The sequence below is a fragment of the Salmo salar genome, chromosome ssa13 (assembly GCF_905237065.1).
Source record: "Salmo salar chromosome ssa13, Ssal_v3.1, whole genome shotgun sequence".
NCBI lineage: Eukaryota > Metazoa > Chordata > Actinopteri > Salmoniformes > Salmonidae > Salmo > Salmo salar.
Genome location: NC_059454.1, coordinates 48143026 through 48688025, shown reverse-complemented (window position 1 = coordinate 48688025; position 545000 = coordinate 48143026). Strand labels below are relative to the sequence as shown.

Here is a 545000-nt window from a genome sequence, read left to right as displayed (position 1 = left end):
GACTAAGGTGCTGTCATCCTCCACTGACTAATGTATTGGAGCAGGATAGCAAGACTAGAGCATCGCTTACTTCATTGTATCGCTTCATCTACTGTTGGCACAAAGATGTAGGCCACAGATTGGAGAAAAAGTTAATCATTCATCTTGTTTAGGTCATAAAATGGACAGGCAGTGATGGAATGGTATGACTATGGTCGTCTATAATTATGTTTATTAATATTCTAACAGTGACTTAAAGGCGCAATATGCAAATTTGTATGAAATCTGACAAAATTCACATAGACATGTGAGTTATAGATCTGGCATTCTCATTGAAAGCAAGCCTGAAGTGTTCTCTGTGCGCTTTTTTGATGCTTCCCTACCTTAGTTCTTGCTTCTTTTAACTTTCGGTAAGTCATTTTTCAAAGAAATAAAATGTTATTTGTCACATGCACCTAATACAACAGGTGTAGACCTTACAGTGAAATGCTTACTTACAAGCCCTTAACCAGCAATGCAGTTAAGAAAAATAAGTGTTAAGAAAGTATTTACTAAAATAAAGTTTAAAAAAAACTAAAAAAACCTAACAGTATATATACAGGGGGTACCGGTACAGAGTCAATGTGCAGGGGCACAGGTTAGTCGAGGTAATATGTACATGTAGGTAAAGTGACTATGCATGGATAATAAATCAATCAATCAAATGTATATATAAAGCCCTTCTTACATCAGCTGATGTCACAAAGTGCTGTACAGAAACCCAGTCTAAAACCCCAAACAGCAAGCAATGCAGGTGTAGAAGCACGGTGGCTAGGAAAAATCCCCTAGAAAGGCCGGAACCTAGGAAGAAACCTAGGATGGAACCAGGCTAGGAGGGGTGGCCAGTCCTCTTCTGGCTGTGCCAGGTGGAGATTATAACAGAACATGGCCAAGATGTTCAAATGTTCATAGATGACCAGCAGGGTCAAATAATAATAATCACAGTGGTTGTAGAGGGTGCAACAGGTCAGCACCTCGGGAGTAAATGTCAGTTGGCTTTTCAAAGCCGATCAGAGTATCTCTACCGCTCTTGCTGTCTCTTGAGAGTTGAAAACAGCAGGTTTGGAACAAGGTAGCATGTCCGGTTAACAGGTCAGGGTTCCATAGCCTCAGGCAGAACAGTTGAAACTGGAGCAGCAGCACGACCAGGTGGACTGGGGACAGCAAGGAGTCATCAGGCCAGGTAGTCCTGAGGCATGGTCCTAAGGCTCAGAGAGAGAGAGAGAGAGAGAGAGAGAGAGAGAGAGAGAGAGAGAGAGAGAGAGAGAGAGAGAGAGAGAGAGAGAGAGAGAGAGAGAGAGAGAGAGAGAGAGAGAGAGAGAGAGAGAGAGAGAGAGAGAGAGAGAGAGAGAGAGAGAGAGAGAGAGAGAGAGAGAGAGAGAGAGAGAGAGAGAGAGAGAGAGAGAGAGAGAGAGAGAGAGAGAGAGAGAGAGAGAGAGAGAGAGAGAGAGAGAGAGAGAGAGAGAGAGAGAGAGAGAGAGAGAGAGAGAGAGAGAGAGAGAGAGAGAGAGAGAGAGAGAGAGAGAGAGAGGAATTTAAATTCACACAGGACACCGGATAAGGCAGAAATACTCCAAATATAACAGATTGACCCTAGTCCCCCCACACAAACTATTGCAGCTGAGACAAGAGGGGTCAGGAGACACTGTGGCCACGTCCGACGATACCCCCGGACCGGGCCAAACAGGAAGGATATAACCCCACCCACTTTGCCAAAGTACAGCCCCCACACCACTAGAGGGATATCTTCAACCACCAACTCATCACTGTCAAACGCTCCCTGAAACACTTCAACGAGCAGGCCTTTCTAATCGACCTGGCCCTGGTATCCTGGAAGGATATTGATCTCATCCCTTCAGTAGAGGATGCCTGGTTATTTTTTTTAAATGCCTTCCTCACCATCTTAAATAAGCATGCCCCATTCATTCAAGAAATTTAGAACCAGGAACAGATATAGCCCTTGGTTCTCTCCAGACCTGACTGCCCTTAACCAACACAAAAACATCCTGTGGTGTTCTGCATTAGCATTGAACAGCCCCCGTGATATGCAACCTTTCAGGGAAGTTAGAAACCAATATACACAGGCAGTTAGAAAAGCCAAGACTAGCTTTTTCAAGCAGAAATTTGCTTCCTGCAACAAACTCAAAAAAGTTCTGCGACACTGTAAAGTCCTTGGAGAATAAGAGCACCTCCTCCCAGCTGCCCACTGCACGGAGGATAGGAAACTCTGTCACCACCGATAAATCCACTATAATTGAGAATTTCAATAGGCATTTGTCTACGGCTGGCCATACTTTCCACCTGGCTACCCCTACTCCGGCCACAGCACTGCACCCCCCACAGCAACTCGCCCAAGCCTTCCCCATTTCTCCTTCTCCCAAATTCAGTCAGCTGATGTTCTGAAAGAGCTGCAAAATCTGGACCCCTACAAATCAGCCGGGTTAGACAATCTGGACCCTTTCTTTCAAAAATGATCTGCCGAAATTGTTGCAACCCCTATTACTAGCCTGTTCAACCTCTTGTTCGTGCCGTCTGAGATTCCCAAAGATTGGAAAGCAGCTGCGGTCATCCCCCTCTTCAAAGGGGGGGACACTCTTGACCCAAACAGCTACAGACCTATATCTATCCTACCCTGCCTTTCTAAAGTCTTTGAAAGCCAAGTCAACAAACAGATTACCGACCATTTCGAATCCCACCGCACCTTCTCCGCTATGCAATCTGGTTTCAGAGCTGGTCATGGGTGCACCTCTGCCATGCTCAAGGTCCTAAACGATATCTTAACCGCCATCGATAAGAAACAATACTGTGCTGCCGTATTCATTGACCTGGCCAAGGCTTTTGACACTGTCAATCACCACATCCTCATCAGCAGACTCAATAGCCTTGGTTTCTCAAATGATTGCCTCGCCTGGTTCACCAACTACTTCTCCGATAGAGTTCAGTGTGTCAAATCGGAGGGCCTGTTGTCCGGACCTCTGGCAGTCTCTATGGGGGTGCCACAGGGTTCAATTCTTGGGCCGACTCTTTTCTCTGTATACATCAATTATGTCGCTCTTGCTGCTGGTGAGTCTGTGATCCACCTCTATGCAGACGACACCATTCTGTATACTTCTGGCCCTTCTTTAGACACTGTGTTAACTACCCTCCAGATGAGCTTCAATGCCATACAACTCTCCTTCCGTGGCCTCCAACTGCTCTTAAATACAAGTAAAACTAAATGCATGCTCTTCAACCGATCGCTGCCTGCACCTGCCCGCCTGTCCACCATCACTACTCTGGACGGTTCTGACTTAGAATATGTGGACAACTACAAATACCTAGGTGTCTGGTTAGACTGTAAACTCTCCTTCCAGACTCACATCAAACATCTCCAATCCAAAGTCAAATCTAGAATTGGCTTCGAATTTTGCAACAAAGCATCTTTCACTCATGCTGCCAAACATACCCTCGTAAAACTGACCACCCTACCAATCCTCGACATCGGCGATGTCATTTACAAAATAGCCTCCAATACCCCACTCAATAAATTGGATGCAGTCTATCACAGTGCCATCCGTTTTGTCACCAAAAGCTCCATATACTACCCACCACTGCGACCTGTACGCTCTCATTGGCTGGCCCTCGCTTCATACTCGTCGCCAAACCCACTGGCTCCAGGTCATCTACAAGTGTAACGGTTGTTGTCGGGAATGGAGGACCAAAACGCAGCAGGAATGTGGATGCTCATCTTGTATTTTATTTTAAACCAAGAAAACACCAAAATAACAAAATGAAGAACGAACAACAAAACAGTCTTGTCAGGCTCACACACGCAAAACAAGAAACAATCTCCCACAAACACTACACCAAACAATTACCCATATATAGGACTCTCAATCAGAGGCAACAAGAAACACCTGCCTCCAATTGAGAGTCCAGCACCCAAACCTAAACATAGAAAACCTAAACTAGACAGAATGCAGAAATACAACCTAGAACATACTAACATAGAACATACACCCAAAACCCAGGAACACATACATCAAACACCCCTCTAGAACACACACAAAACCCCCACCATACAAAACAAACATCCCTCTACCACGTCCTGACCAAAATACTAAACAACTACTCCCTCTGTTGGTCAGGACGTGACAACAAGACCCTGCTAGGTAAAGTTCCCTCTTATCTCAGCTCGCTGGTCACCATAGCAGCACCCAACTGTAGCACGCGCTCCAGCAGGTATATCTCTCTGGTCACCTCCAAAGCCAATTCCTCCTTCGGTCGCCTCTCCTTCCAGTTCTCTGCTGCCAATGATTGGAACGAACTACAAAAATCTCTAAAACTGGAAACACTTATCTCCCTCACTAGCTTTAAGCACCAGCTGTCAGAGCAGCTCAGATTTTTGCAATGTTACGTAGATGGAAAAATGCTGTCCTTGAAACATTCTTGATATGTTCGTCAAAAAAGAGATAAGAGTAACGCCGAGGTCCTTCACAGTTTTATTTGAGACGACTGTACAACCATCAAGATTAATTGTAAGATTCAACAGAAGATCTCTTTGTTTCTTGGGACCTAGAACTAGCATCTCTGTTTTGTCCGAGTTTAATAGTAGAACATTTGCCGCTATCCACTTCCTTATGTCTGAAACACAGACTTCCAGGGAGGGCAATTTTGGGGCTTCACCATGTTTCATTGAAATGTACAGTTGTGTGTCATCCACATAGCAGTGAAAGTTAACATTATGTTTCCAAATGACATCAGCAAGAGGTAATATATATATATATATATATAGTGAAAACAATAGTGGTCCTAAAATGGAGCGTTGAGGAACACTGAAATTTACAGTTGATTTGTCAGAGGACAAACCATCTACAGAGACAAACTGATATCTTTCCCGACAGATAAGATCTAAACCAGGCCAGAACTTGTCCATGTAGACCCATTTAGGTTTCCAATCTCTCCAAAAGGATGTGGTGATCGATGTAATCAAAAGCAGCGCTAAGGTCTAGGAGCACGAGGACAGATGCAGAGCCTTGGTCTGACACCATTACCACCTTCACAAGTGCAGTCTCATTGCTATGATGGGGTCTAAAACTAGACAGAAGCGTTTCATATACATTGTTTGTCGTCAGGAAGGCTTTTTTTGAGAGGAATTTTTGGAGATTCGATATAGGAATGGGAGATTTGATATAGGTCGATTTAGTTTAAAAAAAATATTTTCTGGGTCAAGGTTTGGCTTTTTCAGGAGAGACTTTATTACTGCCACTTTTAGTGACTTTGGTACACATCCGGTGGATAGAAAGACGTTTATTATGTTCAACATAGGAGGGCCAAGCACAGGAAGCAGCTCTTTCAGTAGTTCAGTTGGAATAGGGCCCAGTATGCAGCTTGAAGGTTTAGAGGCCATGATTATTTTCATCAATGTGTCAAGAGATATAGTATTAAAAAACTTCAGTAATAAACAGAGAGTAGCAGTAGCGTAAAAATGGGAGTGGGTGGGGGGCGGCAATGTAAATAGTCCGGGTAGCCATTTGAATAGCTGTTCAGGAGTGTTATGGCTTGAGGGTAGAAGCTGTTAAGAAGCCTTTTTGACCTAGACTTGGCACTCCGGTACCTCTTGCCGTGTAGTAGCAGAGAGAACAGTCTGTGACTAGGGTGGCTGGAGTCTTTGGCAATTCTAGGGCCTTCCTTTGACACCGCCTGGTTTAGAGGTCCTGGATGGCAGGATGCTTGGCCCCAGTGATGTACTGGTCTGTACGCACTACCCTCTGTAGTGCCTTACGGTTGGAGGCAGAGCAGTTGCCATACCAGGTGTTGATGCAACCAGTCAGGATGCTCTCGATGGTGCAGCTGTATAACTTTTCGAGGATCTGAGGACCCATGCCAAATCTTTTCAGTCTCCTGAGGTGGAATAGGCGTTGACGTGCCCTCTTCATGACTGTCTTGGTGTGTTTCGACCATGATAGTTTGTTGGTGATGTGGACACCAAGGAACTTGAAGCTCTCAACCTGCTCCACTACAGCCCCGTCGATGAGAATGGGGGTGTGCTCGGTCCTCCTTTTCCTGTAGTCCACAATCATCTCCTTTGTCTTGATCACGTTGAGTGAGAGGTTGTTATCCTGGCACCACACTGTCAGGTCTCTGACCTCCTTCCTATAGGCTGTTTCAGCATTGCCAACGACACATCCTACAACTGTTGTGTCGTTGGCAAACTTAATGATGGTGTTGGAGTCGTGCTTGGCCATGCAGTCTGGGGTGAACAGGGAGTACATTTACATTTACATTTTAGTCATTTAGCAGACGCTCTTATCCAGAGCGACTTACATTTCATGCATTTTTTGTTGTTGTACTGACTGAGTACAGAAGGGGACTGACTGAGCACGCCCCCATGTTGGGGATCAGCGTGGAAGATGTGTTGTTACCTACCCTTACCACCTGGGGGTGGCCCATCAGGAAGTACAGGATCCAGTTGCAGAGGGAGTTGTTTAGTCCCAGGGTCCTTAGCTTGCGATGAGCTTTGACAGCACTATGGTGTTGAACGCTGAGCTGTAGTCAATGATTAGCATTCTCACGTAGGTGTTCCTTTTGTCCAGGTGGGAAAGGGCAGTGTAGAGTGCAATAGAGATTGCATCATCTGTGGATTTGTTGGGTCGGTATGCAAATTGGAGTGGGTCTAGGGTTTCTGAGACAATGGTGTTGATGTGAGCCATGACCAGCCTTTCAAAGCACTTCATGGCTACAGACGTAAGTGCTACGGGTCGGTAGTCATTTAGGCAGGTTACCTTAGTGTTCTTGGGCACAGGGACTATGGTGGTCTTCATGAAACATGTTGGTATTACAGACTCGGTCAGGGACAGGTTGAAAATGTCAGTGAAGACACTTGCTAGTTGGTCAGCGCACGCTTGGAGTACATGTCCTGATAATCCGTCTGGCCCTGCGACCTTGTGAATGTTGACCTGTTTAAAGGTCTTAATCATTGGTAGGATAGTCTTGATTGGAGCTTGTCCATTTTATTATCCAATGATTGCACATTGGCTAATAGGACTGATGGTAAAGGCAGTTTACACACTCGCCGTCGGAACCTTACAAGGCAACCCGACCTATGTCCCTGTCTCTTCTTCATGCGAAGGATGGTGATTTGGGTCTTGTTGGGTGTCTGAAGTAAATCCTTTGTGTCCGACTCGTTAAAGAAAAAATCTTTCTCCGGTACGAGGTGAGTAATCGCTGTCCTGATATCTAGAAGTTATTTTTGGTCATAAGAGATTGTGGCAGAAACATTATGTACAAACTAAATTACAAATAACGCGAAGAAACGCACACAATGACACAATTGGTTAGGAACCCGTAAAACGGCAGCCATCACCTCCGGTGCCATCATCATCAACGGCCCATTGGACACAGTCTCCGACTGCATTAATCTTAGTCAACGACATTCAGGAAGGATACATTGGACAAACTCTAAAGCCATCCATTTTGAAAGCAATACGCTATGGGCCGTATTGCTCCACACCACCACAGAGCATGGTGCTCTGAAGAGGAATGGTCGGTGTCGGTGCCAAATGATCCCCTCTGCAGCACAGGTTTGACTAATCGCCAGATGTCTGAGACGCCTTTGAGCTCTCTCCAACACTGGACACCGACCCCTCCTCCTCTCCCCGCTCCTCTGTCTTAATTGACTACCAGGAAAGCCCTTGTGGAGGCTTTGTGAATAATGCAGATGGAACAAAAAAAACAGTGTGATTGATCACTACCATTTTCATAACGGGATTAATAGGGGGCCTCCCTGTGTATTCAAGGGCAGTGGTTGAGGCGGTAGAACGGTTGGACTGGCTTGGGAGGGGATGGTGGACTGGCATCTGCACAAGGACACACCTGCTCCACCGGCCATCACCGTCACCACCCACCGCTGATCAACGGTTTGATATAGCGTGGCGGCCGTGGCCCCTGGGAGACACACAGCTAAGAGGGCCCCACTGTGCAGTACGGCAGTCAGATGCAATTATATGGCTAATTTATTAGCTATGGCCGCCGCACAGGTTGGTGTCCTCTGGGGCTGGTTAAGACGGGTTGCACTGCTGTGTTTCTGCGTTAGATTCTGCATTGCGATACAGTGGTGGATCGGCTGATCACAACGTCTGTTGCTAACTATAAGGACAGCCTTGAGATGCTTCACTATGGGCAAATCCATTTGAATTCAGTCACTTTTTGACAGCACCCCTTTTTGATTTAAACAAAACCTTCCATACATATTTGCCGATTGTAGAAGTGCTTAGAAAGTGAGTGACTTTCGACCTGAATGCCAAAACATTCAAGAGATAAAGGTGCTCAAAGTTGACCTATTTTGCATACCCCACTTCATCACTGGAAAAGACAAACGGTTGACATTGATATCATTTAAAAGCTTTCAAACAGGGTTGTAAAACTATGTTATAATGTTTTGAAAAAAAGCATTATGTAGCCTTTCACGCTCGTACCTGTACAGTGCGGGAAAAAAGTATTTGATCCCCTGCTGATTTTGTACGGCTTCCCACTTACAAAGAAATTATCAGTCTATAATTTTAATAGTAGGTTTATTTGAACAGTGAGAGACAGAATAACAAGAAAAAAATCCAGAAAAACGCATGTCAGAAATGTTATAAACTGATTTGCATTTTAATGAGGGAAATAAGTGTTTGACCCCTCTGCAAAACATGACTTAGTACTTGGTGGCAAAACCCTTGTTGGCAATCACAGAGGTCAGACGTTTCTTGTAGTTGGCCACCAGGTTTGCACACGTCTCAGGAGGGATTTTGTCCCACTCCTCTTTGCAGATCTTCTCCAAGTCATTAAGGTTTCGAGGCTGACGTTTGGCAACTCAAACCTTCAGCTCCCTCCACAGATTTTCTATGGGATTAAGGTCTGGAGACTGGCTAGGTCACTCCAGGACCCTAATGTGCTTCTTGTTGAGCCACTCCTTTGTTGCCTTGGCCGTGTATTTTGGGTCATTGTCATGCTGGAATACCCATCCACGACCCATTTTCAATGCCCTGGCTAAGGGAAGGAGGTTCTCACCCAAGATTTGACGGTACATGGCCCCGTCCATCGTCCCTTTGATGCGGTGAAGTTGTCCTGTCCCCTTAGCAGAAAAACACCCCCAAAGCATAAAATGTTTCCACCTCCATGTTTGACGGTGGAGATGGTGTTCTTGGGGTCATAGGCAGCATTCCTCCTCCTCCAAACACGGCGAGTTGAGTTGATGTCAAAGAGCTCCATTTTGGTCTCATCTGACCACAACACTCACCAGTTGTCCTCTGAGTCATTCAGATGTTCATTGGCAAACTTCAGACGGGCATGTATATGTATTCTTGTGCAGGGGGACCTTGCGGGCTCTGCAGGATTTCAGTCCTTCACTGCGTAGTGTGTTACCAATTGTTTTCTTGGTGACTATGGTCCCAGCTGCCTTGAGATCATTTACAAGATCCTCCCGTGTAGTTCTGGGCTGATTCCTCACCGTTCTCATGATCATTGCAACTCCACGAGGTGAGATCTTGCATGGAGCCCCAGGCCGAGGGATACTGACAGTTCTTTTGTGTTTCTTCCATTTGCGAATAATCGCACCAAATGTTGTCACCTTCTCACCAAGCTGCTTGGCGATGGTCTTGTAGCCCATTCCAGCCTTGTGTAGGTCTGCAATCTTGTCCCTGACATCCTTGGATAGCTCTTTGGTCTTGGCCATGGTGGAGAGTTTGGAATCTGATTGATTGATTGCTTCTGTGGACAAGTGTCTTTTTTACAGGTAGCAAGCTGCGGTTAGGAGCACTCCCTTTAAGAGTGTGCTCCTAATCTCAGCTCGTTACCTGTATAAAAGACACCTGGGAGCCAGAAATCTTTCTGATTGAGAGGGGGTCAAATACTTATTTCCCTCATTAAAATGCAAATCAATTTATAACATTTCTGACATGCTTTTTTTCTGGATATTTTTGTTGTTATTCTGTCTCTCACTGTTCAAATAAACCTACCATTAAAATTATTGACTGATCATTTCTTTGTCAGTGGACAAACGTACAAAATCAGCAGGGGATCAAATACGTTTTCCCCCCACTGTATATGGGTTGAAAATGGCAGATTTGGACACTGATAATTTGGCAACTTTTGTAAATGTTCTGAGTGAGAGAAGTGTGGTAAATTAAGAGGGCTCTATGTATTTTGAAAGATGAGATGTTGAGGATTATAATAAATACTGCCTCGATGTCATACAAGCAAGCCAAACAGTCCAAATTTGCACTTCACATATCCATATCATAAAACTCATGTCATATCAATGTTTATGATCACTGTTTGATGTACAGTTACAAGATGACATGGCGAAGTACCCTGGGTTGTTCTGACCAGAATTAGCCTGTTTGTCTCCTTTCTAGGAGCACTAAAATTACGATCCGTTTCTCTGAATTGCCCTGTGAAAGGCTAACACTGTAAGATTGTATTTTATAACTTAACTAGTGTTGGCAATAGAACACACTTTCAAATGATTCCCACCTAACCCAGATTGTGATTTATAATGGGCCGTTTTTGGATTGCGCAAACAACAGTAATTGACTGATGGCGGGAATGCAGGGTTGTTCCCAACAAAGGCACAATGGATTTATTTTCCCTGGTTGACACAGACATGCTCAGGAAAGTGATATCACAACTTAAGCCTTCTACCTGTCTTCTCGATCCTATCCCCACCAACTTCTTCAAAACTGTTTTAATTGCATATCTGAAGAAGTGCAACTATTGTTAATCACTCCCTGTTCCCGGGCACTTTCCCCACTGCAATACAAACTGCTATGGTGAAACCCTTTCTGAAGAAAAGTAATCTAGATTCTTCCAACCTTCCATTTAAAAATAAAACACATTTTGGCAGAATTGGCAGCTAAATTATTTTTTAAGTGCCAACTGTATTTGTGAAAAATTCCAATCTGGTTTTCGTGCACACACTTAGTTAAAGTGGTAAATTATCTTAGCACCAAAACAGATGCCAAACAGCTTTCTGTCCGTGTATTAGATTTAAGTGCTGCATTCGACACTGTTGACCATGATGTCCTTCTTGACAGACTGAAGAGGTGGGTTGGCTTCTCCGGTCCAGTTCTAAATCGGTTTAGGACCTATTTAACCGGTTGAGAGTTTTGTCACCCTTGGTGAACATACCTCAGAGAAACTACATATCGCATGAGATGTTCCACAAGGTTAGATTTGGATCCAGTACCGTTCAGTTTATATATGTTACCTCTTGGTAGAGTTATAAGAAAGTACAGCAATGATTTTCACTGCTACGTAGACAATACAAAACTTAGCTCCTTAGATAAATTATTAGAATGTATTAGTGATTTAAATACTTGGATGGCTCACAACTTCCTCGACCGATGTACTTATTGTTGTAGCCAAAGCGCAGAGAGAGAATCTAGCCGCACATTTTAATTCACAGGTAATAAAGATAAAACACCAGGTAAAAAATCTAGGTGTTATTATAGATTCTGAACAAAATTTCAAATCACCAAAATGTGACAAATTATTTTTTACCACTTGAGGAACATTGCCAAGTTGCGGACGTTTCTCTCTCAGGCTGATAGAGAGACTTGGGCTTGACTACTGGAATGCTCTCCTGTCTGGTCTACCCCAGAAAGCCATGGGTCAACTGCAAAACATACAGAATGCTGCAGCACGGGTACTGACCAAGACCAGACGGAGAGCACACATTACACTGGTTTTGAGGTCTCTGCACTGGGTGCCTGTGAGCTTTAGAATACATTTTAAGATTCTTCTATTGGTTTTCAAATCAATCCACGATTGTGCACCACAATACATGTCAGACATGCTTTTAAGTTATGTACCCAGTAGGTCCCTCAGGTCCTCTGGCACTGGCCTTTTAACTATTCCTAAGACCAAGAGGCATGGAGAGACAGCCTTTAGTTATTATGCCCCCAGCCTCTGGAATAGCCTGCCAGAGAACTTGAGGGGGGCCAAAACTCTGCACATATTTAAAAGAGATCTTAAAACGTATATTTTTAGCTTTGCTTTTCCTTAGGGTGCTTTTTAGTTGTTCAGTTTGTGTCATTCTTTTGTATTTTATCTTATGTTTGTTGTGTAGTAAATATTTCAGTTTTTATTTTCATAGTTTTTTTATTAGATTTTCCAGTAAAGCACATTGCGTTGCATTCGATGTCTGAAATGTGCTGTATAAATAAAGTTTGATTTGATTTGAAAAACAAGTGTGCTTGCTCTAGTTCCTCAACAGCACAGCTAGGAGAGCTCAAATAAGCACCTTATAGTTGAAGACTCTTCTTTGAGTCATAAAAGTGCATTGAAATTACTTAGGAACTGTGCACACTGGAGACAACAGTTAATCATCTTACTCAAACCCTTGTAATTTTTTGGTCTTAGGGGAGAATGGAGTAAGTTAATATTTTTTTTTACATTTAGCATCACTACGTCAAGGAAAATATAGTATTCTTTCTAACAAAGATAACAACATATATTTAACATGGTGTATCCCTGGAAATAAACATAACAAAGTTTTCAAAAAAAGTGGTCTCTTGGCACATCTTACTTCGGGTATGGGGTATGTTGAGCTTAGGGACAGGGTTAGTTGAGCCGCCTTGGGTGATGAGGAAGGCGACGACCATCCTCCTCAGTGAATTTCATAAAAATACAAATAGTGAAACATAATTTTTTTACATTATTTTTAGATAAAGCTATACTAAATATATTCACATCACCAAAAAATTTATTAAAACACACTGTTTTGCAATGAAGGTCTACAGTAGCCTCAGCAGCATGCTGTAGGGTAGCACCATGGTGTAGCCAGAGGACAGCTAGCTTATGTCCTCTTCTGGGTACATTGACTTCAAAACAAAATCTAGGAGGCTCATTGTTCTCACCCCCTTCCATAGACTTATACAGTAATTATGACAACTTCCGGAGGACGTCCTCCAACCTTTCAATGCTCTTGCAGCATGGACTGACATGTTATCCACCCTAAGGATCAGAAAAAGTATCTAGTACTGAAAGCATAAGCTACACCTAGCTAGCACTGCAGTGCATAAAATGTGGTGAGTAGTTGACTCAAAGAGAGAAGTTTTGAACAAATTCATTTATTTGAAAATTAAGGAGAAGGAAGAGGGAGAGAGAGAGAGCTACTTATATTTGGTTGTATTTTTATTTTTTTACTTTCACTTAGCTAGTGAATGCAGCTAGCTAGTTTAGTCTACTACAACACCCGGCTCAAGAGAGGGATGCTATGATATCCAACATTGGAACTCTTCCAAGTCAAGGAAAGCTTTTGGTTTTATTAATTTATTGCCACCGGGGCCGGCCAGTGTAACTGCTAAACTGCTTTCTGACTGTACACTGTACTGCATGATTGTAGTGGGTTTACTAACACCTTAGTTCTAGTAGTTATGTTGACTATGATGTGACAATGATGTAGGCTAAGTGTAGCGGTTAGCGGTCATGATATGAAGCTTCGGCTTGGAAAAGTTTTTTCGCCTGGTCACAGATAGCTGATGTGTTGTGCCCTGAAGTCTTCAAGCGAAGAGAAAAGGTGAGAGGAGAAGAGGGTGTAGTTAGTTGCGTGAAGGAATTATATATTCAATGAGCAAAGTGAGCATGCTGTTTTTATGTGGCTAACTAGCTAGCCATTTCCCATCGGTTACACTCACCCTCCTTTTGACCTCCTCCTTTTCCGCAGCAACCAGTGATCCGGGTCAACAGCATCAATCTAACAGTTTAGCTTCCATCCCTCTCTTCGCCCCTACCTGGGCTCGAACCAGGGACCCTCTGCACACATCGACAACAGCCACCCTCGAAGCATCGTTACCCATTGCGCCACAAAAGCCACGGCCCTTGCAGTGCAAGGGGAACAACTACTTCAAGGTCTCAGAGCGAGTGACGTCACCGATTGAAATGGTATTAGCGGGCACCCCGCTAACTAGCTAGCCATTTCACATCTGTTACACTCATAAAAAAAAAAATAATCCTCCCTCATCTTAAACGGCACTGACCGCCACTGGGATGATGGTGCTGGTAGGTCAAAGTTTAATTCATGGAATGGGGGTATTATATTTTGTATATCTTAAATGTATGCCTACTTTCAGATATAGATCTCTCTGTTCAATATCACTTCCAGTTGTCTGGGACAGGGATGTTGTTTTGGTGTGCCAATTTGGAAGCTGGGCTACTAAACCCAAGAAACTAGTCCGCAAAATTATTGATATGTTTAGCAAGCTCAGTCTCTATGCCAACAGATAAGACCTTGTGTGTCTCTGATACTCTATCATATCCTTCACTTTCACATAGGTACATGTTCGTTTTCTTTTTTTGTACCTCTTCAGTGTCATTCACTTTATTTTTTCATCCCTTTCTGCTGCTTGAATGGACTTATTCCCTTCTCTCACTTCCTTGGCTGCTTTCTCAAAAACCTCAAGGGGGGGGCTGATGTCTGTTCTCAAACAATAAAAATACTATCTTGAGTTCATATGCATGACATTGCAAAAATACTATAAATGAAACTGAACAAACGTAATAATCATTTGTATGGGGTATGGTGGCCATTGGCTCAACTTACCCCATGGCCATTCGCTCAACTGACCCCACGGCAAACATTTTGACTATATTAGACCACACAGCTATAAGGATGCACTTTCATGCTAGGTTTAGGACTTCATATTGTAGCTTATAGAGACCCCAACTAAAGTATAAACAATCTAATTTGAATTAGAGCAAAGAATCAAATAAGCAAAGAAGAAAATGCTCACCCAGAAGTGGCGCTCCTAGTGGCCGGGGACTTTAAAGCAGGCAAACTTCAGTTTTACCAGGTTTTTACCAGCATGTCACATGTGCAACCAGGGGAAAGAAAATCCTTGACCACCTTTACTCCACACACAGAGATGCATACAAAGCTCTCCCCCGCCCTCCATTTGGCAAATCTGACCATAATTCTATCCTCCTGATTCCTGCTTACAAGCAAAAACTAAAGCAGGAAGTACCAGTGACTCTCTCAATATGGAACTGGTCAGATGACGCAGATGCTACACTATAGGACTGTTTTGCTAGCACAGACTGGAATATGTTCCGGGATTCATCCAATGGCATTGAGTAATACACCACCTCAGTCATTGGCTTCATCAATAAGTGCATTGGCAATGTCGTTCCCACAGTGACTGTACGTACATATCCCAACCAGAAGCCATGGATTACAGGCACCATCCGCATCGAGCTAAAGGTTAGAGCTGCCGCTTTCAAGGAGCAGGAGACTAATCCGGACACTTATAAGAAATCCCGCTATGCCCTCAGACGACCCATTAAACAAGCAAAGCGTCAATGCAGGATTAAGATTGAATCCTACTACACTGGCTCTGACTCTCGTCGGATGTGGCAGGGCTTGAAAACTAATAAGGACTGCAAAGGGAACTCAGACGCGAGCTGCCCATCGACGCAAGCCTACCAGATGAGCTAAATGCCTTTTATGCTTGCTTCGAGAAAAGAAACACTGAAGCATGTATGAGAACACCAGCTGTTCTGGATGACTGTGTGATAACGCTCTCAGTAGCCGATGTGAACAAAACCTTGAAACAGGTCAACATTCACAAATCCACTGGGCCAGACGTATTACCAGGACGTGTACTCAAAGCATGTTCGGACCAACTGTCAAGAGTCTTGACTGACATTTTCAACCTGTTCCTGACCGAGTCTGTACTACCTACATGTTTCAAGCGGACCACCATTGTCCCTGTGCCCAAGGGAGCGATGGTAACCTGTCTAAGTGATTAGCCGTCCCATGGCACTCACGTCGGTAGCCATGAAGTGTTTTGAAAGGCTGATCATGGCTCACATCAACAGCATCCTCCCGGACACCCTAGACCCATTTCAATTCGCATACCGCCCCAACAGATCCACAGATGACTCAATCTCAATCGCACTCCACACCCCCATTACCCTCCAGTCCCTAGACTTCCTGGCGCTGACGGAAACATGGATTACCACAGATAACACTGCTACTCCTACTGCTCTCTCTTCGTCTACCCACGTGTTCTCGCATACCCCTAGAGCATCGAGCCAGCGGGGTGGTGGCACTGGAATCCTCATCTCTCCCAAGTGGACATTCTCTCTTTCTCCCCTGACCCATCTGTCTATCTCCTCATTTGAATTCCATGCTGTCACAGTTACCAGCCCTTTCAAGCTTAACATCCTTATCATTTATCGCCCTCCAGGTTCCCTTGGAGAGTTCATCAATGAGCTTGACACCTTGATAAGTTCCTTTCCTGAGGATGGCTCACCTCTCACAGTTCTGGGTGACTTTAACCTCCCCACGTCTACCTTTGACTCATTCCTCTCTGCCTCCTTCTTTCCACTCCTCTCCTCTTTTGACCTCACCCTCTCACCTTCCCCCCCTACTCACAAGGCAGGCAATACGCTTGACCTCATCTTTACTAGATGCTGTTCTTCCACTAATCTCATTGCAACTCCCCTCCAAATCTCCGACCACTACCTTGTATCCTTTTCCCTCTTGCTCTCATCCAACACTTCTCACTCTGCCCCTACTCGGATGGTATTGCGCCGTCCCAACCTTCGCTCTCTCTCTCTCCCGCTACTCTCTCCTCTTCCATCCTATCATCTCTTCCCTCTGCTCAAACCTTCTCCAACCTATCTCCTGATTCTGCCTCCTCAACCCTCCTCTCCTCCCTTTCTGCATCCTTTGATTTTCTCTGTCCCCTATCCTCCAGGCCGGCTCGGTCCTCCCCTCCTGCTCCGTGGCTCGACGACTCACTACGAGCTCACAGAACAGGGCTCCGGGCAGCCGAGCGGAAATGGAGGAAAACTCGCCTCCCCTGCGGACCTGGCATCTTTTCACTCCCTCCTCTCTACATTCTCCTCTTCTGTCTCTGCTGCTAAAGCCACTTTCTACCACTCTAAATTCCAAGCATCTGCCTCTAACCCTAGGAAGCTCTTTGCTACCTTCTCCTCCCTCCTGAATCCTCCTCCCCCTCCCCCCTCCTCCCTCTCTGCGGATGACTTCGTCAACCATTTTGAAAAGAAGGTTGACGATATCCGATCCTCGTTTGCTAAGTCAAACGACACCGCTGGTCCTGCTCACACTGCCCTACCCTGTGCTTTGACCTATTTCTCCCCTCTCTCTCCAGATGAAATCTCGCGTCTTGTGACGGCCGGCCGCCCAACAACCTGCCCACTTGACCCTATCCCCTCCTCTCTTCTCCAGACCATTTCCGGAGACCTTCTCCCCTACCTCACCTCGCTCATCAACTCATCCTTGACCGCTGGCTACGTCCCTTCCGTCTTCAAGAGAGCGAGAGTTGCACCCCTTCTGAAAAAACCTACACTCGATCCCTCCGATGTCAACAACTACAGACCAGTATCCCTTCTTTCTTTTCTCTCAAAAACTCTTGAACGTGCCGTCCTTGGCCAGCTCTCCTGCTATCTCTCTCAGAATTACCTTCTTGATCCTAATCAGTCAGGTTTCAAGACTGGGCATTCAACTGAGACTGCTCTTCTCTGTGTCACGGAGGCTCTCCGCACTGCTAAAGCTAACTCTCTCTCCTCTGCTCTCATCCTTCTAGACCTATCTGCTGCCTTTGATACTGTGAACCATCAGATCCTCCTCTCCACCCTCTCCGAGTTGGGCATCTCCGGCGCGGCCCACGCTTGGATTGCGTCCTACCTGACAGGTCGCTCCTACCAGGTGGCGTGGCGAGAATCTGTCTCCGCACCATGCGCTCTCACCACTGGTGTCCCCCAGGGCTCTGTTCTAGGCCCTCTCCTATTCTCGCTATACACCAAGTCACTTGGCTCTGTCATATCCTCACATGGTCTCTCCTATCATTGCTATGCAGATGACACACAATTAATCTTCTCCTTTCCCCCTTCTGATAACCAGGCGGCGAATCGCATCTCTGCATGTCTGTCAGACATATCAGTGTGGATGACGGATCACCACCTCAAGCTGAACCTCGGCAAGACGGAGCTGCTCTTCCTCCCGGGGAAGGACTGCCCGTTCCATGATCTCGCCATCACGGTTGACAACTCCCTTGTGTCCTCCTCCCAGAGTGCTAAGAACCTTGGCGTGATCCTGGACAACACCCTGTCGTTCTCCACTAACATCAAGGCGGTGACCCGATCCTGTAGGTTCATGCTCTACAACATTCGCAGAGTACGACCCTGCCTCACACAGGAAGCGGCGCAGGTCCTAATCCAGGCACTTGTCATCTCCCGTCTGGATTACTGCAACTCGCTGTTGGCTGGGCTCCCTGCCTGTGCCATTAAACCCCTACAACTCATCCAGAACGCCGCAGCCTGTCTGGTGTTCAACCTTCCCAAGTTCTCTCACGTCACCCCGCTCCTCCGCTCTCTCCACTGGCTTCGAGTTGAAGCTCGCATCCGCTACAAGACCATGGTGATTGCCTACGGAGCTGTGAAGGGAACGGCACCTCCATACCTTCAGGCTCTGATCAGGCCCTACACCCAAACAAGGGCACTGCGCTCATCCACCTCTGGCCTGCTGGCCCCCCTACCTCTGAGGAAGCACAGTTCCCGCTCAGCCCAGTCAAAACTGTTCGCTGCTCTGGCACCCCAATGGTGGAACAAGCTCCCTCACGACGCCAGGACAGCGGAGTCAATCACCACCTTCCGGAGACAACTGAAACCCCACCTCTTTAAGGAATACCTAGGATAGGATAAAGTAATCCTTCTAACCCCCCCCTTAAAAGATTTAGATGCACTATTGTAAAGTGGTTGTTCCACTGGATATCATAAGGTGAATGCACCAATTTGTAAGTCGCTCTGGATAAGAGCGTCTGCTAAATGACTTAAATGTAATGTAAATGTAACATCAACGGGGCTGTAGTGGAGCGGGTTGAGAGTTTCAAGTTCCTTGGTGTCCACATCACCAACGAACTATCATAGTCCAAACATACCAAGACAGTCGTGAAGAGGGCACGACAAAACCTTTTCCCCCTCAGGAGACTGAAAAGATTTGGCATGGGCCCACAGATCCTCAAAAGGTTCTACAGCTGCTGCACCATCGAGAGCATCCTGACCGGTTGCATCACCGCCTGGTATGGCAACTGCTCGGCATCTGACCGTAAGGCTCTACAGAGGGTAGTGCAAACAGCCCAGTACAGTACCGGAGCGCCAAGTCTAGGACCAAAAGGCTCCTCAACAGCTTCTACCCCGAAACCATTAGACTGCTGAACAATCCATAAAAATCGCCACCGGACAATTTACATTGACACCCCCCCCTCCTCTTGTACACTGCTGCTACTCACTGTTTGTTTGTTACCTATGCATAGTCACTTTGCCCCCACCTACATGTACAGATTACCTCAACTAGCCTGTACCCCTGCACACTGACTCGGTACCGGTACCCCCTGTATATAGCCTCGTTATTGTTATTCATATTGTATTACTTTTTATTATTTAGGCCTACCTTGTAAATATTTTCTTCTTCTTGACCTGCACTGTTGGTTAAGGGCTTGTAAGTAAGCATTTTACAGTAAAGTCTACACTTGTTGTATTCGGCGCATGTGGCAAATAAAGTTTGCATTTAGATACAAGCATCATGAAACCTGTAACACAATAAATTCATTTGACTTTGTGAAAATCAGTCTTTAGAACCTAACTTATTTACTAACCACTTTTTCCATGTGGTTTCTTCAATCACAGATTCCATGAAATTATGACCTCTTCCTAAATATTTGGTCACATGATTACTTTTTCCTAGAAACAAGGGGTAGCTCAACTAACCCCTTGGCTCAACTTACCCCACCCTCCCCTATGTTGCACCTACCCCACATTTTACAGGAATATTCTTATCATGTTATTGAATGTATCCAGAGTTCAGATTTCGTTATCAACAGATGCCGTGAAAAGTACAGTAAATGTAAAATGCACATAAAATAAACTGTAACTATGTTTCCATTGAGCTGAGTAAAGTCATACCATATTAACAGAAAACACGACAGCTGTGATGGAAACAGGACGTTTTGGTACTATTTTATAAATGCTAAGGGATCATTTGTTCATTCGACATGGTGGGATTTTTTTTTTTTGTCAGTAAAATGAATGATGGCGGTGGAAACGCCCTTAATGCAAATATTGATATAATAACCATCATATCAAAGTAAACTTGGAGTCACACGATAATATGGTGTGATATCAGACCATTTCTTACATGAATATGTCACTTTGAATTGTCTTGCCTTCCAGGTCACCTACTTTGTCATTTTTTAAATATATATTATTTTCTGTAACTACTACATTTGCCCATCTCATTGATATCAAATTATTAGAGATACACAAATTGTGTTAGCACCCACCGTGTGTCATGTCCGCATTGGTCATGTGAGGTGAAATGTGTATATTTTGGGATGTGAGCACTCTGTTTGTTTGACCTGACGAATATCCCTTTCGGATCAAAACGTTGTCAATAAAGTGGTGAATTGGGCTCTTTAACAGTGTGCAGGCCTTCTTGTTCTTTAATAGTGTGTGGTCCTCCCACTATGACTTGGGAAACCATGCAGTTTATTAGGCTACAGATTAAATAAGTTATTATGAACTTCACATTGTGGTGGAAGTGCACAGTGATAAGCTTGATGCTCCTTTCCAATAAATATTGAGGGTCATCTATAGTTTGGAAGCACATCAACTCTACAAGAGTAGCAAGTATATTTTCTGATTCAATAAGTAGCTGTTGGTATTGTCTTGTAATTGTTGGGAGTGACCTTACCTGTCTGCCCTGACTATTTAAGGAGCCTGACTTGGCACCAGTCTTAGTGTGTCATCTATAGTTTGGAAGGACATCAGCTCCTACAAGAGTAGCACATTTATTTTTTGATTCAATAAGTAGCTGTTGGTATTGTCTTGCTAGTGTAATTGAATTTAAGTGCTGTCTTTTAAATAGTAGCCTACTTAATCATTGCTGTTTGAAATATCTGATTGCTCAGTACGTGTGACTGTCGTTGTAGACTTAGATTTCAGGCCTTTTTGTGTGGGAGGTGTCTTTCACATCTGCTAGGCAATTAGAGCTAGTTCTTCAGTCTCGTCTGTTTTTTCAGCGGCATCTGTGTCAAGCGGTGGTATTGTCAAGTGGCGATGTTGTCGTAAAAAACGAAGACGTTCTGCCGAGTTATTTGAGGAAGGAAAGAGAGGAAGGCTCCACAACACTCTCACTTGAGTATCTTACCTAGTAATTTTCTAATGATTTAATGTTGATATTTGGTATCTTTGGCAAGTACAGTTGAAGTCGGAAGTTTACATACACCTTAGCCAAATACATTTAAACTCAGGTTTTCAAAATTCCTGACATTTAATCCTAGTAAAACTTCCCTATCTTAGGTCAGTTAGGATCCCCACTTTATTTTAAGAATGTGAAATGTCAGAATAATAGTAGAGAGAATTATTTATTTCAGCTTTTATTTCTTTCATCACATTCCCAGTGGGTCAGAAGTTTACATACACTCAATTAGTATTTGGTAGCATTGCCTTTAAATAGTTTAACTTGGGTCAAATGTCCACAAGCTTCCCATAATAAGTTGGGTGAATTCTGGCCCATTCCTCCTGACAGAGCTGGTGTAACTGAGTCACGTTTGTCGGCCTCCTTGCTCACACACACTTTTTCAGTTCTGCCCACAAATGTTCTATAGGATTGAGGTCAGGGCTTTGTGATGGCCACTCCAATACCTTGACTTTGTTGTCTTTAAGCCATTTTGCCACAACTTTGGAAGTGTGCTTGGGGTCATTGTCCATTTGGAAGACCCATTTGCAACAAAGCTTTAACTTCCTGACTGATGTCTTGAGATGTTGCTTCAATATATCCACATCATTTTCCTGCTTCATGATGCCATCTATTTTGTGAAGTGCACCAGTCCCTCTTGCAGCAAAGCACCCCCACAACATGATGCTGCCACCCCCGTGCTTCACGGTTGGGATGGTGTCCTTTGGCTTGCAAGCCTCCCCCTTTTTTCCTCCAAACATAACGATGGTCATTATGGCCAAACAGTTCCATTTTTGTTTCATCAGCCCAAAGGACAATTTCTCCAAAAAGTATGATCTTTGTCCGCATGTGCAGTTGCAAACCGTAGTCTGGCTTTTTTATGGCTGTATTGGAGCAGTGGCTTCTTCCTTTCTGAGCGGCCTTCCAGGTTATGTCGATATAGGACTCGTTTTACTGTGGATATAGATACTTTTGTATCTGTTTCCTCCAGCATCTTCACAAGGTCCTTTGCTGTTGTTCTGGGATTGATTTGCACTTTTCGCACCAAAGTACGTTCATCTCCAGGAGACAGAACGCATCTTCTTCCTGAGTGGTATGACGGCTGCATGGTCCCAGGGTGTTTATACTTGGGTACTATTGTTTGTACAGATGAACGTGGTACCTTCAGGCGTTTGTAAATTTCTCACAAGGATGAACCAGACTTGTGGAGGTCTACAATTCTTTTTCTGAGGTCTTGGCTGACTTCTTTTGATTTCCCCATGATGTCAAGCAAAGAGGCACTGAGTTTGAAGGTAGGCCTTGAAATACATCCACAGGTACACCTCCATTTGACTCAAATGATGTCAATTAGCATATCAAGAAGCTCCTAAAGCCATGACATCATTTTCTGGAATTTTCCAAGCTGTTTTAAGGCACAGTCAACTTAGGACATCTAAACTTCTGACCCACTGGAATTGTGATACAGTGAATTATAAGTGAAATAATCTGTCTGTAAACAATTGTTGGAAAAATTACTTGTCATGCACATAGTAGATGTCCTAACCGACTTGCCAAAACTATAGTTTGTTAACAAGAAATTTGTTGAGTGGTTGAAAAACGAGTTTTAATAACTTCAACCTAAGTGTATGTAAACCTCCGACTTCAACTGTACGTGTATGTTTTTTGTCTTTGTTTGCTCCTCTCTCTGTATTTTTTACAGACGCTCCTCACCCTGTGGCTGTGACCTTTCTAATTAAGAGTACCCTGCGCACATGACCCATGTGGAATTCCTAGTCTCTGGCACCGCTTGGAACTGCCTATCTGCACTCAATAAGGCAGAGTACAACTCAGACTATATTGCCCTTCTGTAGCTACACAGTTTTAGCCCTGACGGAGACATGGATTACCCTAGAGAATAGTGGTACTCCAGCTGCTCTCTCGTCATCTGACTATGTGTTCTCTCACGGTCTGAGAGCATCTGGTCGTGGTGGTGGTGGCACAGGATTACTAATTTCTCCTAAACAGAGATTTTCTCTTTTCTCCCTCTCTCACCTGACTATCTCCTAATTTGAATTCCATGTGGTCACTGTCACTTGTCCACTCAAGCTTAACATTGTTGTCATCTATCACCCACCAGGTGCCCTTGGAGAGTCCCTCAAAGAGCTTGACACCCGACGATGGCTCACCACTCATTGTACTGGGCGACTTTAATCTCCCGACGCCTGACATCAATTTCTTTCTTTCCACTCCTTTCATCTTTTGACCTCACCCTTTCTCAGTCACCTCCCAGTCACAAGGCAGGCAATACCCTTGACCTCATCTTCACTAGAGGCTGTTCGCCTACTAATCTCACTGTAGGGTTTGGCCGGGGTAGGCCATCATTGTATTTAAGAATTTGTTCTTAACTGACTTGCCTAGTTAAATCAAGGTTAACCTGTTGGGGATAGGGGGCAGTATTTGCACGGCCGGATAAAAAAACGTACCCGATTTAATCTGGTTACTACTCCTGCCCAGTAACTAGAATATGCATATAATTGTTTGATTTGGATAGAAAACAGCCTAAAGTTTCTAAAACTGTTTGAATGGTGTCTGTGAGTATAACAGAACTCATATGGCAGGCAAAAACCTGAGAGGATTCTATATGGAAAGTGGCCTGTCTGACAAGTTGTTGTTCATCTTGGCAATTTTTATTGAAGACTGAGGATCTTTGCTCTAACGTGACACTTCCTACGGCTCCCATAGGCTCTCAGAGCCCGGGAAAAAGCTGAATGATATCGAGGCAGCCTCTGGCTGAAACACATTATCGCTTTTGGCAAGTGGCCGATCAGAGGACAATGGGCTTAGGCGCGTGCCCGAGTCGACCCCATGCTTTATTTTCTTTCGTCTGTTTACCTAAATGCAGATTCCCGGTCGGAATATTATCGCTTTTTTACGAGAAAAATGGCATAAAAAATTGATTTTAAACAGCGGTTGACATGCTTCGAAGTACGGTAATGGAATATTTAGAATTTTTTTGTCACGAAATGCGCCATGCTCGTCACCCTTCTTTACCCTTTCGGATAGTGTCTTGAACGCACGAACAAAACGCCGCTATTTGGATATAACAATGGATTATTTGGGACCAAACCAACATTTGTTATTGAAGTAGAAGTCCTGGGAGTGCATTCTGACAAAGAACACCAAAGGTAATAACATTTTTCTTATAGTAAATCTGACTTTGGTGAGTGCTAAACTTGCTGGATGTCTAAATAGCTAGCCCTGTGATGCCGGGCTATCTACTTAGAATATTGCAAAATGTGCTTTCACCGAAAAGCTATTTTAAAATCGGACATATCGAGTGCATAGAGGAGTTCTGTATCTATAATTCTTAAAATAATTGTTATGCTTTTTGTGAACGTTTATCGTGAGTAATTTAGTAAATTCACCGGAAGTTTGCGGGGGGTATGCTAGTTTTGAACGTCACATGCTAATGTAAAAAGCTGGTTTTTGATATAAATATGAACTTGATTGAACAAAACATGCATGTATTGTATAACATAATGTCCTAGGTGTGTCATCTGATGAAGATCATCAAAGGTTAGTGCTGCATTTAGCTGTCTTCTGGGTTTTTGTGACATTATATGCTAGCTTGAAAAATGGGTGTCTGATTATTTCTGGCTGGGTACTCTGCTGACATAATCTAATGTTTTGCTTTCGTTGTAAAGCCTTTTTGAAATCGGACAGTGTGGTTAGATTAACGAGAGTCTTGTCTTTAAAATGCTGTAAAATAGTCATATGTTTGAGAAATGTAAGTAATAGCATTTCTAAGGTATTTGAATAACGCGCCACAGGATTCCACTGGCTGTTACGTAGGTGGGACGATTTCGTCCCGCCGGCCCTAGAGAAGTTAAATAAAATACCCCCTCCATGTCTCTGATCACTACTTTGTTCCCTTTTCTCTCCATCTCTCCTCCAAAACTATCCACTCAGCTACTACCCAGATGGTCATGCGCTGCCTCAATCTTCGCTCTCTCTGTCCAACTACTCTCTCCTCTTCTATCCTGTTCTCTCTCCCTTCTGCTAAATCCTTCTCCCTCCTGTCTCCTGACTCTGCATCGTTGACCCTACTCTTTTCCCATTCCGAATCCTTTGACAGTCACTCTCCCCTTTCCTCCGGATGACTCGACCTTCCCATTCCGTGGCTGAGTGACTTACTGTGTGCCTACAGCACAGGGCTGCGGGCAGCTGAGCGGAAATGGAGGAAAACTAAACTTCCAGAGGACCTATCCTTCCACTGCCTCCTTAACCTTCTCTTCCTCTGTATATGTTGCTAAAGCCACTTTCTATGACTGTAAATGTCAAGCTTCCCAGTGTTTACTTTCCCATTGTTTCCTCAAATGCAGTGTATGATATACCATTTTATAGCTCCGAGTCTCTACTTTTATCCAATGTAAAACACAGAAATTCAAATGTTGCTACATAAGACAGAATCACATTTTGTTACATTACTGTCACGGTTGTTGTAGGAATGAGCGGACCAAAGTACAGCATGTGTCGTTCCACAATTTATTTATACTGTGAAACTATGCAATACATAAATAAACTGAATGACAAAAAAACAACAAACCGTGACGCAGAGGTGAGACATACACTACTCAAAATTAATCCCCCACAAACCCAGGTGGGACAAACACCAACTTAAACATGACCTCCAATTAGAGACAACGATGACCAGCTGCCTCTAATTGGAGATGATCTCAAACGAAGCCCAACATAGAAATACAAAAACTACAACAACCCAACATAGAAATACAAAACTAGAACATAACAACATAGAAAAAAACGAAACTAGAAAACCCCCGTCACTCCCTGACCTACTCTACCATAGAAAATAACAGCTTACCATGGTCAGGACGTGACAATTACAGCCTTATTCTAAAATTGCTTACATTTTTTTCTCATCAATCTACACACAATACCCCATTCAGTCACAATACCCCCCATCAAGTCTTTGGTATGACGCTACAAGCTTGGCACGCCTGTATTTGGGGAGTTTCTACCATTCAAGCTCTGTCAGGTTGGATGGGGAGCATCGCTGCACAGCTATTTTCAGGTCTCTCCAGAGATGTTCGATCGGGTTCAAGTCCGGGCTCTGGCTGGGCCACTCAAGGACATTCATAGACTTGTCCCAAAGCCACTCCTGCACTGGTTTGTCTATGTGCTTAGGGTCATTGTCCTGTTGGAAGGTAAACCTTCGCCCCAGTCTGAGATCCTGAGCGCCCTGGAGCAGGTTTTCATCACTTTGCTCCGTTCATCTTTCCCTCGATCCTGTCTAGTCTGCCAGTCCCTGCCACTGAAAAACATCCCCACAGCATGATTCTGCCACCACCATGCTTCAGCGTAGGGATGGTGCAAGGTTTCCTCCAGGCGTTACGCTTGGCATTCAGGCCAAAGAGTTCAATCTTGGTTTCATCACACCAGAGAATCTTGTTTCTTATGGTTTGAGGTGTCTTTTAACCTCTTGACGTTACCCTAGGATAGGGGGCGCCACAGCGCATTTTGGAAAAAATTCGTGCCCATTTTCAACGGCCTACTAATCAAACTCAGAAGCTAGGATATGCATATAATATAAATACCTGTGGATAGAAAACACTCTAAAGTTTCTAAAACTGTTTGAATGGTGTCTGTGAGTATAACAGAACTCATATGGCAGTCAAAACCCCGATACCGATTGAACCAGGAAGTGGAATTCTGAATTGTGGACTCAACTTCACGTCGTTGCCTATTATTCACACCGTGAGATATCGTTCATTGAGCACTTCCTATTGCTTCCACAAGATGTCCCCAGTCTTTACAAAGTGTTTTGAGCCTTCTACTGTCGAAACTCAGTGAATGAGACGCGTTGGAAATTGGTCACAGGGGGAGGGCCATCACCATTATGACGCCGGCGGCCCTGTCTACCCCCACCTTTGGAAACGTTTTGAAACACAATACAATCGTCCCCCTCGAATCTTATTGGCTCTCTTGTTGAAACAGGCCCTGAAGATTTATGTTCTACAACGTTTGACATGTTTGAACGAACCTAAATGGGAAAAAAAAAATGTATTTCGAAACGGCTGTCCTGCGCCCGGCAGAGCGTTTGGATACAGCATTCAGACGCGCTAACAACAGCAAGCTAATGGAACATAAAGGATGGACTTTTTCGACCGAAAATACATCTGTTGTGGACCTGGGATTCCTGGAAGTGCTTTCTGATGAAGACAACTAAAGGTAAGCGATTATTGACAATATTATACAAGATTAGATGTGATATGCGATTGTTCCAAGATGGCGCCGAGCTCGGTTTACTAGCTAATTTTCTGAGTATCGCATCCCCTTTTATCGCTAAGTGTGATTACCCAGTAAAGTTATTTTTAAATCTGGTATGACAGGTGCTTTCAAGAGATATTCATCTATAAATCTTAGAATGACAATATTACATTTTAAAAATGTTTTCGAATAGTAATTCAGTAAGTTGTAGCACTGTTTCCCTGGATGCATTTGACTGGAAAATAGTTAGTCAACGTCAGACGCCGATGTAAAATGCTGTTTTCATATATAAATATGAACTTTATTGAACAAAAGAATGCATGCATTGTGTAACATGATGTCCTAGGTGTCTCATCTGATGAAGTTTGTAAAAGGTTAGTGCTGCATTTAGCTGTTTTTGGTTATTTGTGATGCATGTGGTTGGTCGGAAAATGGCTATGTTGCTGCTTTTACGATGGACTCCTCTAACTTAATCTAATGATTTGCTTTTCCTGTAAAACCTTTTTGAAATCGGACGACGTGGGTCGATTCAGGAGAGGTGTATCTATAAAACGATATGAGACAGTCCTATATTTGAAAAAAAAATAACAAAAAATAATCGTTATGCTAATGTCGCTAGGAGTTTTCCCTGGATTTTGATCCCGCAGACGGGACAGGACGCTGGAGAGGTTTTAAGTGCCTTTTGGTAAACTCCAAGCAGGCTGTCATGTGCCTTTTACTGAGGAGTGGCTTCCATCTGGCCACTCTACCATAATGGCCTGATTGGTGGAGTCATGCGGAGATGGTTGTGCTTCTGGAAAGTTCTTCCATCTCCACAGAGGAACTCTAGAGCTCTGTCAGAGTGACCATCAGGTTCTTTTCCAAATCATGTTCAATCAATTGAATTTAACACAGGTGGACTATAATCAAGTTGTAGAAACATCTCAAGGATGATCAATGGAAAGGATGCACCTCAGCTCAATTTCAAGTATCATAGCAAAGGGTCTGAATACTTATGTAAATAAGGTATTTCTGTTTTTATTTTTAATACATTTGTAAAAAAATGTTTTTATCCATTTTAGAATAAGGCTGTAACGTAACAAAATTTGGAAAAAGTTAAGTGGTCGGAACACTTTCCAAATGCACTGTAGCTATTAAAATGCTTGATGAACAGTTGATTAGTTGAAATGGAAAAATGTGTTCAGAAAAATGTTCACCTCTGTGAGTCTCCTGACAAGAATTACCCTGGTTTAGTCACTCCACATCACTGGTGGTCGACAACCCAACAAATTAGCATTACCTTATGCTTGTCAACCCAGCAATTGTGTGCCAAAGTGCAAGCAGCACACACTGATTGTAAGCAGTTGGACTGCGAATATGAATCCCAAAGTAATTATGATGATTTGCTTTTCAATTGTGGCACATTTACTGTATTGTGTATGTATGCCACAGAGCCCCTGCGTAGCCGTCTTCCTCTATGTTTCTCAGATAAGGGAAACACTGAATGCCTCAGATCGCCCGCAATCCCTGGAGCCTCGTTTAAGCTCTGGGTTCCCGGTGTGCCACCCCTAATTTAATTACCTTCCTGCTTTCTCCCCCTTGTCGTTGTCGGGTCTGCCTGCTGTACGCTCTGGCTTCCAGCCCCACATACCATTTAAAACACACACACAGACACACTCGCAGAGACAGACACACACACACACACACACACACACACACACACACACACACACACACAGACACAGACACAGACACGCACACGCAGAGACAGATGCACACACACACTGTTATTCTTGCAGTAGGCGAGCCGGCACACACATGCTCATCCACATCCCCCTGAGCAGGTGAGAGGAGTGCAGATGCACTCGAGTCAGCAGGATAATAAGCCCATAATTACTACCCCAGTCTGCCTTTCCTCACCTCTATGTTCCTCTCCTCTTCCCCCTATGCACTTCACTGTGGTTGCGGCGTTCGCCTCAAGGCTGGCGTTTGCGGTGTAGGGCTTCTCAAAGTCTTCCCTTGTTATTATCCTTAAACAAGCCGTTACAGCCATGTCTCCAAGTGGAGAAAATAGAGGGGGCACACCCAGAGCAAAGTGCTGTGTTTTTTCTAGACATACAAATGGAAAGCTCTCTGGCAAGTTGATTGGACAAAGTTCTCGACGGTTAAAAAATAAGTAGTAGCGCTATGTTTCTGATTCTGGTTACAAAACATCTTTCTATTTTTGAAAAAGGCATCACAGTCATTTTTCTGCCATCTGGTTTTGGGGAGACACTACATTAGAAAGGAGGGATGCCTTACAGGGAGCTGCGAGTTAGGAGCATCTTTGTATTCACACAGGCAGCCCAATTCTGATCTTTGTTCAACTAATTGGTCTTTTGACCAATCACATCAGATCTTTTCAGGTTAGATCTTTTTCAGAACTGATCTGATTGGTCAAAAGACCAATTATTGAAAATAATTGGTCTACCTGTCAACACAACCACCGTTATGTAACTAAGGAAAGACATGTAGCTGCCTTTCAGTGTAGATGCTTAAACTTGACTGAAGTCGTATAATGGCCTTGTTTGAGAGGAAAGGGGGTTGGGCGTTAGCGTCGACCTCAAGGTTATCACTCGGCGGCCTTGCCCGTGTGATTTAGGGAAACCGTTTCTAGGTCGATATGCCTTTCTCCTGTTTCCTGCCTGCCTGGTGCACATTAGCGAAATCCCACCACAGCCTCAGCCTTTCGTCCCCCGCTGCCCTGACCCCTTATGCAGGCCTGTCCTCAGGCACAAGCAACAAAAGTGGTTTACTATAAAGGGCTTGCAGTTGCGTCACAAATCCCTTAGCAACCGCACCATGCGCCATGTTGGAAGACCAAAGTCGGTCTGTTGGAAGTCCTCCAAATGTCTACATGGCTGGCTGCATTTTCCTACCACCGGAAACTTTGGGAAGATTGCCCATTATTTAGTTTCTCCAAGGACCCAGGAAATGGAGGCAGTGGGAGAACCTATTCAAGTAAGTAAATATATTTTGAAAATTATCAATGTATTATTAGCAAGCTAGCTTGCTACATAAACTTCGTGTGAAGGCTAACTCAAGTGAGCTGCTAACAGGATGTTCGCTAGTTATACTGTAGCAAGCTAAGGGAATTAAATATTTGAATACTTTTGTAAATGTCATATTTCAGTTTATTTTTTTTATACATTTGCAAACAATTCTAAAAAACAGTTTTTGCTTTGTCATTATGGGTGTTGTGTGTAGATTGATGAGGGGATTTAAAAATATATATATAAAGTAACAAAATGTGGAAAAAGTCAAGGGGTCTGAATACTTCTGAATGTAGTGATGAGTACCCCAACTACTGCCTATGGTATATATATCTAAGCTCTGAAACTCCCAGATCATCTATAAACAATTTACAAACATGTATAACTGCTTAAAGTATACCTTATTTTAAAGTGACAGACCTTTGAACATTTATAAATGATTTGCCAGCATTTATAACTGCTGAAAATATACCTAAGGATCGGTATCCCGCTAGCCGGACAACTTCCGGTGAAACTGGAGGGCGCGCAATTCAAATAAATAATCATAAATATTATGGATTTTAAACATTTAGATACATAGAAGTGTCTTATATTGGCTGAAAGCTTAAATTCTTGTTAATCTAACTGCACTGTCTGATTTACAGTAACTACCACAGCGAAAACATGCCATGCGATTGTTTGAGGACGGCGCCCCACATCAAAATATTTTTCCACCAGCACAGGTTTCATACATTGACATATAACAATTAAATATTCACTTACTTTTTGAAAATCTTCCTCTGATTTGCCATCCAAAGGGTCCCAGCTATAACATGTAGTGTCGTTTTGTTAGATGAAATTATTTTTTGTATCCCAAAAAGTCAGTTTAGTTGGCGCCATCGATTTGAGTAATCCACTCGTTCAACTTGCAAAGAAAGGAATCCGAAAATCTACCCCTAAACTTTGTTTCAACAAGTCAAAATACGTTTCTATTTACTCCTCAGGCACCCTAAAATGTAATCAAATTATAATATTTTTTTCTGAAAGAAGTTCAATAGGAAACCGATTTTAGCAGGTGCGCAACTTTGTCATTACACGCGATGACACGGATTTTGAGGTCTGTGACCACATAGAAAAACACATATTTCTTATTCGCTACCGGAGTACACTACCGGGGTACACGACTGGCGAGGAAGCCGGAGAGGCACCCCCAAGATTTTTTTTGGGGGGGGGCACACGGGTAGTTTGGCTAGGCCTAGGAAGAGCCATAAGCCAGCTACCCGTGAGTACATGGAGGAGCGTATGGAGTGGAGGGCACCGTGTTTCGCTGAGGTGCGCACTATCTCGCCCATACGCACGCACAGTCCGGTGCGCGCCATTCCAGCCCCTCGCAGATGCCGTGCTAGAGTGGGCATCCAGCCTGGTAGGAGGATGCCTGCGCAGCGCGTCTGGTCGCCGGTACGCCTCCTAGGACCAGGCTACCCTACTCCCACTCTACGCACGGCAACCATCAGGCCCCTGCACAGCCCAGTTCTCCCTGTACCAGCACCCCGCTCGTACAGGGCTGTTAGTTCCATCCAGCCAGGAGGGGTTGTGCAGGCGGTGCGGTCACGGCCACCTGTGCGCCTCCATGGCCCAGTCTTTCCGGTTCCCGCCTCTCGTGCTATCCCGGAAGTGAGTTCCTCCAGTCTGGCACGACCAGTACCAGTAACCCGGACCAAGCTTCCCATGAGTCGGCCTAGTCCTATTCAGCCTGTTCCCGCTCCTCGGACTAGCCCTAGGGTGCGTGTCTTCAGCCTGGTACCACCTCTACCAGCCCCACGCACCAGGCTTCCAGTGCGTCGGCCCAGCCTCAAGAGCCCGGCACCAGTGTGCAGTCCAGAGTATCCAGCACCAGTGTGCAGTCCAGAGTATCCGGCACCAGTGTGCAGTCCAGAGTATCCGGCACCAGTGTGCAGTCCAGAGTATCCGGCAACAGTGTCTAGTCCGGAACCGAGGGAGACTGCCTGCGACCCGGAACCAAAGGGGTCTGCCTGTGACCCGGAACCAAAGGGGTCTGCCTGTGACCCGGAACCGAGGGAGCCTGCCTGTAACCCGGAACCGAAGGAGTCTGCTTGCGACCCGGAACCGAAGGAGTCTGCCTGCGACCCGGAACCCGAAGGAGTCTGCCTGCGACCCGGAACCGAGGGAGTCTGCCTGCGACCCGGAACCGAGGGAGTCTGCCTGCGACCCGGAACCAAAGGGGTCTGCCTGCGACCCGGAACCAAAGGGGTCTGCCGGTGACCCGGAACCGAGGGAGCCTGCCTGTAACCCGGAACCGAGGGGGTCTGCCTGCGACCCGGAACCGAGGGGGTCTGCCTGCGACCCGGAACCGAGGGGGTCTGCCTGCGACCCGGAACCGGGTGAGTCTGTCTGCGACCCGGAACCGAAGGGGTCTACCTGCGACTCAGAACTGAATGTGACTAACTGTGTATTGAATGAGTCTGCCTACAGCGTGGAAATGAAGGAACCTGCCCACGATCCACAACTGATTGAGTCTGTCTACGACCCGGACCCCAATGAGTTTGCCTACAACCTGGAGTGCAGGAGGCCGGAACCAGAGCCACCTCCAGGATAGGTGGGTTGGGGAGGGAGGGTGTAGCACAGTGCCGTCGTTGACGTGGACGTGGCAGAGTATGTCTGTGTATGTGTGTTCTGGGTGTTGTGTTTCTATGTGGGTCTGTGTGGCTCCCGATCAGGGACAGCTGGTTATCGTTGTTCCTGATTGGGAGTCATATAATTAGGAGTATGTTTGTCACTTGGGTTTGTGGTTGAGTTAACACTGCTATTTGTTTTGTTCGTAAGTAGCCTGTTAGCCTGTCGTGAGTGTTTATTGTTTTCTGTGTATACTTTACTTAATTATATTAAAAGATGAGTATCCACATTCCGCATGCAGTTTGGTCTCTTCAACACGGCTTCAACATTTGTGACACCCGTGGGAATCAAACCCACAACCCTGGCGTTGCACACACCATGCTGGCGTTGCAAACACCATGCTCTACCAACTGAGCCACAGGGAAGATATGACCTTTCTCTTGCATTTGAAAGAGGATGGTCTCTCAACAAAAAAATATTCTGGTTGGTTTTTAATTGGATTTTCTTCTACCATATCTATTGTGTTATATTCTCCTACATTATTTTAACATTTCTTCAAACTTAAAAGTGTTCTCTTTCCAATGGTACAGGTCGTTTTCCAAATTCTACAGGCAGTTTACTTTGGGAACGTCATTCAAACAGGAAATGGAGAAAAAAGGGGCCTATTCCTAAGAAGTTTTAAAAGAAAGTGCAAACCTACTGCCCATTTATTAATGAGTTACAAACATTTATAACATAATATATAACTTCCTCAAACGTGCAACACATAGTAAAACTAAAATTGTATTTAATAGGATACATTGGGGAAACAATTTTATTTGCAGTGACTCAAATCTGTAGCCTGTCATTGGTATGGTGAGTAGCCATAACTAACATTTCCTAGCTTGAAAGCTTTAGGACAGAGATGCTAGCATACATTCGCTAGCTAGCTACAGTACTTAGCTAGTTGTGCTAAATCCTCCAGCAGAACTTCTGTATCCAAAAGTGAAACAAATTGCATAGAACTTACCCTCTCTCCTCTGTCAACATTTTATCTTGTGAACGTATCTTTTGCACAATCTCTTTTGTCTGGTCTTTGCTCACTTCTCCCAAAGATATTTTGAAAACTGTGCTCCTAGCCCCCTCCATCCTGATTCTTCGCAATGCACTGTCATATCACATCAGTGTCAACACAGAATGCAGGACATGTTTCAGATCATCTTTATTTCAAGCGCATTTCACAGATCAGGAGATCTCACAAAGTCTGTGGAATTGCTCAGAAAACAGCTAACCACAGCAATAGTATGGCTTGAGATCTTGAGATGATGCCTTAATTCCTGGAATAAATAAGTGTACCAATGCCTCATCAGGATTTAAAACGTGGGGCAAGACACATCATGGGACTTGACCATTGGTCTGAAAACCAAACAGTTCTGTTCCTGGGACAGAGCAACAATGTATCACAAAAGTGAGAAAATAACCATTGTTCAACTGTGCAACCATTGAAAATAAAGTTGCATGATGACACAAAAGGGTTCAATATTATAAGCATCTGTAAGTACATTTATAAATGGTTATGTGGAGGTAAAAAAAAATAGGAACTCATGCAGGGTTTCAATTTACTGTTGCAAGTTAGAATAGTAGAATACACTATAGAGTGCAAGTCTGAAATGTGGTTGTGCATTAGCAGTTTTTATTATCTCAGTCACTCAATTAACCATGTCAGCTAACAATTTGTAGATTGGTAAATTAATCTAGCTAGCTATCTAAACTTATAGTAATCATGGTCGAATAACAACCGGGCATGAAGGGTACGTGCCCAGAGACCCTGACCATCATATTTTGAAGAGTAACTCTCACTTAGTTATAATTAACATGGCATAAGGGATAGTAAAATGTGTAGAATTGCAGGAAATTAGCTTCAAATCTGCAAAAATGTATATCCAACCCATGGCAAAATGGGTAGAATAGCAGGAAATTTGCTGTAAAACTGCAATTTTTTCTCTCTGCCGTCATCGCAAAATGTGTAGAACTGCCAAAAACTTGCTTTAAAACATTTTTTCTATGCCCCATTTGTAAAATGTGTTGAATTGCAGGAAATTTACTTTAAACTGTAAATGTCTATCAGCCATGAAGAGGAGGGTCACAAATGTTTATCCCACGAGGTGGTGGGGCCCCCCCAACCAATTCTTGCTTAGGGCCCCCAACAGGCTAGGGCCAGCCCTGCCCTACTTTACATCACCAGCATTACCTCACTGCACAGCCCGGTCTAGTCTAAACACACCCAAACTGCTGTTGCCATAACAATGTGTTCCACTGGCTTGGCCGCTGGGATCCTACTCGACTCTAACTCCGGGCCCTGTCCTGCATGAGGCATTCCATCAGTCATACATCTGTAACTCCAGTCACCCGAGAGGCTGCAGGGTCTCCGTACCGCTCCTCTCCGCAGCCCCTATGACGACAAGATTATTTTTCACGAGGAGAAGGAGAATGTATTAAATAGACACAAGGACAATGGGAAAGCTCTCTATAAAAATAATGGTGCTTTTTAAAAAATTACTCCATGCTTCAGTATCCCAAGCATTAACTAACATTGTAAATCTTGTTCAATTTGACGATTTGTATTGCTAGAAGTTCCCTTTTATTAGGTCAAATACCGTCAAATACTCTCATTTTCATGGCAAGCCAAAACAAGGGCTGGTCTTTCTATACTGCAAGACATCTGTATAGTGGTCATATTACATGGGCTTGTGAGTCCTTCGTCTTATCACTGATGAAGGAGGATAAATCAGCTTTTTTCAGAGCTGTTGATGTGACTGATGGGAAGACGAGTGAATAAATTGTATTAACCCCTCCAGAAGTCGTGGTCATCTAGTCTGATGGTGGACCAACCAATTAATGGATGGAGTCATGCTCACTATACAAATCTGTACTGGGAACATAGGTGCACCAGGGGAGAATGACTGCCTTCTCTCATTGAAGCCACAAAGTTCAAGGCTGACCGGAGTATTGCAGGCATTGTTTGCAGAAAACAGGATCCCCCATTATAGTGAAGGGGAAAATAGCAATCTTCGTGGTCAATCTTTGTGTAAATGAATAAGAATTTAGAAGACAATCATGGTACTCAAATGTACTTCAACGTGACCTCTATCCACATCGACGGGACCCCAGTGGAGCAGGTGGAAAGCATCAAGTTCCTCGGCGTACACATCACTGACGATCTGAAATGGTCCACCCACACAGACAGTGTGGTGAAGAAGGTGCAATAGCGCCTTTTCAACCTCAGGAGGCTAAAGAAATTTGGCTTGGCACCTAAAACCCTCACAAGCTTTTACAGATGCACAATTGAAAGCATCCTGTCAGGCTGTATCACCGCCTGGTATTGCAACTGCACTGCCCGCAACCGCAGGGCTCTCCAGAGGGTGGTGCTGTCATGACTTCCACCGAAGTCAGCTCCTCTCCTTGTTCGGGCGGTGTTCGGCGATCAACGTCACCGGCTTTCTAGCCATCGCCGCTCCATTTTTCATATTTTTATTTGTTTTGTCTTGTTTCCATACACACCTGGTTTTCATTATCTAATCACACTGCATGTATTTAGTCCTCTGTTCCCCTCCATGTCTTTGTGTGTAATTGTTTATAGTTATGTGAGATGTTCACGCGCTATACCTTTGTACATGTTCCGTGTTTTCTTTTGGGCACTTTGATGTCATTTTGTGCCTATTTCTTGACCGGAATAAAAGTGCGCCTGTTAAATCTACTCTGCGCTCCTGCACCTGACTTCGCCTCCCGTACACAGCCGTAACAGGTGCGGTCTGCCCAACGCATCATCGGGGGCAAACTACCTGCCCTCCGGGACACCTACAGCACCCGATGTCACAGGAAGGCCAAAAAGATCATCAAGGACAACAACCACCCCAGCCATTGCCTGTTCACCCCGCTATCATCCAGAAGGTGAGGTCAGTACAGGTGCATCAAAGCTGGGTCCGAGAAGCTGAAAAACAGCTATCTCAAGGCAATCAGACTGTTAAATAATCATCACTAGGTGGCTTCCACCCGGTTACACAACCCTGAAACTTAGAGGCTGCTGCCCCATATACATAAACTTGAAATCACTGGCCACTTTAATAATGGAACACTAGTCATTAAAAATGTTTACATATTTTTCCTTTACTCATCTCATATGTATATACTGTATTCCATTCTACTTTATTTTAGTCTATGCCACTCCGACATTGCTCTTTTACTTTTAGGTTGTGTGTAGGGATGCACCGATATGACATTTTTGGCCAATACTTATATCCAATATTTTCCTTGCCAAAAAAACAATACTGATAACCAATATTAAAAATGTTAGCGGCCTTTTAACCATTCTAGTACAGTTAAATAGTTAACACACACACGGACACAGCGGTCTAAGGCACTTAATCTCAGTGCAAGAGGCATCACTACAGTCCCTGGTTCAAATCCAGGCTGAATCACAACTGTCCGTGATTGGGAGTCCCATAGGGTGGTGCACAATTGGCCCAGCGTCATCCGGGCCATCATTGTAAATAAGAATTTGTTCTTAACTGACTTGCCTACATTTACATTTTCGTCATTTAGCAGACGCTCTTATCCAGAGTGACATACAGTAGTGAATGCATGGATACATTTCATTTCATGCATTTCTTTTTTTTTTTTTTTTGTACTGGCCCCCCGTGGGAATCAAACCCACAACCCTGGCATTGCACACACCACGCTGGTGTTGCAAACATCATGCTCTACCAACTGAGCCACACACACACACACACCACACTGACCAAAAAGTTATTCTGTTGGCATTAACGTATGTCCCCATTACCAGCAAAACATAATCAAAACCTATTTCTTCCATTTACTTGCTGTGCTGTTTTGTTGTTCATTTGTTCAGTCGTTTCATCCTCAACCAGGATTTCTATGGAACGGCGTTTGGGTCTTTGCCTGTCAAAAAAGATACATGTCAAATAACACAACATAATCTGTTTCAGTAGCTTTAGTTAGCTAGCTAACTATATAGCTAGGTGTCATCTAAAATAACCCTAATTTATAAAACAGTTCTTATTTGATTAATGGTGTTTGGACCCCATCTGTGAAGCTAGCCACAATAAGGATTAGCCACAATAGTGGACTTTGCGGTTAGCCTTCAAAATATAAATATGGCATAATTCTACTATTTGTATTCATTTGCAACACTGTCAATGACATACTTTTATTTTGAAGGCAAACCGCAAATTCCACTATTGTGCCTAGTTTCACGACACATAACCCGGTCCGGTCAAGCCTTGCTAGCCAGAAGAAGCTAAATGGCTGCTTATAACGTTAGCTTTGGGCAACAGGGTTAAGTAGCTGGCTAGCTATTTATTTTCATGAACAGAAGTTCAATTTCAATTGGCGAACAACAAGTGGCAGCCTAGCTAATACTTCCAAGGATTCCTAAATCATTGCTAAGAATAATGAAAATGACTGTAGTTTCTACTGGTCATTGTTTTCAGGCTGGTTGTATTGGTGCTAGCTAGGTACCAAGCTAAAGCTAGCTAACCCAGAAGTTGCGGTCAAACAAATGATGCTTTATTACCAACGCGGTATTGTAAACACATCGTTTGTGGCCGGTGTTTGCTTGTTTGCAGACTTTTTTGTACAGCTTTGACAGTGTTACTGTATCTTTTGTGACACGCAAAGACCCAAACGCCGTTCCATAGTATGTATGTCGTAAAACTAATAGCACTGACACTATTATTGTGTAACTCCGGTAGGGCAACATCTGAAAAATAGCGCACTTGGTAGTGTCTACCGGTGCTCGACCAGTTGTTGAAAGCCAACATCACCCACAACAGAGAACAGTTGATTGTCAAGTGCAATGAATTCCATTATCTTGGCTTTAATGGTTTTCGTCTTTGAGTTGTCTCGCTGAAATGTTCTTACTCTTTCAAATGACTGCTCGACTTGTTGACTGCTCAATCCACAGACACAGATATTGTGTGGGCTAGGTTACGAATGCTGTGTTGTACGTGTAGCGCAAAATGTTACGTGGCGTTATTACGTCAGGTACCTTCATTATATAGGTATACACGGTAGCTTTGACATCGGTTTTTAACATTAGCATTAAACTAGACATCGGGCCGATACCGATGTTGGCATTTTTAGCTAATATCGGCCGATTCCGATATGTTCACCGATATATTGTGCATCCCTAGTTGTGTGTATTGTTGTGAATTGTTAGATATTATTGCACTGTTGGAGCTAGAAACACAAGCATTTCGCTACACCCACAATAACATCTGCTAAACATGTGCACAATATGTGACAAATCAAATTAGATTTGATTTTGAAACAGGAAACTGCATCATCATGCAGCCGGCATCAACAAAGCTAGCTTTTATGCTGTTTACATTGTAGCGGTGTGAGAAACTAGTGCTAGCAATTCAATTAAACTATTCCAGAATGGAAATATTTAACACTAATAATAAGTAAACAAATAACAGAACCGATCTTCTCAGTACCACCGACCAGAATAATTTTATCTGGGGTCCTCTGGAAAATTGCCTGGTCTGCTGCTACATTGTTGTGGACATATGACAGGTAAGCTTGCATGCATGCATGGTACAGGGGCTGAAGTTTCAATTGTTCTGAAATAGCGAAATCAATTATTTTGCTTAACTTTTTACGAATGATATTGCCGGGTTTCACTGTGAAGCTAATAATTATATTGCATTAGGACTGCTGGTGTTTTATTTCCAATGAGCAGGCTTGCATTGTGATACGTTTATAGAACTATAATACCCATGCATACGATTAAATTACACTGATGTTCAAGATAGCTTGGTTTTATATTCACCTTATATGCATGGGTATTTATATGCATTTATATCTAATATTGATAGGTGATATGTAATCTAACTACATTAGAAGGCATAGGCTACTTCATCCTAATGTATTGGATACAAAACAAACATTGGCATATTATAAAGGAGAACATGTCTAATTTAATTATATGCATGCATATCAAACAGGAATATATATTACATTAAATTAATACATCAATGTAATATTAATAATGCCTTTCAGTACAATATAATAAACATTTTAGCATCCCCAAGTGAGGTACATCAAGGAGATGAACCTCCAACATTCAAACGTTTTTGTCATGACAGGTTTTTTATACACAAGACAGGAGTTTACAGGTTTTTGTTCCAGCCCTTCACTAACACCTCGTTCAGCTAATTGTGGTCTAAACTGTAGACCATGAATAGTTGAACATGGTGTTTGTGCTGGGCAAGGAATATAAACTTGCACACCGTGCAGTACCCCGGGACAGAAATCACCCACGTCTGTATTTTAGAATGAGCTTCATACGTTACAATGAACCGACAATTCTGCATGATAGAAGTAAATCCACACATGTAATTCTCTAACATAGTATTGTTGCACGCTGCTGAATAAACTCCTGACTAAACTCCTGGGATAGGGTGATATTCTCGGTTGACGGGAGGTTCCAACTTCTTTACATCTGTCTGGGTGATGGGGTGGGATATGCTTCAACCTAAGGAGAACAGAGCAGAAACATTTCTCCCCAAAACTGTAAACGGTTTTGCATATTCAGAAGCCCCCTGTTGGGGCTCGGGGGCAGTATTGAGACATTTTGAAAAAAATATGTGCCCATTTTTAACTGCCTCCTACACCAACTCAGAAGCTAGGATATGCATATTATTAACACATTCGGATAGAAAACACTCTGAATTTTCTAAAACAGTTTGAATGGTGTCTGTAAGTATAACAAAACTCATATTGCAGGCAAAAACCTGTGAAAAATAGATTTAAAAAAATGTGAATTTTGTGACTGTACTATTTAGTGTCATTGTTTTATAGATACCATAGTGAGAAAGGATTCATTTCGCAACACCTACGGCTTCCACTAGATGTCAACGATCTTTATAAAGTTGTTTGAAGCGTCTATGATAAACAGAGAGCAAATTAGAATCCAAGGAAGTTGACATGTCATCACTTCATTTTTTTGCGCCTGCGCATAAATCTGAGAAACGTGAGTTTTGTCTTCATTGTTTATCTCGACATAGGATAGGTTGTGTGAAAATATTACTGATGTTTAACGTTAAAAATGGACCAAAAGATTAATGCTAAACAACATTTGACATGTTTGAACGAACATAAATAGATTATTTACTAGGTTTTTTTAGCTTTTCGGGCGTGATTTTACAGTCCCCCACCACGTTTTGTGGGAGCATAATGAACGCTAAGTACTTGGTGTTATTTGGACATAAATTATGAACTTTGTCAAAAGAAACCACATTTGTTACGGACCTGTGATGCCTTCCGGACCTGGGATGCCAGTCTTCTGATGGAGATAATCAAAGGTAAGGGGATATTTACAATGTTATTATCGATTTTAGATGATGCTAACTGTATAGCATAGCCTGTTGTTCTTAGCATAGCACCCCGTTTATTGCAAAATGTGATTTCCCAGTAAAGTTATTTTGAGATCTGGCCATTCGGTAGCAATTACGAGATGATAATATATTATTCTTTGAATGACAATATTATAATTTACCAATGTTTTCGAATAGTAATTTTGTTATGTTCACCGGAAGCATTTCAGAGAAGAAAAAATCTGAATTTCACGCTACTGTAAAATGCTGTTTTTGGATATAAATATGAACTTGATGGAACAAAAAATGCATGTATTGTATAACATAATGTCCTAGGAGTGTCATCTGATGGAGATTGACAAAAGTTAGTGCATAATTCAAGCTGGTTTCTGCTTTTGGTGACGCCTGACCTTGAATTGAAAATGGATGTTTGTACTTTTGTGGCTATGTACTGTCCTAACATAATCTAACTTTATGCTTTTGCCGTAAAGCCTCTTTGAAAATCGAACAATGTGGTTAGATTAAGGAGATGTTTATCTTTTAAATTGTGTAAAATAGTTGATTGTTTGAGAAATTGAAATTATTAGATTTTTGATGTTTTGAATTTCCAGCCTTGTTAGCAATCCCGGCTCGGGGTTCATTGCTAACCTGTAGCCCCAACAGGTAATCAAGTTGTCACTGATTTACTTTTAATTGGTCATTTCATTATTCAAAACATTTTCTTCATATGCAATGGTGCACACACAAGGGGAGTGGAAAGTGACAAGAAGAAGGTTAGCTGACGTTAGGTAAACATTCACTACATGTATGTATTGACTGATCATGTAAGAATACACAAATAACTTGGCTGGCTAGCAAGCCTAGATTGAAGAGAACACCACTAGCTGCATTTTCTATGTTTTTAATCAGATGTTGTTAAAATGTCTTACCTCCAAACCAGTCGGCCAAGACTGTTTTGTGCTGCCAAGCCAATGCCGTGGAGTGAAATGAACACATCAGTTGCCATCCATCTCTGGAAAAAAAAAGAAAAACACCTATTTGCTACATGTGTCATTAGCTGGCTAGCAAGTTCACCAATTCAGGATGAAAAAAACTGTTCGGCTCTTCACAAATGACACTGCTGATTTTTAGATTAGTTTGTTTAGTTGTTCAACCCTAAACAGCTGATAGGCAGGACGAGATCGCCTGCTAGCTAGCCATTAAGTTCGACGTGCTAATTTAGCTTGGCTAAAAGTTATTTGTTGAACATGAAAGTAATTAGTTGAATATTTTAACATAATTTGGTGAATAAATAAACATAATACTTACATTTTACAAAGTTATTCCTTATTCCTCTGGTACATTTTCTCCCAGCAGGTACTTCAGACGTTTTTGGAATTTTTGCTGCGTCGCAAGGTCTTATGGGATGGCCTCCCCGGCGAACAGAAAGAAAAAGAATGCTCCCATGCGTGCTTTGTTTTCCAGACCTCCCAAATACGCTCATAGAACTTACGGTGAACTTAGTACGTACACATTCTTATGTTTGGAATCGCACTTGAAAATGACAATTGACTTCCGTACTTGATATACACTCTGGATAGAACACAAGTAGGCATTTTGAAGCCCAGATGTACAGTACCAGTCAAAAGTGAGGACACACCTACTCATTCAATGCTTTTTCATTATTTTTACTATTTTCTACATTGTAAAATAACACATATGGAATCATGTAGTAACCAAAAAAGTGTTAAACAAATCAAATTTTATTTATATTTGAGATTCTTCAAAGTAGCCACACTTTGCCTTGATGACAGCTTTCCACACTCTTGGCATTCTCTCAACCAGCTTCACCTGGAATGCTTTTCCAACAGTCTTGAAGGAGTTCCCACATATGCTGAGCACTTGTTGGCTGCTTTTCTTTCACTCTGCGGTCCAACTCATCCCAAACCATCTCAATTGGGTTGGGGTGATTGTGGAGGCCAGGTCATCTGATGCAGCACTTCATGACTCTCTTTCTTGGTCAAATAGCCCTTACACAGCCTGGAGGTGTGTTTGGTTATTGTCCTGCTGAAAAACAAATGATAGTAACACTAAGCACAAACCAGATGGGATGGCATATCGCTGCAGAATGATGTGGTAGCCATGCTGGTTAAATATGTCTTGAAATCTAAATAAATCGCAGAGTGTCACCAGCAAAGCACCCCCACACCATCACACCTCCTCCTCCATGCTTCACAGTGGAAACCACATGCGGAGATCATCCGTTCACCTACTCTGCGTCTCACAAAGACATGTCGGATGGAACCAAAAATCTCAAATTTGGACTCGTCAGACCAAAGGACAGATTTCCACCGGTCTAATGTCTATTGCTCATGTTTCTTGGCCGAAGTCTCTTCTTCCTATTGGTGTCCTTTAGTCGTGGTTTTTTTGCAGAAATTCGACCATGAATGCCTGATTCATGCAGTCTCTCCTGAACAGTTGATGATGAGATGTGTCTGTTACTTGAATTTATTTGGGCTGCAATCTGAGGTGCAGTTAACTCTAATGAGGTAACTCTGGGTCTTCCTTTCCTTTGGCGGTCTTCATGAGAGACAGTTCATCATAGCACTTGATGGTTTTTGCGACTGCACTTGAAGAAACATTCAAAGTTCTTGACATTTTCCAGATTGACTGACCTTCATGTCTTAAAGTAATGATGGACTGTTGTTTCTCTTTGTTTATTTGAGCTGTTCTTGCCATAGTATGGACTTGGTCTTTTACCAAATAGGGCTATCTTCTGTATGCCACCCCTACCTTGTCACAACACAACTGATTGGCTCAAACGCATTAACCTGTTATGGCTAGGGGGCAGTATTTTCACGGCTGGATAAAAAACGTACCCGATTTAATTTGGTTACTACTCCTGCCCAGTAACTAGAATATGCATATAATTATTGGCTTTGGATAGAAACACTCCAAAGTTTCTAAAACTGTTTGAATGGTGTCTGTGAGTATAACAGAACTCAAATGGCAGGTCAAAACCTGAGAGATTCCTTTACAGGAAGTGGCCTGTCTGACCATTTCTTGAACTTCTTTGCCATCTCTATCTTTTACAAAGGATCTCTGCTCTAACGTGACACTTCCTACGTCTTCCATGGGCGCTCAGAGCCCGGGAAAAACCTGAATGTCGTCATCCCAGCCCCAGGCTGAAACACATTATCGCCTTTCTCAAGTGGCCGATCAAGGGACTGTGGGCTTAGGCGCGTGACCTGGCCGCCCCCGTCTTTGTGATTTTTCCTCTGTTTGCCGAAAAGGAGATTCCCGGTCGGAATATTATCGCTTTTTTACGAGATAAATTGCATAAAAATTGATTTTAAACAGCGGTTGACATGCTTCGAAGTACGGTAATGGAATATTTAGAAATGTTTTGTCACGAATTGCGCCATGCGCGCGACCCTGATTTACCATTTCGGATAGTGTCTGGGACGCACGAACAAAACGCCGCTATTCGGATATAACGATGGATTATTTTGGACCAAACCAACATTTGTTATTGAAGTAGCAGTCCTGTGCATTCTGTGCATTCTGACGAAGACAACAAAAGGTAATCAAACTTTTATAATAGTAAATCTGATTTTGGTGAAGGCTAAACTTGACGGGTGTCTAAATAGCTAGCCCGTGATGGCTGGGCTATGTACTTAGAATATTGCAAAATGTGCTTTCACCAAAAAGCTATTTTAAAATCGGACATATCGAGTGCATAGAGGAGTTCTGTATCTATAATTCTTAAAATAATTGTTATGCTTTTTGTGAACGTTTATCGTGAGTAATTTAGTAAATTGTTAGCAAATTCCCATGAAGTTTGCGGGGGGTATGCTAGTTCTGAACGTCACATGCTAATGTAAAAAGCTGGTTTTTGATATAAATATGAACAAAGGGTGGCTACTTTGAAGAAACTAAAAACTAAAATATAATTTGATTTGTTTAACAATTTTTTGGTTACTACATGATTCCATATGTGTTGTTTAATAGTTTTGATGTCTTCACTACTATTCTACAATGTAGAAAATAGTAAAAATAAAGAAAAATCCTGTAATGAGTAGGTGTGCCCAAACTTTTGACTGGTGTTGTATGTCCTTGAACCGATAACTTTTTCATCCTTTTAGTTTAGTAGCTAATGGCAGCCTACAGTACCCTGGTCAGCCTTCAACTTGAGGGGGGGGCGGCAGTACTGAGCTAGCCTGCAGTGACACTTGGCTTCAATGCGTTATTGAGTCTTCACATAGGAATGAATGGTGTCATGTGATCAATGGTTTTGTTCATTCTTATATACAATAATTAAAGTACACAAAGGTGCACACACACGCCACAGGACACCATACACCACATCACACAGACACACAAAGAGACACACACTAAACATCCACGGGCGTACTAAACATATAGTGCATTCGGAAAGTATTCAGAGCCCTGATTTTTTCCACATTTTGTTACATTACAATCTTATCCTAAAATTGATCAAATCGTTTTTTCAATCTTCACACAATACCCCATAATGACAAAGGAGTAACAGGTTTTAGGAATTCGACAAATTTATTAAAATAAAAAACTGAAATCACATTTACTTAAGTATTCAGATCCTTTACTCAGTACTTTGTTGACGCACCTTTTGCAGCGATTACAGACTCAAGTCTTCTTAGGTATGACGCTACAAGCTCGTCACACCTGTATTTGGGGATTTTTTTTCCTATTCTTCTCTGCATGTCCTCTCAAGCTATGTCAGGTTAGATGGGGAGCGTCGCTGCACAAATATTTTCCGGTCTCTCCAGAGATGTTCGATCGGGTTCAAGTCCGGGCTCTGGATGGGTCACTTACAGACATTGAGACTTGTCCAGAAGCCACTCTTGCGCTGTCTTGGCTGTGTGTTTAGGGTCGTTGTCCTGTTGGAAGGTGAACCTTTGCCCCAGTCTGAGGTCCTGAGCGCTCTGGAGCAGGTTTTCATCAATGATCTCTCTGTACTTTGCTCCGTTCATCTTTCCCTTGATCCTGACTAGTCTCCCAGTCCCTGCCGCTGAAAAACATCCCCGCAGCATGATGCTGCCACCACCATGCTTCACCGTAGGGATGGTGCAAGGTTTCCTCCAGACATGACGCTTGGCATTCAGGCCAAAGATTTCAATTTTGGTTTCATCAGACCAGAGAATTTTGTTTCTCATGGTCTGAGAGTCCTTTAGCCTTTAGGTGCCTTTTTGCAATCTCCAAGTGGGCTGTCATGTGCCTTTTACTGAGGAGTGGCCTCCGTCTGGCCACCTTACCATAAAGGCATGATTGGTGGAGTGCTGTAGAGATGGTTGTCCTTCTGGAAGGTTCTCCCATCTCCACAGAGGAACTCTGGAGCTCTGTCAGAGTGACCATCGGGTTCTTGGTCACCTCCCTGACCAAGGCCCATCTCCCCGAATTCCTCAATTTGGCCAGTTCTTGGTGGTTCCAAACTTCTTCCATTTAAGAATTATGGAGGCCACTGTGTTCTTGGGGACCTTCAATGCTGCAGACACTTTTTTGGTACCCTTCCCCTGATCTGTGCCTCAACACAGTCCTGTCTCTGAGCTCTACTGACAATTCCTCATGGCTTGGTTTTTGCTCTGACAAGCACTGTCAACCGTGGGACCTTATATAGTGTGTGTGCCTTTCCAAATCTTGTCCAATCAATTTGTATTTGTTTTTATTTTGGCAGCAGCTACTCTTCCTGGTGTCAGGCAAAATTAAGGCAGTAATAAAAAATGTAAATGTAAAATTTGACATTACAATACATTCATAACAGATTTCAAAACACACTAAGTGTGTGCACTAAGGCCACTACTCCACTACCACATATCTACATCACAAAATCCATGTGTACGTGTGTGTATAGTGCATATGTTATGCTGTGTGTATGCATCAAATCAAATTATTTGTCACATGCGCTGAATACAGCAGGTGTAGACCTTACAGTGAAATTTTTACTTTCAAGCCCTTAACCAACTATGCAGTTTTAAGAAAAATACAAAATAAATAAATAAAAGGAACAAATAATTGAAGAGCAGCAGTAAAATAACAGGGGGTACCAGTACAGAGTCAATGTGCGGGGGCAACGGTTAGTTGAGGTAATATGTACATGTAGGTAGAGTTATTAAAGTGACTATGCATAGATAATAACAGAGAGTAGGAGCAGTGTAAAAGAGTGTGGGGGGGGGGGGGCAAAGCATTTGATTAGATGTTCAGGCGTCTTATGACTTGGGGGTAGAAGCTGTTTAGAAGCCTCTTTGACCTAGACTTGGTGCTCCGGTACCACTTGCCGTGTGGTAGCAGAGAGAACAGTCTATGACTAGGGTGGCTTGCGTCTTTGACAATTTTTAGGCCTTCCTCTGACACCGCCTGGTATAGAGGTCCTGGATGGCAGGAAGCTTGGCCCCAGTGATGTACTGGGCTGTACGCACTACCCTCTGTAGTGCCTTACGGTCAGATGCCGAGCAGTTGCCATACCAGAAAGTGATGCAACTGGTCAGGATACTCTCGATGGTGCAGCTGTAGAACCTTTTGAGAATCTGGGGACCAATGCAAAATCTTTTCAGTCTCCTGAGGGGGAAAAGGTTTTGTCGTGCCCTCTTCACGACTGTCTTGGTATGTTTGGACCATGATAGTTCGTTGGTGATGTGGATGCCAAGGACCTTGAAAATCTCGGCCCGCTCCACTACAGCCCCGTCGATGTTAATGGGGGCCTGTTCGGCCTGACTTTTCCTGTAGTCTACGATCAGCTCTTTTGTCTTGCTCACTTTGAGGGAGATGTTGTTGTCCTGGCACCACACTGCCAGTTCTCTGACCTCCTCCCTATAGGCCGTCTCATTGTTGTCGGTGATTAGGCTTACCACTGTTGTGTCGTCAGCAAACTTAATGATGGTGTTGGAGTAGTGTTTGGCCACGCAGTCGTGGGTGAACAGGAAATACAAGAGGGGACTAAGTACACACCCCTGAGGGGCCCCAGTTTTAAGTATCAGCATGGCAGACTTGTTGTTGCCTACTCTTACCACCTGGGGGTGGCCCGTCAGGAAGTCCAGGATCCAGTTGCAGAGGGAGGTGTTTAGTCCCAGAGTCCTTAGCTTTGTGATGAGATTTGTGGGCACTATGGTGTTGAACGCTGAGCTGTAGTCAATGAACAGCATTCTCATATAGGTGTTCCTTTTGTCCAGGTCAGAAAGGGCGGTGTGGAGTGCGATTGAGATTGCGTCGTCTGTGGATCTGTTTGGGCGGTATACAAATTGGAGTGGGTCTAGGGTGTCCGGGAGGATGCTGTTGATGGGAGCCATGACCAGCCTTTCAATGCACTTCATGGCTACCGACGTGAGTGCCACGGCAAGTTACCTTCGCTTCCCCGGGCACAGGGAGAGGTTGAAAATGTCAGTGAAGACATTTGACAGTTGGTCCGCGCATGCTTTTAGAACACGTCCTAGTAATCCGTCTGGCCTAACGGTTTTGTGAATGTTGACCTGTTTAAAGGTTTTGTTCACATCGGCTACCAAGAGCGTTATCACACACAGTCATCCACAACAGCTGGTGCTCTCGTGCATACTTCAGTCTTGCTTGCCTCGAAGCGATCATAAAAGGCATTTAGCTCGTCTGGTAGGCTCGCGTCACTGGGCAGCTCGCGTCTGGGTTTCCCTTTGTAGTCTGTAATAGTTTTCAAGCCCTGCCACATCCGCCAAGCATCAGAGCCGGTGTTGTAGGCTTCAATCCTACAACACCTGTAATCCTGTATTGACGCTTTGCTTGTTTGATGGTTCGTCTAAGGGCATAGTGGGATTTCTTATGATGAAGCTGATGACTGAGGTGGTGCATTCCTCAATGCCATTGGATGAATCCCAGAACATATTCCAGTCTGTGCTAGCAAAACAGTCCTGTAGTGTAGCATCCGCGTCATCTGACCTCTTCCGTATTGAGCGAGTCACTGCTACTTCCTGCTTTAGTTTTTGCTTGTAAGCAGGAATCAGGATGATAAAATTATGCTCAGATGTGCCAAATGGAGGTTGAGGGAGAGCTTTGTATGCATCTCTGTGTGTGGAGTTTTCACTATATAGTAGGGTGATGTAAAGCCATAACACATGCGTTTTTCCAGCAACCTATGATCAATAATATCAAAAGCCGCAATGATGTCTAACAAAACAGTTGGACTCTTTACCACAGGTGGAGTCCAGTAAAGTTGTAGAAACATCTCAAGGATGATAAATGGAAACAGGATGCACATGAGCTCAACTTCGAGTCTCATAGCAAAGGGTCTGAATACTTATGTAAATAAGGTATTTGTGTTTTTATTTAGCAAAAAAATAAAAAAAACTGTTTTCGCGTCATCATTATGGCGTATTGTAGATTGATGAGGAAAACATTTAGTTTAATCAATTTTAGAATAAGGCTGTAATGTAACAAAAAGTGGAAAAAGTCAAGGGGTCTGAATACTTTCCGAATACACTATATGCACACCAGTGTGAAGACACCCCCCCCCCTTTTAGAGACGACCACCTTAGGACAGCCCCAGGCATAAATGTCTCAAAAGCTGACCAAAAAGCATTGTCCCCCTATGCCTGGAAGCCACAGACTGATCAGTCTAATTTAAGTGGGGACAGACGTGGGGACAAAGGGGGTAATGTCCCCCTCAACCACGCTACTGGCGTCTCCCTTCTTGAAAGAAAACGCACCCCTTCCCGACATGCTTCATATGTGTCTCACCTCAACCGCAGCCAGCCTCCAACAGAAGAGCCACACAGCGTGGTTATTTGACCAACAAGTAGCCGCCGATCTTAATGTTGAAACAAGAATCTTACAAAGACATATGGAAGTCACTGTTTATTTGTTGACATGAATGTACATTTTCCGAGTACGCTGCACACACAAACATTGACAGTGTTGTAAAAACAAAGCGTCTACAGATCTAGCCTGCTCTTTGAAGGGGAGGGGGGGGGGGGGCATTTTATGATTGTGTTTTTATAACTAAGACAAACAGGCTTTGATGGCAAGGAGGGGGAGGTGGAGTGTGGGAAGGCGTTCATGCTAGCCGCCTTTTTTCTGGTGTTTGCATGTTCTCAGGGCCCCTTCAGAACAGGGGGCACGGTTGTCAGGAAGCGCGTAGGTTTGGGATCAGGGGGATTGGGGCAGGGGGCATCATAGGTATCTGAGGCCCGAAATGTCTTTCAGTGGTGGTGCAGCAGTGACGCTGGGGAGAGCTCTAGAGGCAGAATGCAGCCTGGCCCTTCTTCCTGTGTGAACGGTTCCAGGAGCAGGCCCCTGTCCCTGGGTTGGAACAGCTCACCACATCCAGAGCCCCTGATACCACACAGGCAAAGGTTAATCCACCAACCCTTCCCTTCTCTGCTCTCCTCTGGCTCATAATTGCATGTATTCCTTTTATTCTCACAATTGTGTGAAGTTTGACAATGTACATAAACGAAATTCCAGAATAGCAACGGGGTATGGAAAAGGACATGTGGAAGCAGTTTGGCCACACAGAAGACTAGGAATCTAGAGTTTTATAGATTTGTTCTGAGCAGAGGAGGATGCAGCTATTAGAGCCCAGCAGACAGTTGGAAGAGAGGACAGGAAGGGAAGACTTAGTGGCAGTTTTTTATTTCTTCAGAGACTACCTTGTGCTACTCACTCTATAACTTGTAAGGAGTCCAGAGAGCGAACCAGAGGATTTCGGGAGATGCCTTCAATACGTCTACTAGGGGCAATGGTGAGCGTTATTACCATAAAGTAAGCTAGCGGCTTGCTAGGGCATTGTGGACGGGGATGCCATATGGGTGTAAGCTCCGGGGAGCGTTGGTTCAATCCCAGTGCTAGGCACTCATTTCTTTTTTGGTTTGTTTTAACCCTATCCCAAACCTTAACCCTTAACCATTTGTAGTTAATGCCTACGGTTAACTGTCAAAATTGGTCATTTATGGACAACGTTGAACACTGCAGTCAAACCGTGAGATCTTGTTGCGTATTTATTAGGACACACCATAGCGATTCATAGCGATTTGTAATGATTCATATGTTGATGATGTAAAGAATATTTGCTGGTCTGTGGTGTGTAATGAGGATCAACCAGACGCTGCACTTGACGCATTTATGAAACTACTTATTCCACTTACTAATAAGCACGCACCTATTAAGAAAATGACTGTAAAAACTGTTAAATCCCCTTGGATTGATGAGGAATTGAAAAATGGTATGGTTGAGGGATTTTTTTTATTTTACCAGGCAAGTCAGTTAAGAACAAATTCTTATTTTCAATGACGGCCTAGGAACAGTGGGTTAACTGCCTTGTTCAGGGGCAGAACGACAGATTTTTACCTTGTCAGCTTGGGGATTCGATCTTGCAACCTTACGGTTACTAGTCCAATGCTCTAAAAGGTAAAAGGTATGGCGATTAAGTCTGGCAGCCCAACTGATTGGCAAACATACTGCAAATTAAGAAATCATGTGACTAAACTAAACAAAAATAAAAATAAACTACACTATGAAACTAAGATAAATTATATAAAGAATGATAGTAAAACGTTTTGGGCCACCTTAAATGAAATTTTGGGTAAAAAAACAACAACTTGGCTCCTTCATTTATTGAATCAGATGGCTCATTCATCACAAAGCCAACTGATATTGCAAACTACTTTAATTACTTTTTCATTGGCAAGATAAGCAAACTTAGGGATGTCATGCCAGCAACAAACACTGACACTACACATCCAAGTATATCGGACCAAATTATGAAAGACAAGAATTGTACTTTTGAATTCCGTAAAGTCAGTGTGGAAGAGGTGAAACAATTATTGTTGTCTATCAACAATGACAAGCCACCAGGGTCTGACAATCTAGATGGAAAATTACTGAGGATAATAGCAGACGATATTGCCACTCCTATTTGCCACATCTTCAATTTAAGCCTACTAGAGAGCGTGTGCCCTCAGGCCTGGAGGGAAGCTAAAGTCTTTCCGCTACCCAAGAATAGTAAAGCCCCCTTTACTGGCTCAAATAGCCGACCAATCAGCCTGTTACCAACCCTTAGTAAACTTCTGGAAAAAATTGTGTTTGACCAGATTCAATGCTATTTTACAGTAAACAAATTGACAACAGAATTTCAGCATGCTTATAGGGATGGACACTCAACAAGCACAGCACTTACACAAATGACTGAGGATTGGCTGAGAGAAATTGATGATAAAATGATTGCTAGACTTCAGTGCAGCTTTTGACATTATTGATCATAGTCTGCTGCTGGAAAAACGTATGTCTTATGGCTTTACACCCTCTGCTATAATGTGGATATGGAGTTACTTGTCTAACAGAACACAGAGGTTGTTCTTTAATGGAAGGCTATCCAACACAATCCAGGTAGAATCACAAATTCCCCAGGGTAGCTGTTTAGGCCCTTTGCTTTTTTCAATTTTTACTAACGACATACCACTGACTTTGAGTAAAGCCAGAGTTTCTATGTATGCTGATGACTCAACACTATACACGTCAGTTACTACAGTGACTGAAATGACTGCAACACTCAATAAAGAGCTGCAGTTAGTTTCTGAGTGGGTGGCAAGGAATAAGTTAGCCCTAAATATTTCTAAAACTAAAAGCATTGTATTTGGAACAAAACACTCATTAAACTCTAAACCTCAACTAAAATTGTAATAAATAATGTGGAAATTGAGCAAGTTGAGATGACTAAACTGCTTGGAGTAACCCTAGATTGTAAACTGTCATGGTCAAAATATATTGATGCAGTAGAAGCTAAAATGGGGAGAAGTCTGTCTATAATAAAGCAATGTTCTGCCTTCTTAACAACGCTATCAACAAGGCAGGTCCTACAGGCCCTAGTTTTGTCGCACCTTGACTACTGTTCAGTCGTGTGGTCAGGTGACACAAAAAAAGACAGGGCAGCACGGCTGGCCCTTGGATGTACACAGAGAGCTAATATGAATAATTCATGAATATGCATGTCAGTCTCTCCTGGCTGAAAGTGGAGGAGAGATTGACTTCATCACTGCTTTTATTAATGAGAGGTATTGACATGTTGAATGCACCGAGCTGTCTGTCTAAACTACTGGCACACAGCTCGGACACCCATGTATACCCCACAAGACATGCCACGAGGTCTCTTCACAATCCCCAAGTCCAGAACAGACTATGGGAGACACACAGTACTACATAGAGCCATGACTACATGGAACTCTATTCCACATCAAGTAACTGACGCAAGCAGTAAAATTTGATTTAAAAAAAACACCTTATGGAACAACGGGGACTGTGAAGCAACACAAATATTGGCGCACACACACACACGATACGCACTACACGATACGCACAACATACGCACTATACATACACATGGATTTAGTACTGTAGATATGTGGTAGTGGTGGAGTAGGGGCCTGAGGGCACACAGTGTGTTGTGAAATCTGTGAATGTATTGTAATGTTTTAAAATTGTATAAACAGCCGTAATTTTGCTGGACCCCAGGAAGAGTAGCTGCTGCTTTGGCATGGGGATCCATAATAAATACAATACAATACAAATACAATAGCAAGGCATTTTTCAACTGACAAACTAAAACAAGCGTTTATTGAACAAGTTCATGTAGTCCCTCCCTGGTTCAGTCTGTTTTCTTTCATTTCTTCCTAGTGAATACAACCCTGGATAGTGATGGGGACGCTGCGCTTTAAAGGGTTATGTTCTTTGGATGTGGCGTTACAGTGATAGTTCATTGATTTTGTTTAGATCGAGGTATTGACTCCTTGTTCACGATCCCATGGCACTTATTGTAAGAGTAGAATAGATGGACATTGATAACCATTTTCACAAAATGATTGCCATGCATCTCCCAGTAATACACATTAGTGGGGAATAGGACTACCTACCCCTAGACAATGTAAAGCACTTTGAGAAAGCTAAAGTACATCCATGAAATACAGTGGCTTGTATTTCCACCCATTACTAAGAGTGAGCTAAAAGTATCCTGTTTACTATTCGGCAGCTCTGACAGTGATTAAATAATTGGACAGGGTGTACCAATGAGGGAGGTTTTGCCAACCCTGCTGAAAAAAAGCATAGACTAGCATACATTTCAAGCTGGTCAGTGCCGGTCAGATGCTATTTATCTTTGTGTAGCGTGAAAGCCCTAGATAGTCTACAGATGTCACACCCTGATCTGTTCACCTGTCCTTGTGCTTGTCTCCACCCCCTCCAGGTGTCACTCATCTTCCCATTTTCCCCTGGTTATTAACCTGTGTTTTCTGTCTGTGCCAGTTTGTCTTGTATGTTCCAAGTCAACCAGCGTGTTTTTCCCGTGCTCCTGCCTTTTCTATTCTCTTTTGCTAGTCCTCCCGGGTTTGACCCTTGCCTGTTTTCTGGACTCTGTACCCGCCTGCCTGACCTTTCTGCCTGCCCTAACCTCGAGCCTGCCTATCACACTCTACCTCTCAAACCATCTGCCTCCCGTGTCTGCATCTGGGTCTCGCCTTGTGCCCTTATAGTACGAACTGGCCATGACAGACCCAGCAGACTTGGACCAGCTCCACCCACACTGTCTCCCTGCAGGGAGCCACCATTGGAGGTATGAGGAGCTACTGCTGGACCTTTTGGAAGGGCTTCGTTCCCTGACAGAACGCCACGACCAAGGGTTCAAGGCTATCATGGAGCGAGTCAGTGAGTTAGCTCATAGGCAGCCTGCCACCTCTGAGACCTCCCAACCATTCAGTAACCTGTCTACTATCAGTGGTGGGTTTGTACAGCCTACCCCAGCTCCCCGAGAACCCAGCTTACCACCTCCGGAGCGATATTCTGGGGATCCTGGAACCTGCCAGGGTTTTCTTTCTCAATGCTCCCTTATTTTTGAGCTACAGCCATCTTCGTTCCCTTCGGACCAGTTTGAAGATAGCGTATATTATTATGCTTGGGAGCAACAATCCGCCATTTGTAGTCTTCTGGAAGATTTCATGGCAGTGGTGAGGAAGGTGTTCGATTCTCCGTTATCCGGGAGAGAGGTGGCCCGAAAACTGCTTAAGTTACGTCAAGACTCCCGTAGTGTGGCAGACACACGTTGGCTGCCGAGAGTGCCTGGAATCTGGAGTCCCTATTCGATACCTTCCTTCATGGACTCTCAGAGGAAATAAAAGATGACCTAGCAGCTCGGGAGTTACCGCTGGGCCTCGATTCCCTTATTTCCCTTACTCTAGAATTGATGGGCGTCTACGGCAACGCAGAGTGAGAGGAGGTCTGGTCTTGGGCACACTCGTTCATTCACTGCTGCTCATTCCTCTCCAAAGGAATCCGGAAGTCCCCAAAGGCTGTATTTCCGAGAAGACCCGAAGCCACCCGAGTTCCCTCGAGAATCATCGGCGATGGGTGAGTCAGATACACCGGAACCTATGCAACTGGGCAGAACTAGATTATCGCCTAGGGAACGTTCACATAGACTAAGTTCCAACAGTTGTCTGTACTGTGGGGCTGCGGGACATTATATAGCCACCTCCCGGTTAAGAGACCTATTTCGTTAATCTGCTGGTTTTAGGAAATCACAGTGAGGCTATACAGCTTCCTCTCATTTATTTCCCCCCCCCATTGTCCTGTTGTGTTGGGATTTTCTTGACTCAAAAAACACCCCCGTTATTGAGTTCCATCCTGAGTTGGGGTCCGTTCTGCCATTCCCAATGCCTCAAAGCAGCGCAGCAGCCTTCCCTGAGACGGCGTCCTAAGGGCTTAAGTCAAGCCTCGGATTTCTCTGCCGTCCCATGTCCTCCTGGAGGTCTTCAGAGTACCATGACCTCCTGGAGGTCTTCAGCAAGGCACGGGCTACTTCTCTTCCCCCGCATCGTCCCTACGATTGTGCCATTGGCCTTCTCCCAGGCACCACACCGCCTCCTGGTCAACTATATTCCCTATCCAGCCAGGAGACCAAGGCCATGGAGGAGTATATTAATGACTCTCTGACTGCTGGAGGCATCTGTCCTTCTGCATCCCCTGCCGGTGAAAGGTTTTTCTTTGTGGAAAAGGACAAGACCCTGCGTCTGTGCATTGACTACCGGGGCCTTAACCTGTTGGGGGTATGGGGCAGTATTGACACGGCCGGATAAAAAACGTACCCGATTTAATCTGGTTACTACTCCTGCCCAGTAACTAGAATATGCATATAATTATTGGCTTTGGATAGAAAACACCCTAAAGTTTCTAAAACTGTTTGAATGGTGTCTGTGAGTATAACAGAATTCATATGGCAGGCAAAAACCTGAGAAGATTCTGAACAGGAAGTGGCCTGTCTGACAAGTTGTTGTTCATCTTGGCTCTTTTTATTGAAGACTGAGGATCTTTGCTGTAACGTGACACTTCCTACGGCTCCCATAGGCTCTCAGAGCCCGGGAAAAAGCTGAATGATATCGAGGCAGCCCCAGGCTGAAGCACATTTACGCTTTTGGCAAGTGGCCGATCAGAGGACAATGGGCTTAGGCGCGTGCACGAGTCGACCCCGTGCTTTATTTTCTTTCCTCTTTTTACCTAAACGCAGATTCCCGGTCGGAATATTATCGCTTTTTTACGAGAAAAATGGAATAAAAATTGATTTTAAACAGCGGTTGACATGCTTCGAAGTACGGTAATGGAATATTTACAATTTTTTTGTCACAAAATGCGCCGTGCTCGTCACCCTTCTTTACCCTTTCGGATAGTGTCTTGAACGCACAAACAAAACGCCGCTATTTGGATATAACAATGGATTATTTGGGACCAAACCAACATTTGTTATCCTGTTGGGGCTACAGGTTAGCAATGAACCCCGAGTCGGGATTGCTAACAAGGCTGGAAATTCAAAACATCAAAAATCTAATAATTTCAATTTCTCAAACAATCAACTATTTTACACAATTTAAAAGATAAACATCTCCTTAATCTAACCACATTGTTCGATTTTCAAAGAGGCTTTACGGCAAAAGCATAAAGTTAGATTATGTTAGGACAGTACATAGCCACAAAAGTACAAACATCCATTTTCAATTCAAGGTCAGGCGTCACCAAAAGCAGAAACCAGCTAGAATTATGCACTCACCTTTGTCAATCTCCATCAGATGACACTCCTAGGACATTATGTTATACAATACATGCATTTTTTGTTCCATCAAGTTCATATTTATATCCAAAAACAGCATTTTACAGTAGTGTGAAATTCAGATTTTTTTCTTCTCTGAAATGCTTCCGGTGAACATAACAAAATTACTATTCGAAAACATTGGTAAATTATAATATTGTCATTCAAAGAATAATATATTATCATCTCGTAATTGCTACCGAATGGCCAGATCTCAAAATAACTTTACTGGGAAATCACATTTTGCAATAAACGGGGTGCTATGCTAAGAACAATAAGCTATGCTATACAGTTAGCATCATCTAATATCGATAATAACATTGTAAATGCCCGCCACACTGTACCTCCTGGACTCTGAACTGGTTTTGACTTTTTGCCTGTCCACGACCATTCTCTTGCCTACCCCTTTAGGATTATTAATAAATATCAAAGACTCAAACCATCTGCATCTGGGTCTCGCCTTGTGCCCTTATAACAGATGCTATAAACAGAGTCCTATGTGGAACCACAATTGCTTTGTAGCATAATATACAGTACCAGTCAAAGGTTTGGACACACCTACTCATTGCAGGGTTTTTCTTTATTTTTACTATTTTATACATTGTAGAATAATAGTGAAGACATCCAAACACATATGGAATCATGTAGTAACCAAAAAAGTGTTATAAACAAATCAAAATATATTTGAGATTTTTCAAAATAGCCACCCTTTGCCTTGTTGACAGCTTTGCACACTCTTGGCATTCTCTCAGCCCCCCCCCAAAAAGTAAGTAGCCTAAAATCCAATTTAAAAAAATGGCTATAAAGTTTTGTATATTTGACACATCGGAACACAAGTAGTGTTTTTGTAATTTGTTATAGGCTGTTTTTAAGGACACGAAATGTGGCTCATTTGGCCAACATCCCTCATTTATTGATGGCGCTGTCTGCACCAGGTTGAATCTGAATGCATATGGATGTCCATAACATTTCTCAAATGTCCAGTAAATAAGTTTTCCCTCTCATGTTGTCTGGAGCCAAGATTTCCTAAAGGAAAACTCTGAAATGGCATATTTTTAATGAAGATTTTGTAATATTCACATGCATCTGTCGTCAGTTGGATGGAAACCCAGTTATAGACACCCTAAAGACTCTGGCAAGTACCCTAGTCCGGTGTCACTTTGATTATGCCTACACATCATGGTTCACCAGCAGCCCCAAACATCTAAAGAATATGCTACCAGCTAAACAAGCTTGTAAGAATTGCACTAAACTCCCCCCCCCCCTTATACTCATCTAGAGGTTGATCACTTTTCATCTCTATCTCTGTAATTTGTCTATCTATGTAAGTGTATATGTATTTATGTAACAAATAGGGACCACAATGGAAATAAGTCCCTGACTTTATTGTGCAATCCAGGTCACTTTAAAAATCTTTCTGTACAGTATATACAGTATGTATTTTTCTAACAGACAAATAAAATCAACCAATCAATCCAAACTTTGCAGCGGCCAATTGATGAATGGAAAGAAACATCTGTTAAAAAAACTAAAGTTTAATGACATTTGGAGATTGACAATCCAAGTCTTCGATACTGGGTAAGCCTACAAGGTAGGGAAGGATATATTTTCTGTTTGTCGAGATTGACATAGACTATTTATTTTGGTGTTAAATACAAACCATGATATTGAAGTGCACAAAGTCGGTATGATTGTTTTATTGGTTGTGTGGTGCATTGGCACAGAAACCTGTGAAAACCAACTAAAATTCGTTGCATATTTTTTATATAATTATAAATATGTCATCAACATTTTGAAATCTGATTTCCCCCTTAGCTGTTCATTGTCTACAGCTGGCTCTGATCGTAGTGTAATGAAACAGGCAAGGAGAGTGAACTCGTCTGTTGTGGTCGAGGAACCCTCAACCTTCTGGCCTGTAGCCCTGCCTGTCGTCAGCTGTGCCAAAAGAACATGCTGAAGTGGCAATGTCGATATCCATGTTTATAAACAAAGGGTCGCTACAGTTATTTGTGGTCGCAAACATAATTTTTTGTTAATTCTATGAAGGGGATGTTCAATTTATTTTACAGCACAAGGGGAGGGTCATGTTAAAATCTTTTTCACTTTGGGGAGGAGGTGGCTTTTTTTTATGACACCTTGAGTTGGACCAGCCCCTCCCCCCAGTAAATTTAAGTATACTTAGCTATACAAATGCAAATATTTCTCTCTGCCCCAAGGCAATACATGTGTAGAATTGCATGAGCTATAAAACTGCTGTAATATGTTGTGATAATGGCCTGGCTAACGCTACCACACATTCATGGACGTTACCCTGCACATATTGTGTAGAACTGTGCTGGATTTATGGCATTTTCAGAGCTTTTTGAATAATTCATTTTTTTGTTGTTGATGATTTTGAACCCCTGCTCAAATGAAACCTCTCTTCTGGATGAAACAGTCAATGAGTTATTCTCCCCCATCCATAGCTACAGGTACTCCTGGCTGGCTATTTTTGGATATCCCCAGTCAGGCTGGATTCCAATAGGAATTAGATATAATTTTGCAAGTCAACATAATGTGACCTGATGCTCGTTTTGCGGTTGACCAGCATATGCTGGGATGCTGGTGACTAATTTATGTGTCTAAAATGCAACGAAGGCTGGTCACCAGCAAAAACACAACAAAGGCTAGTCACCAGTGAAAACACAACGAAGGCTGGTCACCAGCGAAAACACAAATCAAATCAAAGTTTATTTGTCACGTGCGCCGAATACAACAGGTGTAAACCTTACAGTGAAGTGCTTACTTACAGGCTCTAACCAACAGTGCAAAAAAAGTATTATGTGAACAATAGGTAAGTAAAGAAAAAAAACTGCAATGAAGGCTGGTCACCAACGAAAACACAACGAAGGCTAGTCACCAGTGAAAACACAACGAAGGCTGGTCACCAACGAAAACACAACGAAGGCTAGTCACCAGTGAAAACACAACGAAGGCTGGTCACCAGTGAAAACACAACGAAGGCTGGTCACCAACGAAAACACAACGAAGGCTGGTCACCAGCGAAAACACAACGAAGGCTGGTCACCAACGAAAACACAACGAAGGCTGGTCACCAACGAAAACACAACGAAGGCTGGTCACCAGCGAAAACACAACGAAGGCTGGTCACCAGCGAAAACACAACGAAGGTTGGTCACCAGCGAAAACACAACGAAGGCTGGTCACCAGTGAAAACACAACGAAGGCTGGTCACCAACGAATACACAACGAAGGCTGGTCACCAACGAAAACACAACGAAGGCTGGTCACCAGTGAAAACACAACGAAGGCTGGTCACCAGTGAAAACACAACGAAGGCTGGTCACCAGTGAAAACACAACGAAGGCTGGTCACCAGTGAAAACACAACGAAGGCTGGTCACCAGCGAAAACACAACGAAGGCTGGTCAATGCTGTTTTTTTCATCAGGCATTGGTTAAGCCAGATGGACTCTGCAAATCCTTCCCTTTTACTTTGAAGAGAAATTGGCTAGTTACACAACCTGGCAAATGTTCAGTGGCAGCCAGGGCAGAGCGAGGTCAGCCATCTGCGAGCTACACAACATGACCAAAAGTATGTGGACACCTCCTCGTCGAACATCTCATTCCAAAATCATGGGCATTAATATTAAGATTTTATACACCTGTCAGCAACGGGTGTGTCTGAAATAGCCGAATCCACTAATTCGAATGGGTGTCCACATACTTATGTATATATAGTGTACTTAAGTAAAGTGTATCATTGGGTTCTCAATTAAATGTTTGTGCCTAACACTCTAAACATGAACTGTGCGGTTCCAGTGCATTGCCAAAAATGCCGTCCTGGCCAGCTAATTGTTTCCATGCAAACACCAGTGAGCGGAAGGTTTTCTCAACCCAGTAAGAGTTTATTACACTGAGGGAAATGTTAGTTTTACAGGTGGTGCTAAAATATCTCTGCATATGGTGTAGGTCACATGAACGCTCCACTATATAAAACATTGATATCTGTATTATAGTTAACAATGACATCAATATCTGGCCACGTCGATGCTACACATTCGTGTTTTGAGAACCTTGGAGAGCGCTATGAAAATGCTAACTATTAAAATGTTTCATTCATTATGATAACCCTCATATTTTGAATGGGGGCATCATTAGCATTGCTAACTGCCAGACACATACCTTCCCCCGGCGTAAACAAATAGTCTACCTGCTACACACTGTAAGCCACTAGTAGATCCAGCCAGACCATCTCTCCCCCTCTCCTTTCTCCCTCCCTTTCTTTTTCCTGTTTACTGGTGTTTTACAACTGCGGACCCAAGCCCTCAATGCACAGTGTGTGGGGGGCTGAAGGACGACGGATGGTGAAAGTACAACCAGCTCCAGATGTTGTAGTAATGTTGAAGTAAATCCAGAAGAACTGTAAGGTATAAATCTGAGTGGATGATGGACAGACCGTTCTAAAGTACTGTAGAAGGCTCTGACTGCATCCTCCACCTACATCATATGAGGTACACCTTAGGGGTCGACCAGTGTTATTGCTATAAATAGTTAGCGTGACAACAGCCTTCGAATCTGGGTCTGTAGCATGTTTTAGGCTGTGCCCCAAATGGCACCGTATTGTCTATGTAGTGCACTACTTTTGAAGTCTTAGTGATGCTTTCATTTTTTACATTTACATTTTAGTCATTTAGCAGACGCTCTTATCCAGAGCGACTTACATTTCATTTCATACATTTTTTTTTTTCTTCCATACTGGCCCCCCGTGGGAATCGAACCCACAACCCTGGCGTTGCAAACACCATGCGTTGCAAACACCATGCTCTACCAACTGAGCTACAGGGAAGGCCGATGGGTCGTTTTCCTGAAGAAATATCAGATCAATAAAGAAGTAAACCTCACCTGGTTTTAATTCGTCAGACTGTATATTGTAACGGTTTCCGGATAGTTTTGATACAGTGTGTCAAGTAGCTTAGAGGTGCCATCAGAGGGATCTACACCGGAGGTAGTCAAACTTCACAATAGATCATTGACATATTGTTTTTGAGCATGGAGTATGTTTTTTGGTGTGCTTACATAGCTGTACAGTGAATATTGTATTACGGTACCTATAGTGTCACTACATTTGGGCACGGGGTACAAAGAGAGAATGGAGAAAAGCCACTGCAACGTCCAATTTTGATGATTTGATGAAGCTGTCCATGAACACGAATCAAATTTGACTACAGACTACAGAGTTTAGGGACCCGGAGCTATTGCTGTTGCTGATCCCCACTCCTATGTACTGTCTCTCTGTGCGTTCTGTACGCTCTGTCAGTGTGCTCAGTCAGCGAGAAAAGACAGGGTGCCAGAAATGTGTTTCCAATCTGGGCTGTGCTCATATGGGAAATTAGAGCGGAGCGGGGAGAACATTTCTGCCCAGACCCTGTGAGGCAGCATGGGGAGGAACACAGCCAAGCGCCTGCCCAGAAGAACCATGAGCCATGGCAAACAAACGCTGCTGTGACATCTCCCCCAACATGGAAATATAGCCCTGCAAAAAAGAGACCAGAGACATGGATTTTGCAAATATTTAGCATTGTTCATCCAAAGACAGGATCCCAGAAGCTTCTGATTGTTATTGGCAGCATTTTTTTCTATCCAGATTTTGAGGGATATTTTAGAGGCACCAATAAAATGGGTTTAACTGAGGTGCACTAGATTATTATTGATATTAAGTGTTATACTTTTAATAATGTCATACTGACTTCACTGTGGATCAGTGTCACGACTTCCGCCGAAGTCGGTTCCTCTCCTTGTTTGGGCGACGTTCAGTGGTTGACGTCACCGGTCTTCTAGCCATCGCCAATCCACCTTTCATTTTCCATTTGTTTTGTCTTGTTTTCCCACACACCTGGTTTACATTGCTTTTTAGCTTGCTTTTTATGCCATGTCAATTTGAGATCCTCAGTGTTCCAAAGCTTCTAGGCTTGTAATTTCAGCACCTGTCCACCAGGTGTAGCTGTTTGTTATGTTCTGTTTCAGCTTCTACAGTCTCATTCAACTACTATAGGATGTCTTTTAAGCATGTTTTTTTCCCTATTCATTCACTCAACTATCGATGGGACTTGTTATTATTGTTTTCAAGATTTTACTGTAGTTTGGTTTGCTCTCAGACCTATAAAACTTGATCGAAAAAACCCATCAGATGAGATAACCAACAGTGGGTGATATACTTACTCTCTTAAAACACTGTGGCACCCTAATCCCCATATAGTGCACTACCTTTGACAAGGGCATATAGGGCTCTAGTCAAAAGTAGTTTACAATAGGGTATACTATAGAGGGAATATGGTGCCATTTCAGATGCAGACTATGTAAGGCATTACTTCCTCCGTAATAATTGTATAGTTTATACAACAGAGTTGCACTTGAGTATAGTAGTATGTGGTACGGCTGTATTAAATAGAGTCTGCTAAAGGACTAGAATGTGAATAAAAATGGAGGGTTGTGTTGGATTCTACTGAGTCACCATTAAGTGGAATGCCTCCCTTACTGCATCCTAAATAACACCCTATTCACTATGTAGTGCACTCCTTTTGACCTGGGCCCATAGGTCTCTCGTTAAAAGTAGTACACAATATAGGGAATAGGATGCAATTTGGGGCGTAGCCCCCTCTCTCACCTCCCCACATCTGGACCCTGTAACATTCCACAGGGCGAGCAGAGACGGGGCGCCCACACACACACACACAGTTACACATGTATGTGCCTGTTTGTGTTCATGTGTTACAACTCAGCCTCTCCCCTTTCTACTTGTGGGACACTCCCACACCCAACACTCCCGCACACACATACACATTGTTCCCATGCATACTGTATGTACAACCCCCCGCACTCTCATCCTGAGACCAAAATCAATGTCTGCTTCTCTTGGTGTGTGTAGCCTTACGTCCAGGGAATCCGCCACACACACATACTCACTCAGTAATAGAATCCACAGGGAGGAGTGTGAGAGACTGACACAGTCCTAGACGGCCCTGATAATGGAAATATAATAACAGCAGCACCATTTCTCCCCGTTGTCAACGGGCTGTGTTCCAGATTAGTACAGAGGTAATAAAACTCAAGTATAATACATGTATCTTCTCAATGAAGCTATAGGAGATTAGTACTGAGCATAGTGAGTAAACATTAGTGTAGGTCTTACAACTGAAGTATGATACTCTTCTCAATGAAGCTATAGGAGATTAGTACTGAGCATAGTGAGTAAACATTAGTGTAGGCCTTACAACTGAAGTATGATACTCTTCTCAATGAAGCTATAGGAGATTAGTACTGAGCATAGTGAGTAAACATTAGTGTAGGCCTTACAACTGAAGTATGATACTCTTCTCAATGAAGCTATAGGAGATGCAGCACAGTGTATTCTTGATTAGTTTGTTTCAGATAGCCCATTACTGTAAGTTCAAAGTCTGTTTAAGTACAATACATTCCATTTCTAATACTTAAAAAAAGACATCTACTGACAACTGCAAACTATAGTGAGTGCTGTCGAAACATTCTATTCAAACCGTTACGTTCCTTCTCTCAGCTTCTACTTCTTTCCATCTCTCTCTCTCTCTCTCTGTGTTGCGTTGCATTTCTCAGAGTCAACTGTACATTAAATAATGAAAGATGTTTGATGTTTGTTCAGATTGTTTAACGTCAGAGATACATTTATTTCTAACTGTGAAGGAGGGGTGAATACTTTGGCGCCATAGGTTTTATTAACAAGTTATGTTTAGAACAGGCCCATACCACCCTCAGGATATGACTGTGGCCTGTCTCTGTCTGTCTATGTGTTTGTTTCTGTCTGTGGAGAGAAAGGGGCTAGTCTAGGCTAGGACCCTGAACTATAGTGCTGGGGGTCATTGCTTTGTGCACTTACCTTTCCACCCTCCCCCTCCCTTTTTCCCTTTCATCTGCAGCTGTGAACTTGCACTTCTATTCACAACCTGTGTGTATGTGCTCATCAAATCAAACGTTATTTTTCACATGCGCCGAATACAACAGGTGTAGACCTTACAGTGAAATGCTTACTTACAAGCCCTTAACCAACAATGCAGTTTTAAGAAAAGAAAATACCTAAAAAAAGCAAGAGATAAAAATAACAAATAATTAGAGCAGCAGTAATATAACAATTACGGGGCTGTATAGAGGGGGTACCGGTACAGAGTCAATGTGGGTGGGCACTGGTGTCGAGGTAATTGAGGTAATATGTACATGTAGGTAGAGTTATTAACCTGTTAGGGCTAGGGGGCAGTATTGACACGGCCGGATAAAAAACGTACCCGATTTAATCTGGTTACTACTCCTGCCCAGTAACTAGAATATGCATATAATTATTGGCTTTGGATAGAAAACACCCTAAAGTTTCTAAAACTGTTTGAATGGTGTCTGTGAGTATAACAGAACTCAAATGGCAGGCCAAAACCTGAGAAGATTCCATGCAGGAAGTGGCCTGTCTGAGAAGTTGTGTTTCATCTTGGCTCTTTTTATTGTAGACTCAGGATCTTTGCTCTAACGTGACACTTCCTACGGCTCCCATAGGCTCTCAGAGCCCGGGAAAAAGCTGAACGATATCGAGGCAGCCTCTGGCTGAAACACATTATCGCTTTTGGCAAGTGGCCGATCAGAGTACTATGGGCTTAGGCGCGTGCCCGAGTCGACCGAATGCTTTATTTTCTTTCGTCTGTTTACCTAAACGCAGATTCCCGGTCGGAATATTATCGCTTTTTTATGAGAAAAATTGCATAAAAATTTATTTTAAACAGTGGGTGACATGCTTCGAAGTACGGTAATGGAATATTTACAATTTTTTTGTCACGAATTGCGCCATGCTCGTCACCCTTATTTACCCTTTCGGATAGTGTCTTGAACGCACGAACAAAACGCCGCTGTTTGGATATAACTATGGATTATTTTGAACCAAACCAACATTTGTTATTGAAGTAGAAGTCCTGGGAGTGCATTCTGACGAAGACAGCAAAGGTAATAACATTTTTGTTATAGTAAATCTGACTTTGGTGAGTGCTAAACTTGCTGGGTGTCTAAATAGCTAGCCCTGTGATGCCGGGCTATCTACTGAGAATATTGCAAAATGTGCTTTCACCGAAAAGCTATTTTAAAATCGGATATATCGAGTGCATAGAGGAGTTCTGTATCTATAATTCTTAAAATAATTGTTATGCTTTTTGTGAACGTTTATCGTGAGTAATTTAGTAAATTCACCGGCAGTGTTCGGTGGGAATGCTAGTCACATGCTAATGTAAAAAGCTGGTTTTTGATATAAATATGAACTTGATTGAACAAAACATGCATGTATTGTATAACATAATGTCCTAGGGTTGTCATCTGATGAAGATCATCAAAGGTTAGTGCTGCATTTAGCTGTGGTTTGGGTTTATGTGACATTATATGCTAGCTTGAAAAATGGGTGTCTGATTATTTCTGTCTGGGTACTCTGCTGACATAATCTAATGTTTTGCTTTCGTTGTAAAGCCTTTTTGAAATCGGACAGTGTGGTTAGATTAACGAGAGTCTTGTCTATAAAATTGTGTAAAATAGTCATATGTTTGAAAAATTGAAGTTTTTGCATTTTTGAGGTTTTTGAATAACGCGCCACGGGATTACACTGGCTGTTACGTAGGTGGGACGATTTGGTGCCACCTACCCTAGAGAGGTTAAAGTGACTATGCATAGATAATAACAGAGAGTAGCAGCAGCGTAGAGGAGGGGGGGGGGTGGGCAATGCAAATAGTCTGGGTAGCCATTTGATTAGACGTTCAGGTGTCTTGTGGCTTGGGGTAGAAGCTGTTTAGAAGCCTCCTGGACCTAGACTTGGTGCTCCGGTACTATTCTCCGTGCGGCAGCAGAGAGAACAGTCTATAACTAGGGTGTCTGGAGTCTTTGAAAATTATTAGGGCATTCCTCTGACACCGCCTGGTGTAGAGGTCCTGGATGGCAGGAAGCTTAGCCCCGGTGATGTACTGGGCCGTACGCACTACCCTCTGTAGTGCCTTGTATTTGAAAGGCCGAGCAGTTGCCATACCAGGCAGTGATGCAACCTGTCAGCATGCTCTCGATGGTGCAGCAATCAAACCTTTTGAGGGTCTGAGGACCCACGCCAAATCTTTTCAGTCTGCTGAGGGGGAATAGGTTTTGTCGTGCCCTCTTCACGACTGTCTTGGTGTGCTTGGACCATGTTAGTTTGTTGGTGATGTGGACGCCAGAGAACTTGAAATGCTCAACCTGCTCCACTACAGCCCCATCGATGAGAATGGGTTGTGCTCCTTTTCCTGTAGTCCATAATCATCTCCTTTGTCTTGATCATGTTGAGGGAGAGGTTGTTGTCCTTGCACCACACGGTCAGGTCTCTGAACACCTACCTATAGGCTGTCTCATTGTTGTCGGTGATCTGGCCTACCGCTGTTGTGTCATCGACAAACTTAATGATGGTGTTGGAGTCGTGCCTGGCCGTGCAGTCATGAGTGAATACGAAGTACAGGAGAGGACTGAGCACGCACCCCTGAGGGGCCCCCATGTTGACGATCAGCATGGCAGATGTGTTGTTACCTACCCTTACCACCTGGGGGCGGCCCGTCAGGAAGTCCAGGATCCAGTTGCAGAGGGAGGTGTTTAGTCCCAGGGTTCTTAGCTTAGTGATGAGCTTTGAGTGCACTATGATGTTGAACGCTGAGCTGTAGTCAATGAATAGCAATCTCACATAGGTGTTCCTTTTGTCCAGGTGTGAAAGGCCTGGACAAAAGGAGTACAATAGAGATTGCAAAAAGAGTGCAATAGAGATTGCATCATCTGTGGATCTGTTGGAGCGGTATTTAAATTGGAGTGGGTCTAGGTTTTCTGGGATAATGGTGTTGATGTGAGCCATGACCAGCCTTTCAAAGCATTTTATGGCTACAGATGTGAGTGCTACGGGTCGGTAGTCATTTAGGCAGGTTACCTTAGTGTTCTTGGGCACAGGGACTATGGTGGTCTGCTTGAAACATGTTGGTATTACAGACTCAGACAGGGAGAGGTTGAAAATGCCAGTTGGTCAGTGCATGCTCGGAGTACACTTCCTGGTAATTCGTCTGGCCCTCCGGCCTTGTGAATGTTGACTTGTTTAGAGGTCTATCCCACATCGGCTGCGGAGAGCGTGATCACAGTCACCTGGAACAGCTGATACTCTCATGCATGTTTCAGTGTTACTTGCCTCGAAGCAAACATAGAAGTTATTTAGCTCGTCTTGTAAGCTCGTGTCACTGGGCAGCTCTCGGCTGTGCTTCCCTTAGTAGTCTGTAATAGTTTGCAAGCCCTGCCACATCCGACGAGCATCGAAGCCGGTGTAGTACGATTCGATCTTAGTCCTGTATTGATGCTTTGCCTGTTTGATGGTTCGTCGGAGGGCATAGCGGGATTTCTGATAAGCTTCCGGGTTAGAGTCCCACTCCTTGAAAGCGGCAGCTCTACCCTTTAAATGTTGCCTGTAATCTATGGCTTCTGGTTGGGGTCTGTACGTACAGTCACTTTGTGGACGATGTCATCAATGCACTTATTGATGAAGCCAGTTATGTGGTGTGCTCCTCAATGCCATTGGAAGAATCCCGGAACATATTCCAGTCTGTGCTAGCAAAACAGTCTTATAGTTTAGCATCTGCTTCATCTGCCCACTTTTTTATAGACTGAGTCACCGGTGCTTCCTGCTTTAATTTTTGCTTTGTAAGCAGGAATCAGGGGGATAGAATTATGGTCAGATTTGCCAAATGGAAAGCGAGGGAGAGCTTTGTACGTCTCTATTTGAGGAGTAAAGGTGGTCTAGAGTTTATTCCCTCTGGTTGCACATTTAACATGCTGATAGAAATGAGGTAAAACTGATTTAAGCTTCCCTACATTAAAGTCCCCGGCCACTAGGTGCACTGCCTCAGGATGAGCGTTTTCCTGTTTGTTTATGGCGGTATACAGCTCATTGAGTACGGTTTTAGTGCCAGCAGAGGTCTGTGGTGGTATGTAGACAGCTATGAAAAATATAGATGAAAACTCTCTAGGTAGAGCTTAACATGAGATACTCTACCTCAGCCAAGCAAAACCTTGAGACTTTCTTAGATATCGTGCACCAGCTGTTGTTTACAAATATACATAGGCCGCCACCCCGTGTATTACCAGAGGCTGCTGTTCTATCCTGCCGATAGAGTGTATAACCCCCCAGCTGTATGTTATTAATGTCGTCGTTCAGCCACGACTCGGTGAAACATAAGATATTACAGTTTTTAATATCCCGTTGGTAGGATATAAGTGCTTTCAGTTCGTCCCATTTATTTTCCAGCAATTGAACGTTGGCTTACAGTACGGATGGCAAAGGCAGGTTAGCCACTCGTCGCCTGACCCTCACAAGGCACCCCGATCTCTTTCCGCGAAATCTCAGTTTCTTTCTCCAGTGAATGACGGGGATGAGGGCCTGTTCGGGTGTTTGGAGTATATCCTTCCCATCCGACTCAATAAAGAAAAATTATTAGTCCAATTCGAGGTGAGTAATCGCTGTTCTGATGTCCAGAAGCTCTTTTCGGTCATGAGAGATGGTAGCAGCAACATTATGCACAACATAAGTTACAAACAATGTGAAAAAACGAACAAAATAGCATGGTTGTGTCACGCTCTGACATTGGAGAGCTGTGTTTTCTCTGTTTAGCTAGGCCAGGGTGTGATAGGTGGGTGGGCATTCTATGTTCGGTTTTCTATGTTTTGGCCGGGTATGGTTTCCAATCAGAGGCAGGTGTTTATCGTTGTCTCTGATTGGAAGCCATACTTAGGCAGCCTGTTTTTCCTTTATGTTTTGTGGGTAGTTGCTTTCTGTTTAGTGTGTGAGTATACCTGACAGAACTGTTTGGCTGTCGTTTGTTTTGCTTTGTGAAGTGCTTTTATTCAAAATAAAAGATGAGCACTCAACATGCTGCGCCTTGGTCTGTTCACTACAACGCCTGTGACAGGTTGGTTAAGTGCTAATAAAACGGCAGCCATCCTCTCCGCCGCCATCTTCCGTGTGTGTGTGTGCGTGTGCGTTGTTCTGCTCTAGTTATATCACAGCTCTAAGGTGTCAGCTGCATAGCTTCAAAAGAGCTTCACCATCTGCCAATTTCGATTATAGGTGCAACTGTCCCAGAGTCCCGGTAAGAGGACTGATAATGACCAGCAGGAGACAACAACTCACACTTTATTGCCACACTGAACAGACAGGCACACACAGCAAACAAGAAGCAGTACTAGTGAAAGTGTAAGTGATAGTGTTGTGTTGCAATGAATAGTGGTTTTCTGTAGGACAGAAGGAACAGGAAATATATATTACAGTAGTAATAGCAGTGATGCAATATATACAAAGCAGCAATGGCATAACAATGGGCTAGCACACGATAGTAATGGCTATACTAGCATTAGTGGTGCTAGCATGGTAATATTATTGGCTAGTAATAAATATACAGTAATACACAGGGGCTAGTAGGCTAATACGCTACAGAGCAGTAATGCAGGCGAACAGGCTACATATGGTAGCATCCTGTAGTAAGGGGCTATAAAAAAATAGTATAAATGCTAGCACCTTCAGTACAATATATACAGGGGGTGCTAGCATGCTAGGCTAGCAGGCCAAGGGCAAGTAGGCCTAAGGCTATAGGTAATAGCACACTGTAGTATGTACAGTAAGGGCAAGTTAGCATCACTGTTAGCAGCTACAAAGGCTAGGATGCTAACAAACGGCCATGTTGGATGTGGCTATGACCATATCATGAAGTGACTGGGGCATGATAACATCACTGGTCGGCCATTTTAGGTGAGGATATACAACGGCATGACTAGCAGCCATCTTGGCCCAGAGAAAGCAATGGGAGAGATTTTACCCCATGGCCTGAACATAAAGGTACACAGAACTATGCCAAAGTGGCAGACTGTGAAATGTATGTAACATGGGATTACAGAAGGAGGAAATCCTGAAATATACACATCTTAAGGAAGCATATACAAGCATATACTAACAAAGCAATAGCAGCCTATAACACGTATACAGATCAAATACACACATGAACCCTAACAAAGTCCACTTACCTTTTCCGTGACGAACTAACACATGGTTGGGGAAGTCCAGGGAAGGCTTGTACGGTTCAGCAATCCTCATCAGTAAAAGGCTACAAAGTTTGTGTCTCTCCCAGGTCCAGAGAGAGAGTTAAGGAGAGAGGGTTTTTAACAATAGCGGTTGAACAGGCAGTTATATAAACAAGTGTCTTCTCATTGGCCATGTTGGTTTTGTCTTAACAATCCTCTACGGCAGTGGTTCCCAAACTTTTTATAGTCCCCTACCCCTTCAAACATTCAACCTCCAGCTGCGTACCCCCTCCAGCACCAGGGTCAGCTCACTCTCAAATGTTGTTTTTTGCCATCATTGTAAGCCTGCTATACAATACATTAATTAAACATAAGAATGAGTGTGAGTTTTTGTTACAACCCGGCTCGTGGGAAGTGACAAAGAGCTCTTATAGGACCAGGGCACAAATAATAATATAATAATAATCAATAATTTTGCTCTTTATTTAGCCATCTTACTTAAAAAAAACGTATTTGTTCATCATAAATTGTGAATAACTCACCACAGGTTAATGAGAAGAGTGTGCTTGAAAGGATGCACAAAACTCTGCAATGATGGGTTGTATTGGAGAGAGTCTCAGTCTTTAAATTATTTTCCACACACAGTCTGTGCCTGTATTTAGTTTTCATGCTAGTGAGGGCCGAGAATCCACTCTCACATAGGTACGTGGTTGCAAAGGGCATCAGTGTCTTAACAGCGTGATTTTCCAAGGCAAGAAACTCTGAGCTCAGCCCTATCCAGGTATCTGGCAGTGGCTTCTGATTAAATTAAATTTTCACAGAAGCGTTTGTTGCAATTTCAATGAGGCTCTCTTATTCAGATATTGGTAAGTGGACAGTAGGCAGGGCATGAAATGGATAAGGAATTCAGTTGTTTGTGTCATCCGTTTCGGGAAAGTACCGGCGTAATTGTCCATCCAGCTCACTCAGGTGCTTCACTATATCACATTTGACATTGTCCGTAAGCTTGAGTTCATTTACACACAAAAAAATCATACATTCTTAACACAGACAGAAAAGAGCTCCAACTTCGTAATCATAGCCTCAATTTTGTCCCACACATTGAATATACTTGCGGAGAGTCTTTGTAATCCTACATTTAAAAAAGTGTCAATACTTTGCCCCTTGATAACCAGCGCACTTCGTATGTTGTAAAAGCGTTACATGGTCGCTGCCCATATTATATATGAAGGGAACATTTTGGCATTTACTGTATGATCGATGAGAAACTCCATATTGCAAATGTACGGTCCCTTACTAGACATCCACGAATGTTTGTAAAATTCGTGGATGGCTACGGGCCATGCACCGGGGCCAGATCTTCCGGGAAGTCATCGAACGAAGCCTCTCGGACATTCGATTTCCGTTTTATAAAATTATCTAATTTTTGTCATTTTTCCGCTGTCCCGGAAAATACCACCAGATGGCGAATGTAATCTTATTGCAAATGTACAAACATCACCAATCACGACGTGGCCATTTTTCCTAAACGGAAAAGACTTCGAAGACGAAACTTGGTGAGCATAGGTTTGGCATAATGGGCAGTTGGCCCCGAACAAGACGACGTCGAGGCCTCAACGCTTTTTGAGTTAAGGCTATTTTTCTGGGATTAAAGGTCAAAAATTAAAATAGAGCGCTAATTTGACCACTTCACGTCAAAGTACATGAACCTACGGTGTCAGGAAAAAAAGAACCAGCCATTTATCTATCGTAATTTAAGAGAAATCGTACAATGTACAATTGGTGATGTTCAAAAAATGTTTTGTTTTTTTCTCAGAAAAGTTACAGATCCAATTGCAGCTTGTTCAGATGAATCCGTTAAGGCGGGTTTCGGAGCTCTGCAAGATTTCTGTAATTTTCTGTGATTTTCTGAAATAACACACACTCATTCAACCCTCTGTAAATAAGTCAGTTCTTAACGTAAAGACTTAAAACTCAATATTCTATAAGAGCCTACCCCAAGGAGGGTATGTGTTCACTTTCAGCTTCCTGTGTCAACCAGCAGTACCTTAAAAAATATATTTGTTTTATTTCATCTTTATTTAACCAGGTAGGCAAGTTGAGAACAAGTTCTCATTTACAATTGCGACCTGGTCAAGATAAAACAAGCAGTTTGACACCTACAACAACACAGAGTTACACATGGAGTAAAACAAACATACAGTCAATAATATAGTAGAAAAATAAGTCTATATACAAAGTGAGCAAATGAGGTGAGATAAGGGAGGTAAAGGCAAAAAAGGCCATGGTGGCGAAGTAAATACAATATAGCAAGTAAAACACTGGAATGGTAGATTTGCAGTGGAAGAAAGTGCAAAGTAGAAATATAAATAATGGGGTGCAAAGGAGCAAAATAAATAAATACAGTTGTTGCACCAGGCTTCCAGTGCGTCAGCCCAGTCCAACTCGTCCTGTTCCTGCTCCTCGCACTAGCCTTGGGGTGCGTGTCTCCAGTCTGGTACCTCCACTACCAGCCCCACGCATCAGGCTTTCAGTGCGCAGTCCCCGTCCAGAGCTTCCGATGACAGTACCCCGTCCAGAGTGTCTGGCAACAGTGCCCCGTCTAGAGATGGCCTACAGTCCGGAACCGAGTGAGACGGCCTACAGTCCGGAACCGAGTGAGACGGCCTACAGTCCGGAACCGAGTGAGACGACCTACAGTCCGGAACCGAGTGAGACGGCCTACAGTCCGGAACCGAGTGAGACGGCCTACAGTCCGGAACCGAGTGAGACGGCCTACAGTCCGGAACCGAGTGAGACGGCCTACAGTCCGGAACCAAGTGAGATGGCCTACAGTCCGGAACCGAGTGAGTCGCCCTACATTCCAGAGCTCCCAGAGTCGCCCTACAGTCCAGAGCTCCCAGAGTCGCCCTACAGTCCGGAGCTCCCAGAATCGTCCTTCTGCCTGAGGTCTACAGCGATGCGCTTCAGCCAGAGGCATTCAGCGGGGGTGGACAGGTTAGGTGTGGGAATAAGGCCAGAGCCTGAGCCACCTCCACAGTAGGTGGGATGGGGAGGGGGGGTGTAGCACAAGAACTGTCGGTGACGGTGGCCACCCTCCCTTCCCTCCCTTTAGTTGGGGTTATTATTTTTATTAATATTTTTTTTTTGGGGGGGGGTATTTTTGTGTTTTGTGTGAGGTGCATCCGGGGTCTGCACCTCTGGGGGGGGTACTGTCACGTTCTGACCAGTAAAGGGGTCATTTGTTATTGTAGTTTGGTCAGGAGGTGGCAGGGGGGTATTTGTTTTATGTGGTTCGGGGTGTGTGTTTATGTAGAGGGGTGTTTGTTTAGAGTTTCCGGGGTTTTGGTCTATGTTGGGTTGTGCCATGGCGGAGATCTTTGTGGGCTATACTCGGCCTTGTCTTAGGACAGTAAGTTGGTGGTTGTAGACATCCCTCTAGTGGTGTGGGGGCTGTGCTTTGGCAAAGTGGGTGGGGTTATATCCTGCCTGTTTGGCCCTGTCCGGGGGTATCATTGGATGGGGCCACAGTGTCTTCTGATCCCTCCTGTCTCAGCCTCCAGTATTTATGCTGCAGTAGTTTATGTGTCGGGGGGCTAGGGTCAGTCTGTTACATCTGGAGTATTTCTCTTGTCTTATCCGGTGTCCTGGGTGAATTTAAATATGCTCTCTCTAATTCTCTCTTTCTGTCTTTCTCTCGGAGGACCTGAGCCCTAGGACCATGCCTCAGGACTACCTGGCATGATGACTCCTTGCTGTCCCCAGTCCACCTGGCCGTGCTGCTGCTCCAGTTTCAACTGTTCTGCCTGCGGCTATGGAACCCTGACCTGTTCACCGGACGTGCTTGTTGCACCCTCGACAACTACTATGATTATTATTATTTGACCATGCTGGTCATTTATGAACATTTTAACATCTTGACCATGTTCTGTTATAATATCCACCCGGCACAGCCAGAAGAGGACTGGCCACCCCTCATAGCCTGGTTCCTCTCTAGGTTTCTTCCTAGGTTTTTGCCTTTCTAGGGAGTTTTTCCTAGGGAGTTTTTCCTAGCCACCGTGCTTCTTTCACATGCATTGCTTGCTGTTTGGGGTTTTAGGCTGGGTTTCTGTACAGCACTTTGAGATATCAGCTGATGTACGAAGGGCTATATAAATACATTTGATTTGATTTGATATGTTCTATGTTAGTGTATTTCTATGTCTGATCTAGGGTGTTTTGTTCTATGTTTAGTTCATTGGGATTGGGCCTTCAATTGGAGGCAGCTGTTTCTCATTGCTATATATAGGGGTGTGTTTGTTATTGGTATGGTGGGAGGTTGTTTGTGCACTGCTATGTTTAGTCTGCATTACTGTTTAGCTGTCGTTTGTTTTTTTTCGTTTTGTTGTTTTTGTATAGTGTGTGTCATAAAATAAAGATGAGCATTCACTTACCCGCTGCATTTTGGTCCACTTCCTACGACGGCCGTTACAGTATGGTGCCAATAAGATCCCATTCATTTTTGTCCATTTCAGGGGGGTGTTCCCTTACTTTGCATAAGGCGGAAAATACACAAGTTCAGGGTCCTTGCTTTAACAAAGTTAACCATTTTCACTGAAGTGTCCAAAACGTCTTTCAAGCTATCAGGTATTCCCTTGGCAGCAAGAGCGTCTCGGTGGATGCTGCAGTGTACCCAAGTGGCGTCGGGAGCAACTGCTTGTACGCTCGTTACCACTATGTCTCCCTGTCATGGCTTTTGCTCCATCAGTACAGATACCGACACATCTTGACCACCAAAGTCCATTTGATGCCACAAAGCTGTCCAATACCTAAAAAATATCCTCTCATGTTGTCCTGGTTTCCAGTGGTTGGCAGAAGAGGATGTCTTCCTTAATTGACCCCCCATAAACGTACGGACATATACCAGGAGCTGTGCCAGGTCCGCCACGTCTGTTGACTCATCCAGCTTGTATGAGAAGCAATAATTGTTTCAAAACATCTCCTGCCATGTCACTGATGCGTCGTGAAACAGAGTTGTTTGATGAAGAAATTGTCTGTATAGTTTATTTTGCCTTTTCCCCCAGCATTGTCCCAGCCATATCCGCGGCAGCAGGAATAATTAAGTCCTCCACAATAGTATGGGGCTTGCCTGTCCTAGCCACTCGGTAGCTGACCATTCATTTAGAAAGTTTTTTGAGTGAGAATAAAAATGACTTTCGAGTAGTAAGACATGTATAAAAGCAACAGAGACCATTAGTAAGAAGGGTCTAGATGCATCTTATATGGTGAGCTACTGAGTTATAACACTTCTAGCCCCTTCTTATTAATAGTCTCTGTTGCTTTTATACATGTGTTACTACACGAAAGTTGTCAAACTCCCGTGGCTTATTTTCGTTTCTAAATGTCTGCGCAAGAGTGAAGGTTTCCCACTAGAGAGTAACGGTTAATGTGATTGGATGTTAATTATTTGATTAGGCAACCTGTATTTGACATTGTGTTGTTATTTCACTGAACACTAGATGGTTTAATTTTATTTATGGTGTTGAAACATGGCTAATCAAGCGAGAAAAAAACCTCACCCAAATGTATAGCCCCGTTTGAAAATATAAATGTACTGTTTGAAAATGTGAAGAAAAAAAAATATATACATATATATTTCAATTCAAAAAAATGTGAATCACATTTTTATTTGGTGTACACCTGATGGCATTGCGCGTACCCCAGTTTGGGAATCCCTGTTCTACGGAATCGGTGTCCCTATACCCGGACGGTTGAGCTAACGTGCGGTAATGTGATTAGCATGACGTTGTAAGTAACAGCAAACTTTCCAGGACATAGACATGTCTTATATGGGCAGAAAATGTACATTCGTGTTAATCTAACTGCAGTGTCCAATTTACAGTAGCTATTACAGTGAAAAAATACCATACTATTGTTTGAGGAGAGTGCACAACATCAAAAACTTTTGTCATGGCAACTGGTTTGATGCATTCACCTCTGAAGGTAAATAATGTACTTACATTCAGTAATCTTGCTCTGATTTGTCATCCTTAGGGTCCCAGAGATAAAATGTAGCATAGTTTTGTTTGATAAAATCCATTTTTATATTCAAATGTAGGAACTGGGATCTACAGTTTGAACCCCAGCTGTCTCTGGCTCCACACCCACCCCGCCCAGCCATCTAGATTTCTGAAAGTTAGTGTATAAGATAATGATTCATCATGTATGACATTCCTGGGAGAGTGTAAACTTATCAATTTGGCACATTTGGGCAGACTTGATACAAAATATTGTCAAGTATTGCAATGCTTCACTGGATCAATCTGAAACTTTTCACACACTGCTGCCATCTAGTGGCCAAAATCTAAGCGGCAATATTATGGCCTTTCCCTTCCATATCAAAGATTATTAAAAAAAAAGTTATAATTGAAACTCATGTTTTTTTGTTTGTATTATCTTTACCAGATCTAATGTGTTATATTCTCCTACATTCATTTCCACAAACTTCAAAGTGTTTCCTTTCAAATGGTATCAAGCATATGCATATCCTTGCTTCAGGTCCTGAGCTACAGGCAGATACATTTGGGTATGTAATTTTAGGCGAAAATGTAAAAACAGGATCCGATCTTTAACAGGTTTTTGACAATGTTTGCCCATTCGCCCCAAAGTCATGTTTCCTGAAATTGGCTTTTAGCAGAAGTTCATTGAGCTTAAGGAGCACAAAGTCATTCCAACAATTACGCTTGCACAGGCAAAATGTATTATGATTCCGTTGTAAAATGTTGCAAACATGTTTCATGAATACAAGAGGAAGAATGGGATTCAGACCAAATTAATTCTGAGGGAACTACTGTGGCGAACGCTAACATGCTACTCAAGCACCTGTTTTAAATGGGAAAGGCTAATCCTGCTAGGCTAGCTGTGCTGTTTTACACTTTTACATTTCTGCTCTTGCAGAAGTGTACAGGAATTTGATTGGAATTATTAGGTCCTCTATACATTTATTTTTATATCTCCATAAACATTTGTACTGGACCACCAAACACACATTTGCTGCTTATGATGCACCCACCCACCCACCCACACAAATCCCCCCACCCACACACACACACACAGAAATCCCCCCTCACACACACACACAGTGGTGGCCTGGTATGCATTTCTCAATTTTCCTATGGCAGAGACTCCAGTGTTGTGTATATGCATGTACATGTACGCGTCTTAGTGTGTGTGAGTGTGTGCTGGCATGGTGGATTGTGGCCTGTCTGACCGTGCCAGGAGGCGAGGGGTTAACACGGCGGTGGCTGGTGCACTCTCAGCAGGAAGCGCCTGGGCCGGCCTCCAAACAGATGTTCGATTGTTTCAGAGCTGCGGTTAAATTGTTGGACGGCGTTCCAGCACACAGGGGAGGTGGCGGGGAATAGGGCTTGGAGGATCGCAGCTGCAGAGATGGAGAGGAGGAAAAGCCGAGAGAATGAGAGAGAGATGGAGGGGGGCTGAAGGAGAGGGGGGTAGAGATAGAAAGATATAGGGTGAGAGGGACGGAGAGTAAGGAAGAATACTGAGAGTGGGGGAGAGAGAGTAGAGAAAAATAGAAAGAAAGTAGAAGGTAGAGAATGAGGGGGAGGAACAGACAGACAGACAGACAGACAGACAGACAGGGATGAAATAGCTTGAAGTTTTCCTCCGTAACACAAATAAAGGCGTGTTCCAAAAAAACATTGCCCCCCTGGGGAGGAGAGGAGAGAGGAGGACAGGAAAACCGGTTTCTGCATAAATAGCACTTTGAAGTGGGATGGGGGGGTGAAAAAAAGGAAGAAAAAAGCTTGGCTGTGCATATGAAAGAAGCTCTGTCAAAACTTCTAGTGCGGCTATAGTTAAAAACACTAAATTCCCTTAGGGCCCAACTGTACTGCGTACAGTGTTCTTCCCCTCACCTGCCTATCTCTACCAGTTCACCACCTTCTCACTGCAGATTCACTTTCACACTTAGGCCGAGCTTTAGAGCTGCTGGTAAACACAGACCTATTGCATGGGTCGCAGTTTGAAGTATTGAAGTATGCACTGCATCTAGCTAAACAGAATTTAAGAAATGTACTGTTCAACCTTTCCTTTTAGACCAGGCCTGGGCAATTATTTTCCATGGAGGGCCACATTAGAATATATTTTTGCCATCGCGGGCCAGAATCATATTACAGGATTATACATCATGTGTATGACTGTGTTGACAGATATGGCTACTGTAAATCACATCCAGATATGCTACTTATTTTACTGTTTCAACATGCACAGAAATAAACCACATCCATGTTCTCCTTTTGGTGGGTATTTTCATTATTAAACATGCAATGAACTACACGGAGGGAAAAGTACCCCCCACGGGCACCACGGACAAAAACACAAGAAAGAGAGAGAGCTCAACATTACATTTAAACTACTCAATCAGTGTGAGGAGTGAAGTCTCTGATGGGCATTGACTAGAGCAGTGAAGTCAGGTATAGTTTCTGACGTCGCTATAAGCAGGATTGCTGAGAAGTGAGAGTCAGTAAAAGATGATCTGTGCCTTGACTTGTTATATTTCATCAGTGAAAATGTCTGTTCACATATATAGGTTGACCCAAACAGTACAAGCATCTTCTGAGCATGACTCCTAATCTTTGGAAAGTTTAGTTCATCGAGAGATGCATAGAACCTCATCAGTGACATTGTTTTGAATAGTTCTCCAATCACTGCATCAGACTGAAGATCAATAAGCTCAAGTTGCAGGTCTGTGGGAGCGTTATCCACATTGAAGGTGAAAGGAGAGGAAACCAACAGCATGTCATTCTCCAACACTTTGAAATCCACAAAAGGACGAGAAAACTCACCGTTCAATGCAGCAGCGATGTATACTTCTCCTGCTGGTCATCTTCACATGTACATTTTAGTTATTTAGCAGACGCTCTTATCCAGAGCGACTTACAGTAGTTAATGCATACATTTCATGCATTTAAAAAAAAAAACATTGTACTGGCCCCCCGTGGGAATTGAACCCACAACCCTAGCGTTGCACACACCATGCTCTACCAACTGAGCCACAGGGATAGGGAACAGACTAGTATTGTCGGAAGGTGGGTGACATTGTTGGCTTCTACTTGGTGGGTCAGGAGGAGTAATTTTCCCTTGAAGGCTTTGACAAGGTTGTGCATCTGATATGCAAAAAGGCCCTTCCCTTGTGGTTTGGAATTCAGTTCATTCATGAGGGCCATGATGTCCACGGTGAAGGCAAAATCAGCCAACCATTCTTTATCTTGCAGTTAAGGGAAATCCACATGTATTCCTTTCATTTGCGAAAACTCAGCAATCTCCGGCTTCAGGTCCCACACCCTTTTAAACACCTTCCCCAAACTCGTTTGTGTGGTAGGAGAGATCTGCATTACCCGACTCTGTCTCTTCCAACAGTGAGACAAACTGCCTGTGGTTTAAAGATTATGCTCTTATGACGTTTACCACTTTAGTGACTGTATCCACAACATGGCTCATTTTCAGAACACATTTACAGAGCACCTCCTGATGAATAATGCAATGCAGGAAAATAATTTTCTGATCTGGGTTCAGCTCAGCTACTTGATCTTGTATCCTTTTCAAAAGGCCAACGTTTTTTACTGTCAAGTTTGGGCACCCCCATCAGTGGTCACACTGGATAACTTTTCAAAACTCAGTCCCAGCTTTGCCGCACACTTATTAACCTCCTACAATAAATCTTTCCCTGTGGTGGTGCTCTTCATTGACTGCACTGATGCAAGCTTCTCTGTAATTTCAAAGTCTGGTGTTATTTCTCGTAAGAATATCAACTGTGCCGTGTCATGTGCATCACTGCTCTCATCCAGGGCCAAGGAGAAATAGGTGAAATCCTTTACCTTGTCTTTCAACTGTTGTTCCATAATCTCTGCAATGTCCTCAACACGCTGTGTTACTGTTCATCTTGACAGGGAAACATTTTCAAACAGCTCTTTCTTGTCGGGGCAAAGTATTGCTGCAGAGTCAATTTAACATTCTTTAATGAATTCACCCTCAGCGAATGGCTTGCTATGTTTAGCAATTTTGTGGGACAGTACATAGATAGTTCTCGCAATTCCATTGTTTGCTGAATGCAGTTTTGTGAAAAATCCTTGCTGCTTTTGCAACTGAGAAAGCAACTCTTCCGATGCACCTGCCCTCTGCTCAGAAGACATATTCCTATATTTCTCTGCATGCTTCGTCTGGAAGTGTCGGGACAAGTTGTAGTCTTTGCACACTAAGCACACAGCTTTCCCTGATACCTCAATAAATAATTTTTTTGATGTCCACTCTTGCTGGAACACCCTACATTCATTGTCTACTTTCCATTTCTTTGAAATCTTTGAAAAACACATTTTTTTGTGCAATTTCGAGCTAGCTACTATTTGTAACTGTAACGTATGTGTCAGCCTGTGAGTCACTGTCTGTCCTCGTGCAGTTGTTATTTATACGTGCCTTCAAAATAAATGTTCCACAAGCAGTGGGAGTTAAATCATTACACAAAGGCGAGTATTCATTGGACTTTTAATTTGAATAACAAATACGTTTTTCAAAACTTTACTATCGCAAATTCTTTATGTGATCTGTGCATGATTCCACGGGCCGTATTGAATCAGGTCGTGGGCCGGCCTTTGCCCAGGCCTGTTTTAGACAGTGTTGTTTAGGTCAGTGTTTCCCAACTCCGGTCCTCAAGTACCCCAACTGCACACATTTTTGCTGTTGCCCCGGACAAAAACCCCTTATTGAACTGTCAAGGGCTTTAATTAATAGTTGACATTTATATAAAGTAGATTAATGGCTATGCCCACCCCCCTTCGAAAAAAAAAATCTATACTATGTGACATTTAGAAAATGTTGTATGCTTTCAATGGAGGATGTCATACTCATTTTGGCTTTTCATCTATTTGAATTTGCGGCACACTATTGATGAAGGGAATTCAGCTGAGGGGACGCGCTGTAGCAAAATGAACGAATGGCGGGAATATACTCAATTGTGCAGATGACGCATTCTCAGTAGGATGCGCCTAGTATGCTGATATTTGTTGCTTACTGCTTTCATTTTTACTAAACAGTACATTATAAATAGTATGAAGTACGATTAGTACACAGTATGCAGTTTCAATAAGTAGTAGGCAAGCCAGATTTCAGACACAGCCTGTGTGTGTGTGAGTAACGTGGCTTTCCCATGGCATGAGGGTGGTGCAAGACAGACATGGCTATCCTGTCTGGCTGGTAGTGTGTGTGTGGTGGTTGGGTAAAGGCATCAGCATGCTTCAGCATGCTTCAGTTCGGCTGGCACCGAACTCGGCTAGGCGAACCAAACGAGTGTGCTCGTGTATTCCCTTATTTAAAAGACCTTCCCTTGAAAAACTTGAAAGAAGAGCCAATAGCACTCTTTGTCCATTGTGAGGTGCTGTAGCCAAGATAACTCAAGAAATCTGTCATTCATTTTTACGTTTTTGCTGAGGAGATCTTAGTCACGCAATTTTACATCTAACTAAAAATGTAGTCTCTCGTTGAATGACAACAAACACGTCATTGAAGAATCTCTACTGTTGACCAATCATCGACGAAGGGGCGTAGACTTCGGCTACTGACTTAAGCTTGACTTGAGAAAAAATTGTCTGCCCGAAAAGCCCAACAAACGAACAAAAACGTCACAAAATGTCATCATACCATATGCACTAACTGTTCCAAACTGTTTAGGCTGGGAAGCGAGCGGACACCTTAAAGCCCTATCCAGCTGCACAGAGTCTGCCATACACCTGGGCCTTATGGGTAAACAGCTCTGTACTGTCTCGCCTGGCTGCCTCTGCAGACTGTGTGTATGTGTGTGCCTGCCTGTCTGCCTGACTGTGTCTAGTTTCGCCTTCTCCCTTTGTCTTCTCCCCAGTGCTGTCGAGGGCATACCGTGTGCAGAAAACGTTACTAATCATATTCAAAACAGGTTTGTTCGTCAGGTCTATACGCTACGCTCCCTATCAGCAAATCCAGAGTGGGAAATCAGGTTTACATATCAGCTTACTACACCACATACTAACAAGCGTTATTGTAGAATTAAAGCACTAACTTAACACCACCCACCAGTAATACATTCCACAGATGGGATCAATCCAGACAGACCAAATCTGTGCCCCAAATGGCACCCTATTCCCTACATAGTGCAATACTTTTGATCAGCGCCCTATGGGCCTCGGCCAAAAGTAGTGAACTATATGGAGTATAGGGTGCCATTTGGGACGCAATCCATGTGTATTCGGTCCACCCCAGGAAATCAGCGTGGCATGTAGCCTACATGATGTCCTAGTTGAACTGCTGTATGTGTCATATAGGGATGTGGTCTGGGAGATGAAACGAGAGGATACCACTCCTACAGACAGGACACTGAATCACCCCTTGAACAGTGGTGAATAATTACAGTAGGGTTTCATCATAGTCTATAGTCTACACTGTTTCTCAATCCATTCCTGGGGGCACCTCCGAAGGAGTACACATTTTTTTTGTAAACCAACACTAACAAACCTGATTCCAGTAAGCAATACCGTAGGTGTCGAATAAGTGTGTTGAATGAATGAATGAAAATTAATGAATGAAAAAAATGTTGGTGTCAAATCGCCAATTGGCAACCCATCCCTTATGGGATTAATTGGCACAAACAAACATTACAATAATTCACTGTGGTAATTAAATGATAATTCTTCTTCCGATGTTCTCTGCATTGAGCATCGCATAAAGAGTGAAAAAATGTACGGTAAAAATTCATACATAATAGTAAATAAAGTTATCCAAACAATAATTATATCCCTAGTGCGGTAAAATAATATACAGTGGCAAGAAAAAGTATGTGACCCCTCTGGAATTACCTGGATTTCTGCATAAATTGGTCATAACATTTGATCTGATCATCATCTAAGTCACCACAATAGACAAACACAGTGTGTTTAAACTAATAACACACAAATTATTGTATTTTAAACATTCACAGTGTAGATTGGAAAAAGTATGTGAACCCCTAGGCTAATGACTTCTCCAAAAACGAATTGGAGTCAGCTAACCTGGAGTACAATCAATGAGACGAGATTGGAGATGTTGGTTAGAGCTGCCCTGCCCTATAAAAAACACTCACAAAATTTGAGTTTGCTATTCACAAGAATCATTGCCTGATGTGAACCATGCCTCGAACAAATTAGATCTAAGAAGACCTAAGATTCAGAATTGTTGACTTGCATAAAGCTGGAAAGGGTTACAAAAGTATCTCTAAAGCCTTGATGTTCATCAGTGCACGGTAAGACAAATTGTCTACAAATGGAGAAAGTTCAGCACTGCTGCTACTCTCCCTAGGAGTGGCCATCCTGCAAAGATGACTGCAAGAGCACAGTGCAGAATGCTCAATGAGGTTAAGAAGAATCCTAGACTGTCAGTTAATTAAAGACTTACAGACATCTCTGGAACACTCTAACATCTCTTTTGATGAGTCTACGATACGTAAAACACTAAACAAGAATGGTGTTCATGGGAGGACACCACGGAAGAAGCCCCAGCTGTCCAAAAAAAACATTGCTGCACGTCTGAAGTATTCAAAAAGAGCACGTGGATATTCCACAGCGCTACTGGCTAAATATTCTGTGAACAGATTAAAGAGGAATGGTCCAAAATTCCTCCTGACCGTTGTGCAGGTCTGATCCACAACTACATAAAATGTTTGGTTGAGGTTATTGCTGCCAAAGGAGGGTCAATCAGTTATTAAAACCAAGGGTTCACATACTTTTTCCACCCTAAACTGTGAATGTTTACACGGTGTGTTCAACAAAGACGTGAAAACAAATAAGTGTTTGTGTGCTATTAGTTTAAGCAGACTGTTTTTGTCTATTGTTGTGACTCAGATGAAGATCAGATCAAATTTGATGACCAATTTATGCAGAAATCCAGGTAATTCCAAAGGGTTCACATACTTTTTCTTGCAACTGTACATACATACATACATACATACATACATACATACATACATACATACATACATACATACATACATACATACATACATACATACATACATACATACATACATACAGTACCATTCAAAAGTTTGGACACACCAACTCATTCACGGGTTTTTCTTTATTTTTACTATTATCTACATTGCAGAATAATAGTGAATACATCAAAACTATGAAATAACACATATGGAATCATGTACTGTAGCAACCAAAAAAGTGTTCTTTTATTTTTTCACATTCCACTTTGTGGTCACATTCCCCATAACAGTGATATTTAACAATAACATTTAGAAATACAATAAATATTTGTGTATACAGTAGCAGTAAAAAGTTTGGAAACTTGTATTTGAGATGTGAGATTCTTCAAAGTACACACCCTTTGCCTTGATGACAGCTTTGTACACTATTGGCATTCTCTCAACCAGCTTCATGAGGTAGTCACCTGGAATACATTTCAATTAACAGGTGTGCCTTGTTAATAGTTAATTTCCGTAACTTATTTTCTTCTTAATGCGTTTGAGCCAATCAATTGTGTTGTGACAAGGTAGGGGTGGTATACAGAAGATAGCCCTATTTGGTAAAAGACCAAGTCCATATTATGGCAAGAACAGCTCAAATAAGCAAAGAGAAATGACAGTTCATCATTATTTTAAGACATGAAGATCAGTCAATCTGGAAAATGTCAAGGACTTTGAACGTTTCTTCAAGTGCAGTCACAAAACCATCTGGCACTATGATGAAACTGCCTCTCATGAGGACCACCACAGGAAAGGAAGATCCAGAGTTACCTCTGCTGCAGAGGATAAGTTCATTAGAGTTACCAGCCTCAGATTGCAGCTCAAATAAATGCTTCACAGAGATCAAGTAACAGACACATCTCAACATCAACTGTTCAGAGGAGACTGCGTGAATCAGGCCTTCATGGTCGAATTGCTGCAAAGAAACCATACTAAAGGACACCAATAAGAAGAAGAGACTAGCTTGGGCCAAGAAACACGAGCAATGGACATTAGACTGGTGGAAATCTGTCCTTTGGTCTGATGAGTCCAAATTTGAGATTTAGTGGTTAAGACATCAATACAATGAAATAACACATATGAAATCATGTAGTAACCAAATAAGTGTTAAACAAATAAAAATATATTTTAGATTTTAGATTCTTCAAAGTAGTCACCCTTTGCCTTGATGACAGCTTTGCATACTCTCGTCATTCTCTCAACCAGCTTCATGAGGAATGCTTTCCCACATATGTTGAGCACTTGTTGGCTGCTTTTCCTTCACTCTGCAATACACAAAGGGCCTGTTTTTGAAGAGCATACAGTCAGAGCCTGGCCCAGCCCCGGCTACTGAGACGATACTTGTCTCCATACACACAGTATATTCAACCACTCTCTGTGCACACACACACATAAAGTAAAAGTAAAGTAGAAATGCACATACTCACTACACACAGGTTTTACATATTCACATCCAGATGCAAAAACTGTACACTCACAAATGCACATATATATATATATATACACACACACACACACACACACACAAATATAGAGTGGGGTTTCAAATTACTAACACCACTGATAAAGATTATCAAAAATTACTGTATAAAACAAATCATTAAAATACTGAGATATAGTGTGCTCAAGCAGAGAGGAAATTATTTGATTTTTATACTAATACAATTGCTCAGAGAAAAAGATTTTGTTTAACAAGTAATGTTTTATATTCTCAAAAAGTTAGGGGAAGGGGCCCAACAAAATTTAACTTGGGGCCCCCAAAAGCTATGGCCAGCTTTGACTGCATGTATGGGTATGGATATGGATATGTAGATGAGTTTGGATTTTTTGTGGCCCCTACCCAATCAAAGTTTCCCATCCCTTATATACACACACCCACACTACAATCACACACACACTATACATGATCATGTTATTGAAGTGCCGCCAGCAGGTATTTGGTATTTTATTATGATCCCCATAATACGGAACATTAATAGACATGAACAGCTCAGGTGAGGGTGCCCACATGGCAGGTGTTGTTGCATACTACGCCGGTGTCTTGTTGCGCTGCTTCACACAGCTCACCATGAATCATTGTCTGGAACTCTGTGGTTCAGGAAATAGTGCAACCAATTACACAAATGGAAACTAGCAGTTAGTAAACTGCCGTCATTGAACTCTGAGTAAGTCACAATATCAAGACCAAAGTATTTTTGTGTGTGTGTGTGTTCGTGTGTGTGTGCACATGCAGTGGTGGAAAAAGTACCCAATTGTTATACTTGAGTAAAAGTAAAGATACCTTAATAAAAAATGTATCAAGTAAAAGTGAAAGTCAACCAGTAAAATTCAAAGTATTTTTTTAAAATATACTTATTAAGTATCAAAGGTATAAATAATATCAAATTCCTTATATTATGCAGCTTTTATTTACGGATAGCCAGGGGCACACTCCAACACTCAGACATAATTTACAAACGAAGCATGTGTGTTTAGTGAGTCCACTTGATCAGAGGCAGTAGGGATGACCAGGGATGTTCTCTTGATAAGTGTGTGAATTTGACCATTTTCATGTCCTGCTAAGCATTCAAAAGATAACAAGTACTTTTGTGTGTCAGGGAAAATGTATAGAGTAAAAAGTACATAATTTTCTTTAGGAATGTAGTGAAGTAAAAGTAAAAGTTGTCAAAAATATAAGTGAAGTACAGACACCCCAAAAACCTACTTAGGTAGCCTACGTAGTACTCTAAAGTAATTTTACTTAAATACTTTACACCATGCACACCTGTGTGTGTGTAGAAGGGCTTGTAAACATCAGTGTTACAATGCTCCCCACCTGGGAAACTGGTGAGTGTTTTATAGATGCATTCATCGCATAGCTGGGATCAAGTCTATAAAGTGAACACATTTTGGTTTCCTTCATTGTAAACACTGTCCGTATCCGATTACCCGCAATTGCATCGTCAATAGTATAATGTGAAAATAGAACATTTTATAGTATGTATCAAATTTAGAAAAGTTAGCATGCTTAAAATGCCAGGATTTCATACTCATGTTCTGCTTTTTAGTACATGTTCGCTGCACACTATTGAGGAAAAGTATGCGTTTTCAGACCAACATGTGTTTGACAACAGCTGATAATCAGACAAGGGGATGAGCTGTTCCAAAATAAGCAAATGGCGGAAAACAACCCTATTGCGCATTAGATGAGATCTTCTCAATTTGGATGAGCGTAGTATGTTGATATTTGTTCAGATTTTACTAAACCGTGTGTTCTAAATAGTATTCTGTATAGTTTTAGTAGAGATGGCGCCGGAGGAGATGGCTGCCGTTTTACGGGCTCCTAACCAATTGTGCTATTGCATGTGTTTTTTCATGTTATTTGCAACTTATTTTGTACATAGTCTTTCTGCCACCGTCTCTTATGACCGAAAAGAGCTCCTAAATATCAGGACAGCGATTACTCACCTCGTACTTGACAAAGATTTTTACTTAACGAGTCGAACGCGAAGGATTTACTTGAGACACTCAACAGGCCCAGATCCCTGTGATTCGCATGAAGAAGAGACGGACATATCGGGGACGAAGTTCAGGGTGCCTTGTAAGGATCCAACGGCGGGTGAGTTTTCCGCCATTCCCATCAGTCTTATTAGCCAACGTGCAATCATTGGATAGCAAAATGGACGTTTCGCCGAGTCGTGGCTGAACGACGACATGGATAACATACAGCTGACTGGGTTTTCGGTCCATCGACAAGATGGAACAGCTGTCTGTGTCTATTTGTAAATATCAGCTGGTGCACGAAATGTAATATTAACCTGTTATGGCTAGGGGGCAGTATTTTCACAGCCGGATAAAAAACGTACCCGATTTAATCTGATTATTACTCCTGCCCAGAAACTAGAATATGCATATAATTATTAGCTTTGGATAGAAAACACTCCAAAGTTTCTAAAACTGTTTGAATGGTGTTTGTGAGTATAACAGAACTCATTTGGCAGGCCAAAACCTGTCAAGATTCCATGCAGGAAGAGGCCTGTCTGACAATTTCTTGCCCTTCTTGATTATCTCTATCCATTACATAGGATCTCTGCTGTTACGTGACACTTCCTACGGCTCCCATGGGCTCTCAGAAGGCGGCAAAAAGCTGAATCGTGGCTTTGCAGGCTCTGGTTGAAAAAAAGTAGCGCATTTGGGTAGTGGCTGGTTACAGTACTGTGAGACTCAGGCGCGTGCCCGCGTCGACCCCATGCTATGTTTTCTTTCGTCTGTTTACCTAAACGCAGATTCCCGGTCAGAATATTATCGGTTTTTTACGAGAAAAATTGCATAAAAATTGATTTTAAACAGCGGTTGACATGCTTCGAAGTACGGTAATGGAATATTTAGAAATCTTTTGTCACGAATTGCGCCATGCTCGTGACCCTTATTTACACTTCGGATAGTGTCTTGAACGCACGAACAAAACGCCGCTATTTGGATATAACTATGGATTATTTTGGACCAAACCAACATTTGTTATTGAAGTAGCAGTCCTGGGAGTGCATTCTGACGAAGACAACAAAGGTAATCAAACTTTTGTAATAGTAAATCGGAGTTTGGTCAGGGCTAAACTTGGTCGGTGTCTAAATGGCTAGCCGTGATGGCTGGGCTATCTACTGAGAATATTGCAAAATGTGCTTTCACCGAAAAGCTATTTTAAAATCGGACACCTCGATTGCACAAAGGAGTGCTGTATCTATAATTCTTAAAATAATTGTTATGTTTTTTGTGAACGTTTATCGTGAGTAATTTAGTAAATTCACCGGAGGTTTGCGGGAGGTATGCTAGTTCTGAACGTCACATGCTAATGTAAAAAGCTGTTTTTTGATATAAATATGAACTTGATTGAACAAAACATGCATGTATTGTATAACATAATGTCCTAGGGTTGTCATCTGATGAAGATCATCAAAGGTTAGTGCTGCATTTAGCTGTGGTTTTGTTTTTTGTGACATTATATGCTAGCTTGAAAAATGGGTGTCTGATTATTTCTGGCTGGGTACTCTGCTGACATAATCTAATGTTTTGCTTTCGCTGTAAAGCCTTTTTGAAATCGGACAGTGTGGTTAGATTAACGAGAGTCTTGTCTTTAAAATGCTGTAAAATAGTCATATGTTTGAAAAATGGAAGTTTTCGGATTTTAGAGGAGTTTGTATTTCGCGCCACGCCCATCATTGGATATTGGAGCAGGTGTTCCGCTAGCGGAACGTCTAGATGTAAGAGGTTTAAGGAAGTCTCGAGGTTTTGCTCGCCTGAGGTAGAGTATCTGATAAGCTGATAAGCTGTAGACCACACTATTTACCAAGAGAGTTTTCATCTATATTTTTCGTAGCTGTCTATTTACCACCACAAACCAATGCTGGCACTAAGACAGCACTCAAAGAGATATATAACAACATAAGCTAACAAGAGAATGCTCATCCAGAAGCGGCGCGCCTAGTGGCTGGGGACTTTAATGCAGGGACACTTAAATCCGTCTGACCTCATTTCTACCAGCATGTTGTATGTGCAACCAGAGGGGGAAAAAACTCTAGACCACTTTTACTACAAAGCTCTCCGTTGGCCTCCATTTGGCAAATCTGACCATAATGATCCTCCTGATTCCTGCGTACAAGCAAAAACTAAAGCAGGAAGTACCAGTGACTCGCTCAATAAGGAAGTGGTTAGATGACGCAGATGCTAACCTACAGGACTGTTTTGCTAGCGCATTCTTCCGATGGTATTGAGGAGTACACCATATAAGGGTAGGTAACAACACATCTGCTATGCTGATCCTCAACATGGGGGCCCCTCAGGGATGCGTGCTCAGTCTCCTCCTGTTTTCCCTGTTCACCCATGACTGCATGGCCAAGCACGACTCCAAAACCATCATTAAGTTTGCCAATGAGGGAGGAGGTCAGAGGGAGGAGGTCAGAGACCTGGCAGTGTGGTGCCAGGATAACAACATCTCCCTCAACGTGATCAAGACAAAGGAGATGATTGTGGACTACAGGAAAAGGAGGACCGAACATGCCCCCATTCTCATCGATGGGGCCGTAGTGGAGCAGGTTGAGAGCTTCAAGTTCCTTGGTGTCCACATCACCATCAAACTATCATGGTCAAAACACACCAATACAGTCGTGAAGAGGGCACGACAATGCTTATTCCCCATCAGGAGACTGAAAAGATTTGGCATGGGTCCTCAGATCATCAAAAAGTTATACAGCTGCACCATCAAGAGCATTCTGACCGGTTGCATCACCGCCTGGTTTGGCAACTGCTCGGTATCTGACCGTAAGGCACTACAGAGGGTAGTGCGTACGGCCCAGTACATCACTGGGGTTAAGCTTCCTGCCATCCAGGAACTCTATACCAGGCGGTGTCAGAGGAAAGCCCTAAAAATTGCCAAAGACTCCAGCCACCCTAGTCATAGACTGTTCTCTCTGCAACTGCATGGCAAGCGGCACCGGAGCGCCAGGTCTAGGTCCAAGAGGCTTCTTAAGAGCTTCTACCCCCAAGCCATAAGTCTCCTGAACAGCTAATCAAATGGCTACTCGTACTATTTGCATTGTCCCCCAATCCCGGAGCCTGCAGAGACAGCCTACAGTCCGGAGCCTGCAGAGACGGCCTACAGTCCGGAGCCTGCAGAGACGCTCCTCAGCCCTGAGCCTCCAGCGACGCTCCTCAGCCCTGAGCCTCCAGCGACGCTCCTCAGGCCTGAGCCTCCAGCGACGCTCCCCAGCCCTAGCCTCCAGCGACACTCCCCAGCCCGGAGCCTCCAGCGACGCTCCCCAGCCAGGAGTCTCCAGCGAAGCTCCCCAGCCTAGAGTCTACGGAACGGGAGCTACGCCCAGAGCCAGAGCCACCTCCGTAGTGGGAGGATTGGGAGGGGTGGGTGTAGCACAGGGACCGTTGTTGATGGTGGCCACCCTCCCTTCCCTCCCTTTAAGTTTGGGGTTATTTTTGTGGGGTTTTTGTTTTTGAGGTGTATTCGGGGTCTGCACCTTTGGGGGGGGGTACTATCACGTCCTGACCAGTAAAAGGGGTTATTTGTTATTGTAGTTTGGTCAGGGCGTGGCAGAGGGTGTTTGTTTTGTGTGTTTTTGGTTTATGTTCTATGTTATCTATTTCTATGTGTTTATCTAGCTTTTCTATTTCTATGTGAGTTTTGGCAATGACCTACAATTAGAGGCAGCTGGTGGTTGTTGTCTCTAATTGGAGGCCATATTTAGTTGTGTTTGTTTTTACTTATGTTTGTGGGTGGTTGTTTCTAGTATAGTCTGTGCACCTTACTGGACTGTTTTCGTCGTTTGTTTATTTTGATTAAGTGTTTTCTTTAATAAAATAAGAAGATTAACACTTTACCCGCTGCGTTTTGGTCCCCCTTCAACGACGCTTATGACAGTAAGGTCTACACCTGCTGTATTTGGCGCATGTGACAAATAACATTGTATTTGATTTAGTAGGCAAGAACCATTTCGGACACAGACGCTATGGTGTACAGTGTCCAACTCCTTTAGAGACTGACAAGTCCTGCTAAGACTGTGGCTGTCCCAATATGGACAATGTAGTAGTGAGGTAGGATGGGCAGCACGGTGGATGAAAACTCTAAACCGTTAACACTGTAGTGTAGTAGAGATACAGCTCATGCAGTTGGTTTGGTGAACAACGTTAATAGACTGAGTAAAGGTGCCTGAGACTCGAAGACTTGCGTTAGCTCCCTAGACTAATGCCTAAGTTTTAGCTCAAAGGGCTATATATATCACAGTATTGTGGTGTGTGCACAAACTAGATTTAAACCCAAAGTTTAGATCATAAGGAAAATGTTCACCAAGACAAGGCGACGGAAGACTACGTCCCAAAGACTACTGGGACTTGGACCTTGTCTGCTCCTCCTCCTTAGATTATGTTTTCCTCTGCCAGGGCCCCGAGAGGAGGAAATAGAGAGACACAGGGAGAGAGAGCGCTGCTAGCTTTAATTAAGGCAGAGGAGCGGTGCAGCACCTAACTGTAGCAGAAAGCTACAGGTTGAAAGCTTCATTAGCAAATCACAATGCCGTGACAACACTGATAATTACCTCCACGGGCTAGGAGATGAAAGATGCAGTAAAAAGTGTACTTAACTGGATAAGTACCCATATCAACTCCTTAAAGAGCCATTGCAGTTAGAAACCACCTAATCCCTTTGAAAACGGCCTATGTGGCATCGATATCAGTCAGAAACCTTTATTCTCGTGTCAAAATTGACTACAAAGTGTAAATAGGATAATTTGGTCATAAAGTCAGTCTCTCCTAAAATGGAGTTTGGAACCTCAGTGCATCACAATGAGGCTATGGTTGGGTTTGGATTACAATTATGTCAACAAATCATGTCCCCTTTTGCCAAGCTCCGCTTGGAAATTGCCCGTCTGCCCACTTCACTTCCCTTCATTGAATGAGGTTCTGTTGTTTCATCGGCCCCAAAGCATTCTAAGGATCACAGCAGTTTGAGACTGAAAAACCCTATACGGCTGTATCATGTAATGCATGCTTCCAGCAGGTTGCACACCCAACAACTATGGTTTGCATGCCCTGCCGAAGGATGCTATCATGTGGATAGGTGGTTGGAGTTTGTTGAACCCCAGTACCGGTAGCTAGACCATAGACTGATGGTTATGTATAATTTGATAATCATAATTATTATCATTGCTAGCATAGCAGACGTTAGCTAGCTATCTACCAACTAGCTAGCTAGCTACATAACGGGCTAACCTTAGCCTACCTCAATACAACTCGGATTTGGCTTGGAAACATGATAACATTTCGAAAGAAGGCAAATAATTCTTAGGAAAACCTTTTGTCATGATGGTGATGTCACCAGATTGAATTTAGATGCAGTATAACTTTAGCCAGTTAATGAACTAAGATTGAGGGGACAACTGTATTTTAGCTAGCTAACATTGCTAGCTATTTTTGACAAACTTTGCTTGTAACAGTAATGGCAACATTGTCATTTCTTTTAAGTACATTTTACGACATCAAAATATGGCAAAGTTGTATCCTACAAATTATTTGCCTACTTTAGCAATGTCATCGTATTTCCATATTTTGTATATAGAAATTTAGCAAATTTATTAAAAATGAAATACAGAGTCTATACATCTTAGAATCACCTTCAGCATTGAATACAGCTGTAAGTCATTCTGGGTAAATCTCTAAGAGATTTTTACACTTGGATTATACAGTATTTGCCTATTATTATTTTAAAATTCTTCAGACTTGCCATTGATTTTCAAGCAGATTTAAGTCAAAACTGTCTTTTTGGTATGCAACTCAAGTGTAGATTTGGCCTTCTGTTTTAGGTGATTGTCCTGCTGAAAGGTGCATTCATACCCCAGTGTCCGGTGGAAAGTGGACTGAACCAGGTTTTCCTCTAGGATTTTGCCTATGCTTTGCTCCATTCCGTTTAGTTTTTTTATGCTGAAAACCTCCCCAGTCCTTAACGATTTCAAGCATGCCCATAACATGATGCAGCCACCACTATGCTTGAATATATGAAGAGTGGTACCCAGTAAAATGTTGTATTGGATTTGCCCAAAAACATACAGTGAGGGAAAAAAGTATTTGATCCCCTGCTGATTTTGTACGTTTGCCCACTGACAAAGAAATAGTCAGTCTATAATTTTAATGGTAGGTTTATTTGAACAGTGAGAGACAGAAAAACAACAAAAAATCCAGAAAAACGCATGTCAAACATGTTATAAATTGATTTGCATTTTAATGAGGGAAATAAGTATTTGACCCGTCTGCAAAACATGACTTAGTACTTGGTGGCAAAACCCTTGTTGGCAATCACAGAGGTCAGACGTTTCTTGTAGTTGGCCACCAGGTTTGCACACATCTCAGGATGGATTTTGTCCCACTCCTCTTTGCAGATCTTCTCCAAGTCATTAAGGTTTCGAGGCTGACGTTTGGCAACTCGAACCTTCAGCTCCCTCCACAGATTGGCTAGGCCACTTGAGCCATTCCTTTGTTGCCTTGGCAGTGTGTTTTGGGTCATTGTCATGCTGAAATACCCATCCACGACCCATTTTCAATGCCCTGGCTGAGGGAAGGAGGTTCTCACCCAAGATTTGACGGTCCATGGCCTCATCCATCATCCCTTTGATGCGGTGAAGTTGTCCTGTCCCCTTAGCAGAAAAACACCCCCAAAGCATAATGTTTCCACCTCCATGTTTGACGGTTGGGATGGTGTTCTTGGGGTCATAGGCAGCATTCCTCCTCCTCCAAACACGGCGAGTTGAGTTGATGCCAAAGAGCTCCATTTTGGTCTCATCTGACCACAACACTTTCACCCAGTTGTCCTCTGAATCATTCAGATGTTCATTGGCAATATGTGTGCTTTCTTGAGCAGGGGGACCTTGTGGGCGCTGCAGGATTTCAGTCCTTCATGGCGTAGTGTGTTACCAATTGTTTTCTTGGTGACTATGGTCCCAGCTGCCTTGAGATCATTGACAAGATCCTCCCGTGTAGTTCTGGGCTGATTCCTTACCGTTCTCATGATCATTGCAACTCCACGAGGTGAGTACTTGCATGGAGCCCCAGGCCGAAGGAGATTGACAGTTCTTTTGTGTTTCTTCCATTTGCGAATAATCGCACCAACTGTTGTCACCTTCTCACCAAGCTGCTTGGCGATGGTCTTGTAGCCCATTCCAGCCTTGTGTAGGTCTACAATCTTGTCCCTGACATCCTTGGAGAGCTCTTTGGTCTTGGCCATGGTGGAGAGTTTGGAATCTGATTGATTGCTTCTGTGGACAGGTGTCTTTTATACAGGTAACAAGCTGAGATTAGGAGCACTCCCTTTAAGAGTGTGCTCCTAATCTCAGCTCGTTACCTGTATAAAAGACACCTGGGAGCCAGAAATCTTTCTGATTGAGAGGGGGTCAAATACTTATTTCCCTCATTAAAATGCAAATCAATTTATAACATTTTTGACATACGTTTTTCTAATTTTTTTTGTTGTTATTCTGTCTCTCACTGTTCAGTTAAATCTACCATTAAAATTATAGACTGATCATTTCTTTGTCAGTGGGCAAGATGTACAAAATCAGCAGGGGATCAAATACTTTTTTCCCTCACTGTAACACTTTGTATTCAGGACAAAAGTGAATTGCTTTTCCTCATTTTTTGCAGTATTTCTTTAGTGACTTGTTGCAAACAGGATACATGTTTTGGAATATTTGTATTCTGTAAAGGCTTCCTTCTTTTCACTCTTTCAATTAGGTTGGTATTGTGGAGTAACTACAATGATGTTGATCCATCTTCAGTTTTCTCCTTTCACAGCCGTTAAACTCTGTAACTGTTTTAAAGTCACCATTGGCCTAATGGTGAACTCCCTGAGCGGTTTCCTTCTTCTCCGGCAACTGAGTTAGGAAGGAAGCCTGGATTTGTGTAGTGACTGGGTGTATTGATACATCATCCAAGGTGATATTAATAACTTTACCATGCTCAAAGGGATATTAAATGTCTGCTTTTTTAAATTTGTACTCATCTACCAATAGGTGGCATTTTTTGCAAGCATTGGGAAACCTCCCTGGTCTTTGTGGTTGAATCTGTGTTTGAAATTCACTGCTCGACTGAGGGACCTTACAGATAATTGTACGTGTGACGTACAGAGATCAGGTAGTAATTCAAAAATCATGTTAACCAGTATTATTGCACACGGAGCCCATGCAACTTATGTGACTTGTTAAGCTAATTTTTACTCCTGAACTTATTTAGGTTTGCCGTAACAAAGAGGTTGAACACTTACTGACTCAAGACATTTCAACTTTTCATTTTAAGTTACTTTGTAGAAATTTAAAAAAATAATAATTTCACTTTGACATTATGGGGTATTGTATGTAGGCTAATGAATATACATTTCTCTTTAATACATTTTTAATTCAGGCTATAACACAAAATGTAGAAAATGTCAAGGGGTGTGGTCTATAACACAATAAAATGTGGAAAAAGTCAAGGGGTGTGGATACTTTCTGGTGTCTCATTCGTTACGCCGGTGAAGACCGCTGTGCTTAGATCCACGGATCGCATATCCCTAGCGAATTGATGTTGATTATCTGTTGTTGTCTGCTTAATTTACAGCAGGGTCTCGTTATATTTAACAGAGAAAGCATCAAGGTAATGAGTACATTTTTTCATATGTTTTTGTGCCTCGGATTGGACACCGAGTCTACTGGAATTGTTTTAAGATGGTCATTTAGCTATTTGAGTTTGAATTTTAGGACCCATTTAGGTATATATATATATATATATATATATATATACAGTACCAGTCACAAGTTTGGACACACCTACTCATTCCAGGGTTTTTCTTTATTTTCTACATTATAGAATAATAGTGAAGACATCACAACTATGAAATAACACATATGGAATCATGTAGTAATGAAAAAAGTGTTAAACAAATCAAAATATATTTTACATTTGAGATTCTTCAAAGTAGCCACCCTTTGCCTTGATGACAGATTTTCACATTGGCATTTTCTGAACCAGCTTCATGAGGAATGCTTTTCCAACAGTCTTGAAGGAGTTCCCACATATTTAACCCCTTATTTTTGTTGGCCCAAAACTACCTCCATACTTCCATTAATTTTATGGGTTACCTTTAGACGAGTCCCGTGAATCTTGTGTTCATGAGAGTCTCATCTTTCCATAGAGCGGTAATAAAGCGGTAATGGCCTACTTTTTTGAACATTTTTGCACTCTTTTTTGGGGGGGGAGGGTTCTATATTAGGCCCTATATGCACAACTAAGTGCTTGAAAAAGGCCCTATAAGACTTTGAATTTGACTTGCCAATGTATGTATGAACCCTGCTTAAAGGGAAAGGGGCATAACTAGTCAGTTGTACAACTGAATGCATTCAACTGAAACGTGTCTCCGTATTTAACCCAACCCCTTTGAATCAGAGAGATGCAAGGGGCTTCCTTAATCGACATCCACATCATCGGCGCCCGAGGAACAGTGGGTTAACTGCCTTGCTCGGGCAGAACGACAGATTTTTACCTTGTCAGCTCGGGGATTCGATCCAGCAACCTTTCAGTTACTGGCCCAACGCTCCAGATGATTAGTCCTATGCCTACGTTGTATTGGTGGAGTTATGGGATTATTTGCATATATTCACTTTTACACATGTGGAACTGCATAAAAATTATTTACATTTTTGTTACAAACCATTTAGAAATATTTATCCCAATGTCACACATTGGCCCCATTATTTATATAAAGACCCAAATGCAGTTGCATTGTTTTTAGTAAAACCTTTAATGGCATCCCATACAATCCAAGGATCATCGACACAGAAAGTAGGATGATGCATTTCTAATACATTTTAAGACATTCTGGTAGATGTTTTCTAAGAAACATTTTCCGTATGTTTGCCAACAAATCGAAGCCTTTGCTTAGTCCTAACTTTTAGGATGGAAAATAGTTGGAAAATGTATATATGCCTTCATTTCTCAAAAATATAGACTCTTAGCTTTCATTTGACACCTAATTTGACATGCTCCTATGAACTTCACATGTTGGTGATCATGGGTCCATTTACATGGAAATGACCATACATAACCTCAACGAGCCCTATTCATGTCCAGTTTATGCTTTTTTCAAAATCCACACCAATTGGACATGTTGTAACAGTTTGCCATCATTGTCACCCACATTCATTTAGCAATAAAGGTACAGTGATCTAGGAATATGCTCAATGGCGATTTCAATTCTTGATATGTACCCATTGAATCTTGAAGAGGTTTACATTTCTCTGGCCCAATCCGTCAGCTGTATACCAAAACAAATGAAGGGGACCTATTTTGTTGTTTTTAGAATCTCAGAATGTAGCGTTAAGGTGACATCGCCAGACGACGGCTAGCTTTCACCAGCTAGATACCACAACTGCTAAACCTGCATTTCCTGCCCACAGTTTTTCTTTTGTAGAGGAGAGGATTGTTTTCCCACCATATTGAGTACAGTATGACATTGGAGCGGGTAGATAGCTTTGAAATCAGGCCTGGCCAAGTAGACATAACACAGAGGGCTGTTTACATTCTTTGCTGTGCAGGCAGGATGCTCGTGTCTCAGGGGCCTATCTCCCGATCTATTCAGGGAGGAGAGGAGCTGACAGAAAGACAAGCCAATAGGTAACAGCACAGGATATGCCAAATACGGCCTGCCTGCCTGTCTGTGTGCTGTGAGCCTTGGTTGCTTCTAACAATAGGATGTTCATTTTGGGATATGATTCATATACGAGGAGGATATTTTGGTTGTTTTCGTCAGAGGTAGGACATTGCGGATTAGGGTCAATATTTTTCTCTCAGTTGTTTTGATAAGGTCTGATAGCCAACTTTGGCATTGTGAATACCATGGTCTTACCAACTAGCTACACCATGCAGGTATTGGCAACATTTTACTATCTGAATCCTATGACATTACAATTACTGCATTGGAGGCCATTCTGAGGGGAGTTTGGCTAGGTCTGAAGCCAACTCAAACCTCTGACACAAAAATGACCAGAGAATGAAAATGACTCACAGCCAAGCCCTGTGTGTGCCTGTGTGCGCGGTACCTTTAAGTCCACATTTAAAGAGAGATGTGGACTAAGCTACAGTGCATATGAATTCTTAACCACAATGAGCACAGTCCAGTACACAACCAACCCAGTGGTGGGTATACTGTTGTTGATCACCTCAACCTCTGGATCGGGTGACAAAAGAGATGTGTGCTAGAAAACATAATGTAGAACAAGGGTAGACCCTGCAGTATGCACAAAATGCTTCCCACACAACGACGATCAAACGAAACATGTCAACGTAAAAAACACAAACGAACATGTCCTCTTTGTTCAGAAATCAATTGGAGTGGTTGTGCTTGTAGGTTTGTAACAAAAACAAGTATTCCTTTGTAGTCCTAATGTGCCTTTTTATGTAGAGCACTCTGTGAGAGGAGGCAGTCACGGAGAAGAGAAAACGAGGCCATTTAATGTGGGCAGAGAGTTTTGATGACTAACCTCACTCTCTCCATCCTTTCTTATACTCTCTCTTGATCTGCTCTTCTTCATCCACTCTGAAGCATCTCTCTCTGTCCCTCTCTACCATGTATGCATTCATGTGGTAGCGGGCACATGTGCTTTATCATATGTATTTTAATCATGCTATTTAGGCCTATTTCCTGTTCTGTGTGCTCCCTCTCCGCCCTCTAGGTCACCAGGCTGCTCGATAGGCTCCCATGCCTAAGCGGGCTCGATAGGCTCCGATGCCTCGACCGAGGAAACCGGGGAGGTCTCAGCCGGCTCATTAGGCTCTCGCGCCTCAGCTGGTTCGTCAGGTTTCTGCACGACCGGTCCGCTCCTGATCCCCGGGATCGTCCCTGTGGTTAGCGTCCTGCGGCTGGAGCCGAATGCGCCGGGGAGGCGGTACTGTCACGTATGCTCTCTCTCCGGCGCTCTAGGTTGCCATGCTGCCCCATTATGGCGCACACCTGTCACCATCGTTACGCGCATCAGCGCATTATGACTCTCACCTGGACTCCATCACCTCTTTGATTATATGCTCTATATATGTGACTCCCTTTGGCTCCTTCCCCAGGCATCATTGTTTCTGTGTCATGTCTGTGTGTTGTTCGTGGTTTCTTGTTTTGTATTATGTTACGTTTATTTATTAAAACACTCACTACCTGAACTTGCTTCCCGACTCTCTGCGCACATAGTTACAAAGTTGGTGCTAGTAGTTACCACAGAAATGTATTGGCTTGAGGTGCAATAAGTTGGTACTTGCATTCCCAGAAGAAGCTCTGGGAAAGAAACAACCACCTTAAGAACGGTTTGGTGAAACTTCCCAACTTCATCTATCAGCATGCAATGTACAATCTATAAATTCTAATTATTTGGCTGTGGCCCTGTGGAGTGTTATGTTCTTCTTGCAGAGCGACGACATTGCCCTAGGCTAGCAGGGCCCCAGATGCATGCAACACCATGCTGGTTTGCAGTCGGCCCCGGCCTGTCCTCCTGATCCTCCCACACAAATTGATTCCCTCTGTGCGCATGTATCCGGCCACAGGACACAAATAACTAGATGCAGCTCCCTGTAATGACATATAGTGGACAAAATAGGCTAGAATTATGGAGGGAGGAAAAAAATCACTACTTTCATCTCGCCTGCTGGGGCTGTCGCACTCTGAAGAGGCCTCTGGCGGGAATGAGAAATCCAAACTCCTCTAGACTCCAGAGGAGAAAGGGAAGAGGAGAGCACACAGGCAGCACTAACCCCTCCAATGCTCCCGAGGAGCATGCAGGGGACTGCCTTCAAAGGCTACAATTTGGCATGTTTTCGACCTCAAGGCGCTGTACTATTGCACGTCAATAATATTGGGTAACTCAAGGTCAACCAATTGCAGGGGAATGTTAAAAAGATACTTCAGGATTTTGGTAATGAGGTCTACTTCCCTAGAGTCAGATGAACTCATGGATACCATTTTTATGTCTCTGCATGCAGTTTGAAGGAAGTTGCTAACTAGATACCATAGACTTCCATAGACTAACTAAATACCGCAGACTTCCAGTCATTGCCGATAACACTTGCGAAACTAACTCTAACTTACTTCACACTGGATGCAGAGACATACAACTGGTATCCACGAGTTTATCTGATTCTGGGGAAGTAGAATGCCAAAATCCCTTTAAGTGAGGTCTCAAGGTGTGACTCTCATTCTTCAACTGTTTTGTCTGTTCTTATACAGTAGGCTACAATAGGTTGTGTCCTGCTGACTTACTGTAGTATTTCAAATCTGAGAATTTGCAGAGTGAATTGTTTCAATCTGTTTTCAATAATGATTTTCGCCACACAAGACACAACAAGACCGATTTCCACCACTCACTTCTCTTTCTAGTCCTGCTTTCCCCTATATTACAATCATGTGTCTGTAACTTAAGCCACACTGTGTACGCTCTCTAGAGTGGGGATGATTGAAGTGGACTGATTGTGGTTTTTAAAGGGGTCTGGGTGAAATCGGGGAGTTTTACACTCCTTGTTTCACAAAAAGTGTGAGTTTGCATGTGTGTGTGCACTGGTGAGTGTATGTGTGTGTACGTGTGCCTGTGTGTGCATGTGTGATTGTTTATGTGCTTCCGTGCATGTGTGTGTTATTCCAGGGGGGCTTCTTGCTTAGAACAGAGGCCCACTCTGTCTCTAGCAGCGTCTGGGCGGAACGTGAACTGGGCTGGAGCTGCTGGGGCGACAATAGGCTCCAGCCCTGGGCCTCCAGCCAGGCCAGGTAATGCAGAGTTCAACAGGAAATGGCCTTAAAGGATATGGAAGGGCTTTGCGATGTCTGGAGGTCCCCACTGTTTTGTCTGGGAGAATAGTTGACGTGGAATGGGAGGACTACTGTTTACAAATAAAGTGCAGGTGCTGAGTTAGGGGCCGGGGGACAATGGTTTCCTTCTACTCAGTAAGAGAGTGCATTATGGTCCAAATGCAGTGCAGTACAGTGCAGGGCATCACACCCTTCCCTTGCGCTACAGTGAACAGAAATGATGAATATGAACAAAGACCTGCATCTACTTATCATTAATCATCAGATTACTGCCATCAATCATCAGTAGCCTATTTCAATAGATAATAAAGGATTCGGGTTATTGTTAAAATAATGTGACAGTCCACAAAACAAAATCACTACAGCATGCATGGGGGCAGCAAGTAGCCTAGTGGTTAAGAGCATTGGGCCAGTAACTGAAAGGTTGCTTATTCAAATCCCCAAACCAACTAGGTGAAAAATCTGCCGATGTGCCCTTGCAAGGCACTTAATGCTAATTGCTCCTGTAAGCAATTAGCATACACATAGGATACGGGTGTCTACTAAAACATACATGTAATTTCTGCAGGTTGCCATTTATTGGGATTACTCATGCACTGGAGGCAGCTCTGCAGGAGTGTCACTAGCTGGCCTAAACTTAAATTAAGAACAAAAAGCTCATTTTTGTTTTCATAAATTTTGACAATATATGGCCAATTTTGACTTTGAAGCTGGCCCATCTAGTGGAAATCGCTCAGCTCTGCCTCCAGGACAAGATTCATCCCAATAAATGTCAACCTGCATCACTTCTGCATTACAAGGGTTGCTTTGTTTCAATGAAAATAAATCAAAATCACGGCCGAAAGATGACACGGTAAAAAACATAAAACACTGTTAATCAAATGGCATATGGATGTTATATCCTGCTGGTTGGAAGCCGATAATCTGCCAACTCTCTGTTTAGAGCTAAATCAACAGAGCTGTTTACAGCTCTGTTGATTTCCTTTCCTGTACCACCCCTCCGACAGACATTACCGCAGCCTGACAAATTATGAAAAAAAATACATCAGATGTTGTCTTTAATAATATATCTGTGCAGAGAGACGAGCTCGAAAAATAGACAACAGGTTCTAACCTCCCCAGGAAACGAGGCCGAACTCCACTCCCACTTCCTTGCTTGTCTAGTTGTCATGGAGACGGGTACAGTGCCTCACCACAAATAAAACAATGAGACAGATATTTCACCGGATGTATAAATGTGAAGCATCCGCTTGGCATTTCCACTCACTACCAAGCCCAGTAGCCGGCAGTGGGAGAAGATGGAATGAGATGGATTTTGGCCAACATTCTGCTAATTTTCTCATCAATGAAACATTTGATCTCAATACAGTATTCTGTTCCCAAAACTAGAATCTGTTACAAACAGAGTGGACTACGTTTTGTAGACTTCACCCTTTGCCAAAGTTTTAAAAAATGATGTTGTTTAGAAGAATTGCAAAGGTCAATTCAGTTATTGCACACATGCACATCACAGAGTAGGCGTTCCCTAAGGGAAATATGCAAATGAACGCTAGAGCGCGCCAATAGGATCTCGCTAGCATGTGTTTGTCTCTGCCCACCTCCTTGCTTGTTCTGCCCACTGTGATTCATTTATTCCCATTTGGTCTATCTTGGTTTAGTTATACAAATCTTTGGCCTCGCTAGTCGGTAGGAAGTGGTTAATTCATGAGACAGACACTTCCCTACTTCTGTTCTGTCAAGTCTCAGAAAGGTGCCTTGGAAAGGGAGTACTTATCAGTATTTAGCGTGTTTATCAAAGCTTAAAGGGTACGTAGCATAAACGTAACCACATATAACATGGATTTGCATTAGAATACGCATCAAAAGTCCCAATGCAAAGTTACACTTATTTTTTCTATTTTCTTCGAGTTATTACATAAAACTAATTCCAAAGAATGCTGAAGTCATGCCATAAAAACATTTGCGGGCTGCCCTAATATGGAGGACCTGGCAAGCCAGCCTATTCCCTATAATGTGAACTCCAACAGATGTACAACTTCAAATTAAACAGTTTGGACTCATGAATATTGGTTTCAATAAAATGTTCAGCCAACTTACAAGAAAATACTATGAATATGTACTTACAAATCAGGTTGCTAGCCAACTAGCCTGCTAACATTAGCCCTACCTGCCTGCTAACATTTACTTTAGCACTCATGAGTCAGCCAGTTGCTATCAACACCTAGCTTACAGCTATATTAAAGTAAACCAACATTTTGGAAATAACTTACGTAACCACATCTAACCAGTTTTCAATTAATGTTATATGCAGTTCACGTTATCTCAGCCAACAAACTAGCCAGCCAGTTAATGTTAGCTGTTTCAGCGTTACAACAATGAAGACCAGCAAGCACAGGCAGTAATCCAGGCACAGAACATAACAAAAAAATGTACTCCAGCAGATCAAAAAAGCTAAGAGAGAGTGGAGAATTACATATTGACGCTGGGGCCCATCATGGTAAGGACTGTAGGCTGAGATAGCTACCAATTAAAGCGGGAGAGGCACTTCCAATGTGAGACTCCTAACAAGCTTTTATAGCCGACTAACAAGCATTGCCAGCTAGCATATCACTGCAGGAGAAACTTCCGCCGTATATGAAATGTTAGAATGTGCAAAAAGGCAGCGACTCAAAGCATAGCAGGAACTTTGTTTCTCCTGGGCCTGACCTTTTTGGAGAATGTGATGAAGACAAGGTCGTGGCAGAGAAGGCAGCTGAGGCAGGGATCACTATCTCGCTTTGATTTGAGCCCGAAGCAAGGCTCCGAGAGCGCACTGTTGCTGAACTTGTAATGCAGGATGCGGCATCATGTGTGCGGAATGTTGATTGGTAATATGGCTAGCTAGTTTGCTACTGAGAATACACCCTATAATAATACACCCTATAATGCCACTTCCTTCGTCACTATGGCTGAAGGAGTGAGTTGTATAACGCAACATTCTGGCTTCCCCACGGTCTCCCTGGATGTCAATGTGCTGCACATAGCCTACAATACCTACCGGCGGGACTACGCCTAGGATGCAGACAGAGTCCATATGCAATGAGTTAGTTAATCTATAAATTGAATCCTCACTAATTCAATGCAACAAATTAATTAAATATTGTTACACCACTCCCCCTACCAATTGTAGTAAACTTTTCCCCTTTATTTTTAGTTCAGACATGTTGCCTACAGGCAATTCATCAGCTGGAATTGAGGCTATCTGGGGCGGTACAAGTTCAAGTGTTTGTGAACAATTTTTCAGTAAGATCCTGTATTGGCTCCTTGATTTGTCACTAGAAGTTGCGAATTACATTGCGCCGTACGACGATGATGTCACAGCAGCTATTTGCCATGCTGCACACAGCTGCGGTCCACGACGCAGCGTTTTCGACCCCTCTCCCTCCGCACACCCCCTCCGCTTGTGCCTCTATCTGCCATTGCTGTGACTTCAATAGCACAGACAGCTTGTCCCACTCTCGTTTGCGGCAGAATTAAGTGTGAAAAGTTGCTAAATGCTATTAAAACCATAGAAACCCTTGGTGTCAAAACTCCCCAAAGGTAGCCTGAAAGGTAGCTGAAAATGTCTTTAGAATCTTTTACTTGTACTTTCACTGAAAACCAGCTAAATATAGCAACAAAGTCGCTAATTTGGCAACACTTGGTACAACCATGTGCCAATTCCAGCATGTGCAGTCAATGGGAAAAGAAATAGATTCCCAAATGAGGAGAACATGCCTTACACAGGCTTTCAGTCACCATAAAGATAATTCAAACCCATTTTTACCTTTTTATTAACAGTTATAAAAATATGTTATACCAATACTGGTACATCACTTTTGTCATGGGTCTTATTTTATCACATTCCACTTTGTGGTCACAGTCCCCATAACAGTGATATTTAACAATAACATTTAGAAATACAATAAATACTTTTATATTCAGTACGAGTAAAAAGTTTGGAAATGCCTACTTAAATAAATCAAAAACTATTTGAGATGTGAGATTCTTCAAAGTAGCCACCATTTGCCTTGATGACAGCTTTGCACTGTAAAGGGTGCGTACTGGCGGCAGAGAAGTCAGGCGCAGGAGAGCAAAAACTGTGTTCCAACGGAGCAGTTTAATAATAAAAACCACCAGAAAATAGAACAAACAATCAATGGGTAACAAAACACACCAGATAACGTGCACATGCACTTACAATAAACAATTCTGGACAAGGACATGGGGGGAACAGAGGGTTAACTACACAACATGTAATGGAATTGAAACCAGGTGTGTGGGAAGACAAGACAAAACAAATGGAAAATGAAAAGTAGATAGACGATGGCAAGAAGACCGGCGACGCCGACCGCCGAACACCGCCCGAACAAGGAGAGGCATCGACTTCGGCGGAAGTCGTGACAGTCCCCCCCCCCTTGATGCGCAGCTCCAGCAGCACGCTGACACCGGCCTCGGGGACGACCTAGAGGGCGAGGCGCAGGGAGATCCGGATGGAGACGGTGGAACTCCCGCAGCATTGAAGGGTCCAACACGTCCTCCACCGGACCATACACCTCCCAGTCCATGAGGTACTGAAGGCCCCTCACCCGACGCCTCGAATCCAGTATGGAATGAACAGAGTACGCCGGGGCCCCCTCGATGTCCAGAGGGGGCGGAGGAACCTCCCGCACCTCAGACTCCTGGAGCGGGCCAGCCACCACTGGCCTGAGGAGAGACACATGGAACGAGGGGTAAATACGGTAATCAGGGGGATGCTGTAACCTGTAAACTCACCTCGTTCAGTCTCCTCAGGACTTTAAATGGCCCCACAAAGCGCGGACCCAGCTTCCGGCAGGGCAGGCGGAGGGGCAGGTTTCGGGTCGAGAGCCAGACCCGGTCCCCCGGTGTGAACACCAGGGCCTCACTGCGGTGACGGTCTGCACCAACTTTCTGGCGCAGCACAGCGCGCTGGAGGTGAACATGGGCGGCATCCCATGTCTCCTCCGTGCGCCGGAACCAGTCGTCCACCGCAGGAGCCTCGGTCTGACTCTGGTGCCAAGGAGCCAGAACCGGCTGATACCCCAATACACACTGGAAGGGGGAGAGATTAGTGGAGGAGTGGCGGAGCGAGCTCTGAGCCATCTCTGCCCAGGGCACGAACACTGCCCACTCCCCCGGCTGGTCCTGGCAATAGGACCTCAGAAACCTACCCACATCCTGGTTAACTCTCTCCACCTGCCCGTTACTCTCGGGGTGTTTCCTTGTGATGGGGGAAGATCGGTCAGGAAATCGATCGACAGGTGCGACCATGGCCGTTGTGGAATGGGTAAGGGGTATAGCTTACCTCTGGGCAGGTGCCTAGGAGCCTTACGCTGGGCGCACACTGAGCAGGAGGAAACATAAACCCTCACCCTCACGCCAAAGTGGGCCACCAGTACTTCCCAGTCAGACAGCGCACCGTCCGACCGATGCCTGGATGACCAGAGGAGGGTGACGTGTGGGCCCAATAGAGCAACTGGTCACGGACAGCAGACGGAACATACAGACGCCCAGCAGGACACTGGAGTGGAGCGGGCTCTGCACGCAACGCCTGCTCAATGTCCCTGTCTAGATTCCACACTACCGGCGCCACCAGGCAGGAGGCCGGGAGTATGGGGGTGGGATCCATGGGCCACTCCTCTGTGTCATACAGCTGGGACAATGCATCTGCCTTCACGTTCTGGGAACCTGGTCTGTAAGAAAGGGTGAACACAAAATGGGTGAAAAACATGGGCCACCTTGCCTGGCGAGGGTTCAGTCTCCTCGCCGCCCGGATGTACTCCAGATTGCGGTGGACAGTCCAGATGAGAAAAGGGTGTTTAGCCCCCTCAAGCCATCTCCACGCCTTCACGACAGCCAACAGCTCCCGGTCCCCCACATCATAGTTTCGCTCCGCCGGGCTGAGCTTCCTCGAGAAGAAGTACAGGGGCGGAGCTTCGGTGGTGTACCCAAGCGCTGAGAGAGCATGGCTCCTATCCCAGCCTCGGACACGTCCACCTCCACTGTGAATGCCAAAGAGGGATCCAGATGGGCCAGCACGGGACCCAAGGTAAACAGAGCCCTCAGGTGACCAAAAGCCCTGTCCGCCTCAGCCGACCACGGCAAACGTACCGCCCCCCCCCTTCAGCAGTGAGGTAATGGGAGCCGCTACCTGACCAAAACCCTGGATAAACCTCCGGTAGTAATTGGCAAACCCTCGAAACCGCTGCACCTCCTTTACCGTGGTGGGAGTCGGCCAATTACGCACGGCTGAAATGCGGTCACTCTCCACCTCCACACCTGAGGTGGAAATGTGGTACCCTAGGAAGGAGACGGACTGTTGGAAGAACAGGCATTTCTCAGCCTTGGTGAACAGGTCATGCTCCAACAGTCGACCAAGCACCGTGCACACCAGGGACACATGCTCGGCGCATGTAGCGGAGTATATCAGTATGTCATCAGGATACACCACTACTCCCTACCCGTGCAGGTCCCTGAAAATCTTGTCTACAAAGGCTTGGAAGACTGATGGAGCATTCATCAGCGCGCCCCTGTGCATTGACTCAATTGCCGAGGCGATTAGAGGTAGCGGGTAACTGTACCTCACAGTTATCTGATTAAGGCCTCGATAGTCAATACACGGGCGCAAACCTCCTTCTTCTTCACAAAAAAGATACTCGAGGAGGCGGGTGAAGTGGAGGATAGAATGTACCCCTGATGCAGGGATTCGGAGACATATGTCTCCATGGCCACCGTCTCCGCCTGTATCAGGGGATACACGTGACTCCTGGGAGGTGCGGCGTCTACCAGGAGATTTATCACACAATCACCCCGTCGATGGGGTGGTAATTGAGTCGCCTTCTTTTTGGAGAAGGCGAGAGCCAAATCGGCATATTCGGGGGGAATGCACATTGTGGAGACCTGGTCTGGACTTTCCACCGTAGTAGCATCTACGGAAACCCCTAAGCACCTCCCCGAGCACTCTTGCGACCACCCCGTGAGAGCCCTCCATTGCCAAGAAACAGTAGGGTCATGACAAGCTAACCAGGGTAGGCCTAGCACCACGGGAAACGCAGGAGAGTCAATGAGGAAGAGACTAATTCTCTCCTTGTGACCCCCCTGTGTCACCATACCCAAAGGAGCGGTGGCCTCCCTAATCAACCCAGACCACGGTTGTGCTGGTGGAGGCACTGCTAGAACTCCCTGTCTCTCCCAGCGGTCCATTGTCTGGACAACATGGTCCATGGCGGTGCCAAGATGGTGGAGCATTGCTGCGTGCTCTCAGACGCACTCCTCCACCCCTATACCCGGGGTACCTGCTCCTGCTGACTCCATATACTTGGTCCGGAATTCTGTAAAGGGTGCGTACTGGCGGCAGAGACGTCAGGCACAGGAGAGCAAAAACTGTGTTCCAACAGAGCAGTTTCATAATAAAAACCATCGGAAAATAGAACAACCAATCAATGGGTAACAAAATCTGTAACACACCAGATAATGTGCACATGCACTTACAATAAACAATTCCGGACAAGGACATGGGGGGAACAGAGGGTTAAATACACAACATGTAATGATGGAGTGGAAACCAGGTGTGTGGGAAGACAAGACAAAACAAATGGAAAATGAAAAGTGGATCGATGATGGCTAAAAGACAGGCGACGCCAATCGCCGAAGACCGCCCGAACAAGGAGAGGCATCGACTTCGGCGGAAGTCGTGGCATGCACACTCTTGGCATTCTCTCAACCAGCTTCATGAGGTAGTCACCTGGAATGCATTTCAATTAACTTCTATGGGCTACAGTGGGACTAGCGTCCCACCTGTGGGACACAGACAGTGAAATATCAGGGCGGCAAATTCAAAAACAACAAAATGTCATAATTCAACTTTCTCAAACATACAACTATTTTACACCATTTTAAAGATACACTTCTCCTTGATGTAACCACATTGTCCGATTGCAAAAAAGGCTTTACAGCGAAAGCAAAACATTATATTATGTCAGGAGAGTACCCAGCCCAAAATAATCACACAGCCATTTTTAAAGCAAGCATATATGTCACAAAAACCCAAACCACAGCTAAATGCAGCACTAAGCTTTGATGATCTTCATCAGATGACACTCCTAGGACATTATGTTATACAATACATGCATGTTTTGTTCAATCAAGTTCATATTTATATCAAAAACCAGTTTTTTACATTAGCATGTAAATTCACCAGAAGTCAAAAACTTCTGGTGAATTTACTAAATTACTCATGATAAATGTTGACAAAATACATAACAATTAATTTAAGAATTATAGATACAGAACTCCTTTATGCAAACGCTACGTCAGATTTTAAAATAGCTTTTCAGCGAAAGCACATTTTGCAATATTCTGAGTACATAGCTCAGCCATCACGGCTAGCTATTTTGACACCCACCAAGTTTGGGGCAACCTTAACTCAGAATTACTATTAGAAAAATTTGATTACCTTTGCTGTTCTTCGTCAGAATGCACTCCCAGGACTTCTACTTCAACAACAAATGTTGTTTTGGTTCCAAATAATCCATAGTTATATCCAAATACCTCCGTTTTGTTCGTGCGTTCAGATCACTATCCGAAGGGTAACGCGCGAGCGCATTTCATGACGAAAAAAATGCAAAATATTCCATTACCGTACTTAGAAGCATGTCAAACACTGTTTAAAATCAATTTTTATGCAATTTTCATGGAAAAAAGCGATAATATTCCAACCGGGCAGCGTTGTATTCATTCAAAGAGTGAAAGAAAAAAAATTGTGAGGTCTTGTGAACGCGCACTGTCTCCAGGCAGTCCACTTACAAACTCTGCTGCTGTACTTTGCCCAGAGACAGGAGACGCGTCAATCCGCTTTCTGAACGCTTTAGAGAGCCAATGGAAGCCTTAGAAAGTGTCACGTAACAGCACAGATGCTGTAATTTCGATAGAGATGCAACAGAAGGACTACAAATTGTCAGACAGGCCACTTCCTGCCTGGAATCTTCTCAGGTTTTTGCCTGCCATATGAGTTCTGTTATACTCACAGACACCATTCAAACAGTTTTAGAAACTTTAGAGTGTTTCTATCCAAATCTAATTATATGCATATTCTAGTTTCTGGGCAAGAGTAGTAACCAGTTTAAATCGGGTACGTTTTTTATCCGGCCGTGAAAATACTGCCCCCTAGCCCAAACAGGTTTAACAGGTGTGCCTTATTAATAGTTAATTTGTGGAATGCATTTCTTTCTTAATACATTTGAGCCAATCTGTTGTGTTGTGACAAGGTAAGGGTGGTACTGTATACAGAAGATAGTCCTATTTGGTCATCAAGCCAAAGGGTGGCTACTTTAAAGAATCTCACATCTGAAATATATTTTGATTTGTTTTGCATGTGTTATTTCATAGTTTGTCTTCACTATTATTCTACAATATAGAAAACAGTAAAAATAAAGAAAAACCCTGGAATGAGTAGGTGTGTCCAAACTTTTGACTTGTACTGTACAGTCCTTTATGGATGACTGAGTTCACGCTGAAAGAGGTGCAGCGCTTGGTGTGAGGAGTGTGAAGGAGCCCAATGTACGATGAACAGACCGCGGGCGGGTGTGTAGGTAAGGAGTTAGGCTCATTACAGGCTCAAAGTGCTGCTTACACTTATCCAATCTCAGCACAGTAATGGGAAGTCAACAAGGGCAGAGGGTACAAGGGAACAACTAACAAACCCTAATTAGAGTTACAGCTCTACCCTAGCAGACAGACAGGAATCAGCTTAGGGCTGGATGCTGGTGTGTTGATGGCAGCGTGACATTAGACTGAGGTGGTATTCAAGTTCCTAGAGGAAGAGAGACAGAAAAATAAATTAGGAAGTTTCTCAAGTATTGTAAAACAATTAGAATTTTAATCATATTATGACACAGTATATTACCAATGAGAACAACAATAGTTACTGCATGAGTAATGTCTCAAGTCTTCCAGAGCAGGCCGGAGAATCTGAGGCATGAGGAGAACCACCCGCAGTACAAAGGACAAGGTCAGGATGCTATGGCTGGTATGGTTCACTGTCAATTACAGAATTTCAGGACAATTCACAGAACAGTCAACATTGCGAGCAAGGTCTGCAGTGTCAAGTGCCAAAGCATCTCCTCACTCCACAAATCCAGAACCCTCCACAAAGCCAGACAAATCAATGAAGACATCGCACACCCGCTGTACAGCTAGTATCAACTGCTATATTCCGGCCGAATTCTGAAAATCCCAGTATGAAAAAGTGTGAAATCTATGCACTCAATACTGTAAGTTTGTATGGATAAGAGTGTTAAATGACTAAAATGTCATTTAAAATGTGGGAAGATGGGTGCTCATGGTGTGCCAGCAGCCTTGAAATGGCTTATATACTCTCTCACTGCCTGGTCCTTCGTGGGACGCTGAAACTGACTACAGAATGGTTGAGGTTATTACAGGATCCTGCGATCTGATTCTTCCTCCAGGCGGTGACAAAGCACAACTTTCACTATTTTATCAGCATAGTCTGTAAAGACAAATAATAAAACAGGCATTTCAACAATATTGGCAGACAGTAATAAAATATGTATAATTTCAATAATAATTTAAAGACATCTTACCATAGGTGGGTTTGGTCTTCACTGGCTAAATTGTGTATCTACCCTTCTTGGCCTTTGCGAAGGAGAGGGAGTACCTAATGAAAGGATGCAAGGTTTTATCTGACGGGATACAGGATACGTTTGAAGGGTTGGTGACAATTGAAAGATGCAAACAATGGAATGTGCTTTGATAAACTTGACGGTAATAATGTCAATTTCAGTAGTTAGAAAAATTATTATTTTTAATCAATCTTACATGCATTCCCTTGTAGGAGAAGGTGGTGTGCTTTGGCAGGAAGTGCAGCATCAGAGTGGAACTATCCACTGACTACCTGTTGTCTATTAGTCAGTGGATAGTTGTGATATGTCCTTAAGGACCAAGGCCCCATGTAGAGTCTTCAACCCCACTGAGGTACCAGAGTCTGGAATTACATTTTAAATCAGAATGAACCCTTCCATTCTAAAATGGTCTGTTCTGTAAAAACGAAATATCCTACATGTGGGATATGGGCACTTACTGTACTTGGTTCCAGCCACTCCTTAATTCGTTCCTCTGCTTGTAGTGGTGTATGAGGACCCGAAGGCATGAGTGGCATTGATAGGTTAGTGTGTTGGTTCTGTATGTGGTACAGTGCAATATTCCATTTTGGCAGAATCATTTCCCTGCTTTCTTCAGGAGTCACATGACCAGTAGATGTGCTTGATAATGGCTTTCAGCTACAGCAATTTTCTTGCGTAGAGCCAATCACAGTAGAAAATTAACAGGTAATACAAATGTACACAGAGTAGAATAATCATACCCAGTTATATATAGAATTAAGTATTTCTTACGTTTAGACAAATATCCAAGCGATGCTTTGTAGGCTATCTGGCATGTTCTTCCGGATCCATTTAGAGATCGGCCTGTTTTGGTCAGTATTGAGGGTTCCAACTACCAGCTCAGCACTGTCAACAAACTGTTTAGTCCTCTTCAATTCCCGCAGCTCACACCACGTGGCACGAAGCGCTCTAACATAGAAATTGTTAATTGAAGTGTTTTTCTTTTATGTTCAGGATCAGTGAATATCCCAAACTTCGCAGAGTGGCCAGGACTATCACTCCTTCCATCTGCTGCCAATACCAGATCTCCACCCATTTCCTCAAGGGTTTCATCAGTGCCACTCTGCTCAACATCCAATGTCATGAGGACTGCTGGCTCAAGGTGTTTATGCTGGTGACGGAAGAATGTGTTGCGGTGAATGGTGGCCTCTCATCATTCCGAGCATTCTGAGGACCTTGATCAGCATACAACCAGACACCAAAATGGCAGCAGAAAGGAGCAGATTGGCTGGCTGGACCATTCCCTCACATGGTTGCACAACCTGCAGATCTGTGTGATGTTGAGCCCTGTTCCTCTGGATGTTGACGTAGTCCCTGGACTAAACCGCACCACACCCAACACAGACTTGGAAAAGCTTCATCAGTTTGGACTGGAACAAACTTATTTTCCTTGTCCGGACTGGCTGAAGTCTCAGGGTCCCAGAATGAATAAAACATATGTCAGACATTATTATAACATCAGACATTTTTACAGATGCTGTAGGGCAAACAAAGTTGTGTTCACAATTCAAAATATGCACTCCACTACTCTCATCATCTTCCTTATCCTCATCTGGGATGCGGTCCTCATCCTCCATGTCCATTCCTTCGCCATAGACCTGCTTCCTGAATTCCTGCGACTTTGTCATTCAGCCTTCTTTCTGTTTTCTCTTTTTGGACTTTCCGCATTTGGCAATCATCTCTCTGCTTCCACCGGGCATTCCACTGATTTCAAAACTCGGTCAACTTCTTCCGTGACAACGACACCATTTATTCCCCACCATTGTCATCAGAAGACTCTACAATGTCTGGTTCAATTAAAATGTTTTTACCTAAATCAGGGATTTTCTCATTGTCTGATTCATTTTCAGACTCAGAGAGAGTCAGCATGGCACAATCATTCTTCAGAAAGTAGTCCATCACAACGTTTTCCCACTGAGTTTGTCAATAGCGCTATTAACTTCAGGGGAGCAGTGTTGGGAGCAGTAGCAAAACTTGTTCAGTTCTTCATGATATAAAAAAAGCTGCAGTAGACAGGACTATCCACACATACTTAGCAGTTCATGTTATAGACAGAAGCATGCTACATGGCAGACCAATCCAAACTCATCTTTCGGCATGTCCAGCCCACCCATTATCTCAGCCAATCATGGCTAGCGGGAAGGTTCCTATATTTTTCCGTGGCTAAACCAACTAGGCTCAATATTTAACTATTTTATTCATTTTTACAGATGACATACACGTTTGTTATTAAGTCACATGAAAGTTCACATGTTCCAGAAGGCATTTCTGCCTTCTGAAAAAAACATTTTTTAATTGCTTCTCCTGTGAAGTAGTGAGGTGTGTCATATGGCTAGTTTCTTGAAATGGGTCACAAATGTGCAGTTTTGTCACACAACACAATGTCATACACAATGTCACAATTTTGAGGGAGCGTGCAATTGGCATGCTGACTGCAGAAATGTCCACCAAAGCTGTTGCCAGAGAATTTAATGATCATTTCTCTACCATATGAACTGTAACTAAAATCTTTGAAATTGTTGCATGTTGCATTTACATTTTTGTTCAGTATAATTGAACACTGACATGTTCCTTAATCATTTTGTTAGTAAACAACATGTGGCAAGATTTAGATAAAGATAACTTGTAACACCATGATAAGGACAATTATTTTACTGCTATAACAGCACCATGCATTTTCTCTATTACATAAGGAATATTCGTTCCTCTTTTCCAAATGGCACCATCATCTGCATATAAGGCCGCCCCTATACCCTGTCCGATATCCACAAAGATACAGTATCATCAATCATCAACGTGAATAAGATAGATGCACTACCCTGTGGAGTTCCATTTTCCACTTCATATTCTCTTATTAAATCTGATCCAACCCTGACCTGGAAGGTTCGGTCAAACAAGAAATCCATAATCTAGTTATACATTCTCCCATTAATACCCTTTCGATTTAATCACTAGACCTTCCCACCACATAGTATCAGATGCTTTTTCAATGTCCAAATATACTATTAACATCACTTCCTTCATTGCCAAAGCTTTGTTCACCTCAGTACTAACTTTAACCAATGCATCAAGAGTAGTCCTTCCTTTTCTGAATCCACTCTGGTATGGACTTAATAGACCACTATGTTCCAGATAATACATCAATCTGCCTACAATCAAATGTTCCATTAATTTACAGAGATTTGATGTTAGAGCAATAGGTCTATAACTGGCAGGACTGGATGGATCTTTACCAGGCTTCATAAAAGGCAACACCACAACACGTTTCAATCCTGATAGTAGCACTTCTGTCGTCCATATTTTGTTAAATAAATTCAAAATCTTTCCCAAAACCTCTGAAGGAAGATGTTTAAACATAATATAGCATAATCAAACTTCACCTCAAGCAGTCCAACCACACCTCCAAAGCCCTCATTATTTCAAACATGGTGAATTCAGCACCCAGTGATTCTCCAGAATCACACTTCTTACAGTATACATCTTCATGCATTCTTAGCTTTTCTTCTTTACGTCTTTTACATTCATCACTTAGATTATCAACTTTATGCACTGCTGCAAAAACTCTTCCTAGAGTGTCTGCTTGTTCTTTTTTTTAAACAGCTAACATGTAAATGCTAGCTCTCTCTAATATATTCTTAGATGGGGTTTAAACGGAGGTTGGCATCCAATGTTAACAGTGCATTACCGCCACCAGCTGGACCGGGTATTGAATAAGAAACTAAAAAAAACATTGCGGGAAAGAGAGAAAACGACATCATACAAAATAAAACACGTCAACTAAGAAAACCCATCCCACTTCTTCAATCACAGTCCACTCCAACATACATCCCTACACAGGCTCAGGGGCCTGTGATGGCAGTACATTCACCGACAGGATGTTTTGCACGGCCTCGGCTCTGAAATCATAACGACTTCACAAAACGTTCAGCGGAATTCAAAATGATTCCAATTTTCTTAGACTTCTTCTCTGCTTGTGCTGTACAGTTTATGACCATTGCAATAAATAATACAAAGTCCACCTTTTTAACATGTAACATTTCACTATCCCTTGGTTGATGAGGAACCTTCACTGGTCATGGTGGCTCTACTACCATTGCTTCTTCCCAGCCACTCATTCCTTCCAATCTTCTCACCGCCTGCAGATAGGAGAAACACTGGACACTTCTTACCCTTGCCACCATCATTCTCCTTCAACCTAACAGGGCACTCCTAGAATTCAGGTGAATGTTCACCTCCACAGTTGCAGCATTTCCCTTCATCTGGCATACGATACTCTTCCCTTCTACACACACTTGACACATGATCTTTTACATTTATGAGACTGAAAGGGCTTGTGCACATAAGCTCTTACAGGTTATCTCATGAATCCCAACTTTATATGAGAAGAGATTGACTCATCAAAGAACAGTAATATGGATGAAGTGAATTTATTTCCTCCATCCACCATACAGGTCAGTCAACATGCACCAACCATTCCATCGATGTCTTCAGTTATATAATTTGCCTTTATTTCTTGCTCCACCCCAGAAAATAACCCCCTTGATCGGCGCCCTGCTTTAAAAATCCCCACAGGAAACATTCCACTCCGATATCTTTTTGAGTTTTAAAACACGCTTCTTCTGCTCCGCAGACACACACCAAATCTAAATAAGATCACTTCTTGTGACTCTCACCAACACACTTTCCTCCAACACATTCCACATTTTCCTGGAGACGTTAAGTTTTTAGCGACAGGGGGCAGTATTCGGAAATTCGGATGAATGACGTGCCCAAATTAAACTGCCTACTACTCGGGCTCAGAACATAGGATATGCATATTATTAGCAGATTTGGATAGAAAACACTCTGAAGTTTCAAAAACTGTTTGAATGATGTCTGTGAGTTTAACCTCTTACATCTAGACGTTCCGCTAGCAGAACACCTGCTCCAATATCCAATGATAGGCGTGGCGTGAATTACAAATTCCTCAAAAATACAAAAACTTAAATTTTTCAAACATATGACTATTTTACAGCATTTTAAAGACAAGACTCTCGTTAATCTAACCACACTGTCCGATTTCAAAAAGGCTTTACAACGAAAGCAAAACATTAGATTATGTCAGCAGAGTACCCAGCCAGAAATAATCAGACACCCATTTTTCAAGCTAGCATATAATGTCACAAAAAACAAAACCACAGCTAAATGCAGCACTAACCTTTGATGATCTTCATCAGATGACAACCCTAGGACATTATGTTATACAATACATGCATGTTTTGTTCAATCAAGTTCATATTTATATCAAAAACCAGCTTTTTACATTAGCATGTGACGTTCAGAACTAGCATTCCCACCGAACACTGCCGGTGAATTTACTAAATTACTCACGATAAATGTTCACAAAAAACATAACAATTATTTTAAGAATTATAGATACAGAACTCCTTTGTGCAATCGAGGTGTCCGATTTTAAAATAGCTTTTCGGTGAAAGCACATTTTGCAATATTCTGAGTACATAGCCCGGCATCACAGGGCAAGCTATTTAGACACCCAGCAAGTTTAGCACTCACCAAAGTCAGATTTACTATAAGAAAAATGTTATTACCTTTGCTGTTCTTCGTCAGAATGCACTCCCAGGACTTCTACTTCAATAACAAATGTTGGTTTGGTCCCAAATAATCCATTGTTATATCCAAATAGCGGCGTTTTGTTCGTGCGTTCAAGACACTATCCGAAGTGTAAATAAGGGTCACGCGCATGACGCATTTCGTGACAAAAAAATTCTAAATATTCCATTACCGTACTTCGAAGCATGTCAACCGCTGTTTAAAATCAATTTTTATGCCATTTTTCTCGTAAAAAAACGATAATATTCCGACCGGGAGTGGTGGTTTTCGTTCAAAGATAAAACATGGAGTCCACTCGTGCACGAGCCTGAGTCTCACAGTACTGTGACCAGCCACTATCCAAACGCGCTACTTTTTTTCAGCCAGAGCCTGCAAAGCACGATTCAGCTTTTTGCCGCCTTCTGAGAGCCCATGGGAGCCGTAGGAAGTGTCACGTAACAGCAGAGATCCCCTGTAATGGATAGAGATAATCAAGAAGGCCAAGAAATTGTCAGACAGGGCACTTCCTGCATGGAATCTTCTCAGGTTTTGGCCTGCCAAATGAGTTCTATTATACTCACAGACACCATTCAAACAGTTTTAGAAACTTTGGAGTGTTTTCTATCCAAAGCTAATAATTATATGCATATTCTAGTTTCTGGGCAGGAGTAATAATCAGATTAAATCGGGTACGTTTTTTATCCGGCCGTGAAAATACTGCCCCCTAGCCATAACAGGATAACAGAACTCATATGGCAGGCAAAAACCTGAGAAATAATCCAACCAGGAAGTGGTTTGTAGTTTTTCAAGACGGCCTATTCAGTATACAGTGACTTAGGGTTCATTTTGCACTTCCTAAGGCTTCCACTAGATGTCAACAGTATTTAGAAAGTTCTTTGAGGCTTCTATGGTGAACAGAGAGCGAACAAAGGAAGTTGGAAGTTGTTGACTCAGGAAAGGACATGAATTCATTGGCGCGCACTCACGTGAGAGGAAGCTGTGTTCCATTACATTTTTCAAGACATTGGAATCGTCCGGTTGGAATATTATTGAAGTTTTATGTTAAAAAGGCCCTAAAGATTGATGCTATACATCGTTTGACATGTTTCTACGAACGTAAATATGACTTTTCTTTACTTTTCATCGTGAAATTTTCAGCGCGCTTCCTACATTTGGAGTAGCTTACTGAACACGCTCACAAAGAGGACATAAATGATGGACTTTATCGAACAAAACAACATTTATTGTGGACCTGGGATTCCTAGGAGTGCATTCTGATGAAGATCATCAAAGGTAAGTGAATATTTATAATGCTATTTATGATTTTAGATGACTCCAAAATGGCGGGTATCTGTATTGCCTGCTGTTGTTTTCTGAGCGCCGTACTCAGATTATTGCAAAGTGTGCTTTCCCCGTGAAGCTTTTTTTAAATCTGTCACAGCGGTTGCATTACGGAGATGTTTATCTATAATTCTTTGAATAACAGTTTAATATTTTATCAACGTTTATGATGAGTATTTCTATAAATTGATGTGCTCATTCACCGGAAGTTTTCGGAGGAAAAGCATTTCTGAACATTACGGGCCAATGTAAAATGGGGTTTTTGGATATAAATATGAACTTTATGGAGAAAAACATACATGTATTGTGTAACATGAAGTCCTATGACTGCCATCTGATGAAGATCATCAAAGGTTAGTGCTTAATTCTAGCTGTATTTCTGTTTTTTGTGACGCCTGTCCTTGCTTGGAAAATGGCTGTGTGGCTTTTATTTTTTAGGCACTGTCCTAACATAATCTAATGTTTTGCTTTCGCCATAAAGCCTTTTTGAAATCGGACAACGTGGTAAGGTTAAGGAGACGTGTATCTTTAAAATGGTGTAAAATAGTTGTATGTTTGAGAAATTTGAATTATGAGATTTTTGCTGTTTTGAATTTGCCGCCCTGCTATTTCACTGGCTGTGTCCCGCAGGTGGGACGCTAGCGTCCCACATAGCCCATACTAGTTAAACGGATTTCCCAAATAGCACTGATCCAAAACCCTCACTCCGACTAAATTCGAGTCTAGTGGTTTCCTATTTTCCAACACAGCTTTACTTCTCGTTTCCCTTTTTCTTCGCCACTATATCCCACACATTTTTACTTTCTGTACTAGTAGCTTCACCTGACTCACTAGCAGTCTCAAACAAAACCTCAGTTTCCGCCATCTTCTCAATCGTTGCCTATAGTAGTACGGTTAGTTTGTTTTAAGTGTTCACAAGGGGTTTGCCCAGCTCTCTCTAACAATGTTGCAGTCAACTCAAGATGGCATCTGTGGGTTGGACACACCTCCAACCACACCCATTCCTGTAGCCTTAAAGACCTACTGCATAATAGGCAATTATCATCAAAACACAATGTGCTAACATAGTCTTGAACAAGTACATACATCAACACATTTCTTTAGGGTCAACGTTTCATTCCATTTTCACGTTATGCTTTCTTGGTAACGCATGTTACAGTGTCACTCAACTAAATTCATTCTAAACCGACAGCCTAGCTCGCCTAGTACGCACAACTGTTCGTATTGCAGGCACATCAATGTCAGGTTGTGGATTCTTCTCCTCAAATTACTGCTTGTGTAAGAGGCTTTGCCCTTTATCTTTCCCCTTGTCGCTTGGCTCATTCTCTTTAATCTGGCCTTGCAGAACAAACCCGGTTCAGACCCTTCATGTGAGACTCCCCCCTCATGCACCCTGGGATTTGTATTCAGCAATTCTCTGACATCACCTTGAAAAAAGCTCAAACTCCCATGCCTCCCTTTGCTGCGTAACATGATAAGGTTAATGAGGGAGAGATGGTTAGCCGGTCCCTCCGTGAGTTACCTTATCCAGAGGCAGTATCAAGACATTCCCCCCTCCTAACCACTTAACTCTTCGCCATAATGATTGGGCAACCATTTTAGCAAGGGCCAGGGCTTTCTTTTTTAATCTGCAGTATGCCTCATCCATATGTGATCTTATAACGCAAGGAATAGGCAAATAAACTGAGTGCTTCTCTATTGCGGTGGCGGGCCCTGGCGCCCTTGTCGCATTGGCAGCTGTGGTTAGTGACTTAAAGGAAGAGGAGAGAAGGAGAGGTTGGGGGTGAAGGCAAGTGATTGAAGGTGTCCCAGTGGATCTGATTATCCCCGTCTTAACTTGAGAGACTGTGGGTGGGCAGGAAATGAGGGAGGGGGGTGGCGGAGGGGGGTGGGTGGTAGCAGTGGCTGTGGCTGCGAACAGCAGGCTAATTAATTACACTTTAGCTTGTGGGAATATTCTGCCTAAATGCTAGTCAGGTCCCTGTGAGGCGACACACTTAACAGCTTGAGAATGACACACAGACACACACACGATAAGTAAAGCCTTCAATTGTAATTACTGGGGGAGGAGTATAGTGTTGTGAACAGTAGTGAAATGTTAGAGGCTAGGCCTATACTTATCACACAGTCTGGCATTCTAAAATCACCACCTGTGGTTTCATGGTTTTCTACCAAGTCGACTCATGTCCTGATGCTGCCTACCTTTATATTACATGATTCGTAAGAAAAACATCTCATAAGTGGTTGTAAAATTACTCACGTTCCCAAAATGTTTGCCATTATCACTGTGCTTTCTTAAAGGGGACTGAACTTACTGATTTGGCCTCGTTTTTTGGCTTGCTAGCGGCCATAACTGAAACCAAACGAGAGTTGTCTTGGGGGTGTGGTTTGATGTGGGTGTGTCTTGGGTGTGTCTTAGCCATTCAATCACAACAAACACATACAGTAGTGAGTAGTGACAGCAAGGTCATCTGAGATTGTCACGTCCTGACCATAGAAAGCTTTTATTTTCTATGGTAGAGTAGGTCAGGGTGTGACTGGGGGTTTTGTCTAGTTGATGTATTTCTATGTTGGTTCTAGTTTCTTTTTTCTATGTTGGGGGTTTTGTCTAGTTTATGTATTTCTATGTTGGTTCCAGTTTCTTTTTTCTATGTTGGGGTTTTGTCTAGTTTATGTATTTCTATGTTGGTTCTAGTTTCTTTTTTCTATGTTGGGTTTTTTGTATGATTCCCAATTAGAGGCAGCTGGTTATCGTTGTCTCTAATTGGGGATCATATTTAAGTTGTTGTTTTTCCCATTAGGTTTTGTGGGAGATTATTTTTAGTTAGTGTATGTTGCACCTCTTCGTCACGGTTTGTTGTTTTTGTTTATTAGTTTATTGTATGTCTTGCATAGTTTCACAGTAATAAAGATGTGGAACGATACACACGCTGCGCTTTGGTCTCATTCATACGACAACCGTGACAGAATCTCACACCACCAGAGGATCAAGCAGCGTAGTCAACAGGAATGGACCTGGGAGGAAATATTGGACGGGAAAGGACCCTGGAGGCAGGAAGGGGAGTATCGCCGTCCGAAGGAGGAGATAGAGGCAGCGAGAGCAGAACGGCGACGATACGAGGAACTATACCAACAACGGAAGCCCGAGAGGCAGCTCCCAAAAACATTGGGGGGGGCACACGGGGAGTTTGGTGGAGTCAGGTTTGGGACCTGAGCCAATTCCTCATGCTTACCGTGGAGAGCCGAGGGGTGAACCAGAGCCCCTCGGCTCTGGAACACGACGCAAGATTCCGGAGAGAGGTGTTGGCATTGAGAGCGCTGCAGAGCGGGCGTGCTGAGGAGCGTGACACCAGTCTGGTGTCATATGCACCAGTTTCACACATCTGGCCTTCAGTGCGCCTTCCCAGTCTGGTACGTCCTGTGTATCCTCCACGCACTCGCTTTAGGGAGCGCGTGACCAGATAGGCACCGTGTTATGCAGTGATGCGCACTGTATCTCCAGTGCGTCTCCACAGCCCAGTGCATCCTGTGCCAGCGCCCCGCACGTGCTGGGCTAAAGTGAGCATTCAGCCAGGACGGATTGTGCAAGCTCTACGCTCCAGATCTCCAGTGCGCCTCCACAGCCCAGCACGTCCTGTGCCTCCTCCTCGCACTCTCCCTGAAGTGCGTGTCCTCAGTCCAGTGCGTCCTGTGTCTGCTCCTCGCACTCGCCCTGAAGTGGGTGTCACCAGTCTGGTGCCACCTGTCCCGGCTCCACGCACTAGGCCTCCAGTGCACCTCCACAGCCCAGTACGTCCTGTGCCTCCTCCTCGCAATCTCCCTGAAGTGCATGTCCTCAGTCCAGTGCGTCCTGTGTCTGCTCCTCGCACTCGCCCTGAGGTGCGGGTTACCAGTCTGGCGCCAGCTGTGCCAGCCCCACGCATCAGACCTCCAGTGCTCCTTCCCGTTCCAGAGCTTCCGGCGACAGTTCCCAGTCCAGAGCTTCCGGCGACAGTTCCCAGTCCGGAACCTCCTGAGACGGCCCACAGTCTGGAACAGTTCTGGGAGAACTTCTCATAATAATGGCCGTAACGGAGCAAATGGAATGGCATACCACAAGCCCGTTTTCCCCAATTAAGGTGCCACCAATCTCCTGTGAAGTATACCCACTACTCCAGGCACCACTACACCACTGGGCATACCGTGTTTATAAGCACATCAATATGATATTTACAGCAGAAAATATTTTGTCTTTGTAACAGGAACAAAGACAAAACAAAAAGATCTATCTACACTCAAGCGTGCCGATGTTTGTGCAATGTCCACATGTAGCCTACACCTGTAGGGATATTAGTTGTTCTGGCACATCAATATGATATGTACAGCAGAAAACGTTTTGTCTTTGTAACAGGAACAAAGACAAAACAAAAAGATCTATCTACACTCAAGCGTGCCGATGTTTGTGCAATGTCCACATGTAGCCTACACCTGTAGGGATATGTAGGGGACTGGACAGTTCCCAGTCCAGTCCCAGAACAACTAATATCCCAACAGGTGTAGGCTACATTATCAAAATTCCAGTGGGTCAGAAGTTTACATACACTAAGTTGACTGTGCCTTTAAACAGCTTGGAAAATTCCAGGAAATTATGTCACGGCTTTAGAAGCTTCTGGTTGGCTAATTGACATCATTTGAGTCAATTGGCGGTGTACCTGTGGATGTATTTTAAGGCCTACCTTCAAACTCAGTGCCTCATGGGAAAATCAAAAGAAATCAGCCAACACCTCAGAAAAAAATTGTAGACCGCCACAGGTCTGGTTCATCCTTGGGAGCAATTTCCAAATGCCTGAAGGTACCACGTTCATCTGTACAAACAATAGTACACAAGTATAAACACCATGGGACCACACAGCCTCCATACCACTCAGGAAGGAGACGTGTTCTGTCTCCTAGAGATGAACGTACTTTGGTGCGAAAAGTGCAAATCAAAATTATCTATATCCACAGTAAAATGAGTCCTATATCGACATAACCTGAAAGGCCGCTCAGCAAGGAACCGCCATAAAAAAGCCAGACTACGGTTTGCAACTGCACATGGGGACCAAGATCATACTTTTTTGGACAAATTTCCTCTGGTCTGATGAAACAAAAATAGAACTGTTTGGCCATAATGACCATCGTTATGTTTGGAGGAAAAAGGGGGAGGCTTGCAAGCCGAAGAACATCATCCCAACTGTGAAGCACGGGGGTGGCAGCGTCATGTTGTGGGGGTGCTTTGCTGCAGGAGGGACTGGTACACTTCACAAAATAGATGGCATCATGAGGTAGGAATATTATGTGGATATATTGAAGCAACATCTCAAGACATCAGTCAGGAAGTTAAAGCTTGGTCACAAATGGGTCTACCAAATGGAGAATGACCCCAAGCATACTTGTACTTGACCCCAAGCATAAATTGTGGCAAAATGGCTTAACCTCTCTGGGATTAGTGGGACGCAAGTGAAATTGCAGGGCGCCAAATTCAAATAACAGAAATCTCATAATTAAAATTCCTCAAACATACAAGTAATATACACCATTTTAAAGATAAACTTCTTGTTAATCCAACCACAGTGTCCGATTTCAAAAAGGCTTTATGGCGAAAGCACACCATGCGATTATGTTAGGACAGCGCCTAGCCACAAAAAACCATACAGACATTTTCCAGCCAAGGAGAGGAATCACAAAAGTCAGAAATAGCGATTAAATTAATCACTAACCTTTGATCTTCATCTGGTGGAACTCCCAGGACTCCATGTTACACAATAAATGTTTGTTTTGTTCAATAAAGTCACTCTTTATGTCCAAATACCTCCATTTGTTCGCGCGTTTAGTTCCGTAATCCAAAGGCACAAAGCAAGCACATCCAGACGAAAAGTAAAAAAAAGTTCCATTAAAGTTCGTAGAAACATATCAAACAATGTTTATAATCTATCCTTAGGATCTTTTTATCACAATTATTCAATAATATTTCAACCGGACAATACCGTTTTCATTAGAAAGGAAAGAGAACAAATGGCGTGCTCACGGTCACGCGCGATAAACAACTCGTGGCTTTCAGCTAAGCCACTTGCTCTGAGTGGTCTTATTCTCTCCCCTTTCACAATAGAAGCCTGAAACAACTTCTAAAGACGGTTGACATCTACTGGAAGCCTTAGGAAGTGCAATCTGACCCCACAGACACTGGATACTGGATAGGCATTCACTTAAAAAACTACAAACTTTAGAATTCCCACTTCCTGGTTGGATTTTTCTCAGGTTTTCGCCTGCCATATGAGTTCTGTTATACTCACAGACATTATTTTAACAGTTTTGCAAACTTAGAGTGTTTTCTATCCATATCTACCAATTATATGCATATCCTAGCTTCTGGGCCTGAGTAACAGGCAGTTTACTCTGGGCACGCTTTTCATCCAAACTTCCCAATGCTGCCCACTATCCCAATGAAGTTTTAAGGACAACAAAGTCAAGGTATTGGAGTGGCTATCACAAAGCCCTGACCTCAAACCTATAGAACATTTGTGGGCAGAACTGAAAAGCATGTGCGAGCAAGGAGGCCTACAAACCTGATTCAGTTACACCACCTCTGTCAGGAGGAATGGGCCAAAATTCACCCAACTTATTGTGGGAAGCTTGTGGAAGGCTACCCAAAACTTTTGACCCAAGTTAAACAATTTAAAGGCAATGCTACCAAATACTAATTTGAGTGTATGTAAACTTCTGACCCACTGGGAATGTGTTGAAAGAAATAAAAGCTTAAATAAATTATTACTATTATTCTGACATTTCACATTCTTAAAATAAAGTGGTGATCCTCACTGACCTAAGACATGGAATTTTTACTAGGATTAAATGTCAGGAATTGTGAAAAACTGAGTTTTAATGTATTTGGCTAAGGTGTATGTCAACTTCCGACTTCAGCTGTATAACTATTAGAAATTATGTTCTGACAGTCTGCCGGTAGTGAGGAATTCTTCTTTAGTTTGAATTCTTCTTCCGTTCTACTGGTTGATAAGGACTTCTCTAATGAACACTTCACCGGTGATCTTGTATCATTTCAAGTACAGTCCTTGGATAAAGGGATATTGCTTCAGCTTCAGACTGTAGATTCTCATATCCTGTAACGAAGGAAACAAAAAAGTGAAAGTAAAATGTCCTGGTTTCAAGATAAATTTATATTTCACATAGATTTCCCTAATTAAGCATGTCCCGATTTTCAGGAAAAAGTTGGACATTTCACTTAGATATCCCGAATATAATGACTGTGGTGTACAACATAGAAGCTTATCAGGTTCACCCGAGATTGTCCCCCGATTGCAAATCAATCAGTTCTTTGTCATCAAAATGGACAACCTTGCAATGAGTGACATGTATCCATTGTGATTTTCCCTGGACTTTACAGTTGACCTCGTTATGAGCAAAACTTGATAAGGACCTTCCCATTTTGGTCCTAATGTCTCTATTACATATTTTTTTTACCATCACCCACTGTTCTGGTACTATGTCATGTTCCCCCTCGGGACTTATTCTCACACCTCTTTTACTTGTCTGTCTGCTTCCCCTACTGCATTAGAGAGTTGTATGCAATAGTTAACCTCTTACATCTAGACGTTCCGCTAGCGGAACACCTGCTCCAATATCCAATGATGGGCGTGGCGCGAAATACAAATTCCTCTAAAATCCGAAAACTTCCATTTTTCAAACATATGACTATTTTACAGCATTTTAAAGACAAGACTCTCGTTAATCTAACCACACTGTCCGATTTCAAAAAGGCTTTACAGCGAAAGCAAAACATTAGATTATGTCAGCAGAGTACCCAGCCAGAAATAATCAGACACCCATTTTTCAAGCTAGCATATAATGTCACAAAAACCCAGAAGACAGCTAAATGCAGCACTAACCTTTGATGATCTTCATCAGATGACACACCTAGGACATTATGTTATACAATACATGCATGTTTTGTTCAATCAAGTTCATATTTATATCAAAAAACAGCTTTTTACATTAGCATGTGATGTTCAGAACTAGCATACCCCCCGCAAACTTCCGGGGAATTTACTAACAATTTACTAAATTACTCACGATAAACGTTCACAAAAAGCATAACAATTATTTTAAGAATTATAGATACAGAACTCCTCTATGCACTCGATATGTCCGATTTTAAAATAGCTTTTTGGTGAAAGCACATTTTGCAATATTCTAAGTACATAGCCCAGCCATCACGGGCTAGCTATTTAGACACACGGCAAGTTTAGCCTTCACCAAAATCAGATTTACTATTACAAAAGTTTGATTACCTTTTGTTGTCTTCGTCAGAATGCACTCCCAGGACTGCTACTTCAATAACAAATGTTGGTTTGGTCCAAAATAATCCATCGTTATATCCGAATAGCGGCGTTTTGTTCGTGCGTTCCAGAAACTATCCGAAATGGTAAATCAGGGTCGCGCGCATGGCGCATTTCGTGACAAAAAAATTCTAAATATTCCATTACCGTACTTCGAAGCATGTCAACCGCTGTTTAAAATCAATTTTTATGCAATTTATCTCGTAAAAAAGCGATAATATTCCGACCGGGTATCTCCTTTTCGGTAAACAGAGGAAAAAACACAAAGACGGGGGCGGCCAGTGCACACGCCTAAGCCCACTGTCCCTTGATCGGCCACTTGACAAAGGCGATAATGTGTTTCAGCCTGGGGCTGGAATGACGACATTCAGGTTTTTCCCGGGCTCTGAGAGCCTATTGGAGCCGTGGGAAGTGTCACGTTACCGCAGAGATCCTAAGTTTTGGAATGAGATGTCAAAGAAAGACAATAAATGGTCAGACAGGCCACTTCCTGTAAAGGAATCTCTCAGGTTTTGACCTGCCATTTGAGTTCTGTTATACTCACAGACACCATTCAAACAGTTTTAGAAACTTTGGAGTGTTTTCTATCCAAAGCTAATAATTATATGCATATTCTAGTTTCTGGGCAGGAGTAATAATCAGATTATATCGGGTACGTTTTTTATCCAGCCGTGAAAATACTGCCCCCTATCCATAACAGGTTAAGCATTGTGTCACTCATAAAGTGAACGTCTGCTTTCCTCAAATCTAACGTGCCTGTCACTACCACATTCTCCATTGTAGCAACTGCCCAGCCTGCCTTCCTTACACCTCCCTCCACAATACTTGAACCATCCGTGTATAAGATAAACTCAAGGTTCCAATGGATGACTCTTAGTAACGCCTCCACTACTTTAGTAGTAGCCATAGTTTATTTGCTAGCCTGATATGGATAGGGGGCAGTATTTTCACGGCCGGATAAAGAACGTACCCGATTTAAACTGGTTACTACTCCTGCCCAGAAATGAGAATATGCATATTATTAGTAGATTTCGATAGAAAACACTCTGAAGTTTCTAAAACTGTTTGAATGGTGTCTGTGAGTATAACAGAGCTCATATGGCAGGCCAAAACCTGAGAAGATTCTATACAGGAAGGGGCCTGTCTGACAATTTGTTGTCCTTCTGTTGCATCTCTATCGACATTACAGCATCTGTGCTGTAACGTGACACTTTCTAAGGCTTCCATTGGCTCTCTAAAGCCGCCAGAAAGTGGAATGGGGTGTCTGCTGTCTCTGGGCAAAGTACAGTAGCAGAGCTGTACGTGGTCAGCCTGGGGACAGTGAGACGGGAGATGCGCGGTCACGAGTAGTCGCCATGTTTTTCTTTCAGTCTTTGAATGAATACAACGTTGCCCGGTTGGAATATTATCGCTATTTTACGAGAAAAATAGCATAAACATTTTTTTTAAACAATGTTTGGAATATTTAAAAAAAAAATTGTCACGAAATGCGCTCGCGCGTTACCCTTCGGATAGTGACCTGAACACACGAACAAAACGGAGGTATTTGGATATTACTATGGATTATTTGGAACCAAAACAACATTTGTTGTTGAAGTAGAAGTCCTGGGAGTGCATTCTGACGAAGAACAGCAAAGGTAATCCAATTTTTCTAATAGTAATTCAAAGTTTAGGTGGCCCCGAAGTTGGCGGATGTCAAAATAGCTAGCCGTGATGGCCGAGCTATGTACTCAGAATATTGCAAAATGTGCTTTCGCCGAAAAGCTATTTTAAAATCGGACATAGCGATTGCATAAAGGAGTTCTGTATCTATAATTCTTAAAATAATTGTTATGTATTTTGTCAATGTTTATCATGAGTAATTTAGTAAATTCACCCGAAGTTTTCGGTGGGTATGCTAGTTCTGAACATCACATGCTAATGTAAAAAGCTGGTTTTTGATATAAATATGAACTTGATTGAACAAAACATGCATGTATTGTATAACATAATGTCCTAGGGTTGTCATCTGATGAAGATCATCAAAGGTTAGTGCTGCATTTTGCTGTGGTTTGGGTTTATGTGACATATATGCTTGCTTGGAAAATGGCTGTGTGATTATTTGTGTCTATGTACTCTCCTAACATAATCTAAGGTTTTGCTTTCGCTGTAAAGCCTTTTTGAAATCGCACAATGTGGTTAGATTAACGAGAGTCTTATCTTTAAAATGGTGTAAAATAGTTGATTGTTTGAGAAAATTGAATTGTGGTATTTTAGTTGGTTTTGTATTTCGCGCCGTGCGATGCCATTGGCTGTTGGCTAGGGGTTCCGCAGGCGGAACGGGGTTCTGCTAGCGGAACGTCTGTCCTCAACAGGTTAACACCCTGTGTTCTGGTTGGCCTAAGACTTCGTTCGTCACCGCTGTCAGTATCTGTTGACAATGCTTGAAACCCGATCATCCTTGCGCAACTCAGTCTGAGGGTAGATTGAGGGAACAAATTGTCCACAGGTGGGGGTCAAGTCTGTTTTTATACCTGCAAGTTCGATACCCATGCCGACCGCCACCGGGAGACCCATGAGGCGGCTTTTGGTTTTAATTTAGAATCCTCCAATCCTCTATATGTAATTATTGGCGGAGAGTCACGTCATATTTTTCGATATACTGAAGGGCTACCATAAGAGACATGAGTCTCACCAGTGTTGAGTAATGTGATGTTAAAAGTGGTGTAGGTCTTACTTATTTAAATAGCATATTGAAGTTAGAAGCAATAGGTTTTGAAGCACAAAGTATCAAAATACAGAGAGGTGTTGGTAAGGGTACATTGTCCTGCTAATAGCCCATAATGGGCTATTATAATACTGTACATAGTGTCCAGGTCAGGATAACCAAAACACTTCTTTATTAAAGACTATCAGAAAGAATGATGGTAGTTATTTATTTTGAGCCAAAGCCGTGAATGAGTGAGTCACTCAGCTTTATGTAGGTGCCGGACTATATGACTGTGCCATCAACTTGATACTATATATCGATATTTTGGAGGTTATTTCATTTTTTGAGTGATTGTAATCTGAATAAAGGCCAAAATGTTTTTAGAGGGAGAGAAACGCTGGGGCAATTGTGCACTCCTAATTGTGGGACTCCTAATCACAGTTGGATGTGATACATAATAATAATAATACTTTTTGTTGTATTATTTTTTTGTCTTTTCTGGTGGATTAAACTGAAATTGCAACCAATCACGGCCAACCTGACTAAGAAATACATTTGACGATAGAATTCTCCCCCTACCCTCCTTCTAGGCAAGTCTATTGTCCAGCTACCTGTTAATAGCCATAATGGCACTGTACAATGTGACCATGTGTGTTTGAAAGAGTATTTTCCAGTAAGCAACAATTTGTTTACCTTCATTAGACAACTTTGTTCCAATATTTCTGTAATTCAGTGATATTTATTCCCATAGTAAATTATTATCGGCCCATAACTAAATAAACATCTGCATTTTGAAAGAGTATTTTTATCATTATTTTATGAACGAAAGCATAAAGATGCTGATGAAGAAATACAGTACTGTATAGTATATGCTTTTACATTTGGATAATAAAGCATTTAAAGCATTTTGAAAATATAAGACACATGCGTTTGTTTATTAGGCTATAGCAGAACAGTATAACGATCCGGACTGCCCTTGCTATGCCTGGTGAGCAGTTGGTCAAGTTTTGTTGTCAGACAAGGAATGGAAATGTCAACAACACAGAGTTACACATGGAATAAACAATAAACAAGCCAATAACACAATAAACAAGTCAATGACACAGTAAAAAAAATAAAGTCTATATACAGTGTGTGCAAAAGGCATGAGGAGGTAGGCAATAAATAGGCCATAATAGCAAAGAATTACAATTTAGCAGATTAACACTGGAGTGATAAATGAGCAGATGATGATGTGCAAGTAGAGATACGGGTGTGCAAAAGAGCAGAAAAGTAAATAAAAACAGTGTGGGGATGAGGTAGGCAGATTGGGTGGGCTATTTACAGATGGACTATGTACAGCTGCAGCGATCAGTTAGCTGCTCAGATAACTGATGTTTAAAGTTGGTGAGGGAAATAAAAGTCTCCAGCTTCAGCAATTTTTGCAATTCATTCCAGTCACTGGCAACAGAGAACTGGAAGGAAAGGCGGCCAAATGAGGTGTTGGCTTTGGGGATGATCAGTGAGATATACCTGCTGGAACATGTGCTACGGGTGGTTGTTGTTATCGTGACCAGTGAACTGAGATAAGGCGGAGCTTTACCCAGCATAGACTTCTAGATGACCTGGAGCCAGTGGGTCTGGCGATGAATATGTAGCGAGGGCCAGCCGACTAGAGCATACAGGTTGCAGTGGTGGGTGGTATAAGGTGATTTGGTAACAAAACAGATGGCACTGTGATAGACTGCATCCAGTTTGCTGAGTTTTAGAAGCTATTTTGTAGATGACGTCGCCGAAGTCAAGGATCGGCAGGATAGTCAGTTTTACTAGGGTAAGTTTGGCGACGTGAGTGAAGGAGGCTTTGTTGCGAAATAGAAAGCCGATTCTAGATTTGATTTTGGATTAGAGATGTTTAATATGACTCTGGAAGGAGAGTTTACAGTCTAGCCAGACACCTAGGTATTTATAGTTGTCCACATATTCTATGTCAGAACCATCCAGGGTGGTGATGCTAGTCGGGCGGGCGGGTGCGGGCAGCTAACGGTTGAAAAGCATGCATTTGGTTTTACTAACGTTTAAGAGCACTTGGAGGCCATGGAAGGAGTGTTGTATGGCATTGAAGCTCAGTTAGCACAGCGTCCAAGGAAGGGGCAGAAGTATACAGAATGGTGTTGTCTGCGTAGAGGTGGATCAGGGGATCACCCGCAGCAAGAGCGACATCATTGATATATACAGAGAAAAGAGTCAGCCCGAGAATTGAACCCTGTGGTACCCCCACAGAGACCGCCAGAGGTCCGGACAACATGCCCTCCGATTTGACACATTGAACTATGTCTGCAAAATAGTTGGTGAACCAGGCGAGGCAGTCATTAGAGAAACCAAGGCTATTGAGTCTGCCGATAAGAATTCGGTGATTGACAGAGTCGAAAGCCTTGGCCAGGTCGATGAAGACGGCTGCACAGTACTGTTTTTTATCGATGGCGATTATGATATTGTTTATTACCTTGAGCGTGGATGAGGTGCACCCGTGACCGGCTCAGAAACCGGATTGCACAGCGGAGAAGGTACAGTGGGATTCGAAATGGTCAGTGATCTGTTTATTAACTTGGCTTTCGAAGACTTTAGAGAGGCTGATAGATATAGGTCTATATAAGTTTGGGTCTAGAGTGTCACCCCCTTTGAAGAGGGGGATGACCGCGGCAGCTTTCCAATCTTTAGGGATCTCGAACGATACGAAAGAGAGGTTGAACAGGCTGGTAATAAGGGTTGCAACAATGGCGGCGGATTGTTTTAGAAAAAGAGGGTCCAGATTGTCTAGCCCAGCTGATTTGTATGGGTCCAGGTTTTGCAGCTCTTTCAGAACATCTGCTATGTGGATTTGGGTGAAGGAGAAGCTGGGGAGGCTCGGGCGAGTAGCTGCAGGGGGGGCGGAGCTGTTGGCCGGGGTTGGAGTAGCCAGGAAGAAGGCATGGCCAGCCGTAGAGAAATGCTTATTGAAATGTTTGATTATCATGGATTTATCGGTGGTGACCGTGTTACCTAGCCTCAGTGCAGTGGGCAGCTGGGAGGAGGTGCTCTTGTTCTCTATGGACTTTACAGTGTCCCAAAACATTTTGGAGTTAGAGCTACAGGATGCACATTTCTGCTTAAAAAAGCTAGCCTTTGATTTCCTGACTGACTGTGTGTATTTGTTCCTGACTTCCCTGAACAGTTGCATATCGCAGGGACTATTCGATGCTATTGCAGTCCGCCACAGGATGTTTTTGTGCTGGTCAAGGGCAGTCAGGTCTGGAGTGAAGCAAGAGCTATATCTGTTCTTAGTTCTGCATTTTCTGAAAGGGGCATGCTTATCTAAGATGGTGAGGAAATTACTTTTAAGGAATGACCAGGCATCCTCGACTGATGGGATGAGGTCAATATCTTTCCTGGATACCCAGGAGGCCAGGTCGATTAGAAAGGCCTGCTCGCAGAAGTGTTTTAGGGAGCGTTTGACAGTGATGAGGGGTGGTCGTTTGACCGCGGACCCATATCGAACCCAATACTGAAGTCATGCACAATTATCAGTTTCTATTTAGGTTTATATCGCCCATTCATTGTCATTTAGAGACACAGTAGGACCCAAAAGCATAATCAGTGCTCTAACTCCCCCTTGCGCTGGTCTGGAGCAATGAAGTGGTGTTTCAGGGTACCGTACTAAACCACAAATTACCTCTTAAGGATCAGCCTCTTTTTCTCAATTTTCGCCTAAAATGACATACCCAAATCTAACTGCCTGTAGCTCAGGCCCTGAAGCAAGGATATGCATGTTCTTGGTACCATTTGAAAGGAATCACTTTGAAGTTTATGGAAATGTTCTTTTGTATTTTTTTGTTCCATCTTTGAAATGCAAGAGAAAGGCAATAATGTATTACTCCAGCCCAGGTGCAGTTTAGATTTTGGCCACTAGATGACAGCTGTGTATGTGCAAAGTCTTAGACGGATCCAATGAACCATTGCATTTCTGTCCAAATGTTGAATCAAGACTGCCCAAATGTGCCTCATTTGTTTATTAATAACTTTTCATGTTCAAAATTGTGCACTCTCCTCAAACAATAGCATGGTATTCTTTCACTGTAATAGCTACTGTAAATTGGACTGTGCAGTTAGATTAACAAGAATTTAAGATAAGTCTCTGAATGCCCTTGAGTCGCCCAGCCAGAGCCAGGACTTGAACCCGATCAAACATCTCTGGAGAGACCTAAAAATAGCTGTGCAGCAACGCTCCCCATCCAACCTGACAGAACTTGAGAGGATCTGCAGAGAAGAATGGGAGAAACTCCTCAAATACATGTGTGCCAAGCTTGTAGGGTCAAACCCAAGAAGACTTGAGGCTGTAATCGCTGCTAAAGGTGCTTCAACAAAATACTGAGTAAAGGGTCGGAATACTTATGTAAATGTGAATTTGCATTTTTTTAAATAAATTAGCAAACATTTCTAAAAACCTGTTTTTGCTTTGTCATTTTACATTTACATTTTAGTCATTTAGCAGACGCTCTTATCCAGAGCGACTTTCAGTAGTGAATGCATACATTCATACATTGTTTTCTCCGTGCTGGTCCCCCGTGGGAATCGAACCCACAACCCTGCGTTGCAAACACCATGCTCTACCAATTGAGCCACACGGGACCTATGGGGTATTGTGTGTAGATTGATGAGGAAAAATAACAATTTAATACATTTTAGAATAAAGCTGTAACGTAACAAAATGTGGAAAAGGTCAAGGGGTCTGAATACTTTCCGAAGGCACTGTATATTACAGGTTATGGACAGGAGAAGTCAGGTGGAAGGAAGGGTGGTGTGCATGACACTCCATCCTTCCAGGAGGAAGCTTTGACACAGTCAGTAGCCTACAGAGTAATATGAGAAGCATTCAATTGCTGAACTTATTTAGATATTCTAAACAAACTATTTTTATAACTTTCAAGTGTAACAGTTCCGTAATACTATAGAAGCCTGGTACTATAGAAGGCCAGCATCCCGGAGTCGCCTCTTCACTGTTGATGTTGAAACTGGTGTTTTGCTGGTAATATGTAATGAAGCTGGCAGTTGAGGACTTATGAGGCGTCTGTTTCTCAAACTAGATACTCTATTGTACTTGTCCTCTTGCTCAGTTGTGCACTTGGGCCTCCCAGTCCTCTTTCTATTCTGGTTAGAGCCAGTTTGCGCTGTTTTGTGAAGGAAGTAGATCTTCAGTTTCTTGGCAATTTCTCGCATGGAATAGCCTTCCTTTCTCAGAACAAGAATAGACTGATGAGTTTCAGAAGAAAGTCTTTGTTTCTGGCCATTTTGAGCCAGAAGGGTTTTCTAATGATCAATTAGCCTTAAAGATTTTTTACTTGGATTAGCTAACACAACGTGCCATTGGAACACAGGAGCGATGGTCGCTGATAATGGACCTCTGTACGCCTATGTAGATATTGCATAAAAAATCTGCCATTTCCAGCTACAATAGGCATTTACAACATTAACAATGTCTACACTGTATTTCTGATTATTTTGATGTTATTGTAATGGGCAAAAAAAAAAGGTTTTATTTCAAAAACATGGACGTTTCTAATAGCCTGTCTGGGCTAGGGGGCAGTATTTTTAGGGCCGGATGAAAAACGTACCCAATTTGAACAGGTTACTACTCTGGCCCAGAAACTAGAATATGCATATTATTAGTAGATTTGGATAGAAAACACTGATGTTTCTAAAACTGTTTGAATGGTGTCTGTAAGTATAACAGAACTCATATGGCAGGCAAAAACCTGAGGAAAAATACAAGCAGGAAATGAAAATTTTGTGGCTGTATTATTTTCAAGTCATTGCCAATGGAACACACAGTGACTAAGGATTCATTTTGCACTTCCTAAGGCTTCCACTAGATGTCAACAGTCTTTAGAAAGTTGTTTGAGGCGTCTACGATGAACAGAGACCGAATGAGAAGGCAGGGAAGTTGGTGACCCCGGGAAGGATATCACTTCATTGGTGCGCATTCATGAGGGAGTATCCTCTGTTCCAAAACGTTTTTCAAGACACAGGAACCGTCTGGTTGAAATATTACTGAATCTTCACGTTCTAAAGGCCCTACAGATTGATTCTATACAACGTTTGACATGTTTGAACGAACGTAAATAGATTTTTTTAAACTTTTCGTCGTGACATTGTCCGCGCGCTTCCTACATTCGGAGTAGCTGAACTGAATGTGCGAACAACAAGGAGTTATTTGGACATAAATTATGAACTTTATCGAACAAAACAACATTTGTTGTGGACCTGGGATTCCTGGAAGTGCCTTCTGATGAAGATTATTAAAGGTAAGTAAATATTTCTAATGCTATTTATGCATTTAGATGACTCCAAAATGGCGGGTATCTGTATTGCGTAGTGTATTTTTCTGAGCACAGTACTCAGATTATTGCAAAGTGTGCTTTCCCAGTAAAGTTATTTTGAAATCTGTCAATGCGGTTGCATTCAGGAGATGTTAATCTATAATTCTTTGAATAACAGTTTAATATTTTATCAACGTTTATGACGAGTATTTTTGTAAATTGTAGTGATGATTCACCGGCGGTTTTGGGGGAAATACATTTTCTGAACGTCACACGCCGATGTAAAATGCTGTTTTTAGATATAAATATGAACTTGATAGAACAAAAAATGCATGTATTGTCTAACATAATGTCCTTGGAGTGTCATCTGATGAAGATTGTCAAAGGTTAGTGCATAATTTTAGCTGGTTTTCTGCTTTTGGTGACGCCTGTCCTTGCATTGAAAATGGCTGTGTGTAATTGTTTGTCTATGTACTCTCCTAACATAATATAACTTTATGCTTTCGCCGTAAAGCCTTTTTGAAATCGGACAACGTGGTTGGATTAAGGAGATGTTTATCTTTCAAATGGTGTAAAATAGTTGATTGTTTGAGAAATTGAAATTATTCGATTTTTGCTATCTTGTCAAGCAATCCCGTTAACGGGATGAGAATGGGAAGGGGGTCCCCTAGAGGTTCTAAGTCACCCCAAACTTTTGAATGGCAGTGTATGAACATATATGCAGGGTATATATTTTTGAAATACATAACCTGAGCACATAATAGAACATGTATAAAATATATTTAAAAAATTTTTTTTATTCAATATATTTTTGCACCACGTCTCTTCAAATATAACATTAAATAAATAACAGCTGATAAAAATTGTGTTTTTCAGCTGTTAGCTAATTATACAGTGAGTTTAGCTAATAAGAGACAGTGAGTTTAGCTCATTCTCATTGGCATAAACAGCTAGCAATTTGGGAGTCAGCTCTGTTTATGATGCAGTGTAAAGAAATAAACAGAAACACTGCCACCAACATAAGCAACAGAGTGAATGTGAGTTTATTGAGTACTTTACTTTGTGCAAGACTTTTCCATGTTCACAGTAAAGTTTAATTCATGGGTTAGACCTTTACAAACAGGGGTCATTGTGTGTGATTTTCATATCATATTTACTATAATAAGATAGACATCTGACAGAAATATTAGATTGAATCTTACATATCATTCTTACTATAATACATCTATGTAGATATTGAATTTAAACTCCCAAGTCAAGCAAATAAACAACCTAGCAGAGTCAGTCATATGGATCAACAGCACCTTTATTCACAGTATCTTTGGTTTCACACCATATCATAAAAGTGTAATATCACAATATTGTCTTTCTTTGTTGTTAATTATATTTGTAAAATACACATTCACCACCACAACCTTCTCTACCCTGATGATAAATTTGAGTGTATTGACCTCTGCATTATGTACCAAAGTGGGGTTTGCATGCAAAAGTTAGATCATTGAGCTGTAGTTGCAAATAAATTATGCAGCTATTGAGGTATAGCCTACCTGCCACTTATGAAACAGTAAGATTAGCTATGTCTATTTTGAAATGAGACACACTGTCAATCACAATTTGAAATGTCCCTGAGCCCAGCCTTCAACTAACAGAGCAGCCTATGACATTTTACATTTTCTTCAGATGAAGGAGAAGAGCAGCTGTCACCACCAAAAATCATTCTCATGGATAATGGCATTTCATTTATTTTTTTACTCAGTTTATTCAGTTTTACACACAAGACAACACAAATCAATATAAATAATATACTCAACTAGAAAAAATACTAATAAAAAAGAATAGCTTTAACAATACCGTACTTTAGACAAGTTAAACACACCAGGCAGAAGGCTACCAAGGTTAAAGGGCAATCTGTAATACAGGGACAGAGCGGACACCTCACCATTGTTCCTGGAAACAGACAAGGGATAGGGGTGGAGAAATGTAACCACTCTCAGACTGTCATGGCCACAGACCGACCATCCACTGGACCAAAAATAAAGCTTACAATGCTTTAAAAAAAATATATATATAATAATTTTACGTAAGCGAGAACAAAATAAAAAACAGGGCATAACAAGCTCACATTTTAGTCTCTGACAGGGCAAGATGAACAAGGCATCCGCAAGTCACATTCAATATAAATCAATAGGTACATCATCAACCTTAATGTCCCCCCCCCCCAAACACACAAAGAAAATGCTCATCCAACCCTTAAGTCACAGGGGAGTCAAATACAGACTTATTTTTGTTTTAATATGAATGCCATCAGAGATGGACTGTTTAAAGTAAGACCGGAATGGAGCCCAAGCCTCATAAAACAGTTTGGGGTTCCCACGTGTATTGAATAAAAATAATTCCAGATTCAGAGAGCACAACACATCTCCCACCCAATATTTATAAGGTGGGGGAACTGACATCTTCCAGATCTGTAGTATTAGCCGTCTAGCTAAAAGAGTTGTATAAGCAACAGTGTCCAACTGAATTCTTGACAGGGGGGTACCTATGGGCAATACTCCAAAAAGGAGTATAAGGGGAGACGGATCGATTACAGTGTCATATACAGCTGAAGTCGGAAGATTACATACACCTTAGAAAAATGCATTTAAAAGTAGTTTTTCACAATTCCTGACATTTAATCCTAGTAAAAATCCCCATTTCTTAGGTCAGTTAGGATCACCACTTTATTTTAAGAATGTGCAATGTCAGAATAATAGTAATAATTTATTTCAGCTTTTATTTCTTTCACTACATTCCCAGTGCGTCAGAAGTTTACATACACTCAATTAGTATTTAGAAGCATTGCCTTTTAATTGTTTAACTTGGGTCAAACGTTTTGGGTGGCCTTCCACAAGCTTCCCACAATAAGTTGGGTGAATTTTGGCCCATTCCTCCTGACAGAGCTGGTGTAACTGAGTCAGGTTTGTAGGCCTCCTTGCTCGCACACGCTTTTTCAGTTCTGCCCACACATTTTCTATAGGATTGAGGTCAGAACTTTGTGATGGCCATTCCAATACCTGGACTTTGTTGTCCTTAAGCCATTTTGCCACAACTTTGGAAGTATGCTTGGGGTCATTGTCCATTTGGAAGACCCATTTGCGACCAAGCTTTAACTTCCTGACTCATGTCTTGAGATGTTGCTTCAATATATCCACATAATTTTCCGTCCTCATGATGCCATCTATTTTGTGAAGTGCACCAGTCTCTCTTGCAGCAAAGCACCCCCACAACATGATGCTGCCACCCCCGTTCTTCACGGTTGGGATGATGTTATTCAGCTTGCAAGCCTCCCCCTTTTTCCTCCAAACATAAAGATGGTCATTATGGCCAAACAGTTCTATTTTTGTTTCATCAGACAAGAGGACATTTCTCAAAAAAGTATGATCTTTGTCCCCATGTGCAGTTGCTAACCGTAGTCTGGCTTTTTATGGCGGTATTGGAGCAGTGGCTTCTTCCTTGCTGAGCGGCCTTTCAGGTTATGTCGATATAGGACTCGTTTTACCTTGGATATAGATACTTTTGTAAATGTTTCCTCCAGCATCTTCACAAGGTTCTTTGCTGTTGTTCTGGTATTGATTTGCACTTTTTGCACTAAAGTACGTTCATCTCTAGGAGACAGAATGCGTCTCCTTCCTGAGCGGTATGACAGCTGCATGGTCCCATGGTGTTTATACTTGCGTACTATTGTTTGTACAGATGAACGTGGTACCTTCAGGTGTTTGTAAATTGCTCGCAAGGATGAAGCAGACTTGTGGAGGTCTACAATTATTTCTCTGAGGTCTTGGCTGATTTCTTTTGATTTTCCCATGATGTCAAGCAAAGAGGCACTGAGTTTGAAGGTAGGCATTGAAATACATTCACAGCTACACTTCCAATTGACTCAAATTATGTCAATTAGCCTATCAGAAGCTTCTAAAGATATGACACCGTTTTCTGGAATTTTCCAAGCTGTTTAAAGACACAGTCAACTTAGTGTATGTAAACTTCTGACCCCCTGGAATTGTGATACAGTGAATTCTAAGTGAAATATTCTGTTTGTATACAATTGTTGAAAAAATTACTTGTAGTTTTGTTAACAAGAAATGTGTAGAGTGGTTGAAAACGGAGTTTTAATGATTCCAACTTAAGTGTATGTAAACTTCCGACTTCAACTATATATCAGAGAAACATTTAAATATTAATTCCCAGAAATCTGACAGTTTGTGACAGCCCCAAAACATATGATACAGTGTGGCTGGTTCCGTTTTACATTGGACACAGATAGGATCAAAATCAGAGAATATTCTTCCAAGTTTGGCCCCGGACCAGTGGATACGGTGAACCACCTTGAATTGAATGAGGCTGTGTCTAGTGCTAAAAGAGGATGAATGCACCCTGTGCAGCACAGATTCCCAGGTGTCTTCCCCAAGTTCCTCCCCCAAATCCTTTTCCCATCGAGTCTTTAAAGGCACCAAAGAAGGGTTCTGTAAGTCATTAACGATTGCGTATACATCTGAAATTGCGCCCCTAGGAAGCTTGTTTAGCTCAAAGATGCTCTCTATAGCTGTACTCGCAGGCTTATGGGGAAATGCAGGTGTGTTAGCTCTGACAAAGTTCCTAGTCTGGAGAGTGGGAAAAGTGGGATTGGGGGAGGTTGAACTTTTCCTGTAGGTGAGCAAAAGAGGCAAATGTATCATCAAAGAACAATTGGGCTAGTGAGGAGAGGCCTTGTGAGTGCCAGATGCCAAAAGCCCCATCATTTAAAGATGGAGGAAATAAAATGTTCTGATTGATTGGGACTGATAGAGAAAAGCCTCAGAGGCTAAAGGCTAAATGGAACTGATTCCAAATTTTAAGAGACTGCTTTACAATTGGATTGACATACATTTTGCCTAGGGACACTGAGAGAGACGAGCACAACACAGAAGAAAGTGCAGCAGGTTTACACGATTCAGACTCCATCTGGACCCAGAGTGGTCTAGGACCAGTCTGCAGCCAGTACAAAAGGGCTATGACATTTGAAGCCCAATAGTATGTCTGAAAATTTGGTAGCGCTAAACCACCCCATGCCTTAGGCTTCTCTAAATGTTTTCTACCAATCCATGGTACCTTGCCATCTCAAATAAAATACATTCATGTTTTATCCAGTGAGTTAAAACCTGTTGAGGACAGACGTTCCACTAGCGGAACGCCTAGCCAATATCCAATGGAACAGCATGGCGTGAAATACAAAACCTCAAAAATCCAATAATTTCAATTTCTCAAACATACTATTTTACACCATTTTAAATACACACTTCTCCTTAATCCAACCACATTGTCCGATTTCAAAAAGGCTTTACAGCGAAAGCAAAACATTAGATTATGTTAGGAGAGTACATAGACCAAAATAACCACACAGCCATTTTCCAAGCAAGGATATATGTCACAAAAACCCAAAACACAGTTAAATGAAGCACTAACCTTTGACGATCTTCATCAGATGACACTCCTAGGACATCATGTTACACAATACATGTATGTTTTGTTCGATCAAGTTCATATTTATATGCAACATCATTTTACATTGGCGTGTGATGTTCAGAAAATGTATTCCCACCAAAAACTTCCGGTCAATTTACAAAAATACTCATCATAAACGTTGACAAAATACATAACAATTATTTAAAGAATTATAGATACAGTGCTCCTTTATGCAACCACTGTGTCAGGTTTAAAAATAGCTTTATGAAGAAAGCACATTTTTCAATATTCTGAGTACATAGCTCGCCATCACAGAAAGCTATACTGTGACACCCGCCAAAGACACCCGCCAAGTTCGGGGCAACCTAAACTCAGAATTAGTATTATAAATATGCTCTTACCTTCGCTGATCTTCATCAGAATGCTCTCCCAGTACTGCTACTTCCACAATAAATATTGTTTTTGTTTGAAATAATCCATATTTATGTCAAATACCTCCGTTTTGTTCGTGCGTTCAGGTCGCTATCCAAAGGCTAACGCACGAGCGCAATTCAAGACACAAAAAGTCAAAATGTTCCATTACCGTACTTAGAAGCATGTCAAATGCTGTTTAAAATCAATCTTTATTGTATTTTTTACGTAAAATTGCGATAATATTCCAACCGGACAATAGCGTATTAATTCAAGGAGAAAAAGAAGGAACAGCACGCTCGCGAGACCGCGCATATCCAATATCTTTGTCCCCAGGCAGTCCACTCAGTGAATGAGCTCCTATACTCTGCCCAGTGACAGGAGAATGCTCAAACCACTTTCTGAAGGCTTTTGACAGCCAATGGAAGCCTTAGGAAGTGCAACGTAACCCCACAAATACTGTAGTTTCGAAACGGACTAGAAAAAAGAACTACAATTCTCAGATCCTCCACTTCCTAATTTTTCTCAGGTTTTTGCCTGCCATATGAGTTATGTTATACTCACAGACACCATTCAAACAGTTTTAGAAACTTCAGAGTGTTTTCTATCCAAATCTACTAATAATATGCATATTCTAGTTTCTGGGAAAGAGTAGTAACTAGTTTAATTTGCGTACGTTTTTCATCCGGCCGTGAAAATACCGCCCCCTATCCTTAACAGGTTTAAAAAAAAGATCTTGGAATAAAAATGGGTAAACATTTAAATAAATATACAAATTTGGGTAACACATTCATTTTAATGACATTAATCCTTCCAATAAGAGAAAAAGGTAGCGAATTCCTAAAGTAAAATATTGTTTCAAACTGTCTGCTACAGCAACAATGTTTTCCTTAAACAAATTTGAATTTTTCCTTGTCACTTTAACTCCCATGTAGGTGAATTGATCCTGGACAATCCTCAACTGAAAACTTGTAAGAGCACTTTAAAGCAGCATTATTTACAGGAAAAAGCTCACTCTTGCCTAGATTCGGATGGTACCCTGAGATTGATCCAAACTTTTTAAGAACAGATAAGGCACATGGCAATGAGGTATCAGGGTTGGAGATAAACAAAAGGAGATCGTCAGCATATAGCGAGACTTTCTGCTCTAAGCCCTTCCTTATTATACCTTGAATGACATCATTAGAGCGTAGTGCGATGGCGAGGGGCTCAATTTTCAAAGAAAACAACAAGGGGGAGAGTGGACAACCCTGTCTGGATCCGCAGTGCAAGGGGAAATAGTCAGAGGACAAGTTGTTAGTCCGTACCAAAGCCATGGGAGAAAAATAATGAATCTTTATCCACGAGATGAATTTGGGGCCAAAGCCAAATCTATAAAGGGCAGCTGTTAGGTAGTCCCACTCAATGCGGTCAAAAGCTTTTTCTGCATCGAGCGTGACCACAACCTTCGGGTCCCCCGACGCTGGGGAGTATAGTATATTCATAAGGTGTCTAATATTGAAAAACAAATGCCTATTTCTCACAATGCCAGTCTGGTCAGAGTGTATTACTTGGTGCAGCGAGCCTTTCATACGTATGGCTAAGAGCTTGGCTAGGATTTTGTAATCACAGTTTAAAAGCGAGATTGGGTGATAGGATCCACACTCCAGGGGTTCTTTGTTTTTCTTTCATAGTAATGAAATTGAAGCCTGATAAAGACTGGGCGGTAGCTTTGAGGTATTAAGGCACTCTGCAAATAATCGAGACAAGAATGGGAAAAGCAGACCAGAAAACGTCCTGTAAAATTTGGTTGGAAAACCGTCCAGACCCGGTGATTTACCACTTTTCATTGCGGACACTGCTGTTGCAATCTCCTCATTCTTCTTCTAAACAGTCATGGGAGTCTGTATCAATTGAAGACATATTCAAACCATTAAAAAATCAATCAATCAGCAAAGGGTCTTGAGGAGATTCAGAGGTGTATAGCGCAGAGTTAAATTACCTGAATTGATCATTGATCTCTTTATGTATAACTGTGGTGGCACCAGACAGGGTCCTTATTTGTGTGATTAAATGTGAGGCCTCAGATTTACGGACCTGATGTGCAAGGAATTTACTGGCCTTGTCACCTTGTTCATACACTCTGTACTGAGCTCGCAAGACTAACTGTTCAGCTTGCCTGGTAGAAAGCTCATCAAATTCAGATTGGAGTAGTTGGCGCTCTTTATGTAGATCAGAGGAAGGATCTGTAGCATACTTCTCATCCAATGTAGCTATATCTTTGCTCAGGTCTTGAAGCTGCTGAGAGCGAGCTTTGTTTTTGTTGGCTGTATAAGAAATCATTTGGATAATTAGGTATGATTTGAGAGACTCCCATATGGTAGAGCAGGAAATACCTGGCGTTGAATTAATTTCTAGGAATAAGGTGGTTTCAGAAGAAATGAAATTGACAAACTCCTTATCTGAGAGTAAAATGGGGTTAAGACGCCATTTATAACACATAGGAGGTTGCTGGGGAAACTATTGTTCAAGCAATAATGGTGAATGGTCAGAAATAACAATACTCTCATAAGTACACCACCGAAGGTTAGGCATACGTTTTTTGTCCCAAAAAATGTATCAATGTGGCAGTATGTTTGATGAACATGAGAAAAAAAGGAATACTGTCTATCTGTAGGGTGTAGGAAACGCCAGGCCTCACACATAGCATATTTCTGAAGAATAGATAGAAAAAGTACGGCACATTTAGATGGGCCTGTAGTTCTTCGTGAGGACTTGTCAAGACCTGGGGACATTGTACAGTTGAAACCCCCCCCCCCCCCCCAAAACAAATCATCAACAAATGGGAATCTAAATTGGGTATACCAGATAAAAAGGACAAAATGAAACTTGTGTCATCCCAATTGGGAGCATAAACACTAGCCAAAACAAGAGGTTGTAGAAAACAGTTTACCGGTTCCTATGCCATATAGTACCTTAGGATCAGCATTAACCTCGGAAGCTACAAAGGGAGTAGATTTATCAACCAAAATGGCAGCACCTCTTGATTTACTATGAAAGTTAGAGTGGAACACTTGACCAACCCAGTCCCTACACATCCTAAAGTGCTCACCAGTCCTCAAGTGAGTCTCTTGTAGAAATGTAAGATTTGCATTCAAACGCCTTTAAGTGTGTCAGCACCCTCTTACGCATCACAGGGTTGTTAGCCCCTTTGATGTTCCACGAAATGTACTTGATCGTATTATTTCGGACACCCTGAGCACTCCCGTTATACAACCCTGTCATTAGAGCATAGAGTGGAAAAGCAATGAATACCCCAAAACCCCAGAATAACTTGTCTCAGAGTAATAATGTAAGGTGTAAGATACTTGGAAAAAGTACAGAAAAAATAACTAAAAAGAAAGAATGACAACATTAGAACTGAACAATTCAACCTCCTTCTTCCCCCCAACCACCTCCCCCCATCCCAGCCAATACCTCCCCAAACGAGGTTCAAGCCTATATAGAACCTAAATGCCTAAATGTTCACACAGTATGTCTGTGAGAGTGCGGTGTTAAACCCAAACCCACGGTCCCACTCTTTAAAGTCGTGTTTTGTGTTAGTGGCTCAAGCAGCAAACAGAGAGAGAGTGAAGAAGAAAAAAAGAATCCCTTGTGCAATCGAAATTACAAAAGCACCACTTGTAGATGGATATAATTATATTCCCAGTCTTATAACAGGCATTGAGAGAGAAAATAAATCAAATGTATCAAGGCTCTCAACCAAAAACCTAATTTGAAGTAAGCAAAACGTAGTAAGATCATCAAAAAATGTAAAATAATAATTGTCTAGTTGGACGATAAGACAACTTACAGCCAAGACCAAAAACCTATGTGTGTGCAACGTTGAAAGTTTGCTGGCCATAAATGGCGTTCAAAACCTTTAAAATTGAAGTGAAGTCCCCCAAAAGCGTGTAGCCTCGGAACATTTACTGTTTACTGGGTCGGTACAAACAGATGCAGTAAACAAATAACCAAAAATATTTTGACTCACTGAGACACTATGTAAACAAACTGAATAGGTGAATGAGACAGCCTGGAAACAAAGGAGTAAAACCTTAATACAATGAAAGTAAAATAACTGAATGCTTGTAAGGCAAGCACACTAGATGACCAAAACATTAGATCACATCAAATAAGCCTGAATGGGTTTGCCACTTCCCCAACTATACAAGAATACTATGTTATAACTAAACATAGTTGTATCACAGGTGGGCTACTTACTTACTATCCACGGTTCGCAAGCAACAGTTGCTGATCTATGGGCAAGTTGAAGACTTCTTGATGTGACGTTGAATGTGAGCCATAGCCTCATCCGGAAATTCAAATGTGTAGTCTTTACCATCATGAGAAAGCCATAAACGGGCCGGGAATTGCAGTCCATACTTCACACCTGGATGGTCCCATAGTAGTTGTTTGGCCTGCCCAAAAGCTGCGCGCTGCCTAGAAACAGTGGGGGAGTCATCCTGGTGGATAGAGAAGCTCTGTTCTTGAAAGCTCAGAGTGGTATTGCGGGCTCGTCGGAGAATCTCCATCTTCTCATGGAAAAAGTGCACTCGAAGAATGATGTCACGAGGCCTCTCACCATCACGGGGCTTTGGGTGCAGCGACCGGTGGGCAAGATCAATCAGGGGCTTCTCATCCATGGCAAGAACATCCTTCAGCAGCCCAGAAACAAAGTCTGTGGCACGAGGCATTTCCGCTGACTCTGGGACCGATACCAGTCTCAGGTTATTGCGGCGAGGGAATCCCTCTAAACTCACACAACTCTCCTGCACCTTTTTCAGATCCGCATGCAGGCGTTTCACGTCAGCCTCCAGGGAGGTAGTAAGGTCAGAGACGTTGGTAGCGGAGGTCTGAGTTTTGAGTGATGTGATTGCTGGCACCGTCTCGTCCTCAGGATGGTTAGATCTGCTTTTACAGTATCAGAAAGCTCCTGTATTCGGGCCTCAATCATAACTACTACCTCCATTTTCATTTCAACTATCTCAGAGCATAGTAGTTTGATGGCCTCGAGAATGTTCATTTCAGCGCTGCCAGGCCAAGCCGTACCCCCGGGTAAAGTGTGAGTCTCCGGGGCCTCAGACTCAGGAGAGGGCAGTGATAAGAGTGGGTCTCGTAGGCCTTATGTTTCGTCGATATGTTGACATTCGAAAGCAAAGTAGTCTTGGTTTTTACAGAAAGGGATCGTCAAACTAATATTTGAAAATAAATACGGTTCTGCTGCAAAATTCACATAAACTTTAAGAATACTGCGGGAGCAAATGGAAAACACGTCAGTCGCACATTGCACCCCTCCAAAACCCCCATGGCATTTCATTTTTATATTCATAACATTGATTTAAAATACATTTTTCATCTGATGAGTGACAGAGGAAGAAGATGTTTTCATCAACAGTCTGCAAGCAAGAGTTTTCACCAAGCTAGCTCCTTCTTTAGCTTGCTACCAAAATGTGCACTGACCAAGATATTAAAGATATTAAAGTTCTGACTTAATATGTCATGTATGTGTTAGACATCATTTCATTGCCAAAGCTAGTCAATGTTAAATGACGCTTGCCAAGTAATGCATCGCTTGTTACTAGCTAGCTTACTAGCTAGCTTTATAGTGAGGGCTTGGTTTCTCCAAAGATTTTTATAACTAACCCTTGCTCCTTGTTCTATCTGTGGTTTCACTGACAGCAATACAGCTATTTTTCTATGCAGTGGATCCTTCTGGTTTAGGAGCCTTAACTGCCTTTGGATAGACCCCAGTAAAGTTGATATTTTGTATCATTTAGCTAGCTTGTTCCGAATGAAATTAAATGTGTTCATGAACATGAATGAATCCCTTACTCTTCATATTGTGTGGAATTGTTTCACTGACTCTCTGTCCCTGCATTATCCAGAGGGTAACTGTCAACGTGTGAGTCTGAAAATGGACACTGGAGGTTAAGGAATCTACATGGTAAGTATCAATTTGATGTTCATGAACTGACTCCCTGTCTCTGAATTATCCACAGGGTAACTGTCAACTTAGTCTTTAAATGTACAAGATGATAAGTGTTCAGAGGTAATTTGGACATTATATTTTGTTTTTCAGATGCAACCTTTCAGTGACTCCTATGCCACAATTAAACAAAGGACCTAGTATTTAAGCGGAAAATAAAAATTATTAAAAGGACTCCTTTTTTGTCAGACATGAGTCATGTATTCAAACTGTTTAAAGTATACTAAAGCCACTGCATCGCAGTGCTTGAGGCATCACTACAGCCCTGGGTTCAATCCACAGTGTCTGCAGCATTGAAGGTCCCCAAGAATACAGTGGCCTCCATCATTCTTAAATGGAAGAAGTTAGGAACAACCAAGAATCTTCCTAGAGCTGGCCGTCTGGCCAAACTGAGACCAAGAACTCGATGGTCACTCTGACAGAGCTCCAGAGTTCCTCTGTGGAGATGGGAGAACCTTCCAGGAGGACAACCATCTCTGCATCACTCCACCAATCAGGCCTTTATGGTAGAGTGGACAGATGAAAGCCACTCCTCAGTAAAAAGCACATGACAGTTTGCTTGGACCAGAGAAACAAGATTATTTGGTCTAATGAAACCAAAATTGAACACTTTGGCCTGAATGCCAAGCGTCACGTCTGGAAGAAACCTTGCACCATCCCTACTGAGAAGCATGGTGATGGCAGCATCATGCTGTGGGGATGTTTTTCAGTGGCAGGGACTGGGAGACAGATGAACAGAGCAAGGTACAGAGAGATCCTTGATGAAAACCTGCTCCAGAGCGCTCAGGACCTCAGACTGGCGCGACGGTTCACCTTCCAGCAGGACAACGACCTTAAGCACAGAGCTAAGATAAGCAGGAGAGGCTTCGGGAAAAGTCTCTGAATGGGCTTGAGTGGCCCAGCCAGAGCCCGGACTTGAACCTGATTGAACATCTGGAGAGACCTGAAAATAGCTGTGCAGTGACGCTCCCCATCCAATCTGACAGAGCTTGTGAGGATCTGGAGAGAAGAATCGGAGAAACTCCCCAAATACAGGTGTGCCAAGCTTCTAGCGTCATATCCTAGAAGACTCCAGGCTGTAATCACTGCGAAAGTTGCTTCAACAAAGTACTGAGTAAAGGGTCGGAATACTTATGTAAATGTGATATTTCAGTTTTCCTTTGTTATAAATTTGCCAAAAATTCTAAAAAACTATTTTTGCTTTGTTGTTATGGGGTATTGTGTGTAGATTAATGAGGGGGGAAAACTATTTAATCCATATTATCATAAGGCTGTAAAGTTACAAAATGTGGAAAAAGTCAAGGGTCTGAATAGTTTCCGAAAGCACTGTATGTAATAAAAAAAATAACAAAACTGAATATGTAAATGTATTTATGAAATATGTGTGACATATATGGACATACCGTATATGAGTAATAATTGTACTTGGATATACTTATTTCAAAATTAATACATACAGTTGAGTCGGTAGTTTACAAACACCTAGGTTGGAGTCATTATAACTGGTTTTTCAACCACTCCACAAATTTCTTGTTAACAAACTATAGTTTTGGCATGTCTGTTAGGACATCTACTTTGTGCATGACACAAGTAATTTTTCCAACAATTGTTTACAGACAGATTATTTCACTTATAATTCATTGTATCACAATTCCAGTGGGTCAGAAGTTTACATACACTAAGTTGACTGTGCCTTTAAACAGCTTGGAAAATTCCAGAAAATGATGTACGAGATCTTCAGTTTTTTGGCAATTTCTCGCATGGAATAGCCTTCGTTTTTTCAGAACAAGAATAGACTGACGAGTTTCAGAAGAAAGTTAATTGTTTCTGGCCATTTTGAGCCTGTAATCGAACTCAGAAATGCTGATGCTCCAGATACTCAACTAGTCTAAAGAAGGGCAGTTTTATTGATTCTTTAATCAGAACAACAGTTTTCAGCTGTGCTTACATAATTGCAAAAGGGTTTTCTAATGATCAATTAGCCTTTTAAAATGATAAACTTAGATTAGTTAACACAACATGCCATTGGAACACAGGAGTGAATGTTGCTGATAATGTGCCTCTGTACGCCTATGTATATATTCCATAAAAAATCAGTTTCCAGCTACAATAGTCATTTACAACATTAACAATGTCTTCACTGTATTTCTGATCAATTTCATATTATTGTAATGGAAATATGTGCTTTTCTTTCAAAACAAGGACATTTCTAAGTGACCCCAAACTTTTGAATGGCAGTATATACACTGCTCAAAAAATTTCACATGCTGTTGTGCAAATGGAATAGACAACAGGTGGAAATTATAGGCAATTAGCAAGACATCCTCCAATAAAGGAGTGGTTCTGCAGGCAGGGACCACAGACCACTTCTCAGTTCCTATGCTTCCTGGCTGATGTTTTGGTCACTTTTGAATGCTGGCGGTACTTTCACTCTAGTGGTAGCATGAGACGGAGTCTACAACCCACACAAGTGGCTCAGGTAATGCAGCTCATCCAGGATGGCACATCAATGCGAGCTATGGCAAGAAGCTTTGCTGTGTCTGTCAGCGTAGTGTCCAGAGCATGGAGGCGCTACCAGGAGACAGGCCAGTACATCAGGAGACGTGGAGGAGGCCGTAGGAGGGCAACAACCCAGCAGCAGGACCGCTACCTCCGCCTTTGTGCAAGGAGGAGCAGGAGAAACACTGCCAGAGCCCTGCAAAATGACCTCCAGCAGGCCACAAATGTGCATGTGTCTGCTCAAACGGTCAGAAACAGACTCCATGAGGGTGGTATGAGGGCCCGACGTCCACAGGTGGGGGTTGTGCTTACAGCCCAACACCGTGCAGGACGTTTGGCATTTGCCAGAGAACACCAAGATTGGCAAATTCGCCACTGGCGCCCTGTGCTCTTCACAGATGAAAGCAGGTTCACACTGAGCATGTGACAGACGTGACAGAGACTGGAGACGCCGTGGAGAACGTTCTGCTGCCTGCAACATCCTCCAGCATGACCGGTTTGGCGGTGGGTCAGTCATGTTGTGGGGTGGCATTTCTTTGGGGGGCCGCACAGCCCTCCATGTGCTCGCCAGAGGTAGCCTGACTGCCATTAGGTACCGAGATGAGATCCTCAGACCCCTTGTGAGACCATATGCTGGTGCGGTTGGCCCTGGGTTCCTCCTAATGCAAGACAATGCTAGACCTCATGTGGCTGGAGTGTGTCAGCAGTTCTTGCAAGAGCAAGGCATTGATGCTATGGACTGGCCCGCCCGTTCCCCAGACCTGAATCCAATTGAGCACATCTGGGACATCATGCCTCACTCCATCCACCAACGTCACGTTGCACCATAAGACTGTCCAGGAGTTGGCGGATGCTTTAGTCCAGGTCTGGGAGGAGATCCCTCAGGAGACCATCCGCCACCTCATCAGGAGCATGCCCAGGCGTTGTAGGGAGGTCATACAGGCACGTGGAGGCCACACACACTACTGAGCCTCATTTTGACTTGTTTTAAGGACATTACATCAAAGTTGGATCAGCCTGTAGTGTGGTTTTCCACTTTAATTTTGAGTGTGACTCCAAATCCAGACCTCCATGGGTTGATAAATTGGATTTCCATTGATTATTTTTGTGTGATTTTGTTGTCAGCACATTCAACTATGTAAAGAAAAAAGTATTTAATAAGATTATTTATTTCATTCAGATCTAGGATGTGTTGTTTAAGTGTTCCCTTTATTTTTTTGAGCAGTATATATATATGTGTGTGTGTGTGTGTGTGTGTGTGTGCGTATGTGCGTGTGTGCGTGTGTGTGTGTGTGTGTGTGTGTGTGTGTGAGAGAGAGAGAATGTGTGATTGTGTGTTCAGTACAGATTGATGACATTTGTATCCCCCTTCACTCCTCAGACTGGCAGCTCAATGTGGCTCCCAATGGCATGCTAACAGTAATAGCCAACCCTTTGAGTGCTTGTGCATACACGCATGTGTGTGTCAATACATTTTGGAGTGTGAGTGTGTGGGGGCGCATGTACATGTTCATCGGTGCATAATCGTATGCAATTTTTTACGCATATATTAAGTGTTTATGTTTATTTATTTATGCATATGGATCATTTGGAGAGAATGAAGGGATGGAGGGAAGGAGAGGGGGATAGGAAGATGGATAGTGATGGCACTGCTCAATTGAGCGAGGTCCGTCATGGCTCGATACAGATTCCCAACCTTATGCCGCTCTGGCCCCAGTCTGGGCAGGCTCTGGCATCCGCACACGCCCCCGCGTGTGCATGCCACAGGGGTAACACGTCTCCGCTCTCTTTCCCAACATTGCCCTTTCATTGTGTGTGTGTGTGTGTGTGTGTGTGTGTGTGTGTGTGTGTGTGTGTGTGTGTGTGTGTGTGTGTGTGTGTGTGTGTGTGTGTGTGTGTGTGTGTGTGTGTGTGTGGCTTTGTATGTAAGAGTGCACGGGGTACTGGGGATGTGTGTGTGTGTGTGGTAGAGAGGAGACACTGTCTAGTGTCCAAGGGCCTTTGGTTTACAATGATTCACTTTTAATAGAACTACTGCCATTAGTTAACCCAGTTTACCGTTTCATGGAAACATCAACGTAAGAGTAGCAACTGCATCCATGATGTCAACTGCATCCAAATGATGTAATCTGGAGAGAGTTGTCATATACTGGGGGGACTAAGGAAGGTTTCATTCCTTTTGATCCTCTCTCTCAAAGTTGGATTACCACCACATATTGCATTTGATATAGTCTTATAGGATGTTACAGAGAAAACCTTTTAGGATTAGCCAAGCAATGTTGACCCTGAGTGATGCATGTCCTCTCTGTGTGTGTGTGCATGCTACGGTTGAATAGTGGGAACCGGGTTATCGAGATTTCCCTCCCAACCCACTCACTTTTCCCGGGATAAATATCTGTGAGAAACAGCATGACATGAAATGGAACTGTTAAATTATATGCAATGTCTAAATATGGCTTCTCTATGGCCTTCTCTCTGCTATCTGCATGATCAATCATCAACGCTAAGGGTGGGGACAGACAGCGCATCTCAGTATGGAGTGGAGTTCACAACGCATGTACTGTGCATTCGGAAAGTATTCAGACCATTGACTTTTTCCACATTTTGTTACGTTACAGCCTTATCCTGAAATGTATTTTTTTTTTATCTCATCAATCTATGCACAATACCCCATAGTGACAAAGCGAAAACAGAAATTTCAGCACATGTATTACAAATAAAGCACAGAAATACCTTATTTACATAAGTATTCAGACCCTTTGCTATTAGACTTGAAATTGAGCTCAGATGCATCCTGTTTCCATTGCTCATCCTTGAGATGTTGTTACATCTTTGTTAGAGTCCACCTCTGGAAAATTCAAATGATTGGACATGATTTGGAAAGGCACACACCTGTATATATATTTATTATATAGATAAGGTGCCACAGTTGGCAGTGCATGTCAGAGCAAAAACCATGAGGTCGAATGAATTGTCCGTAGAGTTCCGAGACAGGATTGTGTCAAGGCACAGATCTGGGAAAGGGTACCAAAACATTTGTGCAGCATTGAAGGTCCCCAAGAACAAACTGACCTCCATCATTCTTAAATGAAAGAAGTTTGGAACCACCAAGAGCAATCGGGGGAGAAGGGCCTTGGTCAGTGAAGTGACCAAGAACCCGATGGTCACTCTGACAGAGCTCCAGAGTTCCTCTGTGGAGATGAGAGAACCTTCCAGAAGGACAACCATCTCTGCAGCACTCCACCAATCAGGCCTTTATGGTAGAGTGGCGAGACAGAAGCCACTCCTCAGTAAAAGGTACATGACAGCAAGCTTGGAGTTTGCCAAAAGGCACCTAAAGGACTCTCAGACCATGAGAAACAAGATTCTTTGGTCTGAAGAAACCAAAGATTGAACTCTTTGGCCTGCATGCCAAGTGTCACGTCTGGAAGAAACCTGGCACTATCCCTACGGTGGAGCATGGTGGTGGCAGCATCATGCTGTGGGGATGTTTTTCAGCGGCAGGGACTGGACGACTAGTTATGATCGAGGGAAAGATGAACAGAGCAAAGTACAGAGAGATCCTTGATGAAAACATGTTCCAGAGCTCTCAGGACCTCAGACTGGGGTGAAGGTTCACCTTCCGACAGGGCAACGACCCTAAGCATAAAACCAAGACAATGCAGGCGTGACTTTGGGACAAGTCTCTGAATGTCCTTGAGTGGCCCAGCCAGAGCCCGGACTTGAACCCGATCAAACATCTCTGGAGAGATGTGAAAAAAGCTGTGCAGCGACGCTCCCCATCCAACCTGACAGAGCTTGAGTGGATCTGCAGAGAAGAATGGGAGAAACTCCCCAAATACAGTTGTGCCGAGCTTGTAGCGTCCTACCCAAGAAGATTCAAGGCTATAATCGCTACCAACGGTGCTTCAACAAAGTACTGAGTGAACGGTCTGAATATTTATGTAAATGTTATATTTCAGTTTTTATTTTATTTTATAAATTTGCAAAAATGTATTAAAACCAGTTTTTGTTTTGTCATTAAAGGGTATTGTGTGTAGATTGATGAGAAAAATACAATTTCTTCCATTTTAGAATAAGGCTGTAACGTAATTGTTTTTTTGAAAAAGTCAAGTGGTCTGAATACTTTACAAATGCACTGTATCATGTCATAATGGTCACTAATTTACACATGGTCAGATTATTTTTTATTGTAAAGATTATTTTTTTTAATTACAGCTGCAGAGTTTTAAAACAGCCTATCACTCGAATATTGTTGCTTTAAATCAGTGCGCACCCGAGCACTCTTGCAGTCTTTCGCTCTCTCTTCATCAGTTCCATTCAAATTGCATTTAAAATAGATTATCCTGTTCAAGATTGATATATATATATATATATATATATATATATATATATATATATATATATATATATATATATATATATACACAGTATACAAAACTCTTTCCATGACAGACTGACCAGGTGAATCCAGGTGAAAGCTACAGTATGATCCCTTATTGATGTCACTTGTTAAATCCACTTCAAATCAGTGTAGATGAAGGGGAGGAGACAGGTTAAAGAAGGATGTTTAAGCTTGGAGACAACTGAGATATGGATTGTGTACAATGCATTCAAAAAATATTCATACCCCTTGACTTTTTCCGGTGTGCAAAGCTTTCATCAAGGCAAATGGTGGTCACTTTGAAGAATCTCAAATATAACATATGTTTTGATTTGTTTAACACTTTTTGTTTACTACATGATTCGATGTGGGATATTTCATAGTTTTGATGTCTTCACTATTATTCTACAATGTAGAAAATAGTAAAAATAAGGAAAACCTGGAATGGTTAGGTATGTCCAAACTTTTGACTGGTACTGTGTGTGTGTATATATATATATATATATATATATATATATAAATAATACATTCAATGCAGTATTAGCCTTATATTTAGCTAATGTATGATGTGTAAGCTTCTAACGTATAGCCTCTGTCTCTTGTGCAATAACAGGCCCTATTACATTTCAAAACTGAAATCAAATTCACTTGCCTATAATTGTAACTTTGTACGCTGCATGCTCTTCACCAGCATTGTACAGTAATACACTCCTGAGGCCACACTCAAAAAGATTAGCCTACTGGATCATGTTTCATTTATTTACCCAAGAGAGCATTGCTACAGTGGCAAGAAAAGGTATGTAAACCCTTTGGAATAACTTGGATTTCTGCATAAATTGGACATCAAAATTGATCTGATCTTCATCTAAGTCACAACAATAGACAAAAATACTGTGCTTAAACTAATAACACACAAATTATTGTATTTTCTTGTCTATATTGAATACATCATTTAAACATTCACAGTGTAGGTTGGAAAAAGTATGTTAACCCCTAGACTAATGACTTCTCCAAAAACAAATTGGAGTCAGGAGTCAGCTAATCTGGAGGCCAATCAATGAGGTGAGATTGGAAATGTTGGTTAGAGCAAAACACTCAGAAAATGTGAGTTTGTTATTCACAAGAAGCATTGCCTGAAGTTAACCATGCCTCAAACAACAGAGATCTCAGAAGACCTAAAATTCAGAATTGTTGACTTGCATAAAGCTGAAAAGGGTTACAAAAGTATCTCTCAGAGCCTTGATGTTCATCAGTCCACAGTAAGACAAATTGTCTATAAATGGAGAAAGTTCAGCATAGTTGCTACTCTCCCTAGGAGTGGCAGTCCTGCAAAGATGACTGCAAGAGCACAGCGCAGAATGCTCAATGAGGGTAACCCTTGTGTAGTCTTAACATTCTGTATACTGCCCTTGTCCTAAGGGTAAAAAATGACCCGCCTTCACTAAACCCCTAAAATAAAACAGCTTAACCTGTTATGGCTAGGGGGCAGTATTTTCACGGACGGATAAAAAACGTACCCGATTTAATCTGATTAGTACTCCTGCCCAGAAACTAGAATATGCATATAATTATTAGCTTTGGATAGAAAACACTCCAAAGTTTCTAAAACTGTTTGAATGGTGTCTGTGAGTATAACAGAACTCATTTGGCAGGCCAAAACCTGAGAAGATTCTGTACAGGAAGTACCCTGTCTGACCATTTCTTGGCCTTGTTGATTATCTCTATCAATTACAGGGGATCTCTGCTCTTACGTGACACTTCCTACTGCTCACATGGACTCTCAGAAGGCGGCAAAATGCTGAATCGTGGCTTTGCAGGCTCTGGCTGAAACAAAGTAGCGCGTTTGGGTAGTGGCTGGTTACAGTACTGTGAGACTCAGGCTCGTGCCCGCATCGACCGAAAGCTTTGTTTTCTTTCCTCTGTTTAGCTAAATGGACATTCCCGGTCGGAATATTATCGCTTTTTTACGAGAAAAATTGCATAAAAATGGATTTTAAACAGCGGTTGACATGCTTCGAAGTACGGTAATGGAATATTTAGAAATCTTTTGTCACGAATTGCGCCATGCTCGCGACCGTGATTTACCATTCGGATAGTGTCTGGAACGCACGAACAAAACGCTGCTGTTTGGATATAACAATGGATTATTTTGGACCAAACCAACATTTGTTATTGAAGTAGCAGTCCTGGGAGTGCATTCTGACGAAGACAACAAAGGTAATCAAACTTTTGTAATAGTAAATCGGAGTTTGATCAGGGCTAAACTTGGTCGGTGTCTAAATGGCTAGCCATGATGGCTGGGCTATCTACTGAGAATATTGCAAAATGTGCTTTCACCGAAAAGCTATTTTAAAATCAGACATATCGAGTGCATAGAGGAGTTCTGTATCTATAATTCTTAAAATAATTGTTATGTTTTTTGTGAACGTTTATCGTGAGTAATTTAGTAAATTCACCAGATGTTTGCGGGGGGTATGCTAGTTCTGAACGTCACATGCTAATGTAAAAAAGCTGGTTTTTGATATAAATATGAACTTGATTGAACAAAACATGCATGCATTGTATAACATAATGTCCTAGGGTTGTCATCTGATGAAGATCATCAAAGGTTAGTGCTGCATTTAGCTGTGGTTTTGTTTTTTGTGACATTATATGCTAGCTTGAAAAATGGGTGTCTGATTATTTCTGGCTGGGTACTCTGCTGACATAATCTAATGTTTTGCTTTCGCTGTAAAGCCTTTTTGAAATCGGACAGTGTGGTTAGATTAACGAGAGTCTTGTCTTTAAAATGCTGTAAAATAGTCATATGTTTGAAAAATGGAAGTTTTCGGATTTTAGAGGAATTTGTATTTCGCGCCACGCCCATCATTGGATATGTTCATCTAGCGGAACGTCTAGATGTAAGAGGTTAATTGAATTTTAAACCCCAAATCTAATTTGCATGAAGAAACAACCTGTCATTCATCACAACCTTTGTGAATATCTGAGTTTTCCCTCTTCACTATGCAGAAAGACTGCATTTAATCAGTGGACACCCCTCGTTTTTATTACAACACACCTGTCATAATTGTTTTCTTTACTAAAGTAGAGGATTATTATTATTATTATTATTGCTAAAGGTACTGCATAGGTGTAAACATACATTTTTTAGCAAGAGATAGCACTTGTATAGCCTAAGAAAGTAGCAGAAATGTGCAGAAAGTAGTTTTGAATGCATTGTATTGAAGGGAAACAATAACAGTCTTGAACTTTTTTGGCAACATTGTGATATATTCTTATATACTGAACAATGAGGAATATAACTACAAACTACTAGTCTTCTCCCATTTGTGTAACCATTGCCCCCACCCACAAGGTGTATAAACAACAACAATAAATAGGAATAAAATAAGATAATAGATACAAAACAAACGTGAAGAACATAAATCAATCAACTCTAATTAGCACATGTAGGACAGTATGCAAGTGTGTGTGCATGGACTTTGCAGATGTATTTCTCACATGTGCAGCACATAGTATTTGTTTTACAGTCCTTCTTTGGGGGGCAGAATTGGCATCTCCTCCTCTTGCCTGCCCCATCTGCAGCCTCAGGTGGATCAGGACAATATTCAGCCCCCTGAAGAGCTTTCACAAGTGCTGCAGAGGCTGCTGTGCGGGGGAGGTGCTCCCTTCTTTGAATGTATGGGGTTACAAATGCCTTTCCGAGCTGCTCCAGGAACACCCTCCTCTTGTTCCGCTTATCAAGCATCCAGGTAGGGTTGATCTTGTTCCATATCACAAAGGCATTGTATGAGGACACATAAATTATGTTATGGAAGATGACCAGGGGCCAGCAGGCAGTCATCGTCCTGCCGCTGCAATTTCCAATCACCTTGTCGAGGTTGTCCACACCTCCTTTGTTGTGGTTGTAGTCCAGGATGATGACTGGCTTCCTGTCCTCACGATCACTGATCTCAGCCGTTTTGTGCAGTGTGTTCAGGAGGACCACATTCTTGTTCCTCTTTGGGAGGTAAGAAACTAGAGTGGTGGTGGGGGTGAAAGCAAACTTTGATGAGAAGGCCGCTCTCTGCCTTGTTGTCCCTTGTTGTGCTGGGGGGAGCTCAGGATTGTTCTTTCTAACTTCTATGGGCTACGTGGGATGCTAGCGTCCCACCTGCGGGACACAGCCAGTGAAATATCAGGGCGGCAAATTAAAAACAACAAAATGTCATAATTCAACTTTCTCAAACATACAACTATTTTACACCATTTTAAATATACACTTCTCCTTGATGTAACCACATTGTCCGATTTCAAGTAGGCTTTACAGCAAAAGCAAAACATTACATTATGTTAGGAGAGTACATAGACAAAAATAATCACACAGCCATTTTCCAAGCAAGGACATGTGTCAATAAAACCCAAAACACAGCTAAATGAAGCACTAACCTTTGACGATCTTCATCAGATGACACTCCTAGGACATTATGTTACACAATACATGTATGTTTTGTTCAATCAAGTTCATATGTATATTCAAAAACAGCATTTTACATTGGCGCGTGATGTTCAGAAATATATTCCCACCAAAACCTCCAGTGAATGTGCACATCAATTTACAAAAATGCTCATCATAAACATTGACAAAATATATAACAATTATTTAAAGAATTAGAGATAGACTACTCCTGGATGCAACCGCTTTGTCAGATTTTAAAATAGCTTTACGGAGAAAGCACATTTTTCAATATTCTGAGTAAATAGCTCAGCCATCACAGCGAGCTATACAGACACCGGCCAAGTTCGGGGCAACCTAAACTCAGAATTAGTATTAGAAATATTCTCTTACCTTTGCTGATCTTCGTCAGAATGCACTCCCAGGACTGCTACTTCCACAAGAAATGTTGTTTTTGTTCGAAATAATACATATTTATGTCCAAATACCTCCGTTTTGTTTGTGCGTTCAGAGCACTATCCAAAGGCATAACGCGCGAGCACGGTACCAGAGACGAAAAGTCAAAATGTTCCATTACCGTACTTAGAAGCATGTCAAACGCTGTTTCAAATCAATCTTTATGGTATTTTTAACGTAAAATTGCGATAATATTCCAACCGGACAATAGCGTATTCATTCAAGGAGAGAAAGAAGGAACGGTGCGCTCGCGTGACTGCGCATATCCAATCCCTTTGTCCACAGGCAGTCCACTCAGTAACTGAGCTCCTATTATCTGCCCAGTAACAGAAGAAGGCTGAAACAACTTTCTGAAGGCTTTTGACAGCCAATGGAAGCCTTAGGAAGTACTACGTAACCCCACAGATACTGTAGTTTCGAAAGGGACTAGAAAGAAGAACTACAATTCTCAGATCCTCCACTTCCTGGTTGACTTTTTCTCAGGTGTTTGCCTGCCATATGGGTTCTGCTATACTCACAGACACCATTCAAACAGTTTTAGAAACTTCAGAGTGTTTTCTATCCAAATCTACTAATAATATGCATATTCTAGTTTCTGGGCCAGAGTAGTAACCTGTTTAAATTGGGTAGGTTTTTCATCCGGCCGTGAAAATACTGCCCCCTAGCCCAGACAGGCTAACTGTGCCAACCATGAGGATCTTCCTCTTCAGGAGCTGCTGGCTGACTTCATAAGAGGTGAAGAAATTGTCACACGTGACATTGTGCCCCTTCAGAGCATCTGTCAAATCAAGCACAACTCGCATCCCCTGGTTCTTCTAAGGGCCTCCACCGGTCGGCTTCCCTGTGTATACTTGCATCTTCCAAGCATAGCTGGATTGTGCGTCACAGGCCACCCATATCCTGATGCCGAACTTTGCTGGCTTGCTGGGCATATACTGCCAGAAAGGACAGAGACCTTTTGACAAAAGAGATTACTAACAGTAATTAGTATCATTATCACAGAAAACAATCACATAAATCAATGATATTACAGCAATACATAACAAAATTAACAGTGAAAGTCACTTACATTACAGATATGAAAATAAAAATGTACCTCTGAATGGAACCAGTTGCTCATCCACTGTTACTTCAGGCCAAGAGTTGTAGAGGTATGGCAGATGCTCCACCCACTTCTCCCAGACGTCTCTTATGGCCACCAGTTTGTCTCTCACACATCTTGCAGGTCTTGACTCACGGTTATCAAATCATAGCATTCTTGAGAAAGTGTGAAAGACTTTCAGAGCCATCATGGAACGGAAGATCACGCTTCCACTCTCTGCATCCCAGACACTACATGTAGCCTTGCCTCGGGACCTATACACACCCGCTAAGATTAGCAGCTCTATGTAGGCACGCAGGTCAATCTCATCCATCCTTTTCCACTCATGGCTTCAGCAATGAGAGAACTGGGGGGGACTGTCATCTGCAGCACCTTTATAGCCTCTGACTGCATTCTCCATTAGTAAACAATGCATTCAAAAAATGTTTCTTTTGTCTGATTCTTTTTTATTTTGTCAGAATTTTTTAACATTTTGTCTGTGAACTTGAGTCATGTGTGGGGTCGTGGAGTGGAGATGCTGCACATGCACATGAACGTTTTAGTTTTGTCTTAGTTCAATCAGTAGCACACATAATCTCAATTTCTCATTGTGTATGTAAATGTGTGTGAAATGTGTGTGTCTTTGTGGTTTTTGTGCTGTGTAAATGATTTTATAACTGCTGGGTCAAAAATGACCCTAAGACAATCGTTGTACCCTGGTAGTGTACAGCTTTCATGGACATATGAACAAAGGCGATGTTTCACTTTTTGTAATGTTGGGGTCACTCTACGAAAAGTCATAAAATTTCAAGTTGAAAAAATATAATTTATGGGGTTTTCACTGTTGTCAAACATAGTGGCGGGTCATTTTTGACAATTAAGACAACACAAGGGTTAAGAAGAATCCTAGAGTGTCAGCTAAAGACTTACAGAAATCTCTGGAACATGCTAACATCCCTGTTGAGTCTACGATAGGTAAAAACACTAAACAAGAATGGTGTTCATGGGAGGACACCACAGAAGAAGCCACTGCTGTCCAAAAAAACATTGCTGCACTTCTGAAGTTTGCAAAAGCGCACCTGGATGTTCCACAGCGCTACTGGCAAAATATTCTGTGGACATATGAAACTACAGTTGAGTTGTTTGGAAGGAACACACAACACTATGTGTGGAGAAAAAAAGGCACAGCACACCAACATCAAAACCTCATCCCAACTGTAAAGTATGGTGGAGGGAGCATCATGGTTTGGGGCTGCTTTGCTGTCTCAGGGTCTGGACAGCTTGCTATCATTGATGGAAAAATTGAATTCAAAGTTTATCAAGACATTTTGCAGGAGAATGTAAGGCTATCTGTCTGCCAATTGAAGCTCAACAGAAGTTGGGGGATGCAACAGGACAACGACCCAAAACACAGAAGTAAATCAACAACAGAATGGCTTCAACAGAAGAAAATACGCCTTCTGGAGTGGCCCAGTCAGACCTGACCCCAACCCGATTGAGATGCTGTGGCATGACCTCAAGAGAGCAGTTCACACCAGGCATCCCAAGAATATTGCTGAACTGAAACAGTTTGGTAAAGAGGAATGGTCCAAAATTCCTTCTGACCTTTTGTGCAGGTCTGTTTCGCAACTACACAAATCGTTTGGTTGAGGTTATTGCTGCCAAAGGAGGGTCAACCAGTTATTAAATCCAAGGGTTCACATACTTTTTCCACTCTGCACTGTGAATGTTTACACGGTGTGTTCAATAAAGACATGAAAACGTATAATTGTTTGTGTGTTATTAGTTTAAGCAGACTGTGTTTTGTCTATTGTTGTGACCTGGATGAAGTTCAAATCAAATTTTATGACCAATAAATGCAGAAATCCAGGTATTTCCAAAGGGTTCACATACTTTTTCTTGCCACTGTACATCTGTACATGTTTTTCTGTCGCGCTTAATGCGTTGTAGCCTATATATCCTCTATGGGCTAGGCGGGACGTAATCGTCCCACCTACGTAACAGCCAGTGTAATCCAGTGGCGTGATTTTCAAATACCTTAAAAATCCTATTACTTCAATTTCTCAAACATATGACTATTTTACAGCATTTAAAGACAAGACTCTCGTTAATCTAACCACACTGTCCGATTTCAAAAAGGCTTTACAATGAAAGGAAAACATTAGATTATGTCAGCAGAGTACCCAGCCAGAAATAATCAGACACCCATTTTTCAAGCTAGAATATAATGTCACAAAAACCCAGAAGACAGCTAAATGCAGCACTAACCTTTGATGATCTTCATCAGATGACAACCCTAGGACATTATGTTATACAATACATGCATGTTTTGTTCAATCAGGTTCATATTTATATCAAAAAACAGCTTTTTACATTAGCATGTGACGTTCAGAACTAGCATACACCCCGCAAACTTCCGGGGAATTTACTAACAATTTACTAAATTACTCACGATAAACGTTCACAAAAAGCATAACAATTATTTTAAGAATTATAGATACAGAACTCCTCTATGCACTCGATATGTCCGATTTTAAAATAGCTTTTTGGTGAAAGCACATTTTGCAATATTCTAAGTACATAGCCCAGCCATCACGGGCTAGCTATTTAGACACCCGGCAAGTTTAGCCTTCACCAAAATCAGATTTACTATTATAAAAGTTTGATTACCTTTTGTTGTCTTCGTCAGAATGCACTCCCAGGACTGCTACTTCAATAACAAATGTTGGTTTGGTCCAAAATAATCCATCGTTATATCCGAATAGCGGCGTTTTGTTCGTGCGTCCCAGACACTATCCGAAATGGTAAATCAGGGTCGTGCCCATGGCGCAATTCGTGACAAAAATTTTCTAAATATTCCAATACCGTACCTCGAAGCATGTCAACCGCTGTTTAAAATCAATTTTTATGCAATTTATCTCGTAAAAAAGCGATAATATTCCGACCAGGAATCTCCTTTTCGGCAAACAGAGGAAAAAACACAAAGACGGGGGCGACCAGTGCACGCGCCTAAGCCCACAGTCCCTTGATCGGCCACTTGAGAAAGGCGATAATGTGTTTCAGCCTGGGGCTGAAATGACGACATTCAGGTTTTTCCCGGGCTCTGAGAGCCTATTGGAGCCGTGGGAAGTGTCACGTTACCGCAGAGATCCTTTGTAATTGAATGAGATGTCAAAGAAAGACAATAAATGGTCAGACAGGCCACTTCCTGTAAAGGAATCTCTCAGGTTTTGACCTGCCATTTGAGTTCTGTTATACTCACAGACACCATTCAAACAGTTTTAGAAACTTTGGAGTATTTTCTATCCAAAGCCAATAATTATATGCATATTCTAGTTACTGGGCAGGAGTAGTAACCAGATTAAATCGGGTACGTTTTTTATCCAGCCGTGTCAATACTGCCCCCTAGCCCTAACAGGATATCATAGGCTGTGTATTGGATAACAGCACAATACATTTTTATTTTTGTTGTTGCTTGGGCTCATAAAATGTGGTTAATGTAGGGCTCATAAAATGTCTTTAATATATGGCTCATGAGGCTCAGGTAGCATCAGGCTTGAAATTTCATGCCGATCCAGACATATGCAGAGTATATGCTTTAGAATGACACTTCCAGTTTGGGCAGGAAATACCGGGTTACCCGGGAGAAAAGTGATTTGTTCTCGGGATTTTTAAAATACCAGGAAAATATTGAACCCAAGTGTGTGCTACAGCTGGCAGTCAGCATGTTCATTCTCTCTCCTTTTTTTCCCAGCTGGGACGTGGTGTCCTCTTGTCTTGTGTTGTTAAGGTCCACTGGAGATAGAGCAGTGGTAGGCCTAGACTCTGTTCTTTGCTAACATTTATGTAAGATGTGACCGCAGCCTTGTGTTCTGTAATACTGTAGCCCATATTCTTCCATGGCAGGACACCTGATTTTGATACCACATTTGCCCTCACAAAGTCCGTCTTCAGAGGACATCTTGAATTATGTACCGCTGCTCACAATTGTCCCATGCTATAATGCATGTAATCCCATAAATGTTTTCCAGAGATGTATGTGCAATCATTTGCTTCTTTGCTTAAATGCATGTGATGCCTGACAATATTCTGACAATATTCCAGAAATGCATGTGATGCCTGACAATATTCTGACAATATTCCAGAAATGCATGTCTATGACATCTATTCTACACGGTGACCAAAGTGGTTCCTAATTTGTCTTCTTAAATTACTCTTTAAGTACTGCTCAATCAATAATTTTTGGGGGGGCCATCAAGCCAAAACCTCTCTTCAGCTTAATACAATATTGCCCGAGATTGGGAACAAGCCTGTTTAATTATTTTAGTTTTTATCGATTTTAGACCAAAACTATACATCCTACATCACTGTATGTCAACCACAATATGTCAAAGTGTAGGTCTAGGTTTTGGACTTCCAATGACAATGGTATTATACGGCTCTACATTGATGGTAAACAGTGTTATGGTGCGTCGTAACCAAGTGGGAAGTGGGAATTTACCACATCTGGGAGAAATCCACTTGAACGGACCTCAAACTGGTAATTAGCCTATTAGTTAAATCAACCATGAATCCCCTTGTGACAGGGGGAATGGAAGCTTGTTTTGTGTAAGAGGGAGGAGCAACTGAATGTTAAATTGTTTAAAAGAAAATGTCTAGCCTATGGTTATGTTGACCCGCTCAGTTTTTCACCACAAAGCACCAGAAAATGGCCAAAAAGAGTAGAACCAGCTCAGCTGCATTTACACTATTAGATGACTAGACTATTAGATGTTCAATGTTTCATTTAAGATAATTATTTAAAAAGGAATAGTTTCACCATATTAAAATGAGAGTTCAGTTCACGTAACAGGGTTGACCTTAAAATGAGGGACAGACGTAAATGAATCACTAATCATATTAAATAAATAATAATCTTCAGAAATAACTTTGTCGAAGCAACAAAATAAGTCAGAGCTTTACAATGATAGTGAAAACTTGGAGTATTTTGGGGGGTTAATGAGTTAAAATCTTAGTCACAGAATGTGCATAGAGGGACATGTCAACATCTTGGCACTTTAGCAAGTCTTTATTCATACTGAAAATCAGATTGATTGAATTCTCCATGTGGTGTATATTAAAGGGCATTTCATTTCATATGACAGGCTAAAATTCAGTATTGGTGCATAATTTCTACTTAACATACCAAAAGTGACCCCATACTGTAAACGTAAAGTTTTGGACGTTGGATCAAATGCTCTTGTTAATTTAGTTATTTGTCATATGCACATGAAAGGCTAGGTGTCACTACAGAACCGATAAAGTATCATGTTTGACACAGAAGAGCCTAAAGTGTTGTTGTTAAGGTTGTCAACACATTAGTTAAAATGTGGCTTTTGGTTAGTGTTTTGGATTTGCCATAGATTTAAATGCATGTTGGAAATTGTTTAACAAATATTTCCAAATGCATTTGTAAATATATTGATAAATACATGTGAAAATATATTCTAAAATACATTCTTTAATGTTTTAATTTTGAAATACATTAAATTAATTTTCCCCATGCAGTGCCTTCAGAAAGTATTCACACTGCTTGAATTCTATGACATTTTGTTGTCTTAAAATGAATGGAATTGTAATTTTTGGTCAACGATCTACACAAAATACTCTAATGTCAAAGTGGAAGAAATATTCTAACATTTGTAAAAAATAAAATAAAATAAAAAATAATATGAAAAATAAAACACTAATATATCTCGGTTAGATAAGTATTCAACCCCCTGACTCAATACATGTTAGAATCCCCTCTAGCAGCGATTACAGCTGGGAGTCTTTCTGGGTAAGTTTCTAAGAGCGTTCCACACCTGGATAGTGCAACATTTGCCCATTACTCTTCAAGCTCTGTCAAATTGGTTGTTGATCATTGCTAGACAACCATTTTCAAGTCTTGCCATAGATTTTTCTAAATAGATTTAAGTCAAAACTGTAATTTGTCTACTCAGGAACATTCACTGTCAACTCCAGTGTAGATTTGGCCTTGTGTTTTAGGTACATTTCCTGCTGAACAGTGAATTCATCTCCCAGTGTCTGGTGGAAAACAGATGAACCAGGTTTTCCTCTAGGATTTTGCCTGTGCTTAGCTCCATTCCATTTATTTTTCATCCTGAAAAACTCCCCGGGCCTGATTGATTCCAGGCAAACCCATAACATGATGCAGCCCCAACTATTCTTGAAAGAGTGGTACTCAGTAAGGTGTTGTATCGGATTTCCCCCAAACATAACACTTTGTATTCAGGACAAAAAGTTAAATGATTTCCAGTTTTACTTTAGTGCCTTGTTGCAAACAGGATGCACGTTTTGGAATATTTTTATTGTGTACAGGCTTCCTTCTTTTCAATCGGTCAATCAGGTTGGTATTGTGGAGTAACCACAATGTTCATCCTTCCTCAGTTTTCTCCTTTCACAGCCATTCAACTCTGTAACTGTTTTAAAGTCACCGTTGGCCTCATGGTGAAATTCCTGAGCGGTTTCCTTCCTCTCCCGAAACAGAGTTAGAAAGGAGGTCTGTATCTTGGTAGTGACTGGGTGTATTGATACATAAGCCAAAGTGTAATTAATAACTTTACCATGCTCAAAGGGATATTCAATGTCAGATTTGTTTTTACATCTACCAAAGTTGTGAGGCGCTGGAAAGCCTCTCTAGTCTTTGTGGTTGAATCTGTGTTTAAAATGCACTGCTCGACTGAGGGACCTTACAGATAATTGTATGTGTGGGGTACAGAGATGAGGTAGTCATTCAAAAATCATGTTAAACACTATTATTGAATGCTGAGTGAGTCCATGCAACTTATTATGTGACTTGTTAAGCACATTTTTACTCCTGAATGTATTTTGGCCTACCAAGTGGCACAGCGATCTAAGGCACTTCATTTCAGTGCTAGAGGCATCACTACAGACCCTGGTTCGATCCCGGGCTGCATCACTACCTGCCGTGATCGGGAGTCCCGTATGGACGGTGCACAATTGGCCCAGCATCGTCCAGGTTAGGGGTGGGTTTGGCCGGGGTAGGCTGTCATTGTAAAATAAGAATTTGTTCTTAACTGACCTACCTAGTTAAATAAAGGTTAAATAAAACATAAATACCAAAAATTTGGCTTGCCATAGAAAAGTGGTTGAAATGTTGACTCAAGACATTTCAGCTTTACATGTTATTTAATTTAAAAAAATAACTCAAATTTGACATTATGGGGTATTGTGTTTAGGCAAGTGACAAAAAAAATCAAAATGTAATCAATTTTAAATTCAGCCTGTAACACAACAAAAAACAAAATGATATGGCTGAAAAAATGTAGGATACATGTGAGATATTTAAAATTCGCCAAATAATGTATTAAAAAAAAATCTAAAATCATGAATACATTTCAAATACATTCCAACATATATTACGGAATGTAATTAAAATGTATATCACAATACAGTGCCTTCAGAAAGAATACAAGGGCTGTGAATTCTTTCTGAAGGCACTGTACAATTACAATTTGAATACATTTTTTTCTGTTAGGGGTTGGTCTCCAGAACATTTCTGGACTGTTTTGTCCTGTTCTGTTCAAGGGTTTTGAGGGGGAAGTTCCTTGAACATTGAATTATGGTATGAATAGATCATGGCATTGACAGTGGCAATGTTTTTGGAACATTATGCTCAATCAGAAAGTTCCATGGATGTTCTGGCAATGTTTCTTGTCCATTGAGTGTTTGTTTTAGTTTGAAGTTGTGTGTCAGTCAACATATTTTGTTGGGAGAGTTCTCAGAGTCAATGGGAATGGTCTGTCTTAAAAGCTGCCAATTTGCTGGGCTGAGAAATAACACCTACGCTCAAGGAGCCTCTTAACAATCACCAGATCGGGAAGATTTGTACTGACTTTGATCAAAGGTAAGCCTCCCTAGACTTACTGATGAGCACTTTTCAAAAGTGTCTGCTGGTTACCTCTTTTTTTTAAGCAGGCACCTACTTTGGCTACCTACCGCTCTTGCACCTGTTAAGGACCCAGTCCAGACTGCCTCACCATCGGTGGCATCCCTCAGCAGCCCTTCTCTGAAAGCCCTGTTCTCTTTGAAGACAAGTGGACTCCTCCATGTTGCCAAGAGGAAGGCTGGCTCTTATTAGCAGCAGAGGCAGTAAATATCTAATGAGCGTCTTCACAATTTAACCCAAAGGAGCTGAAAGAACCCCAATCCAACATTACTACGGCAGTGGTAAAGATTTCCTTTCCTTAAGGTTTCTAACGGCTGAAACTCACTCTCACTGATTACATTATTCACCAGTCTCTCTCACCACTCACAATGAGATAAGATTGAGTTTGGAGGTTTGAAATTAGTTTTTTTTTCTAAATTGTTGGACCGTGTAATGCACTGTAGAGTAGCACTGAGATTTGTCTGATGTACGCTATGGTTCCTGGTGGGAAAGGAAGAGAAAGGAAAATAATAGAAAGGAAGGCATAGGGACTAGAAGCACAAATGACTTTCAAGTGGGCTGAGACAGCGCCACAGGAAAGGGACCAGTGCCAGCCACAGTATCTACCCTTGATCAATGCTACCATATGGCACAGTGATCCGCAAATGTTACTCTCAACATTACACAAGAGTAGAGCAGAATGGAATCCACTGCTTCCGGGTAAATTGTGTTTAAGACATTTCTGAACAAATGGAAATGGATGAGAAGATGTGCATTATTGTATTGGTTGTCGCTGTAAATGTGACTTTGAGTCATGTCTCATGAGGATGTACATTTTTTCAGCCATATCATTTTGTTTTTTCACAGAACTGAAAAACTATCTGAATGCAATCTGATATATGCTTAATTCATATGAATACTCATCAAAGCGATAATGCAGGTTGGGTTCAGCTTGAATTAACATTCATTACATCTTCTTGCACCAGTTCCCTCCAATCCAAGATGGCGTAGCAGTGCAGACGTGCTTTGTTCATCCTCTCGTGTACTTTAGTATTTTTTGTCCTTTTTTGGATATATTTTTATTTTATTTTCAATCTCTTTTCCATTTTAATTCAATTATACCTTCCGGTAACCTGCCTCACCCAATGTGATACGGAACCGCTATTATTTTTAATTTTTAGACCTTATAGCCAGAACCACCTAGCCATCAGCAGCTAACCAGCTAATTAGCTACAAGCTATTTAGTCATTGTTAGCCACTGCTAGCGGCCTTTACCTTCTGCACAGATACCAGCCCTTTTTTTAGCCTGGATAATACTCGCCAGCCTACCAGTATCGGACTGTTTCTCCACTACAATGCCGGATTCCTGCCGTAAACCCTGGACCATTACTCCTGATCTTCACAGCTAGCTAGCTGCCACCGAGTGACCCAGTACCATAGCTATCCCTGAGGCCCACCTCCCGGCCTAGTCAGTTGTTCACCCGGACTCCACCCAAACACGGCTAGAATCCACTACTCCACCGGATCCTTGCTGTAAGCTCAGGACCTTGGCACCGGATCACTGCTGCTACCGAGTGGCTATAGTGGCTAACCCCCCTGCCCTGAAGCTAGCACCAGTTAGCCGTGAGCCAGGCGCATCTCCCGGCTAGCAAACTAAATTACTACAACTACAATACCTCTTAAGTCATCTGGCTTGGATCATTTGTCGACACGGCACCCCGCCGCACCACCACGACTGGTATGCCGATGAATACTCCATCCGCTGTGCCTTCAACCGGCCTCCGTCGGACGTCAGCGCAGACGCTTCTACTAGCCCTGGGCTGCTAACTTTAAACGCTGTATCTCCCGTGTGCTAGCATAGTAGCGACTACTCCACGGCTTCCCTGTTCCATCTAATACTGTCCCCTGGACCCTATTAGCACTTGGCAACATAGCTGATGCCTGCTGGACAGTCCATTAATCACTGTACTCCATTCTGTTTATTTTGTTTATCTGTCGGCCCCAGCCGCGAACTCAGGCTCTGTGTGCAGTTAACCGATCCTCTCTGCCCATTCTTTGCTATTTTACCTGTTGTTGTTGTTTTAGCTGATTAGCTGTTGTTACCCGTTGTTGTCTTAGCTAGGTCCCCCAATCAACACCTGTGATTGCTTTATGTCTCTCTCAAATGTCAATATGACTTGTATACTGTTGTTTAGGTTAGTTATCATTGTTTTAGTTTACAATGGAGCCCCTAGTTCCACTCATCATACCTCTGATACCTCCTTTGTCCCACCTCCCACACATGCGGTGACCTCAGCCATTATAACCAGCATGTCCAGAGATGCAACCTCTCTTATCATCACTCAGTGCCTGGGCTTACCGCCGCTGTACCCGCACCCCACCATACCCCTGTCTGCACATTATGCCCTGAATCTATTCTACTACGCCCAGAAATCTGCTCCTTTTTCTTTTTCCCCAACGCTCTAGACGACCAGTTTTGATAGCTTTTAGCCTCATCCTACTCCTCCTCTGTTCCTTGGGTGATGTGGAGGTAAACCCAGGCCCTGCATGTCCTCATGCACCCTCATTTGTTGACTTCTGTGATCGAAAAAGCCTTGGTTTCATGCATGTTAACATCAGAAGCCTCCTCCCTAAGTTTGTTTTACTCACTGCTTTAGCACACTCCGCCAACCCTGATGTCCTAGCCGTGTCTGAATCCTGGCTTAGGAAGGCCACCAAAAATTCTGAGATTTCCATACCCAACTACAACATTTTCTGTCAAGATAGAACTGCCAAAGGGGGAGGAGTTGCAATCTACTGCAGAGATAGCCTGCAAAGTTCTGTCTTACTTTCCAGGTCTATACCCAAACAGTTCGAACTTCTAATTTAAAAAATTAATCTCTCCAGAAATAAGCCTCTCACTATTGCCGCCTGTTACCGACCCCCCTCCGCTCCCAGCTGTGCCCTGGACACCATATGTGAATTGATCACTCCCCATCTATCTTCAGAGGTCGTTCTGTTAGGTGACCTAAACTGGGATATGCTTAACACCCCGGCAGTCCTACAATCTAAGCTAGATGCCCTCAATCTCACACAAATCATGAAGGAACCCACCAGGTACAACCCTAAATCTGTAAACATGGGCACCCTCATAGATATTAATCCCGACCAACTTGCCCTCCAAATACACCTCTGCTGTTTTCAATCAGGATCTCAGCGATCACTGCCTCATTGCCTGTATCCGCTATGGGTCCGTGGTCAAACGACCACCCCTCATCACTTTCAAACGCTCCCTAAAACACTTCTGCGGGCAGGCCTTTCTAATCGACCTGGCCCGGGTATCCAGGAAAGATATTGACCTCATCCCGTCAGTCGAGGATGCTTGGTCATTCTTTAAAAGTAATTTCTTCACCATCTTAGATAAGCATGCCCCTTTCAAAGAATGCAGAACTAAGAACAGATATAGCCCTTGGTTCACTCGAGACCTGACTGCCCTTGACTAGAACAAAAACATCCTGTGGCGGACTGCAATAGCATCGAATAGTCCCCGCGATATGCAACTGTTCAGGGAAGTCAGGAAACAATACACGCAGTCAGTCAGGAAAGCAAAGGCTAGCTTTTTTAAGCAGAAATTTGCATCCTGTAGCTCTAACTCCAAAAAGTTTTGGGACACTGTAAAGTCCATGGAGAACAAGAGCACCTCCTCCCAGCTGCCCACTGCACTGAGGCTAGGTAACACGGTCACTACCGATAAATCCATGATAATCGAAAATTTCAATAAGCATTTCTCTATGGCTGGCCATGCCTTCCTCCTGGCTACTCCAACCCTGGCCAACAGCTCCGTCCCCCCGCAGCTACTCGCCCAAGCCTCCCCAGCTTCTCCTTCACCCAAATCCAGATATTAGATGTTCTGAAAGAGCTGCAAAACCTGGACCCGTTCAAATCAGCTGGGCTAGACAATCTGGACCCTGTCTTTCTAAATCAATCCACCGCCATTGTTGCAACCCCTATTACCAGCCTGTTCAACCTTTCTTTCGTATCGTCCGAGATCCCTAAAGATTGGAAAGCTGCCGCGGTCATCCCCCTCTTCAAAGGGGGTGGCACTCTAGACCCAAACTGCTATAGACCTATATCTATCCTGCCCTGCCTCTCTAAAGTCTTCGAAAACCAAGTTAATAAACAGATCACTGACCATTTCAAATCCCACCGTACCTTCTCCGCTGTGCAATCCGGTTTCCGAGCCGGTCACGGGTGCACCTCAGCCACGCTCAAGGTACTAAACAATATCATAATCGCCATCGATAAAAAAACAGTACTGTGCAGCCGTCTTCATTGAACTGGCCAAGGCTTTCGACTCTGTCAATCACCGTATTCTTATCGGCAGACTCAATAGCCTTGGTTTCTCTAATGACTGCCTCGCCTGGTTCACCAACTACTTTGCAGACATAGTTCAGTGTGTCAAATCGGAGGGCATGTTGTCCGGACCTCTGGCAGTCTCTATGGGGGTACCACAGGGTTCAATTCTCAGGCCGACTCTTTTCTCTGTATATATCAATGATGTCGCTCTTGCTGCGGGTGATCCCCTGATCCACATCTATGCAGAATGCACCATTCTGCCTTTCCTTGGACACTGTGCTAACTAACCTCCAAACGAGCTTCAATGCCATACAACACTCCTTCCATGGCCTCCAAGTGCTCTTAAACGCTAGTAAAACTAAATGCATGCTTTTCAACCGTTCGCTGCCCGCACCCGCCCGCCCGACTAGCATCACCACCTTGGATGGTTCTGACCTAGAATAAGTGGACAACTATAAATACCTAGGTGTCTGGCTAGACTGTAAACTCTCCTCCCAGACTCATATTAAACATCTCCAATCCAAAATCAAATCTTGAATCGGCTTTGTATTTCGCAACAAAGCCTCCTTCACTCATGCCGCCAAACTTACCCTAGTAAAACTGACTATCCTGCCGATCCTTGACTTCGGCGACGTCATCTACAAAATAACTTCCAATACTCTACTTAGCAAACTGGATGCAGTCTATCACAGTGCCATCCGTTTTGTTACCAAATCACCTTATACCACCCACCACTGCAACCTGTATGCTCTAGTCGGCTGGCCCTCGCTACATATTCGTCGCCAGACCCACTGGCTCCAGGTCATCTAGAAGTCTATGCTGGGTAAAGCTCCGCCTTATCTCAGTTCACTGGTCACGATAACAACACCCACCCGTAGCACACGTTCCAGCAGGTATATCTCACTGATCATCCCCAAAGCCAACACCTCATTTGGCCGCCTTTCCTTCCAGTTCTCTGCTGGCAGTGACTGGAACGAATTACAAAAATTGCTGAAGCTGGAGACTTTTATTTCCCTCACCAACTTTAAACATCAGCTATCTGAGCAGCTAACCGATCGCTGCAGCTGTACATAGTCCATCTGTAAATAGCCCACCCAATCTACCTACCTCATCCCCATACTGTTTTTATTGACTTTTCTGCTCTTTTGCAAACCAGTATCTCTACTTGCACATCATCATCTGCTCATTTATCACTCCAGTGTTAATCTGCTAAATTGTAATTCTTCGCTACTATGGCCTATTTATTGCCTACCTCCTCATGCCTTTTGCACACACTGTATATAGACTTTTTTTTTTACTGTGTCATTGACTTGTTTATTGTGTTATTGGCTTGTTTATTGTTTATTCCATGTGTACTCTGTGTTGTTGTCTGTGTCACACTGCTTTGCTTTATCTGGGCCAGGTTGCAGTTGTAAATGAGAACTTGTTCTCAACTAGCCTACCTGGTTAAATAAAGATGAAATAAAAATGAAATAAAATTGCATGGTGTGCAATCAACATTTTTTGATTTGTTATGATGAACTATTTTTATCACAACATATTCTCAGACACCAGAGATACATTGAAGCTACAACAATCATTGAAAAATGCAGTTATTTACTGTAAAGAAAAAAATTGATGTTTCTGACATTAGTATTTATTAACGGCAGCTATCTGAGTGTGGGGAAGATTCTTTAGGAGCAATCATCTAGACACAATGGGCTCCAACAGATACCTCTCTCTCTCTTTATCACTCTTCCTTTCATTCCTCCCTGCAGTACGTAGGTGGACCTCAGTTCACCATCAGAGACAGACGTGGATGACTAAAAAAAGAAAATAAGAGTGATGTTGCTCGGCCATCTTGCTTTAATTTTCTTTAAAAGGTATGTGTGTTTTTTATTAGAGAGAAAATAGAGCCACAACAACAATAACATGTTGGATGTATCTCTACTACTTTTCTCTTGCTCTCTCTCTCATCTCAATGGCTCCTAAAAGATCTGGTTTGCTTGCTGAAAGCTTTCATTGCTTTCTTATGATAATGACGTCCTCAGTGCTGTCAGGTAGCTAGGTCAGTGTGACTTGACAAATAAGGAGATTACGCCAAGCTTGAAGTCGCTCTGTCATGAAAACAAAAGATAAACACACTGGAGATACCAGACGTCAGCGTCAGTATTTCTCACACCAGGATCCTTTAACCTGAAATACACAGTCTTTTGAGGGGTTTACAAAACTGTGATTTTTCTATGATGAGAAAAAAAATCTGGGGAAAAAACAGTTCCACTCATTTAATATAGAGGCAGACAGCTGAGCCTGTATAAGGTGGGTGTAGCCAGTGTCAAAAAGTGGCAGCAGGCAGTGGATGTGGTGGCGACCATCACATCCATCTGTCCTTAGGAGGCCAGCGAGCGAAAGTGGATGCTGCTTTGGCCTCCGATGGCCATTTGCCCCCACACACTTTCAACGAAGGTAATTTGACAGCCTGTGCTGACAAATCTACAAACTTGCTTGGGGAAAAATATATTGATTCAGTTCAAGAACTAGCAGAGTTAGATTCAGTCAGTCCACCTTCTTTGGAGGGTTTCAGCTTTATGGCATTGTCAACCACCATTTTGGATTTTGTCAAGCAGAATCATAGTCAGATACTTACTGCATAATCCTTCTCGTCAATCTCCTTGGGTATGCTTATGTTCTGTTCAGTAAATCTTTGTTGTCCCTGAAGAGAAATATGAGTGCAGCATAGGGACAGGTAGAGCTCTGCCCGATGGTATGTCCACCATGTTTGTTATGTAACAACATTATGCAGCCCAAGGTCCAGAACATTCTTCACATGAGAACATTCTTACACCACCGTATTATGAAAACCACCAGAATGTTCTTACCTTCACCTCAATGTCTTCAAAGGAAAGCATTGTAAACTAGTCAGTGCTAAGGAAGCATTCCCATCAAAGATGTGTAAAGCAAAATAAAACAAGGTTGGTATTGCATTGGTTGTTGCATCCTGTCGCTTGGTGATTTCTATGGGTTGTATGGCATGAGTGAGTGCAGCAGTCTTTCAATGTACTCATAGCAGACAGGCGGGTTTAGAGAGGATCTCACCCCTGGATGTTGGCTGGAAGTATCAGAGAATCACATCTCTCTCACCCTCACTCTTGTTCTCTCTCCTCTGCTTGTCTCTACTTCCTTCCTCTCTCTATGTAAATGTATCCGTTTCTCTTTCTGTATCTCAAATTCAATCAATCACATTTATTTTATAAAGCCCATTTTACAACAGCAGTTGTCACAAAGTGCTATACAGATACCTAGCCTAAAACACCAAAGCGCAAGCAATGCAGATGTAGAAGCACAGTGACTAGGAAAAACTTCCTAGAAAGGCAGGAACCTAGGAAGAAACCTGGAGAGGAACCAGGCTCTGAGGGGTGGCCAGTTCTCTTCTGGCTGTGCAGGGTGGAGATCATAAGAGTAATGCCATTAAGGCCAGATCGTCCTTCAAGATGTTTAAATGTTCATAGATGACCAGCAGGGTTAGATAATAACCACAGTAGTTATAGAGGGTGCAACAGTTTAGCACCTCAGGCTCTATCTGCCCCTCTGTCACTCTCCCTTGTCTCTAATCTACTGCCGCCTCTGATGGGAAATCCAATAGCAGATCAGCGACAGGTGTAGAAATGCTCCCTTAACAAAACAAGCCTGTGCGTCTAAGCACTCCTTTTCTGAAGCATGTGTAAGGGAGGAATGCCATGACAGCACCTGTCTCTGAATGGTTAACAGTTATGTAAAACGCTTGTATGTGTCACGACTTCCGCCGAAGTCGGCTCCTCTCCATGTTCGGGCTGCGTTCGGCGATCGACGTCACCGGCTTTCTAGCCATCGCCGCTCCATTTCTCATATGTCCATTTGATTTGTCTTGTTCCATACACACCTGGTTTTCATTCAAATTGTTCATTGTTACGTGATTATTTTGTCAGGCGCTGCACTTTTGTTATAGACTGTGTTTGTGGCACTAGTATGTTTTATGTGCTATCGTTGTTGACTGGTATTAAAGTGCGCCTGTTTAATATACTCCGCTCTCCTGCACTTGACTTCGCCTCCCATATACACGCCTAACAGAATTACACACCCAACTATGGAGTCAGCAGGAGCAGGTACCCAGGATAGAGGAGTCGAGGAGCGTGTCCAGGAACATTAGGCTATGTTACATTATCTTGGTGCCATGATGGATCACGTTGTCCAGACTATGGACCGCTGGGAGAGACAGGAAGTCTCTCCAGTGCCTCGACCAGCGCAACCGGTGTTGCCTCTACCCGTCCCATCTGGAGCCAGTCCCAGTGGGATACGTCTCTCCCTTCCCAGGGAGTATGATGGGACGGCCACACAGTGCCAGGGATTCCTGTTACAACTGGACCTTTACCTGGCCACTGTGCACCCAGCTCCCTCGGAAAGGGAGAGAGTGTCTGCCCTCGTCTCATGCCTCTCAGGGAGAGCTCTGGAGTGGGCAAATGCCGTGTGGGGAGAAGATGACGCGGCATTGGACCACTTCGAGGAGTTCACCCGTCGCTTCCGGGCCGTCTTCGACCATCCGCCCGAAGGGAGAGCGGCGGGAGAACGGCTCTTCCATTTGAGGCAGGGGACAAGGAGCGCCCAGGAATTTGCCCTGGAATTCTGGACCTTGGCCGCTGGAGCAGGCTGGAGTGACAGGGCCCTCATTGACCAATATCGGTGCAGCCTGCGCGAGGACATCCGACGTGAGCTGGCCTCCTTCGACCAACTGATGGATTTGTCCATCCAGTTGGATAACCTGCTGGTCACCTGTGAGAGGGGGCTCTGTCCAGAGGGGGCTCTGTCGGTGCCATCTTCCAGCACCCCCGCTCCGGTGCCCATGGAGTTGTGAGGGGCTGCGCGTAAGGAGAATGGAGGAGGAGCCATCACGTGCACCATCTGCAGCCGCAGAGGGCACACTGCCGGTCGGTGCCGTGTCGGTTCCTCTGGGAGTCGAGGTAACAGGCGTCACCCCAGGTTAGTCTGCACCACACTCATCCAGAATCCTCTGTTGACCACCTGTTTATACCGGTTTGTTTCCCTGATTTTCCCCCGCATTCCCAGCATAAGGCGCTCGTCGATTCAGGCGCAGCTGGGAATTTTATCGACAGAGCGTTAGCCCTTAGTTTAGGGATCCCCATTATTCCTGTAGTTAGACCTTTCCCGGTTCACGCTCTGGATAGTTGACCATTAGGGTCCGGGCTAATCAGGGAAGCCACCATCTCCCAGGCAATGCAGACGCAGTGGGGTCACGAGGAGAAAATCAGTCTCTTCCTTGTTGACTGTCCTGCGTTTCCCATGGTACTAGGTCTTCCCTGGTAAGCTCATCATAACCCCACTATTTCCTGGCAACAGAGGGCTCTCACGGGGTGGTCGCGAGAGTGCTCGGGGAGGTGTGTAGGGGTTTCCGTTGGTGCTACCACGGTGGAAAGTCCAGACCAGGTCTCCACCATGCGCATCCCCCTAGAATATGCCGATTTGGCTCTCGCCTTCTGTAAAAAGAAGAATTACCACCTCACCGACGGGGGGATTGTGCGATAAATCTCCTGGCAGACGCAGCGCTTCCCAGGAGTCACGTGTATCCCCTGTCGCAAGCGGAGACGGTGGCTATGGAGACATATGTCTCTGAATCCCTGCGTCAGGGGTACATTCGGTCCTCCACTTCTCCCGCCTCCTCGAGTTTCTTTTTTGTGAAGAAGAAGGATGGAGGTCTACGCCCGTGCATTGACTATAGAGGTCTCAATCAAATCATGGTGAGGTACAGTTACCCGCTACCTCTTATCGCCACGGCGATTGAGTGAAAGCATGGGGCACGCTTCTTCACAAAACTGGATCTCCGGAGTGCGTATAACCTGGTGCGTATCCAGGAGGGAGACAAGTGGAAGACAGCGTTTAGTACCACCTCAGGGCATTTTGAGTACTTAGTCATGCCGTACGGGTTGATGAATGCTCCATCAGTTTTCCAATCTTTTGTAGACGAGATTTTCAGGGACCTGCACGGGCAGGGTGTAGTGGTATATATCGATGACATTCTGATATACTCCACTACACACGCCGAGCATGTGTCCTTGGTTGTAACACTTGGGCGTAGTGGGTAAAGAGTCAGGAGCAGGAAGCAGAGAATGCAGGGTAGTGTTATTTATTAAACACACAATGGCAAAACACAAGCCGCCCCAACAGCGAACTAGAGCGCACACAAAAACCAAAGTCCCCAAACACATGGGACAGAACAGGTCGGCGCAAAATACGCACTCGCACCTCAAAATACAATGAGCGTGCATTCACAAGCTATACAACGATCAAATAATCCCGCACACAGAGCAGGCGGGCCTCCTGGCTAAAATAGCCCGGCTAATCAGCCCAAACCAAAACAGGTGCACACAATAAACGAAAAGGGGGGAAAAGGGAATCAGTGGCAGCTAGTAGGCCGGCGACGACGACCGCCGAGCGCCACCCGAAAAGGAGGGGGAGCTACCTACGGTAGGAGTCGTGACATTGGTACGCAGGGTACTTGGACGACTGTTGGAGCATGACCTATATGTCAAGGCTGAGAAATGTCTGTTCTTTCAGCAGGCCATCTCCTTCCTAGGGTATCGCATTTCCACATCAGGGGTGGAGATGGAGTGTGACCGCATTGCAGCCGTGCGTAATTGGCCGACTCCCACCACGGTAAAGGAGGTGCAGCGATTTTTAGGGTTTGCCAATTACTATCGGAGATTTATCCGGGGTTTTGGCCAGGTGGCTGCCCCCATTACCTCACTGCTGAAGGGGGGTCCCGTACGGTTGCAGTGGTCGGCTGAGGCGGACAGGGCTTTTGGGCAGCTAAGAGCTCTGTTTACTTTCGGCTCCCATGCTGGCCCATCCGGATCCCTCTTTGGCGTTCATAGTGGAGGTGGACGCGCCCAAGGCTGGGATCGGAGCCGTGCTCTCACAGCGCTCGGGTACACCACCAAAACTCCGCCCTTGTGCTTTCTTCTCGAGGAAGCTCAGCCCAGCGGAGCGTAACTATGATGTGGAGGACCGGGAGCTGTTGGCTGTAGTTAAAGCGTTGAAGGCATGGAGACATTGGCTTGAGGGGGCTAAACACCCTTTTCTCATCTGGACTGACCACCGCAACCTGGAGTACATCCGGGCAGCAAGGAGACTGAATCCTCGTCAGGCAAGGTGGGCCATGTTCTTTACCCATTTTGTGTTTACCCTGTCCTACAGACCAGGTTGCCAGAATACGAAGGCAGGCGCACTGTCCCGGCTGTATGACACAGAGGAGCGTCACATGGATCAGACTCCCATACTCCCGGCCTCTTGCCTGGTAGCGCCGGTCATGTGGGAGCTGGACGCAGACATTGAGCAGGCGTTGCGTACAGAGCCCGCTCCCCTCCAGTGTCCGGTCGGGCGTATGTACGTTCCGTCTGCTGTCCGTGACCAGTTGATCTATTGGGCCCACACGTCACCCTCCTCTGGTCATCCGGGGATCGGTCGGACGGTGCACTGTCTGACTGGAAAGTACTGGTGGCCCTTGGCTAAGGACGTGAGGATCTATGTTTCCTCCTGCTCGGTGTGTGCCCAGTGTAATGCTCCGAGACACCTGCCCAGAGGTAAGCTACACTCCTTACCCGTTCCACAACGACCTTGGTCACACCTGTCTGTGGATTTTTTAACCTCTATGGGCTAGGTGGCACGTCACCGTCCCACTCTATTCAACAGCCAGTGGAAGAGCGTGGCGCGAAATACAAAACCTCAAAAATGAAATAATTTCAATTTTTCAAACATACGACTATTTTACACCATTTTAAAGACAAGACTCTCGTTAATCTAACCACATTGTCCGATTTCAAAAAGGCTTTACAGCGAAAGCAAAACATTAGATTATGTTAGGAGAGTACACAGCCACAAATAATCACACAGCCATTTTCCAAGCAAGCATATATGTCACATAAATCGAAAACACAGCTAAATGAAGCACTAACCTTTGATGATCTTCATCAGATGACACTCCTAGGACATTGTTATACAATACATGCATGTTTTGTTCAATCAAGTTCATATTTATATCCAATAACAGCTTTTTACATTGGCATGTGATGTTCAGAACATGCATTCCCACCCAAAACTTCCGGTGAATTTACTAAATTACTCACCATAAACGTTGACAAAATACATAACAATTATTTTAAGAATTATAGATACAGAACACCTTTATGCAATCGCTATGTCAGATTTTAAAATAGCTTTTCAGCGAAAGCACATTTTGCAATATTCTGAGTACATAGCTCAGCCATCACAGCTAGCTATTTTGACACCTGCCAACTTCGGGGCTCACTAAACTCATAATTACTATTAGAAAAATTGTATTACCTTTGCTGATCTTCATCAGAATGCACTCCCAGGACTGCTACTTCCACAAGAAATGTTGTTTTTGTTCCAAATAATCCATAGTTGTGTCCAAATACCTCCGTTTTGTTTGTGCGTTCAGGTCACTATCCAAAGGGTAACGCGCGAGCGCATTTCGAGACAAATTCTAAATGTTCCTTTACCGTACTTAGAAGCATGTCAAACGCTGTTTAAAATACATTTTTATGGTATTTTTCTCGCAAAATAGCGATAATATTCCAACCGGACAATAGTGTATTCATTCAAAGAGAAAAAAAAAAACAGCATGGTCGTGGGACTGCGCAGCATCTCCAATCTCTTTGTCACTAGGCAGATCACTGACAAACTGTGCTAGTATACTCTGCCCAAAGACAGGAGATGCCTCAATCCACGTTCTGAAGGCTTTAGAGAGCCAATGGAAGCCTTAGAAAGTGCTACGTAACCCCAGAGATACTGTAGTTTCGAAAGGGACTAGAAAGAAGAACTACAATTTCTCAGACAGGCCACTTCCTGCTTGGAATTTTCTCAGGTTTTTGCCTGCCATATGAGTTCTGTTATACTCACAGACACCATTCAAACAGTTTTACAAACTTCTGAGTGTTTTCTATCCAAATCTATGCATATAATAATAATAATATGCATATTCTCGTTTCTGGGAAAGAGTAGTAACCAGTTTAAATTGGGTACGTTTTATATCCGGCCGTGAAAATACTGCCCCCTAGCCCAGACAGGTTAACTGATCTACCTCTTTCACAGGGAAACACTATGATCCTGGTCGTTGTGGATCGTTTCTCTAAGTCCTGTCATCTCCTCCCTCTGCCCGGTCTTCCTACGGCCCTACAGACTGCAGAAGCCCTGTTTACTCATGTCTTCCGGCACTACGGGGTGCCTGAGGATATAGTGTCTGATCGGGGTCCCCAGTTCACGTCGAGAGTCTGGAAGGCGTTCATGGAACGTCTGGGGGTCTCGATCAGCCTTGCCTCAGGTAGAGAGAGTCAACCAGGATGTGGGCAGGTTTCTGCGGTCCTATTGCCAGGACCGGCCAGGGGAGTGGGCGGCATTCGTGCCCTGGGCCGAGATGGCACAGAACTCGCTTCGCCACTCCTCCACTAACCTCTCCCCCTTTCAGTGTGTATTTGGGTACCAGCTGGTTCTGGCGCCGTGGCATCAGGGTCAGACCGAGGCTCCTGCGGTGGACAACTGGTTCAGGCACGCGGAGGAGACATGGGAGGCCGTGTACACCTCCAGTGAGCCACGCTTCACCAGAAAACCAGCGCGGACCGCCACCGCAGTGAGACCCCGGTGTTCGCACCGGGGGACCGGGTCAGGCACTCGACCCGAAACCTGCCCCTCCGCCTGCCCTGCCGGAAGCTTGGTCCGCAGTTTGTGGGGCCCTTCAAAGTCCTGAGGAGGGTGAACAAGACGTGTTACAGATTACAGCTTCCCTCTGATTATCGTATTAACCCCTAATTCCATGTGTCTCTCCTCAGGCCTGTGGTGGCATGTCCGCTCCAGGAATCTGAGGTGCGGGAGGTCCCTCCGCCCCCTTTGGACATCGAGGGGGCCCCGGTGTACATCGTTCATTCCATCCTGGATTCGAGGCGTCGGGCAGGGGGCCTTCAGTACCTCGTGGAGTGGGAGGGGTACGGTCCGGAGGAGAGGTGCTGAGTTCCAGTTGCAGATATTTTGGACCCCGAACTGCTGCGGGAGTTTCACCGTCGCCGGCCGATCGCCCTGCCAGGTCGTCCCCGAGGCCGGTGTCAAGGGGGGGATACTGTCACGACTTCCGCCGAAGTCGGCTCCTCTCCTTGTTCGGGCGGCGTTCGGCGATCGACGTCACCGGCTTTCTAGCCATCGCTGCTCCATTTCTCATATGTCCATTTGTTTTGTCTTGTTCCATACATACCTGGTTTTCATTCCCCAATCAATCTACATGTATTTAGTCCTCTGTTCCCCATCATGTCTTTGTGTGTAATTGTTTATTGTTACGTGATTATTTTGTCAGGCGCTGCACTTTTGTTATAGACCGTGTTTGTGGCACTAGTATGTTTTATGTGCTGTCGTTGTTGACCAGTATTAAAGTGCGCCTGTTTAATTGATATACTCCGCTCTCCTGCACTTGACTTCGCCTCCCATATACACGCCTAACAGTATTGTGTCTCTGTCTCCCGTTGGTGTGCAGTCCTGTCAAGTGTGAGATATTGGGATTTAGGTGGTCGCTGTTGGTTCCGTCTCTTTTTTGGCCTATCAAATTAACAGTTAATGGATGGTGTTTCTGAGGCAGGATTTAGGTTTAACTCCCGAGCACACTTTTGTATGTTGGAGGGATTTTATGTATTCAGATGCTGTTCCACTATCTCCGCTGCTGGGTTTAATAGGCGGTCGCAACACTCACTTTTCATTTGCAGGTTCAACGAAGGTTCCATTATTAATAGGGATGAGGATGCAGTTGACACTTGATAAATACAATAATTTGTTTGTGGAAAGCTTGTTGCGGTACTAGGCTTTTGTGTGATGCTTCTCTATGGAGTCCCATTCTAAAGAGATAAAACACCAAATTCTGATATCCATGCTGTTCTGACAAGCACTTCCATGGTCACGACTGACCTATAGTTTCAATGTGGGAGTGGTGGAGATGCCTGTTGCAGTGTGGGGGTGTCAAGTGAATGTGGGTGTCAAGTGAATGTGGGTGTCAAGGTTGAGGTCACTTTCATTTCACATCTTCTCAATTCTTTATCACTTCAATTTACATTTTTACATTTTGAATTCAGAAAGAGTCGTTTAGACACCAATAGCCTTTTTACAAGTCAAATCTAAATTAATTTGCTTAAATGAGCGGCATTGAAATGGAGGTTACTCCAAGCTCAGCAAATTGAATGTCACAAAGTCCCCTTGGTGAGTTGGCCTCATCACTATTAATAATGGAACCTTCGTTGAACCTGCAAATGAGAAGTGAGTGTTACGGCCGCCTATTAAACCGAGGAGTGGAGATAGTGGAACTGCATCTGAGTACACAAAATCGCTCCAACATACAAAAGCAACCTACGTCACGTGTGCCCAAGAGTTGAACCTCAAACCCGCCATAGAAACATCAGCCATTTACTGTCCATTTGACACGCCAATAAAGACACGGAACCAACAGCGCCCATCTAAATCCCAATTTTCTCACACTTAACAGGAGACAGAGACACCATACAAGAAAGCGGAGGGGAGGGACACGGACGCGCCTGAGACCTGTTCACTCCAGGGACAGAAAGTCCCACCGCGTGTGACATTGGTGTGTGTGGGCGAATGGGACAGACAGAAACCATACCAAAGGGACACATCACCCAAATGTGCAGATCAAGCCACATACACCAGCGCCTGTTGTGCATATGTCATCGCCTGTATGTCCCCAACATACCTGGATCTCTCCACCATCCCCAAGTTCTAAGCCATAAGAGTTTATGTTAAGAACATGATGTTGCCAAGATGGATGCCGAACGCAGTGTTCACACTAGAGACAAAAAACTGTCTGACAGGACGTATGACCATGATATCTTTGTGCAGGACATCATGGAGGGTAAAATAAACTTCTCTTCAAATATTCAAAATAATATATTGTATGTGGTATCCACAGAATGAGAAGTTAGACATGTTAAAATGTCCAAATGAGTTAAAGTTTTATTATTTTTGGCAAGATTTGCTGTCTCTTTGAAAACAGTGACATCCTGTTTCACTCTGCCATTATATGTTGCTGGTGTAATAAAGTGATAATGGCTGGGAAGCCAGTGTTTGGAGGATGTACTGGCACGAGTGTTGTTAGGCCCAAGACAAACACTGACTTCGAGGGCATTCTCACTTTTATACAAAGGGTTACCAACATATTCATAATAATGATTGACATATTTTCATAAAAAAAACGTTATTTTGATGCATTTATTCATACTATTTCATCCTTCCACAAGATATAGTCCCGACACAAATCTAAGGTTGCTACCCAAGCCGGCTGGTTGTTCGTTCTATTGGTTCGGTTGCCAGAGACGCGACCCAGTCGTTCAGTCTTTTTATTCTGTATCTAAATGTTCCATTGCCGTACTGGCTGGCAACGTTCTTATCCCTTGCTTGCTAGCTAGCCAACTACGGCTAACTTACAGTCATATCAAACAGTGCAGACAGAATCACAACAGTAGCTTCATTTGCATTTGTTTAAGCTGTTTTCTAGTGACATTTATTACTGACATCCATAACAATGAGCTAATGAGGCATGATTTCACCTGGCATAGAAAATGTGCTCTCTCATCAGGATAATGTTGTTCAGAGGGGCTAGCCAACAACACAGCTAACACAATAACTTCAAACTGAAGTTGGAAAGACTGCAAACTAGCTGCTTTTTTCAATTTACATTTCTTTGTATATATCCATAAAAATGATGCCAGCTGATTCATGATTTCGACTGGCTGAGAAACGCTGCCTGCCTGTCTGTCTCGTCCTGACTCCCGACCCCGACACGTTCATCACTATGTGACAGCTGGAGATCAAATTTGACTTTTGAAACAATGTTGCAAATGTCAGAAAGACAGTAAGGTTTATACAAATCTCCGCTGTTGAAAACTAAATGTTAGTCTAAAATAAATGTGAGATAATGTCTAGATGCTTTTTATAGTGGAGATCAAGTTTATAAATTGCCTGGCTGGGCTGATGAGACAGTGGATTGCGCAGTCAGATGGAACAGAGTAAATAGGCATTTTAACATCATAGATGTTGGGCTCCCGAGTGCCGCAGCGGTCTAAGGCACTGCATCTCAGTGCAGGAGGCGTAACTACAGTCCCTGGTTCAAATACAGTCTGTATCACACAGGAAGCGGCGCAGGTCCTAATCCAGGCACTTGTCATCTCCCGTCTGGATTACTGCAACTCGCTGTTGGCTGGGCTCCCTGCCTGTGCCATTAAACCCCTACAACTCATCCAGAACGCCGCAGCCCGTCTGGTGTTCAACCTTCCCAAGTTCTCTCACGTCACCCCGCTCCTCCGCTCTCTCCACTGGCTTCCAGTCGAAGCTCGCATCCGCTACAAGACCATGGTGCTTGCCTACGGAGCTGTGAGGGGAACGGCACCTCCGTACCTTCAGGCTCTGATCAGGCCCTACACCCAAACAAGGGCACTCCGTTCATCCACCTCTGGCCTGCTCGCCTCCCTACCTCTGAGGAAGCACAGTTCCCGCTCAGCCCAGTCAAAACTGTTCGCTGCTCTGGCACCCCAATGGTGGAACAAGCTCCCTCACGACGCCAGGACAGTGGAGTCAATCACCACCTTCCGGAGACACCTGAAACCCCACCTCTTCAAGGAATACCTGGGATAGGATAAAGTAATCCTTCTAACCCCCCCCTTAAAAGATTTAGATGCACTATTGTAAAGTGGTTGTTCCACTGGATATTATAGGTGAATGCACCAATTTGTAAGTCGCTCTGGATAAGAGCGTCTGCTAAATGACTAAAATGTAAAAAAAAAAAAAAAAAGTAAAATGTATCACATCCTGCCGTGATTGGGAGTCCCATAGGGCGGTGCACAATTGGCCCAGTGTCGTCCAGGTTTGGCCAGGGTAGGCCGTCATTGTAAATACGAATTTGTTCTTAACTGACTTGCCTGGTTAAATAAAATAAATACAATTTAGCCAGTGGTAACTTCTGGAATAGACATCAGCTGGAATGTGCTTTTAACCAATCGGCATTCAGACCCACCCACTGTATAAACACAGCATAACCCATTGCTACAAGAACAGAAAGGATATATAGGACAAATATGAAGAAATCTTGGACATACAAGTTGTATTGGGGTTCAAGTTTTCCATTCCATTCATAATAGTTCCAAATGCAGTAACGTCGACTCTATCCTTTCTCATCTTATATTCCATGACGCCAACGGATTGTTGCCCAGCCCTCCTATTTTGTTGAAATTGCTGTATGCAATGCTTTGATGACAACCCCGGATGGGTTGTTGTTGCAGGGCCGAGCAGTGGGGTGGCCTGCTGGCCGCATAGCAGAGGAGCAGTGGGTCAGAGTGTCTCTTATTGGACAACAGTGGGGCTGAGAGCCTCTCATTGGACAACACCACAAACATGCGCAGAGTGGGGGCTTCTGGACGTCACCACCGGACGAGCGGAGGTGTGCTACAGTGTCAGGACCGAAATGTTCCATCATCCAGACTGTTGTCTTTTTGCCTGCTATTGTCATGTGCGTGCAGATCGATAATGGCCATGAAAGTGCTCTTTTAAAGGGGAATGGAAACACTTCAGGAAGAAAATCCACTAATACTAGTGTTTCCATTCCCCTTTAGTTGTCTTCCTATCTCGTTTTCTTTTTCCCTCTCTTTCTGTTCCATTTCAGAAATGTTCACTCTCTCTGTCCTCCAACCTGCTCTGCGTGTTTCTCTCTCCACCCCTTGTTCCCTTCCCTTCATCCCTTGTTATTCTTAATTTTCTATGTACATACCTACCTTCTGTCTCCCTCCACCCTTCTGCTTCCTCTTTCTGTCCATCTCTCCCACAATCTCTCCTCTACAACTAGTCTCCTTTTTCTGTCTTGTCATTCTCGCTCATCCTCTGCCTGACCCACAGTATACACTGCCCACACCATGAATATGGCATTGAGTTCCTTTGTCCAAAGGTAATTGTGTGTTTTATTCCAGTTGAAAACCTTTTTTGTTATTCTGTCCTCCGGCATATTGATAAAGCCTAATCATTTCATTTCAATCTGTCTTATTTCACAGGGCTCCCAACCCATGTCTTTGATCTATACAAGCCCAGTTTTTATGAAACCTGTTCTGCTCATCTACAAGTAAACCTGACATTTCCAAATACTGAGTTAGCCTGTTGTTTAAGATCCCTGAGTGTAACTTGTATACTGTGGTAATAAGGCTGATGCCTCTGTAATTTAACGGAACCTGTGGATTATTCTTTGATGACTTTGGGATTGGTTTGATGATATATCTGTACCAAATCTAATGGATGATACCTTTTTCAAAACACATTTCAAAAGTACAAAATAGAGTCTGTAGTAACCCAGGAGACTTTAGGACTTAATTTGGAAGCTCCTCTATTCCTGTAGCTTTTCTTGTTTTTGCTTTCTCAACAGCCTTCCTAACTTCCTTCATATTCAATTTTGCATTCAAGAATGAGTTTGAGGTGTATCCCACCCTATTCATCTCAATTTACAACCCATTCTTTAACCTCTACAGGATTGGTGGGTCCCCCTCAGGACAGTTTAGCTAACGTAGGCTAACATGAATAGCATGAGGTTGTAAGTAACAAGAACATTTCCCAGGACCTAGATATCAAATCAAATGTATTTTTAAATCCCTTCTTACATCAGCTGATATCTCAAAGTGCTGTACAGAAACCCAGCCTAAAACCCCAAACAGCAAGCAATGCAGGTGTAGAAGCACGGTGGCTAGGAATAACTCCCTAGAAAGGCCAGAACCTAGGAAGAAACCTAGAGAGAAACCAGGCTATGAGGGGTGGCCAGTCCTCTTCTGGCTGTGCCAGGTGGAGATTATAACAGAACATGGCCAAGATGTTCAAATGTTCATAGATGACCAGAAGGGTCAAATAATAATAATCATAGTGGTTGTCGAGGGTGCAACAGGTCAGCACCTCAGGAGTAAATGTCAGTTGGCTTTTCATAGCCGATCATTCAGAGTATCTCTACCGCTCCTGCTGTCTCTAGAGAGTTGAAAACAGCAGGTCTGGGCCAGGTAGCACGTCCGGTGAACAGGTCAGGGTTCCATAGCCGCAGGCAGAACAGTTGAAACTGGAGCAGAAGCACGGCCAGGTGGAATGGTGACATCAAGGAGTCATCAGGCCAGGGAGTCCTGAGGCATGGTCCTAGGGCTCAGGTCCTCCGAGAGAAAGAAAGAATGAATTAGAGAGGGCATAATTAAATTCACACAGGACACCGGATAAGACAGGAGAAATAATCCAGATATAACAGACTGACCCTAGCCCCCCGACACATAAACTACTGCAGCATAAATACTGGAGGCAGAGACAGGAGGGGTCGGGAGACACTGTGGCCCCATCTGACGATACCCTCGGACAGGGCCAAACAGGCAGGATATAACCCCACCCACTTTGCCAAAGCACAGCCCCCACACCACTAGAGGGATATCTTCAACCACCAACTTACCATCCTGAGACAAGGCCGAGTATAGTCCACAAATATCTCCGCCACGGCACAACCCAAGGGGGGCCGTCAACCCAGACAGGAAGATCACATCAGTGACTCAACCCACTCAAGTGACGCACCCCTCCTAGGGACGGTATGGAAGAGCACCTGTAAGCCCCTGTAATAGAGTTAGAGGCAGAGAATCCCAGTGGAGAGAGGGGAACGGGCCAGGCAGAGACAGCAAGGACGGTTCGTTGCTCCAGTGCCTTTCCGTTCACCTTCACACTCCTGGGCCAGACTACACTCAATCATAGGACCTACTGAAGAGATGAATTTTCAATAAAGACTTAAAGGTTGAGACCGAGTCTGTGTCTCTCACATGGGTAGGCAGACCATTCCATAAAAATGGAGCTCTATAGGAGAAAGCCCTGCCTCCAGGTGTTTACTTAGAAATTATAGGGACAGTTAGGAGGCCTGCGTCTTGTGACCGTAGCGTATGTGTAGGTGTGTACGGCAGGACCAAATCGGAAAGCTAGGTAGGTGCAAGCCCATGTAATGCTTTGTAGGTTAGCAGTAAAACCTTGAAATCAGCCCTTGCCTTAACAGAAAGCCAGTGTAGAGAGGCTAGCACTGGAGTAATATGATCAAATTTTTGGGTTCTAGTCAAGATTCTAGCAGCCGTGTTTAGCACTAACTGAAGTTTATTTAGTGCTTTATCCGGGTAGCCGGAAAGTAGAGCATTGCAGTAGTCTAACCTAGAAGTGACAAAAGCATGGATTAATTTTTCTGCGTCCTTTTTGGACAGAAAGTTTTAGACTCTTGCAATGTTACGTAGATGGAAAAAAGCAGTCCTTGAAACAGTCTTGATACGTTCGTCAAAAGAGAGATCAGGGTCCAGAGTAACTCCGAGGTCCTTCACAGTTTTATTTGAGACGACTGTACAACCATCAAGATTAATTGTCAGATTCACCACAAGATCTCTTTGTTTCTTGGGACCTAGAACAAGCATCTCTGTTTTGTCTGAGTTTAAAAGTAGAACATTTGCAGCCATCCACTTCCTTCTGTCTGAAACACATGTTCCAGCGAGGGCAATTTTGGGGCTTCTCCATGTTTCATCGAAATGTACAGCTGAGTGTCATCCACATAGCAGTGAAAGTTAACATTATGTTTCCGAATGACATCACCAAGAGGTAAAATATATAGTGAAAAAAATAGTGCTCCTAAAACGGAACCTTGAGGAACACCGAAATGTACAGTTGATTTGTCAGAGGACAAACCATCGACAGAGACAAACTGATATCTTTCCGACAGATAAGATCTAAACCAGGCCAGAACTTGTCCATGTAGACCAATTTGGGTTTCCAATCTCTCCAAAAGAATGTGGTGATCGATGGTATCAGAAGCAGCACTGTCTAGGAGCACGAGGACAGATGCAGAGCCTCGGTCTGATGCCATTAAAAGGTCATTTACCACCTTCACAAGTGCAGTCTCAGTGCTATGATGGGGTCTAAAACCAGACAGAAGTGTTTCGTATACATTGTTTGTCTTCAGGAAGGCAGTGAGTTGCTGCGCAACAGCTTTTTCTAAAATTTTTGAGAGTAATGGAAGATTCGATATAGGCCGATAGTTTTTTATATTTTCTGGGTCAAGGTTTGGCTTTTTCAAGAGAGGCTTTATTACTGCCACTTTTAGTGAGTTTGGTACACATCCGGTGGCTAGAGAGCCGTTTATTATGTTCAACATAGGAAGGCCAAGCGTAGGAAGCAGCTCTTTCAGTAGTTTAGTTGGAATAGGGTCCAGTATGCAGCTTGAAGGTTTAGAGGCCATGACTATTTTCATCATTGTGTCAAGAGATATAGTACTAAAACACTTGAGTGTCTCCCTTGATCCAAGGTCCTGGCAGAGTTGTGAAGACTCAGGACAACTGAGCTTTGGAGGAATACACAGATTTAAAGAGGAGTCCGTAATTTGCTTTTTAATGATCATATCCGATATTGGCAGAAAGCTTCAATTCTTGTTAATCTAACTGCACTGTCCAATTACCGTGAAAGAATACCATGCTATTGTTTGAGGAGAGTGCACAGTTATGAACTTGAAAAGTTATTAATAAACCAATTAGGCACATTTGGGCAGTCCAATTCTGAACAGAAATGCAATGGTTCACTGGATCCGTCGAAAACTTTGCACATACACTGCTGCCATCTTGTGGTCAAAATCTAAATTGCGCCTTGGCTGTAATAATACATTATGGCCGTTCTCTTGTATTTCAAAGATGTTTTTTGTTTTTCTAACACATGGTTTTTTCTTTGTATTATCTTTTACCTGATCTAATGTGTTATATTCTCCTACATTCATTTCACATTTCCACAAACGTCAAAGTGTTTCCGTTCAAATGGTATCAAGAATATGCATATCCTTGCTTCAGGTCCTGAGCTACAGGCAGTTAGATTTGTCATTTTTGGCGAAAATTGAAAAAAAGGGTCCGATCCTTAATTAAGTTACAAGTATAATTTATGAAATCATCATTAAACACAGATGGTATATTATTGCCTGAAAATAAGTTAGCAAAGTCATTTTCCCAGTTATCTAATACACTATTCGTCTTATGTTCAAGATCAACATTTTCCAGTATGATTTCCATGTGAATTTTCATAACTCTTTTTGGACCAAGTTTATTCATTCCAAAATTGCTGAGGGTTATTACTTTGTTTTTGTTCAAGATGCATTGCTTGGCCCTTTCTGAATCTCGTCTTATCAGTGGTGGAAAAAGTATCCAATTGTCATACTTGAGTAAATGTGAAGATACCTTAATAGAAAAAGTGAGTCACCCAGTAAAATACTACTTGAGTAAAAATCTAAAAGTATTTGGTTTTAAATATACTTAAGTATCAAAAGTAAATGTTATTGATAAAATATACTTAAGTATCAAAAGTAAAAGCATAAATCATTCCTCATTCCTTAAATTAAGCAAACCAGACGGCACAATTTTTAAAATATTTTTCTTACGGATAGCCAGCGTCACACTCCAATACTCAGAAATAATTTACAAACGAAGCATTTGTGTTTAGTGAGTCTGCCAGATCAGAGGCAGCAGGGATGACCAGGGATGTTCTCTTGATAAGTGTGTGAATTGGACCATTTTCCTGTCCTGCTAAGCATTCAAAATGGAATGAATACATTTAGATGTCAGGGTGTATGGCGTAAAGTATCAAAAGAAGGCATCCCGGAGTCGCCTATTCACTGCTGACGTTGAGAAAGGTGTTTTGCGTGTACTATTTAATAAAGCTGGCAGTTGAGGACTTGTGAGGCGTCTGTTTCTCAAACTAGACACTCTAATGTACTTGCAATTTGCCCTGTCCTGTGAAGGGAGTAGTACACAGCATTGTACAAGATCTTTAGTTTCTTGGCAATTTCTCGCATGGAATAGCCTTAATTTCTCAGAACAAGAATAGACTGACGAATTTCAGAAGAAAGTTATTTGTTTCTGGCCATTTTGAGCCTGTAATCGAACCCACAAATGCTGATGCACCAGATACTCAATTAGTCTAAAGAAGGCCAGTTTTATTGCTTCTTTAATCAGAACAACAGTTTTCAGCTGTGCTAACATAATTGCCAAAGGGTTTTCAAACGATCAATTAGCCTTTTAAAATGATACATTTGGATTAGCTAACACAACGTGCCATTGGAACACAGGAGTGATGGTTGCTGATAATGGGCCTCTGTACGCTTATGTAGATATTCCATTAAAAATCATCCGTTTCCAGCTACAATAGTCATTTACAACATTAACAATGTCTACACTGTATTTCTGATCAATTTGATGTTATTTTAATGGACAAAAAAATAATTTTCTTTCAAAAACAAAGACATTTCTAAGTGACCCCAAACTTTTGAATGGTAGTGTGTGTAAAAAATATATAGCATACAGAGACTACACATGCGCCAGCAAGTGGCCAAAAAAAGCAACTCAGTCCTGTCCCCTTGTAAAACAGGACAATTTGAATATTGAATGGTAAACAACAAGAGAATATAACAAATAATATTGTGACACACAGTTACACCAATTATTCCATCCATTGACTTGTCGACAATGTTCAATCTATATTGTTCAAATAATTTGTTCCTAACAAAAAGTCAAACGCCACCTGAAGCTTAAGGTGTCACGTCCTGACCCTAGTAAGATGTAATTTTCTATAGTAGAGTAGGTCAGGGCGTGACAGTGGGTGTTTTGGGTTGTTCTATGTTTTCTATTTCTATGTTTAAGTTCTAGTTTTCCTATTTCTATGTTGGGATTGTTTGGGTTGATCTCTAATTGGAGGCAGCTGATCCTCATTGCCTCTGATTAGAGATCATATTTAAGTAGGGGTTTTTCTTCCTGGGTTTTGTGGGTAGTTGTTTTCTGTTTAGTGTATGTCACCTGAGGGAACTGTTGTCGGTCGTTTTGTTGTTTGTGTTAAAGTGTATTAATTAAAAGTAAATATGAGCACTATACACGCTGCGCCTTGGTCCCCTTTATACGACCCGCGTTACATTAGGGGCTTTAATTTGAACGTTTCGATTGTGTCCAAGCCTAGAATAACCATCCAAGTCAATAGTGGAGTCGCCAGGCAAACGAGTTTCATTCAAATAAATAAAGTCAGGGTTTAAGGACTGTAGTAGTGATGTTCTAAGTGTACTGTTTGTAGTTGTCCATCCATTAACGCTCCAGTGAATAGAATAAAACATTTTCAGCACTTATGGACTACGCAGCCTTCCTGGGCATGATCTGCAGGTCCAGCTCCCCCGCCCCGGCCTCGGTGGTCGCCCTTGGCATCAGAAGATCAGTTCATCATACATCCATTCCCTGATATTTAGAAATCTCTCCCAGCCAGGATCTCTCATTTTGAAGTTGAGTTCGATGATTCGATCTGATGAACATCATCGGGACCTAAAATATATTTCCATTCAAAATCCTATTTACCCTAACCCGAACCCTAACGCCTAACCCCTAACCTCAATCAGCAGCATACAGTTGAAGTCAGAGGTTTACATACACTTAGGTTGGAGTGATTAAAACTAGTTTTTCAACCACTCCACAAGTTTGTTGTTAACAAACTATAGTTTGCTAAGTCGGTTAGGACATCTACTTTGTGCATGACACAATACATTTTTCCAACAATTGTTTACAGACAGATTATTTCACTTATAATTCACTGTATCACAATTCCAGTGGGTCAGAAGTTTACATACACTAAGTTCACTGTGCCTTTAAACAGCTTGGAAAATTCCAGAAAATTATGTCATGGCTTTAGAAACTTCTGATAGGCTAATTGACGTCATTTGGAGGTGTACCTGTCTGGTTCATCATTGGGAGCAATTTACAAATGCCTGAAGGTACCACGTTCATCTGTACAAACAATAGTACGCAAGTATAAATACCATGGGACCACTCAGCCGTCATACCGCTCAGGAAGGAGACGCGTTCTTGTCACATGGAATGATGCTGGAGAGATGAAGCAGATACGGGGATTAAAACATTTAATAAATAACGGACATGGAACTAGACAGGAACAGCATCAGCAAACAGGTAACAAAAACAGAAGACAGTTAATGCATCAGCAGGGAACAGAGCAGGGAACTGACAAATATAGGGGAGGAAATAAACAGATGAGTGGGTGAGTCCAGGTGAGTCCAATATCGCTGATGTGCGTGATGAGGGAAGGCAGGTGTGCATAATTAATGACAGGAGTGCGTGATGCAGGGCAGCCTGGCGCCCTCAAGCACCAGGGGAGGGAAGAGCGGGAGCAGACGTGAGAGTACCCCCCCCCCCTTGGGGCATCACCCGGAGTCCCACCTGGGTGAACCAGCCGAGACATGGGCGCTGGGCAAGCCGGTTGGGGCATAGGAACCCAACAAACCGGCAGGAGCGTGAGAGCCTGGCGAGCCGGCTGATGGATGGGAGCCTAACATCTGGCTGAGGCAAGACGCCTGTCGATCCCGCATTAGAGAGGGAGCCCAATGATCCGGTGGAGAGTGACGTGGGATGGGAAGCCTCCGAGCCAACCGAGACAAGGAAACCTCTCGAGCCAGCCAGGGTGTGAAAGCCCGACTGGCTTGCTTAGGCACCCCCGGTTCCATTGGCGGCGGAATCCACCCCGACGTCACGAACAAATCAAACAAAAAAACTCCTGGACCGGCTGGACGAACAAGAACTGATGATCCGGCTGAGGCCTGACGTGGGATGGGCACCATCCGAGCCAACCGGGGCAAGGATACCTCTCGAGCCAGCTAGGGCATGGAAGCCCGACGAGCTGGCTAGGCGCCCACGGTTTCATCGGTGGTGACCCAGAGCTGATGCCACCATACCAACCGGAAACGCCAGTACTCCCCGATGATGCATTCTGTCACATGGAATGACGCTGGAGAGACGAAGCAGGTACGGGGCGTAAAACATTTAATAAATAACAGACATGGAACGAGACAGGAAGAGCATCAGCAAACAGGTAATAAAAACAAAAGACAATGAATGCATCAGCAGGGAATAGAGCAGGGAACTGACAAATATAAGGGAGGAAATAAACAGATGAGTGAGTGAGTCCAGGTGAGTCCAATATCGCTGATGCGCGTGATGAGGGAAGGCAGGTGTGCGTAATTGATGGCAGGAGTGCATGATGCAGGGCAGCCTGGCGCCCTCAAGCACCAGGGGAGGGAAGAGCGGGAGCAGACGCGACAGTTATGTCTCCTAGAGATGAACGTACTTTGGTGCGAAAAGTTCAAATCAATCCCAGAACAACAGCAAAGGACCTTGTGAAGATGCTGGAGGAAACAGGTACAAAAGTATCTATATCGACAGTAAAACGAGTCCTATATCGACATAACCTGAAAAGCCACTCAGCAAGGAAGAAGCCACTCCTCCAAAACAGCCATAAAAAAAGCCAGACTACGGTTTGCAACTGCACATGGGGTCAAAGATCGTACTTTTTGGAGAAATGTCCTCTGGTCTGATGAAACAAAAATATAACTGTTTGGCAATAATGTCCATCGTTATGTTTGGAGGAATAAGGGGGAGGCTTGCAAGCCGAAGAACACCATCCCAACCGTGAAGCATGGGGGTGGCAGCATCATGTTGTGTGGGTGCTTTGCTGCAGGAGGGACTGGTAATTATTTTTTTTTAATATGTGGATATATTGAAGCAACATCTCAAGACATCAGTCAGGAAGTTAAAGCTTGGTCGCAAATGGGTCTTCCAAATGGACAATGACCCCAAGCATACTTCCAAAGATGTGGAAAAAATGGCTTAAGGACAACAAAGTCAAGGCACAAAGCCCTGACCTCAATCCCATAGAAAATATGTGGGCAGAACTGAAAAAGTGTGTGCGAACAAGGAGGCCTACAAACCTGACTCAGTTACACCAGCTCTGTCAGGACTTATTGTGGGAACTTATTGTGGGAAGCTTGTGGAAGACTACCCGAAACGTTTGACCCAAGTTAAACAATTTAAAGGCAATGCTACCAAATACTAATTGAGTGTATGTAAACTTCTGACCCACTGGGAATGTAGTGAAATAAATAAAAGCTGAAATAAATCATTCTCTCTAATATTACTCTGACCTTTCTTAAAATAAAGTGGTGATCCTTACTGACCTAAGACAGGGAATTTTTACTAGGATTAAATGTCAGGAATTGTGAAAAACTGAGTTTAAATGTATTTGGCTAAGGTGTATGTAAACTTCCGACTTCAACTGTAGCTTAAGCAGTAGGAAGCGCTGTCATCCATTTATATGCAGATGATACAGTCCTATAGTCAGCTGGCCCCTCCCCAGATTTTGTGTTTAACGCTCAACAACAAAGCTTTCTTAGAGTCCAACAAGCTTTCTCTGCCCGTAACCTTGTTCTGAACACCTCCAAAACAAAGGTCATGTGGTTAAGTAAGAAGAATGCCCCTCTCCCCACAGGTGTTATTACTACCTCTGAGGGTTTAGAGCTTGAGGTAGTCACCTCATACAAGTACTTGGGAGTATGGCTAGATGGTACACTGTCCTTCTCTCAGCACATATCAAAGTTGCAGGCAAAGGTTGAATATACTCTTAATTCCTCTATCGTTATCGCTCCTCTTCCCCACAGCTGCCAAACTAACCATGATTCAGATGTCCATCCTACCCGTGCTAGATTACGGAAACATAATATATAGATCGGCAGGTAAGGGTGCTCTCGAGCGGCTAGATGTTCTTTACTATTCGGCCATCAGACTTGCAACCAATGCTCCTTATAGGACACGTCACTTCACTCTATACACCTCTGTAAACTGGTCATCTCTGTATACCCGCCGCAAGATCCACTGGTTGATGCTTATTTATAAAAACCCTCTTAGGCCTCATTCCCCCCTATCTGAGATATCTACTGCAGCCCTCATCCTCCACATACAACACCCGTTCTGCCAGTCACATTCTGTTAAAGGTCCCCAAAGCACACACATCCCTGGGTCGCTCGTCTTTTCAGTTCGCTGCAGCCATCGACTGGAACGAGATGCAAAAAACACTCGAAATGGACAGTTTTATCTCCATCTATTCATTCAAAGACTCAATCATGGACACTTGCTGACAGTTTTGGTTGCTTTGCATGATGTATTGTTGTCTCTACGTTCTTGCACTTTGTGCTGTTGTCTGTGCCCAATAATGTTTGTACCATGTTTTGTGCTGCTACCATGTTGTGCTGCTGCCATGTTGAGTTGCTACCATGTTGTTGTCATGTTGTGTTGCTACCATGCTATGTTTTCATGTGTTTCTGCCATGCTATGTTGCTGTCTTAGGTCTCTCTTTATATATTCTTGTGGTGTCTCTCTCTATTATTTGTTATTCATAATCCCAGCCCCCGTCCCCGCGTTGTTGTAAATAAGAATTTGATCTTAACTGACATTCCTAATAAAATAAAGGTTAAAAATAAATAACCCTAATTGTAACCCTAAACCTAACCCCTAAGCTTAAAATAGCCTTTGTCCCCACGAGGGAGAATTTTCCTTATTTTACTATTCTTGTGGGGATATTTGGGGATTTCATGTCCCCACAAGGGTAGAAGAACAAGTACACACATACACACACACACACACACACACACACACACACACACACACACACACACACACACACACACACACACACACACACACACACACACACACACACACACACACACACACACACACACATTTACATTACATTTACGTCATTTAGCAGGCGCTCTTATCCAGAGCGACTTACAAATTGGTGCATTCACCTTATGATATCCAGTGGAACAACCACTTTACAATAGTACATCTATATCTTTTTTGGGGGGGGGAGGGTGGGGGGGTTAGAAGGATTACTTAATCCTATCCCAGGTATTCCTTAAAGAGGTGGGGTTTCAGGTGTCTCCGGAAGGTGGTGATTGACTCCGCTGTCCTGGCGTCGTGAGGGAGCTTGTTCCACCATTGGGGTGCCAGAGCAGCGAACAATTTTGACTGGGCTGAGCGGGAACTGTGCTTCCGCAGAGGTAGGGAGGCGAGCAGGCCAGAGGTGGATGAAAGCAGTGCCCTTCTTTGGGTGTAGGGACTGATCAGAGCCTGATGGTACGGAGGTGTCGTTCCCCTCACAGCTCCGTAGGCAAGCACCATGGTCTTGTAGCAGATGTGAGCTTCAACTGGAAGCCAGTGGAGTGTGCGGAGGAGCGGGGTGACGTGAGAGAACTTGGGAAGGTTGAACACCAGACGGGCCGCGGCGTTCTGGATGAGTTGTAGGGGTTTGATGGCACAGGCAGGGAGCCCCGCCAACAGCGAGTTGCAGTAATCCAGATGGGAGATGACAAGTGCCTGGATTAGGACCTGCGCCGCTTCCTGTGTGAGGCAGGGTCGTACTCTGCGAATGTTGTAGAGCATGAACCTACAGGATCGGGTCACCGCCTTGATGTTAGCGGAGAACAACAGGGTGTTGTCGAGGGTCATGCCAAGGCTCTTAGCACTCTGGGAGGAGGACACAATGGAGTTGTCAACCGTGATGGCGAGATCATGGAACGGGCAGTCCTTCCCCGGGAGGAAGAGCAGCTCCGTCTTGCCGAGGTTCAGCTTGAGGTGGTGATCCGTCATCCACACTTATATGTCTGCCAGACATGCAGAGATGCGATTCGCCACCTGGTTATCAGAAGGGGGAAAGGAGAAGATTAATTGTGTGTCGTCTGCGAAGCAATGATAGGAGAGACCATGTGAGGATATGACAGAGCCAAGTGACTTGGTGTATAGCGACAATAGGAGAGGGCCTAGAACTGAGCCCTGGGGGACACCAGTGGTGAGAGCACATGGTGCGGAGACGGATTCTCGCCATGCCACCTGGTAGGAGCGACCTGTCAGGTAGGACGCAATCCAAGAGTGAGCCGCGCCGGAGATGCCCAACTCGGAGAGGGTGGAGAGGAGGATCTGATGGTTCACAGTATCAAAGGCAGCAGATAGGTCTAGAAGGATGAGAGCAGAGGAGAGAGAGTTAGCTTTAGCAGTGCGGAGAGCCTCCGTGACACAGAGAAGAGCAGTCTCAGTTGAATGACCAGTCTTGAAACCTGACTGATTTGGATCAAGAAGGTCATTCTGAGAGAGATAGCAAGAGAGCTGGCCAAGGACGGCACGCTCAAGAGTTTTGGAGAGGAAAGAAAGAAGGGATACTGGTCTGTAGTTGTTGACATCGGAGGGATCGAGTGTAGGTTTTTTGAGAAGGGGTGCAACTCTCGGTCTCTTGAAGACGGAAGGGACATAGCCAGCGGTCAAGGATGAGTTGATGAGCGAGGTGAGGTAAGGGAGAAGGTCTCCGGAAATGGTCTGGAGAAGAGAGGAGGGGATAGGGTCAAGCGAGCAGGTTGTTGGTCGGCCGGCCGTCACAAGTCGCAAGATTTCATCTGGAGAGAGAGGGGAGAAAGAGGTCAAAGCATAGGGTAGGGCAATGTGAGCAGGACCAGCGGTGTCGTTTGACTTAACAAACGAGGATCGGATGTCGTCAACCTTCTTTTCAAAATGGTTGACAAAGTCGTCCGCAGAGAGGGAGGAGGCGGGGGGGGGGGATTCAGGAGGGAGGAGAAGGGTTAGAGGCAGATGCTTGGAATTTAGAGTGGTAGAAAGTGGCTTTAGCAGCAGAAACAGAGGAAGAAAATGTGGAGAGGAGGGATTGAAAAGATGCCAGGTCCGCAGGGAGGCTAGTTTTCCTCCATTTCCGCTCGGCTGCCCGGAGCCCTGTTCAATGCCATTGTTAGATGGCATTGTTGTTAAATGAGGACCCTTTAGAGGACAAAAAGCCTATCTTTTTAAAAAGCAGACTGCTCTTATGCAAATTCAAGATCTTCTGTCAAAAACAATTTCACAGCTATATTTTGTTGTTGTATCCAGTGTTACTCATTTGCCTCCATCAAATCCAGGAGGGGTATTATATAAAAAAAATACATACAACAAAAATATGTTGTATTGTCACATACACCGGATAGGTGCAGTAATATGTGTTGTTTTACAGGGTCAACAATAGTAGTACGGCACCCCCGGAGACAATTTGGTTTAAGTGCCTTGCTCAAGGGCACATTTTTCACCTTATCGGCTCAGCTATTCGAACCAGCGACTTTTCGCTCTAACCACTAGGCTACCAACATGTCTCTGTCATCCTGTGAGTGACGGAATTCACTGAGAGCTGAGGAAAATGTGAAAGATGTTATGTCTACTTTCTCTATAAAAATATTCACTCTTGCTATTCTGCTATACAAGCATGTACTCTTGTCCCACATTTGCAGCCCAAGTCAGGAGATTCTCTCTCTCTCTCTCTCTCTCTCTCTCTCTCTCTCTCTCTCTCTCTCTCTCTCTCTCTCTCTCTCTCTCTCTCTCTCCCTCCCTCTGTCTAATTTTCTCTCCTTCGCCCCCAGTTAACCGTTTGCTCAGTTTCGCAGTCTGCAGCTGCGTGAACTTTGTACACAGAGCGCCTTGCTCATAAATCTTTCAGAAACAAGACCCTTACTTATCATGGGAGGGATAGGGAGGGTTGTCATTGGCTCGTTGCTTTGAACGACATATTTTTACCTGCACGGTGGCATTCCCTATTAGTCACAAATGTTAAAGATTGAATTGGTTGTGATGACAGAGCTGTTGACAAAGTAGTGCCCCGGGGTGTAACAAGGTTATAAGTGTTTTTGAAAGAAAGAAAACTGCTTAGAACATATCCAAACCACTCAGCCCTCAGATCATTACGCTGAACTGAGCACACACTTCACACTCGGATCAGCAAATGAGAAACGTGATTGGTGCGTACTCTCGAGAGCTGGGCTTTTGAAGCACACATGCCTTTAGCTCCTCATGCCACCCCCACCCCCACCTTAATGTTTGCGAAGGACAAAAAAAAAGGGCCATAGAAGAAAGCCTCAAGACGCCTTTAGGATACAATGAGCTCTCAAGGTGTATATAGGTGTGCCGCCAGTAATTCCAGAGGTTTTCCAGAAATTACGTGCTTATCTGGGTATGGTCATTAGCTCCCAATGTGTATTTGCAAGCTCCAAATGACTAATAGTCACCTTTACATGAGCACCTCTTGAACATTTCTCAACCCTTGCGTAAGTCATGCTAGTACACTTTCCAATACTTTTCTATATGCAGTACTATGCAGTACAGTCAAATCCTTTCACATTGGTCCGTCCTTGTGCATGCCAACCAAAAGTACGGATGTCATCACATTTATAAGAAATTTAAGGACACATTTACAATATAAGACAGGATTACAAAGGAGATGCGTTGACACAAGAAGTGCACCATGCGCAGGACGGGATGGAGGCACACACAACTTCATTCTCAATAGCTTCACTGCCTGACAGAAGACAACAGTTCTGCCGGGCCCCAGCCCAGAGGCCCAGCCCCAGCCATTCCTTGGCCTTGTGTGGGGACAGATAATGCCTGGGCCTGTTAAATTGTTATCTGTACAGCCTTTGGCTATCTCTCTGTGCGGCAGGTCCAACCCACACCCAGCCTTCAGAGGAAGCAGAAGGATTCTTATCTTCTCCGAGAGGCCCTGAGGTTGTGGGTCAAAGCTACGGTGATGGGCTAGTCCAAAAACAGCAACAGCAGGACGGCTGTAGTAAAGAAGATGGACCTTTGTTCGTAGTCTTACTGTGTACAGCACCATTTAAACATGAGTCTTACCATCCCATACACTCAGTGATATGTGAAATGTTGATTTAGGAGATTGCTTTGTTGGGCTGTACACAAACAATATATTTGCCAGGGTTCATTTTCCCGAGAAGAAATTAAAATGAATGATGAAGGTAGAAGTGAGCATGTAGAATGTAGGGCTGAGGAAAAATGTCGGCCAGGGTTTTCAAGTTCACTGAACTCTACCACGACGTTCCCCAAAACCATTCATCCATAATGTCTAATAAATACGAACCTCTGAATCGCTGAAGGAAATTCCAAATAGATACATGTATGTATCTTTCTTCTTCTAGTTTGTTTTAATTTATTATGAGCAATTTAAATAAACTAAACTAACATCAATGTATCTCATAGAAAAGGAGGTGTGCACTATTAATGAATGCAGATGAATAAGAAAAAAAGACTCTTATACATCGGGTGGCAGGTATGTAGCGAATGGAGCATTGGGCCAGTATCCAGAAGGTTGTTAGCTTGAATCCCTGAGCCGACAAGGTGAAAAATCTGTCGATGTGCCCTTGAGCAAGTCACAACCCTATTTGCTCCGGGGTCACTGTTGATAACGGCAGACCCTGTCCGTGACCCCACTCTGAGTGTGTTTCAGGGGGACCTGGATATGCAAAAAACACATTTCCAATTCACCCATGCTTATTCATACACACTTGTACATGCATGAAAAAGGACAAGTATAAGCACCCACCTATTTATTGTAACTGTTTCATATTGATATCTGATACCTCCACAAGTGTGTTTACAGATACATAGCTAGCACAATGCTCTGAGGTGAGCTAAGACTGTGGATGTGGTTGATTGTGGTTCACCTATCTGACAACCTTGGTGTGCTCCACTTCCTCAGTGTAGTGTAGTGCAGTGTAGTGCATTGAGGCCTCGAGAGCTCTCTTTAACCTTTCGGCCATCCTTCATTTGCCTGTTTACTGCCTGCTTGACCTTTTTTACAGGTGAGTTCATATCTCTCCCATCAGAGGTGCTCACCCATGTATGCACCGGCCATCTTCTTAAAGTGCTGCTCGCATGGTAAGAAATCAATCCCATCTCCATGCAGTGCTGCATACCTAGCCTCTGAAACAGGGCTAGCCCCTATAAATCAGCATAGCTGAGATATTTGTGGCTAACTTGGAGGAAAGATTTATGCCGGTGGGATATTGGAGAGCATCTCTCAGGAGTAGGGGGTGGGGTTGGTGGAGGAGGGGTTGGTGGGTGGGGGTTGGGGCTAGGCTAAGGGGGATAAATGATAGGGATTGAAGGATTGAGAGGTGGTGAGTGGGTGGGGGGTGGTGGATGAGGAAGGGGTGTTAGTGTGATGTGGGATGTTTGAGGTAGGCATAGTTTCTGAAATGTATGTATTTTATTAAGGGCGAAAAAAGACTAGCATGAATGGTGGGGGTCTTGCATTGAGGAGTGGGGTTGGTGTGTGGGGGAAGTGTGATGTCTGAGGGTAGTAGTTGTGAGAGGGGAGGGGTGAGGTAGGGAGAAGGGGAGGCTTTGGGTCGTTACTCTGGCCCGTTAATCAGACTGCGTGTGGGGTTGGCATGCCACTTGAGACGGGTTCATATGGTCACGTTACCTGACCTTACACTTCCAAACGCTGTGGTTATGATGCATGTGCATGTACAGTATATTAGCGTGGCTGGCAACATCTGGTCTTTTATGCCGTGTTTTTGGTTCATCATCGTAAGCAAGATTCTAGATGGGAAGCATCTTTGTGGGTTTTGGATTCATCCTTTCCTATCTGCTTGTGTGTTGATTCCTCATTGTGTTGTGTGTTTACTGCATGTCACTAGACTTTGCTGTATATTCGCTGTCAGAAAGGCAATGTTTTTCAGTGTGAATGCTAAAGCGAACCATACACACATAATAGAAACCAAAGCCTTGATGTGCTATCATTCCAGTTAGACATAAGTGCTTGGATCGACCCCTGCTTTCATTCCAGAAATCTCAGTGGGCCTGGAAAGACAAGTCTGGGAATCGGCTCCTTGGAATTGTGGGTATTGTTCAGGGGAAAAGACATGGCAGACAAAGGGCGAAAGCCTCTAAAATCCAATTTATGCTTGCTCTGTAAATGTAATCCGGAGGCTCCTTAATGAGGGTGTGACTCAATTGCAGAGCCTCTGGAGGCTTGGCGAGGCCAAATTGAGCACTGTTCTGCATTGCCGTGCGCCTCCCAAATTTTGTAACAATATGGGGAGCTCCATATAGCGCCGCATTGACATACTCTCTTCCTTGACAACTTCCTTCACAACAGCTCTGCCCTGCTCCACAAAGCGCAAAACGTATGTTTGCTCTGACATTTGCGGAGGCCACATCGCTGTAAATACTGTACGGCCACTGCAGATGTCGGATTGACCATGCAGAGCCTTTAAGTGTGTATTGGTTCATTCTTAACCAAGTGGGAAGTGGGAATTTACCACATACGACTGGAAAAAGTCCACTTGAACGGCTCTCCAACTGGTAATTATTAACGGGAAAGTCGTCTATCATTCCTGAGTTCCGACTTCTCCACATGCTGACCTCTGATGTCACCTACTAAGAAATTCAGCATTTTCAGCAGTTTAATGTAACAACAAAACATTATTTACAAGAATGATAGCTGTAGGCTTTGGTTTCTATTATGTGACAAGATGGTGCCGACAGACATGGCAGCTCTGCTTCTAGCTCCTAAGCAACTTTAAAGTATTTTTTTTTTTTTGTGTGTTATTGCTTACATTATTAGACCAGAACGTTTTTTGTGTTGTTACATATAGCCGGAAATAACTTTTGGATATTTTACATTACATTTACATTTAAGTCAGAGCGGAATTATATACAACAGTCCCTGGACAATAAAGTAGATGAGCTCAGGGTGAGGATCTCCTTCCAGACAGACGTCAGAGACTGTAAGATACTCTGTTTCATGGAATCATAGCAATCTCCGGATATACTGTCCCCATCCATACAGCCAGCTGGGTTCTCAGTACATCGTGTAGATAGGAATAAAGAACTCTCCAGGAAGAAGAAAGGCGGTGGTGTACGTTTCATGATTAACTACTCATGGTGTGATTGTGATAACACACAGGAACTCAAGTCCTTTTGTTCACCCGACCTAGAATACCTCACAATCAAATGCCGACCGTATTACCTCCCAAGAGAATTCTCTTCTGTTATAGTCACAGCCGTGTATATTCCCCCCTCAAGCCAATACCACGACGGCCCTCAAGGAACTACACTGGACTTTGTGCAAACTGGAAGCCACATATCCTGAGGCCGCATTTATTGTAGCTGGGGATTTTAACAAAGCAAATTTGAGGAAAACTCTACCAATATTTTATCAATACACTGCCTGTAGTACTCGCACTTCAAAAACTCTCAACCATTGTTACTCTCCCTTCCAGGATGGCAACAAGACCGCCAGCAAATCAGATCATGACTCCATTCTGGCCCTCCCTTCCTATAGGCAGAAAATCAAACAGGGAGTACCCGTGCTAAGGTCTATTCAACGCTGGTCTGACCAATTGGAATCCATGCTTCAAGGTTGTTTTGATCACGCGGGCTGGGATGTGTTCTGGGTTGCCTCTGAGAATAACATTGACGTATACACGGACACAGTGATTGAGTTCATCAGGAAGTGTATAGGGGACGTTGTTCTCACTGCGACTATTAAAACCTACCCAAACCAAAAATGTAGATAGATGGCAGCATACGCACAAAACTGAAAGTGCGAACCACCGCATTTAACTTCTTTGGGATTGGTGTCCCTTCCACGAAATGGTTGAGCTAACGTAGGCTAATGCAATTAGCCTAAGGTTGTAAGTAACAAAAACATTTACCAGGACATAGACATACATGTCTGATATTGTCAGAAAGCTTAAATTCTTGTTAATCTAACTGCACTGTCCAGTTTACAGTAGCTATTACAGTGAAATAATACCATGCTATTGTTTGAGGAGAGTGCACAATTTTGAACATACAGTTATTAATAAACAAATTAGGCACATTTGGGCAGTCTTGATAGAAAATGTTGAACAGAAATGCAATGGTTCATTGGATCAATCATAAAACGTTGCACATACACTGCTGCCATCTAGTGGCCAAAATCGAAATTGCAGCTGGGCTGGAATAATACATTATGGCCTTTCTCTTGCATTTCAAAGATGATGGTACAAAATAAATACAAAACAATGGTTGGTTTGTCTTTGTATTATCTTTTACCAGATCTATTGTGTTATTCTCCTACATTCCTTTCACATTTCCACGAACTTCAAAGTGTTTCCTTTCAAATGGTACCAAGAATATGCATATCCTTGATTCAGGACCTGAGCTACAGGCAGTTAGATTTGGGTATGTCATTTTAGGGGAAAATTGAAAAAAGGGGCGGCTCCTTAAGCGTTAACCACCGAAAAGTGACTGGGAATATGGCTGAATACAAACAGTGTAGTTATTCCCTTCGTAAGGCAATCAAACAGGCAAAACATCAGTACAGAGAAAAAGTGGAGTCACTATTCAGCGGCTCACACACGAGACGCTTACTTACAAGCCCTTAACCAACAATGCAGTTCAAGAAAGAAAATATTTAAGAAAATATTTACCAAATAAACTAAAGTTAAAAAAATAATAAAAAGTAACACAATAAAATAACAGTAACAAGGCTATTACAGGGGGTACCGGTACCGAGTCAATGTGCGGGGTACAGGTTAGTCGAGGTAATTTGTAAACGTAGGTAGGGGTGAAGTTACTATGCATAGATAATAAACAGTGAGTAGCAGCAGTGTACAAAACAAAGTGAGGGGGGTCAATGTAAATAGTCCTGTACCTTAGAGGCTGTTGCCCTATGCACATAGACATGGAATCACTGGTCACTTTAATAATGGAACACTAGTCACTTTAATAATGTGTACATACTCTTTTACTCTTTTCATATGTATATACTGTATTCCACTGTATTTTAATCAATGCCACTCCTAGTTCAAAGCACGTTTGATGGCACCTTAATTGGGGAGAACAGGCTCGTGGTAATGGCTGTATCGGAATGAGTGGAATGGTATCAAATACAATACATTTCCTGTGTTTGCAAAATCCACTTGTCACTTAAATTTCGCTGGAATTATTTTATTTTCATTTTACTCTCGTGATGCTTTCTCCCTCTTGCTTGTGCCATTAGTTTTTTTCCAAATAACGTAACAACCGCAGAAACGTTTGTAATAACCTGTCAAACACTCCGGTAATGACTGAAATGGGCTCTGTTGACTACATAGGCTTTCCTTTGCATCTATAAGAACGCTAAAGCTTTTTCTGTGATTTAACGCACCGTCTCGACAGTTACATCACAAGAAAGAAAAGAAAGATACCTTTATTTTGATGGGTGTTGATTTTTTGTGCAAAGTAATTATTTAAGTTGAAATATGTCTGTTCTCGCAAACAATGTAAAGTAAGTATAGATAGATTGCATCTAGAGCCAAACCTTTTGATTTTTAATCGCCTAGTATCCTTCTCTTGACACGCTTGCTGAATAATCCAAGAGAACTTGACAACAACAGTAATGAATTATTAATGAGGCAGTCTAGACAGGCACCAAGTTGTTGGTGGTTACAGCCCTGTTCCACCCCTGTATATCAATGTATTACTGTCTGCAAATACACCCAGTGTATACTGTATATGAGGCATGTATAATTGTCTTTATTTTATCTCACAAAGTATTAAAAAAATACCTGATATACTAAGAAAATGTATATATATTTATATACCACAACAAATTTATAAGCCACAACTGAGCGAGCCAAATAAAACCTTTTGGTTGTACTCAGCCTCTGACACTAGCACCTCTATTTCAGGCTCTGAAAAGTACATTTTTCTTATCTTTGTTTGGTTGCGTTGTTGTAATTCATGGTAAAGCGTTGTATATTACCCACGGCTTTAAAGGGGTGATTTTGACCATATATGGTTAATTACGGGCGTTTCTCAATGCAAATAGCCAAGGTCGTGCAGAAGCACTGAGGCTGGCTGAGAACAATTTGTATTTATCAATGGAGATCTCCTACCGACGTGCGTCTGGTGCTCGTAGGATTGTTTGATAAATCACCCTTTTTCCATGCGTACGAACATTCTCAATTCTGTTCGCAAGTAGTATTTAGAATAGTTTCAATCTAGCAAAGCATAGGGCTCTGGGATACGAATAATAACGTCATACACGTAACGTTCAAATGGCTCTCCTGTGAAATCATGACTTGCGACATACGCCTAGTTTCCTGAAACGGGTCACATATAGAAATCGATGATGGTAGTCAAAATGACTCAAAACGACTTCATTTTTAACTCTAATGCATTTGATTGATAGCGATGACATGAACATGTGTTGGGGTTGACATCCATCCAAGCATTATACTCCGATTTTTACCTCAACATAGTGTGTAATACACATATAAACAATAGCCTAAATGTAGGCTAATTTTGCTGGGGGGCAAGGAAGAGACTCCAGATCTTTCCCCCACGGCCCTTTCCCCCACGCATTTCCATGGTAATTCCATTGTTTTGATTGACCTCTATACCGCTTCTATTGTGTAAAACTATGTCTGTTTACAGATATTTTTTTAGTGCTGCGACAATTCCAGTATCGCGATACTTGATAGTAGGGAAAGGGAAAGGGGGATACCTAGTCAGTTGTAAAACTGAAAACATTCAACTAAAATGTGTCTTCCGCATTTAACCGAGTATCGTGGCAAGGAAAAAATAACATGAAGCGGATTTAACTTCTTTAGGAAAACGGCCCTAATGTTGGAAACAAACATCATTAGGTTGTCATCCAGTCACATTCATTTATTTTCCTGTATAAAGCAGACAAATAGACTCAAATGAGATGTCAAAAACATAGAGTATGCAATTCATTTGTGAGAAAATGAGCATAGGGAATTAGAGTTTACATGAGGCAATAAGTCATGTTTTCGTCTCTTTCAACTCGCCGTGTTTCCAAAACCTACCAGCCAGACCTGACATCATAACCACTTAGCTGCTACCATGGGTCCTCTGATGTCATGAGTTTTTGTATTTGCATGAAAAACTCCCCACATACTTGTAATAAATATGTTGCAGGAAAGGGCCTGTTCATTCTTGCCCCTGTGCCATTGCCACCGAGCATTTGACTTGGATCTGAACTATTGTGTGTGTGTGTGTGTGTGTGTGTGCGTGTGTGTGTGTGTGTGTGTGTGTGTGTGTGTGTGTGTGTGTGTGTGTGTGTGTGTGTGTGTGTGTGTGTGTGTGTGTGTGTGTGTGTGTGTGTGTGTGTGTGTGTGTGTGTGTGTGTGTGTGTGTGTGTGTGTGTGTGTGTGTGTGTGTGGTAAAGGGAGAGAGGGAGAGAGAGACAGAAAAGAGGAGATAGATGATGGAGCTGAGAGAGAGAGAGAGAGTAAGAGAGAGAGAGCCGCTAGTGAGAGAGTAAGAGAGTCCATTTGGAGAACGTGTGTGTGAGAATCTAGGAAAGAAATAAAAGGTTGAGGGAAAATAAAATGTTCAAAAGTGTGTAAACTTTCAAGGTCACCTGTTCTCTGCGTGTTTTTGGGTGAGTGTTGTTTGCATCAGGTCCTTACTCCTAGCCAGGCATGCGAAGAGAGATGGGGGTAAGTTAGAGTCCCAGTTTGGGAAGCAGGTCTCTATATGCCCTGAAGGCTGGAGTCTCCTTCAGTGGCCTTCTCACAGACAACGGCCATGCATTAATCATGGGCAATGTGATACCCCCGACCGACAGCCATAAACAGACGTGGACCAAGCTGTTCCCACCACTGGGGCAGAATAGGACGAGGGGGGGTGCTTGTGCATGTTCGTGTGTGCATGCAAGTGTATGCGCTTGTTTCTATGACTACATATGGGTCTGTTGTATATGCAGTGGTGTAAAATACTTAAGTAAAAAAAAGTACTTTAAAGTACTACTTAATTCGTTTTTTGCAGTATCTGTTCTTTACTATGTATGTACTTCACTATATTACTAAAGAAAATAATGTACTTTTTACTCCCTACATTTCCCCTGACACACAAAAGTACTCGTTACATTTTGAATGTTAAGCAGGACAGGAAAATGGTCCAATTCACATACTTATGAAGAGAACATCCCTGGTCATCCCTACTGCCTTTGATCTGGTGTACTCACTAAACACACATGCTTCGTTTGTAAATTATGAGTGTTGGTGTGTGCCCCTGGCTATCCGTAAATAAAAAAAACAAGAAATTGGTGCTGTCTGGTTGCTTAATACAGGTATTCCCAAACTGGGGAATACCTGTATTAAGGGGTACGCAAAATAAAAATGTGATTCATATTTAAAAATAAAAATGACAAATGATTATTATTATTATTTATTTATTTTTAATTTCTAACAGTCCATTATATTTTCTAACGGGGCTATACATTTGCGTGAGGTTTTTTTCTCACCTGAGTAGGCTTGTTTCACTGCCCCCCAAAAAATTTAACCATCTAGTGTTCAGCAGAATAACAACACAATAACACAACTCAAATAATGAACATCCAATCACATTAACCGTTATTCTCTCACGGGAATTCCACTAATGGTCCGTATGTTGCCAAACGTCATTCTGTTTGCTCGAATATGGATAAATGGTTAAAAAAAGTATACCACATAGCAGCTCTACTGGTAGTACTGCTACACCAGCAGTACTACACCAGCAGTACTACACCTGCACCTTTCGATGACACAAGTTGTTCTGCTTCCACGAGCAACTCCAATGCTAGCATCAGTAATTCTACATTTGTTGTTAGCCCAGCTAGCATGGAAACTGACAGTTGTGAGTCTGATGCAGTCGAAGAGCTACTGCCCCCTTAGCCGGGAAAGCACTGAACAACAGACAGGGACGTTGGACCATCGAAGAGGCACAAGTATGATGAGAACTACATTGATTTGGGGTTCACTTATATTGGGAGTAGGGCCTTTCCTCAGCCACAGTAGTATATATGTGCAAAAGTACTATCTCACAACTCAATGAAACCTTCACTCTTGCGCAGACATTTAGTAACAAAACATGCCAATTTGAAAAATAAGCCACAGGAGTTTTTGGAGAGAGAATTAAGACGACTTTCGAGTAGCAAGACATGTATAAAAGCAACAGATACAGTTAATAAGAAGGGGCTAGAAGCAGCTTATATGGTGAGCTACCCAGTGGCTAGCACAGGCAAGCCCCATACTATTGTGGAGGACTTAATTCTTCCTGCTGCCGCGGATATTGCTGGGACAATGCTGGGGGAAAAGGCCCAAAAAACTATACAGACAATGACTTCACCAAACAACACTGTTTCACGACGCATCAGTGACATGGCAGGAGATGTTTTTAAATAATTACTGCTTCGCAATACAAGCCAGTGAATTCTATGCGTTACAGCTGGATGAGTGAACAGACGTGGCGGGCCTGGCACAGCTCCTGGTATATGTCCGTTATGTTTATTGGGGGTCAATTAAGGAAGACATCCTCTTCTGCAAACCACTAGAAACCAGGACAACAGGAGAGGATATTTTTTAAGTACTGGACAGCTTTATGACATCAAATGGACGTTGGTGGTCAAGATGTGTTGGTATCTGTACTGATGGCGCAAAAGACATGACAGGGAGACATAGTGGAGTGGTAACGCGCATGCAAGCAGTTGCTCCCGACATCACTTGGGTACACTGCAGCATCCACCGAGAGGCTCTTGCTGCCAAGGGAATGCCTGACAACTTGAAAGATGTTTTGGACACTTCAGTGAAAATGGTTAACTTTGTTAATGCAAGGCCACTGACTCTCGTGTATTTTCTGCACTATGCAATGATATGGGCAGCGACCACGTAACGATTTATCAAGGGGCAAAGTATTGGCAAATTTTTTTGAATTGAGAGACGAGCTTCAAGTTTTCTTTACTTACCATAATTTTCACTTGTCTGACCTCTTGCATGATGACAAGTTTCTCACACGACTGGCCTATCTGGGTGATGTTTTTTTCTCACCTGAATGATCTGAATCTAGGACTACAGGGAATCTCTGCAACTATATTCAATGTGCAGACAAAATCGAGGCTATGATTAAGAAGTTGGAGCTCTGCTCTGTCTGCATTAACAAGGACAACACACAGGTCTTTCCATCATTGTATGATTTTTTCTGTGTGCAATTGAACTCAAGCTTACGGACAATGTCAAATGTGATATAGTGAAGCACCTGAGTGAGTTGGGTGCGCAATTACGCAGGTACTTTCCCAAAATGGATGACACAAACAACTGGATTTGTTGTCCCTTTCATGCCCTGCCTCCAATCCACTTACCAATATCTGAACAAGAGAGCCTCATTCAAATTGCAACAAGCGGTTCTGTGAAAACTGAATTTAATCAGAAGCCACTGCTCTCACTAGCATGAAAACTAAATACAGGTACAGACTGTGTGTGGAAAAAGACTGAGACTATCCAATACCACCCAACATTACAGAGTTATGTTCATCCTTACAAGCACACCCTTCTCATTAACCTGTGGTGAGTTATTCACAATTTTCGATGAACAAATAAGGTTTTATATGAAAGATGGCTAAATAAAGAGCAAAATGATTGATTATTTTTATTTGTGCCCTGGTCCTATAAGAGCCCCTTGTCACTTCCCACGAGCCGGGTTGTGACAAAAACTCACACTCATTCTTATGTTTAATAAATGTATCGTATAGTGTGTTTGCAGCCTTACAATGATGGCAAAAAAACAACATTTGAGAGTGCCCTGACCCTGGTGGTAGAGGGGGTACGCAGCTGGAGGTTGAATGTTTGAAGGGGTACGGGACTATAAAAAGTTTGGGAACCACTGGCTTAATATAAGGAAATGATTTAGACTTTTACTTTTACTTTTGATACTTAAGTATAGTTTAGCAATTACATTTACTTTTGATACTTAAGTATATTTAAAACCAAATACTTTTAGACATTTATTCAAGTATGACAATTGGGTACTTTTTCCACCACTGTGTATATGTCTGTGTATTTTCCAACATTCTAGCTCAACTGAAAATGATTGATGTTCTAGACACTCACACAAACACACACACGCACAAACACACAGAAACACTTATATCAAACACACATACACACACACACACTTAAAGAGTTACTGCCCCTAAAAAGCAACATCTCGTTTTGAAAATGGCCTATCTGGCATTGATATTAAGTGTAAATAGGATCATTTTTGTCATAAATTCAGTCTCATCCAAAACGGACATTTGCGAGATGATAGGAAAAAAATGGTATGTCATGGAATGAAGTGTACCAAAACTGTATTTTTTTCTCCCGTGGATTGGGTTTATTTAAATTCTACCCCCATGCCCAAAGCTGGCAGCACCTAAGTCATCATCAATTCGGAGTGCAGGCACACGACCCGATTGTAATGTCAATGGTCAATTTGGTTTGACATTGGATATCCCAATGGTGCTAGTTAAGGAAAATCTGTAAATTATACAATGTACATGGGACAATATTTTAAAAGGTAGCTTTAAAATCAAACTCACGTTTGAATTCAGTCATGGCTGCTAGCATTTCTTAATATAAAACGAGGCCAAATCAGGAAGTCACCCTTTAACACACACAAACACACACAGGTTGATAGCACCACACACTTCTGTTTACCAAGACACATGAGCTGCTTATCAACGCTGAGACATGACCGTAGTCAGTTGGTCAGTCACATAATCACTAATTCTGAAAAAACCTGAGCATGTATACTGTAGGACTTACCTAAGAATACTGATATGAAACAAAGCATAAGGAATTTGTTGTAATAAACATTTCTACGCTGGCTAACACAGGAACATACAGGCTAGTTCTGTTGTAGTATTTTACTGAAATTTGTAAGCAAACCCTGAAAATCTATGTCTCCATTACCATAGACAGCAGGTCCAATGGTTATCGGCTGGCCATATGTGGCACTCATTTGCAGCAAAATCAATACATTGGATCACTAACATAGTCCGGTTTTGCACATGGGCGATTTCCCCACTTCTATCAGGCAGCCGACTTTCCTAAACAGAGTAGAAAAATCAATCCGATCTTTTAAATTAGCTGCGTCTTGTTTGCTTTCAATACCACATTACAGAGGAGTAAGAAAGTCCCAAGTATGGAGCTAATATGACCCAAACAATGCTGTCCTACAGATTTAATTTGTTTAATATAAGTTATCTCTGTGAATAAGCATGAAATAAGAGTATGACTCGTTTCAACTTTAATCCATATTAACGTCAATAGAGCTTCGTTGGATTCTGTTGTTTGTACTTTTATACTATTAGTGTGAATTTATTCTGTATAAAGATGGTGTGACTGAATGTGTATTTTTCTCAATGACCAAATCAACCCATTTGTCAATGAAGCATTTAACTTGTTACCTCAGCTTTGTAACGTAAACAGATGTATTTATAGCGAACATGTGTGCGACCTAGCATAGCCAAATCATCCGTTCCATTCCTTCCTCTTGTTGGACACATTATAATTCATTTATATCACTTACCCAATGTCGAGGATAACGAGTACCAGAGAGATGTAGCTTAAACCCGTTTCTATGGTGTCCGCAGCTGCTGCACACTAGCTGTCTGACCCTGGCAATTAACACTGGGAGAGTTGTATTGAGCAATATTCAGGCATTGTTTATTTGGAGAAACAAAGAGATTGTGTGTGGGGGTGGGGAGGGTTGAAGGGGGAAAAAGGAAGGGAATAAAGCTTGAGATAGCTCCTAGCTGTGAAGCTAATGGCTAACTAGGCTAACTAGCCGAAGAGATATTAGGCTACTAAAGCTAGCGACTGGGCTAATAATAAGCTAGCGTCTGGGACTAATGGCTAGCTGTGGCCTAGCTGGCCCAGTGGAGGTTGTGTCTGTCTGTCATAGGGGGGTTAGCTGGTTAAGCTATGGTGGTGTTGGGCTAATGACTGGGCCTGTCAGGAAGCCATCCATTTCCCCCATCGTGCCCTGGAGGTTCAGGGCCTCCTGTCCTTCAAGCATCTCTTCCAGGACAGGGACAACGCTCTGTATATTTATTATTCCGTCATTATCTCTTTCTTGCTCTCTCCCTGTCTCCCTCTCATTTTCTCTATTTCGCTCAAGGAACCCGTTTCTGCTCAGTTTTTTTTCAGTCTATTTGAATGACATCGAAGACCATGGGAGGTCCTATTTAGGATTTGTATGAAACCAGAGTAAAGCGACATTTGCAGTATTCGACTTTAATGCCTCTATTTAATTTAGACTGCCTATAACGTCTTTAAGTCATTCAATATTTCAATGACCACCCTTAGCAGAGGAAATGTTTTGCAGAGCCTATAATTTCTCTCATTGATCGTTATCCTAAAACATAATTGGAATACCACACATCGATAAACGTCTTGAATAGACCATTTAAAACCATTAGCTGTTGGATAGCCTCCACATCCCAGTTAAGATAGCTCCTAGTTAGTAATGTATTGGAATGTCAATGCCGATTGTTATTGAGGTACATTTTTTGCAATATTCATACTGTAGAATGAAAAAAAAAAAGTTATGATTGATTGACGGATCTTAGTGTCTCTCTGACATGTGAGGATAAATTCATCTTATTTTATTTATAATCTTATTTATAAAGTGCAAATGTGACTGATAGCTCACAAAATAATGCCAAACAACCACACTCTTATATGAAATATACAACCACTTCAACCTAGTAAACTGACATATAGACAAAGGGGAAAATAAAACATTCCTTCTTCATTCCTGGGATAGATTTTGAAGCAAGCACAATGACATGTATGGCAGTAACTTCAAAGTCTGCCATTGGACTGAATAGGGTGAGGAGCTGTAGAGTAGGATTAAGACGCTCTAGAGTGACTCTAGCTCAGAGGGGTTATGGTGGTATACAGTCTGAACCATTAGTAGAAAAACATACACATTGTGACATGTTAGATAAAGGAGCCCTTTGTGAGTGCCGAGTTGAGATCTGATGTGTTTTAATGAATATTGAGACGATTCATCGTGAAGGTTTTGACTGTCGACAGATTTAACTGTTGATTTGGTGTGGCAGAGCACTTGGAAGGGTTTTTGAGAACTGCATCTCTTGTCAAATTAATATTAATATTTCCAAACCCACAGTAAGATAACTGATCTAATTCATTGCCCACAGAAAATAAGTTACAACCTAAGGACAAATGTTGATGTGCTTACATGTGTGTGTATGTAGTACTGTGTGTGTGCACGTATGAGTGTGTGCCTATGTGTGTGTGCGTGCTTATGCACGTGTCCGTGTGTGCGTATGAGTGTGTGTGTGTGTGTGTGTGTGTGTGTGTGTGTGCTCCTGCGTGTGTGTGTGGGCAGGGGGCATGTGGTAGTGAGGGGAGCCTGTTGTTGCTGTTGTATGTTGGCAGGGCTCCAGGTTGGTAGGCCTTATCAAATATTGATCTGTAGAACCGTGTATCCTGTGGCAAGCTGGTACATTTGGATAATACATGCAAAATTTGGTTTGAAAGTTCATTCTCTCATAGCAACTAATATGTATACTATGTATACTAACGCATACAACAGTAACATCTGACTGACAGAGGAGGCTTTGTTTGGTGTATATTCCTAGACACCACCTCATGACCAGTGCCCACTCACTGTTATTTTGCCATCTTAATGTTTCAATTTGGGCCTTCACACAAGCATCAACTGCAGTTTCTTTCAATTCTGTCATTAGCTACTGTCTTGTACAAAAGATAGTTTGCACTACTGCACCACACTACAATACTATGTTACTTCTCCGAGTACTTATTGAAAGTAGAGAAAGCTTCACTTTTAAATCCCAATGAGAACATCTATCATATATGACTTGAAGCCTCCTCCTTGTATTCCTTCTCCTAAATAAACAGAATAATTTCAACTCTGAGATGATAAAAAAAAGAGACAGAGAGGAATCGTCTGATGTTCTGTGAGACGTGGAGAGGGGGCTGCTACGCTGAACGAGGGTGCCACTGGCATGGGTTAATTAGACTGGGTGTGTGCATGTGTATAGTGCATCCATGTCATGTACGCGCATGCACATTTGTGTGTGTTTTATGTGTGTGTGTTACTGCGGTGACCATGTTTCTGACATGTTCTTGTAGGGGCCTTAGAAGCCTTTCTACACCTCACTAGGAGCTCTGTGAGGCAGGGGTCTGTCTTTCAATGGCAAACCCAGTGCCTTTGATTCATTTTTTAATAGGCCCCTACTGCTCAGGCAATGATACTCACTGTGTGTCGGTGTCCCAAAAGGCATCCTATTCCCTATATAGTGCAGCGCACTACTTTTGGCTAGAGAGACACAGGCTCTCACACGATGCCATTTGGGACACAACCACTGTTTCTCTCCTCACTTTGCTCTTTCTCTTTTCCCTCCCCGTCATAGATCTTTCTCATGCTCAATAATTCTATCCCACCCCGTCCTCTCTCTGTCCACTCGCTGCCTCTGTATCTCAATCTGAGTGGATGTACGTGTAGCTAGCTAGCCATCCTACGCACACATGCTACCCACCACTATGACACATTTATTTCAAAATGAATCGTAGCGTACCGGATCTATTCTGTTTGTGCTTTAGCCTTTAGCTCTACAGGGGGTGCATAGCTAACAACAGACTACTAGAGTTTCCTCGGGAAGATTTGAATATGAATGAATATGAATTCTACGGCTACATCCAAGGATATATGCATGCGTAAGAGTAACTGGTTTACACTTTTCTTGCCGCTATCTCTCCTTAGAGAGGGAGAACGAGAGAGAGAGGAAGGCGGTCAGCCTGTGGTGTCCCACTTTTCCTACTTCTATCCCTCCACCCCTCCCCCCTCATCCTATCCTCCCTTTTCTCTTTTCCTCTGTCTAACACCTACAGAAGCACACACCCGTGGGGGAGCCTTGCTGTGTGTGTGAGTGTGCCTGCGGGCATGTCATGCCAGCTCGGTCTCATCAGAGTGGCACTGACATCCTGCCCTCCCCCTAAGACTATCTGTTATCCCCTGAACCGCTCACCTACCCGTGTGTGTGCCCACCTGGGGGTATCCGGAGTCCTGCACGGGCCGTCACCCCCCCCGATGGTCCCTGTCTCGTCACATCGAGTAAGGCAGCCCTCAACAGAAATCCCACGGGAGACTCATATACTATGAGACATTAACCTTTGTTCATGAATTATGCGTGGAAACCGAGCCAAACAGGCTCTCTCCGTATCTTGCTTTCTCTCTTTCTTTCTTTAAAGCTTAATCCCTTTTTGTGTTTTTTTTCGTTCTGTGTTTTCCCACATCTCCCTCAGGTGATTCCTGGGTTTTGTTCCTTTTGAAACACTCCGTTTACAGGTTTACCAGATCACTGCGGCAACAGTGTCCTCAGGGAAATCTTACACACACACACACACACACACACACACACACACACACACACACACACACACACACACACACACACACACACACACACACACACACACACACACACACACACGGTTGAACGGAAGAAGGGTCGTTCCATCTCAAATAGCATAAGAAAGAGGATTTCGCACACCCACCGTGTCAGATTTTTCTGAAATTGTTTCTGTGATTAGAAACAGATAAGGTGAGCATTTCTCTGAAAAATTAAGCTTATCGATTGCATCCAAATGGCTCATTTTCAATTATAGGATTCATATCATTTTCAATAAATATAGTACCTAGAATCGGATTTGGACCAAACTTTTTTCTAACAATGAGTTAGACATGAGGGATCCAAAGGAATGATCAAAAGCTACTCAGACCCCCCTCAGCCCATGCCAATGCCAACCCAACAACGAGTATATGGTATCAGTTATCTGAAATATGAAATATGAAGCTGCGGCTCTGTGCATTGTTTTTTCATCCTTTGTAATCTATTCCCAGTGAATTTGGTGATTATTTTATCCCCCCTGTTCAGACAAATCTGTCATTGAAGGTTTATGTTAGGTTGTTAGCTTTATGTTCTATCTTGATATTATGAGGTTCTGACCATTAGATGGTCCTGTTCCTGCTATTAGGTGAAAAAAATGTGAAGAATCGCACCCCAATGGTAGTTTACCTAAATTACAAAATTACATTGGTTTCCCTGTAAGCAGTCAATTGACAAGGTATGACGGCAACCAATGCTTTGGTTTTGTTAATAACATTTTCACTCTTCATGTTCAAATAATCCTAATGTTTTCAAAAAAGGATTGTGTAACTCAATAATGTTACTTATAGAGGATATGGATATGAAGCCGAAAAGTGCTAATATTGGTTCCACTGACTTGCATTGGATTTGTGCCACAAACGCTAAAATGTTTACATTTGAAACAGTGGCCAGGTAAACAAAACCAAAGCACGGGTTGTTGCCATACCTTGTCCATAGACTGCTTACAGGGTAAGGAAACCAATATGTAATTTTGTAATTTGGGAGAACTATCCCTTTAACATTGAGGGGAACCTTTTTTTAAATGACCTAATAGCAGGAACATCACCATCCAGTGGTCAGAACCTGGTAATATTAGGATGTAGATGTTGATCAGACAGCGAGAGCTGATATGGTATACTCGTTGTTGGGTTGGGATTTGCGTGGAGTGTGAGTGGTCCGTGGGTGGCATTTGACCACTAAATAGAATGTGATGCGTGTTGAGATTTCTCAGTGGATTTTGTGATCGTGACTGTGTTGTGTTGAGTATGAAAGAGGACCAAAGAGGTCAGCTGATAGAAACAGAGAGATGGCAGAGAAGACAAGATCTCGCACAGTAGCGCAGATACAGCCCCCTCGAATGGCTTCTTTCCACGGCATTGAGGAGTACACCACATCAGTCACTGGCTTTATCAATAAGTGCATCGAGGACGTCATCCCCACACGTACATACCCCAAACAGAAGTCATGGAATACAAGCAACATTCGCACTGAGCTAAAGGGTAGAGCTGCCGCTTTCAAGGAGCGGGACTCTAACTTGGAAGCTTATAAGAAATCCCGCTATGCCCTCCGACGAACCATCAAACAGGCAAAGGGTCAATACAGGGCTAAGATCGAATCGTACTACACCGGCTCCGACGCTTGTCGGTTGTCGCAGGGCTTGCAAACTATTACAGACTAAAAAGGGAAGCAGAGCCGAGAGCTGCCCAGTGACACAAACCTACCAGACAAGCTAAATAACTTCTATGCTCGCTTCGAGGCAAGTAACACTGAAACATGCATGAGAGCATCAGCTGTTCTGAACGACTGTGTGATCACGCTCTCTGCAGCCGATGTGAGTAAGACCTTTAAACAGGTCAACATTCACAAGGCCGCAGGACCAGACAGATTCCCAGGACGTGTACTCTGAGCATGCGCTGACCAACTGGCAAGGGTCTTTACTGACATTTTCAACCTCTCCCTGTCTGAGTCTGTAATACCAACATGTTTCAAGCAGACCACCATAGTCCCTGTGCCCAAGAACACTAAGGTAACCTGCCTAAATGACTACTGACCCGTAGCACATACGTCTGTAGCCATGAAATGCTATGAAAGGCTGGTAATGGCTCACATCAACACCATTATCCCAGAAACCCTAGACCCACTCCAATTTGCATACCACCCAAACAGATCCACAGATGATGAAATCTCTATTGTACTCCACACTGCCCTTTCCCACCTCTGACAAAAGGAACCCCTATGTGAGAATTCTATTAATTGACTATAGCTCAGCGTTCAACACCATAGTGTCCTCAAAGCTCATCACTAAGCTAAGGACCCTGGGACTAAACACCTCCTTCTGCAACTGAATCCTGGACTTCCTGACGGGCCACCCCCAGTTGGTAAGGGTAGGTAACAACACATCCGCCATGCTGATCCTCAACACAGGGGCCCCTCAGGGGTGCGTGCTCAGTCCCCTCCTGTACTCCCTGTTCAATCATGACTGCACGGCCAGACACGATTCCAACACCATCATTAAGTTTGCCGATGACACAACAGTGGTAGGCCTGATCACCTACAACAATGAGGCAGCCTATAGGGAGGAGGTCAGAGACCTGACCGTGTGATGCAAGGACAACAACCTCTCCCTCAACATGATCAAGACATAGTAGATGATTGTGGACTACAGGAAAAGGAGAACCGCGCACGCCCCCATTCTCATCGACGGGGCTGTAGTGGAGCAGGTTGAGAGCTTCAAGTTCCTTGGCGTCCACATCACCAACAAACTATCATGGTCCAAGCACACCAAGACAGTTGTGAAGAGGGCACGACAAAACCTATTCCCCCTCAGGAGACTGAAAAGATTTGGCATAGGTCCTCAGATCTTCAAAAGGTTTTACAGCTGCACCATCGAGATCATCCTGGCGGGTTGCATCACTGCCTGGTATGGCAACTGCTCGGCCTCCGACCACAAGGTACTACAGAGGGTAGTGGGTACAGCCCAGTACATCACCGGGGCCAAGCTTCCTGCCATCCAGGGTCTCTATACCAGGCAGTGTCAGAGGAAGGCCCTAAAAATTGTCAAAGACTCCAGCCACCCAAGTCATAGACTGTTCTCTCTGCTACCGCACGGCAAGCTGTACCGGAGCACCAAGTCTAGATCCAAGAGGCTTCTAAACAGCTTATACCCCCAAACCATAAGACTTTTGAACATCTAATCAAATGGCTACCCAGACTATTTGCATTGACTCTGTGCCGGTACCCCCTGTAAATAGCCCTGCTATTTTTTTACTGCTGCTCTTTAGTTGTGTTATTCTTATCTCTTACTTGTTTTAAGGTATTTTCTTAAAATTGCATTGTTGGTTAAGGGCTTGTAAGCATTTCACTGTAAGGTCTACACCTATTGTATTCGGTGCATGTGACAAATACAATTTGATTTGGAAGTTGTGGAAACCTACGTTTTTTTGTTTCTCATGGGTTCTGGGAACAAAGCCATAAGTTTGCTGACTGGTAAAATGTAATGTGTTTTTAAACATTCTGAGAACAGAAGTGCACATTATTTGCATATAGGAGGTTCAGAGAACATTTTACTCTGGTTCCTTATAAGTTTTTTTCCTGGGAGGTTTTATTAATGCTCTGAGAACAGAAATTATAAGTTATTTGGAGTTGTTTTTATAACTTAACTGTTTCGATAAGACTTTTAATAACACTGCTAGCATGGAAATTAATTTCCTTAGGTATTACTCATGCAGACACATATTTTTTTACTGTGACACAGCATCAGTGAGATTCAGACCTACAGTGCCATTGGAAAGTATTCCGACCCCTTGACTTTTTCCACATTTTGTTAGATTACAGTCTTATTCTAAAATTGATTAACTTGTCCCGTCCCCGTCCCCCCCCATCAATCTACACACAATACCCCATAATGAATAAGAAAAACTGTTTTTTAGAAATATTTTTTAACTTATTAAAAATATAAAACAGAAATATCACATTTACATAAGTATTCAGACCCTTTACTCAGTACTTTGTTGAAACACCTTTGGCACCGATTACAGCCTCAAGTCTTCTTGGGTATGATGCTACAAGCTTGGCACACCTGTATTTGGGGAGTTTCTCCCATTCTTCTCTCCAGATCCTCTCAAGCTCTGTCAGGTTCAATGGGGAGCATTGCTGCACAGCTATTTTCAGGTCTCTCCAGAGATGTCCAATCGGGTTCAAGTCCCGATCTATTCGTTTAAAAAGAACCATGAGTAAACCTGTAGGAAACGTTATGCTGAAATTCCTGTTTCTTAACTTTCTCTGAACTGTTTGAGAATATTCCCAATGTCAACCCAGTTGGAGAACGTTCCTGGAACATTACCAAAATTGAAATTAAATGTAACCATTTTTTACCATTTAGGAAACGTTGTTAAAGTAATGAAATACCAAGAAAATAATGTTTTTTTGTCAAGTTCCATAAATGTGCTGAACATCATAGTATGAGTACCATAGTATGAGTCATAATACCCATAAAACCTAGTGGTCAAACAGGAAAATGGTTCCAATAATTTTTCCACCATTCATTTTTCCCATAAGGGATTTTAGAAACACTTAAAATAAGGGCTGTGTTTTGTGTAGGCTTACTCTGACGTGACATTTTGATAACAGTGTAAGTATATCCAGGACAAGGTGACTTATCAATATATTATCCTGTATTTACCCCACAAAAATGAAATGCTAATTAGCTGCTAATGTGGCTATCATAAAGAACTACAAATGCCATGATGATCTAGACGAGACTGACAAATCGAGGCAAAGTATCTAATGACTATCTAATGTTAGCTAAATGTAGTACATTTCTTTATATTGACAATTCTGTGAACTGTCTTGTGCAAGTTTTACATTGACACAGTAAAGGTGTCAGCTAGTGATGACATGCAGGAGCTTGCAGGGATTTGTAGTTTTGCTTGATGTCTACTTTGATGCTAATTAGCATTTTCAAATCTGAAAGTAAATGGAGCTGAATATATTGATAAAAGTCACCTTGTCCGAGAGAGATTTACATGATCATCAAAATGTCACGCCAGGGTAAGCCTACACGAAACACAGCCCTTATTTTAAGTGTTTCTAAAATCTCCTGTGAGAAAAATGAATGGTGGAAAAACGTTTTCAACCATTTCCCTGTTTGAACCATTTCCCAACTCCACTGTGGGGCTCTATGTTCCAAAGCCAAGCAACTATCCTGCACCATTTCCAGAAAGTTGTGGGAAAGTTTTCTGCAAAAATAATCATAGGACAACCACGCTCTCACCAAGCTCAAAGACACATGTGGTTCTCAGAACATTATGTGCTAGCTTGGTAATAATACAATTAATTAAACATTAATAAATAACAAACTGTATGCAGGAGAGAGGGAGAGAGGGAGAGCAAGCGAGAGAAAGATGCTGAGATACAAAGAGAAGCTCCAGAGTCTAATGAGCTGTCCGCAGGCCCCTCTTCTCTTGTCGTCCATGTGATTGCATGGTAATTGGGTCAGTCAATAGCCCCATACGGGTGGGAGGGTGGCTGTCTGGGCTGTGCTGTGCTGTGCTGGGGAGAGCAGAGCAGAGGAGTTAAGTGCACTGTCTGATGAGAGTCCTCACCATGGTGGGAAATGTGGGCCAGAGGAGCAACGCCAAGCCCCATGGCTCACCCTACACTGGGAAAATACCAGTCACCTGATCAGTGGTGGGTGGGCGAGCCAGAGGGATACACCGAACTGTGCTAAGGGGAAAGCTGGAGTTCCAAAGTTGTGTGTTTTTTGGGGGGTTTCTTCTTTTTTAGTGGCTTTGTTCGACACACATCAGTTCTCATATGAACATATCGGAAGCAATTGTCTCATTTCATGGAACCTCATAGCGCATAATAAGCCTGATATGTCAATGATTCAAAGTTGGCCTTAGTGAGAGTGAATTCTATGAGAGTGACCTTAATGACTAAAGTATTTGTCATCATTTAATTTGAATGAATCACACGACTACGAGGCGTGGCTCTGTGCTTGTGGTGTACTAGTGTACGGGGGGGGGGGGGGTTAAGGGGAAAGTTGTTGTGGTAGATTGGCTGCTAGATTAAGGACTAGATTCAATCAGATCAAATGTTAACGGACACAAGCTGACACCCGCATAGCTGATGTTTTGGCTGTGCCTAAGAAATCGGTGAGCAGCTGCTCTTGTGATCATTGTCACAAAGCCACACCCATCCCACTCGTGTTAGAAGGTCAGAATGAGAAAGTCTGTAGGTTATATACAAATAATGACTCTCAAACTGAAAGTTATTTAACAAAATAATAGGGGTTTCTATCAGCCTAATAGAGTTGTAGATTAAATCTCATATTCCAGGGTTCGAACTTGTAAACATGGTTGCATGGGCTTTCTCTTAATTCAACTCTGTGCAGCCAATGGCAATGTCCGCCACTTGTGGATTTGACAACTCTAACACAGTTCCACCTCTGACGCCGCCAAAATAAACGCTATGCGGGTGTCTGCTAGCGTGGATCTGATCAATCAAATAACATTTTATTTGTCACATGCTTCGTAAATAACAGCTGTAGGTAGACTAACAGCGAAAAGCTTACTTACAGGCCCTTCTCAACAATGCAGAGAGAAAAATATAAAAATAAGTTTAAAAATAATAACACAAGGAATAAATACACAATGAGTAATGATAACTTGGCTATATACACAGGGTACCAGTACCTAGTCCATGTTCAGAGGTACGAGGTAATTGAGGTAGATATGTACATATAGGTAGGGGTTAAGTGACTAGGCAAAAGGTTAGATAATAAACAGTAGCAGCACCGTATGTGAGGAGTCAAAAGAGTTCATGCAAAAAGGGTCAATGCAGATTGTCCAGGAAGCTATTTGGTTAACTACTAAGCAGTCTTATGGCTTGGGGGTAGAAGTTGTTCAGGGTCCTGTTTGTTCCAGACTTGGTGCTTCAGTACCATTTAACATGTGGCAGCAGAGTAAACAGTCTTTGACTTTAGGGCTTTCCTCTGACACCACCTAGTATAGAGGTCCTGGATGGCAGGGAAATCAGCCCCAGTGATTTACTGAAGCTTTCGACCCACTCCACTACAGCCTCGTCAATGTGGATGGGCATACTTGACCCTCTGTTTTCTGTAGTCCATGATCAGATCCTTTGTCTTGCTGACATTAAGGAAGAGGTTGTTGCCCTGGCACCACACTTCCATGTCACTGACCTCTTCCTTATAGGCTGTCTCATCGTCGTCGGTGATCAAGTCTACCACCGTCGTGTCGTCAGCTAACTTAATGATGGTGCGTCACCACCTGGGGGTGCCCCATCAGGAAGTCCAGCATCCAGTTGCAGAGGGAGGTGTTCAGTCCCAGGGTCCTGAGCTTAGTGATGAGCTTGGAGGACACTATGGTGTTGAATGCTGAGAAATGGTCAATGAACAGCATTCTCACATAGTTTTTCCTCATGTCCAGGAGGGTAGTGTGGAGTGCAATAGAGATTGCGTCATCTGCGGATCTGTTGGGGCGGAATGCAAATTGGAGTGGGTCCAGGGTGTCTCGGATGATGGTGTTGATGTGAGCCATGACCAGCCTTTGAAAGCATTTCATGGCTACAGATGTGAGTGCTACAGTTGTGCTACAGCACGATAGTAATTTAGACAGGTTACTTTGGTGTTCAGGGGTACAGGGACTAGTGGACTGCTTGAAGCATGTAGGTATTACAGACTGGGTCAGGGAGAGGTTGAAAATGTAAATAAAGACACTTGCCAGTTGGTCAGCGCATGCTCTGAGTATGCGTCCTGGTAATCTGTCTGGCCCCACGGCATTGTGAATGTTAACCTGTTTAAAGGTCTTAAATAGGCTACATAGAGCGAGATCACACAGTCGTCACACAGCTGGTGGTCTCATGCATGGTTCAGTGTTGATTGCCTCGAAGTGAACATAGAAGGTATTTAGCTCGTCTGGTAGGCTTGAGACACTGGGCAGCTCACGCCTGTGTTTCCCTTTGTAATCTGTGATAGTTTACAAGCCCTGACGTATCCAACAAGTGTCATAGCCAGTGTAGTAGGATTCGATCTTAGTTCTGTATTGACGTTTTGCCTGTTTGATGGCTCGTCGGAGGTCGTAGCAGGATTTTTTATAAGCATCCAGATTAGTATCCCACTCCTTGAAAGTGGCAGCTCTAGCCTTTAGCTCAGTGCGGATGTTGCCTGTAATCCATGGCTTCTGGTTGGGATATGTACGCTTGCTCAGTGTGGGGACAACATTGTCGATGCACTTATTAATGAAGCTGGTGACTGATGTTGTAAACATATCCATATTATTGGGTGAATCCTGGAACATATTCTAGTCTGTGCTGGGGAAACAGTCCTGTAGTTTAGCATCTGCTTCATCTGTCCCCTTCTGTATTGAGCGTGTCACTGGTACTTCCTGTTTGAGTTTTTGCTAGTAAGCAGGAATCAGGAGGGTAGTTACAGTCAGATTTGCCAAAGGGAGGGCGAGGCAGAGCCATGTATGCGTTTCTGTGTGTGGAGTAAAGGGGGATCTAGAGTTTTCTCGCCTGTAGTTGCACAGGTGACATGCTGGTAAACATTAGGTAAAACCGATTTCAGTTTCCCTGCACTAAAATCACCGACAACGAGAAGCACCACTTCTGGATGTGTATTTTCTTGTTTACTTATGGCCCTATACAGCTCGTTTGTCACGATTGCTAGGAGTGGTGGTAGTAGTCAGGCGCAGAGAGCAGAGGTAAGAAAAATGAGTTTTATTTTTCTCTGGTTTGACAACGGTCGACGCCAACACAACAGGCGTGAGAACTACGTGCCCAACCCATACACAACGGGTCCACAGTTCGGAAAGAAAAATGACTCAAGCAGATCGCCAGCACATCCAAAAAAAGCACACTGACGAAAATAATCCCGCACAAATCTGGGCGGGCTAAACAGGCTTAAATAACCACAAATCAAGATACACAAATAAGGAACAGGTGCAAACAATAAGACATACCAACCGAAAAGGAAAAAGGGATCAGTGGCGGCTAGTAGGCCGGCGACGACGACTGCCGAGCGCCGCCCGAGCAGGCAGGGGAGCCACCTTTGGTGGGATTCGTGACAGTACCCCCCTCCTGACACGCGGCTCCCGCAGCGTGCCGCCACCGGCCTCGAGGGCGACCCGGAGGACGAGGCGCAGGGCGATCCCCATGAAGGCGGTGGAAATCCCTCAGTAGTGAGGGGTCCAAAATGTCCTTCCTTGGTACCCAGCACCTCTCCTCCGCGCCGTACCCCTCCCAGTCGACGAGGTACTGTAGGCCCCCCAACCGACGTCTGGAGTCCAGAATGGCGCGTATCGTATACGCCGGGGACCCCCCAATGTCCAGAGGGGGTGGAGGGACCTCCGGCACCTCACCTTCCTCCATGGGACCAGCCACCACCGGCCTGAGGAGAGACACATGAAACGAGGGGTTAATAGGGTAGTAAGATGGAAGTTGTAACCGGTAACACACCTCGTTTATCCTCCTCAGGACTTTAAACGGCCCTACACACTGCAGGCCTAGCTTCCGGCAGGGCAAGCGGAGGGGTAGGTTTCGAGCCGAGAGCCAGACTCGATCCCCTGGTGCAAACACAGGGTCTCACTGCGGTGCTGGTCAGCGCTCTTCTTCTGCCGTCCACTCGCCTTAGTGAGTGCGTCTTGGACGGCTCTCCAAGTGTCCTTCGAGCGCTGCACCCACTCCTCCACCGCAGGAGCCTCGGTCTGGCTCTGGTGCCATGGAGCCAGGACCGGCTGGTAGCCCAACACGCACTGAAATGGTGACATATTGGTTGATGAGTGACGGAGGGAGTTTTGGGGTACCTCTGCCCATGGGGCGTATCTCGCCCACTCCCTGGGCCGGTCCCGGCAATACGTCCTTAGAAACCTACCCACTTCTTGGTTCACTCTCTCCACCTGCCCATTACTTTCGGGGTGGAAACCCGAGGTCAGGCTGACCGAGACCCCCAACCGTTCCATGAACGCCCTCCAAACTCTGGACGTGAACTGGGGACCCCGATCAGAAACGATGTCCTCGGCACCCCGTAGTGCCGGAAGACATGGGTAAACAGTGCCTCCGCAGTCTGCAGGGCCGTAGGGAGACCGGGCAACGGGATGAGACGGCAGGACTTCGAGAACCGATCCACAACGACCAGGATTGTGGTGTTCCCCTGAGATAAGGGAAAGTCGGTGAGGAAGTCCACTGACAAGTGCGTCCACGGCCACTGTGGAACGGGGAGGGGCTGTAATTTCCCTCTAGGCAGGTGTCGAGGAGCCTTGCTCTGAGCGCACACCGAGCAGGAGGAGACATAAAACCGCACGTCCTTTTCCAAGGTGGGCCAGCAGTACTTTCCCCTCAGGTTCCGCACTGTCCTCTCGATCCCAGGGTGACCCGAAGAGGGGAGATTATGGGCCCATTGAATCAATCGATCACGGACACCAAGCGGCACGTACTGAACACCTGCTGGACACTGAGATGGTGCAGGTTCCAACCGTAACGCCCGCTCGATCTCCACGTCCACCTCCCATACCACCGGTGCTACCAAGCACGACGCTGGGAGGATGGGAGTTGGATCGATGGCCCTCTCCTCGGTGTCATATAGGCGGGACAGTGCGTCGCCCTTCGTGTTAAGTGAACCTGGCCGATAGGAGATTGTGAACCGGAAACGGGTAAAGAACATGGCCCACCTAGACTGAAGTGGATTCAGTCTCCTAGCTGCCCAGATGTACTCGAGATTACGGTGGTCAGTCCAGATGAGGAAAGGGTGCTTAGCCCCCTCAAGCCAATGTCTCCACACTTTCAGAGCCTTGACTACAGCTAACAACTCCCGGTCCCCCACGTCATAGTTCTGGTCCGCCGGACCCAGCTTCCTCGAAAAGAAAGCGCACGGGCGGAGTTTGAGTGGCGTGCCCGAGCGCTGTGATAGCACGGCCCCCACCCCAGTCTCGGACGTGTCCACCTCCACGATGAATGCCAAAGAGGGGTCCGGATGAGCCAGCACGGGAGCGTCGGTAAACAGCTCCTTCAGACGACTGAACGCTCTGTTCGCCTCTGCTGACCAGCACAAGCGCGCCGGACCCCCCTTCAGCAGTGAGGTAATGGGAGCAGCCACCTGACCAAAGCCCCGGATAAACCTCCGGTAGTAATTGGCAAACCCTAAGAACCGCTGCACCTCCTTTACCGTGGTCGGAGTCGGCCAATTACGCACGGCTTTAACGCGGTCACACTCCATCACCACCCCCGAGGTGTAAATGCGATACCCCAGGAAGGAAACGGCTCGTTTGGAAAACACACATTTCTCAGCCTTAACGTACAGGTCATGCTCCAGCAGTCGACCAAGCACCTTGCGCATCAGGGAGACATGCGCGGCGTGTGTGGCGGAATAGATCAGGATGTCATCAATATACACCACCGCACCCTGCCCGTGCAGGTTCCTGAGAATCTCGTCGACAAAGGATTGAAACACGGCTGGAGCATTCTTTAACCCATACGGCATGACGAGGTACTCATAGTGGCCCGATGTGGTACTAAACACGGTTTTCCACTCGTCTCCTCCCCGGATACGCACCAGATTGTACGCGCTCCTGAGATCCAGTTTCATGAAAAAACGCGCTCCATGAAATGATTCCACCGCCGTAGCAATGAGAGGTAGCGGGTAACTAAACCCTACTGTGATGCAATTTAGACCTCGATAATCAAAGGGAATGCGCACAGTGGAAACCTGGTCTGGACTCTCCACCGTCGTCGCACCGATGGAAACTCCTTTACACCTGCCTGAACACTCCTCTGACCACCCTCTGAGAGCCCCCTGTTTCCACGAAATATCAGGATTGTGATTGGCCAGCCAGGGAATCCCCAGCACCACCGGAAACGCAGGCGAATCAATGAGGAAGAGACTAATCCCTTCCCCATGATCCCCGTGCGTTACCATGTCCAGTGGCACCGTGGCCTCCCTGACCAGCCCTGACCCTAATGGTCGGCTATCTAAGGATTGCACAGGGAAAGGTTGGTCCAACGACACTAGGGGAATCCCTAGCCTTAACGCGAGCCCACGATCCATAAAGTTTCCAGCTGTGCCTGAATCGACTAGCGCCTTATGCTGGAAAGAGGGAGAAAACTTAGGGAAAGTTACAAGTACAAACATATGACCAACAGGGAGCTCTGGGTGAGGTTGGTGCTTACTCACCTGGGGTGAACGAGGAGTGCTCTGCCTGCCATCCCGATTCCCAGAGGAGCTCCTCCAGCACCGGTCGGCAGTGTGTCCTCTCCGACCACACCGGGTACAGGAGGAGCCTCCTCCTCCGGTTCCCCTCGATGCAGCCCCCCCTAGCTCCATAGGGATGGGAGCTGGAGGGCCTGGAGGTGGAACCAACAGGGCCCGGTCTGGACACCCGCGGGCAGCCAGCAGGTTGTCGAGACGAATGGACATGTCGATAAGTTCATCCAGGGAGAGGGTAGTGTCCCGACAGGCTAGCTCCCGGCGGACGTCCTCCCGGAGGCTACACCGATAGTGGTTCATCAAGGCCCTGTCGTTCCACCCCGCTCCAGCCGCCAAGGTCCAGAACTCCAGAGCAAAGTCCTGTGCGCTCCTCGTCTCCTGCCGCAGGTGGAAAAGCCGTTCACCCGCCGCCCGGCCTTCTGGTGGGTGGTCGAACACGGCCCGGAAACGACAGGTGAACTCGGGGTAGTGATCCCTTGCCGAGTCTGGGCCATACCACACTGCGTTGGCCCACTCCAGGGCACGACCCGTTAAGCAGGAGACGAGGACGCTCACGCTCTCCTCTCCCGAGGGAGTTGGACGAACGGTAGCCAGGTACAACTCCAGCTGCAGCAGGAACCCCTGGCACCCAGCCGCCGCTCCATCGTACTCCCTGGGGAGAGCCAGGCGTAGGGCCCCGGGTCCGGACGCCGGAGGAGGGGTAGCAGGTGGAGGGGGAAGAGGTGCTGGGGATGTGGTAGGGAGGCCACTCCTCTCCCATCGGTCCATCCTCTCCATCATCTGATCCATCGCTCAACCGATCCGGTGGAGAATGCTGGTATGATGGAGGACCCTTTCCTCCATCGATGGGAGAGGAGGTGCGGCTGCTCCTGCTGACTCCATAATCGGGTGCGGGATTCTGTCACGATTGCTAGGAGTGGTGGTAGGAGTCAGGCGCAGAGAGCAGAGGTAAGAAAAATGAGTTTTATTTTTCTCTGGTTTGACGACTGTCGACGCCAACACAACAGGCGTGAGAACTAAGTGCCCAACCCATACACAACGGGTCCACAGTTCGGAAAGAAAAATAACTCAAGCAGATCGCCAGCACATCCAAAAAAAGCACACTGACGAAATAATCCCGCACAAACCTGGGTGGGCTAAACAGGCTTAAATAACCACAAATCAAGATACACAAATAAGGAACAGGTGCAAACAATAAGACATACCAACCGAAAAGGAAAAAGGGATCAGCGGCAGCTAGTAGGACGGCGACGACGACCGCCGAGCGCCGCCCGAGCAGGCAGGGGAGCCACCTTCGGTGGGATTCGTGACATCATTGAAGGGTGTCTTAGTGCCAGCATGGGTTTGTGGTGGTAAACAGACAGCTACGAAGAATATAGATGAAAACTCTCTCTCAGTAAATAGTTTGGTCTGCAGCTTATCATGCGGTCCTCTAACTCAGGCAAGCAACAACTTGAGACTTCCTTAACATTAGAGATTGCGCACCAGCTGTTGTTAACAAAGAGACACATCCCTCCCCTCTTCGTCTTACCCCATGCTGCCATCTGGTCTAGACGATGCATGGAAAAACCAGCTAGATGTATATTATTCATGTCCCTGTTCAGCCACGACTACAAGAACATAGAATATTACAGGTCCCGTTGATAGGACAGTCTCGAACGGAGCTCGTCCAGTTTGTTCTCTAGTGACCGTACGTCAGGGTAGAGGCGGTTAGGACCAGGCCCTAAGGTCAGAATACAGTGTTTCTGTAGAAACACATCTGCCACACCTTAATTTCTTTGATCTCCACCCCAAACGAATAGGGGGTGAATAGCATGCTATTCTCATGCTTAAATTCAAGGTCAGAATACGTGTAGAGAGAATAGTGCATTGATTAAAGGGAATTCAGTTCTATTTACGCACACTTTAGAGTTGCACTTGGTAAACCTTTCTTGACCAGGTTTAACTTTAACTGTCAAATGTTTCCTTAGAAATCTTGGTTTGGTGAGGTAACTGCCAAAATAATGGAAACACTTGAGTAAATGAGGGATAAAATGTGTATTGAAAGCAGGTACTTCCACACAGGTGTGGTTCTTGAGTTAATTAAGCAATTAACATCCCATCATGCTTAGGGTCATTTACAAAAATTCTGGATAGCCCATTATTTTGTCTACCATGGCTATGCCCCCCCCCAGTCTTTTCTACCATAAATAACAAAACACCAAATTATGGAATTTATTGTAGAAGAATGGTGTTGCGTCCATCCAAAAGAGTACAAAGACACTTGTAGAATCTATGCCAAGTTGATTGGAGGTTGTTCTAGCTCGTTGTGGTCCAACGCCCTATTAAGACACTTTATGTTGGTGTTTTCTGTATTTTGGCAGGTTACATCTACATTATAATACGACCGATAGTGATTTTACCAAATCAAATCAAATGGTATCGGTTGCGCACATAATTTAGCAGGTGTTGTGGTGGGTGCCGCGAAATCCTTATGTTCCCAGTACCTATCAATCATTGCAGTAAATGTCAACAAGCACACAATAATCCAAAATCAAAAAATTAGCCAAAATGTAGTACAGCGGTAGATATTGAAATAGTATGTAAACATTATAAAAGTGACCAGTGTTCAATGACTATGCACATAGTGCAGTGGTACCTAGAGCATACTACAAGCTCTATGCAGACACAATATTTGACTATTCATCTATTCAGCCCATTTCATATTGATAAACAAATATAATATTAGCGACTGTTCAAACAGTAAACCAAACAACAAGAATCCACCCAAAAATGTATTTTTTTTTTATAATAATGTGCACGCCGAGGAACTTCATGCTTTTGATCCTCTCCACTGCAGACCCATCGATGTGGATGGGGGCGTGCTCTCTCTCTGCCACAACCATGTTTCATGAGTGTAACTGAATGGTTTTACCTCTCTGTCTGAAACATCGACTTAAAAGCAAATGTCTTCCTAAGTTTGAATTTGATGTATTCAATCTTAAATTCATGACCTAAGATACAGTACAATGACTCAATAGCTCAATGACTAAGCAACATTTACATGTCTTCGTACCTCTACCACAATATCAAATGGGGTATGCATGCTCATAAGAGCGTGAACAATATATACTGTAAACAGCATAGCTATTACAACATATTCTAAGTCATTGTCATGTATAAAAACTGTGACGGCCAAGGTAGGGGGATGAATTCATGTCAGTCAAACTGATGGTCGCAAGCAAGAAACAACCAGCAGTTATAAGAAAGAAAAGTGGGTCATATAATCTGGACAAACAACTTTATTTCTGGTAATGCATCTATACACTGTACATTCAGTCACTGTGGTATATAAGCATAGCTATTTTCAAACATAATCTCATAAAGTCCTTTACTTTACAATATAGTCCGTGTCATGAGAGAGGGAGAGGGTGTCGATGGGGGGAGGTGGAAAAGGCGCATTAAAACAAGGGAAAGGAAGGAATAGATAAATAAGCCAAGCTTTTTTTGTCATACTGTATGCGTCATTAATAAACGAGAAAGCACACATTTACCTCTTACATAAAAATATTTCTAGAATTGTAAAGTTGATATAGTATTAGCAGCAGCGTAGGGCTAAAAAGATACAAGGATGGGAAACAAATCGACGAGGTGGCGGTAGTTCTTGTGTGACTCATTTTTACCATGGGTACACTATTTGATATTGAATATATTGTTAAAAATATATATGAACTGGTGAAAAAAGTCATTCAATATAAAGACTCTACAGTAAAAAAAAAAAAAATATCCAAACAATGGGATAAAAACATATTTATGTAGGGTATATTCTCTAACGCACTGCAATAATGATTTTTTAAAAAACATGTTCTCGGTTAAAACACAAACTCAAAAAAACAAGACAGCTATTGGTCAGAAAAGATTTCTTTTTGAATAAGGATAAACCTTGTACATATATAATACAATATTGTAAATTAAAAATTATTTACATTTGTAAATTCTTCTTTTTTAATCTTCACACTGGCTAGTTTTGTCTATGAATATGTACTGTTATTGCTGCTTTATTGTCATCCATTTAGGAAAATGGTTCCTGTTTAGAAAATGATAAATAATTTAATCGTTTTTTTCTTTTATTTGGGAGCGAAGAGCCAATGTCGTCATTTTCTCCCTTTTTGTAGAAAACCATGAAAAGGAAACTACAAATATCAATTTGTTTGAGTGTAAAAACAACTATAAAATGTGCCAATTTAAGGTCTGTCAAAGTCACAATCTCAGTGTCAGTCTCTCAATAACATTGCCCTTTCTAATGTTGGTTAAGACATGGGGCTTCAACATAATGCCCTCTTCACTAGTCAGAGATGTCCACCTTTGGATAGACAGACCAGATCATGTAAAAATGGTATGACATCTTTATCTACAACCAAGATTAACCTTATAATACCGCATAGCTATGGTACATACGTTTTCTGTTGATACCTATAATTGTTTTTGACATGCATATCTCTGAAAGAGCATTTCTGAATGAATTACAGACATTATTGTTTTTTTTAGCAGTTAAAAGTCATTAAATTGTTTTTGTTGATAGTTTAGAGTAAATGTAATTACTACCGTAAACTGCAATAGCTTCATCTTGTAACTTGAGCAAGGTAGTCAAGTCAGGCCTGTCGAGAGGGATAGTGCTGAGAGGAGGGAGAATGTTCTAGATACTCCCCTCGAGAGTGCAAAAGAAAGTATCCCCTCCATTGACAGTGTCTGCACTGTGTGATGGGCTTGACATCTGCACTGTGATGGGAATGACATCCCATGGTGGAGTTGACTCTGAGCATGTCCCTATGGGCCAGCTACAATTACTTCATCGTCAGTGTTCCTGATCTGGAAACCATCTGCCCACTTTCAGGCACTTGAGGTTGTCCAGCATTGTGTTTGAACTTCGGGTTGTGTTTTGGGGTGTACTTGTGAAGTAGTTTTTCTTCTGATCTATGTAATAAACAAAGTTTAGTTTCCTTTAAAATGAGTTTTTTTTTTCTTTAAAAAAGACATGTTTGCTGTATATTGCATAACACAATAAAACATGTACAGTATCAATGCCCAATAATGACTATATGTATGGCAAACCTTCTCAAATGTCATGCATATGAAAGAAAATATGAGTTTTCGATTGGAAAAACAGACAAGCAATAAAAATATCCCACATTAAAAACAACAACATCAACAACCAAAGGAAAATGGCATAAACACAACGTACATTCGGATTGTATTGTACCCACTGTGTATTTGTAGCATTATTAAATGTATTTTTTAATTAATCATGAATTTCTCCCAGGTAAATATGTGAACAATGTGTCTTCGGACTCTAACAATCACTGCTTTTCCATGACTGGTCAAACAGCACTGTTTAACACCTTGGAACTTCGATGAATCATTGGCGTATTAATAAATACCAAAATTGTAGGAGAGTTGGGCACTCGAAGACATTCTGTGTTTTGCAATCCTACGTCCCACTATCTTTCTATTTTGAGGAGTGTCAATTGATTAAACAACCAAAAGGGTATAATTAGTGCCAAAAAATTATTGAAATGACATTTTTCAACAGCCCAAACTGTATCAGCAAGCAAGCGTGTACACCCCTTTTTTCTTTCTCATTTTATTTACAATATTTTGTCTTAAACACATGAATACATTGCATTTAAATGAGTTGCATATAATTAACAAAATGCTCACTTGGTTTTATATTGTTCTTGTCATGGATATGTCCTCTCCAATGTAAGATTGAAGACAATAGTGGGAGTATAACGCATTATAACAGTATTTTGTTATGACAAAGTGCGATTTATAATTGTAACGTAAAAAAAAAACATATCTATATTTACATACCATAATTTAATTAAAAATAACATTTTGTGGTTCTGGCTAAAGGCGCCACTTCCAGCCCTAAAATCATAATATTCAAAAAATGTATTTTTTATCTTAATTTGAGCAAGTCATGTCAACTCTCGGTAATCAAATGAAAAGGAGGAAACACAGGCAAGCTAGTTTTAACCAACAGTCCCGGGGGAAACTGGCAGAGGTCTGGGCTTCAGATTGCACCCAGATACAAATTGATCACAAAGTTTATCTTTATAAGTTCTTTACAAGTTCCAAAGAGATAAAATATCTAGTCCAATGCAATCCTCCTCACCTCTTCCATAGTAAACGTTATTTATTTCTGGAATAGTACAAAAAAAAAAAAAAAACACTTTTCCTCAGTGGATCACAATGGCCTGCTCTACACACCGACGAACCATGGTGGCACTGGTGGTAGTTTGTCTTGCTTGTTGTCTGTTAATATATTTTGTAAATCTTTTTTTTTAAAGCTCCGATAGAACAAAGAATCAAAGATTTTTTTAAAATATTTTTTTATATCACTATGCAGTCTCTTAAATAGCTTATAACGTCCATAAAATTATTTAACTTCTTCACGGAAAACGGAGTAGAAGTTCTGCTGGGGCACGTGGGCAGAGTCCAGTCCTCCTGCTCGGCTCGTCTGCCGTTTTGAAAGCCCTCCATTTTGTTTCTAAACAGGCCAGTCTAATATCTTGTATTATTATCATATTTCTTTTCATCATAGAAAAGTCTGTATCCAAAATGTTCACCAGTTTTGTCTCAGAGAAAATACAGGCACAACCATATTTTGTGCTATATTTCTTTTCTTCTTCTTCAGATTCAATTTTCAGTTTTTGGAGGAGAGGTGCGTTTCAGTGCTTGTCCTAGTAACACATACAGAGTTTGACTTGCTTTGTTTCTCGCTCCAAGGATGCACCCAAGCACTCATAAAAAAATTGTGAGGATGGATACGTGCACATATAGAGGTTCGATATATCTGCTTTTCTCTAGTTTGTCTCTGTTATCTCAGTCTCTCTGGTCGGGTTGGGTGGGGAGGGCATAGTTTTGTTTTGGGGGGCTGATGGTGGGGGATTGGAAGGTGGTTGATGGTGGAAGGGGCTAGTTGTTGGCGGGGGAATCCTTGGTTGGTTTGTCCTGCTCCTTGGGCCACAGCTGCTGCTGCAGCTCCTTAACCACTCTCTCCAGGTGCTCCCTGGCCTCCCGTTCCAGCAATAGGTCTGCCCGGAGCTGCTCGCGGTCTGCCTCGGCATGCTGGAGCTTCATTTGCAAGTCCTCGATCTGGAACAAAAAAAAACTCCATGAAGGGTTGAGCTTAGGAACCAGACAATACAGACAATAGTGTGTCTACTTTCAGCACTTTCTGTCTTTTTTTTGTTTACTACCTAATATCATCTCTTTAACTCTTAAAACTTAAATCACACACACACACACACACACAGCCAGTGTGACGGCAAGACGCCATAGCCACATCCTTCCCCCGCCATTGCAAACCTCTAAGCCTCTCCACTTCCCGACCCAGACACACAACATTGAACTAGCGACACAGACCTAACTTAGCTGTCTCTCCAAATACCACAAACACTATAAACATTCACTCAAGTAAAGGCTTTTAAGACAGGGTTAGAAAGCAAATTGCTCTTTTTAGAGAAACTAGGACTCAAGGCCAGTGTACTTCTCTTTTGTTTTGTCTAATCTACATTTCCCATGATGCTTAAAAGGAACTACACGTCTCTTCCTGTTTCCTCTTTAGGCTAGCACTTATCTCGTGTCTGTGCTCTTTGGGTTACACCCATTTGTTTTCGACCACGCAGAAGGAACGTTTTTTTTCTTACCTCATTGACAATGAGCGCTTAAACTTGGTGTTAGACAGAAATGCTGCAATTACTTTGAGGGCTAGCCTCCGTTCGGAGTGTTTATGTAATCAGACTACAGACACTTTGACTATGGCCTCTTCTCTGTCTGGGTTTGATTAGCCTATTGTGTGTGTGTGTGTGTGTCCTCACCTGTGCCGAGTACTTGGCGCGCAGGCGGCCCGCCTCGCAACCCTTGTCACACACTCGGAGCTGCCGGGCCTGCTCCAGCTCCCTCTTCAGACGCATGCGCGACTCATTAGCCTCCTTCATCTTCTTCTCGCTCTCGGCGCGCAGGCGCTCAATCTCCTTCCTCAGGTTCCGCTTGGCCTCCGTGGCCTCCCTGAGCTTCTCTTTCTTAGCCACCCGCAGGAACTCCAACTCCTATATGACAAAGTTGACGTAAACATTAGGATGAGCTAACTAGCAGTAGCATTACTGAGTTACCATTAGCGTGTACAGGTTAGCAAAAGCTAATTAGCATTAGCCTACAGAGGAAGAGTTAAACCAAACAACAAGCTAGCTGTTGACATTGCGCCTGAGGAAACCCTGTTGAACTTTGAATCCTCTGAAACTCATAGCGAACTCCTGGAAAACAGATAAAGAGATAGCGTTAAACTCTTTTATAAAAGTTATGAAAGCTCATCCAAACTAACAATGCAAGTTTCATGTAACATTAATCTGTTGAAAAAGTTCTACTGCACAATGTACTGTGTTATAATACATACAGTTGAAGTCGGAAGTTTACATACACTTAGGTTGGTGTCATTAAAACTCGTTTTTCAACCATTCCACAAATTTCTTGTTAACATACTATAGTTTTGGCATGTCTGTTAGGACATCTACTTTGTGCATTTTCCAACAATTGTTTACAGACAGACTATTTCACTTGTAATTCACTGTATCACAATTCCAGTTGACTGCAGTTGACTGCACCTTTAAACAGCTTGGAAAATTCCAGAAAATGTTGTCATGGCTTTAGAAGCTTCTGATAGGCTAATTGACATCATTTGAGTCAATTGGAGGTGTACCTGTGGATGTATTTCAAGGCCTACCTTTAAACCTTTGCTTGACAACATGGGAAAATCAAAAGAAATCAGCCAAGACCTCAGAATCTTTTTTTAGACCTCCACAAGTCTGGTTCATACTTGGGAGCAATTTCCAAACGCTTGAAGGTACCACGTTCATCTGTACAAACAATAGCACGCAAGTATAAACACCATGGGACCATGCAGCTGTCATACCGCTCAGGAAGGAAACACGTTCTGTCTCCTAGAGATGAACGTACTTTGGTGCGAAAAGTGCAAATCAATCCCAGAACAACAGCAAAGGACATTGTGAAGATGCTGGAGGAAACGGGTACAAAAGTATCTATATCCACAGTAAAACGAGTCATATAATCGACATAACCTGAAAGGCCGCTCAGCAAGGAAGAAGCCACTGCTTCAAAACCACCATAAAAAAAGCCAGACTACAGTTTTCAACTGCACATGGGGACAAAGATCGTACTTTTTGGAGAAATGTCCTCTGGTCTGATGAAACAAAAATAGAACTGTTTGGCCATAATGACCATCATTATGTTTGGAGGAAAAAGGGGGAGGCTTGCAAGCCGAAGAACACCATCCCAACCGTGAAGCACGGGGTTGGCAGTATCATGTTGTGGGGGTGCTTTGCTGCAGGAGGGACCGGTGCACTTCACAAAATAGATGGCAACATGAGGATGGAAAATGATGTGCATATTGAAGCAAGATCTCAAGACATCAGTCAGGAAGTTAAAGCTTGGTCACAAATGGGTCTTCCAAATGGACAATGACCGCAAGCATACTTCCAAAGTTGTGGCAAAATGGCTTAAGGACAACAAAGTCAAGGTATTGGAGTGGCCATCCCAAAGCCCTGACCTCAATCCTATAGAAAATCAAATCAAATCAATTCTTTATTTGTCACGTGCGCCGAATACAACAGTGAAATGCTGTAACCAATAGTGCAACAAAAGTATTAGGTGAACAATAGGTCAGTAAAGAAATAAAACAACAGTAAAAAGACAGGCTATATACAGCAGCGAGGCTATAAAAGTAGCGAGGCTACATACAGACACCGGTTAGTCATGCTGATTGAGGTAGTATGTACATGTAGATATAGTTAAAGTGACTATGCATATCTGATGAACAGAGAGTAGCAGTAGCGTAAAGAGGGGTTGGCGGGTGGTGGGACACAATACAGATAGCCCGTTAGACAATGTGTGGGAGCACTGGTTGGTCGGCCCAATTGAGGTAGTATGTACATGAATGTATAGTTAAAGTGACTATGCATATATGATAAACAGAGAGTAGCAGCAGCGTAAAAAGAGGGGTGGGGGGGGGGGCACACAATGCAAATAGTCCGGGTAGCCATTTGATTACCTGTTCTGGAGTCTTATGGCTTGGGGGTAAAAACTGTTCAGAAGCCTTTTTGTCCTGCCGGTACCGCTTGCCATGCCGTAGTAGAGAGAACAGTCTATGACTGGGGTGGCTGGGGTCTTTGACAATTTTTAGGGCCTTCCTCTGACACCGCCTGGTGTAGAGATCTTGGATGGCAGGCAGCTTAGCCCCAGTGATGTACTGGGCCGTACGCATTACCCTCTGTAGTGCCTTGCGGTCAGAGGCCGAGCAATTGCGTACCAGGCAGTGATGCAACCATTCAGGATGCCCTCGATGTTGCAGCTGTAGAACCTTTTGAGGATCTCAGGACCCATGCCAAATCTTTTTAGTTTCCTGAGGGGGAATAGGCTTTGTCGTGCCCTCTTCACGACTGTCTTGGTGGACCATTCTAGTTTGTTGTTGATGTGGACACCAAGGAACTTAAAGCTCTCAACCTGCTCCACTACAGCCCCGTCGATGAGAGTGGGGGCGTGCTCGGTCCTCCTTTTCCTGTAGTCCACAATCATCTCCTTAGTCTTGGTTACGTTGAGGGATAGGTTGTTATTCTGGCCAGGTCTCTGACCTCCTCCCTATAGGCTGTCTCGTCATTGTCGGTGATCAGGCCTACCACTGTTGTGTCATCTGCAAACTTAATGATGGTGTTGGAGTCGTGCCTGGCCATGCAGTCGTGGGTGAACAGGGAGTACAGGAGGGGACTGAGTACGCACCCCTAGGGAGCTCCAGTGTTGCGGATCAGCATGGCAGATGTGTTGCTACCTACCCTCACCACCTGGGGGTGACAAATCAGGAAGTCCAGGATCCAGTTACAGAGCTAGGTGTTTAGTCCCAGGATCCTTAGCTTAGTGATGAGCTTTGAAGGTACTATGGTGTTGAACGCTGAGCTGTAGTCAATGAATAGCATTCTCACATAAGTGTTCCTTTTGTCCAGGTGGGAAAGGGCAGTGTTGAGTGCAATAGAGATTGCAGAATCTGTGGATCTGTTTGGGCGGTATGCAAATTGGAGTGGGTCTAGGGTTTCTGGGATAATGGTGTTGATGTGAGCCATTACCAGCCTTTCAAAGCACTTCATGGCTTCATGACGTGAGTGCTACGGGTCAGTAGTCATTTAGGCTGGTTACCTTAATGCTCTTGGGCACAGGGACTATGGTGGTCTGCTTGAAACATGTTGGTATTACAGACTCAATCGGGGACATGTTGAAAATGTCAGTGAAGACACCTGCCAGTTGGTCAGCACATGCCCGGAGCACACGTCCTGGTAATCCGTCTGGCCCCGCAGCCTTGTGTATGTTGACCTGTTTAAAGGTCTTACTCACGTCGGCTACGGAGAGCGTGATCACACAGTCGCCCGGAACAGCTGATGCTCTCATGCATGCCTCAGTGTTGCTTGCCTCGAAGCGAGCATAGAAGTGATTTAGCTCATCTGGTAGGCTCGTGTCACTGGGCAGCTCGCGGCTGTGCTTCCCTTTGTAGTCTGTAATAGTTTGCAAGCCCTGCCACATAAGACGAGCGTCGGAGCCGGTGTAGTATGACTCAATCTTAGCCCTGTATTGACACTTTGCCTGTTTGATGGTTCGTCGCAGGGCATAGCAGGATTTCTTGGAAGCTTCCAGGTTAGAGTCCCGCACCTTGAAAGCGGCAGATCTACCCTTTAGCTCAGTGCGAATGTTGCCTGTAATCCATGGCTTCTGGTTGGGGTATGTACGTACAGTCACTGTGGGGACGACGTCCTCGATGCACCTATTGATAAAGCCAGTGACTGATGTGGTGTACTCCTCAATGCAATCGGAAGAATCCCAGAACATGTTTCAGTCTGTGATAGCAAAACTGCTTCATCTGACCACTTTTTTATAGACCGAGTCACTGGTGCTTCCTGCTTTAATTTTTGCTTGTAAGCAGGAATCAGGAGGATAGATTCGTGGTCGGATTTCCCAAATGGAGGGCGAGGGAGAGCTTTGTACGTGTCTCTGTGTGTGGAGTACAGGTGATCCCCCCCTTGTCATACCGGAGTGTGCTGTTCGTTTGTAGGAAGAACTGAAAAGGCGTGTGCGAGCAAGGAGGCCTACAAACCTGAGTCAGTTACACCAGCTCTGTCAGGAAGAATGGGCCAAAATTCACCCAACTTATTGTGGGAAGTTTGTGGAAGGCTACCCGAACCGTTTGACCCAAGTTAAACAATTTGAAGGCAATGCTACCAAATACTAATTGAGTGTATGTAAAGTTCTGATGAAAGAAATAAAAGCTGAAATAAATCATTCTCTCTACTATTATTCTGACATTTCACATTCTTAAAATAAAGTGGTGACCCTAACTGACCTAAGACAAGGAATTTTTACTTGGATTAAACGTCAGAAATTGTGAAAAACTGAGTTTAAATGTATTTGGCTAAGGTGTATGTAAACTTCTGACATCAACTGTAGTTGAACAAGTCAAGTTGTTTCAGTCAAGGGATGCAAAGTTAAGAACGTGTAGGCTAGCTACTGATACATTCATAGGAAGGTCACCAAATAGAGCTTTCCTCCATATACTGTACATGTACCTAGAATTCCTATTTCAATACACAACAGCCCAGTGTTTACTATAGGGATGGGTGAGGTCCTCTGTGTGAAGGGTTAAGGAGATGAGAGGGCGAACAGATGTGAGGTTTCCTTCCTCTTTGAAACTGAGAGACTAAGAGATTTCTCTCTCTTTGTGTGTATATATGTGTGTGTGTATATAGAAACACCCTTCTCATGGGAACCTAACTGCCAGGACAAGCATGTCTGTCGTCAAGCTTTGTTAGCTATTTCGGAAAAGTACGATAAAAAGGACAGAAAAGAAATCCCCCGTTCTACTTGCTCAATTTACAAAATGTCCTATTTGGTAAATTAAGTGGAACTTTTGAATAATGTTCCATCTCGGAGGATGCACGTTGTGTACCTTCACACACACACACACACACACAGTTGTCGCTTGTTTAAAAAAGTTTCTTTCCAAAACCAAAATAAAAATGGAAGTCTGCCCTGACTGCTTTTGCAGCAACATCGTTTAAAAAATGTTGCCAAGTCATGGTGTAAGCCGCCAGTCATCTTAGTTCTTAACATTTTGCCCTCTGTCTGGCACTTAGAGTTTGAGGAAACTAAGACAAACTGGCATAAGAATAGGGCTAAAACCTAGACATTAGCCCTGGGAGTTGTCAGATCTTAGCCAAGGTTCCCCATCACACAGGGATAGTTCATCAACCTGTCTCTGCAATTCTATATATTTTATATTTTATAAATATTTATAGATATTTGATTAAATATACACTGAGTGTACAAAACATCAGGAACACCTGCTCTTTCCATGACATAGACTGGCCAGGTGAATCCAGTTGAAAGCTATGATCTCACTTGTTAAATCCACTTCAAACAGTGTAGATGAAGGGGAGGAGACAGGTTAAAGGAGGAATTTTAAGTAATTTAACAATTGAGACATGGATTGTATATGTGTGACATTCAGAGGGTGAATGGGCAAGACAAAAGATTTAAGTGCCTTTGAACAGGGTATGGTAGTAGGTGACAGGTGCACAGGTTTGAGTGTGTTAAGAACTGCAATGCTGCTGGGTTTTCCACGCTCAACAGTTTCCGGTGTGTATCAAGAATGGTCCACCACCCAAAGGACATCCAGCTGACTTGACACAACTGTGGGAAGCATTGGAGTCAACACGGGCCAGCATCCCTGTGGAATGCTTTTGACACCTTGTAGTCATGCCCCGACGAATTGAGGCTGCTCTAAGGGCAAAAGGGGGGGTGCAACTGAATATTAGGAAGACTTTCCTAATGTTTAGTATACTCAGGGTACATGAATTGGGATATAGGATAGTTGATTGATGGGTCTCTGTACCTGTTGGAGGCTGCGTTTGGCCTGCAGAGCTGAGCCAAGCTTTTCCTCCTGCTTCAACCTCATCTTGACGATCTCATGCAGGAACTTCTCCTTAGACTCCTTGGAGTCCAGCCCGCTGTCCAGCGCCTGCCTCAGGGTCTCCAGCTCTGACTCAAGACCCCCAGCCCCGGGGACATTAGGGGCCAACACCACTGCCACTGCTGCTGCTACCCTAGTGAGAGGGCCACCCTCTGGGGTCAATACAGCCGACGTCAATGTACACACTGGGCCCTGTGCGCCAGGCGAGCTCAGGTCCTTAGCCGAGCTGGAGGAGGTGAAGGATGGGGAGGAGAGGGAGGAAAGGGACGAAGTGACTGGGGAAGGAGAGGATAGAGAGAGAGTAATGTTAAGTTTTGAGTCAGAGAAAGAGGTTTTCGGCTGTTGACAACCTTAATCTTTCACTTCAAACATGACATGTTTCTGGGATACTCACATTCCTCTCGGCTCTCCACCTCAATCTCAACTTCTGAGTCCTCCTGGGGTGGGGGCTTGCTGGCTGCTGCTGATGGGGGGGCAGAGGGGCTCTGGGTGCGGGAGCTCCACGGTGGCCATCCTCTTCCGGGGCCTGGAGATGGCCCCTTCTCCTGGGGCCTCCCTGGCGCTGGGGTGGAAGGTGCTGGGCACGGACGGGGACAGTGGCCCCGCCTTTTCCAGGGGGGGGGGTGTGAGGGCAACGTTTGGGGCCACGGCACTTTCCATCGTCTTGAAGTTGTAGAAGCTAAGAGGGAGAGAAAAAAAAGAGAAAGGAGGATGTGAGAAGTGGTTGGTTTTTAGGTGTCTTTGGTTGGACTACAGGGAAAGAATCTAGAATGTTGCGGATGCTTTGACAATGAGCTAACAATGAGCATGCGTGATACTTTATTTCACAATCCAAAATGGGTTCAACAGCCACACGTAATAGTCTGTTAGATATTCACTCCTACTAAGTGAAAAATTTAACAGATTAAGTGTGTGTGCCTGTGCACATGTGTGAATGTAATGTGTGTATTATGTGTGTGTGGTGATTCACTCCGAGTGGGTGCACACAGTTGAGTGTGTGTGAGTGGTGCCGTGTGGGAGGCGGCGGTACAGTCAGCACTACCCCCTGACCTCAGCCCACCCAGACAAGCCGGTGGGCCCTCCTGATCGTGAGGCATGCCGGGAGGGAGCACCTCCATGACATAGGAATGAGCACAAAATTCCCATCCAAAATGGCTGCCGTGGTTGTGCTCTCAAAACAACCAAACTGTTTCTGCTTTTAAACAGTGGGGGTTTTTCATTGTTTTAGAGCAGGGGTGTCGAACTCATTTTGTCCGGAGGGACGCTCTGAAAATTGGTTATATTTCCTTGCCGTCGAAACTTGCAAAAAAATTGTCCCTCTATCCATGTGTTTTATTTATTTTTTGCTCCCTGACTGTCAATAAACTGTATGAATGTAGGTACATTGACTGGGCACAGTGATTATTAGTGAGCTGGACAGTCAAGAAACTTGGTCCATAATCATTTCTACACCGTTTCGATTTGGTTGTAGTGATTTTAAAGTATATTGAGTCATTTTAAAGTATTTTTACTCTAACCACCCACGGGCTGGATTAGACCCCCCTCGCGATGGTTGATACCCCTGTTTTAGAGGCTTGGATGATTGACGTGTGTTTAAACCATGGACTTGGTGTACTATGTTGACATGTGTGTTTCTTCAGGGTAGTTTGCTGTTGTTTGTTGTTGTTGTGCGTATGTTGAGCTCACCTGTCTCTCAGTGTAGCCAGAGGGCGGTTGGACGTCTCTTTGTCCCCAGCCGAGAGGTTAGGGGACCAGGGCCTGAAAGCTGAGGGTCTCTGTCTGGGCTGGATGCAGTTGAGCCCCGTATTGTCTGAAGCCGTGAGGGATCTTAGCCAATCGGGTTGCTTCTCTTTCTCAGCGGACAGGGGCAGCGATGGGAAGTCTTCATGTTTAGACTTCTTGGCTGGGATGGGATCTGATGCCTTGGTGAGAGAAAAGAAGGGAGAGAAGAGAAAATGCCATGTAAGACAAATTGTAGGGCAATTTTAGAAGTACAAGGTCAAATCTATGTTCTATTCAGAGACCGGAAGTTTCCTTTGTCCAGCGGATGGCAATTTGAGCTGCACTGCCCGCTTGGCATCCTCAATGGCCTACCAGTCTCTAATGCCAGTGAACTGAAAATGCACCCAGAGGTGTAAGATGGCTCTAGCTGTGTGTGTGTGTGTGTGTGTGTGTGTGTGTGTGTGTGTGTGTGTGTGTGTGTGTGTGTGTGTGTGTGTGTGTGTGTGTGTGTGTGTGTGTGTGTGTGTGTGTGTGTGTGTGTGTGTGTGTGTGTGCGTGTGCGTGTGCGTGTGTGTGTGAGAGATCCCAGTATAAATAGAGCCCAAATCAACGATTAACTCCTCGAGACAGGTGTCACAGAAAAGGCGTCTGACAACTCGGATTGTAAGTGTGTGTAAATTTAGGAGCGGTGTTGACTGCGTGTTTGTGTGTATTTGCTAGAGTTGGGAGTGCTTGAGGGTTATTATAGTGTTAGACAACACAAGACGGAAGCCTCAACTCTCACACTCGAGCTTGCAGGCCCTTCTTAACCAGCTGGTATATTGACATATGACACACTTATAAGTTATATAGAGACTGTTTGACTGAAGTTGAGCTTGTTTTGGTCAAACAACTATCAACAGTGACAGCTTTTGAGCAGTGTTGCAATACTGTTGACACTAGGATAGGCTACATTGCTTCAAAAACGTACAGTACACACACACGCGCTCACACTCACACACAGTCTGCACACGCCAGTACTCCAGACAATTGCACTACAGTGTATTTCAGCAGAGGTGAGACCTCTCTCTCTATCCCTTTCTCTCTCTTTCTCCCTCTCTCTCTCTCTCTTTCTGTCTCTGAGCTGAGGGAGTCTTTAAAAAGCAGACAAGGGCGGTCTGTGTTCCGGACTGCCATGACCTCAGCCTCTCCAAGCTGTGGCTGTCACTAGCCTCCCCCACCCCCCTTCCCTCGCAGCCCTCCTCACTGCAAGTCTGTCTCTCCTCTTCTTCCTTTTCTCATCCAACCAATAAACGTAATGCCATGTATCCTTTACTACTATCTTACTTTAAAAATAGATACACGTTTTTTGCAAATGCTAATAGTTGTACCGAGAGTGAATGACAACAGAGCATCTGGAAATTATATATAAATGTATAATAGCTATATAATTCCAATCCCTCATCATTAGCATCATAACACAAACCGTATGTTACAATTGCTGATTGTAATATATTGTTGTACACAAGAACAACATTAGAGAGCCCAAATCTAGCTTTCGTTATATCACACACGTGATGTTTGGCCACAGACAGACAATAGCATATCATTACAAAATCGACTCAAATGATTGAGAACGTGGAAATAGGAACTAGGACATAGGAAGAAAATACACTTTGGAATATTGGGATGTGGCCAATGTCTCTGAGAGGAGCAGATGTCTTGCTTCCGTCTACCTGACCACCTAACTAGGGCTCTGCGTGCGTGCGTGCGGTGTGTGTGTGTGTGTGTGTGTGTGTGTGTGTGTGTGTGTGTGTGTGTGTGTGTGTGTGTGTGTGTGGTGTGTGTGTGTGTGTACACACTGGACGCTTGCCAAGGTCTTCCAGCCCAAACAGGAAATGCTGGGAGCAGTGCTTTGTGGGAGGAAGTGAAATCTGAAGGACAGGCCGAGGTGAATCGTAACATTGCTGTCTCCCAACGTATTGTCTCACACACACCCCAACACTAACTGTGTGTGTCTGTGCATGTGGTGTGTCCTACACAAGGTGGGACACATCTACTTTTATTAGAAAGCCAACAGCCCTATGCTGATAAGCCACTGCATTGCAACAGGATTGCCAATACCACCGATTATTAGAATATCTTCAGAGAGAGAGAGAGAATCTCCTGGCTTGGGCTGCAAATGTGGGGCAAGAGTACATGCTTGTAAAGCAAGTGAGGTGGAAGAAAGGGAGGGGCAAGGCTTATTTTTATGATCCTGTCTGGATTACACAGCATAGACAGGATGTCACACTCGAATATAAGGGCTTTGATTAGCCAAGTTGTGTGAGAGACATGCCCAGACGAGTGTCGACTCACTGAAAATACCCGCTTTTGAAATCTCACACCTCGGTGGAGTCATAGTATCTGCACCCCCACTGCCTAGGAATAACCCTGGGTTGAGAGAGTGACAAAGCCTTTTCTCATGAGGGCTGGCTGGAGGTAAGGAGGGAGAAAATAGAGAGAGAGAAGATAGAGAGAGTAGCGGGTAATGCTCAGCTGCCAGGAAGCCCTCCGGATGAGTGTGTGGCATGCATGTCTGCCAGTGTGTGTGTCTGTGCTCGTGTGTGTGTCTGCTCATGTGGGTGGGGCACGTCACACTCTGTCAGTCACGCTCAGTCAAGGTCCATGTGCCCTGTGTGAAACTCTTCAAGTTCTTCTGTCTGCTAGCTATCACAGCGTGGTACACCAATGTGGTGTCCAGCTCAGCACAGTCAAACACTCATGCTATGGCTAGATAGCGCTGAGGCTAACACTAGAGCAGATGAGGAAGCAAAGGTCACCTCTGGCCACACAGGCAGGGGGCTCTTAGTTGCTGAGGACAACTCCATGTCTGAGCCCTCAATGTTACACATCCAATGAGGGGGAAGTTCACTGAGTGGTTTTGGATGTTACAGAGCCAATCAAATTCCTAGTAAGTTAGAGAATTGCTTTATTCTGAGGGGGGGGGGGGGGCGCTTGGAAATTTTGATGGGAGGATAATTGTCGGATCTAAAAAGGCTTGAAAGAAAATCCTCCTCGCCGAAAAAGCCCAGGCTTTGTGGTACAGTGGATAGACGGTCTGTTTTCTCAAGAGGTAGAACTGACACTCCCATGACACAATCTGTCATTTTCATTGCTCTCTCCCTCAGTCTCTGTCTCTCACTGTACCTGCCTCCCTCTGTCTGTTTGTCTGTCTCAATTCAACACTGCATTTCTTGTGACACAGATTACAGGATGTCCTCTCCAAACAAGCAGAATTCCATTCAACAAAAGCAAGCAAGCAAAACGAAGCTAGAATGAAGAAAAAAAGTCCCGACAACACAGGGAGGTAAACAAACAAACTGTCGGGGGTAAACAGCCAACCGTATCTCAACCCAATTTAAAATGTCAATCTCAAGATCAAAATGAAACAGAATTGCTGCAACTCTCGGACAATGCGGTTCAATGTCATACTCTGGTCTTATTCTGGTCAGGTTTCAACTATACTACATCTGGTTGTCTAGGCAAACCCTGACCGTGACATTGACCACGTGAATGAGGTCACTTCCAGTTTGGCCTGACGACCTCACTTGCACGTTGAGTTTGCGGCCTGAGTGTGAAACCTTGTCAACAGTGTCAGTGACGTGGTTGTGTCAGAGAGAAGAATGGCCCGTGGCGCTGGATTGTGTGTATGTGGCACCAAACATGTTGTGTTAGCTAGTGCAAAGCTAACATCCTCTCAGACTAAGGGGAAATGAAAGTCTCTAACTATCGTGTCCCACCCTGCCTGTGACCTGTCTTTGACCTCCTTGCTGGAGGGCCACACTGTGACTGCAGGAAGGGAGGGCCTTCCTGGAAATTAGCCTAGCACCTTGTCTAGTGTTTACTGCTAGCTCGCAGAAGGACATGAAGCGAGAGATGTCTCACTGCGCCTTAACCGCAGAAACCTAAAGTTTACATCTGCTGGCAAACAAACAGGTGTCAGACAACACGTTTCTGTGAAAATGTGATTAAAACACACACACCTGTGTCTCTGTACTCGGTGAGGTAAATAACTATAAACAGGTTTTTGAGTTACAGCAACACAATCTCAACACTGCAGACTAGGGTCAATTTCATCTTAAGTGTCTACTCTATACTATCACTATTTAAATATCTAAGTACGGTGCAACTGGATATGTGCATTTTGGAGATTCTACTTTTCTTCTACTTTTCTTTGCTGACTAAACTTGAAAGTACCTCATTTAGTATTCACTTTGATATACAGAGGGAACACTTTCTCTGTGCTCAGCAGTTAAGTGAGTATGTTTAGCCCTTCTGGTTGGGCTGCTGTATAGAGAGGGTGTATTTACTTGTTGATTGAATATCCTTGTTCTAAGGCAGTCGTGTTCAAAATATACAGCCGGGGATTACTGACACCTGTTTCTGTGTGCGCGCGTGTGTGTGTACTAGTAGCAGCAAGGGGTGAGACGAGAGGCAGATGTTCAGGTAGCTGACTTCTGTAGCAAGACTATCTTTACTTACACACAAACACCCTCATCTGGCAACCCTATCTCTTTTCACGTCTCCCTACTACGAGAACAAAAACAGCCCAATTCCACAACTTAACCTTCAAAACCTGCAACTTCAACGGTCCTAGCCATCCCTTATCAAATCAAATCAAATTTGTCTTATGAACATGCCATGCTATGATATTTAGCAGATGTTATTGCGGGTGTAGCGAAATGCTTGTGTTCCTAGTGTAACAGTGTAGGTTCCGTCCCTCTCTTCGCCCCAACCTGGGCTCGAACCAGGGACCCTTGCACACATCAACAACTGACACCCCACGAAGCATCGTTACCCATCGCGCCACAAAAGCCGCGGCCCTTGCAACGCAAGGGGCAACCCTACTTCAAGTCTCAGAGCGGGTGACGTCACCGATTGAAACGCTATTAGCGCGCACCACCGCTAACTAACTAGCCATTTCACATCGGTTACACTCACCCCCCCTTTGACCTCCTCCTTTTCCGCAGCAACCAACGATCCGGGTCAACAGCATCAATGTAACAGTGTAGGTTCGGTCCCTCTCTTGCCCCAACCCGGGCTTGAACCAGGGACCCTTGCACACATCAACAACTGACACCCATCGAAGCATCGTTACCCATCGCGCCACAAGAGCCACGGCCCTTGCAACGCAAGGGGCAACCCTACTTCAAGTCTCAGAGCGGGTGACGTCACCGATTGAAACGCTATTAGCGCGCACCACCGCTAACTAACTAGCCATTTCACATCGGTTACACTAGCTCCAACAGGGCAGTAGTATCTAACAATTCACAACAATACACACACATTTTAAAGTAAAATAATGGAATTAAGAAATATAGAAATATATGTTAGTCCAAAGTTAAGACTTTGCTCCTGACAGCATTCTCTCAGTCTCCACATGTCCTTATGGAAGGACAATGTTGATAAGTTTGAGAAAATACAGACTACAGAACATAGTTGTCTTTTTTTTATATGCCTGATGCACTTTGGGCTTTCCCAGAACAGAATGTGGTCTGGTGTTGTTCCTCCTCGACTGAGGTTTCCACTTCCAGGAAGAGTCCATAGGGACAGACATAACAGACCCTCCTACATGGTTGTGCTCGGCTACATTAGGCTAGGCTAGAGGCTAGGCTAGGGCCACCACAAAAAGGGAGAACAGGCTAGCCAGCCGCAGCTAAATTAGGCCCAGGTCCCAAGGGGACAGGAGTCTCACACACCCTAGCCACATCAGAGAGAGAGAAGGGGAGGAGGTGAGAGAAGGTGTCTGGGCAGATAGAAAGAGGGAGCGAAAGGTGAGAAGGGAAAGACTGAAGTAAAAGCAAAAGAGGCAAGATAACCACTGGAGGGATCATATTTAAGCAGACTGCAGAAACTCTCCCTTAAATACAAATATATGAGAGAAGCGAGAGAGAGTGGGAGAATGCGAGATAGAGGGAGAGAGAGCAGTTAATGACTTTCCTTGTTCCACAGGCCTCCCATCCTGCCTGAAAGTAACTGTCCAGTGAAAATCTCACTTTTAAAAGTTAACATGCTGTTAACTCATACCTAAATAATGCATATTTTTTTGCGCTCCGATTACACGCAAGCGCCTAGTTCAGCAGTTTAAACATGATGACTTCAGCCTAATGTGAAAACCTTACTAGCTAGCTAGCAAGCTTCCCTCTCTTGTTGGTTAGCGACCTAGTCAATGTTAGCTCTCATTTGACTGGTATAACGTTACGTTAGCTAGCTAGCTAACTACCTAGCTAATCAAAACAAAACCACATTCATTGGCTAGCTACCTTTATTTGCCTGTTCGTTAGCTAGCTAGCTACAGCGGCTGGCTAACTGCTGGGCTTTGTACAAGCAAACTAACGTTAGCTAAGTAGCGTTAGCTAGTTAGCCACCTAGCTAATCAAAATATCTGTTTGCATTTATTGATTAACCTCAGTTTATATAGCTAGCTATATAGAGTAGCCTAGGTTTGTTAGCATACACTTCAAATGACTGGCAGCAATAGTCTTGCGTTTTGGCTAAAAAAGATGTTAGCATTGTCAGAATTTCTACAAAAAAAGTATCACATCAATGTTTCTAACGGATTATTAAATTATCCATTTAATAAAAACTGTTGCACCTACAAACTTAATCAATACGTTTTTAAGTCCAATGGTAACTTTATGGATGCTATAGTCTCGTTTTAATTCGACGTCAAGAATTTGAGCTAGGTACTATAGGCGCAAGAAATACTCTTAAAACTCAACCGCTAACCACCCTGTTAATCTGGTATGTGGATTTTTGGTAATGGACTGTTAATCTGGTATGTGGATTTTTTGGTAATGTGGCCAAAGCATACATTAACCTGTTAGGGCTAGGGGGCAGCATTTGCACGTCTGGATAAAAAAAATGTACCCGATTTAATCTGGTTACTAATCCTACCCAGTAACTAGAATATGCATATACTTATTATATATGGATAGAAAACACTCTAAAGTTTCTAAAACTGTTTGAATGGTGTCTGTGAGTATAACAGAACTCATTTGGCAGGCAAAACCCTGAGACATTTTCTGACAGGAAGTGGATACCTGATGTGTTGTATTACCTTTAAACCTATCCCATTGAAAAACACAGGGGCTGAGGAATATTTTGGCACTTCCTATTGCTTCCACTAGATGTCACCAGCCTTTACAAAGTGTTTTGAGTCTTCTGGAGGGAGATCTGACCGAACAAGAGCCATGGAACGATGATGTCCCATTAGACACCTGGCGCGCGAGTTCATGTTGGGTACCCTCGTTCCAATACGTTATAAAAGAGTATGCATTCGTCCACCTTGAATATTATTCATGTTCTGGTTAAAAAAGGCCCTAATGATTTATGCTATACAACGTTTGACATGTTTGAACGAACGTAAATATATTTTTTCCCCTCGTTCATGACGAGAAGTCCGGCTGGCTTAGATCATGTGCTAACAAGACGGAGATTTTTGGACATAAATGATGAGCTTTTTTGAACAAAACTACATTCGTTATGGACCTGTGATACCTGGAAGTGACATCTGATGAAGAGAATCAAAGGTAATGGATTATTTACATAGTATTTTCGATTTTAGATCTCCCCAACATGACGTCTAGTCTGTATCGCAACGCGTATTTTTCTGGGCGCAGTGCTCAGATTATTGCAAAGTGTGATTTCCCAGTAAGGTTATTTTTAAATCTGGCAAGTTGATTGCGTTCAAGAGATGTAAATCTATAATTCTTTAAATGACAATATAATATTTTACCAATGTTTTCTAATTTTAAATATTTAATTTGTGACGCTGACTTGACTGCCGGTTATTGGAGGGAAACGATTTCCTCAACATCAATGCCATAGTAAAACGCTGTTTTTGGATATAAATATGAACTTGATAGAACTAAAAATGCATGCATTGTCTAACATAATGTCCTAGGAGTGTCATCTGATGGAGATTGTAAAAGGTTAGTGCATCATTTTAGCTGGTTTTATGGTTTTGGTGACCCTGTCTTTGACTTGACAAAACATTACACACAACTCTTGTAAATGTACTGTCCTAACATACTCTAAATTTATGCTTTCGCCGTAAAACCTTTTTGAAATCGTAAAACGTGGTTAGATTAAGGAGATGTTTATCTTTCAAAGGGTGTAAAATAGTTGTATGTTTGAAAAATTTGAATTTTGACATTTATTTGGATTCAAATTTGCCGCTCTTGAAATGCACCTGCTGTTGATGGAGTGCACCACGGGTGGCACGCTAGCGTCCCACCTAGCCCATAGAGGTTAAGAAAAAAACTAAACAAAAATAAACACTTTATCTGAAAAACTTTTATCTGAAACAGGCCGTTTAAAAAAATGCTTGCTATTTCCTCAGAGGATTGACATCATCCACCTGAGGATGAGCTGTCCACTCAGCAGTCTACTTGCACTAATATTTTTTATGACCAGTATACGCCCTCACCATTCTGTTGTTGGTGTATACGCCCACACCATTCCAACACAGAAAAGCTGCTTTTTAAGGCATATTGTAATTAATTGTACGTCATATTTCATAGAAATCTGGAAAGTTACTTGAAGGCCTAGCCGAGAGCAGTGAACACACACTCTCTGACACACACACAGAGACCTGGCGCAGCGCCAGTGCTTCAGAATAGTCTAAACCAGGTCGGAGAGTGAAAGAAAGAGGGAGAGCGAGAGAGGGAAAGGGAGAGCGAGAGAGGGAAAGGGAGAGTGAGAGAAAGAGTGAGAGCGAGAGAGGGAAAGGGAGAGCGAGAGAGGGAAATTGAGGGGGGGGGCTCCATTTCCTATGGCCAAATTTGCTTTGGCAACTGTTTCCGTGGGAATAGTGCGAGACTGGTTCCTCTAAGCCAGAGAGGGATCGGCTCCACTGGAGGAAGGGTTGAAGCATGGGGGGTGGCCATGGTAAGCAAATACAGCTGGACTTTTCCATCCTCCATCCATATCTATATCCCCCCGTGCCAAAGCAAAACATGAGCCGGTCTGTCTGCTAGATGAAGCTAGTTAGCTGATTGTGGAGCGATCAAATGCTAGCCAAATGCTAACACGACACGTTGGATGGCAGTGCATAGCTATACAAAGACATGTCCGCATTGTGGCATGACGTGTTATATAACCCTACACCAACTGGCCATAAAATGTCTTATGAACATGCCATGCTATGACGCATGGAATGATGTCTGACTTATGTAGCATTAGGTAGCCTTTTTGTGAAGGCTTCAAAGCCAGCTTTGTCACCTTATGTGTCTCAACACCAGTGGGTAGTGGGCAATTAAGAAGAGCATTGGAAGACTCAAATATCACAACTAAATATTTGTTGCTTTTGACTTCTTTGGTCCCTGGCCAAGTAAGATGGGCCAAAGAGCAAAGTGTCCATTTTCAGATAGGCACATAATGCTAGAAAATAATCCAATGTCTGCCTTACTATCCAAACAAGTCATGTTTTATAGCCTTCTAAAAGCAAGATAATTCAATTGACTATATTTTAAAAGTTGTTCTAATCCCTGCCACATACTAATGGACAGTTTTATCGATCTGCCTCTGTGTGTGTGTGTGTGTGTGTGTGTGTGTGTGTGTGTGTGTGTGTGTGTGTGTGTGTGTGTGTGTGTGTGTGTGTGTGTGTGCGTGCGTGCGCATGTGCATATCTCCTCCTTCCTGGAGAATAATTGTACTCCCCATCTTAATGATAACATGACTGACCATCAAGTAACAGAACACAACTCATGGATAATCAAACACGGTCATGTGGCCATGCCTTCTCACCATATCACAGTGCCGTACTGCTCACAGCTATTGGGTGCTGTTGAGGCAATAGCTAGCCTAGAGGGAAGAAACAACATTTCTCAAAGGAATGCCGGCCAATATAGGTGGGGCTTCATTGCCGTGGGTTATGACAGGGCTTTACAGTCCACTCCAGATAGTTTATTTGGCGTCAGAAGGCCTCCCCTTCATATGGAATATTCTGAGTGGGAATGGCAGAAGAGAACAAAAATGCTAGCCTTTTCAGCCTCGTAAAGGCTTGCTCTGGTTAGGGAAAGGCTGAGAGGATGAGAGACAGAAAGACAGAGGGACGGAGGAGAGGAATCCACTGAGGAAAACTAGGGCCCGTTTTCACAAGAGCAAGGCGAGGGGAACGGTGTGTGTGTTGGGGGCGGAGTGGGTGTACAGTTGAGCCTAGTGTGTGGGTGACAGCGCACCCCCATTTTTTTATATTTTTTTTGTTTAACCTTTATTTATCTAGGCAAGTTAGTTAAGAACTCATTCTTATTTCACAATGACGGCCTACCCCGGTCAAAACCTCTCCTAACCCGGACGACGCTGGGCCAATTGTGCTCCGCCCTATGGGACTCCCGATCACGGCCGATTGTGATACAGCCCAGGATCGAACCAGGGCCTGTAGTGACGCCTCTAGCACTGAGATGCAGTGCCCAGGGGAGCCGGTTGAGGTTGTATGTGAAAGGGTTAAGCCGCATGGCTGAGTGAATACATCAGTTGCAGCGAGGGGTGTGTGGGCATTGCATGCTCCAGCTGGCACGGAGGCACACACACACACACACCGCCAGTTTGATTTCCAAGTATTACTTACGGGGCAGTGGAACACCAGCAGGTACAGTATTTTTGTTGCGCAGGCTACTGCTGCACATGCCTCGACATGTGACGCCCTAAACCTACCACACACAGACAATCCCCAGAAAGCAGTGTGCAAGCTCTCACTGCTACAGACACACACACAGGCATGTTTACACACGCGCACACACACACACACACACACACACATGCTGTGCCACACAAAAAAAGCAAAAATGCCCACGCCCACACACACAGACACACACACACACACACACACACACACACACACACACACACACACACACACACACACACACACACACACACACACACACACGCTGTGCCACACAAAAAAAGCAAACATGCCCACGCCCACACTTCAAAGAGCTGCAGTGTAGGGTTAAGTTGTGGAGACAAGCCTTACCCCACAACAATAAATCACAGATCTGAGCACCTACAACAAACTCCCAACTGCACTTCTATAGACACCCCAAACACACCATGGGGTGCCCTGCACTCACATAGATAACGTTAGGCCCCCTCTCAATACTTGAAGACAGGCATTTCTCCGTAATCCTCCTTCTTTGAGGGATTTCGCTGATTTGACAGAATACGGATAGGTTTAAAGACAACTTCAAGACAACTTCAAGGTAGAAACCCTATCACGTTAAATCAGTGATCGCAACGGGATAGGAGGAAGGAGGGATGCATGTCTCAAGTAGTTGAGACCAGCCACAGGACTTTCCCCATGCAGTGTGCCTATCTGTTGCTAACCTTGTTGTAACTGCTTTAAATTATTGAACACAGCTGCATTGATAACAGCTGAGCAACAAGCTGCCTTTCTCTATGTGTGTGTGTGTGTGTGTGTGTGTGTGTGTGTGTGTGTGTGTGTGTGTGTGTGTGTGTGTGTGTGTGTGTGTGTGTGTGTGTGTGTGTGTGTGTGTGTGTGTGTGTGTGTGTGTATGTGAGTGTGTGTGTGTGTCTGTCTGTGTGTTTGTTTGTGTGGTCCACTAAGGCCCAGGCATGGGGTGGGGAATTTAGTCAGGCTAGTTGTGAGGCAGCACAGGCTAGACGTCACAATCCCCCCTCCCCTGTCTATAAGGCTAAAGCCCTTCCCTGGAGCCTGCCAATACCAGGGATAAGGACAGACGACCAATTACAATCTTAACCTCGATCGCCCGCACCCAAAGCCGCTTTGCTGCTTTCTCCTTTTTCCCTCTCTCTCTCTCTACCAATCTACCAAAGGGGGGAGCCGCCACACACAGAACCAGGAAGAGGAGACGTCGACTCACTCTAGAGGGTGGTGGCCATTATAGAAATAGACGCAATAGAACAGAAGTAGTTCTGAAATGTAGGATCTGGATTGTTCTCTCTTTCTACAGCCACTATGGCTGCCTGTCCATATAGCCCATCGCCTGAGCTACGTTTCAATATTCACACTGGCATACCACTTCGAATGTAATCCTTTGCTTCAATGCAAGTGTTATGCTGGTATGAATTTGGGATTTTGTGCCCATAGGGGCTGATTAAACTTGGTAGCTTGATTGTTTCTATTAGCTCCTATATGGAATTCGGCGTAAGGAAAGAGGCCCTTGAAGCAATCTCTTAGAGATGGAGGGGTTTGTTGATGAAAGAGGTGGATATTGTGCCACATGAATAGGAGTCAATGGAACTCAAGATACTGAGGATAATGAAAGGTATGAAAATGGTAAAAGGTGTGAATAGAATGAAGGGTGAGTATTATAGGGTTCTCAAGTAATCGTACTCCACAACGAAGTAGCTCTCGAGATCGATCCACAGCATGTATAAGGGTACTATTCATGTCAATATCAAGGTCCACAAGGAAGCTGGAGAAATTAGTGTATTTGTTTAAAATGTATGGGGGTCTGTGTGTGTATAAGTAGTTTGTTTATGTGAACGTGAGTGCGTGTATGTAGAGGCCAATGTGCTAGAGTATACCATGTAAAGGGTAGTTGTTTACCAACTGTTAAACTGCTGTCACTGTGATGCCATTCCAGAGTGTGTGACACTAGACAGACTGGGAGGCTAGCCCGTATTGAGTAGAGTGCAGGTCAAAGAGCAGGAACCCTTTCTCCCCTCTGCCTGCAGCAGCTGTAGTCTGAGCTGGAGAAATCTGATTATTGCCACCTGGCATTGTCTGCTGTGTGTGTGTGTGTGTGTGTGTGTGTGTGTGTGTGTGTGTGTGTGTGTGTGTGTGTGTGTGTGTGTGTGTGTGTGTGTGTGTGTGCGTGCGTGCGTGCGTGCGTGCGTGCGTGCGTGCGTGCGTGCGTGCGTCGGTGCGTTGGACTGACTCAGATTTCCGGAGCTATGTCAGCGCCGGCCCTCATTTTCATAAGAAAATCCTATAAATCCTCTCTCTACCTCCTTCTCCATAGCAACCCGGGGAGACACTCCGATTAAGCGGCTCCATCTCAGCCGGGCGCCCCCGTCCTTTTCATCTTTTTAAATTCTAATTGAGGACTCTTTTCAGAATGGAGCTTTTATGGCTTTTATGGGTCACCAGAGACCAGGCTCCCGTTTTTCCTACAGTTTTTCCGGTTCTTTCCGACGGATGTTGAGATAAAACCGGGGGCTGGATGTGGGATGTGGCAGGATTAGGCTCTTCAGGGATTGACCCCAGCCGAGCTGTCTGCTCAATCCTCTAGATTAAAAACCGGGGAACGTGTGATACGACAAACGGGTCTCGTTCGCGGTTTCCCGCCGGGCGCAACTAAGGTTAGGGCCTTAGGCAATCCTGAAAGAAAACATCCAAAACACGTGTGTGTGTGTGTGTATGTGTGTGGGTCGGGGTGGGGGGAAGCAATGCTTCACAGTCCTCACACACACAACTGCATAAGCCCTGAACCATCTGAGACAGCAAGTTTTTCAGATCTCTAACACGCCAGAGAACACATTTATCCTAGAAGAGAGAAGGGTGGGTCACTCTCCTTTCCTTTCCTCTTCTTCCTTCCTACGGGGCAAGGTAGGTTAGCCATTTTACAAACCGAGGTGAGTGACCAAGTCAAGTCAGCCGTGGTGGTTGACGTATGGCAGCAAGCGAGCGCGACTCCCAATGCCGATTTTGGACAGCCAGACTTCTTGAGACACAGCCACTCCTGTGGAGCGTACAAAAGGCGGACTGTGTTCACTGATGGACGTGTTTGTTGTAGTTGGGCATTCAGTGGGCCGCTCGGGGCTACGGTAATGAGCTCGGAGACATGCAGGTCAGTAGATGGACCACGCTGAGTACATCATCATCGGCGCAGGAGAAACAAGTTCTAATACATAGTAGGACTGACGTGGAGGACTCCATTATATAGAGAGGGACAAAACAAGGAAGGCGGAGGGGAAGGCTGAGTCTGGGTAAAATGAACAGGCATGCTGTGTTGAATTCCATAGTGACTGCAATGTATGACTGTGCAGGAGAACAAGTGGGAGATGCAAAGAATATGCTGTCAGAAAAGGTTTCAGAAAAATGACAGGACCGTTGTGGGGAAAATGTTGACAATGTGACGCATGTTTTCAGAGATCATTCGGATATCATGTCCATCCACATCAATGAGAATTAGAGATTTGGATTGTAGAAAACGGCACATTGTACTTGGTTCCTGTATGTAAAGTAGCCAATGTGTTGCTGCTGTTCAGTTTAGCAGTGCACTGGTTATACACTCGCTTCCATAGAGCCAGCTTTTCCGCTTCCCTTCCCATTTAGACTGCAAGACAGTCAATAGTGGAACAGCTGCAGCCGCCCCTAGTCCTCCCCTCTCCTACCCAGAACAAACCCGCCTAGGACAAGCAATCATATGCCAGTACTATAGCATTAGCACAAATTCCAACACTTTAAATGCAATGACAACAAGAGTGCTAGTCCACAACTGTCATGACAAAACACTCTATGTGATGGCCAGCCAACTGTTTTCCATACCCTCCGACAGTCAAACACTATGGAAATGATGCGATGGGCAACTTTTGCATATAGTGGCCAGCTCCTGCAGCACGAGGTTGGGGGGGGGGAGACATTTACGGTCGCGCCACTGGCATTTTGACAGTGGCTGACATCTCATTTGCAAACCACTAGAAAGCAGGAGTGGCTGAAGTCGCCCAAACAAACACTATTAAATGGTAGACTATCAGACAGGAAGCTGACAATCACAATGGGGAAATAGGCCCAGCCGAGAGACGTCAGGTGACATCGTCGGGGGGATACTGCATGGTGGCCTGAGGAGCATGCAATGCATGGCAAACGAAGTTTCTCCATTGACTCCAATGGCTCAGCTTAACAACTCCCCCAAGGAGACAGCCTAGCCCAGCGGTGTCTTCCAACCCGCACTAACTGTGACAACGATGAGGTTATTTTTGGAAAACCACAAAAATGTCCAAGCCAACCGTCACAACTGTCAAGTACTGCACAGCACCGAGTTGACGCCACACCAAAACACTGACATTCCAGCCTTGGCTGAGCAGGAAGAAAATGTCAGCTTCTGTGCTTTTATCTGCCACAAAGTCGCATTTCAATGTCTGCAGCAGCTTGTCTTGCTAGTCAGTGGCTTGACTTGAAGTCAAGGCTGTTCTGTGAGTGAGGCATGGTGGTCCGGGGGTTGTTACAGCTCCAACGTTGGTGTGATGGAATGTTTCTGACAGCTTTCAGACACAAGCTCACTAATGACGCTCTGCATGCCCGATGGGCAATTTGGATTTTTTTCCCCTTCTCTCGCTCCCTTCCCAATCAATGTACCATACAATTTAACCAGCCATGCAAACAAGCAGCAGAATGCCAGCCCATGAGCTCATCCAAGGTAAATACTATTGGGGATATGTGTGTCCAAGTTAGAACTGTGTCTACGCTAATACTCTTTAAATAAGGCTTTGGTCGTAACCAAGTCTATTGGAAAATATTGACACTTAATTCATGTCTATAAAAAGTCTGTCTGGGATATTTCCTAGGTCTAAACTATAAAAGCAACCTTTTAACTATAGTATATGTGTCAAATCTTTGTTACCAAACAGTGTTATCGGTTCGTTCTTTTCTGTGTCTGGCTAACAATGTTAGATATTAGACATTTACATTTAGAAACTAAAATGACATCTATACTAATCTACCAGTCTACTGTCTACACTGTAGCCTATTGTAGGTCGAAGCCTAGTTCCACCAGCCAGTAGTGGGAGGGAGAGCAGCGGACGTGAGGGACAAACCGATGAGCAGCACCATCAGGGGGGAGGTAGGGTTATTGTTAATCAATGAGCAGCCAATTCATTTCCATTGATACCATCAGCCTAATGACACTGTGTAATAAAATTATAATCAGGGCTTTAGCTTGTACAGATGCAAAGTTTGGTAACGGAATGACGGCACAAACATCACAAACCATCATTCTGTTACCAAACGTTGCATCTGCACTGTTCTTTAAATAAATGTTTTTTGTAAAATTTTCGGTGGAAATTGTTAAAAGTAGTCATTGTGCATAGAGTTGTATGGTTTGTTTAAATTTGCAATGGTTTTTTGTTTGGCGTACATTTTAAAGTGAAAAATCAGTCTCGGCGTTATTCTGCTACCGTGGAATTGGCATAAGGCTACAAAGTTGTTTGTTTTATTGTTTAAACAGTCCCTGAGATTATATTTGGTTATCTTTTTAAACTAGGCAAGTCAGTTAAGAATAAATTCTTATTTTACATTGACGGCCTACCCCGGCGAAACCCTCCTCTAACCTGGACAATGCTGGACCAATTGTGCACCGCCCTATGGGATTCCCAATCACAGCCAGTTGTGATACAGCCCGGGATCGAACCAGGGTCTGTAGTGACGCCTCTTGCACTGAGATGCAGTGCCTTAGACCGCTGCGCCACTCAGGAGCCCTTATCGATGCAATAGACTGCTTATTTGATTGAAGCATGGTCTATAGATCAGATGAAGATCTTCACAACACTGCCCCCACCCCAACGTATGGAATGATACGTTGCACCAAAGGATTGGAGCGGAGAAAATCTGCGTAGCAAGCGCCTTAGCCAGGCCTACATGCTACAAAGAGCCACCCATTTTGTGACAAAAAAACGACATGCACATACTGCGTTATGCTCAGAATCGCTACATTGCGTGAAGTCTGCCGAGGCTCTAAGCCAACCGTGGGGAGGAACGACAGTCAGTCAGTGGCCCACATTCCCACTGTACTGGGGGAATGGGATCCATGTTTCGATGATTTGTTCAGCCCTTTGAGCACCACAGACATCTGACACGACAACCAATCAACTGAGACAAACTATCAAAAACCAGAGGTGACGCACTTAGGTCAAACCACAAATAAACATAATTGGATAGCGGATCACGGCTGGGCTATGTGCGAGTGACAAAAGACGAAGTCATTAGCGGAAATATTGTTAGGGTTTTAGATTGTGGCGGGGGCCAAACATTCCTGGAGTCGAGGGTTCCCGTTTGGCTGTTGTTGACGTTGAGAATTAAATGTGGGTCAGCCCATTGTGAGGCCAGCTGTCGGGGCCTAGTTACCCATGGTCCATTGGTCCGGCTCATTAAAATGCCCCCGCACCCCTTCCTTCAGCCCAGCCAGAAAACACATCAACTCAGCCCTGTCTGGGTCCAGGTGTCACACAAAACAATTGCAGATGCCTGAAATGCCTCACGTGAACAGTTAAGCCCCCCCCCCCGTCACTTCCCTGATCCTAGTAAGAGCTTCCTCTCTGCTTGCCACGCACCCTTGGTCCATACGCCATCAGACAGACAGACAGACAGACAGACAGACAGACAGACAGACAGACAGACAGACAGACAGACAGACAGACAGACAGACAGACAGACAGACAGAGGAGTAGAAATAAACACTGACTACTGCCAAGCCCTATGCCCTACTTCCCCCCCACACACACATACACACCCATGTGCGGTGCCAAGCTCCCTCTATGTTGCCAGCCATTATAGAGGACAGGGCGATGCCACAGGAGCCAATGTCACTCATGTGAAATCTATATCTGTAAATCAATTCTGTCTGGCGGCGAGCGTGTGCACTGACGACAGATCTGAAAGCTGACGTCTTTGAAGATAGGTTTAGTCTCGGGCACTTGGGAGACACGAGCCAGAGTGCTATCAATCGAGATGGCGTCGTCATGGGGTTCCACATAGTTCACATACATAGTAGATCAACGGGCTCCAGCTCCCTTGTGACTTGCCGCGTCTGTATGACAGAGGGAGAGAATATCTTCCAATATCTTTTCATAGATACCACAGCTACCTGTAAAAATCCTAATTTGGAACCTTTGCCACACACTTAAAAAACAGGATCCACTCAGCTTAGCAGGGATACTGTCAGTCTGTCAGAACTGAGGAAACAGGTGGCGGATTGATGAGAAGAAATTAAAATAAGTAGTAAAGAAGTGAATGTTGGAATGAAAGGGGTGGGGGCAGTTTTAAGAGATAGTGAGTGGGGGGGGGGCCATATACTGAGCCATCCCATCAAAGTCCTGCTACAGGGGCAGGAGCAGGGGCAGGGGGTGAAGTTGGGGTCGCATTGTTTCGCCTGGCAGGAGAATAGTTGTGTCTATTGCAGGAGTTCACCCAGAGGTGAGCGAGAATACTGGTGCTGTAAACAAGTCTGAAGTTTATAGCCACTTTTGGGTTTGTTGTTCCTTCAGCCCATTCTACCCCGCTGCTCTCTGGTGGGCCACAAAGCAACGATGGCGGCAAGAAAAGCAAGGGCAGGCCGTAAAAGAAGAGTAAAAACAGCCATGTGGTAGCTCAGGGGACCAACTGGCCCGTTAAGACTGGGGTCAACGAAAGAGCAGCTTCAGGTCAAGCCCCCATATCCTTCATTCCCTTCCTCGGTCAGGTCAGCCCAGGAGCCATCTCGTTTTACCTTAGCCCTGTTTTGGATTCCCTTCTGTTCTACTAGGAAGTTCAGTCAATGTAATCTCAGGGAACTACAGTTTAGACACACGCAGGACAGAGAAGAGAGAGAGAGAGAGAGAGGGAGAGAAAAAAGACAAAAGGATGTTGTGGTTGAGGAAAGAACAGAGAGAGAGAGAGAGAGAGAGAGAGCGAGAGAGAGAGAGAGATAGAGAAATAAAAGAGAGAAAAGGCCGGCACTCTCTTTTCCTCACCGGAATCCGTTTTAATTAAAAAGGATTGGTTTTATGTGACTGCCCGAGGGGAGATGTGTTTACTGCAAACATGTTCAGAAACGTGGGAGAGACTGGAGGAAGGAGGGAGGCAAGAAAGGGGAGGAGGCTATGGGAGGGTGAAGTATATGGGTATTCTTTCCTAGTAGCTCACAGCTACGGGGCAAAGCCCTACTTTATTGCAGGCGATGAAAGCTAAATGAATAGGTGGTTTGGAGGTCGGGTGAGAAGAAGATTAATGGACCTGGCTGGGACTACTTTTCATCAGTTTTGTGCCACTGCAAATCACAGTGAAAAACCCTGTGTGACTGTTTCGTTCAGGCCCTTGTCTCCAGACTGGAACAGTTGGATCCTTCACTGTCTCGTCAATCAGGATTTGTTTGGTAGGATGTGTTAAACACCGCTTCCTTCGCCAGCAACACACATCTCCATGGGAATCTTATCCTCCATAAACACCAATGCTGAGACAGTTTTTTTTTTTACATTTACGTCATTTAGCGGACGCTCTTATCCAGAGCGACTTACAGTATTTTCATACTTTTATGTACTAGTCCCTAGTGGGAATCGAACCCACAACCCTGGTGTTGCATGCCCTAACAACTGAGCCACACGAAACTACAACTGACAGATGCTGGTGTTAATGGATATTTTATGGCGTCAACCTCAGGGACCACTGTCACACACAGAGATGGAGATTGATGTCACCAATAAGCTATTCTGTTCAATTAAATATGTTAATTATGTCAATGTAAATGTATAACGTTCCTTCAACAGCGACGTAATGTATTATTTTTATGTATCTATTTATGTTTAAAAACTGGATCACAAATTCTGGATCATCCTCCATCAATTCCAGTATTTGTTCAAGCCCAGATATGTCTAGGCGATGAGGTAGGTTGCTTGGCCTGTGTGACGTAAGAATAGCAGACACATTCCTTGGTCATGGAAGATGTTGCGAGCCAAAAGGCCAACAGGACAGGACTCTGCACCATAGCAACGAGTAAACCCAACAGTTGTGGAGAAAGGCTAGACTAAACTGTTGACGCTCTCTGACTCAAACCAGAACAAGCCATTTGATCCCTTGACCAGACATAACACATACACACAAGCATGCAGTCACAAACACACACACGTGCATGAGCGCATACACACGCACGCACGCACACAGGCACGCGCACACACACACCGACACCGACACACACACACACACACACACACACACACACACACACACACACACACACACACAGCCTTTCTGCCCACAGCCTGTACAGGGGGCATTGCGACCTGCCAAAAGCCAGGGTACATGATGTTGTTGTTTAGTTGGTCAAGGTGACATCTGTTGGGCAAGGGATTTGACCAGACGGGGTGCGTGTGTGTGTGTGTGTGTGTGTGTGTGTGTGTGTGTGTGTGTGTGTGTGTGTGTGTGTGTGTGTGTGTGTGTGTGTGTGTGTGTGTGTGTGTGTGTGTGTGTTAGCAGGGCAGGGGTGTGTGGGAGTGGGTGGCTGAGAGAAAACCCACCCGGCGTGACTGGAAGGACACAGATAGTGAGTCACCTCGCCAGTCTACCGTCACAATTGGCGAGGGGGCTTTGTGTGTGTGTGTGTGTGTGTGTGTGTGTGTGTGTGTGTGTGTGTGTGTGTGTGTGTGTGTGTGTGTGTGTGTGTGTGTGTGTGTGTGTGTGTGTGTGTGTGTGTGTGTGTGTGTGTGTGTGTGTGTGTGTGTGTGTGTGTGTGTGTGGGTTGGCACAGCGTGTGGGAGCAGCGGCTCAGTTCCCTTACTGCAGGTGAGCTGCATACCAGAGCCTAGGCACAGCTAGACAGATAACAGGCAAGCAGGTACGGGCACGATCCACACACACACGCGCACACACACCAACACTTTTTGGGGGAAACGTAACGCAGCTGTGTATGTGAGAAAGAGATCTTACCAAAATACACAAATGAGAAAACAAAAGATCTCTAATTTATCCCCAAAATTCTTAAAATAAACACACACCAATCAAGAAAATGGAAGAGTGGTAACAGTTCAATTTGTTAAATAAAACACACCCCATCAATCTACTGTCTGACAACATTAATATACCTCATGTCTTATTCATTCTCTCACGGACGCACGCACGTGCACGCACACACACACACACACGTGGCCCCACATACTAATGCATCTCATCTTTCATTCATGGAGGGGGAAAAGCATGAAAAAGCCACAATTCTGTTCATACTAAAATGTCTGATAAGCACTCCTATGCAACATCATAGGTTAAGGGCCAGGACAGATTTAGAATGAAAAGGGTCATGAGAAAATGTAACAATAACGATCATATTCAAATGCACTGAGAGGTCTTCTGGTGGTGCATTCCGGCTTGACTTTGCTTGAGTTGTTTTCTTCACACCAAATATTTGAGGTGATCTTTTCCAGCATAAACATGACTCCTCCTTACGCCTGCCAGATCTGGATAGGTATTTTACATATCAGCTAACCACTTCATATGTTACAGCAATCTGTCGGTCGCTGACACAATCAATGAAATGGCACGCAACCATTGGTAGATGCATGCAACGTCTGAGTAGGGGAACGCGACCGGAGTCTGCTGAGCGAGACAGCAGCCATTTTGTTTCCATCAGACTCCATTTTTCATCCACTGTCTGAGGGAGGCTGTTACTCCTCATTCACTCACTCCAGTCTCTCTCTCTCTCCACGCCCTGCAAATTCTTGGATCGAGTTTCCTAGCTTTTTTTCTTTCCAACATGTGTTTTTTTATTCCTTGTACTCTTCGGAGTCTGGCATGGCCTGTGTTATTCACCATAGAAACCGACATAACAGGCCAATACACAGCCAAGCTCAAGCTCTACAAACAGAACCAAATAAAATCTATCATTCAGTTGCTCTGTGCATATGAGAATCCCCCCCCACACACACACAGCAACTCGTGCCATAGTTTAGAGCTGGGAGGTTTGGTAGGCGATTTAACAAAGACGTAATTCGCCAAGCTCATCACCGGGGGGTGGTGGGGGGGGGGTTAAAGTGTTGGAATCTGAAGAAAAAAACTCAAAAGCGAGTGAAGAAAAATGGGGTAAATGAAAGATGAAATCATCTCTTTCACTTCCCAAGTCTGAATTTGGTTTAAACGTGGTGTTGGGTGCACCTTCCTGACTGCTAACACAATTAAGCTAGCCATTCAGGCAGAAAATAGCCCTCCCATCTGATCCGTTTATGATGTAATTCCCCTAAAACTTGGATATTTGTTTTAGTTATGTAAGTTCTCTTGCTACAGATGGAATGAGTGACAAATCTCAGATGTTTGGTGTTTCCTGTCCAAGAGGTGGTAGGGGTAATTTTCAACAATTTCCCAATGCATAAGAACAAAAACATTGAAATGTGTGGAAGCATAAAGCTACGTGAAAATCCTTAAGCCTGACTGTCATACGAAGTCGTGTACAGTACATATAAGGAATTATACACAGTATATCCAGAATATACAGCAAAAGTGTTATATGTGTTTGCCAGTATAAGTAGGCTAGTGTGTGTGTGTGTGTGTGTGTGTGTGTGTGTGTGTGTGTGTGTGTGTGTGTGTGTGTGTGTGTGTGTGTGTGTGTGTGTGTGTGTGTGTGTGTGTGTGTGTGTGTGTGTGTGTGTGTGTGTGGCCTGTGACAGTCGCACACACAGTGGATGACACCAGCTGACATTGGCCAGCGCAGGCCCCAGCCAACCAGACGTCTGTGCCTCCAACCAATCACCTCTCTGCCCTCAGCCAAACTCTCGCCCTCTGGGATATGTGTCCTTCAAGAGCAGATCATGATTGGTGGGCTGGGGAAGTGGTCATGACACACAGACAAGAGCCAGAGAGACAAGCCATAGGAAGACGTCATAGTGCCGCTATCACCGGCCTGCTCTGGACTTTGTCAGCTCTCCGTCTGTCTCTTCCAATATCTATCGTTCTCTCACCCTTTTTCTCCTCCTTTCCCTAATGCTCTCTTTTCCTCTTTCCTTCTTTCTCTTCCTTCCTTCTTCCCCTGGGTTTGCATCACACCCCAAAAATCCCCCAAAACTCACTAGAGCTCTTACTCAAAACACCTCTCTCTGAGTTCCACTTGGGTCTCATCCATGAAACCATTACATAACGGCATTTAGTAAACAATGAGGGACCCCCCCCCTCGGTTATGCCAGGGCCAGCGTGTTGTGTCTGGGGCGCAGGAGATGGATTCCAGACAGACTTATCACAATCTGTTTGTTACAGCGCTAGGCACACAGAGTTACTTTTATCTTTCTCTTTCTAAAGGCCAATGAACGAGAGATGACAGAGTTCCTGACCCAATCTTCCCGTGATGCCGAGCATTGTAAAAAGGGCTGATAGTAAACTCTAAGAAATAGTTTATCAGTTGTTATAGGTTAAGACAAAAAAAATGCTTATAGGTTATTATAGGGTTACAATGGAAAAGTCTCTGAGCTCTTACACTAAATATTCAACTTTCTTTCTGACACAAGCCCATCAACACAACTGTAGGTCGTGTCAGGAACTCCAGTCCTGTGCCAGGAACTGATGTTTGGTCTAATTTGTCCCTGGTGACGGCTATATAAGCCACGCACAGAGGGAAACGGACTAAGTGGGAGAGCAGAAAATGAAAACAGCTGTCTCGCTATGAGAAGGGAGGAAATACAAGTGTTCTCTCCAGAGCTAGGCCCCAAGATTTTTCCACTGACATGTTTCCCGAAGGTTTCTCTTTTCTTCCTTCTCTCTCTCTCTCTCTTTCTTTATCCAACTAACCCTGCTTATAGAGTGCACACACACACTGACCTAGCCAGAGAGATAGAGAGAGAAAGTGGGGATGTGAGAGAAAGGGAGGGGCATTTCCTATACTTTTCCATACTCTGTATCTTGGCTAGCTGAGGGGGAGGAGACAAGGTTCCATAGCCTACCGGCGAAGATGAAAAGACAGGAGAGGGAAAGCAAAGAAAAAAAGAGGGAATATGAGGGGGAAAAGAGAGAGAGAAAAAACACTGAAGAAGAACAATAAAAAATGCATCGGAAAGGAAGCAGGAAGCAGCCTGTGGGCTTAAGTGCTGTGGAAATTATCATCAAACCGTCCCTGATCTGCAGCTATCCGCAAACAAGGCCTGCCCCTCCCCCAGCGTCTATAGAATCATAAAATATACATTTAAAGAGTGGAAATTCACACATCCCCTACTGCAGCTGAGGTTAGACAGAACACAGAATGGTCTAGGATGAGTTGTGCACCAAAATATACTGGAGTGTACTACACTTAAAGACTTGAAGTTAGGAGGATGTGCGTGCAAGCCTGCGTAGTTAGACACAGAGTATAGACTTAACCTGTCTTAGCTAAATAGCTACACGAGGGAAGCCTAGTGGAGAGTTCATCTCAACCACTGTGACACACAATGTCGTTTGTCGCTTCACTCTCGAAGATGTTGTGGCCACATACATGAACTTCCATTGTGTAGACGCCAAAGAGATGTGTTGTATCTAGCTATGTTGGACTAAGACCGAGCATGATTCAACACCGAGCCCTTCCGGCTTAAGGGCTTAGGCAGGCAACCCAACACTAGCAGATCTCCACTGGTGTGTGTAGGCAGCTAGCTACACATATCCATTTCATTGAGCAGATTAGATTTGGGGGAGTACACAGGCTCGCATCGATGCTACTTTGTGAGGGGGGGCATGAGGCGCCTGCCTAGTCTTTTGGAGTCTGGCTGAGGCATGTAGACACACACACACACACACACAAGCCCAGGGAGTAGCTAGCAGTCAGGCAGCTGTTAGCGTTTCAGAAAAGATTAGCACCAGGTTTGACTGTCAACAATGAGCTCATTCTCCTGCGCGGCCAAGTTGCAAAACTCTCTCCACATCTGCTTTGGAACAAGCTGCCTTATTCAAGCCCCGCAGCGAGCGAGCGAACAACCCACGTACACCCCCTTGTAAAATAAAGAAGACGGAAAGCACATGTGGGGGAAAGGGGCTACTTTCGAGTCATGCTGTGTAATGGCATGTCGTTAGCCATGTAGCTCGTAACCATGTTCCCGGTTCCTTCACCAACGCATGGCTATGGCTAAATGCGTAATGCTAATGCTAGTCAGCGGGGCCAAGCGGCCTCCCATAACGTGGCTTCCTGGCTACGTTCTGTGCTGGAGTGCCGTGTATCTGAAGTCCACAGCCACACACTCCAAGCAAGGCTTTATAACTGTTCAAGAGCAAGGCGTCCATTTTGAAGGCATACTCTGATTCCTACTCTGTCTTTAATAAGCTCTTGGGTGAAGCATGAGCTTGGCGTAGGACCACCTATAGTATACACACTAGGAGGGAGGGGGTAGTGAAGTCAAAAGCACATCCCATGAGTCAGGCTTGGTGTGTGTGTATGCGTGTGCGTGCATGCGTGTGTGTGTGTTCGTATGCAGGCATGTCATGTGATCATGGAAGTGTGTGTGTGTGTGTGTGTGTGTGTGTGTGTGTGTGTGTGTGTGTGTGTGTGTGTGTGTGTGTGTGTGTGTGTGTGTGTGTGTGTGTGTGTGTGTGTGTGTGTGTGTGTGTGTGTGTGCCTGAGCATTTGCCAAGCTGGAGGACGGGTCTGCTGGCCTGCGAACCACAGACGAGGGGAACAGGTGGCACCCAGGTGGGGGTTGGCATGGAGGGGGTTGGGGCTCAGAGCGGACCGGGCGCCGTTGCCCTTTCACGCTCCACGTGCCATCTGCCTCTGTTGGCACGGCAACACTGCAGTGACTCACCTCCGAGCGAGAGAGAGAGAGAGAGAGAGCGAGAGAGAGAGAGAGAGAGAGAGAGAAACAGTAACATCTCGTTGTGTGTGTTATTGACAACGGCTAATACCCACTATCATCACTAAGAGTGGTATCATTATTTGTGGTTGTGGTAGCAGTGGTAGTCACAGTGGAAGTGGTGGTAGTTGTGGAAGAGCAGTAGTAAGAGAAGCATAATGGTAGTGATTAGGGCTGGAAATTACCAGGGACCTCATAGTACAATATCACGATACTTGAGTGCTGATATGATATGTATTGCGATTCTCGCGATGCTATATGTATTTCGATTTTATACAGCAATTTTATTGCAATTTGATTTCCAAAACATATTGCTCAATATACAGTATGTCTGCTGCAGAGAGACGAGAGAGCATTAGAAAAGCAGTTTTGATCAGTCATGGAACTAAAAGTGCTGAAACCATGTTGGCTCACTATTTAAATAGAAGATGGAGAACAAGCTATAGGATAACAAATACCAGAGTTTTGCCGCAGGTACAGCCGACAAGCATTAGCAAATGCTACCTAGCAAATAAATAAATAATAATATATATTTTTACGACATGTAACTGTATCGATGTTTCCCCCATCACTAGTAGTGATAATGGTAGTGCAAAAGTAGAAGTGGTAGCAGTCATAGTAACTGTAGTACTGGTGGTACCAGTCATAATAACTGTAGTAGTGGTGGTACCAGTCATAGTAACTGTAGTACTGGTGGTACCAGTCCTAATAACTGTAGTAGTGGTGGTACCAGTCATAGTAACTGTAGTAGTGGTGGTACCAGTCATAGTAACTGTAGTAGTGGTGGTAGCAGTCATAGTAACTGTAGTAGTGGTGGTACCAGTCATAGTAACTGTAGTAGTGGTGGTAACAGTCATAGTAACTGTAGTAGTGGTGGTAGCAGTCATAGTAACTGTAGTAGTGGTGGTAGCAGTCATAGTAACTGTAGTAGTGGTGGTACCAGTCATAGTAACTGTAGTAGTGGTGGTACCAGTCATAGTAACTGTAGTAGTGGTGGTACCAGTCATAGTAACTGTAGTAGTGGTGGTACCAAGTCATATTAACTGTAGTAGTGGTGGTAACAGTCATAGTAACTGTAGTAGTGGTGGTACCAGTAATAGTAACTGTAGTAGTGGTGGTACCAGTCATAGTAACTGTAGTAGTGGTGGTACCAGTCATAGTAACTGTAGTAGTGGTGGTAGCAGTCATAGTAACTGTAGTAGTGGTGTTAGCATTCATAGTAACTGTAGTAGTGGTGGTAGCATTCATAGTAACTGTAGTAGTGGTGTTAGCATTCATAGTAACTGTAGTAGTGGTGGTACCAGTCATAGTAACTGTAGTAGTGGTGGTACCAGTCATAGTAACTGTAGTAGTGGTGGTACCAGTCATAGTAACTGTAGTAGTGGTGGTAGCAGTCATAGTAACTGTAGTAGTGGTGTTAGCATTCATAGTAACTGTAGTAGTGGTGGTAGCATTCATAGTAACTGTAGTAGTGGTAGCATTAAATGTTGCATGCAAGCAATGTACACCACACCAATAACAGCACACTGTCTCTGTTTTTAGGAATACAGACCACAGTGCATCACATTTCACCAAGCAGAAGAACAAAAAACTGTGGTAAAACTTAGTTGACCGTGTCTCCAAAGACTTGACGATGGTTGCACTCTGCCAATTTCATTTGGCAATCCAATTCATGGAATTGTTAATTGCAAACACTGCTCTATTTAATTGTCCAAATGAGTTAGAGGGGGTGTTCTGTTCCGTGAGAAGTCAGAAGTGAGAAGTATGTGGTCCCGTGTGGCTCAGGTGGTAGAGCATGGTTTGTGGGTTTGATTCCCACGGGGGACCAGTATGGAGAAAAAATGTATGCATTCACTACTGTAAGTTGCTCTGGATAAGAGCGTCTGCTAAATGACTAAAATGTGCTTGTGTCTTCTTGGAACTATGAGAGAGAAAGTGAAATTGCTGTGGCATAATGCTCAACGGCTGTTTGAGTATTTGACGTGAAGTAAGATGGCATTCACTTCAGGTAATTCTTTACAAAATACTTGAAATATCTAAGTCTGTGTTAATGGAGAATTGACATTGTGAACAGGTTTTTCCAAATTTGAGAATGGATGTTGTTGTGTATACATGTATATGTATATTTAAACATGTATGTTGTGGCCAGTGTCCATTCAGACCGAAATACGATTCAACATACTTCTCAGCTCAAATCTGTTAGGATTTTCTCTCTCCTTACTTCTCTCGTTTTTTCCCTTTTCAAAAGAGAGAAGAAGGAAAAAATTATATGTGCTATTTGCAAGCAAGGTCAATAAGAAAGGGCATGACAAGAAGCCAACATTCTCTTTCTCTCTACCTCCCTCCCACTCCCTCCCTCTACCTCCCCCTCACTCCTTCCCTCTCTCTGTCTGTTAGGCAGGCAGGGAGGGGAGCCACTGCTCAGGAACTCAATAATAACTTTCAGCAGTCTAGCCAGGAGGCCCAGACTGCAGCTGTTCTGTCATCTCGAGCTCCCTCCCCCCTCCGCAGCCTGGCTCCCCTCTGTTCCCTCCCCCTGTCGGCCTGCTCCACAGCACTAATGCATTCTGCAGGTCTCTCTCTCTCTCTCTCTCTCTCTCTCTCTCTCTCTCTCTCTCTCTCTCTCTCTCTCTCTCTCTCTCTCTCTCTCTCTCTCTCTCTCTCTCTCTCTCTCTCTCTCTCTCTCACTCTCTCTCTCTTAAAGGGCCGGGCGCCAAATTTTTCTTCAACAAAATCGCTTCCTTCCCTCAGCTTTTCGATCTCCGTCTCTCTCTCTCGCATGGCCTTTTTCTTTTTTGTCGGTCCCCATCTCTTGAAAACTCAACAGACCCACTACAGAGGAGTGGGCGAGAGGAGAGCGGAGAAGGGGAGATTGGGTGTGAAATGTGTTAGCGACTTTCAAAGAAATGGAGCGCAGCAGCGGTACTGCCAGTGTAGGGCAAACGCACCTTGTCGAGGGCTTCCTTTTGATCTTTCATTTAGAGAGCGAGTGAAAAAAGGAGAGGAGTAGAAGTGTTGAGTGTGCTGAAACCCCTCTGTTTTCATCAAAGGCTTTATGATTCTTTCTTTTTTTTGCACTGGTGAAGTACTACAAACTGAAGTAGCAGAGTGCGGGAGAAGAAGAAGGGAGTGTGAAAAGGAAGTTAGCAGGGTTGCGTTTGCTTGGGCAGTTTGGGTTGTGATCTTGTGTGGGTCTAGTTGTTGTTTTTTGACTACATTTGTCAATCACCCACCTTTGTGTGTTTGACTAGGAGTGCTAGCTGTAGTGAACGAAAACAAGGCGCGACATAAATGAACCCTGAAGGTATAGAACACTATAGGTATACAGTATAGACTGACCCGTCATCTTCTTCCCTCCTCCCCTCTATTCCCTCCCTTCCCATCCTTTAACTCCACTCTACTCTTATCTGGTTTCCACTCCTCTCCTCTTCTCCCCATTCTACCAAACTCCTTTCCCATCCTCTCTTCTTTCTCATCCCCTCCCCTCTTCTCCTGCTCCCATCCCTCTCTTCTTCTTTTCTTCTCCTCCGCTGGGGAGTTTTCCGTTTGTGGTCATTGGGTGAAAAAGTGGAGCTGTGTGCCAGGCAGAGGGAGGAAGCAATTAAAAATGAATGGAAGCTGAGTGATAAGAGAAACCTGCAAGGGCGTGCCGCCCGCCAAACACACACACACTCTGCTTCTCCCAGCCTCAGCGCTTTTCCATCCATCCATCCATCCCTCCCTCTTTCACTCACTCACTCTGTCCCTCTCTCCATTGCTCATACACGGGACGTCCAAAACAGATTATGTTATTCTGTCTAACCAGTTTCTTCAGAGGAAATGACACAAAAATAGAATGCAAGCGTAGCGTATATGTATATCGTGATTAATTACCAACATACAATATATGGGAAAGGTAGCGTGCGCATCTCCACACTCTCTCGCTCTGTCTCTGTCTGTCTCTCATCATGTGACACAGGCCTGCACTTTGCTCCTGCTTCACTCTGTGCTGCTGTACTCTGTGGAGAGTTGAACCACACTCCCCCTTCCAACATTACCTCCCCTCCCCCAGAGAACCCCTCCCCCCATTCTTACTCTCTTCTCTCTTTCTCAGCTGGTCCTGACTGATCTCTCCGCGCCAGGAGACCCCCTCGCCAATATCCCCCACAAGTCCCCTGAGGCACGCCATATTAACAACCCCGGGGCTCATTTGCATGTTGGAGACCTTGTCGCCTGTCCCTCCGGAGAGGCCGACCCCCCTCCAGGGGCCAATTCTAACCCTTGACCTTTCTTTGTCCCCTCCCCTAGTCTCCCACAGATGTGGCTCTCTCCCTAGGCTGGTGCATTATTTTAGCCCTACAGAGATAGATGGTTGTTGCAGGCAGTAACCCCATTGTCCTGGGTGAGACACGTCAAAGTGGGCATGGAGGAGTGGGTTGAGGAGCAGGGTGGATGGAATTCACTCCATTTTTTGACCAATGTGTGTCTGGCTGAGTACAGTCTGGCTGGTTACCAGAATGGACATTGAGGGACAATACAGCTCTCGTCATGTCAAGTCGAAAGGAAGCAAAATTAAGCACACTATTGATAGGTGCAACCATCTATAGTCAAGACAGCATGTCACGGGACAGACGCTACGCAGACAGTCCAACACTCTCCAAAATGCTGCCTCATATTAACTACAATCTACTGTGACAACAGAGACAGTGGAGAGAGGAGTGGTGGAGGTACACAAAACAACAACTTCACTTAGACAGACTATCAAGCAAACGTGCGTTTGTCATTCAGTGTAGTAGCTTTGTGTGATTTGGGTTTGTTGCATCAAAGCAGAAAATAACCCACGTGGTGAGGCCTACTGGCGTCCTCTATCAGAGAGACTGTTGTGGGCGGCCATTTTGGTTTTGGTAAGCCAAGGTCGGTCTGCACCGGGGTTTCAGTACTGTGGTACGCAGGCGCTCTGAACCCCCCTCACCACAACAGCTCCCTCTACTTAGTTCCTCCCTTCGAACACAACAGCAGCACTGAGAGTTATCAGATGAATCTCTGCTTACACAGGAATCCATTTTAAGAAGAGGGGAATGTAATTCATGTAATGTAGGCTGCATAGGGGTTTAGACTGTTTAGGTGGTGCACTGGGGTGTAGTTGTGTATTCAACGTGATGTATTCACCACACTCTCCTATCTAACAACCTTTAGAAAGTATCTTAGAGGCAGGCCATTTTTTTGGGACATTATTTTGGCCACCATGGCTATGGCCCATAGGATGAAAATCACCCATCCACATGGCATGAGTGGTCACTGAATGGTTTGATGAGCATGAAAACAATGTAAACCGTACGCCGTCTCAGTCACCAGATCTCAACCCAATTTGAATAGGTATGGGGGATTCTGGAGCGGCGCCTGAGATAGCGGTTTCAACCACCATCAACAAAACACCAAATTATGGAATTTCTAAGTGGAAAAATGGTGTCGCATCCCTCCAATAGAATTCCAGACACTTGTGGAATCTATGTCAAGGTGCATTGAAGCTGTTCTAGCTGGTGGTGACCCAGCGCCCTATTAAGACACTTTATGTTGGTGTTTCCTTTATTTTGAGTTACCTGTATGTGTTATGTGGTGTGTCATCTGCATGTAAGGCTATATGTGCTGTAGGTGTAGAGGGCAGGCAGCACGGTCTTTGCTGGGAGGAAAGGGCCCACTAACTGTACAGTTGATTTGGTATAAAATATACGAATTGGAATGAAAGACACTCACCTATTGATGACCAAGGACAGCACCAAGGAGACATGGAATAAAAATAGGAAGATTAGTTACATGACAACGTATCACAATGATCAAAGATTATTTTGCTTTGTGGTTTGAAAAACAGCTGAAGTTCAAGGAGAGGAATGTCTAAAGTCCCATAGGGGTAAACTCCCCGTCCCCCCCACACATCTCATGAAAGGTGGGCTATTTTTTTGCATCTGCTACTCGATGGGGGACAGCTTTTTTCAGTAGTTGTTTTATTTTTCCTCCGTCTGCTTAAGTGACACGGCGAAGAGGGCCTGTGAAATTCCCGACAGGCTCATTAAAGGCAGTAATTGCTTTGAGAACAGTGGCTTGTAAAGGACTCTGCTGCCTCCATCTCTTTCTAGAAAGTAGGGGAGAGGGAGGGACCCTAACTGTGGTGGTGGGGGGGGGGGGCTCAACAGCCCTCTGCTCCCCCCTAAATTACCTTTCCTCCCAGCACACACATCACACTGTCAAGCATACAACTAACATGCACAAATACAAATTCACAACAACAAAAAACACGAGACAGAAACAGATATCTTACTATCTGACTCTATCCATTTACTTATTTTATCTTTGGAGGGTAAGCTAGGAAAGAGGTTATGACCGCAGTACCCTTTATGGCTTCTTAACCGCCCCTTCACCACCCCCTTCCACCCTTTTATCCACATAGCCAGAGGGCCATAGGCACTGAGTGAGTGAGGCTGCAGTGCGTTCCCTTGCACAAGGCTGGTTAATGAGGGTAAAACCTCCACACTCGGCTCTGCTAATTAGTTCCTAGCTATACTATAACCCCACAGTTTGCATAATCATACAAGTTGATGCTTCAGTCCTCCATGCTAACGATGGTTAAAAAGGATTGGCTGTAAAGTATGAGTTAAACCTCTAATAAATATAGCCTGTGTAGTTTGCTTAGCCAGATGTGGGGTAGCTCGGATCGGATATACAAAGGGTTAAGACCGAAAAGTGTCTTTCTCGCAAATATCTGGCAAATATAATGTTAGTGTTGTATGGAATCTCAATGTTCTCTGATGGAATGTGTGTTGGTATCCGGTGAAGTACCGTATTTTTCAAAGTGTCTCAATCCCACCCTGTTTTAATAGTTAAGCATATAACATCCATTGTAGAAACCCAATGTCCTTTGCAGGGAAAACTATAGAAAATATCCCAAAACCTCACCCACCCACGCTACTGTTAGGTGAACTCTGTGCTATTTAGGCCCGGGGGAAAAACACATCAGCGATAAATAAGTTAACATTTCAAGGTGGATAATTCTTGATTGTCGATTAACCACTTAAGAAGATTGCCCCCTCCTTCTCTTCTTTTACATTGATGCCGCTAACAGGATTGGTCTGGTTAATGTTTTCAGGCCGGCTGAAAAGTGGCACGTTTTCATGTGAAAGGGTGGATCATTACGAAAGACAAAAGGAAGATGGTAGTCCTTGACTTTCTCTTTCCTTCACTTGGTCTCAACAGGCTTGGCTTACCCTCCACATAGGCTCACCACATCCTCCCAGCTAGCAGGGGGGCTAAACTTTCTCTGTGCTAAAGGGATTAGCTGTAATTGGGACAAAAGGTTTGTCCCCTAGGTTTTCTAGCCCTGGGACTCCCATTACAGACTGTTAGCTGTTGTATATCCTCTCAATTCAACCCCCCCCCCTTAAGTTAGCTTCTTTGCTAATGCCTCACTCTGATGTAGCATTCCATTTCAGGCTGATATATTTCAGCTTCTCTACTGCTAAAGACTGCTAAAGCTAGATTCTCTTGTAGAGCTCCTAATTCCTGGCCTCCCAATTCAGCTACAAACGCTAACTGACCCATTCATTAAGTCTCGCTGGTGAGGTGACGCATGCATTTGGTGGCTGTATGTCTCAGGATGAGAGTACATTTTCCTTTATCTCTGTGTGACCTTTCAACTGGGACTGCTGTTATCTCTGTCTAGTCTAGCTCTGGTGGTGCTGAGAATGTTCACATGTTTCCTTTCTCACTCTCTTATCCGTCTGTCTACATGGTCTAGCCAAGTCAAGTATGAAAGTGGTGGTGTTAAGGCAGAGAGAAAAAAAAAGGGTTAGAGAAGAAAAAAAGTGTAAGAGAAAGAGGAAGAAAGAGAGGAGAAAAGCCTGTTCCTGTGACTTATCTATCGAAAGTGTCAGCAAACAGAGTTCTCTCTGTTTCTCTTTCAGACTTACAAGTCTGAGCGGAAAGGAGGCTGCTGTGTAAAATGTTACCGCTGCACCCTCCTCGCAACCTTCAGCACACATTCCACGGCCAAACAATCTATAAATAATGACGAGAGCTCAACATCTGGGGCTCGCTACTGAATTTGTCAGTCGCGTGTTTCTCTCTTTAACGTGACAACCTGGTGACACACTTCCCCCCTCCCTTAACCCCGGCGAACAACCCCACCCGGACAGAAACACTTACTTTCCGACCGAAATCAAAAAGACAACAGGTTTGAACTTTTGACCCCCTTAGCTCCCCGGGTTTGGCGGAGTGAAGCTGTGTGGAACTCTGACGGAAGGTGAGAAGCCAGGGGCAACCCAGGAGTCCACTACTTCTCCCCTTCCTTTCCCTCTCTCTCACCCCCTAAAAGCCACATTAAAGAGCACAAAAGTCGGACTTACTGGGCTGACTTTATGGCTACCAGATGGCATGAGATGGGCCTGGGCTGCATGTGAACTAGCCTCCACCCCTGTAAAAGACTGACCAGTTGACCCTGGGGGCATATAAACCTGCCGTCTAAGACAACAAGACTCCAACCGCCGAGACACATCACGCCAGACAGTCAGCCAGTCAGTCACACAAGGAGACCAACCGGCTCTGTCTTTAAACAGTTCTTCCTGCCGCCATTTTAACTCATGGTTTGGTGCGCACTACAGAGCTGTTCTCTGAAGCTAAAATGGCTGTACAGTGGAACCTTGGAGCGGAGTGTTTTCTCCGTGCACAATGAGGGGGGGGGTATAGAGACTCAGTTGAAGGCCAGGTGAATGTTGGAATCATAATATTTCCTGAGATGAGCAATTTGACCCAAGGACAACTGGACTATGGGATTTTTTTAACAGCACGTATACAGTACAGTTGAAGTGGCATATCCAGTTTGTGATCAACAGTTACACTCTTAATAGCTATGTAAAGGTTAATGTCGATAGCACTGAAATATGTTGTCGGGCTGCTGCTTAAGCCGGCACCTTATCAGTGACCCTCATGATGGTGCTTGATAAGAGAAGCGTGTTCAACACCCGACTTGCAATACATGAACCCTGGGTGTCTTGGAGGGTTCACGATCCTCGCTGACCTCCCTCTGGAATGGCCAAAGCCCCCCCCCCGGACTAGGTTTACGGTCTGAACCACTGTAAAAAAAAAAAAAAAAAAAAAACTTTTAAAAAGGTGGGGAGGGAAAAGGAGGGGGCGTCTGGCTGTTCCTTTGGAAATGCAGCCTCGCTCTTTAACGCTATCATGAGAAGTAATGAAGGGAGGGACACTTAAAGCTTCATTACGCCAAATGTCTTTTAATGACTCCAGTCACAGCCTCCTTAATTAATGGCCAGGCTGGGGAGCCAGGAGCCTGGCCTGCAGGATTCAGGAGGGGGTCACGTTGAATAACAGGGACGTAAACCTTGTGTCGCCTCCAGAGGATCAGCCCACACGGTGGGGATAGAGAGGAGAAACTGGAATTGGGAGCTTCGCAGAGGCTGCAGAGGCGTCAGGAAAGGCGTTTGTTCAGGAAGGGATGTAGGCCTAGCAGGCAAGCCAACTTTTAGAAGCCAAGTATAAAATACAATCTACGGTTGGAGGGGGGGTAAACTAAGGTGAGGGGTAATGATGTCATATCTGTGTGGCTGTCGTATTTGTGTGACGCCCCGCAACATTATAATGAGCAACTGAGTGGAGTGTCACTGGAGCCAATCAATAAAAAATAGTAATACTTAGAGAATGGGAGAGAAATCTTTGCTAATTTCCATTTTTTTGTTCCTTCCTGTCCTCCTTTCCCTCCTTTTTTGCACACATCTGGAAAGCAGGACTGTGCCAGCCACACGCCTCACTCCAACACACACACACACCCCTCTCGCTCTCAGGCACTGACATCATGTGTATCTTACTGCCTGATAGGAAACACATTGGGGGGGGGGCATCAGGAAACTGCCAGAACTTTCTACTCTTTTCTAGCCTTTCCCCCCCTTATCACACAGCTCTGATGCTAGAAGATTCCCTTCCCCATTGACCACAGCATATTCTCATCCACGTGATCTTCCAAACACAATTTTGTCTTCATAAACATTTCAAACAGCCGACTGTGCTTAAAACGAATGGCCGATAACTGTGATGCGACCCCCCCCCCCACACACACATCCCACCCACTCCTATTGCCATAGTTAGCAAATAACAACATTCAGGATATATATTTTTCTTAAGAACAACTCACTGGCTTTGAATATGAAACTTATGTCCACAGTCATTTGTACTCCTCCCTTTAGCAAAACAAGCCGAGCGCAGAAGGGGTAACAAATCATCTGGGCTGGAGGGAGAGTTTTGTGCCTTGGGTGGCTAACTCTTTCCATGGCTTTACTGAGCACACCCCCACGGCGCCTCTGCCCTATCCTGTGTTTCAGTTTCTCCTTTCTTCTGCCTGTTGGTGAGCCACTGGAACTCACCAGAGGACAAAATGGTAGAAGAGGTGAAGCAGAAGAGGGGTTGATCCATTCTTGTGCTCTAACCTTTTTAAATTATACATAACATTATGCTGTAATCATAATCATCACAAACACTGTCCTAATACTGCACAGAGACACACACACACACACACTCCCACACACAGGCTACTCTGCATTCATGAAGCTAATCCTGTAGGTGCAAGTAAACAACTGGCTAATGCAATTAATTGGAGCTGCTGTTGGAAGAGGACTCAATGGAAGCTTCATTTCACACAGTTCAGATAAGCTTGTGTAATGAAACAAACCCCATTTCCCCTGTTTCATGTGACAGAGTGAGAAAGCCACACTGCCACATTTCCTGTCCCTGCCTCCCTCTCCCTCTCCCTCTCTCTCTCTCTCTCTCTCAACAACGTCTCAGTGCAAGTCACGCCTGCCAACATCGGTTGGGTAAAGGCCGCAAGAGAGGTGCGAGCTCCAGCCGATACACACGCAGACACACAAACGTCTACAAGCACCAATGCACTCTCACAAACAAACTGAGACTAGTCCAAATAAAGAAACACAACAATGAACACAGACACACCCACACACACTGCAGACAGTGCAACACATACAACTAAACAAAAGAAGATTAGCGTCTCGAGTGGAGGAGGCGGTGGTGTAAATGAATTGTGCGCACTCTGCAGATGCTAAGCCCCTTCGTGCCGAGGGGCCGGCCGATTACCGAGTTTGCACGATGCTAATCTGAAAAGCTGCTTGGGAGTTGTTTTAAGATATACGACTGTGTGGTTGAAGGCTGTCCTCTCTCCTGTCTCTCTCCTCTCCCTCCCTCGGCCTTGCCGGGGCTAGATTCCGAGGGATGCTAATAGCGCTAATTCAAGAACAATGAGGCATGCACGCTGCAGTGAAGAGCGGAGGAGCTGGCTCTATTTTAAGGCTAGCTAGCCCTCCTCTACCCATCCCTGAGAGAGTGTAGGCACGGCTGGAAATAAGGCCAGACTCCCTCAGACACCACCCCCTCCATGGAGAGAGAGAGCGAGAGAGAGAGAATTGATAAGGGGCCAAAGGTTTCCCTCAGGAAGGGAAGCTAAGTGTGAGTGTGTTGGTGTCCTCCCCTCTGATGTCAAAGGCAACTCGCTTCGTCTAAACTGGACAACAACACCAGTAGACCTTCCCTCCTGTAGCCCACCTCCACCTCTCACCCAGTCCCTCCTCTTCCCCACACACTCAGTTTTTCTCTCTTCCACTCAAGTGTCTAAGACCAGATCATAGCCTCATTACGCCCGGTTATTAAAGTGTGTGCGTGTGTGTGCATGTCTGTCTGTCCTTGTAGGTGTGTGGCGATAAGTAAACTATCACAGTACAAATAAATACTTTGCCTGAAGCTTCTTACACAGCTCCTGTAATTGCTTACAGAAACCAGTGAGCTTTAAGATTAGAAGCTGTACCCAATACAGTGCGTAACATGTGGGCTGGAGTTGGCCAGTGAGGCCCTTACATAAACGCCTCAACAGTGGCTTCGCTGGCCACCCCCTTTATGTCACAGTGAGAGGGACAGAGGGAGAGATGGAGAAAGAGAGGAAGGCGAGAAAGAAAGGATTAGAGGGATAGAGGCCGAGTCCCACGTCTGGGTAATTGGGGGTGACAGGCCCGGGATGCTGCATCAGCCGCCCAAACAACAGGCCATCTGAGAGAGAGGGAGAAAAGGGATGGATGGAGGGAGAGAGAGAGAGAGATAGGGGAGTGAAAGGAGCAGTACAGCCCCCCCCCAGACCCTTCCAAAAAAAACTTCTGAGTCAGCCATGAAAAAAATAGGGAGAGAGAGGGACGAGTGCTAATGAGCGGGGGGGGGTGGATATGGGATAGGAGAGGGAGAAATAATGTGAGACGTCAGCCACGCCATGGCGTCGGGTTACATGGCTAGCGAGGCGGTAATCTAGAACGTGTCTAAGAGCACCCTGGCTTCGTTTACCTCTCAGGGTTTCTGTAGACATGCCGGGCCCCGTGTGCGTATGTGCGCGCGTGTGTGTGTGTGTGTGTGCAGTGCAATGCACATGTGCCAAAGTAGATATTCCCTAACCCTGCAGAATGCGTCACACACCGACCGAGCTTTCCACCTGCCTCGCAGAATTCTGCAACGTAAAGCGTCACTGTTTACACATGTATATGTTACACTGACCTAGTACACCAACGCCATGAAGTAGTCTATCTAATACGTAGCTGCTTTGTAAGAAAACAATTATGGCATTGTCATTTTGTATCACTATATATTGCTATAAAACAGACGTTTATCCGTATTGTCATGTTATAGGGTAGATATACTCCATAGGCTATGTCGCCACCAACACCCAGTTTGTCTGAACTGTAAGTAGCTGAGGTGAGTGAACATGCCAGGCCGGGCTGTGGGAGAGGGGGGGAGTCTTGTGTTTGCTCATGCGTGTGTGTGTGTGTGTGTGTGTGTGTGTGTGTGTGTGTGTGTGTGTGTGTGTGTGTGTGTGTGTGTGTGTGTGTGTGTAACTCTGACTGTGAGACCGAGCTGTGCTGCAGAGTCGCTGAGGTGCACAGTAATGCGGCTCCGGAGTGGGGGAGAGAGAAAGAGAGGGAGAGAGAGAAAGAGGAGAGACGTGCTCGACTCACGCACACGATGCCGACTAGAATCAGGTCAGAGCAGGCACAGGAGGCCCTCTCGCAAGTAGAACTGGGCTACAGCAAAGCTCTGTATTCAGAGGCCTGCCGTTCACACGTACCCACCGCCTCTTTCTCAGGCCCTTTTGTTTGTAAAGAATTTAGTGGTCGAAACAGCACTTAATAAAAATTGTAATGGTGACGATAGTAGTTTTCTATTTGTTTTATAGCGTGCCATAGCTGTCCCACAGCGCCAATGTTATTTGTGTGCTGTTTATTTGAGCTTATGTGTAACTAGCAGTGGAAATATATTTATAACTGTCGGATGAATACGGTGACTAAGTTCATCAGGAAGTGGATAGGAGATGTTGTACCCACTGTGACTATTAAAACCTACCCAAACCTGAAACCGTGGATAGATGGCCACATTCCTGCAAAACTGAAAGCGCTAACCACTGCATTTAACCATGGCAAGGTGTCTGGGAATATGACCGAATACAAACAGTGTAGTTATTCCCTCCGTAAGGCATTCAAACACGCAACACGCCAGTACAGAGACAAAGTGGAGTCGCAATTCAATGGCTCAGACACGAGACATATGCGTCAGAGTCTACACACAATCACGGACTACAAAGGGAAAACCAGCCACGTCGCAAACACCGAAGTCTTCCTTCCGGACAAGCTAAACCTTCTTCGCCCACTTTGAGGATAACACAGTGCCACCGACGCAGCCCGCTACCAAGGACTGTGGGCACTCCTTCTCCGTGGCCGACGTGAGTAAAACATTTAAGTGTGCTAACCCTCGCAAGGCTGCCGGCCCAGACGGCATCCCTAGCTGCTTCCTCAGAGCATGCGCATAATAGCTGGCTGGAGTGTTCAATCTCTCCCTATCCCAGTCTGCTGTCCTCACTTGCCCACCATTGTTCCTGTTCCCAAGAAAGCAAAGGTAACTGAACTAAATGACTATCGCCCCGTTGAACTCACTTCTGTCATCATGAAGTGCTTTGAGAGGCTAGTTAAGGATCAAATCATCTGTACCTTACCTAACATCCTAGACCCAGTTCAATTTGCTTACCGACCCAATAGATCCACAGACGATGCAATCGCCATCGCACTGCACACTGCCCTATCCCATCTGGACAAGAGGAATAAGAATGCTGTTCATTGACTATAGCTCAGCATTCAATACCATAGTATCCTCCAAGCTCATCATTAAGCTCAGGGCCCTGGGTCTGAACCCCGCCCTGTGCAACTGGGTCCTAGATTACCTGACGGCCGCCCCCAGGTGGTGAAGGTAGGAAACAACACCTCCATTTAGCTGATCCTCAACACAGGGGCCCCACAAGGGTGCGTGCTCAACCCCCTCCTGAACTTCCTGTTCACTCAGGACTGCGTGGCCACGAACGCCTCCAACTCAATCATCAGGTTCGCAGACGACACAACAGTAGTAGGCCTGATTACCAACAATGACGAGACTACAGGGAGGAGGTGAGGGCCCTGGCAGAGTGGTGGCAAGAAAATAACCTCTCACTCAACGTCAGCAAAACAAAGGAGATGATCGGGGACTTCAGGAAACAGCAGAGGGAGCACCCCCTATCCACATCGATGGGACCGGAGTGGAGAAGGTGGAAAGCTTCAAGTTCCTCAGCGTACACATCACTGACGATCTGAAATTATCCACTCACACAGACAGTGTGGTGAAGAAGGTGCTTCAGCGCCTCTTCAATCTCAGGAGGCTGAAGAAATGTGGCTTGGCCCCTAAAACCCTCACAAACTTTTACAGATGCACAATTGAGAGCATCCTGTCGGGCTGTATCACCGCCTGGTACGGCAACTGCACCGCCCGCAACCGCAGGGCTCTCCAGAGGGTGGTGCGGTCTGCCCAACGCATCACCGGCGGCAAACTACCTGCCCTCCAGGACACCTACAGCACCCAATGTCACAGGAAGGCCAAAAAGATCAAAGGACATCAACCACCCGAGCCAAGGCCTGTTCACCCCGCTATCATGCAGAAGGCGAGGTCAGTCCAGGTGCATCAAAGCTGGGACCGAGAGACTGAAAAACAGCTTCTATCTCAAGGCCATCAGACTGTTAAATAGCCATCACTAGCCAGCATCCACCCGGTTACGCAACCCTGCACCTTAGAGGCTGCTGCCCTATATAGACTTGGAATTACTGGCCACTTTAATGATGGAACATTATTCACTTTAATCATGTTTACATACTGCTTTACTCATCTCATATGTACAGTATATACTGTATTCTATTCTACTGTATTTTAATCAATGCCACTCTGACATTGCTCAATCTAATATTTATATATTTCTTAATTCCATTCTTTTACTTTTAGATTTGTGTGTATTGTTGTGAATTGTTAGATACTACTGAACTGTTGGAGCTAGGAACACAAGTATTTCGCTGCACCCGCAATAACATCTGCTAAATATGTGTATGTGACCAATTAAATTTGATTTGATTCAGCATTACATGGAGGTCTGAGCATTGCACTATGGGAAAAGGGAAGCTCTGGGATAGGCTACATATCAACTATGAAACTTCTGAGTAGAAGCTTACTGGACACAGAAAACGCATGTGTTCCAAGTGGAAGCTTACTGTACACAGAAAATGCATGTGTTCCAAGTAGAAGCTTACTGTACACAGAAAATGCATGTGTTCCAAGTAGAAGCTTACTGTACACAGAAAATGCATGTGTTCCAAGTAGAAGCTTACTGTACACAGAAAATGCATGTGTTCCAAGTAGAAGCTTACTGTACACAGAAAATGCATGTGTTCCAAGTAGAAGTCGACTGCACATATATTGTGTTAAGTTAAGTAGCCTCCAATACTGAGAAGGTCAAAGTAAACGACACACACACACACACAACCCCAAACAAATTTGTTTGAAAGTGGATCCCGTTCTCTATCTCTCACGTCATACAGTCACATCTTGGCATCTGGCTACGCTAATTGCTGCGCCACCTGTCTCGGTCTCCTGTCAGAATTCTAGCCAGGCGCTAAACGCAAGGCTGCCCTCTCCATCCGGCAGTTTATTTAAATTGCCTTGAGGAACTGACCCTTTCCCCCTTCACCTTCCCCTGTCTCTCTTCCTGACGGACAGTTGACCCACACCTGCAGGCTCGGATTACAGAAAACCTAGTCGACAACTAACGGGAGAGCACTATAGCTACGCTAGGCTACGCTAAGCTAAAGTTAACGCTCCTGGGCTATTCTAAGGTAAAGCTTCTTCTCCAGTAGAGGAGGACGTTTCACCGGCTGGGCCACCCAGAAATAGACTCAGTTGTGGCCCAAAGCCAGAATACGGTTACACCTAGGCTAGCTTAGCAATGAGTTGTGTTAGCAAGATAGGCCAATGATCTCTTCACAGCAGGCACTTCCCTCGCCCATTCAGGATGGGCAAAACGGATTAGCGCATCAGCCTGTGATATGATTATTATATAATGATTACTGGGGTGATTTCATTGAGAAACTCCACGTTTCCTGTTGTGCTCCCTGGAGGGCCTGGCTGCTTCAGCACAGACAGACAGACTGACTGACAGACTGCTTCCTGGGACAAACAGACAGCCAGACATGCAGACAGAGCCAAGGCCCACCCGCCAGCTCAGCTTGCATGCAGCTGTGTGTGTGTGTGTGTGTGTGTGTGTGTGTGTGTGTGTGTGTGTGTGTGTGTGTGTGTGTGTGTGTGTGTGTGTGTGTGTGTGTGTGTGTGTGTGTGTGTGTGTGTGTCTGCATGTGTGCGAGCGTGTGTGCAAGCATGTGCCTTCGTGTGTTAGCACACTGGCACGCTCCCCTCCAGTCCAACCCACCAGCCAGGAAGTAGCCTACCCATTATTTTTTAGCACAGGAAGGGCAGATTTGCTTAGCAACCACATTAGTGCTCCAATCAGAGTGGCATTTGGGATAATGTGGGGCCAAGCGTGCGCGGGGGGGGCGGTGCGTTAGACACATAAACACAGAGAGACTACTGCTTCTCCCTTAATGCTCCAGCTCTCTCCAAGCACGAGAGAGAGCGTGGTAGAGTACAGTTTGTCACACTAGCCTTTCCCTTAATGCTTGAGATGTCTCTACGCACAGTCGAGAGAGAGAGAGAGAGAGAGAGAGAGAGAGAGAGAGAGAGGGGGGGACTCCCCTCACTGTCTGGCACCTTGGCACACACACTTAAGTAAATACATTATCACTCCCACCCTCCCTCCATTATCCCTCCCCCGTCCGCCATAGAGGTGTCTGACTGTCTGCATCACCACATCAAACTAATAGACTGAAATAGAAAATTCTCTGCCATCCTGGCTGGTGTGAGCCGCTGCCTTGGAGCCCTGTACTGAAACCCTTTCATAGCGGAGGACACTGTCTGCTTCCCAAATGTCACCTCATTCCCTATAGTGCACCACATTTCACCAGAAACCTATGGGCCCTGGTCAGAGGTAGTGCGCTACACAGGGAATAGGATGCCATCTGGGACGCACTCACTCTACTGCAGCGCTATAGTTCTATAGTGAACTCTGGGTCATTGAACTTGAGGTCAAAGCTAAACACACCCTTCCAATGGGAGTTCCTTCAGTAGTATCTCCTACCATATATAGCCTAGCTTTCACCAATGCCATTGTATTTATACAGACAGGTGTTGTAGTTATAGTTAAGCCTAAACATTTTTATTTGTGTGATTTGAATATGTTACATGTTGTGAAAGTGTTATATGTAGGATATTTCAGACATAGACATGCACCAGAGGCTCCTGCACCAGAGGCTGTGTGGTTATCGACGGCTAAATAAACATTTATCTACCTCCGGGCTGTGTTTACTACGGTATACATGGCCAAGGCCCTGAGCCAGGGTTCAAAGTTCACCAGGCACCGCCACTCTCACACCTACAGTTGAAGTCGGAAGTATACAGTTAGGTTGGAGTCATTAAAACTTGTTTTTCAACCACTCCACAAATGTCTTATTAACAAACTATAGTTTTGGCAAGTCGGTTAGGACATCTAATTTGTGCATGCCACAAGTAATTTTTCCAACAATTGATTACAGACAGATTATTTCACTTAATATTCACTGTATCACAATTCCAGTGGGTCAGAAGTTTACATACACTAAGTTGACTGTGCCTTTAAACACCTTGGAAAATTCCAGAAAATTATGTCATGGCTTTAGAAGCTTCTGATAGGCTAATTGACATCATTTGAGTCAATTGGAGGTGTACCCGTGGATGTATTTCAAGGCCTACCTTCAAACTCAGTGGCTCTTTGCTTGACATTGTGGGAAAATCAAAAGAAATCAGCCAAGACCTCAGGAAACAATTGTAGACCTCCACAAGTCTGGTTCATCCTTGGGAGCAATTTCCAAACATCTGAAGGTACCACATTCATCTGTACAAACAATAGTACACAAGTATAAACACCATGGGACCACGCAGCCATCATACCGCTCAGGAAGGAGACGCGTTCTGTATCCTAGAGATGAACATACTTTGGTTGTGAAAAGTGCAAATCAATCCCAGAACAACAGCAAAGGACTGTGTGAAGATGCTGGAGGAAACGGGTACAAAAGTATCTATATCCACAGTAAAACAAGTCCTATATTGACATAACCTAGAAGGCCACTCAGCAAGGAAGAAGCCACTTCTCCAAAATCTCCATAAAAAAGCCAGACCACGGTTTGCAACTGCACATGGGGACAAAGATCGTACTTTTTGGAGAAATGTCCTCTTGTCTGATGAAACAAAAATAGAACTGTTTGGCCATAATGACCATCATTATGTTTGGAGGAAAAAGGGGGAGGCTTGCAAGCCGAAGAACACCATCCCAACCGTGAAGCTCGGGGGTGGCAGCATCATGTTGTGGGGGTGCTTTGCTGCAGGAGGAACCGGTGCACTTCACAAAATAGATGGCATCATGAGGAAAGAAAATTATGTGGATATATTGAAGCATCATCTCAAGACATCAGTCAGGAAGTTAAAGCTTGGTCGCAAATGGGTCTTCCAAATGGACAATGACCCGAAGCATACTTCCAAAGTTGTGTCAAAATGGCTTAAGGACAACAAAGTCAAGGTATTGGAGTCGCCATCACAAAGCTAGGATTAAATGTCAGGAATTGTGAAAAACTGAGTTTAAATATACTTGGCTAAGGTGTATGTAATCTTACGACTTCAACTATACATATACACACTGAGTAAAAAAGACCTGGTTAGAAAATAGACATGGTAAAGGGTGTGTTTGGCTTGAACAGTGTTCTTTGCCTTTCCTAGGGGAAACCTCCTTTGCCCTGTTGCGTGGTCATTGTGACTTAGGATATGAGGGGAAAACTGAAAAAAGTCCTTTCTACAGCAGCTTCTTCCTCTTAATATTCACGTTTTATTGGTAACCTCCATAACTTTGATAGTGCTACTGTACAAACAGGCTGGTATGTGTATTTATTAAAATATATATTTCTTTTTTACGAGGCGAGGCACAAAGGCGGTTTAGTTCAGGGAGCCTCAAACAAGCCAGGGTGGCCAGCACATGCTGGAGCTTTCCAACCCAGCCCCGGACATTTTGTTCCAAATGAGTGAACTCTGAGAGATAGAAAGAGGAAGTGAGAGAGAGGGACAGAGACTTCGCTCGGAGGCCAGATCACAAGAGCTCAGAGTGGCCAAGTCTCAACAGAGAGGGGGGGGAATGGGGTAGAGAGAGAGAAAGAGAGAGGGGAGGGGGAAAGGTGGGAGACTGGTGGGAAAGAATGAGAGAAACAAGAGGAGAGGCAAATTGAGGTACACTAATATTCGGGTAACATTCAATGAACGATTGAGCCCTCTCGTACTATTTCCTGTACACTAGAGATGTGCCATAGGCCTATGCTGTGCTCACAATCCAGCTTGCCTGGTAATACACCAAGCTTGGAGTAGCTAATAATAGGCCGAAGATAGTTGATAAAGTGCAGGAGAGGTGAAACTCTCAGAGTGACAGTCAAATGCAGAGTCACAACAACCTAACCCTGGCTGGGTGTGTCACAGTCGCATAGGAAATCACTGTGGTGTTACATCAAAACCATAGTCTCCGTTCCACCGCAGCCAGGGAGGGGGGGAAGAGTCATAGCGAGACACCGCAGACTAGTAGCAGCGCCCACTTATTGAGGCATCCGCATGCTTAGAATTTTGTGATGTTTTGTTCGTTTTGGACTTCGGTCAGGGTTTTTTCGGCTGTCCGAGCACATTACATTTTTTCTGAAGGCAAGCCGAAGTCTACGCCCCTTCGTCGGTTATTGGTCAACAGTAGGGATTCTTCAATAAAGTCTTTGTTGTCGTTCAATGAGAGACGACTCGTTTTCACGCACATTTTTTTATTGAAAAATACTGCACCAAACATATTAGTTAGATGTAAAATTGTGCGACTAAGATCTCTTCGATAAAAACGTCAAAATTAATGACAGATTTAGTTTTTCATGCGAAGGTCTTTTAAGGGAGTATGCGAGCTCACTCTTTTGGTTCGGTTAGCCGAGTTCGGCCAAACTGAAGCATGCTAACGCCTTTAGTCATCCAGGAGGAGGAAGTGGAGGTCTATGGATTGTGTGTGGGGGGGGGCTCTGTGGAGGGGGAGATGTGTGTGTGTGTGTGTTAGGACCGTCCGTTCCTGCGTGACCCCAGCTGCTGTTTGTCCACTGGGCGATCACCCCACTCAGGACACGTGACACGCCCACACAGGCGGCCCACTGTTTGGGGACAGGGGTGGGACAGGGGGCAAAGGGGGGTGGGGGCTAGCTGGGACACTCCAGAGAAAACTCTGGCATCAGCAACCTCGATGACCTTTGAACTGTGGCCGGCCTGGCGCACGCAGAAGGAAACAACAATGGCCTTTGACATCCCCGCTGGTGGAAAATACCAAAATACACACAGCCAGCTAGCATAGCATGGAAGCTAGGAACTGTGGGAAGCCTACTCCATTCAATAACATGCCAAAAAGCATAGCATTGAAGCTACCAAGCTCACTCCATTCACCCAGAGCTTGATACAAAAAACCTGTCTCCACTAAACAATATCACAAGAGTGGAGTGTTCGATTCAGCAGTTTGTCGGCAGCCATTTTGTCAAATTGGGCTATGAATGAGCTCAGTACATTGAAGAAGGAGATGTCTTCTGTTCTTTCCTTTCCTCCTCGTCAGTCTTTTCTCTCTAGTTTTGTTAGTTTCTCCGGCGGAGGACGACGCTAATGGACATATTAGTTGCTGGGTTTTCCCAACATGACGATTAGGTGCCTGTGAGGTCATCCCTTCACTTCTGGCCCGCTCAAATCGGGGATCTATCATTTAATTACCGCTGCACTGAGGAGGGAGGGATCATCCATCCATCCCATCCAAATGCTGAGTGCAGTGGGTTTAGCTTGTAGCCTAGCACTGGTAGCATTTAGCATAGGATAAGCAGTAAAATGAAGCCTGAAATGTTTTGATAGTGCTGTTTGCAGTGGCGCTGGGTGAATTGTTGAAAGCTTGCAGACAAGGCATAGCAGTATCCCTCCATACCACATCCGTTTTCAGCCAGGGAGGGTGGGGTGCTCGGATTCCCTGCCATTTCCAGCAGTTAGTCTGAATACCACAGACATTTTGAGGCCGCCATTACATAAATGGTGCAATAAACCTTTTTTATTTTTGCCCAAGTCTAATTCAAACACAAGGGCAATTAGTTTATCCTCTTTTCCTATGTGTGTCCCGAGGATGTGTGTGTGTGCGTGTGTGTGTGTGTGAAAGCATGCCATTGCAGATTTGCGTGTGTGCACGCATTCCCAGCCGTATGCCAATGTGTGGGTCTGCACAGGACCTGAGATGTATTGATTTCTGCAGGAAGTGGATTCTGATGTTTCATGGCACGTCCTGAGTCGGATGGCTTCTACACGAGAGCCAGGGAAGAAAGGAACCCCAGCCAAGGAGAGAGGGAGGGAGGGATGGGGAGGGGGGGCAGAGAGACAGAGAGAGGGAGAGAGAGCTAGAGAGAGGGAGAGAGAGAATACCACAGTCAGAGAGAAAAAAGAAAGAGTAAAAGAGAACGAAAAAGAGAACATGTTAGAGAGAGAGAAGAAGAAATTGATAATGAGAAAGAGACACATAACATCTCTCCCTCTGTCCATTCGCGAAGACTAAACACTCGCCCTGCATCTAATTTTCTCTTACAATAATACCGACCAGCTCGGCAGGCGCATGGAAAATCAAACATGTACAAAACCCAAGCCTCTCTCTCGCTCACTCCTATGAAACTAACCTTGCTAAGGTATCATTCCTACCACAAAATACACAGTCTCGGACGCGAAGCGGGGCCAAGAATTCTCCTTCTTTTGTGACCATCCAACAAACTCAGACGGCAGCATGTAGGCCTATCTGTCGGACCGTTGGGCGTTGTGACACATACTGTCTCTGGCTAGTGTTTGTGAAAAGGTGCATGCTGTACAGACCACACACACACACACACACACACACACACACACACAAAGGAGTCAGTTTAATCCAGAGCCTTGCAGACCACCAGTTGTCAGGCCTGGAGATGGGGAGTGGAAGGAGGGAGGGAGGTTTTCCATCATTCTCTGCCTTCTCCAGCCTCTGGATGAGTCTGTGTGGCCCAGAGGGCAAGGTTCACCGGGAGCCTTGACCTGTGTGTGTGTGTGTGTGTGTGTGTGTGTGTGTGTGTGTTTGCAAAGATAATTAAACAGGGCAAACAGATGAGCCGAGTGAAGGGGGTAGAGGTCACAGGAGATGGAATAAGGATAAGATGACCGCCCGCCTGCCACCGCCCCACACACACAGACACACCCCCACAACACACGTGTGTGAAGGGAGATTAACAGGGACGGATATAAATGGTGGTATGCTTTATATAAACAGATGTCCTACTGCTGAAGATAGCTTTGACAGGCTCCCCCTTGAAGAACAGCTAGGGATAGGGTCTTACGCAGGGAAATAATGCCTTTGTACTCCTGGGGAGGCTTTACACTGAGGAGGCTGTTACACACTCCACACATTTGCCTGTCTGCACATCTACAGTTACATGAATTATAAGCTAGGGGCTTCAAGAGATATATTGTCTGCCCTGGCGGAGTGTTGGGGGTGCAAGTGTGTGTAAATAGCATGTGCGGATGTTTGACTGTGTGAATATTTATGCATTTGGCTTGGACTATGGGAGTGTTTGTTTCAGTGGTGGTGAGTGTGTTTGACTGGAGTGTGTGTGCATGCCATCATTTATTGTGTGTGTGTGTGTGTGTGTGTGTGTGTGTGTGTGTGTGTGTGTGTGTGTGTATGCGTGTTTCTATGAGAGATTGTGTGAGGTGGGGGAAGGGCACAGGGGACATTAAATCAATAGGTCACACTCAAGCCTAGAGAGGTCGGGAGAGAGAGAACCATGGGAAATGGTAAAGGAAAAATTCAAGAAAGAAAGAAAGAACAAAAACATAAAGAGTTGTGTGCCGTGGTCGGCGGCAGCTTCCTTAATTTGAGACCCAAGTGCCCTATAGCCAGGACTCCAGGAGGAGGGATCCCCTTTCAACACCTTGTTTTATTTAGTATCTATGCTGCCAGTTCATTTTCCAGAGTGGGCTAGAATGGGATTAATTGGGGAGATCAGTGACTTGGAGGTGGAGGTGGGGGAGGCTGGAGGGAGAGAGTGCAGGAAAGATGTTAATGACATTATAAGCCATTGTTTCAGAAACTTAATTCCCGAGGCATAAACTGAGCCGGGGGGCAAGGCCAGGAGAGGAGGGGGGTACACATACACATCCCACCTCTGCTTCCTGAAAAGCTGCCACGGTGTGACCGGCAGCCGAGTTTGTTTCTTTTGCTGCCCTGCTGGCTGGCGACAGTTAACGAAAAGCTCTAAACTGATCCAACATTGCTCTCTAAACAGTGAACTACCTTGCTCCCTTGCACCAGTCTAAATTCCACCTCTTTGCTCACTAGTTTCAGTCTAAACTTCATCCTCAAAGCCCTCCTTTACTGACTGACTAACAGACAGACGTAGAAGGTAGATCATTTGGGACAGACATTCTTGGGGAACCAGTCCGGTGACTTCCGGCAGCCTGAGGGGAAGAGTGGCATGTGACTAGAAGTTGATCTCTGATCCCCTGGGTGAGCAACCCTTATCTCTCTCTCATCAAACCCCCTTCTCTCTGTAACTTCTCCAGTCCTAGCCTACATCTAATATTTGTATTGGAAAATAATTACTTGAATCGGTAAAATTACCAAAAACTAACCAAGTAACTGTTGTTGGATCAATGTATAGCAGTTTACATAATATGGATAGCTAGTCCAACTGAGTACTGACATCTATAGTGGATAGTTAAGATTGGAGTACAGACAAGAGAAATGTGTTGTTCTATTTGTTACTAAATGTAGCCTAGCTGTGGTGATCAACAGTTGGAGCTTCTAGTCACCGGTCAAAGTTCAGAACAAGTGCTTTGTTGGATCGATAGGGCAATTACTTCCGTCTCCCGTCGGATTCATCTTCTGTAAGATTACCCAGGCAGAGAGCAGGCAGACATCGCAATGAGTCGGTAGACTAAACAAAGCAAAGATCACAGACATTTACGGATTCATATCACTGCTCTACCCTCTCTCTCCGCACAAGAGAGATGCCTCACAATTCCTGCCCTGCCCAAAAGTAAACAGCCGCGCGTACATTCAGTCGTTTCCATCTCAGAAAGAAGAGGGTAAGCTACATTGTGGCTAGCTACATCATGACTCTATAAAATCTTCTATAATCTTCTCCAGTATACTATAGGATATATGTCAAGGTTGTCGAAAGGAGAAGCGGACCAAAGTGCAGCTTGTGTGTTGTTCCAAATTTTATTTATACTGTGAAACTATGCAATACATAAATAAACTGAATGACAAAAAAACAACAAACCGTGACGCAGCGGTGAAACCGTGACACAGAGGTGAAACATACACTAGTCAAAATTAATCTCCCACACACCCAGGTGGGACAAACACAAACTTAAATATGACCTCCATTTAGAGACAACGATGACCAGCTGCCTCTAATTGGAGATCATCTCAAACAAAGCCCAACATAGAAATACAAAAACTAGAACAATCCAACATAGAAATTCAAAACTAGAACAATACAACATAGAAAAACTAAACTAGAAAACCCCCGTCACGCCCTGACCTACTCTACCATAGAAAATAACAACTTACTATGGTCAGGACTTGACAATATAAGATAGTATGAATGTTTATGATGCTACAGTGTCAATGTCCTGGGTTCAAATACTATTTGAAATATCTCAATTACTTCACATAAAATCGAAGTAGGTATTCAGATATACAGTACCAGTCAAACGTTTGGAAACACCTACTCATTCGAGTTTTTCTTCATTTTTACTATTTTCTACATTGTAGAATAATAGTGAAGACATCAAAACTATGAAATAATACATATGGAATCATGTAGTAACCAAAAAAGTGTTAAACAAACATATATTTTATATTTGTGAATCTTCAAAGAAGCCACCCTTTGCCTTGATGAGAGCTTTGCTGACTCTTGCCATTCTCTCAACCAGCTTCATGAGGTAGTCCCCTGGAAAGCATTTCAATTAACAGGTGTGCCTTGTTAAAAGTTCATTTGTGGAATTTCTTACCTTCTTAATGAGTTTGAGACAATCAGTTGTGTTGTGACAAAGTAGGAGTGGCATACAGAATATAGCCCTATTTGGTAAAAGACCAAGTCCATATTATGGCAAGAACAGCTCAAATAAGCAAAGAGAAACAACAGTCCATTATTATTTTAAGACATAAAGGTCACTCAATCTGGAAAATTTCAAGAGCTTTGAAAGTTTCTTCAAGTGCAGTTGCAAAAACCATCTAGAGTTATGATGAAACTGGCTCTCATGAGGACCACCACAAAAGGAAGGAAGACCCAGAGTTTATTTATTTATTCTTCATTTAACTAGGCAAGTCAGTTAAGAACAAATTCTTATTTACAATGACAGCCTGGGAACAGTGGGTTAACTGCCTTGTTCAGGGACAGAACAACAGATTTTTACCTTGTCAGCTCAGGGATTCAATCTAGCAACTTTTCGGTTACTGGCCCAACCCCCTAACCACTAGGCTACCTACTGGCCCAATGTAGAAGTTACCTCTGCTGCAAAGGATAACTTCATTAGAGTTAACTGCACATCAGATTGCAGCCCAAATAAATGCTTCACAGGGTTCAAGTAACAGACACATATCAACATCAACTGTTCAGAGGAGACTGCATGAATCAGGCCTTCATGGTCGAATTGCTGCAAAGAAACCACTACTAAAGGACACCAATAAGAAGAAGAGACTTGCTTGGGCAAAGAAACACGAGCAATGGACATTAGACCGGTGGAAATCTGTTCTTGTGTCTGATGAGTCCAAATTTGAGATTTTTGGTTCCAACCGCCATGTCTTTGTGAGATGCAGAGTAGGTGACCGGATGATCTCCACATGTGTTGTTCCCACCGTGAAGCATGGAGGAGGAGGTGTGATGGTTTGGGGGTGCTTTGCCTGTGACACTGTCAGTTATTTATTTAGAATTCAAGGCACACTTAACCAGCATGGCTAGCACAGCATTATCCAGCGATACGCCATCCCATCTGGTTTGTGCTTAGTGGGACTATCATTTGTTTTTCAACAGGACAATGACCCAACACACCTCCAGGCTGTGTATGGGCTTTTTGACCAAGAAGTCGAGTGATGGAGTGCTGCATCAGATGAATTGGCCTCCACAATCACCCGACCTTATTGAGAATTTTCCAGGACAAGTGTGGCCATTATACATTTCAGGATAGTCCGCAAGACTAGGTCATTAGACACCATTAGACATGCACCTGTCTGGGGAGTGGACATGACTGGTTATTTCTGTCAAATGTATCTATGGACTGTTGCTATGGTCCTACATGCATGCACCTGTCTTAGTCGAGAACATGTCTGTATTTTTGAACTATTGGTGTGGTTCTACAGTTTCCATGCCCTAATATGAAACATAACTAAAATTAGTGCAAGGCAAATGAGATAACGGTGGCTAAATGCCGGAGGGGATGAGTCATTAAGAGGACTTACTGTGTGTGACGTCAGGTGGAAAAATGTATAAGAAGTATGTGCCAAGACTGGAAAGTTAGTTGTTTTCATGAACCAGCATGGCTTGTATTATGTTGTAATAAAAGTCTATTTGAACTCACAGGCTCCGGTATTTGAGAAATATGATTGCCTGAATATTTCCACGACAACCTCAACCCAATTGAGATGGTTTGGGATGAGTTGGACCGCAGAGTGAAGGAAAAGCAGCCAACAAGTGCTCAGCATATGTGGGAACTCCTTCAAAACTGTTGGAAAAGCATTCCTCATGAAGCTGGTTGAGAGAATGCGAAGAGTGTGTAAAGCTGTCTTCAAGGCAAAGAGTGGCTACTTTGAAGAATATAAAATATATTTTGCTTTGTTTAACACTTTTTTGGTTACTACATTATTCCATGTGTGCTATTTCATAGTTATGTTGTCTTCACTATTATTCTACAATGTAGAAAATAGCAAAAATAAAGAAAAACACTTGAAGGAGTATGTTTGTCCAAACTTTTGACTGGTACTGTATTTTACTTGAAAAGACAAGTAGTTTAACATTTTAATGTATTTATAAATACACTTGGAAAGTATTAGAAAAACTAAAATACACAGAGTTAAATGCACTCCCGTGCATTTAACACAGCTATCGAAAATAGTATTTAAAATAAGTATTTGAACATACTGTCAAATACAATTTGCAGACTATTTGGTTTATACAAATAACCTTTGAAATACTCAGATAAAGGTATTTGTTTTGGGCTGTGTATTTGAAAATACTGAAATACACAGAAAAACTTTTTTTTTTTTAAACCAGATACTCAAACACACATGTATATAAACCCAGGTCTGCTATTTATATGTAGGCCTATCCCTTCTTGGCACCTTAGCTAGCATTCATTCATTTCTAAGTAAAACTCTAGGAAGGGAAGAACAAACAGGAGATAGAGGAGGGGGAAGGTAGGGGTCCGATAATGAGCAGTTGTCTGTGACTCAGTAGCTTGGGACAAGTAATGGGGCGATAAAGGGGGTGGGGAGAGCGCAATGTCCCAGCTGATGCCCTCCATAGAAAGAGATGACAAAGGCCAGCCACAAAACCCCGTTAGAGGAGGGGGTCACAATACCCCCCAGAGCCCATGGGACCTGCCCTTCGACATGGCTGCGGCTAAGCATGCACAACCACTCTTGAATAACTTACCCACCCCCCAAAAGAGGGAGTTGCAGCCTCCCTCCACAACAGAATACCCCCAAGCCTTTTCATAATTCAATAGCCACACAGGGCCTGGCATCCGATGTTTGCAGTGATAGATCATGACGCCGCTATTTACATTTTTTTTGGGGGGGGACTGTGGGAATTGTGACATTTGAGTCCCCCCATCCTCTGAATGAGAGATGCAGTGTAGGGGACAGCAGGCGCTCTCTGTCTGCTATAAACATGTCTGTGGTAGCATATAGCGTTAGCATCTTTCTAATACAGAAGCTTTGTTTTACTCATTGCATCGTCAATGAGCGCTAATGAAGCTCTCATCAAAAGTGCATTACAGTGGCATGGAAATACAACAACATTCAAAGGGAGGCAAATAACTAGTAGGAAAACCTTTTGTCATCATTTTGATGTCGCCAGATTGACTTTAGATGCTGTATAAAATTGACCGCATTGCTAGCTATTTTTGACGACCTTTGCTAGCTAATGACAATATTGCCTACAGTCTAAAGTACATTTGACGACATGATAATAATGCTGGCAAAGTATTAATATTTGACTACTTTAGCAATGTCATCGTATTTCCAGGCACTATAGTTGAATTTAGACGAAACAGTGGTTAGCCTCCGTCCAGAATGACTGGGTTTATCACCACTTTAGGGCACCACTATGGCGCCGCTGTTAGAGGACGACTTGAGAGCGGTCATAACATTGGCATGATGCGACCGAGTAACGGAGGTGCCACCTATGAGAAGTACACTTAGCAGCTGCCCTCCAGTCTAATCGTGCTGTTTCAATCTGAAACAAGATTAGCCAGGCTTTGGAATTGGCTTTTCCCATTACACAGTGGGAGTAGGATCCTGCCAACCTCATGACTCTCTCCTGTGAGCCGCCTAACAGCCTCATAACAGTGCCTGCCTACACACCTGACGACGGGAGGTGTGTGCGTGAGTGTGTGTATGTGTGGAGAGGGGGCAGGGAGAGGCAAGCCTCCATCACCGTGGGAGACAGACAGATGGAGATGGAAATGAGTAGGCAGTGAGCAATTGCAAACCTCCTCCTACAGCTGATCCAGGCATAAAACAACGCAGACACACACACACGCTTGCCCATGCACAATCACAAACCAAACGAGGCAGAATAGGCCATTCCTATTCAAATGTTCCCTTGTCTCTCACATGGGTATTTTGGCTAGTTAAGCATTAGATGACTAGATGAGTGTTAATTTAAAAAACACCTCACTGCGAAGCATTATATCTAAAAAAACACTTTCACCAAAGCAGAATGTAGAGTTCTTTCCTTTTAAATGACTGTACTGTTGACAAGAATTTGTGATAATGCTGTATAATACTTTTTATGTGATTGCGAGTATGTATGCTGCAGTGTGTGTTTTTGTGTGTGTCTGGCTTCCTTCGTCAGACAGCCATCTGCCCCCGTGGGAGCTGTTCTGAGGCACACTATTGGCTTACGCGAGCTGAAAGAGCTGAGAGGGTGAGAGGGATCATCATTTTGGGGGGAGGTCATGTGACAGAGCGCTCTTTCAAAAGGCCGACACCACTGTCACACAAAGAGAGTCCGGGCTGACGCAGCACAAATCGCCCCCCCAGCCAGCCATGCCAATGAAGCCCGCCCCCTAATCTCCCCTCCCTCTCTCTCTCTCTTTCTCTCAGCAATCGGCTACCTTCTACACACAGCCGCTTTCCCATTACAAACCCACACAGGATTGGACCAATAGGACTTCAATGAGCGTCATCCATTCATACTGTTTACTGACACGCCCTAATAAAAATGTTCATGCAATTTCATGAAAATTATAATAAGCTGAAAAATAAATCAGCTGAATTTCAATAGGCGGAGGAGAGCATATAGTCTCCCGGTTGTTCATGACAAGTTATATTATTAAAGTATATGGAGGTAGTTTCTCTAGTCCTCTGTCACCCCCCAGAATGATTGAGTTTATGGCAGGCTGAAGCGTCTGAGTGCCAGTGTGTGCCAATGACAGAGTCCTTGTAACTGGGCCACTCCTTCCAAAAAAAAAAGAAGGAAAGAGAGAGAGAGAAAGACAAAGAGAGAGAAAGAGAGAGAGATATAAATACCGGACATACTACTACTGTAACATAACGGCTCGCCAAACACTGCATCTATCTTTATCCACACACAGATACATGAGAAAACGGCGGCATCTCATTTTTAGCCTCTTGATATAGTGTGATATGTGGCCGTGAGTCAAAACAAAAAGTATCCACTCCAAGGGGGGTGATGATTGTCAGCGGTGCGAACACGGAAATAGACTGGGATGTTTATCGTGCGCACACAAATACTTGTAGGGAATTCCCTGTCTGGCGGTGGGCTAATATCTTCACAGTGTGAGATTTCTTCTAGAACCAAGTACTGTTGGTTACCAAAGTGTTTGGTTTTTCATGTCGGACATATATGCTTCAATGAAAACTTTTCCAGTCTTGAAGCCCAATAAATGCCCTACATCATCATTTCATTGATTGGCTGACGGCTGTAGTAGCTCTGAGGCAATAGGACGAGGCGGCGGTCGTGGTTGATTGGATGGAGGTTGAATGTGTAGCCAATTGCAATAGTTTGTATGGAAGTTCCATGTGTGTCGATTAATATGTCATTAAATAAACAACGAGGCCCTTGCCACTTACGGTAATCCACCATCAATAATAAAAATAAAAAAAAATAGACACATTGTAATTCGCAACTCTGCAATCTGTATGAGTCATCAAATTGCAACCGGACAGCTGATAAAAAAAACGCACGACACCGAAAAGAAGTCATCGGGCTCTTCTGTGAGACGTCACAACAGTACTAACTGGCAAACGTCTTCTGGTTGCTACGAGATACCAAAATCAGTAGCCCGGGTAACCTGCTGGCACTACTTGTTCACTTTGGGGAGTGGAAGGATACCCGTAGTCATTTACATGTACGAGGACCTTTCCCTGTATCCCCCGCCTCCTCTCTCACCGTCCCTCTTTCCTTCAGAGCGTCATAGCACACCAGGTCCTGTTCACTGCTCCCCAGTCACTCAGGCAGTCAGGTATATTAATGCACTCTCCAGCCCTCTTGACCTTTGCCGCTCATAAACACGTCCCCCAGATCGCCATTTGTCATATGCAGACACTCCTGACTGACCGGGAGGCAGGCAGACCAGCAGGGGGGAGACAGGAGGCAGGGGAGGGGACACATTGGAAGAGGAGAGGGAGGAGGCAGCGCAGACAATGGCTTGTGATGAGGGATTGAACTTCTCTCTCTTTTTGTCTTTTTGCTCCCTTTTCCAGCACATAGGATTTGTGCTATTCCCCAAGGACGACAGTAGTGGCAAAGTTGGTGGAAGGGGAGGGGGTCCCATGGGAAGTGTGTGTGTGTGTGTGTGCGGACGCAAGTGTGTGTGGAGGAGGATGGCAGGCAGTGAGCTTCTCGAAAAGATCGCTAAGGAGAGAGGGAGAATACTCTAAGGACTCATGGAATCTATCGACATACAGAGCAGCCACAGTAATAACACCAAATCCCTGGGAGCTTAACATGATAGTATACAAATTACTGTATGGTAACTTCCATTGAAAATGCTGCATGTGTCAGAGCTAAACCTCTGTGTACTAGCCATATGAATTCATCATTGAGAAATTAAACAGAAAATGCAACAACAAAAAATGCCCTTGGAAAAAAGAAACAAACGGAACATAGATCACTATTAGATCTGTTGTTTTATCAAGTCTTTCCAGTGAACATTCAGCCTTTCGTAGAGATAAGCTCCGTTTGTTAGACTAACTTTAAAAGGCTGTGAATTAAAATAGCTGCCGGCAGGGTGGAAATTAAAGGAATCGGCGCATTTAATTTATTCTCCCTCGCTGTTATTGTGCTCTTTTGAAGAATTTCCCAGACACCACAGTCAAGTATGTCACCTGTGATTCCCTGGTTGCCTCTCGTAATAATGCGTGTTGTGATGCCGTGTTGTGATGCTGTGTAAGCCTATTGTCTTTGTGGTGCAGCACAAGAATGCGTGTCGATGCTGTGCACTTTTCATCTTGAACCACATCAGTTCCTCAAAGTTTTCCATAGACGAGCCTTGATTCCCACCTAATTCCCATTGATTCCCATCTAAAAAGAGTGGTTGCTTCCCCCGCTGTGTCTTCAGAGGAAATAATGACAAAATACACCTATACACTTCCCTCCGTATTTATTTGGACAGTGAAGCTAAAGCTTTTGCTTTTGCATCCACATTAATGTAGAAGTGTTCAGAAAGATATTATATTGTTATTTACAATAAAAGTGACTCCAAAATGACACAATACATTATTCCTAATTCAGTTCCTATTGGGAAAAACATAAGGAATATGGTACCAAATACTAAACGTTTGACTACTTTAATACACTAATTGAATTTGTCCAAATACGTGTGAGAGAAAAAAATGTATTCAAACAGGGGGACTACTAGATACATAAGTGCTTTCATTTCTAAATGGTAAAACAGATATGAAAATACCCTCAAATAAAATATGTAATTCTGTACTATCGCCTCATATGATACATTTGATGTCAACTCCAAAATGCTTGAGTACAAAGCCAAATTTACACATTTTAGTTTCACTGTCCAAATAAATATGGAGGGGAGATGTTTTTTCCCCAGCGAGACAACATAAAACAGAGCAAGTGAGCGGCACATGTTGCAAATAATTAACGTGAGCCTCTTTGCACATGAAGTTAACTGCTAATTCAAATAAGAAACGTAATTGACTTGCATTTGAATACCATTCAAGCTACAGAGCAATTATCATCCAAATTGTTAACGGGAGGTTTCCTCCGCCACCTTATCTACACTGTGGAATCAGCATCTGTTTATCAGTATGAAATCCACGCCTTAGGTCTCATTGAGAAAGAAAGCCCTCTTAGCTTAGCTAAGACAAGTATTAGCAAAGCGCTAAATGTCAGAGCCATGTATAACAACATATAGATTTAGAACCATATATAGTATCTCTCGACATACAACTCTGCTAAACTCAATCATCAAACCAACTGCAATGAGATGTTCATTGCACAACTACCCCTTGTGGTCGATAGAAGTGATACGAGGTCAGACGAGAAAACGGACATCCCCGTGTCCCTTCTGGTTATGCAGTGGAGGTGAAGGAGTGATGGACTCTTCAGCCGCCCTTGACAGGGGAAGACCCCGGCCGTCGATATCCTATTGATCCCGCTGACCCATCATGCTGGTCCAACAAGGCAGGGCTCACTGTACCCAGACAACTCAGAGTAGTCACAGTCTGCCTGGTCAGAGATAGAGTTTGGAGGAGGACTCATTTAGCTAGGCACTATGCAGGCTTCTGGAGAGTTTGTCATTTCTCGGTCATGCACACACACACACACACACACACACACACACACACACACACACACACACACACACACACACACACACACACACACACACACACACACACACACACACACACACACACACACACACACACACACACACACACACACACACACACACGGGAGTCATTGGATGGGTCTTCTGCGATCACAACAGCCCTCACGACAACACCAAGCAAAAATGTCCTTCTTCAATCAATTCAACCACTACCCCAAAACCACTGGCCCATAGCAGCCGTATATGTATTTTAATGCAGCGGCAGTTGCTGCATTTTCCCTACTGAAAACCCTCCCAAAACGAAGTGAAGAGGGATATTCTCTCTGTGGCCATTGATATGCATGGCTACCAGCTGTTGTGCTGTCCACAGTGTGGATATGGCTCTCCGTCAAAAGGCTTAGCCGTGCCTGTGCCTTGCATATGAAACAGGACATGGTCTTCTGTTCCCTCGGGGAGTTCACTTCCTACCCCTTCCTTTCCCTCCCTCACTCCTTCCCTCCCTTTCCCTCCTCCAACAAGTGGCCCCTTCAGCTGGAGCCCAGATATCCCAAGGTGCACTGGGGACATTTTTGGGCAGTGGGAAGGGAAGTTTCAGCCCCTGTGAAACGGGGTCTGGAGCCCAGCCACACTTTTGGAGCAGTGCTTTTGAAAACAACGAAGCCCCCAGATCTCCTTGCTAGAGAGGGCTGACTCTGCAGAAAGAGGGGCCCGCCTGCTATAAAGAGAGAGGGCCCTGCCTGCTACCTAGCTTGCACTCTACAAAATGGATCTCTTTGCACTTTTGCCACCCTTTTGAGAGTCCACAAAAGAGCTTGTAGTCCAAACTCAGTTTTAGGCTTCTTCCATTTTCAAACTTAATTGCAACTGCAGACCAAAAGCATCATGATGAAAGTCCTATCTGAATGCATCCTCCTTCACAGCCTCTCTCTAACAACTGCCTTCCTCGCCACCCCGGCGCAAGAATGAAACATGGAGGGAAAACAACTTCATTTTCCTGTCCCAAAGAAACTGGACGGTGGAGGGTTGGATATAACAGTGCCGCGCAGGTGTGGGGACATGTTTCATTCATGCCTATTCAAGAGGGTTTGCTGGGGCAGCAGGTAGCCTAGTGGTTAGAGCGTTGGACTAGTTACTGAAAGGTTGCCAGATTGAATCCCCAAGCTGAAAAGGCTAAAAAAAATCTGTCGTTCTGCCCCTGAACAAGGTAGTTAACCCACTGTTCCTAGGCCGTCGTTGAACATAAGAATTTGTTCTTAACTGACTTGCCTAGTTAAATAAATAAAAATAAAAAAGGGTTTGCAGTTGATGCTTGCGTAAAGGGCTTGTCTCCTCTCTCTCTTGCAGGGAGTGGCGGGTCTGGAATGTAACGTCTGTCGCAACTCTCCCGTTTCCCAGACTAACTACTAGTTTTTCCCTGGCTAACTACTAGTCTTGTTCCACAACGAGGCGTCTGCCAAAACACACAGCTAAACAACGTCTGATAGCCCTGCCGCACCAGAGAGCAACCAACCAGCTTGCTACAGTACAGGGTCAGGCAGGGAGAACCATTGAGCCATTGAGATTTTTAGGCTCAGAGTCTGAATGCTTTAGTATTCTTTTTTTCCGCCTTACGCAACCAAAAGACTGTGCTGCTGCTAAATGTCTCAGCAAAACTTGGCCGTTGGTGGAAACGTAAACTGCCTGTGCATAAACTAAGCCCTCTCCCATTCTTTTCTCTCTCGTTCATATCTCCTCCCAACAGATGGGGTGCATATAAATCACATCGTCTCGATGTGAAATGAAACCTAGGGAGGTCCTAAATCTGCGGCCGCCATCCTTATCTAAACATCCTGATGCGGAAAGCCACTGATGATGTTTGCCACCCACATGTGTTCTAGCCAGAAACCATAATAAAGACTAGCCAACGTTGGCATGGTGAACTTAGAGACCAAGTCTACTGCTCCACACCCTACTTGTAAACTTTGAACCCATTCAACAGTTCACTGAGCTGACTCACTTGCTCATTCACCGTTGTTTGCACTCCCACGGTCAACACCGGCGTGCTCACATCTAAAATGAAAACGGAGAATGCACTTGTATTGCAAATTCCAACACAGCCTTTTATAAGGGAAGTAGGCTGCAATAAGGAAGGTGTACTGCAAAGTCGGTGTGGTGACATTTTTCCGTCTATGGGTGGGATGTGTGCGTGTTGGGTAATGCTCAGACGGCTGCTACCAAGCAGCAGTCTGCTCCTCAGTTGAGCAAAGCGTCTCTGAGGCCAGGAAGTCCTTCGAGCTCACTTCCTGTGTCTGACTGTGAGATGGCTGCCAGCTACATTCACAAACCTTCACAAAACCACCCTTTCCTCTTGCCAACAACTCAAGAAAAAAAAGGTATTGAAAGCACAATAAATCCAATCCGGTCTATCACTTACTTACTTCTCGGAAATGCATTTCAAAGTAACACCCCTGGTGAAATGTGCTGACAAATGGAAACTTGTACAGTAGCGAGAGAAGTTTAGCAATATTATCATAATCCAAGATTCTGCAAATTTTCTCTCATTAATTAGCATTGCTTTTACAAAGCCGCTAAACAAAAAAAGAGTGAATTCAAAGGACGCTCATATTAACAATGTCTAACACACAGGCGCCTTTTGAGACCCTCTAAAAATAGAAGAGACTTTTAAAGAGGGGTCCTTTAGGTTCCCCCACTCAAGCCTAAACACAGATGAGTGCCAAGAGAAAGTGTTGACTGTGCATGGCAAGGCTCTGGCCCTCCTAAAATACTGGCAAATGGAAGGGTAAAGACTGTGGTGGTGAATTGTTAGACCTCTGTTGGTAAACACTTCCACTTTGTTTGTATGGCCCACCGAAAACTGTCTTACCATAATCACCCACTCTCCTTTCACCCTCCTTTCATGCTGAGGGGCAAAGGAGTAGGTAATAAGGGGGAAGGGAAAAGAGTGTGTGTGATGGGGGAGGTGAATGTCCCCCTTTGTTGGGATCATATTATGTTTCCACCACAATACTCCTATCCCTGCTTCATCAACTCTATTCATCTTAACAGTTCATGCAAATGACCATGCTTGCCTTTCATTTGTGGAGGGGGCTCTTTTATCAGTCTTAGCTGGAGGAAGAGGGGAGGGATGATCCCCACCCCAAAGCACAGACTTAATCCCCCCATATGACTTAAGGCTCGCTCACATCGAACTGAATGTGGATCTAGCGTTCGTCTGCCAATCGTTCAGCGAGCTGTGTTTTAGGGACAACCCGTTGTAGACGTCTGACTGCTGGCATTGTTCATGTGATTCTACGTGTAAAATCGGTGCGCACTGGGTTAGCAAATTACATTTAGCGGTGCCAAGTGCTCTCCGCCAGCAAACGCTATTGGTGTGAGCCCTTGGAATCAAGGGTCTGCCTGTTGTAGTAGCAGTTCTAGGCTAAAGCCTATCTATCCTTCAATTTAAAAGTCAGGGTTAGGCGAACTGAGGCCCTCATACTCTTCACAGCGCTCAACTACCCCGAAAAGGGTGAGCCTGGGTGGCATGCAGGAGACGAGACTCTGAGCCCCTCTCACGTGTGTGATAGGCTCCACTCTCCTTCATTTAGGGCTCATCAGATAGCCGGCAATGGAAGAGCTGCGGGAATCCACCTGATAAATCCTGGCTTGTTGTGGTGGGTCGTTCGCGAACGAGTCGCTCTTTTTGAACAGATATTGTTGGTGAACATCGGGAGCCGAATCGCATCCGTGAAAGAGACGTTAATTTCGCTCCCTTATTTGCATACTGCTACTACTGATTTCTTTGCTGAAAACAACGTTTTATGCAGAACGTTACAAAATAATTATATTAAGAGGGTGAATCCTCACGGCAGAAACAATAAATATTGGGGAGAGCGCGTAAATCTGGTCCCCGCTGATTTTTTTCTGGGCCATCTAAAATTTGGCCAAGTAAAAATGTATTTGAACGCGCATTTCACGATCTGACATAATGGTAGTCTACCTTTAGGGATTTACATTGGAGATGTTCAATTGTTTCATGGTTATAGGTCGATTTTAAGCATTTTGAATGAAGAAGCGGTTGGGAGCCAAATGAGCCAGCTCTTTTAGGTGAATGGATCGAAATGGGCCAGTTCACCGAAAAGACTCGGAATGCCCATCACTAATGGCTTGCAGAAACAGTGCTGGTCTCCCCTCCCTCTCGTCTTCTCAATGGAATATAAGTGCTCTGAAATAATATCATATTTTTAGAATCACTGCATTTGGAGGGGAAAAAATCATAATAAAAAAGTGTTTAGTAATATTTAACATATTTTGTTGTGGCATAGGATTTGCTCTTACTATAGTAACCCATTGGCACAAACACAGACAGATTGAAGCGATAGCTACTAGTTCTTCAGCTGACAAAGTAGACGTCTTCTACTGTAATGGGCTCTCTAGGCAGACACAACAATTAACCTATCTCGCGCGTTCTAATAAAAAGCCATCCCCCCATTACGCACGGAAGAGCCCCTCGTTAACGAAACATCCACCTTCAAGTACCTGAGATAACTTGGCCCGACCAAGTGCCTCTTTCTCAAACACAGCCAGTCTACCACAATACACTGCAAAGTGCGAACTGAGAGAGCGGCAGCCCCCACCTCAAGAGCTGTAAAGGGGGAGTGGGGTGCGTGCGTGCAACTGCCTGCAGAGCAGGGGGGAGTTTTGCTGTAGGAGGTGTTATCCGGACTTAAGAAATGACGACTTTATTTCCTTGTCCCGTCCTTACATCACATGAGTTCTCGATAGTTGTTGTAACACTATTATAGGGTAATTTGTTGGTAAATGGGATTTTTTTTAAAGTAAGGTCAATAAAATTGAGCCATTGACACCCGCAGAGGTGTTTCACAGGCAAATAATGATTTTATTGCCACCAGAGGCGTTTAGTTGGTATTGGTGGACAATTAGTAACAATATGTTAAGTGTAACCAAATCCTGGAAAGACTCGCCTCCAGTCTAAACAAACCCATGGCAGGGACAAGTCATTGCAGTTTGCACCAATAGTATACTGTACTCTAGAGAGGAGTCTTTGACTTTCTAGATAACATTGTATTTACAAGACAACACAACAACACACCAGAAAGAGAAATGGAAACAAAAGTTCAACAGTGTAACAACATTCGTATAATGTAACAACACTCGCAACACAGTGCAACTACATTGTAACATTTGACTTCAACTCACCCTTGATGCTTTCCTCTTATACTTGTTGGCGAAGTCAAATTTCTCTTTAATCTCGTCCAAATGCTGCTCCAGGCGTGCCTTCTCCTCTTTCCCCGTGTAATCCTGGCCCAAGAGGATGTATGCCCTCCAGTTGGCGGAGTCAAAGCCCCAGTGGCAAGTCCTGTTTTCCAACGATTTGTGACTGTGCACCACGAACTTATGTGTCGGGTACATGAGTCTGCAGTCCATGCACTGGATGCAGGCTGCGTTGGGGCTGGTGTACAGCTCCGGGACGAAGAGACCCTTGCACTTTCCGAAACACTCGTGGTATATTTTGAAGCTTCTCTCCGTGATCTCCAGCTCCAGGGAGCCAGAAAACTCTTTCTTGCAGTGCGGAGGGTAGGTGCCCCCGTAAATCAGGGCATTGCACAGGCGCTCCGCGTCAGTTTTGGTTATGAGTCCGCAGGAAGGCGCGGAGAATGGAAGAATCCCCATGACTTTGAGGATCTCCAGCTGTTCCGCCGTGCACCTGGAGCAGTAGATGTGGAGGTCGTCGCACACCGAGTTGATCTGCTGGAGGGAGAAATCCCGAAGGACGGTGTTAAGGATCTGCGGCAAGCACAGACGTTTCTCGCCGCCGACCACGAAACAGGAGACAGTCTCCGTCTCCAAGACCGTCTCGCACCTCTCAGTGGAGCGGTCGGACGGGATGAAGAGAGGCCCCGGCATCACTGTCGGCGGCTGCATGGGCAGATGCAGCACGGGCTCGGGCTCTTTCCCATCCTTCTTGAACAGGAGGTCATGTGGCCATCGAGCAGAAAAAGCTGCCGGTCCGCCGAGGGAGCTCATAGAGCTCAGATGAAACTGCTTGAGAGTTTGTTGCAGTCCTGGGTGAGGTTGGAAGCTTTGTCGAGTTACAGTCTCCATGTTTTCACTACGACTTTGAAAGCGAGAGTTCCTTTCAACTGGGGAAAACTAAAACAATCGAAAGACACGATAGGTCCCGGTTCCTTGTAAATCCAAGGTATCCCAGAATTAGCCAAGTGCGGAAAGCGCTTCATCAAACATCCACAAAAAAAGTCCCAGGTAGTGAGTTTCCAATTCCGTTGACTAGGAGCCTACTAGGCGAATGGTGACACCGGCGAGTCTTCCCATGCAGTAGTCTCCCGACTGTCCATATCTAAAACGCGTCCCTCTGAAACTCCTCCAAAAAGGAATGATACGCTTTTGAAGTTCCAGAAAAAGTAACGACCGATAAAGCAAAGCCTTCTCTCTATGTAACAGGTGTAAAACACATACAAAAATCAGTTTGAAATACTGCAGTAGAGCCCGATGCAAACACTCCGTTTACCCACGCAGTTCGCTACGCCTGTGTGGAGATGGCTAGTCTGTGAGCTGGGTTGCGCTCGCTCGCTCACTCACTTGCCTCTCTCTCTCTCTCTCTCTCTCTCTCTCTCTCTCTCTCTCTCTCTCTCTCTCTCTCTCTCTCTCTCTCTCTCTCTCTCTCTCTCTCTCTCTCTCTCTCTCTCTCTCTCTCATCCCTCTCTCAGTGTTTGTGAGTGTCTGGCTCAATCATTGAATCCCAGCCAAGAATGTGACTGACTCCGCAGGCTGGCTCTTCCAGGAACAATTCGGCACTCCCCTACTTCTCCTAGAAGCCTTGTGCGGACTATGCAAAGGCGAAAAAATGCACAGGGCTCATTGAATACCTTGATTCACAGCTAGGAACGGCTGTAACCGAAAGAGAATGGGTGGAGTTTGCTACAGACAGTCAAATTTAGACTTTAAGGGGAAATGCAAATTATACGACTGACTGCGGTTTGTTTATTTAGGTTTATCTTTCCAGGCTGGCTTATACTGTGAATTGCGGAAACTGGGAAGAATACATATTAGGGCCACATATTTTCAGATTATAGCAACATATGAATAACTATTATTATTGTTATTTGGACGCACCATTCCAATTCCATAAATTTTACGCTTAGGCTGTTTTTACGCATAGACTTGTTTTACTCTATAGATGTGCCAGATAATTGCGCAAGCACAGCTATACTGTTCGAGCTCCCCTACAGTAGCAGCACAGTCTATGCAATGAAACAATTATGTTTGAGTCACTTTCCCCCAGGGTTTTTTAGTTTTAATTGTAATGTGCAACAACGAGGGCTTGAATACGCACACTTTAACCTTATGAACAATTGAGCAGTGCAGTGGGTGTTAAGCTACGATCAAGTGGACTAGCCTACATCGAATCATTCCTATTGTGCTGAAAAGAGTTGGGAAAGGTGAGAAAAATACAAACGGAACTGTCACTGTGCATTTCAAATGTACATTGTTACTTGGGTGTAATTAACTTGAGCAATGACTGACTCACATCAATGAATGTGATTGAATAAATAATATAGCCTACGCCTAATACACTTGTGGAGTATATATTAGCTTTTTTACTACTACACGGTTTTAATACAAATCGGCCTTCAAAAGATTCATGAAATTAACTGTATGCCAGTCTACACATGCATTGTAATGTTGTTCATTTATTCGGGTCAGTTGTCGTTTGCTGTCATCTCCAATAAAGATTTACTGTGATGACGTGAGCTGAAAATGAAAGGTGAGGCAATTGTTTGCCGTTCCTGTGGCTCCTCCTAGCCATGAGGCAATGTAACTGCAACCGCATGGCAATTGGAGATATGCTCAGTCACAGAGGTCATTAGAATATAAATTAGGCCATAAATTAGTACTCTGGATATTAATATCATCAATATATTTACATGGCATATAGCAAACATAACCATGAGTAGGCTACAATGTTCATGTGAGCAATATTCTGACCCCTAGACCAAAGGCCAATGTGTTATATTGAGTTTATATGCCAATCATGACCTACCCTCCAGAGGCAATCCAGTATCTAAAGCCTACACCAACAGTCTCAACCATTTTCCACAATGGATCAGTCCAATCCTTTTTGAAACAAATGACAATTATGACAATGTTTGAGTGCAAGTGGACAAACTGGTACCCAGGCTAGGATTTTTCCATTTTCCTCAGAAACCCACCCACAGTAATTGACATGGTGGGTTGACAGATCTGGAGCTATAGTGATGAGCTATATCCCGAATGGCTTGCGGATAACTTACCTTTTTGAAGGGACAGGGGGGAGCTGGGGCTTTGTCTATTTGCTAATGGATATAAGTGAGATGCAGTGTATGCGGTGGCAGGTAGGCTAGTGGTTAAAACGCTGACTAGTAACCGAAAAGTTGCTGGTTTTTATACCTGAGTCGACCAGGAGAAAAATCTGTCGATGTGCCCTTTCGTAAGGCTCTTAACCCTAATTTGCTCCAGTGATGCCATACTACTATGGCTGACGCTGTAAAAAAAAAAACCCACACATTTCACTGTTCCTATCCGGTGTAGGTTACTATATATATATATATATATATAAAAAACAATCAAAAGACACGATTTTTCAAAGGGTGGTTACTTTGAAAAATCTCAAATATTGTAACGGCAGTCGTCAGGAGTGGACCAAAACGCAGCGTGGTAAGTGTTCATAATTTATTATATATAACGAAACACTTAAACAAAGAAACAAAACGAAAGCCAACAGTTCTGTCAGGTCACTGATAACAAAACAGAAAACAACTACCCACAAAACCAAGTGGGAAAAAGGCTGCCTAAGTATGATTCCTAATCAGAGACAACGATAGACAGCTGCCTCTGATTAGGAACCATACTTGGCCAAAACAAAGAAATACAATACATAGAATGCCCACCCCATATCACACCCTGACCAAACTAAACAGTACCCCCCCCCCAAAGGTGCAGACTCCCGGCACCAAACCTGAACCTATAGGGGAGGGTCCAGGTGGGCATCTACCCTTGGTGGCGGCTCCGGTTCGGGGCGTAGCCCCCACTCCGCCCGCTGATCCCTCCACTTTTGTACTGCCGGACCGCGGATCGTTGTCGGAGGAACCGGACCGTGGATCAGCGCCGGAGACTCTGGAGGTTCCGGACTGCGGGCCGTCTCAGAAGGTTCCGGACTGCGGGCCGTCTCAGGAGGTTCCGGACTGCGGGCCGTCTCAGGAGGTTCCGGACTGCGGGCCGTCTCAGGAGGTTCCGGACTGCGGGCCGTCTCAGGAGGTTCCGGACTGCGGGCCGTCTCAGGAGGTTCCGGACTGCGGGCCGTCTCAGGAGGCTCCGTGCCGTGGATCGTCTCAGGAGGCTCCGTGCCATGGATCATCACTACAGGTTCCGTGCAAAGGATCATCACTGGAGGCTTCTTGCCATGGATCATCACTGGAGGCTCCGGGCCATGGATCATCACTGGAGGCTTCGTGCCATGGATCATCCCTACAGGCTCCGGGCCATGGATCATCACTGGAGGCTTCGTGCCATGAATCATCCCTACAGGCTCCGGGCCATGGATCATCACTGGAGGCTTCATGCCATGGATTATCACTGGAGGCTCCGGACCATGGATTATCACTGGAGGCTTCTTACGTGGAGCTGGAACAGGTCTCACCGGACTGGGGAGACGCACAGGAGACTGGGTGCGCAGAGCAGGCACAGGGTATACTGGGCTGTGGAGACGCACTGGAGGTCTGGAGCTTAGGGCTGGCACAACCCGTCCTGGCTGTATGCTTACTTTAGCCCGGCAGTGCGGGGTTCGGGCACATGACGAACTGGGCTGTGCAGACGCACTGGCGACACAGTGCGTAGAGCTGGCGCAGGATATCCTGGACCGAAGAGACGCACCAGAGACCAGGAACGCTGAGCCGGCACAATCCTTCCTGGCTGAACGCTCAGTTTAGCCCGGCAAATGCGGGGCGCAGGCACAGAGCGCACCAGGTTATGAATGCGCACCGGAGATACAGTGCGCATCACTGCATAACATGGTGACTGACTGTTCACCTGCTCCCCACGGTAAGCACGGGGAGTTGGCTCAGGTCTCCACCCTGACTCTGCCAATCTCCCCGTGTGCCCCACCCCAATTTTCATTGGGGATGCCTCTCGGGCTTCCGTCGTTGGGCTAGCTCCTTGTAATGTCGCCGTTCCGCTTGCACCATCTCCACCTGCTTCCATGGCAGGGTCTTATCCCCTGCCATTACCTCCTCCCAGGTCCAGGCCGTCCTCCATTCTCTCTTCTCCCGAGCCCAGGATCCCTGCTCCTCCTGGGCACGCTGCTTGGTCCATTTTTGGTGGGTAGTTCTGTAACGGCAGTCATCAGAAGGAGTGGACCAAAACGCAGCGTGGTAAGTGTTCATAATTTATTATATATAACAAAACACTTAAACAAAGAAACAAATCGAAAGCCAACAGTTCTGTCAGGACACTGATAACAAAACAGAAAACAACTACCCACAAAACCAGGTGGCAAAAAGGCTGCCTAAGTATGATTCCCAATCAGAGACAACGATAGACAGCTGCCTCTGATTAGGAACCATACTCGGCCAAAACAAAGAAATACAATACATAGAATGCCCACCCCATATCACACCCTGACCTAACTAAACAGAGAAAAACGTCTCTCTCAGGTCAGGGCGTGACAAATATAAAATATATTTTGATTAGTTTAACACTTTTTTGGTTACTACATGATTCCATATATGTTATTTAATAGTTTTGATGTCTTCACTATTATTCTACAATGTAGAAAATAGTAAAATAAAGAAAAACCCTGGAATGAGTGTGTGTCCAAACTTTTGACTGATACTGTATATATATTTTTTACAGCTGCTGAGCCACTCGAGGCCAAGCCTGAGAGACAGTTGAGAGAGAGTGAGCGGCGAACATCTTTCCTCTTTTCAATGATTCATAATACATCAAGTCCTTCTCCTCTCTTTCGAGTTCCCCCCTCCTCTCTCTCTCTCGCTTCGGCTCCTCTCTGTTCTTTTGGATGAGCCTGCTTTTGTGAGCCTGGATGGTCAGTTGGTTCTGCTATTTTTATTTCCCCCGTCTTCCTTCCTGTATCCATGGCGATGGCACACAACAGGATCACAACTCCTAAATGACATAACCTTTCTTTCCAGGCGCCTGGTCGCTTTTCCCAGTGTAACACTACAGGCAGGCATCCACAGCCTGCCTCGCCTGGGTCTGCTTTTGTGCTTTTCCCTCTGCGGTAAAGGACTACCCATGTCAGCAATCTAGCCCTCTGGAATTCTCATCTTCTGGGGCACTGTTTCAAAATTGTCCTCACCTATTTTCAAAGTGGCAGGTTTTCCCATAGTGTTATTTTTCCCTGTTGCCCTCCTCTCTCTTTTATTTTCCTTCCATCCTTTAAGCTTTTTTCCTTGTCTTTTCCATTACATAACCTCCATAGCTGTTCTTTCTGTTCGTCCTCGCTTTTGTCCCAAAGCTTAGAAAGTCCCACTATTATATGACTTCAACTTTCCACCACCTATTTCTGTGTTCTAGAATGACAGTATGATAACAGGCTACAGTGGCCATTGCATAACTCAACCCTTGCATTGACCATCAGTGACCTATACTGCTGACTACAGTGTGGTACAATAATAAAGTCAGGAGGAATTATAAGCATATAGCTTTTTCCTGTATATCATTGTAAAGTAAAAATGATCCTTTCTTACTTACTGTTATTGTACAAATAACTACACATGAGAATGACAACATCTTTTTTAAACCTAGGAATGACATCAAGAGAGAAGTATACGAACTATACAATTGCAGAAAGTTCCTAAACTGTAACTAATTAGAGCTGACATAAAAATTATAAATGTAAATTTCCCAGTGGCAGATATTGTGAATGCAATATGTTGGTATAAATTAACATTTGAACAATCGAGTTTACTGGATGGATACAATGTTTCAAATAACTTTGAATCTGCAACTTTTTATCCGGTGTCGGAGACCTACTTGCGTTCTTCACCCGACGCGTGTGCCTGCGCACTGACGTCATCACACAAACAAGGAAGTCTGTGCTGTTCTGTCAATGCCGCGAAAAATCTAACTGTGGCAGACTGGAGAGATAGATCATTGCTATGGCTGAGAAATGCCCAAAGTCAAAACTAAAAAGAAAGAAGTTGTCTATCGAGGAGCCTCTAACTGATATATTTTTCAGGAAGACGCTGATAAAGAACAACGAAAGTTCCAGTGCATCGATTGAAAGCTTGAGTTCAACGAGGTAAGCAAGCAGTCGAAGTGCAGTAACGTTAGCCATCTATCTAGCTCCCGCGATTTACTCTTTTGTTTTTATTGCAATACAGGATATGTATAACTGATACCCAGATTGAACATTAGCTTCTACAATTACTCTGTGCTGTGGTGACAAGAAGATCCTGTCTTCCTTGAATGCAATGCATTGTCTTCATTTCAAATAGATAGTGGTTGGTTCTCATCGTCAAGTCCATATTAAATTAAGAAACATAATTGCTCGTGTTTTCTTTACTAGTCATATTTATGTGCTCTATTATTTTGCTGTGTTCTGTAGACCTGTGGTCCCTATAGAGTCGTGGTGGTCCAGAGGTGACCTGGCTGCAGTTGAGAGTCTCTGGGCCCTGACTCTGAGCTCTGCTCTTCCCTGTCTGGACGCTCACCCCTGGGACCCAGTCCCTGACCTCCCAACAGCCTCCACACTGGTGAGTTAGCCAGCCCAAGAGTGTGGATGAATCTCACTAGTTGTGTTGGAGCAGGACTTTGTTTCAGCCAATTAGTAATAGATTGTATTAATCAACTGGTCATCGCCTTAAATCGAGACCTTTATTAATTGAATGTAGCGTGTTGTATGGCTTGAACAAAAGCTTTTATTGACAATGTTAGCAATCCCACTATAAGTAGCTAATTCTCCATCCAATTGGAGACAGATTTTCATGCAAAAATAAATCTGCATAAAGAAATGTGCATTTTCCCATCAAACTAACTTGTGGATAAAAAGCAATGCTTGACGATGTAGTGCACGTCAAATGTACTTTTTTTTCAAGTGCTTTTGAAGTCAGAACAATTCTTCAACCAATAAGATTGCCGTTAGCCTGATAAGCTTGCTAACAATAAAGTTATCAGCTTGCTAACATTGCGAATAATAAAGTTATCAGCTTGCTAACATTGCGAATAATAAAGTTATCAGCTTGCTAACATTGCTAATAATAAAGTTATCAGCTTGCTAATAAGTTATCAGCTTGCTAACATTGCTAATAAGTTATCAGCTTGCTAACATTGACAATATGGTCAGACTAGCTACGTTATCCATATTGATGGTTGAATTTGTCAAAAACTGACTTGTTGTCATCTCTTGGTTGTAAAGGTAAAACTTCCGCGGTGAAACGTCACAACTCGGGTAACAATATTTTCTCAGAGGTTACCACTTGTATTTTCAACTTGGGGGGGCATTCAAGTAAAATTTCCCACTGGGAACTAGGAGCTTCCGATAGCACATGAACGAGGCAAAACGGCATGCTTTCCCTCGTCATTGTGGGAGGACCACACATCATATCATCGCGACTCCAAGTTTAGGCTGCTTCGATATGATCGTTATTCAATCAATATTTGCGCAAAAATGCATTTCCACCGCCATTTCTCACATAATACATTTAAGACACAAAAATATCTCACCTTGTCTAGCATATTTTATTATCTGTTAAGTGGCAGCCAAGCATCATCATCATATCACCAGAATAAGACCCTCAATATTTATTGGAAAGGAGCATCAAGCTCATCACCATGCAGTTTCACCACCCTAAAGTTCATCATGATTTATTTAATATGTAGCCTAATTTATGCTGGCTTCCCATTTCCGATGAGCACGTGAAGTCGTAAGTCCGACCGTGATTATACTTTTGAAGTCAACAATTCAACAATTCTTCAACCAATAAGATTGTCGTTAGCCTGATAAGCTTGCTAACATTGCTAATAACAAAGTTATCAGCTTGCCAGCAGAGTGAATGGAGATGATGTAGCCTCAGTGAGGGCATTACTCCCTTGCCCTCCTCTCCCATTTGGACAGTTTACCAATAGGTTTCTATCAGGCCTGTCGTGACATTTTTTTTATCCGGCATATACTTTACTCAAATAAAAAGGTTGGATGAATTCTCAACTCTCAACCGCCACTGTTGTGTCAATTCCACCTTGTACCATGCAGGACTAAACAAAATATGTCAGAAAATAAAAATTTCTCTCACATACAATAGCTGTTTTTGAACAGCACTCTGCACTAGACTAGTAGAGGAGGAAACCAATGTGTCGTTGAGTACTGCTGAGCTGACTAAAATGATGGTCACTGTTGACCTCCCAGACGGCTATAGCCTGCTGGCTGGCGCTGGCTCTCAGAGCGCCGGCTCTCAGAGCGCCGGTCAGACAGTGGGAGTTCTGGCCCACGCGCGCCACATGAACCAATCACTTTGACAGGTAGCTGATGCAACCTTGCATTTGCTGAATCATTGACTCCAGTGGGCTTCTCTTAGAAAAGCCCTGCTAGCTACCAGCTAAAGGAGCCAGTTAAGCCCCTATGTGACAGACATATGGCCCAGCCGAAAGACTGGATGAAATGATGTCTGATGTGCCTCCGGGATTGCAACTCCAAGGCTAGCGTCACTTTTTCTTTTAACACTCCCAGTCCTTCCTTATTACGTATTTGGACACATTAGACTTAGTCACATTTGAGAGGATCTCAAGGGCGCTGCTTGATGGGGACAAAGTTACTCTAAGCATGCCCCCCGCTCTCTGGCTCTCTCCTTCCCATTCTCTCTCCTTTCTATTGCTCTCTCATCTCCCTATCATTTCACTCACCCTCTTTTTCTGCCTCTCTCCTTTCTTTCTGTCAACCCCCCCATTTTCCACTTTCTCTCTCTCTGTCTTTCTCTGTGTTTCAGAGCTCTAATGTAGACCAGCAGATTGAATGGAGATGGTGTAGCCTCAGTGAGGACATGACTCCCTTGCCCTCCCCACACAGTTCCACCACAGACTTTCCTCTCAATCCTTTTCCTGGGCTGGAAAAGACTCTCCTCCCAGTCCCAGTACAGACTAGCCAGACAACATCCACCATCAATGGCCCTCCTTTGAAGTCTGCTCCCTGTCTAGAGGGGCCCGGAGAGGAGAGCAGTAGTTGTGGTGCTGGCCGCCCCAGACCAAGTCTGGGAGCCCGAGTGCCTTCTAGCTACGGAAGGGGAGCCCCGTGGAGTGGAGGGGGGAATAGCAGAGTGCCATCCAGAAAGGACACAAAACGAGGGGAAGGAGGGCAAAACACGGCAGCGGCCAGACCCCACCCTACAGCCAGGCGACCCAGAGGAGAGAAGGAGAGTCATCCCTCTATTCCTCAGCCCTTCATCATCAGAGCAGGGAACGGAGGATCATCATTACCAGCAGAAGCAAGAAAGGGTGGAGGAGGAGTAGGAGAGGAGGGCGAGAAGAGGGGGATGAAGAGGCTGCAGCTACCTGCAAACCAGGTGGACGCCACGTCCTCTACCTCTGACAGCTGCACTGCTGCTCCCATGGAGGAGGGGAAGGGGGAGAAAAGGGAGGAGGGGGTGTCTGGGATGGGCAGAGCTGATTGGGTTGCTGGCAAAGGAGGAGGAGGAGGAAGGGCAATGCAGAGTTGCCCCATGTGCCTGGTGCCGTTTCCAGCTGGGTAAGTTAGAGCTGCCTGCCTCTTCAACCTCTCTGTATTCAACACACTCATCTGCTCTCTCTCTCTTTCCCATATGCCTGCTGCCTTATACTACTTTCCTTCCTAAATACTCAAATTCAAATGGTAGTTGCCTGCTTTTCTGCAGAGGTAAAACCTTGGTGTCTGACAAATCCAAGGTATAACCATTGACTGTATGGATTCCATTCTTTCACATATGCAGGGCATTTCAAAATGTAACTCTGGGATATACATCCTAGACAGAATTTCAAAATGTAGCTCTAGGATATACATCCTAGACACAATTTTAAAATGTAGCTCTACGATATACATCCTAGACAGAATTTTAAAATGTAGATCTTTACATCCTTGATTGCATAGCGGACCATGCTGGGTTTGCATGTAAACAGTGGAAGGGAAGTGGGTTGAAGAAAAGTACACAGTAAATCATTCATTGAAATGGGTAAAAAAGCCAGGCAGTTTTAAGTGAGGTAGAGGAGGAGGGAATGAATGACGGGGCTAAAAAGCAGGGCTCAGGGCCAGTGGTACGAGAGCTGGATCCCTTTCCCCTCTCTCGTTTTACTCTCCTTCTGAACAGGCCGGCCTTTGTGTTGGCCAGGGCCTGGCCTGGGTCTGGCCCCGCATCATGGTCTGCTCGCCTAGCCAGCTCTGTGTACCTTGGCCCGGCCACACAACCCCGCTGTACTCCCCTCCCAACTATCTCTCTCTCTCTTGGCTGGACTAGCAGGAACAATGGCTTCCTCTGTCTGGAGAGATAGAAGGAAGAGGAGAGTGACCTAGAAGGGGGAAGTGAGAGGGGTCTCTCTATCTCTCGTTTAGAAATATGAAGAGCTTTTTCTCTATAACGGCATTTATCCGTCGTGTGTGTGTGTGTGTGTTAGTGTGCAAGGGTGCAGGAGGATAACTCTGCTCCAGTTTCTTCTTTCTCTCCTGGAGAGGACCCTCTGCCCGTGCATTACCCTCCAGCAGAATGGCATAGAGAGAGATGCAGAGAGAGATGCAGAAAGAGTGATCGAGAGGGAGAATGAGAGGGAGCAAGAGATACTGAGAGAGAGTAAATCTCACTAGGCCTTTAAAACAGGGCAAGTAAAAAGTACATGAGACCCAAACTGTGCGAGGGGGGGCCCAGCAGGAGAGCAGCAGCAGCAATCTGAAGTTAATAAGCCGAAAGCACTGAAGCTCAAGAAGAGACACTGAAAAGATGTCTGTTCCATCCACACACCCATCCATTCAGATTCAGTGCACTTTCAGCGCAGTCGACAGTTGTGTTGAGCTTGAGCATCATATCGATACAATACATGCGATGAAAGTTGTGATCATTGAAGGTATTACATGGCGGTTATGATTATTGACTGCCGTTTTAAAGTAGGCCTTGATTTGTTACTTTTTTTTTCTTCTGTAAGAAATATTTCATTGCTGCCTTCTTGGGACAGATTTCTCCTGTGGAAAGAGATTTGAACCACCTGGATTGATAAAAGAGAAATGACTGAAATGCTGTCCATCCATCTCTCCAGGTTCACTCAGATGGACTGTGACAGCCACCTGGCCAAGTGTCTATCAGAGATGACCGTCGACATGACCTGGTGATAGTCCACAGAGTCTTCTTCTGACACCAAGGATGGATGGAGGTCTGGAAGGACAGCCAGCTGGCCGTTGCACCACATTTGGGTCGTGTTCACTTGGCACAAAACCGAAGAAAATGGACCGAATTGGGGAGGTGCGATCGGAACTTGTCGAATTAAAAATGCTTGTTTTTGCCTTTACCCTTTGTAAGATTTCCAACCCTTGTTAGGACCTCTTACTGGCCCACCTCCGCCCCTTCCCACCAACCTATCATCATGCACTACAAGGTTGGAATCATAGAGATGGATCGAGGGCACACCTGCCACTAAGCATTTGAGGCGTACCACTTCCCATCGCTATGGTTGGAAACAATCTCTGATGTGTCCCATATTGCTTCATTCAGATACACATTTTGTTCTCTCTTCCGCTCCTAACCGCATATGCTGCCATAGAAATAGAATGAATAGAACGAGCGTCCCCATTCAAGCCAACAAAGGTATAATGGGTGGGCTGGTGGCCAAAGCGAGGAGCAAAGCAGGAAGTGTACCCTGTAGTAGTTAGTAGAAGTAGTTGCCATTGCGCCCTGGTAGCCTAAGCAGAAAGCTCCTGTAAATACTGCCTTCAGAAAGTCTTCACACCCCTTTACTTTTCCCACATTGTGTTACAGCCTGAATTTGATTAAAATGGATTAAATTGAGATTTTTTGTCACTGGCCTACACTCAACACCCCATAATGTCACAATACCCGATAAGTATAATTATGTTTTTAAAATGTTATTTGACAAATTAATGAAAAGCTGAAATGTCTTTAGTTAATAATTATTCAACCCCTTTCTTATGGCAAGCGTAAATAAGTTCAAGAGTAAAAATGTGCTTAACAAGTAACTTAAGTTGCATGGACTCACTTTGTGTTCAAAAAGTGTTTAATTAGATTTTTAAATGACAACCTCATCTCTGTACCCCACACACACAAATCAAATTAAACACTTATCTGTCAGGTCCCTCAGTCGAACAGTGAATTTCAAACACAGATTCAACCACAAGGACCAGGGAGGATTTCCAATACTTTGCAAAGAAGGGCACCTATTGGTGGATGGGTAAAAGCAGACATTGAATATCCCTTTGAGCATGGTGAAGTTATTACACTGAACAAAAATATAAAGGCAACATGCAACATTTTCAAATATTTTACAGTTACAGTTCATATAAGGAAGTCAATCAATTCAAATAAATAAATTAGGCCCTAATCTATGGAATTCACATTACTGGGAATATAGATATGCATACAGTGCATATGGAAAGTATTCAGACCCCTTGACTTTTTCCACATTAAGTTATAGCCTTATTCTAAAATGGTTTAAATGTTGTTTTTTTCCATCAGTCTTCACACAATACCCCATAATGACAAATAATGACAAAGCAAAACGTTTTTTTTTAATTTTTGCAAATGTATTACAAATAAAAAAACGGATCATATTTACATAACTATTCAGACCTTTTACTCAGCACTTTGCTGAAGCACCTTTGGCAGCGATTACAGCCTCGAGTCTTCTTAGGTATGATGCTACAAGCTTGGCACACCTGTATTTGGGGAGTTTCTCCCATTCTTCTCTGCAGATCTTCTCAAGCTCTCATGTTGGATGGGGAGCGTCGCTGCACAACTATTTCCAAGTCTCTCCAGAGATGTTCGATCGGGTTCAAGTCCGGGCTCTGGCTGGGCCACTCGAGGACATTCAGAGACTTGTGCCGAAGCCACTCCTGCGTTGTCTTGGCTATGTGCTTACGGTCGTTGTCCTTTTGGAAGCTGAATCTTCACCCCAGTCCTAAGCGCTCTGGAGCAGGTTTTCATCAAGGATTTCAATGTAGTTTGCTCTGTTCATCTTTCCCTCGATCCTGTAACAGGATGCACCTGAACTAAATTTCGAGTCTCATAGCAAAGGGTCTGAATACCTATGTAAATAAGGTATGTTTCTTATTTTTAATACATTTGCGAAAAATTCTAAAAACATTTTCGCTTTGTCATTATGGGGTATTGTGTGTACATTGATGAGAAAAAATGGTTATCTAATCCATGTTAGAATAATTCTGTAACGTAACAAAATATGGAAAAAGTCAAGGGGTCTGAATAATTTCCCTAATGCACTGCGTGTTAGCTACAAATACCTTAAAAAAAAGTCAGGGGCGTGGATCAGAAAACCAGTCAGTATCTGGTGTGACCATCATTTGCTTCTTGCAGTGCGACATCTTTACATAGAGTTATTCAGGCGGTTGATTGTAGCCTGTGGAATGTTGTCCGCACAGCCATTGAAGAGGAGTGGAAGTTACTAGATATTGGCGGGACCTGGAACACGCTGTCGTACACGTCGATCCAGAGCATCCCAAACATTCTCAATGGGTAACATGTCTGGTTAGTATGCAGGCCATGGAAGAACTGGGCCATTTTCGGTATCCAATTATGGTGTACAGATAGATCCATGACATGGGGCCATGCATTATCATGCTGAAACATGAGGTAATGGCGGCGGATGAATGGCATGACAATGGACCTCAGGATCTTGTCACGGTATCTCAAATTGGCATCGATAAAATGCAATTGTGTTCATTGTCTATAGTTTATGCCTGGCCATAGCATAACCCCACCGCCACAATGGGGCACTCTGTTCACAACATTGATATCAGCAAACGGTTCGCCCACACGATGCCGTACACGCTGTCTGCCATCTGTCCGGTACAGTTGAAACCAGGATTCATCAATGAAGAGCACACTTCTCCAGCGTACCAGTGGCCATCAAAGGGGAGCATTTGCCCACTGAAGTCAGTTTTGCTGAACTACAGTCAGGTCAAAACCCCGGTGAGGACTGGGAGCACACAGATGAGCTTCCCTGAGACTATCTCTGACTGTTTGTGCAGAAAGTATTTGGTTGTGCAAACCCACAGTTTCATCAGCTGTCCGGGTGGCTGGTCTCAGACGATCCTGCAGATGAAGGTGGAGGTCCTGGGCTAGCGTGGTTACACTTGGTCTGCGGTTGTGAGGGTGGTTGGACGTACTGCCAAATTCTCTAAAACGACATTGGAGGTGGCTTATGGTAGAGAAATGAACATTAAATTCTCTGGCAACAGCTCTGGGGGACATTCCAGCAGTCAGCATGCCAATTGTACACTCCCTCAACTTCAGACATCTGTGGCATTGTGTTGTGATACACAACTTCACATTTTAGAGTGGCATTTTATTGTCCCCTGCACAAGGTACACCTGTGTAATGATCATGCTGTTTAATGAGCTTCTTGATATGCCACACCTGTCAGGTGGATGGATTATCTTGGCAAAGGAGAAATGCTCACGAACAGGGATGGAAAGACATTTGTGCACTAACTTTTAAGCTTTTTTTTGTGTATGGAAAATCTTTTTTTTTTTTAAATTTCAATTCATGATACATGGGACCAATACATTGCATGTTGCGTTTATTTTTGTTAAGTATAATTACACTTTGGATGGTGTATCAATACACCCAGTCACTACAAAGATACAGGTGTCCTTCCTAACTCAGTTGCCGGAGAGGAAGAAAACCGCTCAGGGATTTCACCATGAGGCCAACGGTGACAGTTTCAGAGTTTAATAGCTGTGAAAGGAGAAAACTTGAGGTTGGATCAACAACATTGTTGTTACTCTGCAATACCAACCTAACTGACAGAGTGAGAAGACGGAAGACTGTTACAGCATTTAAAAAAATCCAAAACATGCATCGTGTTTGCAAAAAGGCACTAAAGTAATACTGCAAAAAAATGTGACAAATCAATTCACTTTTTTGTCATGAATACAAAGTGTTAAGTTTGGGGCAAATGCAATGCAACACATTACTGAATACCACTCTCCATATTTTCAAGCATAGTGGTGGCTGCATCATGTTATGGGTGTGCTTGTAATCGTTAAGGACTGTGGAGTTTTTCAGGATAAATAGATACGGAATGGAGCTAAGGCACATGCAAAATCCTAGAGGAAAACCTGGTTGTCTTTCCAACAGACACTGGGAGATGAATTCACCTTTCAGCAAGACAATAACCTAAAACACAAGGCCAACTCTTCACGGGAGTTGCTTACCAAGAAGACAGTGAATGTTCCTGAGTGGCCTAGTTATAGTTTTTGTTTTTGCCAGGCATAAATGGGACCCATGTCGTCCAAAAAGTTGACTCAAGTTTGCAAAAAAGCACGAGGAATCACCTGGATGATCATCAAGACTCTTGGAAGAATGTTCTATGGACAGATGGTTCAAAAGTATAACATTTTGGACGACATGGGTCCCAGTATGCCTGGCGAAAACCAAACACTGTATCCGAGAATGTCAGGCCGTCTGTCTGTGAGCTGAAGTTGAAGCGCAGCTGGGTCATGCAGCAAGACAATGATCAAAAACAAACAATCGAGTCTATACGAAAATAGCTAAAAAGTAACATATGAAGTTTTGGAATAGCTTAGTCAAAGTCCAGACCTAATCACAATTGAGATGTGGCAGGACTTGAACCGAGCATGAACCGAGCATACTTGAAAACCCACAAATGTACCTGAGTTAAAGCAGTTCTGCATGGAAGAGTGGGCCAAAATTCCTCCACAGCGACATGAGAGACTGATCAACAACTACATGAAGTGTTTGGTTGGAGTCATTGCAGCTAAAGGTGGCACACACAGTTAGTGTATGGGGCAATTACTTTTCACACATTGGGTGTTGCATAACTGTTTATGAAATAAGTATGTAATTGTTATTTGTTCACTCAGGTTCCCTTTATCTAATATTAGGTTTTGGTTGAAGATCTGATAATTCAGTATTAAAAAATATGCACAAGTACAGAAAATTACAAAGGGGGCAAATATTTTTTCACAGCACTATGAAAATGAGAGATTTCTGTATTTAATTTTCAATTAATGTGCAAACATTTCTAAAAACGTGTTTTCACTTTGTCATTATGGGGTATTGTGTGTACAGTTGTGGCCAAAAGTTTTGAGAATGACACAAATATTTATTTTCAAAGTCTGCTGCCTCAGTGTGTATGATGGCATTTTGCATATACTCCAGAATGTTATAAAGAATGATCAGATGAATTGCAATTAATTGCAAAGTCCCTCTTTGCCATGCAAATGAACTGAATCCCCCCAAAAACATTTCCACTGCATTTCAGCCCTGCCACAAAAAGGACCAGCTGACATCATGTCAGTGATTCTCTCATTAACACAGGTGTGAGTGTTGACGAGGACAAGGCTGGAGATCACTCTGTCATGCTGATTGAGTTCGAATAACAGACTGGAAGCCTCAAAAAGAGGGTGGTGCTTGGAATCATTGTTCTTCCTCTGTCAACCATGGTTACCTGCAAGGAAACATGTGCCGTCATCATTGCTTTGCACAAAAAGGGCTTCACAGGCAAGTATATTGCTGCCAGTAAGATTGCACCTAAATCAACCATTTATCGGATCATCAACAACTTCAAGGAGAGCGGTTCAATTGTTGTGAAGAAGGCTTCAGGGCGCCCAAGAAAGTCCAGCAAGCGCCAGGACCGTCTCCTAAAATTGATTCAGCTGCGGGATCGGGGCACCACCAGTACAGAGCTTGCTCAGGAATGGCAGCAGGCAGCTGTGAGTGCATCTGCATGCACAGTGAGGTGAAGACTTTGAGGATGGCCTGGTGTCTAGAAGGGCAGCAAAGATGCCACTTCTCTCCAGTAAAAATATCAGGGACAGACTGATATTCTGCAAAAGGTACAGGGATTGGACTGCTGAGGACTGGGGTAAAGTCATTTTCTCTGATTAATCCCCTTTCCGATTGTTTGGGGCTTCCAGAAAAAAGCTTGTCCGGAGAAGACAAGGTGAGCGCTACCATCAGTCCTGTGTCATGCCAACAGTAAAGCATCTTTAGACCATTCATGTGTGGGGATGCTTCTCAGCCAAGGGAGTAGGCTCACTCACAATTTTGCCTAAGAACACAGCCATGACTAAAGAATGGTGCCAACACATCCTCTGAGAGCAACTTCTCCCAACCATCCAGGCACAGTTTGGTGACGAACAATGCCTTTTCCAGCATGATGGAGCACCTTGCCATAAGGAAAAAGTGATAACTAAGTGGCTCGGGGAACAAAACATCGATATTTTGGGTCTATGGCAAGGAAACTCCCCAGACCTTAATCCCATTGAGAACTTGTGGTCAATCCTCAAGAGGCGGGTGGACAAACAAAAACCCACAAACTCCAAGCATTAATTATGCAAGAATGGGCTGCCATCAGTCAGGATGTGGCCCAGAAGTTAATTGATAGCATGCCAGGGCGGATTGTAGAGGTCTTGAAAAAGAAGGGTCAACACTGCAAATATTGACTCTTTGCATCAACTTCATGTAACTGTGAATAAAAGCCTTTGACACTTATGAAATGCTTGCAATTATACTTCAGTATTCCATAGTAACATCTGATAAAAATATCTAGACACACTGAAACAGCAAACTTTGTGTAAATTAATATGTGTCATTCTCAAAACTTTTGGCCACGACTGTAGATGGGTTATTTTTGTTTTAATACATTTTGAATTCAACCTGTAACAACAAAATGTTGAATAAGTCAAGGGGTATGAATACTTTCTCAAGGCACTGTGCATATTTAATTATTATTTGTAAGTGTTTTTGTGTGGTTTTTAAATCAGCTGTTTTATTTTTATAACATTAAGTTTTATTGCATATTTCTGCTGGTTAGGTCAACTATTTTTGTCTGGGCTAGCTAACCAGCTAACCAGCTAGCTAGCTAATTGTTTTTGTTTGAATGATGCATCAGGACACCATACCAGCTTTTTTGTTTAAACTGGCTGCTAGTTCCTGGTCTTTTGAAAACATCAATTGAGGAGTCACCTGAAGCTTGAGAGGAATGGGAGAAGCAGTAAAGTTTGTGGTTGCTTTCCGGTGCCCAGTGCTGCTGAGGTATCACCAACGTGGGTGCTACAAGTCCAGTAGCTACACAACTGGTTCCCAGAGTAGCCCTCGTCACTAGACTCTTCATCAACCATCTCCCTGACCACCTTCCTCTGATCAAGCCATGAACTGTCCCTCTCCATCTTTGTAGGATGCACTCAAAGACTTGGCCTCTGTTGGTTGACCTAACTATAGTTAGGCTACTCATAATGATGTGTTGCTTGTTTGTTTTTTGCTTTTGAAGCGCTTTGAGATTCTTTATGAAAACGCTATAGAAATAATGATTATGTATTTAGTGAGTTGTTTGCTGTTTCTGCATTATGATGCATGACACTTTACCATTCTATGGCAGCCATGTAAGTGCCCCATTAACATTACATGGGGAATATTAACTAAAACTGAATCTCTAGAATGAATTATGATGCTTTTACATGACACTACAACATTCTATGGCAGCCATGTTAGCTCCCCATTAACATTACATGGGTAATATTTAAACAATGCTTTAACTGAATGTCTAAAATTAGAGCAAAATTCAACATTCTAACACTCTAAAGCTGCATTCGTAAATTACCTCCAGTGTATCAGTTCACTCTGGGTCGTTCGTAAATTGAGTGTTGTCAGATTGTCTGTTCATAAATTCGGGGCGTTCAGAATGGACACTGGCGGAAGAGTAGGGTTGATCAGAGCCTTCGACCTCAACGGCAGTCAAGCACCCAAGCTAACTGGCTAAAGGTGGCTAGCTTCCTAGCTACTTGCAGACACATGAGAGAACACCTCACTCAGACCATTTTACTTGCCCTAGCAGAGCTGGTTAGGCTGTTTTAATGTTATCTAGAGTTTAAGGACTAACTGTGCTGCTGGCAACAATGTTATATATTTTTTTGCCTGTCGTTTACCGACACCGGTCATATTCAATGGTTGTTGCGCGCTCGTAAATTCATCAGTTATTCTGCACTCTGGCACACTCAGACGAGAGTGCTCTGAAATCAGCGTAGATAGCCAGAGGGAATTTACGAACACACCCAAAATATATGGCTCTGGTTAACATAATTTGAATGAACAGTCTACATTACCATGGAAATAATTGCATCACTATACCAGGCAGACATTGCGAGTGTACCCATGAGTTTACCAGACCAAATATCCAGGGTTAGAGTTTCCAAGCCCGTTCCATTCATTATATGTATATATTCTTGTATTTTTCACCCATTTTTTTTCTCCCCAATTTCGTGGTATCCAATTGGTAGTAGTTACAGTCTTGTCTCATCGCTGCAACTCCCGTACGGACTCGGGAGAGGTGAAGGTCAAGAGCCATGCGTCCTCCAAAACACAACCCAACCAAGCCACACTGCTTCTTGACACAATGCCCATCCATCTCGGAAGCCAGCCGCACCAATGTGTCGGAGGAAACACCATACACCTGGCGACCGTGTAAGCATGCACTGCGTCCGGCCCGCCACAGGAGTCGCTAGTGCACGATGAGACAAGGATATCCCTGCCGGCCAAACTCTCCCTAACCCGGACGACGCTGGGCCAATTGTGCGCCGCCCCATGGGCCTCCCAGTCATGGCCGGCTGCGACAGAGCCTGGACTCGAACCCAGAATCTCTAGTGGCACTGCTAGCACTGCGATGCAGTGCCTTAAACCACTGCGCCACTCGGGAGGCCTATTCATTATATTTCTATGTGTGCTGCTGCTGCAGGGAGGGGGGTGTTGCTTAGGTAACCGAAGACTTGTTTGCTACACCTTGCTTGTTTCAGCAAGGAGCAACAAAGTTTCATTACGTTGTTAAGAGTCCATGTTACCGCAGAAACGGACTCAACCACATGAATGCCTGGCCGTCCCGTCTTCGTTCCACACGTTATGCGGTAATTGTGCCAGCCCTAATGATAAACATTAGAGTTTTAACCATGATTTGAGTCTATAAAGTGTTTGTTTACAAACATTGGAGTAAAACCAGCTTATTTTGGGTGCTGATGGGGGTATGACAGTTGAACTAAGCCCATGAGGCATTTACAAGTTCTATTCTTTAAGAATCAATGGGTATACAGTGCATTCGTTAAGTATTCAGAACCCTTGACTTTTTCCACATTACAACCTTATTCTAAAATGGATTAAATATTTGTTTTTCTTCTAATCAATCTACACACAATACCCCATAATGACGAAGTAAAACGTTTTTTTTTTTTAAATGTTCATCCATAAATAGATGTAACTACTAAGGGTTCTAGCTTTAAGTTCTATGGGATAGAACTTGGAAACCGCATGGCAATAATTATGAATGACTAATAAATGTGCTTTTCAAAAATGTAGATTCTTTAAAACTAGCGACCAGAGATCTAACGACTAGGGTTTTCCGATTTTTGAAGGGTTTCTTCCAAAGAAACTGCAGAGACAAATATTGAGCGTGGAAAGATTTCCTCATGTCGCTGCAAAAAAAACGGGATCAGTTCACGGGAAACCATTTTTGTTTTTAATAATTACAGATATTTACAGAGATGAATTGAAGCAGAATTAAGCACATCCAACCAGCAAACATGTTAGAACACAAATCATGGACTTAGTTTATTTTTTTACAGATACTCTGAGTGAATCTCAATTGTATTGGGAGGAACTTCCGATCTTCTGCTCCAATGCATTTTTAGAAGGAGAGGAGGTGAGGAATCAAGGAAATACAATTGAAATGAACCCTTTTCCTGGTTTTAATGGCCGTTGCTGTAGCGTTAGGAACATTTTCAAGAATCCGTTGGTCCCTCAAGAGACAATGTCAAGTGAATGTATTCCTGTGAGTTCAACATTAAACACAGTTCATAAATAAAACAAAAAATGGTGACACTGATGTGCTGTCGAAAGTGAGATGGCTTTGAAAAAGTTTAACCTCCCCTTACGTGGATGAAGAGAATCTTGGTCCTTGAAAATTGTGTGTGTGTGTGTGTGTGTGTGCTTTCGAGTTTGCGACTAATCAGTGAATATGCCACAGCTTCATTATCTCCCTCTCCCTCAGTCTCCCTCCATCCTTCTTTTCACCCACATATTGGCCTGCCAGCTAATTGAAGCCCTTTAACTTGGGATTATCTAATTAATCTTATTACTCCGTTATCAAATTAATGAGGGTCAGATTTCATCAAATAATTCCCATCCAAGAGGGCTTTTTCATTTCTGTAGGAAACACAAACGTTCTAATCTCAAAGCTCATTTTCGCTGGGGACTTAAGAGGCAAATTGTTAATTCGGTTAAAAGGGGAGAGTCTTATCTTTGCACTGAATGTGTTGAATTATTAATTGATGGCAATGCATTGTGGACTTCATTAGATCTCTCAACTTAAGATACTACTGGTTCCTTATTTGATATGGGAAGTAAGTTATCTTTTCTTTATGCACTTCAAGGGTCTAGTATGGATGATATTAGATTTCCTGATACATTTCTTCCCTTAAGGATGTACATATGTACACACAACATTATCTGTTTCTCTGTGTGTGTGTGTGTGTGTGTGTGTGTGTGTGTGTGTGTGTGTGTGTGTGTGTGTGTGTGTGTGTGTGTGTGTGCGCGCACATGAAACATTGCTAAAACCCTCAGTAGAGACAGTAGAGCTCTGCCTATTCACTAACCCCAGGTCAGTTGTAGTGCAGGTCAGCATGTACACTTTGACAATGTCTTCCCCCACCATCATGTCCAGTCCTGAACTGAACTATTAGAATCAGTGCGGCCTTCTGCTGGTGCAAAGTCCAAATCACCAGCCTGCCAGTTACTGACATCCAACACGGTTTGTCACATTGTGCACTAGTGTATGCAGACAATAACTTAAAAGATTCGATCATTCAGGCGTGATGTAGCTCTATACTGTATTTCCAACCTGGTCTCAGAGCATTTCGTATTATTCTGTATGTAAATCCAAGACACTCCATTTAGTATGATATGTTACATTTGCTATGGTTATATAAGACAGATGGCTACTTAAGGCTATACCGAAATGTGGTTGGTTGGGGTGGAAGTGTAACGCGAACGACTAGCAACCCAAAGGTTGCGAGTTTGCGTCTCATAACGGAAAACTTTAGCAACTTTTCAACTGCTTACTATTTTTTTAGCTACTTTGCAACAACTTAGCATGCTAGCTAACCCTTCCCCAAACCCTAACCTTAACCCTTTTAGCTAACCCTTCCCCTAACACTTAAACCTAACTCCTAAACTTAACCCTAGCCTAGCTAACGAGCTAACTAACGTTAGCCACCAATCTAGAATTCGTAACATATTGTACGTATAGCAAATTGGTAATATTGTACATTTTGCAAATTGGTAACGAATAGAAATTCGTAACATGTCATACGAAATGGATGATGGACATCCACAAATTAATACATACAGTTGAAGTCAGAAGTTTACATACATCTTAGCCAAATACATTTAAACTCTTGACATTTAATCCTAGTAAAAATTCCCTGTCTTAGGTTAGTTAGGATCACCACTTTATTTTAAGAATGTGATATATCAGAATTATAGTAGAGTGATTTATTTCAGCTTTTATTTCTTTCATCACATTCCCAGTGGGTCAGAAGTTTACATACACTCAATTAGTATTTGGTAGCATTGCCTTTAAATTGTTGAACTTGGGTCAAACGGTTTGGGTAGCCTTCCACAAGCTTCCCACAATAAGTTGGGTGAATTTTGGCCCATTCCTCCTGACAGAGCTGGTTTAACTGAGGTTTGTAGGCCTCCTTGCTCGCACACATTTTTTTCAGTTCTACCCACACATTTTCTATAGGATTGAGGTCAGGGCTTTGTGATGGCCACTCCAATAGCTTGACTTTGTTGTCCTTAAGCCATTTTGCCACAACTTTGGAAGTATGCTTCGGGTCATTGTCCGTTTGGAAGACCCATTTGCGACCAAGTTTTAACTTCCTGACTGATGTCAATATATCCACATAATTTTCCTACCTCATGATGCCATCTATTTTGTGAAGTGCACCAGTCCCTCCTGCAGCAAAGCACCCCCACAACATGATGCTGTCACCCCCGTGCTTCATGGTTAGGATGGTGTTCTTCGGCTTGCAAGCCTCCCTCTTTTTCCTCCAAACATGACAATGGTCATTATGGCCAAACAGTTCTATTTTTGTTTCATCAGACCAGAGGATGTTTCTCAAAAAAGTACGATCTTTGACTCCATGTGCAGTTGCAAACCATAGTCTGGCTTTTTTATGGCGGTTTTGAAGCAGTGGCTTCTTCCTTGCTGAGCGGCCTTTCAGGTTATGTCGATATAGGACTCGTTTTACTGTGGATATAGATACTTTTGTACCTGTTTCTTCCAGCATCTTCACAAGGTCCTTTTCTGTTGTTCTGGGATTGATTTTCACTTTTCGCACCAAAGTACGTTCATCTCTAGGAGACGGAACGCGTCTCCTTCCTGAGCGGTATGACGGCTGCACGGCCCCATGGTGTTTATACTTGTGTACTATTGTTTGTACAGATGAACGTGGTACCTTCAAGTATTTGTAAATTGCTCTCAAGGATCAACCAGACTTGTGGAGGTCTACAATTTTTTTCTGAGGTCTTGGCTGATTTCTTTTGATTTACCCAAGATGTCAAGCAGAGGCACTGAGTTTGAAGGTAGGCCTTGAAATACATCCACAGGTACATCTCTAATTGACTCAAATGATGTCAATTAGCCTATCAGAAGCTTCTGATATTCATTTTCTGGAATTTTCCAAGCTGTTTAAAGGCACAGTCAACTTAGTGTATGTAAACTTCTGACCCACGGAATTGTGATTAAGTGAAATAATCTGTCTGTAAACAATTGTTGGAAAAATTACTTGTGTCATGCACAAAGTAGATGTCCTAACCGACTTGCCAAAACTATAGTTTGTTAACAATAAATCATTTGTGGAGTGGTTGAAAAACGAGTTTTAATGACTCTAACCTAAGTGTATGTAAACTTCCGACTTCAACTGTATCTAGTCACCCCCATGTGAAGAACTCATAAGTATTTGGACAAATTCACTGATTGTTTTTCAAATAAAATGAAATAGGCTTATGATGGCCAGCTCCTATCCAACAGCAATACAGTAGCCTACCCATACTGTCAAACGTTTTACATAAGCTACCGCTCTATTTACAAAATGTAACATATAGTAAATGGATTCTCAGATTCACATACAGAATAATACGAAATGCTCTGAGACCAGGTTGGTATTTCAACAGAATGGTAAGAGTAACCATGTTTTCATCAGAACCATGGCTGGCTACTGTGCTCCATAACGTTCATTCCTTTTTAAAGATTTAACCATTTGGATTGCCTAAGACATTGGGCCTCATTTATAAAATCAGTTGCTATACTAAATTTAAGCATTCAATCAGTTCTCAAAGTGTTAGTATGCACAATTTAAAGAGCGACTGCCTTTAAAAAGCAACGAATCCCTTTGATAACGGCCTATGTGGCACCGATATGAGTCAGAAACTGTTATTCTAGTGTCAAAATTGACTCGTGTAAATAGGATAATTTTGGTCATAAAGTCAGTCTCATCTAAAACGGAGTTTGGAACATCCGTGCGTCACAACGGGTAAATGAAGGTTGGGTTTTGATTTGACAATGTCCATTTGCCCACTAACAAGGGGTGAACAGCTGCGGTGATTGCTCTCTATCCAATAGCATAGACAGTGAGACAGACCTGCCCAGCAGCTCTGACTTTGTTTATTTAAGACAACATGTCGCACATTTCTTTACTTCAGAAATACTGCCCAAAATGTAAAATGGATGTAATGGATGTAAAGTTGCACAACTAAAACATCCTCTTCACAAACATCAACATTAATTACAGATTTCTTTAGTTATCTTAGATTAATTCTGGGGATTTTGAGGAAGGGAACTAGGCTGCAGTGTCTCATGGGGATAAACATCCTTCCCCAAACGTAGAATCGGTCAGGAAACACACCGCCAAGACTGATATCTCGTTTTTCTAATGAGCAACAGAAAAACACACGTGCCAAACAGCGTGTTCAGTGGTTCTTTAAAAATATTTCCCCATTAAACAGCTTTCACTCAGCATCTACATTTTAATATGCTGTGAATGGTAAAGGACTATGGCAACAGACTTCTCAAGTTTGAAGTATACAGACTTACAGTTGCCCATACTTCAGTGCTGAGGACGATGCACTCTCGTTCAAAATTCTGTTGACCGACAGATGATAGTTTGCCTCTTTGTGCTATCAGGGTATTGGGTGATCTACAAAAATGCTTCCTACTGCATATTTTCTTGTCAAGCTCAAGGTTGTTAAAGATTTAACTCTTAAAACATTGGCATAATTTACATTTACGTGTATGCGCAATTTACAATAAAATCTGTGCACAAAAACCCTTTAGAAATGAGGCCCTTGGTCTTTATGCGCGATGTGTTCCACTGGCTTTCTTCACCAACTGACCAACCCACCAGGCAGCTGAAAGGTATTGGAACAATCGGTAAGTGCAATCAGAAACATGGTGTAGATTGGATCTTTGAGGCACTTCTTAAATAAAAATAAACTTTCGTCTCAGTTTTTTTTCTGTTAATGAAAATCAATGCTGAGGAAAACAAACAAAAAGAAAGTTCATGGTCATGAATAAAACGTGCCACTTTGCATCAATAGAAAGGCATCATCAATTTGGAGTTGCTACCTACATTATAATACACAATAACTTGTATCATCATTTTTTCCCTTCGTCATTGTACATTCTTATTTTGCTCGAGGCAGCGGAGCCTCCTACAAGTAAAAAAAACAAAAAAAAACGAATAAACAAAACAAAATGCACATAACTTCAAGTTCTAGTCGTAGAACTGTCATATTCCAACCAGGGATGCGAGGGGCGGGACTGTCATCTGTTTTACCATGGCAGGCACAGAATGAAGTCGCTTTCTGTTTTTGAAATGACATAGCCAGCCGTCCTGCTGACACAGAGATGGAGTTGTTGGGGAAACAAACAAAAAACGTGAAGACAATCAACAACCAAGTTTTGGGAATGTTCCTGTGTCCTTTTTTATGTTGTCCACCTCCAAAGAGTTTTCCCCAGGTGACAAAATAATGCAATGCATTATGTGGGATCCACAAAGAAAAAAAAGTAAAATTTTCGCACTCGTGTCCTCGAACCTCGTGCAAAGCCGGGAGTTTCTTGTCCTCCCTCCATCCCAGAGGGAGTTGTTCATAGATTTGGCTGAGAGGGGGGTGGGGGGTGGACAGACACAGGTGGGAGAAGAGGTCTCTTCTCCCTCATACAGACTCCTCTGCGGATAGCAGCAGAGGGTTGATGTATTCAAATCCCTCAAACTCTGACTGGTCTATTCTCTTGATGACGTCCCTGGGAGAGGAGAGGGAGAAAAGAGGAGAGAGAGAATGGGGAAAAGGTCAGTTAACTCAGAACAAATAAAAAATGCTACAATGTGCTACTTTAGCCTGATTGGCAGCTTTAGACTTCTTTTCTAGACATTTGTACAAGATAGTTATACGTAGGGAGGCGACGTGGCATATGTTCACGAGAGGGTAGTCGCTTACGGCTCCAAACATCGCCGGTTCGCTTCCCATGTCAGACACTCATCTTCAAATATAGCAGTGTGACTCGTTGGCTACTTTGTCTACTCACAAATTGTGTATCTGTTGGTTTCCTGTGTTTCATGGTTTTCGTGGCTATATGTGTTGCTTTTACCCTATCAGTCCCGAGACCCCAGCAAAAATCGGCTTTTCATTTATCTGACTTTCATTTATCTGCATGTCCAGCCCTTATATTTAGCCTCACAATGATGTGTTTTACCATTTTCTTTTCAGGACAACCAGGGCTACAAGTAGAATTCAAAACTATTTGATATAAATAGTTGTATTCATGAGTTTTATTGACAAATGTCAATAACAAAATAAGGTTCTCCAAAGCAAAAACCTGGGAAAAAATTTATTTATATGAATGCTGTAAGTACAGAAATTGCTGGCTCATTGAGAAGTGAATATCGAACTAGTCAGTAGTAACTGTTTGGAGTTTGCGACAGCAACTATGTGAATTTATTACAATATTATAGATTATAGGAAATCCCAGAATATAGGGTCTATGTAGAAGAACACCATACCTTCTAATGACTCTTGTGTAACATATGTGACTGCCATATGTTACATTTGCATGTTTGTGAGAGTCTCAGATTTGCATATATAGCTTTTAGTAGTTTCTAGCTCAAACCATTCAGACTCTTCAGACATTTTTGTAAAAAGTCCTAGCTCCGGGCCCCTTCGGGATCCGCCCTTGTCTCACAAACACCGCTCTAGGTCAGCCCTCCTTAATTGCACATACTACTGGTTGGTATCTACAGATGCAGAAGAAATGGAAAAATCCAATGGTACAATTCTCCAGTATTTTTGTATACTTTTTAGCCAGTAGTTCTGAAAGTAGCTCTCACGAGCCTAAAGTGGTCCCTGAAAATTGCTTTGCACACTGTTGGCATTCTCTCAACTAGCGTCACCTGGAATGCTTTTCCAACAGTCTTAAGAGTTCCGACATATGCTGAGCACTTTTCTGCTTTTCCTTCACTCTGCGGTCCAACTCATCCCAAACCATTTCACTTTGGTTGAGGTCGGGTGATTGTGGAGGCCAGGTCATCTGATGCAGCACTCCATCTAACTCCTTCTTGGTCAAATAGCCCTTACACAGCCTGGAGTTTTGTTGGGTCAGTGTGTTATTTCATCACTATTATTCTACAATGTAGAAAATAGCAAAAATAAAGAAAAACCCTTGAATGAGTAGGTGTGTCCAAACCTTTGACTGGGACTGTATGTCACATATGTGCATCACGTCATTGCTTTCTCTCTTGCTCTGTTGTGGGTAATTGATGTGCCTCTTGTTAGCTGTCACTCAAATGGTGAAGTGCTGAAGCTCATTGGTTAAACTTGAATTGCTAGGGGGCTGGCCCACGAGGGGGAAAAATGTAGCGCAACACAGCTTCCAGAAAAACAGTTGCTTTCAGACTAGGGATTTCGTGGCTAATTGAAGTAAGACAGTCATTCTTCTCAGATTATGCATGTGTGAACTACACATTGACACATCCAGCCCAAAGCGGGAAGTTTAAAAAAATACGTAGTAGTCGGCAGAGTTCTGGAGCATGTCTTTTAAAGGGTATAGACATGCTAGTGCAGTACTTCAGGAGTTACCTTTACAGCTCTCCTATTCATAGGGAATCTTTGGCAGGCGGATGAGAATAGTCCTATTTCAAGTCATACATGGACATCACTACTAGGGCGCCAATGAGGAAGGCTATGATCCACCTAGTAGCTTACAGTTATTTCAAGCCAGCAATGTTCAAACAACCTCATCACTGTTCTAACACACAAAATCTACCATTAAACCCCAGCAAAAAAAAACGTCCCTTTGCACAATGTGAGAACGTAGAAGAAAGAACAGGATGTTGTTGCCTCATCAGTGAACTCTCCCTGTGCTTATTACTCTCTCCCCAGCTGAGCCCCCGGTTGGTTCCATTAACAAAGCGGTAATCATCTATAAATGAAGTGAACCGTGTGACTGGTTTGGGTTGGCTGTGTAAAAATAAATGTACTACTCTGAGAGTGTAGCTTCTGCTGCAGCTGCTTCTCCAACAACAGCAACATGTTGTTCCTCTGCATCTCAAATGGCACCCTATTCCTGTGATAATGCACTACTTTTGACCAGAGCCCTGTCAAAAGTAGTGCACTATATAGGCGAAATGGGTGCCATTTGAGACGCAACCCTCATCTGCCGTAGTAAAGAAGGCTGACCGCACTCCCCAGGAGGGTAGGGTGGAGCCGCAGGAAGGAGGCCTCTTGCTGGGGAAAGAGAGAGGAATAGAGAGGCTTCCATACAAGAGATGTAGCTTTTCTTTAAACGCTGGTCCTGTTTGGTTGTGGTTATTTTGCCTGTAATGGCTGAGGTGAGGTTTAATGTTGGTAGAGATGATCCTAGACCAGTTTTAAGGAGAAGCCTCATCTCCAGCTCATTGTAATCTAGATCCAGACACTTTAACACACCACCATGCCTTTAGAATCCCATTCAACACACTGAAATACACCCAGAAAATGCAATCTGTAAGATTCAACTGAAATTATACAAACAGCCTAAAATGATTGATGGATATTCTATCTGTGAGCACACTTGGGTGCACACAGTAGGTGCTGCTAGCTAGATAACATTGTTTGAGTGAAGTCAGCGAGTAGCAGCAAACTTGAGGCAGTGAGAAAAGGAGGGGAAAGGCACAAGACCACAAAAGAGAAACAGAGCGAGGAGGGAACATTTGGGACACAACCAAAACAAACAAGAGTGCTCACTAGCACAAATGTTGCCTTTTTTTCCAGAGAGAGCTTAAAAGTGCTACCAGATGCGGAGAGAGGGAGAGAACGAGCAACACAGAGAACGAGAGCGAGATGGAGAAAGCGGGGGAGAAAGAGACTGAGAAAATGAGAGAGAGAACCAAGTGAGAGGAGGAAAGGGAGAAAGAAAGAATTATAAGAGGGGGAAAAAGGTTGTCAGAGCTGGGAGCTGAGAGAGAGGGGGTGGGTGGATGAGGTTCAAGGAAAGAAAGACAGACAGCCTTGTATTTCATGGTGGTGCCCACACACACACAGCATTCATAAAACAAAGTGGGACGGAACCAATCCAATCAACCTCCTCACTCTACCTACAATACAGATCCAGGGATTTTTTTAAATTTCGTCCCTGTCTATAGAGACTAAGTAAAGCCTTTGAATCTCTGTGGCTAGCCATAGAACATAGAAAAGACTGAATCCTTATTGCTTTGGGTCTCGCCGTACTCGCCATTTCCAAGACTGGTGAAGTCACAGCGCTGGCAAAAGCAAATTATATCCTCTCTCACCCTCTCTCCTAGCTCCTTGGCAAGGGCTCTCAGGAAGCTAGGGTTTTTTAATGCAGCAAAGTAAATCCTAACAAGGAGGGTTTACCCATTTTCTCCCTCCCACTCACTCTCTCTCTCACTTTTCTTTTTTCGTCTGCCAAACCCATCACAGAAGAGGAGGGGGCGTGATTTACATCACTCCCTCTCCCGCTCGGCAGGAGTGGGCGACATCACCCCTCTCTCCTGAGCGACACAGAGGGAGAGAGAGAGGCATCGTGTCTCTCCTTTTGAAGTGCTGTGGGGCTGCCATGCCATGGCGTTTGAAGCCTGCTTGAGATCTCTTCTCCCATTGAACTGGCAGAGCTGCCAACTCACAACCCCCCTTCACCTCTTTCTCCTCCTCCCCAATGCTAAACCCCGCAGACTGTCACAGCGAACGTCAAATCCCGCCGCAAATTACCCCAGACAAGTGTGTGAGCCCCCAGTTTGCCCTAATGAGATGAGAGGTGCAGCTCTGGTTGATCTGACACACCTCGGCTGTCAGAACCCCAGAGATACTGAGGGTAGTTGGATTGATGCGTAGATGATGGGACTATGTTAGAGTTTGAAACAGACAAAGGCAGGTAGGATACAGAATTTGAAGTTCAAATGGACTTAAAAAAAAAAAAACATATATAGATTTATGGACCACAGTTTCCAAGTATTCTGAAAACTGTACCTCGAAGTGCCTAGAATTTGTATTGTTCTCAGCCTTTTTCTTCTAATTTATATGGCATCTGATTGCCAATACATTTATATAGAAAGCTGAATGAAAAGAAAACAAACATTGAGCCTTAACATGAAATTAGTCCACAATGTATCATTTAATTTTGCTAGCACAGACTGAAATATGTTCCGGGATTCTTCCGATGGCATTGAGGAGTACACCACATCAGTCACTGGCTTTATCAATAAGTGTCAGCACAGTGACTGTACGTACATACCACAACCAGAAGCCATGGATTACAGGCAACATTCGCACTGAGCTAAAGGGTAGAGCTGCTGCTTTCAAGGAGCGGGACTCTAACCCGGAAACTTAGAAGAAATCCCAATATGCCCTCCAACAAACCATCAAACAGGCATAGCGTCAATCCAGGACTAAGATCGAATTGTACTACATCGGTTCCGATGCTCGTTTGAAAACTATTACAGACTACAAAGGGAAGCACAGCCGAGAGAGGTGCCCAGTGACACGAGCCTACCAGACGAGCTAAATAACTTCTATGCTCACTTCGAGGCAAGTAACACTGAAACATGCATGAGAGCATCAGCTGTTCTGGACGACTGTGTGATCACGCTCTCCGCAGCCGATGTGAACAAGGCCGCAGGGCCAGACGGATTACCAGGACATGTACTCCAAGTATGCGCTGACCAACTGGCAAGTGTCGTCACAGACATTTTCAACCTCTCTCTGTCTGAGTCTGTAATACCCACGTTTCATCCCAGAAAACCTAGACCCACTCAATTTGCATACTGCACCAACAGATCCACAGATGATGCAATCTCTGTTGCACTCCACACTGCCCTTTCACACCTGGACATTCTCACACCTATGTGAGAATGCTATTCATTGACTACAGCTTAGCGTTCAACACCATAGTGCCCTCAAAGTTCATCACTAAGCTAAGGACCCTGCTAAGGACACCTCCCTCTGCAACTGGATCCTGGACTTCCTGATGGGCCGCCCACAGGTGGTAAGGGTAGGTAACAACACATCCGCCATGCTGATCCTTAACACGGGGGTCCCTCAGTGGTGCGTTCTCAGTCACCTCCTGTACTCCCTGTTCACTCATGACTGCACGGCCAGGCACGACGCCAACACCATCATTAAGTTTGCTGTTGACACAACAGTGGTTGGCCTGATCACAGACAACGATGAGACAGCCTATAAGGAGGTCAGAGACCTGACCGTGTGGTGCAAGGACAACAACCTCTCCCTCAACGTGATCAAGACAAAGGAGAAGATTGTGGACTACAGGAAAAGGAGGACCAAGCATGCCCCCATTCTCATCGACGGGGCTGTAGTGGAGCAGGTTGAGAGCTTCAAGTTCCTTGGTGTCCACATCACCAACAAACTAACATGGTCCAAGCACACCAAGACAGTCGTGAAGAGGGCACGACAAAACCTATTCCCCCTCAGGAGACTGAAAAGATTTGTCATGGGTCCTTAGATCCTCAAAAAGTTCTACAGCTGCACCATCGAGAGCATCCTGACGGGTTGCATCACTGCCTGGTATGGCAACTGCTCAGCCTCCGACCGCAAGGCACTACAGAGGGTAGTGAGTACGGCCCAGTACATCACCAGGGCCAAGCTTCCTGCCATCCAGGACCTCTATACCAGGCGGTGTCAGAGGAAGGTGCTAAAAATTGTAAAAGACTCCAGCCACCCTAGTCATAGACTGTTCTCTCTGATACCGCATGGAAACCGGTACTGGAGCGCCAAGTCTAGGTCCAAGAGGCTTCTAAACAGCTTCTACCCCCAAGCCATAAGACTCCTGAACAGCTAATAAAATGGCTACCCAGACTATTTGCATTGCCCCCCCCCTACACTGCTGCTACTCTCTGTTAATATCTTTGCATAGTCACTTTAATAACTCTACCTACATGTACATATTACCTCAATTACCTCGACACCGGTACCCGTACCCCCTGTATATAGCCCCGCTATTGTTATATACTGCTGCTCTTAATTATTTGTTATTCTTATCTCTTACTTTTTTTTTAGGTATTTTCTTAAAACAGCATTGTTGGTTCAGGGCTTGTAAGTAAGCATTTCACTGAAAGGTCTACACCTGTTGTATTCGGCGCATGTGACAAATAAAATTTGATTTGATTTTAATGAAAATGTTGACAAACTTCAGCCCAGTAATATCTATTGGCACCGCCTGCAAAGCCACATTGGAATAGTTTCCTGCAGCCGTCGAGAAAAGCCTGGCTTGTTTGTCATACTCTGGCTACAGAGCCCCTCGGTAGGACAGCAGCCACCTCTGTTGCTATGCCAAATCTTTTCAGCTCATTCTTTTGAAGTGAATCTAAAACAAGGATTCCGTCAAAGCCCCCGTGGACAACATGTCCACATTGATCAAAACATGGCGTATACACTGGAGAAAGAAGTCATTGTTGGAACCAAGGGAATTTTCTTTTTCTCATTGAAGACAATTTTTTTCAAAAACATTGAGTCGGGGACTTTGCATAGTACCACTCGTAAACAGACCTGAAGAAACGTGGATAGCTGTTACAATATAAGATGTTGACACTTATGTTGCAGATTCTCAGGTGGTGAATGCTCTCTGGTTGTTCAATTTTAAGATATTGAAGATCTTCACCACTACTATCATAGACTATTGATGACTTTGAATGACCGTTATGCACTGAGTATACAAAACATTAAGAACACCTGCTCTTTCCATGACATAGACTGACCAGGTGAATCCAGGTGAAAGCTATGATCCCTTATTTATGTCACCTGTTAAAGCCACTTCAATCAGTGTAGATGAAGGGAAGGAGACAGGTTAAATACGTTTTTTTTAAGCCTTGAGACAATTGAGACACAGATTGTGTATGTGTGCCATTCAGAGGGTGAATGGGCAAGACAATATATGTAAGTGTCTTTGAACGGGGTATGGTAGTAGGTGTCAGGTACACCAGTTTGTGTCAAGAACTGCAACACTGCTTTTTCATGCTCAACAGTTTCCTGTGTGTATCAAGAATGGTCCACCACCCAAAGGTCATCCAGCCAACTTGACACTACTGTGGGAAGCATTAGAGTCAACATGGGCCAGCATCCCTGTGGAACACTTTCGACACCTTGCCTTGTAGAGTCCATTCCCCCTACTAATTGAGGCTGTTTGAGGACAAAAGGGGGGGCAATGCAATATTAGGAAGGTGTTCCTAATGCTTGGTATAATCAGTGTAGATATCCATGGAGCCACAAAGGGGCAGTAAAACGAGTCACACGTTGAAAAACCCTGTATAGACTCTGTCCAGAAACAACCCCTAGTGCCTAGCCCCTTCTAGACACTTGTGGAGATATGAGATGTTTTGATATGTGTTAGGAATATGTAGACAGCTCAACCTTGCTCCCTGATAGGTCTAGGTTGAATTTTCACCATATTGTTTAAACGTATGAAATCAAGTGTCTCATAGTGGGTAGGGGGTAGGGGTTGTTCCTGGACAGGTCCCTAGTCTCAGACTCCAGTCTCCAATCCCTTATGGTACAGAGGCGACAGACAGACTGGATTGGAACTGGTCCTGAGAGAGGAGTGCCCCCTACTGGCCAACAACCATCACCATTCCCAGAGTTTAACTGGCCTTGCCCTGTCTAGCTCCCCTATCCACTAAGCGTCCATATGTTGTCAAGTTGTTATAACATTAGTGTTTAAAATATGTGGTCATACACACTTCATAACTAGTTTGATGACTAAACTATATAGTCATTAAATATCTAGTCTTGATCAAATATGTAGTGTTCTGTTAGGCTAGTCATGTCGGTTTAGAGTGTGTTCACTTACTCGTCGTCTGGTGTTAGCTGCACTGGTTCGTTAGTGAACTGGGTGTCAAAGTTCTCCAGGCCATAGTCGTCTGCGATCTGGGGCTTGAAGGGCGGGGCCATCTGTTTCTTCTCCAACTGCATGGGGAGACAAGCACAACAACTTGGATGGAAAATTGGAGGATAATAGCAGACAATATTGTCACTCCTATTTGCCATATCTTCAATTTAAGCCTACTAGAAAGTGTGTGCCCTTAGGCTTGGAGGGAAGCAAAAGTCATTCCACTACCTAAGAATAGTAAAGCCCCCTTTACTGGCTCAAATAGCCGACCAATCAGCCTGTTACCAACCCTTAGTGAACTTCTGGAAAAAAATTATGCTTGACCAGATACAATGCTATTTTACAGTAAACAAATTGACAACAGACTTTCAGCACGCTTATAGGGAAGGCCATTCTACAAGCCCAGCAGACAAATGACTGATGATTGGCTGAGAGAAACTGATGATAAAAAGATTGGGAGCTGTTTTGTTAACCTTCAGTGCGCTTTTGACATTATCGATCATAGTCTGCTGCTGGAAAATCTTATGTGTTTTGGATTTACACCCCCTGCTATATTGTGGATAAAGAGTTACCTGTCTAACAGAAGACAGAGGGTGTTCTTTTAATGGAAGCCTCTCCAACATAATACAGGTAGAATCAGGAATTACCCAGGGCAGCTGTCTAGGCCCCTTACTTTTTAAAATCTTTACTAACGACATGAGTAAAGCCAGTGTGTCTATGTATGCGGATGACTCAACACTATACACATCAGCTACTACAGCGACTGAAATGACTACAACACAAAGAGCTGCAGTTAGTTTCAGAATGTGTGGCAAGGAACAAGTTAGTCCTAAATATTTCAAAAACTAAAAGCATTGTATTTGGGACAAACCCTAAACCTCAACTAAATCTTGTAATGAATAATGTGGAAATTGAGCAAGTTGAGGTGACTAAACTACTTGGAGTAAACCTGGATTGTAAACTTTCATGGTCAAAACATGTTGATTCAAAAGTAGCTAAGATGGGGAGAAGTCTGTCCATAATAAAGCGCTGCTCTGCGTTCTTAACAACATCATCAACAAGGCACGTGCTAGAGGCCCTAGGTTTGTCGCACCTGGACTACTGTTCAGTCGTGTGGTCAGGTACCACAAAGAGGGACTTAGGAAAATTACAATTGACTCAGAACAGAGCAGCACGGCTGGCCCTTAAATGTACACAGAGAGCTAACATTAATTATATGCATGTCAATCTCATGGCTCATAGTGGAGGAGAGATTGACTTCATCACTACTTGTTTTTGTAGGAAGTGTTGACATACTGAATGCACCAAGCTGTCTGTTTAAAATGCTAGCACACAGCTCAGACACCATGCATACTCCACAAGACATGCCAACAGATGTCTCTTCACAATCCCCAAGTCCAAAACAGACTATGGGTGGCGCACAGTACTACATAGAGCCATGACTACATGGAACTCTATTCCACACAGGTAACTGAAGCAAGCAGTAGAATCAGATTTTAAAAACCGATAGAAATACACCTTATGGAACAGCAGGGACTGTGAAGAGACACACACACAGGTACAGACACGCATTCACACACGGGTGCTAGCATACGCACTCTACACACACATACATTGTAATATTGTTGTATGGTGGTATCATACATTTTGTGTTGTGGATATATGGTGGTGTGACTGCAATATGATGTACTGTTTTATCTTTTGTTTTATGTGTAATGTGTCTTAATGTGTTTGGACCCCCGGAAGAGTAGTTGCTGCCCTAATAAAATACAAATACAAACAACACTGCCATTAGTGCACACCGTAGAAAAACATTTTGCAACGGACGACTAAAACAAGCGTTTCTAGAAAGTACAAGGTTCAGGTAGTCCCTCCATGTTTCAGTCCGTTTTCTGTTTTCGGAGCCTGGTAAATATTACCTGGTCCATGCTAGCCTGGTCCAGATTGTCACAGAATAGCAATTACGTATTTGAAAGGAAACAAATACTTATGTGACCCAGGTGTGACATGCACACGTTATCTTTGTAAACGTTGCATTGTATGTCTTTATTGGCTTTGTTGAATATACAGTATCAGTCAAAGCTTTGGACACAGCTACCCATTCCAGGGTTTTTCCTTTATTTGTACTATTTTCTACATTGTAGAATAATAGTGAAGACATCAAAACTAAGAAATAACACACATGGAATCATGTAGTAACCAAAAAAGTGTTAAAATATATTTTGATTTGTTTATATTTCAGATTCTTCAAAGTAGCCACCCTTTACCTTGATGACAGTTTTGCACACTCTTGGCATTCTCTCAACCTGCTTAATGAGGTAATCACCTGGAATGCATTTCAATTAACAGGTGTGCCTTGTTAAAAGTACATTTGTGGAATTTCTTTCCTTCTTAAGGTGTTTGAGCCAATCAGTTGTGTTGTGACAAGGTAGGGGTGGTATACAGAAGATAGCCCTATTTGGTAAAAGACCAAGTCCATATTATGGCAATAACAGCTCAAATAGCAAAGAGAGATGACATTCCATCATTACTTTAAGACATGAAGGTCAGTCAATGTGGAAAATTGTAAGAACTTTTAAAGTTTCTTCAAGTGCAGTCGGAAAAACCATAAAGCGCTCTGATGAAACTGGCTCTCATGAGGACCACCACAGGAAAGGAAGACCCAGAGCTACCTCTGCTGCAGAGGATAAGTTAGAGTTACCAGCCTCAGATCTCGGCAATTAACCACCTCAGATTGAAGCCCAAATAAATGCTTCCCAGAGTTCAAGTAACAGACCTCTCAACATCAACTGTTCAGAGGAGACTGCATGAAATCAGGCCTTCATGGTGGAATTGCTGCAAAGAAACCACTACTAAAAGGACACCAATAATAAGAAGAGACTTGCTTGGGCCAAGAAACACGAGCAATGGACATTAGACCGGTGGAAATCTGTCCTTTGGTCTGATGAGTCCACATTTTCGCTGGTTGAGAGAATGCCAAGAGTGTGCAAAGCTGTCATCAAAGCAAAGGGTGGCTACTTTGAAGAATATAAAATATATTTTGATTTGTTTAACACTTTTTTGGTTATTTCATGATTCCATATGTGTTATTTCATAGTTTTGACGTCTTCACTATTATTCTACAATGCAGAAAATAGTAAAAAAAATATAGAAAAACCCTTGAATGAGTAGGTGTGTCCAAACTTTTGACTGGTACTGTATATCAGATGAATAAAATAACAAAGAAAAAGAGAGAAAAGCAGGGGAGGCGGAAGGAAGGGTGAGCCTATCAATATTGGTAGTGTGTGATTGACTGAGCCCTGAAGAGTGAGTAAGGGTTCACGTGGTTCATTTCCATGGTTTTCAAGTCCTTCTCAGTCACACAATAGTCCACTGAGGACCTTTCATTGTTCGAAGAAAGATGGTATACGTTAGATGGATTTTCAAAACCATCGTTTTTTAAAATTTATATACACTCCCCTCCATGTGTATTTGGACAGTGAAGCTTGACATTTGTATTTGGCTCTATACTCCATCCAGCATTTTGGATTTGAGATCAAATGTTTCATTTCAGGTGACAGTAGTCTACAGAATGTCCGCTTTTATTTGAGGGTATTTTCATACATATCTGTTTTACCGTTTAGAAATGAAAGCACTTTATGTACAGCTGAAGTCGGAAGTTTACATACACCTTAGCCAAATACATTTAATCCTAGTAAAAATGCCCTGTCTTAGGTAAGTTAGGATCACCACTTTATTTTAAGAATGTGAAATGTCAGAATAATAGTAGAGAGAGATTTATTTCAGCTTTTATTTATTTCATCACATTCCCAGTGGGTCAGAAGTTTACATACACTAAATTAGTATTTGGTAGCATTACCTTTAAATTGTTTAACTTGGGTCAAACATTTCAGGTAGTCTTCCACAAGCTTCCCACAATAAGTTGGGTGAATTTTGGCCCATTCCTCCTGACAGAGCTGGTGTAACTCGCACGCACTTTTTTCAGTCCAGCCCACAAATTTTCTATAGGATTGAGGTCAGGGCTTTGTGATGGCCACTCCAACACCTTCACTTTGTTGTCCTTAAACCATTTTGCCAGAACTTTGGAAGTATGCTTGGGGTCATTGTCCATTTGGAAGACCCATTTGTGACCAAGCTTTAACTTCCTGACTGATATCTTTAGATGTTGCTTCAATATATGCACATAATTTTCCTTCCTCGTGAAGCCATCTATTTTGTGAAGTACACCAGTCCCTACTGCAGCAAAGCACCCCCACAACATGATGCTGCCACCGCCGTGCTTCACGGTTGGGATGGTGTTCTTCGGCTTGCAAGCCTCCCCCTTTTTCCTCCAAATATAACGATGGTCATTATGGTCAAACAGTTCTATTTTTTGTTTCATCAGACCAGAGGACATTTCTCAAAAAATATGATCTTTGTCCCCATGTGCAGTTGCAAACCGTAGTCTGGCTTTTTTATGGCGGTTTTGGAGAAGTGGCTTCTTCCTTGCTGAGCGGCCTTTCAGGTTATGTCGATATAGGACTCGTTTTACTGTGGATATAGATACTTTTGTACCTGTTTCCTCCAGCATCTTCACAAGGTCCTTAACTGTTCTTCTGGGATTGATTTGCACTTTTTGCACCAAAGTACGTTCATCTCTAGGAAACAGACGTGTCTCCTTCCTGAGCGGTATGGCGGCTGCGTGGTCCCATGGTGTTTATACTTGGTCCTGCCGTACATACCTACACGTACGCTACGGTCACAAGACGCAGGCCTCCTAATTGTCCCTAGAATTTCTAAGCAAACAGCTGGAGGCAGGGCTTTCTCCTATAGAGCTCCATTTTTATGGAATGGTCTGCCTACCCATGTGAGAGACGCAGACTCGGTCTCAACCTTTAAGTCTTCATTGAAGACTCATCTCTTCAGTAGGTCCTATGATTGAGTGTAGTCTGGCCCAGGAGTGTGAAGGTGAACGGAAAGGCACTGGAGCAACGAACCGCCCTTGCTGTCTCTGCCTGGCCGGTTCCCCTCTCTCCACTGGGATTCTCTGCCTCTAACCCTATTACAGGGGCTGAGTCACTGGCCTACTGGTGCTCTTCCATGCTGTCCCTAGGAAGGGTGCGTCACTTGAGTGGGTTAAGTCACTGGTCTCAGGATGGTAAGTTGGTGGTTGAAGATATCCCTCTAGTGGTATGGGGGCTGTGCTTTGGCAAAGTGGGTGGGGTTATATCCTGCCTATTTGGTCCTGTCCAGGGGTATCATTGGATGGGGCCACAGTGTCTCCTGACCCCTCCTGTCTCAGCCTCCAGTATTTATGCTGCAGTAGTTTCTGTCGGGGGGGCTAGGGTCAGTCTGTTATATCTGGAGTATTTCTCCTGTCTTATCCGCTGTCCTGTGTGAATTTAAGTATGCTCTCTCTAATTCTCTCTTTCTCTCTCGGAGGACCTGAGCCCTAGGACAATGCCTCAGGACTACCTGGCATGATGACTCCTTGCTGTCCCCAGTCCACCTGGCGTACTGCTGCTCCAGTTTCAACTGCTCTGCCTGCGGCTATGGAAGCCTGACCTGTTCACCGGACTTGCTACCTGTCCCAGACCTGCTGTTTCAACTCTCTAGAGACAGCAGGAGCGGTACAGATACTCTCAATGATCGGCTATGAAAAGGCAAATGACATTTACTCCTGAGGTGCTGACCTGTTGCACCCTCAACAACTACTGTGATTATTATTATTTGACCATGCGGGTCATTTATGAACATTTGAACATCTTGGCAATGTTCTGTTATAATCTCCACCCAGCACAGCCAGAAGAGGACTGGCCACCCCTCATAGCCTGGTTTCTTCCTAGGTTTTAGCCTTTCTTGGGAGTTTTTCCTATCCACCGTGCTTCTACACCTGCAATGCTTGCTGTTTGGGGTTTTAGGCTGGGTTTCTGTACAGCACTTTGAGATAATTTGATTTGATTATACTTGCGTACTATTGCTTGTACAGATGAATGTGGTACCTTCAAGCGTTTGGAAATTGCTCCCAAGGATGAACCAGACATGGGGAGGTCTACAATTGTTTTTCTGAGGTCTTGGCTGATTTCTTTTGATTTTCCCATGATGTCAAGCAAAGAGGCACTGAGTTTAAAGGTAGGCTTTGAAATACATCCACAGGTACACCACCAATTGACTCAAATTATGTCAATTAGCCTATCAGAAGCTTCTAAAGCCATGACATTTTCTGGAATTTTCCAAGCTGTTTAAAGGCACAGTCAACTTAGTGTATGTAAACTTCTGACCAAATGGAATTGTGATACAGTGAAATCTGTCTATAAACAATTGTTGGAAAAATTACTTGTGTCATGCGCAAATTAGATGTCCTAACCGACTTGCCAAAACTATAGTTTGTTAACAAGAAATCATTTGTGGAGTGGTTGAAAAACGAGTTTTAATGACTCCAGCCTAAGTGTATGTAAACTTCCGACTTCAACTGTATCTAGTCACCCCCATGTGAAGAACTCATAAGTATTTGGACAAATTCACTGATTCCATTTTATTTGAAAAACAATAGGCTTATGATGGCCAGCTCCTATCCAACAGCAATACAGTAGCCTACCCACACTCTCAAACATTTTACATAAGCTACCACTCTATTTACTGTGTTGGCAGAATGTAAAAAAATAAAATAACCCCCCCCCCCAAAAAAACCTTCATGCTTTATTTGGCAAAGGACTGTTACAGTTTCTGAAAGAGTAAACAATAGCAAATTGTTGTGGACCTGTCAGCAGAACGTTGGAATTCAACAATGTGTTGCATTGACTTTTCCCCCAACCTAAATATGCTGGACTGCCCGTGAATTCTGAAACATCATCTATGCTACTTAAAACAAATAGAAATGACAGTAGTAGCATACATAATTCAAAGTAAAAGATCAACTGTCTTGATGTTTACCTGTTAAAAGTGTATGTAGGCTATAAACCGCGCTGCCTATGGGATCACATACATCAAACCTTGAAATACATAGCCTATATATTTACATAGACCCAATTCAATGAAGAATAACCATGGTAATTTGTTGTATAACTACTTTGGGAATATGAGCCCATCATGGACAGAAAAGGTGAGGAATTTACTTTGCAATGGTTATGAAAATAAATATAGATTCCTGTGTCTTATTTTAGATTCCAAAAATAAAACACACTTGATTTTCACTATTCTCACTAACAGCAAATGGCTGCATCTTATTCTTATTATTTTTTTTATGAATAAGCATGTCATCATATCCCCCATTTGCACAAAATACTTAGGCCTTATTTCAATACAATACTTCAAGCACTGGAAGATGTGCGTACGCATGGTTCATAAATGAGGCTCCTGCTCTCCTACTCAGAGAGGAAGTGGCCCAGGAGCCCGAGGGGACTTGAAAGGGCAGCTGGAGCCAAGGATGAGCGGGGTAACCAAAGACCCTTAGATCACATCACCGTCTGACGTTGCCTGTGCGCGTGATGGCCGAGAGAGTGTGTGTGTGTGTGCGTGCGAGTGTGTGTCTGTGACAGCGAGTGTGTGATACGGCAGCAGGGAGGACTCCAGAGGGGTGAGGAGATGATGATGATTACTAATTACAGCCAATCAACAGCAGGGGCTCGGCAAGGAGCTCTCTGTCTCACTGTCACAGACTCTCTCATACACGCACTCAAATGAACACACACACACACACACGATTACATCCGAGCACACAATTCATTTTTCACGTCAATGCGTAGTTCCCTCAGTTTTCTCCCTCTGAAACCTTTAGTCAGTCTCTTGTTGAGTCATCTGACAATCAAATTATCAGGGCTGTTTAAACAGTTAAACTACAAGAAGGGGGGCTTTCTAAACAAACAAAAAAAGTGTTCTTTCAAAACAGAGAGTACTGTAAGAACAGATATGGGAAGTGCTAATAGATATTTAATTTATCAACTATATAAAATCTTATAGGAAAGGCCGGAGCCTGTTTTAATTTTTTTTTATTTCACCTTTATTTAACCAGGTAGGCCAGTTGAGAACAAGTTCTCATTTACAACTGCGGCCTGGCCAAGATAAAGCAAAGCAGTGCGACACAAACAACACAGAGTTACACCTGGAATAAACAAACGTACAGTCAATAACGCAATAGAAAAGTCTATATACAGTGTGTGCAAATGAGGTAAGATTAGGGAGGTAAGGCAATAAATAGGCCGTTGTGGCGAATTAATTACAATTTAGCAATTAAACACTGGAGTGATAGATGTGCAGAAGATGAATGTGCAAGTAGAGATACTGGGGTGCAAAGGAGCAAAAATAAATAAAAATAACAATATGGAGATGAGGTAGTTGGATGGGCTATTTACAGATGGGCTATGTATAGGTGCAGTGATCTGTAAGCTGCTCTGACAGCTGATGCTTAAAGTTAGTGAGGGAGATATGAGTCTCCAGCTTCAGTGATTTTTGCAATTCGTTCCAGTCATTGGCAGCAGAGAACTGGAAGGAAAGGCGGCCAAAGGAGGAATTGGCTTTAGGGGTGACCCGTGAAATATACCTGCTGGAGCCCGTGCTACGGGTGGGTGCTGCTATGGTGACCAGTGAGCTGAGATAATGCGGGGCTTTACCTAGCAAAGACTTATAGATGACCTAGAGCCAGTGGGTTTGGCAACGAATATGAAGCGAGGGCCAGTCAACGAGAGCATACAGGTCGCCGCGGTGGGTAGTATATGGGGCTTTGATGACAAAATGGATGGCACTGTGATAGATTGCATCCAATTCGCTGAGTGTTGGAGGCTATTTTGTAAATGACATCGCCAAAGTCAAGGATCGGTAGGATAGTCCGTTTTACGAGGGTATGTTTGGCAGCATGAGTGAAGAATGCTTTGTTGCGAAATAGGAGGTCGATTCTAGATTTAATTTTGGATTGGAGATGCTTAATGTGAGTCTGGAAGGAGAGTTTAGTCTAACCAGACACCTAGATATTTGTAGTTGTCCACATATTCTAAGTCAGAACCGTCCAGAATAGTGATGCTAGACGGGCGGGCAGGTGCGGGCAGCGATCAGTTGAAGAGCATGCATTTAGTTTGACTTGCATTTAAGAGCAGTTGGAGGCCATGGAAGGAGAGATGTCTGGCATTGAAGCTCGTCTGGAGGTTAGTTAACACAGTGTCCAAAGAGGGCCAGAAGTATACAGAATGGTGTCATCTGCATAGAGGTGGATCAGAGAATCACCAGCAGCAAGATCGACATCATTAATTTATACAGAGAAAAGAGTCTGCCCAAGAATTGAACCCTGTGGCACCCCCATAGAGACTGCCAGAGTTCCGGACAACAGGCCCTCCGATTTGACACACTGAACTCTGTCTGAGAAGTAGTTGGTGAACCAGGCAAGGCAGTCACTTGAGAAACCGAGGCTGTTGAGTCTGCCGATGAGAATGTGGTGATTGACAGAGTCAAAATATGGCTGCACAGTATTGTCTTTTATCAATGGCGGTTATGGTATCATTTAGGACCTTGAGCGTGGCTGAGGTGCACCCATGACCAGCTCGGAAACCAGATTGCATAGCGGAGAAGGTACGGTGGGATTCGAAATGGTCAGTGATCTGTTTGTTAATTTGACTTTCAAAGACCTTAGAAAGGTAGGGTAGGACAGATATAGGTCTGTAACAGTTTGGGTCTAGAGTGTCACCACCTTTGAAGAGGGGGATGACCGCGGCAGCTTTCCAATCTTTGGGGATCGCAGACGATATGAAAGAGGTTGAACAGGCTAGTAATAGGGGTTGCAACAATTGCGGCGGATAATTTAGAAAGAGAGGGTCCAGATTGTCTAGCCCAGCTGATTTGTAGGGGTCCAGATTTTGCAGCTCTTTCAGAACATCAGCTATCTGGATTTGGGTGAAGGAGAAATGGGGGAGGCTTGGGCAAGTTGCTGTAGGGGGTGCAGAGATGTTGACCGGGGTAGGGGTATCCAGGTAGAAAGCATGGCCAGGTGTAGAAAAATGCACATTGAAATTCTCAATTATCGTGGATTTATTGGTAGTGACAGTGTTTCCTAGCCTCAGTGCAGTGGGCAGCTGGGAGGAGGTGCTCTTATTTACAGTGTCCCAGAACATTTTGGAGTTTGTGCTCCAAAATTTCAAATTTCTGTTTGAAAAAGCTAGCCTTTGCTTTCCTAACTGCCTGTGTATATTGGTTCCTAAGTTGCATATCTCGGGGGCTATTCAATGCCAATTCAGTACGCCACAGGATGTTTTTGTGGTGGTCAAGGGCAGTCAGGTCTGGAGTGAACCAAGGGCTATATTTCTTTATTTAACTAGGCAAGTCAGTTAAGAACAAATTCTTATTTACAATGACGGTCTAGGAACAGTGGGTTAACTGCCTTGTTCAGGGGCAGAACGACAGATTTTTACCTTGTCAGCTCGGGGATTCGATCTAGCAACCTTTCGGTTACTGGCCCAACGCTCTAACCACTAGGCTACCTGCCGCCCCATATCTGTTCCTGGTTCTACATTTTTTGAATGGGGCATGCTTATTTAAGATGGTGAGGAAAGCACTTTTAAAGAATAACCAGGCATCCTCTACTGACGGAATGAGGTCAGTTCTGAAGATAGATAGGGGGCAATCAATTCACATATGGTGTCCAGGGCACAGCTGGGGGCTGAAGGTGGTCTGTAGCAAGCGGCAATGGTGAGAGACTTGTTTCTGGAAAGGTGGATTTTTAAAAGTAGAAGCTCGAATTGTTTGGGCACAGTATGACAGAACTCTGCAGGCTATCTGCAGTAGATTGCAACTCCGCCCCCTTTGGCAGTTCTATCTTGTAGGAAAATGTTATAGTTAGGGATGGAAATTTCAGGAATTTTGGTGGCCTTCCTAAGCCAGGATTCAGACACGGCTAGGACATCCGGGTTGGCAGAGTGTGCTATAGGCAGTGAATAAAACAAACTTAGGGAGGAGGCTTCCAATGTTAACATGCATGAAACCAAGGCTTTTACGGTTACAGAAGTCAACAAATGAGAGCTCCTGGGGAATGGGAGTGGAGCTAGGCGCTGCAGGGCCTGGATTAACCTCTACATCACCAGAGGAACAGAGTAGGATAAGGGTATGGCTAAAGGGTATAGGAACTGGTCGTCTAGTGCGTTTGGAACAGAGAGTAAAAGGAGCAGGTTTCTGGGCGCGGAAGAATACATTTTATGCATAATGTACAAAAAGGGTATGGTAGGATGTGAATACAGTAGAGGTAAACCTAGGCATTGAGTGACGATGAGAGAGGTTTTGTCTCTAGAGACACCATTTAAACCAGGCGAGGTCACCGCATGTGTGGGAGGTGGATCAAAAGGGCTAGCTGAGACATATTGAGCAGGGCTGGAGGCTCGACAGTGAAATAAGACATGTGTTGTGATTAATATGCTTAAACAACAGTAGTCAAAGTGCTGCTCAGAGCCCGGGAGTTCTGTCTGGGCCAGAGACTGCTAGGTTTCTGTTGGAAAGACATTGCGTCGTGTACGAATTCCACACCTTCAATGGTCAACCGCCACTGAGGCATGCTGTCAAAGCTTCATCAAGCTTTTTAACATGGAGGTTTCACGGGGGCTTGGGGGAAAATATCAAAGTGGTCAAATTCACAAGATTTTTCCTTTGGTGTCTGCACTGCACCACGCGTCATGGCAAGGCACATTACTGATGTTTAGAAATGTTTTTTTCCTTCTCACTTTCATGGTGGGACCCACACCCAATTTCCCCAAGAGGCAAACATTGTATGTTTAAACCAGCATCTCAGTTGCATCCAAAATAGCACCCTATTCCCTCCAGAGTGCACTACTTTTATCCAGGGCCCATATGCCCTATTTTTTTACTAGATCTCTATCGGCCCTGGTTAAAAGTAGTGCACTATGTAGTGAATATGGTGCCATTTGGGACGCAGTTATGCTGTTTAGTCCAATATGAGTAGGAGTGTGACTCACGCTATTAACACAATTTATTTTCATTGCATGCATGACAAATCTGATATTATAAACTATTGGGAGATTATATATTTAAGCAATAAGGTCCACAGTGCAGAGTGCCTGGATACAGCTCTTAGCCGTGGTATATTGGCAATATACCACAACCCCCCGAAGTATCTTATTGCTATTATAAACTGGTTACCAATGCATATACGGACTGATATACTACAGCTTTCAGCCAATCAGCATTCAGGGCTCGAACCAGCGAGTTTATAATAAAGGACAGGATATGTTTGGTATTTTAGAACTTACAGTTATGGTTTCTTACACTGGCAGTAGTCTAAGAGAGACTTATCCACGGCTTTGTATCGTTGAAATCATTCCTTTTGGCAACGTTTTTTCCATCGTAGGCTATAGCCTATTTAGTGAACCGAAATCAAGTCAGGGTATCTATCTGTCTGTCTGCTCTTCTATGTCTAGTCGAGTTATCCAATCACTGCCTGTCGGTAATCATTTTGCAGTGGATTTCAGAAAGATTTTCCACTGTTACTCTGGAAAGAGGATGTGGAGCAACGCTATTCTCTTGAGAGGGGCAGTCAGAGACGCAGTCAGAGATGTGGGCCATAATGCTGCTGCAGGGGTTCTGATCCCCCCACAGGATAAGGCTGGCAGCGCTGTCTCTGACGTCACTATGCTGAGTTTGGCACTGAGCTAGGGAGGCTTATGTTATGGACACGGGCTGCACTTCATTCAACAAAGTTGTTCCCTCCTCCCTTCTGCCCTTAGTTAATCCACCTGCAGGATTTATCTAATAGGACTGGGAAGGATCGTAAGGCAGGAACTAACCCAGCGGGCAAAAGTTGTTGCCGTGATGTCACTTTTACGAACTACAAAAAGACGCTTTAACTGGTCATAGTAATCTGACCAGATACCAAACAAAATTAAGTTTTTCAAATCAAATTGTATTTGTTAAATGTGCCGAATATAACTGGTGTAGACTTTACCTTGAACTGCTTGCTTACGAGTCCTTCCCTATGATGCAGAGTTTCCAAATAATAATACAAATAAAATAGTAACACAAAGGGTAATAAAATAAACAGGGAGTACAGGTACCAGACCAATGTGCAGAGAGATACGAGGTATTTGACGTAGATACATGAAAGCAGGGTAAAGCGACTAGGCATCAGGATAGATAATAAGAGTAAAATAAAGAAAAGAGTAGCAGAAGCAAATGATGAGTGTAAAAGTGAGAGTGTACAGTTGAAGTCAGAAGTGTACATACACCTTAGCCAAATACATTTAAACTCCGTTTTTCACAATTCCTGACATTTCATCCAAGTTAAAATTCCCTGTCTTGGATCAGTTAGGATCACCACTTTATTTTAAGAATGTGAAATGTCAGAATAATAGTAGAGAAGGATTTATTTAAGCTTTTATTTCTTTCATCACATTCCCAGTGGGTCAGGAATGTATTAGTATTTGGTAGCATTGCCTTTAAATTGTTTAACTTGGTTTAAAAGTTTCGGGTAGCCTTTCACAAGCTTCCCACAATAAGTTGGGTGAATTTTGGCCCATTCCTCCTGACAGAGCTGGTGTAACTGAGTCAGGTTTGTAGGCCTCATTGCTCGCACACACTTTTCAGTTCTGACCACAAATATTCTATGGGATTGAGGTCAGGGCTTTGTGATGGCCACTCCAATACCTTGACGTTGTTGTCCTTAAGCCATTTTGCCACAACTTTGGAAGTTGTGCAGTTGCAAACCGTAGTCTGGCTTTTTTATGGCGGTTTTGGAGCAGTGGCTTCTTCCTTGCTGAGTGGCCTTTCAGGTCATGTCGATATAGGACTCGTTTTACTGTGTATATAGATACTTTTGTACCCGTTTCCTCCAGCATCTTCACAAGGTCCTTTGCTGTTGTTCTGGGATTGATTTGAACTTTTCGCACCAAAGTACGTTCATCTCTAGGAGAGAGAACGCGTCTCCTTCCTAAGCGGTATGACGGCGGCGTGGTCCCATGGTGTTTATACTTGCGCACTATTGTTTGTACAGATGAACGTGGTACCTTCAGGCGTTTGGAAATTGCTCCCAAGGATTAACCAGACTTGTGGAGGTCTACAATTTTTTTCTGAGGTCTTGGCTGATTTCTTTTGTTTTTCCCATGATGTCAAGCAAAGAGGCACTGAGTTTGAAGGTAGGCATTGAAATACACCCACAGGTACACCACCAATTGACTTGAATGATGTCAATTAGCCTATCAGAAGCTTCTAAAGCCATGACATCATTTTCTGTAATTCTCCAAGCTGTTTAAAGGCACAGTCAACTTAGTGTATGTAAACTTCTGACCCACTGGAATTGTGTTGATACAGTGATTTATAAGTGAAATAATTTGTCTGTAAACAATTGTTGGAAAAATTACTTGTGTCATGCACAAAGTAGATGTCCTAACCGACTTGCCAAAACTATAGTTTGTTAACAAGAAATTTGTGGAGTGGTTGAAAAACGAGTTTTAATGAGTGTCAATGTAGTGTGAGTGAGTGAGGGTGTATACATTAAGAACATGACATAGACTGACCAGGTGAAAGCTATGATCCCTTATTGATGTCACCTGTTAAATCCACTTCAATCAGTGTAGATGAAGGGGTGGAGACAGGTTGAAGACAACTGAGACATGAATTGTGTATGTGTCATTCAGAGGGTGAATGGGCAAGACAAAACTTTTAAGTGCCTTTAAACAGGGTATGGTAGTAGGCGCTAGGCACACTAGTGTGTGTCAAGAGCTGCAACGCTGCTGGGTTTTTCACACTCAATAGTTTCCCTTGTGTATCAAAGGATATCCAGCCAACTGTGGGAAGCATTGGAGTAAACATGGGCCAGCATCCCAGTGGAACACTTTTGAGACCTTGGTGAGTCCATGCCCCAATGAATTGAGGATGTTCCGAGGGCAAAAGGGGGGGGGGGAGCAACTCAATATTAGGAAGGTGTTCTTAATGTTTGGTATAGGGTCAGAGCAAGATTGAGTCAGTGCAGATAGTTTGGGTACCATTAATTGACTATTTAGCAGTCTTATTCTTATGGCTTGGGGGTAGAAGCTGTGTCGGAGCCTGTTGGTTCAAGAGCCCATGCCCCGGTACCATTTGCCGGATGGGAGCAGAGTGAACAGTCTATGGCTTGCTTGGCTGGAGTCTTTAGCAATTTTTCAGGCCTCCTCTGATACCGCCTGATATAGAGGTCCTGGATGGCAGGGACATTGTTGTGGCCTACCCTCACCACCTGGGGCCAGCCCGTCAGGATCCAGTTGTAGAGGGAGGTGTTCAGACCCAGGGTCCCTAGCTTGGGGATGAGCTTGGAGGGCACTATGGTGCTGAGCTGTAGTCTATGAACAGCATTCTAACTTAGTTATTTCCCTTCTTGTCCAGGTGGGAGAGGGCAGTGTGATGTGCAATTGAGATTGCGTCCTCTGTGGATCTGTTGGGGCGGTATGCGAATTGGAATGGGTCTAGGGTAACTGGGGGGATGGTGTTTATAATTACAGATGTGAGTGCCACAGGGTGATGATAATTTAGGCAGGTTACCTTAGAGCTTTTGGGAACAGGGATAATGGTGGTCAGCTTGAAACATGTTGGGATTACAGACTGGGACAAGAAGAGATTGAAAATGTCTGAAGACACTTGCCAGCTGGTCTGCGAATTCTTTGAGAACACGCCCTGGTATGCCACCTTGTGATTGTTAACCTGTTTAAACGTTTTGCTCACAAAAGGCCACAGAGAGCGAGATCACACAGTCATCCAGAAAAACGTAAGACATCCTCGACACAAGCATAAAAAGGTATTTAGCTCGTTTGGTAGTTCTGCATCGCTGGGCAACTCATGGCTGGATTTCCGTTTGCAAACTGTTATCGTCTGCAAGCCCTGCCACATACGACGAGCGTCGGAGCCGGTGTAATAGGATTCCACCTTCCTCCTATATTGTCCTTTTGCATGTTTGATGTCTCGGAGGTCTTTGTGGGCTTTCTTGTATGCGCCCATGTCCGTGTCCCGTTCATTGTAAGCAATAGCTCTAGCCTTTAGCCCAACTCGGATAATGCCTGTAATCCATGGTTTTTGGTTTGGATACATTCTTATGGTCACTGTGGGGAGGATATTGTCTATGCACTTATTGATGAAGCTTGTGACTGTTGCGGTAAACACTTATTGATGAAGCCTGTGACTGTTGTAGTAAACGTAATGCCATCGGATGAATCCCGGAACATATCCCAGTCTGTACTAGCAAAACAGTCTCGTAGCCCTCGAGTCTGCTAGTTGGTTGGAACAGAGACCAGTTGGTTGTAATAGTTGTTATACATGTCTTCTCAACCAGAAAAGTCTACATTATAACACTATTGTTAAAGAGACTTAAACATTACCTCATGAGAGACTAGTGTTGTCACGATAGCAGAATTTTTACTTCAATACCAGGTTTAGTATCACTATACTCGATACCAAAACGATTCCACAGCAAAAAAAAATAAGTCTTATTAGCCAATGTCACAGAATGGCAGTTGATCTGTACCAGCCTTTCCCAAACTCGGTCCTCGGGACCCCAGGGGGTGCACATTTTGCTTGATGATTAGCTGATTATTTGAATCAGCTGTGTAGTGCTAGGGGAAAAACTAAACGACTTATTTTATTATACTGATCAACAACATTTGCATCGAAGAAGCAATCTCTTCTTTTGTAAAAGTGTGCGCTGTCGCTTTAAGACCATGACGTCATGTGCACACACACTCAGTTCCAGGCTTGAGCAGAGGATGATCTTGACTGGGAGAGACGTCAGGCGGGGGAGACAAAGTGAATGACAATTGTTTTTGGTGACAATCAGCTTTGAAATCAGCAATATTTTGCTTTATGGTTTGCATAATATATACAAGGTACTAGGGTAGGGAAATAATTTTGGCTTCATCTGTAAGCTAGCAAGTAAAGTTCCCACTGGGCACACACTGGTTTAACCAATGTTGTTTCCAGATCATTTCAATGAAATTACATTGAACCAACGTGGAAAAGACGTTGAATTGATATCTGTGCCCAGTGGTTTAGCCTACAAAGCGGAAGCTTCCGGTATCTTCTTGCATTGTAAAGTGTTCTATCCTGTAATGCGAACAGTAATTAACAGTTTAAAAATGTCTACATGCCATGTTGCATTATTCTAGTATGTTAACTTCTGTGCAGTGTAAGTTGTGATACAGCCCAGACTCCCAGGGTGTGCAGTGGTTCCTCAGGACAGGCTAGAGCTAGCAATGAGTAAGTAGAGCAGACACGGCGCAGGCACGTTGCGCTCACGCTATAAGGGGACATCGGCTGTGCTAAAAGACAGACTTTATCCTCTCTCAATCAGTAGACGACGTGAGACACATTTAAAAGAAGTACCGAAAGTAACAAAAATGTGAGAACCGAACCCTTTTTGATGGTCTAGTATCGAAAATGTACCAACGATTCGGAGTACTTTGCAACACTATGAGACCTGCTGTTGATTGACATTCAATTGACAAATGATATTGCACAGAAAAGGAGGCACCGCTGTGATCAAGGCATCTCCCCTTTTTTGTATTGAATATACAGAAGAGGCTTTGACTAGAAACTAATAATGTGCGGAAACACCGAATCCCACTGTGTATGTGCACATGAGCATAATTTCTGATGACATACCGGATCCCCTAAATATTGTATGGGCCCATCTCCCACTTTGAAATAGCTGCTTGCGTCAGCTGTACGCCATCAACCTCCCCTCAACACACACACACACACACACACACACACACACACACAGTTGGATGGTGCATGTCTGTCATTTAGAACTCACTTTTATTCTTGGTGGTGCAACAAAGAGGAGGCTGTCACTTTGTTCTACACAGCAGTGGTGTAACACTCTGTGTCTCTGCGTGTTCTATTCATTTAAAGCTCCCTAAGATCCCTCCTCTCCCAACACTGGTCAATTAAGACATTAACAAGGTCTGATTGCTGAGGGAAATGACTCAGAAGGAATCTGATGGGAAACTTCCTAGTTGTCAAAGTTAGGAAAGCCATGCCAATCGGAAATTACTTTAATTAACCATTAGCAATAAAAGTAAATATTGTTTCACCCCCCCCAATAATCAAGTATCTTCTCTACCATTTTTGCAATATTAGTCAAATAAAATATAGTGTACCCACCATTTAAAGCATGACGTAATGCAAATAGACATAATGTGAATCAAAGTAAACTGATAACCGTCACAATGACCAAGATGGGTTCCCACAGGTGATATTGACTAACCACGGAACACAATTAATCACTGTTGAGTTCCCTGACTCCCTCCCATCACAAATACTCTGTCAGACGGATTCATTCACTTCTATTCTTCTAAGTTGAGTAGATTTGATTGGAGACTTACCTGGTCCCAGTCTATACTGCGGAAAAACGTGTGCGACTTGATGTCAGAGAAGCCCGTTTGGACCTGGCAACCCAGCCGCTCTTTGGGGTCCTGTTAGGTGGAGAGAAACGAGTAGAATCAAGAGTTGGCATGCTCAACGCAATAGTCCATAAACAAACAAAGTGAAAATGAATTACAGAAAATCTATATCTGCCGCCAGTCATTTAAGCATATTTGTGGCACCAATTTTAATAGATGGTTTCTAACACCAAATACAGCAATGTGATCTTGGTCGAATGTAGAGATGTAATGTTTACCCAAATTAAACAAAGTTCAGTCAGTATTTCCCTCAAACAAACTCTTACACAATTCCTTCACCCTTGAAAAATCCCAAAACAAGGTGATTATCAAAATACCACCAATGAAAAACACACTAACTCCTGCCAACAATTCACAGATCAACGATTGTATTAACAGTTTAACTCCATAATCACAATAGATTTACTTTATATTTATCTGTTGTTTGATCTACTACTATTTTAGATTATTCTGTGTAAATGTAATCCAGTGCAGTAATTTTTTGTTACAGTTGAAGTTGGAAGTTTACATACACTTAGGTTGGAGTTATTAAAACTCGTTTTTCAACCACTCCACAAATTTCTTGTTAACAAACAATAGTTTTAGCAAGTTTGTTAGGACATCTACTTTGTGCATGACACAAGTAATTTTTCCAATTGTTTACAGACGGATTATTTCACTTATAATTCACTGTATCACAATTCCAGTGGGTCAGAAGTTTACCTGATTCACGCAGTCTTCTCTGAACAGTTGTTGTTTAGATGTGTCTGTTACTTGAACTCTGTGAAGCATTTATTTGGGCTGCAATCTGAGGTGCATTTAACTCTAATGAACTTATCCTCTGCAGCAGAGGTAACTCTGGATCTTCCTTTCCTGTGGTGGTCCTCATGAGAGCCAGTTCCATCATAGCGCTTGATGGTTTTTGCGACTGCACTTGAAGAAACTTACAAACCACATTGACTGACCTTCATGTCTTAAAGTAATGATGGGCTGTCGTTTCTGTTCTTACCATAATATGGACTTGGTCTTTTACCAAATAGAGCTATCTTCTATATATCACCCCTACCTTGTCCCAACACAACTGATTGGCTCAAATGCATTAAGGAAAGAAATTCCACAAATGTACTTTTAACAAGGCACACGTGTTAATTGAAATGCATTCCAGGTGACTACCTCATGAAGCTGGTTGAGAGAATGCCAAGAGTGTGCAAAGCTGTCATCAAGGCAAAGGGTGGCTACTTTGAAGAATCTCCAATATAAAATATATGTTGGTTTGTTTAACACTTTTGGTTACTACGTGATTCCATCTGTGTTATTTCATAGTTTGGATGTCTTCACTACTATTCTACAAAGTACAAAATTGTAAAAATAAAGTAAAACTCTGGAATGAGTAGGTGTTTCCAAACTTTTGACTGATCCTCTATATATAAACAATATCTAGAGTATTCCACACACACACACTCCAAGAGTATATTATACAGCATAAGCAAATCCAATGCAAGTCATTCTCTTTCTTTCCCTCTCACAAGCACACGTGTACACACATACGGGTGTGCATGGATGTCTCATGGTAGGGTGGGATATGCAAAATGGGTAATGTTTGAGCACTTTCTGACCACTTCTAACATGGGCAAACATGTATGGAAGGTTTTGTTTGCACCGCAACAGAATCTCCCGTAAGTGTTCAATTGGGTTGAGATCTGGTGACTGACATGTCGTTGTCATGCTCATCAAACCATTCAGTAACCACTCGTGCTGTATGGATGGAGGCATTATCATCCTATGGGGGCATACCCTGGTAGCCAAAATAATGGCCTGCCCAGAATTTTTATACGTGACCCTAAGCATGATGGGATGTTAATTGCTAAAGGAACCACACCTGTGTGGAAGCACCTGCTTTCAATATAATTTGTATCCCTCGTTTACTTAAGTGTTACCATTATTTTGTCAGTTACCTGGAGGTTTCCCTGAGAGTTGTGCAAGGTTGGTAGAACCTTATTCAAAATGATTCACAGCTGTAATGGCCACCAATTATTAACTCTGGGGTGTGAAGACATACGCAATCAATCCACCCTCCTTTTGTATTTCTTAGGACAATTTTCTATAATTTTTCTGTCACTTTGAAAATGTGGAGTAGGTTGTATAGATCGGCAGGAAAAAAATACAATTTGATCCTTTTTAGATTTAATTGTATGGCAGCGAAATGTGAAGACTGTGCAAGGGGTGTGTAGACTTTCACTAGTGCCTGTATGTATGTATGTATGTATGTATGTATGTATGTATGTATGTATGTATGTATGTATGTATGTATGTATGTATGTATGTATGTTTGGACAAACCAATTCCCTCAGCTGACTTCAACAGTGGGACGGTGTTATTTTTCATCAGTACCATTATTTTATTATTAGCACCCTAAGTAGCAGAGGCTTAATGCATGTGATGAGCTCCAAGGCCAGTCACACAATACTATACTGTCTTACTATAGCCATGCATATCAGGGATGATACACTCGCACACGTGTAGAAACAAATACACTTGTAAGTAACTGTAGTGGATCTGAAACTCGGCCATAGCATAACACACACACAACAACAAAAAAACATGTGAAAGCACACACACACATACATGCATACGCACACACAAACTCGCTGTCTCTCAGCCAAATGGGTAAGGCCTTCACAGAGTGGCTGTCCTAATGTGGTCTTGGCCACGTTCCTACACAAGCTGATTTCACTGAGCACTGCAAATAGACAGGGAGAGGGGGAGGGAAGGAGAGAGGGAGACACCTGATTGGCCACACTGGGTTTACACTTCAGCGTTCTTCTCTCACCTTGTTTAAAAAGCCCTTCAGCACGCTGGCAGCCTTCACCGACAGAGACCTTGGGATGCGAATGGGCTTTTCGAGAATAACTGTTTGGAGAAGACAGAGAAAAAGAATGATTGAGAAAGAGAGAGGGAAAGACAATCCTGCGGAGGGAGGGAGGCAAACAATTGGTGATTCACCATTCGGCCTGCCTGTGGGTCCCCGTGCCTGCTGCGTACGAGCGAGTGGGCGGAAGGGGGGATGAGAGAAGAGGAGGAGTAGGAAGGATGAGGGGGCTCTGTTCTGTGACTGCATCAGTCGTGTGCAGCCTTGAGACTAATGGCATTCACAATATTGGAACAACAGCCTCGACATTAAGAACACATGTGCTGTAGTACAGCACGTTCGGTTTTTTGCACCGGGAAACAGTTTGGTAGTATTGTGTAGCGCCTCATCTTGTGTTGGTTAGTTGGACTCACTGCCACTCTGGGTATATCCCAATAATATCTCCTTCCTCCTGAGGTGTGCACATGTTCACTCCTCCCCACATTAAAAGCATTGGATTGGTGAAGGCATGGGCTAGATGAAGTTTCTTAAACCAGTCATTTCCTGTTAAATCCATAAAGGCAAGTGAACAAGTGTGTACTTCGGGAGAAAGGAGAGGTTATTGGGACGCACTCTGTCGGGTCAAGTCAATCCTTGATTGACCTCAAATCCCCTCTCCCCCAGCAACACAACAAAACAGATAGATATTTCTGATTTCTCATCAACAAACATTGCATGTCTAGGAGCAGACGAGGCGGACGCAAAGCCTCTCTGATGAACAGATTACAGACAGAAGAGTAGGGTTGTTTATCCTCTTCTTCCTAAATGCCCCCAGCCGGCCGGCCCCCTCTGTTCTGTTTGTTTACACTGAGTCCTAATGGAATGTTAACTGGATCAGTCACTGGCTGCATCTCAAATGGCTAGGGCTCTGTTCAAAAGTAGAGCACTATGTAGGGAATAGGGTGCCATTTGGGATGCAATCTCTGTGATGGGGTTTAGGGTGAAGGAGCTTGGCCTAGGGCCAGGGTTAGGAACACTGATGGTGACATGTGTCTAGTGGTCGCCAGAAGGAAGGGTTGGGGAGTGGTATAGTATGGCAGAGCGTAGTGTAGTATAGACGGAAAGGCAGACAGACAGATAAGCGGACAGACTGACAGTTAGTACAAAACGTTCCATGACATTCTCATTTGGTTACAACCTAATTGTCATGGAACTTTGGATACCACCATGCCAACCCCGAACTCTGTCTGCATGTCTATGGTTCTGTGGTCTGGCATGTGTACCAGGGTTTCCCAGGGTGAGGTTGGCACAGGTCAGGCTTGTGGCATAAGGCTAGCCCTCCCCTACAGAGAGAGGGGCTGGTTTCCGCTAGCGAGGTGGCATCAAGGAGACATGCTGCTTGCCCTGTGGGGGCGTGAGGAGGACCAAAAGGCTGGCAGATGCCCGTTCCAATGCCCATGCCCAGACTGCCATGGGTGGGCATGGTGGAGAGAGACTGGGGGGAGGTATGGAGGAATGTTCGCTACAGCGGGGTATGGGGGGGTTGTAGTACAGTATAGCACATACAAATATAATTACTGGAACGGACATCCCATTCAATCAATTCTATTTCTATGGTATAATACATATGTCATACAAGAGGCAATTGTCTCTCCAGTCGTCTTGCCTTTCCAGATAGCTCTAGCTGTCCAAATGTCTCATAATTATTTTTAGTGTACAAATCTTTATCGGTTTTAACACAAAATACATAAAACATATTGAGTGACGTGTGATGTGTTTGTGTGCTGTCTGATAGGGTTTTGGAGCACCAAAAGACACATTTTGAGATTTAATATATAGGAATATGAAGTACTACTATCCTGGATAATCATGCCCTTGAGTGGAGGAGTGAGTAGCCAATGTCTGGAGAGCATTTGTTTTTGTTTTTGACACAAAATGGCCACCATGCATCAAACCCGGTGGCTGCTACACATTGCGTAGTAGTAGTGGATGTCACACTTAACAATGTCAATCACTTTGAGACCTTAGTTGTGTTCGAATACTCATACTAACCGCACTAACCGTACTATTTGTGACGTGAATTGAGTATATAGTATGCTTATTGGTCATAGTATGGATATAGATATAGTTAGTCGTACTAAATTCACCAAAATATGAAGAATACACGCAGAGGACACTATTTCCGTACTTTAGGGCCCATAATGCAGTTCTTCAGGAAATGGGTGAGGCCTCACATTGTTTCAAGATTTGAAGAAAATGGCGGAAAATATGCAGTCGAAGTACAACGAGAGCGGATACAAATTCATTTCTTTAACTAATTATGACGAATGTTGAGCAAAGAAATAAAGTAATGACTTTTCACATAAGTTACCTTACACGTTATATTGGCTGACAATTTGTTAGCTATGCTAGCCTTACGAACCACATAGCATATCATTACAGCAGTATGTACCGGTATGTTAGCTAGCTACCTAACGTTAGTCGTTATACATCAAACTTGCCAGTATATTAACTATCTAACTACCCAACGTTTATTGACTTGATTATTCCCATCATTCTTAGCTTAGCTAAATGGTATAGTCGGTGTGCGTTCTCAATGGACATTCGGGTGCTTTCGTAAATTCGCTCTGGCTACCTACTCCGATTTCAGAGCACTCTCGTCTGTGTACCAGAATGCAAAATTATTTATTTACAAATGCTCAACACCCGTTGAAAATGTCCGGTGTCAGTAAACGTCGGCAAAAAAGTATAATTAAATTGTTGCCAGCAGCACAGTTACAGTCACCAAAGCTCTGGATAACATGAAAACTGCCTAACCAGCTCTGCTAGGGCGAGTAAAATGGTCAGAGAGGTTTCATTTGTGTCTGGAAGTAGCTAGCTAGCCAACGTAAGCTGGGTGCTTGACTGCCGTTGTAAGGTCAGAACGCTCAAATCAACCCTACTTCTTGGCCCGAGCGCCCAGTGTGCGCTCCGAGAGCGAAACGCTCTGAATTTACAAACGGACAATCTGACAATGCTCTGAATTTACGAGCTCACTCTGGCACTCCAGATTGAATTTAAGAACACACCCGAAGTCGTAAAATGTCTAACTAGTCATTTGTTATGCTAACTAGCTAGCAAGAGGTTGCATAGCAACAGCATCAACTTCCGGTAGACAGGCTAACAGCTAGTACGCTCAACTGAAAGCATACTGTTCATTTACAGTATAGTAACATTAACTAATAGTATATAGTATGTAGTATATACTCATTAAGTATGTAGTATACAGTATATTAGTATGGGTATTCGAACACCCTTATTGAGTTACAAGAGCTGTTATGAATCCACATCATACTGTAGTAGAGGGATCTCTCACCTTGGAAGAGGTACTCCTCTGTGTTCATGTCAGGATTGTCAGTGATGATGTCGAAAGGGGACCTCCCAGCCATCATCTCAAACATGAGCACACCTAACGCCCACCAGTCAACACTGAACCCTGGAGAGAGAGACACAGACAACGTCGGCCATCTTGGTTAGATTCAGCAATATTTTGGTAATGACAGCAATAGTATGGTAATGACAGAGATCTGTTCATTCTTTTTTTTCACATATTTTGTATTTACTTGAAGTGGTCGTTTTTTACAATAACTCCTAAATAGCCAGTTCCCAGAGCTGAAGTTCTCCCAATTGCCTCCATGTATGTGTTTGTTGATGGGAGGGACTCACCGTAGTCTTCCCCTCTGAGAATCTCGGGGGCTATGTAGTTGGGGGTTCCACAGAATGTACTGGTGGTGTCTCCTGGTCTGATGCCCTCCTGATAGGGGGAAGGAGGGAGAAGGAGAGATAAGGTGGTGAAAGGAAGGGGAAAGAGAGAGGGGGGAGTGGGGGAAAGAGTGGAGAAGAGAGAGTAGGGGGAAGGACGAGAGAACAGAGAAAGATGGAGAGAAAGAAGAGAAAGACAAGTGAAAGAGCGTGAGACATTCGATGCCTAGTGTATTGATCCACTTCTACATAATGAACGGGAAGTCAAGTAAGCAGCATAGTAGCACTACTATAACAGTATACAGTAGGTCTGTGCATGGGTCTCACCTTGCACATCCCGTAGTCTGTCAGCTTGATGTGTCCCTCGTGATCCAAGAGAACATTGTCCAGTTTCAAATCTCGGTAGAGGATTCCCTTTTCATGCAGGAAATTCAGAGCGATACAAATTTCAGCAGCATAGAATCTGAAAGAAAAGAAGAAGATTCATTCAGGCATGCTTATCCTCGTTCAGAGAATTCCCGGCACCCAGACTCGGTGACACAGTTTGTCCAACTTACAGTTCCATTCTGACCTTCGCACAACGTAGAAAACTTCCTGAAGCCGACATACAGTATATGGTATTATGTATATTAAACAGGAAGGAGTTTCTAATGAATAGGTGATTTCTTTTCAATATTTACATTCTCCACCTCACAATTGGCATAGTGAGACGTGATGGGCTAAATGCTCGTGATTTCTCTACCTCTGGTGTGCTTTCCTGAAAAATACAATATTGCCTATCATATTGGGACGCTAATACGGCCTATTCATCCTCAAAATAAATAGATACGTTTATAGGTTAGAGGAAATGGCAGAGAGCCATGATTGAGGGTTCTATCCGTATGCTGTTGAAGCATCAGAGGAGCAGGAGGATGTTGTTTGTTTACCTTGCGTGTTCTTCTGGTAGTTTCCGTTGCCGTTGCATATGAAACATCAGATCTCCTCCGTTGACGTACTCGATCACGAGAAATAATCTACAATCAGAAGAAATGGGAGAGGAGAAGACATTGGTAAACAATCAGTCTTGGAGAGTGTTTGGAGTTTGAATGCAGCCCGAGTGCCCCTCTTACCAAGATTGCCATTTTCCAAAACAATAGCTAGTGTTATCATTGGCCAACTGAAAGCTGCATTTCAAATTGAATGGCCATTATCTGGCTAAATACGATTTTAAAGTTCTTCGTATAAAAAACATTGTTTTACCTTGGTGAACATTTGTGACAAAAGACTGGGTAATAATGACTGTCTACAATCCCTTTAAAAATGTGTGTTTGGTTTCACTTTAAGTCATGGTTTATGGTCTTATGGTAAAGGCTCTCATAGCCTACCTCTAATTGACTACAACTATACATTTCTTTACTTACAATGAGAAGTCTGTCATTGAATGTGTCACTTTTCCCAGAAGCCACAGCTCCGTAGTTTCTTACTTCACATAATGAACAGAGGTCTAATGGTGAGCAATTCAGTTGCCTAGTTCCAAGGCCAGTGGAACAATTGTAGAGAAATGGATTCATTTCATCTCTATTTAGCCTGGATATAAATCACTCAGAACACATTCTCTATCTGCCTCTTACCGGCTCTCTGTCTGAAAGCAAGAGTGAAGGCCCACTAAGAACGGATTGGTAGACGCCTGCTCAAACACGTGCTTCTCTGTCTGCACCCAGTCAATGTCCTGTAAGGGAACGCACAAAGAGAGAGACAGAGAGAAAGACAAAACATTAGCAACAATTTTGTCTTATCGATAATCATCGTAGACGAGCTGCTAAACAAACAAACAGACCGAGATGCATGATGCCATGTATGACAGTCTTTGTAAACATACTGTATACAGTATTAGCATCCTTTCATAGCTCTGCCTTTTATGTCTATGTGCTGTCAACTCGGTTCCCCAGAGGAAGAAGTAGTGGCACATTACGCCACAAAACAGCCATTTTCTTTTCTTATTGCATGGTACAATACAAGAAGGTTCTCTTATCTAAGCCACTTTTTATTCAACCCAATGGATTTCTACTCTATTGGTATTAACCCTTTAGATTAGACTACCTTTAATAAACAAGGAAAGACAGAGTACATTTACTAGTAAATTGATCTAAGTTAGATCATGACGTATGTAGGTGTCACCCTAATGACGACCCAAACTGTCTTCTTTCAGATAAAAATAGAAGGCATAACAGAAAGCATAACACTTAAGTAATGGAAAATACAGTCTGGTCCATAAGTATTGGAATCCTTGATAAAGATGAGCAAAAAAGACTGTAGAAAAGAAATAATACAAATACTGAGCTATATTGTATGCTCCAAACATTTTGGAAATTATATATTTTTATACTAATACTCAGAGAAAGTCATTTCTTTTTTTAAAGATGGGGGTCAAAATGATTGGCAACCCTGTTTCCAATACTCTAGCACCCTCCCCTTGCGAGGATAGCGACTAAGCATTTTTCTAAAATGTTATATGAGAACACGTTGGGAGGAGTCTTACACCATCCCTCCATACAGAATCTTTCCAGATCTTTGATATCCTTCATCTGCTCTTATGGACTGCCCTCTTCTATTCAGAGATGGCCATTGCAAAATGTTGATTTTTGTGGTCAATTAATCATTTCTTTGTAGATTTTGATGTGTGCTTGGGGTTATTGTCTTGCTAGAATATCCACTTGTGGCCAAGTGCCATCCTCCTGGCAGAGGCAATTAATTAAGGACCTGACTGTACATGGAAAATATGGGATAAATAAGTATCTCAAAGACAAACAAATGAAGAAATATACACGTTTCAGTGTCTACATGGTACATCATTAATTTGTAGTTATTAGTAAATAGTACTACTGGACTATGATCTAATGCAGAGGGGAAACCAAGGGGCACAATCACAAATAAGAGCACTAGTTAGAGAAAGAGGCACCTTATGTTCTCTTACTCTGACAAATGAAGGAGTAAAAATAGGCCAACAACACATGCATAAACCTCACACTAAAACACTGCATTTAAAGGAAACCATTTCCAACCCCATAATGACCACCTAGATGTAACGTGTAAAATGAGGAGCTCCACTCTAAGCTTCACAAACAACTCAGTAACCTGTTGTAGTGTAGACTAAGTCATACCCTATGCACAATAAATATTTCTCTCACACAAACACACATACACACAGAAATCTTTACAAAAAGCTTCAGAAATCAGAGCACTTTAATTTCCGAGCCCAAGCCAGAGTTGACAGACAGTGAGCAGTTTACAGAGCTCTGCCTACGATTGCGCCAGGAAGACAAACATCTGATGCTTTTTCCAGGTCTTAACCTTATACTCCTTCTGACTAAAGTCTTTGGATGGGTGGGTCTCTGCACTCTCTACCCATCTCTATGACTTTATGCCTGTTGTTTACAAACCGCCAATCTACTCATAGAAGTAGACAATGAAATAATTCACTAATATAAAACGGAGAATGCCCTCAGTGGTTCTGGCATCGTCACAGAAGCGATCAATAGCAATTGTTGATTAGAGGTGTGCCCTCTATCCATCTCTATGGATCAATGGCAAATATCAGAGGTGTGCCGTCTATCCGTCTCTATGGATCAATGGCAAAGATAAGAGGTTTGCCCTCTAGGTTATATATCTATAGGAATAGCAACCTGTGTGGCTTTAGCTGGGCGGATATTTTTCTGCTAATTTCTAAAAGCCTGGCCTTGGCTACCCTGGCTGGTAGCCTTGGCTGCCCTGGCAGGGACAGAGACAGGATGCCAAGCTGAGGGGCTGACTAGGCTAAACCGGGGCTAGATACCCATTCAGTTCATCATCAGGCCTCAAACATGGCCAGGACTGACCCCTTTTAACATGTAAACACTCCCCTTTGTCTTTCTGGAGTCGCAATTCAACGGCTCAGACACGAGACGTATGTGGAAGGGTCTACAGGAAATCACGGACTACAAAAAGAAAACCAGCCACTTCACGGACACCGACATCATACTTCCAGACAAACTTAACACTTTCTTTGCCCGCTTTGAGGATAATACAATGCCAAAGTCGCGGCCCGCTAAGGACTGCGCCCCCCCCTCTCCTTCTCCGTGGCCGACGTGAGTAAAACATTTAAACGTGTTAACCCTCGCAAGGCTGCTGGCCCAGACGGCATCCCTAGCTGTGTCCTCAGAGCATGCGCAGACCAGCTGGCTGTTTAAGGACATATTTAATCACTCTATCCCAGTGTGTTGTCCCCACATGCTTCAAGATGGCTACCATTGTTCCTGTACCCAAGAAGGCAATAATAACTGAACTAAACGACTACAACTATCGCCCCGTAGCACTCACTTCTGTCATCATGAAGTGCTTTGAGAGACTAGTCAAGGATCATATCCCCTCCACCTTAGGGGCCACTTCAGTTTGCATACCGCCCCAACAGGTCCACAGACAATGCAATCGCCATCACACTGCCCTATGCCATCTGGACAAAAGGAATACCTATGTAAGAATGCTGTTCATTGACTACAGCTCAGCATTCAACACCATAGTGCCCTCCAAGCTCATCATCAAGCTGGAGGCCCTGGGTCTCAACCCCGCCCTGTGCAATTGGGTCCTGGACTTTCTGATGGGCTGCCCCCAGGTGGTGAAGATAGAAAACAACATCTCCACTTCTCTGACCCTCAACACTGGGGCCCCACAAGGGTGCATGCTCAGCTCCCTCCTGTACTCCCTGTTCACCCACAACTGCGTGGCCATTCACGCCTCCAACTCAATCATCAAGTTTGCAGACGACACAACAGTAGTAGGCTTGAGTACCAACAATGACGAGACAGCCTACAGGGAGGAGGTGAGGACACTCAGAGTGTGGTGTCAGGAAAACAACCTCTCACTCAATGTCAACAAAACAAAGGAGATGATCGTGGACTTCAGAGGGAGCAGCCCACTATCCACATCGAAGGGACAGCAGTGGAGAAGGTGGAAAGTTTGAAGTTCCTCGGGGTACACATCACTGACAAACTGAAATGGTCCACCCACACAGACAGTGTGGTGAAGAAGGCGCAACAGCGCCTCTTTAACCTCAGGAGGCTGAAGAAATTTGTCTTGTCATCCAAAACCCTGACAAATTTTTACAGATGCACAATCAAGAGCATCCTGTCGGGCTGCATCACAGCCTGGTACAGCAACTGCACCGCCCTCAATCGCAAGGCTCTCCAGAGGGTGGTGCGGTCTGCACAACACATCACCGGGGGCAAACTACCTGCCCTCCATCACACCTACAGCACCCGATGTCACAGGAAGGCCAAAAAGATCATCAAGGACAACAACCACCCGAGCCACTGCTTGTTCACACCGCTACCATCCAGAAGGCGAGATTAGTACAGGTGCATCAAAGCTGGGACTGAGAGACTGAAAAACAGCTTCTAAGGCCATCAGACTGCTAAACAGCAATCACTAACTCAGAGAGGCTGCTGCCTACACTGATACCCAATCACTGGCCATTTTAATAAATGGATCACTAGTCACTTTAAATAATGCCACTTTAATAATGTTTACATAGCTTACTTCACTCATATCACATGTATATACTGTATTTTATACCATCTATTGCACCTTGCCGATGCCGCTCGACCATCGCTCGTCCACGTACTTATATGTACATATTCTCATTCACCCCTTTATATTTGTGTGTATTAGGTAGTTGTTGGGAAATTGTTAGATTACTTGTTAGATATTACTGCACTGTCGGAACTAGAAGCACAAGCTAATGCGAGTGTAGCACAATGCGCTACACTCGCGTTAACATCTGCATGTGACCAATAAAATGTGATTTGATTTCTGTCTCTCATCCCCTGAAATTGACTTCTGGGTATTGTTTTGTTTGGCTAGGCATGGTGTTGTGCTCTAGTATTGCCAGTGGTGGTGAAGGAAGAGTGTTGCTGTGGCCAATGATGCTGTTCTTAAGAGCTGATCAGAGTTCAGTTGTGAAGCTTTTAATCTTTGGATAAATAGCTGATCCTAGATCTTGAAGGCAACTTGTGCTTCAGACTAGCATAGTGAATCCTATGATAACCACAACCTTCTACAATAGTCAAGAATAATGCATTAATTTAATTAAAGTAATGGACAATTAATAATGGCTGTCCAACCCTCTTCCTCCATTCCGTGTTCTCTCACAATACAGATGGATTCAAATTCCTATTGGTCAATTTGACTTCATTAGTAGTAATAAAGGCGTAAGTCTCTTTCTGCTGTTGTCTTTCTGCTGACACCTTTGATGTCAGGCTTTACTAAATGAATTAATAATTAACCACATACTGTATACAGTGGCAAGAAAAAGTATGTGAAGCCATTAGAATTACGTGGACTTCTGCATAAATTGGTCATAACATTTTATCTGATCTTAATCTAAGTCACAACAATAGACAAACACAGTCTGCTTAAACAAATAACACACAAACAAGTATACGTTTTCATGTCTTTATTGAAAACACTAATGTAAACATTCACAGTGTAGGGTGGAAAAAGTATGTGAACCCTTGGATTTAATAACTGGTTGACCCTCCTTTGGCAGCAATAACCTCAGCCAAACAATTTTTGTAGTTACGGATCAGACCTGCACAACGGTCATTAGGAATTTTGGACCATTCCTCTATACAAAACTGTTTCAGTTCCACAATATTCTTGGGATGTCTGGTGTGAACCACTCTTGAGGTCATGCCACAGCATCTCAATCGGGTTGAGGTCAGGACTGGCTGGGCCACTCCAGAAGGTGTATTTTCTTCTGTTCAAGCCATTCTGTTTTTGATTTACTTTTGTCCTGTTGCATCACCTAACTTCTGTTGAGCTGCAATTGCCGGACAGATAGCCTTACATTGACCTGCAAAATGTCTTGATAAACTTGGGAATTCATTTTTCCATCGATGATAGCAAGCTGTCCAGGCCCTGAGGCAGCAAAGTAGCCCCAAACCATGATGCTCCCTCCACCATTCTTTACAGTTGGGATGAGGTTTTGATGTTGGTGTGCTGTGCATTTTTTTTCTCCACACATAGTGTTGAGCGCTCCTTCCAAACAACACAACTTTAGTTTAATCTGTACACAGAATATTTTGCCAGTAGCGTTGTGGAACATCCAGGTGCTCTTTTGCAAACTTCAGACGTGCAGCAATGTTTTTTTGGACAGCAGTGGCTTCTTCCATGGTGTCCTCCCATGAACACCATTCTTGTTTAGTGTTTTACGTATTGTAGACTCTTCAACATACAGTTTAAGTAGGAAGTTTACATACACCTTAGCCAAATACATTTAAACTCAGTTTTCCACAATTCCTGACATTTTATCCAAGTAAAAATGCCCTGTCTTAGGTCACTTAGGATCACCACTTTATTTTAAGAATGTGAAATGTCAGAATAATAGTAGAGAGAATGATTTAATTTAGCTTTTATTTCTTTCATCACATTCACAGTGGGTCAGAAGTTTACATACACTCAATTAGTATTTGGTAGCATTGCCTTTAAATTGTTTAACTTGGGTCAAACGTTTTGGGTAGCCTTCCACAAGCTTCCCACAATAAGTTGGGTGAATTTTGGCCCATTCCTCCTGACAGAGCTGGTGTAACTGAGTCAGGTTTGTAAGGCCTCCTTGCTCGCACACAGTTTTTCAGTTCTGCCCACACATTTTCTATAGGATTGAGGTCAGGGCTTTGTGATGGCCACTCCAATACCTTGACTTTGTTGTCCTTAAGCCATTTTGCCACAACTTTGGAAGTATGCTTGGGGTCCTTGTCCATTTGGAAGACCCATTTGCGACCAAGCTTTAACTTCCTGACTGAGGTCTTGAGATGTTGCTTCAAAATATCCACGCAATTTTCTGTCCTCATGATGCCATCTATTTTGTGAAGTGCACCAGTCCCTCCTGCAGCAAAGCACCCCCACAATATGATGCTGCCATCCCCTTGCTTCACGGTTGGGATGGTGTTCTTGGGCTTGCAAGCCTCCCCCTTTTTCCTCCAAACTTAACGATGGTCATTATGGCCAAACAGTTCTATTTTTGTTTCATCAGACCAGAGGACATTTCGCCAAAAAATACGATCTCTGTCCCCATGTGCAGTTGCAAACTGTAGTCTGCTTTTTTATGGCGGTTTTGGAGCAGTGGCTTCTTCCTTGCTGAGCGGCCTTTCAGGTTATGTCAATATAGGACTCGTTTTACTGTGGATATAGATACTTTGGTACCCGTTTCCTCCAGCATCTTCACAAGGTCCTTTGCTGCTGTTCTGGGGTTGATTGCACTTTTTGCACCAAAGTACATTCATCTCTAGGAGACAGAACGTGTTTCCTTCCTGAGCGGTATGACGGCTGCGTGGTCCCATGGTGTTTATACTTGCATACTATTGTTAGTACAGATGAACATGGTACCTTCAGGCATTTGGAAATTGCTCCCAAGGATGAACCAGACTTGTGGAGGTCTACAATTGTTTCTGAGGTCTTGGCTGATTTCGTTTGATTTTCCCACGATGTCAAGCAAAGAGGCACTGAGTTTGAAGGTTGGCCTTGAAGTACATCCACAGGTACACCTCCAATTGACTCAAATGATGTCAATTAGCCTATCAGAAGCTTCTAAAGCCATGACATCATTTTCTGGAATTTTTCAAGCTGTTTAAAAGCACAGTCAACTTAGTGTATGGAAACTTCTGACCCACTGGAATTGTGATACAGTGAATTATAAGTAAAATAATCTGTCTGTAAACATTTGTTGGAAAATTACTTGTCATGCACAAAGTAGATGTCATAACCGACTTGCCAAAACTATAGTTTGTTAATAACAAGAAATTTGTGGAGTGGTTGAAAAACAAGTTTTAATTACTCCAACCCAAGTGTATGTAAACTTCCGACTTCAACTGTAGATGTTAGCATCTTCCAGAGATTTCTGTAAGTCTTGCTGACACTCTAGGATTTTTCTTAACCTCATTGAGCATTCTGCGCTGTGCTCTTGCAGTCATCTTTGTAGGACGGCCACTCCTAGGGAGAGTAGCAACAGTGCTGAAATTTTGTCTTAATGTTGACTGACTTTGAGATACTTTTGTAACCCTTTCCAGCTTCATGCAAGGCAACAATTCTTAATCTTAGGCCTTCTGAGATGTCTTTTGTTCAAAATTTTGTGAGTGTTGATGGGGCAGGGCAGCTCTAACCAAAATCTCCAATCTCATCTCATTGCTCCGACTCCAGGTTAGTTCACTCCTGACTACAATTAGCTTTTGGAGAAGTCATTAGCCTAGGGGTTCACATACTTTTTCCAACCTACAATGTGAATGCTTAAATTATGTATTCAATATAGGCAAGAAAAATACAATAATTTGTGTGTTATTAGTTTAAGAACACTGTATTTGTCTATTGTTGTGACTTAGATGGAGATCAGATTTAATGTAAAATTTATGCAGAAATCCAGGTAATTCCAAAGGCTTCACATACTTGTTCTTGCCACTATATGCATGAATGCATTTATACATGTATAGAATCTATAATATACGGTGTGATATCCACTAAAAACATTGGGAGAGATCCATAAAGAGAGATCTATAAAGCTCTGAACGGCCATACTATGTAAGATAAACAGGGAGCGGGAGAAATGTAACCACTTTAAAAGTTAAAATATAGATGTATAATCCCGGATTGCCCCTTTAACAGTATGTTGAGTGGCAATAGAAGGAATGGTCCTTTCCACGTGGGTTTTTTGGCAATGTTGTTATGTCCATCTCTTAGTTGTCCATTGAAACGTGAAGAACTCAGAGCTCAAATAGCTAATTACAAATGATTACATTACTATCATCAGAGGACAATCAATCCAAAATGTCGATCCTCTCCCTCTGTAGTAGTTCTGTCATTAATCTGGTGTGCTATGTCTAATAGTAATACCATAGCTCCACCTAGAGGTGGAAACTATAACATCTCTCAATTACTCTCGTCTCTTCCTCACCCTCCTTCTATATCTTCCCTCTCTACTCCTTACCTCTTTTCCCCCTCATTTCATCTCCCCATCTTCCTATCCCTTCATACCGCACCATTTCCTCCTTACTTTAATGACTTCTCACCCCGTCTTTCTCCCCTTCATCACCCTTCTGTTTACTCATCCCTACTTCACTCCTCCTCATCTTTTTTTCAGTTTCCTTTTCCGCCCCAAGATCCTCTCGTCTTCCTATTTCACCACTGAACGTCCATTGACTTTTCCCTGCCTGCTCTACAGATCCATCTCTCTGCCTCCCTTTTCCTCCTCTCCCCGTTTCTCTCTCCCTTCCCCTCTTTCCCTCCATCCCTCTACCTCTCCTCCTCCTCCTCCCTCTCACCTCGTCGTCGTGCACCAGTTCCTTCTTGACCACCTTCATGGCGTATATCTGTTCGTTCTTCTTGAGTCGCACCAGCAGCACCTTAGCGTAGCTGCCACGGCCGATCACCCGGATCAAGTCGAAGTCCCCCAAGCCCAGTGCCAGCCCCTGGGAGATCTTGATGCCTTCGATCCCATCCACCACTGCTTTGATATCCTGTAAAGGAGGTTTGAAAAAAAAAAAGAGACATACAGTGAGCTCAAAAGTATTTGGCCAGTGATCATTTTGTTGTTTTGGCTCTGTATTCCAGCCCTTTGGATTTCATTATACAATGACTATGAGGTTAATATGCAGACTGTCAGCTTTGATTTGAGGGTATTTTTATCCATACTGGGTGAACCGTTTAGAAATTACAGCATGTTTTGTACATAGTCGCCCCATTTTAGGGGACCAAAAGTATTTAATTAATGTATATTAAAGTAGTAAAAAGTTAAGTATTTGGTATACCTAGCACATAGTGATAACATCAAGCTTGTGACTGAATGGTAAATAATGTATTATGTCATTTTGGAGACACTTAATGTAAATAAGAATAGAAAATGTTTCTAAACACTTCTACATTAAAAAGAATGCTAACCTCCCCTGTTATTGTAATAGTGAGAGGTTAGCATGTCTTGGAAGTATGATATTTATGTGTTTAGCTTTCTCACTCATCATTATCCACATTAATGTAGCAGTTGTTTAGAAACATTCTATTCTTGTTTACAATAAAAGTGACTCCAAAATGAAACAATAAATTATTTACCATTCATTTCTATTGGGCACAAAATCATCTGAAACACAACCAAAACAAACAGCAAATCCATCTAACAAGTTTGTAGAGTCACAAGCTTGATGTTATCATTGCATGCTAGGAATATGGGACCAAATACTTAACTTTTAACAGAACCAAAACAACAAAAATGTGTCACTGTCCCAATACTTGTGGGGCTCACTGTAGATAACAGTACACTGTTGAAAGCTCCTGCAGTGTATTTAGTGTAGCGTTTCGACCCAAAGGTTTCCGTCAGGCTTGAGGGAGGCGTTATGGTCATAGATGGAGATAGATAGAGCTAGTGTCATGCACATGTTGATACGATAAGCATATTTATTATAAGAATGCATTATTTACTGTGTCTGAATAAACTCACCTCTGAGTCCTCTTCAACTTTGTCCATCTTGCAATTGTGTGGTAGGAAAGGTACTGAAGACAAGAGAGAAATAACTTGTTACCTAAGCTGTAATGCAGTCCTACCTAGAGTGGACTAAGGATTAAAAACCTTAGAGATCTCTATAGTCTACAGACATTTTCATTTAAATAGGGTGTTCCACAAGAATCCATGGCTCTATCTCAAATCTTCTTTCCGCGACTCCTTGTATCCCATCTCCTCGCCTCTTCGACCGTATTGGAGAAGAAGGTCCAAGATCATTTTGAGAAGGTCATTATCCATTGGATGAGAAAGTCAGAGGGAAGGGACCTCTCACCTTCTCATCCAATGGGTTTTGAGAATGAGGCAAAGAGAGAGGACGTGAGGAATCAAGGAAATGCAATTGAGATTCTCCCATTGACTCTTTCTCATTTAATCTTTCCTTGATTCCTTGCCTCCTCTCAAGGGAGCATTGTGGGACGTATAGTTCACCCTTGTGACCAGCAGAGGGCCCAATGCTGTTCAAAGTGAGCTGCAGCTTTTTCCCGCCTCTGCCCAAATATAATTATTATTGTACTATACTATACTTTACAACCTACTGTCGAGTCTGCTGCTGGATGAGTGACCACCTACTGGATGTTCAACCTTCACACTAACCCTCATAGAGAACCAGTGCACAAAAACAAGGAAGGCCCTGTGCACAGCAGTGCATCTTGTTCAAGGTGCTGCTTCTGGCAGAAACAACTGGGTGTAAAAACCGCACACTTAGAAAAAAAAAATATATCTTATTATTTTACAAATTGTGCTGTGGAGAATAGCACATACAACTTTGTGATCAGTCTGTAAACAACAAAGGCGTACTGATTCAAACATGCTCTCTCACTGTGTGGGAGAATGTTCCAAGCTAGTTATTGGTTTTCATTGAATAGTGCCTTTTAAAGCCTTTGAAATGAGTATTCACAAAGTGTCTCATGGTAGGAGTGCTGATTTAGGATCAGTTTTGCCTTTTCATAATGAATAAGAAAGATCAGCACTCCTACTCTGAGAAGCTTTTTTGCATACAGGCCCAGACCCAATGTATCAAGACCATGAGACCAAGCCTGCATTTTTGTGGTCTTGAGTGGTCTCAAGACTAAGACCACAAGATATCTTACTTGACTACTTCACATATTAAAAGGTTGAGTACGTAAGAATTTTGTTCATAAATGTACCTAAATGTATATTATATGTAAATAGTTTATGATTAGTGAATGCCATAATGTAGTTACTTTGTTAGATACTTCTCCCTAATAGCTGAAAACATATTTTTTTCAAAGCCATTTTAGCTATTCTGTCTGAACCGATTCGCAAATCACGGGAATTTGTTGCACAATGCAGAAGTTGACTCCCACCTAGGCATGTGTTGCTAGGCAACCCCTATGCACTTGCCAGCATAGGCCTGCTCCCTCCTCCTCCGTGGCTAAAGCCAGTGTGAGAAACATGCTAACAAATGGTTGTGCTATGAAGCTAAATAAATACTACACTCTGACCCACAAAACTGTAAGCAAGGAAAGTGAACTTTAAAACGTAATGTAGTTTTATTGGAATTTACAGCTGTTGTTGGTAAGTAATGAATCTGCTAGCTTCTGACAAGACTTACTGCATCTTTAAGTCTATATTGGAAAAAATACAATTTGTTTTATAGGAACTTACTTCCATCTGTATCCTCTGTGTCTTGAGGGAGGAGGTCCACCTCTTCACTCTTCTCATCTAAAGGGGGCTCCTGTGATGGCATGACTGGCTCCTGCCAAGAGAAGACCGGCAAATAGCCTCACGTGGTTTTGAGGCTGACAAAGAGCATCAAACAAATCATGACTAGGTCCTTAGAGACACTGGGAAGAAGGGGATTTATTTTAAGAGGTGTTCCACGTTGATAGACATCTTAGGCACATAGATGTATCTTTTTAACAAAAGACCACAAAAGGTGAGAAGTCTGGATATGTCTCACAACAAAGCACTTAAAATTAATTTCATGCGGTTCTAACCATGAGGCTCACCTCGCTATCTAATCAACAGGGAAATCTCAGGTGCCATTTCAAAGGGGATCAAAATGTTTGTTGATAGACAATCGTCAGATTACATGAAAAAAAACGCAGCATAGAGATCTTCTAAAGTGGACATTGGTTGACTATTGCCCTGGATTTTCAGGCACCGGGTTTGCTTTAGTCTAAATGCCAAACGGGCTGATTGCAAGGACCCCTTAGATTCTGTATGTTAACCGTCTGTCACTAGAGATCAACCTCATGATGTCTCAGTATACACTACTGTACACTACAGTATGGGTGCATCCCAAATGGCACCCTGTTCCCCATATAGTGCACAGGCCCAGCTCTGGTCAAAAATAGTGCATTACATAGGGAATAGGGTGCCATTTCAGATGCAGCCTATATCTAAAGATAGTGGATGTGAAACTCGCCCACAGCATGTTAGCTGGAGTATATTGAGAACTTATGCCAACTGTTTCTCATGAAATGACAGACCAGTCATTTGCTCTGTTGACAAAGGAGGTTGGCTTTGAGTTATATATGTGTTGGGCAAAAGGGTTAATTGCTAGTTCGATTCATGCTCGGGCAGAACAGAATTTACTCTGTTACAAATATACACCAGTACTTCAAAAGTACACCAGTACTTTATTCCTGAATGTAATCTTATTTTTCTCAAAAGTTGAATAATTAAAATGCAAAACTTAGTTTCACCCTAATGCAGTTGAATAGTACCCTCCCCCCTCAAACATTCACTGAAGTTTGTGAAATGCTTATGAAGACTGAATGCTCTATAAATCAATTAGAAGCTCACCATTATGCCTTTTGCAATGCTGTTTGTGAAGTGTCTATATAGTGCTTATGAAGGTTCTATAAATAATATGTGGTTCCGATGCTTTAACATGACGGATTGGGCAGAGTACTGTCCAATCCGTCATGAGATTCTATATCTATGGTACTCACCATATGCCTTTGGCAGGTCAGAGGGACAAGTGTGTGACAGCGCTTATGGACCAGCAGTTTGCAGTTGATACACTTGTAGCCCTGCCTCCCCAGCCCCCATATCCTTTCACTGCAGTGGCCACAGTACGCTTTCTGTTAGGGACAGACAGAGACAATTGGGAGATAGTTAGCGTAACAATCCCCATCTGTCTGAGCTCATGGCATTGGGTTGACACTATCGCAGTCATTGATCAAGAATCAATGGACAACAGACGAGGCAGACATGTGAAGGAGATCATGATAGATGCAGAGTGGTGGAGTTAGGCCTAGGCACCATCTTACATCAACTGGGAGCATGTTTGTTTTGTTACCATTGGCTATACATTTCACAGGTATATGCCATTTAACAGCCGCTTTTATCCGAAGCGACTTAGTGTGTGCATACATTTTCTTATGGGTGCCCCAGTGGGAATCAAACCCACACTGTTTTGTCTGGCCCAGACGCTATTAGGCTTATAACATCTGTGGTCCAATACACATCAGAATCCGGACACTTAGGGACGTTATGTCTACCACAGGCATATCCACAAACACATTCGGTGCCAGTTGTTTACTAACAGTCTGAAAAGAGCGGCACCAATGAGTGCTGAAGTTAAAAGTGACGTTGCCATGGAAACGCCATGCAGAGGAACTTCAAAGCTTGGCTACCCCTACCCCACCACTCGGCAGCCTAAACTGACTCAATAGAGACCGAAATAAAGAGAGAACGAGATGGAGGGAGAGACAGTGTTTGAAAGGGAGAAAGAGATAGGCAGCGGTTCGGGCGAGTCATAAATAAATCAAGACAAAATCTGTTTTCCCTCTCCGCTCAGCGCAGAAGAGGGAGTAATTAAGGCGCCAGTTGTGAGGTGAGAAACTTTGAAGGCAGACTTTCCACGCTCCCTGTCAAGACTTTGGGGAGCGCATTTCAATAGCAGAGGATACACGAGGGGCCATAACATATGCCCTTTGTTCTTTAAAAGAGCCACAAGATCTTCAGATTCTTTTTTGACTCACAAGCTGTGTTCGATGTCCCAAAGACACTAACAAAAGGTACAGGTAGACTAGGAAGGACGAAATACTGAGGGACTAAAAACGTAAGATGTTAGGCCTACAAAACAAACATATTTGGTCTTCTTGACTAGAAACATGTTTAATATGGACATTTCTGTGATTTAGCACAATTTAAGAGTCACTTATAGGTCTGGTGCAGTGTTTTTAATTTACAATTTTAAATCCTCACTTTATGTATAATAAATTAATGTGTGTGTTCATTTTTTATAAATTATTTCCCTGATCCTCTGTAACCGATGTGAAATGGCTAGTTAGTTAGCGGTGGAGCGCGCTAATAGCGTTTCAATCAGTGACGTCACTCGCTCTGAGACTTGAAGTAGGGTTTCCCCTTGCGTTGCAAGGACCGCGACTTTTGTGGCGCGATGGGTGTCAGTTGTTGATGTGTGCAAGAGTCCCTGGTTCGAGCCCAGGTTGGGGCGAAGAGAGGGACGGAACCTACACTCTTACACCTCCATCACTGAAATGCTTAGTCAGACTGTACAAGTGTGGGGATACAAATTTTATACATTTACATACAGCCCCGACTGGCTGATATAATCGTCTAGAGCCCACCCCCTTACCCCTTCAAAAGACTGTACGCAGGCTACTTTGTTTTGTCATCAATACAAAAGGCATACAAAATACATGCTTAATTTGCTATATCATTGTTATACTGTTTTCAATAGATCACCAGAAGATGCAGGACCAGCCTTCTTGCATGGTGGACCATCCTGGCCTATACCCTGTCTGCCGTCTACTCATTGCAGAATGCCATGATCATCTACATAGTAGAATCTTTAGTATCATCTCAAAGTTTATTTCAGAATTTTACAGAATGGACTTTGATGATACTGGATATTATAACTTATTACCATTTTTCTAACAAGTAAACAATCTTGAATTACACATTTTGGAATGGTTTCTGCTGTTGAAAGTGAATAAAGAAACCAGACTGCAATGAAAGGTTGTTGTCTCGTCAGTTATCACACAACATAATAAACAAATCGTAAACAAGGTTATGATGAAAGTCTAAATCCTGGCATGTAAGTATCTTTTCCAGTTATTGTTTTACATGTGCTCAAGCTCGGGAAGGTGTTCCTGTTTAAGGAAAACATTGATGGTATCGAGAACAAAAAAGGAGTGGCTTTATTTACATTGTCATCACCAGCTTTCTCGAACACTGACTATACACAACTATAATCTCATCCCGTGACAGGAAAGGTGGACGACTTAGTATTGCACACACCCAATTACACTCAGCTTCTCAACAAGAAATAGTTTGGCGGAATTTGTTGTGATATGTGATGGTTGGGGTGAAAATTCACTGGGGAATAGATCTCCGGGAGGATGGTTGGTGACCACTGCCCCTACACACACTACAAATGTGTCTTCAAATAGTCATAATCAATCACAGATAGACTCATAGCCCCTACCCATTGACAATTCCTACTAATCGGTTATAGGGCATGGTTCAACCACTACACTGTCTGAAAAAGTGAATATATATAACTTTTGTCCCCATAGCAGAACAATCTTGGGTCTATTTTGACACATTTTCAGTGCATGTACTGGCTAAACCCTGCTCTTTGACAGATTTAGTAGGAATTGTCAATGGACAAGGGATACTCGTCTATCTGATTGGCTGTATGACCAATAGAAGAAATTGGTATTCATTACAGGTATCTGGCCTATAAGAGCTTTGTCAGTTGGGGCTGGGACTATCTGGGCCATAGGAACAGAGTGGAGCTACAGCCTGCATAGTCCTTTGCATCCACCAGGAGTTCCAAGACGCCAAGGGAACACATCCTGGATGGGTTTGGGAGCTTGTCTGCGGAAAGAAATGGACAGACAAACAAAATATGAGCTGCAATACATCTGAACCACTTTCATATCCATACCATAATTTGCTAGATTAAAACGGAATATTCAATGCCCTTTTACACTTTACCCTATGCTTATAGAATGTGGTGACATAAAAAGAGTTATTGGTAAGTGGTAATCCAATCAACAGCCAACGTTAACTTTTTTATTGTGGGCTATTACAGTCTGTTATTACAAATCAGTCTGACAGTACTTTGACAGTATTTCAACCTGAAGGAAGTATGGTTTGAAGTGACTGAAATTATTCAGAAAGTTATTGGGAAGTGATGAGAAGATCACCAGGCAATAATTGTGTATGATCTTCTGTATAGATAATTGCTTTCAATGATGTGGTGCTTTTCCCCCCAGTCTGACTATGCCTGGTCCTGTCTGCTCTAATGTTGTCCTCCACAGCTTGTGAGCAGCTCATGTTCCTGAGATTCTTAGCTTTCAGGAATGGGGTCATAATACAGTGGCTCCAACCGTTTAAAATTTAGAGCCACATTTGCAGGAGAAAAATAGAAAGCACTCTGTTTATCACAACCGCATTCTATGAACTGCTCTATGAATTTAGCAGCACATTTTTATTTTATTCAGAGCTGTCTCGTGACCCCATTTTCAAATCAGACGAACCCTTTGGGGAAAGCAGCGGGGAAGTCGGGTTGCCTCACACAATGTAAACTGTAAAACTTCCAGCCTACACTTTCCGTGGGGATACAGTTAGCAAAGTAGTTAGGTAGCTAGCTAGCTTCGACCGCAATATGCTGACGTGACATACATTTACTTACGTACCTGTACGTAATAAAACAATGTCAGAATCGGAGAATAGCCAAAAATGTCATGTCAGTATCCTAGCTAATTGCTATCGAAGTTACAAGCTAACTATAGCTAGCTGAATCCCAGACATAGGAGAAAAGTGTAGCTGGCTATGTGAGAACGTTGTTTACATTGTGGGAGGCAATGTCTGCCTACTAGGCCCTAGGGCAACGTTTCCCCTTTACAATTCTGACATTACATTTTATGTAGCTAGATACAGGTACATATGTAAATATAAATATCACGTCAGTAGCTAACAGTAGCTAGCTAGCTATCCTAGTTGCGATCGAGGATAGCAGTTAGCTCGCTAGCAGCAGCCCCACAATATCATGTTCTTTACTTTTAATAATAATAGTTAGCTATAGGGATAACTATTTAGAAACTTACTTCTTGAAAGGTTACTGCTGGTCGTCACCTGCCACAGCCGGATGCAATATGTATGGGACAGAAACTTCATGGAGATTGAAAGCTGCCAATCCACAGGCTAGTGTAAGTGTAGCTAGCTACCCTGTCGAAGTGTGCCGAGCATTTGCCAAATCAGACAAAGTGATTGTTCTGATGGAAGACAGTGCAAAGAAACAATGACTGCCTTGCAGCCATCTACTGCTCAATATCTTATGTTTGGCCGTGCATAACTATCTACATACCTATCCTGTGCATGTCAACATGACGAGGCCAGCATCCCGGAGTCGCCTCTTCACTGTTGACGTTGAGACTGGTGTTTTGCGGGTACTATTTAATGAAGCTGCCAGTTGAGGACTTGTGAGGCGTCTGTTTCTCAAACTAGACACTCTAATGTACTTGTCCTCTTGCTCAGTTGTGCACCGGGGCCTCCCACTCCTCTTTCTATTCTGGTTAGAGCCAGTTTGCTCTGTTCTGTGAAGGGAGGAGTACACAGCGTTGTACGAGATCTTCAGTTTCTTGGCAATTTCTCGCATGGAATAGCCTTCATTTCTCAGAACAAGAATAGACTGATGAGTTTCAGAAGAAAGTGCTTTGCTTCTGGACATTTTGAGCTTGTAATCGAACCCACAAATGCTGATGCTCCAGATACTCAACTAGTCTAAAGAAGGCAAGTTTTATTGCTTCTTTAATCAGCACAACAGTTCTCAGCTGTGCTAACATAATTGCAAAAGGGTTTTCTAATGATCAATTAGCCTTTTATAATGATAAACTTGGATTAGCTAAGACAACGTGCCATTGGAACACAGGAGTGATGGTTGCTGATAATGGGCCTCTGTACGCCTATATAGATATTCCATAAAAAAATCTGCCGTTTCCAACTACAATAGTCATTTACAACATTAACAATGTCTACACTGTATTTCTTATCAATTTGATGTTATTTTAATGGACAGAAAATGTGCTTTTCTTTGAAAAACAAGGAAATTCTAAGTGACCCCAAACTTTTGAACGGTAGTGTATACCCCAAGTGGTCACTACTACTACTACTCTCTTGTCTGTTCTTCCCTGATGGGACTGTAAATTATTCCAGTGCGTATCTAGGGGGGGGGTATAGGGTGCCATTTGGGATGCTCATCCTGTATGAGCCAGCTCACTGTCAGCTCCAAAATGGCTAATACACGTCTTCTCACTGGCTGGCCTTTGCTGGGCCATAATGCTGCTAAGCGCTAGGAGAGCACTAGGGAAGCAATGTGGAACGAGCCCTATTTAAAGTGCATTAGCTCGGCATGCGGTTGGCCCTGAGTCATAGCGGTTAAATCAACCTCTCAGAGACAAATTCCCCACTGCTCTGTTAGATAACAGACGTTATATAGCCATCCCAGTCTGGGATATTTACATGGGATATTCGGTTGTGTGTGTACAGGAATGTTTTGCTCATGTTCACACATAAAAAGGTTGCTAACAATGCAACAAAAATCTACTTAGTGCTATTGACCGCAACAAGTGGACCCCCCCTTCTGTAAGTCAGCTTACCGTACACCAAAACTGACAACAAGTAAGTAATATATTTTATTGGAGAAAATTAAAACAATCTCTCTCACTCTCGCGTCTCATTGGAGAGCTGTGAACTGACGACTGCTTTGTTTGGGTTCTATATCCGCAGCATGCTAAACGAGCTTCTAACTAGACAGGAGCTCCAGTCAGTCATCTCCCTAATGGAGTGCTAGCTCATAGCTGAGAACGCTAATGGCAGGAACACAACATTCTGATACATTACCTGCACCACAGCTACTAAAGGGACCCCATTATGTCTAATGGTAGGCATTCACAAATAATCTTTCTCCTGTACAACAGAGGGAAGAGATGGAGAGAGAGAGGGACAACAAGGGAGAGGGATAAAGAGAGGGAGGGGTGGTGTGAGGGATTGAGAGAGGGGGAGGGAGAGAGTTGAGAGAGGGAGGGATGAAGAGGGATGGGAAAAGAATAGGGGAGAGGAGAAACCTGACCTACTTCTGCTGGATGACTTGTTTATACTGTATAGAGGAGCGAGATAAAAAGAGGGGAGGAGGGATGGTATGAGGCATGGAGAGGAAAGACGTTTGGGAAAGACTGCGCCAACAAGGACTTACTGTAAAACCATGTGCCGTGGCAACGATCGTACATATAGTGACAAACGTGACGTCATAGCGACACAACTATCAACCTTAGACAAGCAATTTGGTGTAGCTAACATTTGATGTAGCCACAATAACATGGCTGACAAATTAATGTACATAGAGGAAATACAGAAGGACAGATTATAGAAGCTTATAAAAATAGAACGTTTGCCAAAACTATACCAGTCTAATGTCTAAGCAAATAAACATGTCTCCAACATAATTCAGTCTCTTCCAGCGCATCAGCGAGGGAGATGGGCTGCCTAATGGAGGTCTATTGGAATGAGGAGACTACAATACAGTGCTGAGTTGGCAGATCAGAGCTCTCAGTCTGGTCTAGACATCCACCAGTAGACAAAAGCCCCCAAGGTCCATCCGGTATTTTGGTAATATTTTCAAGCACACGAGCCCTGCCCCTGACTCCCATTTCCTTTCAGATGCAATAGGTACTTAAGGGCCTTCCTTTAACAACATTGCCCTCCTAGGCTCGCCTTCAAGCCAGAGTGGACACTAACACTGGCAGTGCATTAAAGCATTACAGCTAGATTGCCACAACAACATGCAGACGCATACACTTTCTGTCTCTAACCTTAAACTACCTGTCCAGTGAAAATCTCACTTATAAAAGTTCATATTCGGTTAACTCAAACCAAAATAATGTTGTTGACTCATCCTATACTCGTATTTGTGGCCAAAGCATAAATTGGAGGAAAAAAACACTTAGAAAAGACCCACCTCAAACTTGTATCTCAAACAGACTGTTTTAAAAAATACTTAATTTTTTTATTAGGTAACACTTTATTTGATGCTCTACAGACTATTAGTAACATTTCAACTAACTATCTACTAACACTAACCGTAACCTTAACCCTTATCTTAACCCTCTCCAAACACCCCACAGGGCCGACATCCCCGTTATTTGCAAGAGGAAGCGACGCAGGTACAGAGGACAAAGAGCCGGATGCCTGGTCAGGACCTGGAGAAGGCGAGTGGGAAAGCTGCCGTTACCGTCAATACTACTCGCCAACGTGCAATCATTGGACAATAAATTAGATGAGGTACGATCACGAATATCCTACCAACGGGACATCAAAAACTGTAATATCCTATGTTTCACGGAATCGTGGCTGAATGACGACATGAATATTCAGCTAGTGGGATATACGCTGCACCGGCAAGATAGAACAGCACACTCCGGTAAGACGGGGGGGGGCTGTGCATATTTGTAAAGAACAGCTGGTGCACGAACTCTAAGGAAGTCTCTAGATTTGGCTCGCATGAAGTAGAGTATATTGTGAAAAATTGCAGGCCACACTACTTGCCTAGAGAGTTTTCAGCTATACTTTTCGTGGCTGTTTATTTACCACCACAGACAGATGCTGGCACTAAGACCGCACTCAGACAGCTGTATAAGGAAATAAGCAAACAGGAAACCACTCACCCAGAGGCGGCGCTCCTAGTGGTCGGACTTTAATGCAGGGAAACTTAAATTAGTTCGACCAAATTTCCATCAACATGTTAAATGTGCAACCAGAGTGAAAATAATTCTAGATCACATGTACTCCACACACAGAGATGCGTACAAAGCTCTCCCTCCATTTGGTAAATCCGACCACAACTCTATCCTCCTGATTCCTGCATTACAAGCAAAAATTTAAGCAGGAAGCACCAGTGACTCGGTCTATAAAAAAGTGGTCAGATGAAGCAGATGCTAAACTACAGGACAGTTTTGCTATGACAGACTGGAACATGTTCCGGGATTCTTCCGATGGCATTGAGGAGTACACTACAGCAGTCACTGGCTTTATCAATAAGTGCATCGAGGACGTCGTCCCCACAGTGACTGTACGTACATACCCCAACCAGAAGCCATGGATTACAGGCAACATTCGCACTGAGCTAAAGGGTAGAGCTGCTGCTTTCAAGGTGCAGGACTCTAACCCGGACGCTTACAAGAAATCCTGCTTTGCCCTGCGACGAACCATTAAACAGGCAAAGCGTCAATACAGGGCTAAGATTGAATCATACTACACCGGCTCTGACGCTCGTCTTATGTGGCTTGCAAACTATTACAGACTACAAAGGGAAGCACAGCCGCGAGCTGCCCAGTGACACGAGCCTACCAGACGAGCTAAATCACTTCTATGCTCGCTTCGAGGCTAGCAACACTGAGGCATGCATGAGAGCATCAGCTGTTCCTGACGACTGTGTGATCACGCTTTCCGTAGCCAACGTGAGTAAGACCTTTAAACAGGTCAACATACACAAGGCTGCGGGGCCAGACGGATTACCAGGACGTGTGCTCCGGGCATGTGCTGACCAACTGGCAGGTATCTTCACTGACATTTTCAACATGTCCCTGATTGAGTCTGTAATACCAACATGTTTCAAGCAGACCACCATAGTCCCTGTGCCCAAGAACACTAAGGTAACCTGCCTAAATGACCAAAGACCTGTAGCACTCACGTCCGTAGCCATGAAGTGCTTTAAAAGGTTGGTAATGGCTCACATCAACACCATTATCCCAGAAACCCTAGACCCACTCCAATTTACATACCGCCCAAACAGATCCACAGATGATGCAATCTCTATTGCACTACACACTGCCCTTTCCCACCTGGACAAAAGGAACACTTATGTGATAATGCTATTCACTGACTACAGCTCAGCATTCAACACCATAGTACCCTCAAAGCTCATCACTAAACTAAGGATCCTGGGACTAAACACCTCCCTCTGCAACTGGATCCTGGACTTCCTAATGGGTCGCCCCCAGGTGGTGAGGGTAGGTAGCAACACATCTGCCACGCTGACCCTCAACACAGGAGCTCCCCAGGGGTGTGTGCTCAGTCCCCTCCTGTACTCCCTGTTCACCCACGACTGCATGGCCAGGCATGACTCCAACACCATCATTACGTTTGCAGACGGCACAACAGTGGTAGGTCTGATCACCGACAACGACGAGACAGCCTATAGGGAGATGATTGTGGACTACAGGAAAAGGAGGACCGAGCACGCCCCCATTCTCATCAACGGGGCTGTAGTGGAGCAGGTTGAGAGCTTCAAATTCCTTGGTGTCCACATCAACAACAAACTAGAATGGTCCAAACACACCAAGACAGTCGTGAAGAGGGCACAACAAAGCCTATTCCCCCTCACGAAACTGAAATGATTTGTCATGGGTCCTGAGATCCTCAAAAAGTTCTACAGCTGCAACATCGAGAGCATCCTGACTGGTTGCATAACTGCCTGGTACGGCAATTGCTCGGCCTTTAACCGCAAGGCACTACAGAGGGTAGTGCGTACAGCCCAGTACATCACTGGGGCTAAGCTGCCTGCCATCCAGGACCTCTACACCAGGCGGTGTCAGAGGAAGGCCCTAAAAATTGTCAAAGACCCCAGCCACTACCGCATGGCAAGCAGTACCAGAGTGCCAAGTCTAGGACAAAAAGGCTTCTCAACAGTTTTTACCCTCAGCCATAAGACTCCTGAACCGGTAATCAAATGGCTACCCGGACTATTTGCATTGTGTGCCCCCCCCCCCCCAACCCCTCTTTTACACTACTGCTACTCTCTGTTTATCATATATGCATAGTCACTTTAACTATACCTACATGTACATACTACCTCAATCAGCCTAACTAACCGGTGCCTGTATGTAGCCTCACCACTTTTATAGCCTCGCTACTGTATATAGCCTGTCTTTTTACTGTTGTTTTATTTCTTTACTTACCTATTGTTCACCTAAAACCTTTTTTGCACTTTTGGTTAGAGCCTGTAAGTAAGCATTGTATTCGGCGCACGTGACAAATAAACTTTGATTTGATCCCTTACCCTAACCTTAACTCTTTAAAAAAAAAATGTTTTATTGAATGTTTAAAACATACAATATACCTGCAGTGAAGCCGCTCAACAACTACATCACATTAGTCATCTAACAGACTCCCATCCAGAGCGACACACAGAAGCAACCAGGGTCAACGTCCTGCTCAAGGGCACGTCGACAGATCTCCCACAAGGTCAAAAACGGGGACCCGAGCCAGCAATCCATCAACCCAACCGCCAGCCCTTCAAGATCCCCCCCACAGTTCCCCAAGAGCTGCCCCTCAATGTTTGAGTGCATGTATGGCACTATTTACCTGTGTGTGTGTCCGTGTATGTGTACATGTGTGCATTTGACTGAGTGTGTGTGTATATGCATGTGTACAAACACCTGCACGGCATCAGCCTCAGGCAAACCGGCATTAGCTGTAAAAACACTGCCCTTCACTGTCATTCAAACATACTTTTTGTTATGTTTCATTTTGACTTTCTTTTTTTTCTACTTTTATCTTTGACTGTCATTCTATCCCCCGCCCAGCAACTCCACTCCCACATCCCAACCCTCAGCTTCCCTCTGTCCCTCCCACCTATCTCTGCTGGCCACCGTCTTCGGGTTTCTACGCACCACACACACACACACACACACACACACACACTGCGAGTTGAAGATAAATACTTTTACTAAGAGTATTAGTATATTAGTAATTGACTGACCCGTTATCTCCAGATCTCCCAACAGTACTATTTCTAGAGTCAATTTTAGATCAATGTTCTGCATTTTCAGCCATTCCTGAACCTGAGACCTGAGGGCAATACCAAAATAAATGGTCTATTGATTCTGCAGAGCTTGGATGATTGAATGCCCCAAATATTCAACATTTTGTTGGCGGCAAGAATTCTATATAATCATTTTAGCTGAAAAGCACTAAGTCTTGAATCTTGCATCATTTTATATATCAACTCATTCACCCTGTATCATTGAATCGGTACATCAAAAATCTCTTCCCAATGATTTTAAATCTGTATGGCACAGCTGTCAACATCCTGGTCCTCAAATGAAACTGGTATGCTTTCCTATTTATGCTATTTTTATTCCTCCACCAGTTTTGATCCTTTATATTGGGCAGACAGACCAGTTCCCTATGTTTTAAAAATACTTGCCATTTCCTCATAGAGGATGATGGCCAATCAGCGGTCTACTCGCATTAATATTTTTAATGACCTTTATATACCTACACCATTCTGTTATTGGGGTACGCCCACACCATTCCAACACAGAAAAGCTGCTTTTAAACATACTTAATTACAATTTTTTTGGAAGGAAATAAATTTGACTCATATTATAATTATTTATTGGTCATATTTCATTGAAATCTGGAAACACTGGACAGTTACTTTAATAAGCGAGTGTGGGGGGGAGGGGGGGTTCACAAAACAAGGCAACCCGTTAAATAGGCCACCAGCAGCAGCCATCTTGAATCATGCATATCCAGACAGCTGTGGCAGTGACTTGACTATCAGTCATGTATTATTCAACCACTACGTGTTTGTGAATGAATGTACTGTACTAGCTGTACTACTCTGTACAGTAGTAGTACAGGATTGTTAACACTTTCACACCTTCTTTCAAAAATACCAACAAGGTCTGTTCTCATCAAATTCTTAAGTGACTGTTTTATTAAATGGATAGTTCACCCAAATTACTAAATCACATTTTAGTTTACTTGCCCTGAAAGCAGGCTTTGGTCAAGAAGAACAGCAATCCATGCTTTGGTCTTGTTTACCTGGCTGCTGTCACCAAATGCTAACTTTGTCCAAAATCAATCTCCAATAGTAGCGTTAAACAGGTTGAGAATCATTACACTATTGACAAACCTACCAATGACTGTGCAAATGATCTCTAAAGTGGAAGTAGAGTGCTAGAGGGGGAATGGGATGCGTCGGGGAGGGGGAATGTGACTACTCACCCTGTTAAAGCGCTTGGCCTGGAAGAGGTGTCCGTTGACTCGGTAGAGCTTCCTCCATCTTCTGGCCCCGCGGCGGTAGATCGATTCTAGGAGAGAGAGGAAAAGGTTGTACAGTAGCTGCATGGCAGGGAGTGAGAAAGTGATGGAGAGGTAGAGAGAAGGATGGAGAAGATAGTGGTGGATGGAGCAGTGCAAGGTCCTCCAAAATCACACAGGAACGAGTGAATAGTCATAGAAAAAGACACGCACGCATGCTCACACAAATTCTCTCAGCACTTTCCTCCCTCCCTCCCCTCTCTATCCATCCTACCCTCCCCTTTCTCCATCCAACAGAGGAGAAATCTCTCTCCCCTGACGTCCTCTGTTGAACTTTCTCACCTTTCTTTCTTTCCTTCTTTCTTCCTTCCTTCCTTCCTCCCTCCCTCCCATCCTCTCTCTCGTTCTCTCCTTCATCCCGCTGTACCTCCACTTCATTCTGTCCCTCCTCTCTCCCTTGAGGTCCTGGTCTTATTAATTTCTCAGTAATGTCTTGAATCCTGGTGGGAATGTAAAAGGTCCAGGCTGCTATTTATACCTTCTGAGCTGTCTATTAATACAGTGTATAATACTGCATAATAAACAACACTGTATCAACAGATTTAGCACTATGTAGCAAGCGTCTCAGAGTAGGAGTGCTGATCTAACATCAGTTTAGACTTTTAGATTATAATGAATGAGGTTAAAAGAACAAAGGGGACCTGACCAGCACTCCTACTCTGACACACTTTGTGAATATGGACCAACGTGTTTCATCAAGGATCCTAACACTAAATACACCTCCCAGATAATTATCAGTGATATATATACAAAAGATAAGACTAAGTGGAATTTGTTCTGCATAATATTATTATGAGATCCAAGTATTGTATTAAAAAGGAAATGAATAGACGGGAGCGTGCTTCAATCTATCGCCTTAAACAAATACCAGGCAAATGAATTAAATAACATGCTTCACAGAAATGTGATCCATCTTAAAACATCAATATCAAATGCAAATATTTTTGCTTATTGGCAACCATGAGATGTTAAGATGATTAAAACGCATATAAATAGATATGATCAAATAATTTGATGAAATGCAATGTATACTTGAATGTTCTATACTGTTGGTACAATTCAACGACTGCCGAGCTGAGAATAGCTAATCCAGCTATAAATGATGATGACAATGCTGTCAGACATAATGATGATGTCAAATATGATTCACTGTGACACTCATTTCCAGCAACAGGATGTTGTTACATGAAATTGACAGTTTGCATGTGTTGACAGTTTCCCTGAAGTCATATCCCAGCATGAGATGAATTGGGTATACTAATCTGTTTGGGGGAATCATACTAATACGGGTTTCTTTCTCTCCCTCTCACACACATATACACTTCCTCTGGTCTCTCTCCACCCCTCACTCACACACGAAAAAAAGCACTCCCCTCCCTCCCTCCCTCCCTCCCTCCCTCATCTAGTCTCAACATGCATCCTTACTGGTTCGCTGGATGGCTGCGGCAGAAAGCATCCTACGCTCCCTTTGCTTCTGTTGCCATGGCAACCCCAACCTCGCCAGATGCTAGCTGTTAGTTATGTGGTTAGCGTACTATGGCCATGCCTACGAATAAAATGTCCATCAAAGCAAATCGCCCCTAAAACAACTTATATGCCTACATTACGACATCATGATCTGTGGTTGCGCAAACTGTGAGATTTTGATGCCTCTGATCTGTTTCTACGGTTTATCTCCAGTTGGATGCAACCATTCAGTCAACCAGTCAGTTAGTCAGTGCAACCAGCCAGTCATTCAGCAAACCAGTCAGTGGCTGTTTCAAATGTCATGTACTTTGCCTTCCCTTGGTATCATTAATGGGGAACCCACACCATTTCCATTTAAGCCTAAATATCTGTTTATGTCTCTCTCTTTGTGTGAGGCACATGAGTGTCTCTCTCCCCATATGTTTGTTTATCTCACTATTGACAGTCGACTTTAGCCTTCACATATTCACCCACTGCTCCATTTGAAGCAGGTATAGTGAATCCCTAAACTTTATGTACAGCAACTCTGTATTTCTTCTGTGCCACCTAACTACACTCTCAGATTTGTCTCGCTCTGTCTCTCTGAGCAGCTAGCTACAGCCAAACAGGCATAGCGAAGGGGATTAAATACTAGACGAGACACTTAAGGCCGTTTGAACAACTGGATGAGGATTAAGGAGAGGAACAAACGGCATAAAGAAAGAGAGAAAACAACAAATAAAGACCTGGAATAGCTACATATCCCTGTTGCAGAGGTTGAATGAACTGTAGGTTTTATGGAGAGGTCTACGTCCAAAATGGCATCCTATTCTCTATATAGTTTTAAATGTTAAAATCAGCTTTGGCAGTGATTACAGATGTGAGTATTTCTGGGTAAGTCTCTAAGACCTTTGCACACCTGGATGTATAATATCTGCACATTACTCTTTAAAATTCTTCAAGCTGTCGCGTTGGTTGTTGATCATTGCTAGACAGCCATTGTCAAGTCTTGACATATATTTTCAAACTGATTTAGGTCATAACTGTAACTAGGCCACTCAGATACATTCAATGTTGTCTTGGTAAGCAACTCCAGTTTATATTTGGCCTTGTGTTTTAGTTAATTGTCCTGCTGAAATGTGAATTTCTCTTCCGGTGTCTGTTGGAAAGCTTAGAGCTATTCCTTTTATTTTTATCCTAAGAAAACTCCCTAGTCCTTGCTGATGACAAGCATTACCATAACATGATGCAGCCACCACCATGCTTGAAAATATGAAAAGTGGTACTCAGTAAGGTGTTGTGTTGGATTTGCTCCAAACATAACGCTTTGTATTCAGGACATAAAGTGAATTTCTTTGCCACATTTTTTGCAGCATTACTTTAGTGCCTTATTGCAAACAGGATGCATGTTTTGGAAAATGTTGTATTCTGTACAGGCTTCATTCTTTTCACTATGTCATTTAGGTTAGTATTGTGGAGTAACTACAATGTTGTTGATCCATCCCCAGTTTTCTCCTATCACAGCCATTAAACTCAAACTGTTTTAAAGTCACCATTGGCCTCATTGTGAAATCCCTGAGCGGTTTCCTTCCTCCCCGGCAACAGAGTTAGGAAGTATCTTTGTAGTGACTGGGTGTATTGATACACCATCTAAAGTGTAATTAATAACTTCACCATGCTCAAAGGGACATTCAACGTCTGCTTTAAAAAAAATAAAAATAAATATCTACCAATACGTACCCTTCTTTGCGAGGCATTGAAAAACATCCCTGGTCTTTGTGATTGAATCTGTGTTTGAAATTCACTGCTCGACTGAGGGATTTTACAGATAATTGTATGTGTGGGGTACAGAGATAACGTAGGCTTTCAAAAATATGTTAAACACTATTATTGCATACAAAGTGAGTCCATGCAACTTATTGTGCGATTTGTTAAGCACATTTTTACTCCTGAGCTTATTTTGGCTTGCCATAACAAACGGGTAAAATATTTAATGACTCGACATTTCAGCTTTTCATTTTTAATTAATTTGTACAATTTTTGAAAAACATAATTACACTTTGACATTATGGGGCCAGTGTGTAGGCCAGTGACAGAAATCTCAATTTAATCCATTTTAAATTCAGGCTGTAACACAACACAATGTAGAAAAAGTCAAGGGGTGTGAATACTTTCTGAAGGCGCTGTATATAGTGCACTACTTTTGACCAGGGCCCATAAAATTAATAGTGTACCATTTTGGACACAACCAGGGCCTTTCTTCCAGATGTACTGTTTGGATGGTGTCTGTTGTGAACAGTTGTACTCAGCCAAACAGACCTTGTCATCTCAATGAATGTCTCTGATTACATCTCCTCTGATCAATGGCAGCGGGTTCTCGGTGCAATAATGTGGAGGCACACATTGCTAACGAGGTATTTTCTCAACATCTGTCCTGTGAATAAAGACGGGGCAGACACACCATGCAAGACAGAGACAAAGAAATAGATCACTCTTTTTAACGACACTCCTCTTCAGATTCTCTGTCTAATCCTGTTATAACTCCAGGCACCCAAAGGGAATGCACCAAATCTGCCACAAATCAACAAGCTCGCTGTGTTTCCATAGATACTCGGTCTTCCCTCTTCTCCTTCCTCCACATCAGTAGAATGGGGGGGGGGTTGGACGAGACAACATGCCACTGTGGAGAAGCAAAAATTAGCCATCCTCTATTCGAGGGTGCGTGTGGGCGTCGGCGAGTGAACTACCTGCCACATTACAGGTGGGCGGCGGCCACATGTCTGACGCTAGCAGTTTGGCTGACTCAGGTCCTCTGACTCAGCTTGATATGGACATAAGATCCCCCTCCAATCTCTCTCTATCCCCCTCTCTTTTTCGAGTAAATTGCAGTAGGCCTACTTGACTCTATGTGAGTCTCATGATGCTATTCCATAAAATGTGTTGTTACAATCGGTTGAAGAGTAGTTCGAGTGATGCAGGTGGTAAAGGAATTTGGTCCCATATTCCTAGCATGCAATGACTACATCAAGCTTGTGACTCTACAAACTTGTTGGATGCATTTTCAGTTCATTTTGGTTGTGTTTCAGATTATTTTGTGCCCAATAGAAATGAAATTGTAAATAATGTAGTGTCATTTTCACTGGCGTAGCACCCCCCACACCCCCACAGCCAACAAGCTTTTGGGGACAGTGGTCCCCCCAGAGATCGGGCCCCCCGGATAGCATATAAACATGTCATATTTTTTAAAATTTATGACAGGAAATTATAACATTTTCTTTCAGCCTCATGGGAGTCACAAGCTTCATGTAAGGAATATGCTAGGAATATGGGACCAAATACTTATTTATAAGAATATTTAGGAGTGTCAATCATTTTGACCCCTAGTTTTGTAATAGTATAAAAAATATATAATTTCACCTTTTTTTTGCATACATTAAAGCTCAGTATTTTAATTATTTATTTTACACAGTCATTATTGCTCATCTTTATGAAGGGTGTCAATAATTTCGGGCCCCACTGTATATTCAAGCAAGTATGTTTTTCCCACATCAGCAAAACAGAAGCCATGACACTGCACAATAGGGAGCAGTTACTAGTATGTACAGTGCCTTCAGAAAGTATTCTTACCATTTTACTTATTCAACTTTTTTTTTGTGTTACAGTGTGAATTTAAAATGGATTAAAATGTATATTTTTTCTCACCCATCTACACACAATACCCCAAAATGACAAAGTGAAAATGTTTAGACATTTTTGCAAATTTATTGAAAATGAAATACATAAATATCGAATTTACTTATAATAAGTATTCAACCCCGAGTCAATACATGTTAGAATCACCTTTGGCAACGATTACAGCTGTGAGTCTTTCCGGGTAAGTCTCGACGAGCTTTCCACACCTGGATTGTGCAACATTAGTCCATTATTCTTAAAAAAATGATTCAAGCTCTGTCAAATTGGTTGTTGATCATAGGTGCATTTTGCTAATCATTTCATTAATTTTAACTGTCCCTCAGTTTTTTTGAAGACTTAGAAATACAGTCCCTTTAGTCATATGGACTCCCAAACAAGGAGCGTGTGTCTGTGTGTGTGAGCACGAAGTTAACCCAGTCAAATCTAATGTCTAGCCTTACAACCAGCCTGCTGGAGTGACAGTACTCCTGACCTCGCGCCGCCTTAGGGGCTTGTATCATCAGTAACACTTGTCTAAAGGATGAGGGTGGACGGTGTGAACACAACAAACAAGACTCGAGTCACAGAGAGTGTCGCTGGTGCCAGCTAACATTGCACCGCGCCTATACCATTAAGCAGGTAAACTAGGAAGTTCATGAGTTTGTTATGGCTGTCAGAAAGGTTCACTACTGCATATTCTGCATATGGTGTCCTGTATGCACGAGGACATGGCTAAATAGGAGCTAGTTACATATGGGGCGTCGGGTAGGTTTTTTACCTGCTACATTGGATGTGTAACTTTTTGCCGGCATGAGCAGAGTCACCTTATTGCTGTCCAGCGGGGCTGTGCGGCGAAATCTTGAAAATAGTGGAGCCCGGGGGTGCTTTTGCTCAGATTTCATTTAAATGAATAAGAGCATCTCAGTCTGCAAAAGGGATGCGTCTAGCGTAGCAGGCCAGTAAGAAGGCGTCTGTATGCAGAGGGTGTCCCGGTGATGAGACAGCAGAAGAGCAGGGTGATGTAAATTGTCATTGTCGATCATTAGTGAGGTCATTTCTGATCATTCTTCGGCAATGTCAGAAAGAATAGAATGCCTGAGTCATTCGATAGTACAATTATTAGGGATACAATTATATTGTCTTGTTTACTGACTTTAAGTGGGCTTATTAGTGGGACTGCCGGATTCTGTCTTGACCACAATGTTTTCTGAATGTTGATTATCTTTTCATCTTCACTGTGGCAAAGGAAATGACATTACATTAGCCACAGTTAGCTAGCCACGCTAGTCAATAAAAAAAGGTTATTGTTTATTATCTGAGACCTTTTTTCCGAGTCCTCCCCCGTGAAAAAATGTTGAGAAGAGACCCCCACACACACACCCACACACTTCCTCTGGGCTAACAGACATGTTCCTCTGAGACACAGACAGACTAGTGTTGCTTTGCCCCATTTTCAACAGACGAGTGAGGAAGATGTGCAAGGAGAGAGATCGGAAGAGAGGAGAGAAACATAGAGAGAGAGAGAAAGAGAGAGCGTTGGTGTGGTAGAGAAAAAACAGAGATAAGCCAGACAAGTAAAAAAGTACTGCACCTGCACAAGTGTATGGCAGTGGGAAGAATCCAGCCATGTTGTAAGAGTTGTTATACCCAGTCCATGTAGGTCTAAAGGTGTTCATATGCTCTACTAAAGTAGGAGAGAACAAAGCAGGCAGCTGCTCTCTAGAGGTGGTGGCAGTTGTTCCAGTGGCTCGAGGACAGGACATTTACAGGGGCTAGACTCACTTCCAGACATTGTTCCTGATCCCACTAGCAGGAAGATGATAAACTCTACCAACACCCACCCTCCCTCCCTCCCTCAAGTCCCCTTCAAAGAGTGCACTCAAAGATGTTGGGGCTTTCCACATGTGGGTCACTTACAAAAACAGTATAATTAAATAAATTATAGTTGCCTTTTTGAATAGCCAATAAAAACTAAAAAGGAATTATAGGCAACTAGCTAGTACCTCACAATAAAATGCAATCCATTCTTAAAGCTTTTCAGAATCAGCATTTTTTTTTAGATGCAGGCAGTTTATGAAAAGGTCAAAGGTATAACTGAGCCCCCTATGAATTTACCTGACACCCCTGTGCACTCCTTCACCAGGTTCTCCTTTTCATCCTTCTCTGTTTCAGATGTGTGTAAAGCCCTAAAAGAAATTGATGGAAAATTCCCCTGGCCCTGATGAACTAGACCCCTGCTTCCTACACCTAGCTGGAGACATCATTGCTCCCCCCTTAACATGTATTTTTAACCTCACGCTTGATGTTAAGGAAATCCCCAAGTTATGGAAATCTGATTTTGTACTGCCTCTCCTGAAAGGTGGAGATCCTTCGCTACTTGACAACTATCAACCCATATCAAAATTGTCTGTACTGTCAAAGGTACTGGAGTCCTTAGTTAGTAGGCAGTTCTAAAGACCTACTTCCAAGAAAACATCATCTTAAATGGAATGCAATCAGGTTTTAGGTCTGGCCACAGCACAGTTTCAGCAACATTGAAGGTTTTAAATGACATCCACTGTGCTCTTGACAAGAAGTTACATTGTGTGTCTGTCTTTATTGATTTGTCGAAAGGCTTTTGACACCGCGGAACATGCTGTGTTAGTGCAAAGGTTAAAATGTTGTGGAATTACTGGTCATACTCTAGATTGGTTTATAAATTACCTATCAAATCGTACACAATGTGTAATGGCGGATGGTTGTAAATCTGAGTCCATAGAGGTGTGCTCAGGTGTTCCACAAGGTTCTATTTTGGGCCCACTGTAGTTCATTTTGTATATCAACAACATTGGGGATCTTATTGAAACAGCGGATGTTCATTTTTATGCAGATGATACTGTTCTTTATTCAAGTGGTAGTAGTTTATCTTTAGCTTTTGAAAATGCCCAAAGAGCATTTAACATCATACAACAGAATCTGTATGATTTAAAGCTGGTTCTAAATTTTGGTAAAACAAAATGCATGATATTTTCAAATGACAGCCATGTTACTAATCATGTCATTGCTACATTGGCTGGATATACTATAGAGCAAGTTAAAGTGTACAAATATTTGGGTGTGTAGGTTGATGATAAGCTGAGCTTCACTGTGCATCTAGAGAACTTGATAAGGAAGCTCAAGCTGAAAATAGGTTTTTATTACCGGCATAAGGCTTGTTTTTCTTTGGAGGCCAGGAAGGAGCTGGTACGATGTACATTGCTGGCGGTTTAGATTTTAGTGATGTTATATACAGTTCAAGTCGGAAGTTTACATACACTTAGGTTGGAGTCATTTAAACTTGTTTTTTCGACCACTCCACAAATGTCTTGTTAACAAACTACAGTTTTGGCAAGTTGGTTAGGACATCTACTTTGTGCATGACACAAGTAATTTCACTTCTAATTCACTATCACATTTCGAGTGGGTCAGAAGTTTACATACACTAAGTTGACTGTGCCTTTAAACAGCTTGGAAAATTCCAGAAAATGATGTCATGGCTTTAGAAGCTTCTGATAGGCTAATTGACATCATTTGAGTCAATTGGAGATATACCTGTGGATGTATTTCAAGGCCTACCTTCAAAATCAGTGCCTCTTTGCTTGACAACATGGGAAAATCAAAAGAAATCAGCCAAGACCTCCACAAGTCTGGTTCAATTGTAGACCTCCACAAGTCTGGTTCATCCTTGGGAGCAATTTCCAAACGCCTGAAGGTACCACATTCATCTGTACAAACAATAGTATGCAAGTATAAACACCATGGGACCACGCAGCCGCCATACCGCTCAGGAAGGAGACGCGTTCTGTCTCCTAAAGATGAAGTACTTTGGTGCGAAAAGTGCAAATCAACCCCAGAACAACAGCAAAGGACCTTGTGAAGATGCTGGAGGAAACATGTACAAAAGTATCTATATCCACAGTAAAACTATATCGACATAACCTGAAAGGCCGCTCAGCAAGGAAGAAGCCACTGCTCCAAAACCGCCATAAAAAAGCCAGACTACGGTTTGCAACTGCACATGGGGACAAAGATCATACTTTTTGGGAAAATGTCCTCTGGTCTGATGAAACAAAAATAAAACTGTTTGGCCACAATGACCATCGTTATGTTTGGAGGAAAAAGGGGGAGGCTTGCAAGCCGAGGAACAACATCCCAACCGTGAAGCACGGGGTGGCAGCATCGTGTTGTGGGGGTGCTTTGCTGCAGGAGGGACTGGTGCACTTCACAAAATAGATGGCCTCATGAGGAAGGAAAATTATGTCGATATATTGAAGCAACATCTCAAGACATGAGTCAGGAAGTTAAAGCTTGGTCGCAAATGGGTCTTCCAAATGGACAATGACTCCAAGCATACTTCCAAAGTTGTGGCAAAATGACCTCAATACTATAGAACATTTGTTGGCAGAACTGAAAATGTGTGTGCGAGCAAGAAGGCCTACAAACCTGACTCAGTTACACCAGCTCTGTCAGGAGGAATGGGCCAAAATTCACCCAACTTATTGTGGGAAGCTTGTGGAAGGCTACCCGAAACATTTGACCCAAGTTCAACAATTTAAAGGCAATGCAACCAAATACTAATTGAGTGTATGTAAACTTCTGATCCACTGGGAATGTGTTGAAAGAAATAAAAGCTGAAATAAATCATACTCTCTACTATTATTCTGACATTTCACATTCTTAAAATAAAAAGGTGATCCTAACTGACCTAAGACAGGGAATTTTGACTAGGATTAAATGTCAGGAATTGTGAAAAACTGAGTTTAAATGTATTTGGCTAAGGTGTATGTAAACTTCCAACTTCAACTGTATATGCAGGCCTCAACCACTACCTTGAGAGCACTTGATTCAGTATATCATGCGGCCCTCAGGTTCATTACAAATCAAAACCGTCTAACACATCATTGTGATCTCTACAGCAATGTTGGCTGGTCGTCATTGACCTTGCGTAGGCTTAAACACTGGTACAGTGAGGGAAAAAAGTATTTGATCCCCTGCTGATTTTGTACGTTTGCCCACTGACAAAGAAATGATCATTCTATAATTTTAATGCAAATCAATTTATAACATTTTTGACATGCGTTTCCCACTGACAAAGAAATTATCATTCTATAATTTTAATGCAAATCAATTTATAACATTTTTGACATGTGTTTTTCTGGATTTTTTGTTGTTGTTATTCTGTCTCTCACTGTTCAAATAAACCTACCATTAAAATTATAGACTGATAATTTCTTTGTCAGTGGGCAAACGTACAAAATCAGCAGGGGATCAAATACTTTTTTCCCCTCACTGTATATACTGATTTCTAAGGCCATATTGGGTAAAATGCCATTTTATCTCTGTTCTTTTTTAGTCAGGTCGGTAAATAAATATCAATTACGGTCCCATTCTCATTTGCTTCTAACAGTAGCAAAAATTAGAACAGGACATGGTAGAAATAGTTTTAGTTACTCAGCTCCGTGGTCCTGGAATTCTCTCCTGAACATTTCAAATTTGATGATCTAGTTTTGTTGGTGGAGTTTAAACACTTGATCAATGTATATATCATAGAAGAGTGTAATTGTCTTTAGGACAGCTGTTTTTAGTCAAGTATGTGAACTGTATGTGTGTTTATAGTTTTGTTTAATGTTGTGTTAGTGTATGTAAGTTGTTTTGTCTGAAACGTTGTTCCCCCTGCTGCTATTGGACCAGGTCTCTCTTGGAAAAGAGATGTTATCTCAATGAGAAAAACCTGGATAAATAAAAGGTTAAATAAAATAAAAATAAATAAAGTAGACAGACTACACAGCACGCTATAGAATGAACATTTCAACGCGTGCCCAGCCCATATACAGTCCAGCCCATACTTATAAACTGGGGACCTTCCCCATTTGAACATCTTCGTGGGAGACATCAGAGATATTATAAGCTATGTAGAGCTAGAGAATAGATGTAGTGTATCCAATAACCCCAAAGCCACTCAGACACATTTAGCCCTCCATGTTATAGCGTGACAAAGTATGTTCTAAATTTAACGGTTGTTTAATTCATTTCAACTTAACTATTTGTGTGGAAGATAACAGAAGTAGCGGTTAGCAGTAAACTTTGAAAAGAAATCGTCTTTCAGGGCTGTGGCGATTTCAGCATGTCCAAAGGGGACAGTGAGTGGGATATCCTGAACTGCAGTCAACACACTGCTATGAGCCAATGAGTCAGCAGCTCTAAGATGCTGTTGCTAAGACGACACCATGGTAATGGAATTCCATCCATCTGTCCCAACACCCCATATGGATCCACTCAAAATAACTACTATACAAATTAATACGATTGATTGATTGTAAGTTTGTGATAGTATTATAGCCTATTCCCAGAACTGTTTGTGCCTACTCCTTTTGACTCAATGTCACACCAAACATGTTGGCAAGAGAGCAAAAACAGACTGGTACCCATTCTAATAGAATCAGCAGCTTTAGCAACTCAAACCATTTTTTTATGCCGTGACTATGGCTTCACTGGCAGATGACATATTACAAATTAAATCAAATTTTATTTGTCACATGCGCCGAATACAACAGGTGGAGACCTTACCGTGAAATGCTTACTTACAAGTCCTTAACCAACAATGCAGTTCAAGAAATAGAGTTAAGAAAATATTTACTAAATAAGCTAAAGGTAAAAAAAAAAGGAACACTGAAATGGCATGTTGCAGGGTGTGCTGTATGAAAAAAATACATTGCGATACAGTGGACACATACTATAATAGCTGCATCCCATTACAAGGGTTGTATTCATTAGGGCACACTCTAGCAACATGTTTTGCAATGAAAAATGAAAACAATCATTTATTCTTGGACAAGTTCAGGTAGCACCCTCCCTCTTTCAATCCATTTTCTTCCGTTTGATGCCTAATGGTGAATGTGAACTACCATGACACCCCCGTACACTCATCATCAAAATGCCATCCTCGATCTCCACTTCCTTTGATGAAGGGAATCTAAGGGCTCCTGCTCTGCAGGCTTGAAGGCATGTCTTTGATTTAAAACGTTTTCGATAACTTATTTTCTATTCCCCTTACCACACACTCTCTCGTGCTCTTTCCCTCCATTTTATCGTCCAATCTCTCGTCATACTTTCCATCCATTATTTTTCTCTCTCCACCTATATCGTCCTCACTTTCCCTCTGTCTCTCCAATTCCGCAACAACATGTGACACCAGTTCCCAATTATCTGGGTGCCTTTGTCTTGCCTTACAGGGGGTGCTGCTGCGGCGTCTTATGTAATAATGACTGTCCTGGATTAAACTAGCCCTGCTACTAGTCATCATTGACACTCTGCCTTGCGAGTGTAGAGGGGTGTGTTATCATCATCACCACTGTAACTGTTTCACAACCTCACCACTTAGCCCCCATCCGTCAGGCCAGGCCAGACAGCTAAATCCCAGGAAGCCTCACTCCTTCTATATTTTTTGTTTGTTGGATAGAATATTGACAGAAAAGAAAGGTAGAGAGTGTGCTGAAATAGCAGTGGATCTCGTGGTTGAACCCATGCTGCAGCGTAATTTTTTTTTTCATTGGCAGCGACTTAGACCACCCTAGGCTACAGACCCTCTTCTATATGTAGAAAGAACACATTAACATGTAGTGTGCAGTGTTGGGGAAGCTACTCTGAAAATGTAGTTCACCAAACTACCAATTACTTCACACTGGAAGAAGCTAAACTACACTAAAGCTACCCAAGGAAAAATATAGTTTAATTTGAAAAATGATTATATGGAAATCTGAAATGACTACAAATTGCAATGGCAATTGGGGTCATATGTTAACAGAATGTGTCATTTAGCCTATTAAACACAAAACAAATGTTTCAAGTGAGAATTAGGCAGGTGTGATGGCGAAAAGAAAGAAAAGGATTGCCAACTTACCCAGATTTTATTTGAGCTAAAACAGTAGTGTGTAGTTCCAGTAGTAAGCTGCATGGCAAAAAGGTCATTAACTACTGAAAACACTACCTAGATTTGAATTTAGTTCAACTACCACTAGGCTACCGCAAAATGGAGTTAAACTACTAGCTGAACTACATGTAGCTCACTACTCCCCAACACTGATAGTACTAGTGAAACGTGTGTGTTCTAACTGATACAATGCAGCTGTATATTTTCCTGCCCTAAGAATAGGCTCTCACTAAGATAAGGATAAAGATAGACATGAATCTAGACATAGATCTGTACACAGAATACCATCTGCAAAAGTAACTCACCCAACATACACTAGCTACACATGCCTCTATAAAAAAAGAACACATACAACCATCCCTTTTACCCCAAACCACTTGGCCACTCAGCCCCACCCCATGACATCCATGAAGCAGAGTCCCTGCCCATCTTCCGAAAACATCTGAAACCCTACCTTTTCAAACAGCATCTTAAATAACCCTCCTCCTTAACCAGCACTTGCACTTAAACCCCCCTTTCTAGCTCTGACTCTACTGATAGCTACGATATTAAGGAAAAATGTACTTTCTATGCCTGTGATATGTGGTTGTCACACCAAGCTATCTTAAGACGAATGCACTAACTGTAAGTCGCTCTGGATAAAAACATCTGCTAAAAGAACTAAATAAAATAAGGAGTAGAGGATGACACAAGACAGATAGACTTAGCTCAGCCAGATCGGTATCGTATCTTTTTGTCAGTGGAGATAGATGGCGACGTGGGGACTCTAAATAGGTTACACAGATTACCATCCCCAGTCTCTGTGGCCTAGAACACTACTGGGAGGCAGAGACTGTCAGGGCTGACAGAAAACAGTCCAGGAAATGTTCTTAGCAGCAGGAAATCGCCACCGCCTCCCCGCAAACGCTGATGAACTTCCAATTGTGGTTAATGTTTGGTCAACAACTGTTTATTTGTGGTTGTAATCTGGGTTAAATTGAGAGAAACTGTATAAAATGAAATAAATTGGACAAAGACATCAAATGAACATCCAAACGTGGTTGATATTTGGTTGAGGTCAACAACAACCGTGAATTCCACCGAACCATGAAACCTTGAAAAGCAATCGTTGATTTGTGGTTGCAATCTGGGTTCAAATGAGAGAGAAACTGTGCGAGTTTATGAATGATTTGGGGAAATTCAACAAACTAGTCACATTGGTGCAATGTCATTATGTTGATAAAGTTTAATATTGTAGATCATAGGCTGCAAACCGCCAAACAATATTGGAGTGACTTTAGAGTCAGTAAGGCTAATAATGTCATTTTTAAAGGAACAACTATACTGCCATTACCTTGCAGTCCAAATATGCATGACCCTAGGAACAAACTCAACACGCAAGAGTATTTAGCAGCTCTAACGAGAAAATGGAAGTCAAAAACTGTTTATAATTAACAACTAGACTAGAGTATAGAGAACATTTTCTTCTAAGACATGCTGACTATTTATTCTCCTACACATCAACTCTTAAACTATTTGAAACAAGTACTATGTTGTGAGGGGTCCATACAGAGGCTCCAATCTTAAACACGTACACGGGTACGGACACACACTCTCTCTTGCTCTCGCTTTCTGTTTCTAAAAAGCTCACACATCACACACCCGCCGTACAAAAAAACACTATCCCCGTGTACAAACATGCACACATGCCAGCCATCACACATACACAGGCTCACATGCACCCTGCATATATCAATCTGTTTCACGCAGTAGTGAGTTACAGTATCCTTCAGCTCCGGGTAGAAGTTGCCCGTAGGCACAGATCAACGATCAGCTTATCATCCCCAAATCCTATTGTTAACCATAAGGAGGGGGACATGAAAAACTGATGTTAGATCAGTGTCTAGGGGGGCAACTCCATCCTTCTCCTACCTTTCACTCGCAGGTAGAAAAGGAGTGTTAGCAGCATCCCTCCTTTCTCTGACAGCAGCAGTATCATCCGCTCCCTCTCTTTACATCCCGGCTTTCCTCTCCTCCTCCTATTCCTCCTCCTCTTTCTTCCTCCGACACTGTTCTCCTCCTGTCTCTCTCTCTCCCCACTCCCTCCTCCCCCGTTCCCCACGAGGTTGCTTCTCAGCAGCCGTCTTTCTCTCTCTCTCTCTATCTCTCTCTCTCTCTCTCACACACACATACATACACCCCACCAGCTGCCCCCTCCGCCCTCCAGGCATAGCCAATAGTAACCCAGTACATTCCTACTCCCTAGTCTTTGGATATGGAGTCTAAAATGTAATACAGTATAAAACAGTTCCCACCAGGGTGCAGTTACCAAACTCACCCACATGATGGCAGAGCTAGCTGTTGGTTTGACACCATCATTTGCACTGAATACATTTCCACCTTTAAATTTAAACATCAGTTTCTATTTTTAGACTAGAAGCTGAAGCTCAGAGGACAGCGGAGGAGGTGGATGAGAGCAGAGGAGAGCAGAGGAGGCGGAGGAGAGCGGAGGACAGCGGAAGAGGTGGAGGACAGCGGAAGAGGTGGAGGAGAGCGAATGAGGTGGAGGAGAGCGGAGGAGGTGGAGGAGGAGAGCGGAGGAGGAGAGCGGAGGAGAGTGGAGGAGGAGAGCGGAGGAGGTGGATGAGAGCGTAGGAGGTGGAGGAGAGCGTAGGAGGTGGAGGAGAGCGGAAGAGGTGGAGGAGAGCGGAAGAGGTGGAGGAGAGCGGAAGAGGTGGAGGAGAGCGGAAGAGGTGGAGGAGAGCGGAAGACAGCGGAAGAGGTGGAGGACAGCGGAGAAGGTGGAGGAGAGCGTAGGAGGCGGAGGAGAGCGTAGGAGGCGGAGGAGCGCGTAGGAGGTGGAGGAGAGCGTAGGAGGTGGAGGAGAGCGAAGAAGGTGGAGGAGAGCGAAGGAGGTGGAGGAGAGCGAAAGAGGTCCTGTGTCCTTAAGCTTATGGTGTTCATGTCCTGTGTGGTTGCGCTATTGTTCTTGACCTAGAGGCTATGGGTGTGCACTACTTTATACCTACTACACACACTCACATATTGTTACATACAGTATATGGAAGGATTTCAAAGTTATGACATTATTCCCACGCACCTGCAATGAATTAACTCAGATGTGCGAGTGCTTTTTTGAATATATTGGAAGATTAAAACAAGCGTAACACACACACAATTGCAAAAAGTTCACGCCTTACATGAGGAGCTAATGAAACACCATAAATTCCACCTTTGGCACCATAAAACCCTTCTTCTGGGCGGCTGCATGCTGCTGCATTCTAACAGTATCTACCAGCCAAGTATTTTTATTTTTTTGTATGCCAAGTAACAGTGAACATTAACAGTGAACCAGCTAATAATGTTGCAACAATGGGGAGGTTGTGCAAGCATTTTCCACATTCCTTCATACATTGTTTATTGCCGTCTCCCTGTCCGGTACCACAGGCTTTATCAGAGCAGGGCTGAGGTGGATTGGGACCAGAAATCCGCTCCTTGGGCATTTCCAACACACAGTTGAGAGGAGTACAGGGTCAAGCGCAGTGCAGGGCCCCTGGATGGAGAGCATGTTGTGGGGTTAAGGGACTTGCTCAAAGGCCCAACGGTAGTGGATTGATAATAGGATATGAATCCAGTTGCCAGATAAATTTCCCCCTTTTTATCCAGCACCCAGCCTAGGATTCGAACAGGTGACCTTTCGGCTACAGGTCCCCCTCCCCAACACAAGCCTTTTCCACATTCCTTCACAGTGAGAGTATAGTCGTCTCCCTGTCCGGTACCACAGGCTTTATCAGAGCAGGGCTGCGGCGGACTGGGACCACAAATCCTCTTCTTGGGCATTTCTAACAAACTAGACAATTATTATCCTCAAGGCCCCCACACCGGCCCATTTTTTTCCCCTTCAGGCCACCATTACTAGACAAATAATCAGACAGGCCAACTGGGCTAAAGATGGACTAGCCCATCTGGCATTTGCCAAACTTGCCCTATGGCCAGTCTGTCTCTGGAGCAGGGCTAAGGCACGTCACTTTATCAGCCTACCACTGAAGGAGACCTCACCTCCACAGCCCTACACAAACATGGACACCTATCTGAATCTGGCCTTCACACCTTCTACATGAGCAAAGTGGAACCGATGGTGATGCTTTTGGTGATATAACAAGAATGAACAGTAGAAGACATAGGAGTGCAATGCATTGCACCCAGTCTTGCGTTTTGGGCCATGACAGTTTGAGGCTATTATTTAGGGAGGTAAATCTGATCCTAGATCTGCAGATAAGAAGCTAAAACCAGATCGGCAGTTGAGACTAACAACGCCATTTTGTGATGTTCTAAACATGCTCTAAACATCGAGAACCCCCACGTAGATCGCTGTTGTCATATTATGTAGGAGTTGAATATTGCTAGCGCTCAATCCTGTTATTTTTTTTAAAGAGAAGAGACAGATAAAGTTACAGAAAAAAAAATAGGGGGTGGGTTAAAAAGAGGCAATCATCACATCCCCCCCAGCTTTATCCCCTGCCCACTGGAGATGTAGCCTAGCCCTAGCTAGCGCTATAGTCCCATTGTTGCTATTGAGCATATGCTAACTAAGTGGTTCCCCAGTGGGGGCATTAACCAGTGGGCAAGCCAGGCCTTTGTGGATTAGCTGCGCTGAACAGATGCGCCTCGCGGGCTAGCACCACTCACCAGAGGTCCAATCTGAGGGAGAAACACGAAATTCAGCGACCGCCCGGTCTGAACCACTTCAAATCCTGTCCCATCAGCTCCAAACAAGGTCAGCCCAGGCCTCATCCACAACATATGGATCAGATTCATAATTGAAGACAGAAAACGATACTAACGATAGTGGTGTGTGAAGTCAATTGCAGTCAGGCCAGATACGCTATGAGGGTGAGACAAAATGAGGGCAGGCGATAGGTTGTTGAGTTTTTTCCTGGGTTGTTTTCTGGGTTATGGCCGTTCAACACATTCCACTGATACCCAGCTTAGCGTTTCCCCCAGGCACCACCAGAGCTGAAGTCTGGCAAGCATCCCATCAGCAGTCTGTGACAGGGCCTGAGCTATTTTTATGCCTGTCGGTTTTCTCTGTGTGTGTGTGTCTTGCACCTATGTGTCTCTTTTCCTTCCTCCCGCTCCTCCTCTTCCCTGTTTCTTTCTCTGTCCCCTTTCTCACTGTCATTTTTGGGGGGGGGAGTAAAAATCTCAATCTCACTTTTCATTACTGCATCAGCAAATCGACAGACTCCATAATCTCTGCCTCCGAGGCTTCAGAGGACATTGGAGCAGATGTGAGGAGAGAGAGAAGGCTTATACTGTACTGTAGATTAAGCTGAATCCATAATCTCTGCCATGACAGAACACGGCAGGGCATTTCTCACACTCTGCACTTGACCTCTGCTCGGCTGGGTCCTATTCATTATGAACATCGTAGCAAAAAAAATTGTCAAGGAAAAACATAAACAAGCGTTTCTTATTGGATAAGTTTAGGTATTCCATCCCTGTTCCGGTACGTTTTCTTCCATTTCGTTCCTAATGAATACAACCCTCTCTCTGACCCAGAATGTGTCGACTCCCTACCAACCAGCCATATCTCCCAGCCAAATCCCCTTCCTCCCTCCCTTCCTAAATCTTGCACACTTCTTCAAATTATAGTGATGGATAGACTGGGTGAGGGAAAGATAAAAAATCTGCCAACCTGCAAGTCTTTCTCGGCCAGTTAGTTTATTGCCCTTCTAAATCGCATCCTCCCAGCAGTCAAAATATCCACACTAAAGGTCCCACCAAAAACTATTCACCACACTGCACAATGACTACATCACAGAGATAAATGAATACAGGAGTGGAAAACTAGAAATAAAAAAGGAGAGGTGTGTAAAAGAAAGTTCTAGTTAGCTATACAGCCAAACACAGGCCTACAGTATCTGAGTCCTTCTGTAGTGGCAGGGGGCGGCAGGGTAGCTTAGTGGTTAGAGCGTTGGACTAGTAACCAAAAGGTTGCAAGTTCAAATCCCTGAGCTGACAAGGTACAAATCTGTCGTTCTGCCCCTGAACAAGGCAGTTAACTCACTGTTCCTAGGCCATCATTGAAAATGAGAATTTGTTCTTAACTGACTTGCCTAGTTAAATAAAGGTTTAAACAAAAAACAAAGTAGGACACCATCCTACCATTACCAAAGTATCTGAGACATGGGAGTATTTTCTTTTCACTAACAAGACTGATGCTAGGACTTGAGAGGCAGATGCTAATGCTATGCTAACAAAGAACTCTTACAGAGCTTACCAAAAGGATTTTGCTAATAAAGTTAGCATACACTTAAGGACTGTACAGACAGGCATTCATATCTTTACGCAGTAACTGAGTCCTCCTACAATGACAAGTAGGCTATCATCCTACCATTATAGCAATATCTGACAGTTGAATTTAATCAATCATCTGATCAGGTCTATCTAGGCTCTGAGAGAGGGAGAGAGAAAAACAGAGAGAGGGGTCATTCTCATCAGAAGGTAATGATGTAGGGGCGAGCGCTGCAGGCCTATACAGGCCTATACATGGCATTACATAATGAATGGACATGCTGAGGCACAAAACAAGGTACATGGGAGAGAGATGGATGACTAGGCAGTGAAAGTGCATGGGAAAATGACTCAGAACGACCTTCCCTCCCAGAGCTTTGTACTAAATGCAGAGAGCAGTGTTGCATCCACCGAGTGAGCTAGTGGTGCGCATGGTGTTAGCATTTAGCATCACAACTGGCATGGTGTGGTAAACGATTTGGCGGCAGGTCAAAAAGAGGAAGAGACACAATGCGTGATACAGGGTCAGACAGCTCACGTGTAAGGACATTACAACCAAGAGAGTAGCCATCTGAGCTTTTTCCATCATCAGATAGGAACGCCTCACACACGCTGCTGTAACTATTGATTTATGGCCTCGTCCGTGTACACACACACACACACCCACTGTGACACACTGACTCAGTCTCCGGGGGATGGGTTTCATCTGCAAGTCAGCTGAATCATCCAAGCCGTTATAGACTAGTGTCAGCAGCAGTCTGAGTGGCAGGGAACGAATGGGGAAAGTGTGTGTTTGTGCGCATGTGTGTGTGGGGTGTGTCTGTGGCTGGACCTGGCCTACAATGTGCAGGGCTACTGTGATGTGAATATGTATGTTAGGCATGTATATGTAACCAATTTGAATATGACCTTGGTGAATCATATTCTCAAACAATACAGCAATCCTACTTTGATTGAGACGTATATATTTTAACATTAATATATTCCTGAGTGGCGCAGTGGTCTAAGGCACTGCATAGCAGTGCTAGCTGTGCCACTAGAGATCCTAGTTCGAGTCCGGGCTCTGTCGCAGCTGACCGGGAGACCCATTGAGCGGTGCACAATTGGCCCAGCGTCATACTGGTTAGAGGAGGGTTTGGCCGGCAGGGATGTTCTTGTCCCATTGCGCTCTAGCGACTCATGTGGCGGGCCGGGGCGCAATACACACTGACACGGTCGCCAGGTGGTTCCTCTGACACATTGGTGCGGCTGGCTTCTGTGTTAAGCGGGCATTGTGTCAAGAAGCAGTGCGGCTTGGCTGGGTTGTGTTTTACGGAGGACGCACGGCTCTTGACCTTCGCCTCTCCTGAGTCCGTACGGGAGTTGCAGCGATGAGACAATTGGGTACCACGAAAAAGGGGTAAAAGTACAATTTTCAATTAGTATATTCTAGATTTGTGTTTATGTATAAAAGACAGTGTTTGGCCACTGTATGGCCTGATCTCACATAGTTTTTCAGTGAAGACTAGCATATATGCTCACAAGGGTGTTTGGAGCTCTGTAACAAACTATACATTGCAATTAACGTGTTATATATTGCAGGTACTAAAATAGGTTCATCAGTATAGGCTAGCCATAATGAAAGGCTCACAGGTGTGGAAAAATAGATATCCCCTTGGTAACTTCCCTGTCCCTACTTGCGTCTATCCTATTCAACTGTATTTTTTTACGTCTATGCAACACTTCACACACTCCAATGTGGAATTGGTGTTTCTTGACTAATTTCTCTTTCATTGCCAGGTGAAACATGACAGTTCAGGACGTTTCCAGAATGTCAAAGTTTTATTTTAAAATGTAACCTTTATTTAACTAGGCAAGTCAGTTGAGAACAAATTCTGACGACGCTGGGTTGCGTCACCCTATGGGACTCCCAATCACAGCCAGATGTGATGCAGCCAGGATTTGAACCAGGGACTGCAGTGACACCTCTTGCATTGAGATGCAGTGCCTTAGACCACTGCGCCACTCAGGAGCCCAAGTAAGACGAGTATGTTTTCAATTAAGAATCGTCTGGTTGAGGTACTTTTTTATTTAACCAGGTAGGCCAGTTGAGAACAAGTTCTCATTTACAACTGCGACCTGGCCAAAATAAAGCAAAGCAAAGCAGTGCGACAAAAACAACACCACAGAGTTACACATAAACAAACGTACAGTCAATAACACAAAATAAAATAAAAATAGAAAGATCTATGTACAGTGTGTGCAAATATAGAAGAGTAGGGAGGTAGGCAATAAATAGGCCCTAGAGGTGAAAATAATTACAATTTAGCATTAATACTGGAGTGATAGATGTGCAGATGATGTGCAAGTAGAGATACTGGGGTGCAAAAGAGCAAGAGGGTAAGTAATAATATGGGGATGAGGTAGTCGGGTGATCACTTGGGGTGATGTCAGATGTCAAAGAAAGAGTGGCATTGCCTCGACAGATTTTACTTTCTTTCTTGTCACACGTGCACACTTTCCTTCCACAAAGGGTAATTCTGGTCAGTATAAGAGAGCCCAGTGTGCTAACGAGAGAACAATGGAGCTGCACTGTACCAGAGCTACTGACAGAGCTACTGATATCTAGGCTAACAGCTAGACTAACAAGGCTATCTACCTCTCCTACTGCTGTACTGTCCCACTGACAGACCTACTGACAGCTAGGCTAACAGAGGTAATGGACTTGTGCTATCCCACTGACAGAGCAACTGCTAGGCTAACAGGGCTATTTCTATTTTTACCTTTATTTTACCTTTCGTTTAGCAGGGAGTCCCATTGAGACCAAGGTCTCTTTTACAAGGGAGCCCTGCATCTCACAAATACACAATTATTCTAACTTGACTACAGCTTCAGTCAGGCCTAAAGCTTGTCAGAAGGATTTACCGCCAAGATGGGACTGGGAACATGGTGTTTTCACCAACAGCCTAACATTATACGACTTGGCGGTGCTAATTGGCGGTGCTAGATGCTAATGCTATGCTAACAAAGCTACGCTAACAGAGCCATCTTTACCAACCAACAGGATTTTGCTAGTAAAGCTAGCATACACTAAGGGCCTTTTCAGACAACGGACAGGGACAGAGACTGATACATATGCATACATGAACATCTTGCATCCATCTTTGTTTGTGCAGGCCCTCGACTAGATCTACTAACAAAGATACCCAGGCAGACTCTGATCAATGCTACTACTGCATCACAGTCTGCAGGACAGGGCAGGAGGAACCATTTCTACTTCTACTAAAAGGGTGTTGGACATGTGGGAGTGCTGCAGCACATTACCTCACACTAAATGACTCAAAATGATGTAAAATATATATCATGATATTATCTGTGTCTCTTCTTCCCTCCCCTCTCCAATGTTGCTGAAAGTGTAGGGAAAGTACACACTATTGTGCAGCACTGTACTGAAATGTTTAATTCAGCCTTTACCGTTTAGTAACATTGTTAGACAGTTATTGCCTAACTGGTGGAAAGTCATCACATCAAGTGAAATCACCATATCTAAACTGTGTAGAGTGCACACATGACCTGGGCTCGTATTCACAAAGCGTATCATAGTAGGAGTTTCCCATTTTAGATCGTAATGAATCAGATTACATGAACACAGAGGACCTGATCCTAGATCAGCAATCCTATTGCCTGGCCTCTCAAAAACATATTGGAGCTCTGGGTGTTTCTCTCCACTAGAGGGAGATCAGAAATAATAGGCAACCTTAACCACAACAGGGGTGGCCAACCCTTCTCCCGGAGAGCTACTGGCTGTGCAGGCTTTTGCTCAAAGCCTGATCCAACACACCTGATTCGACTAATCAGCTGCTCATCAGGACCTTGATTAGATGAATCGGGGGTGTCTGAGCAGGGCTGGGACAAAAGCCTGCACACTTATTGCTCTCATGGACGAGGGGATGGTCACCCCTGCCTTAAGAATCCAACTTTAGCTTCTACCCCCAAGCCATAGTAGTTGAATAATTAAATGGCCTTTTGGACTATTTGCATTGACCCCCCCCCTTTGTTTTTACACTGCTGCTTCTCACTGTGTATTATCTATACATAGTCACTTTACCCCTACCTACATGTACAAATTACCACAAACTAACCTGTACCCCTGCACATTTGACTCGGTACCAGTAACCCCTGTATATAGCTTCATTCATATTATTTTATTGTGTTACTTAGTTGTTTTTTTCACTTTAGTTTATTTAGTAAATATTTTCATAACTCTATTTTCTATAAACTGCATTGTTGGTTAAAGGCTTGTAAGTAAGCATTTCACGCTAAGGTGTACACCTGCTATATTTGGCGCATGTGACAAATAACATTTCATTTCAACACCGTAATATGACAACTAATGTTACTCGACTACAGTTACCAAACACAAAATGTTAAATATTAGAATCCTTGCTGGTTTTTGCCAAGGGATCACAGCGAGGTTCTTCCGTATCATGGAAGTTGTCATAAATAACAAGGAAGTGGAACTTCTGTAATTTCTGAAGAAAGAAAACTGCTGAATCACAACAAGCCACATCAACTGATTAGCTCACTTTGTCACAGTGAGCTCAAATTAAATGTTTTATTTCTCCCTCCTTCTCCATGACATAATCCTGGCTAACGCTGCGTGGCTTTCACACAGCACACCCATTCGCTCAGTGGTACATGCAGGGCACATAGCTTTTTGGTAGCATGTGATTTCAATGCTAATACCCTCAGAGGCCTGGCACTAATGCAGTGCCTCATCAAAAAGTACACTGGCTGATTTCCTTCTCTCTCTCTCCCCTTTCAATCAATGTATTTCTCTCTAGTCCATGCTATCTGGGATCCTTGGGACGTCCCTACCCAATTGAAGTTGACATTTTAAATGGTTATAGTTAGGGACATCCCACGGATTCGGGTCTCTCTCTCTCTCTGTCTCTCTCTCTGTCTCGTCGGTCTCGCCCTGTGCGTCCACATTGGTAAGTCATCATTGGTACACAGGCTTCCAGGCTTTGACAGCAACTCTCGTTCTCTCATGCGTGAAGGGCCTACACACAGACAGTCTCACTCTCTCTCGCTGAGGCTTAAGGATGGACCAATGAGCGAGACACCTCCACAGCACTTGGCCTCTCACACTTATTCCCTGGCTACAGCAAAAGCTCTTGGAATATCGCTTAAGCCCTAGGGTGGAGTCTGTCTAAGCAGAGAGAGAGAGGGAGAGAGATAGATAGAGGTAGAGTTAGAGAGAGGGCAATTTATATAGAGAGAGGCCTTTGACCAAAATAACATCCACCCCACCATATACCTCAGCTAACCTCTGATCTCAGGGCCTTCAGACAGACAGCGGAAGAACCAGCTAGGAGTGAAATGGGGCGGCAGGGTAGCCTAGTGGTTAGAGCGTTGGACTAGCAATCAAAAGGTTGCAAGTTCAAATCTCCGAGCTGACAAGGTAAAAATCTGTCGTTCTGCCCCTGAACAAGGCAGTTAACCCCTCATTGAAAATAAGAATTTGTTCTTAACTGACCTGCCTAGTTAAAAAAAAGTAAAATGGCTCTAGTCACAGCAGACGGTAGGCCTACATCAGCTAGCTACATCCTCAGAGCTATGATTGTCTTGGCACTATCATGACACAATATTTTTTTATCAGACCAGAAAGAAAAACGCTTAACAAGCTATTATTTCTTAGTGAAATAAATGTGTCACAGGTTGTGGAATAAATATCAGTCCCATTTTCCCCTGTGGATATAAAAACACACTTAGACATAACCAACAGCCCTTCCCCCTTCTGATCTGCTTTTACCCCACTTTGTCACATGCCGGCAGCAGTGACAGCTAGTTCACACTAGTCAGCCAGTTCCACTGTGTCACCCATTAACCTGCACTCCCGCCCAGCTACACTGCAGTCTATGAGTCAAACCACACAGACACGCCACTGAAGCTAAGCAGAGCTGTGTCTGTTTAGTGCTTGGATGGAAGACCAAAAAGGTTCATGGTAATGACTATGCCATGTATAGCTGGTGCGGGTCATACAGGACAGAATGTGAGGAGGGAGGAAATTCCCCCCCCCCCCCCCCCCCCACACACACACACAAACACTATGTTAGAGGCTCCAGAGTTCATTTAAGCAACACTGAAGCCATTTGAAGCCCGCAGAAGAGCTACAGCGGTCCAAACATTGCTGCAATACACCAGAAGCATGTAAACAGTGAGTCTCGTTTTTTTTCCCTTCTCTACAGTACCTTCAGACCCCTTGACTTCTCACACATTTTGTTAGGTTACAATCTTATTCCAAAATTGATTAAATTGTTTTTGGTCCTCATCAATCTACACACAATACCCCATAATGACAAAGCAAAAGCAGGTTTATGGAAATATTCAGACCCTTAACTTATTATTTTGTTGAAGCACCCTTGGCAACAATTAACAGCTTTGAGTCATCTTAGGTATGACGCTAGAAGCTTGGCACACCTGTATTTGTGGAATTTTTCCCATTCTTCTCTGCAGATCCTCTCAAGCTCTGTCAGGTTGAATGGGGAGCATTGGGTTCGGGTTCAAGTCCGGGCTCTGGCTGGGCCACTCAAGGACATTCAGAGACTTGTCCTGAAGCCACTCCTGCGTTGTCTTGGCTGTGTGCTTAGGGTCGTTGTCCTGATGGAAGTTGAACCTTGGCCCCCAGTCTGAGGTCCTGAACGCTCTGGAGTAGGTTTCCATCAAGGACGTCTCCATTCATTTTTGCCTCTATCCTGACTAGTCTCCCAGTACCTGCGTCTGAAAAACATCCCCACAGCATGATGCTGCCATCACCATGCTTCACCGTAGGGATGGCGCCAGGTTTCTTCCAGACGTGACACTTGACATTCAGGCCAAAGAGTTCAATCTTGGTTTCATCAGACCAGAGAATCTTGTTTCTCATAGTCTGAGAGTCTTTAAGTACCTTTTGGCAAACTCCAAGCGGGCTGTCATGTGCCTTTCACTGAGGAGTGGCCTCCGTCTGGTCACTACCATAAAGACCTGATTGGTGGAGTGCTGCAGAGATAGTTGTCCTTCTGGAAGGTTCTCTCATCTCCACAGATGAACTGCAGAGCTCTGTCAAAGTGGCCATCGGGTTCTTGGTCACCTCTATGACTAAGAACCTTCTCCCCCAATTTCTCAGTTTGGATGGGTGGCCAGTTCTAGGAAGAGTCTTGGGGGTTCCAAACTTCTTCCATTTAAGAATGATGGAGGCCACTGTGTTCTTGGGGACTTTCAATGCTGCAGAAATGTTTTGGTACCCTTCCCCAGATCTGTGCCTCGACACAATCCTGGTGTGTTTGCCGTTCCAAACTTCCATTTAATATTAATGGAGGCCACTGTGTCCAATCAATTGAATTTCCCCCAGGTGGACTCCAATCAAGTTGAAGAAACATCTCAAGGATGATCAATGGAAACAGGATGCACCTGAGCTCAATTTCGAGTCTCATAGCAAAGGGTCTGAATACTTATGTAAATAAGGTATTTCTGTTTTTTTTGCTTTGTCATTATGGGGTATTGTGTGTAGATTGCGTGTAGATTACTGAGGATTTTTTTATTTAATACATTTTCGAATAAGGCTGTAACGTAACAAAATGGGGGAAAAGTCAAGGGGTCTGAATACTTTCCGAAGACACTGTATCTGTTCATATGAGACCTCCAGAGGAACTCAATGCTGAAGGAAGGTGATATAGGAACCAGTGGGGGAACTCTTTGCCCAAGTCAATTACCCAAATATAATGGCATTGTAACCAGTCCCCATATTAATTCCAAAGTCAGAAGACCTGCATCCAAATTAATCCTAAACTTTTCCCTTGCCCTGATTCCTAGACCCTTATTGTCATCCCCACATACAAAATATGTCACCATGTCGACACATTTAAAATGGAGAGAGCCATCAAGGTCATCACTAAACGGCCATGTTAGAGAGGACAATAGCAGCAATGTAGAAAATAAGTCAAATCAGGGCTCGTATTCATAAAGCGTCTCAGATTAGGAGTGCTGAACTAGGATCAGGTCCTATTTGCGCATATAATATTATTCATTATGATCTAAAAGGCTAAACTGATCCTGGATCAGCACTCCTACTCAGATGCTTTATGAATACAGGCCCAGGATTCCCCTTATTAAAAGTGTTCCTGACTTGTGCTGAGGAGGTCCAAGGCATAATTTACTGTAGAACGCTCTGCGCTATCACTCCTGTTGTAATAAAGGTTAATATCCACAGGACTAATCGCATGTGATAAAGAGGGAAAAGTGAGCTAAAGGCCAGGTACATGCAGCTAAAGGCTAGCTAGCACAGTCTGCTCTCTGACTAGGGTGTGTGGAAAGTGTGTGTGTGTGTGTGTGAGCATGCCTGCCTGCATGCACACAATCAGTCAGGTATTGATCGGTGCTTGTGCTTGATGGTGCTTTACTGGATCCAAAGGGCAGGCCGCACCACTCCGCTCGCTCGTTTCAAGGAGCACTTTCCGAGACGAGGCCAAACTGGACTGGATTTTTCTCCTCTCACCCAGGGGTGTCCTGTCAAATTGACTGCCCATAACTAGATTACGAAAACCCCATTGTTATGTCTGGGGTAGTTACACAATATTGAATTCTCTCCAGAAATGGAGGCAAAGTTAGACGGCCTCACCATTACTTGCCAGAATGATACTCCAGGATTATTTCCTTGTGTGTGTGTGTGTGTGTGTGTGTGTGTGTGTGTGTGTGTGTGTGTGTGTGTGTGTGTGTGTGTGTGTGTGTATGTGTGTGAATGTGTCTGAACAGAGTCAAGAGCACAGTAACCACATAAATCAAATAACATTGTGGCGGCAAAATTCGCCAAAACTCACCACCACAGTTTACAAACAATCAAGTGTGGTGAAATGCACTTTTGACTACACACTAAAATCACAGATTGTCCCTTTAAGATTACAGAAACAGCCTAATTAACGCATCAACACGACCGCCCACAGAGTTCTAACACCTGTGTGTGATTCTGTGGAAAACAGAGCTTGAGGGACGCTGCTGCATTAGCATTTAAGCTAAATATAATTTACATGTATCTCCTCTACATCTATCTCCTGTGGATGGCTATGACTCAGGGGCTGGAAATCTGCCCTGTGAAGCGAAGCGAAGGCGATGTTAAAAAAATGAATCACCAGAGAGAGCGCAGGCAAGGCAGGCAGGCCTATGGAGTGTGAAGTGAGAAGCATGGTAGGTAGATGATGAGTGTGTGTCAGACCGTTCACACCAATATAGCAGATTAGAGGATCGGTGTTGAGGTATTGAGGTCGAAATAACACGAGGTCAAAGGTAATATTATTATTATTCAATAGAACCCTCTCACTTTTTGTTAGGAATCATCATAAAGCGATTTGAGAGCAGAGAGAATCAGGTGGCCTTGCAGTGGAATGGCATCAAGTGCTGTTTCCATTTAATCAAGCCAAACTTGAAGCGGGAAGTGTGTAGGAGTTCAGTGTAATGTGATTGAAAGGCAAAGTCCTTCGAACTGTTGACCTCTTCAATAGAGTGACTCACTATTACACCACTCTGTACACTGTTTGTTCCCTCCCATTACACCCACTTAATAGACTGTGGCTTAACATGTAAAGGGCTCTGGCTGTAGGTGGCTTAACATGTAAAGGGCTCTGGCTGTAGGTGGCTTAACATGTAAAGGGCTCTGGCTGTAGGTGGCTTAACATGTAAAGGGCTCTGGCTGTAAGTGCATGCATTTGCTAAATGAGATAAGGAATGAATGGCTACTAGCTAGCAACGCAATGGGCTGCTGAGAGTAATTGGGTTGTATGAAGGCAAGGCCTGGTGGTACCAACCCACTGGGCACGCTATCATTTCAACGTGGATAATTGGGTAATATCTGGTTGAGTCGTTGATCAAGGAGATTACAACTTTTATTCAGAACTCAAAAAGACAGTCAAAAATTGGTTGAATTTCCAATGTGTTATCACTATGCCTTCAACCATCTAAAAGCACAACCAAATTCCAATGGGAATCCAATGGCAGATATGTGTTTATTTATACAACAATTGAATGTGATATCACTGTGCTTCATCTAATAGCAGAACCAAATTACATAAAATTACATAAGAACTGTATAGTTACAGTAACCTCAAAATGTGGCCATGGATGTGTTACTCATTTTAAGGTTGAATGTTACATTAGTTTGTAAGATAGCCTTAACGTTAGGCTATTTACTGTACTATAAAAGCAATGTTGAAGTGTTTAGTTGACAATGCAACCAAATATCCACACTATTTGGATAGTTCCATCTGATCTACCACTGGCTTAATCCCATTCTATAACTTATTTTTGGTTGAGTTGGAGACATGAATCCAACATATCATTTGTTAACTTGTCGACAAGTTAATAGGCTATTTACTGTGTTTCAAAAGTGATATTGAATTGTGTTTGGTTGTCAACGCAATCGAAGGAGATGTATCTTCTGCTTGGATAGTTCCATCTGTTCCACTGACTTAGTCTGGCGTTAATTCCAGTTTTTTAACAAAATAATATTAGAAATGTTGGATTCACGTCTCCATCTCAACCAAAAATCTAAGTTTTAGAACAGGACTAAATTAAATCAAACTTTAAATGCACTTTAAATAAAGTTTGATTTGATTTTAGTCCTATCCTTAAACTTTTGGTTGAGATGGTTATGTGAATCCAACATATACATTTTTAATTTGTAGACAAACTGGAATTAAGGCCAGACTAAGTCCGTGGCACAGATGGAACTATCCAAACAGAAGATACATCTCCTTCAAATGTTGATATTTGGTTGCATCGACAACCAAAAACAATTCAATATCACTAAACATCATTACATTTTAAAATCAAACAGAGCTTGAAATCCTAGGCCTATTGTACTGTCTTGAATTCTGGGTTGAATTCAAACAATTGCTGTTTATATAGTATAGGCCTAAATAGCATCATTGATGATTGATAAAGCATGGTCACATTTAATTTGGACTTGGCTTGTCTTAAAGGTAGCTGTAGATTCATCAATTCTCTAGTAGGTCCTAACCAGCCTATTGTTTTTTTTTCTGATAATGGATATACCGTTGAAAAGCTGACGTTGTTTTAAAGGTACAAATTCAATATATTTTATCCAAGGTTTGTCTCTGTCGAAATGTGGTTAGCATGATTACTTTAAAAAAAATATATAATGTATTTTCCACATCACAATACATTGATCATTTACGTTGAAACAACAGTGATTCAACCAGTTTGTGCCCAGTAGAAACCCCTCCCCCACTGTCACAGAGAAAAGTCCCCAGTCAAGCCTCTCATGCACCTGACCTCCTAGACCCCCTATTGGGAGGAGAGAGAGAGAGAGAGAGAGACTCTCTGTGTATGAGGATGGGAGTGGTGTCTGCTCTACTCTGTTCTTGCCCCCCCCCCCCCCTAAATTAAGCTGTGCTAGGGAGGAGAGGAGAAGCGAGTGGGGTGACCTCGACAGAAAAATTGAATTACCCAGTGATTATTAAAGGGGGAATCGTATGAAACAATGTGCTCATTGAGGGGAAATGATGGAGAAGATGATTATGATGTTACTTGCCCGGTAATAGTTCAGACTGGCAGCACAGCTTCTTTAAACCCTTTACAACCCCCTTGCTTATACGTATGCATACCAGGGTTGGGCGCAATCACTTTCCAATTCAGTCAAGTCAGATGATCAACTAAAATTCAAATTCCACATTTTATCAATGATTCTCTATGAAAATAACGTGGAACTGACTGAATGGAAATGGAATTGACCCCAACCCTAATGCATACAGTTTCTTTGGAAAGTATTCAGACCCTTTGACTTTTTACCCATTTTGTTACGTTACAGCCTTATTCTAAAATTGATTCAATAAAAACAAATCCTCAGCAATCTACACACAATACCCCATAACAAGAAAGTGAAAACAGGTTTTTAGAAATGTTTGCACATTTATTAAAAAGGAAAAACAAAATGACTTATTTACATAAGTATTCAGACTCTTTGCTATGAGACTCAAAATTGAGCTCAGGTGCATCCTGTTTCCATTGGTCATCCTTGAGATGTTTCTACAACTTGATTGGAGTCCACCTGTGGTAAATTCAATTGATTGGACACAGTGGCCTCCATTATTATTAAATGGAAGTTTGGAACCACCTCTTCCTAGAGCTGGTCGCCCGGCAAAACTGAGCAATTGGAGGAGAAGGGCCTTGGTCAGGGAGGTGACCAAGAACCCGATGGTCACTCTGACAGAGCTCCAGAGTTCCTCTGTACAGATGGGAGAACCTTCCAGAAGGACAACCATCTCTGCAGCACTCCACCAATCAGGCCTTTATGGTCGAGTGGCTAGATGGAAGCCACTCCTCAGTAAAAGGCATATGACAGCCCGCTTGGAATTTGACAAAAGGCACCTAAAGACTCTCAGACCATGAGAAACAAAATTCTCTGTTCTGATGAAACCAAGATTTAACTCTTTGACCTGCATGCCAAGCATCACGTCTTGAGGAAACCTGACACCATCCCTACGGTGAAGCATTGTGGTGGCAGAGTCATGCTGTGGGGATGTTTTTCTGCAGCAGGCACTGAGAGATTAGTCAGGAAGGATCGGCGGAAAGTACAGAGAGATCCTTGATGGAAACCTGCTCCAGAGCTCTCAGGACCTCAGACTGGGGCGAAGGTTCACCTTCCAACAGGACAACAACCCTAAGCACACAGCCAAAACAACGCAGGAGTGGCTTTAGGACAAGTCTCTGAATGTCCTTGAGTGGCCCAGCCAGAGCCCGGACTTAAACCCGATCTAACATCTCTGGAGAGACCTGAAAATATCTGTGCAGCAACGCTCCCCATCAACCTGACAGAGCTTGAGAGGATCTGCAGAGAAGAATGGGAAAAACACCCCAAATACAGGTGTGCCAAGCTTGTAACATCATACCCAAGAAGACCCGAGGCTGTAATAGCTGCCAAAGGTGCTTCAACAAAGTACTGAGTAAAGGGTACTGAATACAAACATTTCTAAAAACCTGTTTTAGCTTCGTCATTATGGGGTATTGTGTATAGATTGATGAGAAAATTGTTTATTTAATACATTTTAGAATAAGGCTGTAACGTAACAAAATGTGGAAAAAGTAAAGGGGTCTGAATACTTTCCTTCAACACTACCCAACCATATAAAATACATATCTAACTATGGGTTGCCCTACTCTGCTCCTGGTGCATGGAAGAGACCGTTCAGATGCCTTGTCTTTAACCTGAGACATACTTAGTCTGAATTGTTCCTCCTTTGCATAATTTTGTCCTTGTTGGGTGTCGGAGGTAGGCGATCTATCAGATCTTCAAAGGTAATCACAGGAACACTCTGGAGTGTCTTCGATTGGTGTGACAATCACAGTGATACTCTCTTCAACAAAGCAGCCTGAGATTGCATTAGAGACTGTAGCCTTACAAAGCGATTTAACCTTCTCCGTTCCTTTGCTCACATCATACATCAGGGCATGTATTCATAAAGCGTCTCAGAGTAGGAGTGCTGATCTAGGATCAGGTCTCCCCTATTACTCATTCTCATTTAAAAAGTGAAAACTGATCCCAGATCAGCACTCATACTCGGAGACACTTAAAATACAGGCCCTGATATCAGCCCATTTAGATTTTTCTTTCTAAGATCAAAGCACACGTCTGCTCAGTTGGGCTACTCCCCACCAGATGTAAGGGTCCATTAATATTCAATAGGATCTTTGGGGGGGTGGCTTATATAATGGATTCCTGCTTAACCAAATATAGAGCAGCTGGATTATTGCCGTTTCAAATGTTCTCGACGTGTTTGTGTTTGAGACCAAATCACCTCTTAGCAGCTGAAATAATATCATCTTTCTGAACTCTCAGATTTGTGTTGAGGGTCCCACACGTGGCTTACGCAGGGATAACGGAGGACTGTGTGTCTCCCCGCCTGGCTGCCTGTCTATTTTGAGATGGTTGTCTACTGCACATCCCCTACTGCTGCTTGGGGCGGTGTTTGCTCTTGATCCAGTTTCCGAGTCACTTCATTGTAGCAATCACCAAGGAGAGACTGGACAGTATAGGCTACTGCATGGGCCTCCACAAAATCCTATAGAGTCCTTACAGACAGACAGAGAAGGGGGAGAAGGAGAAAGCGTGGGATAGACAGATAAAGAGAAATATAGCCAAAAATAGAGGGAAAGAACTACAGATAGTATTCTCCACTGTGCGAGAAGAGGAAAAACGCTGCCCTGGACAAGAAACTAGGCCTGTTTGTGAAAAGAGTGAGCAGAGGAGAGGAGAGAGGGTGATGGGCGTGGGAGAGGGAGAGGTGAAGAGAACACAGTGCCAGTGTGGGAGTGCAGCTCATTCCTCCACTGACTAACACACAGCTACCATTTTCTCTCTTCAAAAGGTCTGCTAACAATGTTCCTGTGTATTGAACTACCTCACAGCAAAGTTAAAGTTATCCATCAAACTTCCTTTACATATTGCTTCCGCTCCGTAGCTAATGCTGTGATTTGACGACAGTGAGTGACTTTGGATAAGAACGTCCGCTATAATGGTTTAGAATCATATTTTGTAATGCTGCATAGCTTAATTCCTAAAACAAAGAATTCAATATACACATAGTTCATATATTTTAGATAGCCTGCACTGTATTCCAATGTACATCTGCAAAAAATCATTGGATAGCAAAGTGAAACCAAAACAAAAAACATTATGTATTCAGACCAATACAGTCATTATAAACAGTCTGAGACTTTCAAAGGCTTCCTTTGCCCTCAATCTAGTCCAAAGGTAGAGTCCTGCTTATCCTTATCATTTCAAAGTCACATCCTCGATCATCAAGGGAAGCCATTTTAATCATGACTGCTCACTCGAGCATAAGCCAGACTCCAACTACTAGGCAGACATTTATTCCCAATTTGGGGGACATATAGAAGAAATGACAGCGGAAAGCTGTATAGACAGTATTTTATAGTGAATTGACATCAGTAGCTAGGTTTCCATCCAATTGGCGACAGATTTTCATGCGAATATTCTAGAATACGCATAAAGAAAATATGCCCATTTTCTCACTTGTGGCGTTTCCACCAAATGGACTTGTGAGGATAAAAATCAGTGCATGATGACGTAGTGCGCACAACTGTACTTTTTCAGTTAAGTTTTCATGTAACGAATACAAATCTAAAATTCATTGTGTTTCCATCGCATTTTCAACTCTGCCGATAGTTTTGTCACAAAAACGGTTGCGTTAAATAGCATACAGGACATTCGGAAAGTATTCAGACCAATTGACTTTTTCCACATTTTGTTACGTTACATACTTATTCTAAAACTGATTAAATCGATTTTTTTCCCTCATCAATCTACACACGGACGTTTACAAACACCTCATCCAAATACATTTAAACTCAGTTTTCCACAATTCCTGACATTTAATCCTCGTAAAAATTCCCTGTTTTAGGTCAGTTAGGATCACCACTTTATTTTAAGAATGTGAAGTGTCAGAATAATAGTAGAGAGAATGATTTAATTTAGCTTTTATTTCTTTCATCACATTCGCAGTGGGTCAGAAGTTCACATACACTCAATTAGTATTTGGTAGCATTGCCTTCAAATTGTTTAACTTGGGTCAAAAGTTTTGGGTAGCCATCCACAAGCTTCCCACAATAAGTTGGGTGAATTTTGGCCCATTCCTCCTGACAAAGCTGGTGTAACTGAGTCAGGTTTGTAGGCCTCCTTGCTCGCACACACTTTTTCAGTTCTGCCCATACATTTTCTATAGGATTGAGGTGATGGCCACTCCTTGACCTTGACTTTGTTGTCCTTAAGCCATTTTGCCACAACTTTGGAAGAATGCTTGGGGTCATTGTCCATTTAGAAGACCCATTTGCGACCAAGCTTTAATTTCCTGACTGATGTCTTGAGATGTTGCTTCAATATATCCACATAATTTTCTTTCCTCGTGATGCCATCTATTTTGTGAAATGCACCAGTCCCTCCTGCAGCAAAGCACTCCCACAACATGATGCTGCCACCCTCGTGCTTCACGGTTGGGATGGTGTTCTTCGGCTTGCAAGTTCTAGTTTTGTTTCATCAGACCAGAGGACATTTCTCCAAAAAGTACGACCTTTCAGGTTATGCCGATATAGGACTCGTTTTACAGTGGATATAGATACTTTTGTACCCGTTTCCTCCAGCATCTTCACAATGTCCTTTGCTGTTGTTCTGGGATTGATTTGCACTTTTCGCCCCAAAGTACATTCATCTCTAGGAGACAGAACGCGTCTCCTTCCTGAGCGGTATGACGGCTGCGTGGTCCCATGGTGTTTATACTTGCGTACTATTGTTTGTACAGATGAAAGTGGTACCTTCAGGCATTTGGAAATTGCTCCCAAGGATGAACCAGACTTGTGGAGGTCTACAATTTTGTTTCTGAGGTCTTGGCTGATTTTCTTTTGATTTTCCCATGATGTTAAGCAAAGAGGCACTGAGTTTGAAGGTAGGCCTTGAAATACCTCCACAGGTACACCTCCAATTGACTCAAATGGTGTCAATTGGCCTATCAGAAGCTTCTAAAGCCATGACATAATTTTCTGGAATTTTCCAAGCTGTTTAAAGGCACAGTTAACTTAGTGTATGTAAACTTCTGACCCACTGGAATTGTGATACAGTGAATTATAAGTGAAATAATCTGTCTGTAAACAATTGTTGGAAAAATGACTTGTGTCATGCACAAAGTAGATGTCCTAACCGATTTGCCAAAACTATAGTTTGTTAATAACAAGAAATTTGTGGAGTGGTTGAAAAACGAGTTTTAATGACTCCAACCTAAGTGTATGTAAACTTCCGACTTCAACTGTAAAACATTATTGAACTAGACAAATTCAAAACACAAACATGACATGAACATGATTATGAATATTAGCCATCTAATACATAGACATAATTACAAGACTAGAAAACAGCGATTTGCCAAAAAAAAAGACTACAGACAGACATTTGGGAAAGCATATTATACCGCATTGATATTCATATTCTCATGGATATCGCTATGGATATTATTGATCATTACCTTCTTGGCCAAGACCATTAAATATCACTCAGTAGCAGAGCACCAAAACCATTTCATTACAGCAAATGATGGTCTGAGACAGAGGCTGTAAATAAAATGTTTATAAATACAATTATACAAAAAAACTAAATATTACAATTGAGGGTGTACTTGCTTATGTAATAACTAGATCTGGTTGAGTATCCACAGTTGGTTGCCAAGCGCAGCCATTCTTTGACAGTACAGGTGAGACTTGAGTGATGGCCTCGTAAAAACGTGTGTACATGACACCTGTCATCAACACCCATGATGTGGATCCATTGCGCCTATCATATGTATTTCATGTGTACTTTGTGTGTAAAGTAGCCAATTACAGCTAGAGTACTGTGTAAGGGCTGTGTCATACATAAAAAGTATTTCATAGACTGTGCACCATAAGTTACAGTATATGGAGAGGCTAATGTAACCTTATGTGAAACCAATAAACAACATACACAGACACATACAGATCGATACAGCGGATGGACTCAGGTGGCACTAGAACATGGATACTGCAACTAAAAACAGACAACATTGGTTTGCTGCACCTCCATATTAGATTTCAGCACAGTTGTAAGCAAACCTGCTTCTAGTCTATTTTGGCAAAGATCCACCACCATATTTTACAGTAGGTATGGGGTTATTTTCTGCTTATTCATTCTCATTTCGACGCCAAACCACCACTGGTGTGAGTGGCGAAAGAATTCTACTTGCATGTCATCTGACCAAAGTTCCAATAGTAGATACCCATAGACTTCCAGTCATTGCGCTAACGCTAGTTAGCATTGGCTAGTGAAACTACCTCTAACTTCCTTCATACTGGACACAGAGACATAAAAAAATGGTATACACAAGTTCATCTGACTCTGGGGAAGTAGATAAAGGGCCTCATTACCAAAATCCCGAAGTATCCCTTTAAATATCTGCTCCGAATTAAGATTAAAGATGTCTGCAGAAGGAATGAGGTGTCAGCTATGACATGAAACCTAGGTGAAGTGGATTTAAATCTGGTAACAGAATTACATCATGGATCCCTGATCTGTACTCTACCGAAATGCATAATTCTGGATATTAATATAATTATCTAAATGATGATGTACCCTGAATAGATACACAAAGGTAGAAATATGCAATATCCTTATTTTGCATATTTAGGTATTATTTCACAAGTTTGGATATCACAGTATAGTAGAATTCAGTACAGTACACTGTGCTCTACTCTAGTGTGCTCTACTGTACTGTGTACTATAATGTGGAGTTTGGACATCACAGTAATAGTAGAGTACAACACAGCACAGTAGAATTCAGTACAGTACATTATACTGTGCTCTACTCTAGTGTGCTCTACTGTACTGTGTACTATAATGTGCTGTCCAAACTTGTGAAACATTGACGACATCTATGATTGGTTGAGATTTGGTCCGGCCAGGGTCGATTGACCAAATTGTAACTACTTTTCATCGTCCATGGACGTCAGGTGTCGGTCGGTGCTCAGTGGGTGAGGATGCTTGTTACAGGAGGGTAGGTGTCGAAGACAAGAGAAAGAAAGAGAGAAAGAGAGAAAGAGAAAAAGAAAGAAAGAAAGAAAACGAAAGAAAGAAAGAGAGAAAGAAAGAGAGAGAAAGAGAGAAAGAGATTGTCCAGACTAGTGGTCAAAGCAAGGCTGAAAACAGATGACAAAGACAAAAAACCTGTAATGATCTGAACATAACAGTATGCCAGTGAAAGGGAGAACAGTAGCAGATTTCCCATTTTAGCCGATTCAATTGAATCACTTAATAATTAATACTTGTTACTTCTATGAACTTTCATTATCCTCCCTCCTCATGAGGGAACGAAATTAGAAAATATCTTAACGATATGTGGGTTTTTGCAAATGGAATTACAAGGCAATGTTTCTTAAACTTATAGAAGGCAAATCATTTTTCAAAAACTAAATAGAAGTATTGATGTCAGTTGGCAGGGGTCTTTACTTGACCATTATTGTGATTTGATGTAATCAAAGCCTTTACTTCTTCCTAATTTTCGATAAACATATATACATTTTTTTTTTTTTTTTTTTACATTTGGAAGAAGTAAAGGCTTTGATTTCTGGTCAAACAGATGAAAAGGGGTCTTACACAACATCTACCAGTAAAAGTCTAGACGTGTGTGATCTTAAACGTTGTTAACCTAGCTAGGTTCATTGTTTACCTAGCTAGCTAGCTATATGTCTTAAGCTAAAGTGTACTGTTAGCTAGCTGGCTCCCTAGCGGAGGTTATTATTCGTTTCCCAGAGCTGTTTGCTTTTCTAATTAGAGCCTAATGATAGGCATTGTTGGCACTTTGTTCATTGTTGTTTAACTAGCTAACATTAGCTGGCTGGCTCGTTAGCTAATGTTACGTGACGTGTGTACAACACCCGTTGAATACGGCCGGTGTCAGTAAACGTCTGCAAAAAAAGCATAATGAAATTGTTGCCAGCAGAGGTAAACAAATCATCGGCCAGAGAGTCAAGTGTGCGCTCGGAGAGCGAAACGGGTGGGGCTAAAGCTTAAGAGGGTGTGAACGATGCCAGAGCTCTTCACTAGATACCAAAACATTCAAAGGTGATTTTCTCAAAAGTGAGTTTACAAGTGGATCAACTTTCAAAGCAGAATTACTTCCCCATTGTTCCTCAAATGCAGTGTATGACATACCATTGAGTCTCTACTTTTATCCAATGTAAAAAACACAATTTCACATTTTGTTACATAAGACCGAATCCAGTTGGTGAGTCACATATGCCTTCATTTCTCAAAAATATAGACTCTTAGCTTTCAATATTTTAGAAAAAGGCTCAGTGCCATTATCCTCGCAAGGTGAGGTATTGAAAACAGGGGTGTCAATTTTTTTTTACAAAATCTCTTTCTTTTAGCAATTGTATTAGTATAAAATAAAACAATTTCCCCCAGAAATTGGAGCATACAATATAGCTTAGTATTTGAACAATTTAATAGTCATTTTAGTGTTAATTTTTTACACCTGTATATATACATACACAGCATATATACACATATACTACATTAAAGGGATAATCCACCCAAATTACAAAATTAAATATTGGTTTCTTTACCCTGTGTGCAGTCTATGGAGGACAAGGTATGACAACAATACATGCTTTGGTTTAATGTGCTCTTTTTGTGCCACAAATGTTAGCAGTGGCCAGGTAAACAAAACCAAAGCATGGATTGCTGTCATTACTTGTCCATAGACTGCTTAGAGGGTAAGGAAACCAATATGTAATTTGGGTGAACTATCCTTTAAGACACGCAGATACAGATACACATACACATATAGGCTACAGCTCCACCCATACATTCACATAGACCAGTTTTTCCCAAATCCGGTCCTCGAATTCCCCCGACAGCACACATTTTAATTGTAGTCCCGGACAAAAAGATCTGATTCAACTTGTCAAGGGCTTGATGATTAGTTGACAAGTCGAATCAGGTGTGCTTGTCCGGGGCCACAACAAAAATATGTACCGTTAGGGGTACTGGTGGACTGGAGTTTGGAAACAGTGACATAGACCACCTGCCTTCTCCCCTACTAGTCAAAGCTAAACCCCTCTGAGTGTGCTGAGTAGAGCGAGAAAGACAATTTCAACCCAGACATGCACATAAAAACACTATAAAAGTATCCTTTTTCTGCCTGACCATCCACAACAATCCGCCTTTTGTTTTGAGCAACGCAATAATCAGCGGAGAGAGAGAGAGAAGTCGGGAGAAAGGAGAGCCTTGTTGTTAGCTACATCTACTAAATGACACACACACACCACCACTCCCCCAGAGCAAAAACAAACACTAACACCCACCCCCCCAACCCCCATTTTGCCCAAAGCCCTGTTATTTGGGTGCTGGATGCACTTAACTAGCCAATGAGAATCATTATTAGTATATGGGCTAATTATCTTGTTAGGGGAGGAAGGAGGGTGAATTACAGATAGGGAGTCTATTTTGGGGGGTGATTCACCCCCACCCTCCCTCTTTACACAGAACAATACGCAATCACACAAATATCACCCCTCCACGCTCTGTTCTGCCCCAACACAAGAGCAGCAGTCACAACAGCAAACCTATCTTTTACCGGAGAGTACAAAATGCCTTTACATATGTAGCCATAGAACTTGAGTCCAATCAGAACAGGCACGACAAACAGGTTGCTTCGTGGTGCTGGTGTTAAGCACAATACAAAAAACACACATTCAAACCAATCTGGATAGGTCTGCTTTTTCCCCTTATCAAATGGTAACTTCTCACATACCGTCATCCTTTTTAGGATGCATTTAGTTCTCCTTTGAAGAGCCACCGGCCGGGTTACAAAGAGCCCTAATCTGGGAGTTCTGGTTCCTTTGTGCCTCGGTTGGCGGATGGTGTGGTGGTGATGGAGAGATGGGGAGGGAGACGCTTCGCTTTCCCTGTTCTCTCGCTCGCCTCTCCCCAGCAGCTCTGAGTAGCACAGCCAGGTAGACAGACACACACAGCTGCGCATACACACACTGCTGCGCATACACACACTCGCCACCGCACACACTCATGCTCTCTCACACACAGTGCCGCACTCCCTAACAGGTCCAGACCCTTTCAGAAAACAAGGGGACTGCCAACAAGACACACCAGCCCAGAGGAAGACTAACGTTATTGCTGGAAACAAGCCAGGTAAAGTCACCAGCAGATAGCGATCAAGGCTAGTAGGAAGCATGCATCTATAGTGCACACAATCACTGCCTGCCTCCAACACATGAGGGGATGAGCTTGCTAGTAACTACAACACACCAGCCATGGAGGAAGAGCACACACAAATTACATGCAAGCTAAAATCCAGAGAATGACACTGCCGTCAAATCGATTGTCAGCGGTGGATAGATGGATCGATGGATAGATTGCTCACCTGTGTCCTTCCTCCGTTTCTTTCTGCCTCCTTCAGCACATTATCCTGGCTGGTGTGTACGTCAAACCGGCAAGGAAACGTAGCTACATCCCCTCCTCTCTCGCTGTCCTCTCTCCCCGACGTCGCTCTTCTTCTCTCAGTGATTTATTTAATTATTTCCTCTCTCTCTGCCTGCCTCCCCCTCCTCCCTCCCTGTAGCACAGTTGCTACAGCTGTCAGTGTTGCCTATTTTTCTGTGCCTATTTAATTCCCTGTTTCTCTCTCTTTCTGACGCCTCTCCTCCTCTGTCGACTGCTTTTTTTTGGAGGAACTAATGTGCAGCAAGGGACAAAAGGAGGGAGTGCCTTGAACATTAAGAACCGATATTGTACGGTACAGTGATCTCTCTCTCTCCCTCCCTATCATTCTCTCTCTCTCTCTAAGACATCTCCTCCTGATGTAGCCAGGCATGGGGGTAGTGGTGCTAGCACTAGCGGTAGAGCGTTCGTCCCCGGAGACACAGTGGTACACAGCTGAGGCTGCTGGGAAAACGCGACATGGATGTGGCGCTGAGTAGAGAAGGTGGTGCGAAGACCACTGGAGAGCCCGGTGCAACCTCCGCCTGAGCGCATCCGGGCTTTCAACGCCACCCCCTCCTCCCTCCTCCTCCCTCCTCATCCAACACAGAGGGGGGTCTGTTCACACTCCCAGGGCCCAGCCGAGTGCTCAACTAAAGGCTCACACAACGAGCCTGACAAGGCCGGATCAGTAAGCCAGCTAGCGCGCTCCATTTGGAGGGAGAAGAAGCCTTGTCTTTTGTTGTGAGCTGTGTGTTTTGATTAGGTCTGTGAGGAGACAAGCTAGCATAGGCCCTGCTGTACTGCAGAGTGTAAGCTATGTGACAAATCAAATGGAGAAGTGCTATAGCAAAAGCCGGAAAATGTAGGCCAACTTTAAACGTTTATACTTATACCATTTCATACCACTTTATACCATTTTTATAGTGTATAATTAAACTTGAATCTGGCATCTGCCAATCAATATTCTCCAAAGAGCAAATATTCCGACGGTGAAGTTATGTCCTATTCTGTACCATGCTGCCTAGTGAGTGTATCCATCACTGGTTAGTGAGAAATACATGTCTAATACAGCGAATACATCTATTTATCTATTGGGCATCTGGCGCAGAGGGGTGAAAGGCTTCTAAATAAATTAGAGTGATGCTACAGTCAGTGTGTGAGGTCGTCCACAAAATAACAGGGGGAGAGACAAGTATTTAGAGTGGTTGTTTACCACGTTCATTAATAAACAACAGTCACCTTAAAGGGCAATTTGCAGCTCAAACAATAAGATCAGCATCATCTAAGACAGGGCTGGAGAAATGTAGCCACTCTTAAATTGATAGACAGGGCTATGGATGCAAGGACTGACCATTCATGGTAGAAAATGAATGGTTTAACCATGTTTTGAGGCTATACAGTGTGAAACAAGCTTGAATTGTGGATTCTGATGTGGTATGACAGTTGAACTAAGCTCATGATGTTATATTCTTTGAAAATCAATGCAGGTAGCCTAGCGGGTAAGAGTGTTGCGCCTCTAACTGAAAGGTCGCTGGTTTGACTCCCCGAGCTGACTAGGTGAAACAATCCGCCAATGTGCCCTTGAGCAAGGCACTTAACCCTAATTGCTCCAGGGTCGCCATAAATAATGTCTGATCCCTGGCCACGACCCCACTCTCTGAGGGTGTCTCAGGGGCAGTGTGATATTCACCCCCAAAAAATATTCCAATTCACATGTGTATAATACAGAAAATGTACATCTGTGAAATAGGACAAATGTAAGCAAACACCTAATTATTATTATATATCATTCATTTAAAAGTGTAAATATGGACGTATCAATCGCATATTGTCCCTTTAATGCATATTCATTTCCGTCTTTGAAGAACCAGAAAAATCCAAAGGAAAAGACGATAACTGCTTGTACAATAATCTGATTCTGAAATACAGTGACCATGCCTGAATATTTTAAGAGATACACCAATAGGTTTGTTAAACGGATTGTTATTGAAGTCTGGTTTGAATTTGCAGTTTTAAAAAAATCAGCCATCGAAAAATTCCAGGCCAACCCCCTTGGGATTCCATAATGAGAGCCTGTAGTATTTCCAAACAAATTCCCAATTATGGGAAACGTCCGGAAATATATGGTGGCCCCACCCAGACCAGGGACTTAATTTCATTGACTAAAAATACATTCCTGATTATCTCACTTTCTCCTTTTCCTACTAGCCAATGAGATGTCTGCATACAGTAACAGCGATATGACAGAGACCCTGCCTGGCCCTCATATACTCCAGGCTAACCCCCATTATCACACAATTAGTCAATGTCATTATAAGACTTTAAATAAGTCCCTACAGTACTGTATGAACCCCTCATAATGTTTTACTATCATCTTACAATAATCCTGAGTTGTTAACAGCTTGCTTGAGCCTGTTGAAAACTTAAAGATACATCATATTATGAGTGATAATAAAACATAAGGGCATCAAAACAATTTGTTATACCTCATTATGCCTGTTGGCTGGTAGGTTTCTATTCTGTAGTCAACTTCCACTGTCCTCTAAGAGTTGCTCCATATTTTCACACTGCTAGTATTTTACCTGACAAAATCACCAGAACAACTCCTCCCACACATTTCAGCAGCCCGCCATTTCTGCCAGGGTGAAACGTTCAGATTGAAAATAGAAAAATGGCATGCCTATTCTCTATACATTACATTTCTACCTGTAACTACCCAGAGGACCATAACGCAAAGACGTTTTGGAGCTTTCTATTCGACCTGAAAAATATCTATAAATACAGTAAATGTCTCCATCTGGAGCAGTTCTATATGCATCTCTGTCAAAATCAACCACTTAAATCAGTAATTCAACCAATCAATCAACACAACCAAGGAACACTACACTCTACACCCTGTAGAATAAACCCATATATTCCACCTAAAGGGAGGGAGCCTACTACACGTGTAATATGACGGACAGCTAAGAGACAGACTCTCAGACACTGTTACAACCAGGTGGACACACCCTCAGTCTCACAAACCGACATACTGCAACACTACGACCTAACGTATTAGTAGAGTCCCCTCCCCCCTCCTCCCCTGGGCCAATAGGAAGGCTATTTCAAGGACAATTTCCTGTTTTTTCCTCTTCCTCCTCCCACACTCCTCCATGGCCACAGCAGCATTGAGCTCTCATACAAAAGCACTGAAAGACTACTGTAGATATCAATATCTACTGTAACTAACTAACCTAAACAAACAAATTTTCTCTGTAGCACAGAGAACACAAGCATAAAACATGTTCCTTGCAGATGCATGGACAACAATATACAGAATACATCACATGCTATATGATTACGTATGCACAGAACACAGCAGCATATAAATCACCATACACACACAATGATTGCATGTATGTATATTACCTACAGACTGGCGGTCAGCGTCCGGTAACTGTGCTCTCCTCATAGAGCAAAGGAAGGGTATGCTGTCTCTGGACAGAGCACAGGCATCCCTTATAACACACACACACACACACACACACACACACACACACACACACACACACACACACACACACACACACACACACACACCAACACACACGCTGGTGCACTAGCCGGCAAAACATGCTGGCGCAGCAGCATATATGCACTATAGACAACCTGATAGAGAGGGATAGAGAGAGAGCGAGAGAGACTATAGGGTGACTTACAAGACATTTAAGTAAGTTATGTTTATCTTCTACGTTAGCCATTCTTTAACAATTAGAGAAAGTGATTCTCATTTCCAACATTAGCTAAGAGGTTAACATGCACACCATCATACTGCCTCTCTGTGACGCTGAGAATAGAAAACCCAAACCAGAGGAGTCATCAACACAGACATTTTCAGAATACCGTGTCTCAGTATCACCGCCAGGGAATGTCAGAAGAAACGGAGAGAGAGATCTTGTCTCGTGGACAGATGCACTTAACATAACTGGCATTGTACAGTAGTATCGGTCAACAGACTGTAGGACGCAACAACTAACGAGAAAACTTTGTTCCAGTGCACAGACTTTTCCTAACTGATTATTTGAACAAATCACTATTTTGCAGGTGTTCGCATCTTTCGAATTTCAGAAGGGGAATGGACATTTTGCCCATACACTTGTCCGTAACTTGCAAAGAGAGGGTGTGGAGCTACGACCCTGCTTTCGCTCCTCGTTCGAATAACTTTTCTAACATGTCTCTCCCTGAAATTAATTGAGAATATGACACAGTTACGCAAGATTTTAGTTCTGGGTTTCTGAGATTAAGAGATGAAAGAGGAAATAGAGGGAGAGAAACCATACGTGTCAAAGGGAATAGAAAGAGTAGAAAGGAAGAGGGAAAAGAAAGGAATAGGGAAAAGAAGAGGGGGAGAGAAAGTGCAGGAGTCAGCAGTGAGCTGAAGATGTCAACTGCTGTCACCACCCTTTGAGCGAGAGGAGCTTTAAAACCATGACACTTTATAGGAGTAATGCTCCGGAACTAAGATGTGCTTCAGAAAACGTTTGAGTAATGTTCAGCCGGTCTGCTGTGCGTGTGCACAAGTCAAATAGAAAAGTGATTTTTTATCATTAAAGTGCATTTACTGATATAGAAGCACCCATGTCCTCTAAGAGTAACTAAATATTTTTGTGTACCTAGCTTGATCTTGATTTCATGCTCATTGGTTAAACGTATATACAATGTATTTCGGAAAGTACTCAGACACCTTCACTTTTTCCACATTTTGTTACGTTACAGCCTTATTTCCCTCCTCAATCGAAATGCAATACCCCATAATGACAAAGCAAAAACTGTTTTTTAGAAATGTTTGTAAACACAAGTATTCAGACCCTTTACTCAGTACTTTGTTGAAGCACCTTTGACAGCGATTTCAGCCTCAAGTTATCTTGGGTATGACGCTACAAGGTTGGGGCGGCAGGTAGCCTAGTGGTTAGAGCGTTGGGCCAGTCACCGTAAAGGTTGCTAGATCGAATCCCTGAGCTGACAATGTAAAAATCTGTAATTTTTCCCCTGAACAAGGCACTTTTCCCCACTGTTCCTAGGCCGTCATTGTAAATAAGAATTTGTTGTTAACTGACTTGCCTGGTTAAATAAAGGTAAAATAAATAAATAAATAAATTATTGTATTTGGGGAGTTTCTCCCATTCTTTCAAGCTCTGTCAGGTTGGATGGGGAGCGTCGCTGCACAGCTATTTTCAGGTCTCTCCAGAGATGATCGGATTCAAGTCCATTCTCTGGCTGGGCCACTCAAGGACATTCAGAGACTTGTCCCGAAGCCACTCCTGCGTTTTCTTGGCTGTGTGCTTCCTGTTGGAAGGTGAATATTCACCTCAGTCTGAGGTCCTGAGTGTTCTGGAGTAGGTTTTCATTAACCTGTTGGGGCTAGGGGGCAGTATTTGCATGGCCGGATAAAAAAAACATACCCGATTTAAACTGGTTACTACTCTTGCCCAGAAACGAGAATATGCATATAATTAGTAGATTTGGATAGAAAACACTAAAGTTTCTAAAACTGTTTGAATGCTGTCTGTGAGTATAACAGAACTCATATGGCAGGCCAAAACCTGAAGATTCCATACAGGAAGTGCCCTGTCTGACAATTTGTTCTCCTTCTGTGGCATCTCTATCAAAAATACAGCATCTCTGCTGTAACGTGACATTTTCTAAGGCTTCCATTGGCTCTCAGAAGGCGCCAGAAAGTGGAATGACGTCTCTGCAGTCTCTGGGCGAAAAACAGCAGGAGTTTTTGTGAGTGGTCGGGCAGGGAACAATGACACTGGAGATGCGCGTCCACAAGACAACTCCATGTTTTTCTTTCAGTCTTTGAATGAATACAACTTCGCCCGGTTGGAATATTATCGCTATTTTACGAGAAAAATAGCATAAAAATTGATTTTAAACAGCGTTTGACATGCTTCGAAGTACGGTAATGGAATATTTTGAATTTTTTGGTCACGAAATGCGCTCGCGCGTCACCCTTCAGATACTGACCTGAACGCACGAACAAAATGGAGCTATTTGAATATAACTATGGATTATTTGGAACCAAAACAACATTTGTTGTTGAAGTAGAAGTCCTGGGAGGGCATTCTGACGAAGAACAGCAAAGGTAATCCAATTTTTCTTATAGTAAATCTGAGTTTGGTGAGGGCCAAACTTGGTGGGTGTCAAATTAGCTAGCCGTGATGGCCGGGCTATCTACTCAGAATAATGCAAAATGTGCTTTCACCGAAAAGCTATTTTAAAATCTGACACCGCGATTACATAAAGGAGTTCTGTATCTATAATTCTTAAAATGATTGTTATGTATTTTGTGAACGTTAATCGTGAGTAATTTAGTAAATTCACCGGAAGTTTGCGGTGGGTATGCTAGTTCTGAACATCACATGCTAATGTAAAAAGCTGGTTTTTGATATAAATATGAACTTGATTGAACAAAACATGCATGTATTGTATAACATAATGTCCTAGGAGTGTCATCTGATGAAGATCATCAAAGGTTAGTGCTGCATTTAGCCGTGGTTTTGGTTTTTGTGACATATATGCTTGCTTTGAAAATGGCTGTGTGATTATTTTTGGCAGGGTACTCTGTAAAGCCTTTTTGAAATCGGACAATGTGGTTAGATTAACAAGAGTCTTGTCTTTAAAATGGTGTAAAATAGTCATATGTTTGAGAAATTGAAGTTATAGCATTTATGAGGTATTTGTATTTCACGCCACGTGATTCCACACGCAAGCGTCCCACCTTGCCCAGGGAGGTTAAGAATCTCTACTTTTCCCTCTGTACATCCCCACAGCATGATGCTGCCACCACCATGCTTCACCGGAGGGATGGTGCAAGATTTCCTCCAGACGTTACGCTTGGCATTCAGGCCAAAGAGTTCAATCTTGGTTTCTTGACAAACTCCAAGCGGGCTGTCATGTGCCTTTTACTGAAGAGTGGCTTCCGTCTGGCCACTCTACAAGAAAAGCCTGATTGGTGGAGTGCTGCAGAGATGGTTGTCTTTCTGGAAGCTTCTCCCATCTCCACAGAGGAACTCTGGAGCTCTGTCAGAGTGACCATTGGATTCTTGGTCACCTCCCTGACCAAGCCCCTTCTCTCCCGATTGCTCAGTTTGGAAGAGTCTTGATGGTTCCAAACTTCTTCCATTTAAAAATGATGGAGGCCACTGTGTTCTCGGGGACCTTCAATGCTGCAGACATTTTTTGGTACCCTTCCCCATATCTGTACCTCGATCCTGTCTCGGAGCTCTACGGCCAATTCCTTCGACCTCATGGCTTGGTTTTTGCTCTGACATGCACTGTCAACTGTGGGAACTTATATAGACAGGTGTGTGTCTTTCCAAATCACGTCCAATCATTGGACTCCAATCAAGTTATAGAAACATCTCAAGGATGATCAATGGAAACAGGATGCACCTGAGCTCAATTTCGAGTCTAATAGCAAAAGCGTCTGAATACATTTCTTTTTAATACATTTGCAAACATTTCTAAAAACCTGTTTCCGATTTGTCATTATGGGGTATTGTGTGTAGATTGATGAGTAAAAAAAATAATTTAATACATTTTAGAATAAGGCTGTAATGTAACAAAATGTGGAAAAAGTGAAGGGGTCTGAATACTTTGCGAATGCACTGAATAGCGACCGTATGCTTTTCTTTTGTATAATGGATTCTATGCACAGTATAGTATAATAACATAGTTGCTAGCCTATTAAGCCCCTGAGGAAATCAAGTGACGTAAGTGGTGGCCGGTTGTCTTTCTAACATCTGCAGTCAATGAACAGATCAATTGGCAGTAATTGCATATTCCCCATTTGGACCCTTGAGGACCGATATTGAGTATGTACAGGCTGGTGAACTAGGCCAACCTCTGTTTGTTTGCAGGCAATTTCGAGAGACGTATGGGACGAGACAGTGTGAGGGAACAGCTTCTAATGTGACTCTTCCTTCTTGGTCAGGGGTTCCCAAACTCTTTCACTCGGGGCCCCTCTTCCAGCATTGGGGAACATCGCGCACGCACCATGTCTGTTTCTATGTGCACAAGCTCTGTTCATGACACAAACTGTTCACATCCCTCTTGTTGGTGGAGATCATTTTGCAGTTTTAAAGCCAATTTTCTTTCAATTCTATACATTTTGCTATGTCTAATGTGTATTCATTTGTTATTTGGGTGACAAAACAATTACAACAATATCAATGGGCTAAAAAAACGAAAGAAAAAAAACAGCTGACATGGGCTAGTTGATCTGGAAGTTTCTGACAAATTGTAAATATCTCTCTAAGGTATGTAATGACTAACATGGAAAGAGGTACTGATGATGCACTACCCAATTTCAAAATTGCATCTTGTGCATTCTACGATTACAACTTCCAAGAGTAAGTTTAAAGCCAGACGCCGACCCCTCGCTCGCACCACAGTTTGGGAATCACTGTTCTAGGTGGTCTAATTTTCTGTGACAGCCAGACAAGCGGTATTGTTAAACACCTTGTATCCAGGCTGCCTTGGTTTCCCCCTCGAGGTCAGGATGAGGAATCTGAACTGCCAGTTAGTGGCATGAACACTGAACACCACGAAGGTAGAGGAGCATGCCATGTTACTGTACCAAAGAGTGAAGGAAAGGTGGTTAACTAACTATAAATAACTGAATTGTTTCATTTCACAGTCAACTATTAAATTAATTTACAATCAGTTAGCTAGTGCTAATACTCTTGTTTGTTTGCTAGCTAGCTACAGAAAGCTGCTTCACGCTTCTAAAAATAACGAGAATTTACGGATTGTTAACATGTTATCACCTCCGGGGAAACCAGGTGTAATACATGTGTATAATATGTAGCACTAGTACTCACGGTCTTCTCCTGGACATGGCATACCTGGCTTCACTGGGATATTGGGGAAGACTGCAAGAGAATGATGAACGACAACTATGAATATCCAGAGACATGCCCAATCTAAACCTCTGAGCATACTGACTAATGGTTACTCAAATTAATGTGTATGTATCCTAAACCACTGAATTAAAAGTAAATTATCTGCATTGAGATAATAGTAAAATTATTGCAGAGGAAAAGCTGACAAAAGAACAGAGAGGAGGAGGTGAAAAGAGAACAGAGAGGAGGAGGTGAAAAGGGAACAGAGGAGGAGGTGAAAAGAGAACAGAGAGGAGGAGTTGAAAAGAGAACAGAGAAGAGGAGGTGAAAAGAGAACAGAGAGGAGTAGGTGAAAAGAGAAGTAGAGGTAAAGCGACAGAGGAATGAGTGCAGACAGACAGAGCCCTAACTGACCGTGCAGCAGGAGTCCTGACTTCCTGTTGCGGCTGTAGATCCGGAAGGCCTCCTGCAGTTCCATCTGAGAAGAGATGGTACATGGGTCTCCTATGGGACACAAACACAGATTATTCACTTATTTCATACACATGTAGTCAAGATCAGCAGGTCATAGCTAGCGTAGCATCTTGTCTACTCTAGCGACAACTGAATTTTTCCCCACCCACCGGTGCGAGACCAACATACCCTCATCGTCGATCCACTTGAGAGTGATTGGCTGCTGCTGGGCCAGGCTGCACATCACCCTCACCTCCTCACATAGTCCCATGTAGGTTACTGTGGCAGCCAGGTCCGTGATTAGCATGTCCCTGCACACACAGGATAAATAATATCATATTATTCAAATCACACTCACTCTTTCACATTGCTTCACACCAGGGTTTGGGCAAAAGGAATTACACCCATTGTATTCAGTCAATGTCGAGATGGCTTAAATAATGGAAGTCTGGATGCCCAAGCCAGCCATGTATTCAATACACCCACTTCAGTCACTGTATTTTCTTTAGACCTCTCTGGAGGAACTTCTTCAGCAGTGGTTAATGGTCTGAATAGATGTGTGGACAAAATGTTTTGTAAATAGGGAATTACAACAGCTACGGACATTCAATCATCAAACACTCCCTGACTGCCATTTGAATGTGATAAACAGATCTCAAGGAATATAAGGATGTGAAATGACCTGTGGCGAATGTGACGGCCTGTGCAGTGACATGTTCTGCCCCACCGGAGGAGGGCGCCACACACTCAAACAAGCTGCAACACAATGTGTGGACACTCAAGTCAACCAACAGTCACTCTGATTCAGATATCGCTCTAGTCTTTTATCATTACTTCATGTTCAATATCAACTCATCCCTGTAAAGTACTCTCATTTGCTTGGATCAATGACACTGGCACAGGCCTATGGTTCTCTGCTATGGATAGCAGGTGCTATGGTGTAGCTAATGCAACTACTATGTATGTATGGGCTATACTGACTAGTTCTACAATATGCATGTATGGTTCTCTATACAGAGACCAGTTTGAGTCCAATGACAGACAGTGGCTCCTACAAGCCAGAAGCAAGAGACAGAAGGCTACTCTTCTGCCACCTCACAGCTGCATTCTACAATACACCAGCTATCCAGCTGCTCCAGCTGTGCATTGTTAGTATGAAGACAAACATGGAGGCAAACTTTGGCAATTAAGTAATTCTTATTCCTTAACCAAGAAAACCCCTGTCACACTTGATATGCGGGAGAATTCAGTCCCTGCTGAACAAGTGTATTTGTGGCCATCAGACTGTTAAACAGCCATTACTAATTCAGAGAGAGTGCTGTCTACATACAGACTTAACTGGTAGCTTCATTAAATAGTACCCGCAAAACACCAGTCTCAAAGTCAGTGAACAGGCGACTCCGGGATGCTGGCCTTCTAGGCAGAGTTGCAAAGAAAAAGCCATATCTCAGACTGGCCAATAAAAAGAAAAGATTAAGATGGGCAAAAGAACACAGACACTGGACAAAGGAACTCTGCCTAGAAGGCCAGCATCCCGAAGTTGCCTCTTCACTGTTGACGTTGAGACTGGTGTTTTGTGGGTACTATTTAATGAAGCTGCCAGTTGAGGACTTGTGAGGTATCTGTTTCTAATGTACTTGTCCTCTTGCTCAGTTGTGCACTGGGGCCTCCCACTTTCTATTCTGGTTAGAACCAGTTTGCACTGTTCTGTGAAGGGAATAGTACACAGCATTGTACAATATTTTCAGTTTCTTGGCAATTTATCACGTTATAGCCTTCCTTTCTCAGAACAAGAATAGACTGATGAGTTTCAGAAGAACGTTCTTTGTTTCTGGCCATTTTGAGCCTGTAATCGAACCCACAAATGCTGATGCTCCAGATACTCAACTAGTCTAAAGAAGGTCAGTTTTATTTGTTCTTTAATCAGAACAACAGTTTTGAGCTGTGCTAACATAATTGCAAAAGGCTTTTCTAATTAGCAGTTAGCCTTTTAAAATGATAAACTTGGATTAGCTAACACAACGTACCATTGGAACACAGGAGTGATGGTTGCTGATAATGGGGCTCTGTTGCGCCTATGTAGATATTCAATTATTATTATTTTTTTTTAAATCTGCCGTTTCCAGCTACAATAGTAATTTACAACAGTAGTGTCTACACTGTATTTCTGATCAATTTGATGTTATTTTAATGGACTTTTTTGTTGTTGCTTTTCTTCAAAACAAGGACATTTCTAAGTGACCCCAAACTTTTGAACAGTAGTGTATATACTGTATTTTATACCATCTATTGCATCTTGTCTATGCCGCTCTGTCATTGCTCATCCATATATATATATATATATATATATTCTTATTCCATTCCTTACTTAGATGTGTGTGTATTAGGTAGTTGTTGTGGAATTGTTAGATTACATGTTAGATATTGCTGCACTGTCGGAACTAGAAGCACAAGCATTTCGCTACACTCGCAATAACATCTGCTAACCATGTGTACAGTACATGACCAATAAAATGTTATTTTATTTGACATAAAGCACTGACTGCTAATCTGCCAGCAAGGAGCTTTGTCTATGAAACAGCCTCCAAAGCAGCATCCTGACATCAGCCTCTGAGGCTCCTATTGAAACTGATCAGCCTTCGAGGAATAGAGCTCACCCACTTAATTTAAATATTATCCATAGAAATGGTAAGTGTCCATACAATAATACACATATCACTTATGCAAGCTAACAACCAGCATATAACAAGCTGCTAGCTAACAAGACTAGCCAATTTAAAGTGCCTTCAGAAAGTATCCCCTTGACTTCCTCCTCATTTTGTTGTGTTACAGCCTGAATTTAAAATTGATTAAATTGAGCTGTATTGTCATTGGACTGCACACGATACACCATAACGTCAAAGTGGTGTCACGAGCGTTGTGTTGAATGGACCAAACTGCAGACGGAATGTGGATACTCATCTTTTTAATATATACGAGCAAAGCATCCACAGGGAAAACAATAAACAAACTAACGACAGGAACAGAGAAGCATGCTCAACAAAAGCAGTGCTATCAAACAACTACCCACAAGTGACAAACAAAACACACACCTATTTATAGGACTCCCAATCAGAGGCAACTAGAAACACCTGCCTCCAATTGAGAGTTCAGCACCCAACCTACACATAGAAAACTACCCTAGAACATACACATAGAAATACAAACATAGACCAGTGACCAAAAAACCCCGTAATACATAAATAAACTAACCTCTGCCACGTCCTGACCAAACAACAATAACAAATATCCTCTATACTGGTCAGGACGTGACAAGTGGAATTAGGTTTATACATTTTTTTGCAAATTAATAAAAAGATGAAAAGCTGAAATGTCTTGAGTCAATAAGTGTTCAACCACTGTTATAGCAAGTGCATAAATGTCAAAATTATAGCAAGCATAGAAATGTGCTTAACAAGTCACTTAGTAAGTTGAATGGACTCCGTGTGCAATTACATTTTTTTAAACATTTTTTTACATGATTTTTGAACGACTACCTTATCTCCGTACCCCACACATACATCAGCCGAGCAGTGAATTTCAAACAAAGATTTAACCACAAAGACCAGGGAGGTTTTCGAAATAATAAAAAGCAGATATTGAATATCCCTTTGAGCATGGTGAGGTTATTAATTACACTTTGAATGGTGTATCAATACACCCAGTCACTACAAATATACAGGCTTCATTCCTAACTCAGTTGCCAGAGAGGAAGGAAACCGCTCAGGGATTTCACCATGAGGCCAATGGTGACTTTAAAACAGTTACAGAGTTTAATGGCTGTGATAGGTGAAAACTGAGGATGGATCAACAACATTGTAGTTACTCCATATTACTAACCTAATTGAAAGAGTGAAGAGAAGGAAGCCTGTAAAGAATACAAATATTCCAAAACTTGCATCCTGTTTGCAATAAGGCACTAATGTAATACTGCAAAAAAAATTGTCAAAGCAATTAACTTTTTTGTCCAAAATAGAAAGTGTTATATTTGGGGCAAATCCAATACAACACATTACTGAATACCACTCTCCATATTTTCATGCATAGTGGTGGCTGCATCATGTTATGGGTATGCTTGTAATTGTTAAGGACTGGGGAACTTTTCAGGATAAAAATAAACTGAATGTAGCTAAGCACAGACAAAATCCTAGAGGAAAACATGATTCAGTCTTTTTCCCACCAAATACTGGGAGATTAATTAATCTTTCAGCAGGAGAATAACCTAAAACAAAAAGCCAAATCTACACGAGAGTTGCTTACCAAGAAGACATTGAATGTTCCTGAGTGGCCGAGTTACAGTATTAACTTAAATCTAATTGAAAATCTATGGTAAGACCTGAAAATGGTTGTCTAGCAATGATCAACAACCAATTTGAGAGAGCTTGAAGAATAATAAATGGGCAAATGTAAAGTACTTTTACTTAAGTCATTATTTTGGATATATATATATATATATATATATATATATATATATATATATATATATATATATATATATATATATATATTTTCTTTTTTGACCACTTTTAATTCCCTACATTCCTAAAGAAAATAATGTACTTTTTACTCCATACAATTTCCCTGACACCCAAAATTACTCCTGACATTATGAATGCTTAGCAGGACAGGAAAATGGTCCAATTCACACACTTAAGAAAATCATCCCTACTGCCTCTGGTGGACTCACTAAACACACATGCTTCATTTATAAATGTCTGATTGTTGGAGTGCCATCCCTAAATAAATAAAAATAAGAAAAGGGTGCAGTCTGGTTTGCTTAATATAAGGAATTTTAAATGATTTATAAACTTAAGTATAATTTAGCTATTACATTTACTTTGATACAGAGGTATATTTAAAACCAAATACTTAGACTTTTACTCAAGTAGTATTTTACTAAGTGACTTTCACTTTTACTTGAGTCATTCTCTATTAAAAGGTATCTCTACTTTTACTGAAGTATGACAATTGGGTACTTTTTCCACTCCTGAATCCAGGTGTGGAAAGCTCTTAGAGACTTACCCAGAAAGACTGACAGCTGTAATCGCTGAAAAAGGTGCTTCTACAGAGTATTGACTCAGGGGTCGGAATAGTTATGTAAATTAGATATTTCTGTATTTCATTTTCAATACATTTGCATAATTTTATTTTTTTTGTCATTATGGGGTATTGTGTGTAGATGGGTGAGAAAATTCAGGCTGTAACACAAAATATGGAATAAGTCAAGGGGTATGAATAGTTTCTGAAGGCCCTGTAGCTGCTTTGTTGCTTGCATGCGATTGGCTGTGGTTTTGAGGGTGGCATACAGCCTGGAAGACAGGCTTAAAATGTCCCATGATGGCTTAGATGCCCCAAGAGCTCTTAGCTCAAGGTAAGGGACATTTACCTTGCTAACATTCTAATTTATAAACTGATAATGAACTCCAAACACAAATGAAAGCATGATGATCACATGAAATGTACCATCCATTAGTGTAACAATCAATAAAAACATATGCGCTGATCCACCATGAGCTCTGCTGCCTCAGCCATAATGTCAATCCATCATCAATGTGTCCACTCCTATTTATAGTTTATTTCGTGATCTCAACAAAACAACTTTTTTTCATGTCGTGATCATGAGATAATTTGTGATCTTGACATAATGAGGATTTTATTTATTTATTGATATGTCCTCTCTGCACTCCTCTAGGTTAGCCTAATTATAAGTGGATTGCAAATCCAGCTAACATTCATTGGCATGTGGTGAGCAGACCATTCATTATAATTCAGGTTTCACTTATGTTTCTCAGCTATTGATGTGGACACCAGTGATTGTTCTTTGTTTGTGACTCCAGTCAATACCAGGGCTGGGGTCCAAACACTTAAGAGACACACCCTCGCCTTATGCCCTTGAGGGAATCCCCGTCGACATTTTGGAGGGTGGTCCAAATGATTAGCCAAGCAAGGGAAGTTTGCAACGTAAGCCCCTCAGCCCTCGTTTTCAGTCGGCTTTGAGAGTGTACTATTATGTTCACTCCGGGGCCTGAAACTCCGCATAATTCAATTCGAGACAATCCGCTTAGAAAAGTCAGCGAAAACTTAAAAACAACATCAATGGAGAAGTCAACATACTTATTTGCATTTGTTTTTACTTACACATGTAAGACATTTTGCTACTACGTAAAAACTAAATATGTTTTTGTTTGGTTATCTTTTGGAAATTGTAGAAATAAATATTTCCCTTCTTCAGAAGTTCCAGCTAGGCAGGCTAACGTTAGTTGGATAATTCATTTGCTAGCTATCATACAGTAGGCGTATATTAATAATTATATATTTAATATAAGTAGACATGCACTCATAATTGACTGTAGGGCATATAAAGCAACCACAAGCTACTGGTGGCTGAAAACACAATCATCACGAGATGAACGACTGACAAATTTCCGGCCAAGGGCGGTCCATTTAAAAATCATTCCTTCCTCCCTCACCCCTTGCCCTGCAAGTGTACACTCATCAGACGTCATGATACATCATCAGAAGTGTCCACTTAATTTGAGGGCTGAGGGGATAGGGTGCGTCTTTTAAGAGTTTGGACCGTAGCCCAGGACTCAGCTCAACTGCCTCACGGTTGGTACCACACAATGTAAAGTAACTACTCAGGGGCCTTGTGGTTTGAGTGTCCGTCCTGAGATTTGAAGGTTGGGAGTTCGATCTCCGGCCGAGTCGGTGCGTCTCTGCTTGGCATTCAGCATTAAGGAGATAGACTAGCGTCCTGTTCGGTGGGTGTGTTTGTACATCAAGCTGCCTCACGCTACAGAAATATGAGATCGGCTCATAGGAGCCGTTCCGGCTCGCACAATGTAAAGGTCTTTAGCATCCACTGAGTGCCACACATACAATCCATTATCACTAATCCCGTATCTTTTAATATTGCATTTTATTATGATTTGAAATCCTGCCATTTGAAGAACCTTCACCTGTCTGTCAATGACTCTGTGGGCACCCTGTAATACAATGTGTGTGTTCATATTCAACATCAAGTGTCATTAGGCCAACCTAACTCCCCACTGTCTGAACCAGTTACTGTTGACAACACACAACCCCTATTCAGGATCATTCTAAGATCAGGTCCCCCCTGTCCATAATCTTACTCATTCTGAATTGAAAGGCAGAACTGATCCCAGATCAGCACTCCTACTCCGCTCAATAAATATGGGCAATGATCTAGTTCAGTAATTATATTTTCAGAAGATCATTTTAGGGTAGACAGTGTTCAAATCATATAGTTCGTATTTGACAGGTTGTGGTGTGGTATTTGGGGTTGTTTTGTGACTCTGACTCCTCTGGGGAGGGAGACAGGAACAGCTTGGGCCTCAGCAGCAGGCACGACTCCAGTTCCCCTCACAGGGCACATCCTCTCCCAACATGGCACTCCTCCAATACCCTCCCACACTGCACCAGCAAACACACTCTCTTGTACACACGGACACACACACACACACACACACACACTCGCTACACAGAGACACATGCAAGCACGCACGCACAAACAGTATAGTACATGCATACGCAGATGGTTAGATGTGCATGCTGACAATGGTACATATACTGTATCAATTGTGTGGAACTTTAGAATTCAAATGCTGCTTATATAAATGCTAATCAACTGTAGCCCAATATGGATTGATGGTGGGTCCTACCTTATCTTGGCTTTAATCTCAGAACCTGGAACTAAATCTTGCACACGCTAAATAAATAGTTTCACATCTGTCACGAGAGATTATTTAAGCATACAAAAATTGAAAATACAATCAAGTCAATATGTCAACAACAAACAATTCTAAATTCAACATTTGACCTTTTCAGCATTTTCACTTTGATCTATTTTTTTTGTAGCAGAAACAGCAGACACTGCCCAAGGTGATTAAAGCCCCCATGCAGTTTTCAAAAAAAAAGTGTATTTATAAATCATTACTTTGTATAATAAATCACTGTATTTATACACACAGTGCATTTGGAAAGTATTCAGACCCCTTGACTTTTTCCACATGTTCTTACGTTACAGCCTTATTCTAAAAAATAAAATAAAAATTCAATCTACACACTATACTCCATAATGACAAAGTAAAAACAGGTTTTTAGAAATTAACAAAACTATTAAAAATAAAAAAACAGAAATACCTTATTTACATAAGTATTCAGACCCTTTGCTATGAGACTCAAAATTGAGCTCAGATGCATCCTGTTTCCATTGATCATCCTTGAGATGTTTCTACAACTTGATTAGAGTCCACCTGTAGTAAATTCAATTGATTGGACATGATTTGGAAAGGCACTCACCTGTCTATATAAGGTCCCACAGTTGACAGTGCATGTCAGAGCAAAAACCAAGCCTTGAGGTTGAAGGAATTGTTCGTAGTTCTCCGAGACAGGATTGTGTCGAGGCACAGATCTGGGGAAGGGTACCAAAACATTTATGCAGCGTTGAAGATCCCCAAGAGCACAGTGGCCTCCATCATTCTCAAATGGAAGAAGTTTGGAACCACCCAGACTTTTCCTAGAGCTGGCCGCCCAGCCAAACTGAGCAATCAGGGGAGAAGGGCCTTGGTCAGGGAGGTGACCAAGAAACCGATGGTCACTCTGACACAGCTCTAGAGTTGCTCTGTGGAGATGGGAGAACCTTCCAGAAGGACAACCATCTCTGCAGCACTCCACCAATCAGGCCTTTATGCTAGAGTGGCCAGACGGAGGCCACTCCTCAGTAAAAGGTATATGACAGCCCGCTTGGAGTTTGCCAAAAGGTACCTAAAGACTGAGACCATGAGAAACAAGATTCTATGGTCTGATGAAACCAAAATGTAACTCTTTGGCCTGAATGCCAAGCGTCACGTCTGGAAGAAACCTGGCACCATCCCTACGGTGAAGCATGGTGGTGGCAGAATCATGCTGTGCGGATGTTTTTCAGTGGCAGGGACTGGGAGTCAGGATCGAGGAAAGATGAACGGCGCCAAGTACAGAGATCCTTGATGAAAACCTGCTCCAGAGAGCTCAGGACCTCAGACTGGGGTGAAGGTTCACCTAACAGTACAATGACCCAAAGCACACAGCCAAGACAACGCAGGAGTGGCTTCGGGACAAGTCTCTGAATGTCCTTGAGTGGCCCAGCCAGAGCCTGGACTTGAACCCAATCGAACATCTCTGGAGGACCTGAAAATAGCTGTGTAGTGACGCTCCCTATCCAACCTGACAGAGCTTGAGAGGATCTGCAGATAAGAATGGGACAAAATCCCCAAAATACAGGTGTGCCAAGCTTGTAGCGTCATACACAAAAAGACTCGAGGCTGTAATCGCTGCCAAAGGTGCTACAATAAAGTACTGGAGTAAAGGGTCTGAATACTTACGTAAATTAATATTTCCAGGTATTTTTTTTAATACATTTGCAAAAGTTTATAAAAAGCTGTTTTTGCTTTGTCATTATGGGGTATTATTTCAATCTCTTCATTCAGACTCAATCATAGACACTCTTACTGACAATTGTGGCTGCTTTGTATGATTGTTGTCTCTACCTTCTTGACCTTTGTGTTGTTGACTTTGCCCAATAATGTTTGTACCATGTTTTTGTGCTGCTACCATGTTGTTGTCATGTGTTGCTACCATGCTGTGTTGTCATGTGTTGCTGCCTTGTTGTGTCTTAACCAGTCTCTCTTTATGTAGTGTTGTGTCTCTCTTGTTGTGGTGTGTTTTGTCCTATATTTATATTGTATTTTTTATTTTTTTATCCCAGGCCCCCGTCCCCGCAGGAGGCCCTTTGGTAGACCGTCATTGTAAATAAGAATTTGTTCTTAACTGACTTGTCTAGTTAAATAAAAGTATTGTGTGTAGATGACGAGAAAAAAAAAACTATTTCATCCATTTTAGAAAAAGGCAATAAAAAGTCAAGGGGTCTGAATACTTTCCGAATGCTCCAAATCATATTTTTTTATAATTTCTTTCCTTGAGCCTCTGAAATGCTCAGTCCAAATGTGTGAGCATGGGGATACAAATGTGAAATATTTTCATACAGCCCTGATTGGCTGATAGACTTGTATAAAGCCCTCATCCCTTAAAAGAAAAACGTGACAAACTTCCACAGGTGTGAAGGATACTTTGTTTTGTCATCAAAACAAAAGGCATACAGCACGCAACTTAATTTATCATTGTTGAATTGTTTTCAATAGGTCATCAGAAGATGCAGGACCAGAACAGCCTTCTTGCATGGTGGACCATCCTGGCCTATACCCTGTCTATTCATTGCAGAATGCCATGATCATCTGCTGAGCAGATTATAGGCCTCTGCATCTCAGTAATACTTCACTTGCTGTGTTAGGCCTCTGAGACGCAGAGGCCCATGATATAATCTTCAGCGTCATCAAAGTCCAAATTATCATTTTGCGAAATAGACTGATGATACTGGAGATTACTCATTCTAAAAATTGAAATAAGTTAACACTCTTGAATTACATAATTTGGAATGTTTGTTGCTGAAAGTAAATAAAGGAACGAGACTGCAATGAAAGGTTGTCTTGCTTCATAAATTCTCGGCAGTTATTACATAACATCCAGATCATAAACAAGGTTATAAGGAAAGTCAAAATCATGGCATGTAAGTACCTTCTTAAGTTATTGTTTTACAACTCAAGCTCTGGAAGATATAACGCACAGTGAAAGGAACTTCTATTCTGATCCTTACAAAATAAATGTGTTTTAGTGAATGATGATACTTTAAAAAAACTCTGGAATTTTCTGTGATTCAGACACTTTCTTATCCATATGGTAAATTAAACATATCTGGACCAAAACAAAAAAACAGAAACCATTGAGTCTTAAATGTGATGAGGAAATAAATACATGAGTAATCTAATATTAATAAAACAATACATTTATTGAAAGATGAACATTAGGGAAATACATTGTCTCATTCAAAGATGAAAACAAAAGCGCAATACCTCACTATCATAACCATAAAATCATACACAACTGCCTGCCCTCACATTCACACCTGGATTGTAGACATGGAATGTATGTGTGCCATTCAGTGGGTGAATTGGCAAGACAAATTGTTTTTATGGAGTATGGTAGTAGGTATGTATATACTGAGTATAACAAACATTAGAAACACTAATGTTTTTGCCCTCAGAACAGCCTCAATTTGTCGAGGCATGGACTCCATAAGGTGTCAAAAGCATTCCAAAGGGATGCTGGCCCATGTTGACTACAATGCTTCCCACAGTTGTGTCAAGTTGGCTGGATGTCCTTTCAGTGGTGGACCATTCTTGAGAGTGAAAACCCAGCAGCGTTGCAGTTCTTCACATAAAGTGGTGTGCCTGGCACCTACTACCATACCCCGTTCAAAGGCACTTCATTTATTTGTCTTGCCCATTCACCCTCTGAATGGCACATATACACAATCCATGTCTCAATTGTCTCAAAGCTTAAGAATCCTTCTTTAACCTGTCTCCTCCCCTTCATCTACACTGATTGAAATGGATTTAACAAGTGACATCAATAACCAGGAATGCACAATCCCTCCATCAGTGCTCAGACTGTCCGCAATAGGCTGAGAGAAGCAGGACTGAGGGCTTGTAGGCCTGTTGTAAGGCAGGTCCTCACCAGACATCACCGGCAACAACCTCGCCTCTGGGCACAAACCCACCGTCGCTGGACCAAACAGGACTGGCAAAAAGTGCTCTTCATTGACGAGTCACAGTTGTCTCACCAGGGGTGATGGTTGGATTCACGTTTATCGTCGAAGGAATGAGCGTTACACCGAGGCCTGTACTCTGGAGCGGGATCGATTTGGAGGTGGAGGGTCCTTCATGGACTGGGGCGGTGTGTCACAGCATCAGACTGAGCTTGTTGTCATTGCAGGCAATCTCAACGCTGTGCGTTACAGGGAAGACATCCTCCTCCCTCATGTGGTACCCTTCCTGCAGGCTCATCCTGACATGACCCTCCAGCATGACAATGCCGCCAGCCATACTGTTCGTGCTGTGTGTGATTTCCTGCAAGACAGGACTGTCAGTGTTCTGCCGTGGCAGGGAAGAGCCCGGATCTCAATCCCATTGAGCACGTCAGGGACCTGTTGGATTGGAGGGTGAGGGCTAGGGCCATTGCCCCCAGAAATGTCCGGGAATTTGCAGGTGCCTTGGTGGAAGAGTGGGGTAACATCTCACAGCAAGAACTGGCAAATCTAGTGCAGTCCATGAGGAGATGCACTGCAGTACTTAATGCAGCTGGTGGCCACACCAGATACTGACTGTTATTTTTAATTTTGACCCCCCGTTGTTCCATTATTCCATTTATGTTAGTCACATGTCTGTGGAACTTGTTCAGTTTATGTCTCAGTTGTTGAATCTTATGTTCATACAAATATTTACACATGTTAAGTTTGCAGAAAATAAAACGCAGTTGACAGTGAGAGGATGATAATTTTTTTGCTGAGTTTAGATAACTAGTACCTACTAAGCCAATCACAAGCCAGTTTGTTTTGGCTCAAATACCTAATGGCAAGTACACTTCAATTTGTCAATTTCAGCATGTTATTTGGTACAGTCAAAGAAAACAAATCAAGTAGCCTACCTTGGTTCGTTTTGGGTAACTGACTGACTGCAGTTTGAACAGCAGACAGTTTGGCTCCCCCTTTTGTTTGTGAGCTATCAGTACCTTTGGTTAGCTAGCTAGCTAACCCATTCATAGACGTTAACTACCTATTGACGACAGTATCTTCTGGCAGGGGGAGTTTTGTATAGAGCCCCAGCACTCATTTTGAATGTTAAAACGCATCCTTACAGTAAGGTTATGAAAACAACTTTCATATCAGCGAGAAATAATAAATCAAATAAAAACTTAAACTTAAACTTAAATTATTAAACACCTTTATAGGGCTATTAGGGTTCCCACACAGCCATATGTCCATGTTACTGCGCTTGTTTACGGAAAACAGACGAAGACAGAGGCATACCTGCGCTAATTAGCTATCTGTGTCTCCAAACACCTGTGTGTAAATGGAAGACGGACACTACAAACGTGTTGTCACTAAAACAATACTGTCGGCTGCAACTGTGATAAAACAGTAAGTGTACATTTTTGACATTGTTTTTATGTGACATAAAAGTAGAGGACTTTGTTTCTAGAACCATAGCGTAATTGAGAATCGGTTCACGTTTGCACATTTGGATGGAGTATTTGGTTGTTTTAGCTGCCAGCCTCTGAACAGAACATGTAAGGTCCTTGGACTATAAGGTGTAACTTTAGGCTCCTTTAGTTCATTATTGAGCTAGCTGGCTAAGTTAGGTAACGTAAACTCACCCCATTCCATACAAATGTGCGCAACCGCGACATTCAAACAAGGCTACAAAGAAAACTAAAGGGACTGTAGCGACTGTGTTGACTTCAAAATCTGGGGTGTGAACTACGTTTCTATTCAAGCGTTGATCGACATGGTAATGGCTCTATAGTATTGGAGAAAAGTAGAAAAAAAAAAAACTGACCCTCCGTTACATCGTGATGTGTCATGCCATAACGTACAGCACGCATAAAGCAACTATTTCTGTCTTACAATCTCTCTCCACCAGGTGTAGCACTTCTCTCATCGTTTAAAAACAAGAAACGGACAGTGACGGGGGTAAGGGGGGATACCTAGTAATTTTTTGCGTCATCACTGCATGCGATCATGACTTTCAAAGTCGCTGTTTACTTCTGAAGATCACTTTGGCACCGCCCTAAAAACCCGATTCAAATTCTACACAAACCTTCAAATAGGTATGTAATGACACATTATATAAACTCTTTATAGTGTTTTATTTATATTTTAGAGGCGATAAGGTGATATGTTGGACAGATCGAGTGAAAAAAAAGCAGTTTTCCCACACATCTCCTCTCCTTCTCACTATCACGCATTAGTTTCGCTTCCCCACCCGCCATTTTTAAAAAGACCCGAAGGAGCTCATTGTCTTCTTGAATTATGCAGAAACAGGCAGCATGGAGGTCATGTCATTCATTTTGTTGGAAAGGGGAGAAATTGTGCTTTACAATGGTATTGACATTACAGTTGATCTGGAAGTATTCCGTTTTTGGGGCGCTAAAATAAGGTCAATTGTACGGACCAAGGCGATGTACATAAGTGAGTGAGTTTACGTTAGCTAACATTATGAGGCAACACTACAGTGGCCTGAATACAATGACATTGCTAAAGTAGGCAAATAATTAGTAGGAAAAAAATCATTAGGTTATAAAATTTACTTTGCTAGCTAATGGCAACATTGCCATCTATCTAAAGTACGTCTAAAATAGCTCATGTTAACTAGCTAGCTAAAATCTGGTCCTCCTGTCCCCTCTATCTTAGCTAGCTAGCTACATTTTTACTGCAAATACATTTTCTGGCGACATCACAATGACAAAAGGTTTTCCTGCTAATTACTCACCTCCTTTAATGTCATGTTTCAAAATTAAATTGAAATAATTGCATTGAGTAGTAGAACGTTCATTCAGACATCGGCCCTGAAGAGAACTTTCAAACGAATATTGTGCAAAGCGTGAAACCCATGACTAGCATGCCCTTTACTTTTGATAATAGAAAAATAACTATCTAGACACTTACTTCATGAATGGTTGCTGCTACAGGTTTCAAACTCCATGAGGCACAACCTTGATGGAGCTGCTGTGAAATCCATGTAAGTACCTGCTGACTAAAGTTAGTATGCATGCATCGCGTACACACGTTTGCTTATGACCGAAGGCACTTGTACAAGACGGAAGAAGTACATGCACACAATGCATGCATACCAACTGAAGTCAGCAAGTGTTTACATGGTTTTGCGCATGAGCCTGGTGATAGAAATTTTAACTTTAGTACCGGCGCTCTGAAAAGTTGGGTAAACAATACTTTCCTGTGGTTATTCAGTCTCATATTTCGACCATCTGAAGGACCAACACCACGGACAACCAGTCCAGTAGAGTAAGTTCAAATGTAATTTTATTCAACATTGTAGCTTGTAAGGAACATTAAGATTTTGCAGTCATTAGTTGCAGGCTGTATATACCAATGAATTGAGTATTACAGCCTGATTAATCAGACTAGGACCACACATGTCTGACGTAAATACAGTTGAAAAGAAAATACATCAAAAGAAATCAGCCAAGGCCTCAGAAAAACAATTGTAGACCTCCACAAGCCTGGTTCATCCTTGGGAGCAATTTCCAAAGGCCCAAAGGTACCACGTTCATCTGTACAAACAATACAAACCGTACAAACAACAACGCAAGTATAAACACCATGGGACCACGCAGCCGTCATACCGCTCAGGAAGGCGACGCATTCTGTCTCCTAGAGATGAACGTACTTTGGTGCGAAAAGTGAAAATCAATCCCAGAACAACAGCAAAGGGCCTTGTGAAGATGCTGGAGGAAACAGGTACAAAAGTATCTATATCCAGAGTAAAACGAGTCCTATATCGACATAGCCTGAAAGGCCGCACAGCAAGGAAGAAGCCAGTGCTCCAAAACCGCCATAAGAAAGCCAGACTACAGTTTGCAACTGCACATGGGGACAAAGATTTTACTTTTGGAGACATGTCCTCTGGTCTGATGAAACAAAAATAGAACTGTTTGGCCATAATGACCATCGTTAAGTTTGGAGGAAAAAGGGGGAAGCTTGCAAGCCAAAGAACACCATCACAACCGTGAAGCACGGGGGTGCAGCATCATGTTGTGGGGTTGCTTTGCTTCAGGAAGGACTGGTGCACTTCACAAAATAGATGGCATCCTGAGGTAGGAAAATTATGTGGATATATTGAAGCAACATCAAGACATCAGTCAGGAAGTTAATGCTTGGTTGCAAATGGGTCTTCCAAACGGACAATGACCCCAAGCATACTTCCAAAGTTGTGGCAAAATGGCTTAAGGACAACAAAGTCAAGAAATTAGAGTGGCCATCACAAAACCCTGACCTCAATCCTATAGAAAATTTGTGGGCGGAACTGAAAAAGTGTGTGCGAGCAAGGAGGCCTACAAACCTGACTCAGTTACACCAGCTCTGTCAGGAGGAATGGGACAAAATTCACCCAACTTATTAGGGGAAGTTTAACCCAAGTTAAACAATTTAAAGGCGATGCTACCAAATACTAATTGAGTGTATGTAAACTTCTGGCCGACTGGGAATGTGATTAAATAAATCAGAGCTGAAATAAATCATCTCTCTACTTTTATTCTGACATTTCACATTCTTAAAATAAACTGGTGATCCTAACTGACTTAAGATAGGGATTTTTTTTTTACTAGGATTAAAGGTCAGGAACTGTGAAAAACTGAGTTTAAATGTATTTGGCTAATGTGTATGTAAACTTCCGACTTCAACTGTGGCTCCCAACAAACTCTGGCTGAGTCCACTGTTTCATTCTGCCTTGTTGAAATGTCAATTTTGTTTGAACACAAGGGCAACAACCCTTTAGCTACTGTTAGTTCCAGCTTATCATCCATGAGCTTCAGATTTGTGGCCAAAATAATTGTACAAGTATGTTTTAGGCCGGGTGTGGCAGCGTCGCTAATAGCATTAACATGTGCAGGTGAGAAGCAGGTCTCTAACACACTTCTGCACAGTTTGCCGAAAATTCACTCAAGGGCGTTCTACACAGGAGTTGCCTATTTATAAGAACATAGGCCTAGTAGTTATCAAGATGACTCTGCCTCATTTCTCCATCAAAAGGCAGTTCTGTGAACTGTTCTCCCTGACACTAATCAATTTAGCTGAGTTTCTCAAGGGCATTACACCCTCATATTCCTACCTAATGTTCTGCTTAAAACAATTCACCAGCAGCTCGAGACTAATTATTGAAAGGTGTATCCTCACTGGAGAAATTCCATTCGATCCATCCCATCAATATCATGTCTCAGGCATGTAATTAATAAACTAGCAATTTATCAGAGAGTACACAAAGCTATTCAGATCCTAATACCATGTAAGAACTGGACGGATACAGTTCTGGGTACTTCATGATATTTAACCATTAATGGTTTGATTCATCAAAGTAATGGCTTTAATGGAATGTCCTTTGCCCCATGTAAACCCTTCCCTGGGGACCGTTCTTCAACGCAACTTCATATGGGCACTGATTTAATTGAACATGTATAGTGTGCAGGATAATTAGCTGAGAATCAAACGCTTAAAAAAGTCAGAGCATGAACCTATGCATGAAGAGATTCCCAAACGCCTGGCAATGAGCAGGGTGTAAAATTATTCACGATGACAAATCAAAGCCTAGACCCCGTCTCAGACAGCTCAGGAGCTCCACTACACACCAGAGTCCACTGAGTTAAAGGCATATTTCACCTGAAATGAAAGTTTGCCAGACTTTTCCCATACCTTAAATGTGGTCTAAGTCAAGCTGAACCCATATACCACACCATCTGTGGTTGTAGTTCCCATATGCATTAGGAGACCTTTACAATCTCCAAACTGGAATGAAAGCTAGCCAATATGTAAATAGATTACATGGTCCCCTTCTTGCCTACTCATTTTGACTTCAGTGTGAACTATCCCTTTAAGGAGAACTAATATGGCTACTCATAACAGGTTGCTAGGCAACTGAAAGGATTAGGCTGTCTGCGAGCCGACACTCAGCCCACCGGGGCCATACAATATTACCTCCCCCACCCCTTTTAAATACATTAAGAATTGGGAATTACCAATGCATCCGGAGAGCTCAGAAAGAGGGTTGACTCAATTCTGGGTATTCAAATACTACCTCAGTCAACTCCCCCACATTAGCACAGACTGCATCATATCCATTGCATAACTAGGAACTGTCGAGCTGTAATCTTCACAATTTGAACAGTACTTCCTACCTGTGCATGCATGCATGCACACTTCCTTATTGAAGTTCATTTGGGTTTGTAAAGTTGATGTGATACAAAAAGTAAACATGAAATACAATGAGCAAAAGAAAGGAAGGGCTATGCAAAACATAGCATTCAGTCCGAGAAATAAGTTATTCTCGTCAATATTCAGTCTGTGCACTGTTTCGACCTTTTCAACACACCGCAGGTCTGGTTAATAAGCTAATTGGGTAATGTTATGTTACTATATAAAACCAGCCCGCTTGCCTAGACCATACAGGGACACTGCCATCTTCCCTGCGTCTCTTCTTGAAACAATGATTTGTTTAGAGCATGGAGGGACCTCCAGAGCCTCCACAAATCAAGGAGGCTGACATTTTGAATATTCAAAAACAGCTTATCAAAGGTCAGAGTATATCCTGAGCTTGGCTTGACTCCCATCCACTGTAGTGACTGATCAGGATTCTGTAATTTATGGTTGGCAAGACATTGAGGGAACGTCCTTATCACAAGGTAGCAACCCGTCAATAACACTCAAGTCACATCAATTCAAATTGGGAAGGGATTGTTCCATTTGATTTCGATCACTTTTTGACCGCAACCCTTTTGATTTGAACAAAACTTTCCATACATATTTTCCCATGGTAGAAGTGGTCAGAAAGTGCCTTTTTGGACCTGAATGCCAAAACATTCAAGAGATATAGCTGCTCAAAGTTGATCAATTTTGCATAACACACCATACATCCTCTGGACGGTTCCGACTTAGAATATGTGGACAACTACAAATGCCTAGGTGTCTGGTTAGACTGTAAACTCTCCTTCCAGACTCACATTAAGCATCTCCAATCCAAAATTAAACCTAGAATCGGCTTCCTATTTCGCAACAAAGCATCCTTCACTCATGCTGCCAAACATACCCTCGTAAAACTGACTATCCTACCGATCCTTGACTTCGGCGATGTCATTTACAAAATAGCCTCCAACACTACTCAGTAAATTGGATGCAGTCTATCACAGTGCCATCCGTTTTGTCACCAAAGCTACCCATCACAGGGCCATCCGTTTTGTCACCAATACTACCCATCACTACGACCTGTATGCTCTAGTTGGCTAGCCCTCGCTTCATATTCGTCGCCAAACCCACTGGCTCCAGGTCATCTATAAGTCTTTGCTAGGTAAAGCCCCACCTTATCTCAGCTCACTGGTCACCATAGCAGCACCCACCCGTAGCGCTCGCTCCAGCAGGTATATTTCACGGGTCACCCCCAAAGCCAATTCCTCCTTTGGCCGCCTTTCCTTCCAGTTCTCTGATGCCAATGACTGGAACAAACTGCAAAAAAATCACTGAAGCCTCATCTCTCCCTCACTAGCTTTAAGCACCAGCTGTCAGAGCAGGTCACAGATCACTGCACCTGTACATAGCCCATCTGTAAATAGCCCATCCAACTACCGCATCCCCATAATGTTATGTATTTTGCTCCTTTGCACCCCAGTATCTCTACTTGCACACTCATCTTCTGCACATCTATCACTCCAGTGTTTAATTGCTATATTGTAATTATTTTGCCACTATGGCCTATTTATTGCCTTACCTCCCTTATCTTACCTCATATGCACACACTGTATATAGACTTTTTCTACTGTATGTTTGTTTATTCCATGTGTAACTCTGTGTTGTTGTTTGTGTCGCACTGCTTTGCTTTATCTTGGCCAGGTCGCAATTGTAAATGAGAACTTGTTCTCAACTAGCCTACATGGTTAAATAAAGGTAAAATAAAAAAAATCCATGTCATCACTGGAAATGATAAACAGTTGAATTTGATATAATTTAAAATCTTAAACTGGTGGTGCTGATACCATTACCATATAACTGTGTAACTGACGTTTATGGATGAAGTCCATCATGAAAATATAAAAACCGTCATAGCCGTTAAAGTATAAATATATTATTTTATTTTTCTAAATAACAACTGACTGAAGACAGGATGGCTGGGCATTCGTGCGGTTGGATTAGTTTCTGCCGTAGCATGGACTCTTAACAACATGAAACTTTGTTGCTCCTTGCAACACACCCCACAACGCCTAGTTAAATAAAAATGCAGCAGCACACAGATAGGACTAGCACAGGCTTGGAAACTCTAACCCTGGCAATTTGACTGGTAAACTCATGGGTACACTCGTAATGGCTGCCTGGTATTGTGATGCAATCATTTCCATGGCAATGTACACTGAGTGTACAAAACATTAAGGACACCTGCTCTTTACATGACAGACTGACCAGGTGAATCCAGGTGAACGCTATGATCCCTCATTGATGTCACTTGTTAAATCCTCTTCATATCAGTGTAGATGAAGGGGAGGGACAGGTTAAATAAGGATTTTTAAGCCTTGAGATACTTGAGACATGGATTGTGTATGTGTCATTCAGAGGGTGAATGGACAAGACAAAATATTTAAGTGCCTTTGAATGGAGTATGGTAGTAGCTGCTAGGCAAATAATTGTTATTAAAAAAAAAGTTAAATTATAAAATAGTTTGACAACCCCAGTTTATATTTTCCAGTGATTAAGACACGGATGTCTCATGGTATGATGGGGTATGCAAAATGTGTCAACTTTGAGCACCCATCTCTGAATATTTTGGCATTCAGCTCCAAAATGTCACTTTCTGACCACCTCTACCAAGTGCAAATATGTATGGAAGGTGAAATCAAATGGAACAACCCGAAGGCAAATCAGAAATAACCTCTACACTGTAAATTTGTATCGGAGCTGTCCAAAAAAAATATGACTAGCATTATAAGTTGAGTATTTGACCCGGAGAAAATAAAAGGGCATAATGAATTTGTTTCAACAACCAAAAACTTGTGAAGATCTCCAGAATGATCTCCAGAATGCAAAAGAAAATGTGAGAATATGGGCCTGTAGTCACATAGCATCTAATAAGTGTGCTGGTCTAGGATCAATGAATCAGCTCTTATTCATTATGATTTTAAAGGCAAAACTGATACTAGATCAGCACTCCTATTCTGAGACACTTTGTGAATACAGAACACTGATGTTTGGCCATATGATATTGAATCATATTCTTACATGAAATATTGACAAGTAGCTACAGTGGCATCCTCATTCACCATTATTAGCACTGTATCCCTCAATCTCGTAACCCACCATGCCTTTCATCTACCTACAAAATAACCTTATTTCTGTAGTTAAACCTACTTTTGCATCAAGCAAACTACTATGCACTTTCTTTATCTCCCTTTGACTGTTATCCAAACAGCCAGGCCCAGATTTGTTTGGCTGCCCTTCTCAGCAACACTTGACACACAGGCCTACATGTCTGTTAAATAATAGCTTCAGCCACCTACAATAAACCCTTCAGCACTGATATCACTGCACTTTTGCAAACCTGGAAAGTGCCAATGATTCTTCAGTGATTCAAGGAATCAACATTTGAACGTGAATTATGCAATGTAGCTGAATACACATTGTAACTTTCTGAATGTGTTTAGTGATGATTAGGCCTGAGGTGAATAAGAAAGGTGCTATCAAACATGGCATAGCCATGACATTCTGATATGACCATCATGTCAAGAGGTCAAAGAGGGTTGTTTATGGACAACTTTTTACCTGATGCATTTGCACACATACCCTTGTCACTGTCCCATATATCTCCTTTCCCATTGACATTTCTGATAAACATTTGATGGGACCAAGTGCTAAGGCTTTATGAAGCCATTATAAACCCAGTTTAAACCTAAATAGATGCTCCAGAAATCATTGCAAATGTCATATAAATGCTATATAAAGTGTGACAAGGTTATGCTACTTTTGACAAAGCATCGGATATAAGGACCTTTTATGCCACCCTTTATAAGTTGTAATTCGTTTTAAGTGTGACCATCCCACCTGCACCCATCCCAAAAGTGCCTTTGAGCTACCTAAATGCCCCAAGGCTATAATGACAATTTTAGACTTATTTCATTCACAACATTGTTTTTCCATCTGTGACAGTCAGTGTATAGCAGTTTTGAACATGTAGCATAGGCTATCAGTGTTTGGGAGGCTACTCTGAAAATATAGTTTACCAAGCTAAACAATTACTTCACACTGGAAGAAGTTGAGCTACACTAAAGCTACACTAAAGTGACCCTTAATAAAAAATATTCTACTTAACTAAAGTTTGTAGTTCACTACATCCAAACTACTTTGTGATAAATGATATGTAAATCAGAAATGTCAGACTAGGCTGCAAATTGGGTAATTTAGCATATTAAAACAACTGTTTCAAGTGTCTCAGTTGAGGCAGGTCTGTTGTCAAAAAAGAAAGGAAGCTAGCTACAATATGCAACTCTTTGAGCGACCCAACCAAATTGACTTAGAAATGTGAGTTATAGATCTTTCATTCTCATCGAAAGCAAGTCTAAGAGAAGCGCCAGAGGTGTTCCATTTCTATGCTTCCCATTCTTGTGTCTTTTACTTCTGGTTTTGTAAACCAGCTTCAAAACAGCTGAAAATACAATATTTGTGTTTATGAAAATATATTTACAGCGGTTTAGATGGTACAATAATTATCTACACATTAACTGCTTGTTTTGTCACGAACTGAATTTAGGTAAACTATTCGAATTTTAGAAACCAGGTCTTTAATGGGGATGGTTCGGGGAATTATTTAAACTAGGCGAGTTAAGAACAAATTCTTATTTACAATGTGGACCTACCCTGGCCAAACCCTAACCCGCGCGACTCTGGGCCAATTGTGTGCCGCCCTATGGGACTCCCAATCACGGCCGGTTGTGATACAGCCTGGAATCGAACCAGGGTCTGTAGTGACGCCTCTAGCACTGAGACACAGTGCCTTAGACCGTTGCGCCACTCGGGAGGCCACCTCAGAGATTTAACGAGGATCCTACGGAGTTATAATGATGAATTTAGCCTAACCCAGGTCTCTTGATTTTGTATTGAAGACTAAACCACCTGTGGAATGTTTAAAGTTTGAACTCCCCATTCACAATGGCTAGCAGAACACTTTAGTTTATAGTGGAGTAATTAACTCAATTCAAATATTATTGTTTTAATGTTGCATTTGATAACGCTCGTAATCTAACGCCTGCCTCAGATTACTCGTAGAATCGCAACATTTTTTGCCCTCCCGCGTCACTTTATAACCAGAAGATTAACGCTAAACAGAATCACATGGTTTATCTGCCTCTCTGTAACCACGGATAACTTCAACAAAGTTGACTACAAATAAAGTTGCAAGTGATACAATCGACGTATACAATTTTAAACCGAGTTGAACGCATTCAAATATAAGTACAGCAGACTGTAGGCCTATTTACATGATAGAAATACATTTCATGTTCAATCAATTAAGTTATGTTTTGCTACTTGTTGGCTACTGTCTAATTTGTTTCAATATATTTAATTATGATTTTGCGCATTATTACAGGGTAAGCGTTAGAATAAGCCGCCTCAGTATTTGCAGCTATAGGCGATATCTTTCTAGGAGCTGATCCGTCGTCAGTATTGTGGAATAATGTAAAGGTAAGATTTGAAAGGAGAGAGCTGATCCGAGAGCAGCGTTGCCTTTCTTACGATCCTATGTTACGAACACAATCGAGTGACAGGTTGAGCTTCGAGGACAGAACCGACTTGACAAACACTCACCCGCTGTAGTGCGCTTTAATTTTCACGTACTCCGAGCCCAGGTCCATCATGGATCCGTAACTTGAATGCATTCTAATCCACGATATAAACTATCAGGCAACTAAACAAACCTGTATCAACAGGCCTCACTTGAAGACATAAGTTTCCATGGCACATTTGGGATTCACCAATCGATAGAAACTAGCAGGTTACGGCGGTGTGTCATGCATGAACTATCCTACTGACTGGCATGCATGGAATTCTCACGCAACATTTAAGATTCGTCATTCTGGACTCGAGCGTTTCCGATGATTGTGTTCGCTATGGTTACCGACGGTACTGGGCGGAGAAAGCGCACTGTCAGGGCTGACTGGCCTGGTCCAAAACACCTGTTGATGATTTAGGAGTAAAATATTCCAGTTATTTGGGCCATATATAGGCTTTATGAAATTACTGCTTCAAATTCAGGAAATGCACACATTTCTTTAAAGCACTCGAGTTGAAATGTGTGACTTCTGACATTGTTCTTAATTAGCCAAAATGAAATGTAAAAGTAAAAAAAACAATGTGGCTTCCAGATTGAGCTGTTCGTAATCCACAATCAGAACGCTACAGCCAAATTTAGACCGATTTGCAGCTGTTATGATTAGAATGAAGTCATTCAGCAGCTAGTTTTCCATCCAATTGGCGACAGATTTGCATGCGAAGATTCTAAAATCTGCATAAAAGAAAATATGCGCATTTCCCCACCAGTGGTGTTTTGACCAAACTAACTTGTTGCAGATAAAAATCAGTGGGTGATGACTGCACACAAAATGTACTATTTCGCTTAAATTTTTATGTACCGAATAAAATCTAAAGTTCAATGTGTTTCCATCGCATTTAACTCTTACGGATAGTTTTGCCACACACTGTTGCGTTAAATACCAAATGTGTCTACTCTGCCAACAGTTTGCAGATGCAATGCGAGAGCATTTTGATTTGTCAAACATCGATCGTCATGTCACCAGAATCAGACCCTCCATATTTAGCCTATTCGAAAGTAGCATCATGATCAGCGTGCACTTTCATCACCGTGTTACGTTCATCATAAACTATTTCATCTGTAGCTTAATAAACTACATGGTTTCCCGAGTAATAGTGGGAGGACTACTCCCTATCATCGTGACTACAAATGTGAGAGCTGATGCTGTTTTTCTAACACTTTTTTTGTAATTTTCTTTCATTGTTTTTTAAATTTTTATTTATACGATGCTTATTATATCAATATTTGCGCATAAAGGAATTTCCGCCGTCATTTCTAGCAGAATTAATTTGCCGACACAAAAATATCGCGCCATGTTGAAAGAACAAATTATCTGTTGGCTGTCGTGATTTTTTTAGTATATAGTATGACATTACTCGCATAAATTCTATGTATGGAAATATGGTTTGTGGCTGTAGCCTAACTGTTACACTTGTGCGCCCTCTTATGGATTGAGCCATTTTATGGACAGTGTTAATTAATGTCTGAGAATCAAACCATTTCGGCGACTACAGAATCAGTTAACAAGTTTATTTTACATTAGTTAAACCCAATATTTTATTTGACAATTTATTAGCAAAGAAGAAGGCTATTGTGATCTGGGCCCGGTTTCTCAAACGCGTCTTAAGGGTAAATTCATCGTTGGAACCGTAGGAGCATCGTTAAATATCGCTGTTTCCCCAAAACCATCGTTAACGTTCCACTTGAAAACGCGCTTAATCTAACGCCTACCTCAGACCTGAGCTGTGTTTGAATACCCATACTAACATACTGTATACTACATACTTAATGAGTATATACACTACTAGTTCATTTTAGAATACTGTATACTTAATATTTGGTAGCACAGCCTTTGGTCAGAATAACTGCAATCAAGAACTTCCTATAACCATCAATGAGCTTCCTGCACCTCTGTACTGGCAGTTTGGCCCACTCCTCTTGTGCAAACTGCTCCAGTTCTCCCTGATTAGAAGGTAGCCTTCTCCTAACTGCTGTTTTCAGATCTCTCCACAAGTTTTCAATGGGATTTAGATCTGGACTCATTGCTGGCCACTTCAGAACAGTCCAGCGTTTTGTCTTGAACCATTCCTGGGTGCTTTATGTAGTGTGTTTGGGGTCATTGTCCAGCTGGAAGACCCATAACCTTCAACGGAGACCCAGCTTTCTGAAACTGGGTCCGACATTGCGCTCCAAAATACCTTGGTATTTACCTGATTTCATGATGCCATGCACACGTTCAAGGCACCCAGTGCCAGAGGCAGCAAAGCAACCCCAAACATCACTAAACCTCCATGTTTGACTGTAGGGAAGGTGTTATTTTCTTTCAAAGCTTAATTTTGTTCTCTGTAAACATAGAAATAGTGTGCTTTACCAAAAAGCTCTAATTTGGTCTCATCTGACCACAGGACATTCTCCCAGAAGGATTTTGGAATGTTCAGATGTGTTTTGGCAAATTGCAGTTGGGCTTTCTTATGTCTTCCTCTCAGCAGTGGGGTCCTCCTGGGTCTCCTACCATATAACCCCCTTTCATTGAGTTGGCGACAGATGGTGCGAGTTGAAACTGTCGTTCCTTGTGTCTGAAGGTCAGCTTGAATCTGTGTGGCAGTTGATCGAGGTGCTTTCTCCACCATTCAAACAATCCTTCTCTGCAATCTACCATCAAGTTCTCTCTTGCGGCCATGTCCAGTGAGGTTGGCTACAGTGGCATGGGCCTTAAACTTCTTGATAACATTACGTACGGTGGAAACAGGAACATTAAGGTCTTTGGAGATGGACTTGTAGCCTTGAGATAGTCAAGGCTTGGCTATAATCTTGTGTCTGACCTCCTCAGATAATTCTCTGGTTTTCTTTCTTTTGTCCTCATTACGGTACACACAGTGACACAAAACAGGAGAATGAGTCCTTTTTGCAATTCAAACTGGTTGAATATGTGAATTTTATACTGCAGGCACCTTCATCTCACCACAGGTGATTTCAATTCCAAAGTAAATGAGAATCACCTGCGTGAAATCTAATTCTTTCTAACTACTTCTAGAAGGTGGCAATAAATATTATCTGGGCCATTTTAGGATTTATTTTTGGAATTAGGTAAGATTTAGTAAATTATTCAGATTTTTTTGTTTTGTTCAACTGCACACTGAGGACATACATATGTGGATACCAAAATATGTTTTAATGTCAACAGTTTTCTGGAAGAAATTGTGCATTATTTGAAAAAAGTGAAAGGGTGCAAATATTTTTGGCCACAACTGTACTTCCAGACACAAATGAGATCACTGATCATTTTACTCGCCCTAGCAGAGCTGGTTAGGCAGTTTTCATGTTATCCAGAGCATTGGTGACTGTAACTGTGCTGCTGGCAACAATTTAATTACACTTTTTTTGCCGACATTTACTGACACCGGCCATATTCAACGGGTGTTGAGCGTTTGTAAATAAATTATTCTGCATTGTGGTACACAGACGAGAGTGCTCTGAAATCGGAGTAGATAGCCAGAGCGAATGTACGAAAGCACCCGAATGTCCACTGAGAACGCACAGCGACTTTACCATTTAGCTAAGCTAAGAATGATGGGAATAATCAAGTCAATAAACGTTGGGTAGTTAGTTAGATAGCCTATAGTTAATATACTGGCAAGTTTGATGTATAAGTAGCCAACTAACGTTAGGTAGCTAGCTAAAAACATACTGGTACATACTGCTGTAATGACATGCTATGTGGTTCGTAAAGACAGCGTAGCTTACAAATTGTCAGCCAACATTACGTGTAAGGTCATTACTTTATTACATTGCTCAGCATGTTCTTAACATTTGTCATAATTAGTTAAAGCAATTAATTTGTACTTCGTTGTACTTTGGCTGCATATTTTCCAAAATTTTCTTCAAATCTGAAAACCAATGTGAAGACACGCCCATTTCCTGAAGAATTGCGTTATGGGCCCTAAAGTATGGAAATCGTGTCCTCTGCTTGTCAAATCAAATACATTTTCATTGGTCACATACACTTGCAATAACATCTGCTAACCATGTGTAACGAAATGCTTGTGCTTCTAGTTCCGACAGTGCAGCAATATCTAACAAGTAATATCTAACATTTCCACAATAACTACCTAATACACACAAATCTAAGTAAAGCAATGCAATAAGAATATATAAATGTATGGATGAGCAATGTCAGAGCGGCAGAGGCTAAGATGCAATAGATAGTATAGAATACAGTATATACATATGAGATGATATGTAGCATTATTGAAGTGGCATTATTAAACTGACTAGTGTTCCATTTATTAAAATGGCCAATAATTTCTTCTGGATGGTCCTTCTGGATGGTAGCGGGGTGAACAGGCAGGGGCTCGGGTGGTTGTTTTCCTTGATGATCTTTTTGGCCTTCCTGTGACATCGGGTGCTGTAGGTGTCCTGGAGGGCAGGTAGTTTGCCCCCAGTGATGCGTTGTGCAGACCGCACCACCATCTGGAGAGCCCTGCGGTTGTGGGCGGTGCAGTTGCCGTACCAGGCGGTGATAGAGCCCGACAGGATGCTCTCAATTGTGCATCTGTAAAAGTTTGAGGGTTTTAGGTGACAAGCCACATTTCTTCAGCCTCCTGAGGTTGCGCCTCCTTCACCATACTGTCTGTGTGGGTGGACCATTTCAGTTTGTCAGTGATATGTACACCAAGAAACTTAACTTTCCACCTTCTCCACTGCTGTCCCGTCGATGTGGATAGGGGGTGCTACATTTGCTGTTTCCTGAAGTCCACAATCTTCTCCTTTGTTTTGTTGATGTTGAGTGAGAGGTTATTTTCCTGACACCACACACCGAGAGCCGTCACCTCCTCCCTGTAGGCTGTCAAGCCTACTACTGTGGTGTCGTCTGCAAACTTTATGATTGAGTTGGAGGCTTGCATGGCCACGCAGGCATGGGTGAACAGGAAGTACAGGAGGGGGCTGAGCACGGACCCAGTGGGGCCCCAGTGTTGAGGATCAACGAAGCGGAGATGTTATTTCCTACCTTCACCACCTGGGACGGCCCGTCAGGAAGTCCAGGACCCAATTTTACAGGGCGGGGTTGAGACCCAGGGCCTCAAGCTTAATGATGAGCTTGGAGGGTGCTATGGTGTTGAATGCTGAGCTATAGTCAATGAACAGCATTTCTTACATAGGTATTCCTCTTGTCCGGATGGTATAGGGCAGTGTGCAGTGTGATGGCGATTGCATTGTCTGTGAACCTATTGGGGTGGTAAGCAAATTGAAGTGGGTCTATGGTCACAGGTAAGGTGGAGGCGATATGATCCTTGACTAGTCTCTCAGAGCACTTCATGACAGAGTGAGTGCTACGGGGAATAGTCATTTAGTTCAGTTACCTTTACATTCTTGGGTACAGGAACAATGGTGGCCATTTTGAAGCATGTAATGACAGCAGGCTGGGATAGGGAGAGACAGCTGGTCTGCGCATGCTCTGAGGATGCGGCTAGGGATGCCGCCTGGGCCGGCAGCCTTGCGAGGGTTAACACGTTTAAATGTCTTACGTCGGCCACGGAAAAGGAGAGCCTACAGTCCTTGGTAGCTGGCTGTGTCGGTGGCACTGTGTTATCCTCAAAGCGGGTGAAGAACGTGTTTAGCTTGTTTTGCAGTAAGACGTTGGTGTCCGCGACGTGACTGGTTTTCCTTAGGTAGTCCGTGATTGTCGGTAGACCCTGCCACATACGTCTCGTGTCTGGGTCGTTGAATTGCGCCTCCACTTTGTCTTGATATTGACGTTTTGAATGTTTGATTACCTTGTGGAGGGAACAACTACACTGTTTGTATTCTGCCATATTCCCCGTCACCTTGCCATGTTTAAATGCGGTGGTTCGTGCTTTCAGTTTTGCGCGAAAACTGCCATCTATCCACGGTTTCTGGTTAGGGTAGGTTTTAATAGTCACAGTGGGTACAACATCTTCCGTACACTTCTTGATAAACTCAGTGACCGTCTGTGTTCACGTCCATATTATTGAAGCGTGGATTCCGATTGGTCAGACCAGCGTTGACTAGTCCTTTGCGTGGGTGCTTCCTGTTTGAGTATCCTGCCTATAGGAAGGGAGGAGCAAAATGGAGTCATGGTCAAATTTGCCAAAAGGAGGGCTGGGGAGGGCCTTGTATTTAGTACGACATCTGGGAACTTTTGGCATACCAACTATATCCATACTATGACCAATAAGCATACTATATACTCAATTCTCATCACAAATAGTGCGGTTAGTATGAGTATTCGAACACAGCTCTGGGTTTCCCAAAACATACATCTGTTGTGTGATATGTAGACTAAAGGAGGATGGATTTTCCTATAAAATGCTGTGGCTCACACCAGCTCATTGAGTTCTCAGTGATCACCTCCAGGGGTGCTTACCGACCAGCTCCATTACTGCAGCAATTAAATAATACGTCTCTCCTTTTGATTACAATAATTCCACCACATGGGCCACTCAAGGACATTCAGAGACTTGTCCCGAAGCCACTCCTGCGTTGTCTTGGCTGTGTGTTTAGGGTCGTTGTCCTGTTGAAAGGTGAACCTTCGCCCCAGTCTGAGGTCCTGAGCTCTCTGGAGCAGGTTTTCATCAAGGATCTCTGTATTTTAATATGTTCATCTTTCCCTCGATCCTGACTTGTCTCCCAGTTCTTACCTCTGAAAACATCCCCACAGCATGATGCTGCCACCACCATGCTTCACCATAGGGATGGTGCCAGGTTTCCTCCAAACATCACGCTTGGCATTCAGGCCAAAAAGTTCAATCTTGGTTTCATCTGACCAGAAAATCTTGTTTCTCATGGTCTGAGAGACCTTTGTGACTTTTACTGAGTAGTAGCTTCTGCCTGGCCTCTCTACCATAAATGTCTGATTGGTGGAGTGCTGCAGAGATGGTTGTCCTTCTGGAAGGTTCTCCCATCTCCACAGAGGGCCACTGGAGCTCCGTCAGAGTGACCATCGGTTTCTTGACCAAGGCCCTTCTCCCCCTATTGCTCAATTTGGCCGGGCGCGGCCAGCTCTAGGAAGAGTTTTGGTGGTTGCAAACTTCTTCAATCTAAGAATGATGGAGGCCACTGTGTTCTTGGGGACCTTCAATGCAGCATAAATGCTTTGGTACCCTTCCCCATATCTGTGCCTCGACACAATTCTATCTTGGAGCTCTACAGACAATTCCTTCGACCCCATGGCTTAGTTTTTGCTCTGACATGCACTGTCAACTGTGGGACCTTATACAGACAGGTGTGTGCCTTTCCAAATCATGTCCAATCAATTGATTTTAACACAGGTGGACTCCAATCAAGTTGTAGAAACATCTCAAGGATGATCAATGGAAACAGGATGCACCTGAGCTCAATTTCGAGTCTAATAGCAAAGGGTCTAAATACTTGAATAAATAATGTATTTTTGTTTTTATTTGTAATAAATTTGCAAATATTTCTAAAAACCTGTTTTCACTTTCTCATTACAGGGTATTGTATGTAGGCTGATGAGGAAAAACATTTATTTTAACAATTTTAGAATAAGGCTGGGGGTCTGAATTAGAGGTTGACCGATTAATCGGAATGGCCGATTAATTAGGGCCGATTTCAAGTTTTCATAACAATCGGAAATCGGTATTTTTGGATGCCGATTTGGCCGTTTTTTAATTTAATTATTATTATTATTATTATTTGTATTTTTTTTTTTACCTTTATTTAACTAGGCAAGTCAGTTAAGAACACATTCTTATTTTCAATGACGGCCTAGGAATGGTGGGTTAACTGCCTTGTTCAGGGGCAGAACGACAGATTTTTACCTTGTCAGCTCAGGGATTCAATCTTGCAACCTTATGGTTAACTAGTCCAACGCTCTAACCACCTGCTTTACATTGCACTCCACGAGGTTACGCGAATGCAGTAAGAAGCTAAGGTAAGTTGCTAGCTAGCATTAAACTTATCTTATAAAAAACAATCAATCAATCATAGTCACTGGTTGATGGTTGATGATATTACTAGTTTATCTAGCCTGTCCTGTGTTGCATATAATCGCTTAGGTACACGTTGCTCCAACCATAAACATCAATGCCTTTCTTAAAATCAATACACAAGTATATATTTTTAAACCTGCATATTTAGCTAAAAGAAATCCAGGTTAGCAGGCAATATTAACCAGGTGAAATTGTGTCATTTTGCGTTCGTATTTCTGTGTGTTATTACGTTATAATAAAGTCTATGATTTGATAGAGCAGTCTGACTGAGCGATGGTAGGCAGCAGCAGGCTCGTAAGCATTCATTCAAAATAGCACTTTCGTGCGTTTTGCCAGCAGCTCTTCGCAATGCTTCAAGCATTGCGCTGTTTATGACTTCAAGCCTGTCAACTCCCGAGATTAGGCTGGTGTAACTGATGTGAAATGGCTAGCTAGTTAGCCGGGTGCGCGCTAATAGCGTTTCAAATGTCACTCGCTCTGAGACTTGGGAGTGGTTGTTTCCCTTGCTCTACATGGGTAACGCTGCTTCGAGGATGGCTGTTGTCGATGTGTTCCTGGTTCGAGCTCAGGTAGGAGCGAGGAGAGGGACGGAAGCTATACTGTTACACTGGAAATACTAAAGTGCCTATAAGAACATCCAGTAGTCAAAGGTATATGAAATACAAATTGTATAGAGAGAAATAGTCCTACAATTCCTATAATATCTACAACCTAAAACATCTTACCTGGGAATATTGAAGACTCATGTTAAAAGGAACCACCAGCTTTCATATGTTCTCATGTTCTGAGCAAGGAACTTAAACGTTAGCTTTTTTACATGGCACATATTACACTTTTACTTTCTTCTCCAACACTTTGTTTTTGCATTATTTAAACCAAATTGAACATGTTTCATTATTTATTTGAGGCTAAATTGATTTTATTGATGTATTATATGAAGTTAAAATAAGTGTCATTCAGTATTGTTGTAATTGTCATTATTACAAATAAATAAATAAAATCGGCCGATTAATCGGTATCAACGGTTTGGTCCTCCAATAATCGGTATCGGCGTTGAAAAATCATAATCGCCCGACCTGTAGTCTGAATACTTTCTGAATGCACTATATGTTAATGTAGTCTATTTTTAGCACCTTTCAGGGATGCTTGATTGTTTTCATTGCTTTACTGGGAAGCTTAGCAGAAGTAGATATGCTCATGCTAATTATGTTAGTGCAGGGTGAGCTGCACACAGTGGACTTACTACTAGGGCACACCGCCTCAGAGCTAACAGTATAACTCTGGTTCATAGGCACATGATTACTGCATACAATAGCTTGGGGATCAGCAGAGGCATTCAGGGCAGTTAGAGGGACATAAATTAGGTTACTTACATTGTGTGTTCCAACACCCCTGGGAAGCATTATGACAACTCAGTGACACAATGGTAGGGATTAACTGAGCTGGGCTTGGGTCATTAATAAGTAATTGTCTCAACGCAGCCTTATAATGATGTGAAAAGATCCAGGAACCCAAATGATTTGGGTAGAATGATCCAGGAACCCAAATAATTTGGCTGGATCCCATCCTCCTTATACAACAAGCTTTGTTTCCAGAAGTTACCAAAATTGTCAATAAATGTTACACCCACAGAGCTGCAATAGTTGGGGCGGCGGGTAACCTAGTGGTTAGAGTGTTGGACTAGTGACCGAAAGGTTGCAAGATCGAATCCCCGAGCTGACAAGGTAAAAATCTGAACAAGGCAGTTAACCCAGTGTTCCTAGGCCATCATTGAAAATAAGAATTTGTTCTTAACTGACTTGCCTAGTTAAAAAAAGGTCTACTGCAACATTCATTGCCACAATTTAGGGAGGGCCAGATATTATAGGGTGTTTGTTGGTGTCAAGCAGTGACCCAATCAGTTCTTTAAAATCTATATTCAGCTGTTCTGAGCTGCCCTTCATACTGTCACTGAATCCCACATGAACTATGATAGACTCAATTTCCTGATGCTGGTTTAAAATGTTTGGGAGCAGCTTATTGATGTCCTATACTCGTGCTCCTGGATTGCATAACATTTTTGCTCCAGGGACTGAGACATTTCTCACCATTGAACTGTGCAATACAACAGCCGGAGAAGGGAAGAGATTACCCCTACAAGTGTAGAAGCAGGAAGCAGCGCAGGAGCCGCCACGCATGCAGGCCCCGTGAAAAGAGGGCTGCTGAGAGGAGTAGAAGACAGCACCGCCGTCGCAGACACAAGCAACCCCAGCGATGAAGGCGCAGGTAGATCAGGCACCAGTGCAGCGAAGCTATTCCTTATGCCTATCTGCTCCGAACCCCTCGCAGTCACTCCCGTCCACTTAACAGCATGCAGCTGCCTTCGGTTTCCACGACTTGTGACATGGTTGGAACAATCTTCTTGCTGTTCTCCGTCTACTTCACGACAAGATGGAGGAGGAGGAGGAGAAGCAGATGGAGGCAAGTTCCAGGTAGCACAGGCCAGTGGAGACTTTGCTATGTTAGCATGTAAATCTTGGTGGGGCAAACTCACCCAAAATATGGGGGATGCATGCCAGCAAAGCAACCTAACTAAACAATACATTAATTGCAGTATAACAGTGACTAACGGTTCCCACAAACTGTTAGGGCCTACATAAAGCTGTCCCAACAGCAGAGCTTTCTTTTCAGCACGATGGAGGGAATCCTTACCACCGCTACACCTGGCTATCAGCTTAGCCTTGTCTGGCAGCGAAACAGTTCATTCAGCTTAATTTACTGCCTTTTTAAAAAACATAGTTGATATGGCTGACTTGCTTAAACAAATGTGGTTTCTACTGACTATTGAGATGTACAAACTATGGCATAAGGGAATGACGAGCGGATAAGAGGCAATCCTTAATTTTGAGTGAGCTAAGACGGACACAGTCAATATAACTATTTATTCAACATTTTTTAAATGTACAGCGACAGAATTCAGAACATGGGTCGTTTTCCCTGTACACCAAGTCAGAACCGTAGGATAAATAAAGGGGGCATATAAGCGGACAATGAAAGCTCTTATAATATTCAATGATGACATTTCTCTAAAACAGGCTATAGGCTACATGTGCACCACCAATTCAGAACAGTAGGCTAAGTTATGAGGGGGAAATGGACCAAATTATTAGGGTGAGACACATGGGCTACTAACAGCTTACTACACAACATACATTTAGTATTACTTTATTAGCTACAGTATACATATCTCCCGAGCATATTACATCATTTATGCAGCAGCATACAAGCCTTTTTTTGGATTCACCTTGTTGTGCTGTGCTCACTTGAACAGGAAGGTGGTGCGGCCATCCTTCTTGTGGACAAATTTTGTCATCAAACTTTGTTATCAAAGTCTGGCATTCTCTGGATTTATGGTGCTTTCAAGACAACTGGGAACTAAAAAGGTTGAAATATGATGTCAGTGATCTTCAGGTCGGAGCTTTAGAAAGAGGCCAGAGTTTCCGACTTGGAATTCCGAGTTGGATGAATGTTCAAAATGTATTTTCATAGTCGAAGCTAGTTTTTTTTCCCAAATTCCCAGTTGCCTTGAACTCACTGAAGTCTGAGATTTCCCAGTTCCAAGTTTCCAGTTGTTTTGAATGCGGCAAAATTCATTTGATTGACAGCATGTCCAACATATTCAACCTTTTCTGGCCCATGCACGTGAATGTTAATCCTTTTAAGCTTGGAAAAGAGACCCTTAAATCCAGACTTGGACCATACACCCTCTCCACTGAATAGCAGGCTAGTGATTGCTTTGCAATGCTTGCAGTTAAACCACTCTTTCCTTCCAAGCCACAAATTTTTCAAATTTGCTATTTCCAACATGTTGTGTAATGATGAACACCGATACGTTTTATCTATAATTTATCTTCATATGACAAGGTTTGAAAAGAATTTGCCAGTAGATTGTCGTCTTGATTCATGATGATGACTGCTTATCTTATCAGAACTCAGGATAAGACCCAGATGCAGACAGTTCAAATCACAGATGTTTATTAACAAAACAGGGGGCAGGCAGACAACAGGGCAAGGGCAGAGAGAGGTCGGTAATCCAGGGCAGAGTCAGTAAGGTACAGAACGGCAGGCAGGGTCAGGGCAGGCAGAGTAATCAAAACCAGAAAAACAGGGGCAAGAGAGAAACAGGAGTATGGGGAAAAACACGGTGGTACGCTTGACAAGACAACACAAACTGGCAACAGTCAAACAGAAAACACAGGTATAAATGCACAGCGGATAATGTGGAAAATGGGCGACACCTGGAGGGGGGTGGAGACAAGCACAAGACAGGTGAAACAGATCAGGGTGTGACATATCTAGCTTGCTAGCTAAGATTTTGAAAGTATGATGTTGACATGTTCAGTCCAATCAAAGCTGCCTGTTACTCAGGCCCAGAAGCCAGGATATGCATATAATTGGTAGCATTGGATAGAAAACACTTTGAAGTTTGTAGAAATGTTAAATAATGTATGAGACTATAACAATTGATATGGTAGGCAAAAATCCAAAGAAAAACCAACCAGAATCTTTTTTTTGAGGTCCCAGGCTCTTATAATGGAAAGCTATGGGTCCTATGCAATTCTAGCTCCCAGATTGCAATTCCTATAGCTTCCACTATATGTCAACAGTCTTTTTTCAAGGTTCCAGGCTTGTCTCTTCCAAAACGAGGAAGAATTTTGAGTTTTGGTACGCCAGGCTAATTTTACTTTTCTATTGAACATACTTCTTTCCGTATGAAATATTATAGTTTATTTCCATTTTAGGGTACCTGAGGATTAAATAGAAACGTAGTTTGACTTATTTGAACAAAGTTTAGTGGTAACTTTTTGGATTCCTTTGTCTGCATGTTGAACGAGTGGATTACTGAAATCGATGGTGCCAACTAAACTGACTTTTTGGGATATAAAGAAGGATTTTATCTAACAAAACGACCATTCATGTTGTAGCTGGAAGCATTGGGATTGCAAACAGAGGAAGATTTTCAAAAGTAAGTGATTTATTTAATCGCTATTTGTGATTTTATGAAGCCTGTGCTGGTTGAAAAATATATGGTATGCTTTCGCTTTAAATCGGACAATGCAGTTAGATTAACAAAAATGTAAGCCTTTAAACGATATAAGATACAGTGAGGGAAAAAAGTATTTGATCCCCTGCTGATTTTGTACGTTTGCCCACTGACAAAGAAATTATCAGTCTATAATTTTAATGGTAGGTTTATTTGAACAAGATACACTAGAATAGAATACAGTACATACATATGAGATGAGTAATGCAAAACATTTAAACATCAAAGTGATTAGTGTTCCATTTATTAGTGTCCAGTGATTCCAAGTCTATGTATATACACAGCAGCCTCTCTGTGATGGTTGTTTAACAGTCTGATGGCCTTGAGATAGAAGCTGTTTTTCAGTCTCTCTGTGCTAGTGATGGTTGTTTAACAGTCTGATGATCTTGAGATAGAAGCTGTTTTTCAGTCTCTCAGTCCCAGCTTTGATGCACCTGTACTGACCTCGTCTTCTGGATCACAGCGGTGTGAACAGGCAGGGGCTCGGGTGGTATTTGTTCTTGATGATCTTTTTGGCCTTTCTGTGACATCAGGTGCTGTAGGCATCCTGGAGGCCAGGTAGTTTGCACCTGGTGAAGTGTTGTGCAGAACGCACAACCCTCTGGAGAGCCCTGCGGTTGTGGGCAGCGCAGTTGCCATACCAGGCGGTGACACAGTCCGACAGGATGCTCTCAATTGTGCATCTGTAAAAGTCTGAGGGTTTTAGATGCCAAGCCAAATTTCTTCAGCCTCCTGAGGTTGAAGAGGTGCTGTTGCGCCTTCTTCACCACACTGTCTGTGTGGGTGTACTATTTCAATTTGTCAGTGATGTGCACGCCGAGGAACTTGAAGCTTTCCACCTTCTCCACTGAGGTCCCGTCTATGTGGTTAGGGGGGGTGCTCCCTCTGCTGTTTCCTGAAGTCCAGGATCATCTCCTTTGTTGTGTCAGAACCAAAATGAGCTACTCCACTGTTATTTTTTATTTTGTATATTTTATGAGATCTGTCACAAGAGAACACTGCAAAGTTACTGAAGATGCACTGATCTGGGAGCTACTGCATGTTCAGCATCCACTGCACTCAGATGAAATGCCATGGATGCATGATACACACCAGAACTGGAGCGTGCAGATATCCTCACCACAGTTGATAAAATGCACTGCAAATGCACTAACACTTTAATTTTGACTAATCAATTGTGCACTTGTCAGGACAGAAGTTCACTGTATTAAACCAAAGTTAATGGGGTCTGTGATATGATTCACCTGTTATTTAGCCTGATTGTCTTGCCACATCTTACCGTTGAAGTTGGAAGTTTACATACACTTAGGTTGGAGTCATTAAAACTAGTTTTTCATCCACTCCACAAATTTCATGTTAACAAACTATAGTTTTGGCAAGTCGGTTAGGACATCTACTTTCTGCATAACACAAGTAATTTTTCCAACAATTGTTTACAGACAGATTATTTCACTTATTCACTGTATCACAATTCCAGTGGGTCAGAAGTTTACATACACTAAGTCGACTGTGCCTTTAAACAGCTTGGAAAATTCCAGAAAATGATGTCATGGCTTTAGAAGCTTCTGATAGGCTAATTGACATCATTTGAGTCAATTGGAGGTGTACCTGTGGATGTATTTCAAGGCCTATCTTCAAACACAGTGCCTCTTTGCTTGACATCATGGGAAATTCAAAAGAAATCAGCCAAGACCTCAAAAAATGTTTAGCCCACATTCATCTGTACTAACAATAGTATGCAAGTATAAACACCATGGGACCATGCAGCCGTCATACTGCTCAGGAAGGAGTTCTGTCTGTCTCCTAGAAATGAACGTACCTTCGTGCGAAAAGTGCAAATCAATCCCAGAACAACAGCAAAGGACATTGTGAAGATGCTGGAGGAAACAGGTACAAAAATATCTATATCCACAGTAAAACGAGTCCTATATTGACATAACCTGAAAGGCCGCTCAGCAAGGAAGAAGCCACTGCTCCAAAAACGCTATAAATAAGCCACACTACGGTTTGCAACTGCACATGGGGAAAAATATCGTACTTTTTGAAGAAATGTCCTCTGGTCTGATGAAACAAAAATAGAACTGTTTGGCCATAATGAACATCGTTATGTTTGGAGGAAAAAGGGGGGGGCTTGGAGGAAAAAGGGGGAGGCTTGCAAGCCGAAGTACACCATCCCAACCGTGAAGCACGGGGGTGGCAGCATCATGTTGTGGGGGTGCTTTGCTGCAGGAGGGACTGGTGCACTTCACAAAATGGATGGCGTCATGAGGATGGAAAATTATGTGGATATATTGAAGCAACATCTCAAGACATCAGTCAGGAAGTTAAAGCTTGGTCACAAGTGGGTCTTCCAAATGGACAATGACCCCAAGCATACTTCCAAAGTTGTGGCAAAATGGCTTAAGGACAACAAAGTCAAGGTATTGGAGTGGCCATCACAAAGCCCTGACCTCAATCCTATAGAAAATGTGTGGGCAGAACTGAAAAAGCGTGTGCGAGCAAGGAGGCCTTACAAACCTGACTCAGTTACACCAGCTCTGTCAGGAGGAATGGGCCAAAATTCCCCAAACTTATTGTGGGAAGCTTGTGGAAGGCTACCCGAAACGTTTGACCCAAGTTAAACAATTTAAAGGCAATGCTACCAAATACTAATTGAGTGTATGTAAATTTCTAACCCACTGGGAATGTGATGAAAGAAATAAAAGCTGAAAAATAATATTAATCTGACATTTCACATCCTTAAAATAAAGTGGTTAGTGGCGCCCCCCCCCCTTGGGTTGTGCCATGGCGGAGATCGTTGTGGGCTATACTCGGCCTTGTCTTAGGACGGTAAGTTGGTGGTTGGAGACATCCCTCTAGTGGTGTGGGGGCTGTGCTTTGGCAAAGTGGGTGGGGTTATATCCTGCCTGTTTGGCCCTGTCCGGGGGTATCATCGGATGGGGCCACGGATGGGGCCACAGTGTCTTCTGATCCCTCCTGTCTCAGCCTCCAGTATTTATGCTGCAGTAGTTTATGTGTCGGGGGGCTAGGGTCAGTCTGTTACATCTGGAGTATTTCCCTTGTCTTATCCGGTGTCCTGTGTGAATTTAAATATGCTCTCTCTAATTCTCTCTTTCTCTCTTTCTCTCTTTCTGTCTTTCTCTCGGAGGACCTGAGCCCTAGGACCATGCCTCAAGACTACCTGGTATGATGACTCCTTGCTGTCCCCAGTCCACCTGGCCGTGCTGCTGCTCCAGTTTCAACTGTTCTGCCTGCGGCTATGGAACCCTGACCTGTTCACCGGACGTGCTTGTTGCACCCTCGACAACTACTATGATTATTATTATTTGACCATGCTGGTCATTTATGAACATTTTAACATTTTGACCATGTTCTGTTATAATATCCACCCTGCACAGCCAGAAGAGGACTGGCCACCCCTCATAGCCTGGTTCCTCTCTAGGTTTCTTCCTAGGTTTTTGGCCTTTCTAGGGAGTTTTTCCTAGGGAGTTTTTCCTAGCCACCGTGCTTCTTTCACATGCTTTGCTTGCTGTTTGGGGTTTTAGGCTGGGTTTCTGTACAGCACTTTGAGAATATCAGCTGATGTACGAAGGGCTATATAAAAATAAATTTGATTTGATTTGATTTATCCTAACTGACCTAAAACAGGGAATTTTTACTAGGATTAAATGTCAGGAATTGTGAAAAACTGAGTTTACATGTATTTGGCTAAGGTGTATGTAAACTTCTGACTTCAACTGTATATTTGGTTTCCTGTACAGTATTCTGTTTCTGTGATTTGCCTTTTCTATTGTATAATAATGGTGAGATTTGTATGAAAGCACAAAGCATTTGTAAATATTGTGAAAATATGAAACATTTGGGCCCGGTTTTCCTGATAGCGATGGAACTTATGAGTGTATTTATGATGCATCTTTCCTACAACAGCGGAAGATGTAACATGTGTTTCCCAAAATACCACGCAGAGAGAACAGTCACTAGGTGTGTCGTTGGAGAATTTGTCAACACTGATAGGATAGAAAGAAAGGCAGCACAGCTCTAGGATCAGCTTTCTCAATTCAAAACATTATTATTTCACAATACTGACGACGGATCAGCTCCTAGAGAGATATTAGCCTAGCACCTACGGCTGCAAATATTGAGGCGGCTTATTCTAATACTTACCCACTAAATCACCAACTTAATTCCATTCCCTTACTTAGATTTGTGTGTATTGAGTATATGATGTGAAATTGTTAGATATTACTGTAATAGAGACACTGAGAGTTGAGAAGCAGGCGCAGATGAAACGTTTAATAAAATAACAAACATGGAACGAGACAACATAGTGTCTACGCATAAACCCAGGAACAATACTGACTGGGGAAAGAACCTAAGGGAGTGCCAGATATAGGGGAGGTAATAAGTGAGGTAATGGAGTCCAGCTGTGACTCATGACGACGTGCAAGTGCGTGCAATGATGAAATCCAGGTGTGCGTAATGATGAATGCCAGGTGTGCGTAATGATGAATGCAGGTGTGCATAATGGTGGATCCCAGGACCGGTGGTTAGTATACTGGCGACGTCAAACGCCAGAGGGGAGGAGCGGGAGTGGACTTGACAATTACTTGTTAGACATTACTGCACTGTTGGAGCTAGAAACACAAGCATTTCGCTACACCCGCAATGACATCTGCTGAACACGTATGTGACCAATAAAATTGTATTTTATTTGGGTGCTGAGATTACTTCGCAGTCCTGCGCTGTTTGATACCAGACTTTTACCTACAAGAAGTGTGAAGAAAGGCTACGTCTCCTTGGTTTCCTCTTTGGAAAGACGACACATTTTGTTAGTATAAGATCTGTGACAGTTATTACTATGATAGTCTGACATATTGAATCCAAATGGATGATGTACAGAGAGAGAGTTTCTGGTGACATTTCCCATTTCTTGCACAGGAACCTATAATGTATTACATTAGTTGGGATTACTATAGCATGTGTACTAAAACGGACTAAATTATAATAACATTGAATGCTTCACTAGAAATTATTTCAGGTAAAAACTTTTACAATGGATTTGCTTGCATAACAGTGTTTTTAGAACACCAATGTCAAATGCAGGGTTCACATAAAACTTCAAGTTACTAAGGTTATGATTTGGATTTAAAAATATTTCAAACAGGGTACAAATGAAAGGCACAGAATTAATCTATCTTTGAAAGTAAAAGGAGTCATATTAATAGAGGCAAACCAAACTAGCTAACATGATGGGAAGGTTCTAATGAAAAGAAACTGACCTTTTCTACATTAAAGTAATGTGAATAAATGATGGTTAATAAGTGATAAGCAGTAATGGGCAGTCACTACAATCATGGGACGTTTATTAGCTGTTTTATTCTGTGTTGTTACAGCATTCAACCCACATAATGCATAGTGCATTTAATGTTTCAAATAATTATTTGAAACTGAAATCGAAAACCGTGATTATGCTCCCGAGTGGCACAGCGGTCTAAGGCACTGCATCTCAGTGCAAGAGGTGTCACTAGAGTCCCTGGTTCGAATCCAGGCTGTATCACATCCGGCCGTGATTGGGAGTCCCATAGGGCGGAGCACAATTGGCCCAGCGTCGCCCGGGTTTGGCCGGGGTAGGCCGTCATTGTAAATAAGAATTTGTTCTTAACTGACTTGCCTAGTTAAATAAAGGTTCAATTAAAAAATAAAATAAAAATATATACATATATTTTGTAATCGAAACAAAACAACCTCAAAAAGCACTGATTGCTCAGCACTGACACAAACCTACTCAGTCCAAGCTGTGCAGTTAACACCATGTTGTGTGTAAAAGCCATGCTGACACTCATCACACAATGTATCTGTTGTCTTTGTTCATAAAATGTGAGAACAAAGAATGTCATTTTAAAATAACAATAACAATTTTGAGGCTCAACAACTCAAATTGACTCTAGGAATGACTTGACTTAAAAGAGTAACCATACACTATGTAGAACACTATATTAAATGTATCCGAATTATGATGTCCTGTGTGACACTTTGCCTCTACTTCATACTTACCAGGTGCTGTAGTACTCTGGCCTGGTGAACAGTGTTTATGTTCTACTGCAAAGCTACACTTTTACAGTAGAGTCTATCTACAACATCGCAAACTGTGTTGCTTGTTGTTGTGCACTCTATCTGCGTGAACAGGCCTTGTCCTGAAAAATATCAAGGTTGATTAATTTCAGGGAACTGCACCAGAGTTCCTCTGTGGAGATGGGAGAACCTTCCAGAAGGACAACCATCTCTGCAGCACCAATCAGACCTTTATGGTAGAGAGGCAAGATGGAAGCCAGTCCTCAGTAAAAGGCACATGACAGCCCACTTGGAGTTTGCCAAAAGGCACCTAAAGGACTCTCAGACCATGAGAAACAAGATTCTCTGGTCTGATGAAACCAAGATTTAACTACTTTGGCCTGAATGCCAAGCGTCATGTCTGGAGGAATCCTGGCACCATCCCTACGGTGTAGCATGGTGGTGACAGCATCATGCTGTAGGGAGGTTGTTCAGCAGCAGGGACTGGGAGACTAGTCAGGATCGAGGGAAAGATGAACAGAGCAAAGTACAGAGAGATCCTTGATGAAAACCTGCTCCAAAGCACTCAGGACCTCAGACTGGGGCAAAGGTTCACCTTCCAACAGGACAATGCAGGAGTGGCTTCAGGACAAGTCTATGAATGTCTTTGAGTGGCCCAGCCAGAGCCCGGACTTGAACCCGATCTAACATCTCTGGAGAGACCTGAAAATATCTGTGCAGCGATGCTCCCCATCCAACCTGACAGAGTTTGAGAGGATCTGCAGAGAAGAATGGAAGAAACTCCCCAAATACAGGTGTGCCAAGCTTGTAGAGTCATACCCAAGAAGACTCGAGACTGTAATCGCTGCCAAAGCTGCTTCAAATGTGATTCCGTTTTTTTATTTGTGATAAATTTGCAAAAACATTGAAAAACCTATTTTTGCTTTTTCTATATGGGGTATTGTGTGTAGATTAATGAGGGAGAAAAAACTATTGAATACATTTTTTAATAAGGCTGTAACGTAACAAAATGTCAAAAGTCAAGGGATCTGAATATTTTCCGAATGCACTGTAGGCTTATAGGCAAATTTTTGTACCTTTTCTGCGCATTGGGCAGCACTGTTCATCATTAGTTTCATACACCTCAATTGAAAAAACAAAAAGGCACAGGTTTAGACAACGCTGGCATATTATGTTTTCTGTTTCGCTATTTCGCCAATTTTTTACGCTTTGGCCCAAAGACCAAAGCACAGAGTTTTTAAACCCAGAGGCGCAACATCGCGAGACTCTGTGCACGCTTGCAAAACAGATCAAGCAGACCGGGCCAGGGTTTGGGCAAAGATAGTACAGCATGAAGATAGAATATGTGCACGTCATCGGGTCTAACGGTTGTCTCGCGCCGAACTGCGCATGTGCAGGCCATCAACTCAAAGGCACTCCTTCATTATAAAGTTGTTTTTGACCAATGAAAACGTGTCAGTTTGTCACTTTCACGAGATTGGAGTAATAACATGTGCCACTACTTAAGAAATTGTTTCAAATCCAGGATGTTCCTTTAGATTTAGAGAAATTTAACAGCTAAGGAAGAATTTTTCACTTCTCTCATTGATTTCTTGAACCGCAAACCCCGTCCTGGGATTCATTGGCTAGTTTCACCACCATGGCGCCAACCGGCGAGTGAGAGAGGAAATGGCGACTGCTTGAATCTGAAGGTGCAACAAGTGAAGTGTGTGACAATTAATGGAAAATAGGTCAATCAAAGAATGGCACAAAATGAGGAAAAGTTGTATTAGAAAACAAGGACCGCTCCAATAATGCATTTCTTATTGGACTTATCGAGTTTAATTGTATTGATGAAGAACAGAAGAAGCATGCACTGGATCTGACAACAACAACAACAAAAAGAAGTAACATGTATTGATCTTCGGAGCAGGACGCCTGCCAAAGAAGTTATAGCTGGAGTCTCGTTGGATACAGATGATGAGTACCTTAGTCACAAATCCCAGGAGTGGTCAGTGTACATCACCTGACCCGTATGAAATGGGAGAAAGGAGAAAAGCCTGTCAATATTATTGTTGTTTGAGAAGACTCTACCTGAATATGTGAAACTTAGATATGTGAGGTATGCTGTGAGAGCATTTGTGTCCAAACCATCACAATGTGGGAATTGTAAAGGATATGGTGAGTTGTCAAATGTTTGCAGACGGGAGAAGTATAGTAATGAAGAATCTGTCAATGGAAAATGTTGCAACTGTGGTGAGGATCATACTCCGGACTTGAGTGCCCTATTAGGGTGAAGGAGGTCGAGGTGTCAAGGATCAGGGCTGTGCAGCAGATCTCCTATGTGGAGGCGGTGAAGAGAGTCGAAGGGGCAAGAGGTAGCAGTGTTGAAGATATGGCGGTGGATGCATTTCAACCAGTTGCTAGTGTTTTTTAAGTTAATCAAGTGATCTGGATACACTCATTATGAAGAAAGTGGATTTTGTGGCATTTAGAGCCACAGTGATTAATTGTACAGCACAGGTGTCGAAGAAGCTGGACATCATATCTGCAGCCGAGAAGTTTTTAGGGCTCCAAGACTTCATGGCAGAAGCACTGCAAGGACTATTGCTAGGAAATGTCCTGCCCTCAAAGGAGTCTTTTGTCCCTACACAGGCTCCTGGTTAGAATTTGTTTTATACCTCAAAAGCAGGTTTATTTTGTTTAGTTCATTTGTTTTTTGATAATCTGTATGATATTTAATTTATTTTTACTCACATTATTTCCTTTTTTGGGATCCTTATTATTCACCTGCACAGCAGGTGGCGGAATGCACATCAAATTGTTGCGAATGCCATTATACTTATCAAGGCACAAGGCGAGACCCAGATGCAGACACAGAAGGCAGATGGTTGGAGTCTTACAATGTTTATTAATCCAAAGGGGTAGGCAAGAGAATGGTCGTGGACAAGCAAAAAGGTAAAAACCAGATCAGAGTCCAGGAAGTACAGAGTGGCAGACAGGCTTGTGGTCAAGGCAGGCAGAATGGTCAGGCAGGTAGGTACAAAGTCCAGAAACAGGCAAGGGTCAAAACCGGGAGGACTAGAAAAAGGAGAATGCAAAAAGCAGGAGAACGGGGAAAACGCTGGTTTTCTTGGAAACATACAAGACGAACTGGCACAGAGAGACAGGAAACACAGGGATAAATACACTGGGGAAAATAAGCGACACTTGGAGTGGAGACAATCACAAGGACAGGTGAAACAGATCAAGGCGTGACAATACAGAAGAAGAACCCCCCCCCCCCGGTCTGCTTCACAAGCGTTCCCGGACGTCTCGTGAAGTTGCGTCTCTGGGTTTAGAAACTCTATGGCTTGGGGTTTGAGACATCAAGATAGTCTTTCAGTCTGTTTTTTTTCTTCAGTTTGATGCCTAACTAATGAACACCACCTGGAATGGCAACTTGCCGAGGAGGGAGAGGATACACATTATTACTACACGGCTAATAAGGGATACAAAATAAAAAGCTAGCTACATTGTGCTCCGTCTTTGTTGTGCCGAGACATTTATGCTGTCGATCTGTTCTGAGTGGGTTATTTAGATTTATTTCTTAGTTACTGCCGTGCTAAAAATCTTTAAATGGCTACAGTCAGAGTTGTTTACTGTTTTGTAATTATTTCCAGTGTAAAGGTTCACTTCCTGAAAAATATAATTTAAAAAACAAGGGTGTATATAAAACATTTGTTACAAACCACTCAACAATCATCCAGTAGCCTATTCACAACCAATAGTAATCTAATTTCGCCTCATTTAAAAAATAAAACATTTGTGCATTTGCAGGGACATTCTGAAAAACTGTTGGATTTCTGTCAAGGGAGTGGCTCCTAATCCGTGACCAGGGCTGTAGTCCAAACAACACAACTACTACACCATCTTCGACACTCTTCGGATGTGGCATGGCTTGCAAACTATTATAGACTACAAAGAGAAGGACAGCCGCGAGATGCCCAGTGACACAAGCCTGGTAGACGCGCTAAATGTGTTACATCCGCGCCTGCCACGCCCTCTACTGCTCATCCTTGGTCTCCCTAACCTGCAGCCACTCCCTCAGTGCTCTCTCCCTCTTTTCTCTCTGTGTGTGTGTGTGTGTGTGTGTGTGTGTGTGTGTGTGTGTGTGTGTGTGTGTGTGTGTGTGTGTGTGTGTGTGTGTGTGTGTGTGTGTGTGTGTGTGTGTGTGTGTGTGTGTGCTGAGACAGGTGTGCTGGAGGCAGAGCAGAAGCCCACCAGCTGCAACCTGTTCCATAATCAAGACCTCTACAAATACTCAGCCCTGCCACTTACACGCCGCCAGATCGTAACCTCTGCTCAGTCAGTCTGCGGTTTTAGCCGTTTGTTCCTGCATAGATCCTCTTTTCGTGTTGTGCCTGTTTTCCCTTGCCTGATGCTGCCTACCCTTACCCACGTTGTAAGTGTAGGCAACAACACATCTGCCACGCTGATCCTCAACACGGGGGCCCCTCAGGGGTGTGTGCTTAATCCCCTGATGTACTCCTTGTTCTCCCATGCATGGCCAAGCATGACTCCAGCGTGGTCTACAGGAAAAGGAGGGCCCGAGCACACCCCCGTTCTCATCGATGGGGCTGTAGTGGAGCAGGTTGAGAGCTTCAAGTTCCTTGGTGTCCACATCACTGACAAACTATTATGGTCCAAACACACCAAGACAGTCGTGAAGAGGACACGACAACGCCTATTCCCCATCAGGAGACTAAAAAGATTTGGCATGGGTCCTCAGACCTCAAAAAGTTCTACAGCTGCACCATCGAGAGCATCCTGACTGGTTGCATCACTGCTTGGTATGGCAACTACTCTGCCTCCAACCGCAAGGCGCTACAGAAGGTAGTGCGTACGGCCCAGTACTTCCTGCCAAGCTTCCTGCCATTCTGGACCTCTATACCAGGCCCTAAAAATTGTCAGAGACTCCAGCCACCCTAGTCATAGACTGTTTTCTCTGCTACCGCACGGCAAGCGGTACCGGAGCGCCAAGTCTGTCACTTTACCCCTATCTACTAATCTGTACCCCCGCACATTGACTAGGTACCACCTGTATATAGCCTCACCATTGTTATTTTATTGTTGCTCTTTTAATTTTTACTTTAGTTTATTTAGTAATTTATTTGTTTAGAGAATGCCAAGAGTGTGCAAAGCTGTCATCAAGTCGAAGGGTGGCTACTTTGAAGAATCTCAAATATTAAATATATTTTGATTGATATAATACTTTTTTTGGTTACTATATGTGTTATTTCATAGTTTTGATGTCTTCACTATTATTCTGCAATGTAAAAATTAGTCAAACTAAAGCAAAACCTTCGAATGAGTAGGTATGTCCAAACTTTTGACTGGCACTGTAGATGACATTGATTTTAGTGTTGGCAAATTGGCTTAGGCTCGTAGCGAGGACCCTATAAAACGTAACTTGCTTCATAAACATATTGGGAATTCTGAAATTAAATAAATTACCAAACTATAAAGCTAGCTAGTCAGTTATGGGTAACTGTAGCTGGGTCAATTTCACAAAACAGTACCATTTGGACAATGCAACATTTTTATTTCAGAATTTGTATTCCTTTCATGTTTTACTATAAAAAGGAAATATTATACTTGTAGAAAAACATGTTGGCCAAGCTCCAGCACTTAGTTAGGTAATTATAAACACATTTTCTGTGAATCAGCCATATGATATGTCCACCCTGTTACGGACGTGCACTTAACTGTCTTTAATTACTTTCATTGGACAATTTTAGTAATATTTACATTTTCATAAAGCTATTGTGTCCCCTTGTTAACCCTGTCCATTTGGTCTGGTCAAATTATAAAGAAATAACAGATGTTGTATACAATGTGTGGTTTTATATAGAACTTCATCTAATTTGCACATTATCTTTCTAAATTGAGGCAGGTATTAATGATATTTTATCCAAGTTTATAATTGTGTGGTGTTGGCCATGTCTTACTCTTTAAAATACATGACACAAATTCTTTATATTTGACAATGTAACTGAATTCATTTGAAAAAGATGCCAAGATGACAGGGTGGACCAAGGTAAAATGGGACGGAACATAAATTAAACACTGAACACTGAATAGACATGTATAATACATGTAGTAACAACATTGGAACTGCTATTTAGTTACATATTCATTGTGAAAAACAACAACAGAAAAATACATTGCCGGTATAAAATCATTGGAATTAGCATTGAAACACATTCCTGTCCCTCTCTTCCTCACCCCCTCTCTCGCTCCCCCTCTTTCCATCTCTCCCCCCTTTCACCCCAAATGCTCTTCCACATACTTCCAGGTGGATTTTTCCATCTGCACATAACGTTTATTAACAGCCTGTGGCTCTGGCATCAGACAAATTATCTGTCCATCAGAGTACCAACAAATATGTTCCTTTGGACTTGGCCAGAAGAATTTGTTGATGCCATTCCGGTGCATGCACTTCACCTTAATGTTATGTTCCTCTACATCTATGATGATGCCAGGGTATCCTTCATGGTCATAACTGACAACACACCACTCCCCTACGTGACTAAGTTCAATGGTGCCAGGTCGCCATGTGGTGTCAGCCTTGTCATGAGATGCAGGGAGCTGGTTAGATGCTGCAGGGTCACCCAGAGTTGCCTCTTTGAGCTGAAAACAAGGACAGTCCAACATGCCACTATCCTTCTTGCACAGACAAGTAATGTCCCTGTATTTTACCTGGCCTGGTGAGACACTGATAAACTGATAAATCTTCATCGTTCCTTTAATGGCATCTAAGGCAGGCATCTGAGGTGAGAAGAGATAGCATAGCATATGATAAGATATAAAGAGTAACAAACACATTATACATTTCAATACTCAACCAACTACTGTACAAGAAAAATGTATGTGTGTATGGGGACGAAGGAGGGTTACCTCTGGTCTTGCCTCAACATCACTCTCAGTAATGAAGAACATCTCCACAGAGGAGTTAAAACCCTTTAGGACATTTTACAGGGCCTGTGTATCTGGGATATCTTTTCCATGGTGCACTGCTCTATCTGCACATCTCTTGAGGGTCCCCACTTGCCGTGGCTGGCCTCAAATAAATTCCAGTTGACCTCTTGAAAGTCTTGTTTGTGTGGTTCTGTGGCAAGTAGGTAGAAGTTCCCTTTTTGCTTGTATTGTGTAGCTGGCCCGTCACTAAAGAAATGAAGCCGGCTGACTTCAGGGTACTTCTGCTTCAACATAGCAAGAACCGGATCAAGGTGGGCCGAAGTGGCGGGTGGATCATGTCTCTGTGATGGTGAAATGGAGCAAAAAACATTTGGTGGTTGGCCTGCAGCAGTGTAGACCACTCCAGTGTGGAGAGTGGCTTGATGGTGAGATCCTCCAAAATGCACGGACTGGATCTCTTCACTGTATTTGCATGAATAATTTTTGCTGAAATCCATGTGCAGCAAGCATTCATTGTTCTTCAGACTCTCCCTAAGCTCCCTATAGGCCCTGTATTGCCACTTGATATTAAAGATGTTGCCTAAACTTGACCGGCCTATCTTGAAACTGACTGACCAGTTCGGTTTCTATTATTGTGACCTCCCTCTTCACGGTTATCATGGAGCACTTCTCTTCATCTTTTTGGATCTTCTCCAAGGTCTATTGTGTCAGAGGAACTTCTACATTCCCAGGAGGTTTCAGAGTTGGATGAATGGTGAGGAAGCAATCCTTACATTCACCATAAGCACATAGCTTCGATTTTTTGTCACACATACTTGAGTCGAACATGACCTCAAGGTTTTTGGTGGACAAAAGCCCAAGGCTGTGAAGAGAATTTGCCATGAACTGTAAATTCTCATGGGTTTTGCAATGACCAGTTTCACGATCAGTGTCATTGGGCGTAACAACCCAAAATGGCCTGAGGTGGCAGAAGGAGGTATTGGACAACTGACCTAGTTCCTCAGACAGGAATTTCCTGTGCAGATTTTTCATTGTGTCAGTAAGAAGCCTCTTCTGCATTTTGTTCTTTAGTTGTGTGATGGTTTGTTTGCGGCTGGTCGTTATACGACTTACATCATCACGGAGAAAGAAATCCTTCACTTTCTTTTTGATTTCCGTATCTGTTTCTGTTCTGCTAACCTTCCTCGTCAAAAAAGAGCAAAGATCCCCTTCAAACTCTTTTCTTTGAAAAGCCCAACACCGTATGGGCATACTTCTGAAGTTTATACTTCTACAGTATTTTCACAGAGGTCACTTTCGCAATGATTTGCTTGTTCTTCTGTTTCCTTGCATTTCTATATTTTGTTTTGATATCTTTAATGAGAGATGTGTGAAAGAGAAGGTGATGTCACATTCTGATGTCTCAGCAATGCTTTGACTGTTGAATGAGGCAATACAGATGCCTGTTCTCCCCTAATCCTTGCATACCTCTTCCTGTATTTTTCCTTTTTTTCCTCTCCTTTGCCACTTCTGATTTTAAATCCTCTCTCTCTTTTTGGAGTCTTCTATTTGTTGTTTCTTCTAATGTGTTCCCCTTGCTGGTGTTGCCTAAAACACAAATGCATAGGATTCTCGGGGTAGAGTCAGAGATAAAGTTAAGGATAAGGGTTAGTAGATAGGGAATAGGGTTATGAGTTATGGTTAGGGGTTGGGACTGCAGCAATGCACTAGCCTTGGCTCTGAGTATCCTTTTTGAATCTCTCCATTTCTTCCTTTCTGCATGCTGGACTCTGTCACTGAATTCAGCTATTGCCTTCTTCCCTGTCTCTTTATCTTTCCTCCATTTCTCCCTCTCTTTCTCTAGATACTCTCTCCTTTCAGCTTGACTAAGAGGAGGTGCCATTCCTTCAGAAAGACCGGATTCAATTGATATGTATTTATTCTTAAAATACTATACATGCTATATATACTGTAATTATGTAATGCAATTTATATTTTGCAACACATTACTGCAAGATATCCATTTGTCCACCCTGTTGAGCGCATGCTCAACCTGTTACGTGTACATGGATAACAGGGTGGATCTAAAATTAGCAACTATGCTACAAGTGATTGTGATGAAGCTAGGATAATGGCTGCCACTTGAAAAGGAATTTGCATTGTTTGACAAATATATTATGAAATTCGATTTACGTCTTTTGTATTTTTACTTAACTCATGTTATGCTTTCCCACATCACCAACATGTAATGATGAAATTGTAATAGTATGAAATCTAGATGTTCACCACATTTGTTTTCCCACCAAGGAAGTGACATAATTTCCTGTTTGTGATGTCATTGTATAATATATATATATATATATATATATATATTTTTTTTTTTTTTTTTTTTTTTTTATTAAAGTGCCAGTAACCACAATGTAACAGGGTGGACAATGACTTTGAGGACATAAAAAAAAAAATCTATATTCTTATAAAAAGTGCAGCATTTAACCTAAAAAGATTATCCATAAGATAACATTTAATGAAGAAAATTTGAACATTTGTAAATATTTTTTTAAATGTATAATTTTATTCCTAGTTATTCTCGTTGAAGTTGATTAAGCAGCACTTGGGATATTGACAAATTGCCTCCTTCCACTGAAATAAAATAGTCTAAAATGTATACAATTTACTTTGAAGTCTGACATTATGTTTCTATTATTGTGAAGGCATACACACACACAAGGATCCTTATGAAATACAATTTGGAATGATTTATCTTGAGGACAAAAAATAACACTTTTAGTGATATTGCTCGCTAGCTATCCTAGCTTGCTAGGTACATTCATAGCTTTAGGTTGGTTGTTTTTAAGCTCAATTTGAAGATTTCCACCAAGGACGTTGCCTCTCCAGTCATCACTCTCCCTCACTTTGGCAAGGGACATTTAACGTACACTCGGATGGGACGATGTTAAACGTAATTCAGGGGCTGAGGGATTAGGACCGAGGGCTGTCTAATTTGTATTTGAACTGCAGCCAAGATCTTTTATTTCTGAGCTCCGTATCTGTGCGCACGCACATTTTCGAGGGAATTTGGGACCTCTCATTTTCTCGTGCCGAAACCGGATTAGATACATAGTATGTCAGACCAGGGGGTTTGGTAAAGACATTTACACAGATCAGACACGGACAGAGTAGGATTAGCTCGTTTTCAAGGGTGTTTATTTAAATAATGAATCAAAAAGAAAAGGATAGGTCTCCCCCATGAGACCCTCTCCGGGAAACCGTCTTCTGGGCTCCGGGTCTTGCTGTATCCTGTTGGGATCAAAACTGCACTCACTCCTGTTACCTCTGTAACCGTTCCCAACTATACAGGAGTCCTCTCTTCCCCCACTCTCCTTGTGTGCTGCCCTTCTGGCAGCTTTATGGGCCTTGCACAGCTGGTGAGCAATCAGCCCTTGATTACTCACCAACTTCCAATCAGCCCCAATTAGTCCTAGCCAGAGAACCCGTCGAGACCTGGCACGTCCAGCAAATGGAGTCATCGCCTCGTGATGTATACACCGTCTCTCACCAGGCCTCGACGAGTCTCCCCCTGGTGGCTGACCTGCTGTACGCCACAATAGCTAGTTAAATAAGAGTTAATATATATATATAATATTCTCAATGTCACTAAGCAAAAAACAAACAACCAAAACAACAATAGCCACTACAATGTCAAAATGTGATTTTGTCATCAGTTCAGTTTACTTGATTTTGCGGACCCACGACTGATGTATCATCATTAGCTGGCTAGCTAATGTTAGCATGCAAGCGACGCAAGCTCTGACATTAGCAGTGACGCCAGCGTTAGCTAACTAGCTAGCGAGCTCTAGTCTTGTCCAATGGAAACCGATGCAACCCTGCTGGTTACGTGGCTAGCTAGATGAACAGTGATGACAGTGATGACCATATGATATTCAAGGCACTAATAAGTGCTATCGTACAGAAATAGCAAAGAAAATACTGATTGATGAGCTAGCTAAGTTAGCTAACAATGTATACCAGTTCTCAAAGAGGATACTAAATGGAAACCTTGATGTTGTGTATTTTCCACTATATAGGTTTGGTCTACATGAAGCATCTTAACACAATGACAGAGGATGAGACAAAGAAACAGAGACAGCATTCATCTGATAAAGATTATTTTATTCTCATCACTAATGCCCAAAAGGTAACAAGGTACAAGGGAGCTGGATGCATACCTTGCCTGTGTATCAGACAAAATGGACTTGCTTCATTCCTTCCAATACATAAAGAAGCTGTCCCTCAAACTGAACAAATGCCTGCCTGCCTATGCCGTCTGTGAACTTCTTTTTAGCTGTGTTGGACTGCTCTTCACTGCGAAACAGCCAGGATAGACTCGATTCACTTTGAAAATCAGCGCCTGCTGAAACTGAACAGCAAGTTCAGAGAGAAATTAAAGCCTCATTGTTTTTGCTCATGGAACACTACATAACCTAATGAACTCTGTACATGTAGCCTATGAAGACTGTGTACAAAACATTAGGACCTCCTGCTCTTTCCATGACATAGACTAACCAGGTGAATCCAGGTGAAAGCTCTGATCCCTTATTGATGTTAAATCCACTTCAATCAGTGTAGATGAAGGGGAGGTTAAAGAATAATTGTTATGCCTCAAGACAATTGAGACATTTTCTACATTGTAGAACAATAGTAAAGACATGTAAGGGCAAATTCTGTTAAACCACACTGATGATTGTATACTCATTTTTTTCCTTAAACTTAGTTGCTTAGGCATTAAGGTTGAGATTGTTTAAGAAACTAGATCATATAAGATAGAAGTGTGTATGTGCAGTACTAACTTGTTGTGTGTGTGCAGTATAGGAACCTAACTAGGGAAATAGGCCCACGTTGTTCGTTCTGGCGTACAGCCAAGAGCTGACCGGTGCGACCTATGGTTTCCTGTTAGTCAGAAGAGAAAGAACTGGTTCCTCTTAATCTACTGAAAGCAGAGCAAAGTGTTGTATTGTAACAGCTGTCGGGAGAGAGAGTAGACCAAGGCGCAGCGGAGTTAGTGTTCATCATTGAATTTAATAACAGAAAGAACACTATACAAAACAAAACAAGAAAACCGACAGCCAAACAGTCCTGTCAGGTGCAAAACACTAAACAGAAACAAAAACAATTACCCACAAAACCCCAACGGAAAAACAGGCACTTATGTGTGACTCCCAATCAGCAACAACACTCTACAGCTGTGCCTGATTGGAAGCCACACGGCCAAAATCAATGAAACAAACCAACATAGAAAAATGCACATAGAACGCCCACCCAATGTAACACCCTGGCCTAACCAAAATAAAGAACAAAAAACCCCTCTCTATGGCCAGGGCGTTACAGTACCCCCCCCCCCCAAGGTGCGGACTCCGGCTGCAAAACCTGACTCTGAAGGGGAGGGTCTGGGGGGGACTTCTACGGCGGCGGCTCAGGTGCGGGACGTGGCCTCTGCTCCACCCTCAGCGTCGCCCTCTTAGGTGGCGCACCTGGCCGCGCCGAAGGTCTAATGGGCGACCCTGACTGCGCCCGGCTGGCGGGCGTTGATAGCTGCGCCCGGCTGGCGGGCGGCGATGGCTGCGCCCGGCTGGCGACCCTGGTTGCGCCCGGCTGGCGGGCGGTGATGGTTGCGCCCCACTGGCGGGCAGTAATGGTTGCACCCGGCTGGCGGGCGACCCTGGTTGCGCCCGGCTGGCGGGCGGCAATGGCTGCGCCCGGCTGGCGGGCGGCGATGGCTGTGCCCGGCTGGTGGGCGACCCTGGTTGCGCCCGGCTGGCGGGCGGTGATGGTTGCGCCCGGCTGGCGGGCGACCCTGGTTGCGCCCAGCTGGCGGGTGGCGATGGCTGCGCCCGGCTGGCGGGCGACCCTGGTTGCGCCCGGCTGGCGGGCGTCCCTGGCGGCTCCGGCGGCACTGACCCAGGATTCACCAGGTTGAGGAGACATGTAAGAGACCTGGCCCTAGGCGCAGGCACAGGACTCACCGGACAGGCGGGCGGCTCTGGCGGCTCCCGACTGGCGGGCGGCTCTGGCGGCTCCCGACTGGCGGGCGGCTCTGGCGGCTCCGGACTGGCGGGCGGCTCTGGCGGCTCCGGACTGGCGGGCGGCTCTGGCGGCTCCGGACTGGCGGGCGGCTCTGGCGGCTCCGGACTGGCGGGCGGCTCTGGCGGCTCCGGACTGGCGGGCGGCTCCGGACTGGCGGCTCTGGAATGGCGGGCGGCTCTGGCGGCTCCGGACTGGCGGGCGGCTCTGGCGGCTCCGGACTGGCGGGCAGCTCTGGCGGCTCTGGACTGGCGAAACCCACTGGAGGCCTAGTCTGGGGAGGTGGCACAGGACGGACCAGGCTGGAGAGATCCACTGGGGGCCTGGTCCGAGGAGGAGGCACAGGCTTAACCAGGATGGGGAGACCCACTGGAGGCCTAGTCCTGGGAGGTGGCACAGGACGGACCAGGCTGGAGAGATCCACTGGAGGCCTGGTCCGAGGAGGAGGCACAGGATAAACCGGGCTGTGGGGGAGCACTGGAGTTCTAGACTTTACGCTCTTTACCCATACTCCAGGCTGAATGCCCACTTTGGCCCGGCACGGGCGGAGAGCAGGCATTGGGCGAACTGGACCCTCCCAGCACCCTGGAGACACAGTGCGCAGAGCCGGTGCAGGATACCCTGGTCCGAAGAGGCGCACTGGAGACCAGACGCGCTGAGCTGGCACCATCCGCCCTGGCTCGATGCCTGCACTCGCATGGCACTTGCTTTACCGCATAACACGGTGCCTGACCAGTACTGCGCTGCCTGCCGTAACCACGGGGAGTTGGCCCAGAATTCCTTCCTGGTTCCGCCACACTCCCCGTGTGCCCCCCCAAAAAATGTTTTGGGGCTGCCTCTCATGCCTGTTGCGCTCCCTCTCCTCATACCAGCGCCTCTCAGCTATCGCTGCCTCGATCTCCCACTGCGGGTGGCGATAATCCCTATCTTGAGCCCATGGTCCTTTCCGGTCCATTAATTCCTCCCATCTCCAGGAATCCTGAACGTTCCTCTCCATCTTCTCCAAAGTCCATGAGTCCAATTTACTTTCCTTCTCCTGGTGCCTCTCCTTCCTCCGCTGCTTGGTCCGTTTTTGGTGGGTAATTCTGTAACAGCTGTCGGGAGAGATAGTAGACCAAGGCGCAGCGGAGTTAGTGTTCATCATTGAATTTAATAACAGAAAGAACACTATACAAAACAAAACAAAACAAGAAAACCAACAGCCAAACAGTCCTGTCAGGTGCAAAACACTAAACAGAAACAAAAACAATTACCCCAACGGAAAAACAGGCACTTATGTGTGACTCCCAATCAGCAACAACACTCTACAGCTGTGCCTGATTGGAAGCCACACAGCCAAAATCAATGAAACAAACCAACATAGAAAAATGCACATAGAACGCCCACCCAATGTAACACCCCGGCCTAACCAAAATAAAGAACAAAAAAACCCTCTCTATGGCCAGGGCGTTACATGTATCTCGTGTACCATTGATAAAGCTGTTGTCCTGGTATTAGCCTGTTGCTGGGAGAAAGATTCATGCTTGTGCATGTGTAGGTGTGTGGGTGTGAAACCTTCTATCATCTTTGCAGACAGCAAAAGGCGCTTTTTGGCTAATTTATGAGGAACTATGTCTGGAGTGAACTCCTGTTGCTCTGACACCTGTTGTTCTTTGTCCTCACTAGAATATTAGAATAACCAGCAGTTGCTACAGGATGAGACAACCAAATTCTATACCTTTTACCCCAGTTTTGTCCTGTTTCTCCCTATACGTACACATACCAAGATCATGTGTTTTGTATATGCTTGCATAAGACTGACTATATAAGGTTTTTGCATTTCATGTGTCATTTGAGCTCTCACCTTCCACCTCAGACTGTTGACCAGCTCCATTATTGCAATTCCTATTAATAAAGATTGCTTGTTTGAAGAAAGACAAAGTCACTCCTGATTGGTTAGAATTTCCAAAACAGACATCAAAACTATGAAATAACACACATGCAGTAACCAAAAAGTGTGAAACAAATCAATCTATTTTATATTTGATATTCTTCAAAGTAGCCACCCTTTGCCTTGATGACAGCTTTGCACACTCTTGGAATTCTCTCAACCAGCTTCATGAGGCAGACACCTGGAATGCATTTCAATTAACAGGTGTGCCTTGTTAAAAGTTCATTTGTGGAATTTCTTTACTTCTTAATGTATTTGAGCCAATCAGCTAAGTTGTGACAAGGTAGGGGTGATATACAGAAGATAGCCCTATTTGATAAAAGACCAAGTCCATATTATGGCAAGAACAGCTTAAATGAGTTTCTTAAAATGCAGTTGCAAAAACCATCATGCGCTATGATGAAACTGATGATTCCAAATATGAGATTTTTTGTTCCAACCGCCGTGTCTTGGTGAGATGCAGAGTAGGTGAACGGATGATCTACGCATGTGTGGTTCCCACCGTGAAGCATGGAGGAGGTGGTGTGATGGTGTGGGGGTGCTTTGCTGCTGACACTGTCTGATTTATTTGGAATTCAAGGCACACTTAACCGCCATGGCTACCCCAGCATTCTGTAGCGATACGTCATCCCATCTAGTTTGCACTTAGTCCCACTATCATTTGATTTTGAACAGGACAATGACCCAAAACAAACCTCCAGGCTGTGTGATGGAGTGCTGCATCAGATGACCTGGCCTCCATAATCACCCGACTTCAACCCAATTGAGATGGTTTGGGATGAGTTTGACCGCAGAGTGAAGGAAAAGCAGCCAACAAGTGGGAACTCCTTCAATACTGTTGGAAAAGCATTTCTCATGAACCTGGTTGAGACATTGCCAAGAGTGTTCAAAGCTGTCATCAAGGCAAAGGGGGGCTACTTTGAAGAATCTAATATACAAAATATATTTTGATTTAACACTTTTTGGTTACTACATGATTCCATATGTGTTATTTCATAGTTTTGATGTCTTCACAATGTAGAAAATAGTAAAAATAAAGAAAAACCCTGAAATGAGTATGTGTGTCCAAACTTTTTTCTGGAACTGTAAGTGCCTTTGAACGGGGTATGGTAGTAGGTGCTAGGCACATCGGTTTGAGTGTGTCAAGAACTGCAACGCCGCTGGGTTTTTCACGCTCAAGTGTTCCTAATGTTTTGTACACTCAGTGTATAGTTAATCAATCTAATGCAACATCTACAGCCCCTTTTCTATTTCATTCATTTTGTATTTCCATTATGTTCTGTTGCCTCTAGAGATAATTTGACATCAAATCTTTTAGGGAAAGGAGTTTGTGAGTGATAGAAAGAGGGAGTGAGTGAGTGAATGAGTGAGGAAAAGTGTGAATGCGTGATTTTTTTGTTCATGCACTTTTTGTGTTGTATTTTGTATTGCTTATAATTTATCAATACATTTTGCTTGCTTTGAATGTTTAATTTATTTTCAAATATTAATAGCATATGTTTTACAAATCCTTTACGTATTTTTTGTATGGAAAAGATAATGTGTGACAACGTTCAGGTAACCGTAGCAAATTATTTATTTAAAAAGAAACTGAATGACTTAAACTACTTTTTAAATAAGTTACTACTTACTTTAGCTTGTAGTTTTTTACACCAGTAATTTTACTTCTACTTGAATTTCATTAAAGCTCAGTAAGTCCCAAATAAAATATCACATTTTCTTTTATTGTTTAATATATCTTGAAATTGATAAAGGAAAGCAAAATTTGCCATTTATGTCAATTCAAAGTGATAAAAATATATATTTTTATGAGTTATAAATACAGCAGATTTGTTTACAAATTTGCAGGTCAGATTTCTCCAGGTAATTATGATGCATAGGCCAATTGATCATTTTTATCACACGTGTTGTATCTGTTGCGCTGATGCATCCATGACTACAGCAACACCAACAATACAAATATGCCTATCTATATCCCTATCATCATAAACACGACTCATTATAAATGAGAGTTGAGTGATACAGAGTAAAAGTGTAATTTAGCTGACAAATGGGTGTGGTAACAGTTCAAATTGGCTCCTAACTGTCAGTTTGTATGCCTACACTTTTTTGGGATGTGGTCCGCTATAAATCCCACAGAAGAATGATAATAATGAAAGCCTGTGCAAGCTGTCTACTGGTAAGTCAAAGCCAGTGTAAGTTGGAGGGAGGCGCTATAGGAGGATGGGCTCATTGTAATGGCTGGAACGGAGTCAAATGTGGTTTCCATATGTTTGATGTGTTTGATACTGTTCCATTTATTCCATTCCAGCTAATACAATGAGCCCTTCCTCATATAGCTCCTCCCACCAACTAGTTAGCTAGCTAGCTAATTTCACTGGCTATCAAACAGCTGTCAACAGATTATCACATGCAAAATGTATCAGACTGTAATGAGTGCGCTGGGAGGCGGGAAGCAAGTACAGGGAGTGAGTGCTTTAATAAATAAACGCAACATAATACAAAATAAGAAACACGAACAACGCACAGACATGACACAGGAACAGAAACAATAACGCCTGGGGAATGAACCAAAGGGAGTGATATATATAGGGAGTCCAGGTGAGTCTGATGACACGCAGCTGCGCGTAACGATGGTGACAGGCGTGCGCCATAACGAGCAGCCTGGTGACCTAGAGGCCGGAGAGGGAGCACAGGTGACACAGACCCAGATGCAGACAGTTTGAATCACAGATGTTAATTACAAAACGGGGCAGGCAAATGACAGGTCAAGGGCAGGCAAAGGTCAGTAATCCAGGGCAGTGTCAGTAAAGGTACAGAATGGCAGACAGGCTCAGGGTCAGTAAAGGTACAGAATGGTCAGAAATCCAGAAAACAGGAGACAAAGGGCTGTGAGACGGGTTTAATTCTAGATACATGGGAAAGTGGGATGTATATGGGATGTATACGGAGAGTGCGGGGCAACAGAAGGCGTACAGCAGAGGGGCTAAGGACCTTAGAGATGGGGAAAGGGCCGATAAAACGGTGGGAAAGTTTTCAGGACTTCACCCGGAGGAGCAGATCCCGAGTGGACAGCCATACACTCTGCCCGAGACGATAGTGGGGAGCAGGGGTCCGGTGGCAGTCCGCCTGTCGCCAATACCTGGAGGTGTTCTTGAGGAGGGTGGACCGGACTCTCTTCCAGGTATGGCAACAGCGGCAGACGAACATCTGGGCAGAGGGTATGCGGACCTCTTCCTCTTGCTCAGGGAAGAGAGGAGGCTGATAACCCATGGAACACTCGAACGGCGAGAGACCAGTGGCCGAGCAGGGAAGGGTGTTGTGTGTGTATTCCACCCACACAAGTTGCTGGCTCCAGGCGGTGGGCTTGGCGAAGACGAGGCAACAAAAACTCGTCTCCAGGTCCTGATTGGCTCGCTCTGACTGGCCGTTAGATTGGGGGTGAAAACCGGAGGACAAGCTGGCCAATGCCCCAATGAGGGTGCAAAACACCTTCCAGAACCGAGACGAGAACTGAGTTCCTTGGCTGAGGGAAGCTTGGGAAGGGGAATGAAATGGGCGGTTTTGGAAAACCTGTCCACCACTGTGAGGATAGTGGTATTGACATCTGATGGAGGGAGACCCGTGACGAAGTCCAGGGATATATGGGACCAGGGGCACTGAGGAATGGGAAGAGGTTGAAGGAGGCCAGCCGGAGCTTGCAGAGTCATATTCTGGAAACACACAGTGCAGGCAGCGACAAATCCGGAGACGTCGGGAACCAAGGTTGGCCACCAAAAACGTCATAGTACAAAGCCCAGGATCCGACGGGAGCCAGAATGGCAGGCTAGTCGGGAGGAATGAGCCCATTCCAGCACCGGGGAACGGGCTGAGTCCGGGACAAACATTCAGTTAGCCCCCCAATCGAGTGAATAGCAGGGCCCATCGAGCTTGCCTGGAGTTGAGGCCGCTTGGCGGTGTGGAGATATTCAAGGTTCTTGTGATCTGTCCATACTATGAATGGGTGTTCCGCCCCCTCTAATCAGTGCCTCCCCTCCTCCAACTCCATCTTCACCGTGAGTAGTTCTCGGTTACCCGCGTCGTAATTCTTTTCCATGATTTTGAGACTGAGAGAGGACGACGCAGGGATGCAGCTTTTGGGCAATTGGAGGTGTCCAGACTTGTGGCAGCGAGGCAGTCTTGTGTGCATCTTGCATATGCAATGTCCACAGGAAATGTAACATTGCCCATGCAATGCAAGTATGGGAGGTATGAATACCATGCACTACATCACCTATAGGCTCACCAGACAACAACCTCTGTCATACAACCTCTGATTATTGTTCAGCCATATGGTCAAGTGCTGCAAAGAAAGACCTAGTTAAGCTGCAGCTGGCCCAGAACAGAGCCACACTTCATTGTAATCAGAGGGCTAATATTAATACTATGCATGCGTGTCTCTCTTGGCTGAGAGTTGAGGAAAGACTGACTGCTCACTTCTTGTTTTTATAAGAAACAATGTATTGGAAATTCCAAATTGTTTGCATAGTCAACACACAGCTCTGACACAAACACTTACTCCACCAGACATGCCACAAGGGGTATTTTCACAGTCCCCGGGTCCAGAACAAATTCAAGGAAACATACAATATTATACAGAGCCATGAGTGCACAGAACTCCCTTCCTTCCATCTTATATAGCACAAGTGAACAGCAAACTTGTTTTAAAAAAACAAATAAAGCAACACCTCATGGCACAACGCCTCTCCCCCATGTGACCTACTTGTTGTGTGTATGTACTGACATGTATGTGTAACTGATAGATGCACACACACACTACATGTTCATGTTTAAAAAGTATTTTTTTGGTCTGTAATGTATTTTTTGTTATGTGTCGGATCCCAATAAGACTAGCTATTGCCGTTGGCTAATGGGGATCCTAATAAATTAAATCAAATACAGTTGTTCTTAACATGTTATTTATGTTTTTCCCCATCTAGGCTGATGGATTTGTGCAGAAACTACCAAATGGGTTCAGGTGGGTGTTGACAGTTATCCTGACCTTGCCTTTCTGCCAAATAAACCTGTCTGTTCCCCCAGCCTCCTCTACCATAGCAAACAGAAGACAACATGTTAAGCTTGTATTAATTAGGATGTCACAATGTGAAAGGTCATATACTTGACCAGAAAAAAAGTTGGGAGTTTCATCTCCCAGTTGAATGTGGGTCTTTCCACAGTACTTACCATTGGTACTTTTTTTTATTCTCCCCATCACAACAAACAGATATCATGGTACATTTTATATATGTGTTTCATTTTCTCTAAAGGTGCATGAACAGATTATACAAAACACACATTTGTATTTTTCACAATTTTTTTCTTCTGGCAATGTAATGTAATAGAATTTTGACATTGACTATGTTAAACTATGACGGTTTGTCATGGTCATAAATATATATAAAATTATATTTAATTACTGTTGTTCAAATAAACATTACATCAGGAGGCTTATTTAAGCATAGTGTATTTCTTGTTGAAGAGGTCCTGAACCTGCTTTATCAGGTATTTTGTGTCCTGGTGGAGCTTTTATTTTGTCTTGAGCTGATAAACCACAATCTGTTTTCAACAACAACGTTAATTCAGGTAAATTATAAATGAAATGATAATTTTATGTAATAAAATGTTCATTACCATTGAAACGTTCAACAAACCTGTCGTGAATTTTTGTTATTTTTTATAAATTTGCTAAACATTCTAAAATACAGTTTTTGCTTTGTCATTATGGGGTATTGTGTGTAGATTGATGAGGGACATTTTTTAAAATCAATTTTAGAGTGAGGCTATAACTGTCACGTTCTCCAAGATAGCAGGAAAGGGGTAAGTCAGGCGCAGGAGACTGAGGTCCGTTGAACAAACGTTTAATACAGCCCAGAGCAAATACAGCGTCAAGGCAGGGTGCACAGTCAACAAAAGGAAGGAGAATAGCTCCAAACTCCAAATAGACGGGGCGCAGCCCAGCAACCCTAATTCCTATCCAAATACGTTGCGTAATCCAATACATACATAAATCCTGCCCACTACAATAAACGTAACACGAAACAATCCCGCACGAATCCCAAACGAAAACAGACAAACTAAATAAACGAAATACCCCCCCACTAATGACAAACAAGGAACAGGTGCAGACTAAAACAGACATAACCAACAGACACTGAAACATGGATCGGTGGCAGCTAGTAGGCCGGCGACGACGACCGCCGAGCGCCGCTCGACCGGGGAGAGGCGCCACCTTCTGTGGACGTTGTGACAGTATCCCCCCTGACGCGCGGCTCCCACAGCGCGCCGACGCCGGCCTCGGGGACGACCCAGAGGGCGAGGCGCAGGGCGATCCCGGCGGAGGCTGTGGAATCTCTGCAACAGGGCTGGATCCAGAATGTCCCCCACCGGGACCCAGCACCTCTCCTCCGGGCCGTACCCCTCCCAGTCCACGAGGTACTGCAGGGGCCCCACCTGATGTCGGGAATCCAAGATGGACCGGACTGTGTCCAGGGGGGGTGGAGGGACCTCCCGCACCTCAGCGTCCTGCAGCGGACCAGCTACCACCGGCCTGAGGAGAGACACATGAAACGAGGGGTTAATACGGTAATATGAAGGAAGTTGTAACCTATAACACACCTCGTGTTATAGGAAATCGCGGACCCAGCTTCCGGCAGGGCAGGCGGAGGGACAGGATCCGGGTCGAGAGCCAGACTCTGTCCCCCGGTTTGAAAACAGGGGCCTCACTGCGGCGGCGGTCAGCGCTCTCCTTGTGCCGTTCTACAGCTCGTTTAAGGCACTCCTGGACGGCACTCCAGGTCTCCTTCGAGCACTGGACCCATTCCTCCACCGCAGGAGCCACTGTCTGGCTCTGATGCCATGGCACCAGGACCGGCTGGTACCCTAACACCACCTGGAAGTGCGACAGGTTAGTAGACGAGTGGTGCAGAGAGTTCTGCGTCATCTCGGCCCATGGCACGAACCTCGCCCACTCCCCTGGCCGGTCCTGGCAATAGGACCGCAGAAACCTGCCCACATCCTGGTTGATACGTTCCACCTGCCCATTACTCTCGGGGTGGAAACCCGAAGTCAAACTGACCGAGACCCCCAGTCTCTCCATAAACGACCTCCACACCCTGGACGTGAACTGGGGACCCCGATCAGAGACGATGTCCTCGGGCACCCCGTAGTGCCGGAAGACATGCGTAAACAGGGCCTCCGCGGTCTGTAGGGCCGTAGGAAGACCGGGCAAAGGGATCAGACGGCAGGACTTAGAGAACCGATCCACAACGACCAGGATCGTGGTGTTCCCCTGAGAAGGCGGGAGATCCGTAAGGAAAGGTGGGACCACGGTCGCTGTGGAACGGGGAGGGGCTGTAGTTTCCCTCGCGGCAGGTGCCTAGGAGCCTTACACTGGGCGCACACCAAACAGGAAGAGACATAGCGCCTGACATCCTTAACCAAAGTGGGCCACCAGTACTTCCCTTTCAGGCCCCGCACTGTCCGTTCAACACCAGGATGACCCGAGGAGGGTAGAGTGTGCGACCACCGGATCAGACGATCGCGAACACCGAGCGGGACGTACTTCCGAACTGCGGGACACTGAGGTGGAGTGGGTTCAGACTGCCCCGCCCGCTCGATGTCCGCATCCACCTCCCAGACCACTGGTGCCACCAGACAGGAGGCAGGGAGGATGGGAGTAGGATCGATGGTCCGCTCCTCTGTGTCGTGGAGACGCGACAGTGCGTCGGCCTTCAGGTTCCGGGAACCTGGAATGTACGACAGGGTGAATTGAAACCTCGTAAAAAACATGGCCCACCTGGCTTGACGAGGGTTAAGTCTCCTCGCTGCCCGGATGTACTCCAGGTTACGGTGATCAGTCCAGATGAGGAAAGGGTGTCGTGCCCCCTCAAGCCAATGTCTCCACACCTTCAGGGCCTTGACCACGGCTAACAACTTCCGGTCCCCCACATCATAGTTGCGCTCCGCCGGACTCAGCTTCTTAGAAAAGAACGCACAGGGGCGAAGCTTCGGAGGCGCGCCCGAGCGCTGCGACAGCACCGCTCCTTCCCCAGCCTCAGACGCGTCCACCTCCACTATGAATGGCAAAGAGGGGTCCGGATGCTCCAGCACCGGGGCGTCGGTAAACAGAGCCTTCAGACGACTAAAGGCCCTGTCCGCCTCTGCCGACCACCGCAGCCGCACCGGCCCCCCCCTTCATCAGTGAGGTAATGGGAGCCGCCACCTGACCAAAGCCCAGGATAAACCTCCGGTAGTAATTGGCAAACCCCGAGAACCGCTGCACCTTCTTCACCGTGGTAGGAGTCGGCCAATTACGCACGGCTGTAACGCGGTCACATTCCATCACCACCCCGTTGGTGGAAATGCGATATCCCAGAAAAGAGACGGCTCGTTTGGAGAACTCAAATTTCTCAGCCTTGACGTACAGGTCATGCTCCAGCAGCCGCCCAAGCACTTTACGCACCAGAGATACATGCGCGGCGCGTGTGGCGGAGTAGATCAGAATGTCATCGATGTACACCACCACACCCTGACCGAGCAGGTCTCTGAGAACCTCGTCTACAAAGGATTGGAAGACGGCGGGAGCATTCTTTAACCCATACGGCATGACGAGGTACTCATAATGGCCAGATGTGGTACTAAATGCGGTTTTCCACTCGTCTCCAGCTCGGATACGCACCAGGTTATACGCACTCCTGAGATCTAGTTTTGTGAAGAAGCGCGCCCCGTGAAAAGACTCCACTGCTGTAGTGATGAGAGGTAACTGAAACCCACCATGATGGAATTTAGACCTCTATAATCAATGCACGGGCGCAGACCTCCCTTCTTCTTCTTCTTCACAAAAAATAAGCTCGAGGAGACGGGTGACTTAGATGGCCGAATGTATCCCTGTCTCAAGGACTCAGCAACATATGTCTCCATAGCCGCTGTCTCCTCCTGAGACAGAGGATACATGTGACTCCTAGGAAAGGCCGCGTCAGCCTGGAGGTTTATCGCACAATCCCCTCGTTGATGAGGGGGTAATTGAGTCGCCTTCATTTTACTGAAGGCGATAGCGAAATCGGCATATTCAGAGGGAATGTGCACGGTAGAGACTGGGTCTGGACTTTCCACCATGGTCGCACTGATGGAAACTGCTATACACCTGCCTGAGCACTCCCTTGACCACCCCTTAAGAGCCCTCTGCCTCCACGAATTCTTCGGGTTGTGAGTGGCTAGCCAGGGAATTCCCAGTACCACCGGAAATGCCGGGGAATCAATGAGGAACAGGCTGATACATTCCTCATGACCCCCCCCCCCCGCGTCACCATGACCAGTGGCACTGTGACTTCCCTCACTTGGCCGGACCCTAGTGGTCGACTATCTAGGGCGTGCACGGGGAAGGGTTGGTCCAGCTGAACCAGGAGAATCCCTAACTTATTAGCAACCCCACGGTCCATAAAACTCTCAGCTGCGCCTGAATCGACTAGTGCCTTATACTGGAAGTGAGGGGAAAACTCAGGAAAACAAACAGAGGTGTACATGTGGTCGACAGGGGGCTCTGGGCGTGGCTGGTGCTGACTCACCTGGGGGGTCGATGTGGTGCTCTGCCTGCTATCTGAACTCCCGGGTGGACCTCTCCAGCACCGGTCTGCAGTGTGTCCTCTACGACCACAGTGGGTGCAGGAGAGGCCCCCCCCGGTCCTCCTAGCAGCAGCCCCTCCTATCTCCATGGGCATTGGAGCAGGAGGGCTGGGAGGTGGAACAAACAGGCCCCGACTGGAACGCCCCCGGGCAGCCAGCAGGTTGTCCAGCCTGATGGACAAATCGATGAGCTGGTCCAGGGTGGTAGTATTGTCCCTGCAAGCCAGCTCCCGGCGGACGTCCTCACGAAGACTACATCTGTAGTGGTCAATCAGGGCCCGCTCATTCCACCCCGATCCTGCGGCGAGAGTCCGGAAATCCAAGCCAAAGTCCTGAGCGCTCCTCGTCTCCTGCCTCAGGTGGAATAATCGCTCACCTGCCGCCTTGCCCTCCGGGAGATGATCGAATACCGCCCGGGAGCGGCGGGTGAACTCTGGGTAGTCGCCCCTAGCCGAGTCTGGGCCCTCCCAGACTGCGTTGGCCCATTCTAGGGTTCTACCCGTGAGGCATGAGACGAGGACGCTCACCCTCTCTTCATCGGAGGGAGGGGGCCGGACAGTCGCCAGGTACAGATCCAACTGCAGCAAAAACTCCTTGCACCCGGCGGCCACCCCATCGAACTCCCAGGGAGCCATGATCTGGATCCCACTCGTGCTGGGTTCAGTGGGTGCCGGTAGGGGCGCAGGGTGGTGAATCGGCACTGGTGGTGGTGAGGGAGCGACTCTCTCCCAGCTCTCCAAACGGGCCAGCACCTGTTCCATGGCCGTGGCCCGGCGGTGGAGGAGGCTGGCATGTTGGGATACTTGTTCAGCCATGGATGGTGCTTCGGCTCCTGCTGACTCCATCTGGTTGGTGCGGGATTCTGTCACGTTCTCCAAGATAGCAGGAAATGGGTAAGTCAGGCGCAGAAGACTGAGGTCCGTTGAACAAACGTTTAATACAGCCCAGAGCAAATACAGCGTCAAGGCAGGGTGCACAGTCAACAAAAGAAAGGAGAATAGCTCCAAACTCCAAATAGATGGGGCGCAGCCCGGCAACCCCAATTCCTATCCAAATACGTTGCGTAATCCAATACATACATAAATCCTGCCCACTACAATAAACGAAACAATCCCAAACGAAAACAGACAAACTAAATACCCCCCCACTAATGACAAACAAGGAACAGGTGCAGACTAAAACAGACATAACCAACAGACACTGAAACATGGATCGGTGGCAGCTAGTAGGCCGGCGACAACGACCGCCGAGTGCCGCTCGACCGGGGAGAGGCGCCACCTTCTGTGGACGTTGTGACAATAACTTTAAAAAGTCAAGGGGTCTGAATACTTTCCGAATGCACTGGATATTATTCAGCTTGTACTATCTGTGTGTCTCTTCATTGGCCTGGGCTAATGTTTACTTGAATTCAAGACCAGACTGATCTCAATTTGTCAGTGTCAGAGAAGCCACTCATTTTGGTCATTTGTGTCATATAAAAAAGATTCAGCTAATGTCTCTGTCATGTAATAGTATTTTTTCATTATTCTTTTATTTGTTTTCATCAATAATTGATTGCCTTTTCTTGTTGGTACAATACAATTGCCCATTGATAAAAATTATATAGGTTTTGAATGAGTTATCCACATTGCAATGTCTCGTAATGCGGGCTTTTATTTTGAAGGTGTTTTCAATGCCATACGATGTGACGTCATCATTTGGGCTTCTTGCAGAATACTACTAGTCCGGTTAAATCATTGCAGTTGAGGACGCTTAGTATCAGTATGGTGCTCGATTTGGACCAATTTAGAGCCGATAAAGGCGGTGATCCTGAAGTAATCAGAGAGACGCAAAGGAAAAGGTTCAAAGACGTGTCACTTGTGGATAAACTGGTACACGCAGACACAGAATGGAGAAAATGTAAGTTCCGCCTTCTAGCTAGCTATTTGCATTGATTTAATCGGATGCCTGTTGGTGCCCAAATTGTTTGCTAGCTTCGTGTATTAATAAGCGGTACTCAAAAGCCGACCTTGTAGTCACCCAAACAGAAATGGACAAATTCAAGCATGATACGCCAGTTCATGTTTTTAGATCTAGCTTGTTCACTATTCAAATTCTCAGCTATTGCCTAACTAGTTGGTAGCCTGTGCTAGCTAGGTAGCTAACTAGTTAGCCACCGGGAGTTAGTAAATGGCTACGTAGCTAGCCACCTGGGATACAACCAACAATCTCCTTTCCCATGTCTTTAACTAGGCATATCTGACATGTAGTTGATTCATGTTTAACATGGCTAGATAACTAACAATGTATGGGTTAGTAGTTGAACTACCGAGAAACTCAAACGATACGTCCTCCTATTCACACTGACTGTACAATCTGACGCAATCCCCACCCAGTATGTGTAAAACCGATAGGCATCTAAATCTCCCACAGATGTTATTGGGACAAGATGGAAAATTACGTTGCTGCAGATTTGACTGAGTTTTAACATGTAGACTACTCAACTACATTGTTATGGTATGGTGGTCGCTTTAAGGCCAGGCACCACAGGCTAATAGGGATTTTTTTTTCTATACTCTCATCAGGCTGAAACTTTACCAGTTGAAAGTATACAATAATATCTTGTATTTATGTATTCAAAGTTTTATTTTAAAATGTAAGTATGCAAATTAGGCAAATCCTCCTTTAAATATGCGCTCATTTGCATATTACGAGAATTGTCAGACTTTTACAGATCAGTTTATAAAAAATATTGTAATTTCATGGAATTATTATTTTTTAAACGCTGATGGATGCATATTTTGCAGATGTTTACACAAAATTACACCTAAAATCAAAACGACACAAGGTGTGTGTGTGTAATATTTTATTTTAAACACCTCTGTAAAAGTCTGACTATAAGACTTAAGAACCTGTGTGGAATAATGTGACTCTGTCTTTTGAAGACTGAAGGTGTCATTTTGAGAAAATATCCTATTAAAAATAGGCTAATATGCAGTTTTGTGCAAATTCTCATATCACTTTGCCAAATTTGTGTGGCTGTTGAAATGTGTTATTCACCAATGCCTGCCCTGTATGTAAGGCCCTCTTTGAGTTGTTGCTGGTGCCACTTTACTTTCTTGACTGTGTCATGGGACTTGCGCCTAAGCTTGGCACACTCCATTGAAGCAGCATCAGCTCTCACAACTCATCTCTGATTGCTTCCAGTGTCACCAAGGTGCTGTCAACCCACAATTTGTTCATCACATTTGATATAGCAGTGGCTCCTTCATTGAACGTGGCTACTGCCATACTGGCTGCTCTGTCAATGCGGCTTTTGCACACAAAGACAGTTTTGGGGCATCGTGACCATATTACAGAGTTCAGACATTCATTTGCATTCTGGGTTCCTTCGTGCTACATTCTTTTGAGGTTATCATTTGACATCCTATGATATACAGATAGCATTTTCTGTGCAACCTCTTAAAAAATGTATGCCCTTCAAGGTTTTTGACAGGGTGGATCTTCATTTTCTATGGCTCGCTGGTACCAGCACAAATGCACACATCCTGTAGTTGGAAGGGAATCCTCTCTTGTGGATACATGAATGTCTATGATGGTATCCTCCTTCAGCAACTCTGCTATGTCTGGGTCTATATCTGCATATGCTCTTCTAATTATCTTTGCAGCACTTTCCATTTACTGTAGCCCTCTCTGAATCTGCAACTAAAGTGGGGGGGAGTACTTATTATGTATGTCAACATTAGTCATAACTGCAGGACTAAATATCCGCATGTTACCCTATGTAAATATTAGCATATTTACTTTATATAAAGCTAATTTCTCACTAATCACATTAGGCTACAGCCCTATGACACTGTAGGCCTATGTGACAGTCTCACTGTATAGTTAGGTTTTCCTGTCACTCACTTTTATTCACTTTGAATACATTTTGCTGGCGCAAGGAAATAAATATTATTTATACACAGCAAGTCACCTGACAATGGGCTACTCTCCCTTTTTTAAGTCCAAATTCGTGGGCTAGATGAACCATCCTCACATTTTTATCAAATGCCACATCTCCCCTGGAGCACTCCTGCAGCCTGGACAGAATTACAGAATCCCTGGTTGGTGGGGTCTATGGTGATTTCCAGTCCAGTGTTTAGACACTTAGGGCAGATCAAATCAGGTACAAATTGGTTTATTTGTGACGTGGAATTAAAGCCGCTGCTGTCTGGTTGATCGCTGCTAGTTGTCATCTTTACCTCAACTAATTTGCGCCTGGATGCGCTGTCGCCGGCTACCTCCTTTTCCTCTACATGTATTGCCACTGCCTCGATCGGACGATCAGGCAATTTTCTTTTTTCATTCACAGCTTTTCTCGCATTGGCTAACATATCGCCTATTTTTATTCACATACTGTAGGTATATTCTTCAAGATTACATTTTTTTTCTCTCTTTACGTGGATTCTTCGCGGGAGATATTTTCAAACAAGGAAGTGATGAGGCATTTTAACCAATCAGGTTGTCGTAAAGGGCCTTAACGCCACTAACCAATCCGATGTCAGGATTTGACTCATCTTTCAGCACAAAGTACTACGCCTAGAAAGGATATAGTCATGTATGGACTAGCTAATGATATATCCTGGAAAACAAGCTTTTGAATTATATATATATATATATATATATGGAGAGTTTGAAAAATAGCGTTTGAAGTTCTACATGAAACATGCTATCAAGAACGACATTCATGGTACGTGTGGTTGACGGAGTTGGGATACAAATAAAGTGTTTATATACATTATTGGCAATTTTATGTGTACATTTTATTACAGTATATAAGTTATACTTACAAAATCTGACAATGTTTAAATGGAAGCAAAATCCCAATTTTTGCCTATAGTGTCTGGCCTTAATGTCTCCTGTCAGTGTCCCTAACGTCATAATGTTAGCTACCTGCCATGGCACACACCATTATTGATGCATGTAATGTTGACCCTTGTCTTTTCAATGCTCACCAGGTCGTTTTACTGCCGACAACCTCAACAAGGCAAAGAATTTATGCAGCAAAACCGTTGGAGAGAAAATGAAGGTATAGAGGACATCCTGTGATGCTGGTGAACAATCCAGCCACCCCTCGGTCTTTACATAACCTAATGTTACATGGCTACCTGTCGTCGTCCCCCCCCCCCATTCTGAAAGCATGTTCTATTCTATGTGCAGATAGTGTTTCTTTCTAACCGTTCACCCTGTTCTGGGGCTTTTCTGTATACAGAAGAAAGAGCCAATTGGGGAGGATGATTCTCTCCCAGACGACGCCCAGAACTTGGAGGCCCTAACAGCAGACACACTAGCGGTAGGTCAACTCGCTAGCTAGCACTTCATCTATATGCTGATTGACGTCTTTATGGAAGATTCTATTGGACTTGTGGGTCCCATACCATGAGTATTTTTCATTTCTCTTTCCTCCCTCTAGCCCCTCACGGTCACCCAGATCAAGAAGGTCCGTCTGCTTGTGGATGAGGCAGTGCAGAAATCTGACAGTGAGAGGGTAAAGCTGGAGGAGGAGCGCTTTCAATACCTGCGAGAGATCGGAAACCTCTTGCATCCATCTGTGCCCATAAGTAATGATGAGGTGAGTGTCAAGGAATTGTAATTCCCATCACCAGCAATAAGGAGGTGGATGGAAGTAAACATTGCTTCTGGAGGAAAACACTAAATCCGGTGTCTTGTCCGCTGTCTCTGTCTCATGCATTTTGTTTTGCCTCTTTTTGTTTACTTTTCAACTCTCTAATTTCCCTCTGCTATCTCCCTGGCAGGATGCTGATAACAAAGTGGAGCGCACTTGGGGAGACTGTACTGTGCAGAAGAAGTATTCCCACGTGGACCTGGTAGTCATGATCGATGGCTACGACGGAGAGAAAGGAGCTATAGTGGCAGGGAGCCGTGGCTACTTCCTCAAGGCAAGTTCTTAGTCACACACTGTCACATGTAGCCAATACTCACAGGCCGATTCAAACCAGGTGTAATTCCATTCAACTATGATCATTATCCTTACTGACTCTTCCCTTTTTCTGTTTTTAGGGGCCACTAGTTTTCCTGGAGCAGGCATTGATCAACTATGCTCTGCGGATGCTCCACAGCAAGAACTACCAAATGCTCTACACCCCCTTCTTCATGAGGAAAGAAGTCATGCAGGAGGTGGCCCAGCTCAGCCAGTTTGATGATGAACTTTACAAGGTATGATGTATTTCAAATTAATCTTCCTTCCATTTCTATTGCAGGATAGGGCTGATGTGCAATTTTTCTTCATGGCTCTTAGCTTTAATGTTTACACAAAGATGTAGATTTGATGTTCATTTTGTTAGAGAGCATCTAGTCATCGCAGCAGTGGGTGGCGCAGCAGTGTGTGATGCAGGGCTACTAATTTCTCTTAAGTGGAGACTTTCGCTTTTCTCTCTCACCTCATCTCCTCATTTGAGTTCCATACTTGTCCACTCAAGCAAAACATTGTTGCCAACTATTGCCCACCAGGTGCCCTTGGAGAGTTCCTCAATGAGCTAATTTCCTGACGATGGCTCACCGCTCGTCGTACTTGGCAACTTCAACCTCCCAAAGTCTGCCTTAGATTCACTTCTTTCCAACTGTATTTTGCCTCTTTTGACCTCGCCCTTTCCCAAAAAGGAGGAATATTTAACTTCCCGGAGGACCGATTATCCTTTCGTTCTCTACCTTCTCTTCTTCTCTGTGTTGCTAAAGCCACTTTCTATCACTCTAAATTTCAAGCTTCTGCCTCTAACCCTAGGAAACTCTTTTCTACTTTCTCCTCCCTCCATAATCCTCCACCCCCTCCCTCTCTGCGGACGACTTTGTCAACCACTTTGAAAAGAAGGTTGACATCCGCTCCTCATTCACCCCAGCCTATTGAGTCCATTGGTCCCACTCACACAGAATTACGCTATGCCTTGACTTCTTTCTTCCCTCTCTCTCCATATGAAATCCTGTGACTAGTGAGGTCTGGTCGCTCGACCCCATCCCCTCTCTTCGCCAGACGATCTCTTGAGACCACCTCACTTCCCTCATCAATTCATCCCTGACCACTGAATGTGTCCCCCCTCTCTTCAAAATGGCCCGAGTCGCTCCCCTCAATAAACCAACACTCAACTCCTCTGACGTCAACTATAGAACCTTTTTTCTTTTCTTTCCAAAACACTTGAGCGTGCGGTCTCTGACCAGCTCTGTCACTATCTTTCTCAGAATGATCTTCTTGACCCTAACCAGTCAGGTTTAAAGACGGGTCACTCAAGCAAGACTGCTCTTTGTGGTACGGAGGCTCTCCGCACTGCCAAAGCTGACTCACTTTCTCCTCTGTTCTCATGTCCTAGATCTATCCGCTGCCTTCGATGCCATGAACCATCAGATCCTCCTCTCAGGGCTGGGTGTCTCAGGCTCTGCACACTCTTGGATTGCATTCTACCTGACAGTGCTCTCTTACCAAAGACCTTTCCATCACGGTTGACAACTCCACGGGTCCCCCCCCCAGAATGCAAAGAACCTTGGCGTGACCCTGGACAACACCCTGTCATTCTCTGCAAACGTCAAAGCAGTGACTCGCTCCTGCAGGTTCATGCTCTAAAACATCCGTAGAGTACGACCCTGCCTCACATCTGGACTACTACAACTCACTGTTGGCTGGGCTCCCCGCTTGTACCATCAAACCCCTGCAACTTATCCAGAACGCTGCAGCCCACCGGGTTCAACCCTTCTGAGTTTTCCCATGTTACCCCACTCCTCCACTGGCTTCCAGTCGAAGCTCACATCCACTACAAGACCATGGTACTTGCCTACAGAGCTGCAAGAGGAACTGCCCCTCCCTACCTTCAGGCTATGCTCAAACCCTACACTCCAACCCGGGGACTCCAGCTCTCACCCCTACGGGAGGGCAGCTCCCGCTCAGCCCAGTCAAAGCTTTTCTCTGTCCTGGCACCTTAATGGTGGAACCAGATTCCCCCTGAAGCTAAGACAGTCTCTGACCATCTTCTGAAAACATATGAAACCCTACCTCTTCAAAGAGTATCTTAAATATACTTATATCCCACAGCCTCACCCCACCCCCTTTTATTTAGGAGATTTTATTTACTGTGATGTGTGGCTGGCCCACTTAGCACAGTAATCTTAAGATACCGTAATTTCCGGACTGTTGAGCGCACCTGAATATAAGCCGCACCCACTGAATTTAAAAAAATATATATTGTTTTGAACATAAATATGCCGCACGTCTATAAGCCGCAAGTGCCTACCGGTACATTGAAACAAATGAACTTTACACAGGCTTTAATGAAACACGGCTTGTAACAAAAAATAAATAGGCTTTAACGAAACACGGCTTGTAACAAAACAAAAATTTGCAGTAAACAGTAGCCTACCAAGAAAGTCATTGGTCACTATCTTCCTCCTGTGCACTGAAACCTCTGAAGTCATCTCCTTTCAAAAAAAATTGTAAGCGGGAAAAATCTATATTAGCCGCGTCATTGTTTAAGCCGCGAAGTTCAAAGCGTGGGGAAAAAGTTGCGGCTTAGTCTGGAAATTACGGTAGCTAACTAAGTCGCTCTGGATAAGAGTGTCTGTTAAATGACAAATGTAAAATATGCTGATATTTTAAAAAATTATAATAATTCACTCTGTGCCCTCCCTGCTTGTCTCTCAGGTGATTGGGAAGAGCAGTGAGAAGTCTGAGGACACGGCCATTGACGAGAAGTATCTGATTGCTACCTCGGAGCAGCCTATTGCAGCCTTCTTGAGAGACGAATGGCTGAAGCCAGAGGAGCTGCCCATTCGCTACGCTGGCCTCTCCACCTGCTTCAGACAAGAAGTGGGCTCCCATGGCCGTGACACCCGAGGCATCTTCAGGGTGCACCAGTTTGAGAAGGTCAGTGGACATTTTCTCGAAGTAGACATGGGTGTGTCATGGTCAATGCAGAAAAGGCCACAGCTTTGGAGTACATTGCATTTTATAGGCCTAATTGAAGGATGAAGTCATGTTATTGATCATTTACACATCATGACAAGCGATGCACATTTTTCAGAGGAGAACATAGTTTTTTTTAATAGGGCCTCAGCTAATGATTGCCAAATACTAATCAATACTCTCTCCATTCAGATTGAGCAGTTTGTATTTGCCTCTCCTCATGACAACAAGTCCTGGGAGATGATGGATGAGATGATTGGAACTGCTGAGGAGTTCTACCAGACACTAGGGATCCCCTACCGCATCGTCAACATAGTCTCAGGTAGGTGCTGCAGATAGTTCTACCCAACACACCTGTTCCTCTGTGGAACGGCGATGTAATGATCACTGGCCAATTCCATACGAGATTGGCCAAAAGATATGTTTTGAATCTTTCTGAAATTAAATCCATAGATGTCCTTTGGGGTAAGGATGCCTAGCAGATCTTTTGAAGTCTGTATCCAAAATGATTATTGAGAAATAATTTATTAAAGTTTGGAAATGTGACATTTTGACCATTCCCAGGGCTTCTGTGAGACACTACAACAATGATTATGTAGCTGCTACAAAGCCAGTCATTTGAAACCTTACCGTCTCCACTGAAATATACAGTGCCTTCGGAAAGAATTCAGACCCCTTGACTTTTTCCACATTGTTATAAAATTGATTCAATATTTTTTTCCCCCACATCAATCTACATACAATACCCCATAATGACAAAGCGAAGACAGGTTTTTAGAAAATGTTCATTTATAAAAACATACCTTATTCAGACCCTTTGCTATGAGACTTGAAATTGAGCTCAGGTGCATCCTGTTTCCATTGATCATCCTGGAGATGTATCTTCAAGTTGATTGGAGTCCACCTGTGGTAAATTCAGTTGAGTGGACATGATTTGGAAAGGCACGCACACACACACCTGTCTATATGAGGTCCCTCAGTTGGCAGTGCATGTCAGAGCAAAAACCAAGCCATGAGGTCGAAGGAATTGTCCGTAGAGCTCCGAGACAGGATTGTGTCAAGGTGCAGATCTGGGGAAGGGTATCAAAATGTCTGCAGCGTTTAAGGTCCCCAAGAACAGTGGCATCCATCATTCTTAAATGGAATAAGTTTGGAACCTCCCAAGACTCTTCCTAGAGCTGGCCACCTAGCCAAACTGAGCAATCGGGGGAGAAGGGCCTTGGTCAGATAGGTGACCATGAACGATATTCACCCTGACAGATGGAAAACAGTGCTGCTCATGCTCCCAGGTGATATTTATTAACAACGTTTCGACCCTTAGGTCTTCATTAGGCATCCATATCCCAGGTGGGTGTGGAAGGTCCTATACAGTGCCTTGCAAAAGTATTCATCCCCCTTGGTGTTTTTCATATTTTGTTACATTACAACCTGTAATTTCAGTAGATTTTTATTTGCATTTCATGTAATGGACATACACAAAATAGTCCAAATTATTGAAGTGAAACGAAAAGAGAATTGTTAGAATTTTTTTTACTGAAAAATGGTGCGTGCATATGTATTCACCCCCTTTGCTAGGAAGCTCCTAAATAAGATCTGGTGCAACCAATTACCTTCAGAAGTCACATAATTTGTTGAAGTCCACCTGTGTGTAATCTATTTGTCACATGATCTCTCTGTGTATTGTGGTAAACCGTGGGGTGTTGGGTTGAGCGTGCAGAGATTGACAGAGACAGGGAGGCTTTAGTCAGAAAAATAACTTTGCTTAAGACAGAAAATAAATGTATCAAAGAAATAACTTAGGTTTTGCTCGGTCTTCCTTCTCGCTCTTAACTGGTGTCCGTCGTGCTCCTTTTATTTAGCCTCCACGGCTGGTTGGCACTTCTCTAATTACCTCCACTTAGCTGTCCGTGTCGGGATGCCCAGCTCCCGTATTCCCAGCAGAGGGAGCCAACATCGCCTCACGTACCTCTCCTCTATTACCATCCCCCAGGGTAGACCTCCTGGAATACCACAGTGTGTTTTTTTTATATATATATATCACACACACATCTCCCTCTGTTCTGAAAGGCCCCAGAGTCTGCAACACCACCAAGCAAGCGGCAACATGAAGACCAAAGACCTCTCCAAACAGGTCAGGGACAAAGTTGTGGAGAAGTACAGATCAGGGTTAGCTTATAAAAAAAAATCACAACTTTGAACATCCCATGGAGCACCATTGAATTCATTATTAAAAAATGGAAAGAATATGGCACCACAACAAACCTGCCAAGAGAGGGCCGCCCACCAAAACTCACAGACCAGGCAAGGAGGGGCATTAATCAGAGAGGCAACAAAGAGACCAAAGATGACCCTGAAGGAGCTGCAAAGCTCCACAGCAGAGATTGGAGTATCTGTCCATAGGACCACTTTAAGCCGTACACTCCACAGAGCTGGGCATTACGGAAGAGTGGCCAGAAAAAAAACATTGCTTAAAGAAAAAAATAAGGAAACATTTTGCAAAAATAAGCAAACAACGTTTGGTGTTGGCCAAAAGGCATGTGGGAAACTCCCCAAACATATGGAAGAAGGTACTCTGGTCAGTTGGGACTAAAATTTAGCTTTTTGGCCATCAAGGAAAACACTATATCTGGTGCAAACCCAACACCTCATCACCCTGAGAATACCTTCCCCACAGTGAAGCATGGTGGTGGTGGCAGCATCATGCTGTGGGGATGTTTTTCATCGGCAGGGACTGGGGGAAACTGGTCAGAATTGAAGGAATGATGGATGGCGCTAAATGCAGGGAAACTCTTGAGGGGAAACCTGTTTGTCTTCCAGAGATTTGAGACTGGGATGGAGGTTCACCTTCCAGCAGGACAATGACCCTAAGCATATTGCTAAAGCAACACTTGAGTGGTTAAAGGGGCAACATTTAAATATCTTGGCCTAGTCAAAGCCCAGACCTCAATCCAATTGAGAATCTGTGGTATGACTTAAAGATTGCTGTACACCAGTGGAACCTATCCAACTTGAAGGAGCTGGACCAGTTTTGCCTTGAAGAATGGGCAAAAATCCCAGTGGCTAGATGTGCCAAGCTTATAGAGACATACCCCAAGAGACTTGCAGCTGTAATTGCTGCAAAAGGTGGCTCTACAAAGCATTGCCTTTGGGGGGTGAATAGTTAGGCAACAAAATAAGAAAAATGCCAAGGGGGTGAATACATTTGCAAGCCACTGTATATGGGGGCAGTACTCAGTGACATCACCTTCCTGAAACAGGATGTAAAAAAAATATAAATGTAGGACATAGTTTCGTGGTCAGGGAGGTGACCAAGAACCCGATGGTCATTCTGATAGATCTCCTGAGTTCCAGAGTTCCTCTGGAGATGGGAGAACCTTCCAGAAGGACAACCATCTCTGCAGCACTCCACCAATCAGACCTTTATGGTAGAGTGGCCAGACGGAAGCCACTCCTCAGTAAAAAGCACATACAGACCGCTTGAATTTTGCCAAAAGGCACCTAAAGTACTATCACACCATGAGAAACAAGTTTCTCTGGTCTGATGAAACCAAGATTGAACTCTTTGGCCTGAATGCCAAGTGTCACGTCTGGAGGAAACCTGGCACCATCCCTACGGTGAAGCATGGTGGTAGCAGCATCATGCTGTGGGGATGTTTTTCAGCAGCAGGGATTAGGAGTCTAGTCAGGATCGAGGGAAAGATAAACTGCATAAAGTTCACAGATCCTTGACTCAAAACCTGCTCCAGAACGCTCAGGACCTCAGACCGGGGCAAATGATCACCTTCCAACAGGACAATCCTAAGCACACAGCCAAGACAACGCAGTAGTAGCTTCGGGGCAAGTCTCTGAATGTCCTTGAGTGGCCCAGCCAGAGCCTGGACTTAAACCTGATCGAACATCTCTGACGAGACCTGAAAATAGCTGTGCAGTGACGCTCCCCATCCAACCTGACAGAGCTTGAGAGGATCTGCAGAAAAGAATGAGAGAAACTCTCCAAATACAGGTGTGCCAAGCCTGTAGCGTCATATCCAAGAAGACTCAAGGCTGTAATCGCTGCCAAAGGTACCTCAACAAAGTACTAAGTAAAGGGGCTGAATAGTTATGTATATTTGCTATTTAAGTTTCTTTGCTTTGTCATTATGGGTTATTGTGTGTAGAGTAGTCTATTTTAGAATAAGGCTAAACTAACAGTGGGAAAATTCAAGGGGTCTGAATTCTTTCCGAACACGCTGTAAGTAATGTTTGCTCAATAATACAATTTCTTTACCCACTCATGACAATAACCATAACTCATACAAGTTAACTTGATGTTTAATAATAACCTTCACATTTATCCTGTGTGATTTACATTTGACACAAGACATTTCCCATGGGAGCAGTTTTGGAGTGTCTTACTAGCCATGTTTTCTAGCTGGCCTGTCTGAGCCTCGGTGTCTGTCTGCTCCCACCCAGGTGCTCTGAACCATGCAGCCAGTAAGAAGCTGGACTTGGAGGCCTGGTTCCCAGGGTCCGCAGCCTTCAGAGAGCTGGTCTCCTGCTCCAACTGTTTAGACTACCAGGCTCGTCGGCTGCGTATCCGCTACGGACAGACCAAAAAGATGATGGACAAGGTGAGAGTACCCAGTCTTTCGCATAGAAAATCCTCCCATTATAAAATTGATAGTTCTGGATTTGCTTCCATAATCAAAAGTTACATTTGAGTGGAGTATTTGAACCAGTTCACATGACTCTTCCTGTGTTCTTTAGGCCGACTATGTGCATATGCTCAACGCAACCATGTGTGCCACCACACGTGTGATGTGTGCTATCCTGGAGACGTACCAGACAGAAGAAGGTATCATTATTCCAGAGGTACTCCGGAACTTCATGCCTCCAGGTGAGCTGCAGTATTTTTTTGTACTTTTTTTTTTTACAGGTTTTGTGAAGGGGCGTGCAATACGTGTGCCATATGCATGGAAGGTAGTGAGAAGAAACAACCATTCATGATCGCAGAGTACTTAAAAATATCTAGATTTTCATTTGATGACTAGTATTGCTATGAAAGCAGTTTGTGTACACTTTCATTCCTATTCTATGCGTTTTCTTAGGTATGACAGAGATGCTGAAGTTTGTAAAGCCTGCCCCTATTGATGTGGAGATGTCCAAGAAGCAGAAGAAACAGCAGGATGGAGGGAAGAAGAAGCAGGGAAGTGGAGACCAGCTCCAGAACCAAGTGGACAACATGTCTGTCCACGATTCCTAGACCCCATCCTTACACTCCCTTCACTCTCACCACATCTGAAAATGGACTGCTCCATCCTATCACCAATACATCTAGCTCATTGTGCTCTGGGTCTAGTGACCAGTCTGTCACTCTCCTCTCCCAGAGATAAGGTTCAGCCTAAAACAGACAGTTGTTATCACGACCCCTTTTCTACTGTATGAACAGAATACATACTGAAAGGTTAATTAAGGGAAAAGCCAAAGTTGTTGCTAGTTAGTGGGAAAGGGGCTGTTAACAGCTTTGGGGCAATAGTAATGTTAGGTCTGCTGCATGCAATTATCGTAACTGTAAGATCCAAATAATATCAAGTCTGAATTCTGTGAAATTTTGTTTGAGGCTTGTTATTGCAAAATGTTTTCAAAGTGATGTGAACAATCAATCAACATCTTGAGTTGGGCACAGCCGTGTCTGTGTAAGATGCTTTTAGTAATACAGTTGCTTTGAAGTTCTTAACTACATTTTAATTGTCTAAATGAATATCGCCACAAATCACACAACTGTCCTCTGTAAATTCAGAAGGGCTCGGGTTATGAGACATCTGGACTCTGTCTTGTTTTGTCTTTTTGTGACACACCGCTCTCCCCAAACTCAATAGGAGTTTTCCTACATTGTTGCTTGAGATCATTTGCTTCTTGTGCTTGTCAGGATAATACGATGTCTGTATGTACTCGCGTAAAACGAGGCATTGAAAAAGTGGCACCACTGTAACAATAAATAATCTCAAAAATGACTTTCCTAGTGTAATTTTCCCAATGATGTGAGATGTCAGTGACTGCAATAGTTTGCGGTTGATACAGATATTGCTATCAGATGGCATCTGACTCTGAACTGAAGAATATCAGATGAAGAGCAATAAGGAAGAATTTCATTTTGGTTAGTCATTAACCCCACTAGACTTTACACCCAAAGCAAGCTCACCACCTGAAGTCGTGTAACAACAACCGTGTGGATAGTTACTGAAGAAAGGTAAGACCACAAATTTACCACAGTTTTGAAATTGAGTTAAGGGGCATTACATGTAATTTACACCCAGGCATCATGAGAACCAGTTGATTTAGTGGTGTAATATCCTGAAATACTATACTTGAATCATTTGTTTTTCCAGGAGCACATCCCTGTCATAGCTGGATTCATTTTTGGAGTGTAAAGATGAGTGATATCTCTGACGATGATAATGAGATCTCTTTCGCAGTTAAAGTAAGTGCACACCCAACATCAAGACAGCATGAATAGTGTTATATTCATCAATATATTTCCTAATATAATACATATTAGGGACCATATTGTTATGGCTTAGGGGGACAATTTGATTATGTGAATGTTATTGCCCTCTGTGACGGTCTCTCTTGGTCTTCATAAGTTTCTGGGGCGTGTTGAGGTGGTCCGTTCTGAGGGCATGCAGATCCTGAATGAGGCCGTTCAGAGCCTGAAGGTAAACATACATAACAGCTGTCCCAACCATTTTTCTCTGCCTAATGTTAGACAGTTGACAATGGGTGCGTTCAGCAGGACTCAACGTTTTGGAATGTTCAGATAGAAATATGCTACATAGAACAATCATTCCTTTCTGACATGTAGAATGAGGAATCACATTGGCTCTATTTGTAGCACTTCTATATAAACTTCCCTTTTTCAGGACCCTGTCAAAGATCATTTGTAAAAATCCAAATAACTTCACAGATCTTAATTGTAAAGGGTTTAAACACTGTTTCCCATGCTTGTTCAATGAACCATGAACAAATAATGAACATGCACCTGTGGAATAGTCGTTAAAAGACACTAACTGCTTACAGACGGTAGGCAATTAAGGTCACAGTTATGAAAAATTAGGACACTAAAGATGCCTTTCTACTGACTCTGAAAAACACCAAAAGAAAGATGCCCAGGGTCCCTGCTCATCTGCGTGAATGTGCCTTAGGCATGCTGCAAGGAGGCATTAGGACCGTAGATGTGGCCAGGACAATACAATTGCAATGTCCATACTGTGAGATGCCTAAGACAGCGCTACAGGGAGACAGGACAGACAGCTGATCGTCCTCGCAGTGGCAGACTACGTGTAACAACACCTGCACAGAATCGGTACATCCGAACATAACACCTGTGGGACAGGTACAGTATGGCAACAACAACTGCCCGAGTTACACCAGGAACGCACAATCCCTCCATCAGTGCTCAGACTGTCCGCAATAGGCTGAGAGAGGCTGGACTGAGGGCTTGTAGGCCTGTTGTAAGGCAGGTCCTCACTAGACATTACCGGCAACAACGTCGCCTATGGGCACAAACCAACTGTCGCTGGACCAGACGGGACTCGCGAAAAGTGCTCTTCACTGACGAGTCGTGGTTTTCTCTCACCAGGGGTGATGGTCGGAGTCGCGTTTATTGTCGAAGTAATGAGCGCTACACCGAGGCCTGTACTCTGGAGCGGGATCGATTTGGAGGTGGAGGGTCCGTCATGGTCTGGGGCGGTGTGTCACAGCATCATCGGACTGAGCTTGTTGTCATTGCAGGCAATCTCAACGCTGTGCGTTATAGGGAAGACGGGCTCATCCTGACATGACCCTCCAGCATGACAATGCCACCAGTCATACTGCTCGTTCTGTGAGTGATTTCCTGCAAGACAGGAATGTCAGTGTTCTGCCATGGTCCGCGAAGAGCCCGGATCTCAACCCCATTGAGCATGCCTGGGACCTGTTGGATCGGAGGGTGAGGGCTAGGGCCATTCCCCCCAGAAATGTCTTGCAGGTGCCTTGGTGGAAGAGTGGGGTAACATCTCAGAGCAAGAACTGGCAAATCTGGTGCAGTCCATGAGGAGGAGATGCACTGCAGTATTTAATGCAGCTGGTGGCCACACCAGATACCGACTGTTCCTTTTTGATTTTGACCCCCCCTTTGTTGAGGGACACATTATTCAATTTCTGTTAGTCACATGTCTGTGGAACTTGTTCAGTTTGTCTGTTGTTGAATCTTATGTTCATACAAATATTTACACATGTAAAGTTTGCTGAAAATAAATGCAGTTGACAGTGAGAGGACGTTTCATTTTTTGCTGAGTTTACAAGTTTCAACAATGTTTGACTACTGAACGTAGCCGAGGTGTGCCCTTGAAGTATGACTTTACAACGTGTGATTGGTTTTGTAGGTAGATGCAACATTTTCAAGGCACATAAAACACATTTCAATCATATCAGCATTTGTAACTAACATGGTTTCAATAAGTTTTTTTGTTTTAAAGATCATATTGATTGAAATACTCAAAATCAGTGGTTGCTCAAGTCCCTGTCCTTTGCCCTCCATTAGATGCCTGACAAAGAGTCAACAGAAAAGCTGCAGAAGAAGAACAAGGTGTCTTTGTTTTTGTCCATGAGCGGGATTGACATTTTGGAGCACAAAACCAAGGTGAGAGCCTAAGGTCCAACTCCAACGGAAGATGTGGGGGGGGGGACTGCTTCAGTATGATTAAGTCTAAAAAGGTTAACAGAAATAAATGGGCCCCTTACATGTTTATGGGTTTCTATACTGCTGCATTACACAACACCTGCACACTCCTCTCCTTCCTCTTCCAATAATCGTTCTTTCTCCTCCTATTATCATGCATTCTCACTTCCCTCTTGTCTTTTCCAGTTCATGCTGTACACATGCCCCCTCTCCTCCGTGTCCTTCTGTGCAGTCATCCCGACCACACCCAAAGTCTTTGGCTTTGTGGCCAAACACCCAGCTGCAGACATGTACCACTGTTATCTGTTCCAGAGCAAGAAATTTGTGAGTACAGTGCAATCATTCAATCTTGATTTTAGGGTACATCACTAAAAACACATCTAAGGGTTTTAAGTTGCCAATCTCTACCTTTTCTATTTTCTTGCTCCTCTCCTCAGTCTCATCTGCTGGTGTCCATTATCGGAGATGCATTTCGGGCCACAAAGAGAGAGGAAAGCCTCAGAGGAGGCGGACGTGATCTGATTGTGGAGGCACTGAGGCACAAGGTTGGATTAAAGTGATTTACAATCCGTTTGGAAAGTATTCAGACCCCTTTACTTATTTCACAGTTTGCTACAACCTTATTCCAAAATGGATGACATCGTTTTTTCCTTCATCAATTTACACACACTACCCAATAATGACAAAGCAAAAACTGGTTGGGATGGTGCCAGGTTTCCTCCAGACGTGACACTTGGCATTCAGGCCAAAGAGTTCAATCTTGGTTTCATCAGACCAGAGAATCTTGTTTCTCATGGTCAGAGTTCTTTAGGTGCCTTTTGGCAAACTCCAAGTGGGCTGTCATGTGCCTTTTACTGAGGAGTGGCTTCCATCTGTCCACTCTACCGTAAAGGCCTGATTGGTGGAGTGTTGCAGAGATGGTTGTCCTTCTGGAAGGTTCTCCCATCTCCACAGAGGAACTCTAGAGCTCTGTCAGCGTGGCCTTTGGATTCTTGTTCACATCCCTGCCCAAGGCCCTTCTCCCCCAATTGCTCAGTTTGGCCAGGTGGCCAGCTCTAGGAAGAGTCTTAGTGGTTCCAAATTTCTTCCATTTAACAATGATGGATGCCACTGTGTTCTTGGGGACCTTCAATGCTGCAGAATTGTTTTGGTACCCTTCCCCAGATCTGTGCCTCAACACAATCCTGTCTCGGAGCTCTACGGACAATTCCTTCGACCTCTTGGCTTGGTTTTTGCTCTGACATGCGCTGTCAACTGTGGGACCTTATTTAGACAGGTGTGTGTCTTTCCAAATCATGTCCAATCAATTGAATTGACTACAGGTGGACTCCAGTAAAGTTGTAGAAACATCTCAAGGATGATCAATGGAAACAGGATGCACCTGAGCTCAATTTCGAGACTCATAGCAAAGGGTCTGAATACTTATGGGAATAAGTTTATTTTATTATTTTTTTTATACATTTGCAAAATTTCTAAACCTGTTTTTGCTTTGTCATTATGGGGTATTGTGTGTACATTGATGAGTAAAAAAAAAAAATTGAATCTATTTTAGAATAAGGCTGTAACTTAACGAAATGTGGAAAACGTTAAGGGGTCTGAATACTTTCTGAATGCACTGTAGTTGGTTTAAAGCTAATAACAGTTTTGTGGTTGTGTCAACTGTTTATGGGTTCTTGTGTTTTGCATTGTATGGTGTAATTCACAATTTAATCTTTCTAACTACTTTTCTGCCCTTTTTCTTTTAGAATAAAGTCCTGCAGAGGGAGAATGCCGAGCTGAGGATGAGACTCAGTGCATCCGGAGATGTGAGTGAGGAAGCAGTAGCCCCCACACACACACACACACACACACATCTTCCATTGTTTTTTTGTAAATGAGGTCTGTGTAACCAGGGTTGGCTAGGTTACTTTCTCAATGTAATCCTTTACTAGTTACCTGACCAAAATTGTAGTCGGCAACGTTATTTATGGATTACCCAAACTCAGTAAAGTAATCTGATTACTTTCCCTTTAAGAGGCAATAGAAGAACACAACAATTATGTTACATTTTACTTTATGGGTTATGTAGGCTTCTAACCCATAGATTTCAATTTCAATACAAATAATAATACGATTAGGTTATATATTTTCATGAAAAACCAAAGTCTGTCAGATTTCCACTCATTCCTATTAATTAAATAGCCCCTGATCTTCAAGAATAGGACTTTGAAATATAGATGAATCAAATTGTTTTACCTGAGCATAACCCAAAAATTAAGGACTTCTTAGCCTACTCTATTGTTCATGTATTTTTTTGTCATGGAGGACTGATTGGACTCATTGTTTTAATTTGAAAAAGAAATGCTGCTCTCATTGAATGGTATGCTTTGAGCACTATCGAAAGTGCTATTTGCGTGTGAAAAAATTAATGCCATATGCCACATTTGCTAAAGGCCTATTGTTTACATTTTTGTTGGTGACACTGATATCTTGAAAATTTGCAGCTGTTTACATGGCCACGGGAAGATGTTTTGGGTTGGGTTTTTCTCTGCTTTCTCCAAATAAATAAATATATAATATACAGTGCATTTGGAAAGTATTCAGACCGCTTGACTTTTTCCATATTTTGTTACGTTACAGCCTTATTCTAAAATGGATGAAAATATTTTTTTTACTCATCAATTTACACACTACCTCATTATGACAAAACGAAAACAGGTGTTTAAATTGTTTTGCAAAAAAAGAAAGTATGAAAGTATTCAGACCCTTGGCTATGAGACTTGAAATTGAGCTCAGGTGCATCCTGTTTCCATTGATCATCCTTGAGCTGTTTCTACAACTTGATTGAAGTCCACCTGTGGTAAATTCAATTGATTGGACATTATTTGGAAATGCACACACCTGTCTATATAAGGTCCCACACTTGACAGTGCGTGTCAGAGCAAAAACCAAGCCACGAGGTCGAAGAAATTGTCCATAGAGCTCCAAGGCACAGATCTGGGGAAGGTTACCAAAACATTTCTTCAGCATTGAAGGTTCCCAAGATCTGGAATTTTCCAAGCTGTTTAAAGGCACAGTCAACTTGGTGTATGTAAACTTCTGACCCACTGGAATTGTGATACAGTGAAATAATCTGTCTGTAAACAATTGTTGGAAAAATTAATTGAGTCATGCTCAAAGTAGATGTCCTAACCAACTTGCCAAAAGTATAGTTTGTTAACAAGAAACTTGTGGAGTGGTTGAAAATCGAGTTTTAATGACCCCAACGTAACTGTATACTTCTGACTTCAACTGTTTGTCCTTTAGGCCTATGGACTTATTTGTGAATCAGCACAAATTAGATTGAGCAAGAAAAGCCCCACTCGTGGTCTTCTTAAATTAAACTAGTTTTTGGCATGTGTGGAGCGCAATACCACAGAGGAGTTTAGAAGGGAGGAACTCCCTCAAACTTTTATTCCAAAGGCTGGGATCTGCACTATGCAGCTGTTGCAAGAGCGTATTTTTCACTGACTGTCCACTGGTCGCAAAAACAATGATTGATAGGCAGCTTAAACCATTATTTGATTAAAATACACCTAGACATTTGTGAACAGCCATCTACAACAACCACGATCCATTAGGCGCAAATAAATGAGAGAGCAGCATGATTCACATCATTCCGCTATATGAGTATACCAAACATTAAGAAAACCTTCCTAATATTGAGTTGCACCCCCAGCCTCAGTTTGTCAGGACATGGACTCAACAAGGTGTTGAAAGCGTTCCACAAGGATGCTGGCCCATGTTGACTCCACAGTTGTGTCAAGTTGGCTGGATGTCCTTTGGGTTGTGGACCATTCTTGATACACAGGAAACTGTTCAGTGTGAAAAATCTAGCAGTGTTGCAGTTGTTGACAGAAACCGGTGCACCTGGCACCTACTACCATACCCCATTCAAAGGCACTTAAATAGTTTGTCTTACCCATTCATCCTCTGAATGGTACACATACACACAACCTTCTTACCCTGTTTCCTCACCCTTCATCTACACTGAAGTGGATTTAACAAGTGACATCAGTAAGGGATCCTAGCTTTCACTTGGTCAGTCTGTCATGGAAAGAGTAAGTGTTCTTCATGTTTTGTACACTTGTGTGTAAATATCAAGTGATATCCTTGTCGCCTGCAGAGTACACCACTGCTGTCGTCCTTACTTCCAAGCATTTATTCAAGTTGGATGTATAGGCTAATCTTTGGATGCCAACAGCATTCGCACCACAATGGAATACATAATGTAGCTTGAACTGTAGCCTACAAAAGCCTATTCCTGCTCTTTTCCCGTGATCTATCAAACGCTCACTCAGGCGGAACAAACTTAAACTTGTTCTTTTTTTATGCTGATTTCAATGTAAAAGATTTTTTCACAAACATCCTTTCTGAATTTAAAAGTAATCTGATTACAATATTTTTGCTGATAATGTATTAGTTCCTTTTTTTTTGTAATCAGTTACATGTAACTAACTCCCCAACCCTGTGTGTAACATGGGCATGATGGAGAAGTCTCCTATGCCATGCCAACTCTGCTCTCTGTGCTTTTTATCACAGGGGACAGACAGGGCTGCTAGAACCACAAACAGACATCAAATTGACCTCACAAGGTCCCAAAAAAAGCAAACGGAAGCACAGAAACTCTCACACTTAGACATGTATCCTCACAAAAGTGAGTACTTTTACTTATAGCAGCAATACAGCTATGCTGTCATCACACCCAAACTGAATTATGTTTAAAATCTAATATTAACAATGATGTATTTTTCATAATTTCCAGTAACGTTTCACTGCAGTGATGACACAGCGCCTCTACTGAGAACACAGGAACTGAACATGACAGATGTTTGAAGAGGAGTGGCCATGTCAAATGTACTGTAATGCATGTTGATGATACATGACTCTAACTAAACTATAATGTCTGAATAAAACAATGAATAATAGCTAGATATGTTCCAGTCTTTCTTTAATATACTTTTATATTTCAAGGATCATGCAGTTTCTCTGTACATTTAGTCAATGGATATAGATTACATTCAAAACATTATTTTTGTTATGTAGGCATGTGCAAAACTGAAACTTCTCAAACTTCTAACAATATAAAGTAAAAATACTTTCAAGCAGGCACATTTTCCTCAGGAAATGTACCTTTAAGAACGGTTTCAAGCGCCCATTGGAATGAATCAGAGCGCAACACAATCGTTTGTGGTAAGGTGAAAGCAACTGATTATAGACGAAAGTCGAGTGAAGTCGGGGAGGTGCATCTGCGACAAGCGAAAGTCGTACACTAATGTGGTTTCAACAGCAAGACTCAGTGCAACATCGCAGGGTTGTCATTGTTTATAAAATGTGTTCTTTATAATGTCGAAATGAACGTCTCAAACCCCCCATATCACGCATTCAGAAACGGAAAATATATGTGTGTACATTATACAATCAATCGGTGAGAGCGCGCCTCATATCACATGAATTTGTACATATCCACTGTATACATGAATTGTGCAAAGTTGGTTCCTCTTTCAGTCACGTCTTTGGTCATGTTCGGGTAGGTCAAACAAAAACACCCTAATGATTTGTTGACAATAGAGCCTCCCACAATGCAGGATGAAGTTTCTGAAGTGCGACTGCAGTGAAAACTCCATGATCTTTGATCAGTTGATTTTTGTCAAATTCATGTAGGCGCAAGTCGGACAATTTTTTTTTTTTACCCACAATCAGAGTTGTGTTCTGTGGGTGTCACTAGTCTGATACCCCATTGCATGGGTCACATTCCATAGGTTATGCTGTAAAGTATGCCTCCCAATGCAATTCTGAAGTCTACATACACAGTGTGGTTTCAACGGAGTTTTACTTATTTTTTAAAAATCAAATTAACTGATTTTGTCTTTTGTTGAATTTATATAACAACATTCCAAAGTTGTTTAGTATTATCTAACCCAATTGTGGAATGATGGCACTATTTTTATCCGTTTGGGTCAGTTTCAATGTGGTACTTTTATTTTGAAGGCGAACCGATTCAACTATTGTTGAATACTCTGTTAACTACACACTGGTACGGGAACGTGTTAATGTCACGAACTTCAACATCTGGCTTTAATGTTCTCAGAAATATCATCAACCAAATAACTTGTAAACTCACTTTTGAGAAAATGGCCTTTGAATTTTTTGGTACTTACTGGAGAGCTCTCCTTTGTCTACACCCATTCAGCATTGTTCACCCTCTTAAGCCAGTCCCACCCATCTCTTTAAGCATTCACATGTGAGGTCATGTGCTAAACAGTGAGTAGTGTAGTAAAGATGAAGACTAAAAGTAGTAGCCTACAATAAGGACAAATTCAGGGTAAACAAAGTGTCCAGATAAAAATATTTTATAAATACACTGCTCAAAAAAATAAAGGGAACACTTAAACAACACAATGTAACTCCAAGTCAATCACACTTCTGTGAAATCAAACTGTCCACTTAGGAAGCAACACTGATTGACAAATTTCACATGCTGTTGTGCAAATGGAATAGACAACAGGTGGAAATTATAGGCAATAAGCAAGACACCCCCAATAAAGGAGTGGTTCTGCAGGTGGAGACCACAGACCACTTCTCAGTTCCTATGCTTCCTGGCTGATGTTTTGGTCACTTTTGAATGCTGGCGGTGCTTTCACTCTAGTGGTAGCATGAGACGGAGTCTACAACCCACACAAGTGGCTCAGGTAGTGCAGCTCATCCAGGATGGCACATCAATGCGAGCTGTGGCAAGAAGGTTTGCTGTGTCTGTCAGCGTAGTGTCCAGAGCATGGAGGCGCTACCAGGAGACAGGCCAGTACATCAGGAGACGTGGAGGAGGTCGTAGGAGGGCAACAACCCAGCAGCAGGACCGCTACCTCCGCCTTTGTGCAAGGAGGAGCAGGAGGAGCACTGCCAGAGCCCTGCAAAATGACCTCCAGCAGGCCACAAATGTGCATGTGTCTGCTCAAACGGTCAGAAACAGACTCCATGAGGGTGGTATGAGGGCCAAACGTCCACAGGTGGGGGTTGTGCTTACAGCCCAACACCGTGCAGGACGTTTGGCATTTGCCAGAGAACACCAAGATTGGTAAATTCGCCACTGGCGCCCTGTGCTCTTCACAGATGAAAGCAGGTTCACACTGAGCATGTGACAGACGTGACAGAGTCTGGAGACGCCGTGGAGAACGTTCTGCTGCCTGCAACATCCTCGAGCATGACCGGTTTGGCGGTGGGTCAGTCATGTTGTGGGGTGGCATTTCTTTGGGGGGCCGCACAGCCCTCCATGTGCTCGCCAGAGGTAGCCTGACTGCCATTAGGTACCGAGATGAGATCCTCAGACCCCTTGTGAGACCATATGCTGGTGTGGTTGGCCCTGGGTTCCTCCTAATGCAAGACAAGGCTAGACCTCATGTGGCTGGAGTGTGTCAGCAGTTCCTGCAAGAGGAAGGCATTGATGCTATGGACTGGCCCGCCCGTTCCCCAGACCTGAATCCAATTGACCACATCTGGGACATCATGTCTCGCTCCATCCACCAACGCCACGTTGCACCACAGACTGTCCAGGAGTTGGCGGATGCTTTAGTCCAGGTCTGGGAGGAGATCCCTCAGGAGACCATCCGCCACCTCATCAGGAGCATGCCCAGGCATTGTAGCGAGGTCATACAGGCACGTGGAGGCCACACACACTACTGAGCCTCATTTTGACTTGTTTTAAGGACATTACATCAAAGTTGGATCAGCCTGTAGTGTGGTTTTCCACTTTAATTTTGAGTGTGACTCCAAATCCAGACCTTCATGGGTTGATAAATTGGATTTCCATTGATTATTTTTGTGTGATTTTGTCAGCACATTCAACTATGTAAAGAAACTAATATTTAATAAGATTATTTCTTTCATTCAGATCTAGGATGTGTTGTTTAAGTGTTCCCTTTATTTTTTTGAGCAGTATATTAAATTACGCTTACCCAGACACACTTGTCTAAATTGTTGGGTCATGTGAAAGAAATTCTATAACCAATCCCCAGCCACATCTTCCCAAGTGGATGGGTCTCTACAGAAGGTGTAAACAGTACAGCCAAATGGTTACTTGCATAGTAGCAATATCAGAAATAGATACTGTATATTATTTATTTATATTGACACTATGTACAAGAACAATATCAATATCAGTGATAGATGAGGTAGTTCCATCAATCTTTTTTTTTATTTTTTATCTTGTGACACAGCTAGACAAACTTATCTTTTTGAGAACATCAGGGAGTTTTGCAATGAAGAGGCTATGGATGTCACATGCCCTGCCCCAAAGTCAAAGGCAGGACAGAAACAGGATCTTCCAGTATAGATTCCCTTGTTCATGCGTTGTTCGAACGGACCAGTCATCAGCACTATCCTCTCTGGGCTAGGCGGGACGAATTCGTCCCACCTACGTAACAGCCACTTTAAGCCTGTGGCGCGATTTTCAAAACCTTAAAAATCCTATTACTTCAATTTCTCAAACATATGACTATTTCACAGCTATTTAAAGACAAGACTCTCGTTAATCTAACCACACTGTCCGATTTCAAAAAGGCTTTACAACAAAAGCAAAACATTAGATTATGTCAGCAGAGTACCAAGCCAGAAATAATCAGACACCCATTTTTCAAGCTAGCGTATAATGTCACATA

At 43.4% G+C, this 545000-nt stretch overlaps 5 protein-coding genes across 10 annotated transcripts; 3 read left to right on the top strand and 2 right to left on the bottom strand.

Moving 5' to 3' along the window:
• Positions 1-236720: 236720 nt before the first annotated feature.
• On the bottom strand, positions 236721-315028 carry skia (v-ski avian sarcoma viral oncogene homolog a). The gene is given in 7 exon segments (XM_014136509.2): positions 236721-240592; positions 241318-241548; positions 247443-247795; positions 247915-247993; positions 247995-248199; positions 249207-249442; positions 313593-315028. Coding segments are annotated over 7 exon segments (2190 nt in total). The 5' UTR covers positions 314499-315028; the 3' UTR covers positions 236721-240412.
• A 5438-nt stretch (positions 315029-320466) lies between these two features.
• si:ch73-70k4.1 (FA core complex associated protein 20) lies at positions 320467-390533 on the top strand. 2 transcript variants are annotated; one of them, XM_045693348.1, is made up of 4 exons: positions 320467-320709; positions 321016-321163; positions 323390-324144; positions 390257-390533. In XM_045693348.1, the coding sequence occupies exons 1-4, from the start codon at positions 320567-320569 to the stop codon at positions 390345-390347; spliced, it is 1137 nt and encodes a 378-aa protein (XP_045549304.1). In that variant the 5' UTR covers positions 320467-320566; the 3' UTR covers positions 390348-390533. The 2 variants fall into 2 exon arrangements, with proteins under 2 accessions (XP_045549304.1, XP_013991982.1); XM_014136507.2 differs by lacking the exon at positions 390257-390533 and adding an exon at positions 325677-326434.
• On the bottom strand, positions 339307-475303 carry LOC106567356 (protein kinase C zeta type). 4 transcript variants are annotated; one of them, XM_014136502.2, is made up of 18 exons: positions 474990-475303; positions 451616-451737; positions 451388-451477; positions 450953-451003; positions 400597-400682; positions 388500-388631; positions 387208-387298; positions 385519-385571; positions 384350-384544; positions 375638-375735; positions 374954-375040; positions 374355-374490; positions 373992-374079; positions 373642-373761; positions 370269-370348; positions 367382-367471; positions 349032-349147; positions 339307-340982 (listed from the first exon to the last, which is right to left on the bottom strand). In XM_014136502.2, the coding sequence occupies exons 1-18, from the start codon at positions 475058-475060 to the stop codon at positions 340895-340897; spliced, it is 1794 nt and encodes a 597-aa protein (XP_013991977.1). In that variant the 5' UTR covers positions 475061-475303; the 3' UTR covers positions 339307-340894. The 4 variants fall into 4 exon arrangements, with proteins under 4 accessions (XP_013991977.1, XP_013991981.1, XP_013991979.1 ...); XM_014136506.2 differs by lacking the exons at positions 450953-451003; positions 451388-451477; positions 451616-451737; positions 474990-475303 and adding an exon at positions 442027-442645; XM_014136504.2 differs by lacking the exons at positions 450953-451003; positions 451388-451477; positions 451616-451737; positions 474990-475303 and adding an exon at positions 415670-415820.
• A 45062-nt stretch (positions 475304-520365) lies between these two features.
• Positions 520366-533614, top strand: LOC106567354 (serine--tRNA ligase, cytoplasmic). The gene is made up of 11 exons (XM_014136498.2): positions 520366-520603; positions 523684-523754; positions 523938-524018; positions 524139-524297; positions 524482-524625; positions 524747-524902; positions 527370-527591; positions 527823-527952; positions 532083-532240; positions 532377-532506; positions 532718-533614. The coding sequence occupies exons 1-11, from the start codon at positions 520468-520470 to the stop codon at positions 532870-532872; spliced, it is 1542 nt and encodes a 513-aa protein (XP_013991973.1). The 5' UTR covers positions 520366-520467; the 3' UTR covers positions 532873-533614.
• Positions 533615-533770: 156 nt separating this feature from the next.
• LOC106567355 (PTB domain-containing engulfment adapter protein 1) lies at positions 533771-541278 on the top strand. Of its 2 annotated transcripts, XM_014136500.2 has the most exons (9): positions 533771-533859; positions 533999-534090; positions 534254-534325; positions 536191-536289; positions 536515-536652; positions 536766-536873; positions 538074-538133; positions 540889-541003; positions 541112-541278. In XM_014136500.2, exons 2-9 carry the CDS (start codon positions 534043-534045, stop codon positions 541180-541182), a joined length of 711 nt encoding a protein of 236 aa, XP_013991975.2. In that variant the 5' UTR covers positions 533771-533859; positions 533999-534042; the 3' UTR covers positions 541183-541278. The 2 variants fall into 2 exon arrangements, with proteins under 2 accessions (XP_013991975.2, XP_013991976.1); XM_014136501.2 differs by lacking the exon at positions 540889-541003.
• Positions 541279-545000: the final 3722 nt, after the last annotated feature.

Excerpts from the sequence above, each read along its gene's own strand:
- LOC106567355 (XM_014136500.2), top strand. The coding sequence starts at position 534,043 with ATGAGTGATATCTCTGACGATGATAATGAGATCTCTTTCGCAGTTAAA. Across the intron at positions 534,326-536,190 it reads AGGCCGTTCAGAGCCTGAAG|ATGCCTGACAAAGAGTCAAC; the intron begins GTAAACATACAT and ends GCCCTCCATTAG. Across the intron at positions 541,004-541,111 it reads AGACATGTATCCTCACAAAA|TAACGTTTCACTGCAGTGAT; the intron begins GTGAGTACTTTT and ends CATAATTTCCAG.
- si:ch73-70k4.1 (XM_045693348.1), top strand. The coding sequence starts at position 320,567 with ATGGCTGAGAAATGCCCAAAGTCAAAACTAAAAAGAAAGAAGTTGTCT. Across the intron at positions 321,164-323,389 it reads TCCCAACAGCCTCCACACTG|AGCTCTAATGTAGACCAGCA; the intron begins GTGAGTTAGCCA and ends TCTGTGTTTCAG. Across the intron at positions 324,145-390,256 it reads CTGGTGCCGTTTCCAGCTGG|ATCACCAGAAGATGCAGGAC; the intron begins GTAAGTTAGAGC and ends TGTTTTCAATAG.
- LOC106567356 (XM_014136502.2), bottom strand. The coding sequence starts at position 475,060 with ATGCATTCAAGTTACGGATCCATGATGGACCTGGGCTCGGAGTACGTG. Across the intron at positions 451,004-451,387 it reads GTCAGGACTCCTGCTGCACG|TCTTCCCCAATATCCCAGTG; the intron begins GTCAGTTAGGGC and ends ATTCTCTTGCAG. Across the intron at positions 385,572-387,207 it reads CACAGAGGATACAGATGGAA|TACCTTTCCTACCACACAAT; the intron begins GTAAGTTCCTAT and ends TCTTGTCTTCAG.
- LOC106567354 (XM_014136498.2), top strand. The coding sequence starts at position 520,468 with ATGGTGCTCGATTTGGACCAATTTAGAGCCGATAAAGGCGGTGATCCT. Across the intron at positions 524,019-524,138 it reads TAACAGCAGACACACTAGCG|CCCCTCACGGTCACCCAGAT; the intron begins GTAGGTCAACTC and ends TCCTCCCTCTAG. Across the intron at positions 527,592-527,822 it reads GGGTGCACCAGTTTGAGAAG|ATTGAGCAGTTTGTATTTGC; the intron begins GTCAGTGGACAT and ends CTCTCCATTCAG.